The sequence below is a fragment of the Syngnathoides biaculeatus genome, chromosome 8 (genome assembly GCF_019802595.1).
Source record: "Syngnathoides biaculeatus isolate LvHL_M chromosome 8, ASM1980259v1, whole genome shotgun sequence".
Taxonomy (NCBI): Eukaryota; Metazoa; Chordata; class Actinopteri; order Syngnathiformes; family Syngnathidae; genus Syngnathoides; species Syngnathoides biaculeatus.
The window spans coordinates 24,011,116-24,437,858 of record NC_084647.1 but is presented as its reverse complement, the minus strand read 5'-3'; the positions used below and the strand labels follow the sequence as shown (position 1 = coordinate 24,437,858).

At 42.2% G+C, this 426,743-nt stretch overlaps 17 protein-coding genes, 3 long non-coding RNA genes and 1 other non-coding gene across 36 annotated transcripts; 10 read left to right on the top strand and 11 right to left on the bottom strand.

The window, feature by feature from the left end:
• Positions 1–15,719: 15,719 nt before the first annotated feature.
• On the bottom strand, positions 15,720–34,033 carry capn12 (calpain 12). 3 transcript variants are annotated; one of them, XM_061826707.1, is made up of 22 exons: positions 33,764–34,033; positions 32,502–32,571; positions 32,056–32,174; positions 27,839–27,972; positions 27,571–27,742; positions 27,409–27,489; positions 26,609–26,697; positions 26,395–26,472; positions 26,119–26,306; positions 25,791–26,038; positions 25,695–25,706; positions 25,163–25,242; positions 23,510–23,632; positions 22,879–22,915; positions 22,714–22,785; positions 20,521–20,566; positions 20,218–20,279; positions 18,934–19,002; positions 17,880–17,958; positions 17,681–17,797; positions 16,654–16,706; positions 15,720–16,573 (listed from the first exon to the last, which is right to left on the bottom strand). In XM_061826707.1, the coding sequence occupies exons 1-22, from the start codon at positions 33,950–33,952 to the stop codon at positions 16,547–16,549; spliced, it is 2,145 nt and encodes a 714-aa protein (XP_061682691.1). In that variant the 5' UTR covers positions 33,953–34,033; the 3' UTR covers positions 15,720–16,546. The 3 variants fall into 3 exon arrangements, with proteins under 3 accessions (XP_061682691.1, XP_061682693.1, XP_061682692.1); XM_061826709.1 differs by lacking the exons at positions 32,056–32,174; positions 32,502–32,571; positions 33,764–34,033 and adding exons at positions 29,091–29,154; positions 29,237–29,268; XM_061826708.1 differs by lacking the exons at positions 32,056–32,174; positions 32,502–32,571; positions 33,764–34,033 and adding an exon at positions 29,091–29,323.
• LOC133504468 (uncharacterized) lies at positions 16,594–46,079 on the top strand. The gene is made up of 7 exons (XR_009795965.1): positions 16,594–16,721; positions 23,495–23,649; positions 26,621–26,753; positions 34,199–34,308; positions 43,454–43,496; positions 45,663–45,753; positions 45,844–46,079. It is a non-coding gene; the product is annotated as an uncharacterized LOC133504468 (long non-coding RNA).
• Positions 29,587–30,435, top strand: LOC133505069 (uncharacterized). Its single transcript, XR_009796144.1, has 2 exons — positions 29,587–29,981; positions 30,063–30,435. It is a non-coding gene; the product is annotated as an uncharacterized LOC133505069 (long non-coding RNA).
• A 100-nt stretch (positions 46,080–46,179) lies between the features above and the next one.
• znf296 (zinc finger protein 296) lies at positions 46,180–64,293 on the bottom strand. The gene is made up of 3 exons (XM_061826710.1): positions 63,987–64,293; positions 58,440–58,835; positions 46,180–49,205 (listed from the first exon to the last, which is right to left on the bottom strand). The coding sequence occupies exons 1-3, from the start codon at positions 64,036–64,038 to the stop codon at positions 47,602–47,604; spliced, it is 2,052 nt and encodes a 683-aa protein (XP_061682694.1). The 5' UTR covers positions 64,039–64,293; the 3' UTR covers positions 46,180–47,601.
• LOC133504467 (uncharacterized) lies at positions 53,755–58,570 on the top strand. Its single transcript, XR_009795964.1, has 3 exons — positions 53,755–54,037; positions 54,412–54,463; positions 58,433–58,570. It is a non-coding gene; the product is annotated as an uncharacterized LOC133504467 (long non-coding RNA).
• A 3,118-nt stretch (positions 64,294–67,411) lies between the features above and the next one.
• Positions 67,412–92,424, bottom strand: clasrp (CLK4-associating serine/arginine rich protein). Of its 2 annotated transcripts, XM_061827216.1 has the most exons (21): positions 92,268–92,424; positions 90,252–90,391; positions 89,801–89,898; positions 87,666–87,767; positions 87,413–87,492; positions 87,136–87,220; positions 85,733–85,869; positions 85,465–85,561; positions 84,654–84,732; positions 84,507–84,580; positions 82,325–82,366; positions 82,043–82,231; positions 79,985–80,260; positions 79,727–79,912; positions 77,718–77,757; positions 76,730–76,790; positions 76,597–76,655; positions 74,289–74,335; positions 74,057–74,145; positions 70,163–70,187; positions 67,412–68,934 (listed from the first exon to the last, which is right to left on the bottom strand). In XM_061827216.1, exons 2-21 carry the CDS (start codon positions 90,348–90,350, stop codon positions 68,880–68,882), a joined length of 1,920 nt encoding a protein of 639 aa, XP_061683200.1. In that variant the 5' UTR covers positions 90,351–90,391; positions 92,268–92,424; the 3' UTR covers positions 67,412–68,879. The 2 variants fall into 2 exon arrangements, 1 of the variants encoding a protein (XP_061683200.1); XR_009796059.1 differs by lacking the exons at positions 67,412–68,934; positions 70,163–70,187 and having other exon boundaries at positions 77,714–77,757.
• A 2,301-nt stretch (positions 92,425–94,725) lies between these two features.
• LOC133504881 (protein jagged-2) lies at positions 94,726–142,225 on the bottom strand. The gene is made up of 14 exons (XM_061827584.1): positions 141,713–142,225; positions 134,488–134,820; positions 118,267–118,324; positions 113,909–114,157; positions 110,774–110,834; positions 110,320–110,450; positions 107,229–107,348; positions 106,646–106,759; positions 101,474–101,587; positions 99,558–99,671; positions 99,397–99,443; positions 99,133–99,309; positions 97,826–97,976; positions 94,726–97,759 (listed from the first exon to the last, which is right to left on the bottom strand). Exons 1-14 carry the CDS (start codon positions 141,836–141,838, stop codon positions 97,296–97,298), a joined length of 2,259 nt encoding a protein of 752 aa, XP_061683568.1. The 5' UTR covers positions 141,839–142,225; the 3' UTR covers positions 94,726–97,295.
• A 6,136-nt stretch (positions 142,226–148,361) lies between these two features.
• Positions 148,362–153,384, bottom strand: snrpa (small nuclear ribonucleoprotein polypeptide A). Of its 2 annotated transcripts, none has more exons than XM_061828242.1 (7): positions 153,247–153,384; positions 152,885–152,957; positions 150,364–150,536; positions 150,092–150,259; positions 149,838–149,990; positions 148,822–148,904; positions 148,362–148,729 (listed from the first exon to the last, which is right to left on the bottom strand). In XM_061828242.1, exons 2-7 carry the CDS (start codon positions 152,955–152,957, stop codon positions 148,570–148,572), a joined length of 810 nt encoding a protein of 269 aa, XP_061684226.1. In that variant the 5' UTR covers positions 153,247–153,384; the 3' UTR covers positions 148,362–148,569. The 2 variants fall into 2 exon arrangements, with proteins under 2 accessions (XP_061684226.1, XP_061684227.1); XM_061828243.1 differs by lacking the exon at positions 153,247–153,384 and adding an exon at positions 153,181–153,200.
• A 176-nt stretch (positions 153,385–153,560) lies between these two features.
• On the top strand, positions 153,561–159,663 carry actmap (actin maturation protease). Its single transcript, XM_061828241.1, has 7 exons — positions 153,561–153,713; positions 153,822–154,032; positions 155,959–156,027; positions 156,196–156,314; positions 157,742–157,871; positions 158,126–158,196; positions 158,398–159,663. Exons 2-7 carry the CDS (start codon positions 153,860–153,862, stop codon positions 158,775–158,777), a joined length of 942 nt encoding a protein of 313 aa, XP_061684225.1. The 5' UTR covers positions 153,561–153,713; positions 153,822–153,859; the 3' UTR covers positions 158,778–159,663.
• Positions 159,664–160,665: 1,002 nt separating this feature from the next.
• On the bottom strand, positions 160,666–191,855 carry itpkcb (inositol-trisphosphate 3-kinase Cb). Its single transcript, XM_061828123.1, has 9 exons — positions 191,717–191,855; positions 184,390–184,435; positions 183,171–184,261; positions 167,325–167,424; positions 167,038–167,251; positions 165,529–165,733; positions 165,216–165,317; positions 164,310–164,381; positions 160,666–161,851 (listed from the first exon to the last, which is right to left on the bottom strand). The coding sequence occupies exons 3-9, from the start codon at positions 184,215–184,217 to the stop codon at positions 161,642–161,644; spliced, it is 1,950 nt and encodes a 649-aa protein (XP_061684107.1). The 5' UTR covers positions 184,218–184,261; positions 184,390–184,435; positions 191,717–191,855; the 3' UTR covers positions 160,666–161,641.
• Positions 191,796–206,024, top strand: gfm1 (G elongation factor, mitochondrial 1). The gene is made up of 19 exons (XM_061828122.1): positions 191,796–191,943; positions 192,399–192,595; positions 192,691–192,843; positions 192,930–193,062; positions 195,116–195,320; positions 195,392–195,508; positions 195,592–195,742; positions 196,341–196,495; positions 196,584–196,668; positions 196,747–196,884; positions 197,266–197,367; positions 198,974–199,030; positions 199,106–199,243; positions 199,369–199,451; positions 203,005–203,167; positions 203,279–203,423; positions 203,492–203,652; positions 203,733–203,786; positions 204,914–206,024. Exons 1-19 carry the CDS (start codon positions 191,796–191,798, stop codon positions 205,040–205,042), a joined length of 2,514 nt encoding a protein of 837 aa, XP_061684106.1. The 3' UTR covers positions 205,043–206,024.
• Positions 199,517–206,253, bottom strand: lxn (latexin). Of its 2 annotated transcripts, none has more exons than XM_061828133.1 (7): positions 206,031–206,253; positions 202,098–202,277; positions 201,925–201,987; positions 201,148–201,328; positions 200,098–200,234; positions 199,964–200,026; positions 199,517–199,710 (listed from the first exon to the last, which is right to left on the bottom strand). In XM_061828133.1, the coding sequence occupies exons 1-7, from the start codon at positions 206,184–206,186 to the stop codon at positions 199,597–199,599; spliced, it is 894 nt and encodes a 297-aa protein (XP_061684117.1). In that variant the 5' UTR covers positions 206,187–206,253; the 3' UTR covers positions 199,517–199,596. The 2 variants fall into 2 exon arrangements, with proteins under 2 accessions (XP_061684117.1, XP_061684116.1); XM_061828132.1 differs by lacking the exon at positions 206,031–206,253 and adding an exon at positions 202,468–202,868.
• Positions 206,254–206,385: 132 nt separating this feature from the next.
• Positions 206,386–214,231, bottom strand: neu4 (sialidase 4). Of its 2 annotated transcripts, none has more exons than XM_061828124.1 (4): positions 212,908–214,231; positions 212,529–212,743; positions 210,688–210,943; positions 206,386–210,044 (listed from the first exon to the last, which is right to left on the bottom strand). In XM_061828124.1, exons 1-4 carry the CDS (start codon positions 212,933–212,935, stop codon positions 209,119–209,121), a joined length of 1,425 nt encoding a protein of 474 aa, XP_061684108.1. In that variant the 5' UTR covers positions 212,936–214,231; the 3' UTR covers positions 206,386–209,118. The 2 variants fall into 2 exon arrangements, with proteins under 2 accessions (XP_061684108.1, XP_061684109.1); XM_061828125.1 differs by having other exon boundaries at positions 213,056–214,231.
• A 117-nt stretch (positions 214,232–214,348) lies between these two features.
• On the top strand, positions 214,349–219,481 carry wdr53 (WD repeat domain 53). Of its 4 annotated transcripts, none has more exons than XR_009796159.1 (4): positions 214,410–214,552; positions 214,822–215,311; positions 215,828–216,950; positions 219,341–219,481. XR_009796159.1 is itself a non-coding variant. In XM_061828131.1 (4 exons), the coding sequence occupies exons 2-4, from the start codon at positions 214,823–214,825 to the stop codon at positions 216,420–216,422; spliced, it is 1,005 nt and encodes a 334-aa protein (XP_061684115.1). In that variant the 5' UTR covers positions 214,410–214,552; position 214,822; the 3' UTR covers positions 216,423–217,234. The 4 variants fall into 4 exon arrangements, 3 of the variants coding, with proteins under 3 accessions (XP_061684114.1, XP_061684115.1, XP_061684113.1); XM_061828131.1 differs by lacking the exon at positions 219,341–219,481 and having other exon boundaries at positions 215,828–216,301; positions 216,381–217,234; XM_061828130.1 differs by lacking the exons at positions 214,410–214,552; positions 219,341–219,481 and adding an exon at positions 214,349–214,403 and having other exon boundaries at positions 215,828–217,234.
• Positions 219,482–219,633: 152 nt separating this feature from the next.
• Positions 219,634–223,633, bottom strand: srprb (SRP receptor subunit beta). The gene is made up of 7 exons (XM_061828134.1): positions 223,370–223,633; positions 223,005–223,099; positions 222,807–222,884; positions 221,992–222,074; positions 220,509–220,645; positions 220,377–220,431; positions 219,634–220,304 (listed from the first exon to the last, which is right to left on the bottom strand). Exons 1-7 carry the CDS (start codon positions 223,614–223,616, stop codon positions 220,094–220,096), a joined length of 906 nt encoding a protein of 301 aa, XP_061684118.1. The 5' UTR covers positions 223,617–223,633; the 3' UTR covers positions 219,634–220,093.
• Positions 223,634–223,780: 147 nt separating this feature from the next.
• Positions 223,781–255,076, top strand: LOC133505151 (collagen alpha-1(XXVI) chain-like). 2 transcript variants are annotated; one of them, XM_061828128.1, is made up of 15 exons: positions 223,781–223,992; positions 224,705–224,789; positions 227,902–228,024; positions 228,228–228,331; positions 242,639–242,700; positions 242,801–242,903; positions 244,486–244,584; positions 244,661–244,795; positions 249,759–249,827; positions 249,930–249,982; positions 250,065–250,127; positions 250,462–250,497; positions 250,584–250,628; positions 251,745–251,829; positions 253,565–255,076. In XM_061828128.1, exons 1-15 carry the CDS (start codon positions 223,935–223,937, stop codon positions 253,690–253,692), a joined length of 1,248 nt encoding a protein of 415 aa, XP_061684112.1. In that variant the 5' UTR covers positions 223,781–223,934; the 3' UTR covers positions 253,693–255,076. The 2 variants fall into 2 exon arrangements, with proteins under 2 accessions (XP_061684112.1, XP_061684110.1); XM_061828126.1 differs by having other exon boundaries at positions 224,668–224,789.
• Positions 255,077–263,788: 8,712 nt separating this feature from the next.
• cux1b (cut-like homeobox 1b) lies at positions 263,789–368,885 on the top strand. 6 transcript variants are annotated; one of them, XM_061826494.1, is made up of 23 exons: positions 263,789–264,034; positions 308,184–308,294; positions 316,623–316,670; positions 321,966–322,044; positions 327,639–327,776; positions 331,190–331,313; positions 334,250–334,326; positions 334,412–334,478; positions 342,151–342,199; positions 344,426–344,533; positions 346,267–346,461; positions 346,564–346,622; positions 346,826–346,868; positions 347,031–347,127; positions 348,226–349,017; positions 349,731–349,814; positions 350,220–350,321; positions 350,419–350,966; positions 351,083–351,224; positions 351,845–352,132; positions 354,203–354,391; positions 355,611–355,878; positions 356,638–357,335. In XM_061826494.1, the coding sequence occupies exons 1-23, from the start codon at positions 263,921–263,923 to the stop codon at positions 357,116–357,118; spliced, it is 4,203 nt and encodes a 1,400-aa protein (XP_061682478.1). In that variant the 5' UTR covers positions 263,789–263,920; the 3' UTR covers positions 357,119–357,335. The 6 variants fall into 6 exon arrangements, with proteins under 6 accessions (XP_061682478.1, XP_061682480.1, XP_061682481.1 ...); XM_061826495.1 differs by lacking the exon at positions 263,789–264,034 and adding an exon at positions 272,227–272,521; XM_061826496.1 differs by lacking the exon at positions 349,731–349,814.
• Positions 310,367–310,485, bottom strand: LOC133505449 (5S ribosomal RNA). The gene has a single exon (XR_009796269.1). It is a non-coding gene; the product is annotated as a 5S ribosomal RNA (ribosomal RNA).
• Positions 368,886–372,321: 3,436 nt separating the features above from the next.
• On the top strand, positions 372,322–399,955 carry LOC133504900 (SH2B adapter protein 2). The gene is made up of 9 exons (XM_061827635.1): positions 372,322–373,070; positions 385,482–386,448; positions 391,848–391,949; positions 392,209–392,300; positions 392,585–392,688; positions 392,772–392,933; positions 394,607–394,809; positions 395,448–395,616; positions 398,526–399,955. The coding sequence occupies exons 2-9, from the start codon at positions 385,513–385,515 to the stop codon at positions 398,849–398,851; spliced, it is 2,094 nt and encodes a 697-aa protein (XP_061683619.1). The 5' UTR covers positions 372,322–373,070; positions 385,482–385,512; the 3' UTR covers positions 398,852–399,955.
• Positions 399,956–402,883: 2,928 nt separating this feature from the next.
• Positions 402,884–405,805, bottom strand: dnajc30b (DnaJ (Hsp40) homolog, subfamily C, member 30b). Its single transcript, XM_061828315.1, has one exon. It carries the CDS (start codon positions 405,425–405,427, stop codon positions 404,726–404,728), a length of 702 nt encoding a protein of 233 aa, XP_061684299.1. The 5' UTR covers positions 405,428–405,805; the 3' UTR covers positions 402,884–404,725.
• Positions 405,806–406,104: 299 nt separating this feature from the next.
• bud23 (BUD23 rRNA methyltransferase and ribosome maturation factor) lies at positions 406,105–412,264 on the top strand. Its single transcript, XM_061828377.1, has 12 exons — positions 406,105–406,319; positions 406,437–406,474; positions 406,832–406,927; positions 407,738–407,820; positions 408,399–408,495; positions 408,586–408,682; positions 409,183–409,233; positions 409,342–409,427; positions 409,490–409,535; positions 410,434–410,495; positions 411,822–411,911; positions 412,022–412,264. Exons 1-12 carry the CDS (start codon positions 406,275–406,277, stop codon positions 412,074–412,076), a joined length of 846 nt encoding a protein of 281 aa, XP_061684361.1. The 5' UTR covers positions 406,105–406,274; the 3' UTR covers positions 412,077–412,264.
• The last annotated feature ends 14,479 nt before the right edge of the window (positions 412,265–426,743 follow it).

Here is a 426,743-nt window from a genome sequence, read left to right as displayed (position 1 = left end):
ATCCCTGAAAACAAGCATTACCTCTTAACTAAACGGAACATTATTTCTAGAGGATTTTAAAAACAACTACAGCTGTAAAAAAATGCTGTGAAGTACAAAGGTTAACTCCTGTAAACCATCTGCCAATTTACAGGCATACACAAAAACAACAAGTGCAGCTATTCTTTGTCAAAAAAACTCTCGGCTGAGATGCTGTAAATATCGCAAAGAGAAAAAAATAGTAGCGCTGTTGTAAACATGCCAACGTGGCAACCCGCGCAATATCTGAAACATTCTTTCACTTGTTGCAGTTAAAACAACATAACGGGATGTTCTTATTGATGCCTTATTTTTTCTCATGCATTCAATTCACATCCTAACATTTAAAGATGGTTTCTGTTGAATACTAAGTTTTGCAAGCCCATTTGACACAACCTCATTTTTCACGACTTTTCTGGTGTCTCAATTCTTTATCAATGGCCAAAATAAACTTTAATAAAAACGATTTTCGGCCTTGGGAGGTAGGAGTCAACCTCTAAAAGAGGCTAGACGTCGTCTGTGTGTCAGGGTATTTTGCAAAGTTAGGAAGGCAGCGAAGTTTAAACTCGACTCTTATGCTCTATTGTGCTGAAAATAATCGGCATTGACAGACAAGTATTTTGTATGTCACCAAATAATCAATGTGCCCATGGTAGTTACGTAGAAGGACTACGCAAACACTGAAGAAGAACAATTACATTCTTGTGATGAAGTATCGTGCTACTTACTAAATATTTAATATTTATTTTCTGTCAGTCACTAATTCACTATTGTAACCCATGTTTGTGCTGTCAAAATATGCCCGTCACATTTGCCCATCCTGTCCACCCGCATTGTGTCACGACTATCTAATTTTGTCCACGGTGCCCTGAAAGCTGGCTGTCGTGGTTCCCGGGAGCATAGTGGAAATAAGATTCGAACACCAGAACTGTGACTCACACATGCTAACCAGCAGTTAACCGTGCTGCCCTAATTTTTATATGACCACTATGATAGGCAATCACTCCCCAGTCCTGTGGATAATATGCTGACGTTGTTACCCAATGTGCGCAGTAATATCCTGAGCTTGCATTCAGCTTGGTTGAATCGAAGCATTTTCTTTTTGTATTCTACAAAGACCAGATCCTCCGTATCACAGATTCCCACAGATGCTCTAGGATCACAGAGTAAGGACAGTTAAACCGCCAGCAGATCCACACTGGCTAACAGGAACATTCCCATGGCCTACTTCAGTGTCGTGATTGGAAAGAGGCCTCTTGCATCGAGCAGACTTTTTGGACTTTCCAGTTTTTCTCGTTTCTGATGAAGACATCCTGCTCCTTGTGCAGTTTACTCGTGCAATGTTTAGAAAAACCTTCTGGTGTTTATATGGCATTGCTTACAGCGCAGCTAAAGTTAAATATGAGCTTGTGAGTACACACAGACACAGCACAGATTTACCATGACCGAAATAGCTGTTAGAACATAAAAATATGCATGTACATTTTCTTGCGTGTGAAACTAGAAAAAAAGCCCTCTTTGATTTGCCTGTTGAAGTAATAGACATCTTGTGATTGATTTCTATGGATAGCTTTCAGTTCAGTTCAGTATTCTTTATTGTCCTCAAAGGGAAACTTTTCTTGCAGAAACGAATAAAGACAGTTAAGACACTTTGATGAATGATTGAGTAGAGGCATTATTCAATGAATGTAGTCTAAAGCCACTATTGGATTTGCTTTTTGCAGGAGTTTTTAAAATGTATACACCAACCTAAAGTAATTCACTCTCCACACATCACCAAGATGATTGACATTAAATAAGGCAGACGTTTTAATACTTAAACTTCTGTTTAATATTATTGTTAGTTACTGTAGCATTATACTCAGTTTGATCAGTAGCACCATGCTTAAATATAGGAAAATAAAAAAAAAAAACTACTTATATAATGATTATTTTAACTTATTCACTGTCATTGACATCTATGCAGTGATTCTCAACTGGTGGGTCCAGATCCAAAAGTGGGTCACCGATTCGGTTTGTATTATGAGTGAGTTGCGGACAGCTAGTAATAAATTACAATGGTTGGATTTACGATTGGGCATTATTTGAATTTGAGTACTTTTGGTTTCAAACGATTCTCAAATCCCTGTCTCAAGTTCTGAGGACCGGGGTTCAAATCCCGGCCTCACCTCTGTGGAGTTTGTATGTTCTCCCCATGCCTGCTTGGGTTTTCTCTGGGGACTCTGTTTTCCTCCCACATCCCACACACATGCATTAATTGAAGACTCTAAATTGCCTGTAGGTGTGATTGTGAGTGCGACTGTTGTGTCTCCATGTGACCGGTGATTGGCAGGCAACCAGTTTAGCGTGTACCCTGCCTCCTGCCCAATGACAACTGGAATAGGCACCAGCACTCCCGCGACCCTCGTGAAGATAGAAAATAGAAAATGAATGGATGGATGAAGTTCTGCTGATTGTTTAGAGCTGATTGTTGTATAATCATATCTTGAAGTCATGGAGGGCAAACGAAGTGCGTAACATGACTGTAACCACTAAAAGCGATGTTGATCCGATCTCCACTATGGTGAAAAAAGAAGACACAATATAGCGTCAATTTTGGGTTGGTGAGCTCCATCCATTCTTTGATTGTATAACAATTCTCTGCAGCGTTGTTCTGCTCAGTAACTACCAGATTCTCCAATTCTATTAAAAGTAGTACTAAAAAAAGCAATTGAGAAAAAGTAGACTTCTGGTAGCTAAGACTTTTATCCTATTAGGTTGTGGATGTTTATACAGTGGAATCCTTAGCTGAATCCGATTGTTTTGGGAGTGGGGGGTCAGCTGAGTTAGATTTTTTTAGGTCGTGAACTCATTTTAATTACAACTATTTAGTAATTACACAGTTGACCTTATTGTAAGGTACTTATTAACAAGTTGGCAGTAGCATCCCAGTAACCAGAACGATATACTGTAGCCCCAAAATAATCAATGTGGGTTTTTCTTTCCTGCTCTGATCGTCAGCTGTGAGGTGCAGTCTGCCCTGTGGAAGGCCTCGCATCACCGTGCACCGAGCATGGGAGTTGAACGCCTCAAGTCAAAATCCATTCAGTGGGTTTCAGTGTTCCGCAGCCCTCATGAGTCAGACACAAGTCGCACGTAAATCCAAGCCTACTTTCGAGAGGCTTGCTTCTAGCCAAAGAGAGAGAGGGAGGGGAAGCGAGAGAGAGAGAGAGAGAGAGAGAGGAGAGAGAGAGAGAGAGAGAGAGAGAAACCAATGTGTACATTTGGGTAAATCATGATCTGGTCACAATAAGATGCTGCTTTTAAAGGAAATGATGTGTGTTCATCCTTCTTCAGTCTTGTCTTAGACTGCTGACATTGAGATCTGTAACGTTATGGAAAAAACGCAGCAGCTTTTCCATAACTTGAGTAGTTCCAGCAGCTTCTGACAGTGTGTCAGCGGGCCAGCACTCACTGGCGGCCCCCAAAAGTGCGTAGATAGTCGCTATATTTAATCCAGCCATCTGTAGGCTTCATTATTTACACCTGCGCTCTACCCACCCCGATGGATTGTTTTCACTCATGCATTATGTAATTTCAACATCTTCGGAAATAAATATGTGCCACCAGGATTTTAATTTGAAATGCCTCAAAAAACAGGATTTGAATTTGAAGTGTTAAGTGATCACATTATCAATAGTTGTATTTCAGTATAACTTTTCAATGTTAATTTCAATGTAATGTTAACAATTCAACAGGCTACTATTCAACTGAACTTACTAAGAAAGCGTAACTGCGATTGCCTCGGTGTTTGGTTCTGACCTGAAGTAACCCTGCCCTGTGGCACAGACACTGAATTTCAGACAGCGAATTGTAGCCAGTTGAATTTCAGACAGCGTATTGTAACCAGTTGTATTGTTCACATTGAAAAGTTATACTGAAATACAACTATTGAAAATGTGATCACTTTACATTTCAAATTCAAATCCTTTTTTCTGTGGCATTTAAAATTCAAATCCTGGTGGCACATATTTACTTCGATAAACATCTTTCATATTGAACACTAACAAAAAGCAGCACAATCAGACTTTTAGTTTTTTAGTGCTACACTCACTATGCATGGATTTCTTTTGATGTGCGTCCTGCATCTGAGATGCACAAAAATGACCAGGGACGCATGAAGCACATTCATTTTGCGTCAATTAGATGCATGGTTGAGACCCTCCCTATGTATGTGTGTGAATGAATAGCTTCCACACACAGCAAATAAAAACTCCGAATGATGTCTTGGCGCTAACCAATCAGAGGCAGAGTAGGGCTGGCCATATATACAGTGGAAAGTTAACCACATTCAGTGCAGCACAGATTATTGATATTCAGGCTGTAGTTGACTTCAGCAAACAAATTTTTAGCATCATTTGAATGACCGCTAAACAGTCATTCATATTTGAAAAATGTACGGGTGTGGTCAGCAATGCCTGCAGATATAAAGTTGTGGGTGTGATTAGGGATGGACTATCAAGACCTTAAAATAACTGCAGTATATTACTAAATTTAATAAAAAACAACACAATTTTAAAACTTCTTGTTAACAGATTACTATAACATAACTGTAAATTAAAATAAAATTAACAAATACTTAGCTAAAATAGAAAACAAAAATTTCGAACTCAGAAATAAACGGATATTAGTAGAACATAATATAACATGGTATTTAAAATTTTTCATCAATAAAAATTCTTGATCTGACAAACTTAATTTGAAGAAAAGTTAAACGCGCTGGCCCATCAAGGAATAAAAACAAACGGTCTATACTCGCAATGTTTTGAAAATGCTGAAGGTTTAGTTCAACATAATCGGCATTAGTGGCAACAAGCTAGCGATACATTGGAACCAACATTTCTGTTGGCAATCATGATGTATTGTTCAAATCTAGCGTAATTTACAGCGGTATCTATTGTCAATCCATTGATGAAAGCTAGCAGTAGATAATCTATATCTTCCTAAAGCATGTAGAGGGAAAAAGTTCTCAACTTCAAGATAATGCGGTACCACGGGGGTAAATAACTGTTTGCATTTAGATATATGGACAGACTAGTCCAACAATAGAACTTAGATCAGGTCAACGTAAATCAGAATCTCATACTTATTATAGTTAGATCCTGAAACATTACCCGTGTTATATCCCAGAAATGTTTTCAGTGTAACTGAATTTCCTTTGACATGGCTCATGATGTTTTCTCTTGATCGCAGTACATGAAGAAGCTCGGAACATGTGCTTTTGGCATCACTTCCGAACATGCTCAGTAGGGTTAACTCGCATTTCCTGTTTCCGGGTGAATACTGATTATTTAGGATCAGGCTTCTTTCGTTACCAACGTTTATTAAGTAAACACTTAAATCAATGTCAAGACTACACAAAATAAGCGACGTCTTTCAATGTCTATGTATTTCTACTCGTAACAAATTTTACCCGTGTGATTTTTCGTGCTCAACCATGCAGATTTGCGAGTGCGATGGTGCGTGGGCGTATACGTATACGTGCCCATCAAATCACAGTGACTGCGGTAAAGGTCTCACAACACACTCTAGCAACTCATGGGATGGCCTTATTTTACATTGTATTTTTTATTTTTTTAACCATTTTTTTTGGAGCCGAGTCAGGTGAAAATTGGCAGAGTAGGGACCAAGTCATTGCTTTGCAAGCCAAAAGACAGTCTCAAGTCTCTGCCCTTAAGTCCTCAGTCAAGTCCCCAGTCCAGACAGGCAAGTCCCGAGTTAAGGTGCAAGTTTTAGACTATGAGTTTCAAAGTCCAGGACTTGCAACTTGACTTTGTGTTTAAAGTCTAAAATCTGAAACTTGACTGCAACTTGACGTCGAGAAAGTCAAGTTCTGAAGTCACGTCGCAAGTTCTAAGTGGAGGACTTGTGACTTAACTTTGAATTTCCTCCCACATTTAAGACAGATTGATTGAAAACAACTTTTTTTTTTTAAGTGTGAATGTGAGTGCGATTGATTGTTTGCCTATGTGTACCTTGCAACTGGTTGCCGGCCAATTCAGGGTGTACCCCGCAACTCGTCAGAACTCAGCTGACACAGATGCCAGCACAACCACAACAAATACTTGAGGCTGGGTTGTGACTTGCAAAGCAATGACTTGGTCCCACCTTTGTTTGCCACCTGACTCATTTGAAATGGCGGTAATCGGGTTTGCACTTAACTTCCTCACTCTGCATGCACATATATATATATATGTGTGTGTGTGTGTGTGTGTGTGTGTGTGTGTGTGTGTGTGTGTGTGTGTGTACAATTAAAATGTGAACGTTTGGGATTTTATTTTTCAGGCGACATGCACACATATTAATGTACTATGTACTGTACAAAATGATTGTTTCCTAATTTTTGGGTGGTCCAAAATGCCAATTACAGTACAAAGTTTTTGTAAATACATATTTTTTGAAAAAGCTTGAAAATATACAGAAGCTTCACATTTTACCCAAATTTACCTCGCGGGTGTGCTTGGTCATGGTGGCACCATTTACGTCCAGTTCTCATCATAAACAAGAAGTGAAGGACTCCCCAAATTAAATCTTCAGACTCTGGATATTGTTCCAGCCTCTTAAAATGATTGCGAAAATTATTATTTTTTTTCTGCAATTTAGCAAATTTAATTAGATTTTTTTCTGTATTTAACTTTGAAATATATTTGCATGTTTTTACAAACGAACTGTTTATTTTGAATATTTACTTATCACATATTCCCCCTCACTGTTAATTCAAGACTCATTGCTGTCAGCCTCCTCTCCGCCACCCCCCCCCTCCTTATTATGAAGCACTGCTGCATTTTGCAGCAAGAGAGGGAGTGGGTGAAGTGTAGGAGCTAATGAAGAGTGGGATCAAACTGAATGGGAAGAAGAGGAAGAAGAGCCTAAGGCAATGGGGAGGAAGGATGACTTTATGTGGACTGAATGTGTCCACAAGACGCATCATCGCTCAGCTCACTGCCATTCATCTGCCCATACGTAGCCCATTGGATACACATCCCTCTCCAGAGGGACATTATGCAACATAATGATTTATAACCAAGCCAATCATTACCACAGCTTACCAACGAGTCAGCAGAATCTCATTCTAAGGTGTCATTCATCTTCTGCACCACTTATCCTCACTCGGGTCGTGGATGTGCTGGAGCCTCTCCTCGATGACTCTAGGCGAGAGGTGGGGTACCCCTGAACTGGCAGCTAGCCAATCACAGGGCACATATGAACACACAACCATTAGTACTCACATTCACGTCTACGAGCTGTTTTGTGTCTTCAGTTAACCTACCATGCATGTTTTTGGGATGTGGGAGAAAACTTTGAGAAAACACACGCAGGCACAGGGAGAACATGCAAACTCCACGCAGGAGAGGCTGTATTTGAACCAGAGTCCTCAGAACTGTGAGGCAGACGTGCTAACCAGTCTTCTACTGTGCCGCCAATGTAAATATCTTCTGTTTTATGATTCATTAGAGACAGACAAAATCCTGGTTGTAATGTCACAGAAAACATTATAGGGTTTCTTAAAGGTAATTAGTTACCCTTTTATGACACGGTGGAGAACAATGTCAGGGATGCAAAATGTTCAAAATGATTATAAAAAATAGACAAGACATGATAAAAATGACTTGTTTTTATCAAATATCTTGTGGACAACAGAACCATGTAAAAAAAAAAAAGGATCATGATAGCTCTTGTTAGACACCGTAGTTAGCAGAGCAGTGTGTTTGTGACGTGCTAAAATCACGTAATAAGACCTCAGATTTTCATTATTCTGGTACATTTTCATGATGAATGACTTATTCTGATGAGAACACCAAAGGCACTTCATCGTGATATTGACCCAACTTGTACTTAGACTCTGACAAGAAGTGTTAAACTGTTAATTAAAAGATTTGCTGTACGGTTAGAAAGGTTTAAAGATGACATTTGGCTCGACTCAGGAGCACATTATGCCAAATATAATTGATCTCAGTGGGAAAGGTTTTTTAACTAGTAACTTGAACCGCACAGGAGAAAGTGCCTGTAAAAACAGGTCACTGGCTCATTGGCGGCCTGTAGCTCCAGGATGTTTGTAGGCACACTTGCGCACACGCAAACAAGTTGAGCTTGATGTGTTAATGAAGTCATCAAGTGAATTTCAAGCAGGCTGCTGTGGGGCATTTGGTGTACAGCACGCAAGCGAGCGCGGCTGACGACAGCAGGTTGATATTTGCGCTATGACAATATCATATCTCTCCCATCTGTGCGCATGGACACATTCAGAAATACTTCATTAGGTACACTTGCACAATTACAAAAGTTTTTGATTGCCACAGTCAGACAAGTACTGTTGTACCTTGAGTTGACTTGTTTAATTTGATTTTTTTTTTTTCAGTTTTTGAAACTTTTTTTTTGGGGGGGGGGGCCCAACCCAAAAATCACTTTTGTAAAATACAATTCAGTGCAATCTCAACAGGAATGTGAATTTTTTTCATAAATAGAAGTGCTTTTTACATGTAAACTGCCTTATCCGTTCCAAATAGGCATTCAAAGTACATCATTTAAAAAAATACTAACAATTATGTTAATTTCTCTTTGACAGTGGGCGACTATGCGAAGAGGAGGATGAGTGACAAGCACAAGGCATTGTGGGGGACTGAGGAGGAGATGAACTTTAACAGCTGAGAGAAAACATACGTATAAACATACGCAGGCACACAACTTAATTCCACTAAAGTTTCTTGGGGCCCATGGTGAAGAAAGATGAATAAACTTGCGGAAAAAAAAAAACCTCATGAAAAGTTGTACTTTTCCAATGTGTGACAGTTAAGTGTGGATGGAAACGGAAGGCTTCATGGGTAAAGATTGACATTCCTCCTAGCCAATGGGATGCCAGAAAGATGCTATGGTAATAGCTAATGGGAGAGCAGCTCTATCCCGGCACACAAACCAAGATACAGGATGTTAAAGTTCAGTGGAGTTTGGGGGCTGCGATTCCAGCGCTTAGTTTTTTCTTTCGGATCCTGAATTTCCTTCATAACTAGAGACAATATTTTTTGAGGAGGCATTTTTTAACCTGAATTTTTCATCACTAGAGACGTTTGTAAGTAGAGGTACTACAGTATCCACATATTTTTGCTATACGTTGTGTGGTGTTGACTCGTATAATAACAAGTGTCTACTGTTACAGCCGCTGTGCCCCCCAAAAAACAAACATTTTTTGTATCCTTATTAACAAAGAAAATTAGTACTACATTGCAAAATCTAATAATGTAATTAAACATAATAACAGAGCATGAAAAACAAATTAGTTTCATGATGGCAGCACAGTGGCGCAGCTGCAGAGCGTTGGCCTCACAGTTCTTAAGACCAGTGTTCAAATCCTGGCCCCGCATGTGTGGAGTTTGCATGTTCTCCCCATGCCTGCATGGGTTTTCTCGAGGCTCTCCGGTTTCCTCCCACATCCCAAAAACATGCATTCATTGGAGACTCTAAATTCCCCGTAAGTGTGCTTGTGAGTGTGACTATTGTCTGTCTCTATGTGCCCTGCGATTGGCTGGCAACCAGTTCAGGGTGTACCCCGCCTCCTGCCCGATGACAGCTGGGATAGGCTCCAGCACTCCCGCGACCTTTGTGAGGATAAGCGGCTCCAACAATGAATGAATGTAGTTGTGTGTTTGGTTGTCCCATTTAATTAACAGCTAAAACTTCATGCGTAGCTTCCTTTCTCCTTTTTATTTTAACTTCACTCTATGGCGGAGCATCAGAAATTCTCTTGAAACAAAAATTTTGGCTCATAACATAGGACAAAAAAAAAAATCAACCCTGTGACAGAACGTAACGCAGTCCTAAATTGGAGCACCCATAAATAAAGGTACAGAGTGAATTATTATTATCCATCCATTTTTGAAACCGCTTATTCTCACTAAATGTGCTTAGAGCATATCCCAGCTATAGCTAATCACGGCTGATGGGTGGGGGACACTCTGAACTACTTGGCAGCCAATTCCATATTATTATTATTATTATTAATATTAAACTATTCAGGTAACCTTTAAACTTTTGTCTCAAAATTCACTTCTTTCTTGAAGAAGTATGAATTTTATTATTAAAAATGAAGAAGAAAATAATATTTTTGTAATGTTTTATTTAAATTCTGGAAAACAATACTACTCATTCTCATGTTTTTTTTCCCCCCGTGAAATCTTATTTTTAAAAAATGATTGGGGGATTTTCTTTTCTCAAAAACAAAACTTGCTTTAAAAAAATAACTTTACCCTGAGCATTACTTCCCCCCTCCTTTTCTCAGTGGCCTAAATATTCATTTCTAATGATGAAGTTAATGATAGCGATTACAATAAACGCAGCACAGTGGCTCAGCTGGTAAAGTGCTCTCAGTTCTGAGGACCTGGGTTCAATCCCAGACCCGCCTGTGTGGAGTTTGCAGTTCTCCCTGTGCCTGCGTTGGCTTCCTGCAGGCACTCCGGATTCCTCCCACATCCCAAAAACATGCGACATTAATTGAACACTCTAAATTGACACTCGGTGTGATTGTGAGTGCGGCTGTTTGTCTCAATGTGCGCTGCGATTGGCTTGCAACCAATTCAGGGTGTACCCTACCTCTTGCCCGTTGACAGCTCGAATAGGCTCCAGCGCTCTCCGCTACTCTTGTGAGGATAAGCGGCAAAAAGAAAATTGATGGATGAATTTTCTTTTCTCAAAAACAAAAGTTGCTTTAAAAAAATAACTTCTCAGAACATTACTCCCCCCCTCCCTCCTTTTCACTATGCCCCAAATAGTCATTTCTAATGATGAATATAATGATAGTGATTACAATTTAAAAAAAAACACACATTCATTTTCTGGGAATAAACTGTCCAGGTATTTTAATGTGTGCCCTGTCAAGAATTTAATTGAATCGAAATGTGGGAAACAGCAAACACCCTTTTTTTTCCCCAAAAGCTTTCTTTTAACATCTGTAAACTCTCTAAACCTATTTTGGGAATTGCAAGTACCAAACATGCCAGCACATACTCTTGATACCTTTAAATACGCGTGCTATGACGAGCGCAATCGTGCTGCTCATCAAATTTATGCGTGAGCAAGCTCGGGCTAAATTTGCAGAGAAGAAGCCGACTTACGCAAGAGCACCACAACCTTCTGTCTTTACAATGGCTTCGCGCTCACACTTTCCATCAACCATAAGCAGCCCTCCCCAGATGCCACCCCCACACTCTACACTACAACTCTGCAAGCACTATTCTTGTTTTGGCGGTGACGGCCCCCGCCTCTGTGCCACAAGAATACCACCTCCGAGAACAGACGCCAATCTCACTGTCAAAGCATCATCGCGTCCCACGGGACAGCTTGGGGAGGGAGGCGGGGAGTGCAGGGGAGCAGGTGGAGGGATGCGAAGAACCAACACAGGGGGAGATAAAGGGAGGGGTCACAAGTATTATTCTGATCTGAGGGAGATAGTGGATATTAAAAAGTATACACACCCCTTTCGAGTCCCAGGTTTTTGTGATGTAAAAGTCCGACCAAGGTAAAGTACCGCTCGGCCTATTTGGAAACAATTTCCACCGTTGATGTGGATCTTGCAAATGTATTACTGTATAAATACCAAACTTCAAGCTTTTGGGGAAGGATTAGTTGTTTTTCTAGAAAGAATAAGACTTTCTTGAAAACTGTTTCCCCCCTCTTAATATTACAAATGTTCTTCTTTGAAAAAATATCCTTTTTCTCATATTGTAACATGTTTTTGGGAGACCTGTCCAATGAATGACTTTCTTTCTCTTATAAAAAAAAAACCCTTTTCTCTCAAACAAATGAGCAATTTACCCATTCAAAGACTGTAAAGCAGGGGTCTCAAACTGACGGCCCGTGGGCCATTTGCAGCCCCCAAGATGATATTTTGTGGGCCCCACCTAAATGTGAAAGTTAAATAATAGTGTGGCCCTGAAGTTTTATATGAATGGCACTTTTACAGTGTTGTGTGTGGAGATGACGAACCTACCAATCACAGTGGAGTTGTAGCTCTTGAGGTCGTGACTGCTAAAAAAAATCTAAAAATTTAATAAAGCATAATAACAGAGTATGAAAAACACTAAATTGGTTTTATGAAGGCTGCACGGTGGATCACCTGGCAAAGCGTTGGCCTCACAGTTCTGAGGACCGGCTTCAATCCCGGACCCGCCTGTGTGGAGTTTGCAAGTTTTCCCCGTGCCTGTGTGGATTTTCTCTGGACAATCCGGTTTCCTCCCACATCCCAAAAACATGCAATATTAATTGGACACTCTAAATTGCCCCTAGGTGGGATTGCAAGTGCAGCTGTTTGTCTCTGTGTGCCCTGCGATTGGCTGGCAACCAGTTCAGGGTGTACCCCGCCTCCCGCCCGTTGACAGCTGGGATAGGCTCCAGCGCTCCCCGCAACACTCGTGAGGATAAGCTGCAAAGAAAATGGATAGATTACTGGATGGATGGATGAAAGTTACAGTGGTGTTGCCGTGGAGAGTTTCATGAATAGTTTTTCTCACAGCTTGTTTACACCAGCTTCCTTGCTTATGTTTTTTGCTAAAAAAAAAATTAAGATTTTTTTTTATAATTTCTCATTTAAATTGCGTGCTTGTGCGCCGAGGCTGCGGCCCAGCCTCAGCTAGAATGTGCCCACAGCGGCCCCAGAGGGAATTGAGTTTGAGAGCACTGCTGTAAAGGCACATTCAGCTGTAAAATGGAATTATTAAAGATACTCAATTATTGTGTATATTATTCTTTTCAAGTCACTGATGGTGTAATGGTACACACACCTGTCTTTGGTGCGGGCAGCATGGGATTGATTCCTGCTCATTGAGGGTATTGATACTGTATCCGCCCTGCGACTGACTGGCAACCAGGTCGGGGTGTAGTTTGCCTTCAGCCCGAAGCTAGCTGGGATAGGCCTCAACTCTCTCGAGACCCTCGTGGGGATAAGCAGTGTCAAAAATGGATGGATTATTCTTTTTACGTTTTGCTTTGGTTCTTTTTGTGTGTATCACAGTTAAGAATGTTAAAGTTAATGCACTGCCCGTACTGTAAATGACCCTTTTTTCTTTTGTTTCTATTTCCATAAGTTCTTATGAAACCTTCGCGGTTCAACTGTATAAAATGGAATCTAGAGCGGAAGTTTTCTTGACACTCACTTCATTGTACGTCGTCTCCTGCTCATCCCTCCGTCAGGATGTGGCTGACATGTGAACTGACCTCATAATGAACACAAGGTGATGTGAGAGCAGCAAAGGATTTATTAATAGCGGACGTGTTGAGAGGACAGGACACCGAGTCTGTAACAGGGAGGAGGAGGAGGAGGATGCAAATTGTGCGACGAGATGGAACAGGATGGCGGTGGTGGTGGTGGAGGTTGATGACTGGATGAAAGTAAGGGTGTGTTGACGCCGTACGTGGCGTCAGTGTGATAAGAATAGCGTGTAGCGCTGCTGAGACATCTCCCTCACATTCGCACCGAAACGACCGTCGTTAACTCAGTGTGTGTCAGTTTGTAGATAATCACTCAGGCTGTGCTCTTGAGTACGTGATGAATAAACTGTTGGGGCCGCGGTGACGCTTGTTTTAGAGATTTATGATTACAGCAACAGTGGATGTGAAAAGTCTACACACCTTTTCAGCTGCCAGTTTTTTTTTTTCATAAGGTAAAAATAATGACACCATTAATGTGACCCACAACCTGTACAACACAATTGGGAGGAAAAAAAAAAAGAAACATCTTCAAAAGTTGGACATGTGAAAGATGTGGCTGTGTTCAGAATTAATAAATCGAATTCAAAGTTATGTCAGCACACACCCAACAGTTTAAAAGTGCCTCTGATTCTCTGAAAGAGGAAAATGAATAAATCAATAAAGTGCCACTGATTAACCCCAACCCAGCTGTTCTGTTAGGCCTTTCCTGCCATTTTTCTAGTCACGTTGTGCAGCACAAGCTGTGATTTAATTTTAGCTGATTTACAAAAGCGTTTTCAAGGTGTTAAATATGCCACAGAACCTAGTGAAAACAATCATCGTCATGTGGCAAAAATACACTACGACACATGGCTTTGTATTTGAGTTAGAATCCGGGTAGAGGCCCAAACTGATTCAAAATGATCCATTTAAACACCTCTGTTGGAATACTGTAAATAGAGCTGAATGGTTTTGTCAGGGGTAGAATATTCTTTTTCACTAAACGATCCAAACTCATAAATATGATTCAATTGCAATAGACATAGGCTACGTTCTGTCTTGGCGTAAAAGCACAGTGATGTCATTTTTGCACTTGAAAATATGGCGGCTTCCAGCCTGAGGCAGACCACAATGGAGAGCTTGTTTTGAATTACAGTACATGTAACTTGATTTTTGTTTATTTTTTTAATCAAGCTGTTGCTTTACTAAAAGTATAAAAATACAATTACTGTGCTAAATAGAAGACTGACCTAGATCTTGATAAATCACGTGTTTACGGTACATAGATTTATTAATGACAGGAAAGAGAGAGAGCAAACGTTCGTCATAGATGCTAGGTGCACGTATTTGATTCAAGGGGCAGGAAAATGGCAAAAAATACAATTTGCAAACCGCAAACACAACAAAGACGTCAGAGAAAATCAAATGAAGTGAAACAAGACAATACGCCAAAAGTAAATTTCAGACTGAGCAAAAAGCTGAACACCAAATTGTTCATATCTACCACAGAGCAGAGGCTGCAGTTGACTTGTTACACTGCCATATTTGGATTTGTACAATGCACTGAGTAGTGACTTCTGTTTGTATTGTGCTAATTTGTCACGCCGCAGTGTTTACTGCCTCTTTTCGTTCCAATCTTCACCGATTGGATTGACTGCTGCGGCTCATTGCTTTGATTACTCTTTCGTAGCGATGATGTTCTGTGAGCGCAACTTTGCTTAATAGTGTGGTTACGTTCCATTTGTTGGGAGCCTGTGGAGAAGTGTGCTTTAGAGGTGGTGCGCTCGTTTATATGTTTTTTGAGTAATCATTTGGCACATCATGTTTACTATAAGGTAGGCCATGCGTGCTGCATGGTATTCCGTGACGTCTGCTGCCATAGTTGCCCAACAATGAAGACAATTCATGTTGTTCCAAGCTATGCGTCACTGTTAAAGTCATATTATGCCATTGTGTATTTAATACATATTTGTGCTTCCTCTTGAGTTTAGTCAGCTGGTCTTTAAGCTCATAAACATACATCGATGGACCTGTCCTGTATTATGCTATATGTTAACATGCTAGCTTCCCAACATAAATGCTGTTCATGCACTTTTTTTTATTAATGCCACGTGTTTTTTTATACTTCCAACAAATGCTACATTGAAATTGAATATATTTTTATTTATTTTTTTTGCATGAAATTGCATCACAAAAATGTTTAGAAACAAAAAAACTGTTTCCTGTCCAACGGGATTCAAGGAAAAAAAACAGTTATTTAAAAAAGAAAAACAATTGGTTGCTAATTATTCAGAGATGAATTATTTTTCATTTATTGTTTTTAATTATTTTGTATATTCATAATTGTTCTTTTAGGAAAAAATTAACAAATTAAATTACATTTACAATTTGAAAAACCTATCTGAATACAAGTTTTTTTGTTGTTGTTGGACACTCGAATACTAAAATATTTAACACCAGCAACTCAGATGAAGTTACATGTAAATACTTGACCTGAGATCGTCAATCGAAATGATTTTAAAAAAATCCATTTTATACATTTACCAAGTATGGGACCTCCTTCCAAGATTGGTGAAATGATGACAAGAAAACTGCTCAGCGAGACTGTCAGACAGCAACATTTAAGGAGCTGCAGCAATTATTGTCTTTTTAGTACATGGTTTAACTTTTTGCCTAGAATTCCAAAAGGTACGTTTGGTGTAAAGCCAACACTGCTCATCACCAAAAGTACGCCTTGTAGCGTGATGCTTTGGGGCTGTTTTTCTCAGATGGAACTGGGAATTATGAACAGTTTCAGACAGCAGTAAATGTTAGCTAAAAAAAAAAAAAACAAAAAACCACCAAGGGTTCAGCTAGTTTACTAAAACTGATCTAGAAAAGCCCAATACATCTGAAGTTTATTTGGGGTAAAACAAAGGCACTTTAAATTGTGGCAGTTTTGTACTGACTCCCATTTGGGATTGGTTGATTCCGAATACATACACATCGCAAGTTGTAAGAAGGTGTGCACACTTTTGCAACCACATTATCTCAATTTTATTGTACTTATTTCCTGTTGAGTTGTACAGGTTATAGGTCACATTAACGGCAGAAAAGGTTTTGAGTCATCAAGGATTCCTAGTAAACACCTGTGGCCAGAGTACACACTATATTTGCCTTCTTTATTTTTTAGGAGGTTCAAGAAAATACTGAAAGTTTCCCCAAGATTCAGGACATAGAAAATGTTGGTAAAGGAGTTTTGTGTGTTCTTTTGTGTATCTGTTGTCAGCGTGTCAGTCAATGACGCTCTGCCGGGTCCATGTGGCGATCCTCCTCACACCAGCAGAAACTGAATGAGCCACTGCAATGGACAAAAGTTCCACCGAGCATGAGATCACACTCAAGTTCACTTTGGTGCAAGATGAACAACTGGATACTCACAGCGTTGATGCCTCTGTCTTTCACCTCACGGCTGCTTTCTGATTCATACAGCGCTGCGGAGAGAAAAGGTGGGAAATGACTTCCTAGAGCAAATACAGCCATGTCAATTCTCTTGGGACCTCTGTATAGCTCTGAGAGGTTTCATAGAAAAATGTCTTGGGCTTGTGGCGGGATTTGTCACATCTTTGGAATTTGCTGATATGCTATTTATTTTCTATTTGAACCACAAAAAATATATCTGCTTCAAGCTTCGGCGAACTAGCTAACTGCATATTGGAATTGCACAGGATAACTGCTGATATGAGTGAAGGCAATCGAATTTTTTTTACACATTGGGGGAAGGGGGCCGACTCCTGACAGATGTCAAAGTGCACATCTGGCTCAGTATTACATATTGTAGTTTTCATCCATCCATCCATCCATCTTCTTAGCTGCTTATCCTCACAAGGGTCGCCGGAGTGCTGGAGCCTAACCCAGCTGTCAACGGGCAGGAGGTGGGGTATACCCTGAGCTGCTTGCTAGCCAATCACAGGGCACATGGAGACAGACAATAGTCATGCTCACAATCACACCTAGGTACAATTTAGAGTGTCCAATTAATGTTGCATGTTTTTGGGATATGGAAGGAAACCGGACTGCCCGGAGAAAACCCACACAGACGGGGTCCAGGATTGAAGCTGGGACCTCAGAAGTGTTAGGGCAACGCTTTCAAGATGAGCCACCGTGCCGCCCGTCGTTTTCAGTCTTTGTCCATTTTCAGAATGATTAAATTCTATATTTCAAACATAAAAAAGTAACAGAAAAACACGAAAATAAACAAGAGTTGCAGTTCCACTGTGTTTTTCAGTGGCTGGGTTATTCGGCTGGCCGGGCATCAAACCCGCACCATGAAAGTCAGCATGTACCAACCTCTACACTGCCACTGCATAATTAATTACATTTCCATGATAAATACTGTTTTTAAACTTTGAATTAATTTTCTAAATGGAAACAAAACACACTTCAGTAGATGTGTGAGCGTCGTTACCAAAAAGCTTGCGGAGGCGGGCGATGGCGGCTACAAAATCATGGAAGGGCAGGTGAAACTCTCCGGATGCGAAGCGCTCAGACAGCAGCTGGACTACTTTGCCATCACACTTCATCCCTGACACACAGAGCGGAGCGGACATGCAGCTAGATGCACGTACTGTATAAGTACAGTGTGTACTGTTTGTGTGCGCAGTTACCCATGGCCTGCAGAGCTAAACTTAGTTCAAAAGGACTCATGGTACCAGAAGCGTCTTCATCAAACTGGAAAAAAATGGCCTGGAAAGACAAAGAGGGTTGGTCTTTAATATGCAAACCTCATATTTACTGCATTTGAAACACAATACTTACTGAAGGGTATAAAACAGGCTCAGTGGTGTAATTACAGAATGGAAGCAATAAATCAGGGCTTTTGAGGGTTCAATGTTTGGTCTCTTTACGATCCAATACTCCGTGGGCTTTGTTCCCAGCAATACAGTAAATCTTTCTGTTCTTCTTCTCTACAGCTAAAATGTTCTTTTAGAATTAACATGTATGAGAAGGTATATTCTAGTCATTTTTCCACCAAATGGTATTAATCAGTGGCACGCTGGAGAAGCTGGCCTCAGAGTTCTGAGGACCGGGGTTCGAATCCCCGCACCGCCTGGGTGGAGTTTCCATGTTTTCCACGTGCCTGTGTGGGTTTTTTTTTTTACCAGGCACTCCGGTTTCCTCCCTCATCCCAAAAACATGCAACATTAATTGGATACTCTAAATTGCCCCTAGGTGTGATTGTGAGCATGACTATTGTCTGTCTCCATGTGCCCTGCGATTCAACCAGTTTTGTGTGTATCCCACCGCCTGCCCAAATAGCTTGGATAGTTGCCAGCACTCCCGCAACCCTTGTGAGGATATGCGGCTCAGAAAATGGATGGATGGTGTTAATCAAGTGTAGCTACAGTATGTTCTAAAATTTGATAAGAAAATTTGAAAAAATGCTATTTTAATTGTAAAATTATGCTTAAACTTCAATTTAAATGTCACCTTTCTGATATTATTTATCAATAATTTTATTTGACTGTTCTTGCTCTTTGCTAGTCATATTGTTAGCCTAAGTTGTTTTTTTTTTTTAAATTATTGTCACAATATCAGTAAACCGAAAAAACGTAAAAGAGTTTTTTTCCCTTTTTGTCTGGATAGATTCTCAGACATTCATGTCCTGTCTTGTGAATATCTAAAGATAGCTTTTTTTCCATTCAATTCCATAATACGCACCTGCGAGTGACGTAGCCCGGCCAGCACGGTTTCTGTTTGCTGACGGTTCAGACTGGCTCGTCCTTTTGTCTTCACAACACAGTTAAGAGCATCTCAACATGAAAAAGGAGGCCAAGTGAGGACAATGTTCACCAATAAAGTCATTGTGGATCTCGAGCCTATCATACTACTCCTGAAATTGGCTAGCGACCAGTCTCTCGTCCGCAGTCAGCTGGTATAAACCCAGCACACCTGTGACCTTAATATCGATAAGTGGTATGTAAAATGGATAAATAACTATTTAACTACTGTCACGATCTTTGATGGCATTTGCATTATCTCCCAGTGCTTTGGCCTATTTAGGTCAAACACTACAGAACAGACTCAACAATACAGAGCAATGGAGAGTGTGGTAAGGAAGTGAAGAAACGGGTCCAAACGGGGTGGAACAGTTGGCGGAAAGTGTCTGGTGTTCTATGTGACAGAAGAGTCTCCGCTAGGATGAAGGGCAAAGTTTATAAAACAGCGGTGAGGCCGGCCATCATGTACGGCCGAGAGACGGTGGCACTGAAGAGACAACAGGAAACAGAACTGGAGGTCGCACAAATGAAGATGTTGAGGTTCTCGCGATAGGATTAGATATGAGCTCATTAGGGGGACAGCCAAAGTTGGATGTTTTAGAGACAAGGTTAGAGAGAGCAAACTTCGATGGTTTGGACACGTTCAGAGGCGAGAGAGTGAGTATATTGGTGGAAGGATGCTGAGGATGGAGCTGCCAGGCAAAAGGGCAAGAGGAAGTTCAAAGAAAAGGTTGATGGATGTTGTGAGGGAGGACACGAGGACAGTGGGTGTTAGAGAGGAGGATGCACGAGATAGGCTTAGATGGCAAAAGATGACACGCTGTGACGACCCCTAATGGGACAAGCCGAAAGGGAAAAAAGAAGACTACAGAACAGACTTTCTTAATGAGCTCTTGCTGCTGATGGATGTCTGGTCATGGTAAAAGTGGTTATGTGATGGTGGAATGGTCCAGAAGGAAGGGAAGACCCAGTGGTGCATGCAGGCGGATGAACACACCCTCTGCATCACAGCTTTTCTCCATCACATAGTCGATGGACAGTTGCCACCGGTCACGTCTGTGTACTCACCTACCCTTGAATGGCTGGTGTAGTGTGACCAAAGGGCCTATTAATAGCATGTAGACAAAGGGTATTTGGTGGCAGGTGTACTGTATTTGGGTAGGGGCCAAGGCCAGATTGTTAACCTTGAAAGTCATTTGCAACTTGGACTGAGTGAAAAGGATACGTCTTCTCCAAAAATGAGCTGCCGGCATGTCTCCAGCGGCAGGTGATAATTTCTATCCAGGACTTGACAATGAGGGTAAAAGGACAAGAAAGGGGAAAAGTCATGAGTGTGGGTAGGATGAGGCAAGGATGAGGGCAGGTCTGGCTGGCGGTACGACTCTGAAAAAACCCTCAGTTACGCCATTAGACAGGAAGTGATGAGCTTCCGTCTAGACTGGTGACCTCTGTGACTTCCTCAGACTTGAGTACGTTGTTACTATGTCGCCACCTAGTGGCGATTAAGGGCGGAGTGGTTGTCGCCTACCTGAGTTGAAGAGCTTCATCAGCTCCCTGGGGTTCAGCCTGTCATCCTAGGTGACAAAAAAAAAAAAAAAAAAAGGATGATTACTCTAACATGACATTTTCTAAGGCAGGCTAATAAACAGTACTTAAAGGACATATTATGGCAAATGTGTTTTTATTGTTTGTATACATAATGAGTTGGCTGGGAACAAGTAACTAACTAGTAGTGGTTTGTGCAATGTCCCTAGATGGTGGTCCCGCCAAAGCATCTATATTTCGCCCTCCAGGTCAATCGTTACCGGGGTGGGGTCGGGTGGTCGATGCTGAAAATTATGTATCAAATTTGATGGCTACTTCTGAAAATGAATCTGTAAGCAGTTCTACACTTCCACAGTTACATAACAGTGGGGCTAATTTACATAATTACCACCCACATACTGAGTTTCTAAAATAATAATTTGGAAGCTAGGCTGGATGAAGTTCCAGAGTGAAAGAGCTTCTTTCAAGTGTAGCACCGTCATATCAAATCCAATAGGTAAGAATAGCTGAAGTGATGACACAGATTAGTGCTAGCTAGCAATGATACCGGCATCATCTTCTGATAACTGGCAGGTATATGAACTTTTGGCCACGTTGTCAATATGGAGGTGGGAGTGATATTGTGTGATCAGATATCGGACCGATGTCAGCAAAAAAAAAAAAAAGGAGAGGTTGAGTTCAGTTTTTGATGAATTAACAACACGATTGATGAGCTAACTACAATTAGCTGAATTTACAGCTCTCAAAATGGCAAATATTGGTAAGCAAACTCTGTATAAACACATACAAAATGGCGATATAACAATATTCTTATATATTCTTCAAGCCTTGTGAAAAGTGATTTTGTATATACAATATTCAATTGTGAGTACTTTCCTTTTCACTATAAATATATATCTCATTGCACGCACTACACTGCCAGAGCTGCCGTTATATCAAAGCCGCATTGAGGCCAGCTCGCATGCATGAGACAGCACAAGAATGATGCCGGATGAACTGTGATATTAGTCTTGATCTGTGAAGTATTTCGATGAAAGCATGCCACAGATGTTATTGTGGAAGGAAAAAAAAACAAAACAAAACAGCTTAACATGTCTCCTTTAGAGGAGAAATCCAGTGCTTTGCATGAACAGTGTATCAATAGGTCATGTAATATATACCCTATTTTGACAATGTGATGCTATCCGTCATTTAATAGTGTTTTGAGAAGATTTTTGTCGACAATTACGAATTTTCAGGGGCGCTGCCATTTTCGCATTTCACATGATGTACGTTGGCGTATGTGACGTGTACTAGGCCGTTACAAACGCTTGATTACATGGGACACCTTTTATGCCCAGCGCTGATTTCTCAGATTTATTCTCATCTGATGAAGAAAAAGCAGTATCGGTTGATTGGCAAGACGGAGGAATACTTTCATACAGAATTGAACCTGTGGCTGTAAATAATGTTGAATATTCGGATGGTTCTTCGGATGGAATAACGCGAGCCGAGCTTTCAGGCGGCGGAGGCCTTTAGCCAAGCGTCAGTGATGGCGGAGGCCTTTAGCCTAGCTTCGGCATCCATGGCCAACGGCCTCGGCCGCCTGAAAGCTCGGCCTGTGGCCCACCGCTGCCCGCTTCGTTAACCCTGGACGCCGAAGCTAGCCGCCACCGAAGCTCGGCTAAAGGCCTCCCCGGACGTTGAAGCTCGGCTCGCGGCCCGCCTTCGGTGGCGGCGGAGGCCTTTAGCCTAGCTCCGCGTCATTCCCATCCGAAGAACCATCCGCGGCTGCCAGCCCGGAGCTCCTGGGACCTTGGCTTTGTTTACGCACTTATGTCGCGCATAGGCCTCGGAGTAGTCAGACTCCACGTCATTCCGCCCGAAGAACCATCCGAATATTCAACATTATTTACAGCCACAGGTTCAAATCTGGATGGAAGTATGTCCCATGTAATTGAGCGTTTGGAATGGCACGGTACACGTTACATACGCCCACGTCGATCATGTGACTTGTGAAAATGGCAGGGCCCCTGAAAATTCATAATTGTCGATAAAAATCTTCTTAAAACACTATTAAATGAGAGAGGATTTAACATCACATTGTCAAAATAGGGTGCATATTATATGACCTATTCGATACACTGTTAAGGCAGGCACTGGATTTCGCCTTTAAGAGTCTCCAGTCAGTACTTACTGGTCCAGCATCGTCATCAAAAGCCCTCAGAACTCTCATTTTGTCATCTGGTGTAGCAGGAGCTGTTGTCACCTGTTTGACAGAAACCAATAAACTAATGCTTGCTACTACTTTATACCTGTACATACGTACAAATGTAGAAGCATAGAAATGTTCTCAACTCACCGGTAGATAACCAGAAGAACATGTAAAATCCTGAGTTCTGTATAATAACACACAGAATCATCTCAAAATGGCCTCCATCGTAAGGAGTATAAAGTTATCAATACATTTATTTTTGTGGCTGAAGTTTGCTGCAGCGTTGCGCTACATGCATCACTGTGCGTTGTTTCCGCCTTATTTACCGACACAAGAAGGCCAAACTATTTGAAAGGGCTCTCAAATTGATGCCGTGCTATTCATCACATCTACAAACTAGCAAAGCATTCAATTGAAGAAAATGCTTTAAAAGAAAAACAGTTCAAAGGATTCAAGGCCGAACACAGCTTTTGTTACCATGACGGCCTAATGCAAGTTACAACAGTTGCTACTAAGAGTGTCAAGGAAAAACCAAGCACCGAGAAAGAAAATTTTGTAAAGGTATTGGTTGTATTTTCAATACAAAGCCTCTTTTGGACTGTTTGTGTAAAGTATTTTTTCCATCATATGCCCATTTTTAATTTCATAAGCATTCTATATTTACACTTGTACAATGTCTCCCTGCCTGTGTTAGTCAAAAGTGAACATTATTGTCTTTGCAAATGCAGAATATTTGATACATTTTCTATTTTTCAACTTTCAGCTTCCTCTATCTCACCCCAAACTGTTGACAGTCTTGGAGAAGATGCGGACAAAGAACTCTCCGGGCTGGTTGGGCCGATATGTGGACGCCACCAGGACATAGTGACCCGGTTCCAGGTGCACCTTCCTCCACACAGCCCTGCAGGTCATCGACAGGTACATACTGTGTGCGTCTTATTCATTATCGTGACGATGAAACACTTCCCATTTTATGTTTGTGGACTTCTGAGTAATATTTATCTGAAAAATAAATAATGAACTGGGTCTTCATCATGTAGTCATTTGTGTTGAAAGAGCCATCTTGGAGGATCTCTTCTCAGTTTATTGTAACTGTAAGTCAGATAACATAGTTTCAAATCACTATGTTATCATAAAAACCGGACAGAGATCCTAGAATCTGGAGTTCTTTCTTTCCATACATCCTTTAGTTTGAAGTCTTATAAATTGTACATTGTAGAATCTGCATTGGTCCCACAAATGTTTGTCAAAATCAGGTTTCCTGGTGACACCGAACCGAATAGTTACTCAACCTGGTTATCAAACTCTCCGTTTGAGTACATTAGAAGTAGTTTTTTGTTGGGCGCATGAAATATTCAAATTTTGTGAAATACCAGATTTTTTTGATTGTCTTTATGCAACAATCATCAAAATGGAAACAAATAAAGGCTTGAAATATCTCACTTTGTGTGTGGTGAACTAATATAACAAACTAGTAATTGTTTCATTTACTCACTTATTGTGTTAAGAAACATTTGCGAACAGTAAAAATATTGCTTACTGAGTATTTAGTGCTTCATGAATCAGCTTGCCCTCTGGGGGAGGTATTTACTCTTGATGTATGTTGTCGCAATGTCTGTATTAGTGAAGTTTTTAACTGTGTCACAAAACATGATGTTGCAAACCCCTTTCTTGCCACAAAAAAAAACAAAACGTGTCTGACTTAGTGAAGGCAGGCCCAGTCTTTCCAACACTCGTGAGGAAACAACTACAGTGAAGAAAATAAGTAATTGAATACCCTGCTATATTGCAAGTTCTCCCACTTAGAAATAATGGAGGGGTCTGAAATTTTCATCGTAGGTGCATGTCCACTGTGAGAGAGATAATCTAAAAAGCAATTTCCAGAAATCACAATGTATATTTTTTTCAACGATTTATTTGTGTGATACAACTGCAAATGAGTATTTTAAAACCTGTCTATCAGCGAGAATTCTGACCCTCAAAGACCTCCACTCCATGTTAGGTGCATGAAGGCACTTGTCCACCCCATACAATCAGTAAGACTCAAACGTGTAACATGGCCAAAACCAAAGAGCTGTCCAAAGACACCAGAGACAAAATTGTACAACTCTACACGGCTGGAAAGGGCTGCGGAGAAATTGCCAATCAGCTTGGTGAAAAAAGGTCCACTGTTGGAACAATCATTACAAAATGGGGTTATTGTGCCAAGCATCAAATCTGATTTGTACTTACACAAGTGTATCTGTTCGTACATTGTACTTAAAATGTATATATAATGTAGATTTGCTGACATTTCAGATCAATACTGAAAGGTTTGGAGGCAGCCCCCCAAAAACACGTCCAACTCCGTAGTCTGCTCGACAGTGCCCCCAGAACTCTAGTTTTAAAGCATAAGCATTGCTCCCTGTATTTTAATGAGTAAAAGTTTTACCTTTGAGCCTTATATTTCCCTGAACGACCAACTGGACGATTTTTCATGAAGAAGTTGCGGTCCAGACATGTACCCTGAAGCTGAGTGGAATAAAATAAAGAGTTCCTTAAATTACAAGGTAGAACTTGCAGTTTCCAAAACAGAAAAACACTTTTTGTCATATATGTTGAAACTGTATGACCTGACAATAGAATATTATTCAAATTATATATATTTTTTTTAATTATCCCTGTCTATCCCCATTGTCACAACGCAACAAGGATAACCAATCACAAACTGTAGAGGCAGAAATATCTTAATATAAGAATATAACTAACCCTAACTCAAAATAGTAGCATTTCAAGTTTGGCAATAGTCTATCATGAATGAGTGATGCTTACAATGCTAGTGAGCATGGGGGCCTTTTTTAGCCGGGGCAGAGATGCTAAGTGGGGGGGGGGGTGAGGGCGGAGCCTCAATTGGGGCTACATTCAAATCTTGCTTGCAATTTGAAAACTGCATTCTCAACCATGAATATTCTTTGACAACCAACCTCAGAGGGAACCTGAAAAACAATACAAAAGATGAAGAAAAGTGTGAGTTCCACAATTGAAAGGCGTGATTTTCTTTTTTGGATGTGAACGAGGACCTTGTAGATGTGAAACCCCATGTACAGGAAGTGGACTTTATCTTTGCGCCTGCGGTCTTTCTGCAGGATTTCCACCAGCACCGTGCACTTTTTGGCTTTCATCTTCTGCTTTTCCGGCTTCCTGCTGTCGTTTGGGCCTCCGCCATCCTCCTCCTCATCACCGTCCTCCTCGTCCTCCTCATCTTCCTCATTCGGCTGGTCTTGCTCTGTGAGGACCAGCTCAAACTGAGGGTTCTTCCAAAAGGACCCTAAGGAGAGATCACCGGTATGATGGCTAAAAAAATTAAGATCCCATAGCAAAGAGAATTTTTTCCTTTGTAGTACAAACGATTGTATTTTCGGCTTCCACCGGCGGAGCTTCCTTTCAGCCACACTCCATCGTGCTCATTGATGGTCCATTTCAAAGAGGCGGAGGAAGTGAAGGACTCCACTCTTTTCCCCTCCACAAGGTTGTCAGGGTTGATACTGCAGAGCTCCACAAAATCAAACTTCTTGCAAAAATCATCAGCACTGATCCTGTCCCAGATCACAGATAAGAGGATGTCACTCTCGTCACTACTGAAGTGCTATTTGGACGGGATTTCTTGCAGTTTATGATGCTCACCAGAACTCTCCATCCTCCTTACGTTTCATTTCAAGTCTCGCTTTTTCCTCTTTGGATATGTCATCCCACTCTTTGGCCCTGCAGTGGCGCGCACACACACACACACACACACACACACACACACACACACACGCACGCACACACACACTGTAATATATAACAATGTATTTTTACTAGTTTTCAAATGTAACTAAAATTGTGATCTTGACCTCACCTGTCGCTCCAGGGTCCACGGTACTCAACAAAGCCCCATGGATTCCTCAGCCTCAGAAGCAAAATTTCATCTGCCTCGTGCCTCACCTGAAAACACAAGAAATCCTCATCAAGGGTGATCATACGTTGTCATCATTTGCAATCAGGTGAAATCATAAAATTAAGTTGTGATGAGCTCAAATGATAGCATGAAGTAAGTTGACATAAGTTGAGATGCCATTATGAGACACGATTTGTCCATTTTTAAAATGATGACATGGGATAAAGTGGGATCGTTTGATGAGGGAAAAAAAAGTAATGAAATGATTAGATGGTAACAGGTCCCAAAATGATGGGATGATAAAAAGGTGGGAAGAAATGATAAATGCTGACAATGCTACAGGACAAAATGAGGTTTTGTAAGATTATGATAAATGATACATGGCATGATAAAATTAATAATATACTGTTGTATTATGAGATGATTAAATTGGAAAATAAGATGTACAGCATAAAATTATGACGAATAAATTATCAACTGATAAAATGTGGGGAAGAAACGAGACAACGAGATGCGAAGAAAAGATGATAAAATTACACGAGACAGATTACAAGATGAATCAAGATAGATTGTGAGATGATAAAATTATAAGGCAAATTTATGACGACAATAATAACGAGATGTGATATCAAATTTATGAGATGATAAAATAAGATGAGAACAATGATAAAATTAGATCAAATGAGATACGTTGAGAATGAGTGGATATAATGATGAAATGAGATGCTGATATGGAGTTGAGAACTTTGGATACTTTCCTGGTCAGTTTCAGTGATGGCATAGGCATGGCCCTTTATCAGCCCGTCTGCATTTACTTTACCAACCTCCTTGTAGTTGTTGGCCTGCAGGGACACAAAAAAAGAAGCCCCCACCACGGGTTGTTATGAATGTCAGTTTGCACGCCGGGAAATCCGCCCACGTACTTGAATAAAGCAGCTAAGTAGGCTGCCCCGGGCGAGGGCGGCCGTCAGTAACCTCCAAAAGACGCGAGGCGTGTGAGAGGAGATGGACAGCGAGTACGCGATACCGCCCGTGAAATCCTCCATCCCCTCCGAAATGTTGCCACCCCTCAGACTTCCGTATGATCCGATTAACCTGCAAGGGGACCAGAAATGGTTCGGATGATGCAAGGAGCGGGGCCACGTCAGACTTTACAAGGCAGGAACATATGCTTGTAGCGGCGGAACTGACTTGGCGTAGGCCTTCTCCACCAGGGCACTCCAGTACTCGTTGCGGGTGTGAGAGTAGCTGAAGAGCAGACGGCCCTCTCGCACTGGCAGCTTGTCATCAACAACCACCTCCACCCACTCACCATACTGCCAGAACTACAGGGGAGGTAGAGGCAGTCGAGAACCATCGTTAGGACGGACCACCATGGAAGTAAATATGTGCCACCAGAATTTGAATTCAAAATCCATCCATCCATTTTCTTTGCCGCTTATCCTCACGAGGGTCGTGGGGAGTGGTGGAGCCTATCCCAGCTGTGAAAGGGCAGGAGGTGGGGTCCACCCTTGCCAGCCAATTGCAGGGGACATAGAGACAAACAGCCCCACTCACAATCACACCGAGGGGCAATTTAGAGTGTCCAATTAATGTTGCATGTTTTTGGGATGTGGGAGGAAACTGGAGTGCCCAGAAAAAACCCACGCAGGTTTGGGGAGAACCTGCTGATCCACTGTGGTGCCCAGAATTAAAAATCCCACAGAAAATTTTATGTTGTACAATTCACATTGTTATTTCAAAGTGATCACATTTTCAATAGCTGTATTTCAGTTTAAATTTTCAATTTTAACAAATTCGCCATAAAAAAAATCAACCTTTCAAATTCAAACACAATATTTTTAGTCTCCTGAGATTGAATTGGCTTCGATTCGCTGTCTGAAATTCACCGTCTAAATTCACTGTGAAGGGGGCAGAGTTACTTCAGGTCAGAACCTAACAGCCAGCCAATCCAGTTACTCTTTCTTAGTATGTGACGTCATGTGACTAAGAAAGCATAACTGGATTGGCTGGGTGTTGGGTTGGGTTTGCGAATTTGTTAACGTTGAAAAGTTAAACTGAAATACAGCTATTGAAAATGTGATCACTTTGAAATAGCAATGGGAATTTTAGAACAACATTTTTAGTGGCATTTTTAATTCAAATCCTGGTGGCACATATTTACTTCCATAGACCACACATGAGATACAGTGAAAAGACGTCCTACTCTGTGACCAAATAGAGAAATAGTTTAACCGCACATCGAAGCGTCTTTCATTGTCTACATTTAGTCTAAATGGAACGTCAAACTGTGCAAGACAGACAGTGAAAGCTGTTAAATGAGTTAAGTAATAAAAGGTGCAGTTCTCTCGCCCTTTCAAAGCCTAATTGGTGGTGACACGGGATGTGTTCTCTACAAGCCTGCAGCTGTATGTGTGCGTGCATGTCACCGGGTATTCACTACCTGCATGCCTGGACTGCTCTCAAATCACCGTGACAGGCCAAAATGAGTTTACAGTCCCTCAGTCCTACAAGTTAAGTCATGTCACATTCTCGTTAGGAGTCTCCAAAGGCCTGCTGCACCCATGGAAAACAGAGAACTTCTCGTACCGCTAAATTCTTCAACAATTCTTGACAGCAATGCGAATACGCTTCTACGTCGAGCAGTGCCGTTACATAAGCTTCTGCTATTTGGGAACACTATTTTCAGGTGTGTGCCCCCCACCCCCAAAAAAAACGTACAATATCGAGGGAACGGCCATTTATTTCAGTACTCTTTTATTCGTCAAGCACACGCAAAATGAAATATTTCAAGCCTTTAAATGTTTTCATTATGGCAGAAAGGCGACATTAAAAAAAAAAAAATCCAGTATTTCACAAAATGAGAATATCACAACAAAGTCTGCTAATTAACCCAAAACACCTGCTTAGGTTTTACTCAGCCTTTAAATGGTCTCAGCCTGGCTTAGTAGGATTCAGAATCATGGAGAAGACTTGACTTCATGGCAGTGCAAAATGCCATCATTGACGTCCTCCATAAGGAGAAAAAAGTAATTGCAAAATAAACTGGATGCTCACAGAGCTCCATATCAAAGTACGTTAACCGAGTTTCAAGAGGAAGGGGAAAAAGTGGCCGGAAAAGGTGCACAAGCGACAGGGACGACCGCAGCCTTGAGACGATTGTCAAGCAACGGCGATTCACAAATCTGGGGAACCTTCATATGGAGTGGACGGAGGCTGGCGTCAGTATATCCGGATCTGCCACATAGACATGTCTGCATAGCATGGGATACAGCTGGAAAATTCCACTGAACCAAAAACATCAGACCCATCTGTGTTGTGCTAAGGAGAAAAGGTACTAGTCTGTTGCCAGTGCTCCCCAGTTCTCTTTTCAGATGTAATGTAAATACATTTTGGATTTCATTTGGAAATCAAGGTCCCGGAATCTAGAGGAAAACTGAAGAAGCGCCAAAGTCAAGCTGGTTGCAGATGCTCCAAAGGCCAATATCTAAAAAACCTGTGTGTCAATAACACCTGAACGATTCCAGAGGCTGATTAGGGACCTCCGTGCCCTGCCGCCTTGATGCTGCCATTAAAGCAAAAGGAGGCCCCAACAAAGTACTTGTTGGGCACATGAAATATTCAAATTTTGTGAAATACTGGATTTATTTATTGTCTTTTATGCCACAATCATCAAAATTGAAACAAATAAAGGCTTGAAATATCTCACTTTGTGTATCGTGAACTAATATAGCACACAAGTTTATCTTTTTGAAAGTAATTATTGAAATAAATGGACTTTCCCTCAATGTTCTGTTTTATTGTTTTTTTTTTTTTTTACATCATACTGTACCTGTATTAAGAACTAGAAAAAGTACCACAGATGCATTATTTTCCTTGAGGATGCTTGTGGAAAAGTACAGAGAAGGTCAGAAGGAGTTACATTGTGTCTTTGTGGATCGAGAGAAAGCCTATGACAGAGTATCAAGAGAGGAACTGTGGTACTGCATGCGCAAGTCTGGTATGGCGGAGAAATATGTTAGAATAGTACAAGACATGTATGAGGGGAGCAGAACAGTGGTGAGGTGTGGCGTAGGTGTGACAGAAGAATTTAAGGTTGAGGTTGGACTCCATCAGGGTTCCGTGCTGAGTCCCTTCCTGTTTGCGATAGTAATGGATAAGTGACAGACGAGGTTAGACTGGATTCCCCTTTGACCATGATGTTCGCAGATGATATTGTGATCTGCAGTGAAAGCAGGGAGCAGGTGGAGGAACAATTGGAAAGATGGAGGCATGCACTGGAAAGGAGAGGAATGAAGATTAGCCAAAGTAAAACAGAATATATGTGTGTGTAATGGCACTGAAGAAACAACAGGAAGCAGAACTGGAGATGGCAGAAATGAAGATGTGGAGGTTCTCACTCGGAGTAAGCAAGTTGGATAGGATTAGAAATGAGCTAATTAAAGGCACAGCCAAAGTTGGATGTTTTGGAGACAAGGTTCGAGAGAGCAGACTTTGATGGTTTGGATATGTCCAGAGGCAAGAGAGTGAGTATATTGGTGGTAGGGTGCTGAGGATGGAATGCCAGGCAAAAGAGTGAGAGGAAGACCAAAGAAAAGGTTCATGGATGTTGTGAGGGAGGACAGTGGGTGTTAGAGAAGAAGATGCATTAGATAGGCTTAAATGGAAAACGATGACACGCTGTGGCGACACCTAACGGGACAAGCCGAAAGGAAAAGAAGAAGAAGAAGACTGTCCCTGGATTGATGACACTCTTCACAACTTTAGAGGTTAAGTACAACTACACGTGAAGGAGCCACACAAGCTTCAGCTGCAGCCAATATGCAATAAAGTATGAAGTATGACTATTTACAATTAAACAATCATTGTTTGGTTCTTTCCTTGAATTAGTTGAAGTTAGTAGGTTGCTTGGTAGGTTCCCAGTTTGGTAGGTAGGTACTGTAGATAAGATGGTTTGCAGGTGGTACATAAGGGTTTTTCACAAAAATGCGTGGTATATGTGCAGCTGTTAAAAAGTAATTGATGACGAGCACTCTGATAGGTAGGTAGCGAGGTCGGTGGCATATTAAGCTTAATTGAAAATGTGGGTACATGGGTAAGTTGTTTGTGTGGTAGATAAGTAGCAGCAGTACTAGCAATTTTGGTGAGAAAGGATTGCAGTTTTGTGATATGACCTTACATAATGTTTTCCTATAGATGAGTCGCCGTAAGGCGTCCAATCAAATTGATCATGTTTGATTTCACTGCAAGCACAAACAGAAAAGTCCACGGTTTATGCTCATGTTTGATTGAGAAATTTAGCGATGGCGAACCCCAAGCAAAGACGTTTGGGAGTCTCTTATTAGCAGCATGACGGATGACATCACAGGAGAATGCGCTGCGGTCTCTCCACTTACTGTTTTACTCACCCTGAAATGGAAGATGCCCGCATAAGACTTAGACAGGCTTTGGTTAGGCGGCACCACCTTGGCAAAAAGTTTGGGGTGCATGGTGAGACAGGAGAGTGCTGCCAGCAGCCAGCAGTTACCTGAGGACACAAGACAATGCCTTTGTCATTTATCAGCCAACCATATTGCTGTGAGGCCAGCAGGAAATAGCGGCAACAACTGGTCTCCCGCGGAGTGCAAGTCCTGCTAGTGTCAATGCCTGGCAACAAACACAAACTATCTGTAATAAGTCACATTCCTCTTCAAGAGAAAACATCTGTTCTGTCTTGTTTTTCAGTCTTTGGTGTGGGGGTGAAAGAAACAAAACTGTAAAAAAATGGGAGTGCAGAGCCCCTCACGCGAAGTTTCATCTCCCAGACACGATCTGTTCACATCAAGAGGGCCTAGTCCAGTCCTTATGTACTCACCTAGCTGTCCTTGACAGATGTCAGTGGTGCCGATGGTTCCCTCTACAAACACGGCGTTCTCACTGATGTCCTTCAGAGGTGGACAGAAAACGGGACAGCATGAGGGTCATGGACAAATTAAGTCAGGAAATTTCGCAGGAAAGAAAATTGTGAAACAGTTTTATTCCCAGGGGCCAGCAGACATCATTACGTTCATGACAAATTCTGCTTTCATGTAGATGATAATGGTTCATTTTGATTGGCACAACCTGAGAATTTTTAAGATCCATACATACATTTTCTGTGCCGTTTATCCTCATGAGGGTCACGGGAGTGCTGGACCCTATCCCTGCTGTCAATGGGCAGTAGGCGGGGTACACCCTAAAAACAGGTTGTGAGCCAATTGCAGGGCACATAGAGACAGACAACTGTCACACTCACAATCACACCTACGGGCAATTTAGAGTGTTCAATGAATGCTCGTTTTTTGGTATGTTTGAGGAAACTGGGGTGCCCAGAGAAAACCCACGCAGGCACGGGGAGAACATCCGAACTCCATGCGGGCGGCGCTGGGATTTGAACCCCGGTCCTCAGAACTGTGAGGCCGGCACTCGCCAGCTACAGCACCGTGCATGAAACGTAAAAGACAATTTAAGAATTAATCATATATAACAAGTATTGGAACGTGAATGCCTCGCCAACAGTGTTAATCATAACACAGACAAACCTTATTATATTTGTAATTTAAAAAAATGCTTTACTTTAAAAGGGGTACCTAATTGTCAAGTTTTTCCATGTATAATGTTGACATTCGTGGCTGCAATGAACAATGCTCTGTCTTAGTAGCTTTCCAATCTTTTTACACCGAGTACCACAATAAAGACTAAAATTAAAATACAATAGCTAAGTAAGCGAATGGCTCACTTATCATGTGTTGCACACACACTCCATTGGTAAACGTACTTAAGTTTTTAAAAGCAAACAGGTCATTAGATTAAATGCAAATGTACAGTACTGGAAAACTCCAAATATTTACAGTTCTGGATGTGTTCTTTAAAAAGACTATAAACAGATTGAAGCCATTGTATGTGATGTTTTAAACTTTGTATTATATTGATTGATTTTACATACTTTCACACACCACTCCAGAGAGTCCCACTAGTGGTACTCATACCAGACTTTGAAAATTACTCCTCTATTGATTGTAGTAATGAATTCAATCCTCTTGTTGATACTGGAAGCAATTGGAAGAATAACGGGTTAATAAAATGTGGCAGCTCTACCTTGGGTCTTTTCCACTTGATGGCCTTTCTGGGGTCGTCATCCTCCGGCATGCCGATGGACTTCTGCTCGGCTGGGAAGCTCTGATCAGAGAACATGTCACCGGACCGGAGACACTTCTCCAGCAGACTCTGAAAGTCCTGATCCTTAAACTTGATGGGGTTCCCGAAAGAACCCAAAGAGGCCTCCATGTTGTCCGTGGCTATCAATTCAAAGTGTGCAAGCGCTTGAATCAGCTTGTGACTTAAATGCGGAGTGCACACCCAGGAAGAAAGAAGAGGAAGCCCCTGAAGGCGCATGCAGCGCCTCCTCGGTGCTGCATGTGCCTGGCAAGCTGTGCACATTTTTTATTATGATCTGTGGCCTAAAATGATGAATTTACCAATGCGGATTTACAATTTCTGTAACATGTTTTCTTTTCTCATTTGTATTTTCAGATGAGACTTGGCTGTCAGTTTCTTCCACCACTTGACACTAGATGGTAGCACACTCCAGCTACACTTGCCAATGAAGCTTCCTGACCGATCAGATCGTGCCAACGATAAAGGTAATCAAAAAGAGCAATGAATGGAAAAGCATGTAAATAACATCGTACTTATGACTGGGGCCTCCATTTCCCCAACATGTTGATTGTTGTGGGAATAGTTAAAAATAAAAAAGAAAAATAAATTGAGATTAAGATTGAGATTAAAATGGAAAAATAAAAGTGACTCAGTGCAGTTCTACATAAGCACAAACCACAACTAGAATAATATTGCATGCGTACTGTATGACAAGAAATGCATAGTTGATAAAAATGCTCAGTAGGCTAATAAAATTAAATGGGGCCTTTACAACAATGAAAAGAAAATATTGCATTAAATTTTCATTTTGGACAAAAATTTGTATGTTTAAAAAGGAAGTTAAAACAAAAGAAAAAAAATTTATACAACTGTACTACAAAGTATATATTTACTGATGACTTTAATTTCTTACAATTGTGCATGAGAAAACAACAGTTTATTTTTCTTATATTATTTTTATTATCGTCTACTCTAATATGTTTGATTAAGTTAGCTCAGTCGAGCAGCTGTAGAGCATTGGCCTCACAGTTCTGAGAACCAAGGTTCAAATCCCGGCTCCGCCTGTGTGGAGTTTGCCTGTTCTCCCCGTGCCTGCGTGGGTTTTCTCCGGGCACTCCGGTTTCATGCCACATCCCCAAAAACATGCGACAAAAATTGAACACTAAATTGCCCCTAGGTGAGATTGTGCCCTGCGATTGGCTGGCAACCAATTCAGGGTGTACCCTGCCTCCTGCCCGTTGACAGCTGGGATATGCTCCAGCACTCCTGCGACCCTCGAGAGGAGAAGCGGCAAAGAAAATGGATGGATGGATAAATGAAATAAAAATTCGTAATACATTGTATGAATTTTGCTTTTTCATACTGCTGAATTGCATTTACATAATGGTAAAAATACTAGAAAAAAAATTGTGGTATTGGAGCTCATTGGGGAAGAGGGTCAGGTGTTCCTCATGTTGTGACTTGTGAAACAGCACTGAGTGTAGGACACAAATTTTGTTCTTGGGATGAATTTTTATGTCTTTAAGGTGGGGCAAACGAAATAAAGAAAATAAAAGTAATAAAGTCCTAGCAATAAATTGATCCCGAACAAAACTCCGTCCTGCTACCTGATGTTGTTGTGACCAGTTTTTGTGTCCTGTGGTCGTGGGCCAGTCTAAACATATCAGGAAGGCCTTCCTATGGAGCACTTGCAAACTCCGCTCTTCATCCAATTTGAAGTAGACGTCCAATTACCATCCCCTTTGCCCGCCTCCCCCTTATATCGGTGCCATTCACGATGTTGAGGTGGTTATCGGTCTTCAAGAGCCTCGTGGGCCCGCCGTGCTGTCTCCCCATCACACGCTTGACTACACTGCAAACGTGAGACTGACCGAGACTAAACAAACAAGAAGAATAGCGACACGACATTCAAGTCCATTCACAGGCGCTCCATTGTGTCCTTATGCTCTTTGAGGCCCCCGATTATAGGAAGCCTTGAGTGACAAAGGTCAGAGGGCCGAGCAGACACTCCCACACCTCTGTGACCCGCTCTGATCCCACGACCCCGACGCCAGGAGCCTCGGGTTCCCGCTCGCTTTCCGTGCCAGTTAACCGGCTTTGTCCCGACCCGTTTTATGCCGCATCACTCACGCATGTATTGGCCCGGACGGTCCAGGGGACGCTGGTGACTTGAATATAAAGCATAATTTCCTATTTTTTTGTCACGTCGGAGAAGTGCCAGAACCTGTTGCACAGGAGGTGATCGTCTAGCCCAAAACTCCCAGTTTGAAATACATCTTTTGTAACACCATTTCTGGGGTGATCAATTATCCACAGATTATCGCGCTCCAGCCCTGTCCCTATGCCGCGAGTAGTTGGGTCCCACTACACATACGTACAGTACCTACAAAAGGACCAATGAGCCGGAGAACTAGAGTGCTGAATGCCAGCTAAAATCTCAAACTTGCACAGTGCATGATGTTATATTTTTAAAGCTTAATATGTTTCAAATGAATTTTACGTACCACCAAATGAAATAACATTTATTTGTACAGTAGGGGTGTTTCGTCCAAAAAAAAAGACAGTTGAAGAGCTTTACATGAATTTAATAATAAATAAAGTTGACCTATTCTCTGTGCCACTCCGGTTTCTTCCCACATCCCAAAAACAAGCATGGTCGGGTCATTGAAGACTCTAAATTGCCTGTAGGTGTGAATGTGAGTGCCAATAGTTGATTGGCTGGCGACCTGTTCACGGTGTTCCCTGCCTCCTCCCCAAAGGTCACAGGGATATGCTCCAGCACACCCTTGTGAGGATAAGCGGCTCAGAAAATGGATGGATAGATGCATAGATAGCAGAGGAAAGCAAATTTATTAGTATGGTGCATTTCATACACACGGTACCTGAATGTGCTTCACATGATTAAAAGCATTTGAATCCAAAGAAACGAAACATTTTAAATGGAAGAAACAACAAAAAAATAAAGACAAAAATGACAACAAAAAATATATATGCAATTTTATACTAACTGTCCGCGACCCATACAAAATGGTTTCACAATCCACTTTTGGGTCCTGACCCACATCACTGGTCTACAAGACAAATAGGCAGGACTTTTGAAAGAACAATTTAACTGGATACCAATAGTGTGGTAGAACATTAGCTACATACTAGCTAAAATGTTTAACTAAGACTAAGTCAGCATTTTACCTCCTAAAATTGATTCATTAAAGTATATTTATTCCTTGGCCTGGCTCATCTTTCCAATTTGAACCTTAAATATGGCCAGTGGGCACAAAGGTTGGCCTTTCCTGTTACGTAAAGTTTAACAAAGTAGGTAGTAGCCCGCTTAAAAAGAAATCGAACAAACACATACAAAAGATGGTACTGCTCGTTACCCACATTGCCGCTGTTTCATGAACATGACAGCTAATGTATGTGAAACATAAAGCATTCCATAGTTGAGCTGAGTTGTCTAAGAGCCTGCGGGGAAACAAATGCATGAAAAAATGTCTCTCGTGTCACAGGATCAAACTACCACCTTCTGACCTTCGACACCCACTATCTGGGACAAACTTCTGACCCCTATGTGGGTGTGTATGGGTGGGGGGTGGAGGCTTGGCCTGCCGGGGGCACATGTCCAAATCCAGTTTTCTGACATTTTTCTTCCGTTCTGGGCAGAAAGGTTGATAAAAAATGACTGACCCGAATGGATCTGAGTGTCAGTGTGTGTGTGTGTGTGTCAAGGTGGGTCACCAGGTGCAGTCAGGTGAGTTATAGTGGAGGTCAAATAACTGACTTTTCCATACCAGAATTTAGCCAAGGCTTTGTTGTATTTCTGGACCTCTGAGTAAGTGCGTAATAAGTCAATTGAAGTCATTTGAGAATAGTCATTGATGTGTATCTACATCCGTGCTGGCATTCATCACTGTAAGAAGGCATCAATCTGTTAACAACGTCACACGGTGAAGACCTTTTGCTGTGTAGGGATGAAAAAAAAAATTCTGGACATCCCATAATATGAACGCAAAAACGCATTTTACCAGTTTCTCATTAGTGTGTGTGTGTGTGTGTTTAAGTTCTTGTATTCACAGCTTAATCAGAACAAGAAATCTGTTGACATCGTCATGCCGTAGGAACTTCTAGTGATGTGGGGACCAAAAATGAAATGAGATGAAGACAGTTGCTATTCTTAAGGCATCTTGAGTTCTTAGCACAGACCCATAAATTCGTGTGTGTGTTTGGGAGGTAGCAGCTAGCCGGGGGACACGTGTTCAGAACCAGTTTTGTGACAGTTTTTGCTGTTTTTGATTGGGAGTTTGTTCAGAATCAGCTTTATTGGCCAAGTGTGTAAAAACACACCAGGAATTTTTCTCCGGCACTCGATGCTGCCCTGGTGCGACATTCAGAACAAAGAACAAAGAACAAGACATTTCTGTTTACATTAATGCTAGCTTTTCCAGTGGGATACAACTATTGCCAATCACCCGTCATAATTCCAGATTGTCCGAGTATGTAAGTACGACTGCATTGCAAAGGTTCTCCCTCTTAGTTTCATATTTCACTACTACCCATCTTAGCGATATTTAACCCTCATAGAATGAACCTCCCCCACCCCACCAAATGTAGTCAGCATTGATGGATGGCTGCCCGTGTCGCTTCCACCTCACTCTCACTGGGAAGGTGAGGGCAAGCGGGTGTAATTCCAGTGTTCACGTTTCACTCTGCGGTCACTGAGAGAGTGGGGAGGAGGAAGGGTGGCGGGGAACAGGGTGAACGTAAAGAGCTGCAAGGGATTCCTGCGGTCAGTGGCATCCCTCCCCAATGCATCTTTTCTCTCCATCGTTATCAGAATCAAGCGGCCCAATGATATCATCCTGAAATCCCCGCCACCGCCACCCTTAACTTTAATGTGTGCCACGTCAGGGAGGGTAAACAGGACAAGGGGGCCTGCAGAGATGATTGGAGGCTCCACACAGTGCAAGAAAAAGTAATTAAAACTCTCAGTTAATTGGCTTTTTCTATGATAAAGCACAATCTCCTCATGCATACGTGAGAGCCTCTTATGGCCATGGGCCAAGCCCACAGGAAAGTAAACATACAGCTCACGCATTCCCTTTGTTGTGCAAGTTTTACCGCTAATCATCTTAAATTTAATCGGAATTAGAGGGTGCACGACTCTCGCCAGAAAAGTGTGTGTTTGTGTGTGTGCATAATGACCGTGACTTGCCATGAGGCTGGTGGGATAACTTCACTTTTCAGTGGGGAACAGGTTAGTGTTCTGTACGGGTCCTACTGCCTGTCACTCTGACTCTGAAATACCACAATTGTGACTGAAACAGTGCTGCTTAGCAATAACTTATATATAAACTTTCAAACTTACAAACTTTTCCGCTATTTTGAAGTAGCAGTTGAAATTATGAATGGGGGCCGTTCCTCAAGGTTCACCTGTAGGTCCCATTTTGTTTGCTACTTTAATTTGTCTGGTGTTTAATTTTTGCTGTTTCAAGCCCTAACATGAGAAATTACAGGTGACTCCCCGAAAGGGTAAAGTGTCTGCCCCTTCCCATGGGCTTACCACTTTTGGAAGTGTCAATAGGGGTCGGGTGGAGTGTGAGCTGGGTGGTGACTGAAGCCAGGGACCTTGGCGATCCGATCCCCAGCTACCGAAGCTGGCTCTAGAGACGTGGAACGTCACCTCTCCTGAACTCGTGTGTGAGGTCAAAAGGTTCCGACTAGATGTAGTCAGACTCTCTTCCACACATGGCTTAGGCTCTGGTACCAGTTCTCTCGAGAGGGCTTGGGCTCTCTACCACTCTGAAGTTTCCAACGATGAGAGGGGCCAAGTAGGTGTACAGTGCATGCAGGTATATTTACTGCCTCCGGGCTTCGAACCTGTAGATTGGGATTAAGTCTGGTGGACGAGAGGGTAGCCTCCCTCTGCCTATAGGCTGGGGGACGGGTTCTGATTGTTGTCTCTGACTGTGCACCAAACAGGAGTTCAGAGTACCCACCCAAGTACCCACCCTTTGTGAAGTCCTTGGAGGGGGTGCTGGAGAGTACTCCCGCTGGGGACTCCATTGTTCTCCTGGGTGACTTCAATAGTCATGTGGGCAATGACAGTGACACCTGGTAGGGCGTGGGTGGAAGGAACACCCCCCCCCCCAACCAATCAGAACCCGAGTTGTGCTGTGTGTGTTTGTTAATAATGAACGGCATGTTCAAGTATATAGATGTCCATAAATGGACTTGGCACCTGTACACCCTAGGCCGCAGTTTGATGATCGTTGTCATGTCGTCGGTCTTGCGGCTGCATGCCTTGGACATTCGGGTGAAGAGAGGGGCAGAGCTGTCAACTGGTCACCATCTGGTGGTGTTTTGGCTCTGAGGGAATATGCTGGTCCAACCTGGCAGGCCCAAATGTATAGTAAGGGTCTGATGGACTCTGCCATTGCCTCCCTTTGTCACCGGTTCTGTTCATAAATTTTCTTGACAGAATTTCTACGCACACCCAAGGTATAGATAGGGTCCAGTTTGCTATACTCAGTATTGCATCTCTGGTTTTTGCAGATGATGTGGTTCTTTTGGCTTCATCAAGGGGTGAACTCCAACTCTCACTAGAGCAGTTCACAACTGAGTATCAAGAGGCTGGGATGAGAATGAGCACTTCCAAATCTTAGACCATGGTCCTGTCCTCAGTTGGTAAAGGGTGAAGTGCCCTCTCTCGGTCAGGGATGAGGTACTGCCCCAAATGGAAGAGCTCAAGTATCTTGGGGTCTTCTTCACGAGTAAGGGAAGAGTGGAACAGGATATTGACAAGTGGATTGGTGCAGTGTCTGCTGTTATACAGATATTGTATCAGTCTGGTGTGGTGAAGGAGGAGCTAAACCAAAAGGCGAAGCCCTTACCAGTTGATCTACATTCCTGCCTTCTTATATGGTCACGAGCTTTTGGTCTTGACCGAAAGAACAAGATCTTGAGGAGACCAAAATGAGTTCCCTCTGCAGGGTGTTTGAGCTCATCCTGAGAGATAGGGCAAGAAGCTTCACCATTGGGGATGGGCTCAAAGTAGAGCCACTGCTTCTCTGCAGTGGGATGAGCCAAATGATGAGCCAAATGATGACCCAAATGGCTTGGGTATCTGATTAGGATGCCTCCTGGATGCCTCCCCGGTGAGGTGTTCTGGGCATGTCCCACCAGGAGGAAACCCTCGGGACCACCCAGGACCCGCTGAAAAGACTACACCCCTCAGGTGGCCTGGGAACTCCCAAACACACACACACACACACACACACACACCACCCCCAACCCCCAGATGACCTGGATGAAGTGGCCAGGGAGAGAGAAGTCCGGTCTTTCCTAGTAAAGTTACAACCCCTGCGATCTGACCTCGGATAAGCAGAAGATGGTGGATGATGGATGGATGGATGAATATTTCAGACAGCGGTTTTCTTTGAGTGAATTAAACTCATATCTCAAGGTAGCACTCCCTTTCTCATAGTGGTTTTACATCTTACTTCGCTGAATAAGACTGAAAAGGTTCTAGTATTAGCAACAGTTGGGTCACCTACTTTATCCACATGAAGATTAGAAAGAGTGTTCAAACAATCCGGAACACTTCTACAGTCAAAACTAACAATTCATCTGTCAAATAAATCCAAATTTTTAATTCAAATCCCAAATAGGATCACCTTAATTGTGTGAGTTTGATGGCATAATGGACTCTCACATTTACATGAATGTAAAATCCAACCTGGCATCTTATGCCTGACTGCCTCAGGTGAGCCAGTGCGATCTTGAAGGACCATCCTGGGCCGTTTCCCATTTGTGAGACTGCCTTCGGGCAGACAGTACTGGACCATTACAACCAGGACAAATAGACTGAAAAACAGCTTCTTTCCAATTACTCTTTGAGGCCTTAGCAATCACTCTATAACTATATCCATGCGACAGCTCCAGTGTTCAATATACACATCTGCCCTGCAGTAACTCACAATGTGCAATACTCAATTCCGATACACCAAAAGTAAATATCTGCTCAATCAGTTTCTGTAAAGTGCCTATTTAATTCACTTTTAAATTGTGATCCTGAGTGTGCTTTTTTTCTTCTGTTTTTATTTTTATTGTTATTAGAGTTTATATATTTTTATCTTTGTCTTTGCACCGAATGGCCTGAACCTTATTTTTCATCGCACTTGTTGCAATGACAATAAATCTGAATCTGTTATGGTTGTGTGTATTTGATTGTGTGTAGCAATATAAATCAAAGTCCATATTACTTGAGCTTAAGGCCCGCCACTGATCAGAAAACACACTAACTCACTCTCCTACAAGCTAACGACCTTGTCCTTGCGTTACGATTGGCCCAGTGTCCACGATGGCATGTGAAAAGATTTCAGAGAGGTGTGTGCTCTGAAGAAAGACAAAGGACAGTAGGGGATGTGCTGGAAAAGATATCCATGCACTGTACAGGCCAAGTAGGCTGCAGGTTTTTGCCACATATTGCCTTGCCTTCCATAATTGGACCCACACAAGCGCCAAATGGCGGCATTTCAGAGACCTGGGGAACAGAGTTTACCAGAGGGAGACACGGAGGATGTTACCTGTCACCTGGATGTCACTCCACCCCTCCCTCTTATATTCTGTCTCTCTGGAGCACAAACGGAAAAACTGACTCATTGGAGTCTGAGGCTTCTGTCTTCATTTCTACTTTATTCTCCGTAACACAATGGTAATTGGTTCTAGTGGGCGTGTGTACATCTGGTGCAATAACTCACCCTCCACTACCCAATCCCTGCTCGTCGTCATCTACCCAACCCCCACCTTGTTGAAAGCTCATTAAAAGACCTGCTGTTAATGAGCTAAAGGGATCATAGAACTTCATTTTCATTATAAGGAAGCGTGGGGAGGGGTTGGGCCAGGGATGCTGGTGTAGAGGTTTTGATGTCCTTAAAATAGAGTCAGCAATTATCCCAACCCCTTGACACTCCCCATTCACCCTGCTCTGCCTCCCAACATGCCCGCAAACAATAACGAAACTGCCCTAGCCTCCTTCCCCAATTTTATATCCTGAGAATTCTTAGCTTTCCGTGTCCCATCAACAGAAGCCATCCCGCGACCTCCACAAGGACTGAAACCAATACAGATGCACAAAGGCCACTAGAAATGCATGAAAACGTCTCGACACAAAGGCAGGAACATCACAAGGATGTAAAAAAGGAGAGTGCGTCCCTATCCCAAACACTTACATTAAAAATTAATAAGTCAGCACTGACTGGGTTCCTCAGAGGAAAACAGCTCAGGCTGACTGAGAAAACACCACGACGAGTTGACGCGCTTAAAAATACTTTCAGAAGCTTTGTTGCAAGTCCCAAACTGCATGACTGCATCAAAAAAAAAAAAAAAAAAAAATGCAAACAAGAATTGCGCTATTTAGAACAAAGTCATTGAACTGTCAACAAAAGCAGAAAAAAAATGTTGCGGCGGGCTAAATTTGTCTTTGTGCCTCAGTATGCTAGCATACTACTTCCTGGTCAATGAAGCATGACGAGGAAATGAACGTATTATTTTTTACTAAGTCAAGAAAATACTTCTACAGTGACTCAAATAGCAAACGAGAAAATAATTTCATCAAACTTGTCTTCCTTTCAGCTTGTCCTCTTGGAGTTCGCCTCAGCGTGTCATCCTTTTCCATGTGAGCCAATCTCCTGCATCCTCCTCTCTAACACCAACTACCTTCATGTCTTCTTCTCTCATGACATCCATCAACCTTCTCTTTGGTCTTCCTGTTGCTCTTTTGCCTGCCAGCTCCATCTTCAGCAAGCTTCTACCAATATTACTGTTCTATCCTCTGGACATGTCCAAACCATCCAAGCCTGCTCTCTCTAACTTTGTCTCCAAAACATCGAACCTTGGCCATCCCTTTTGATGAGCTCATTTCTAATTTTATCCAACTTGTTCACTCCTAGAGTGAACCTCAGCATCTTCATATCTGCCACGTTGAGCTTTGCTTCCTGTTGTCTCTTCACTGTTATTGTCTCTAATCTGTACATCATAATCTGTCATCTGTCAGACCTGCAGCACACCTCGCCACTGTTCTGCTGCCCTCGTCCATGTCCTGTTTTTTTCTAACATATTTCTCTGCCACTCCAGACTTCCACATGCAGTATCACAGTTCCCCTCTGCTTACTTCATCATAGGCTTTCTCTGGATCTACAAGGACACAATTGTGGGCCTTCTGACTTTCTCTGTACTTTTCCATCGACATCCTCAATGCATCTCTGATACTCTTTTTTTTTTAGGTCTGAAACCACATAGTTGCTTGGAAATACTTAATTCTGTCCTGAATCTAGCCTCCATTACTTTTTCCTATAGCTCAATTCTGTGGCTCATCAACTTTATTCGTCTATAGTTCTTACAGCTCTACACATCCCCTTTGTTCTTAAAATGGGCAACAGCACACTTTTCCTCCGTTCCTCAAACATTTTCTCCCCTGCTAGAATACTGTTGAAACTCCGCAGCCACTTCTCCGAGATGCTTCCATACCTACACAGGAATGTCATCAGGACTACCTTTCCATTTTCATCCTCTTTAATGCTTTTCTAACTTCCCCCCTTATTAATCACTGCCACTTCCTGGTCCATCACAGTTGGCTCCTCTACTCTTACTTCTCTCTAATTTTCCTCATTCATCAAATCTTTAAAGTCTTCTTTCACACACTACTGGCACCAGTCAACAACACATTTCCACCTCTATCCGTAATCACCCTAACCTGTTCCACATCCTTCTTTTTTCTCGAGCTCACTGCCTGGCCAAGCTGGAAAGGTACTTATTTCCTTCTTTAATATGCACCCTGACATATATGTTATCAAATAACCTCAATTGGCCTTTGCCATCTCTAGCTTCACCTACGTCGCATCTCCCTGTATTCTTTTCTATCTCCTCTGTACTCTCAATGTCCCACTTCTTCTTAGCTGACCTCTTTCCTTCTACCCTTTCCTACCAGAAGATATACCAAGTGTTCTCTTGCCTGTCTCTCTGGTCACCTTGACTGTAGTGGTCCAGTCTTCTGGAAGCCCCTCCTATCCACTGAAAGCCAGCCTTACCGCTTCCTTTCTCAGCTTCCACCATATTCCCTGTTCTGGCTTTGTCTTCTTAATTTTCCTCCCCTCCATCAGTCAACTTACACACCACCATCCTACGCTGTCTAGCACACTCTTGCCTAGAACTACCTCGTAGACAGTAACCTGCTTCAGATGACATCGTCTACACAAAATGTCATCCACTTCCGTGGTTTTTCCTGTGCTCTTGTAGGTCAAACAATATTCCTACCTCTTCTGCAAGAAAGTGTTTAATACAGTCATTTCCATCCTACCACCATTTGTCCTTCCAATTTCCGTATCTGAATGCCAAACTTACCCATGACCTATTTGTCACATATTTGCTTCACTACCATGCTGTGTCCATATTGCTCACAACTACTTTGTCCGGCTCCTTCCAGAATTGCCTTGAGGGGCATAGCCACTAATCACATTATACACAGCCCTCTCAACCTCAAGTTTCCGCCACATCACTTGATCTGTTACTCTTTTCAGCTCAAATACATTCTGAGCTAACTTCTTTTAAAATAACCCCTACTCCATTTCTCTTCTCATCAAAACTAAGGTTGAAACATTTGAACCCTCCCGCTAAACATCTGGCCTTACCGCCTCCACTTCCTCTCCTGGACACACAATATATCAGTTATTATTCTAATCGTCATTTGAACCAAATCTCAATATTTTCCTCTCACAGTCCCAACATTCAAAGTCCCCACATTCAGTTCTTGGCTATGTGCTTACCTCTTCTCTTTCTGCCAAAGAACCCACTTTGCACCGCTCCTTCATCTTCGACCCACAGCACGTTAATGGCGCAGGTGATGGACATTGTTAACCTGCCCCACGGCAGATCTGGTATGGAATTCTTTGGTGAAATGGCCATATTTGTTTTCCAAAGTTTTATGCCAGATCCCCTTCCTGACACAACCTTTTGTATTTATCCAGGCTTGGGACCATCCTAGTTTGCACTGTTTGCGGCCCTCATTTTTTATTTTGGTGTAAGTGGAATGCTTTTATTGTGACCTTTTTTTGTGACTATTGTGACATGAAAATTAAAAAAAAAACCCTTTTCTTGAAGTAAATCTAAATATGCCATAGTTATCCTTGTGCGCATTAACAGGCTACTTCCTGGTTTATTCATGGAGGATGACCAAAGATGATGGAACCACAGGATGTTGTGATTCAGGGGAGTGAGATGATGTTTGTAATTTCACAAAGTTTTATCATTTTGTAATCTGGATAAGTCCCACACACGAAAAATAAAAGACCACACTACAGAAATACACCTCAGCTCTTTATTGAGGCTCCTCATGACTAAGTTATAAAACTGTTAGACAGGCAAAGGTTGAGCCGACAAGTAGACAAAGGTTTGCGGGTATGTAACAGCGACAGGCAGTCAGAATATGATAACAATTACAGCAAGATTGTCAATCTATGTACAAAATATGATCCCTGAACAGTTACACTGCTTTTACACAACGCTCATTGTTTTGGTGTCCCTGATATAGATGGACAGTGTCACTCTCTCTCTCTCTCTCTCTCTCTCTCTACCCCCATCTATTCTGTCATCACTGTCTCACAGGCTAACAATCACATATTCTCTCACACATTACACACGTCTCTACAACGCACACAGAAAACAGTACACAGTCTCTCTGATACCTTGAATTGAATACCTCTCTCTCTCTCACACACACACACACACTCATACCCGTCTTGCGACACACGCACACAAGACAAACGTGTTTAGTTGAGTTCTGGACAAAATGATCCAAAAGGACGCATGCGGTCATGGGACAAAGCTAAAGTAGAAATGACGTTGCACACACACGGATAAAAGCTCGCTCAATCAATTAAGTGCGCTACTCCACTCTTACTTCCACAACCACCAAGGTGCAACGTTCATAAATTAGAAATTATTTTAAAAAACACGCACACAGAACTAGGAAATAAGAGCTGTAAAACATGCACAGGCTCCAAATTTTTCAAATGTAAACAACAAGAACAGAAAGGTAATATACACCCGTTTCACACGCAGGGGGCGAATAACAGTTTTGCTGCATAGAAAGTAATCCTGTAAGAGCTCACACACGAGAAAGTCTCTTCACATTTGTCACGAGAAGTCAGCAGCGCAACCTCGCCGGGGCTCCCGTGAGGCTTGTAAACATGGCGTTTAGAGATGAGCAACAAGGGCCTTGAAAAAGAAAGTTGGCACACTGCAGACAGTGTTTGCGTTTGGATCCCAGTCTTTAAAAGACTTTCCCGACAGGAAATTATTATCTAGTTACCATCAGTTATTTCTAAGATTTGACAGTCATAGGTCATTTGACGGGCCACACAAAGAGCAACAAATGGCATCTTTGCATCACCTGCAACGTGTGGCGATGGGGTTTCCTGTGTTGGCTGGGACTATGGCAGCTCACTTCCTGTTCTGCAGCGCCAGTAATGTCCTTGTTGAATGTCACCGTTTCGTTCTGCGGTCACACATGTAGGCACTTTCTCAGCCAGCCGCATTAATTTTTTCTCTTTTTTTCTTTTCTTTTTTGTTTTTTTTGTTTTTTTGGATACGACCGCTTAGGTTCCCCTCTTTTTCTACTCCAGTTTTCACATGGATCATCTTTCAGATGAGTGAGTGAGTGAGTGAGTGACTGGTTGACTTTATTGTGGGGCCAGTTCAATCTTGCTTTAGTTTGAAAGGGGCTCTCAGGGAGTTGGAGTCAAAGCCACAGCTCCTTCCATCATGGCTGGACCCCCTGTGTTCCCCACCTCCTGACCTAGTCTTTCCTTCGCCATGGTGGCAAGCTGATCCAGACTGGCTTCCTCTTCCTCCATCTTCACAACCTCTTCGGCCTTTAAGGCAGACAGGGTGTCGGCGGCGCTCGCCTGGGCGTAGGTGCCCACGCTGGCGTGGCTGAGGCCGTGCACCTTCTTCAGGTGCTTCTCCAGGGTGGCGTAGACTGTGAAAGGCACGGCGCACAGCTGGCACAAAAAGGGCGCCTTGGCTCCCTGGGCGCCGTGCGTCTTCATGTGCCGCGTCAGCTTGGAACTCTGAGCGCAGGCGTAGCTGCAGAGGCCGCAACGGTATGGCCGCTCACCAGTGTGGCTGCGGCGGTGCACCGTCAGGTTGCTGCTGTTGCGGAACTGCTTGCCGCAGTACTCGCAGGCCTCGTCCTTCTTTTTCTTGGCGGCTGAGCCGGACATCACGTTGGTGCTTCCTCCGCCGGTGTTCCTACGCTCGTTGTCTCTCTGCCACTCCTGCACCGCCTCGCTAACTTTGGGCGAGCTAAAGTCGATGATCTCGGGCTGTTCGCTGATCTCGGGCCGCTTGGGCGTACAGTTCCCGCTCGCAATGCCGCTCTCGCCGCTGCCGCCTGTCTCGCCACTCTCCAGGGATCCCTCGGAGGGGCTGGCGCAGGGGGAGTTGTGCCGCGGCTCCCCCTGAGTCTCAACCTCCTCCTCACCAGTGTCCCGCTGGGTCTGGTAGAGCCTCAGCACGTCTCTGTCTGGAGGTCTGACCTGCGAGGGGAGCATCATCAGGCTTGAAGCGATGGTGGGGTGCTTGGGCATGGTCATGTCCAATTCTGAGGGGCCTTGTGCTCTCACATCCATCATAGCCTTCCCTGGCTGTATTTGAAACCTCCCCCTGGTGGACTCAATCAGCATCATGTCTGCTGAGTCGTAGCCGCTCCCTGCAGCCTCCCGGTGGTGGCTCCTGATGTGCCGGGCCAGCTGACCGCTCTGGGAGAAGGCCTGGCCGCACACTCCGCAGTGGTACGGCCTCTCGCAGGCGTGAGTCCGGCGGTGGGCGGAGAGGGCGCGCAGGGACTGGAAGCTGTGGTTGCACAGCTCGCAGTGGAAGTCGTTCTGTAGGATTCCTGTTTGAGGAAAAGGTGACGCCGCAGGCGGGGAGGAGGACGGGGATGGCGCCAGCCCTCCTGGCGAGCCGACGACAGGGATGTTGTTGTTATTGACATTGTTGGTGCCCACAGCGAGCTCCCTCAGCCGCTCAGAGAAGTTTAGAGCCTGTAGGTTGTTGGGGTGCAGGGCGGCAGCCGTCGGGCGGGTGCGAGCTAGGCGCAGGGTGGAGGGCTGGAAGGCAGAAGCGAGCGCTTGGCTCAAGCGGCGAGGGTCTAACGTGGCCGCGACATGTTTGTTCTCTTTCAAGCCGCATCTCACTCGGACGTCGTCGTCGTCCTCCAAGTAGATGCTGAAGGAGTGCGTGTGCTGGGCGTGCTGCAGCAGGGCCCAGGCTGAGGGCAACACACTCTCACACTGCTGGCAGGTGAAGTAAGAGGGCTCCTCGGACCCTGGGGAAAACAGGAACAGAACACCTAGTTTAGTGATGCACGCACAGGTCACAAGTGAGCGGAAGCTCATCCGATCTGACTCGGGCAAGAGGCGAGGTACCCCCTAGCCCCCTTTTGATGGGCCAGTCCCATCTCATGGAAATGAGCCACCCCCTCGAAGCGGCGAGTGCTGTGAAGCTCAGTCTCAAAAGAGAGTGCGGTCCGGTTGACAACTTAGCAACTTCAGACCCTTTTGCAACAACTACGTTTCCAAAAAGTGACAAAAGTGGAAATATATGTTGTTACTTCAGACATCATTTAGTAGTTCAATTAAAAAGAAATGCGCGCATAAGTGAAACTCATGATAAAAAATAATTGATGTTTTTTTTTATTTGGCATTCCAATTTATTGACATGGTGAATACAAGAGCCCATTAAATGTAATAATCAAAATACAATTATGAACTAAAAGAACAATTGTTTAGCAAATTTATGTAGAAATGTACTTTTTTTTTTTTTAATTGAGGTACAGTAACTTCTCGCTTATCACGTAGATTTAATTTCAGAGCCCTTCCTGCAATCAATGAAAAGTACCAAACACATATTTTTTTTAAATTATACATATTTTAATTTTGTATGAACCTCGTCAGACTCTAATCTTAAGAATCATATTAACTTCCAGAATTCCGTTATAAACATATTCTATCCTCCCTATTAATGAACAGTATCAGTACATTTCATTCCTTGTTATACATTTTAATGAATTTTTCTCTATTTTCTTCCCCAAAAATGACAGCATACACTAAAACTACTGCGATATGGCAAATTATGCGCAATTTGAAGAACAATCTGCAGTATGTGAACCACAATTTAGCAAGGAGATACTGACAGAAATTCTCCACATTTATATTTCCATATTCTTAAATCATTGATATGCATCTTTAGTGTGCAGATCATGACATGACAACAATAAAGTACTGCAACATTCGTGGTAGATTCTGGTACGTGCAATACGCGGGGCTGCATTTCTGAGTGGGTGTCCTTGATGCTCCCCCCACGCCCAAAAAATTCAATGCAACACGAAATGGTTTTCGATATCTATCAATCTATTTCTATTGCTGGCATTTATATGGGAATGTGCGCCTCCTTGTGGAGTTGCCCTCACTAGATGTGATGCAGATGATGCGGAGGGGGAGGGGGTCATTTTTAGGGAATGATGGGAAATGTAGTTATCTACTGTAAACATCAGGAGGAAAAAGTCAAAATGATCAGGTGTGCAATGACAAAATAAAAGTAAAGAGGGAGGAGGAGAAATGAGCAAAGGATGCAGTATGAAGACAGTTTTTCTCAGAACTAAAGTAAATTTCATGGATGAGGAGCGGTTCCGACGAGAAATTGGTGATCAAAATCGCTGCTAACTATCCATGAAAGAATACAGTTAATTTCCCAAAATGTACCGTATTTGGTTTTAAGAATGTAAATACAGTACCGTTACGTGTCCCTGATTGATTGGTGGCACTGACCAGAAAAATTAAAAAAGAAAAAAGAGAGAGAGAGACAGACGACACGATGGCGTCACCCGTCGACGTCGAAGAGCGGACGCTGGGCCGAGCGGAGGCGTGTTGCTTGGTGCATCTTGCGGATATTTTTATACGTGGATAGCTTTGTCTCCTAAGCGAGAAGCCACTTTCCAATTAAGCTGCAAATTGCTAATTAGCAGAACGTGGAAAACCAATGCTTTATGCAAATGAGCCACTGACTCACCCTGCTCGACAAATGAGGCCTTTTCTGCATTAATCAACACCGAGAGACGATCTCCGAATTGAGGAAGTGGTGGGGGGAGTGGGGGGGGGGTGAAAGTGTTCTATTTTTCCTTTTTCTTTCTTTCGGAGAGGTTCAAAGCCGACTGCTATAAGCCTCTTTCATGTTTCCTCAAGTCAAATCCTTCTGTATTTTACTGGAGGGGAGGAGGAGAGATGAAAAAGAGAGCAACTCTTCCTCCGTTTCTTTCCCCCCTCTTTTCTGCCTGTGTGGTGTTCATGTCCTTTAACCAAGCCCGAGGAGGGAGCCAGCAAAAGTTGGGATGGCAAAAAAAAAAAATATATATATATATATATAAATATATAGAGAGGGTGAAAGCAGGAAAAGAGAGATAGGTAGGTCAGGGCTCAGGAGATAGAAAAAGAAAATGAGATAAAAAGATTATAAAGTAGCGCAAGGGAGGGGAGGACACCGTGAAAATATGTCACCCCTTTGGATTGTACTTGAGACCCATCCTCCAAGCCCTCCGCCCTCAAATCCATCCCTGAGGGGGCGGCAGCGAAGGGTGGGAGGGTGCTTGGGTTCCGTGGTGGCTTTTGTCTTGTGGTCCCGCAGTGAAACACAATACCCAGCTTTTGCACCCCCCCCCTCCACCACCACCACCATCCTTCTTTCTCTCTCTCTCTTTCTCTCTCTCTCGCTCTCTGGGTTTTTTGTGTGTGTGTGTGTGTGCGTAAGGATTCCCATTTGGCCCGGGGTAGCACTTGAATATTAAGCAGAAGCAATAACTACTAATTAAAAATGCAGATTGGCTGGGAGCACTAACGAGCAGCAGGCTGAATCTCGTCTCCCCGGGGAGGCCGAGACGGAGAGGGGAGGCGAGAAATTGAAAGAGGGCGAAGCGAAAGTGTGCTGAAGATGGAGGAGGAGGAGGAGGGGTGGCGGTGAAGATGAATTAAAAAAAAAAAACAAACAAGGAGAATAAATAAAAAGGAACGAGACAGATGCACATGGCTCTTCAGTAATCCATCCGCACTAACCCCCCCCTCCCCATGTCTTTCTTGGATGCAGAAAAAAGAAAGAAGAGATATGTCTGCATGCGGGATAACCGCTCTCTCACTTTCACTCACAAGAGCTCGGCCGTCCCACATTGGCCGACCCGTCCGTTATTATCATGGTGTCATTTTACTGATGTCGGTAAACCCCAAATTTATAAAAGTCCTGTGAAAAACTCTACTTTTGTTGTTGTTTTTTTTTTTTTTTTTTTGGGGGGGGTAACCATTTCTTCCAATGACATTCATTAGAGAAAGAGTTTGTTCAAAGTTTAATTTTCGGCTTACGTATTTCTGGGCAGTACAGTTGTGCCTTGACATACAAGTTCACTTTGGTCAATGGTCACACTCAACCCACTCGGATCGGCAACCAATTTTTCAGATTGAAATTGTTCTAGCCTCCCAATTAAAAACAGCAGCGAAAATTTAATGCGTAATCGATATAACCATCCACAATTAGATGCAATGGAAATAAACCATTTTTGCCATATTTTGCTTCAGTTTAATGGACATTGTTGTTCTCCTTTGTTGTGAGCACCGTGGCCACATGGGGGCAGTTTATGTAAACAATCACGAAGTAACGACAGCTGCTAAGAACCCCCCCAAAAAAGCCAGTATTGTATATATTGTAAGTCTACATGTGCTGCTGTGCAATTTGTGTTCAAATATCAGTCGCTACATCGGTGCCTTTTGTAAGCCCGTCAGGGCCGTTTTATATTCTTTGGTAGCATTAAGCTAAACAGACTTGTCTAAAGCAAAACTATGTGGTAGTTTTAAATACACCACGCGTGACTCTTTTTGTTTTATGTTTACCAACAGTTGGGATATCCCAAAAACTGGATTTGGTTACAAACTGAAAATACATAGGAGTCCACTGTATTTACAAGTATTACATCTATGCTTATGTATGTTCACATATAAAATAAACTACATATAAGTGTCTTTGGACCCCCCCAAAATGTACTAAATAAATATTATTATTATAATTCAAATATTGGAGAAGCTGGTGAATTTTTATAGCTTAAGTGAATCTTGAAAGACGAGAATGTGCCAAAAATAGTAATTAACAGTGTTGGTTAAATGACTTAAAAACATGTCATTAACAATATTAATAATTATTCACCATTTAAATTTTGGATCATCAGTAATATCCCTTCTAGTTTTGATGTAACAATATTTTGCAACCCTTTAAACAATCCCTGTAAGTTTTGACATGCACCTAGAAGATTTTAATCCATCCTATGCATGTATTAATACCTCATAACGCATCATTTCATAGATAAATAAATACTAGCTGGAAATTTGGGCAGCGTATGAATCATTTTGGTCTTGACTACACGAGCCAATAAAACTGTACTGTGAGGAGGCAGTAATTACACATCACAATCATTTAATACTGTAATGTTTTCCGTTTTCTGTTCCCCATCGCGACAAAAGTGACAAAGACAATCATTTTCGGCCATGACATTGTTACTGCTCTCACTATTTCTCTCTAAAACAACAAATGTGACGACCTATAAGACGTGTGCACATTACTTAATATATAATTTATGTACTATTCCGAGGTGTACGCTGCTCCGGTTGACGAGTGTGAAAAAAACAACGATAACAAAACTGAGACGTTGTAGCTGGACGGAAATAGTGCACGCAGCTCAACCCCCACCACCCCCCCGCCCTCCCGAGAGTTGCACAAAGGAAGGAACTACTGCTAACGCGCGTGTGTGTGCGCACGACACTGTGGAGGTTTCGACATGTGCGCCAGGGACGCCCGCGTAGCTGCTGCGAGATGCTGTGTCCGTTTGACACTTGACGGAACCACAGACCTCCCCCAAGGCCCAAACACTCGACATGAAGACACGTCGATTTCCTGTTGCGGTTACATTCCTACGTACTCACAACTCGATGATGAAAAATGAAAGCGGCTCCTTAAAACGTGTTCTTTGGGATGTTGGATGTTGAATCTAATTGTGAGCGCAGATCTGGATTAAACTTGTTTTGTCAGGAAGACGACCCAGCATGTTGCAAACGTGGGATGCAAAGAGTAAGTAACAAAATCTTTAAAAAAAAAACGCATCTCAAATGGCCCGGCAGCCAACGCAAGTCGGCCAGTATCGGAGTAATTCGCTCAAACTTTCTCGCCCTCATCCAAAATGTTGCAGCAGGCGTTTAATAATAGACACGGGAAGACCAGAGAGTGGCGCGTTACAATAGTCGAGGTCAGACATAACAAATACATCGAGTATGATTGCTGCATGGGCGATGGCTTCGTATCTCAGCAATGTTGTGGAGTTGGGGGGAAAAAAAAAAAAAAAAAAAAAAAAAGAGTTTTGTTAATATTCTTAATGTGGGTTTGATAGAAGGATGTACCACACACACATAGTATAAGCGTTGAGTTGTTATTTTGGTCTTTTACAGAAGGACGACAGCTTCCTGTATTTGTCCTACAGACTGCGCATATTTCACAGAGGTAATTTTGACACCTTCAGGTACACTAAAGTGGCTAAAAATGGGTCAATCCCCCACCCCGGAGCCCCCACCACCCACCAACCTCTAGTCCATCCCCATTACTCCAGCCATCAGCCAAACATCAGTCGGCTAAACCCCTTGCTGATGTTGGGATAGCGAAGGAAACGTTGCGTAACCAAGAACAGTTCGGTTGTATTTAACAATCCTTAAAAAGCCTTTTTGACAGCAATCATTTTGTGGAAAGTCACTGGACAAGTTGATGCTTTTCACCATAAGAGTTTTCTAATTACAGTAATGTGGAACAATCTCTTTCAGCAGTTTCCCTTTAATTAGCCTTAGCTCGGAAACCAATTATCAAACCTGTTTGAAATTCGTATCAATGTTCTTCCAATCAGACCGGAAAAACAATACACGCAAAAACTTCCTCAGAAAACCTACACCCAAAGTAATTTGGAACACAAGTGTTTACGAAGAGGCTTATAATGGTGTTATAAACGGTCGGTGAGCTTTTAATAAGCCATTATAGACGACGGCGTTAATCACCGGGCTCACTATTTGGCAGCTCCGACACGCTGCCGCAATTAAAGTCGGCCGTTCTGTTCACGCTCAACATCTGATGGCTCACTATTTGGAAAGCACGCAACACAGCGATGTACTTCGTCACAATCAATATTTATCTCTTAATGTGACAAAAACATGGAAGCAAGTGGATGTAAAATACAAATGATCACCAGATGCAAATTATGACAAATTAATGTGTAAAAATGATTACAGATGGATTTGTGGAGGTCAATCAATCAAGGGATGGAAAAATTTGGACATGTGTGAGGTCAAATTGGAAATATTTGATTGGTTAAAAAAAAAAATAATAATAATAATAAAAAAATGACAAAATAAAGAAAACAGTGTGTCGCAAATTCATGCAGTTTTATGGAACAGCTACCAGGAATTTGTTTTTAAATGAGTTCAAACATAAAAGCAGATATTTCCTTTTTTTTTTTTTTTTTTGCAAATTTGTACAATTGAATTTATTTCTGGTCTCAGCTATCAATTTTTACTTGGGGGATTGATTGTATTGTATATGAATTAAGAAATTGAGCGTGTTATTTTGAAAAAAAAAAAAAAAAAAACTTTGAAAGTAGACTTTGATAGCATTTCATCAAAAAAAAAAATCCAAAATGTTCTGATAACTACAAAAACCAGTTTGTGAATAGTGATAATAATAATAATAAAATCCTTGCCTCTTATTTTACGGCCACTTTTGAGTACAATTGTACGAATATCAGCAATGGGATGATGACAAATCACAGGAGTGTACGTGATAAATACATGATGACGCACGTTAAATATGTTTGGGCTCCATCGTTTGAATTGGAGCCATTCCGGTCCCGATTCAGGATCCTCATTTCGATTCCAGTTACAAATGAGTCTCCATTCATTTTTTTTTTTTTTTTTTTTTTAAATGGGGGCTAGGTTAAAAAAAAGTATGTGGTTTAAATAAAGAATTCACAAGAATCCAAATTACAAACATCCACTTTTTTTTTTTCTCCAACACATTTGACTCAATGTTCTTTATAAAAAGTGTCAATATCAAACCTATGAAGAAACACAATGGACTTAATATTCATTCATTATTCTTTCAGCTAAAAGTTACATATAGCATTGTTAAAGCAGATTTTAGGACGGTTTTATCACATCAAATGCTTTACATGTGCAAGTTTTAACTAACACGAGAAGTACCCAAATGACAGCAGTGAGTTTTTTTTTTTTTTTTTTTAAACAGGCGAAATCCACTGGTTTGCATCAACAATTTATCCAATAGGTCATGTAATATGTACGCTATTTTGACAATGTGATGATAAATCCTCTCTCATTTAATGGTGTTTTGAGAAGATTTTTAATTCATTTTTAATAATTTTTAATTTTCAGGGACGCTGACATTTTCACGAGTAACATGACCTACGTGCGTGGATGTGACGTGTACCGTGCCGCAACAAAGGCTCGATTACATGGGACACTTTTTATGCCCAGCACTGATGTCTCGTATTGATCCTCATCTGATGAAGAAATAGCAGTATTGGTTGATGGAGAAGACAGAGCAATACTTCCGTACAGATTTGAACCTGTGGCTGTAATTCATGTAGAATATTCGGATAGTTCTTCAGGCGGAATGACGCGGAGTCTGATTACTGCGAGGCCTACGCGCGGGACATAAGTGCGTAAAAAAAGGCCCCCGGAGCTTCGGGCCAGCAGTCGTTGATGGTTCTTCGGACGGGAATGGCGCAGAGTCTGACGAGCGAGCTCCGGCGGCAGGCCGCGAGCCGAGCTTCCAGGCAGTGGAGGCTGTTAGCTCAACGCTACGGTGACGTTTTAGCTCAATGTTGATCTTTTTATTTTTATTTTTTCATGTCATCAGCGCTTACGTTGCTTTGAAGACTGAAACAAACGCCAAAAATCATCAGTGCAAAAGCGAGCGTCTACCTTGTTAGCTTAAATGTCTACGTATTTTACTCACTTGACTGAAGTTCCACGTGGCCTAGGCTGAGGCTCGGAGCGAAAGGGAGCACAAAAGATGGTGAAATCCTCCTTTCCGCAATCTCATCTTATTCCGAGCGTTGGACTGATGCGACTCATTTAAACATAATTGGGATTTTTTTATCGCCATCGGGCAGAAGCATATATTCGTGCGTGCTCTTTGTTGGTGTTCGCCACATCTTCAGGGTTGGTGGATTGTGGGAATCAAAACTAGGAACTGAAATTCATAAATGAGAACGATTTTCCTGGAGAACTGGAATGTTTGTCCCCTTTCTACTCAGTTCTGGATGCTCAACTCTCGGCTCATGACTTGACGCAGTAAACTGGCACTTGTGGGTTAAAAAGTTTTACATTGTAGTTGTTTGGTTTTGCAGAGTTGGGAAACGCAACGTCAGACAACGATGTGAGCGGCAGTCAGCTTCAGACGATGACGACTTTTGGGGCTTATCACTGATCAGCCAGTTTAAAAAAAAAACAATAACTGATCCTGATCACAAGATGGAGCAATGAGTCTATTGAAATGACCCATTTACTGGATATACTTGTGCACTTTATTGTTCAAAAAATATATAAGTAAGTTTCTTTCGGCTTGTCCCGTTAGGGGTCGACCCAGCGTGACATCTCAGATGAATTCTCATATTTGTTTGGCACAGTTTTTACACCGGATGCCCTTCCTGACGCAAGGCCCGATTGGGATACAAACTCACGACCTCTGGTTTAGCAAACCAACGCTCTAACCACGGAGCTATGTGGCCTCCGATTGTTCAGAAAAATATACACTTACAATAAATGTATCAGAAGATGTGAAAGATTCATTAAAAATAAAGTCGGTTTTGGATTCAGATACATTGTGCATGAAGGTGATGCGGAAATGTCTTTGTCGGACAATTATGACGTAGAAACCGGTTGGGCGGCCAGCAAAAACATCCCAATTATCATCTGATCCAATCAGGCCGATAAAATCGTTGTAAAATGTAGTCAGCTAGAAGGCAGGGGTCTCTCTTTTTTTAATTTTTGTCTAAATGGCGCTCGTCGACTTTAGCGTCTGCGCGCGATACACCAGCTGAAGATGACAGCAGGCGTCGTATTATCCCAGGGGTCGGAGCATGTTTACCTGGCCACCTCAGAGACTAGCAGGAATAGGGTTGGTGGCGAATGGGGAGCGGCCATGGAGCTCAGGTGCTCAGCGTGGTCGTGGGGGGGGGGGGTGGGTAGTCCCCCTGGGAACCCTCGGAAAGCCTCCTGACGCTACTGCTTTCTGCGCAATTAGCCTTTGCATCACTAACTCGCCAAGGCCTGCTAGTGGCAACGGCTAGCTAATGAGCTGGACTCGTGAACTGGGGGGTTGGATAGGAAAGTATGGGGGTGGGGGGGACACAACGATAATAAAAACAGCCTGGCTAATTAGCAAGCTGCCTTTTTCTTTTCTTCCTAGGACTCACCTGCTTTGCCGGGCTCCACCTTCACCTTCACGTCAAGCTCCGCCCCCCACACTCGGTCCCCGGACGCCCCCTCCTCCCTCCTCAGCTCGATGAAGCCCGGTCCGAGCGCGGCGACGGCGGTTCTGACAGAGGCGGGGACGGCGGCGCAATGCTGTTGCAGGGCCTGGCGGGCAGGCGAGGGGGGCGCGGCCCGGGCGTCGGAGCCTTGGTTTCGGGGGAGACAGCCGCCCTGTTTGTGCTGGATGAAGGCCAGGATGTGCGCCAGGGGGAAGGCCCGGCTGCACTGGCCGCAGGTCAGGAGGTCGCCGTCGCCGCCCCCGTCGGGGGCCAGGATGTGTGGGGCCGCTAGGTGGTCCTGTGGCAGGCAGACGCTTGCGTCCACCGTGTCAGGAGATTCTAAGAAACCAGGAAGTACATTTATAAAGTTAGACTGTTGAATTTTAATCATTTCAAAGAGTGAAATATTAAAATAAATGAAAAACAAAATCTATATAATAACATTTTATTATATTGTCATGTAGATGTTTCCTCAAATTGAGATTTTTTTTTTTTCCACGATTTGATACTGATGGTCAGTCCCTACGTAAGTCTGATAATCACTGTACATTGTTTTTTATAATTTTACACCTATTAACCAAACTACAGTGTTCAAAATACCAAAAACCAAACAATGTCGAAGTACAATTTAGTACAAATACGACATACAATTTTTAATAAGTATGACAGCAACAACATTTGTGTGGTACATTTACATAATTTCTCAAATGGAATTAACTTTTAATTTACAAGGAAAGAAATGTTCTAAAATAATTAATTAATAATCCATTGTTAAACAGTTGTAAAAAATACGTGTATAAACTATTTTAAAAATATTTTAATACAAAATTGTAAACATTTTCATAACCCATTTACTGCAATATAATTAAAGAAATTACTATTAAATATAATTCAATAAATGCCGTGAGAAGTACATGAGTATACATTTGAGTGTCGGTATGTAAATTGTATCATTACATTTTTAACTTTTTTTTTTGTCATTGACAGTAAATGTCACCACCCAAGTACTTGACGGCGAGCACGTTATGTGCAGCATGTCGTGCGGGCGGTGACGCGAGTACGTGAAGTACTTTGATGAGCCTTTTCCAGTTGACTTTGTGCGTTTACCGCATTTCATCTAGCTGCCATTTGATCACTTCCGCTCATATTTATTTTATTTTGCTTCCATCTTTTTCCATCATTGTTACGGTATTTACATGCTCTGTACAGCGTCCTGGAGTGCCCAGAAAGGTGCCTGTATACAATTATAACTCACTGCAGTTTAAATTGGACTCTCGTAATCAAGAAATGCAGCAAGAAATTTTGGGGGATAACGACTCCACGGACTGATGATATAATTATGTCCAAAATACCGTTTTTCAGTACATCAGCACCTTTTATGAGATTAAGTTGAAACGTCATCACTGTAAAAACCCAAATATCTTGCTCTTCTGGTTCTTGAGTTGTATTTTCCTTTTGAGAGATAATTTTAGATACAAGGAAGCCAGCCTAATAAAGATTCATGTACTCCCGCTGGGTACATCCGCAAGCACACCCATCCATTTTCTTAGCCGCTAATCCTCACAAGGGTGAGGGGAGCGCTGGAGCCCACCTGCGCAATCTTAATGGGATCCGATAGAGGAGCATCCTGACTTTTGTTTGACATGAGGATTATTATAATTGGCAAAGCGGAATTGTAATCGATCGCATTAGCTTGCGCAGGTGTTTTGACAGATTTGAAATAGTGCCTCGACGGCAGGTTGGGAAAATAATGAATGGCTGCTAGTTCAGCAGCTGTCGCAAGCGTTCAACAGCATTGCGTCTCATTTTCAAGCGCTCGTGTCAGTCAAAAAGCGGCGGCGCAATGAGGCCAAACTGCTCACAGGCCACTGACCACTTCCTTCAAGCGACCCAGAACTGATCGGCTCGCTCACAAGCGGGGGTGGCGTGGGGTGGGGGGGGGGCGGAGCATCCATCACCTCATTCACCTCAAACAACGTATGACATCCTCTCATGCAAAGGTGGGGAACCTTTTTTTGAAAAAATGGGATGTTTTTGAGGGCGGACGGTGAGCATTTGTGTCTTTCGTATTTTTAGGGGATTTCCTTAGAATTATTTGAAATCCTCCAATGGGCCCAGTTCAGCCGACAAGTGCGATTTCAAGTCACATAGTGGGTATAAAAAGTCTACACACCCCTTTTCAAATGCCAGGTTTTGGTGATGTAGTAAAATGGGACCAAGACACATAATTTCAACACTTTTTCAAATTGGACAACTCTGTTATAAAAAAAAAAACTGAAATAATGACAAGTAACAAATGTGTTAAATGGTGTTGCACAAGTGTACACACCCTGATAACTGGGGCTGTGTTCCGAATTAACACGTTCACATTCAAAGTCATTAGCACAGACCTGCTACCATTTAAAATGACCCCGGTTGACCCCAAAACTTTTGTTTTGGAAAGTAACATTGTGCAAAATCATTACGATGCACCTGCCGCCATTTAAAGCGCTTTTTGAATGAGTCCAAATAAAGTTCAGATGTTCTACTACATGAGTTTTATTCTGAACACAGACACATCTCCTGGATATGCAAATATCAGTTGTTTATTTTTGACAATCGTTCTTGAAAACATTTTTTTAATCCTCCTTTTGGTATCATAAAACCTGGCTTTCGAAAAGAGGTGTGTAGACTTTTTGTATCCACTAAATTTGCGCCTGAAGACTTACACCGCAGTATTTCTCAACAGGAAGCGGAATGCAATAAAAGTGGGGAGAGGAAAAAAAAATGACCGAAGGTGTAAGATAAGAGCTGCCCGGCCTGCCTTCCTACGTACGTGTGTGTGTGTGTGTGGTGTGTGTGTGTGTGTGTGTGTGTGTGTGTGTGTGTGTGTTTGAAGCTCACAAATGTGACATGTGACCTCATACCTGACACATGTGGTTAGAGCAAGAAGCAAGAACTTTGAAACCAGGCCAGAAGAGTGTCAGTAAGTGAAGCAATCGGACAGAAACTACTTGAAGGGAGCTGTGGGCTCACTAAAAAGTGAATTTTAGGCATGTTTTTGCTCAAATGAAATGGAAATAACATCAACAGGTTTTGATGGAATCTGTAAATAACTAATTGCCTTTGGAACAACCTCCTCAATGTCTCGGTGTGACGTCAACGCCAGAAGTGGGACCAAATTTACCGCTTGGAAGCTGGGAAAAAAAGCTGCCCGCCGTGGAGCGGAATCCCACCCACCTCCAAAATGACCACTTTTTTTTTTATTCTATCCATCCATCCATTTTCTCGATCCTCACTAAGGTCCCAGTTGTGCTGAAGCCTATCCCAACTAACTGTGGGTAAGATGCGGGGTACACCCTGAACCGGTCGCCAGCCAATGGCAGAAAATGGGGGGGGGGGGGGACCCAACAACAACAAAAAAATTACTGAATTTCTAATCACCACTCACTTTCTTTGTTCTCATATTCCATTACACAACAGCGAGCACTCCAGAATTAAGTTCAATTGCTAATTTAGTATGTTGGAAAATAAAGTTTATTAGAACATTTTAAATTAAAATGGGGGGGCGACCCCAACAGAAGGTGCCACATGTCCTTGTCAAGCCAAGCATGCTGTTGCGCTTGGAGGATCTTGAACCTTGGCTATAGCATGTCAAAATTACATTAAAAAATGAATTACCTTACAAAAAATAATTTATTATGCAGTCATTGATTGAAATGGTACAAGCGATTGTGCATAATAAAGTACCCAAACTCTGCACATCAAATGCGCGGTCTACGAGCCCCAGGACCGTACAAAAAGTCTTTAATCCATCAAAAAAATTAAATGTCTGGGTAACGTTGTCGTCTAACAGTACACACATGACGGCAGGTGCTCCCTGTGTTTACGCCTGTTCGTACCCGGTCGAGTCCAACCAGTCCGTGGTTACGTGACGCCACTGACCAAATAAAAACTTAATGAAAGGCAACACCTGCGTTACGTCATAATCCAAAACTTTTTGAAAAGCGAGCGATGTAACTAACCCCTAACCCTGTGAATGTAGGCGGAAACTCATCACTTACTGTATCTCACCCAATGCTCCTTGCGAGGAGGCATTACAGTGACGGATTCCAACAAAACAAGCCTACACAAATTTTGCAAACATTTTCACTCCTTCTTGTCTAATAAAAAAAAAAAATGAAGTTTTTAATTTGGGTGCAAGCAGGTTTTGGACCGAAGTTTTAATGGGCCAAGATCTATTAAAGACCATCAGAAAATAAGCCTAAAATAAACACTGAGCTGTTTAAGGAGGTGTGAGAGAGGGGGCTTGTGATAACATGAAAAATAATGTTTTTAATATATATAAACAATTACATAAAACAGTGCAATACTGGACTGCCTCCTTTGTATCAAAATTAGAACAGAACCTTGATTTCAACAAAGGATTTAACTAAAACGTACCTTTTCTCTAATTGTATCTCCATATCGAAAAAAAGTCTGAAATTGTTGCAGCTTAACGGCGCTTTGGGATGGTCGTTGGAAAATACAATGGTAGATTTAGCCAAGCATGTGATATTTACTAGGAAATTAGTCTCACTATCAAAGAATTACAGCATGAAAGAAAAAGACAGAAGCGAGCATTAAAGGCACGGCAAGCGTCCTGTAGTAGCATGTTTTCGAGCACCTCACAGAGGACATAGAAACAGTCCCCTAAGAAAAGAAGAGCAACGTTTTGGGAGGCCTCACTGGGTCTTAATGGCTCCATTTGGATCCAGATCGCCACACGTATAGAAAAACAAATAAACCCTCAGAGGAGTGTTGCTCTTCAAATATATTTTTATTAAGACGCTTTGACCATCGCAGGTCTTCCTCGACACAAAAGATGTGGACTTGGGTTTGTCCTGTTGCTCAACACCGGTCACGGGCACACCTCAGCGCCTGGACCGGGGCCAACCGAGCGGGAGCACAGGACAGGACAGGTACAGACAGTACAGTGCGGAGCTTCATCTCGCCACTTGTTACTCAAAAATGTCACCTTTCCTGTTTCTGAGCTGAGGCCGTTTGTGCAGACTTGCAAGGCGCGGCCACACACGCGCGCGCGCGCACACTTGAGTCAGGTAGACTGTGGTCACACACACACACGCGCGCACGGACTAGTTTTGGCATGTTCGGTTTTTTTTTAATAGTTTTTTATTTTCAAATTTTTAATCAAATTTGTGCTTTTCTTTTCTTTTTTTTTTTTTTAAAAAGCATTATTACACATTTTCAGGTAAGGTGCGAAATAAGTAACCGAAACTTCGTAGGAACTACTAGGATTATAAACGGATGGTGAAATACTGTATGGTCGTCGTGCTGTTGAGCGGAGACTCCATCAAAGAGAGAGAATGACAACAAACGGAGTGACGCCGACACAGGGCGCATCATTTCATTGAGAGACGATGAAATATTGAACAGAAGCGAAGCCCGACATATTGGCTAATCAACACCCCCCCCCCCCCCCCCCGAGAACGTGCCCCGCTCGGTTCTCACCGTGAATTGCACTCAGGTGCTGCGGTCTGCTGCCAAGTTTGCGTCTGGACATCGCGTCGACGCCTGCGCGCTGCTTCCCTTCCTCAAAAAAAACTACAACAACAAAATAAAAAAAAAAAAGAAAGACGGTGGTTGAGTCCAGGTGCTCGCTGAGTGATAAGACGGAGTGGCCTCCTGGCGCGCGTGCCTGCCGTGTACTCCCCTCGCGTGGACTGGACCGACAAGGCTGCGTTCAAGTTCACGCCGTCTTCTTCCTCTCGTTCACGCAGCCGGCGAGCGGAGGGCAAGAAGGGGGCGTGTCCGTGACACAAAGCCACGCCCACAAAGCCACGCGGGCCTTGTTACGTACGTGGGTTCTCGCTTTACGACGGGCGGTCAGTCAGGGCGACGGAACGCGGTAGAAAAAGTGCAGTACTTCACGACCACGTGACAGGCAGGAAGTAGAAGATGCTGTAACTTACGTGAAACTTGTGGCGGGTCCCTAAGTACTCAGACGCTGTACCAGAAAGTAGTCACCTTCGCCAACACAGTAGCTTGGCTCATAATAATAAACAAAAATATGTGTTCCCAATTGTTGTAAATATATGGTAGATGTATACTAAACATTTGAGTTTTTGCACATTGTTAGACTAATTGCGTATTTGCCCAACTCATTCCTCATTTACTATGGCAATAAAACGTTCTTGGTAAATATTATCACGATACAATACTGTCACAACATATTTTTTCTGCTTTATTTCTTTTTAAATTTCACAGTTATCATAGCTGCAAAAGTTGAATCAAGGACTGCTTGTTGAATTTGTTTCTTTTCTGATACCTTTCAAATATCCATCCATCCATCCATTATCTGAGTCACTTATCCTCACAAGGGTCACGGGGAGTGCTGGAGCCTATCCCAGCTGTCAACGGGCAGGAGGCAGGGTACACCCTGAACTTGTTGCCAACCAATCGCAGGGCACATTGAGACAAACACCCGCACTCACAATCACACCTTGGGGCAATTTAGAGTGTCCAATTAATGTTGCATGTTTTTGGGATGTGGGAGGAAACCGGAGTGCTCGGAGAAAACCCACACAGGCACAGGGAGAACATGGAAACTCCACACAGGCGGGGCCGGGATTGAACCCGGGACCTCAGAACTGTGAGGCCAATGCTTTACCAGCTGCTCCACCGTGCCGCCACCTTCAAATATGAGTTGGGCAATTCAGCTTTCAGGCTAACGATATGTTTCTCCTGTTTGTTGACATCAGTGATACGAACAAAGCCGTAAACACTGTGGGTATCATCCCTGACAGCGACACTATTGAGAATCAGACCGAATATTTGTTTTTTTAGAAAAAAGGAAGCAATCTGAGGGTGGCCGGCTGTATGCAAACGTGTCCGTTGATCTACGACGGCAACATAGAGTAATCGGAATTCCTACGAATGCGTAATAGTCTATCATTAACCTACACCGGCGCAGTCGTTAGGTCATCATTACAGTAAATTCTTTATGTGGGGAAAAACATCTAGGTCATAAGTAGGAAACATTAAAAACATAGTAGAGCAGTAATTGAGTGGCATTTTGTGCTGCAGTGACTATAAAACTGCTATGTAAAGTCGTTCACTGTGTGCCGTTTGAAGCCTCAAAATGGTGAACGTAAACCGAGGAACCCCAGCTTTGATACTTTTAGGCTGGGCGCAAGGACTTGATTGAGCCCATTTAGTTTCGTGTTTCAGAGGAACTGCTTTTGGACCCCGCAGGTGTCTCAACAAGACTGACATTCACTTCTGCTTTTTGCATCACTCAAAATAAATAAAAATGCCCTTCCTTGTTTTAGTTGTATTTGGTTCAAATATATTTAAAAAAAAAATAATATATATATATATATATATATATATACATATACAAACTTTATTGTTCCTAACTCCCCCAAAAGATTCATTTCCACCTAATATTCATGCACTTGTGAGTGGTTTCTTGACCTTTTACAAATTTTGGAATATGACAACACAAGTGTTTCCTGTTTTTGTTTTTTTTTTATGGTCCAAACAAGTTTGGGTGGGCACCCAAATCCACTGACCCAAATTTAGTTTAGTCTGGATGGGAGAAAACAAATAACTTTAACAAAGAAAAAAATAATAATATCACTGTATGCATTTGTAGCCATCCTTCCATTTTCTTTGCTGTTTATCTCCACTCGAGTCTTGGCTGAAAATATTGACTTTTTGGCATTGCTGCGGTTGTTATTCATTCATTCGTTCATCTTCCGTACAGCTTATCCTCACTCTTGTCGGAGACGTGCTCGAATCAATTTCAACTGACTCGCTGCGAGACCCGTGAAAAAACCCACAGAGACGCAGTGGGTACGCGTAAACGCCACACAGCCGAGAACGGATTTGAACTCCGGTCCTAAGAACTGTGGGGCGGACATGGTAACCAGTCACCCACTGAAGTTTTTACGTATAATCAAATTTCAACCAAAATTCTGAAAGAAATTAGGCATCTAAAGCAGTGATTCTCAACCAGTGTGCAATGGGAATTTTTTTTTTTTTTTGATTACATACTTGTTCACAAAGCTACTTACAAGAAAAAATATCTATGTGCATTTGGTCATTTATGCTCGTGAGGCATACAGAACAAAGAAAGACTCTATTAGATGGCAGGAGGTACATAATGTAAAGACTTGTTTGTTCGTTGGTGTGCAGTAACATTTTTCAATCTTAAAATATGTACTTTGCATCCATAAAGGTTGTGAATCATTGCTCTAAAATCACACACACTTTAGATTAGTAACCAAGAGATCTCACTCTACTTTATGAAGGGTTAACGTTACAAAATGGGCTTTTCTCTCTCTTTTTTTTTTTTTTTTTTTTTAACCTTACACCAGAAGAAGCTGCAGCCGCTTGTAGGTGTAAGCATACACACAAAAAGTGAAATGAAGCAGACTCGCATTAGTCCGACGCAAGTGTCTCCACAAAATGGAGGGAATGGCTTTTCATCATCAGTAGCAGAAGTGGAAGTAGAAGTTTGTATAAATGTATAATTAATTGTATTTAATTTAATTAATTAATTTATTTTATTTTTGTATTTATTTGTATAATTGTATTGTATAAATATCTTTTCATTTTGCTACAGTGTAGTCAGTGAACAGCTTGTATGGTTGGAACTTTACCACGTGTCCCCTAAAATAACTTAATATACAATTCATTGTCTTAACTGCCGGCAGTAAAAGTCATATGACTCAACAATGTTACACGGTCAGGTGTGAACGGGGAGCATTAAAATTAAAATTTTGTGTTATCGCTCTTGCGCACTCTCATACTGATTAATGGGCGGTTAGTATGGCAAACAACTGTCTCAGGATTTTGAAAAAAAAAAAAAAGCAAAAGTTGCTACATTTACACAAAGAATGTCGTTTGAATTTAATATGTTTGGGTTAGGGTTCTTAAATGTTACAGTTTGACTGCGGAATCAATTATTTTCATTATTTCATGGGGGGGGGCGAGACAAAGTCCCCTCCAAAAGTATTGGAACAGCAAGTTTAGCATAGCCGATCCGACAACTTGGAACGTCTTGAAAAAGAAGAAACTGTTGGTGTGCTGAGCAACTGACACTGAACAGGTCAGCTAAGGGTATGAACAGCAGCTGATGACAGAAACATTGTGAGCGATACGAAGAAACCCCGCAAGACAACAATCTGTGACATCACTGCCAACCCTCCACAGGGCAGGGGTGAAAATATCACATTCCACTGTTCCCAAAAGATTTTGAGAGAAGAAAGCTGCTTCTGGAACAGGCTCACTATTCTTTAGCGATGATTTACAGTGCCTCATGATGGTAGCAGCAGAATTCATTCTGAAGTCTACAAAACCATTTTGTCCGGCAGTTCACGGAAAAATGCAGAAGCTTCATTTTGAAACAAGACAACGACCCCAAAACACACAGCCCACACAACAAAGGACTTCATCAGAGGGAAAAGTGGAAAGTCTTGGACTGGCCAGGTCAAATCACCAAACCGTGACCCAATAGAGCATGCGATTTACCTCCTGAAGAAGAAACTGAAGGGGGGAAACCCCCAGACACAAACAGGAACTGAAAGAGGCTGCCGTAATGGCCTGGAGAAGCATTTCTGATGAAGAATGCGACAGTTTGGTGAAGTCAATGGATCACGACTTTATGCAGTTATTCCAAGCAAGGTTTAGGCCACCGTCTGTTCCAATACATTTGCTCACTTGAACAAAAAAGGTGCTCTGTCACTGAGTTGTTTCACACATCTAGATGTAAACATGATGAAATGAAAGCTGGAATTCTGAATTTTGTCTTCAGCATACAACACAAACAAAGGAACTGACCGTGCTGTTCCAATACATTTGGAGAGGACGACATGAAACACCAGCATGAGGTCAAAAAATGTAATCAAGTCAATCCAGCTTTTAGAAAATAAATACAACATTTCACTTTGCTTCATGATCAATTTTATTCAGACATGCCACAAGAGATTTTGGAGTTGGTGAGTGAGGCATTGGAAGTCATTGGCATGATGATGATGATGATGACACATTCTCACGTGTAAAATGTCCGGCGAGGAAGACGTCAACGGTGCTTGATGAGTGTGGGTAGCATTCAAATACCAGTAGCATGCGGATGTTTGAAGCAAAAACAAAACAAACAAAAAAACAAACCAGTTTAGTAACCTGCAGCATCTTTTCAAGCCAAATAGGAGAAGCTTGGAGGAATTAACGACAAGGTCAACAAGTCAGACATATGCACATGTGCCTTGCCTTGGCTAGACACGTAACATGTTACATAGATACATGTTTGAGGTGTTGGTGTGTCAACTATAGTCACACTGTCCTATGTCCCGCTTTATTATTTATTTATTATTCAAGAAGATAGCCCCATATTTCATCTCAGTATCTGCTGTAAGGACTCCTGGAGCGAGACCGAGACCGAGACCGATGCCTCCTATAAAATACAAGATGAAAAAAGGGGGTGGGTGGGAGACAAAATACAAAAAAGACATCAGTAATAAAGTTCATTATTGCTTGGTCTTACAAGGTTCCACAATGATAGGTTAAAAAAAAAAAAAAAAACTAAAAAAATGCCCGTTTCAATGATCTCAGAACAGCATGTTAACTGATATGCGTCATGAAGGATGATAATCTTTTAGTACACACCCGTATGCTACCAGTGTCGTTAGCATCTGGTGCCCAGTGGAGACTTCAAATATGTTCTTGCTCTCATTTACTAACAACTTCACATGTCTTAGAATACAATTTTGGACCTCTTTTATGCCACTGTGGAGGGAGTATAAGGCTCCTCTTCTCTCCCTTTTGAGAATCTGACCAGTACTTCATAGACCTTGACAGTACCAACGTGGCGCCGTTGGAACAGCTGCCGGCCATTGACTATATTTAAAATTGATTATTCCACAATTGTCCCATTGATTGAACAGATGAAGACTTGATTTAGCTTTTTTTTGTTGCAAACAGAATATGCATGTGAGGTGCGAATGTTGTTGTTGTCCACATGGAGTCGCCATGCTCACGTTCCACACTAATATCTGTAACTAAATGCGTGTGTGTGGCTTTAAAAGGCGGGAACTGGCCCAGAGTGTAGAATTGCTTGTTGTGAGCTCAGGTTAGTGACTAGCTGTTAACTGGCTAACCATGCTAACATCTGCGTGTTGAGCGATTGCCTGAGCGTCGGTCACGGCCATCGCAGCCCACGCATCAATGTGCTTATTACGAGTTTAAATCGCGAACGTTTGTTCAACAAAGCAATTGAAAGCCCAACAGAAGAGGCCGCGCCTAACCTTGACAGCTTGCGGGGGCATTTTAAAATGTCAATGCACTTTGTGTGGTGTGTGTGCGACTGCAGTAAGAAGTGTGTGTAGAAAAACAATCCCCGCAAAGCTACGAGGCAGAGATCTTACTTTGACTTTTTTCCTAATCGAGTTATTCGATTAATCGTCTCAGCCATAGCAAAGACATAAAGGAGGGGCTATTGGAGTGGCTCAATGTCACTACCTGGTTTTAAGTTTATTAACATCATATATTTTTTGAAATAATGTATTCATCATTAATGATATTTTGTTCCGACCTATGTACAACACTGGGGTAAGTTGAGAAGCAACCTTAAGAAAACAATAGTGAGTGCAACTGGATTTGAAGAATAAGAGTCTGCAACATACCTTCGAGATGAGCTGGAATCTCGGTCTGAGGAACAAGAGCAGACAGAAGACGCCATCAGAACACACAAACGCTACTGGACCCTATTAAAGCCCGTAAAGCTGTCACCCCAGCAAATGCTACTTGTGCTGCTTGCGCGCTACCACCTCTGCTCTACTCATGATTGGATCGATTGACTGACAAAACTACAATGGCATGTAGAAATTCTGTCCAAAAAAAGTTCCGAACAATCGGTGACGAAGGGCAGCCTTGACGGAGTACACCCCTCGCCGGAAACGAGTCCGATTTACGGCCGGCGATGCGGACCAAACTCTTGACACAGATCGTACAGGAACCAAACAGCCAATATCAGGGGTTCGGTACCCCATACTCCCGAAGCACCATAAACAGGACTCCCTGAGGGACATGGTTCAAAGTCTTCTCTAAGTCCACAAAACACAAGAAGGCTGGTTGGGTAAACCCCCCACGCACCTTTGAGGACCCACCGACGGTGTAGAGCGGGTCCATTGTTGCACGGCCAGGACAAAACCACACTCCTCCTGAATCTGAGATTCAAATTTGAAAAGGAACCTCCTCTCTAGCACCCACGAATAGAGCTTACTGTGGAGGCTGAGGAGAGTGACCCTCCTGTAGTCGGAACACGCCCTTCGGTCCCCCATCTTAAAAAGGGGGGTACCACCAGCCCAGTCTGCCAATCCAGAGGTACTGTCCCCGATGTCCACATGATGTTGCAGAGGCATGTCAACTATGACAGGCCCACAACATCCAGAGCCTTTAGGAAAATTGGGTGAGCTTTTTGAACCTCCTTGGTGACTTCAAACCCACAGAGAAGAGAGCCCCCCCCCCCCCCAACCCCACCCCCAATAACCTAGACTATGCTTCCTCACTGGAAGGCGTTTCAGTGAAATTGAGGTCTTCTAAGCATTCTCCATCCCCACTATTCAGTGTACAAAGTGTTGATGGTGCACTGCTTCCCCCTCCCAAGACACCGGACGGTGGACCAGGATTTCCTCAAAGCCGTACAGAAGTCTTTCTCCATGGCCTCCCGAATTATCGCACAACTACTCACTTTAAACTGCATACATTCATTGAAGACCTGACACCCTTGCACGATGAAAAATTGAAAGGGGTCTGAATACTTTCCATGCTAGACCAGAACAAAGAGTTTGGAGAATATTACTCCCATTCCCAAGTCTTTATACTGGCTTCCAGTCAGCGCTAGAATAGATTTCAAATTTCTGCGACTGGTCTATAAATCAATAAATGGTTTAGGTCCTGAAACACGGTACTTGACCTACGGTGTTTCGAATTTATGACCCCTGAGTCTCATCCGCCATTTTGTCTCCAGCCACACAGTGTATAGTGAATGCGTCAATCGTGATCTACCAGTCAATCACTGAGGCAGTTTTAGCCGTGACCGCCTCCCCCCTAAAATAAAAGACGTCGATCAGGGACGTCAATTGACGAACAGTCTGACCGACCAAATCTAGCCTCTTCCAACATGTTACTGTACATGTGCAAATAAAGGCGCGTTATAGCAAGCTGGCCTCCTATTTACAGTCCGTCTCTTGCTTTTTCCACGGCTGCCGCAGTCATACTATATACATATTTGTAAAAGGCCTATCTTTTTTTTTTTTTGTATATCTGTAATCCATAAATGCCTCAGTCCCATTCTCTGCCTGCATTGCACCACAACACCAATAAACCACAGCGGCCAATTCTGAAGCTAACGGACTGTTAATGTCAAACGGAAACTATTTGTCCACGTTGTTTGGTTCTGAGGGTCCATTTCATCAATTATCTGTTATACCGGGGACCGCCCCCTACCCCCACCCAAGATTCCACTGCATTTGCTTTTATTTTGCTTGTTTTACTCGGATCCCAGGTCGGTATTGAAAATGGCAATTTGTTCTCAATTGCTTTACCAGAGTAAATAAAGGTTAAATAAATAATTAACATAAAATTCGGGTATGACTGTATCCACACTGGCAGGACAAATGAAATGAACATGAAGAGAAGATGCTCACAGGTAACTCCGCAACAGTCAAAATACAAATATTATATGCTACATAGTGATTATTTGGCCTTGGGCTGATGTGTCACCCATTCTTGATTTAAATGAGGGTAACCCTGCCTTTGGCAATTATTTTGGATTATCTAATGATGAGCACAATGCATACTTATTATATAATTATAGTCATTGTCTACACTTTCACTGTAGTTTATATTTGCAGTAAGAGTTTTTTTAATGTTAAATATTTTGTTTGACGGACGCATTTGAACGTTATCAATCGGGTTATTTCAATGATGTCAAACTCGCATTGATGAGGTCCATCCCACGTGTGGGTTCACACTGCCAGGGTTCACGCTGCCTGTTCGCTACTTCACCAGTGGCTAATTGAAACAGAATGTGGGAAAGGGAATAGTGCCCACGTTCGCCACTTTGAAGAATCAAAATTGCCTGCGTCAAAACTCAAAAGACCTTCCCAATAAAAGTTCAAGTATGTGCTCATTCTGCTGGGTGTGAACAGTGTTAATGGTTTGGTTTCTCTCCCCCGCTTCATAAAACGCTTCAAACTGCCGACCAGCTGCTGCTTGCTAAGCAGTCAGCCTCACTGCGGGGAGCGGCATGCTGGGGAAGACCTGATGCCGCTTGGCGCCAAATTGGAGGATGCATATTTATCGCCGTGGTGTAACTTTTGAGTGTCAATGGCCAATGTGTTCTGCAATTCACATTAATTCTCGCCGCAAGCTAGCTGCCTTCTTCATCAATGCAATAATCCCACTCAGGTTGTTATGACGAGCGGCTTGAAGGAGGGTGTAACTAGCCAGTCATTTGGGGGCCCAAGAAAGCCCCCCCTTGCCTCTGCTGACGCACGATTAAAAAAAAATTATAATTGAATAATCGCTGGGCGGCACGGTGGTTCAGCTGGTAAAGTGTTGGCCTCACAGTTCTGAGGTCTCGGGTTCAATCCTGGACCCACCTGTGTGGAGTTTGCATGTTCTCCCAGTGCCTGCGTGGGTTTTCTCCGGGAACTCCAGTTTCCTCCCACATCCCAAAAACAAGCAACATTAGTTGGACACTCCAATTTGCCCCCAGGTGTGATCATGAGTCCGGCTGTTTCTCTCTATGTGCCCTACGATTGGCTGGCAACCAGTTCAGGATGTACACTGCCTCCTGCCTGTTCATAGCTGGAATTGAATCCAGCACGTGACCCTTGTGAGGATAAGCGGCAAAGATAATGGCTGGATGGATGAAAAAAATCGGAATTTCAATGTGTTGAAATGAAACCAACCCCAAAAAAAACCCAACAATTAGGAATAGTTTCCCAAACTATTGAGCTCTATTCCTGATTGCTGATTATCCATCCATCCATTTTCTTCACCGCTTATCCTCACTACGCACCTACAGGCGAGAGGCAGGGTACACCCTGAACTGGTTGTCAGCCAATCACAGTGATTGATGATTAGATAGTCTTACATGGGCCAACACCATTAAAGGTAATCGGCTTCCCAGCGGTGACGACTGGATAAGTGCGGCTAAAGGTTAACCTACATAAACACACGTCATGGCAAACTACACAAGTGTCCGGGAGATTTTTATATTGCTTAGCTACATTAGCTACAGTATGAGATTATCACCCAGTGTAACTCACATTGGTAGATACTGTATATCGAATTTTCATCCACATCTGGAAGAGGCACAATTCTGATCTAATGATATGATGTTTTTGTCTTTATGCTGCAATGATGCATATCCAGATAGTGCCACTTGAGCCCTGGAGTGTGAATTCAGATATGTCTGCTCTCTGCCAAAAGTGTCTCTATCGTCCAAGCCTGAGGATCGGACTCATAAACGTTTCCTCCCTCGAGGCTGCTGACCCTCAGAGTCTTACCATATTTGGAGGGAGAGGGCGAGTTGCTGCTCTGGCGTCCATACTGTCGCTCCCATTCATCCCGCTCTTTTTCACGTCGCTCACGCTCCCTAAACACAGAAGCCTTGAGGTCAGACCATTGCAACACACTCAAATACCAAACGATCCACCTGCGTACACAGACACACACACTCATGCTCAGAACGTGTGTATACAGACATGCACGCACTCACACACACACACAGGGCCTTACTTCATGCGTATTTTGCGTGCCATGGCTCGTAGTTCTCCCTCTCGTTCCTGTAGAACAATCAAAAAGAAATGGGAGGAAATGGAGAGGGCAGGATTTGTTGACATTAAATTGAACACACAAAACGATCACGCACATGAACCAACGTCATTGTAGTTATTGAAAACAAAATAATTACAACTGTACAACAAAAATGGCTGTGTTTTAACAAAACTACAATTACAACCAAAAATGCCCTTTATTTTTATTGTTGCCAGTCAATTTCCTGCGTAAAATTTTCAGGTTGATTTTAAACCGGCTACATTTAAAAGTAAGTGTCTAGTAGTGAAAGTAGGTGATAATTTAGTGCAAAGTTAGCAACCTTGCACAAAAAGGCTCGCTGCGCACATCTGCTCTTATTAAATTTATTCTATCTTTTGTTTTAATACAAGGATAAAGTGGACCTTGCTCCTCCTCCTTCTCCTCTAAAACTGGGTTATCACTTTGCTGCAAGACAAAACAACATGTCTGTGCTTGGGGCTCCAGTTGCATGAGGCAGGTGATAACTACCTGCTGATGTGTGCATATACTGTACTGTGTGACTTTAGAAGAAATAGACAATTTATAGATTAGGTGGTATTGAACTCCTTGCTTGGAATCTTATATTAAATTATATCTCTCATTAAACTCAAAGTGCTTGTCCATTTTCCCGTTGATAAATCCAGTAGGGAAAAAATAGCTAAATCCAGAGCAGGGAGCACAGGGAAGGAAAGTTAGACCTCTGTATCCGTATTGATCACTGGGACTTTCATGGGTTTTTTTAAACAATGATGGACATCATTTTTAAATTTAATATAAAGCACATACATGTCTCTCATGAATGGCTTTACAAGATGTTGCAATGTTCATGTGTTCTGGATTTTTGACCAAATACACTATCTGCATATATGCAGTATAATGCACTGCATTTATTGTACTTTAACTTTTGTGGATTGTTATGTAATCTTTGATTTGTGGATGGTAGTTCACATGTGAATTCTTAGTACCAGTAAATTGATGTCTTGCTTTTTTTTTTTTTCAAAATCACATCTTTTGAGTTTGTATTACATATTAGTGACCCCTTTTAAATTTTGTTCCTGACAAATACCCTCTATTAAAAAAAATATCTTAAACTAAAACCATTCTCCTTGAGCCACCATGATAGAGGTGTTTGTGTGTCTTAATGATTCTAGGAGCTAGGCACACTTTTGGGGGTTCACCCATCCGATACGATCACCTACAAGGTGCAAACAGGTGCCACACGATTGACTAGACAAAGCAAGGCTAAATAAAAAAAAAAACGTACGATGAAAGGCTTCCCCTTCCCGGACGCAGGTCACTAGGGCATCCCTGTGCATCCAGGCCCAGACATGGGGCCTGAAGAACACACGGGGCGAAACTGGGCATAGCCCAAAAGGGGAACATGGTTCCCCGTCCCATGGGGTCACGGGGTTCTGTGGAAGGGGCCAATGGCTTCAGGTGCGGTGCGAGCTCAATTACTTGTGACCAAAAGATAAAGATCCTGGATAAAACCGGTCAAAATGACTTTCCTCTGCAGGGTGTCCAAGCTCTCACTTGGAGAGAAGCTCGGTCATCTGGGGGGGTCAGAGTAGAGCTGCTGCTCCTCCACATAAAGAGAAGCCAGATGAGGTGGATCGTGGATCTGAATAGGATTCCTGCTGAACTCGTCCCCAGTGAGGTGATTTAGGCAGGCCCAACTGGTAGGAGACCCAGTGAGGACCCAGGACACGCTGGAGGGACTACGTCTCTTGGCTGACTTGGGGAACGGCTCAAGATTCCCTTGGAAGAGCTAGCTAAAGTGGCCAGAGAATGGGAAGTCTGGGCGTCCCTGCTAAAGCTAATGCTCCCGAGATACAAACGCATAAGCGGAGGAAAATGGACTACAAACTACAGCTAATCATTTTCAAAAAATTAAAAATAATAAAGCTCTGCTAAAAATGGAAAAAAAAAAATTCAAAAGCATAGATCAACAGGAATTAAAAAAAAAATCCAAAACTATTATGTAACCTTGACACAAACAGACTTGAACACGGACATACACAAATGAACACACACACAAAGGAAAATGAATGAAGGACACACATCAGCAAACAGACCAACACAAAAACACAGACAGACACAAACAAGACACACGAATGAACATTAACACAGAAACATACATGAAAGAACACACTTACACAAAGAAGAATAAACACTAACAGAAACACACACTTACACAATGAGCATGTGGATGGAGAAATATGCATGCACACACAAAAACACACGCACACACCTGTCGTTTGTGCTCTTGCTGCTGGATCTTCACCTGGGCGGCTTTCTTATCCGCCTTGGCTGCAGGAGGGGCAAGTAATGAGCAACTATTTCCTGGCAAATGGCAGGTCTCACATGTCGTCGTGTGCACTCACACTGCCTGTTGAGGGCCTTCTGCATACGGAGCTTGAGCTTCTCCTGTGGGGTCAGCTTGGACTGTGGAAAACACCGCTGTATTAGGAGTTGGACAACAGCGTGTTCAAATACAATTTGGACTGTACACTTTGGATGGTTTAAAGTAGGCAACAGGTGAATAAAGAACTTTTGGATCTGCAGAACAGTTCGCCACACGAGCCCTCGCTATAAGTGTCCAGTAAATTAGGAATAGACAAAAAGAGCGCGAGGGGGGAGATTAATGCAAGAGGACAGCCGAGAGAGCAGCGGGGGACGCTACGTGAAACAAGAGCAAGTTCAGGTCCGGCGAGTTCACAAAAGAGCCAGTGGCGCTTTGCCGCTGACACACCCAGCAGTGGGCTGTTCAAACCTGGCCAGGCAAGAAAAACGGCAGGTCACAACACCGCAGGCGAGTCAAACGTGGGAGGGCGAGCGCAAATCTTGACGGAGAGGCCTGGCGTGTATGCAAAGCTACGATGACTCTTTGCCAGGAAAAGAAGAACAAGCAGTGGCAGCGGAGGACAGCATCAAAAAAAAATAAATAAAAAACATCCACAATGATTGACAGTAAACCACTGTCACACTTTATGATCTCATGGTTTAAAACTGTAGGACAGTGAAATATCTTAATTTGTTTAAACAATGCCAGACGCTTGTCCACACCCAGCAAAGTCATAATCACTTGGGTGAGAAACACGCATTACTCACACTTAAAAACTAAATATTAACAACATGCACACTAAAGCAATAAAGTCCAGTCCACTGGAGCACTGTTTCACTAACTTTTCCATTCGTGTAAGATAGTGGGCTTTGACTAAGTGGGTGGGGTTAAAACCGATTATTTTCAGGGGGCGACAAGGGGCTTCTACGTGGGCCCAAGGTGGACGGCGGGCACGTCAGCCTGTCAGGGATGAGGGAGGCGTAGTAGGCTTTAGCAAGAAACCTCAGCCACATCAAATTCTTACTGACTTTGGCAGCTCCCGTCTTTTTACCACCCGCTGTTTCAGGCCTGCAGAAACGACAAGAAGTGTGGAGAAGTTAGCGAAGGGTTCAGACAACACAATATACCTTCAACAAACTGTGGAACCTCATTTTGAGGCTTCAAAATTTGGGATTTTTGTTTGCTTTACACTTGTCTAAGTAAGGATACTGTGGAGCACAACTATTGAAGTTTGTTACTATGTCTTAATAACAATGGGAACAAAAATAAACAGTCAATTATCATTAAGAGGAACAGCGAATATTGCTTTGAAGTGTGTTTTGCTTTGTCTTTGTTTTTTTTTTTAAATGTACCCAAATCGTCAGCAAGTTTTTCCAGATGCCATTATAGCATGATTTGATCACAATGGCAGCATGTTACATGCAAACTTTAACAGTGTTAGCATTAGGTGGCTACATAAAGGTATGTTGCCTGCTTTGGAGCTGTACCGTATTAAAAGTACATGAACATACCTCAAGTTCTTTTTGAACAGACAGCCCAAAATGTCAACTCTCAAATACACTGTCAATTTTCACCCTTTTCGTTAATTTTTCCAGCATTTTTTCCCTATTTTAATTTTTTTCCAGCACGCATTGCCAAAAGCAATTGTTGTTCCTATCGCAATGGTAACATATAAAAACCTACTACCTTTTGTTACATTACAGCAAGCAGTTGATGTACACATTGCACTTTATCTTCTTTGTTAAGTGATCCCAAACTTTGGACATTTTCTGTTTTCTGCAGATTTGTTCATCCTGGCTCACCGTAAACACCGCAGTGCAAACTTATTTCTACAGAGAGCGCTGCATGTGACTGCAGTAACAGTCCGTCCATGTAGAAAAAGTGATCCTCGTGAAGTTTTGAGGAAGATGTTCCTTTGAAATTTTTTTAACAGAGCTATTTCATTCATAGGTGCAGCCTAAGAGACGATATATGACATTATGTGGTTAAGGTGAAGTGTGATAATACACAGTCACACGGCAGAAAATGCAATGATCAGTTAACCCAGCCACTCACATTTGAAAAATGTACAGGTGTGGTCACTCATGCCCGGAGATGTAAAGTTACAGGTGTGGTCCACCAGTCATGCCCGCAGATATAAAGTTGTGGGTGTGTGTTGTTTGTAATTATAAGTGTACCCCTTTCAGAGGGGGGGGGGGGGGTCAGATTGTGTGTCAGGTAAACTAGGAAGTAGAAGTAGCCTGAGCAGCAGACGGTGTGCTTCCGTGTTAAAAAAAAAAAGACTTCAAGCTGTGGTTCACTGCGCTAGATCAGTTTTCATGTGCACTGAGAGCCTGCGACAAATGCAGAGTTTAGAGGAAACATTGTTCAAAACTACACAAAATAAGCGATGTCATTCAGTATGTATTTCTACCCGTAACAAATTTCACGAGTGTGATTTTTCGTGCTCGACTGTGCAGATTTGCGAGTGCGATGGCGCACGGGCGCATACGTGCCCGTCAAATCACAGTGACTGGTTACCCTCGGACTGTGTGTGCTCAAATTAGAATCAGAAAACTTCGTGTAAACTCATCCAGATTCACTACCTAGAGTAAACTATGATGATTTTCTTCTTCATGGTTTTAGCTTACAGTTGATGAAAACACACATATTACAATCTCTAATAAATTTTAATGTTACATAAGAAACAGAAATATTTCAATCGAGAAATGAGCCCGAAAGAAATTGGCCTCCCGAAAAGTATTTTCTTGCATTGTAAGAATTTGTGTAATTTATGGGTTTTTCAATTTTGGAATTGCGATGGTGAAATACGGTGACCTCTCCTACAATATTATAATTTGTTGAGGTGCACCAGCATATTTAAGGCCATTATATGGTTTTATTTCTGCATTAGTGTAGGTTAGTAATAAACTACAACAGCTTTAGGACTTCTGTGAAAATTCTGATTATGTGGCTGTCAAAGAAATGGAAGTCAAGGTCGTAAACATACGCTATTGACTGGACTAGTGACAGTGACAGAATGCCTCGGTGGTCTTACTTTCTTAGTTTGTCGGTGACTGTGTTAGCAGAAAGAGGGGGTCCTCGTTGGTCAGGGGAAGGGCTGTGGTTGAGGTGACCGGGGGATGGGGAGGGACTGCCACTGCCGCTTTCAGCCCGCCGGTGACCGCCGCTGCTCCGGACACTTCGCCGAGAGGAACCCCCCTGCCGTGAGCTGGAGCGGGATCTGAAAACCAAGATGGGGTCAGGGCACCGGTACACATTCAAAATGAACGTTTAATGAAAGAAGTGTCTTAACCTCGTCCTTCTCCTTGAAGAGTATCGTCTCCTCTCCCCATCTCTTGCTCGCTCTCTGGGTCGCGATCTCGACCGCGTCCGCTCATGTCTCCTACGCGAGCCTCCTCGGTCACGCGAGTACGACCGAGAATGTCGTCTCAAGCGGGAGTGAGTCCGAGAACGGCGGCCGTCACGTCCTCGCCGTACTCCGCGGCGTGAACGGCTGGATGAAGAGGATCGTGATGAAGAGTCGGAGGAAGAGTATGAAGGGGAACGACTGGACGAGGACCTTCGTCTCCTTAACAAATACAGATACAAAGTTTCAGTAAAAGGAATGGGTGTTTCCTAGTACTGATGTAAACAATCGACGCTATTACTGTGATTGATCAAAGTCACTTTTTACTTGTATCCTGACATGCAGTGTAGTCATTTATGTCAAATTACTCATCCCATGTTCACACCAACACGCATATTTCCTTGTGCTCTAGCTTTCGTCGCCACGAAAATGTAACGTTTTGCCAAGGTGAACACAACCTATAGCATTTAAGCGCAGACAAACAAAACAGTTCTTTGGCCTTTTTTTTTTTTTAATTGTCACATGATTGAAAATTAACTTATTGATAACTTGTATACAAATAGTTGAGTTTGGACTGCTTGTGCACCTGTTGATTGTGAAATTAAACAACGATTTTAATCTTTTCTGTTCATTTCTAAAAATGTTTCTGCTACAATTTCCTTCTGCCCCATGGATAATCAAATGACTACAGTACATGGTTGGCAAGAAATGACTTCACAACCATTTGTTTGCAGTCTGGATGCAAGGGATGAACATCTCCTGCTCTTAAAAGAGTCTTGAATTTGCAAAGAAAACACCATTTAAGTGGCAGGACTTGCTGCTTATTGCTGTTTAAATTACTGTATTTTCCGCACTATCAGGCGCACCTTCGATGAATGGCCTATTTTAAAACTTTTTTCATATATGAGGCGCACTGCATTATAAAGCACATAGAATAGACCTTAAAGACTGGGGTTACGTTATACATCCATTAGATGGAGCTGCACTGAAGGCGCAATATTGATCCATATATAAGGCGCACCGGATTATAAAGGCGCACCGTCGGCTTTTGAGAAAATTAAAGGCTTTTAAGTAGGCCTTATAGTGCGGAAAATACGGTAGTTTTCAAAGTGAAAAAATTCAAAATAGAGACAAGGACCCTAAATTGGCAAGAATTGGTAGCTCATTGCTTCATCCCAACAGCTTAGTCCCACCCTAACCCCTCATTCAACATTAGCATGTTGTAACCCCCCCAAAAAATACACATTTTATTCTATTTTTTTTCTAATTCATGAGGCCTGAACTTCAATCTTAAGACTGCATATGTTGGTACTCTGGAATATGGTATAAACCCTAAAGAATTTGAGACAACAAAACCAACTTTTGCAAGCAGCTTAGCATTGATGATTAATATTAGGGTCCTACCGATTACCATTTTAGTTAAGACAAACGACTACTATTCTACTCCCTCGTATTGCATGTTATATGTACATTACACATCTAAAAGTGTCTTAAGTATAACTAACAGACCGCTCCGCTGTTGTTTTCGGCAACGCTTTTCACGAACCCAACACTGTAGCCATCTGTAACAAATGTCCATGCGGTAAACATGGACAGCAAATGTTTCCAGGTGGCGTTAATTGGTTCCAGGCAGCGCAAATATGCTTTTATTAATATTTATAATTGGCTCGGGCAGAAATTTTTGCGTCAACCAATTTTTTGTGGTCGACTTAGCAGAATCAAGACGATTTGTTTTTACAGCCCAACTCGAGTCAACAAATTGGTTTTATATAGCGAAATACACCATTTTAAAAACATGCGTGCGGGTATAGACGTGGTCTAAATCTCTTGGCACATCATGCACAGCAACGTCTTTGAGGATAAATGAACCTCACCTCTAACACATTTAAATAAATTTTTTAAATGAAATAAAGAAATAGTACCAAATGACAGGAATCACCCTCTGCCAGCGATCATGTCAAGTCACTAACCAATGAAAAGCCAAGAGGAGGGAAAGTTACCGACCGGGAGCCCCTGCTATGACCTGCGGGGTGGTGCGCGTTGGAGGAGCCATGGCCGGCGTGGGGGGCAGTGGCTTGTGCCGCCGCTGACGCTTCGTCGTCGCTGCCTCCAAAGCTGGTGATGAAGGTAATCTTCTCTGGACCGGGGGTCCGAGAGCGCGAGCGTGACTCAGAGCTGGATTCTGACTCTGGCCTGAGATAAAGAAAGAAATTCATACCCTACATAACACAGAGAGGCAATGATAAGGTTGAGAAAAAATGAAAAAAGAAAAAAACGTGAACTGACCGTTTGTAGGGATCATATGTTGGACTATCTCTCCTGGCGTAGCTGTTGGATGAGTAAGAAATTTTTTTTAAACATGCTGGCAAAACAACTACGCAATGCTGCCTTGAATTACATTCTTGTTCCATGCTTGTAACTCAAAAGACATCACTAATCTAACCTGGTTACACTTTTTTCAAGCCATGCCCGTCTGAAAGTTTTTGATTCCAGCATCCTTGTCAATTGCCCTCGCTCGATCTTCATCCTTTTTTTCTAACACTTTCGCCATCGTAAAACTTTGAACACACCGTCGCTCAGTTCGCTCGAAGTCCCACGCGCCATTACTTGGCTAACTAACAAGTTACACTGCGATTTCTGAGAACCAAGAACAGATGTACGTGGCTATGGTGAAACTCGATTAACCACTAACACGATTGGACACGTAATAAAAACCTAATTTTTAGCTAAAGAGAGGCACGGCGGCGCAGCTGGAAAGTGTTGGCCTCACAGTTCTGAGGACCCGGGTTCAATGCCAGCCCTCTCTGTGTGGACTTTGCAGGTTCTTCCCGTGCCTGCGTGGGTTTTCACCAGGCAGTCCAGTTTCCTCCCACATCCCAAAAACATGCAACATTAAATGGACACTCTAAATTGCCCCTAGGTCTGATTGTGAGTGGGACTGTTGTCGGTCTCCATGTGCCCTGCGATTGGCTGGCTACCAGTTCAGGGTGTACCCCGCCTCCTGCCCATTGACAGCTGGGATAGTCTCCAGCCCTCCCGCGACCCTTGTGAGGATAAGCGGCAAAGAAAATGGATGGATGGATGGATTTTTAGCTAAACTATAGTTGAAAACGTGCTGGAAGTGGCGTGCATGCATTACATAATTCAAATATGGATTTTAAGTGACCCCATAACATCTTTGTCCTCTGACCTTTAAGGGGGTATGACATGGCCATAGCATACAAGATTTTCTTATGAAGCAAAGATATATCTGCTAAATATTTTACTCTGAACAAGCAGTCTGTCCATAACAAGCAGTAGCAGATTAAACGGGTCAATTGTAAAAAAAACAAAACAAAGGCTTGACTTTTATTTGAACATCACTTAGAGGGACCAATTCTTACAGTAAGGGCTTTGAACCTTCTTTTTCCCTGAGAAAAAAAATGGAACATTACCACAACCAATTGGGGCTGTCAAAAAAGTACATGCGTCCGTTCTCAAATTCTTATACTTTTGCATGGTTTTCCCCACTTTAAAGTTTAAGATCATTAAGCAAATGTAAATAGACAAATATAACCTGAGTGAACTAAAATGCTGTGGTCAAATGTTTTCATTTATTAAGGAAAAATAACTATTTCGTTATCTGGACCTGTGTGAAAAAGTAATGGTAAATGAAAAATGGATCCGCATTGATAGCGATGTTTGTAAAAAGAGAATTTGTAGACTTGCAGCGCGAGGAGTTTACTGGCTTACTGGACCTTACAAGGTAGGTGTTGGCAGGCTAGCTATCTTACTCACCAGCAGTTCAGATGAGTTTACGGCTCACATTTGTAATTTAAAATGAATAAGTCGCAGACCAGCATTAATATACAGTAGTTACAAGGTGGCCACTGGCCAGACACAACAGCTACTGTCTGCAGTGCACATATGTGGCGCACATGTACATGATGATGGTATTGCTAAGTGTACATCCTATTTGGGTAAAAAAAAAAAAAATAAATAATAAAAATAAAATAAAAAAGTCAATTATGTTGCAGCAGGCAGCCAATATTGCAGAGGGTCGCATTTAACTGGAATTCATAATGATTGAGAGGATGTCACTCCTCTTTCTCACACGCGCTCTCTCGTGGAGAAGAAGATTGCAGTAGGGAGGGGGTGTGGGGGCGGGCAACTTTGAACCATTAAAACAGTCACTTTCACAAATGGAACAGGGTCACATTTTTAAATTGCACAAGCTGAAAAAAAGGTCATATACACGCCCAATTAGGTTGCAGTGTCAAGCCCTGTGTAAATGATTGTAAATGTGCTTAAAATGATCTTGAACATTGTAAAAATGGGTCGTGACTTTGCAACAATAGAATATACAGGCCTCAGTGTGACAACAGTTGAGAACTGCTGAATTAGAACACGTATAACCAGAAAGACAAATCTATCCTTGGACACAATGCAGTAATTCTGTATTGTATAGTTCATGTGGGTATGGATTTACCTTGGTGGGCTGATTTGTCGTCCTTTTAGTCTTTTCTCTCTGAACTCTCGCCTTTGTCGGCGAGATCGACGGCCCTGAAATCATCAAGCATGTCACGTACGGTACCAAACATGCACAGAGACATCTTCCTAAGAGACATATTCTTACAGAGTACATGGCTTTCTCTGCCTCCAGTGCCTTGGCATGCTTGATGGCCTCCACCTCCTCTTTGTCCTTCCTCAACATCCTGATGAGCACAATTACGACACACATTTAAGTCAAGCCAACCACTTCCATAACGACCTTTTTACTGCTGCTCAAAAATAAACACCTGGTGATGAACACAACTGAATGCCTCTAGCGACGATATGATAAAAAATTTTCATCATTATCATAGCGGAGTATTGGGGGGGTATGGAAGTGTGAAAATTATAGTTGAAAAGGAGTCAGTGCTGTTTGTAGAAAATTTAGCATTTTTTCTGGTCTCTTTATTATCAGAGGATAAGAAGTCATGCTTCACAATAGAATTTTGGAATTTTTGTCTTAACGGGAAATATGTGGAACAGATACAAGGGAGTAATATTTCCAATTTTACAAATGGTCACAAATCCCTCACAGATGTCCTATCAAACAGATTAACTGACGAGGTAACTCGTGCTTAGAGGATATAGCGCCATCTGGTGTGATGAATGATAACCACAGAGCAACTATCGATAAAACCATATTAACCCTTAAAATAATAGATGCACCTCTATAATAAATAAAAAAAAATCATTCCAAATAAGAACTTGTAGTACAGCTGGATTTTTGTGTTTACTATACTTCACTGTGTATTCCCAAATATGGTTTTAATTTAGGTTTTTGGTGTCAGTATCAAGTATTGATTACTGTCCTTTTTGGAGCCTGGATTTGTCATAGTTGAAAGTTGAAGACATTTTTCCCAGTTAAGTGTTGATGCAAAATGTTATCGAAATGGCACCTGACAAAGTCTCCTTCAGCCATTCCGTAGGGAGTAGCGGTTTTGTTGAGCTCCGTCTCCTGCTCATGATTCAACTCGTCGATGTCAACCTCTACATCTGAAAAGGAACGAATACATCAACATGACAACTAACATCATTAGAAATGGTACAACACCCAAAGTTTATTTATTAAAAAGCGATTTAGCAAAACAATCAGGACCAGGCTTAAGCTCAACTTAAATCGTCCAGTCCGTCGAATGACAAAGGCATGTTACAATTCCAACTCACCAATATCTGGGATGACCTCATCCTCTTCAGACTCGCTATTCTCCGAATTGTCATCATCTTTGTCTGAGGCGGGGTCAGGTTCTGTCACAGTGCTGTCCTCGTATGTGTAACCAATAGCAACCTTTTTCTCGGCCAGCCTGCATCAAGATATTTGACACAGTTGGTGAGAAATTTGAAGTTAACTTTCACACAGATGACAAATGAAAAGGTTTCAGTCCTCTCAGCAGAAAAACATCTGGAACTTAGAAATGCCTAAACCACTAATTCATATTTCATGTTTACTGAGGCACCATAGGGACAATCTCCATCCATCTATACACAGCTTATCCTCACAAGTGTCCTGGGCATACTGGAGCCTATCCCATCTTAACTTTGGGAGAGAGGCTAGATACACCCTGAACTGCTTGTCAGTCAATCGCAGGGCAAATACAAACAACTATTCACCCTCACCCTAAGGGCAATTTAAAAACTGTGTGGGTGGCTTGCGCTCGAGTATAAAACAAAACTGTACCAGGCATAACCGCAGTGACTTCAGCGCGGTCACCGAACGTGTGGGTCTAAAGAAGCCTTTCAAACTGTGTGTGTGAACCTCCCCAGACTAATTTACCTTCCCCACACTCCGATTAATTTCTACTCGGACAGGCTCCCCAAAACCTCAATCGCTATCTGAACTGACCGTGGGGAATGACTAGCGACTCTAACTGCTGCACAATACAGGAAAGTCAGTGAAGAGCTCGTTCTTAAAAAAAAAAAAAAAAAAAAAAAATACTAATAATGAAAAAAAAGTTAAAAAAAGAGCTATGAAGATCTCAGGGAAGCTACAATGCCTACATATGCAAAAGCAATGCGCACTAAGGGAAAATGGCGGCAGATGTCAAAAGCACTGGAGCACTTTTCAGAATTCATTTTCATTTGAAAGCGAAAAGTATGATGTTGGATTTGTATTTCTATTCAATCTGAATCTACACCAATTAGGTCATAGCACTAGTCTCTACCATCCTCTGATAACATACATACAGTAATGCACAGTACAGGTAGTACTGTACACTAGTACATTTGGGACGCTTGGGCCAGTAAAAATTTCAAAAATCACCGAAAATGTTATTAGCCTGAAGAAAAATGGCCCAAAACCAAATTTTCATTGTTAGTCTGAAATTCTTTTATCACTGAAACATCCGGTCCAAGACAGAATGTTGTGATGATGTAAGGAGAGAGACTGGGACCAGCATCGGCTGCCTGGATAAATGCACACAAATTTGGGTTAGCCTCAAGACAACACCTGAAGCTAAGGCCGCTAGCGTCATTCACCAGCTTGTACTTCGCAACCTGTTGAATGATTCCTTCTTTCATATTCCCTCTTTTCTTTGCTCTCACATGAATAGAAGAAAAATGAATGAACATACTTTTTCTTCTCTTCCTCGTTTGGTTTCTGTAGGCCACCATAGAGCTCATCCACATAGATCTGGTACAAACACTGCTCCTCTGAGACTGCAGGAGTACATCAGGAAGTTAAAGCATAACTTTGCAGGAAAGATATATTCTTTAAGTGTGCATTAACAGACGTTCACATTCCCATAAAGAACATTGTATGAAATATTTAAAGTGTTCACCCTGATTTTGCGTCAATGACACAGTTATCATTTGTTAATGTGCTTGACGTTTAAGAATACGTTTACTGACTGTTGGCAAAGTCGTTCTGCACCAGGCCTCTGTAGCGCTCATAATTGCACTTTCTCTCCTCCATCTCCTGCTCTGGTGTTCTGTAAAGAAAAAGGCAATAAAACTGGTGCATGCAAGAGCATCATAACTGAAATATTTTGTGTAGGAAAGTGCAGAAACAAACCTACATGGAATAAAAGTCTGGTAATAAAGTATGTAAAAAATATCCAATAATAATAAAAAAGTGAATGACATGAAAATAGATGAGACTTACGGTGTGGTGATCAGTGGAGGTGTGTAGGTGGGGACGTAGTCAAGATGAGCCCGCACGTCAAACCTGTCAATCATGTTGTTGGCGTCACCTTGCCAAGGCATCCTTTATGACCAGAGAAATGTCCAGTGAGCATCAAAATCCCCATGGAAATAGGACAAAAAATAGCTTGAAAACGCAATACAAGAGCAGTTGTAGGTCTTTTAACATTATGTTTTAACAACAGCGGTCAAAATATTTTACACTCATATCACAGGCCTGCACAACATTGGAAAAAGATTACACTAATTTTCTTGAAACCTGCAAGTATACATTGCAATGTGAAATAATATAGGATCAGTGATGGGAAATCTACACAAAATTGCTCAAAGTTCCAGTCATCATTCCAAAGATGAACTATTTTGGCTCATAATTCAATATTTTGACTGTTCCCTGTCCACTGTTCCAAAAATAAACTTATTTATATATTTTTTCTACTCATAGTGTATGTTGCGTATTACCCTCAAAATACTGGCATTTTTTTTTTTAACTGTCTGACAGGAATGATGGTAAAAATGATTGATTACTTTGCATTCATAGCAGCTCTACCTGACTTCTTCTTTTCCTTTCGGCTTGTCCCGATTAAGTGTCGCCGCAGCAACCCTATCTCATGCATCTTCTTCTCTAACACCCACTGTCCTCCCTCACAACATCCATGAACCTTTTTTTTGGTCTTCCTCTCACTCTTTTGCCTGGCAGCTCCATCCTCAGCACGCTTCTACCAATATACTCACCCCCTCCCCTCTGGACATGTCCAAACCATCAAAATCTGCACTCTCAGACCTCGTCTCCAAAACAACCAACTTTGGCTGTCCCTCTAATGAACACATTTCTAAATCCTATCCAACCTGTTCACTCGGAGCGAGAACCTCAACATCTTCATTTCTGCTACCTCCAGTTCTGCTTCCTGTTGTTTGTTCAGAGCCACCGTCTCTAATCCGTACATCATGGCCGGCCTCACCACAGGTTTATAAACTTTGCCCTTCATCCTCGCGGAGACTCTTCTGTCACATACAACGCCATACACCTTCCGCCAGCTGTTCCACCCCGCTTGGACCCCTTTCTTCACTTCCTTACCACACTTTGCAATGCTTTGTATTGTTGACCCCATGTATTTGAAGTCGTCCACCCTTGCTATCACTTCTCCCTGCAGCTTCACTCTTCGCCCACCACTCTCATTCATGCACATAAATTCTGTTTTACTTCGGCTAATCTTCATTCCTTTCCTTTCCAGTGCGTGCCTCCATCTTTCTAATTGTTCCTCCACCTACTCCCTGCTTTCACCGCAGATCACATCATCATCTGCGAACATCATGGTCTAAGGGGAATCCAGTCTAACCTCATCTGTCAGCCTATCCATTACTACCGCAAACAGGAAGGGGCTCAGATCCCCGATGCAGTCCCACCTCCACCTTAAATTCTTCTTTCTTCTAAAGCTCTACCTAACTATATTAAAAATATATATCTGTTCTTATAAAAATAAAACAAAAAAAATACATCCAACCACAGTCTGATTGGGCAGTTTTGACTAAAGCATTCTGATCATATTCCAGGTGATCCATTTTTACAATTATATACTGTATTATAAATTAACCGATTCAGTCCCATTTACAGTGTGCCCCTGAACATAACTTGCGCACTCACCCAGCTCCCGCATGCCTGCCTCGTTTTATTCTGAAGTACGAAATGGGAAACGCAGCAGGTGAACACTTGTTCCCCTGTCCTCATTTATAGGTATCATACAAGCAGATGGGCATCCAACACTCTGGGCTACTCTGTGTTGTTTAAAGTGTTATAATTCACTACAACATGGGAGCTAATCCTATCAACATGTCCAAACGAGTCCCTATGCTGGTCACGTTCACAGCAGAGCCTCCAATGTGACTATTGAGCATATGTACCTTACCTCACGGTAACATTGCACAAAAAATATATATATTGTGAATCCCTTGTTCGGAATTCTATAATTCTTATTTTAGCGCTTGTACAGTTAACCCTACTCTTCAGAGGGGATAGTGACAAAATCCTGCCTCAAATAATGAAAACCGAGGAGCCCCTGTAACCCTCAGGATTACTAGTGTCTGTTTTTGTCCCATTACATATTGATTGGAGCTTCTGCCGCCAGAGCCACAGCAGGATCCAGGTGAATCTTGTAGGCTCGTCCATGAACTTGAAGGAACTGGGCCGGATCTTTTTTCTAATAGGAGACAGAAATGAGCACAAGTGATAAAGGGTGTGCCAACATTGCCCCCGAAGGCTGCTCCTCTGCTGCCTAATGTTGATCAAACACTGACTAGCGTTTTTTACAGAGCTAAATGTGTCAGCTCAGGTCATCACAAAGCGGCAGCCACAGAACAATGAAAGAGGACGGAAAACGAAGCAGCAAAGAGGCAGACAGATTATCATCATACAAACAAGTGACATCATTTCTTATGAAATAGGGTGGGAAAATTATCTGTAAATTTACATGGGGAAATAATCTTGTGAATTCTGGAAATATTTCTAACTTTTCAATTTTTGAAATTCCTGCAATTTTGAAATCCCTCTTACAATCTTCTCATAGTACTCTCGGCGGCGCTCGCCACGTCGTTTGTAGTCGACCATCATGCCACGGAGCTTGCGCTCGTGCTTGCGGGCCTCCTGCCACATGACGGCGCCGCTGGGCGTGGGGGCGCGGCGGGGCACGGTTGCTGCAGGGAGTAAAAAGACAGAAGTGCCCGGTTATCAGGTTTTTTTGGCCTTAAATGAGGTCCAACTGAGCCCAAGTGATTGATCAATTCATTTTATTGACTACAGAAATTTTTTATTTTAAAAAATAATTTTGCATTATGAAATAAATATCAAACAGGCGGCACGAGGGTGCAGCTGTTGACCGTTGGACTCACAATTCTGAGGACTCTAAATTGTCCCTAAGTTTGATTGTGAGTGCGATTGTTGTCTGTCTCTTTCTATCTTAATGGTTTGCATAAAAAAAAAAAAAAATGAAAATTGAGATGTCACCGTTGTGATCAGCCATTGGAGTTTGTTGGTGATGCTGAAAGCCTCCCTTTGGTCTAACAACAGACACACGTTAAGCTCATTGTTGTCTAAACCTTTTACAGAGAGTGAGTGGAGAGACCCCCTATGTTTCGCCGTGTGTCCATTGTGTCATCGAAAGCACTGCTTTATTCCCTGTCCGGTCAGTCAACCATTTTATGAACAGATAAGTTATGAACAAAAATGACCTTGTGATTATCCTTTTTCCTTCTTTTTGAGAGCGATCAATACGGCTTCTATGTGAGGAGCTGAAATCGTGAACCTTTTTTTTTTTTTTTAAATCATCTTTTTGAACAATTTCATGGTAACATACACGTTCAGTCATTGAAGCCACAATGACAGATGTAGATGCACATCCTGGTAAAAGAATGAGAATTTCGTGGTGAACAAGCTCTTCATTCCCAGTGCCGTTGTTACCCCTTTAGGTTGCTTACATTTGTTTTTATGCCCTTCTGTATTGACAATGTGTCTTCATTGTGTTGAGAAAAAAAATTACCTTCCAATAATCTAACAAATGCAGTTTCTGTGTCTGCAAGTGTCAATACGAGACAAGATCCTGCAACTTTTTGATTGGATAGCACCTGTTGGTTGCACTCATACTTTCATCTGATTCACTAAGGTATGGAAGCACTTCAGGCAGCCACCCCCACACACACTTACGTAACATGGGTTCTGTCAAACAAAACATGCAACGGATTTTTTTAAAGCAATATGGACTGCTCTTAGCACCACACGTTTCAAAGAATTATCTATCTTGTGGAATTGTGCTTCAAATAACCTTGTTCAGCATGTGCTTGATTGATTATTTACCACTCAATAGTTCGCTTAAAAAAAGTGTACCTGTCAAACTGTGACTCGGTTGAAAATTTGGTTGTACCAGTAGGTAAATTTAGAAGTGCAGTGAAGGGGGAAAAATGTGATTGCACCTTGTAAAAACGAAAATCTACGAATCTTTGCATGACTTTATTAAAGGTTATTCATACCCAAAAGTCGTATTACATTTTCCATTTAGCTGGTGGTGTTGCAGTCATGATGTGATGTTAGAACTTAAAAATACTGGACAAATTAAACTAAAAAGGTTTTCAAATCATTACCTAATGTGAATTCAAGACGGCTTTGTGTTTGTTTTGTGTACTGCATTTGTAAAATAGTCAATAGTAGCTAACGTACGTAATATGCTGTATGTAGAGAGAGGTAAATGGTAGCCAACCTGTACACTAAAACCAAAAGAGCCAGACGTATACATTGACACTTGTTTAACCACCCACTTTGTTCTTAATCATCTTTTTCCCCAACGACACTTTACACGAAAATGACGGGAAAGAGTTTCAAATGTACGCTAGTTTGTCAGGAATCGCAGCGAAATGACGGATAACGCGTGAAGAAGAAGGGGCCTCTCGACCGAGAAGCTACTTTAGCTTAGCTCAACTATGAGCAGCTATCTGCACCTCAACAGACAAAAGACCATTAGTCTACATCGGGGCAGCTTAAAAAGCACATTTTAAGACACTTTCAACGCACGTGGCTTACCTGTTTTGTGGGCAACAACTAAAAACTGGTTTATTAATCACTGTGGTGATTACTCGTTGAGCCAGAGAGGCCACCGTACAAACTGTCTTCCGCGCTGACTTTCTTCTTCGTGGAGTGCGAAGACGAGGGGAAGGCAATGGGGCCGCTTGCTGGTTTGGAGCGTTACTACAGTCGGTCTGAACCGTTCCCACGATTCTCTTCCTGCGTTTATAACAAGAGATACAAAACTGAAAAAATGAAACATGTTTTCAAACAATTTTTAGACTGCATCCAACTAAAATTCACAGTGGGAAACTTCTCTGGGAAATCTAAATCAATGTGAGTGTGAGGGCGCACGGTGAATGACTGGTGAGCATATCTGCCTCACAGTTCTGAGGACCGGGGTTCAAATCCCAGCAACCCCTGTGCCTGTGTGGATCTTCTCCAGGTTTTTCGGTTTCCTCACACATCCCAGAAACACGCATAGTGGGTTAAATGAGGATTAGGTTAGAATGCGAGTCCAAATGGTTGTTTGCTTGTGTCCGACTTACTGGTGACCAGTTCAGGGTGTACCCCGTCTTTGGCATAGGCTCCGGCACACAGTCCCAACATGTTCTTATCAGGAAAAACATTTTAATATATTTTAATTTCTTATTGCAGTGATTTAAATGAATTGTATTGAGTGGTGAAACAATTTTCCTCTAAAGGATAATGAAATGTTCCATCACAGGGTTAGAAGTAATGATGTCACCTGATACTTGGACAAAAAAGTTGCACTAATGCTCTCCAGAATTGAACGTTGAAGCTTCTCTCCCGTGCAAGTACACGTCGTCATGCATGTGCGCCACCCCCGGGCCACGGAGCAGGTGTTTGGTGGCAGCGTAAGTGCGTGCTCCATTTCCTCCATTTCCTCTTGAGCAGGGTGGTTACAGGAAGCCCCCCACCCCACAGGCCAAAGTTCACATTTGTCACATCCATTTCGCCATTAACTGTCTTTTCTGCATCGCCGCTGTCGCAAAAGGCCTTTCATTTCACTCACTGTCACTGAGCCGATGCTTTTAACACATGACATCTGCGCAATCTAATAACATACTCGCGGAAGAGCTCTAAAATCACCCTTTAGCTCTCCTGTTGTGTTTCTCCAGCAATAATGTCCTCGTGTCAATTTGACCCAAGGCCTGTTAAATATAGCAGTGTCAGAAGTGTCCTGTTAAAAATATCCCAATAAAATTGGTCTGTCGCTCATGCCATTTATGACGCTTTCAATCACCAGTGAGGTTTTTTAAAACCCAAAATTTGACCCACGACCCAACTGGTGTGTTAATTTAGTCGTCAATTTAACAATATGTTCATAGTTAGCAGGACACGCCATGGAGATGTGTCTGGGGATCATTTCACAATAAAAGTGCCTTATGTGAGGGTTATAAATAGGTTATTAATGACTTTAACATGTTGTTAAGCCTTAATAAGTGTTGTTGTCATAAACCCAGAGTGACTCCTTATTTACACTTGGTCTCCCTTTTAACACAACAGAAAATGTCATGTCATTATACAAGCCGCTTATCCTCGCAAGGGTTGCGGGAAAGCTGCAGCCTATCCCAGCTAGCTTCGGGCAAAAGGCAGACTACACCCTGAACTGGTCGCGGGGCAGATATTGACACCATCACTGAGCGGGAGTCGATCCCACACTGGCCGCACAAAGGCAGGCGTGACTTCACAACAGAAGATGTAATTTATAAATGTTTACTAACAATTTACGAATATTATAATGGAAATATGAACCTATTTGTAAGTGTTTGTGCAGGTACCCTTATTAATAAGTCATATTTTACACCTAGCCATATAAGCAAACAGTTTTTTAGAAAGAAACATACAAACTCCAACAATAATATACGTAATAATATATTGATATATTTATTTATACTGCTCAAAAGTGAGCGTCATTATCTTGTTATCCGTACTCAACTTTAACTGTTGAATTTCGTTAGATTATGCGGATGTTAAGTTTCCCATGATAGTAAAATTCTGACTTTAATTGATACTACACTTGCATAAAGTACCTCAATACTCGCACTGAACTGATACTACACTTGCATAAAGTACCTCAATCCTCGTACTGAACCGATACTAAAGTAAAAACATCGGTAAAAGTAATGGAATAATCGCTACTGAGGGAGTTTTTCACATACACAGTACTGTATTTGTACTGTACAGTAGAGTTTTGGGGTTACATTCCAGATCTCCCCTGCAATAAAAGAAATCGATTATATAGCAATATCTTATTTAAATACACCATGGCATGTTTTTGTACAGCATTTACATTCTTTTAAGGTCTTGAAACACACCTTTAAACAATGCAAACGCATATATTAAGAGCAAGAGGAACAAATGACGCAAAAATATTGTACAAAAAGTATTTTACACAGACCCAAATGAAAAATCTGCACTACATCAGGACCACAACGCATGAACCGCCGGGGGTTACTGTACAGTACATATTTGACAGGATGGACACAAAAACAACATGAAACAAGCACACTTGACCTCTTTTTAGAGAGCCGCTCGCTTTCTACCGAACAACGCAAAAAGCAGCAGTACTAAAATCTGCTATTGTTTCATTTTTTACGACGAGGTATCACAGTATTTTTCTTTTACGGGTTTACCTGTTATTGTGGCCTGTGAGTGGCGATGTTTACTGCTCAGCTATCGAACATTTTTAGGGTGAAGGTTCCATTTAGTCGTACAATCAGCGAGGTACACACAGTAAGTACTCCACAGTTGACCAAGGCACATAATTATTAGTGTGATAATTGTTGCATTCCATCATAATAAAAAAAAAAAAAAAACATCACACTCACACAATAGCAGCACACAGTAAGGGCCAATAAATCCAAACTGCTAACTGCACTTTTATTACAGAACGCCAGTAAAACAACAAGAGTGATACTCTCGGACTGAACCACGTTACAAAAAAGTGAGGCATCAATATGTACAATATATTTATGTACAAAAACTATTTTACATGGGGAATGAAAAAACAGGTAGCATCACAGAGGCAACACAGGCAACAGTGTTTACTTTTTTTTTTTAAATGTCTTAAAGCACAAGTCAGAGGTTTGTGTCCTTCCATATTTCATATAGTGTACGTACAGTCAATGTTTCATGCGCGAACACAGGCCAAATGAAATCCCAAGTCCAGTTAAGAGTGTTGCAAAGGGACAGAAGTTCCCCGCCGCCTTGTAACAACGTGTGCGCTGGCTGCTTTAAATAATCTCACAATCACCCAGTTGGACTTTAAATAAACATCCATTCATTCGCTCAATGATCGCCCACTCAGGTCTTAGCCGACACTTTTTCAGGCACTCGGAGGCCAACAATGGCGCAAGTTTGACCCTGAAACTGTTGGAGGGCCATTGCATGTCTGAATTCAGTTCTGGTGTGGAAGAAGACTCCTGCTGGGCGGGTAGTGCTGTCTAAAGGATCAAGAACCTTTGGGTTGGGGTCTGCTTTGACAAACAAATCTGAATGGTTGATGACTTGCCAGATTTTTTTTGTCTACAGCTGTTCACCTACGGGTACTCGCCACCAGAGTGGTACAGTTTTGCCCCGTACACTACCTAGTGACTATTTTATTGAATTTTTTGCAACCTATCGTCTGTTATGTGTTGAAAAACTCACCTATATTGTGTTTTTGGTTTTTTTGCTCGGGCCAAAGCTTTTTCTCAAATGTATATATTGCTTTGGTGCCACCTTGTTGCATCTTGGTGTTAAGAAACTATGTTGAAGTAGGTTGAGGAGATTCACGTTGTGGTTTGCAGTCATCTTGTAGCATCTTTATGCTACGAATGTTCACACTTCACGGTAGGGCTTGGTCTCCAGTAAGAATAGCATGAACGCTGTACACTAAACACATTCAAGCATTTTTTTCTTTCTTCCAAACAAAGTTATCAAAAGCCCGATTATCGAGTGTCCATACAAGATTATTGTGACCAATTATCCTTCATCATTATTGTTCAATCCATCCAATATTTTTGATGACAAAACCAACTCTTGCACAGACAATCGTGAGTCTCCTCCTTCAAACCAGAACCAAAAAGTTACCAAAAAGAAGAAATAGAATTAAGACTAATTTTTAGCTTCTCTGGTAACTACATTTTGGTCGCAGTTCTTCTCCTTGTCATTTTTTTTTTTTTTTTTTGTGGTGAATTAATTTTGAGACACATTTTATAAAAACACTTTATATTTTGAGACATATAAAAACCACTCAACACAACCAGTTGCTCCTGTATTTGCGTCCAACAACAGCGCGAGCTTTCTTCTTGGCAACCGCTTCATTTCACGTTACAATCACGGGTGGGCCCAACTCAGGGTTCACTACACTCATAAGTATACGCCATCGTAAATATTTAACAGGTTCAACATTTACAATTGTCGGCCATGACCGGGCAAATCACTCTGAGCACTCCTCGTGACAAATGGCTCCTCTAGTGGTGCATGAAAGAGTTACTGAATTAAATGTTGTAATTGTACGTAATGTAACAGTGTCTTAAAATTCTTTTTTTTTTTTTTTTTTTGTAAATTCCAGTACAATACTTTTTGCTATTGAACTTTGTGTTTCGGAAGGGCTTGAAAATGCTCAAATTGGGCCTTATTCGAGTGAGGAGGACAAATCGCTCATAGCACAGCGCACACCACAGGACGATCACTCCGGGTAAACTTTTAGAAACATCCGATAATCAAGCCTACACCGACTTTGATCGTAAGGATGGGAAAATGCAGAAAAAACGGCTGATTATTGGCATGTGCGTACCCTGCTTTTTAAGACAAACTGTTTGTTCTAAGGATCGCCAGCTGCTGTTCAAACGGTAGAAAAGCACCAAGGACTAAAAGTTCCCGGAAGTTTAGGCGGAACTGCGTCTTTAATGTCCAAGCTCACAACGTCAGCTGAAGAGTGTGAGAGACACGATGGGCCAAACAACGAACGTGGACCCTGTGAAAAGTGAGTGCAAAGTATGCAGAAGAAGAGAAGCCTCAGATTTAACGGGTCAGTCACACTTGTAATTCCTGGTTGTCTGTGCAGTGGATACGATTGAGCTTCTCCCTTTCCCGGTTGGAGATGTCCACTTTGGGGGCACGGGCCTGCTTCAGCCCAGGGGACGAGTGGGAGGGCGCCGGAGAGGGAGGGAGAGTCAGCTCAATTTCCTCGTAGCAGTGCGGGGAAGCGGCGGTGGTGGCGGTAGCGGGGGCCGTGCCGGCCGGCGACTGAACCAGGGGGGCGGCGGGTGGTGGGAGAGGCGGAGGGACGAGGCGATCCAGGTTTCGGATGAGGTTGACGTACTCACGCTGGTTGTTGATGGCTTCCTCCTGCGGGACGGCCCGCTGCTTTTTCCGCTTGTGCTGCAGGCGGGTGAGGACCAAGGCGCACGCGGCGCAGCCGCACAGCGCCGCCAAAGCAAGGACGCCCAGCAGGACCATGTAGAAACTGATGCCGGCTTTTGAGTCTGACATGGCCCCTGAGGGAATTTCCTTCATCAGTCTGTGGATCTATCTTTCTATCATCCGTCATTCATTCCTCTTACCTGGACAATGTGGCCCAAAACAAGGATTCTTTAGGCTAAGGCACTCGTTGCCATAGTAACCCTCAGGACAGGCGCACATGTAACTGCCATCGATGGTGTGACAGGGGAGCCCCTGCGAGCAGGGGTTGGGGTCGCACGGATCCGACACAACCTGAAACCAAAGTATGCTCTGAACAAGAAAAGAGGACAAAGGTGCATTTACACTTGTTGATATTTCATTCGTATTCAAGCGTACGAAGGAGGATCAGGGCTACACTGAAAAGTTGAAAATCTCATTTGAACAGAAAACTTTGGTATGAGGAGTAATTTTGAGATTAAAGCAATATATTTTCAAGAATAAATTCAATTTTAAAAGAGAATTAAGTCGGATTCTTGTGAGAATAACCGTGTATATATACTCTCTCTCTCTCTCTCCTCTCTCTCTCTCTCTCTCTCTCTCTCTCTCTCTCTCTCTCTCTCTCTTCTCTCTCTCTCTCTCTCTCTCTCTCTATATATATATATATATATATATATATATATATATATATGCTACGTATATATTTAATGAAGTTTTTTAATATTTTAGATTTTTGCAAAAACAAAACATATACTGCCATATGAAAGTTGTGTTGGACATTTTTTTAGATTATATTTGAGAAAAATATTTTATTTAATTTAATATTTTAGAGATACACAAGAATAAAGTTGTTAACTTCTAAGATAAATGGAAACTTATACTATTATTTTCAAGAACATTTATTTTACATTTTTGAGAAAAAAACATTTATACTTTTGAGATAAACATTTCTTTGCTCATGAGACTGAAATTATATTTTATGGAGAAAATACATTTGGCATTTTTGAGGAAACAAATTTCTTAATGTCAATACTACTTTTATTTTCTTTTACAAGAAAAAAGTGTCATGTTTTCAAGAAAAATAAATAACATGTGTATATTTTCAATAATAAAGAAATATATATATTTATTTATTATATATATTTTCACGATTACAGTTTTAATATTGTGAGAAGACATTTCACTTTTTTTAGATTAAAGTGTCAGTGGTTGAAACATACCCCACTTTTATATTACTGTATGACTATTAGTGGTAGTATTGATAATATCAATGTAACTTTTTTTTTTTTTGCTCATGCAACTCTTTCTTACTGTTAACATAATATATATTGCATTCGTTTCGATACATTGCATTTTACAAAGCTATATTTGTCTAACCTTTGTTCCCTGACCAGCTCGTTTGGGATCATTTGGTCCCGGGAAACACAAACAAAAGATTTCAATTTCTAACCGGGTCCAATGTTCTACCGACCTCACAAAAGTTTCCAGAATATCCCAAAGGGCAGTCGCAGGCGGCAGTGCGTTCATCCTTTTCCGCACACCTCCCTCCGTGCAGGCAGGGGGCGCTGGCGCAAGGGTCAGGGTGGATTTGGCAGTATTTCCCAGAGAAGCCAGGTGGGCATAAACATCTGGATCCTGACATCTGGTCCTGAATTGGGCAATTTAAAACTTTTAGTGTTCAGTCTATGCACATAAAGTTAGTGAGACGGAATTAATGCATGCTATATGAGTTCACCTCACAACGTCCACCATTGAGACATAAGTCCTGGCAGCTGCTGTTCCCTAATATTTGAAAAAAAATATAAATATAAAATGTTTTTTTTTTTTTTTTTTTTTTTACTGCGTGAAAGGAAAGGCAGTCGTGTCGCTGGGAACGTGATGCAATGTCTTACTCACTGATGTCACAGTTTGGCCCTGCCCATCCAGGAAGACAATCGCACAGGTATCCACCAATCAAGTTGCGGCAAGAGCGGGCGTGGATGCATATGTTCATCTCACACTCATCGGTGTCTAAAGGGAGAAAAGAGGAAATCAGTTATCATTTTTGCATTCCATCCATCCATTTTTTTTGCCGCTTATCCTCACGAGGGTCGCAGAAGTGCTGGAGCCTATCCCAGCTGTCAACGGGCAGGAGGCGGGGTACACCCTGAACTGGTTGCCAGCCAATCGCAGGGCATGTTTTGGGGAAGTGGGAGGAAACCAGAGTATCCCGGAGAAAACCCACACAGGCCCGGGGAGAACATGCAAACTCCACACAGGCAGGTCCAGGTTTGACCCGGGACCTCAGAACTGTGAGGCCAACGCTTTCCAGCTCAGCCACCTTGCCGCCACGACAACAAATGTAGAGAGAAAATAAGACAAGAGCTACACGGCGAGCAAAATAACGGAAAGGACTCAGTGGATTAGCACACACATCAGCCAGGAGAAGCCTAGAATGTCATTTTTTTTTTCCATCGGAATCAATTCACTTGATTTTGAGAGTATGATTCGATATGGGATTTTTCCTAGTGTAAAATTTGTGCTTCGGCACAATAAAGGAAAAAGACTGCAATAGGCAACAAAACAATTATCACTGAAAAAAAGAAAAAAATAGATCAGAAAGTAAGAGGGTACTATGTATTAAATAGTGAGTGGAGCTACAGGCGATTATCAAGTGGCAGAGTTATGAATCACCTTAACACTGTCGAGTAGGATGGTCCATCACAGTGAAATATGGATCTTTTTCTATTTTTTTTTTAAGGTTATAATCCCCAGGCACCTATGTGAGTGTATACAATCTGTGTGTATGTGTGGCACGATTGTACACAGTATCCCCACCCTGACAACAATCCAACACATGAAGCCTTCGGGGAAGATGCTCGTCAGTATGAATGAATGCGACCTACTGCTAGAATGCAGCCCTGAAGCGTGGATGATGTTTGTGGCTTGAAAATGAACAGCTACAACCTCAAAGGGGAACATTTGATCACGTTCCCCCCTCATTGAAATGCTGCTTTGCTGGCGACCAGCAGTACAGCTCTAATTGAACTTGTAATTAGCAGCTATAAATGAAGAATTTTAAAAGGGATGTTCCATGTTAAAAATGAATGTGAGGAGCCCCGGAGGCTCAGTAATGAGAGTCGTTCTCAACACACGCACGAGTTCATCTGAAGTTTGCCAGAACTTCAATTTAGGATCAGCAAACAGAAATATGGCTGTGACGTAATTTCACATCCAATTTGTGACTGGTGTGTTGTTTTTCATTAAAAAGGTAAAAGTCAACCCATCTTATTTGGGGGTGCAAAGAAATTAAAATACTGTAATTGAAAATGACGTTGCGGCACGGTGGGCGACTGGTTAGCACGTCTGCCTCACAGTGCTGAGGTCCAAGGTTCAAATTCGGCCTCGCCTTTGTAGAGTTCGCATGTTCTCCTTGTGCCTGTGTGGGTTTTCTCCGGGTACAGTACTCCAATTTTCTCCCCCATCTCAAAAACATGCACGCCACGTAAATTGAAGACTCTAAATTGCCCGTAAGTGCGAATGGTGGTTTGTTTTTATGTGCTCTACAATTTCTGGCAACCAGTTCAGGGTGTACCCTGCCTCCTGCAAGTTGACAGCTGGGATACCCTCCAGCATTCCTGTGACCCTTCTGAGGATAGGCGGCTAAGAAAATGCATATATATATATATATATATATATATATATATATATATATATACAGACACACATAGTTTGTCTTCCTTCATTGACAGGCTGAAGTTAATCACTCATAAGCATAAAGCATTGCAAACATGGCTTCTTGCCCACTAAGGATTTAATGTTGACCCACTGACCCAGCTGGCAGGTTCTGCCGCTCCATCCAGATGGGCAGAGGCATCGGTAACCTCCTGGAGCCTCCTGACAGGTCGCTCCTCGTCCGCAGGGGCTTCGGTCGCACTGCCTCACCACTGCGAAGAGAAAATGGACATGCACTACTGGCCTGTGTCATGGGAATGTGTCCATCAAATACATATTTTGTGTGTGCGCGCATGCGTTATACTGTACGCGCAAAACGTGTGCGGACGTGTGTTCTGAACCATGCATTACCGGTATGCGAACGCTTCACAGCCTTGAAATATTTTTCCGCTCCTGTGGTTTCTGTGCAAACGGCGCTAAATGCAATCATCTGCTGCCACCACTCATCTCCCACAGGAGGAGGAGGAGCAATTAATTGCGTCTCACTAAAAGAGCGAGATTGATGAGGATGTGACAGCTGTTAAAATGTCTTGCTTCCATCATCTCAAATATGGGTCAAGAAAGCAAAACAGAACAACTCTAATGTCTAATGTCTGTCTAGTGAGGAAAAAAAAGACATATTGGGCAATTGTCTTTCACTCCTAGCCAATAGATGGCAGTAACGGCAATTACAACTTATGAGCCAACTTCAACAAAGCAAGCTTGTTTTTCTTGTGGATATGGTCAACAAGTCTAGAGCTCGTGCACGTGACGTCTCCATTTTCACAGCGCCATATTGCCAGTCAAAAAGAGCTGCTCGACAGTGTAGGCGACATTGAACTGGAGCAGAATATTCACAATGCCTGAGATTTGTTGTGCTGTTGATCGTTACAACAGACGAAACAGATATTCAAAGAGATCATTCTATGGAACACCAGCTGAAAATAGCAGAAAATATCAATGGATTTCGGCAATTAAACGTGATGGATGGAAATACACATGACTGTGTAGCGATCACTTCATTTCAGGTAGGAATTATTCTTCTCAATCTCAAATTCCCAAGAAGTATTTATATTGCCAAGTTGGCTCATTTGAGAACAATGCGTTATAAAAATATAAAATAAACAACAGGGAGTTGTCTCCAACGTAGAGGGATGCGGAAAATAAACCATCAGTCACACAGAGGTTTACGTAGGTGAACCTGTGCCTGCAAAACACTTCTGTGTACGGGGGCTGAAGCCTATCCCAGCGGTTAGTTTTCTTTTTTAAAGACCCATTGGACTCATTTGAGAACAATGCATATTTAAAAAAAAACGTCTGTCACAGAGAGGTTTACCGAAGTTTAACGTGTGGCCGCAACACGCTTCCGCGTTCACTAGCCATCAAGCCGTCATCTTTTTTTTTTCCAATCATAGTTAATGAACGAGAGTTTGTGTAAAACCAGGGGTCATTTATTTAAATATCGGTATTTGTATTGAAAAAATCCGAGTGGCTCCATCACTATGTGGGATTTATTCTTGATTGAGAACAGAGTATTCGTATGCATCCAGACTTTTATACGCCTTCAAACTCTTCCATGTAAATCTTGACGACTTACTCACCAGATCCACGTGTAGCTCCAGTTGTCCAAGACAAACGGAAACGGGTTAACAGTCCAATTTCTTATCGCCGAAAACATCGACTTCGGCAATAAATATGGGTCCTCTATGCCAAGTGTCTCTCATTTTCCCACGTACCTTCGTTTATTATCACCTTCTAAATGTTTAACAGTATCAGACAAAACTCTGGGCATTGTGCTATAAGACGTATTTTCGCGTCGTCTCCAATCGACTTAGCATTGAGCAATACTTAGCTTGACCGGCAATATGGCCAGTCATATGACTTCGGTGACATAGGTGCACAAGCTCTATAGGGTGTAGTCCGCCTTTCGACCAATTTTAGCTGGGATAGGCTACGGCGCACCCACAACCCTTGTGAGGATAAGTGGCTTGGAAATCGACATGGTGGATCACTGCCCTCCTGATTTTAACAGTTAAAATTGTCAATAAATTGCTTTATCTGCGCTGCATCTGCACCAACATTTAATGATCTTACGTTCCTTATGTAGTTTTTTTGTTTAATTCCACCTCTACTATAGTGAAGAAAAATAGACACAAGATGTGTTCTTCCTCCCATATTCATGAGGTGAATCAACCATTTAAACCTTTTTTAAACATACACAAAAGGCATATTTCTCTCAAATAACCCATTCACCTCACATGCTCAGTGAGTGAGGCGAGTATCCTGGCCATGCAAGAACCGAAATGTTTTCATCTTTTCAGAAGTCAAATTTGATAGCTTGGGGGTGAAATGCTGCATCCACCAGTGAGGCAATAGAATTTCAATATGTCTTCGCTTTAAGTGACATGAAAACATTAACTTCTTAAGAACTGCAATTACTAGATTGTGCTGAGAAGTTGTTGACAGGGTCGGGTGTTTGTGTTTGGCGATGTGTCCAAGCGCCACAAAAATGCTTTCAATTCGCCGCCACGAGACGAGGATTAAGAGGAGACAGCCGAACGCCGCCAGCGGCGTGACGGCGAGATCGAGCCCGCTGATTGTTAATCTGATGAAAGTCGGGATCAGTGCTGGTGCATTGCATGACACATAATTTGTCTCTAAAACGAGCCAATTTCACCATGTCAATAAATATGTTGTCAAAATACATTAACACTTATGGTATTTTGATTGTGTTTGTCTTCATTTACAGTGTTTAAAACACATCCAAATGTTTTTTTAGCCTGCTTATTTCAAGTGTTCCCCGTCCTTCTCATGCAATGGACTATTCCAAGGTCTTCCTGCGCATGTGCAGATTGTGCTTGATCTAGGAAGAGGCCAGCAAAACAAACCTGTTGGCATGCTGTGAGGAAAATTCATCGACTTCTACACTCAACTGGGTTATCCCAGTACAAAATACTCCATCCATCTGTTTTCTTTGCTGCTTATCCTCACGAGGGTTGCGGGGAGTGCTGGAGCCCATCCCAGCTGTCAACGGGCAGTAGGCGGGGTACACCCTGAACTGGTTGCCAGCCAATCCCAGGGCACATAGAGACAGACAACAGTCGCACTCACAATCACACCTCGGGGCAATTTAGAGTGTCCATTTAATGTTGCATGTTTTTGGGATCTGGGAGAAAACTGCAAACATGCAAACTCCACACAGGCGGGGCTGGAATAAAACCCAGGTGCTCAGAACTGTGAGGCCAACGCTTTACCAGCTGAGTCACCACCGTATTTCTCTCCATGACTTACACCTTCTCACAGTATAATGTGTAATTTAGCATAAAACAAATCTCTGAATCCACTTCAAAATCTTTGCGTGGTGACGGATATGGAGTGGCCCATGTTTGGATGTGACGAGAACGACTAAACGACGAAATACACCTCTGGCCAGAGCATAAAGAAAGGTTCACCGTCGACTAGAGTCCAGAAATGGAATTTTATTTTCTGTGTAATGCAATCATCAAAAGGAACTTGCTAAAGTTCTGATTCTCATGAATATCTTTCTAATAAAAGCCTTCCTGTATAACCCTTTCATATTTGCATAACCCGACAAGCGTTCTCTACGGAACCTTGAACCTGTCTCCAACACACCACAATAATAATAAACCAACCGCCGCTCACGCAACTAAACAGACAGTTCCAAACAAGCACACAAGACTTTAATTAATACTGCTTGTACACATAAACCACGTCCAAGCTGTGTTGCGGCCACTCAAGCAGCGCACAAAAGCAAAACGAAACCGTCCCTGCAATCGCCTGCTTGTCTCATTCTTGTCATAATAACACGAAAAAAAATACAAATTGTTATTTTGTATACAGACTGGCGAATCCTGATGGCGAGGAGCATCAGGGATGTAGAACGTTGCTTGTTTATAGTCTCGGCTCTGACGTACGATAACTCGTGTGGTCCGACTCGTCTGCAGCCGCACACATACGCACACACACACACACACGCTTAATGACGCACATAGGCATGCGTGATCGGACCACGGCTGTGACAGCTCGCATGTTACTCCGCCAAAACACAGCTGACCTTTATTCTCGCTCCACCATGCAGACACGGAGTTTATGAGGTGTGAAGGGAAAGTGCAGCAAAGAGCACCCAGACACATCCTGGTTGTAAAAATGATGTGTCTATGTCAATTTACATTTATATGGACCTCTCATCGTTTGCACTTAGAGGTATTTATGCAAATTATTGCTGAAGTAGCCACGTAATTAACAGAGCAGCACGGTAGGACGATTGCTCTAAAAGCACTCTAAGTACGGTATACTCTATGTTCTCATTGGTCACAACTATGGCTAACCTCATCCAGTTCAGAGATTTAAAGCAGCTTCCTTCATAAAAGGCCTCTAACATTCTTATGAAGGAATATTTAAAGACTAAAGAATGATAGCATACATAACATCCACCATTCACATCCCGGTTGAAATCACTTGGTTTTGACGAGGCGGGTCTGTCTCATGCAAATGCAAAAATATGGCTTTTGTTACCATGACGGCATCCAATTCAAAAGTACATTTTTCATGATATTTGTTTATCAACTTTTCCGACGTCTTTTTACGAACAGCGAAGAATCTAGTGACTTTTGTAGTATTATTGGAGACGACTTTTCTTTTGTATGTATGTATTAATCTAGCTAAGTTAACTGAGAACAGATTCTCCTTTGCAATGCCGACCTGGCAGATGAGATGTTCAACACCCGGTTGTCTCGACTGCAAATGAACGGTGCTTGGTCAGCAGCCACCAAATGCAAATTTAACTGTATCCATCCATCCATCCATTGTCTTTGCCGCTTATCCGCATGAGGGTCGCGGGGAGTGCTGGAGCCTATCCCAGGTGTTAATGGGCAGGAGGCGGGGTACACCCTGAACTGCCTGCCAGCCAGTCGCAGGGCACATGGAGACAAACAGCCGCACTCCCAATCACACCTTGGGGCAATTTAGAGCGTCCAATTAATGTTGCATGTTTTTGGGATGTGGGAGGGAACCGGAGTTCCCAGAGAAAACCCACGCAGGCACGGGGAGAACATACAAACTCCACACAGGCAGGCAGGTCCGGGATTGAACCCTAACCTCAGAACTGTGAGGCCAACGCTTTACAGGCTGAGACACCATGCCACAATTTAAATGTAGGCAGCAATTAAAAATGACATTTTGCTCGATATCTCCCTTTTAACAATATCTTTATGACTGTGGTTGGAGTTTGCTGAGGTGTTCAAGTGTGCGCGTGTGTTGTTGCCATTCACCGTCTGCACAGGTCTTCCCCGTCCAGCCTTCGGCGCAGACGCAGCTGAAGCCCGCGGAGTCCTCCACGCAGGTGGCGCCGTTCACGCACGGCGACAGCACACACGCGTGCTCGACTGGCGAGAGGAAGGAGGAAGCCGACCAAGAATATGCGCTTTATTAGTCCCTCAGGGGTAAGTAGGATAGAAACAGGCAGATTCGACCTGGCGGTGTTATTATATACTCACAGGACACGCCATTAAATCCCGGACAAGCAATGTTCTAGTTGGCTTTTCCTGATTTTAATTTTCATTTTGCTTTCTAGCAGAAGCTTGAAGGTTTTAAGCCAATAGTAACTGCTGTTTTGAATGGTTCATAATTCTTTCCACCTTGTCATAAGGCACCATTTCCAACTGAGGCGGACCAGCACCAAAGCACGAAAATGCCACCACTGTGCTTCACTGTTGAGATGGTGGTTTGTTTCCTTTTGTGTGCATGTGTGTTGTTATTATTATTACAATTATGTCCAATCAGATCAACTTTGGTGTCATCGTACATAATAAGAAATGCAATGTGACATGAACACCTGATCCAGGTTTGACTCACCGATATCACAGTTGCGCCCCCTGAAACCTTTCTGACACTCGCACTGGTACTCGTTGGGCTCTGTGTTGGTGCAGGTCCCGCTGTTCTTACAAGGCTGGTGAGTCCCACAGTAGTTCAAATCTGAAGCACACACAAAAACACGGAGAAAAGTGGGTTTGATTTGGTTCACAAATTGCGGTAAACTCTGGTCCAAACCAGTCAGTGTTTTTCTACACGAGTCCAAGGACCAGAGGACATGGCTATTTGGACTGATTAATGGTCTAACCTCTTGTGAAGGAATGAAGACTTTTTGCGAGTACACTTTACCTGGCTGTGTGTGTGTGGTGTATGCAGCCAAACAGCAGACATCGGGGAATCTAGTTAAGTTTGAACTATGAAAAACTACAATGCACCTACTGTAGAATCCATTCATCTGTCCTTAAGGCTATCGATGACTGTAAAACTGTATGAATATTTAATTGCCCATTATATTACTACAAGTACACCACAAATTGATGGATAACTAGGTTTGAAATCAGAAGTTGACATGACAATAGTTGTTGAAATTACCGTAAAAATATTTTCAATATCTCAAAGTTAGCACGGTGACTCAACTGGTAAAGCGTTGGCCTCGCAGTTCTGAGGACCTGAGTTCGAATCCCGGCCCCGCCTGTGTGGAGTTTGTATGTTCTCCTCTTGCCTGCGTGGGTTTTTTCCGGGCACGCCGGCGTCTTCCCACATTCCAAAATCATGCAACATTAATTGGACACTCTAAATTGCCCCTAGGTGTGATTGTGAGTTCAACTGTTTGTCTCTGTGTGCCCTGCGATTGGCTGCCAACCAGTGCAGGGTGTCCCCCTGCCTGATGAAAGCTACGATAGGCTCTTGCACTCCCGTGACCCTCGCGAAGATAAGCGGCTAAGAAAATGGATGGATGGATGGATGGATGGATCACAATGTTATTTATTATGACAATTAAATATTTTTATATAGATTTTAGCATGAATAATAGAAGTTGACACACATGACTTGCTTTTCCGGGCCACATAAAGTGATGCGGTGGGAAAGACCTGGCCCCGAAGCCATAAGTTTGAAACCTGTGGTCTATTCAATATCTAGCTAGCTAGCTATCCAACAACGATAATTTCTCATGTGTAGTATGCATTTTCAATTGATTTATCTTCTGTACCGCTTATCCTCACTAGGGTCAGGGGGCGTGCTGGAGCCCTCCCCAGCTGACTGTGGGCGAGTGACATGTGTACACCCTGAACTGGTTGCTAGCCAATCACAAGGCAGATATAAACAAATAACCATTCACACCCACAGTCACACCTCTGGGCAATTTAAAGTCTCCAATTAACGCATGTTTTGGGGATGTTGGAAGACACCCGGAGAAAACCCACGCAGGCACGAGGAGAACATGCAAATGCCACACATAAGAGGTTGGATTGGAACCCGGCTCCACAGACCTGTGAAGTGGATCTGCTAACCATCATGTTGCCCTACTACACCTTTTTTTCCCGTAAAATAATTCATCCACAGTCAAGAGACCTGCCGCTGGCTGGAAGCATCTCTGGACATGAGGCTCAATAATGGCTCAAAAACAACGACTGATTCATCGAACGCTTTGGACTTACTTTTGATGGATTACCAAATCATGAAGATTTCATTTGAGTCAAGGATCATTTTTCATTCTTTGCTAATATGAGAACTCGAGTAAAAATGCGGGGTGAGGTGAAGTGGCAGGAATGTCAGTGTCATGGATTGCAAAAAAGCAATAGTGCGTGTTATGCACAGAAGGGAAATTCTAATGTTGTTGGTCAATTTTGTTTGGTGTTGCTTATTATCCTCAAGAGCATAATATACACGAGAATTTACGATAACTATTCACCCAGCTCCCCAACACCTATCACTCATCCGTCCATCACTGTAGCTATCATCCCTCCATCTATCCATCTGCAGTATCATCTGTCTATCCATTCATCCGGCACTGCTACCTTACTCTGAGTCAACACCCAGTGTAGAACATATTAACCATTTACCGCCCTTCATGTAAAGTAGTGCTTTAAATTGTTAGAAAGAAAAAAAACTTTAATCATACATTGAATATAATTACATGCACACACAATCCACACAGTGTTCTCTGTCTCAATTGTCTTCACTAGCATAAGGACCCCGCCCAAAGTTCCAGGCCCACTCCAGCCGTACCCAAGGCTATCACCTTTCTTTTGCACAATGCAACATCCCACGGGCAGAGGGGTCAGGGTCCCTAATTCCCCCTCCCACACCACAGTGAGAGGAGGTGTAACCTCAGATCATGTTGGAGGATCTTTGTAAAATTGTTTTGGGAAAGGGGGAGCAAGGTGGAGGCTTTCTTTGCAGGGGGTTATCCCGTAGAGGAGATCAGCATGAAGAGACACACCTGAGAGGTTGCGACAAGAACCACACCTTCGCAAAAACACACCATTGTTCAGCCGAGTGTGATTTGTTTGAGGATGAGGGCGCAATTATGTACTGGCTAGCAACACCTCAGGCAGCTCAGTGGTGCAGCTGTAGAAAGTTGGGCTCACACTTCTGAGGACCGGGGTTCAAATCCTGGCCTCACCTGTGTGGAGTTTGGATGTTCTGCCCGTGCCTGAGTGGGTTTTCTCCAAGCACTCCGGTTTCCTCCCACATCCCCAAAACATGCATTTACTGGAGACTCTAAATTGACCCTAGGTGTGATTGTGAGTGTGGCTGTTTTTCTGGCAACCAGTTCAGGGTGTACCCGCCTCCTGCCCGTTGACAGCTGGGATTGGATCCAGCATTCCCAAATGAAGCATGCATTTACACTGAACAAAAGCTCAGCAAGTATATAAAAATACCACTCTTATGCTCTTATTCTATTTTGAACTGAAAACTACAGTTATCTCATCCTGATCCATGTCCTAGTTTGATGTTAAACTCAAGATAAATGCAAATACAGGTATAATGCTGTAATTATTATTTTGATATAGTTGTGGTACAATCATAAAGTTCATGTTTAAAAGGAAATATTTATAAAAATAAAATAAATAATCCCACCAAAATGCCTTTTTTCTCTCTAAATACTGCATGTTTTGTGTGTGTGTACCTTTGTCACACAGCAGACCTCCCCAGTTGACATCGCACACACACTGCCAGGGTTCAGTGCAGCTCCCGTAGACGCAACCGGGGAACGTCACACACTGGTCACACAGAGGCCCGGTCCATCCGTAGTGACACCTGCGGACAAGATAGGAGAATTGGACCGGTCTCGATAGAACCCCCACAGCGACGCGCTTGTCAACCGCAGCGCCACATCCTTGCCTGACTTGGAGTTCATTATCCCATAGCTAAGTGCATGATAGCGTCAAAAAAAGAAATGGCATTTAAGGTTACTTTCTGCAGTCACCGGCCACAAAATTAGGCACAATTTAATTTGACATTTCAGAAATGATTATTAGCTATTATTAGTTTTGTAACGGCAGAATTTTGGATTCGGCTCACGTATTGGGTCTCCTGTTGTGGGTAAATAGAAAATTACGCAATGAGTGCAGGTCACTCACGTGCATTCCCCAGGTGCGGTGCAAGAACCGTGGGCCTGATGACATCCTTGCCTGCACACCGCTGCAGAAACATACACACGCACATTACAAACTAGCAAACTAGCGCAGTGCTGTCAAGACATCCAAGTTGAATTCCATCCGTCATCGCACTCGTTGCTCATAAGACTCTCATCTCAAATCATCTTTTCTCAGTGAAATGAATAGAAAGATGTTAATTCCAGCCTCCACTCCCAAAAAACAAGGTTTTATGTTTTATAACCCTTTAGCAGGCACGTTGTTTTTTGTGGCGCTATAGATCGCACACGTGACGTCACCATTTTCACGGCGCCATATTGCCAGTCAAAAAGAGCTGCTCGACAGTGTGGGGGACATTGAACTGGAGCAGAATATACACAATGCCAGAGACTTGTTGAGCTGTTGGTTGTTACAACAGACGAGACAGATATTCAAAGAGATCATTCTATGGAAGATCAGCTGAATAGACCAGAAAATATCAATGGATTTTGGCAATTCAACATGATGGATTGTGCACAACCAAAATACACACGCCTGCGTAGTGATCGCTTCACCCGAAGTATTTCCGTAGCTCATTTGAGAACGATGTGTATTTAAAAAAAAAAAAATAAACCGTCGGTCGGAGCAGAGAGGTTAACGTGTAGCCGCAATCGCTTCTGTGTACGTTCCATGGCGACGACTCTGTCCTCTTTTTTTTTTTCAATCATAGTTAATGAATGAGAGTTTGTGTAAAACCAGGGGTCATTTATTTAAATATTGGTATTTGTATTGAATACTAGCTGAAAATATCAATGGATTCCAGCAAAGGTTAACGTGTGGCTGAACACGCTTCCACATTCACAAGCTGTCTCCCTGTCACTCTGTGGGATTTATTCCTGATTGAGAACAGATCAAGCAACAAAGTACTCCTATGCGTCCAGACTTTTATACGCTTTCAAACTTTTCCGTGTAAATCTCAACGACTTACTCACCAGATCCAAGTGTAGATCCAGTTTTCCAAGACAAGCGGAAGCGAATTAACAGTCCAACTTCTTATCGGCGAAAACATCGATTTGGGCATTAAATTTGGGTCCTCTATGCCGACTTTATCTATTTTTTCCACGTACCATCATTTATGTTCACCTTCTAAATGTCTGACGGTATCGGACAAGACTCTGGGCGTCGTGCTACAAGACATATTTACGTTTCGTCTCAACGGAATTAACTTGCAACAATGCTTTGTTTGACCGGAAATATGGCGAGTCACGTGATTTTAATGACTTACGAGTAGGTGCACGAGCTCTATAACACAAATGTCAAACTCAAGGCCCGGTGGCCAGTTCCGGCCCACCACATGCTTTTATGTGGCCCCCAAAGGCAAATCCAGTGCATCAGCGTCCATGATTTTTGTTCAAATCTGTGCGAAAATTTCAAATTGTCTTATCATAAATCTTTGATTTCAAATTCCAAAACTAGTTCATAAATTTTATGTGTAAATATCATGAGGTGATGTGAAAGATTTTCTTGGTTTCACAGTCATAATGGCCCTCTGAGGGAATCTGTCACCACAGTGTGGCCTGTGCCAAAAATGAGTTTGACACCCCTGGTCTATAACATTGCACTTGTTAAAAACACACATTAATACATATTTAGATCAAATGAAAGAAAGAAACATTTCCCACATTTTTTTCTTCAGTTCAATGCACATTGCGGTGCTCCTTCTGTTGTGCACACATTGGCCAGTTGGGGGCAGAATAATACAGGTTTACAGATATACACGGGAACAGACGGTCACTCCTCAGTCAGACGCAGTAATATTAGTCATTTTTAGTTGAGGATAGAGTACATATCCTGGTGATTATCATATCGGCCTACAAGTGTTGTATCACTCCTCCTTAGTATTGTTATTACACCCCAATTTCAATGCCATTCATTAGCCTCTCGATGGGATTTTGCACTGTTTGTTAGCATTAAGTGAAACAGACTTTCCCAAGGCAAAGCTATGTTGCGATTTGAAAAACACAATATTATTCTCTTTAAAACAATTGTAATTTGGCACTTTGTATAACCACATTTAAAAAAGAAACTGCTACACCAGGTCCCAAAACGCCCTTCAAATTCATCACAATGATGCGTTCAAGGGGGGAACACCCGGGTTACTTTTTCAGACTTCCTGCCTGTGCGTGGTCCAATCAGCAACCCGCTGAGGAGGAAGGTTGATGGGGCGAGGCAAGGGCGGGGTGCTCATGGCTGCAGGATGTCCTGAAACTATCTGCATTTTTTCCCCCCAAGGTTTCCACTTTGGTTTCCTTCATTCCATTTGAGCCGTTGCGACACAGAGGCAAGGGCTTGGTGGTCACAGAGTTCATATCCAGCAGATGAGTCACACACAATAAGCTACTCAAATGCAAATGCCTTATTTTCAGTCATGCTTTTTGAGCTAGGAAAAATGGTAACTCGTTCATTCACGTAGGCGACATACCAGATATAATGTACAGTGCTTAACAATAAGCTTTACATTAATATTAGACCCTCTGTCATAAAAGCAAAATGTGATATCCAGCATCATGGAAATGTTTAAATATTGGTCATCTCTGGAACCGTGTACTCATTACAATGAGCAACAAATCCCCCCCATGTCCATTTAGGGGCAAATCTGGATAGAAGCAAATGATATTGGGTAATTAATGTTGATGTAATGTAATTTGTAAAAAAATAGTATTTTCAATAAAAGTCAACCAAATTTAATCAAATATAGAATTTTTAGAAATGTAAAAGAAAAACTTACTTTGGGGATTTTGTATTTTTGTATTTAACATTTAAAAATGTTATCTTAAATCTTATTATATGTTTTTTTGCTTCACCATAAATTTTTGTTATTATTCGTGTAAATTTGCTTGCATAATGGACATACACAGTGTTAACCATTTTTTTAGGAAATAAAATACAAATAAATTAGACTTTCATGTTTTTTTTAATTAATTACAATTCGTCAATGGTAAATTTTGTTAATCAATCACTGGTGTAACAAGATTTAGATTCCTGGTAGCTCTGATGCTTGAATGAGTTGGTTTCGGAGTCTTTCTTTCCAACGATATATTAAAATAAATTAATTATTTGTGGATTGGTGTACCAGCTGACCTTCTTTGCACTCGGGTCCCGTCCAGCCTTCTATGCAGACCTTGGAACCGTTGGGATCGCAGTTGAAGTGTCCAAAGAAGTCGTCACGGGTCCGGCAGAGCTTGTTGCAGTGGGGCCCGAAGTAATTGGAGTCACAGCGAAAACGGAGGCGGTACTCAAGGCTGAAGTAGCGGCCGTGGTGGCGGTACGCCTGCCACTGCTCTCCGGGATTCAACATGGAGGAGAGAAGAACACGTTCGATCAGCTGATCTGCGGAAGCAGAGGAGAAGAAAACACACCCCTTTAAGCTTTGCAAAAATACTCTACATATTGAATATTTGGGTATATTACAACCCATTATCTGTGGGGAGTGTGGTGCGAAAGGTAAGCAGATTTGGATCCCTGTCCGGTGTGTCCCTGTCCAAGATACTGAACCCATATTGCCTCTGAAGGAATGCCGTTGGATGCTTGTGATGATCGGAGGGGCCGTAGGCGCAGTGGCAGCCATGCGTTCGTCACACTGCCCTATGAGAGCTATGGCTGCACAAGTATCTTAACAACACCAGGGTGTGATTGAAGAGAGTGAATAAATGCATGATATTATAACGTGTCTTTGAGCACCTAGCAAAGTACTATACAATAATTGCTCGTTTTTTACGGTTAATGGGGATCAGAACCCCACTGCGAAATGTGGATTACTGAGAAGTGGAACCTATATGGCCTCTAATAATAAGTAAGTTTCTTTCGGCTTGACCCTTTAGGGGTCGCCGCAGCGTGTCATCTCAGATGAACGCACATATATGTTTGGCACAATTTTTACGCCGGATGCCCTTCCTGACGCAACCCTTCTCAGGGATAATTTTTAAAAAAGCGCTTCTGGGGTGAGATTGTATGTGGTCATGTCTGGTCTGGATCTGTTTGGCGAAATAGTTACATGTTGCTTGGGGTTACAGGATGCTGGATTCAGACAAGAGCAATAATTGATATAGTGTAGATCGAAATGAAAGTCGCAAGTGGAATTTAGCTCAGCCGAATGGAGTAAAAGCTGTTTCTTCTTCACAAATATTCAAGTAAAATTAATGTTCCTTGAAGTGCCACCGACATGCATATATACATTTCATTATCGATATTGTTATGAAAATAACATTATTCACTTCAATGTCTATACGAATAAAATAAATATGACCGAAGAGCATGTCATCCATGCGCAAAGTTGCAGAAGTCTCATTCGACATCCAAGTGGTAGCCATATTGCCTGCAACGTCATCAGCAGATCTTACACCGGGACATTCGCCAATGAAAACACGAAGAAGCACTTGCTATGGGAGAGGGACAACAGAGATTTTCGGATTTTTCCGACGCCCCCTTCTGACACGGATGCTCTTTTCGAAGAAGAGAACATCTCACAATTGACTGAAGTGACCGGGGCAATATTACCCTATCGTTTCGAGCCATATTTAGACGATATGCGGATCACTTCTAACTAACAACAGACTCAACAACAGTATGTCTGACAGTATGTAGCATACTCAGGAGGACCCATCCTGGGTGAAGTAACTATTTCAGGGGTGGCCTGACACCCGTTGTCGTGGGGGGAGGGGGGGGGTTCCTTCCTCCTCCCACACATCCTCAAACTACCTCCCCGCCTGATCCACCTCCGCGGCGGGGATTAATAACGCAGATGGCAGCGGGCCCCCCAACTATTATTTTTTTTAATAGCTCTATACACACCTACCTGTGATTTGGAATCCACAAAGCTCTCATCCTTTGCACCTGTGCAATCCATTTTTCATGACGATCTTTTGGTCTTTTAGAACTGTGTGAAGAGTGAATCCATCCTCCCGAGTGTTCAAGCAATATCCAGCAATACAACGGGACAGCATTTTGGCTAATACGCAGGGAAAAAACAGCTACTTTGCCGCCGATAAAACTGGTATAAACACACGAACCCGCCAGTGTAGTCGTCTGGAAAAAAATCACTTCCTGCTTCTTCTGCAAAACGAATGCCTCAAGAGGATTTTCATGGCGTATATGGATTTTTATATCTTGAGATACAAAAATATATATACGACAACATCATGACGTGTGGTGAAAAAAACGGATGAATCCATTTGGGCTGCCTTTTTTTTATTCAAAACGTACTAAAAATCATGCTTGACGTGTCGGTGGCTCTTTAAGTACATGTAACAGAATAAATGTAGCACACTACTACACACCTCTGCAATAACGTAGCGCAATGTGGGGCTTGATCTGACATTGCTCCACTTGCCTTTGAGCTGCTTATTAAATCACTTGTGATGAAAAGTTGAACCCAATTTAAATAGACCTTTGCATAATAACACCGGCGCTATCTCGTTCAAAGTCATTGTGTCCTCCAAGTACTTAATGTCTTTTCACTATATATCGCCAAGGGCAGTTTGAGGGGTACAGCCAGTAATCTTCTTGGATTAAACGGCGGTCCTGCCTCGCTTGCAGGACGGCCCGTGTACGGCCGGCTGCACAGCGGCAGAATGCGGAGCTGTCAAGACCTTCGAATGGAGGTGGATGGTCGTGACAAGGAGACGAGAAGAACGGCGGGGGAAAGTCAACGCGAGAAACCCCTCATTATCTACGCTATCTTTTGGGGGGATGAATCTACGCTAGATCCACTGGCACAACGAGGAGAAGGAGGATGGTGGGGTGGAAGCGGAAGGATGACAGCAACCAGGAAAACACATTGTGTGTCTGTATGTGTGTATATACAGTATATATATTTTTTGCGCGTGGGTGAGTGTCATGCAGAGCAGAAACAGAGCACATGAACAGGAAATGAAAGTAAGACCTTCTAATGTGTGATCAGAGAGAGAGAGAGAGAAAGAGAGACAAACAGCCACACTTACATTTCATTATAAAGTTTCATTTGGGCTTTTTTGAGTAATTTCGCAAAACATAATGCTAGCCTGCAAGTCGACGCTATCTATTGCACCATTAATGGTGCACATTTGAGCAACAAAAGTGAATTCAATTTCCCAGTCCCTCCAGGATTACTACTGTACGTCTGGGGTTCCACATTCATTCATGCATTTTCTACAATGCTTATGCTCACTAGGTCGCGGACGTGCTGTGGCCTATTCTAGGTAACATCGGGCAAGAGGTGAGGTACACCCCGAACGGGTCACCAGTCAAATGCAGGACACGTACTGTATCACACAGTCATAATCACAGTCCTCCACACTCACATTCCCACCTATGGGCAATTTAGAGTCTTCAGTTTACCTATCATGGATGGTTTTGGAATGTGGGTGAAAAGCAGAATACCTAGAGACAACCCACACGGCCACGTGGAGAACATGCAAACTCCACACAGGCGAGACCGGATTTGAACTCCAATCCTCAGAACTGTAATCGAGGCAGATTTGCTCAACATTTGTCCATCATGCTGCCATTTACGAATTCCTCAACAGCTACCTATTTTTGAATCAAGTTGCGTGCTATTACATCAATCACAGCTGATATTCTGTCTACCTTGGAAGCAATTTACCCCAAGTAAAATTTTCATTTTGATTGACACTTTACGCATTCTAACTACGGCATCATTTAAGCGGTTTAGTTATTCATACCGAAGTGTGGGGTCAGAAATGGTCATGGAGGTAAAGACTGACTCACTGAAGCACTTACAATAGTTTAATAATATTTACAGTGAAAAGTGAGGCATTGCAAAGTCACTTGTAATCTCAGTTACTTTTGAACTATTGTAATCAGTGATGTAACTAAGTTACACGTTCAAGGCAACTATTGAAACACTTGGAAAATGTTTTAACAAGTTGAAGATGACAGTTGATGACGTTTGGGCATCCCTCAAACACATTTTGTCCCCAGTGACCTGCAACATGGCTGCCGCGGTCGACCAAAACATAGTCCAAATGTCATGTTCTGCCATGCAGTTCCGCTATTGGAACCTGAAGACCTCCAGCTTCTGGATTTGCAAAACCTGTCATCCATCACCTAGTTACCCCCGGTGAATATCAGCTTGTCTGTTTTCAGAGATCTTGCAGTACCACGGCCCATTTCCTTCTTGTAAGCAACTCTATTCCTTGTTCTTGTTAACCCTTGAGTCTCCTTGTTCCCAGTGTTCCTCTGTGTTCCCGTTCCAGCCACCCGTCTACGCCACCGCCTGCCAACATATCCTGGACCCCCTCCATAACTGCTCTTAAATAAACTGATCGCCATATTACATCTGCCTCCGCGTGTTCCTGGGTCCAACCTCTCACCACACGTGACAGTAAATGTAGTTTTATCCACTTCAATGCAGCTAAAATTATGTGAAAAGCAATTTGATTTAGCTCTTATGGGAGCACTAGGAATAACTTGAATAAATATAGTAAATATTTGTACTGCACCTGGTTGTGACGTGCTGTTGTCATCATCCTGAGCCTCCAGCACCAAAGAGAAGGACTTCTGCAGTGTGGGAAAACACAAAACACATTTTAGTTTTTTTTTTTTTTTCCAATTTATAATTGCTGTATTTGTTGGTTAACCCTGTATAGGCTCAGATAAAATGTTGCGATGTGCAAAACGGAGGAACACATTATTATTCATAGCTTTATGTGGAGATAAGCGTCCCGCCTTCAATAGGTGACATTGAGCTCGCAGGTATATTACACATTAAAAATAAGAGATGCACTCTTTTCTGGTGAATACTTTCATGCCGCACAGCCGTGCATACTGCAAACCAACATTGGTTATTATTCCGTGATTGTCGTCCCCCGAGCGATTCAGTATGGTCACGTCGTTATTGTGAGAGCTGGAGTGGGGAAGGAAAAGTGGAGAGCGGAAGATGGGATGGAGACGAAGGAGGGTGGTGGCATGCGGGAGGCGGATTGTCGTGTGGAGGGTGTGAAACGACGACAGGAAGGGGAAAATTGCTTTGGGAGATCCTACAGGGTTTGTACAATTAAAAAAAAAGAAAGGGGTCAGTTAGGTCAGTTAAACACACAAGTTTAGAGCTGGTGTCAGTTCCATTTTTATAGGAATAAATATATTTTAAAAGAAAAAAAACCATAATTCTATGACATGCAGTGTTGGTTTGAGAGCGTTTCATTTATTTATTGATCACGCTTGAAACTCGAATCACTCGCACCTCAAACTGGCTTTCCCCACTGAAATGAATACAAATTCCATGAATCTGTCCATCCTGCTTTAACTCCCCCCAAAAAGGAACAACAAAATCTTAAATGTCTTTTTTACAGTGAGAAGAAGAAAACTTGTAATAATGCACTTAAAAATAACATACAATAATGACAAAATAGAATTGAAAATTACTTCAAAAATTTTCACCCTTTGGATCAAGTTAATGGGCATTGTGCTGCTCCAGGCCTTCCTTGGTCACCTGGTGGCTATATAAGACAGACAGACGGGTATTCTGTACATGGATGTATGTATAGTGTCGACATCTCAGCTTCTTTTTGAGGATAAAAAATACATGACTGTGACTACTATTTGAAGGAATGTCAACATGTGTTGCTGCACCTTTTGTGTCGCTTAAACGTTTATACAGGGAGTCCTTGGGTTAAGACGGTATCGACCTAAGACGTTTCGACTTTACAACGCCCGTCCCCCTGTCCGTGTTTGTGCGCCCGGAGTATCTTTACATTTTTCGTCCTCCTTTTTGGACATTATCACCCCAAAGAAGAAAGCTGTGTCTTTTAGCAATGCTTCTGCAGCCAAAAGAAAATCCATTACCATGGAAACAAAGCTCAAGATCATAAAAAGATTGGAGAAAGGAGAGACACCAACATCACCAAGGCTTCAGTCGGTCGACCGTGGTGACAATTATTAAAGACAAAGCCCGTATTTTAGCGCATGTGAAGGGTTCCGTTCCTTTGTCGTATACAATGATCACAAAACAAGGTTCTTTGACACTTGTCGGGATGGAGAGGATTAAGGACCAGGTTCCTTCGCAATAGCTAAGCACAACCCCCCCCCCCTCGTCTTCTCCATCCACCTCTCAGCAGTAATGCTGTTTATTTCACTGTATTTGTTTTTTTTATACAAAGTATTTTGATGTAAATTCTGACTTTAATGGAGGAATCCGACGTAAGTCGAAATTCGAGTAAAGTCGCTACTGTAGGAACGGATCTCAGTCGTAGACTGAGGACTGCCTGTATAAGCATTTTCCTTTAGTGCTAGCCCTGGCATTAAGATAGCTGTCTAAAGAATGAGCTAAGTGTTCGTTTAAAATAGACAACATCGTTTTAAGTTTGAACATGAGTGGGAGTGGCATTAAACAGCTTGAGGGCTCGTTTTTGGTTCCCCATTGGCCAAAGTGCTGCTAATGGTGCCGTGAGCTGTGTTGAGTTCACTGCTACCGGATTTCGCTCGTATCTCAAGTTTGGCACGACAGTCAAAGAAAACAAAACGCCTCACACCTCGGAAAACTATTAAATCAGATCTGTAGATATGATGACCACTGTAAGAAAGTCTTCAATATTTCCTCAAAAGCAGTATGAAGTCAAATGGACACACTGCCTCAGTTAAACACTATTTGCATGACCCAGTTCACGTCACATCGAGTAAAAGCCTCCTATTTTCGATTCGGTGTGCCAGGTTCCTTCTCCTACTTCCCAAAATATGAAGATACAGTATTTAGGAGAATATTGTCATAGTAAACGTTTGAATGTACAATGGATAAAAAAAAAAATCATCGTTATGGTTCCAAAAAATATTTTGAATATAAAAGCGCTTATTGAATAAATGACGCGTGTCGCTTACATTGCTTTGCTGTGTTAGGGCTCTTTCAAAGAGGGCGTAAAAACAACCATATGGGAAAAGATAACTGGTGGAGGGAAATAATGTGATCAGCAAGGACAGCGATAAAGGTGAAAGGGAGAAAAACAAGAGTGGGTGTGTGTGGGGGGGTAAGAAAAGACAAAATCACTAGTCGGATGTTGAGATATGTGATGAATGAGGAGAACAAAGAGGTTAGAGGGAGGGGAAACAAACGCGTGGAGAAAGATTAGAGGGGACGACAAAAAAGAAAAAAAAGACGGGCGGAAAGATAAAGCACGCACACGCAAACACGCACGGACGAAGTGTTAGAAGGCTTGGCGCTAATGAGATGTGCAGGGCAGCAGTTCATTGAGGGCCGCAGAGAGCAGGAAGCTCGCAAACAAACCAGTCATTAAAATTCATTATTTCAATCTTAAAACTGCCAGGCAAGAGAGGCAAACACCATGAATAAATAGCCCAGGGTAAAACCAGTACAGTCTTGACGAATGATGCCATTAAAAGTTATTTTGTCATCTGTCCATCACACATCTGTTTTCTACAGCGCTTGCCCTCATTTGTGTCACGAGTGAGCTGACATGAGGCAAGATACACCCTGGACTGGCTGCTAGCCAACCGCAGGACGTGTATGGACAAGAAAGCGCCAACGTTCACACAAGGAAGTTGGACGGAACCCAGAGAAAACCCACGTAAGCACAAACTGAGATTCAAACTTGGGACCTCTGAAGCATAGGGCAGACCTGCGGGCCACGAGCACACCATGGTGCCTAAGGTCCAAATGTTGAATAATTTGAATTGGTGGAGAACTGTGTACGGAGAAACATGTATAACACTGGCATTATGGTGATTTACAGATGATGAAAAAATGGGGGCAAAGAGGTGTTGCGACATGTGGTTGAGATGATGTCACGGCTCCAGGAAAGGTGCGTCTGTGAAAATGTTTTTTCTTTGTGTGTGTGTGCGTGTGTGCTGTTTTGCTAAATTTGGATCCTCCGCAGATGTCACAATTACTACTCCCGATAAGAGAATAAAAAAGGTTAGTGAGCGCTTCCTGAGCACCTTTCCAAAACACACAAGCCGACCACTGCCGTGTGACGTCAGAAAGGAGAGGACTGGGGGGGAAAATAATAAATGTTCAAAAACAGCAACGCGGCTCATGAAGCGTAAATAAAATCTAACAAAGTGACATCTCGCTCATTGTGTTGTGAGTGTGGGAAATGACGTCGTGGGGAAATTTGTGCGTGTATTGACGTGGACCCGAGGAGTCAAAGCTAAACGCTGTTAATATTAGTACAGACCTCTGGTTGTCACGCGTAAACTCAGCGAGGGATCAACTACACTCTCGGATATGAATAGCGTCAAATGTGTGCATTCAAATTATTAGCAAAAACCACCCTGGCAGTTATGAATTGCTTTGCATCAGGCTCTATCACAACCTTAGACGTACTGGCCCAACTCATTTACTCAAGTAAAAGTCCAGATTCTAAAATGTACAAGTACAGAGGTGCCTTGATCTACAGATTTAATTATTTCTCGTAAGTGACAACACTCATATTTGAAATCATCTTGCCGCCAATAAATAAAATAAATGGAAATGCTATTATTCTGTTTCAGCCCCCCCCCCCACCCCCAGATTTTTTGGGGTGACATGTTTTTTTAAGATTAATAAAATTGCACTCTATAGTATTGTTCTTCATCAAAACATTCAGTAATAACAGTTGAATAGAATCTAAAGAAGGAGACAGTATGGCTTCATGAGTCATGCATGTATGGTGCAGCGCCTTCTGGTATGCACGCTTTGGCCGCCAGGAGGCAGTGCAGTTTATATGAGGCACCCATCCATTGTCTGAGCCACTTATCCTCATAAGGGTCTCGGAGCGCTGCAGCCTATATATTTGTATTTCCACGAAGAGGACAGGTCCGTGAGATGCAGTAATTTTTTGAAGATGATGAAGAATAAACAGTATTCAGTTGAGTATTGTTGCATCGTCTGTTTGCAAATGTTGCTGTACCATTTTCAAATACCTCTTGCTGAAATGGTGACTTCGCTGTGAAATTGATGCTAGTTTCATTAGCCAATGCCCCTATCATGAGCAAGGCTTGGCCACTGCCATGAGGGGCGTGGCCAGGCCACTGCTCTGGGCGGTGACACCTGTCACAGGTCACAGCTGTTTCTGTTAGACAGGCATTTAAGTTGGAGTTTTTGTCACTGGCATTATCCAGCTCGTGGCCTTGCGTTAGTGAGTTGCATTCACTGCCTTTGCGACTCTCCGTTTCTACGCGTAAGTTAGAGTAACTCTAGTCACAGAGATTCTGTACCCTTTTGTTTGATCCTGTCCTGTTGAGTTTGATAGTTTAGCCCATAGTCTTCGGACCTTGCTGTATGTCTTTTGGATCCCGCCTAGCCTGGCGTTTCTGTGCCTCTGCCTTGTTGGACTGCTACACCGTGTATGACCCAGTTTCCGGAATAAACCACATTGAACATTTTGCATCTGCCTCAAAAGTCCTGCATTTGGGTCCATCCCCGCACCAGAGGTTCCTGACAGCCCCTTTATATTGAGCGTTAGCATTGAGCAAAGTTTTGTGATTTAGTTAAATACACATATGCACTACTTGTTTCTATGTATTTATCACTAGTCTTTCAAGAGACTTTAACCGAGAGTGGCAAAAAAAATGAATTTAATGAATTGCCAAGAAACAACAATAAACACAAAAATAAAATGAAAACTTTCACAATTTTTTTTTAAAAAAGGGACTATGATGTCCACTACAACAATACCATATCACAAATATAGATTAAATTACAGCAAGGTGAAAGTGATCAATGTACATATTTTCAGTCCACACAGGAAGGACTAGACCTGGATTTGAACCTTCTTGCGCTGTCTCCCATCTTGATCACGGGCCGCTCTGAGAGTCTAAGCCCATCAAGGGTCGACACGAGGGATTTTCAAACCAAATAGCAGACAATTAGAAGTGGGCTCTTCCCCCTCAGACCGCGAAAGCCAAAGAGGAGGAAGATTACAGCGGCCGGTCCAGACGTCCCTCAATGAGACGCTCGCTGACTGACAACAGGCCAAACTCACATTTAATGAAGAGCGCTGAGAAGACTTCTAATAAACCTGCCATCCATTGCTCTACGTCTGACTATTCCCAGCATGAAGCATCCCCCCCACCCCACCCCGTCCCGACCCCCCTCCCCACATGCGGCTCAGACATGGGCCGGGTAGGATATCCCGACAAAGCCAGGCTGTACAAACACAGCTCTGCCACAGGAAGAACTCCCAACCCTGAGAGAGGAATTTCCCTACTACGCGCAACACACACACACACACACGCGCACACACAATACAGTACAGCATTTCTCTTTCTGTGAGAATGAACAGAATTATTCATTTTTACAGCAAGACCATCTGACAATTTGACAGCAAGGAATAAATCATTTAACAATAGAGACCATTGATGGAGCACTTTAACTGATTAAAGGACTGGTGACGTGGACCTAAAATAATATGGTTATATTGATGGAGAATTGGTGGGATAACAACAATTTTGATAACATGATAAAACGCTGGACAAAATATAATAGAACCAGATTTGGGAACTCAAAATGGTAACAGCACTGACTTGATTGATGATCACCAGGAAGCTATATTTATAAATCGTGATCACATGAAATACAAAACAATGCAACCGTGACACAATTTTAAATCACCAATACATATTAAACCATATGATTAATTACACTGTAATAAATATGAATAAGAATACAGTATTATTATATAATGTAGTCGTACAAATTCACTATCGTAAAAGCTGTACGGTACTGGGTGTAAAAAGTTTTTAAAAAGATGTCTGAACTCCATAATGCAATCAATAAGTCATTTTTTTTTTTTAAAAAGGCTGGTAAAGATGAGAAACGGGGGCATGTCTACACACTAAGCCTTCATTTCAGCAGCCGATGATTAGGTTTCTGGGTTGAGGTTCCGGTGGCATTAAATTACTGGGAGAGGAGGAAAAAAAAGAAATGATAGCGTCAAACTTTGTCTCCATAGGCTGCAACATTAGCGAGTCTATTGAATTGTAGGCCATCCATTAGCGTGTCCTACGCACGCCAAAGGAGGAGGCTAATTACCCATTAAACATGCGAGCATGTACACCGTGCAAAAGATATTCAATTTGCTAACTTTTCCGCATGCACGGTGATATGCAGCTGTGTATTTAACGTTTGGGTGCAACTGCCAACTCTCACTTCGTGCATGAGGAGGCCTCAGGCAATTACGAGCGCACACATATGCAAACGCAAAGCACACACACACACACACAGTTGTCATGACAATAGCTGAGCCCGAGTAGCGTTGGCCAGCACATGGTTCACCTGCACGGCAAATTGGTGGTGAAGGTAAGCGCGTTGAGAATTGGTCATTATTATTCTGACGGCAAAAAGCGCAGACCTGAGTGGGAGACAGTTGGGCACGCTTGTTTATGAGATGCCGTCAGACACACAAATGGATTTTGTTCTTTTCCAGCGTAAAATGCTTTTACATTGACTGGTACAGCACTAATAAAATACAACAGTGAAGCGCTCTCACACAGCTGAAAATGGATTCAATTACTAATCAAGCATAATAATACTGTAATACATATTTCAATCCATTGTATAAGCAAATTTCAGGAAGAGCGCTGAAAGGATTCTAGTAGTGTTTGCCATTTTTTAATTAATATGTATTATTTATTCGTTGGTATGGGTGATAAAGAACAAATCGGTGTGAGTGTTTCATCTATCCATCCATTTTCTTAGCTGCTTATGCTCACAAGGGTCACAGGAGTGCTGGAGCCTATCGCAGCTGTCAACGGGCAGGAAACCAGCATGCAAACTCCACACAGGCAGGGACAGGACTTGAACCCCTGTCCTCAGAACTGCGAGGCCATCGCTCTATAGTTGCTCCACCGTTCCACCGTGAGTGTTTGAGTCTTGTATAAAAAGAGTTTCAGTTTTTATGTGGGTCGAAAAAAATCACTTGTGAGTGCGTTTTACGTTTTAAGCTTTTCACTTATGTCAGCAACAACATTTCAGCTGCTCAGGAGAAGTTTCACTCGTGTATCCGTATTATCTGTGTGTATAAAGTGTTTCACTCGGGTATGTGAAAGGTTTCACTTCACTTTCATTTGGCGTGTGAGCATCAGCGAGATAGTCCTGAATTATGTCCCTGATGGCACCTCGTAGTTGTGTACGTGGGTGTTCTTGGTTCTTCCGTGTAACTCGTTCGGTACAAAAAGCTGAAAAGGCAAAGGATCCATTTCCACTCTACTGAACTTCAAATAAAATGCAACGCTGTCTGATCACTGAGATCTCTCAATAAAAGACAAAAAAAAAAGCACAAAAGCTTGCCCCCGCCCCACATGGTTGTTGTCATTTTGACAGCTTTTTTTTTTTTTTTTTTGCTTACAGGAGCAAAGAAAAAAGAAAATCAATGTCCTCCTTTGTGACATTTTTGTGGAGAAACACAGACAGGCCTTCATGGTGGATGATTCCTAAATTGTTAATTTGAGAGTATAATCAATGTCCTGGCCCCTCAGGTGTATAAAAAAGACACACCCGCTCCCATGACCCCATGGCCCCTCTCATTGCATGTCGAGGTTCTTGCATTAAGCCGCCTCATCGTCTCATCTCTTTGAACTGCATCTTCCACTCATGCAACTTCACACACAAATTGACCCCCCCGCCCCCATGCCTGTGTAACGCATATGGCCGCCAGTAAGTTCTATGTCTGCATGGCGACACACAGTAGATCCCATCCCAAAACACCTGCGCCTCCACATCTCACTTCCTCCTTCTTAACCTCACCTCCGCGGGGCATCCTTCTCCACCCTTCCCCTCTCTTCACTTCCCCTCCACCCACCAAGACCCACTGGCCTCGTCTCGCCAAAAAAAAGGGCCCCCGCGCCACTTCTCCCCTGCCACTTCCGCAGGAAATTACCTTGTCTAGTCACTTTGCCCCCACGGGGGCACTTTTAGGAAGGGGCTTTAGTGAGGAGAAAGTGGGAGGGGTGTGTGGGCAAAATCGTGTGGACGTGTGTGGTTGGGGGCGGGTGTCTCTCGCCACAGAAGATAAACCACACTGCTTGTAAAAGACGCGGCTTTTTTCCACTGTTGCTGCTGTTCTGTATAAATGGCAATAAACGGTGTTGAAAGCAACGGAAGCCGTCCAACAAGTGTGCCCAAGATTCGATTTTTATCTCAGTTTTGGCTCGGTTTTGGTATTCTTGAAAACGGTCTGTACCAATGACCAAAACCATTACCCGTTTTCCTGCGTGCCGCGGCTACGCGTTTCCACAAAGCACGTCCATGCCGCATTGCATCATGGACGTTTTTGAGGCCAGGGGTTTTTGGTGTACTATCCAAATTTGCCCTGTTAGGTTGAGATTTCAAAACAGTGAGGTATAAATAAGTGCTAACCACTCAGACGCCGTGCTGCCAAATAATGAATATATATGCCATGACAGGCTCAATCAAAATTATTAATTACTGTGTATATCAGTGCAGACCATTTTCTTGCATTCGATGTTATCAGAAGATGGTTAAATCTGAGGCGCCACAAAGCATTGGCCTCAGAGTTCTGAGGACCCGGTTTCAATCCCCCACACCTCCCTGTGTGGAGCTTGCATGTTCTCCCCGTGCCTGTGCAGGTTTTCTCTGGGCACTCCGGTTTCCTCCCACATCCCAAAAACACGCGAGATTTATTGGACACTCTAAACTGCCCCTAAGTGTGATTGTGAGTGCGACTGTTGTCTGTCTCTATGTGTCTTGTGATTGGCTGGCGACCAGTTCAGGGTGTACCCTGCCTCCTGCCCCTTGACAGCTGGGATAGGCTCCAGCACTCCCCTGACCCTTGTGAGGATAAGCGGCTAAGGATGGGTTAAATCTGATGAACCCCTTCCGATAGTGGGAGTAATCCATATGAGTACAAAAGAACCACTGATGGTAAAGTAGAGCTGAAACATGATGGATGGTGTGAAACATCTGAAGACACTTTTAATGTAGTCTCACTCAGCCCGCTTTGTCTAATCCACAGGGACAAACAATAATAACAACGTAGCTCAACAGTACTGCATGGTGAAGCTCTACGGACACCAGGCAGACTTGGCGGCTGGCGGCGAAAGGAAAACATTCGCTGTTAAGTACACCTGTGGAAGATATTGCATTTGTGACTCAATATATGACACACACAGAGTGGCTAAATTCACAACAACCCCTTTGTCTCATTTCATCCGCAACAAAATCCAATTTGCACACAAATTAAATCATTAGGAAAGCTTTCCCTTGAGATGATTGTGTGACAGTTAGTTCGGTTATCTCCTCAGCACACGCAACTCCGCCAAATCCTCGGGGGAATTAACTCTCTCTATAGTCTCCTCTCGATTACGAAGCGCTACCATCGATTTGTGAGTGCTCCGTTTGGCTCCGCCTATCCAGGGGAAAACCTAAACGTGCCAGTGTGCGCACACGAGTATCAGCGTACATGCAGGTATGCTGCGAGGCAGCGTGGGAGAGTCAATTAGAGCACAAAAGAGTGAAAGAGAGACTGTTGCTGAGAAAGAAAGCGGCTCTCTTCTGGTTCGCCTGGGCCGGCTTCACATGATCACAGTGCCGACGTACCGTAATAAGAGCATGCGCAGCCTCCATCGTTCTATATCGACTTTTCTCTGTTTGCTTTCAGGGCTAAAACCTCACCAAATATTAGTCCAAGTTTCCACTCGAGTCAATAACTCATCAACAGCGCTCTATCATAGGTGTAATACAACATCATTGTTTGCTCCAGGATGGGGAGCCTTTTTTTTTTTTTTTTTAAATCAGGGACCATTTTAGTCAATCAAGCGCGTGTCTATTCAGACCGTACAATTTTTTTTTATTTTAGGGTTGTTCCAACCAGCAAAAAAAAAACAAAACACAGACACAAAGTAATATCGCTTGCATTACAGTCGTTTCTGTTCCAAACAGACTTGAATCCGAGATTTCTTATCATGAGTGAAGCCATGCTGAAAACAGTTTTGCACCCAGATTGTAAAAAAAGGAAAATGATAAGGTAATGGGCCACTAATTACAAAGTACAAACAGGATGTGCAAATTTCTTCAGGATGTGCCAATCAGGAGAGATCAAAACTACAAAATGCAGTTCTCACAGACAAGTCATGATGACAGATTACCATAACAACAACACACTACAAGTTATAAGAGCAGGGGTGTCCATACTTTTGCACCCAAGGGCCACATGCCTTGCGGCCATCAGTATGATACATACATAATAAATATGATGCAACCGTCACAAGATCTCAGTAAACTGAAGCAATAACCACAATAGTGCCAAAACTATTCACTCACCTGCCTTGACTCATATATAATTTTTAATGCTATTCAATATTATAACCATGTGGTCTAGTATAATCGACCCTTTGCAGTTTTAAGAGCTTCAACTCTTGCAGGAAGGCTTTCAACAAGGTTTAGGATTGAGATTACCGTATTTGTGAGATGGGCGAGAAGGCTCGGCTCACTGTTCCCCCGAAATCAACCCAAAGGTCTCCTATTGGATTGAGGGGACTGATCAATTTTAAGTCAATGTGACAGTGGCCCCCACAATGGCATCAGACAAACATGTGGGCGTAGTTCCAAGAGCAGGTTGTTTTATTCTATTCATTTTAGACAGTACTCAGTGTTGGGGATACGACAGTCAGCCAATCAAGTAGGAGTTTCAACGGAACCACATGGCTACTTATGCACCGCTCATCCATTTTAAGTACCGTAATTTCCGGCCTATAAACCGTGCCTTTATTCACGCGCTTTCAACCCTGCGGTTTATGCGGTGATGCGGCTGATTTGTGCATTTTCTTCTAACGGCCGTAAGGGGGCACTCGAGTGGAAAACGTAAGAGTGAGACCGGTGGAATATATGTGCGGAAGAAGTGTCTTTTACCAGTCCGGGCCAGTTAGCGCTGCGCTAGCATGTTACTGCGGCATTAGAGCGGTGGCGCTAGTGTTAGCGTCCCTGCTAAAGATTTTCGTAGAAATTTTATAGAAATCTATAGAATTTCTACAGAACAACTTGTTCTATAGAACTTTGCCTGTGATTTTCGATAGAATTTCTACAGAACAATAGTTCAATTTCCATAGAAATTCTATTGTACTTGGGTCCTAAAGTTCTATAGTTCTTTAGAAATTATTTAGAAATGTTCTTTAGAAAATTTTTAGCAGGGGTTAACGGGGCGGCGCTAGTATTAAATTCTGTGTACCATTTTTCTTTGTAAATATCTCGTTTCAATGTGGGCACTTGCGGCTTTTACACAGCTGCAGTGTATGTATGTACCAAATGGTATTTCCTTTGCAAATGTTCTGGGTGAGTCTTATAACCAGGTACGCTTTGAAGGCCAGGAATTACGGTACTAGTAACTGTTACAGCTGTTTTGTAAGCTCTATTTGTTGTCGATTGAATGAAGACCCATTGCCAAAGAACTCGTGGTTGCTTCTGCGCAAATCTGACTACAAAATATGAACATGAAAGAGGGAATGTCATCTACAGGAACACTTTTCAGATTCTTGTGTTTTCACTATCATTATCTGTGTTATGGTTATGATGGTGTTTATTTGACGTTTTGACAAAGATGAAAGTGTTCCTCGTGGTTGTTACGCCGCAAATCTGACAATTGTAGGATTCGACACAAAAGAATACTACATGGATGTGATTCACTTTTATTATTATAGTTTTCTACGTGACCTGGAAAATGAGATGGGTGGAGCGTATATTTTTTTCAAAGCTTGCTCGCTTGGTTAGCTCAGCAGCAAACGTCATCGTTACGAATTCAAAAATCACTGGATGATCATATGCTAAATTACTTATCCATCATGGCATACGCATGTGATAATATGATCAGGGGATAAAACATTTACTCTGTATGTTTTCTTGTTCATAACGACCCGCAGAAGGAAACCGTACCAACAGTGTGGCCCGCAACAAAAATGACTTTGACACCCCGGAATCAATACAGTCAACACCCTGAGCTGGACTGTAATATAGCAGCAGTGTCAAGGGAGTTATGAAATCCACGCTGTTGGGTAAGACATGGGATTATAAGAATGACTAGAAAAGGGAAAACAAAAAAGGGCACTCATCAAGTGGAATGACATTTGGCTTAGTCACGCACCGGTCATCATTGTTTGTGGTTCATCTCAGCTCATCGCCAATTTCAATTTGCTTACATGAAAAAAAGACACCTTTCGTTATGTCATTGAAAACCCACACAAAAATAGAAACGACATTATTAATACTATTTCGACAACGCTAGAAACCATGGCCGTCATGGTGCCCCACTGAGTAGCACATCTGGCTCACATTTATGAGGACCAAGGTTCAAATCCCGGCCTTGCCCGTGTGGAATTTGCATCTTCGCCCCTTGGGTTTTCTCTGGGTACTTCGGTTTCCTCCCACACCCTAAAAACATGGATGGTGGTGTTAAATGATGACTAAACGGCTGTAGTTTTGAATGTGAGTGCGAATGGTTGTTTGTTTATATGTGCCCTGCGATTGGCTGGCGAGCAGTTTGGGTTATACGCCCCCTCTCGCCCGAAGATACCTGTGATAGGCTCCAGGATTCCCACGACCCGTGTGAGGAGAAGTGGTACAGAACTGTGAGGGAGGCGTGCAATTACCTTTGGCAAGACTTAATAGTATGAAGACACATAGGTGCTATTTTTATGAGGGAGAAAATGCCTAATACGTCCCATTTATTACTAGCAATGGATTTACGTAGGCGGCACAGTGGGTCACCTGGTAAAGCGTTGGCCTCACAGTTTTGAGGACCCGGGTTCCATCCCGGCCCCGCTTGTGTGGAGTTTGCAGTTTCTCCTCATGCCAGCGTGGGTTTTCTACAGGCCCTCCGGTTTCCTCCCACATCCCAAAAGCATGCAACATTAATTGGACAATCTAAATTGCCCCTAGGTGTGATTGTGAGTGCGACTGTTGTCTGTCTCTATGTGTCTTGTGATTGGCTGGCGACCAGTTCAGGGTGTACCCCGCCTCCTGCCCATTGACAGCTGGGATAGGCTCCGGCACTCCTCGCAACACAGCATCCATCAACCTCCTCTTTGGTTTTCCTCTCACTCTTTTGTCTCCAAAACATCCAATATTGGCCATCCCTCTAATGAGCTCATTTCTAATCTTATCCAACCTGCTCACTCCTAAAGTGAACTTCCACATATTCATTTTCACTATCTCCAGATCTGCTTCCTGTTGGAAAATAAAGTAAGAAGCACAATCAAGTATTTTCACTAAAATCTGTTTTATGTAAAATACTTAATTTCATGTAAAGTTACAAAAAAATAGTAATGCATTCGTAGCCCATCCCTGATGTGATGAAAGCCAAATAAAAAGTGAAAATTTACATCACCGTGCCCACCAAGCTCCCAACCCATTTTCCTCACGAGGAAGAAAAGAACATCCAACCCATCTTGAAAATGTTACTCGGGCACAGACAGGAAGGTGTGATGAACAACGCAATCAGCGCACACTAACAAGGGGAATCAGTTCTGCTCGAATCAATCAGCTAATCGGGTGGATGTGATTCAACAAGAAAAAAGGCTGACCGTGAGCAAGACTCCTGAGTGTTTGCAAGAGCCTGGATTTTGTGCGACATTGCAGCATCTTTTTGCATAGAGGTGCTGCTTTTTCCTGCTCTTGACAGGGCAAAGTGAGACAGAGTGAGTCCCGGTGAGTTTAGGATAAAAGATAAACGGATTTGTTGAATAATCAGTACAGACTTCATACTGCTGACCTAATAAAAAATTAATTACTCTGCTTAGATGGACACGAAGCATCAAAGTCAGCATTTAGACTGTTCAATACTACACCGAATGGATTATACTGCGATTTCATCATTTTTCTTCGGTATTGTGAGACCACAAATACAGCACACTACACTTTAGGGCCGAGAAAAAAAATACCAGATGACATCGACCTAAATCGGGCTCAAAAGGTGACGCAGGAGGACAAACTGCAACAACGACACTCGGCATCCAACTAGCAAACACCTTCTGAAGATGCGTGAGAAGTTAATAAAACTCCCTACCAGCAGTCAGTGGTGGTCAGTGCTCTTTAATAATAATGAGAACGGGAAGAAAAAAAAAGGCCACCAGAAGCATATGACTGTGGAGATCAAAACCACAAACAATGCAAATATCTTTCTTTTCACTTTTGCAACTACACCCACAGGATTCATTCAGCCGCAACGCATCAACAACTACGCTTGTTTCTGCAAAAATGGCTGATGTCGCACAGTGCTGAACCTAACGTATGTTTTGGGATGTGGTAGGAAGCCAGAATACCTGGGAAAAAATACACACACGAGCACTGGGAAAAAAGGAAACCTCCAAGCTAAAATTGAACCCCAGAAAAATGTTATAATGCGAGAAAAAAAGAAATCTGTCAATATAACAACACTCACAGGCATATATTATTTATACTCTGCGTAAAACAAATATTATAGCAGAATAATGAGCTGTCATGACTTCTGTCTTTTTCTTGTATTCATGTATGAACTGTATATCTATTGTATTGCCGCCTGTAGGCCAAGGCATGCACAAAAGAAAGATCAGAACCAATAGTTATTTAATTATCCTGATTCAGAAACAGCAGCAGAGTACAACAATTGGTTAGAGCTTCACAGTTCTGAGGACCGGGGTTCAAATCCCGGCCCCACATGTGCGGAGTGTGCATGTTCTCCTTGTGCCTGCGTGCGTTTTCTCCGGGTACGGCGGTTTCCTCACACATCCTATATGCATTCATTGGACACTCTAAATTGCCCCTAGGTGTGATTGTGAGTACGACTATTGTCTGGCTCCATATGCCTTTCGATTGGCTCGCAACCAGTTCAGGGTGTACCCCGCCTCAGAAAATGGATGGATGCAGAAACTGTTAAATACTTAGCCTATTATTTACGGTATTACTGTACGCTTTTATAATGTCTAATATTGCAGAGTGTTATTGTTCTTTAAAACACACACACTAAAATAAATTTTGCTGGTTTTTTTTTTACAAAGGCTGGGACGGATTCAAGGCATTCCTATTCTTTTCAATGGAGAAAGTTAATTTGAGATACTGTACAAGCGTATTGAGTTACAAGCCCAAGTTAAGGCATCACTCCATTGTATTTTTATTATTCATGTTTTGATCTGCCTTGAGATTATTTCTTGTGTTAAAGTTCAATTCCGGTTCTCTGGTTCCCTAAAAGATTTTTTACGTTGGTATTAAAAAAAAGGGCCCTTGCAAACTTCCCAGAAAGTTGGAAGCAAACCCGTTTCTTCAATGTGGCAAATTTATTTTTTTGCTTTTACGAGTGAGTGAGTGAGTGAGTGAGTGAGTGAGTGAGTGAGTGAGTGAGTGAGTGAGTGAGTGAGTGAGTGAGTGAGTGAGTGAGTGAGTGAGTGAGTGAGTGGCATGTCACGAACAACTTTTGTCCATGTTGTAAACATTTCCAACACGGATGCTATTGGCGGTTTACAACGTTGGATGTTTTGAGTCAAGAAGGGTTCCCATTGTGAGTCAATTAAGCGCGACGGACCTGAGGAACGTTGGTCAGTTTAAAAGGGGAATTTCCCCGAGCAGATCGAGTGATAAAGCCTTTGTCGCTTGGCCCCGCTTGGCAGGGAGGGAAAGAAAAGGAATCTGAACTCTGCCTCTTAGGGTCATTGTTATTCCAACCAGCCTTGTTTGAGTGTATTGTTGTGCTTGAAGCTTAGGCCGTTACCTTGGCAACCCCACAGATAACCAGCTCTGCCGCTGTACTTACTGGCCAGGCGTATTTGAAGGGAATGACAATGAGTCCATTAGTCCCATCATCTCCTCCTGCTCCTCCTCCGTCGTGACCGCCGTGGTGGAGCAACTGGGAATTTCCTCCCAGGATCCTCGTGCTGCCCGTGCCAAAGGTGCAAGATCCAGTTGGGACCACGCGGGCCTGGTATTCCTTGAGGCACGCCAGGAAAAAAGTGTCGCACTGGTCTCCGGAGGAGCAGCGCCGGCCGCCGCCGACCGGGATGTCGCAGCAGTCTCCGTTCAGCAGGAGTCCGTTGGGGTTCTGATAGTGACGGATCTGCAGCTCAAACATCCCCACCGTGCGCGCCGCCTGACAACACACACACAGATAAAAAGGTCATATATAACTCTATATATTGTCGCTGTCGGTGAAATTCCCCAAATCAACACTTTTTGAGAAATGAAAAAAAATCATGCTCAATCTTTAAGTGTCATTGACTAAAATGGTGAAACGGTGACTAAAACCTGTAATTGCAGGAAATTCATCGGTATGCATTACGCAGACTTTATGGGTGACCAGTTCCTTCTGCAGCAAAGTATTAACGCAATCAGTTTTTGCCACACAGCTCCCGTGGAGTAATGACCAGTTTTAAACTTCTCTGACAGCTCACTTGTCCAGGAGAGTGAACAGATATGTTCTCCTTTTGAACTAATCAATAATGTGAGCACGCGCGCCCCGCCTGACGACACCCTGGACCGGTTGCTGGTGCGACAGACGACAATTCACTGAACAGAACACCCCATCAGGGAGGCGTCCAGATGGGATCCTGACCAGATACAGCGGAGGAGTGGCGGCTCGACTCCGAGCTCCTCCCGGATGACCGAGCTTCCAAGGGAGAGTCCGGAGACCATGCAGAGGAAACTTGTTTCAGCCTCGTATTCACGTTTTTAGAGCTTTGTGTCTGTACATATTTTTTTAATTCTTTAATGACTGCATGCCATTAATAACCTGTCAGCAAGCAGCAAGGGAATAACACTAGAAGGACACACACTATGTTGAATACACAACAACACAAAGTGACCTCTGGCTGGGGAGCAAGTCATCCGAATCATCAACACCGGCTGGCGTGCAACATAATCCTGTGATGATATCTTCTTTTCTCCTCTTCCGTGTCACAACCGCACCCTTCACAGTTTTTTCACTCTCCTATTGCGATAGTCCACCTCCTCCTTCTCCTTTCGCTACACGGGAACCAGCTCCTGTCATTTCTCTTTCTCAGGCTACACAACTGCGTCACCACTCTTTTCTTCCAGTTCCCTGTTTGGAGAGAGATGGCTGACACACACACACACACACACACACACACACTGAGGCAAGAGTTAATAAGACCCCCTGAGAGTTTCGCAGCAGCAGGGTCAGGTGTCATATCTGTCTACAATGGGAAAACAATGGCTTTTGGCAGCCAAAAAATGTCTTCAAACAAGCCCGCCCCCCCAAAAAAATGAATCACACCCCTTCAGACTGTTTTGCCTTGTCACCAAAACTCCACAGAGTAATAAAGCCCGTTCATTTATATGAGGCATCCCCGTGTAAGACTGAACTAAAGACCGTGAACCCCCGTTGGAGCATAATTAATCACGGACAAAACAACGGGATACATAAAGAAGGCAAAAGACAATTTGTGTGTCAAATGTTGATCAAATGCGAAGCACAGTGTGAGATGTTCTGAAATCGGGTTAATAACCCGGGGGTGGGGTGAAAGTTGCTAGATTTCATTTGCGGAGTAGATAGGACACAAAAAAGTTCCAAAAACCCTAACGCAAGAACACACAGGAAGGCTGCCATTTTGTTTGAAGCGCCCATTAAAAGGTCATGTCAACCATTTCCAGGGGTCATTTAGTCCATGTACGCTAGACAGAAGGACGATGAACATTTGTGGTAAGTTGGAGTTTTTGTCACTGTGTGTGTCTGGAGCTGACTCACTAAGTTTGAGGATTCCTAAAAGCCAATTTAAAGAGCTACTGACATCCATATATACATCTATTCATCCATCATTTTCTTTTGACGCTTATCCTCACGAGGGTCGCGGGGACTGCTGGAGCCTATCCCAGCTGTCAACGGGCAGGAGGCGGGGTACGCCCTGAACTGGTAGCCAGCCAATCGCAGGGCACACAGGGACAAACAGGCGCACTCGCAATCACACCTCGGGGCAATTTAGAGTGTCCAATTAATGTTGCATGTTTATGGGATGTGGGAGGAAACGAGAGTGCCCGGAGAAAACCCACACAGCCACGGGGAGAACATGCAAACTCCACACAGGCAGGGCCGGGATCGAACCCGGGTCCTCAGAACTGTGGGGCCAACGCTTTACCAGCTGACCCACCGTGCCACCATCTCCATGTATACATTTTAAAATATATATTGTTATGAAAACTACATATAATATTCACTTCAATGTCTATTCGGAAAAAAAATATGATCGGAGAGCGTGTCATTGATGCGCAAAGTAGCTGAAGTCTCACTCGACATCCGAGTGGCAGCCATATTGCCTGCAACGTCATTTGCAGATGTCACACTGGGTCAGAAGACACTGTGGCACCTGCCATGAGAGATGAACAAGAGAGATTTTCGGATTTTTCTTTCGCCCCTTCTGAGACTGAAGCTCTTTTTTTAAGAAGAGAACATCTCAGAAGCAAGTGAAGCGACGGGGGCCATATTACTTTATCATTTTGAGCCATATTAGATGATATGCGGATCAGTTCTAACTGACAACAGACTCCCCGACAGACGGACAAGGAGGATGAGGAACCCGATCAAATATTCAAAATGACTTGTGTATGTAGCGTACGCAGGAGGTCCCATGCCGGGCGAAGTAACTACTTCAGGGGTGCCCAGACACCGGTGGCTGGTGGGGGGACTCCTTTCCCCTCCCCGCCAACAGTGTGACAGCAGCCAGCCTCCCAGCCCGATCCACCTCCGCATCAGGTGAAACGGTGGATAACTGCGGCGACAAAGCGATAACTTTGTTACGTTCTGAGAGAAGATTTACGTTATTGGACGCGGACAGATACGGTATTTTGATAACAAACAAGTAAACGGACACTACCGATATGACGTGGATCTTTTGTTATGTTCTGAGAGAAGGATTACGTCGTCGGATGCCGACAGAGATATTTATTATTACTGCTTTCGGAGAAGTTTTTTAAGCTTGGTGACTATACATCTAGTTAGCTACTTAGCTCGTGTTACACGCTACTAAACTGTCTTTGTACTTCTATTTTGTTATTGTTTTGTGTTGTCTTGTATTGTGTGTGATTAAATTGCCTTAAATGCAATTCAAGTGCTTTGTTATATTTTCCCGGTTTGATTGATTCTAAATTGTCACGTAACATATGTTATAAACTGTGAGACAAAGTAGTCCCCCACAACAATCATTTTTTGAATAGCTCTATACACACCGACTTGTCATTTAGAATCCATAAAGCTCTAGTCCTTTGCACCTGTGCAATTGATTTTTCACGAAGAACCGGGTGCTTTGGAAAAGTGTGAAGAGTGAATCCATCCTCCCGAATGATTGAGCAAAATCCAGCAATACGACGAGCTGGTATTTTGGCTAACACGCAGAAAAAAAATGAGTAATTTTTCGCCGGTACAATAGGTATAAACCAGTATAAACACTTGACCCCGCTACTGTAAAAAAACGTCACTTCCTGTTTCTTCTCCAAAACGAATGCCTCGAGAGGGTTTTCATGGCGGGAGATGCAAAAATCCATATACAACAACATCATGACGCGCGATGAAAAAAATGGATGGGTCCATTCCGGCTGCCTTTTCTTTTATTAAAAACATACTAAAAATCATGCTTTACGTGTCAGTAGCCCTTTAAGTGTAAGTTCAAATGGACTTCCTCACACCAAATTGTCACATGTCAAAGGACACACCATTGTTGCATCAGTACTCCAATCTTGGCGCAGGCCGGTCCGCTAAATGGCAAAGACACCAGTGAGCCACGCACTTGTACAAAAAAACATGATACGCCGCCATTTCCGGTCGAGCACAAGTGCAGTGTACAAAAATGGAGCCCTTAATGTACAGATATGCACTTCACTGTGCGACATAACCCCCCTCGTGTCTCACAACGGGGGCCACGGCGCATCTCCATCAAGAGGCTTGGGGTGATACAGTGGCACTCATCACTCCGCATCCTCCTTTTCTTCCCAGTCATTCTCGGCATTCCTGCATGTCAGTGCTCAATCTGACCGGAGAGACGCGGCGGCCATATCATCTCTGGAGGAGAGTCGATCTGTCCATTTTCTATTGCCATGAACTGGCGCCTATCCCAGCCGATCTGGGGCGAAAAGCAGACTACAACCCTGGACTGATCGCCAGTCAGTGGATTGTTTTCAGCGACGTTACATTTTTTGCTGAACCACTGCGTGCCGCCATTTAACCTCTCTACCTGACACGTACCCAGTGTGAAAGTCTACGGAATATTCTCGGTTACTGTTTGTGTTTTTTGTGTTTCACGGGCGTCTCGGGATTTCAAGTACATAAGAGAGGACTTGCTAACCATCAAAGAGCCTTCTTCTGACTTTTCCTTGACAATTCAGCTCTTCAAATCCTCGCGATCCGGTATACAAGTCCGGCTGCGTAAGCAGGGACACCATCTAACGCTTCCGACGAAAGACTTTGGACGTTCTGCGGCTCTGTGCTTCACGGAGACTTGGTTTTGTGGACGATTGCCCGCCGCTGCTATCACGCTGCCCGGTCTCAACCTCCATCGTGCTGATGTGTCGCCGACCTACACTAACAAGCTTAACCGATCCTCTTTTCAACATTACAGTTAAGATCCTTTTTTGTTGAAAGATTCAAGAATTTTGTGAAATACTGGATTTGTTTATTCTTTTGTATTTCTACCATTGTCATCAAATTTTAAACAAATAATAAACATTTCGCTTTGCTTGTGGTAAACTAATATACAGGTTTTACTTTTTGAAAAAAAAATTTAATAAATGGAGTTTGCGTCGATATTAAAAAAATAATATTCCACTGCCTTTCGTTTTCCATGTTAGCATACAGGTAAGTGCGCCTCCTTCATGATATCTGTCACATAAAGTAAAAGATCAAGGGCACAATACTGCGCCTTTGCTCCGCAGTCCTGAGTCCCATGATGTGTGTATGCCAGGTAGCCTAATAGTCAGCCCGGGCTTGATGTGCTGTCGGTCGCCTCTTTGATAAATGCAGCTAGAAACATAATGTTATCCAACTTGCATATGTATGAGTAACAGAGCTCAGGGATCGAAAATGGCCGCCGTTCGAGGCAGCCCAACGGGTGATGTTACGGGAAAACAACCCAATGAAGAGCATGTATATATATATGTGTGTGTGGTGTGTGTGTGTGTATAGAGAGAGAGCCAACCATTTTCAAACTATCAGTCTTAGTGGTGCATCTGTTTAATGGAGTCAAGCAGGTTACGAGATCTTCCAGATGTTTAAAACAGCACTCCATTGTCAAAAGAGATTCCACTCCTAGTGACCACCTACACAAAAAGTGTTCGTCTCTCAACCGTATCTCGGGTCAGAGACAATTAAGTAGGACTTCTTCCCACGACGGCTGCATTCATGTCAGCTATGTGACCTTGGACTTCACCACAATCCAGCAGCTCACAATTCTTTCTGTGCTCGGCACACCAACAAAACGCAAACTTGAAACAACAAAATGAGGTAGCCATGCATGTATTTTCTTCCACTTATCTGTGATCAGGTCGCAGGTGGCGGCAACCTCAGAGAAAAAAAAAAAAAAAAAAAAGGCCACATTTCCCTTTACCAAGCTGTTTCATCCAGCTCCTTTGATGTACAATGTCAGCACCAACTTATATTTTTGCACCTGATCTCAGCGTAAAAGAGGCGGTACACTGGCAGAAACCTCACAAAGATTCCCTGCAAATGCACACCAGCATCTCTTGACCATCTTGTACAGTAACGGCCGTGATTTGGGGTGTATGTGTGTGGTCCCAGAATGCAGGGAGTGGAGTGAGGTGTTGCTTAGCTGTGGAGTTTACTGAATACATGCAGGCAAGCACACATAGACACAGCAAAGGCCTAAATTTGACATTCACACGCCCCACAGTTTGCTCAGCGGTGGCCTTAGGGCTTCACACACACACACACACACACACACACACACACCCAAGACACAGATGCTCTCACTGTTCACTGTCAATAAAACACATGCGCATGACATACAGTACACAAAAATACACACGTACAATATACTCGGAGCACCTCTGGGCCTGCCTCGCATCTCCGAGGTCCTCAAGTGCCTGACAGCTGCATTGTTTAAAGTCGGCATTTAGAGGCCACACTATCTCCTCTTAACAATGCAATTTTTTCATAGAGATTGTCTATAGAGCAACACCTTCATCAACGTATCATTAACAAAAAAATGATGCGTCAAGCAGCGACAGGCGACATGAGATGTCAACCACTTCATTAGGTACACAGGGGGGGGGCAAGAGGTGGGGTACACCCTGGACTGGTCGCCAACCAATTGCAGGACACACATAAACAACCATTCACTGTCACAGTCAAAAGAAATTAGCGATTTAGTCTTTAATTATCCCGAGAAGCGTGTTTTGGGGATGTGAAGGGTAGCCGGAATACAAAGAGAAAAGCCACAAACATTGGGGAAAACACGCTAATTCAACACAGGAAGGCCTGAGGCAAGATTTGAACCATGAACCTCTGTCAGGTAGATGTGCTAACCACTTCCCCAACGCGCTGACCAAATTGAAAACTATGAACCCAATTATGAGCATATACTGTTGTTAAAAGTAAGGAATATTAAACATTTTGATTTTGTAATGGCAAAAATTCTGTATTCAGTTGATGTAGTGGAATCTTTTCAAGGTTAATAAGCGTGCTTATAGTGAACATTGTGTAATCAATCCAAAACTGCTTTGGTCAATTGTCATTTTGTGAGGCATGAAAAAATATCATCCTGTATGAAGTGGGGTTTTTTTTTTTTTCATGTTAGGAATAATCCTGTAAAAATAATTGTCATGGTGTTTGTATTCACGCTTGCAGTAAAACCAGGATTAGTGCGGTTCTCTGGGTTGGAACAACAGGTGGGCACAGCGCCATGAAGAGAAGCCCAACAAAAAATGGAGACCATTAAATGCAAATGTGGGACCTAACGGAGTTAAAAGTCAGCTGGTGTGCTCTAAGTGTTGCTGGAAATAGCACTTAATCGGCAGCTTACCTGTGGTTGCATGGTGAGCGCGACGAGGAAGATCACAGCAGCCCGTGGCAGGTGGAGGCTCCCCGGGTGCGGGACGGCGGGCTTCCCGGCGAAGCTTCTTGTCTCGGGGCGCCTCGTGGCCTCCATGCCGGCGTCGGAGACGGCGATGGGCCCCCTCCTCCACTTCCAAACAGAACCTTTGACAGCCCCCTGTGGTTCCGACCTACTTCATCCCTGCTTTGGTTTCCACTCCGCGCGCGAACACCTGCGCCACTCCTCAAAAGGTGCGCGCCCTCAAACGCACCACGACCATAAACGCACCGCCGGAGCGTGGCCGTGTGGTTCCCGTCGCTCTCTTAAGCAGCTTTAAAGGTCCAACCTGGCGGCTCACTTGACTTGAACTCTCATCCCAATTAGGTCACTCTCTCTCTCTCTCTCTCTCTCTCTCTCTCTCTCTCTCTCTCTCTCTTCAAGGCCGATCACTCAAGCCCCGAACCAATCGAACGTCTAGCCCATTATTTTGGGGGCGGCTGCGTGGGCCAAGTTTATTTGTCTTTGTGCGCTCCTCGTTGAAAAAAAAAGCGGCCGGCTGGTCATTTGTCAAGCGCTTACGGAGCCTGGCGGCGAGTCAATGTGGGGGAAACAATGAGAGAGAGAGAGAGAGAGAGAGAGAGAGAGAGAGAGAGAGAGAGAGCAGGGAGGGTGTGTCCTGAAGCAGTGACTATCTGTCTTTCAGCGTATGGCCGGAAGATTCCCAGCGCTGACAAAAGCTCCACTTTCTCTCTCTTGCGCTCCAACTTCGCTTCATTGTGCGTCACTTTGGTGCAGCTTATCCATGCGGAAAGTCTTTCCGCAATCCGCCGCGGCCCTTCTTTCTTGTCCTTTTTTTTTGTGTGTGTATCAGAAGCATCAAAAGCTCCGCCGTGTGGGGCCTGCAAAGACAGCGGCTGGAAACCAGGGGGCCCCATGTGTTATGTCCCCCACCCCCACCCCACCCCAAATCATTTCATTTGGATGATTTACACAATCAATGTGTCTTTCTTCTGCACTTTTTTTTCCGTGCAGCACCAACTCAAATGCAAAACAAAACAAAAAAATAAAATCATGAGATAATTAAAAATCATGCTTCTCCATTAAGCTGTAATAGGGGAGACTCTTGAACCCGGACCGCTTGACTGTGAGGCAAACATGCCGAGCACTTGTCTACCATGCTACAACTGTACATCACAACAATCTGTCAACAACAATATGACGATACACCCATTAAGCAATATTTTGGGAGAAACAGCCACAATTGTTTGCCCTTTTCTTCAGCGGAGGATCTGTGGCCTTCAGTCAAATTCAGTACTTTATAGGATCCATTTCCATCAACAAAGTGGAACCACTTTCAATCACATCCTATACTGAAATGAATCCGCCCTCCCATCTTTCAACAACATGATTTCTGATGTGTCTGAGCCAGTCTATCAGTGCTAATCTCACTCACTGAACGAATGCAGAAATATCTTCCGCTCATGCACATTTTCCACACGTGACCACACAATATACCTTCTTTATCGCCAATGGTGGCCTTGTTGCTCGAGAACTTCCCTGACAACCGCTAGCGTTTCCTTGACCTCCTCCAGCACTCGCCGCTGACACCCCCGACCCCCAGCGGCGGAACAGAGAGGACCCTTGAGGGAGCGGGGGCCTGGATTTGCGTGGCGGGGACGTGACCTCGGTGCCCGAGATGAATTCTAAACCAAGACGCCACACCTCCTGAACACCAAAACAAATAAAAGAAAATAATTTTTTGCGGTGAATCATTGAAGAAAGGCATCCCCCTGAAAAATACGCAAATAGACAAATTCAAGAAAGTTAAACCTGATAAAGATTCACTGTACAGTTGATTAAAACCACATTCACTGCCACTGACGTCTTTAGAAGTCAAATATCCATGTTGACTGTGAAAGCTGTCAGTTAAGACGCGATCGCTGTGAAGAAAATAAGTATTTGAACACCCTGCTATATTGCAAGTTCTCCCACTTAAAAAAATCATGTAGGGATCTGAAACTTACATCCTAGGTGCATGTCCACTGTGAGAGAGAATCTTAAAAAAAAAATCCAGACATCACAATGTATGATTTTTTTAAACGATTTATCTGTGTGATAAAGCTGCAAATAAGTATTTGAACACCTGAGAAAACCAATTTTAATATTTGGTACAGTAGCCTTTGTTTCCAAATTACAGAGGTCAAATGTTTCCTGTAATTGTTCTACAGATTTGCTCGCACTGCAGGAGGGATTTTGGTCCACTCCTCCACACAGATCTTCTCTCGATCAGACGGGTTTCTGGGCTGTCGCTGAGAAACACGGAGTTTCACCTCCCTCCAATGATTTTCTATTGGGTTTTGGTCTGGAGACTGGCGAGGCCACGCCAGAACCTTGATATGCTTCTTACAGAGCCACTCCTTGGTTTTCCTGGCTGTGTGCTTTGGGTCATTGCCATCTTGAAAGACCCAGCCATGACCCATCTTCAATGCTCTGACTGAGGGAAAGAGGTTGTTCCCCAAAATCTCACAATACATGGCCGTGGTCATCCTCTCCTTAATACAGTGCAGTCCTCCTGTCCTATGTGCAGAAAATCACTCCCAAAGCATGATTCATGTTTCACAGTAGTGATGGTGTTCTTGGGATGGAATTCATCATTCGTCTTCCTCCAAACACGGTTAGTGGAATTATGACCAAAAAGGCTGCATTTCGATCACAAAACGTTTTCCCATGACCCTTCGTCATTGGTAAACTTAAGACAGGCTTTGACATGTGCTGGTTTAAACAGGGGAACCTTCCGTGCAATACATGATTTCAAACCATGACATCTTAGTGTATTACCAACAGCCACCTTGGAAACGGTGGTCCAAGCTCTTTTCAGGTCTTGACCAAGCCCTGTCGTGTAGTCCTGGGCTGATTCCTCACCTTTCCATAGGATCATTGAGACCCCACGAGGTGATATCTTGGATGGGGCTCCACCCAGATTGAGATTGACCGTCATGTTTAGCTTCTTCCATTTTGTAATGATTGCTCCAACAGTGGACCTTTTTTCACCAAGCTGCTTGCCAATTTCTCCGCAGCCCTTTCCAGCCATGTGGAGTTGTACAATTTTGTCTCTGCTGTCTTTGGACAGATCTTTGGTCTTGGCCATGTTACAAGTTTGAGTCTTACTGATTGTATGGGGTGAACAAGTGCCTTTATGCCTCTAACGACCTCACACAGGTGCATTTGATCCAGGATAATACACGGAGTGAGGTGGAGGGTCAGAATTCTAGCTGATAGACAGGTGTGCAAATACTTATTTGCAGCTGTATCACTCAAATAAATTGTTAACAAAATCATACATTGTGATTTCTTGATTTTTCTTTTTAGATTATCTTTCTCACAGTGGACGTGCATCTACGATGAAAATTTCATACCCCTCATGATTTCTAAGTGGGAGAACTTGCAATATAGCAGGGTGTTCAAATACTTATTTTTTTCACTGTATACATACTGGTCTGATGATAGTATAGCTTCAAGAGTTTCTCAGTAATTCCTAACATCTGGTTGAGTGAACCAACACATTCTTTCGTGTGAACATTACATCTGTCATGGACCTTCGCCAACTGCAGCTCAGATCTTGAAAATATAACTGCCCTGACAAACAAGTGTATCGGAAAAGAAGTCAGACTCACGGCGATATAGTCTGCCGAAAGGAAAAGAGTGAATGAAATCATCAAGATCACTGGCGGCGTTCTCTTTCTTTTTGTTTGATCGCAGAGTGACGTCAACACCCTCCCACATGCGAGCTGACAAATAAGTTGCCTTTTCAGCCCCCGTTACTGTAAGAGCACTGTGCTGATGTAGTAGGGAGGCGTGTTGGCATGTCGCCACGAGCACGCAACGCGCATACACGGCGCTGCGGTGGCTAAGGTCAGCGCTTTCTCAAGGCAAAACAAGGGGCTGTATAAAGGCTTGGGAAAGTGGCGGAAGAATGCGGATCCGTGCAAACACTGTCGCGGCCACCGAAAGACAATACCTTAGGGCACAGTTTCAGCACCAACGGATGAGGCCTCCTCGAGTGTGCGGGTGAGTGTGTGTGTGTAGCGGGCGGACAAGTGAGTCTAAATTAAGACCAGCACACATTCAATCCACTCAGTGTTTGCAGCACATTTACACTGGGCAATAAGAAAAGGCAACAGAGACTACGGTGGGCAAACAGGAACTGGCACACTACCGTGACCACAAGTGGCTGTTAAACTTTATTGAGTTTTTAATTCAATCCAAGTAACTGGTCTACAAAGTCAGAGTATGGTCTGTCACCCAAGTCTTCTTCATGAATTGGAGATGAAATGCTCTTAATGAGGCGGCACGGCGGGTCAGCTCGTAAAAGCGTTGGTCTCACAGTTCTGAGGTCCCGGGTTTAATCCCGGACCCACCTGTGTGGAGTTTGCATGTTCTCCCCGTGCCTGCGTGGGTTTCCTCCGGGCATTCCGATTTCCTCCCACATCACAAAAACATGCAACATTAATTGGACACTCTAAATAGCCCCTAGGTGTGATTGTGAGTGCGGCTGTTGTCTGCCTCCATGTGCCCTGGGATTGGCTGGCAACCAGTATCCGGCCTCCTGCTCGTTGACAGCTGGGATAGACTCCAGCACTCCCCGCGACCCTTGTGAGGATAAGCAGCAAAGAAAATGGATGGATTTTTTTACGAGAGAAAAGTTTAGCAACAGTGGTTGGTTTTTACCTCCAGGTGGGTTGATAGATTTGTGAAGATTGCGAGCGACATCACCATTCCTTCCATAAATGTGACTCAACTGTACTTTGTATTTTCAATTGCAGTCCTATAGTTTTTAGATTTACTGAGGGAACATTTGATCATTAAATTGTGGCTTTGTGGTTAGAGTTCAGTATTTTGTATCAGCACTGCCTCCAAACATTCTGACACCATTTTATCCATCCATCTTTCGAGCTGCTTATTCTCCTGAGGGTCACGGGAGTGCTGGAGCCTATCCCAGCTGTCAACAGGCAGGAGGCGGGTTACACCCTGAACTGGTCGCCAGCCAATCACAGGGCACATGGAGACAGACAACAGTCTGACTCACCATCACACCTCGGGGCAATTTCAAGTCATCAATAAATGTGTGTTTTGGGGATGTGTGTAGAAACCAGAGTGCCTGGAGAAAACCCACGCAGGCATGGGGAGAACATGCAAAATCCACACAGGCGGGTCCGGGATCGAAACCGGGTCCTCAGAATTGTGAGGCCAATGCTTTCCAGCTGCTCCACCATGCCGCCCCCATTGGTATTATCCATCCATCCATTTTCTCAGTCACTTATCCTCACAAGGGTCAAGGGGAGTGCTGGAGCCTATCCCAGCTGTCAACGGGTAGGAGGCAGGATACACCCTGAACTGGTTGCCAGCCAATTGCAGGGCACACACAGACAGACAACAGTTGCACTCACAAGCACACCTAGAGGCAATTTAGAGTGTCCAATCAACGTTGCATGTTTTTGGTAAGTGGGAGGAAACATACAAACTGCACATAGGCGGGGCTGGGATTTGAACCCCAGACCTAAGAACAGCAGCCTCACTGTGCCGCCGACATAATACATTGTTGCTTAAATAGTCAAGTGTAAAAACAGATGAAATTTAAGGTTTTACTTTTTTGTCCTAGGGTGAAGAATGACAGTAGTTTTGAAAAAGCATTCAAAAAAAAAAAAAAAAAAAAAAAAAAGTGTGGAGCATGCATTTGAGGAAATTCACTGAAAATACGCCAACCGGAAAGGATGTGGTGGATAGACTTCAAAGAGGAAGGCAAAAAGAGAAACTATAAAATATAAATAAAAGTAATTTAATTTACTTGTACAATTAGTCACTCTGATATTCATTTTTCAAATGCCATCACATTTTTGGGCAACACACTGAATTGTAATTTTATGGGCGATATAATTTGGGTAGGGGCGTAACGGTGCTTCAGCTGGTTAAGTGTCGTCCTCACAGTTCTGAGGACCCGGGTTGGATCCCGCCCCCACCTGTGTGGAGTTTGCATATTCTCCCCGTGCCTGCATGGGTTTTCTTCAGGCACTGTGGTTTCCTCCCACATTCCAAAAATGTGCAACATTAAATGGACACTCTAAATTGCCCCTTGGTGTGATTGTGAGTGCAACTGTTGTCTGTCTCTATGTGCCCTGCAATTGGCAAGCAATCAGTTCAGGGTGCACCCTCCCTCCTGCCCGTTGACAGCGGTGATAGGCTCCAGCACTCCCTACGACCCTCGTGAGGATGAGCAGCAAAGGAAATAGATGGAAGGAAATTGATATTTTGGGTAACCTTCCACGAAGTTCTGACAGTACTCTGCTGGAATCCCGGCCCATTCCCCCGGACAGAACTGGTGTAACGCTGTCAGGTTTGGTCAGTTGCCTTTTCAGATCTGCCCACAAATTTTCAATTTGCGAGTGGCTTCAAAGTCATTCATGATACTTCATTACAACATAGATAAAGCATGAGTATTCAAAAATGGTTAATGTAATGCTTTGCGGTGTAATATTACTATTTTAGGTCAAAGCATGTCGTCATACTTAACCCAGTAACCATGACAATGGCGCCATCTGCTGGTCTTAAAACAATACTGAATGATAAAACAAAGGCAGAATATTTTCCATTTGTTTTTATTGTTAAAAAAAAAAAAAAAAAAAAAAAAAAACAAGAAGCTCCAGGTGTGATGTCTGACCAGACACTGGGTGCAATGCTTTCACACAAACCAAACGAGTAGAAATGGTAAAACAGTGTAAAGAAAAAGAATTATCAGTTTGTGCCCCAGCGATAAACAGACCTGTCCGACGGAAGGACAAAAAGACGTGCTATTTCTTGGCGAAAGAGATCTTCATGGCGTTGCTCTGCGTGATCTTGAACCCTTGCAGAGCATCTCGTGCAGCACCGGCCTGCACCTCGTTGTCAAACTCCACAAAGGCGATGTCGTGTCGCCCGGGAACGAGACGAACTTCCTTGAATCCCGGGAATCTGAGGAAAAAAAAACGACAGACACTCGGTGTTGAACATAAAGATAAATACAAAAGTGGGGGAAAATTCTTTTTTTTGACGTTTTGACTGACTGGTTGAAGAGCATGGACAGCATCAGCTCGTTGGTCTCCTCAGGCAAGTTAGTGAGGAAGAGGATGTGATTGGGAGGATTTTCCTGGAAGTAAAAATAGAGTTAAAAACACTGTGTACTACTCAATAGTGACAACTTGTTCACATTTACACTTCTGTCTCTTTAAAATTGACTTTGGGTCATATTCTCATTCCAAGTAATCAATAAGGACACCATTTCACTTAAGTCTCTAGAAGGTAGTATGAAGTTCCTACTTAAAACATTTGTGCTGCTGGATTACTTTGGGGGAAAAAAAAAAAAAAAAAAAAAAAAAACACTATCTACTATGATCAAAGGTATTTAAATATGAATATATTTATGGAGGAGGAAAATACAACCGAATAGAAAACTAAGACATGCATGAACTGGTTTCCTGTGCAGTTTCTACATTTTATAGTCATACTATGTGTATGGATTTAAAAAGATGTTTGTGTTTTCAAAGGTTAAAAAAAAAAAAAAAACTTTTATACTAAACAGTTTTTACTCATTCAATATTCTTTTTGAAATGTCATTTTGTGTAATTTTTACATTTAATTATAATTTAATCAACAGGTCCTTATTATCTCAAATGTTTTGTTAAGAAGATTACAGCTAAAAAGATAATTAGTGCTGGGAACGAATTGGTGGGGCTCTGGATTGAATAGCAAATCAAAATGAATTTTTCCATTCAAATTAAAAAATATTTAATATGACAAGGGTCATAATGCTTTTGTTTACCCCTGCGGCCATTTTGAATTAGCTTTTTGCGTATGTACACACTGTAGTGTCACCAATATAATTACTTTTGTAATACTCAGTGAAAACCCTTTTAAAAATATCTAAAAAAAAAAAAAAAAAAGTGCCCTTTTAGCATTTCAAACAATAAAACTAGTACAACATAATGTGATGAGATTTCCATTTAAAATACTAACAAACATTGAAAGAAATGTGACATCCACTTTGGTAAAAATGAAATGCTTTCCAAAAAGTCAACAATACCTGCTGGGGCATCATCTGACCATGACCCATGCCACCAGGGGGCATCTGACCTGGGGCCATTCCAGGAGGCGGCATCATGCCCGGTGGGGGCATATAGGGGGGCTGTCCTGGCATGTGCATCATGCGGCCCCCCTGATTCATCTGAGGCATTCCCTGTGGAGAAAGTCAAAAAGAAGTCACGACTGCTCTGCCATGTTCTTCAGTACACCACAATAAATATGAAATGAATTAACAATGCAATTGTCTGCTCGTACGGGCACGGCTCCAGGCACGCCTCCACCCATGGCGGCCGCCGACGCCTTCTTGCTACCGCTCGACTCCGTCTTTACAGGCTTCTTCCTCTCCTTCTTACGATCACGCTCCACATATGTGCCTTTCATTTTGGCTATGATGTCAGAATCTTGATTGGCATACTGGATGCGCTGTGGGAAGAGTTGATCAAGAACATGTTCATAAAAGCTTTTAAAAGAGCAATATGGGGTGAAGGGGAAAAAAAAAAAAAAAAAAAAAAAAGAGATGGCCATACCATGGGTTTGTCATAGAATGGGAATCCCTGCATGGATCTGAGCGCATTGGACGCACTGTTCACCTCTTTAAAGATGACAAAGGCCTGGCCCTTCATTTTCAAAGTACGTGCCACCAAGATGTCCAGAATCTGGCCAAACTGTGAGAAGATGGCATATAGAGATTTCTTCAACTCTGGAATAAAAATAAATAGATGGTATTAATTCACATTGCACATATTTGTATATGAAGTCTATTCTAATTCACTGATCTGAAAGGACATTTTCCTTTTTAAAATCTAAAATACAGAGGACCCTTATGATTCACGGGAGTTACATTCTTCCTCCCATCAATCCCAAAAATCCACAAATTATTGATGTAATTTTAACACACACACACACACACACACACGAACCTAACTCAATTGGTCGCAGGAGAAAAATCTACCTCAATTGGGTGTAGCAAAATGTGATTTAAATGTAATTAATTAAAAAAAAAACTGCAAAAAGTGGCAGCACGCGACGCTCTTCTGGTGGCTTTTAGCCACGTGACGGATGAAAAGGCTGACTGCTACGTGAGGAGAACAGCACAACTTCAGTGGTAACTCGAGATGTAAATAATATTGGGAGTAAATTGAGAGACAAAAATGAGACGTTCTGGGGCTGTTCAACCCAGATACTTTAGTGGTTTGAGTGAACAGGAGGAGGATGAATAAACAATGACTTTTCTGTTATGTTTGAGTTGTTTTACTTCTGTGTTTGGAAACAAGGTATGCAAATATTTACACAGTCTCTCTAATTTTTACAAAGTGGCACTGTGAACAGAATAGCATATATCCGCAGCGGCTACGAGTTTAATTAAAAAAAAAAAAAAAAAAAAAAAGGGGGGGGGTGTACAGACTTTTTTTTAACCACAAGATCTATTTTTCAAGCAGCCAGCCTCTCACGATTGACGGGGGAAGGGTGACTTTTTTTTTTTTTTTTTTAGAATGACCATTAATGAAATACAATGACCAAGTCTCAAAGACAAAAATGCGAATCATTAAGTGTATTGAGGATTCTTTATGTGTAAATGTATGTTTGTGTGGCTTGCATAACCGTAGCGAAGCATAAACATTTCTCCAACTTTCTGAGTTCATGTTGATGATCACTAAACACCATACAAATGAAAATGCACACATGGGCTGTGTCACTCACGTCAGTGGATTCGTCCAACTACAGTGAGAAACACTCAATTTCTGATGTTATTCCACACCAGCCATGGCTTCACAGGGCCATGTAACTGTACTCCTTTACAGCTGAAAATTATTTACAGATTTTCCTGGTCAATCAATTGGGGCTTTAGTCCGTTCACTTTTCACTCATTCTCAGATTGCTTTCCGGCGGAATGCTGGGTGTCGTATTTTCCATAAACAGTTAAAAAATGTAATGACACATTTCACTACACTGGCAGATGAGGCAAACGCACTTCGAAATTACACCGTGGAAAAAAAAAAAAAAAAAGTCCACCTTCTATTCCGGATGAAAGTGATTTTTGTCTTCTTTACTGCAGCATCCATACTCATGCTTGATAAGATTCCTTAAAAGAGGGCTTAAAATAGGGAGGGGGGGGTACTTGCCGACTGGCATGTTTACCCGTACTGTCGTACATGTGCGGTGAAGCTAAAGTTCAGAAAAACAACGGTTGTCTTTTTTGTGTCTCGTGGCACGCCGTCGCGATCAACGCATTAAGCACCCCTGCACTACACAAACTGTGTGTAGCCTATTAACCGGTGCACACTGTTTGGAAAATATGTTAACTAACCAAACTACCACAAATTCAAATACATTATGGGGAGAAAAAAAACTGCACAATATCTGTGAGTATGCAGGACTGTGAACGGTGAACACTGAAAATCTATTTCTAAAAGATAAAAAATATAGACGGACAGTTTGAAAGAAATTAATATTTTGGGGTTTCTCATACATAGGGAACAAGGAGGTGGGTCGCACATCAAGCTCAGTTTGCATCTTGGGTCCCTACCTCCTGCGTGAAATTTGCATGTTTTCCCTAAGCTTCTGACATCATACCCAAAACACAGTTAGCATGTTAAACTTGAAATTTTCCATCGGTGTGAAGGTCAACGGTTGTCTGTATGCCCTGCAATGGATAGGTTTCCTTGTGAGTCATAGAGGTCAGAGAAAACAGGTGATAGGTGAAAGGTAAAGTTTTTTTCCCTCGTTAATTTATCCGATTGGTCTGAGGACTCTGGAGACGTCATTGGAAACCTATCCATCAACTGGTGAGCAGTCCAGGTTATGGGAAAGACTCCAGCGGATCCGCAGGGACAAGTGTTGAAGAAAACTGAGGCATGGACCTCGACAACAGCGAAACAGTTTTTAAACTATATATACTCTATACATGTGGAAATGGGTTCATCGTGTATTACAGTTCCCCAATTTTAATTGGAAAGAACTACAAAAAGAGAGATGTGTAAAAGTAACAAATTAAGAACATTATGGACAATAGCACGCCCAGTGTTTAAATTGGACGGCGGTACTCACCATCTTTCTTAATTTTCTCGTTCAAATTATTGATGTAGATCGTGTGATTGAGCCGAGCCTCCGTCGTGGCCATCTAAAAAGTTGAAAAGGACACATTGGAAGCGGTATTTATTGAAAAGGGTCAGCAGCCAGTAACTAAATTGGATGAAGAGTTAGCATTAGCAAGAGCCATTTGAACATCGTGGGGTTGTTAGCAAAAAAAATAGCCAATTCTTCAAACACAGCATTTAGCCCAAAAAAAAAACTCCACTCACACCCTCACTTAAGACAACAAAAATATAAAAGTCCACACTTACACATACAATGAAGTTACATTTCAGGGGGGAAAATATAAAGATTTATGAAGACTAACCAACACGTACCTTGGTCTTTGAATGAAAAGCGGTGTGCCAAACTCTCGCGAAAAAAAACGAACTCACAGTTCTTCTTCGTCGTCATTAATATAGCAATACCGCCACCATTAGGCGTACTTACGGTGTCGTATAATACTGTACTGCACTAAGAAAGTGGTTGTATCTGATAGTTTAAAAAAAACAATCAATTATTATAATTTATTACCATGCAATAAAAAAATAAGCTCCAAGCAACACCAGTGTTCCGTTAATATACAAAATAATCCAATTTTAGGCTTTTCCTGTAGGTGTCAACCAAGTGTAGTTTTGGCGAAAGAAACCTCACAAATTCGCGAAGAAGAAGTTTGATTGCTGCCAAATATGGTCATAAACACCGGCTTCACTCGCTGGCTAAACTACTCCTGAAGTGAGTGCAGTATCTTTACATGCTATGAGACAAAACATGCTAATTATCCTCGTATATTATTGTCATTAAGGTAAGATCTCTACAAATACAGATCAGACACCATAGAATAATTAACTTGTGAACTGTGACATTTGATCAATTAAAAGCGGTGTGTGATTGTTTTTGTGTCGTACTGTAGAACCGAGCGTCACGATGCTCTGATAGGACATTGAGAAAATGTCGGGATGCCCTGTGCCCTTTCTCCAACCACCACCACCACCACCTCCACCCGCACCTCCACACTCAGTAGACAAAAAGAAGAAGTTGTATCAGACGATAGGAGGCAGCCGGAGCCCAGTGGAAGGAGACAACACGGAGCCCCTCCTGCTCATTCGGCAGAGGGAGAGAAGGTGAAAGCAGGACACTGTAATGAGCACCATTCAATGCTACAAGTGTGAAAAAAGGGGTCCTTCGTCTGCATCGAATAGATCCGATGAGATTAAGAGATTGAGATCACTTGCATGCATGCATTACAGGCACAAAAGAATGCCCTTTCTCATACTGCAAAGGGGGGAAAAAGTCAAGTTAATTATGTAATTTAAAGATTAAAAAAAATGATGTTCGTCGTATTTTTATGCTTTAAGTACTCCCATCCATCCATTTTCCAAGATACGTATCCTCACAAGGGTCACGGGATTGCCGGTGTGACGGTCTGAGCTCTCCCACGTGCCGAAACTCTCCTTTTGATTAATGCGCATGTTACTAACAGGGGAACTCTTGGTACGTAGCAGACGCTTACTGGTCTCATAATTCCCCTTCTTCTACATAGAGCTAGCTAACATACGTTATATCCTAACCATAATCTAATGTTAATAAAAACAAAAATGGATAAAAAGATATCCATGTATATATGCACGTTCGGTGCGTTCGTCTTTCTGAAACGTCCATTGCATTAATCATAAGGAGACTTTTCAGTGCTGGGAGCGCTCAGACAGTCACACCGGAGCCTATCTCAACTATCTTCAGACAAGAGGCAGGGTACAACGTAAACTGGTTGACAGTTTTTGATTTAGACTACCCTTCACAATGCAGCCGTATGGGAGGCACAAGCCAGTAGCTCAGTCCAAAGTCCAGATAAATGCTGGGGGTTGCACCAGGAAGGGCATCCTGCTTCAAAGGGCATCCTGCTTCAAACTTTGTCAGACAAATGAAGGTTCATATTTTATACATATAATGTACAGATCAATTCAAAGAATTCAATACCTGATCAGTCGTGGCCCGCGTTAACAGCGGTCACGAATTGAAGAACCTGGTCCAAGCAGGTTGGAACACCTGGCGGAAGGTGTCTGGTGTGTTATGTGACATAACAGTCTCTACTAGGATGAAGGGCAAAGTTTGTAAAACAGCGGTGAGGCCGGCCATGATGTACGGATTGGAGACGGTGGCACCGAAGAGACAACAGGAAGCAGAACTGGAGGTGGCAGAAATGAAGATGTTGAAGTTCTCCCTAGGAGTGAGCAGGTTGGATAAGATTAGAAATGAGATCATGAGAGGGACAGCCGAGGGTCAATGTTTTGGAGACAAAGCTCGAGAGAGCAGACTTGGATGGTTTGAACAAGTCCAGAGGTGAGAGAGTGAGTATATTGGTAGAAGGTTGATGAGGATGGAGCTGCCAGGCAAGAGAGCTTTGGGTGAGGCCCAAAGGAAAAGATGATACTAGCAAATACAAATTGGTTTATAACGACAACAGTATTAATAGGTTGCACAGTGGCCTCCTGGTTAGCATATCCAATTCACACTTCTGAGGATCTGATTTCAAATCTGGCCTCACCTGTGTTGAGTCTAGATGTTCTCCTCCTGCCTCCCTTGGTTTTCCCCAGGCACCCCAAATGATAGCTTAGCATGGTAGCTTACTTGAAGTCTCGAATTACCCCATAAATGTGAATGTTTATTTGTTTATAAGTCCACTGAGATTGGCTGGCGACCACTTCAACCTCTCGCCCAGATTCAACTGATATAGGCTCCAGCACTCCCACGACCTACTGAGGATAAGTGGTACGGAAAATGGATGGATGGATATTATTATCGTTATTGTTACTTAAGCACAAATATAATTTGCAAATTCCCATCTAATTTCATTTATTATTGTGTAAGTAACATATATTAACTTTTATTACATTCTAACTTTTTATTGTTGTGTGTTTCCTCTACATTTAAATTGTTTTCCCCTGTTTTTTTTTTCTTTTAAATGCTTGAGTATTTTAGTGTAACTCTTTTCCCGTGCATAAAAGCAGCAATTCCATTATAAAGTGTAATTTGCATGTCATGTCGTTCAGTTTCAGCCGAGCTCTCCACTGGACTCTGGTTAACGCGTACGTGCCTTCTCTCATCCAAGACGGCCCACAGTAAGTGTGCAATGCTCGACTAGTCCCGTCATGCTCTGCTTTTGACTGATAGCATACTTATCTAATAGTGGAAACTCAAAATACTTTCACGTTGGCGTCATTATTCGGCCTAGTGTGTTTGCCAGGGTGTGACTGGACGCAGACTGTGTTCTTCTGTTTGTCTTGTAGGTGCGGCCTGGTGGCCTTGTGGATGGCTGCTCACCTGCTGCGAGCGTCCGTTGACATGGACGCCGTAGTTCAGGCTGCGCTTGGCCGAGGCTTCACAGCGCAGGGTGAAATGTTCTCAGGTAAACAAGATGTACAACAAGGGAGTGCGCGTGGTTTTCAGGGTTACTTCTCCCAAATACTGGAACACTCTCAAACTGACTGCAGAAATTCTTTCATACAGACTACTGCAACACTCTCCCACACTGCTACAATAGTGATACACATGGGAAACGCTCTCTCACTCACGACTAAAACACTCCCACACACACAATACTGAAATGCTCTCTTACGCACAAGTGAAATGCCCTCATGCACAGCTGAAATAGAAGTTTTACTGGTAATCCTTTTCAGAGCATTTTACTTATGTGTCTGTGTGAGTGTTCATGCAAAGGCTCGATTACACGGGACACCATTCATGCCCAGCGGTGATTTCTCAGATTTTTCCTCGTGTGGTGAAGAAATAGCAGTATTGGTTGATCGGGAAGACGGAGGAATACTTCCACACACAGCAGTGAGCGGCTGCGCCGCTTGGCCACTCGGTTGATCGAGAAGATGGAGGAATACTTCCATACACAGCCGTGAGCTGTCTGTCCCCCGCATAACACGTGCCACTCACACATTTTTCCTCCACATTGTGGAGGATGGGCCGACATCGAAGGATCAAAAGGCGACGTCTCTATGAACGCTTGGCTGCCACGAGCCAGTTATCCCTGTGCTAACTTTTCTGACACTTCCTGCTTGAAACCCACATGCGGACATCCTCTGTCCCGCGCGCCTACGGGCTCAGGACCAGGCTGGAGGTGGAGAGCTCAATCGCGCAGCGCGCCGTCCCACAGCTGCCGCCGCGCCGGGTCCTGGTTGATAATGAGAATCGAATGAGACGCCTGCAGGCTAACTATTTACGCAGCCCGCGGCGGAGTGAGCGGCACCGCCCACGGCTGCGTATGAAAGTATACCTCCATCTTCCCAATAACCCATACTGCGATTTCTTCGTCAGATAAGGATAAATCCGAGAAATCGGCGCTGGGCATAAATGGCGTCCCGTGTAATCGAGCCTTTGTTGCGGCACGGTACACATCACATCCGCGCACGTAAGTCATCTGACTCGCGAAAATTGCAGCGTCCCTGAAAATTCGTAATTGTCGATAAAAATCTTTTCAAAACACTATTAAATGAGAGAGGATTTAACATCACATTGTCAAAATAGAGTACATCTTATATGACCTATTGGATACATTGTTCATGCAAACCAGTGGATTTTCCCTTTAAATATTGGCCGTGAGAATGTTTTAACGTGTGAGTGGAAAACAATCCTTAGTGTGTGCATGAGAGCGTTTCAGGAGTGTGCATGAAAATAGAATGAGACTTTGAGTGCTTCAGGAGTTTGTATACAATGGAGCATTTCAGTGGTTGGTTGTAAATGAAAAGAAATTGTGTGTGAGAGATAATCCTGAACTACTATATGCCCCTGAAACCCCCAACCCTCCCCCATACTTTTCTTTGTCAGCTAGAAACATGGCGTTGTTGGCCGAGGAGGTGTGTGGGTGCAAAGCGGAGCTGCTGTCAGGTGGTTTGAGTGGCAACAACGCCACCAAGATCATCACACACTTATGGAGCAGACAGCCTGTTCTCATCCCGTATCTTTTTCAAATAAATAAAATAAATAAACAAAACATTACAGTACACGTGTAATGTGCATAACTGAAAGGAGAGAGCCATTTTGCATATAGCTCTTCTCCTTATTAGAGTCGTGCTCGCACTGGATGGAGCCTATCCCAGCAGGCACTTCAGTGAGCCAATTATATGGATACAAGCTATTGAGAAGTTGTTTTTGAAAAAGTTTAAATGTACTTTAAATAAGAAAATGTGTACCTTGACACTTGCCATCAAGATATGATGAAGACTACAACCACGAGCCCTGCCAGCGTGGTGGCCACAGGGCGCACTGGGCTGTGGCCTCCGGTAAAACATGAAGGCCATGTTATTATGTCGTACAATTAATGTAATTGAGAATGGAAAAAAAATTAAAACAAATTCATACATTGTAGTCGCAAGAGATGCTGATTACAAATGTATTCATGACCGTTACAGGTGTTTTGCTAGTTAAAATTGGCTTGGTTTAGATCAGCAGGGAGCACCCATCACTTTCTTTAACTTGCCCAGGTGTTCTCCTGGGTGTCAACAAAGGGAGCACGGACACAGAGCCCACTCAGCCCGACCTCACTCTGCCGTGGGTTCACCTGCGAAGGGACTCCAGCACTTCCTCCACATCATGTCACGCTGAAGACATCTCGCATCCCAGAGAAGTTTACATCCTGGCCAAACAGGGCAAAAGTTTGCGCTACCAACTGTGGAGTCTGGACAGTGTCGCCCGTAGCAACGAGCAGCTGAAGGGCATGGACCCGCAGAGATGCGGCGACGGGACACAGTATATGCTTCCCCAAGGTGGCGTGGAAGCCGGTTTGGCTGGTCAAGCAGTTTTGCTGCACATAAGCACACGGTGTGATCGTGTGGCACACAAACAAGAATCATGCTTCAGTTGATGAAGAAGATATGGTTAAAAGCTCACCAGTGATGGAGTTTGGTTCACAATGCTCAATCAATGAATGCCATTTATAGTCATCATATGAAACTGTACAATGAGATTGGATAGCCTCTCCTGCGTCAGTGCATACATAATGGAAAAACAAATAAAAATACATGTTTAAAATGGAATGCATAAAAGGTATTGCTCAAGATATTGGAATCATTGTGCCTGTGTATTAATAGCGTGGCTAGAAGATAAGATGAATGTTCACCCAGAAAAAAATCTGTTCCTCACTCTGTTGGTTTTTTGCTTTTGTGCATTTGTACCGCTTTCCAGATTGCAGCAGCTCAAAATGTTGATAACCAGGGTGTTTAGTGTCCTTAATATTGTTCCGAGCTCTGCTGAGGCACCAAGAGGAATAAATGTCTGGCACGAAGGGGAGAGGGCAGTCAATGATGTTCTGCATTGCTTTGAATGTCCTTTCAAGCTCTGCTCTTATCGGCCGAGTGTCGCCGAGGCAATTAAAGGCGAGCAAAGAAACTGTTGAACTAATCAGCCCATGACTCGCTTTTATCTCCTGGTGTCGGATCACAGCCTCAAGTTTGTGAGGCTCTGCAGACCCTGCCACACCTCCTGAGGTCTGTTGTTGGGAAGATCAGAAATACTGTATTGACATGGCCAAAGTACTCTATTGTACACTTCATCCTTTAGCAGAAATATCTTCTGGTTTTAACCAAAGTGTTAAATTTCCTGTTTGTTTGTTTTTATTTATTTTTTGTAATCCAAAATGGCCATATTGGAACAAGGTTCACTTCACCTTTTTTTCTTTCCACCACATGATTCCTAGCAGAATCAAGGAAAATGATTGTTTTAAGTATGCTGAAGATTGTTGTGCTTTTTCTTCATTTCAGAGTATCAGTAGACATTTTAATGGCATTGGACAGAAATGGGAGAATTTCGCTCAATGGTTGTCTTTTGTACAACGCTGTCAATTTTAGTTCTCAGATCACCATATCGACATGCTAGCAATAGCAATGGCATGCTAATTTGTACTTTTAAATGGATACTTATTAAAAAAAAAAAAAGGTGGCACGGTGGATCAGCTGGTAAAGCGTTGGCCTCACAGTTCTGAGGACCTGGGTTCAATCCCTGCCCCGCCTGTGTGGAGTTTGCATGTTCTCCCTGCGCCTGCGTGGGTTTCCTCCCACATCCCAAAAACATGGAACATTAATTGGACACTCTAAATTGCCCCGAGGTGTGATTGTGAGTGTGGTTGTTTGTCTCTATGTTCCCTGTGATTGGCCGGCAACCAGTTCAGGGTGTACTCCGCCTCCTGCTTGTTGACAGCCTGGATAGGCTCCAGCACTCCCTGCGACGCTCGTGAGGATAAGCGGCAAAGAAGATGGATGGATGGACTTGTTAAAAAGAAATAAGTAAAAGTACTGATTCAAGTATTTAAAAATGGTGACTAAAATGTATTTTTAGTACAAAATTTAAAGTTAACTATCAAAAATTATACATAATGCCTCTTCTAAACCAACTTAGTGCTTGTATTGAAAGTACAAAAAAATAAAAACACATTGCATGTCACATTAAGCTAGGACTGACTCAACTTTGATGCTATCAAACAGTTTGAACTTTTTCCCGTAGAATTATACACATACACACACACACACACACACACACACACACACATTATTCCCATAGCATTATACACACATTCACAAACTATATACTTGATAAGTCTATTACTGAATGAAGTGCTACACTCTTTAAATTCAACAGACGATCAAATTATTTCCTGTACTGCATATAATTAAATTCATTTTTGTAAACGAAAACTCCAACCTTATGAGGGTAAGCAGGTCAGATAATGGATGGATGGGAAAAAAAAATCCACTCTCTGAAAAGTCTTATTTCCAGTTTATTGCAATCCATTACCTTCATGGCAAAAAGAAAGCAAAAAAAGTATGTGTATGTAACCTGTTGCTGCAGTTTCCCTGCTTAAAAATACCCTTGTGCTTATAGAATATAAACATTACTATATCCAGTTTCCTTATATTACAAAGCACCCAGTTAGGAGGAGGAGCGGGGGAAAAGAACCGGTTAGCTCTTATACATGGATGGAAGTATTATAATACTTTGTAAACAAGTCAATGTTGACTTTTTAGAGATGACTGATTTCCTTGTGTGTATTATCAGCACACACGCTGTCAAAGACAAGGTCATCTACTGTCGATCAATCAAACAGCAGCAGACATTTCTTTTCAACCGTGGATAAAGGTATTGCTGTCGTTTAAACTTTCGTATGGCTTTACAGTCACTTTGAGAAGTTTTTAAAACGTCGCAGTTCTTTCGGGTGCGTGTTTGTAAATCCAACGGGAATGCTGCTTCCAAGCTTGAAGTTTGAGGCACAGCTCATTTTGATCGTTGGCTTCCGTGAGGATGCAAAGTGCAACAAGTTCCAAACCTGGTTGCAAAGTTGAATTTCGATCCGTAAAGATGAAAAAAAAAAAAAAAGGGAGAAGGAAAAATAGCAGAAATGGTCTTTCTTTTAAAAATGTAGGCACATAAATTGTACAAGGAAGGTAAGCGGATTATATAAAGGCCAAAAAAATTAAATACATTGTTATTTACAGTTGGTTGGTTGACACATGGTTGAATAACCAGTGTTTTAGTGTTGCCATGTGTTTTAATGCGAACCGTGAAACGAGGCAAAAATAACCTCAGAGGAGGCAACAAGCTGCCTCATGTTGACTACTTGAAGAACAAGGCTGCAATCCACTTAGCCATAAAAGTCCTATCTTGCATTAAGTGGAGCGAGTCCGCAATCTCCACCTCTTCCAGTTTTTCCATGGAGAGGTTTCGGCGGTCACCGGCTCACGGCGCCTTAGCCAGCATGGACCCGAAGATGTCTATGAGGTTGTCCAGCCCCCACATGTAGCCGTCCTCTTGGTTGCCCTCCACCCAGGGGGTCCGGTGGTCTAGGGTCCTATGGGCAGGCAGGGGCACCGTCTTGCCAAAGTCGATCATCCACACGCGGGCCTTCCCCGAGTTGTCGTGCACAAACAGAAGAGAGCTCCCCACCACCTGAAAAATCAGAGGGAAAGGTACTCACTGTAAAAAAAATAAAAAAGTACTATGGTAAAATAGAAGTACTGATTAAGCTCTGAATAAAAAAAAAAACACTAAAATATACAAAATCAAAAACAACCACCAAAGATATAAAATAGAGTTGTGCCTTGATATATCGGTTTAATTTGTTCCTTGTATACACTCATAACTACAAATACACTCAAATCATCTTTCCCCATTCAAATGAAAGGAAATCCCATTAGATCTGTTCTATCCTACCCAAAAACTGATAAAAGGTTGTCTTGAGAAAAAAATATGCTCTATAATACTGGACTTCATAAAAACATGCTGAAATGACAGTTTTTTTACATTTTCTTTTTTTTTTTGCTTCAATTCAGTGGAGATTGCACTGCTCTTTGCTGTGTGCGTGACTTGGCCACCAGAGGGCAGTATCATACAGCTCTTTGAATATACAGTACATTAGCTAGAACAGGCTCCAGCACTCCCGCGACCCTTGTGAGGATAAGCGGCTTGGAGAATAAATGGATGGATGGATGGATGGGTACAGTGACTCCTCAGTAAGCCTCAAAGTTTAAAGAAGCTATGCTTGTGAGTATTGTTATCATCAGTGGTACGCATAAAATTTCCGTAACAAAGAACAAAACAACAGTAACAGTCTGCTTGAACAAATGGACCTAAATGACCGGATGATCCATTTTAATATGCTGCAAAATCAATAGAGAAAGCGGCGTCGTTGGTAGCGTGTGGACCAAAGAGGAATGGTGAGGACGTCATCACAGGCTGTGACTAAAACGGGACTAATCACGAGATGATTTCCACCAACTTTTTTTTTTTTTTACTTGTGCACGTCAAGCGATGTAGAGGTGCTGCGTGGGCTAACGTGTAGGTCACGTGATGCAATGCGGGCGATCTCGACCGCGGAATTATATAGTGGCTTTAACAACTCTTAACTATTGGGAGTGGCATCAATCGCGAAGAGACCCTTTAAAAAAAAAAAAAAAGTAACTATTCATGATCTGCTAAACTGCTACTTCTTGTGAAATGAGTTAAATTGAGTTCACTGCCACCACTAGCGTTCGTATCTGAAATTTTTGCTCGCACGTCAAAGCCAAAACATCAGACACAAAGTCACTTGTCTCAAATTCGAAAGTTGGATTTCTCCGATCACCAGACACCACTATAGCCGTTTTGATCATTTGGCACAAAAGAAAAGACTGGATACTAGTTTCTTTTATTAACTTACAGTTATAGTGCTTATAATGAGAAGAAGATGGGATCCATGGGGGTGGGGTGTAATCACATTTCTTTTTTTAACCAGGAGCTCACAGGCATTGATTGACTCAACGTACTGTCAAAAACGCGTTCCCACAGCTTTGCTAGAGTAAAATAAAAATGCTGAATTAGCTAAGGATAACTGGGAAAAAAATACCCCTTACTTGTACTTTTTGTGCTTTTGTCAAATGGATAGATCATTTAAGGCTTGAAGACTCAAGAATCATGCCTAAACATAATATTAAACTATTCTTTTCAATTAGGCCATGAATGGGGAATATCTTGCTTTTCTGAATCTGTTTCCCCCATCAATCAAAAGCTCAATCACTAGTAAACAAGCCTTTATGACCAAGTAAGGAGTAGAAAGTCCACCCATTCATTTTCTTAGCCGCTTATCCTTACAGGGGTCGGGGGGAGTGCTGTAGGCTCCAGCACTCCTGCCCAGTTGTCATTGGGCAGGAGGCAGGGCACACTGAACTGGTTGCCAGCCAATCACAGGGTACATGGAGACAAACAGTTGGACTCACAATCACACCTAGGCGCATTTTAAAGTGTCCAATTAATGTTGCGTGTTTTTGGGGTGTGGGAGGAAACCGGAGTGCCTAGAGAAAACCCACGCAGGCATGGGGAGAATATGCAAACTCCACACAGGCGGGTTTGTGATGGGACCCGGCACCTTAGAACTGTGAGGCCAAAGATTTCCAGCAGAACCATCGTGCCGCCAGTAGAAAGTCTCTGCTTTCAAATATTCATAAAAAGGCTTAAAAGTACAAAATAAATACTCAAAGTACAGATAGAGTTGTACCTTGACTAGTGCAGAGTGCAATTTTTCTCTTTAAAGATACGTTTAAAAAATATTTGTGGGTTAGTTTTTGTGGGGCGGGAACAGATTGATTGCATTTCCATTGATTTGAATGAGAAAAGATGATTTGAGATACAACAAGTGTTTAGAGTTACGAGCGTAGTCACAGAAAAAATGACAATGTAAAGTCAAAGCACCACTGCAAAATCTGCTTTGGTGCATTAACTCAGTACTTTTAAAGTACTTTATGCCACAGTGAGGGATACACATAGATAGCATGGAAGCAAGTCACGGTGAAATATCGCCAAATCTCAAAACTCAGCTGACAGGTTTGTTTAGGAATGTTTGTTTGTGTGTGTGTGTGTGTGTGTGTGTTACCTCGTGAGTTTTGAAGAAATGTGACTGCTCCAGCACTGAACGCAACTCCTCCAGTCGCTGCAAGTACAGCTTCTAAATGAAAGAAAGGAAAAAGAACCAAAGTCTCAAAATGGAGTTTGACTGACCGCTAGACGAATTTCTTTACACAGGAAATGATGGAACCGCCAAAGTCCAATTCTACATAACTGGTACCATTTGAAAACTTCTGGGGGTGGGGGATATGCATCAAACGAAAAATCTAAAGCTCATCTATTTTCCTGTGTGACGAGACCATTGTGTCTTTTTCTTTTTTTCCCACAGGAGGGCATCAGCAACAGCAAAGATTAAAGTGCGATGATGAATAAAGAACAGAAAATGAAGCTTACTTCGACATAAGGGCATGTGTGCCGGAAAAGTACAACAACAAACTCCCATCCTCCCCAAAAAAAGTGTGATTAAATGTGTAAATGAAGAGAAATGCCAAGAAAACAAAAGGAAACTCTTTTAATCCGGCCCTGAACAATTACATTTTTACATATGACTTTGTTGACACAAATCAAAAATAAAACCTACTTAACACTCTAAAATATTTGACAATGGATTTCACTTTTGCAATAAAGTTCATATTTCCCACACACCATCAAGCGGCATGGGTGGGGCATTAACAATACATATTCTGATGCATACAATTCCCACAAAAAGTCAGATGACAGCATCACACTGTAAACACTTGCCTATTCCCTTTCCATTAAATTGATCTCAAAAGGTGAGTAGTTTGATTTTAGTGTATCTTATTTTACCATGTGTTTTTAGGGGGGGTGCACCATGGTTAAGATTAGTGCTGCAAAAAGAAATCAATCAGTTTCAATTGTGAAAAAAAATGCTAATAATGTCTCTCTTAAAATGGCACCGACAGTGGAAACGCACCAGGGTCTGAGTGTTTCCATCGACAAAGTCCTCCAGGGCCTGCATCACTTGCTCCTTGAGTTTGGTGGTCTTGAAATTGGTGTTGCAGGTGCCATCAGCTTTCTGGAGAAAAAAAGAAACAGGGAGGGTCATCATTCAATTTAAATATTCCCCCCGAGCCTACTCCAAATTGGTGAAAATGTAATTTTCTCTCAAAATAAATAAGTGGAATCCATTATGGGAGAAAGTTTCAATACAATGAAATACAGGAAATGTGAAGTCCTACGAATACTTTCTAAGATGGCCTGTAAATGTCAGTTTGCTGATTACGGACCTTGATGCCCTCGATGCGGAAGCCCAGCGTGGCCGTGGAGCTGAGCGTCTCCCTCCACTGCATGTATCTGGGCTTAAGCACGCCCTGCTGGACCCTCTCCTGCTCAGTGGGGGCCCCGGGGTCCACAGCGATCATCTTGTCGTACATGTCCTTGCGCAAGCGTGGGTGCTCTCTGGCTTTCATCAGCTCCTCCTCCAAGTAAGTCCTTGATGATGGGAGAAAAAGCCACAGTTTTTTTAAATGACTTGTTTATTTTGTGCATAATTGTGTCCACAATGAAACAAAGACGGAATAATAAAATGCCACTGATGCCATACAAAACATTTTCCAGGAAATCTACCTCTAAGTCATGTGCATGACATCATGGGATCTATTATGCTACGACACAAGACCTCAGTTCAGCAAACGTCAAATGTTTAGCCATGTGAGTGTTTTGCTTTTTCTTTGGATTTTCCGTAAAAGAACCTATGATTGCACACCACAGGTGACATCAACTCATATTTACAGCACTACATGGTGTAGATTTTCTGACAAACTATGCACCACGGTGGGTAATATTTAACACGTCTGCCTCACTGGACTCAAATCTGAGCGCTTGTGTTCCGACCAATTGCAGGGCACATATAGGCAAACAACCCCTTGATTCAATCCCATAACCTCTCTACTCTAAGGCAGACATGCTGACCATCGTGGCAGCAATTGAGGAAGTATTGTGTCGAAATGTGGACCAGATTTGACTTCAGGATTAGAAAATTCCAGTGAAGCAGTACTTAATAAGAGAACACTACATTGCATCAGACCGCAAAAATGTCAACCTTTTTCAAGTACAGTTTATTTACCTTGTCTTTTGTTTGACTTTAGCTTATTGATTGAGCATTGTCTGAAACATCTGCTTGATTAGGTTGAATGTTTTTTAGGAAAATTCAGCTCCGCTGCATGAATTACATAATCGGTGTGACGTGTTGAGAGGGGGTGCCAAAACTTGTATTTGGCAATTATTGTATAAAGTAATCCATAGTTACATATATTGTGGTTGAGACTTTGTAACCCCGACTCCTCCATGATTTCTCACTGGAACGTACATATTTTTATATGTCAAGCCAACCATTTATGTTTTTTTAATTGTATTCTTCTGAAGATCTGTAAATATTCTCCTCTGCTGTGACCATGGAAAATGTATTGTCAGGAGTGATGTCCAATCTTTCCAAAATTTCACTTTGAGCTGGAGTTTTTGGAAAGTTTGGGTATCATTATTCTAGTAAGAGGTGACTGTTATAGAAACTGTGAGAAATGGGTTTCTAGAGAAGATTCAGAACTGCAGTAACATAAAATAAAAATTAGTTTGCAGTAAGCGTGGATAGTCAATGAATCTCCCAAAACATTTGTTTTTATCAAAACTAAAGTGAGAATGTTGAGGTTGAAAGTGCCTTTGTATTCATCAAGGCAGACTACTGATAAAGTAACCTTCACAATTGATGCGTTCGGTATTTTGAAGTGTTTTCTTCTCACCTGCTGCCCATCTTACAGTCCATGATGGACGGCGAGTCAAAATCAGCTAGCAGATCGTCCATCAGGTTGTAGTCCTGCTCGTCTCTCTGCACCACCCCATAATAACCAGGCACGTATGGCTTAAGGCTGTCCTTCATCAGTTTCTGGAGGCACTGCTGCTCGCACTCGCAGTAGCGCTTTAACAGGCGGCCGTTTTCGCCGGCCTTAAAGTTACCTGATGAAAACAAGTTGAGGTTGGCGAAAGCTTATGTTGGAGGACTGGACAGGCAAGCGGTTCATGGACACACCTGCGTGACCGGCGAGCTGCACCCACGGGTAGCGCTTCTTGAAGGACACGACGAAGGGGGACCAGTGCACCATAGTCTTCAACTTGTGCCACGATTTATTCTAGAAATGACACAGAAGGGCGTCATTGTCAAAATCTAACTTAAAGCTCTCTCTGGGTATTCTGCCTCCCTGAGAAAAGAGTGGGCAAAATGCACTAACACACACACACACACCTTAGTAGACATTGGTCAGATCCTCCCCTTTAAGGCCAGACGAGGCGCACTCACAAAGCCCATTCATAAAACATTTACTAAAGTGTGGTGTCGTAAAACAGAGCCTTACTGTCTAAAACTCGGTTTTATCTGGGGAGCAATGACAGTGTTCAGTTGGGGCTTTGACGCAAGCAACAAATTAGAGTGCATGTGTGTGCACAAGACAAATCAAATGGACAGTGTGTACCACCACCGTTCTTTATTTTGATATCTACAGTCCTCTTATTTATTTATTTATTTTTATATCAACCTATGTGATTTGGAGGCCCTGTTCCAAAATTGACCAAGACAGGCAACAGGGTGAGAACATGAAAGCCAAAGATGAGAAACAAGAAAATAATCTTTCAAATTATAGTCGCAAAACCTGTGCTGACGTCTACCCTCCTATCACTGCCCTGTTTACATTCCGGGCTATCGCAGCTCTCCTTGCGTGCATTCTTTCCACAGCTGCTGTGTTGAAATTCTGTCACAATAAAACAGTCATACGGCAATATCCGCACCGAGCGGAAACAGCGACCTTTTGTTTATCTGACAACGAGGCTAAATTTGACTTAGAGCTGTTTTGTGACTCCAAAAAATTAAATAACTCTGTCAACCGACTGGCAAAAGTTACACTAAGAAGATTAGGAAGGATTTCATGAATACAACTGAATCGCCAAAGTGAAACACAATCAGATGTTTGTTTTTCACATTGGAGATAATATGAAGTGAATCAATTTGCTCCAGGTTCAAAACTGCTGCCATCATAAAAACTTCATTACTGTAATCTACAATCTATTCTTACATACGACCAGACTCCAAAGTTGCATTGTTGTAAAATAAAGAAAAATGGTTTTCATTATTTAAAATGGTCGCAGTGACACGAAAAGTTTTGCATCAGTCCAAATTTAAATGAAACAGAAAATGCTCATCCATATGATCAGGTAAATACACAGTCCAGTGCATTTAAAAAGTCAATACAACCCTGTTTAAATGCTAGTTTTTAATGATATAGAAAAAAAATGAGACCAAAATAAATTTAAAAAAAGATTCCACCTTTAATGTGATCAATAACTGGGACATTGTGGTTGCAGTAATAGTGCACACCCACATAACTGAGGCCGTGGGTGTGTTCAGTTAATCAATCAAATTCAAACTCAAGTTAAGTGAGATCCAAAAACACATTTCAGATGTTCTAGTAGTTGTTTCCTGACTTTTTTCATTTCTAGCAGATTCCTTAAGCTTTTGTGCTAACACTGAATAGTGTTTGGAGCTGTTCATAATTCTGTCCACTATGACTAAGACACCAGGTCCATCTGAAGCAAAACAAACCCTAACCATGATGCTGCCACTACCAAGCTGTTCTTTTGGTGATGAGCAGAGTTGTGCTTGCTCCAGACTTTCCTTTTGCAATAATGGTCACACAATTAGCACAAAAACACGTTATCTGAACAGGGGTGTGTAAACTTTTTATCCCCTGTACATAGTTGTAATTTAAGGGAATCAAACCAAAACATTAGAGTTTGCATCTTACCAGAGAGCTGCTCAGGTTCTTGAAATAAAGATTAAGCTGTGAATCATGAGTGACTCGTTGCCACCTGTGCATTTAGCCTTCAAATTTCATCCTCGGATTACTCTCGACAAAGCACGTCACAGCCGAGAATGCGTGACGAAAGACACGCGTCAAACATCTTGCAGAATGTTTCCCTGAAAAAGCCTTTTTCCTCTTGAACTTTTGACACCGACTTGTGACCAGGGCTCCAGCACAACATGTGAAAACCCTTCAGTCACCCTTTTCTTTTCTGAATAGAATTTGAGTAGGATGGGCATTTGGATAAACCATTCAAGGGAAAAAAATTACAAGTAATTACTTGATTCACTATTATTTAAAAATATGTGTTATTAAGAATCGTATGGAACAGTATTATGCAGGTAAATATGTGCCACTAGTATTTGAATTAAAAATGCCACTGAAATTTTTATGTTGTATTTTTGTATACATATTTTGACTACATATTAAAATTCACAGTTATTTCAAAGTGATCACACTTTCAATAGCTGTATTTCAGTTTAACTTTTCAATGTTAACAAATTCTGCATATTAAAAAAAAAAAAAAAAAAAAAAAAAAAAAAATCAACCTTTCAAAATTCAAACCTAATATTTTCAGTCTCCTGAGATTCAACTGGCTAAAGTTTGCGGTCTGAAATTCAAAGTCTAAATTCAGTGTAAAAAAATGCAGGGTTACTTCAGGTCACAGAGATTTGCTAACGATGTCAGATCACAACACCCAGCCAATCCAGTTACACTTTCTTTGTCACGTGATTGAGAAAATTTGTTATTTCAGATTTATGAAAGTTATGAACTATTAATCAGTAGATAAGAAGTTTCTCGCAGTTTCTAAAAGGTCGGTGACCCCCGCCATAAAAGCGTTAACATGGACTTTAACACTATTTTGGGGAAAAAAGCCCCAAAAACATAAATCATATCTATTATACAAATCTGTAATAATACACCGCCTTCTGCCCAAAGACAGCTGGGTTCGGCTCCCGCGTTCCCGCCACCCTTGTGAGGAGAAGCGGCTAAGTAAATGGATGGATGTTATAATTTGGATACACCCCTCGACTTTTTAAAACCTTGCTTTCCGATTTCAGTGCATAGGCTCAGAAAACCATTGTCACTCCTTTTACCACTCTTCAGATTTCTTATATTGTACCATTACTGGCTAGAATGGGTGACAACGTGACACAGTCCTGGTAAGTTACTTCCCCGAAAGTGGTCAATGGAGAAAAAAAAAATTGCAAAATTCTCCAATGTGGACCAATTAAGAAAGTGTTCCCAAACACACGCACTAACTAACACACTAAGTATGGCAGGTCAGTGTGGCTCCATCTTTCCGAACACACTCACTAAATCTGTTGAACAATAGAAATCGCTATGTGGAACTGGGAAGGAAAAAAAAAAAAAAACACAGACTTTGCTATGTTTAGACTTGATCATTGTTTGTTTTTTGTAACAGACATTATAGCCAGTACATTAATAGCTCAATGCATCCATTTCTAATATTAATCCTATTCAGGGTGCGTTCCAGCTGCATTTGGGCCCCAATAAATGACAGGGCACATACTGACAAAACAACCATTCACACTTTTCAGTTGACAATCAATCTAAAATGCACATTTTTGGAACATGAAGAATATCCATGCAACCAAAGAAGGCAATATGCAAATCCTCACAAGGGTTGTGGGAGTGCTGGAGCTTATTCCACCTATCACTGGGCAGGGAGTGGAGTACACTCTGAACTGCTTGCCAGGCAATCAAAGTAATTAAATATACTATCAAACACATTTTTTACCATCAAACTTTTGGTGTTCTGTCAGAAGAGTACAATTTCCTTAATAATTTCAAATACACTTAATGGACAGATGTGTTGGAAGTCAGAAAGATAAAGCACACACACACACACACACACACACAACACACACACACACACACACACGTTCACATTCACACACAGCCCCAGTGACAAAACAAGAACAAATTTCTTCACCATCAGAAAAGGGTCTCCACTGGTGGGCCTCAGTAGGGTAGTGTGGCTCCCTCTACTCTTGGAATCCTCCCCAAACATATTTTCCTCTCGCCGTTAGTTAACGTGTCTTCTGTTGTTCTCTCAGTCAACATGTGCAGGCTTGTGCTGCCTCCTTCAGAATCCTGTCCTGTCAAAGCTTAACATCGAGTTCTTTACCACCTTCTTTGTGGGTGAATTACAAATACAATAGGTTCCATTCCCACTTCTTTACAGGCTGTCTTTTTTTTCCCCCCATATCGACCAAGACAGCTTTGTTCTTCCTTCTCTCGCTTTCTTTACCATCGCGCCAGTCTTCTTTGTTCTGTCTCATCCCATAATCCCCCCCCGCCCAATATTGAGCCCCAACATGGAGCCAATCTCTTAGCAGATACAAGACAAAGCAGGGCTAAGAAAAGTGGACCTCCATTCCATCCCTCTGTGGCAAATTCTACACTGGTCTGCGAACCTACAGGAGGCATCCGCGTCAGTGCTAAATGTGTAGCCAAGCCAAAATTGTGAAAATGTTGTGAGTTGAGCAAGGGTGAGTGAAGTTACAAGAAATAAATGGAATTCAATGTAATGTATGAGTTATGGAAAGATGTGCGCGTGCTCACGCATGCGCTCGTATGCAGAACCTGTCAGACGACTGTATTCAGCAAAAGGAGCGAATGCACGCTGTGCACTCAGGCACACACACGCACTTTATATCAAAACCACATCCCGTTGCCCCACATTGTCCGAGCTGTTGACATGCACAAATGTATTGTGGCAGTTGAGCACCAATTACAAGACACAAGGAACGACGTTTGATCAGGGAGGCTATTCTTAATTGATTAGTTAGGAATATATATATATATATATATATATGCATGTATAAAAAAGTAACTCAATTAGTAAAATAAATACATTAAATGTATATACTGTAAGATTATTTATTTTACATTTGATCATTTACAATAAATCATTTAGCCAATTGCTTAACAGTATAACTGAAAAATATAAATAGATATAAAATGGTTTAATAATTGTAATAATTTTGTTTCAAAATATTTACAATTAATTAAAAAAAATTATGATGTATTAAAATATATATGCATGTCAGATTTTAATTTATTAACATTTTTATTTTACTATTCAGAAAAAATTAATACCTCAATATATATATCCATCCATTTTCTAGCCACTTATCCTCACAAGGGTCACGGAAGTGCTGGAGCCAATCTCAGCTGTCTTTGGGCAGGAGGCAGGGTACACCCTGAATTGGTTGTCAGCCAATCGCAAGGACAACAGACGCACTGACAATCACACCTAGGGGCAATTTAGGGTCTCCAATCATTGCATGTTTATATTTTGAAAAACAATAATTAAAAAAAATGAACAATGAATTTTAATTATTGATTTATTTCAGGGGGAAATCTACAATTAGTCAAACAAATAGTACAGGATTCTTGCTAATGTACTGTAAATGATCTGTGGGCTTGGACTAAAGAACAGACCAAGCCGCGTGTCACCCGCAGACCAAACGGTCTAAATTTTCCCATAGGTGTTAATGTGAGCGTGAAGTGTCTGTCATTTGTCTACGTCTGCCTGCAACTGGACTGGTGTCCTCTCACACCAAATCAGATGGCATAGGCTCTCCCGGTCACCCGCCATCCTAATGAGGACAAGTGCTACAGAATATGGATTAATAGGGAAGCCCATAATTAATTAATTGTTATGAATTTGGATACTTGGGTCTGTAATTCACTCACTTTGAACTACGCAGGTTTAGGCCGACACCATGCTAAAATTCTCCTGAAAAACAATATTTAACTTCAACTGAGCCTATTTTTTTTTTTTTTTTATATTCAGTCAAGTGCTGATTCATAATGTCAAACATAGATTGTGGACATGCATACTGTATTTGTCCTGACTGCTCGGGTAAACACGTATCAATAGAAAAATCGTAATTTACTCATTAATTAAGAACAATGACAATAGTAATAATGAAATAGTTTCATGAAAAATGTGAAGTGAATCCTCTCCCAAACAGCAACAATCTACCTCTCAGTGTTCATTATGTCTGTCACTTATCAAATTTAAGGGTGAGAACATTATACTATAAACTACATTTTACTATGTACGATTAAATTATTTTCGACACTGGCAATTATGAACGTCAAAAACATTGTTTGTACAGTTAAGAAATGTTTTACATTGTTGACAATTTGATTGGAATAATTAGTTTCATTTCCATTATTTCAAATGGGTAAATTATTCAACTGCAACCTACTACACTCCATTTAAATAGTATCTTTATAAAATCAAAACTCAATATTCAAGAAAATGATGCTTCCCTTCCAGACTGACAGGCAAGTCCCATCTGTTCCTGTCGTCTACTTTTTTTTGTTTGTTTAAGAAATGTTAACTCTCAGTTTATACACAGTACTTAGCTGGCCCAAGTAGGAAGAACTTTATCAGACAGTATTAAGAACATTTCAGAATCTACAAAATAACATTTCAAGTTATAGCCATGACTGGAACAGGTTTGCCACGACAGAGGGGGTGTTTCCTGTTGCTTACAATAACTATTTGCCACTTGTCTTGCTTCTGGGTCCTAATTTGCTCTTGTGACTAATTTAATGGATTTCAATGAGGCTCGTGGGAATGATGAGTTTTGCATAACCACAGAAACCAAGTCTGGCTGGAAAGTATGTCATGTAAAAAGGGAAGCATCACATGTATGCTACATTTTAAGTTTCAGTGTGTGTAATCTTATCTCGGTTTACACCATTTTTCCTCTTCTATTCTCTTGCACTTGGTCTGTGAAAATATCTTTTACTAAAATGCTGAATATGTATAGTGGCAGAGTGGCATCATACATTGATAATGACTACATTAACAACTAAATGCAACATTGTCAGTGATAGTAAATAATGTTGGTGCTAAGCTATTCTCACCACATGGAGAAGGGAAAAAAAAAGTACCATATATGGCAAAGACGCTGCCTAGCAACCGGCTTCGCCTTCAGCTCAATTTTCCATGACACACACGCTCAACTTGGAGTACGAGACACCATCACTTCGACGGCGTATGCGTGTCTCTGCGTGTGTGAGCGAGTTTTTGCAGCCACCAGAGCATACCGAATGTAACAGGTTTGACAGCGAGGCCGAGGCTTTCTTGAAGACAGCGGCAGGCACCAAACACATGTCACTTGCACTTTCTCTTTGGGACACAAAGTTTTTTTTTGGTTTTTTTTACTCAAATAGAAGAAGGACAGAATGTCCCCATTACGGGCTCTTATGAGATTGTTTGTTGCAAAAGCTGAAGTTTGCTCAGGTTCCTCAATTCCTGCCTGTGGATGAAAATGAGTGTCCACTCATTGGCTCGCCAAAGACTGATGCCAGTTTTTCAACTATATTCCTGAACAGAACAAAAAAAAATGTATTTTAATGTTTTGCTTGATTGATATCTAACTAGTCAGGGAAGCCCGTTTTATAAAACGGGAATTGAGTTTGAAATTTTAACTCTTGTTCAAAATCATCACTGAAATTGAAAAACTATCCGCATTCAAGTACTTCATTATACTGAATTGCCTTTAACTGACAAATGGCTTCAGATTATTACTATATACACAAACACAGGGTGTCCCAAATATTTATCATCATTTTACAGCCAATTTTTCATCAAATGATCTCAAATTCTAACAGGATGTGTAAAAATGAACCAAGTTTAATTTATTTTTTATTAGTCGTATTTTCGTGGTAATGAATGGCATTCACAAGCAATGAAAATGCATTTTGTACGTTTTATTTGAATAGGCTTCAACACTGTCAAACCAGAGGGTGCGTTTGTTAAGAAATGTAATAAAAATGAACACCAACTGGAAGACAGATTTGGATATGGCACAAAAAGATCAAAGTGATAATGTTTTTCATGTCACTGGCAGGATACATATTGAACGTTTGTGAAGTTTTGTGAACAGTAAAAATCTGTATGTAACTTGTAAAGTATAATCAATGAATATGTCCTTGGAATTTTTCAAAATCTTATTTGTCAAGGGGAAATACTGTATATTTCATTTGGTTTCCCTGGGACAATGAGTTACTCACATATTCATATATCAAATGATTTACTTTTTAAAAATACCCATTTTGTTTAGCACTGTATGCCAAGAAAAGTAGTCATGAACAAATCTAAGTTTCAAATTTTGTTCTTGCAAATTTGTATTTCATAGGTGAGTTTATATGAAGCAAAGTGTAACATAATCACTTCGACCTCTCAAGCATATAGTATTGAAGAATTTTAAGCACTTGTATAAAATATGCAGCACGGACGCGAGTGGCTAGCACGTCTGCCTCACAATTCTGAGGACCCAGGTTCAAATCCGCCTGTGTGAAGTTTGCATGTTCTCCCCCGTCTGCATGAGTTTTCTCAGGGTACTCTGGTTTACTCCCAAATCCACCCCCTCACTCCCTTCCCAAAAACACTAAACACATGGAGCATAGGTTAATTGAAGACTCCAAATTGCCTGTAGTTGTGAATGTGAGTCCAAATGGTTGTTTGTCCATATGTGCCCTGGAATCAGATGGCGACCAGTTCAGGGTGTACCCCAGTTCTCGCCCAGAGTCAGCTGGGATAGGCTCCAGCACACCAGCAACCCTAGTGAGGATAAGTACTACAAAAAATGGATGGATATATGAAATTCTGGAGATGCTATAGTGGTTTATAATCATTATTGCCGTGGCAACCCCAGATAGCGGTCCATGGACCAGCCTCATCTTGTATTGGTGCGACAATTGAGTGGAGGGCTGCTATCCTTGGAGCTCAGACCATGTTTATGGCAAAGCACAATTTGTATACAATAACTGATATAAGTTGGAGCGTTTTCCTTGAACTTCTCAACATAACTATCGACTGTTTTGGACTTCCCACAGGAGTTTAAATTGTAGCTTAAACTTTGTGTCTGTATGGATCACCACTTGTGCTTTTAAAGGATTTGTTTTGATCAGGGTTTATTCAAAATCCTGACACCATGTAAACAACATCAACCTGTCTAACCCACCAATCCAAGATAGTACAGCCAAGACATAAAATCACCTCTCTCCCTCTAGTAAGCTGATTAAATATTTTGAACATGACTCAGACTGAGAGGAGGAGTTTTGGGTGGCCCCGTGTCCTACCATTTAAAAGAGGCTCAATTAAACCTCTCAGAGTTAACTATCTGACTCAAATATTCCTTACTTTCTGTCTGCAAAAGAGGAAGCTCGAGTTTCAAACTTGGGTGGACCGTTCAGAAGGAACATCATTTAAATTATTACTAATGGAAAATATAGTATGGAAATGAGTGGCTTTTTAATTGTGGGTAGGGCAAGTATGTATTGTCATTCAATGAGGTGGATGAGCTTGAAGGCTGTTTCCACTCGAGGCATCTTGACTTTTCACAATGAAGTGCGCCAGAGATTTTTGTGTCCGTCAATGCCCTTTGTTGATGCTTTAATAACAAATGTGAGGTAAACAGCAACAGTTCTGATTTGGCAAAGTGAGTGACAAAACGAGTTAAACGTGTATGAGAGTTTATAAGTAGTTCACCAACGTCATGTAGGTCATGGGAAAATAGCTCCGGACGAGGAGAGCCTTCTTCAGTTTTAATTCAAACAACATCGATTAAGGTGCTGGAAGCTCAGTGACTTATTGAAAAAGAACACTCAGTGTTGCAGATTTATCTCTACTTACTTACTAAGTTTACCCAGATAACCAATCTCTACCGTATCACTTTATGGCACGCACGCCTCTGATAAAAATGACATTGACTAGAAATAGATATCTATAAAAATGTACACATAAAAACGCTCTATCAAAAGAATGATCACAAGTCTCTTTTTCATTTTCTTCGGTTTTGTTGTAAACCATGATCATTTACTGCAAAGCACAGCAGATCACACTTTTTTTTTTTTAGAACAAGTGCAAATAGTGCTTATTTGAGTACTCGCCGTCCCAAGTAGCAGTACTTAATAATGCTGCTACATCTTGCAGTTGTTATGAACGTATTTAACTTTAATCAAATATGGTTAAGAAACATTACAAAAAGTCCTTAAAAATGCCATACATGTCACTCTATATATTTTTCAGGGAAACAAATGCTCATTAATTACATCTTATTCTCCAACTGAATATTTTTTCCCTCAGGGTTTTGGCACACATTTCACTTAACTTATAACTCAGCATTTTGGTGATGTTGTTTCTCCGCACCAAAACTAGGGACACGATATAAAAAGGAGTACACAGAAAAGAAACAAAGAAGAAGGCATAGTCTGGGGGACATTACTAAGAATCCCACAAGCGTTCCTGGTAAAACACGCTTCGCTTCAACATGACTGGCTCCTTCTTCGCAGTAAAGGCAGGCTCCACAGATCTAACGAAAAGACTTGTTTAAAAAAAAAAGTTTTTTTATGCTTAGATTTCAGGCGAGTGATGAGAGTAAGCTTTTTTTCATGATGGGTTAAGGTTGGGATAAATGTGGGTTATGGTTATTGAGAGACAATGCCATCACGCTTAACTCATATCCTATATTGCCTGTGTTTCAACTACTAAATAAAATATAGAAAAACAAGGGAAAAGAGAACCTTGAGAGAAACACTATTTACAGTATATGATAATACTGACTTGACAAATGAAGTGAGATTTTAATCATACCCTTGGTTACTTCTCTTTAAACACTCACTTAAGTCACCAAAACATCTTGTAAATTTTTCCCATCCCAGAGAAGAGTTGTTAACAACCCAGATGAATCTGAATAAATAAAAAAACTTTGCATAGTATATGAACTCAGACTTCAAAATGGTCAAGAATTGAGTTGTTCTTCAATCTTCCAGACACTGCGGGCATGTCGCTAAATTCTCTGAAAAACCCGAGAACTTTCAGCTGTTAGTGAAATGCGGGCCTCTCACCCGGCTCCTAGGCCAGGAGAAGAGAATTCCCAGCAACAAATATTGTACAAGCTCTCATGGGACGCATTTTTCACTTGCAGCTACGCTGAAGGCCTTTCCGCAATGAACTTGGCAACATCTCACACCGTCAACTTTCCTATTCATTGTGTCTGCTGAGGGGACGTCAGCGCTATTTGACGTGACGGCAAGAGATGCTGCAGTGAAATTAGAATGGAATATTCCAGTTTCCTTTAATGGATCACCTCCTCCTCCTTAAAAATAAACCAAGAAAGGGCTTTCTTTTCTGGCAACAATAAATGCATATTGACAAGTTGGAGTCCACTCAGCAGGGAAAGGCTACCAACATCCTTCGAGCCTGTTGAGTCACCACTTCCAAAAAAGGTATAAAAAGTATATGTCAATGATTCAGGACTATATTGTTTTCAGTCTTTTCATGTTTTCAGTCTTTATCTTCAAATATATTTAATGTACTTACTGTATTTTCCGGATGACAGCGTGCACTGATTTATAGGCCGTACCCACTTAGCGTTATTATTTTTTTTTTTTTTTGCCATACACGAGCCACGCCGGACCATACGCAGCAGATATACTGTATAGAGTGTGCACTCTTACATTGTAAAAATTAGACAGTCACACAGAAAGACTTGGTAAAAGTCAATTTACATGCCTGGTTTCCAAACCAGTGACTGTAACATAGCAGCAAAACGCCTCAAGCCTAACAGAAAAGTCATTGTTTTTATTCATTCTCCTCCTGTTCACTGAAACTATTAAATTATGGGGATTGAAGAGCCTCTGTCAGTCTCTCAGTCGCTCTCAATGTCATTTTCATCTTGAGTTACTGCTGAAGTTCTTCTGTTGTCCTCACAAAGCAGTCCAGCCTTTAATCCCTTAGTGGTAGTACATTCTTTCACACTGCTTCGCTTCACGTGTTTAAAATCCAATGGCAGCGCTTTGCATGCGACCACTGCGCATGCCCAAACCATAGTGTATTGTAGGGAACCTGGACATGTTTGAACCATTTTATTCAAACATGTTTTTGTTGTACTTTGAACTCATAGCCACTAGCGGGTGGGGGGGGGGAAACACGACGTTTTAACACCATTGGAAAACATCAGGTCATTGGGTTTACGGCACCCGAAAAAAGTAGCGAGTTGTTGTCAGGAAAATATAGTAGAAACAAAACATGAAAAGAACATGTGAATCTCTAAAAGCGCTCTCTTCCATGTTTAGCTTACTCCACCAGGCTGGAAAGATATGTCCAGTTGGTAAAGTGGTATCAGTGTCGTAGTATTGGTGCATTTTTTTTTTTTTAAGTGTGACTACATTTCAGATGTACAGTATTGGGGCTAATACGGACAAGTCTATACTTGAAGAACAGTGTGGTGCTGTCTAGGGCTATCCCTATTGGAAATCTGAGATTGGAAATCAGTCCAATGTCACGAAAAAACAGATATCAGTTCAGATCAGACTGGATCTAAAATCTTAGATTTTACCAATCTTAAACAAGTAGTTTGATCCAGCAGCGCCTGGATGGCATGGAGCTCCCACATGATCACAACAGTTTGCTGAGATGCTAATATAGTAGGGTGTAAAATTAAATGGTGCTTGCTTAAAGTCATATGTAGAACATCCACTTAAAGTTCCCTGTGAAACTAAACTTACGTAACAAAAGATTTACACCAATGGAATGTTCAAATCCATCATAGCCCAGGTCAGAGCTAATACACAATAAATGAAACAATGTTGACGAGCTAACAAAAATTAGCAATGACCTTGCAACATTTATATCTCCTATAAGATTAATTCGAATCCAAATCCTCTTTATTCACCAAGTATGTCAGAAACACACAACTGTAATTTGTCTTTGGGAGTTGGAGCTGCTCTAGTATGACATGCATGACGACAACAGCGACAGTCAATAGAGACAAAAGTAATGCAGTTTTCTAGTTAGAATACCTAATAGAGCAATAGACCGTTGTGCAAAGGGCATCAAGACTTCAAGGAATGTATGCACTTTAAAGTGACTAGCTGTGAAGTAATCTGGGACAATGTCAATGTGCAAGATCTGGGACAATGTCAATGTGCAAGTGTTGCAGATATTCCTCAATCAATTGTCCAAGTGAAGTATATGCGACTCAGGTGCAAGAAGCTAGCATTGGTCGACAACAGATCTGCAGATGGTGCAGAGCGGTGAAACAACTACAGTGAGTTGACGAGTAATGTATGATATATCATGATAATTGGCCCAGGAGAATGTGACAAGGAACTCAAGAGAAAAAACTGGTACAATTTTGCAGTTGAATTTTAAGTTAGCTATTTAAGAAGTTAATTGTGAGGGGGAAGAATCTGTTGGAGTGCCTGCTGTTTTGCCTCTTGAGGTGATCCAGCACAAAGCGTTCAAAGGACTTCATGGCCACAGACATCAAGACGACAGGCCTGTAGTCATTTAGACCTGAGATTTCAGGTTTCTTGGGGTCTGGGATGATGGAGTGTTTGAAGGAGCATGTTCCTTTGCACAGTTACAGATCTGCTGAAAATCTGGAGCAAGTTGGTCCACGGACATTTTGAAGCAGAAAGGAGACAAGTTCTGGTTCACCGCTTCTTAATCTTTTGTTGTTTGTCCTATCCCATTCGTGGCGAAGAGGGGGCTAGGTGGTGATGACCCAAGCTGAGGTTGTTGCTATACTGATCCTGTACCGACCAACTGAAACAAGATGTGGGGGGGAGCACTTCGCTGGAGTCATTGTTATGGAGGATTCTGCTGTGAGTGACTGGGCCAGGTCATGAGCAAGAAACACTTACCTGAAGGCAGTACTGCTTAATCTCTTTCAATGGATTCTTATGCTATCCTAGTTAACATTGTACAGCACGATCATATGTGATAAATGCTGCCCACTTGACATAAGTTGGAGTTCGATCCATCCTCAAGAGGTTAGCCATGGGGGCTGGTCCCTTCTCACAGTTTCTTTTTTTCCAAAATTGAGTTTTGAGTTTTCTCTTGCCTGATTGGTGGGGGGAGGGATGGAGTGTCTTGATTAGGGAATCTTTGTCAACTGTGGACCTGTCAGGCTCTTTGAGACTCTTTTGTGATTCAGGGCTGTAAAAATTTGTAGTATGTAATCTACAAAATCTGGCATTATACGAAACAACAAACTAAAACAATATCGAAAACGAAACGCGCACGGTGCGACTGGAAAGGCTGCACTTGTTGAAACTGTTGACCAAAAGAAGCCATGATGTCAGACTACTTGGGTTGATGACGCAAATAACGCTAATTGGGCCATCCTCCATTCAACTTTACCTGTACTGAACTGTAATGGACCTTCTTTTTTAGAAACGTGTAAAAGGTCTTCCTTCTCTCAAGTCAACAGTCACACTTGTGAGACTGCCTTAATTGAGGAAGTAACAAAAGTGACATAGTTGGTGTGTTCCTATTTAACTATCGTGAGCTCAGACCTGCATTTCCACTGCCAACACCTTTACATTTGTTAGAGATGAACTAATGCAACACGTGTACAGGAAGAATCTATTATATTACAAATGTATGTCTGAGTATGCATCTGGCCCTTTCACACTCCACCTGCGAAAGGGGCTCGTGTCAAACCACAAGGAAGACTCCAACGGTATTTACTATGGAGAGACATTTGTCTCAATTTTTTTTTCAAAAAAAAAAAAAAAAAGATTGTGATTCACACTTTTTTCAGATCCACAAGTATATTCCTAATTGACATGTGGTCTTCAGATGCACAAATATATCTATGATTTACATGTTTTTTTTTTATGTTGCATGTGCATTTATAATGGTTTATAATGTTGTTTTTTTTTTCATTTGTAAATATTGAATTCTGCTTGTTAATTGTTGGTGCGTTTGCGGAAAAGCTGGCACGTGCATTTATTTTTGAGACAAACATAATGCAGTTTTCCAGCTATTCACAGAGAATAGAGAACAGAGAATATTCACGTCTGGGAGGGTCCGTCCCTCTATCCGCTCGGTGGGATTGTTTCTGTCTCTGTTGATGACTTGATTACAAGTCATTTTTATGGGAATCCAACGGTCCGTGGTCTGACCCTACTGAAATCTCCAGTAAATCACTGTAGTTGGGCCAGCCCCAGTCAGAAAGATTAAGTTAAGCACCCCCCAATCCCCCTAACCATTGGTTATACAAGGCATTACGGTAACACACTCCCCAATAAACTGCTTGGCCGCATTTAAAATAAAAGCCTGACAAATAATACTTGGACATCAATACTTTGGATTTAAGATAATTAAAACAAATACTCTCCGTTAGTTGTCAACGAGACCACTGCTGAGAGAAAGAACACTGTACCATGATCGCATCCAGTTCTGGAAGAATGCTAGACCACCACAGGACTTCAATGCATAGGTTCCCGATGATGTCACCACAGTCCCAGGATTCCCTTTTTCTACGACGACATAACTCTTAGACCAATTGGATAAATCAACGATGGAAAAAAAACTTCACGCTTCACCTCACCTATGACACACAAGATGGCGGATTGGAAACCTGTCAATTAAACCACATTCATGAAAATTTTGTGTGTGATTTTAAAATGGTTTTAAAATATTCACAAACACACCATCTGAATTGAATATTTACAAATAATAAATCGTGATAAATGCACACATTAAAAACGTATGTCACAGCTACAACGTGTAAATCACAGATATATTTGTGGATCCGAAAACCATGTGTAAATGGCGGATATATTTGTGTAAATATATATGAAACAAAATCTACCCCAGTAATTTATTTGTTTGAATCCAACAATTGTCCTCATTCGGTCTCCAGTGAGCTGGCGCCCCATCGCAGCTGTCTGATTAAAGTTGGATTGGCCGTCATCCAATCATACATATATAGAAAAATAAGTAACGCTCACATTCACACCCAGGGACAAACTGCAGTCTTCAATGAAAAGTCCCTTGAGAAAACTGGAGATTTGAACCCTAAACCTAGGGATAGTGAGGCAGATGAGCTAACCACGTGCTGCCCCATGTGATTTAATGTAAGAACAAGCATGCAATGCAAATATTTAAGATGGACAAATAATCTTTTACAGTAGCAGAAAGCAACACTGCTGTGCCTGAAAGGGGCACTCACCGCTGGGCCGTCGTCCGGGCTGCAGAGGGACCTTGTCGGGGACAGGCTGGACTCGATGTCGCTGCCCGTGTAGTCGTCTTCGGACTCTTCGAACGACGAGGCTGAGGACAGGCCGATGGAGGACGAGTTGGACAGCTTCCTAGGGGAACGCATAAGCGCCGGCGACCCCCCGCAACCACTGTCCGAGCACGGAGACTCGTCGTCCGGATGAAGCTCCGATCCCCACCGGGCGCTGACTTCGGTGCGGAGGCTCAGCTGAGTCGATGACTCCTCAGAGCGGCTGGGACTGGGGTCCCGGGTGATGATGAGTTTCGGTATGGTGCCCAGATACGGCAGAATCCGGGGTGCCTCGTCACAGTTTGTGTCTTCGACAGGACAGGGGGCGATAATTACATCACTTTTGGTCATTGTAATCGAATCGTCCACTCGTTCAACACGCTCGCCCAACTCTAAGCTTGTTGAAGTCCGCGAAGAGTCCGACTCAACCGGGATCATCTCTCCCAAAGGCCCCATTACTCTTTCATGGCTGTTTCCCCCAACTGCCTGACACTCCATGGCCGTCGCCGGGGGGTCCGAGGCATCGTCCTCCCGCCCGGCACTCGTCTCCACGCAGCCAGCAGCGCTCACTTCAGCGCTCAGGCTCCCCGGGCCTGGCTCCTCGGTCGTCTCCCCGTTTCCATTTTGAGCCAGCGCCGGCGCCTCCGAAAAGCCTGCTGGGGCGACTCGCTGCTCCTCGGCGGCCGATAGTGTCCCGTCCCTGGGTAACTTTCTCTCTCGACGTTCGTGGTGGGAGGCTGGCTCTCCCGCTTCGCTTCCGGCGCTCGGCTCCGCTCTCGTCGGGCTGTCGTCTCGCTTTCGCCTTCCCAAACACGACAGGGCTTGCTTTTTCATCGGGTTCTCGTTTATCCGGAAAGTAAGACGCTTTCTTTCGCTTTTTAGTCTACGAGCGTCGAGGCACTGGGCCGTCTCGCCTGCCTTCCATGCCGCTCTGCCCGGGGTGCTGGTGGTGGCGTTGGTATGCAGGGGAACCGAGCGAGTTTGGCCCATCTCGCTCGCCGTAGAAGTGAACAGTTCCCAGACACGCCCTTTGGCTGTTAAAGACGACGATTCCAAAAAAAAAAATAAAAAAAAAGATGCTACCTAATGCTGCGTGACAATTTTTTTTTTAAACATCCACAGCTAACCATTAGTCATACAGCCCGATACTGGAAAATCTTACATTAGTTCCGTCTTAAGTCCTCTTGCTTCATGGATTCTGCTCACATCTGTGGGGGCAGAGAGTAAAGTTCACTGCAACAGAGAGCATAAACAAAAGACGATTGCACTACAGGAGAGCTCCATTTACGACTGAGTTCGTTCGACACTGCTCGTAAGTGGGAACGCGCTGTAGCCCATGCATAACATTCAGTTAAAGTCAGAATTACAGTAAAAGAAAAAAGCTTCAAGGTCAGTAGTTCACAAAGTAATTACACCAAATAACACCAAAAACAAAACTTAGATCTCTGAGGAACACAACTGTACACGTTTTATGCCTAAAAAGCACATTTAATATAAATCATAATACATTTTATGCAACATTGTATATTTTTTGTGCAATTTTCATCAGGATACACCTCCCCAGCTAAAAATTTTATATAGAAATTCGATAGAATTCTATAGAATATGTACGGAAAATTTTGTTCTATCTAGAACTTTGGCTCTGATTTTCTATAGAATTTCTATCTACAGAACAACAAAATTTCTTTAGAAATTCTATCGGACTTGGGTCTTAAAGTTCTATAGTTCTTTAGAAATTCTTGAGAAATGTTCTATAGATGTTTTTTTTATCAGACTGCCGTCTCCATTCCTAAAATGTTATTTACTCCAAAACATGCAGACAGCACATCTAGGTTGAATAAAAAGTATAGCCAAACAAAATTTCAAAAAGTGTTCTTAAAGATTAATTGCAAATGTACTGGACATAAATGTTAGGATCATAAATGGTCATGTCTTGTGCCACTCAACCACGCATTCTTACACCTGCAACACAACTGGGTTAATTTGGTGTGGTTTGTAACCTTGGATCGTCATAATTACAATTTAAAAAAAACACCTTATATAAATGACCGCCACCTGGACGACTGGAAATGTACAACATGTCATGATTTCTAGCTCTACACGATGGAGTTGTTTCATGTTTTCCTTGTCAGTTTGAGTGCAGCACAGTGCTTAGTGTTTTGCACATCTGCCTCACAATTCTGAGGTTCGGGTTTGAATCTGAGCTCAGATGTTCTCCCTGCGGTTCCCTGGGTTTTCACCAGTTAGTCAAATTTCCTCTTACATTCCAAAGACATACATTTTACATTATTTGAGGACAGTTGTAGATTGGTGTGAATCTGGGTGTGAATTCCTGTTTGTCTCTAAGTGTCTTGCAGTTGACAGGCGACCAGTCCAGGGTGTACCCCACCCTACATTAGTTGGCACCACAGTGCCTTTTAAATCTAACCACTACAGTTCACTTAAAAATATTCAAATGCAGGGAAAGGTTTACTGAATAAGGAAACATGTAAGACTAATATGGATGGATGCAAATGCTTTAAGAAATTCTACAAATGTAACACTGCCCTCCTGTGTCTGGACACCAGTTCTCAACAGCTCACCTATATCAGAGCTATAAACAAATAGAAAGTACCAACAAATTAATTACAGTACTCCTAGATTACATGACAGTTGATGAAAGAAAACACCATATGAATCACAGGAGCCACACCTGTGGTTATAAAGTTCATCAAAGCAACAATAATAGGTGAGTTCAGTTGCATTCCTCTATCAAAAGAAACTGGATAAACAACTGCACGTCGGTTTGACTAGAGTATCTAATGGCAATTATTCGGTCAAATAACACCCATAGTTAAGGTAATGAGAGCAAATGGAAAATAGTACAGGCAGCCATATTGTCACATGGACAGAGGAGTGAACTAAATATATACAAAGTGGTGCGAAAGTATTAAAGCTATGTTGCACGGAAAAAAATAAGAACAATAAGAATATTTGCATGGCGGAACAGTGGATGTGGTGAGCACATCCGCCTCACAGTTGGGAGGACCTGGGTTCAAATCTGGCCTCACATGTATGTAGCTTGCATGTTCTCCCCACGCTTTGTGTGGGTTTTCTCCAGGTACTATGGTTTTCCCTCAAATCCCCAAAACATGTACGGCAGGTTAGTTGAAGACTCTAAATTGCCCAGAAGTATGAATATGAGTGTGACTGGTTGGTTGTTGGTATGTGGCCTGGGGTTAGCTGGCAACCGGTTAAAGATGATAAGGATACGCGCTGTAGAAAATGGTTTGATGAAAAGTATATAATACGTTATTACATTACATTAAAATGAATTCATAAAATGACACATTTTTTGTACATTACTCCTGTGATATTACATTATACAGTTTGTGTGAAAAAGTATTGACCCACTCTTCAATTGACTCCTCCGTGGATATTGCGCAATCCGCATCACTGACCAATCAGAGGCCAGAGATCTGCATAAACCAAAGCCAGTTTTTGCTCCCACCGTTTTCTCAGACAACATTGAATGGTCCAGTATAGGTTTAGTTAGCGTTTTATCGCGTATTTGGGTTATTTAACAAAAAATAGGGTTAAGAGGTGTAGTCACGGACTTTGTAATAGTGACGACAGGTATCCTGAAAGGCTAGTTGGTGGAGTTCGATTCGTACCCTTTCCAAAACCGAAGACCCAGTACGAAAAATGCCTTTGATGGATCAAACTTTGTGGAAGACCGCATCATCAACTAAATCCATCTAATATCAACCGGAACACATGTTTGCACGAAGGTATGCCTTATATTTGATTTTCAATACATGTGTCGTATAAAGGAATTCGAAGTTCTTCGCTAGCATAACACTGCTGCGTGTGAACGATTGGCACACTTATTCTTTGTTAAGGGATATTTAGCGATGATCGGACTGCACAAACGTATTAATTTCTTGCTGGCTCGCGACCGAAGCTTAACCAGACTGTGTTTGCACGAAGATATGCCCTAAATTTGATTTTTAATACACGTCTTGTATAAATGAATGAGACGTTCTCCGCTAGCATAACATTGCTACGTGTGAACGATTGACACACTTATTCTTTGTTGAGCGATATTTAGTGATGATCGGACTGCACAAACATATTGATTTTTTGCTGGCTCGCGGCCGAAGCTTAACCATACTGTGTTTGCACGAAGATATGCCCTAAATTGGATTTTTAATACACGTCTCGTTTAATGAATGAGACGTTCTCCGCTAGCATAACATTGCTACGTGTGAACGATTGACACACTTATTCTTTGTTGAGCGATATTTAGCGATGATCGGACTGCACAAACGTATTGATTTCTTGCTGGCTCGCGGCCGAAAGTTAACCAGACTGTGTTTGCACGAAGATATGCCCTAAATTGGATTTTTAATACACCCCTCGTATAAATTAATGAGATGTTCTCCGCAAGCATAACATTGCTACGTGTGAACGATTGCCACACTTATTCTTTGTTGAGCGATATTTAGCGATGATCGGACTGCACAAACGTATCGATTTCTTGCTGGCTCGCGGCCGAAAGTTAACCAGACTGTGTTTGCACGAAGATATGCCCTAAATTTGATTTTTAATACACGTCTTGTATAAATGAATGAGACGTTCTGCGCTAGCATAACATTGCTACTGTGAACGATTGCCACACTTATTCTTTGTTGAGCGATATTTAGCGATGATCGGACTGCACAAACGTATCGATTTCTTGCTGGCTCGCGGCCGAAAGTTAACCAGACTGTGTTTGCACGAAGATATGCCCTAAATTTGATTTTTAATACACGTCTTGTATAAATGAATGAGACGTTCTCCGCTAGCATAACATTGCTACGTGTGAACGATTGCCACACTTATTCTTTGTTGAGCGATATTTAGCGATGATCGGACTGCACAAACGTATTGATTTCTTGCTGGCTCGCGGCCAGAAGCTTAACCAGACGGTGTTTGCACGAAGATATGCCCTAAATTTGATTTTTAATACACGTCTCGTATAAATGAATGAAACGTTCTCCGCTAGCATAACATTGCTACGTGTGAATGATTGAATGAAATCAGAAGCATGGCGTCTCTCTCAGTTAAGAATGTATTGTATTTAGAATCTATAATATATCGTTGATTCGAATGAAATCAGAAGCATGGAGTCTGTCTCAGTTCAGAATGTATTGTATTTGCCATTTTTACTGTTTGTCTTACGTCAGCGCACGTGGCGTGACGTCACTTCAGGAGGCGTGGTTAAGTGCCCTGTACAGAGGGGTCAATTGCATTGTTGCCTCACTATAATGTTCAAGATCACCAAGCAAATGTAAACATCAGACAAATATAACCCATCAAACATAAAATGCACTTTTTAATGTTTTAGAAATGACTTTTGTAACCTTTTCCAGACTGACAGATATCAATGACTTTAATCCTCATCTTTTCTTAAATATATTTGGAACTTTTGGATAGTTCTGTGCCAACTTCATTTTGTCAAACAGGTTCTCTTTACTGGCAGTTATTTCTTGATTGAAGCAGTCTGGAGGTAATCAGGCATGGGTGTGGTCATTGAAAATGAGCACAAAAATGTGATTAGCCACAGTCAAATATTTATCCATCTATCCATTTTCTTAGCTGCTTATCCTCACAGGGGTCGCAGGGAATGCTGGAGCCAATCCCAGTTGTAAACTGGCAAGAGGCAGCGTACACACTGAATTGGTTCCCAGCCAATCGCAGGGCACATAGAGACATACAACAGTTGCACTCACAATCACACCTAGGGGCAATTTAGAGTGTCTAATTAATGTTGCATGTTTTTTGGGATGTGGGAGGAAACCGGTGTGCTTGGAGAAAACCCACGCAAACATGAAAAATTCCACAAAGGCGGGACCGGGATAGAACCGGGGACCTCGGAACTGTGAGGGCAGTGAACCCTTGTCACGCAGCGCCACATAGCTTTGAAGTGTTTTCCCTCATACTGTAAAATCATCATTTGAAAGTATCATTTTATGTTTACTTGGGTTATCTTTGTCTGATCTTTACATTCGTTTGATCATCGCAAACAAAGTGGGGAAGCTATGAAAAAAATAAAAGAATTTGAGAAAGGGGCTCAGTACTTTATCGCATCATTTTAGTTTTACAGTATATAAGTTTGTTCACTTACAAGAACGTTTATAATTTTTCTGTTAAAATTGTCAGTTTATTTTCATAAAATGAAGTCAAGTGACTTTTAACATTTGAAATTGTATTCAGATTTTTTTTTCCCCCCTTTTCGGTGTGGTAATAATAGTCCTTCATCCTCCTAATAGTCCTTCATACAACCAAATTCATGCAGTATCAACACAACAGGAAGACAAAAGCGTTTATGGGAGCTGCAACACATCCAGCATTCACGCGCTGGCCTCCACCGTGCACTGTGACACTGCAATCACCCTACAGTCAGGAAGGAATGCTCACACAGCGGAAACTAGACAGCAACGATAACAATGGAAACAACAGCTCATTGCGACCGTACAAAGGCATGCACAAATGGACATTCTTAAGTCATGAAGATGAAAAATATTCCACAAAAATGACTCAGGATGACTCGGCCAATGGAGAGAGATGGTTCCTGAATACAAGACATACAGGCGGTATAGTCACAGTTTTTATAGGAAGTGGGACTTTTTAAATGGCATTTCTAAGCTATATAAAGAGACTGTGACTGTTCATGTTAGGTCAGTTTAGAAAAGCATTTGTGACATCACTGTCCATAAAAAGATAGACATGGAAACATATATCACTCAGGTACTGTTTAGTTGTATTTAACTTTAAAATTCAACACATTTGCTTTGAATCTGTAAGAACTGTTTAACTTTAAGGACATGTTTAGGTACAGTGTTTCATTGTCCTATACTTAACCACATTGATAATGTTCAAAAACTCCATAATGTTATAGAGGATTACAGTAATACTAGACCTATAAATAATAACTAAAACACCTGTGTTGTTTTTGATGAATACTTGGGCCGGCTATTTTTCTGCATTTTAATGTTGGTCACAATGGTAGTATACAACAAGAACACCACTCTAAAACATAAAATCTGAAATCTTTTTTTTTTAATAAAATGAGTTAATTCTCCTACCATTATATTTTTGTCATATCTTTACAAGACAATTTGCATAAAATTGTGATTTCTCTTGGAATATTTTGTTTTTTTTCCTGTAACATTGCCACTTTTTCCTGACAACATTACAACTTAAACCAGAAACAAAACAAAAAAAATTACGCTATTTCCATTGGGTTAATCCAGGTTGCGGAGGTTTTCATCCTTATGAAGGCTCCCAGTTCATTTTATAATTTAGTATGCTATTTTAAATCACTTGGGTCTTATTGGTCAGCCTCCTCCAAACATGGTGGACCAGGTCTCATTTTATTGTCATGTTAGGTCACTACGGACCGCTAATATTTATTGTACAATTCTGATGTTAGTTGTTTATATTCAATCTACATTTACTGCAACAAATGTGATTACCGTGAGATTACAATTTCAGTTTACCAGCACCCTAAAACTAGTCAGTGGAAACTTCAATCCTGTTCCTCTTCTGTTCATAATGTCACACCACATGTTAAACTGTAAACGAGAGGTTATACTGTAATACTATGGACTTCCTGAATGCATTATGCACGTGGAAAAAAAGAAAATAATATTTTATTTATGCATTTGTCATTCACAGTTGGGAGGTTTTCATACATGATTAAAAAAATAAAGATGATGGAGTCTTGCAGTTTTGTTTTTTTTGCTCCCCAATTTCCCACTTCCACTTGAGCTCAGAGCTGCCTCTGCTGTAGTAGACATTTTTAAAAAGCTGTTAAAAATACCTTTGCTTAGACAGTCATTCAGCTGAACTTGTTGGTTGTGATTTATCTCCCCCCCCCCCATGTATAAAGCGGAAAATGTTTATAACAGGATTTTAACCTTGTGACACACTTATTGAGTAATCGCTGTGAGAAGTGCTATGCAAATAAAATGTCCTTACCGACAAGTTACAGCAGTATAACTTTTCCGTAACGACTTTAAACTCGTAAAAGTATGACTTTGTATTGCAAAATAAAGCAGAAATGCTAACCACTCATTGTGCCCATAAAAAACAATTACATTTTAAAGTGGCAATTAGACAGGGATTGGCCTTCTGAAAATATTTTCCTGTGTTGACTGAATCTGGACAGCGTGAGTTTCACTTTGGAATTGAACTATCCATCCATCTATTTTCTGAGACGCTTATCCTTATGAGGGTTGCGGGGGATTGAGGTACTGAACTCAATTAACTTTTCAACAGTACTCTCGTTTTATTAAAATGCGAATGTACTCCTTTCGGAAGTGTTACATTTATTTTAATTATTCACACACACATCAAATAACATCCTAACATTTATACAACTGAAAGTACGGTGAAGCAAACTGGTCAACACAACGATCCACAAGCATCGAGCATATGTGAAAAAGTTAAAAGGCCAAACATACCTGAGCGAGTTCCTGTTTATGCGAGCGAGGCAGATGTGTTGGCACCTTTGAAAAGTTGCCTGAATAATGCGCAAGAAGAATGTGCCGGCGTGCCTTCTCCTCTCCTCTCCTCTCCTCTCCTCTCCTCTCCTCTCTTCTCTTCTCTCGTCTTGTCTACTGTCAGGAAACGCCTGTCACGCAAAAGCTGGGGTTGAGAGCTCCACTTCACGTTAAGAGCTCGAGAAAGGGTGCATCACAGAATAAAATCAATAAACGCACGTTTAAAATAACGAGTTCCGCGATTGACAAGTTTCCAGACACTTTGCTCGTTCATTGTTAAGTTTTACGCGGCGCCTAAATAACAACTTTAAACGGCTTACATTTTGGGTCACGTGATTTCAAGCGTGTTGACTTGAAGGCTCACGTGTCCCTGGCACATTTAAAATGTAGAATTGTTGTCAAAACCCATTTAAAAAACATTCTTCACTATCACACGTTATGTTAATGTCATTAATTCCGACCATTATCTACAAAGCATCTAATTAAACAAAGCAGTTAACGTTTAAGTTTGTAACTAACAAGAGAGCATTTCTCCGATTTAATGAGCGTGCACATGTGAATCTTTGTCGTTCTTTATTTTGAACAGTACACATCAAGGTTTCTTGCGGTTCTTTTGACTTTTGGTGTATCTCGGTTTCCGTAGAACCCGGAAATTGCGTTTCACAACCTGGAGGGCCCCGGCGTGACATTCACCGGCTGGCTTGCTTGGCCGGAGGAGAGAAGTTAAAGGGAAAGGTTGGGAAAAACACCCAAAGTCCAGGCAACATGGCACTCCTTCAAACGGCCCTGTGTTTGAGCAAAAGGCAGGCTCTCTCTCCGCGAGGCGTCACTCTCAAGAAGGTAACATATCACGATACGCGACGGCTTCGCGGCACTTGGTAAGCGGATGGAGCCCAGCCTGAAAAGGTTGAATGTCCTCTGTGTCACTGCTCCAGGTCCTCGTCGACAGCTGCCGGTCGTCCTCGTCCGGCGTCGTCCCCAACGAGAGGATCCGCAACATCGGTATCTCCGCGCACATCGATTCTGGGAAAACTACCCTGACCGAACGGGTGCTCTACTACACGGGGAGAATAGCGGAAATCCACGAGGTTTGCACCACATTCGCTCAATTCATTCTGTTGGAGTGGAGCTAAAAGCGCTTTATTCTATTCACTGTGTCTTTTCGGTGTGTCAGGTGAAAGGGAAGGATGGCGTTGGGGCCACCATGGACTCTATGGAGCTGGAGAGGCAGAGGGGCATCACCATCCAGTCAGCTGCCACCTACACTATGTGGAAGAACCACAATATCAACATCATTGACACGCCAGGTACTAAAGGCTTTTCAAGTGTTGTAAATACACGGTGGCCAAACTGATTTCACCATGGAATGGTGGGAGTTTGGAAGAAAGGTAAGTCGTTGGATAATGGAAAGGCATCGTTCACCATGTTGGCACCAAATGGTCGAGTGGCGTCTGGGTTGGCAGAAAGCCTTTGGAAGTCAACAGCCGACCACGAGTTATTGGGTTATTCACGCTTCCATCTATCCATTTTCTTTATCCTCAACAAGGGTTGCAGGCGTGCTGAAACCGATCCCAGCTATCTTCTGCTGAGCGGTGGTTTACACTAACCATTCACACTCACTTTCACACCGACGGGCAAATTAGAGTGCAGTACGGAAAATTTGTGAATATAAACCTTCTGATGTGCAAATCTTATGGTGAACATTTTCAAATTAACATTTGAATGATGAACACACATGGCAATTTTATGTGTTTCATTAAATCTTCTGCGTAATGAAAAGTTGTCAAAAATATCCCCTCTGGTTGGACCAGTGGACATATCTGGGGCACGTTTTTCTCTGTATTTAAGGCAAATTCTGGTTGTCGCTCTTGTACAGAAGCTTTGCTGCATAGCTTTGCTTAGCATTAGCGGCACCATTATTGCACACAGCAATAAAAAGCCACAAAACCAAGGTTTCTTAGCCAATATTATATGGAAGTGGACAGGACTTGTGCCAACCAAAGTTAATGTGCACGTGCCAAAATTATGTCGCGATTACATTTCGCAAATGCTCTCATCAAAGGAAGGTTTGGAGGAAGGAAAGTGCGATTAGAAAGGCAAGTCAACATAAGATTCAACACCGATTCTAAGAGGGCCTTCACACCACTTGCTTAAACTGAAAAAAAATATAGTATGATAACTTGGTGAGTTAGAGTTCAGCAGGTGTGTTGCTTTTCTCTCCAAAAAGTACTACTTGCCAGTGAGGTGCAACTAACTTTTTGAGGTCTTTTTTTTTTTTTTTTTTAATCTCACTTGCATTGATTTGTATCTTGAAATGATTTTTAAACAAGAACAAGAGTGGTTTGAAGGTCATTTTTTTGTAGCACATTAATTGATGACTTTAGATTGGCTGTAGGTGTGAATGTGAGTGCAAATGTTTTTTATTTTTTTCCTGTACCTTCCGACTGACTGGCAACCAGTTCGCGATGTACCCTGTCTCCTGCTCGAAGATGGCTCGGATAGGCTCCAGCGACCTTTGTGAGGATAAGCGATTCAGATAATCTATGGATGCATGAATGACGAAGCTGTAGCATTTGTGGTGACCAGCTGGGTATATGGATCATATGTTTATGTATGTATCAGAATCATATTTATTTCCTTGTATGTCAAAAACGCACAAAGATTGGTCTCTGGTATCGGAGCCGCTCTTGGACGACAAAAGACTTGACATAGAAATAGAAATTGCCATAGAATACTTTTGAAACACAGACATTGCGAGAAAAGTCACGGAGAAATAAATGTTTCTTAATAATCTGGAAATGATTGTACACTTTTTTTTCTGATAATTGTGCAAAAAGATCCAGAGTCCTCTAGCAATTAGAGCAGTTTGACTGGCTAATAGAGCAATTGTGCAGTGGAATGACCATTCAAAGAAATGTATGCAATATCTAGGGAGTAGTGTTGCGATAATATGGGACATCCGTATCCTAAAAGTAAGAATCGGGTTCCAATAATAAGGTTGTGACATGACATTCAATCAATTAACAAATGTCATACTGTTCTAAAAATATAATAGTGTTTTGTATTTATAAAGGAATGGACTTTGACAACCACCATGTACAGTATCCCATCTAGCATCCTCCAGTTGTGTATGATCCAGTACTTTTCAGTTGATTTACCATAGAAGTTCAATCAATTAAAAATAACTCAAGCTTCTTTTTTATTAATAATCAATGGAATATTTAAAATTTGGTCCATGTTAAGACCTCACGTACTGCGGCAATGCAAAAAAAAAATGTCTGATTGATAACTAGATACCCCCTCATCCAGCACAAAATCAGTATTAATGTCTCTTTTACAAGTCGATTATTCGTCGTCCAGGTCATGTGGACTTCACCATCGAAGTGGAGCGAGCCCTGCGGGTGCTTGATGGCGCCGTGTTGGTCCTGTGCGCTGTGGGTGGAGTCCAGTGTCAGACGATGACGGTGAACCGGCAGATGAAGCGGTACAATGTGCCCTTCCTCACCTTCATCAACAAGCTGGACCGCATGGGCGCCAACCCTGGAAGAGCCCTGCAGCAACTGAGGTGACTCTTCAATCACAACACATTGTTCAATATAATTTATATTTTCATTAACATTTTGTAATTGTCTTTAGGACCAAACTGAACCACAACGCCGCCTTTGTGAACATCCCCATGGGGTTGGAGGGCAACATGAAAGGCATCATAGACCTTGTAGAAGAGAAAAGCATGTATTTTGAAGGACCTTTTGGGTATCAAAGACTTCTTTTTGCACCTTTTTCTCACCATTCTCAGCGCTTTAACGCAATTTCCAACTGTTGTCGATCTTTTGTAGACAAGTCATCCGCTACGATGCCATCCCAGCAGATTACCGCGCAGAGGCCGCGGACCGCAGACAGGAGCTGGTGGAATGCGTTTCCAATGCCGACGAAATCTTAGGAGAGCTGTTCCTGGAGGAAAAGGTTCCGACCAAGGATGACCTGAAGGTTGGTTAGGTCTGATGTGTGTAGAGTGTTGATAAGATGGCCAGCAGGATTCCATCAAATAAAATGAAAAAAATCCTGTAATTGCTACATATTGCAGCGGCATGATGGCACAGCTGGAAAGCGTTGGCCTCACAATTTTGAGGACCTGGGTTCAATCCTGGCCCTTCCTCTGTGGAGTTTGCATGCTTTCCCCGTGCCTGTGTGGGTTTTCTCCGGGCACTCCGGTTCCCTCTCACATCCCAAAAACATGCAACATTAATTGGAGACTCTAAATTGCCCCTAGGTGTGATTGTGAGTGTGGATGTTTGTCTCGATGTGCCCTGCGATTGGCTGGCAACCAGTTCAGGGTGTGCCCGGTTGCCCCACATCCTGCGCGTTGACAGCTGGGATAGGCTCCAGCACTCCCCGCGACCCTTGTGAGGATAAATGGCTAAGAAAATGGATGGATGGATGTATGGATATTGGTGATCGCACAATCACTGTGTCTTGTTATGGTTGCTGGGTAAATTTGATATCAGATCCCACTCCTAGTCAAAACTGTAACTTCATTTTACCAAACTCAAATATTTATTCATCAATAATCTGATTTTACTGCCAGGCTGCCCTCCGCAGAGCCACGGTGCAGCGTCTCTTCACGCCAGTGTTAGTGGGCACGGCGCTGAAGAACAAAGGTGTTCAGCCCCTGCTGGACGCTGTGCTCGATTTCCTGCCGAACCCCACCGAGGTCAAAAATTATGCCATCCTCAATGATGAGTAAGTGTGGAGTCATTCCCATGACAGGCAACTGCTGCTGCTGCTGATGATGATTTTCAATTTTTTTTCCATTTTAATCACAATGTAGCGATTCAAGTGAGACAACAAAGATCCAAATGGACCCAACAAGAGACTCCACAAAGCCCTTTGTCAGTCTGGCCTTCAAACTGGAGGTAAGAGCTTAGCTTCTACTTCCAAACCCTCATCGCATAGTGTCTATTTGACAGTGTTTTCTGCTTGTCTGCGAGCAGGCAGGTCGCTTTGGTCAGCTGACGTACATGCGGGTGTACCAAGGTTGTCTGAAGAAAAGCGAGTACATCTACAACACGCGCACGAGTAAGAAGGTGCGCGTGCAGAGGCTGGTGCGCCTGCACGCCGACCAGATGGAGGTGAGAGCCGTTCATTATTAGGCAGCGTTTACGTAATACAGTGGTACCTCGAGTTTTTAAACCCACGAGCCATCCTTCAGACATTTTTTTGTCTTGAGTCTGAAGCAAAAATTTGAGTTTGAGCTAGATGATGGCAACAAACTTCAAAACAAGCATCACACTGAAAAACTCTTTGATCTTTTTGTTGCCATTCCCTGCTGAGGTGTTGTTTAAAACTCAACTTGAAAACCAAATTATCTTGTATGTTTAATCAATCCTCTCTTGTGACGCCACACAAACATAATTTGTATTACTATTTCATTGTTTTATAGGGTCACCTCTCACAATAGCATTGCTAACAGAACGACTCTTAATGGTTCCTCCATATTTTCTATTCTCCAGGATGTGGAAGAGGTGTATGCAGGGGACATCTGCGCTCTGTTTGGCATCGACTGTGCAAGCGGAGACACATTCACGTCCAGAACCAGCGATAACCTCTCCATGGCAAGTACCTCAACATATTAATACACTGGACCCCCATTTATCACGGGTATACGTTCCAGACCTACCCATAATAGGGGAAAGTCCGTAATATTTTTAGAGACCGTGTTTAAAAAAAAAAAAAGGAAATCTGCACTTTTAGCGCTCCCACTTATTAAAACACTTAAATACAATCAAACAGAATTCAACTCATTATAAATGTCCATGTTCTGGTAAAAAAAGACTGGTAGCCTAAAATCTATAGAAAATAATGTACATATTGGAGTGTCTGTTTACATGCATGGAGATAATGCCTTTAAGAGGCGGGGTCAGGTGCCATGGCGTGTGACGTTAACGAGTCTGCTTGTGAGTGTCTGGGCTTGAGCTTTGGTCAACAGCCGCACCCCCATGAGTTGGCACATTGTGCTCATGCATCTTACTCCTGTGCATTGGTGGCATTCACTCTCCTTTCTCGCATATGAGGGCACCACGGTGAGTATCATGTAAAATGACGTGAAAATTAGTGGTTTTAAAAATGCAACATAAGAGCTCGTGCACATGACGTCACCATTTTCACGGCACCATATTGCCGGTCAAAAAGTGCTGCCTGACAGTGTGCGGGACATTGAACCGGAGCCGAATATACACAATGCCGGGGACTTGTTGTGCTGTTGGTTGTTAGAACAGACGAGACAGGTATTCAAAGAGATCATTCTATGGAATCCCATTTGAAAAGATAGATGGATTTCGTCAATTAAACGTGATGGGTGGTGCCCAACCAAATACACACAACTGTGTAGCGATCACTTCACTTCAATCTCAAATTCACAAAAAGTATTTATAATGCCAAGTTGGCTCATTTGAGAACAATGCGTTTAAAAAAAAAAACGACAGGGAGTCATCTCCAACAGACACGAAGTGTGTTCCAGCCACACGTTAATCTTCGGTAAACATCTCCCCGACAGACTTTTTTTTTTTTCCTAACATGCATTGTTCTCTAAATAGTCCAATGTGTAAATATTATATATTAAATATTGGTATTTGTATTGGAAAAATTTGAGTAGCTCCATCACTATGTGGGATTTATTCTTCATTGAGAACAGATCCAGCAACAAAGTGTTTGTATCTGTCCACACTTTTCTACGCTTTCAAACTCTTCCGTGTAAAGCTCGACGACTTAGTCACCAGATACATGTGTGGATCCAGTTGTCCAAGACAAGCGGAAGCGGCTTAACAGTCCAATTTCTTATCGCTGAAAATATCGACTTCGGCAATAAATATGGATCCTCTATGCCAAGTGTCTCTCATTTTCCCACGTACCTTCGTTTATTATCACCTTCTAAATGTTTAACGGAATCAGACAAAACTCTGGGCGTCATGGTGTCAGACTTATTTTCGCGTCGTCTCCAACCAACTTAGCTTTGAGCAATGCTTTGCTTGGCCGACACTTCCGGCCAGTGACGTGATTTGATGACGTAGATGCACGAGCTCTATGGCAGGGGAGCGAACGATGAACAGCGATATATTGAGGAACTCCATAGTGTTTGATTTTTTTTAATCAGTGTGGGAGAAATTATTTACAAAATATTGTAGTAATCGAAATTATTCTTTGTCGTGTTCTCCCCTAAAGGAATCTATTCACATCCCAGAATCTGTCATTTCCATGTCAATGAAGCCAGCCAACAAGGTAAATTCAACACATTCAAGTGACTACCTGGTAAGGAAGTATCTCCTAACTCAATTCTTTATTTTTTTGGTGCAGAATGACCTGGATAAATTCTCCAAAGGCATCAACCGCTTCACCCGCGAAGATCCCACATTCCGAGTTCACTTCGACACAGAGAGCAAAGAGACGATAATCTCGGGCATGGGTGAGCTCCATCTAGAAATCTACTCTCAGGTACAGTTCAGTCAAAAAAATTGCAATTAATCAACAATACACACACACCCAAATCGCAATAATTTATTTTCCTCTTGTGTGGAAGGAGCAAGGCATTTTAAGTTCATCTTGGTTTGTCCTTCCAGAGGATGGAGCGAGAGTATAACTGCCCCTGTGTGATGGGAAAACCCAAAGTGGCTTTCAGAGAAACTATCAATGACCCTGTACCGTAAGTGCTGACCCCTAACACGCACACGCGTATACACGCACAAACACACGCACGAGGCAACCGAGTCTGCGCAAATATTTTTTTAATATAATCTACATGTAAATGCGGCACACTGATACTTGATATCACACGGAGGATAAACCATTTACAACAGTGTAATTTTTAGGTTTTTGACAGTGTAGTCTTTCTTCTCCATCTTCAGCACTTTAACTCCGTCAGAAGGAGACCAGGTGACCAGCATCTTCCAAGCAAAGATTTCCTGTAAAAACAACAGACGGCCACTTTCAATACCAATTCAATTACACTACAATACTGTACAAATTTATTGTACATTCATCAGACACAAAATTAAATACACATGATTTTTCCATATGATAATGCTCACTTCCCCTAAATTATAAGATACTGCCAATGTTGACTAACATTAAAAAATAAGCCTCCCCTGCCACCAGTTGCAGAAATAAGCACCCTCCGGTGCCATTTGTAGAAACGTTTTGTTAAAAAGCAAGTACCTGGGACACCCTTTCATGGAGCAGTACATCATAGTCAAACTTCAGCAGGTTGTCCTCAGTTGCCTGCCGTACACAATATAAGAGTTATGGTTATTCAGTCACACCACCAGATTTTAGCCAAGAAAATAGCCTACCAGTTGCGAGACGTTGGCTACTTGAGCCATGTTGTACAAAGTATCTTGGGTGGATTCGCTCAACATGACGAAGCTGGACACGACTATGCCGAGGTGCCAGAAAGGCACATGCTCCGGCTCCATGTGACCGTAACTGTCTGAGGATAGGGGGAGAGTCTGTTGGTCATAGCATATATATGATGATGCACTATGCATTTGTACTCGTACTGGTAACGCTAATGGTACATGGGCACCCTTTTAGTGGTATGCTTAAGAAACTGCCCAAGTTCAATTCACTTCTATTTAAGTTTTCAATACAATGTTTGTATTGAAAACTGTTTTTAAACTTTAGATACATGTATATATTTTTTTACTTTTCTGCAAAAAAATTCAGTTACTTCTTTCTTTTATTCAAGTGTTAAATTGTTCACGGTCAAACTGTGTATAATGTTACAGTGGTTGACAATAATTTTAAGTATGAATTTTTAGGAATAAGTCTCCTTCCCATTACTGAGGTCTACTAGGCTTTTTAATTTAAATAGTCATAATGGTGATCCTTGAAAGCTAATTTCTTCAGAAAAGTTTTTATACTAAAAGCCTCATAATTATAGTATAGTAAAGTATTAAAGAGTGCCTTTTGAATAATTTATGAATGTGGCAAGTGAAGTCAAATTACAGAACATTCTATTTTTTTTTAACTCTACCTCAAACCATTTTTAATTGTTCCAGTCGCTAAAAACAAAATTCCGTATTTCCATTCAATTGTAACACATACATATTGATAGTATGTATACAGTGAACCCCAGGAATGCGTGGGGGATAGGGACAGAGCCCTGATTTGAATAATGAGTGCAAATAAAGGGGGTTTGTAGTTGTGTACAAGATGGCAGCAAAGTACTTAAAACGGATTGGGATCATAAAGTATCAATACCCTACTTCTACCATGTACACAATCATAAACCTTGTTACATAAACGACTGTATTCACACACACACTAGCATAGACTGAAATGACATCACACAATTCTGATTTGGTCATAAAATCCAGAATAGCAGATTTGGAATCCCATACCAGGTAAGTTTTGTGCAAATAGATGGCTGTCGTTACGCTTGTATTGCTGGTACAAGTTCTCTTCTTGAACGGTGACGTTGATTTTCAAGAGGTCCTCACATGATGAAACTTGGACCTGTGGTGGGGCGTGGCTCTCCCCTGTCGGGAATAAAACCTCTGCCAGGCATTCCTCTATGGTTTGCTGCAGGACAGAGAGATGGGTATAAAGGAAAAAGGACACAAGAGGATGAAAAATGGGAGGGAGGGGCCACTCAAACCTGCTTACGCACATTTTGTCAGGACCAAACGGAGGCCAAAATGTGTTGTTTGCCTTTTTCTGTCAAATTTGACACTGAATAATTACATTCAGTCAAATACACAAAATCAGAAGTTTTCATATGTACACCTAGAGAGTCCAGTAAACACAAAACCATTTTGCAGCAAAACATAAGGAGTATTCGTGCCACACTGCAAATAAAAACCAGTTAGAAAGTTGTGGGTTTTTTTTTCCAGAAAATAAAAACTTGAAAGATAAGTGATTTTTACGAGAATAAAATTCTTATTGAGAAAAAAAGTAAGAAAATTACATTTTGATGGCAAAAAAGTCTATTTTCAATTGGAAACAAATTAACAGTTGACGACTCACACCCACGCACCGGGCAACTAACACTTGCACATTGCTCACATGCCAACTGAATGCTAAAACTGTGACCCCTGGTGTTCTTAACAGGAAATAACATTCTGAGGCTCCAAATGCAGTAGTGTAAAGTGTTAAAATGTTTTTATATTGTGGCTTACGTGATGAACACTTTCCTGCACAGAGAGCTTCAGCTGGTACTTTCTTCCGGAGTCAGGCACATCCTAAAAGGGAAAATATTACATTCGTTGGGTCATAGTTTAATAAACATCATGGGTGTGTGTATGTATGTATGTGTGTAGAGAGAGAGAGAGAGAGAGAGTGTGTAACCTGCCTCTGCACTGGCGCTTAAGACCCTGTGCAGTGTAAAGACTTTGTATGGTGAGCCATGTTGGGTATTCAGGTAATGTTCGACCACCTTGGCTGCCCTCTGAGCAGGGTAATGATTCGGATTCAGCTCTCCGAGCTCCATCACTACCTCTATTGTTTCCTCGACTGTACCCACCACAGCTGGCTGTAGAAAGAAAGCAGAGAAGGAATGAGTCACAAGGATGGAATGAGGCTACTTGGACTTTGTGTACTGCAGGTGTAAATGGGGCAGGGCTGGTTTGTGTTTAGATAAGATGGGTCTGCTGGGGGGGGAACAAAGAAACCAAAGGGGATATTGACAAATATACAAGCAAAGTATCCAACGAGTGCCTTACACAAGCATAACTCATGTGAGGAAATGCGATTTCCAGTACAGTTCTTGCTTGAGTTTTGTGTTCTTGCTCAGTCGTTTGTTGCTCATGGAAGTGGAAGACTTGCTTCCCACTTCCTGTTTGACGAGAGACACCCTCTTTTAAAGAAACAGTGCTCTTGTTTAGAATCTTCAACGAAGCTAACATGCATTGTCTTGCATCCTTTACTGGTCCTGTTTGTGTGGGAATGAGAAATCTAGCTGTTTTTTCTTTTGAAATCCGATCACCTGTTTGTTTTCATCATAACAATTATAAGGAGTGTCAATTATTTACAGATTTCTGCTATTCGCCATCTGGCTGGGTCCATTATAACTGTGTACGTGTACATGTAATGTTATCGACACAAAAAGCATTTTTATCTTGCAGCCGGGATTCAAACCCAGATCCTCAGAACTGTAAGGCAGATTTGCTAATCCAACGTGCTGCCCCTGAAGTCATCATATCAACATAATTTAAAGTCAGTGCAATCCAGCAAATTTTGACGACCATTCTTCTCTGTAGGTTTGACTTTACTCACAAGAAGCAGACCGGAGGTTCCGGTCAGTATGGTAAAGTTATAGGCGTCCTTGAGCCGCTGGAGCCAGAACATTACACCAAGTTGGAGTTTGAAGACCAGACTGTGGGAACCAACGTCCCAAAGCAGCTTGTGCCGGCTGTAGAAAAGGTTTGCGCTATTTGCAGCATTTTCACACGTTTTCTAGTATTTTTATTTATTTATTTATTTTTTTGACCCGTTGTCACTCTCCTTTGTCTTTTCCACCCCATCGTGCTGCAGGGCTTCAGGGAGGCCTGTGAAAAGGGGCCACTTAGTGGCCACAAAATCTCTGGGGTGCGATTCCTTCTGGAGGATGGAGCACATCACATTGTGGACTCCAATGAGCTCTCCTTTATCCGTGCAGGGGAGGGAGCTCTAAAGCAAGGTGAAGATCGAATCGAATCCAGATCGAAGCCAGCATCCCGCTTACTACATAGATGTTGTTGTCCATAGCAATGGAGAAGGCCAACGTCAGTATCTTAGAGCCCATCATGTCGGTGGAGATCGTGGCGCCTCAGGAGTTTCAGGGCGTGGTTATCTCAGGGGTCAACCGTCGCCACGGAGTTATCACGGGCCAGGATGGATCTGAAGGGTACTTCACTCTGTACGCCGATGTGAGTGAAGTTCGTCAGCAAGGGAACCCTCCTTGGCTTCGGTGTGGTCCTATTATATTCATTGTGTTTCTTTCTGACAGATTCCACTCAACGACATGTTTGGATATGCCACAGAACTACGCTCTACCACTGAAGTAAGTGAAATCATCCCTTCTAAATTGTCTGGTACACTTGCACAACTACAACTACGATAATAATAAATAATACAAACAGTGGTGCCTCACGGAAATAAGAGTGACCTGACTTATGTGTTTTTCACGCCTTCGTTCGGACGATTGTTTTCTTGAGAAATGAGCATTGGGTGTTTGTAGTGAAGGCAGCACGCTTTACTTTGAAGCAAGCAACCATTTGGGAGACGAACAATACTTGAACTACAGACTTTAAGCTGTTTATCGCCACTATCAGGTGACGTCTATTGTCAAACTAAACCTAAAACAGGAGAATTACTTTGTGTAGTTAAAACAATCACATAGCTTTGTCTTCCAAAAGTCCGTTTAGCTTAACGCAAACAGTGTAAAACGCCACAGATGGATAGCTTTGGTGTTATAATCTTTTCAGCAACCAATATTTGAAGACAAATGAAGGCGCAAAACGTGGACAGAAATGCATAACAATACTCACAGGCATGTATCCTTTATCCTGTGTGAGGAACAACTAATATTTCTGTGACTTGCTGAGCTGCTATGACAAGCTTTGTGTTTCCTATTTCTGTATTATGCTGCCCCCAGCTGACCAAGGTGCACTTACTAGAAGAAGTAGAAATATTAATGAATTGAAACAGAAGTACAATACTACAGAGTGCATTTTACAGTTTTAATAAACGCATCACAATCTTTTTTGTTTGTTTTTGAGGAGGTGGGAATGGATTAATGACAATCATCTCAATGAGGAAAACTGATTTGACACGAGTATTTTGAGCTCAGCATGTAGTCATTCATCAAATGAAACTCATATCTCTCATACTGAAACACAAAAAGCATTACAGTAAGAATGGTCTACTTCTAAAGACTTAAAAATGTAGTTTGATCCATAAATCAATTGACGTGTTTCTTTCTAATGTTGTGCCTTTTTTTTCCAGGGATGCCAACATTACAAAATGTAAAAAAAAAAAAAAAAAAAGTAATAATCAATCATTCTCAATTGGTCATGACAACAATATAGAAGCTTGGTGAATCCACCAATTTGGCTGCCCATGACCTTCAAGATGATGTTGTTTTGCCTTGACACGTCGTCATCTGTGTTTTGTCTGTGTTGTAATCAGGGAAAGGGCGAGTATACAATGGAGTACAGCAGATATCAGCCGTGTCTGCCAAGCACTCAGGAAGAACTCATCCACAAGTATCTAGAGGCGACAGGCCAGCTGCCTACTAAGAAGAAATGGAAAAGCTGAGAGTGCCATATTTCTCATCAGCGTAGGGCTTTATTGTTCAAATGCGTGGAGCCCAAACCTTTACACTGTGGATCATGTAAGTGGAACCTCCTTGCCTCTTGTCTGAGAAAGATTCATTTATTTATACGCTCAGATGTGCATCATGAACAGCCAGAATTTGAAACTATCATGGTTAATACCTTTTTTAGGCACGTAAGCTTATCAATATTCATTAGAGATCCTGCAAATCAGAGACGATACTCATTGATTAGTGACAATATTACATTGGGGCGGGTGAAAACACTTACATTTCACACCTCTATCCCGGCATTGTGGAATATCCTTACGAACACTTGAAACCCATACTAGAAATGTATTTCAATGGCAGTTTTTTTTTTTTTTTTACACGTTCAACAGAAAAATTTATGTTGCATGACTGCAATGGGTGAAGTACGATATAGCAAAGGGTTGCTATACTATTCAAACTATTTACATTTGGAGATTAAAGCAGAACCTTTTTTTTACAGTTTTGGTCATATTTTTATATAGCTGGGAGGAATTTGAAAGCGATATAGCATTCTTTAAAAAAAATTGTAATCAGGCAAAATACATTTATTTTTTTATGGTATTTAAATGAAACTAGAAAGCATTTTGGAATATTAAAGCATAGCAGTAATTAAAATTATGACATGTTCCCTATTCAGTCATCATAGTGTCCAAAATTACCAGTATTTCACAAACTGTGCCATGGTATATAAACATCTGAGCACCACTGTACGTTATTTAAATGTCTCATGAGAGTTAATGGATTAAAAAAAAAATCTCAATATTTTTACTGTTTTGATTATTTATTTTGTACTATGTACAAAATGGCATTGATTTCTCTATGACTACAACAAATACAAATGGCAGAAAAAAAACGGACTGTTGATTAATTTTTATACACACACACCACATTCCTCATAAAGATACAGTAATTAAATTGCTCGCACAGATTGGTCCTTCTCACCTTTGCAGAAATCCCTTTCACCCTTTCAGAATTCTTTGATTCCTCCACCGTCTCGGCATGAGTATGAGATGCAGCGTCAGGGGGGGCGGTCACAGTGGGGCTCCCAGTTATGACCCCCCCGAGCCCGAGTGCAGCCAAAAGAGCCCACAAAATCATGATGTGTGATGCGGTGTGCCACAAATGCTGAAGAACTATGAGTGTAGGCAAATGGGAATGAGTGACCTCCTGCCGACAGCGCTGTTTTGTACCCGAAGAGGGCGTGGAGGGGAAGTGGCGGAGGAGAGAATGTCTTGATTCCTCTCTTGAGCAATTTGCTTACTGTTCTACTTTCTCTAAACTTAACAACACAGGTCTGGTTTAACTGGTTTTCACCTTCAGACTTCAGTTAATGGCTCACAAGATTAGTTAAATAGCGGTTATCACTAATGTAGATTAAATTAGGTTGTTGTTTTCTTTTCACCTGTTCAGCTGCTTGTTCATGCAGAAAGGAGGATCGGTATCGAGTGGTACCCTGAGGGAGGAGGAATCTGACTTGAAAACTATAGAGCATTGCCTTAAAATGCCCCCACTACCTTAATCCTAACAATAGGAATTTATAAAATAATATCAATTTGAACGCAAACAGTGGAGCATCACATGTAGACGGACAATATTAAAATACTCATATTGTTTATCCTTTGTGGAAAAACAATAATACAGGAGCTTACTGAGTCACAGTAGTTTTGAAACTCCTGTATTCTTGTTTTTTCCTGGCTGCATGACTACTATACTGGACTCGGTTAGCCAAGTACAATGAATTAACAGCATTTCCATTCGTTTCAATGGGTAAATATCATTTGAGATGATTTTACTACGTCCTCACCTAGTTAAAACTACATTTACATTAGTTCAATACATTACAGTATCTAACAAGGGACAGGCATGATGGACAACTGCTTAGCACATCTGCCCCCCAGTTCTGAGGACCTGGGTTTGAATCCCAGCCCTGCCTATGTGAAGTTTGCAAGTTCTCCCCGTTGCATTGTGGGTTGTCTCCACTTACGGAAAAATGAGACTCCGTAGAGGCCCCGAGTGCAAAGGAGAACACAGTTCACACTTATAAGATGCCCATGATGGTTCTCAACCAGAACAGTCCAGTTGTGATCGATTCAAAGCGCTGAGAAAACCATCAGCGTTGTGTACAGCAATTCGGGACACCAATCAACTAAGTCCACTCAGCATGTTGAATCAACACTCTCACGCATGGACATTAATCATCAAAAGTGTCCTGGAATTGCTCTACAGGCCCACGCAGTACTTTATTTAGAAAGTTTACAAAAAAAAAAGGTTATAGCTACAAGCTTCATTGTAACATTTTTTTTTATTCTAATGCATCTGCAAATGGAAATATTTTTCAGTTTTATATGATTCTTTCCTCGACCAGAGGGAGTCAGTGGTACGTGTACTAAACTTTGAGAATCACTGTGCTAATACGTAAAGTTAGAACTGACTAGGCATAAGCGCAGGTAAATGCACATCTAGACCACATACAACGTTTATACAAACACAAGGCAGGACACGCGCAGACTCTTAGACCCAATTTGCTAAATACACTGACATTGCAAGATTTAAGGTCAAAGAAGTCGGTCAACAGGGAACTGGACAATGGACAACATATCTGAGTGTGCATGACTTGAGTATGCACAATTCCAGGAAGGCTTAGAAAGAGCCTGTGATCCTGTTTATTCTTTTTTTTTATTATTATTATTTTTATATATATATATACACATCTAAAGTTTCCGGGAATTCTCTTTGTAGTTGGGGTTGCCTCAAAGTTTTCAAAGCGGTGGACAATTGCCATGGAAGAATGTTGGAAACTGTACAGAATTCAGTGGAACCAAAACATGTTTTCCTCAGACATGTTCAACCTGTTTATTGTCATTGTAACAGCTGTATCGTTTCCATCTTATCGATGACATTTGAACATTATACAGAAACGTTAACCACTGTATAATCAAACTAAAATAAAGTAAAACCGCTTGCCATTTGAAAATTCCTGACAGACCTATAATTCATCCATCCATTATTTGAACCGCTTATCCTCACGGGAGTCCTGGAGCCTATCCCAGCTATCTTCAGGCAGGAGGTGGGGTACACCCGGAACTGATTGCCAGCCTGTCACACCCATTTTCACACCTATGGTCAATTTAGAGTCTCCAATTAATGCATGATTATGGGATGTGGGAGGAAACTCTCACAGGCACTGGAAGAAAATGCAAACTCCACACAGGTGGGACTAGGATTTGAATCCCTGTCCTCAGAACTGTGAGGCAGATGCTCTAACCAGTCGTTTCTCCGTGCCGCCACAAGCAATTCACGAATGCCAAAAATCTACGAATAATGCCCACCCAAGGAGGGGGTGTCTGATCATCTGCAGATGCCACAAGATAGCAGTCTAGCAATGAAAAAGAGATTGGTATTCTGTTTGGATTGGATTTTTTTACAGTGATCTGTAGTAACAGACACAGAATCCGCAAACCATCAACACAATGCATGCATCTAAATGTTCACGATCAAGAAGTCATGTTACTTAAGCGTATTCAATACATTGTTCAGCAAACCACCTTCATGAGCCCCATTGATCGTTGTACTAGCTAGCATACTAGCCTAAATAACACAATAGCTTAAACCGGTGAAACGTCACAAATATGTACACGACTACTTAACACAAACATCATTTGATCCACTTTTGACATTTCGACACAATAGTTATTGGAGAATACAGGCAAATTTGCAAATTAGCCTGCAACGGCTTTTTGTAGCTACATCGTTAAGAGAAGTAAAAACATAATTTCATTTTTACTGCACAGGTGGTGTGTTTAAGGACCACCAACAAAAGGACATTTCAAACGCAGATGACATTAAATTTAATTAAAAGTAATGTTTTAATTGCTTTGTCCTTGTTACAAAAAGAGCAAATCCGAAAGGTTTTCATTGAATATTGGAGGGCCGGTTAAAAAAATTAATTTGTAAATGCCCGGCTGTGAATATTCAGTGGTTCACTGGACAAAATTCTTTGAAATATGATTGGGCATTTGTCAAACTTGATTCAAGACAAAGCACAAAAGTCACCAAGCTTCTTCTTCCTGCTCTTCTTCATGTGTAGACCATCACATCTGCTTGCGTTGGCTTCAGACCCCCGCTGTTTGTTGCACTCGTAGCTCACGAAGGTCTCAACTGGGGAGAGGTTATCGATGAGCTCGTAAAGAGTGAAGATGCAGAAGCAGATCTCGTCGTAGGCTGTCCTGGAGCCGCACTCCAACAGGCAGGCAAAGGCCACAGCAGGCGGGGAGCCGGGCGAGGGCGGCAGCTCCACGTACGCCAGGTCAGAGTAGGCGCACGGGCCCTCGTAAATCACCCAGGGCCCCCGCCAGCTGTCAGGGTCCCGGGGGTAAAGACTCAAGAAGATGCCGAGATCCTTTCGTGCACTGGTCCATGTTGGGTGGGAGTATAGCACCCACGTGGGTGTGAGGAAATCTGGAGAGGTGTTTTTTTGTGATGGGGTGGGGGAGGTCAAATAGCGTCTAGAGGGCTGGGTGTGTCTGCGTGAGTCTGGATCGAGATGTAAACGTAGTGGAGCCGGGAAGCCCACCACACTTCCATGACAACCATTACGCGGCTCCACCAACCGCTGCACCAGCTGACCCTCCTGGAAGGTGGCCCCATTGTCCAGACTGAGGGCCTGAACCCTGAAGCCCAGCCGGCTGCGTGCGTTGCAGTACAAAAAGTTGCTGCCGTCCTCCTCGTCCACTGACACCAGCTGGCACTCCACGCTCTCCGGACCTGGAACGGTGTCCCCGAAACGCCACGTACGCCCGTGGGTATCGCTGTGAAAGCAAAAGGCGCGGGGGGACGTCTGGCACAGCTTTCCGAAGCATTGCTTGCACTCGATGTGGTAGGCGTAGGCGGGAACGAGGAGACGTCCGGACTTGAGCTGGATGCCGTGGCCTGGGCCGAGTGCAAAGGTGGCCCATTCTGGAAAAGGTGAAAAATTCACAAAAGATGGCAGCAAAGTACTTAAAACAGACAAGTATCAATGTTATGCTTCTAGCACGTGCATGACCATTGACCCTTAGCTTGCGTGCTAACCCACCACTACAAAATAACGTGACATCACACACGTGAACGAACAAATATGCACACTAGTGCTTTACATAAAGACTATTAAGTCACTATCCAAGCGCTTATCCTCACAAGGGTTGCAGGAAAGCTGGAGCCTATCGAGCTTAGCTTCGGCCGAAAGGCGGACTACACCCTGAACTAGTTGCCTGTCAGTCGCAGTACGGATATCAACACCATCATTGAGCAGGAATCAATCCCACGCTGCCCGCCCAAAGGCCACCATCAGTGGACTATTAAGTCATTAAATGTATATTTTTTAGCTTTTACACAAAGTGAATGTTAAATACAGACAAATTGTAACAGGAAAGTAGACTACACAATAGTAAATCCCTGCAATCTTTTTTCTGAGCGCCATAATTCTGACCCACCAAGAACAGAATCCAAAACATTCTACCCTTGTAAAAATATTACAAAATTAATGTCCATTATAAAGTATTCAGTGTGTTTGTTTTAATCAGGATTAAGTCTAAATTTACACAAGAAGGAGGTGCCTCACCTTTGATAGTGTCTCCAATGACCTGCTGTGTAAGGTCAGTGGCAGGACTCCACGTGACCCCGTTGTCCGTGCTGGAGACGTAGCAGAGCCGTGTGAGGTTCTTCCCCGTGGCCAGCTGGAAGGACTCCGGGATGTGTCCCAGAATAGCGATGAAGAACAGGAAAAGGGTGCCTGTGAAGTCGTCGTACACCGGGCACGGGTTCATGGAGCGATGACCCGGCAGGTAGGCAGTGCCCACAGCGTCCATGCCTTCCCACTGGAAATGCAGGAAAATGTCATATTTAACTCCCGTTATTCTTGTTTTAGGGATAACATGACCTTCTGCATGTTTAATCATCCTAAAAAATACAAATCAAAAAATATTAATATTAATTAATATATATAGGCAAGGCGGTGCGTCAGATGGAAAGCGTTGGCCTCACAGTTCTGAGGTCCCGGGTTCAATCCCAGACCCGCCTGCGATGGCACCGGGGCGCCTGCGTTGGTTTTCTCCGGGCACTCCGGTTTCCTCCCACATCCCAAAAACATGCAATATTAATTGGAGACTCTAAATTGCCTCTAGGTGTGATTGTGATCGCAGCTGTTTGTCTCTATGTTCCCTCCAATTGATCGGCAACCAGTTCAGGGTGTACCCCACCTCCTGCCCGTTGACAGCTGGGATAGGCTCCAGCACTCCCCACGACCCTTGTGAGGATAAGTGGCTAAGAAAATGGACGGATGGATATTATATATATATATATATATATATATATATATATTTATTTTAATGGAATTCAAATTAAACTGTCAAGCACTTCTAAAATGCCTTATCATTAAACAAAATATAACCATAAAAAATAGTGATGGTTGTTGTGATATCATCATTCATATACATACATTCATATCATCGTCATTGAAAACAAAAACAATATTTCACAAATTCTGCCCGGTTATGTTTATTTGTGATCACAACTGTACATATATGCAGTCATATGTACCTGTGTCATGTTGGAATGAAAGTGTAGGCTACACCTTTCTCGTGATCTCTAGGTGGCAGTGGCATATTGGATTGAAAGTGTACAGCTTCTTCGCAACCTCTAGATGGGGGCATACATTTATGAAACAATTTTTTTCCATTTTCCCTTACCCCAATGAACAATTCGCACTATTGACTTTTGACAATTTTTCGGGGGGGGGGTTATTTTACATGAGAAATTACAGTTATTCCATCAGACAAGTATGCATTGATGACTTTGATGCTGCATTGCAATCGCTATCCATTTGACTGGTGACCGGAAGTTGGCACACCACTTCACCCCAAATCTGGCCATGATAAAATCCATCCATCCATTATCTTTGCCGCTTATCCTCACAAGCGTCACAGGGAGTGCAAGAGCCTATCCCAGCTGTCAACGGGCAGGAGGCGGGGTACACCCTGAACTGGTTGCTAATCACAGGGGACATGGAGACAAACAACCGCACTCACAATCACACTTCGGCGCCATTTAACGTGTCCAATTAATGTTGCATGTTTTTGGGATGTGGGAGGAAACCGGAGTGCCCGGAGAAAACTCACGTAGGCACGGGGAGAACATGTAAACTCCACACCCGCGGGTCCAGGATTGAACCCAGGACCTCAGAACAGTGAGGCCAACGCTTTACCAGCTGAGCCACCGTCCCACCCCAGGATAAAATAATAATATTAATAATAAATCCTTAAAGGAGTGACTGATGACCAGTCCAGGACACCTACTCTTGCATAAAGTCGGCTGAGATAGATTCCACTTCACATATCGAGAGCAAGCGCTACAGAGAGTTGATGACCGGAGGAACCTGGGAGCTAATCAGTGAATATCTCTCACCTCAACATAGTTCCTGTAGAAAGTCCCTCTCCTCATGACCAGCAGGTGAGCCTGGGAATCGGACGGGCTGAGTCTCTCCTCGCAGAAGGCCAGGAAGGAGCTGCAGCGGGGCAGGTAGAGCAACGCCGGCACACGGTAGGTCACCCCGTTGGGCTCCTTGCGGAAAAGGACGGACCTCGCTGGGAAATAAGGTGTCCTCATCGTGTTCGGGCTAACTGCAAATTTAAAGACACGCATCTTTATAGCGCATTTTTGATCCAGTTCTATGCTGATGGAATTAGTTGCGTAGTTGTGGTAACTGCCATCATTAGCAATAATATAACGACTGTAAAAAGAATCCCTGCCTGTGTAGATGAGTTGAAAAATGAAGGATACCTACATTGAGATGCAGCTTTGTGGAAAGGCATCTTTGACTGTGATGTTAAAGTGGGCTTTTAGTGTACTGTGTATTTTTGGTAAAAGGGGGGCCCTCCCCTCCCCTCCCTGCAGCCTATTCATCGCACCGGCTTAGTATGCTTTTCACTGACCTAGAAATGGACTGCATTCATCTAGTCGACAGCTTTGGATGAATCAGCGGAGAGTGGCCATTGTGGAGATGTAATGTCATGTGAATGCTTTGGGGGCATGCTGAATAAAGATCAGATGAGCAGCGGCCCCCCTGCCAGGTTTTCGTTCTTTGACTTTGTCCGAAATCATGTGTGATGAACACAATACAGTACCGCACAAGCCAAACAGTTCAATATAAGAGCTGTGTCATGTATAAACGGTCTACACAAATAATCAGAGAAAATACAAATGTCTTTTTAATAAGGGCGATGTTTTTATTTTACAAAGAAATTATAGAAAATGATAATTATTATAGAAAAAAATGTATTTTAAAATCTGCAACTGTCATTTTAAAATGCATACAATATACACATTATAACATGCCATTATCCAAGCCGCTTATCCTCACTAGGGTTGCAGGAAAGCTGGAGCCTATCCCAGCTAGCTTCGGGCGAAAGGCAGACTACACCCTGAACTGGTCGCCAGTCAGTCAGTCGCAGGGCACATATCGACACCATCATTTAGCGGAAATCAATCCCACTCTGCCCGGCAGGCGTGTGTACCACCACACCATCAGTGACTCCCATTATAACATGTTCTTCAAAAATGATTATATTGTTATTATATGTATTCTTTAAACAATATTCTTATTATAGAAGGATCCAACCAAAATATAATACGAATTGATTATATTTTTGCGGATTCTTTAAAAATATCTTGCGGTGTTTATTTTTGAAGAAAAGCAAGAAAGTGGCAGTAGAAATACATCAAATTTTCTTTCTTTTATTTTCCATGCATTATTTAAAAGTACTCTGCTATTTTTATTTTGGACAAAAAATATTGCTGGAAATATGTCAGCAAATGTGTTGAGCTTGAAAAGGAAATATGCAGTAACAGTCGGATGTTGATTTTGCCTCATACTTGTGTGTGACGTCACCAATACTCAAACGTCATGAAAGTGGGCGTTAGAGTATTGTAGTCCCACTCGGTTTCTCGGTAGGACACGCCCCACTGCATGCTGATTGGCTCCTGCGTCTGGGGAAGAAGGCTACGCAGATGGAACGAAATGAGATTCCCAGATTTGTGTCACAAATTGTACGAAATAAAAACTAAGAAACTCGGTTTAGGGATGGGGTTGAAGATTAAAGTGGTTTGGAATAAATTAAAATTAGGATTAGGATGGGTGAGGTTTTGTGGGAAACGTCAGCGACCGACTTCTTCTATCGGAAGTAGTAGGGCGTGGTCTGCAGGATACAATAGCCAATAATATGGCAGTACCACCTGACCTGGCGCCAGTAATGTTGGAACAGGGCGCGTCCGGCCTAGAAAGTACGTGTGAAAACCTCATCACGAGAAAGGACACGTGGTGGTTTGCTTCTTTAAAATGTTTCCTGCTTTTATCTTGTCAAAATCACAGCTAGCAAGAGCGTAACAAACACAAAACGAATGCTATGATCTTCTAAGCGGTTATTGTACACGTAAGTACAAGCTGGCTGAATATTTTTGTCTGCGCGTGGAAGAGCATAAATAATGGAAATAATGTTTGACAGTCCTCTGTAAAGAGATAAAGAGCAAGTGATATTAAAGCGTTTTGGTGTTATAATTTGTGTTTGATACTAATGGTTTGGACTATTAAAAGGAGTGCCAGCCACTTTTTCAACTGCTATTCGTATCCCCTGAGAATAGCTTCCTGGATGAAAAAGCGTGTCTAAAGCTAGCACAATCCTGCCTTTTCCTTTTCTCTTAGCATGGCCAAGCTGTGGCGTGAGGGTCACTCCACCGCCATCTTGTGCGTGTGCGCATCCCCAGGCCCGGAGACACTTGTCGCCTCAGGTTCAGAAGGCGGCGAGGTGGCCATTTGGAGCCAAGAAGGATGCGTCGTCGCTCACCTTGACCTCCTGGGCGGGGATGACTGCACCAGTGTCGTGTTTTCTCCTGCAGCGCCGAGCCTGCTCTACGCCTCGCACGGCGGCACGGTCAGCGTGCTCGACCCCCGGAACCTGAAGGGCGCCGTTAAGGAGTTCGCCAATGCTGGGGAGGAGGAGATCAACGCGTTGGCACTGAACGAGAGCGGTTCGACTCTGGCGCTGGCCGACGACTCCGGGACGGTCCGGATACTGGAACTTCCCGAGGGAAAAGTGTGCAGGACACTTCGCAGACACACCAACATCTGCTCTTCGGTGGCTTTTAGGCCGCACAGGCCCAACAACGTGCTGTCCGCTGGACTGGACATGCAGGTCAAAACATGACACAAAATGTCATTATTTATCTTGCCAAAATCACCAATCAATCAGTTCCAAGATGTTTAAAAACAAAAAAGCCACATCCATCCTTTCCTGGCTCCTCGCAAACTGGGAGGAATGCTTCCCAACACGCTAACCTTAACTGCTCTGAGAGGGCTTGACGAGAGAGCTGGGCTGATATTTCCTTACAGGAACTCATGCTGGGGAGCAACTTTTGAATATAAAAATGAGTTTAACGTGAAAGATACAGGGTGAAAGCAAGCCTGAAGAATTCTGAGGGTACCTATAATAATGGAAAGGATGATAGTATATAGACTAAATTTATTATTGAGAGAAACAAGGACTCCATATCAAAGTGGGTCAAGGAAAGGAAGGAGAACAATGGACCAGTTTTTGTCTGCCAATTGCTTCATTTGAACTTCATTGCAATGGTACAAAGAGGCAAAATGCCAATTTTAATCTTTCATTGTCCAGATCCTTACTTGTGGTTTTTGTACTTTCGTGGTTCAGGTGATGCTGTGGGGTCTGCAGAAGACACGGCCCCTTTGGACCCTCAACCTCCAGGACATAGCAGAGGACGAAGATGACCGCCTGCAGCGTCCCGGTCAGCTTTTTAACCCTCCCCTGGCCCACTGCGTCTCAGTGGCCAGCTGCGGAAACATCGTAGCTTGCGCCGCAGACGATGGCCGGGTGCACCTGATGCGGGTCGGCAATGGCTCCAAACTGGAGCAGCAGGGGGCGCTCAAGGCGCACAGCCAGGGCGCCTCCCAAGCTCATTTCGTCCCGTTCCTCTCGCACCCGTACTGGCTGACTTCGGGGGGCAACGACGGCCGCGTGGCTCTGTGGGACGTCAGCAAGCACCCCGTGGTTACTCCAGAGGGGAAGGCCAAAATCAAGGGTGCGGTCGCCCCACGCAGGAAGGGTAAAAGCAAGGCCAAGAGAAAAGGAGAGGAGGCACGAGAGGACCATGAGGCTGACGTGGAGGTGACGGAGAAGTCTGGACCCGAGGTGAACATCAACCATGGGGACAAAATTAACTGGTTGTGTCCTGCTTTGCTCAAAGGAACGCCAAGTCTGCTTGTGGCCGATCAGAGTTCAAGTCTGACTGTTTATCCTCTGGCTGAGCCGTAGAGGATGCTGCTTCAGTCATCCTTGCATCTACCTACACGGACTGAATTTTACATTAGAAATATCTCATGGCACACCCACAAAAAAAAAATAACAAAGTTGACGATCAGCACTTGTGATTCCTCATAGGGAAAAAACTCCAAGTAAGGACCATGATGTGACACCAAACTGGACTATTACAAAAATATCGGAATCGGGTGAGAATAATAGAGAGCGTTAAATATTTCAAAAGGCTGTTTGTAATAGCCGGGTTTTTTTTTTTTTTTTTTTGTCATTCTGATTGAAATGGTCATTCTGTTAACGAGCTACACAAGTTTTTCATCGACAGAGACTCCACACTTTGTTTTCTATCCATCAGCCACTGACATATTGAGATACAGTATGTCAATTGTTTTCACCATCCTCTTAACTTCAAACATTTTTTCTTTTACTTCTATCGATGTGCTGATCTTTTTGAAGTGTGCGCCTTGGCCACCTGGGGGTTAGAACTGCCCACAGTTGCTCAGTAAGTTGCAGTAATAGTTGTTCTTTGGTGCCGGTAAACAGTATTTACCAGAGTATTTTAATTTCATGTGTTTACATGTTTTGCTCCACAGGTAGTTTTCAATTGTCCATTGCTTAAAGGGTTAAAACACTGATACTTACAAATTTGGTATCCCGTCTATGGCCTTTCTGATTGTGTTTCCATGAAGTTAGCGGACTTAAAGACAAAAGTCTTGTCGTTTTAAATACTTTGTTGTAGTTTTATGTTTGGTTTGAGAGTAAACTTCAATTGGGAGTAGGATTGAACAGTTTGTAGACCTTTTTTTTTTTTTTTCCATGATGGTTCATGCTTTGAACACAAAGCTGGTATTTATAAATGAATAACAATGGATGGATACGCAGGTTTTATGTCCCTTCTGCCTTCTACGTGTCACCATTTATCACTGGCATAGATGAACTTGTAGTATGTACAGTGAAGAAAATAAGTATTTGAACACCCTGCTACATTGCAGGTTCTCCCACGTAGAAATCACGGAGGGGTCTGAAATTTTAATCGTAGGTGCATGTCTACAATGAGTGATCATCTAAAAAGAAAAATCCAGAAATCACAATGCATGATTTTTATTTTTTTAACGATTTGTGTGATACAGCAGCAAATAAATATTTGAACACCTGTCTATCAGCTAGAATTCTGAGCCTCAAAGACCTGCTAGTCCGCCTTTAAAAGTCCACCTCCACTCCGTGTATTATCCTGAATCCGATGCACCGGTTTGAGTTTGTTAGCTGCATAAAGACAACTGTCCACACAATACAATCAGTAAGGCTCAAACTTGTAACATGGCCAAGACCAAAGAGCACTCCAAAGTCACCAGAGTCAAAATTGTACAACTCCACACGGCTGGAAAGGGCTGCGGAGAAATTGTCAAGCAGCTTGGTGAAAAAAGCTCAACTGTTGGAGCAATCCTTAGAAAATGGAAGATGCTAAACATGACGGTCCATCTCAATCGGAGTGGAGCCCCATGCAAGATATCACCTTGTGGGGTCTCAGTGATCCTTAGAAAGGAATCCGCCCAGGACTACATGACAGGACTTGGTCAATGACCTGAAAAAAGCAGGGACCACTGTTTCCAAGGTGACTGTTGGTAATCCACTAAGACAGAAGGTTACCCTGCTTAAACCAGCACACATCAAGGCCCGTCTTAAGTTTGCCAATGACCGCTTGGATGATACAGAGGAGTCATGGGAGAAAGGTTTGTGGTCAGATGAGACCAAAATGGAACTTTTTGGTCATAATTCCACTAACCGTGTTTGGAGGAAGACGAATGATAAGTTCCATCCCAAGAACACCATCCCTACTGTGAAGCATGAGGGTGGTAGCATCATGCTTTGGGGCTGTTTTTCTGCACATGGGACAGGACGACTGCACTGAATTAAGGAGAGGATGACAGTGGCCATGTATTATGAGATTTTTGGGGGGAACAACCTCTTTCCCTCAGTCAGAGCATTGGAGATTGGTCGCGGCAGTGTCTTTTAACATGACAATGATCCGAAGCACATAGCCAGGAAAACCAAGGAGTGGCTCTGTAAGAAGCATGTCAAGGTTCTGGCGTGGGCTCGCCAGTCTCCAGACCTAAACCCAATAGAAAATCTGATCTCGAGAAAATCTGTGTGGAGGAGTGGGCCAAAATCCCTCCTCGAGTGTGTGCAAACCTGGCAAACAACTCCAGGAAACATTTGACCTCTGTAATTGGAAACAAAGGCTACTGTACCAAATATTAACATTGGTCTTCTCAGGTGTTCAAATACTCATTTGCAGCTGTATCACAAATAAATCATACAATGTGACTTCTGGATTTTTCTTTTTAGATTATCTCTCTCACAGTGGACATGCTCCTACGATGAAAATTTCAGACCCCTCCATGATTTCTAAATTGGAGAACTTGCAATGTAGCAGGGTGTTGAACTACTTATTCTCTTTACTGTATATTTTGCAAGAGACTCCTCTTTTTGAGTCCTTCCTGTCACCTACTGGCTGTTCTCTAGATAGCACTGAACAGGAAATACTCTTGTGGTTTGTTATAACAAAGTGTGCAATGTTTGTGATAAACAGGACGCTGTTTATAATTCACATAGATGGGACACTTTAGGATGGATGCCATATTAATCCTGTTACTATTTATTTCTGTGCAAACAGCTTTGTTAGTACCCAAAGGCAATTCTGGAAAGTGTTTGTTTTTGTGCTGAACACCAGTCTAATCCAATTTTAGTTGGAACCTCCAAAATCCCAGAACACCCCTCCAAAAATTGGACAATTTGGAGTTCAAACAATGTTCCAGGAACTCAAGTCAAAGAGAACTAGAGTTCAAGTTATATGCACATTTTCACCTTAAATTGTCCATCTTGTTTTTGCAGTGTTGGAGGAAGCTGCCTGGAGAAAATGACAAGGACTATGAGAACCTTCAAAACGGTTGGAGGTAAGATTTAAACCCAGCAATTAAAAAAATGTGAAGCAGAAAGTCATCACTAGTCCGTGATAACCATAGAACCAGAAATTTACAACACATCACTCTTCTGAGCGTAATTGTGCTTTTTTTTTTGCCTCCATGTTTTATGATGGTGACAATTTGAGGCAGGAAAAAGATTCCTATGGGGCAAAGTTTTGAAATTGTTATTTTTTCCCCCATATAAGTGACTAACAAACGTGGTGCTCTTTGAGGTTTATTTGATTCTATCTAGACCGTATTGTCATTTTGTACAACAACTAAGAAAATGCTTTTGTAAACTACCAGTCGTTACAAATTCTTCACAACAATCCCACATATTCATACTACTCTAAAACATGTCAGAATAAAAAGGCAAATCTTTCCATCGATAAGGAAAGGACAAGCGTATCCACCCGTGATTTCTTTAGGCTGTCCACAATTTGTTTGCAATACAGCAAATGTATCAGTACTGTACTTGTCTTATTGTCATGTTAAAGCATGATGTTCTCGACTACATTTGCGCTGCAAAGCAAGTAGTCATTCCATGATTCTCCTCCAAGCAAATTGGACCTTCCCAGTCTAACTGGACTTGATAGAATCTTTGGGTGGTCATCCTTACAAGTGTTGCGAGATTATGTTTTCCGTGTGGATGGTGGCTGCCAACGAGATCTTCACTTTTCTTTTACAGTTTAGCTAGGCTGCTCTCTAAGGTCTGGATGTCGGCGTCGCCCTCTTCCCCTTTGGCCCCGCGGGCGCTGCACTCCAGGAATTCCACTTTCATGGGCAGCTGGCTGAACTCAAAGTCCTTGCCTTTCTTGCCCAGGTACACGCTTCCACACGCCGAGCCGTCCTGTGAGCTGAGAGCCGCCGAGCGAGTCACCCGTAATGTATTCCTACGACAGAAAGAAGGGGACATAAAAAATGTCTTGTGTACAAATAAGTCTCCACTTATCTATTTAACTCACAGCTCCTTTTCAAGCTGCTGCTGAATCAGTTTGGCTGATTTTGCCATGGTGATATCTAAAAAGGAGAATATGTTACAGTCAGTTTTGGATGCAAGTTGGTAGGGGCACTTGTTGCGAACTGGAAGTCTGCACCTTGCTTGTTGCATGCCACAAGAACCGTGGGGGCATTCTTGCAGAGTACTGCGTCGGTCAGCAAAACGTACAGGAACTCGGCGACGTCTCTGACTTCCTTTTGGAAAATGGCGCTGTCCACCACAAACACAATGGCTCTAGAGATAAGGGGAGATGGGGGTGGCTGTAAGGTTGTGTCGTTGGCAGTGACTTGGCGACGTGAAAAATGTTATTTCCGGTCTATAAACCGCAACGTTTTTCACACGCTATAAACCCTGCGGCTTATACGGTGAGCTGGCTGATTTGTGCATTTTTTTTTTTTTAATGGTCACAAGGGGGCACTTGAGCGGAAAAAGGTAAGAGTGAGACCAGTGGAATATATATATGCCAGGAAGTGACTTTTAATGGATTTTTTTTTTTTAACTGGCCCTGTTAGCGCTGTGCTATCGTGTTGCTGCTGCTGTTACTGCCGCATCTCAGTGATTTGTACCAATATGTTCTTTTAACTGGCTCTGTTAGAGCCGTGCTAGTGTGTTTCTGCTGCATCTCAGTGATTTAGGTATGTTTTTGGGTTTTTTTTAAAACAGGCTCTGTTAGTGCTGTGCTACCGTTTTGCTACCGCGGCTGTTTTTTTTTTTGTTTTTTGTTTTTTTTTTAACGGGCTCTTAGTCCTGTGCTACTGTTTTTTGTTTTTCTACCAGTATGTTTTTTGTTTTGTTTTTTTTAAACCAGCCCTGTTCGTGCTAACATTTTGTTGCTGTGTTACACTAAGCTAAGGTCTTGAAAATTTCTGTGTACTGTCTTTGTAAATATTTCGTGTTTTAATGTGGGAACTTGCGGCTTTTACACAGGTGCACAGCTTATGTATGTACCAAATGGTATTTCCTTTACAAATGTACTGGGCGAGGTTCATAATCTGGTGCGGTCTGTAGGCTGGAAATTACAGTAATAAGGTTCTTTGTATACAAATTGTTGGATCTTTGTCGTGGCTACCCACCCATTAGATGTCAAACTACCGTAATTCCCGGCCTACGAAGCTCACCTGGTTATAAGCCTTGGTACACAGAGTTTGACGCTAGCGCCGGATCACCGCAGTGTTGAAAGCATTTGAAAAAAGTCGGTTACGGTAAATAACTGGATGCGGTTAACCATTATGGTAAGGCATATACCATTTACAGTCTGGATGCAAAGGCACGATGAACATTTGCAATGGAGGGAGTCTCCAAAGTTCACTAGATCTGTTGTTCGTGGATTTTTTGGGGGGGAAAGGCAGTCGAGGGGTCAAAGAATGCAACAGATCTGGTTGTCATAGAAAAGGAAGCCATTCTCTGCATCAGCATAAGAAAGAACTGGGACCCCCCAAAACAAATGCTTTGAAGCTAAATGTAACAAGTTTATTAGGTATGCTGTAACCATTCATCCTTTGTGCATTTTAACAGAAAGCTGCCAAGAAACTTATTAAAACACATCATATTTTTGTATTACAGACATGTTCTCTTCTCACCTGGCTGCGGTTTTGAACTTTTCCAAATATTGTGGCCGTAGACTGTCATGACCTGGTAGGTCTATCAGAGTCCAGATGGTGTTCTGAACCGGGGGGGAAAAAAAACACATGGTCAATGCGTTAACCAACTGATGCATTGACACCCAGAGTGGTTGGACTTTTTTTTTTTTTCTTCTTTAATTTAAGGTGCATAACTGAATATAGGTGGAATCATTCATGTGAATACTGAACTGTTCTGGTCTGAATCAAGGTTTCATTCCGATTTTGACATATGGAGGGCAGTCCTTTATTAGATTCATCACTTTTCCTGATTCTTTCAGGGACCGGGCCAAACATCCCAGAAAATGAAGTTCACAGGTTGCGATATTGGTAGAAGGCAGTAAGAAAGTGTACTTTTGCATCTCCATGTTAGTAAATCTGAATATTACTGTTTTTCATGCAATATTGATAGTCTGATGGATATTTGGACTGAGACCACAACTGCATTCTGTTTCTTTTCTTCGGGCAATTTAGACAATGAGCTGGGATCCAATCTAGAAAATTTGACATTTTTGGATAAAGGTACTACCAATACGATCCTACATGAGTATTGATATGATGAAAGTCATCAATCGTTATATTTGGAAAAATGGTAAAATTCCAAGAAAAACTATTCTGAAGAAACAAGTACTTAAAGTAATATATGGCATATGAATCCATCATCTAGTCATCTAAAAACGATATAAATGCAGCAAAAATATTTTACTCTCTGTAAAGTGACAAAAATACAATCAGCTAAATGTGGTTATCAGTTCTATCAAAATGATAAAACCTACCCTATCATTTTTCACTTTATAGGGAGCACTACTGTCTGTAACAGAGGTCTGAGTCCGTTTGAACTTCCCGGACAGCAGCTGAAAGAAGAAGATGGAAAAATAAACATTAATCGTCTATGAAGGCTTGGGTCTATTGTCTGCTCATCCGTATTGAACAGGTGAATCCAAGCCGCGTAGCCGGCTTTGGCATCTACTCACTCGGCTGAAGAGAAGAGTCTTGCCCGCATCGCACAACCCGACTAGCAACACCGCACTTTGGACGGTTTTACTAGTTAGAAAGTACTTGAGGAAAACTGGAGGACAGACAAAGGGCTGGCCGTTAATGCTTGGGAAATTGAAGACCACGCTCCGGTAGCTTAGCCGTTAGTGTCGTAGCCCAGCAATTCAGCAAAGGCAACACTTGGGCACTTTAACAAATATGCGTTGGGTAAAGCTCAGAATTATGCTAAAATGTATCTAAAAAGGCACGAGCCAACTTTCCCGAAAAAAAAAAAACAACCCAAAAAAACATATATATCATTAGGCTGTTAGCCAGCTAGGCTAGCGTTAGCATACTACCGCACCACAAGTGATGATCACAACAGCCAAAGCCACGAGGACCCCGATGAGGAAAAGCGGGTCCTGGTCTTCCAGCTGCTGGCGCACTGCCTCGATGTAAGGCTCCAGTGAGATGCCCGCGTCCGTTTTCCCTTCCATGTTGCCGGTGATGTCCGCCTCCATCAATCGAACTCCCCGTTGACGCTTGTTAAACGTGAGCAGTATGCTTGGGACACGTCTACTTCTTGGCGGAAGGATCTGTACTGACGCCATTTTACCTGTTGGCGGCGCTGCTTCCTAACGCACCCCCCCCCCCTCTACATTGAGTTTGTAATGAACAAAAATGTGGCGTAAATGTGCGGTAAAAGTCGTACTTCTTACATTTAACGCAATGTATACGGCGTAGTTTTATCAAATTAACTATATCGGTGCCTTTCTTTTCATTGAAGTGACAAGAAGTTGTTTTGGTTGCCACGTTAAACCCTAATGTTGTACTGGTAAATAAGACAGTGACGTCGAATGGCTTTTAATTACCACTAGGCGTTTTGTCAACTTCATTCATTAATGCATCTTTATGGGTAAAGATGACGAATGGGTGTGCTTGCCACGGTCATGGCAAATGAGCTCCCTGGAATTAGACCGCTACCAAGTACGTAATCAGGTTTGACGCACTGGGCGATTTATCATATATTCTAGATTATTATTGAGCATTAATTATGTATGTGTTTATAAGCGTCAAATCAGTGACTTTTGAGTCACGGTAATCCCCAAAATGATGGTTTAGGTTCCCTGGTTAATTCCTAATTAGTTCCTGTGATTTGATGGGTATTAAATTACGTTTTTTTTACGCACTGGGTGTTCCATTCGATTTATATTTATGGGTTTGTAAGAGTTTGCTGTTTGTGTCATATTATTCATGGGAAAGACAAGAAGCGGTTTTGGTTTCTACGTTCATTCCGAATGGGGTTCCTGTAATTAGACGGTGACTTAGCAATGGCTTTTACGCACTGAGTTCAGACCTTGTCTCGCATCCAAGGCGCCTTTTACGCACTGGATATTTGACTCCGCACAATGTCGCACACGTCAGAAAGCCACATTCTACAACGGTATATATGAAGAGGCTTCGTGACAGCTCCACTTAGTTTCAAGTCGGCGACATACTCAGATGACCACCGCGTTGAAGATGATATTTTAATTCACAAGGACGTCGACTTGTCATTTGCAGTTTACAGCCGGAATTCAATTCATTTAGAAAAAAAAAAACCTAACCAACATGGCTTTAGTGTTTTTGTTGACGCTTTGCTCATTTGCGTGTTTATTTGAGGTATCGCTGGGAACAGGTTTTGTTTATCGGCTCCCAGGTATCACCGTGCAGCGGCAGCGCGTCGTACCGCGGCTGAGTGCCTCCGTTAGGCCGCCCGGTTCCGTCTCCGGATCCCAACTCAGGTGAGCATATACCTGCACAATCTCATGCGTTTATTATTTGAAATATTTTAACAGCCGACAGAACTGGTGATCATCCGAATGCATTGTGTTATTTTAAATTTATTTTCCTGAGCTGGAATAGGCTACAGCTCTCTCCCCGGATAAATGCAGAATGGTTGCGTCAGGAAGGGCATCCGGCGTAAAAACTGTGCCAAACAAATATGAGCGTTCATCTGAGATGGCACGCTGTGGCGACCCCTAACGGGACAAGCCGAAATACATGCATACCTGTACCAATGAAAAGCAGGCGGCAAATACTTGTGGTTAATGACTACAAGTCCCAGAATGCAAAAGCGATGCCAGTCCTGGTCCGGCACTGCAATGTTAAGTGTGATTCCCGATGCATTTAATTGTTAACGTGGATTGCAAAATATCAATGACTCTTATGTATTTTCTGATCTTTTTGGGTGGACTTATTGATGGGTTGAAATCAATGACGTAGAATAAAAACTGGACTGCGCACTCTGCTTCCATCATTGGTTCCGCCATGGTCAACAGACTCTGACTTCTGGTCACGGCAAAAAGTATGGTAAACATACACACATTGTTATGGAAAATGATGCGATAAATATATAATAATTAATTATGAAGGTGAAGCTGAAACACACTTACTGGTGAAAAGTTACTTCTTTGCGACCGTCTGCACGGTTTTGACAGCCAACAGCGCAACAAAAAAGATAAACCTAACGTATTCTATCTATCCATTTTCTTCACCACTTATCCTCACGAGGGTCACGGGGAATGCTGGAGCCTATCCCAGCTGTAAACAGGCAGGAGGAGGGATACACCAGAACTGTGAGGCCAACGCTTTACCAGTTTATCTTAGTTTCTAAACTTGGCTAATCTGTGTGCAAAATGATACCTACCGGACAAATGAAAATATTTTTTGTCAGCGAGAGTGATAAGAGAATTCATTCACAAACGTAATACAATTTCTCACTTCATGCTGATGTTTTCAGAATTTTTTTCTTCATTACACAAAATGTGTAAAAAAAAATATCCAATCTAATTTTTTTTATGAGTAATGCGTGTTCAGGAAATATATTCATTCATCAATGTTCTATAGCATTTGACCTCATTAGGCTAGTGGGTGGGTTGGAGCCAATAATTTCCAGCTGACTTTGGGGTAAATACAGGTAGAGTACACACAGTACTGGTTGTCAGTCAATTCCTGGTCACATACAGACAACAAGCATTCACACTCATATTCACACCGATGGATAATTTTGAGCAAAGGTGTCAACTCCAGATTGTAGTTCCCTCAGAGGGCCATTATGACTGTCAAACCACAGAAATCTTTAATCACTTTATCATATTTACTCGTGAAATTTATGAACTAGGTTTAGAATCAGAAATCAAGGATAATGGGTTTTTCAACGATTGTTGATGTTTGGTAACACAAAGGGGATTGCAATATCTCGTTATCATCCATGATATGACAATTTGAAATTTTGGTACCGATTTTAACAAGAATCATGGAAGTTGACACACATGATTTGCCTTTGCGGGCTACATAAAATCATAAGGGGGGGCCAGCTCTGGCCCCCGAGCCTTGAGTTTGATAGCTGTGATTTAGCGTCTCGAATATGCACGTTTTTTGAGTGTAGGTGGAAGCCCACACGAATACAGGGAGGACATGCAAACTCCGCATTTGATGGCTATATCCAAGATTTGAACCCAAACCTCAGAACTGTGAGGCAGACCTCCTAACCAATAACCCAACGTGCTTCCCCCAAGATACAACCTTTGAAAAAAAACATAGAACGCCTTCTGGAAATAAAACACCAAAATAAAACTGTTCACGCTTCATTGCATGTTTGAAAAAAACAAACAGTGGCAATACCATAAATAACATGTAAATACTTGGAGAACCTGCAGTCCACTCATTTGACTTTGGCGCAGGCAGCACGGGTCCCGTGAGGTGTGAAGTTGAAAAGTTGTCCATCTCCAGGGTGTCTTCTGCTTTTTTCCCAAAGGCGCTGGGATACGCTCCAGCTCCCTGCAACATTGAACAGGATAAGCAGTAAAGAAAATGGATGGATGGATTGGAACTAAACAATCTTGAGTTCAAAGACATATTTTCCCATAGCTGTTCAAAAGGTTATTGGCAGTACTCTCCATTTTAAAAGTTGAACTTGTGACGATTATGAATAGACAATATTCAATACTCATTTTCTTAGGAATGTGTCAGTGGAGTATTTAATCATAAATGTAATCACTGTGCTTTAAATGCCCAGGTTCTATAATAATAGTCAACTCTACTTCTAATTTCATACGTACCTGTCCCTAGAAAGCGAATTTCAGAGAGTCCATCACCCAAATACTTTGGTGGAATCAGTGATTGGGGCAATGGATCATTGCTAAAAGCCTCTAAATGTATCCACAGTTTGCTTTCGTTTCACCCATTTTCCTCTCTTTCGAACAATCTGCTTCATCTTCGACACCACCATGTTTTTATGATTCAATCATTCATTCACTTCCATACTTCTTATCCTCACTGTGCTGGAGCCTATCCCAGCTGACTCTGGGCCACAGGCAAGGAACACCTGAGCTGGTCACAAGCCAATCAAAGGACACATATAAACAAACAACCGTTTGTACTCACATTCACACCTCTTGGCAATTTAGAGTCTTCGATTAATCTACTATGCATGCTTTTGGGACGTGGGAGGGAAGCGGATAACCCAGAGAAAGCCCACGCTGCCACAAGGAGAACTTGCAAACTCCATACAGTCGAGACCAGATTTGAATTAGGGCCCTCAGAACTGTGAGGCAGACGCGCTAACCAGGTGACCGCCATGGCTTTTTTTGGTTAAAAATTCACAAAAAAGAAAGAAATAGAGCACAGTGTATTGCGTAAGGAACTACAAAACCCGATGTATCACAATTTCTACTTTACAATGTGTCGGCTGATCTCCAGTGCTCAATCACTTACGGTGTGGCGAAGAGTCACCAAGTGTAATTTTTTCGTGATGGTCCTCTTAAGTTGCATTAGGATAAGTCGCTTGGTGTCCATCCTAGATTTTATGCTGCTTTGTGTATAATACACGACCTCTGCCATTCTCCATTTTAGGAACTGGTGTCAGTACACTGTGTCCAAGACCGTGTCCTGTCAGGTGCAGAATGGGAGCCAACCCACCGTGCAGAGGGTGCTTCAAACCTGCCGCTGGCCCGCAACTTGCTCCAAAGTCCTCAGGTACTGTCGCTCTATGATTTTTGTCACACTTTTCTGCTTTTTTTTTTACATTGTGCAACTTGTCAGTATGATTTTATTCCACTTTGACTACGTCTTTCCCTGAACCTCAAGTCCTAAGTTTCTCAGACTGTCCTTCTAATAAGTGCATGTATGGTTTTAAGTTCTTTTTTTTTTTTTTTTTTTTTTTTTTTTTTTTTTACCAGCTACAGGACCGTCCTCAGACCATCTTTCGTGGTGTCCTACAAGCAGGTAACAGCGTTGGAGTGGAGGTGCTGCCCGGGTTTTTCTGGCAAGGAGTGCCGTGAAGGTGAGCTGTATCTAGTTATTGTTCCTGGCAAAAAATACAAAGCAGGAAGCACAGTGTGCATATAAGTGTGTCTCAAGGCTACACCCGACTTTTTACCATCAGCAGGCGGTTTCCTGAACTTCAGTAAATGTCCGTTGGTGTGTAGCTAGCTGGCTAATTGTGCTACTGTACAGGTGGTCCCTTGAGATGACTGCTGGTTTATAGGAAGGCTGTTTTAGATTAACTCTAAGTCCGTAGATATATAAACCCTGCTTTCTCTTTTGTCTCACTCTACTCCTGCTAAATATGTACCCCTGCAAAATAGTACTCTGTCAACCATCAATATTATTGAGTCAACTGAATTAATGAATGAATAAAAAACAAACTGGAATGTCCAACAGCGGCAGTAAAAAGAGCTGTGAGAGTAGAATTTCAATGATGACCACTGCTGTTCTTAGATACCACAGACCTCAAACAGTGCGGCCAGTAAAGACCAAGCCAGTCAGTGTGAAGAATGTGTGGAACAATCTGGTGGTTATACACAAGTGTTTGTGTGCGTATGTGTGCATGCAGAGTACTTTGTGTTCAATGTTGTCAGAACCACTCAGACAAACACAGTTCGACTTCATCTTAACTGAATACAAACTGAATGCAAACTCCACAAAGGCAGGTCCACATTTAAACCCGGGTCCTTAGAAATGTGAGGCAGTTGTGCCTAACCAGTCATAGTCATTCACTGTGCTTCCCCTAAGCGACAATTATTTGTGTATACTGTACATAACTTGATTATTAAATTAATTAATATTTTGGGAATTGAAATGTTTAGAGACTTTTTTTGTAAACTTAGAATTGTCTAAATCTTCAAAATTTTAGTCTCTCAACAGTTAAAGTTTAAAAATAATCATCTGATCAATTTTCAAAATAACTGTGAGTTGCAGCCTGAGTTAAGAATGTTAAAATGTTGCTTAAACCTGCACAGTTAATGTTTTTATGCTCAAACTGGTTTTTAATTGCTTGTTCTTTTAATGCCTGAAACCATGACGCAACTAACAGCTAATCCCAATATACAGACGCTCCTCTACTTACGTTCATTCGTTTTACGCTTTTCCAATTTTACGTTTGAACTGACTAAAATAATTAAAAAAAAAAAAAAATTGTGAGTGAATTTTGGAGTTTAGCGCGCTTTCCGTAGTCCGAGAGTTTCAAACGATCTTACATTTGACACTGGATCCATTGTCTACGTGGCGCAAATGACAGACTGAATGTGCCTTACCTCTTCCCAGTTCATAGCGTGTTACCCTTGTGTTAAGATGTCGTATCTGATCTCTGTGTTTACATATACATTGTTTTGCGTGTTTGTAACCCTGAGCAAATATGGTTGGTCAAAAGCGAAGGTCTGCAAGTGATAGTGGTCATCAAAAGAAGCGGCAAGCCATCTCATTTGAAACAAAGGTGGCTATTATCAGGAAAATTGATGCTGGTGAAAAACATGTGAACGTTGCACGTTTCTTCCAAATGCCTCAGTCGACCGTCAATACCATTTAAAAACAGAAAGATCTCTTATTAGAGTATCAAATGGTCATAGATTACTTGAATGTACAGGAACAACTGGCATTCATTTACACACTACGTTCGGAACATAACTAAAACTGAAGTTGAGGAGCGTCTGTATTGCTTGGAATGCCTTCCATACCAATGCGGAAAAGGTGAAAATATGCAATGTAGAGAAACATGGGAAAAAAATCATTATTCTGTAGTTTTTAAACAGATTTAAACATGCTCAAACACACTTTTCAAATCCATCATAATTTATTTGAATCCCCCCGAAAATCATAAAATTAATATAAAATACTAACGGTATTGTCTGTCCTGCGTACATGTCTGTACTTTTAAGAGGCGAAGCCGAGTGTGGTACGTCACATCGGCGAGTCAGCCTCTGAGTGTCAGTGGAGAGCTGTGGTAAACAGCAGCTTTTGTGTAAGTGAGGCTATTTTGTCTTACTGTTCTTACAAGATTCAATAAAGGGCTTAATGGTGCACTGGCACCTGTTAGCTCTCCTTTCCAACATGGAAGGTCATGACAGTAAGTGAGTAGATCTTCTGAATATCTTAAAAATCAACCTTATACCAGGGGTGTGAACGATAGAACAACATATTTGCTGATTTTTCCTGATCTCAGGAACGTCTCTTTCTCGTCTATTCTTAACTACTTTTTCTTTAAATTGTGTTTACTGTTCATGAATTTTTCAATGAGCTCTATCTGTTCATATAAATCTGCATACATTGAAGCGTTTGTATTGGTATTATAAATCAATGGTATGTCATTAGAGGAAGGATATTTGTATATGTGATATGTGTGGCTTGTAAGCTAGTAAAATAACAATTCAAATGTTTTATTTACTAGCTGTGCTTAATAGACTAAATCATTGGTGTCCAATGCGTCGATCTCCATGCTGGTTACGGTCAATCGTGACCCCGTGCTCAAAAACAAACTAACAAAAAAAGACATCTGCCTATCATCCATCTCGTCGCTTGATTCAGGTGTGGCCAATATGTCGATTGCATTGGTAGATTGATTAACATTCGGTTTGACCAGTCCTGGACACTTTTGACACGCTTCTGGACATGGGAACATTAAGGCATGTTCGAGCAAGCAAGCTTCCTATTTACAGTTTGTCTCTTGCTTTCTTCACGGCAGTTGCTGCAATGCCCCTCCGTCGCCAGATCGCGAGACGCTGGCTGATTGAAAAGTAGATCTTTGTGCAAAAAAACTGTGGGCGCCCCTGGACTAAATTTTACAGGAATTCAATTGTCTTTGTTTGCTAAGGGACAAAGTGGAGATCAACTTGGGCCCCAGAAAAGATTGTGTTGAACCTTAGAGGTTTATTTGTGTTAAAAGAACACAGTATCTTGGTGCGATATTTTAGCCTGTGCGTTGTTGCATAAATCTTGCTTTCAAAGCGTTGGCATGGCCTGCTCAAAGTTGTTGATAATGACCTCAACACTCAAATTTAGCCCGTTAGTCATAATTATCATTGTTGGACTTGGAAAGGCAGGATTTTCTCCAGCCTAAGAAAGCACACATTACCTAATGGAATCAAGAGACTTTTATTACAAAGCTGTTGGAAACCAATTTTTGCTTTGGACTGGCTATTATTTCACACAAAGATTAACGTATGGCTATATCCTCTTTTTCTGTACTGCCAACGATTATAATTCACTGAAGAACAAAGTGGCCACAGGAGTGTGATGAAGTATTAAAGCTTGACTAAACTGATTTGCAGTCTATTTTGACAGAGAGCGCGGGAGAATCATAGCCATACGGAGGGCTGGAACACCACGTTGGATTTTGTTAAGTACACTTTTTTTAAAAAGGGACTGATGTCATTGACTGGCAGAAGGAAGAGAGGAGTTGGGTCATATACATGAAGGGGTTCCTAGTTCATTGTCCCCCAGCTGCTACAAAAACCACAGGTGTCAGTTCTCTGGGAACGTGGCCTCACTTGTATTAATAAACGTGACAACAGTCAACGGTTTTGCCAATACTTTATTGGAAGTTAATAAAATTATGTTGAAAGGAAAGACCAGTTATTAGGCAGCCAAAAGAGTCATTTTGTAGTCAGTTGTGAGTCTTACCAGGTGGATTTAACCATTTTGCTTTATTATTCTTAGTTTTTTGCAAGGTGGGAATAGATAGTCTCAGTTTCAATGTAATTAAAGCAACCTTATTAATGAATGTTCACAGAATTAGTTTTATCTTAACATTTGAGTTTTTACAACTGATATATTTAAATAAACAAATCTTGGAAACTGTACAAAACCCCAAGCCCCCATGTGCATGGTGCCGTGTTACACCATTCAAATCCCCCCACACTGTTCGATGCCCTCGAGAAAGCAACTATGATATCTTTTCATGAAGCAGAATGACAAAAATAGTAACATAGTGACTTGAATCTGGTTATTGGTCAATACTTCGGGTTCTGACCAGAACTAACTCGTCAGAACATATTACTCAAATTCTAAAGTCTCCACACTTGGCATCCAGTCAGCTTTAGAATTGACTTTAAAGTTGTACTACTGGTCCATAAATCAACAAATGAGTTATGTCCTGAATAGAATAAAACAAATTCTAGTGGAACATAAGCCCAGGAGTGCTCACATTAAATGGAAGATATACCAAGGAGTGCACAGAGTAAATCAATCAAAATATGGTACTTTCAAAACGATACGTTAATCTTCAATACTAGGTTAGCAATCTCTTTCCTTTAATCACTGCCGGGATGCGGTGTGGCATTGAGCCAATCAGGTTGCGGCATTGCCTGGGAGTTATAGAAGCCCAGATTTCCTAGATGTTTGCTTGTCAGTTCTTTTTTGTTTTTGGGTCTGGAGCCCCTCATTTGCCTCTTGATGATACCCCATGAAGCAGATGTGCCCAATACGTCGATGGTGTCAATTGGCTTGACCAATCCCTAGCCTTTTCAGACATGTGTCACTGCGCATGTGCACATAAAGGGATGTTCCAGCAAGCTGGCGAGTTTGCCTCCTGTCTATGCCTCTTGCTATTTTCATGGCTTTTTCTCTCGTTCTTTCCGCCCCATTGATGCTTTTTTGGCCAATTGTGAAGTCTGCAGTTGCAGTTGAAATTCTTTAAACTGTGGGGCCCTGAATTTACAGTACAATCTGTGGGTTTGACTTTTTGAATGGAATTAGGGAAATAAACTTTTCCATGATATTTAAGTTTTTTGGAAACTGTCTGCACAGGTATAGTTATGTATATATACAGTGTATGTATATATGATGTGTGTGTGTGTGTGTGTGTGTGGTGTGTGTGTGTGTGTGTGAGCACCCACATAATGTATATATCCCTGTTTTAAATGTTTCAAGCTATCTTTTGTTTTTATTTTTTAAATGCTTTTAATCATGTAAAGCGCATCAAGTTACTTTGTGTAGGAAATGCACTCTATAAATAAATGTGCTTTGCTTTCGTTTTGCGTTGGAGTCACGCAGTAAAGTTAAATTAGCCATTACCGAAAAAGGTCATCATATTTGAGTAACACGTCACTCATCACTGGTTAATTATCTAGTTACAGATACTTAGTGACAAACTGGAGATGTGCTTGTGTTCAGAATTAGCAAATCACATTCATACTCCCCTATCATATTCTATCTTTCAATCACATGGACCTTCATAAATCTTGTGGCCATGGTTGAGAGCTACATCAGTAGCCTAATAGTATTTTAGAATACCCTTGACCCTTTGTGTGCTTCCTCTATTACAACTTTGATAATATCTCCGAAGACAGCATATTTGGGAGTAGACTTTGACTCCTAATTCGGTGTTTGTACTGTTCTTGGAGAAAGGAGAAAAAGGTCAAAAATACTTAACAAGCAGTGATAAAGGAGGTAATGACTCATTTTGACAGTACACTGTTCCCATTTTTATCTTTTTTTTTTTTTTACATTATTTGACCTCTCTTTCTTGTTTACAATCCATGATGTAGCAATTTATCATCATGATGAAACGTATTTTTCTTCTCCTTGTATCATAGAACCCGAGTGAGTAAGTGTTTAGAGCTTCAAATATGGAGGTATTTGGTCATGGTGGATGATGACCATGCCAAAAATCAAGGGGTTGTAGTTGGCCTTAAAGTCTTACGAAATGAGTATAGGGACACACGAGCTCTAGAGAGGTTTTATCTTTTAAAGGCTACTAACCCATGCATCTAGTCTTCGAATTTGGAATTTTTAGAAGCATTTTGGCATGAAAGGTCTTAGATGTAAATAAAATGAACCCAGAGATATTTAGAAATCTCTGTGTCCGAGTTGTTACAGTATGTCAAAAGCATTCCATCGAGGCTATGGATCATTTCCAATAACTAGCAAACCTAGGTGGTGGTTCCCAATTGTGAGGTTACATTACTCCAACTTTGAGGAAAGCAACAAGTCTGGAATGGATTCCCTGGCCAATTCCTGACCTCAAGATTCAGAAGGAACAATGCAATTTTCTGACTGCCTTTCACATAGTATATCACATAGTTCCAATGTCCTGTAGATATATGGTAAAGCAATAAAACAGATGCATATCCCACATGTGCTTCTGTAGACTGCAACTTCGACAACGCGAGGACATGAGTGATGTCTCTATTACATCTCCGGTTGTGCTCACATATAGGTCAGACCGTAACCCTTAACCTGCTAACGCTCAGCTGTTCCTGCTCTCATGTGCCTGATGGATGATGTTCCTTTCAATGCTCCTTCTGTGTTTTCCATTTCCTTCAGCATCTTCTCATTGGGTCCTTCTAGTGGCATTGTAATGTTTTCTTTCTCTTTTGTTACTCCTTCAGTCTGCATCTACTCCAGTTAAGCAGGTTAAGTTCTCACAACATTTTTTGGGAAAGGTTTATAAGTATGATAAGAGCCATATGTGTGCATGAAATGTTCTCATTTTTATAGGGGGGGGGGTGGGGGGGTCAAAACCAGCCATTAACTTTGCCTGTTAATTTGTGTGAAGGAATTGTTTGTTGCTTTAAACCTCCTTTGGAAATATGCTACTTCCCATATTTGAAGTGTTGTCCTTTTGTGTCATTTTTTTCCCCAACTATCCCAACCAGTCAACTTATGTGGAATATAAATGAAATCCATAAGGATTATAGGTTCATTTTACTGCTGAAGCTTTCTCCAGTAATCAGAACCTTCAAAATTATCCGTTTTGATCATGGGCGCGAGCACAATTTACCTGTCTATCAAAAAGTGCTTAATTGTGGGATAATTATGGTAGAAGCAGGCCACCACTCCCGCCCCTAAAAAAAGATAAAAGAAGACAACAAAAACTGCAGTGCTTCCTTCCCACTGCAAATGCTTCACCCATCTCAACACCATATTGACACTGAACTGCAATTACATAATAAGTCCTGTTCACAGGACAACACCGCTAACCAAAATGGGACACATAAACCTTTTTATTCCTCTTTTCCAGTGCAGTGTACCTACTCTCCTCAACACAGTTTTCCTACTCTAAGGCTTTTTTGTTGCGTTTCCATTGTCAAAATCAATACCTGGTACCAGTACCTATTTCCATACATGCCCATCTGGGGTTCGCAGTAGATTTTTTTTTTTCAAGTCTTCAATTAACCTACCATGAATGTTTTTGTGATCAGGAAAGAACAGGAGTACCTGGAGAAAACCCACACAGGCACAGGGAGAACATGCAAACTCCACACAGGCAAGGCCGTATTTGAGCCCAGGTCCTCAGAATTGTGAGGGAGATTTATTAACGAGACGCCCACAGTGCCACCTGATAGTGTCAACGATGAAAAATCTGTTGCCATTCAACCCCTATTTCCCAGTCAAACTTTATTTGTAAGCGCTGTTCATACAAAAAAGAAATGCAACACAAAGACATTAATAAAAATAAAATCAAGCCCACCTACGGCTTGTCCACAAAGATACATATGATCACACATACAGGTTAAAAGTAACAGTTATGGCATAAAAACCTGCGGTTCCGTACAGGGCATCCCTAGAGCCCTATCTGCACTGGGTTGCAGCTACAGGCTGCCAGGATAGTGCCTCCTGTGCAGTAGCGCAGTGAGCGGCTGCACTATTGCCAATCGGGGACCCCAAGAGGCAGAACTATGACCATAGCCCATCACAGCTCCCAGTGCAAAGGGCTCCCACTGAATGGACAAAATTAACGGTAAAATAAATGCTGGAGTAAGTAAAACAAGTATTAGTTATAAGTGAAGGTAAAGAAGTAAAAAAGGTGGGTCTTGAGCCTTTTCTTAAAAACAAGAACATTCTCTGCAGGATTTCAGTCTTGTGGTTCTTCGGAAGGCTGTTCCACAAACAGGGTCTGTAGAATTAAAATGCTGCCACACCGTGAGTCTGTGTCCTGACTCAAGGGATGACTAAAAGGCCAGAGACCGAGCATAGTTAATACAATATATGTGATGCAAAGCTTTACTGGTCATTCACTGTTCAAAGAACCAATTAGAAATGACTAATATAAACATGTTCTAACTTGAGTTTACCCCAGACACTGCAGCATGATATTCCACAGCCCCCAGTTTGCTGCTGTGGTCTGTTTTTTTCCACTGCACTCAGGCCTACTGATTTAAATGACTCTCCCTAAGAAGAAACCAATCCCGATAACCCCCCCTTATTCTTGTCTAATTCTGACTGATGCTTTCATTGCACTGTTTTTTTGGGGGGAGTTTGACTAGCTGGTGGTGTGTCTTTGAATGCAGAATTTGTTCCTTACATTTGCTCAAAATGCGCCCCGATGACATAAAAGTAGCTGCAGTGTGCCATTCTTCATTGCTGTCTCCACCCTTTCAGAATACACCGTGAAATCAATCAAACCCCAATAATTTTGCCTTTAATTGCATTCTATAATAGCTGATGCTCCCCTGCAAAATCACGCAAGATGGTGTCATTAATTGAGGATGAGTGCATGTCTGTACCATCAGGCCCATCCGTCTCGTCCTGTGGTCAAAGGCTTGAAAGGCTGGCTGACGGTGCCAGATGATGAGATGATTTGGCATCGGGGTTAATTTGTCATTGCATCACGTCTAGCAAAATGTTTTTGCGAAGTCTCCTTGATTGAAATGGCCTGTGATCTATCAAGTGGTATCATGGTGGAGATGCTAACTGATGCCAGTGTGCACTTCCAGGAAGGTTTTCAGAAATAGTGCTCTCAACTCTGTCATATTGTGGTGAGAATGGGTGTGTGACCGAAAGAGATTTTGACAGTATGATTTGTTTGTCAGGATGTGTGTAAGTGTGTTTCTGCTTGCCTGTATGTGTGTGTTCATGCCAGTTGTTTTAGATGCCAAGCAATAGTTGAATACTCTGTGGTTGGAACTAGTGTGGGATGCAGTCCATCTTCTTGGAGGTTATTTGAGGTTCTCCGCTGAGGTGTACTTGGTAAAATGTCCAGTCCTGTCCCTTTCCATTGCCGTTTCTGTTGTGCTGTAGTGGTACAGACAATTCATGAAATTAGTCTAAATGTTTGTTTCAAGAGCCTCTAATAAAGCTGCCTCCCTGGGGGAAGTACAGACATGTCTCTCATCAGTTTATCACCAAAAACTAGCATTCATCGCGATTAGGATTCAAGACAATGTGCACAGTTATGGTCTGTTTCATCAATTTACTCTAATGGACGACCACCCACCTCTTGACCACATCGTCTTTGTTCTGAGCAAATTATTCTCAATAGTTTGTTTTTTATTGTTGTTGTTTAATTGGCTTCTCACTGAGCATAACCTAATATGGATTCTTTTCCCATGAGCTGAATAAATTCCAAGAAAAATAGCGCTGTTCTATTTCTTTGGAGTAATTATGGCTCCAACTACGACCACATTTGCTGCGGTCTTTTTGTAAACATCATCATCAGTAGGAAGACAAGGGAAATTTTTGTATTCAAGCTCGACATAATGAAATTCCAAACCAAGAAATATAAATCCTTTCAGAATACACACCACGCTTTTGCTCTGTTTCAGACGTGCGCTAGATTAATATACAGTCATTTTTTTTCTCATGTTTTCCTGCGGTGTGTCTTTTATGGTATAATAATAAAAAATGGCTTGGTACTGGACAAGACAAGGTAGCTCATTAGCAGTGAAGAAAGGAGCTTAAGTGCGCTGGAAAGCAGAAATTAATCATACTGTTTGTGAGGTAGAGGTGCTTGTTTCTATTCTGATAGATACAACTTGAAACAAAGCAAACTCTGGCTTTTCTTTTTTGCCGAACTGTAACAGAAGAAACCATTTTATCCACCTGTGCCTTTTACTTAGAACTCAAATATTGCTGCACCAATGTGGGCTTTCACACAGCAACACAACATACTGCTGGGCCGTATGAAATGCTTGACGACATAGACGAAAGAAGTGTCTGCTGTTTTACCTTCACACCACTTACCAGTGTTTCCCTGGTTACCTTGAAAAGTAATTCACTTTACAGGTTACTTTATTTTAAATAAATGAGATGACGATTTTTTTTCTTTATTGCATTCACCAGCTTCACAAGTTGCATTAACCAGGGTACAAAAACGTTATTAAACATAACTTAAAGATGGACACAATGTGAGCCCTACTTACAGACATACAATGAAGAAAATAAGTATTTGAACACCCTGCTATATTGCAAGTTCTCTCACTTAGAAATCATGGAGGATCTGAAATTTTCATCGTAGATGCTTGTCCACTGTGAGAAAGATAATCTAAAAAGAAAAATCCAGAAATCACAATGTATGATTTTATAACGATTTATTTGTGTGATACAGCTGCAAGTAAGTATTTGAACACCTGTCTATCTGCTAGAATTCGGACCCTGTTAGTCCGCCTTTCAAAGTCCACCTCCACTCCATGTATTATCCTGAATGAGATGCACCTGTGTGAGGTCGTTAGCTGCATAAAGACACCTGTCCACCCCATACAATCAGTATGACTCCAACTTGTAACATGGCCAAGACCAAAGAGCTGTCCAAAGACACCAGAGAATAAATTGTACAACTCCACACGGCTGGAAAGGGCTACGGAGAAATTGCCAAGCAGCTTGATGAAAAAAGGTCCACTGTTGGAGCAATCATTACAAAATGGAAGAAGCATGGCGGTCAATCTCAATCTGGGTGGAGCCCCATCCAAGATATCACCTCGTGGGGTCTCAATGATCCTATGGAAAGGTGAGGAATCAGCCCAGGACTACACGACAGGGCTTGGTCAATGACCTGAAAACACCTGGGACCACGGTTTCCAAGGTGACAGTTGGTAATACACAAAGACGTCATGGTTTGAAATCATGTACGGCAGGGAAGGTTCCCCTGCTTAAACCAACACATGTCAAGGCCCGTCTCAAGTTTCCCAATGACCATTTGGATGATACAGAGGAGTCATGGGAGAAAGTTTTGTGGTCAGATGAGACAAAAATTGAACTTTTTGGTCATACTGTAATTCCATTAACCGTTTTTGGAGGAAGACGAATGATGAATTCTATCTCAAGAATACCATCCCTACTTTGAAGCATGGGGGTGATACCATCATGCTTTGAGGGTGTTTTTCTGCACATGGGACAGGGCGACTGCACTGTATTAACAAGAGGATGACTGCGGCTATATATTGTGAGATTTTGGGGAACAACCGCTTTCCCCGAGTCAGAGTCATAGCTGGGTCTTTCAACATGACAATGAGCCGAAGCACACGGCCGGGAAAACCAAGGACCGGCTCCGTAATAAACATATCAAGGTTCTGCCGTGGCCTAGCCTGATATAGAGAAGATCTGTGTGGAGGAGTGGGCAGAATTCCTCCTGCCGTGTGTGCACACCTGGTGAACAACTACAGGAAATGTTTGACCTCTGCAATTGCACACAAAGGCTACTGTACCAAATATTAACATTGGTTTTCTCATGTGTTCAAATACTTATTTGCAGCTGTATCACACAAATAAATCATTAAAAACATCATACATTGTGATTTCTGGATTTTTCTTTTTTGATTATCTCTCTCACAGTGGACATGCACCTACGATGAAAATTTCAGACCCCTCCAGGATATCAAAATTTTAGAACTTGCAATATAGCAGGGTGTTCAAATACTCATTTTCTTCACTGTGTGTGAATGTAACTCGCCTGTCCTATCGGACTGTTCTTGTGTGGCACTTCCGTTTTCGTTTGACTGGAGATTGTGTTTAGTGTAGTTACATCACAGTCAATTCCTTTGTGTGACTACACAACTTATTGACAGACCGTTTTAGGTGTTCTTTACTACTAATTACTCATTAAAGCTTTCTGTTTCAGTAAATTTAAGTACCTCGACTTTTTTTGAGTGACTTGTCCTAACACTCACAGTTACAAACATTGACTAGGATAGAAAAAAAATCAGATTATCACAAGTGGTCATATTTGAGTAACAAGTTACTCAGTAACGCGTAACTGGCCATACACACACACACACACACACACACACACCACACCATACACATCAGCAGCTTCCCACCTCTACTAGTAAACTAATCAAAATCCTTAAATCTGATCAATTGAGAAGTTTTTATATGCACTCCAAGACCAGCCACTAGGCTCTCCCGTTTAATGTAAGTCATGAACGACAAAATCAAGGGTTGATGATTGCTCACTCTCTTAACCTCGCGTTGCCACTTTCATCTACCTCAGTCACAGCGGAGCCTCTGTGCACCCAGTCACAACAAACAGCCTACATGGGGTTATCCCTTCCCTTTGCGGTTGACCAAGCTTCATTGTTTGGGTTGATGAATCCTTTGGAATGCGAGCCATTTGAGCTGTTGATTGTCGCTTCCGCTTGTGGGACGCGCTCCAAAGAATAGATTCAAGAGATTGAAACAACGTATTGAGAAACCACACCCATGAACATCCAGCACATCGCAGGACTGGATTAATGTGCCAGGAGACTCATAGACGCGGGGGTACTTGGCGTCCTATTTCAGTGACACGGAAAACCACAGCGGCCACTGTTAGCATCCTGTATGCTGTGGTTGGAAAGGCCGGTTTAGGCAGAGCACAGCCGTTGGAGTCATTTTTGTTGTTGCGTTATTTATGTGTGCCAGTTGTTTCTCCTTCCTGCTTTCCCTGCTATGACCACAATGTGGGTGGGTCCCATCTGCCGGACTGACAGCTGACATTCCAGACTTGAGTCAAAGACCAGGAAAAAAAAGATCCCATTTAGAAGAAATGTAAGGTTTTCCTGTAATCCTGTGGTTTTTTGGGCTCATACAGACGATTCATCTCAATAAACAATGTAAAGTTACATCTAATATGCTGAAGATGCAGTATGACCTTGATAATACTCTGTATACTTTTGGCATTCTCAATCATTCTTAGATGCTTACCTTAAAGAGGAATTAAGAAATGAAGGGAAAAATCGTGTTGTAATGCTATTTCTTAAGAATTACACCAACATTAACGAGACATTATGAGCTGCCTTTTCAGTCCCTCCCTAAGTCTTGTGTTATTTATTTTTTTTTGTTGTGCGTCTATGTGCCTGCCTTGGCCAAAGGGAGGCAGTATAATTCAGTCATATACTGTAAGTCACTCATACTTCTAGTACTAGTACTACTACGACTACAAATCACCCAGTGAGATTCTTTTAGTTATTTTTCATAGCGGATAATCAATATCTGCCTGTGGGTGTTTTTATGTATTTGTCTCCGCATGTTGCTCCACTGTTAGTGTTCAAATTTCCCTTGCTTCCAAAACTACGACTATCAGTGCTCAGCTTTAGTATGTCAAGTGCCGTTTTGCATTGTTTGTTTGCGCAACTAAGCGGACATTCCTAAGGCAGAGCTCTGTGGTTGTTTTAAATCCACGTAATTGATTTGTTTTATGTTTGATAGTAAACCTGTGCTGGTGTAGCAATAACCAGCTTGAAGCCTGTTGTTTCATGAATTGTTCATAATTTTCTCATTTTCATTTCATTTATTTTCTCATCCGGGGACAATCACCCAAACGACGTTAAATATCTCAACAAACACAGAACTTCTTACTTGTACAGTAGCTCGAGCGACTACTGTATATTATCAAAAAAAAAAACATTCCAAAAGCAATAGCTTAAATGTTTTACAACGTACCCTTGTAATTGTACTTCAATGTATCCCAAAGTCGCCTTTTTTTTTTTTTTTTTGCATTCATTAAGGTACCTAATGTCATGTACTGTATATCTCCCTTTTTTCACGAGGATGAAGCGTAATTTGTATTAAGGATGACTCATTCATGCAGAAACCAATAACACCCATTTAATTTTAAATCATTGTGTGTGTGTGTGTGTGTGGTTCCTTGTGTTACACATTGTGAACAGATTTTTTTTTTTTTTGGGCCTTCATAAGTTGAAGTTTAAGACCTTATTTGTCAACCACCATTCATGTTTACATTATGAAGATATTTCCCAGCAGTGTGTGTGTGTGTGCGATGTGCTTTCATGGAAACTACATAAATGCAAGTGATTTGGTGACTTTGGTTGTTTTGTAATTCAGTACATCATTGTAAAAAGAAAAGATCAGGAAAATTGTCATTTGTATCAAAATGCTCGAGTTAAAACACTGCATTCAACCTCTCATAATATGGAATTTATTTTGTTTTGGAAAATGAGACTAGATAAGATGAAATTTTATGTCCAAATTGTCAGTTGCAGCTTCAAAGAATGCTAGGTTACCTGGGGGTGAGTAGCATGATTTTAGGATGAATACCTGATAACTCGCATTGTTCTTGTGTGTGTTGGCTGGGCCTCCTGATCTTGCTCTTCCCAGGTGAGAGTAAGAAATGTTGAAAAGTTCTTTAATCAACAAATTCTTCTTTTTTTGTATGTAGAGTGCATGAACTGCACCACATTCATGGACATGAGTGTCAGAATCAACAGCATCGAGTCACAGGTAAACAAACAGAAACTAAGAAAACCGCTAAATGGACACCGGGTTTCTGAGCACATATGAAAGTGATTTTTCTCTTCATCTTCTGTTCCTTTTATGATAGATAAAACTGCTAGAAGACATGCGTTTGCCATCACCAACTGTCAGCAGGCCAACGCAGGGACCAGCTGACAACGAAGTGGGTCTTCCGCTGCCAACTCCACCAGGTATGTAATACATCATTTAAATATCACTTTTATTTATATATATATATATATATATATATATATATATCTCCCTGTACATAAAAAGTTTAGGGCTTGGCGTTTAATCACTGTTATCAATTAAAGTTTTTGGTTCTGGATTTTTTTTTTTTGTGACTTCTCCTCACTGACGAGCATACACAGCATGCCAGCGAACCGAGCCACCAGTTTACAAAAGCAGTCAGTCTTGTAACTTTTACAAACCCTCTAGTGACTAGTTTTCAAAAGAGCAACTAATGCAGCTGGCCAATTGTAATCGATTAATCAAGATTTTGGGACAGGCCAGTTTTTTGTTTTGTTTTTTTATTGAAAAATCTACATCAGAAAAGTGTGTAAGAAAGCTGCAAGGGTTTGGCTGTTACTCTTGAGACAACAGAAATTTGGACCATGTGAGTCATGCAGTTTGATGGCTCATTTTCCTAGGTTAAATGGTTCAACATAAAAAAAAAAAATCATTTTTTAAGAAATAACTTAACATACGTGTTTTGACAAGAAGCACAGTTTTGATGAAAGTCCTTACAGCGGAAAAACTGTTGAAAAGTCTATTTTGCTCAAGAGAAATAAAGCAAAACCTGTGAGCTAAAAAAAAATAAAAAAAAAAAAAACTTTTGAAAAATGTAATTTTCGTATGAATTCTTCAAAAAATGAATTAAAGCCAGAATCTGATTTATCTGTGTGTGTGTGTGGGGGGGGGGGGGGTTATCCAGTGGTAATGTAAACATGCAATCTCTCTCAAAGTAAATATTTTCGTTAGCATTGATTCAGCAGCATTAAAAACCTTAATGTACTGTTTTAAGCAAACGTTTAGCTTTCTAACTGTCATACAAGTGTACAAAGAAGTAAACTCAAATGAAACTTGAAAATTCATGACAGACATACCACATATGTAGAGAAAGCAAATGATGATCCTACCATATATTGACAGGAAAAAAGTAAGAGAATTTAACTTTATTTTGCAGTTTAAAAAGTATAACTTGCATCGATTATTTATTTAGATGATCTTTCACAGTTTTCTCATGTATTTTATAATATATTCAATTTAAATGTATTTGGGGTTTTGGTTTTGAGTTATTTTCCATGATTTCCTAATATAATTAGAATTTAGTTCATTCAATTTTAGTAATTCTTAATCTTAAAGTTACTTTATACAAACCATTGGTTAACAATAAATGGGTCAGTTTTTCCTCATATCCGCTATTGGTGATTATTGTTATTTGTTTGAGTCATGTCACTTACATCAAGCCTTTTCTAAAGTTCACGACTACAAAATCAGTAAAGTATTTATGATTATTGCTGATATCAGATCGGACCAATATTGTTATCAGCCAAAACTCATGGTGGCCATATCGGTATTGGATCAGAAATAAAAAACGTTGGAATGGGACATCACTAACTGTAACCCCCTCAAAATACCTTTTGAAAAAGATAAACAGAAGACACTGCTGAGATCTCATGTTCAAGCATTCCCTCATATTTTATCATAAACTTTGGGTGATAAGTTAAATAAAAAAAAATGCCTGACATATGTATCGTATCTGTTGAGCAGATAAATGTGGTTGTGAGGTAGTACAAGGGCCCATCGGACCACCAGGCACAATCGGACCTCGAGGTCCACCAGGGAGAACAGGCCTTCCTGGAGTCATTGGTAAGATGTTGTCCATATATTATGTGTTTTTGGAACAGAGAATCATCTGTTCAACTTATTAAGTGTTGGTGTTCAGGACCAAAAGGGGACAGAGGTCTCCCAGGTGAAGGAGGTCAACCCGGCCCACCTGGTCCACCTGGTCCTCCGGCTCCTCCTTCCAGGGGCTCGATCATACACGTGAGGGGGGATGTGTTTCAAGTGGATGATCAAGGTGAGCACATTGCGCTCGTCATGCTCAGACTGTTCCTGCCGTTGTTCCATTGCTACTCTAAGGCAGAAAAAAAATCGAAGCGCCTGAATGGAAAAGAGCTTACAGGTGGAAACGACTGAAGCAAAGAGCAGCGATCTTTTTAAGTATTTAAACAAGCAATGTGTCTTATGCATTTAGTGAAGCTCGTCTTGACCAGAGAAGCGCTGGCTCTCACTGAGTTTAACTGCTCCTGTGAGTTTAACTGCTCCTGTGAGTTTAACGGACGTAGCCATGCAACACTTTACATGGCCTGACGAAGACCACCAGCAGCAATAGCGCTGAAGGCCAAGTTTCAAATCACGCAGTTATCATCGGAGAGCCGACGGACGCAAAAGCATGCGGGGAAAACTCTGAGGACCAACATAATCCTCTGAATTATTTTTTTCGTGTTTTTTATATTTTCATTGGACAGTGGTACCTTGACGTACGAGCCTACTTTGTACTCTGACCGAGCTCATCACTCAAATCATTTTTTTATATTGACATCAATTGTCCATTAATCTGTTCCAACCCCTCAAAAACAAAACATTTTGGCTGTTTACCACCTCGTTTGTATACTATGACCATCTGCTCCCTGTTCCTTGTGTTTTAATTTTGTTTGACTATTTTTCTCCTTCAATAAATGTCTCTCTTTTTTATATACCACTTCTCTCTACTGGCGATGTATAGGAAACTCCCGCAGAACTCAAAAAAACTTGTGGCACTCATAAGTCAACGTACCACTGTACTGAAAATAGAAACACTAGATTCAAAGTCCAAACAGTCGCCAATATAAATCTGGTATTAACCATACAGGCGATGTTTTATTGAATAGTTTAACATTTTTAACTGTCACATAAAGAAGTGAACCATTTTTAATGGTTAAAGTTTAAAATAAGAATTTGTGTACTCACTCACCGCAGATATAAGATTACTTTTTACGAGGCCTAAACAAAACACACTGTCCTTGTTTTTTATTGATGCGCTGTTAAAAAAAAACACTTTTTAAGCTGAAACACTATTACAGTAATTTGTAATAATATCATATGATATGATATCATTTTTTTCACAATTATTTTTTCTCAGTTACAGACTTAAGAGTATTTTACTTTTTCTTTAATGGGGGCATCATGGTGAAATAGTTAGAAGATGAAGGTTTGTCTTCTGGTTTTATATTTCTCAGATGGAACGGGTCGCACACCTTCCAAAAATTTCAATTTTGACTCATCAATCTACAGAATATTTCTCCAAATGTCTTGAGCCTCATCAAGATGTTGTTTGAAAATGTGAGACAAGCCTTTGTATTCTTTGCTGAGAGCAGTGGTTTTCACCTGGGAACTCTCCCATGGATGCCATTTTTGGCCGGTGTCTCTCTCACGGGAGGGTCATAAATTCTGACCTTAATTGAAGCCAGTGAGGCCTGCAGGGCTCTAGATGTTGTTGGATGTTGTTTTGTGACCTCCTGCATGAGTCATCGTCTGACTTTTGGAGTCATTTTAGTTGATTGTCTACTCCTGGGAAGTTTTACCACTGTTCCCAGTTTTCTCCTTTTGTGGATAATGGCTCTGACAGTGGTTTGCTGGAGGCCCAAAGCCTTGGAAATGGCTTTGTAACCTTTTCCAGACTGACCTTTCCCAAATTTGTGGTTTGTCACAGAGACTTTGTGATTTGTGGAGGCGGGCCAATTAACTTTTCAAAGAGGGTCGGAAAGGTTTGGAATTTTTTTGTGCCTTAATAAATTGAATTGGCATTTGAAACCGGCATTTTGTATTTGCTTGGGTTTCCTCTAAGTTATATTGAAATTGGTTTGATGATTTGAAAGCTTTGTGTGTGATAGATATGTAAAAAAACGGGAACTGTACCTGTGTACCCTGCCTCCTGCCCAAAGATAGCTGGGATAGGCTCCACCACTCCGAAGATGGCTGGATGAATGGTTAAGCTAATTCAAAAATAGACTTGGTGGGAATTCAGACAAACATAAAATGAGCATTGTGCATAGATTAATAGCACAGACATGCTCTTATGAGGGGGAAATGGACAGTGTTGTAGAGCCCACTTTAGCTTAGGAGGCTAGCCTTTGTTTTGCTGAATTACTGACAGACAACTCAACAAAACATTTTATACATGTGAAAATATTCATTTCTTCCACAAACCTGATGATTAAGGTTTGATTTCAATCTGTTTCTTTTAGTCTCTGTCTCTTCAACTGTCTCTTTTATGACACTACATCTTGCGATTTTCTCTGTACAGCAAATTATATTTAGCGTGTCTGTGTATCCTCCATACCCTACTGTTTTAATATTATTGTTTACGGCAACCCGTAAAATACTGTCGGCGCAGGCCCATACAAATGATTTCAGTTAAACTCAGTGGAGGTCAATCAGTCAATCACTCTGCCATCCGTAGATACCCTGGCGCCTTTTGTTTACAAACATTATGAAGTTGTCTGAAAGGGCTAATGATTATCATTTGGATTGTAATTTTCTCCACTAGAAGGCAGCATACTTCCATGTTTCATGCTGATGTGGTCTACTTGCTCTGATTAAGCTGTCTGCCTCTCCTAACCCACAACTTTGTCTGCGGCTCTGGAACAATGCAGATTTGGGTCTGCGGCACCACGTTCGCTTGGGGGGAATCAAGCGGCTGTAAATCGGCACTAATTTGTTAGCTGTCAGCACAACAGTGCGCGTTTTGGGGAACAGGCCGTGGCCCGCAGCCAGTGGAGGGAGAGATGGTCCGTCGCTCGCGTTAAGTTTCTTGGCGAGGCCTCCTGGTTGGAGTGGAGTGGAACCAAAGAAAATGAGTTCCAGAGGAAAATCTGTTTCTTTTTTTTTCCCGCCTCTGTGGATTCTGGCCATCATGTAACAGCGCTGCCTCGACATGGGGCAAACTGAGCTTACGCTCGAGTGGAGAGGAAGTGGGAGTGTGGCTGTGTTTTTGTTTTTTAAAGCTTTTTTTAAAGGCTTACATGCTGAGAAGAAGGCGTTGCTTCCAAGTCACGCATGTTTTTTGTGAAAACACAGTATGTACGAATATCTAACAGGCCGTTTAATGTGTGTTGGTTTGGACCGTCCCACTGCTGCTGTCAGTCATTGTCATAGTGGGATGAATATAATAACCTCAATGGTAACACTTATTATCATAAATCTTCTTTTATCTTAATTAAAGTTTTGGCTTCCTAGACTGGGGTGGAGAACCCAGGGCCCGTGGGCCGTCATAAACAACCCACTGTAGGCTTTTGATCCAACCTGTTCCAGAAAACAAAGCCACAGGATCACTTAGGAAAAGCCCGAAACATACAACCCACAAACGACATATAATATATAATAATAATAATAATGAGCATTTGACAAAACTTTGGCGGCCATACAGTACTATATGTTTAAATCTTGTTTTCTTTTCCTCCTGTCACATTTGTTTTAAATAATCAGTCATGTCCAAAAATAAAAGTTAATAAAACAGCCCACGCTTGGGTGGGGTGGGAAAGGAAATATTGGACTGTCATGAAATATTCTTTTTTTTTTTTTTTTTTTTTTTTTGTCACTCATCTGTGCAGTTGATGGCACAACATAATTGCAATAGTGTTCCAAGGCTGGGAATACTGAGCTCCCCTGGGATGTAATGTAATGCACTTGGATTGTGTGGACTCGTAGACCTGTTATGTAAGCCTTTAAAATACAAAGCAACATACATAAATGTGTTCAAATACATTTATATGCTGTGCTGACAAATGTTTTCTGCATATTGAACTACGTGGTAGGAAGATGATAAAAACGCTCTTTAAGGTTCACATAACTACTGTTTGTTGCCATTTCTTCACTGTTGTGTTTTTGTTCTGTGCCATTTGTGTTCATGTTGGGAAATACTTTGTGTTAACAACTCACCTAGTTTGTTGAGATACACGTTTCCTCAGACATTCATTTTGGAATGAGATTGGAATTGGCCTTTGCAATGACTAGAACATCAAGCTTTAACAAAACAGACTTTAGATTAATGACAAAATTAAATAGAATATAAAAACATTTTTTAAAATTCTATGGACATTGTACTGGGCCTTCTGGTGTGTGTGTGTGTGTGTGTGTGTGTGTGTGTGCGTGCGTGCGTGCGTGCGTGCGTGTGTGTGTGTGTGTGTGTCTGTGCCACCTGGGTGCAGTATACTACAGAAATATGGCCATGGCCTCAACTCCTTGTTAAGGTGCAATAATAATAATGGTTCTTTGAAGAGAACATAGAATTTAATGCATGTGACTATGTCTACATGTGTTGCTTCACCATTTGTGTTTCAGTATCCATTGGGTAAAGGGTTAGGACACTGATACATTCATTAGCCCACTTATGACATTTTCTATTCTATGTAAGCATTAAGATAGTGGATTTCAGGACTTATGTGGTTGTTATAAATACACTACATGTACATGTCTTTGTTCGATGTTTATTTTGACGTTAAACTTCAACCGGGAGAGACAATAAAAAGCTTGAAGCCTTGTTTAATGCCAGGCTGCTGCTTGTAAATGAGTTGAGTTGAGTTCACGGCCTCCGTACAGTGCTCATATCTAAAATTTTTGTACAAGTAATGAAAAATCTCATGGCCTAGGAATTGAACCAAAAAAAATTGCCATCTTGGTTTGAGGTAGGCATTTTGCAATAATTCCACACCCCGTACTTGACCAACAGACGAATGAGCCCCAATATGAAGCATGTATCCATCTAAAAAGATGGACCAGGCTAAATTGCAAAGCGTACAAGCAGAACTTGGTGTCCAAGTTAGATTTAGAGGAATTTAAAGACAGTTGCATTGCTGTTTCAATTATTCCTATTATAGCTAAGTTAGCCATAATGCATCACTTTTTAGTACTTTCTGGGTTTTTTAAAAAAATGTGTTTGTGCTCATTGTATGTTTTTTTTTGTTTTTTTTTTTTGCTGTTGTTGTTTTGTTTTTTTTCAGACGGGGAGTACATCCGTCTAACTGGACCCCCTGGTCCACCCGGCCCCCCCGGCCCACCTGGCTCTCAAGGTACAAACATCATCCAGGAGCCACAGCCTTAGTATTACTTTTGTATAATGACTGTACCCCATAATATGCATCCCAATAATCGTGGACAATTACTGTTTACAGGTCCTTTGGGACCGAGGGGCCCCGGCGGTATACCAGGCATACCAGGACAGAATGTGAGTACCGGTACCTGTAACTGAATATTGATCAGTAAATCAGGAAACCTTCATTAATATGTGTCCTTCTGATTTCCACAAGGGCAAGGACGGAGACCCGGGCCATCCTGGAAATAATGGACCGAGAGGTGATCCAGGGGAAAGGGTGAGACTGATTCATTAATACTAGCCGTTTGTTTGAGCTTGACTTGTGTAGCTGAACAAATTGATTGGATATATTATTTCTTTGTACATGTCCTGTGCTGTCATGTGATCTGAAAGTTGAAGCAGTTGTTCTTCAAAGACTTTTCCCAGTCCGTGACTAATCCTCCCCACTGTCTGTGTCCAAGCCCCCTATGCGCCCCTCTCAAGTGGGCCCCTCTCCCTTTAAAGCTGATCCCAGTGCAATGATTTAAGACGGGAGGTCTGCTAAAGACCAGGATGAGCAAATGAGAACAAGGGTGCTAAAATGTGCTTCTTCTTTTATGTTCCTCAATCAGGGGCTTCCTGGTGAAAGAGGCGAGGATGGCCTACCTGTGAGTAGACACTTAAGTTGTACAAAATACACTACACACGTGTTGTATCAAGCAGATGACAAGGTAATTGTCATGTTCTTTCGCAGGGACGACCGGGGCCCAAAGGGGAGCCGGGGGAAAGCTTCAGTGATGTAAGAAGCGTTTGTTCCTCTACCTGTAAAAAAGATGTACTGCTGTAAATTAATTTACACTTTTCTCAAAATAGTTGTATGATAATTACATCATGTGGGAACGCTCGTCATCTTACAGAAAATACTACATAATTCAAGATTTTTTTTTCTTTTATTGTACATTCAGAATATGAGGTCATTATATGGGAAAAGGCTGGAATGCCCTCATATATTACAAAAAAAAAGTTTTTACATGAAAACAAATAAACAAAAATTAATGGTTTTACTAAAACAAAATCTTTTTATCCATATAAAAGTCAGAATATTGTAATGCATTTTATTTTACCAGAAAATCATTTAATATTACGTCATTATTTTATTTAGTTTTCCTAGAATAAAATAGATTAAAATATTTTATTCAGAATAAAGTTGTATTAACAACAACACTTTTGTAATAACACGGGAAAAGAGTCAAAACAGAGGACAAAAAATGTTTCCGAGTCATAATATTGAGATCAATAATGTGTAATATTGTAATACCAATATTTTAATCATAAAATTGTAAATTTACTGGACAAAAATTGTAAAACTATATGAAAAAATTATTTTGCAAGCATCAAATGGTAATTATACCAATAACAATTTGTATATATTTTACCAAAATTAATTCAGAATATTGTAATAGTGCATGTCATTTTATATGACAAAAAATTCATTACTACATTAAAAAAAACATTAATTTTACAAGAATAAATGTTATTTTTGGTTTGAAATTTAATTATTGGTATTAACGAATTAATTCTCACAATATTCCGAGGATGCATCTGCAATGCAATGGGAAAAATTCAAAACAGAAAATGACAAAATTAATTAAAAGCCATCATTTTACCAGAATTATGTCATAATATTGTAAGTATGCATTTGTAATATAATATGAGAAAATTATTAGATTTATATTCAATAGTAATATTTCATAACAAAAGTTTACATTTGATCAAAATGATAATGTAACATTGCAAAAGTGAAACTGGAATTATTTATGAATTTATTTTACTGATACTTGTAAAAAAGACATTGCAAGACATAGATGTATGTTACGCTAAAAGACACGTTTAATTGTAACATTTTGGGTTCAAGCCGGACGCGGTGCCGCAACTCCGGGAGGCTTTGAAGATTCTGGCCGAGAGGGTCCTCATCCTGGAGCACATGATCGGCATTCACGGTGAGCCAGAAAACAGCAGCGAGATTTTCATTTAGCCTTCCCGGTCCCAGTTCAGTTTGTAATTTGAAATTTGGAGATAAGTTCACCTTTCCAAAAGTGAACTCGTTTGTAGTTTATTTTTTGTTTTTTCTCAGTATGTTACTGATGGGCTATTCCCCTTAACAATACTGGCATTTCATTTTTCCATCGTTCCCACCCATTCGCTCCACACGAGTAGCTAGTTTCAACCTACCTATAATCTCAAAAAACATGTTGTTTGAATGGTGGTCTTCTATTTTTTTTCTTTTAATGAGCAATTAAAACAAAAAAAAAATACTTTTGTCCTTAATGTGCAAACAAAAATGCAACACAGTATTGATAACTGTATTTAAGTTGGCTGGCAACCAGTTGAGGGTGTAGCCTGGCTCCTGCCCATTGACAGCTGGGATACGCTCCAGCACTCCTGCGACCCTCGTGATGATAAGCGGTTAAGAAAATGTATGGATGGATGGATATATTCACCAAATATTTTATCTCTTCTAATACAAACAAAATTATTTCCTTGTTGTGACAGTGTGATCCTACATAATTTTAACAAGCCCATTCTGAACATTCTTAAAATTTTTCTTAGTAATGAATTTTTACATTTATGTACTGTAGTACGAAAACCACTAGAAAAATGCATCCACTTGCAACCGTCCCATTTACACAGTGCCCCTGAATGCAGCTCACAGCTGACATTCACGCCATGAATGGTGGCCACCGCTGCGCTGAATCGGTTGCCAGCATTTATCTGCCGACATATGACTTCTTGCGTTGAGTGTGTTCTGATAGATTTGTCCAACCAGTCCCTAATTAAACCTGAACTACTTTCCTTCGGAACCGTTCTTTGAGGCCAAAATGATTGGATTCTCAATTTCGTTCATCAGATTGAAACGAACTGAGTTCAGTTCACATTAGCATCAAATATAAACGAGTTCCTGAACGTTCCTCCATTGAACTCATTCAGGTACCACACTGGCTAGCGTGTTATTTCTGCGACTCTTTTGCATACCACTAAAGGGAGCCCGCATACAACAAGATGGAATGGTTTCTTTGAATTAAATTCATCCATCCATTTTCTTCGCCGTTTATCCTCACAAGGGTCGCGGGGAGTGTTGGAGCCTATCCAGGCTGTCAACGGGCAGGAGGCGGGGTACACCCTGAACTGGTTGCCAGCCAATCGCAGGGCACATTGAGACAGACAACAGTCGCACTCACAATCACACCTAGGGGCAATTTAGAGTGTCCAATTAATGTCGCATGTTTTTGCAATGTGGGAGGAAACCAGAGTGCCCGGAGGAAAACCACGCAGGCACGGGGAGAACATGCAAACTCCGCACAGGCGGGGCCGGGATTGAACCCGGGACCTCAGAACTGTGAGGCCAACGCTTTACCAGCTGATCTACCATGCCACCCTTTCAACTAAATTGTCCAGGTTATTATTTAGGATGAGGTGTATTTATTTATTTATGTTTTTAGGCAGATTGAACATGTTTTTTAGCGATTCTGTCACATTCCACTTGTGGGAGACACAAGATTGAACAGTTTCGTTTTAAACAATATTGTCCGGGTTATTAGTTAGCATTTGTTGTTGTTTTTTTTCATGTATTTTTTGTTAATTATGACAGGATGCCTAGCTTTCTTTAATATGCTAGTGTGTCATAGCTTTCTCTATCTGTTGTGAATATCAAAGCATTTGTCCAATGACTGACAGGAATCCCCGAGGGATCCGGTTATGATGTCATTATGGACTCACCCTCCGAGACACTCCGACAAACCAAACGCCGCCAACCCACTCCGAAGCCCACACTGCCGGAGATTCAACAACCGTCTTCTGTTTAAAGCAATTTCAGTGTATGTTTTCAGCTGGATGTTTCATTTTTTTTCCTCGCACTTTTATTGCCTTTTTATTGCCATAAACATCCTAGTGGGTCAGATATGATACTTCATAGTTCCTTTTTGGCACGGCTACAGCAAGAGTTCACTCTACATAAGTTTAGTAGCACCACTTCCGTAGTGTCTGACAATGAAATATAAGCTTATAAAGTATAAGAGTCTTGGCTTCTTTGGTTCCACAGATAAAAAAAAAAAAAGCCTAGTAAACTGATCAGTTTAGCTGACTGGCACTTGCAAAGCTCCCCAGGCTGCGATAGGTGAGCTTCCTGCGAGCCGGAGCCCAAAAAGGTACTCTTTAGTGTCGAACAACTCACTCCCAACATCCTCGGCGTTCATCCTGTGTCAACCTGTCAAACATATTTTTATGCTCCTCTCTGCCTCGTTAAAGCCGAGGTAAGACACGACAGGCTGCCAGCAGCGTCCGCTTTAAATGATAGTTTGCTTTTTTTTTTTTTTTTTTTTTTTTAAGAGAGCACATCTGGAGAGCCCACATCTGGAAATTTTTTTTTTCTTTTCTTCGCTCACAACCTGGCGGGACTGCGTCTTCGTTATTGCCTCACAATATTTAATCCCTTTTTAGAATAAAAAATGTTTTGTTTGTTCAGCGCATGCCCAAAATGTATTCGCACTCTGGCCTTATCTTGTGTTAAAGAACATTTTAATTTGTTGAATGGGTGTATTAGGTGGAAATGACACAGTAAGGTGGCAAAAACACTTAGTTAAATGCCACTTTAGTTTTTTTATTACATTGTGGAATGTCAAAAATAATGAACAATATACTTAATATGTATTTCAAACCACAAGATGGCTCAAAGACAACAAAAATTAATCACTCAAAATATGGTCAACCTCTGACTCATTTTGGGCTTAACTCTTATGTACGTGTACTTTACTTGACAATAACATATGGCGCAATCATGACAAATACACCACAAATTTCCAAATGATGCCACAAAATGGCTGCTCCAGTAATAAATAAATGTGCAGTTAAGACACTCACTGGACATTTCATTAGTTACACTTGAGATCATATACAAAACGTCTGGGGGGGAAAAAATGATTTGAATGCTTAATTTTTATATTTGCGCACCATTATAGCAAATTCCTTGAAATGTTGATCCTCTTAGTGAGTTCATTGACCTTACCAAAATATTAGGAACACCTAACCTACTTCTACAGCAAACTATATATACATGATATAATTTGGCATGACTGAATTTCACTCAACAACGTCTCCAGTGTGTATATAAAGTATCCTGTACGTGAAATGGACTGTCATATCCTGTTTGCATCTTGACATATATATTGAAAAAAAAAAAATCAAACTTTGGATTGAGTTTCTTTAAGAGTGGTGATTGATTTTGGCCTCATCCTTAAACGTCTTTCATACTTCATTCAGTCTTCAGCTTTTGTGTCTGTGACGATTACGGCGTTTTCTCAAATAGACGCCTGCCTTATCCAATCAGGAAAAAAAGAAGGAAGCTGTTGACTGAAGGAAGAAGCAAAGGAAGCCCACTGTTGACGCTTAGCTTTGAGCAGAACCAGATGCAGCAGTTCAAAGAGGTTGAATTCAGAGAGTGTGCTGGTGAGTGGATCCGGTATGACTGGCTGTCTTGATCCATTTGTGAAGCTCCAACAAAGTGTAGCCCTCCACAAACATGAAGTGGATATAAAAAATTAACGCAACCCTTTTCAAATGCCACGTTTTTGTGTATTAAATAATTACACTAAGTTAAAGTGAGACTGTCATCCTATAAAATTCTAAAATAGATATTGTAATGAAAAATACATATAACAGTATTCACTTCAATGTCTATACGAAAAAATAAATATGAGCGGATCGTGCGTCATCCATGCGCAAAGTTGCTCTTTTCGAAAAGGACAACACCACACAACCGAGTGAAGTTACCGGGGCAATATTACACTATTGTTTCGAGCCCTCAGGGCAATATTACACTTTGGTTTCGAGCCATATTCAGATGATATGCGATCACGGCCAATCCGCATCCCCGTCCGATCCACTTCCATGATGGAGATGAGCCATTGCGGCTCATCCCAGCCGGCCGGTGTGGCTTATGACAGAGCCTAGCGTTGCTGCTTTAAAGGGGTGTTCACAGACGCCGCAGTACTGAGCAGCACAGTCAAGCCAGGGCGCTTTATGCATGCACGCGACTGAGTAACGCATTCTCGGCTGGGTTTTTCAGAGCTGCCACCATCGCAAAGCCCGACGTGCAGCCTTCACAGAAGCTGTGACCGCCGTACGCGGCGCCTCAGCCGGTGTGGCTGATTTTCGGCGCCGTGGTGGCATATAATGGAGCCGAGGCGTACTGCTTTTAGAGGGTTGTTTACAGCCACCGCAGTACGCGATGAACACTATCGAGACGAGTCCGAGTGAGACATTGTTGGCTTGACACATTTCATACACGGATCTTTGTTACGTTAAGAGAGAGACCGATTACGTGGTCCGCCCCAATCTATTATTTTTTTTAGTAGCTGCATACACACCTACCTGTTATTTGGAACCCACGAAGCTCTCGTACTCTGCACCTGTGCAATCCATTTTTCACAACGAACAGGGTCTCTTTCAAACTTATGAAGGGTAATTCCATTCGCCCGAGTGTTCAAGCAATGTCCAGCAATGCAATGAGCCGGGATTTTGGCTAACACGAAGGAACAACGGGTTACCTTCTCGGAGGTAAAACTAATGGAAACAAACCTTTTACGTCACTTCCTGCTTCTTCTCAAAAACAAATCCCTCGAGAGGATTTTCATGGCGTGAGTTACAAAAAGCTGTATACGTCAAAATCATGTTTTTTGGTGAAAAAACACATGGGCCCATATTAGCTGTGGGTTTTTCCTTAATAATGTACCTAAATCATCCATTTCATGACAGTTGCACTTTAAATTATATTCGTATAGCCATCCATTTTCTACCGCTTATCCGAGGTCGGGTTGGGGGGTATAACTTTAGCAGGGACGCCCAGACTTCCCTTTCCCCAGGCACTTCATCAAGCTATTCTGGGGGGATTTCAAGGCATTCCCAGGCCAGCCAAGAGACTTAATCCCTCCAGCGTGACCTGGGTTGTCCTCGAGGTCTCTTTCTTTTGGGACATGCCCGGAACACCTCACCAGGGAGGCGTCCGGGAAGCATCCAGATCAGGTGCCCCAGCCACCTCATCTGGCTCCTCTCAATCCGGAGGAGCAGCGGCTAGATACTGAGCCCATCCCGGATGACCGAGCTTCTCACCCTATCTCTAAGGGAGAGCCCGGACACCCTGCGCAGGAAACGCTTGTATCCGGGATCTTGTTTTTTCGGTCACGCCCCAAAGCTCATGACCATAGATGAGGGTAAGAATGTAGATCGACTGGTAAATTGAGAGCTTCGCCTTTCGACTTAGCTCCCCCTTCACCACAAGGGATCGATACAAAGTCCGCATCACTGCAGATGGTACACCGATCTGTCTGTCGATCTCCCGCTTCATTCTCCCCTCACCTGTGAACAAGACCCCAACATACTTGAACTCCTCCACTTGGGGCAGGATCTCATCGGGTACCTGGAGAGGGCACTCCACCCTCTTCCGACCGAGGACCATGGCCTCAGATTTGGAGGTACTGATTCTCATCCCGGCTGCTTCAGATTCGGCTGCGAACCCCTCCAGTGAGAGTTGGAGATCACGGCTTGATGAAGCCAACAGAACAAAATCAGAGATGCAATACTGTGGCGGATTGTCTATAAAAGCCATGAACAGAATCAGTGACAAAGGGCAACCTTGGCGGATCCAACCCTCACCAGAAACAAGGTCAACTTACTGCCGGCAATGCGGACCAAACTCTGACACCGCTCGTACATGTCACGACCAGAACACAGGGTTGAGCCCAAATGCTCAACTCAGCAGGCGCAGAGTGTCTTTATTCAGACTGGTATCGAGAACCCAACGGGCAGTCCACAGGACCAGCAGTAATGGAATCGGCAGGCGGAAGAGGCAAGTCAGTAGGCAAGGCAGGAGTCGGTATACAAGAGGGCAGGAACAGAATCAGGAAAGTGCGGGAACGAGGCGTGAGGCAATGATCTGGGAAAGGCCAGACCATACGTGTGGTTGTATGTAACGTAACGTAGTAACATGAATACTAAAGACGAAGCGCAGGTGTGCACTTCCGTTGATTGTGGCAGGTGTTTGCCGCGTCGGGGACCGGTACGGCCAGGACAGGGACTAGCAGGGCCATGACAGTACAGAGACCGAACTGCCCATATAAGGAGGTTCGGTACCCCATACACCTGAAGCACCCTTCACAGTAAGCAAGAAGTAGATCTCAGTTTCAAGAAGATTTGCATACAGCACTTCCCTCATGCGTGTGATTTTGCTTTATTATTTGTTGTTGTTTAGTCGTTAAACATGACCAAGTAAACAACAATAATCTGTTAATAAGCAGCAACTGTTAAAGAAACAATTTTGCAAAATACTATAATCTACAATAATTTTCTAGCCAATCAATCAATAGGATAATCAATTCTAAAAATATTCAATAGTGACAGCCTTACACAGACACACGTCTGCATCTCAACAAACCCGGACTCTCAGCATTCCCTCCATTTTGCTTTGAAGTGACCCGGACAAGATAAACCTCAGCATCGTCGACCCAGAAGGAGTGAGAGTGATTTTCTCCACATTTGTGCACAAACCCGTTAGATATGATCGTGCGCGCGTGTGTGTGTGTGTGTGTGTGTGGGGGGGGGGGGGGGGGTTAACGTTACAGAAGCATAAACATGCTCATCGCCCGCTGTTGCTAAACTCCAGTCCGTTTCAATTTCTCTTCTGCAGGATTAAATATTACCTCGTGTCAACGGCTGACAACTTTGCAGGGGCTGAGGTGAGTTGTTGCCTAGCAACAAGGTAAAAAATTGGATTTATCAATATGAGATTCAAAGAGTTGGGGTCGGGAGGGCGGGGAGGGGAGTACTGTTAAACAGGATGATGGTGTGCCGTGATGAATACGTCGATTCTGAAGCAGTCTCAGTAGATTTAAATCCAAGTTTCCTTTCAGGGGCTTTTTTTCCTCACTCCCCTCCTTACCCCACTTTTGACTAACTGTGCTGTTCAAATGGCCCCACGGGCTCGATACCCACTAATCTCATTTGTACACCAACAGATGTTTCTCTTAAAACGACGGGAGTAAAAAGTGGGCCCGGCGGATGAAAGAACCTCGTGTCACATTGCAGACATATTGACTTAGGGTACACTTATGACTCCCTCCGACATTAAAAAAAAAAAAAATCACGTGTAATAACAGTGCTATGTGCTAGCAGTGATGGCAACTCACTTAACGAGTGCAGTGTGATAGATTGTGAACCATAAACAAAAAGCAGGTAGAACTGCACTTTGTGTATTTAAACCACACAATTTTGCCTGATGCTTGCTAAATGCTAAAACAATGCAAACCCACCCCCCACCCCCTCCCCCCTCCAAATAAGGACAGGCTAAATTAAAAAAAATTGCATTGATAAATGCAGTGTTATAACACTTTTGCACTCACAATCACACCTTGGGGCAATTTAGAGTGTCCAATTTATGCATGTTTTTGAGAAGTGGGTGGAAACCGGGGGCAGCACGTGGATCAGCTGGTAAAGAGTTGGCCTCACAGTTCTGAGGTCCCAGGTTCAATCCCGGACCCGCCTGTGTAGAGTTTGCATGTTCTCCCCGTGCCTGCATGGGTTTTCTCCGGCACTCCGGTTTCCTCCCACATCACAAAAACATGCAACATTAACTGGACACTCTAAATTGCCCCTAGGTGTGATTGTGGGTACGGCTGTTTGTCTCCATGTGCCAGTTGAGGGTCTACTTCGCCTCCTGCCCATTGACAGCTGGAATAGGCTCCAGCACTCCCTGTGACCCTTGTGAGGATAAGCAGCTAAGAAAATGGATGGATGGATGGATGGATGGATGGATGGATGGATGGATGGATGGATGGATGGATGGATGGATGGAGAAAACCCACACAGGCACAGGGAGAACGTGCAAACTCCACATAGGCGAGGCCGTGAATTGAACCCCGGTCCTCAGAACCGTGAGGCCAACGCTCTAACCAGCTGCTTTGCCATGCCGCCCTTGTAGCTTTAAGCTTTAAAATGTATACAAATAATCTAATAATAAAATGAATTTATAAAATTTGTGGATTTTGTATATCGCAAGACATTACTGCAATTGTTATTACTTTGTTTGCTGAATTGAACAGAGTGCTATTGAAAACCCATTCTTTAAAATTATCTGGCAGGTTTTATGGGGAGGGTGGAACAGATTAATGGCATTTCTGTTCATTCTATTGGGGAATGATGATTTGATATACAAATCTTTTGAGTTCCGAGCGTAGTCAAACACACACAAACACACACATTTGCACGCGCAAAACAACAGGCAAGGCCATTGCATATGAACTTGGGCGAGGAAAGTGCGCTGTGCAGTAATCCGACGACCGGTTTCCCATGACTGTGTCTCGCCGGCATGTGGACCTTCCACTCTGTCTCGCTGACGGCTCCTGTGTGATTGCGCTCATCCATCTTACTGTCAAAGGCAACAAAAAAAGGGCAAGAAAGGGGAAATCGCACACACACGCAATCGCCGTCCCTCGTGTCCAGCAAACAAGACTACCACAGTGTGCCAGCAGAACCGTAAACAACAGGCCGCTTCAATTGGCTTTACGTAGGGAGCGAACGGGCGTGGGTGTGCATCTTTTTCGAATCTCCCCATTATACTGCATGATCAGTCACTGGAGTGTAGATGGTGGGGGGGGGGGGGGGGTGGCTGGCGGGGGGGCGGGTGACATGTCTGATCTTGCAGCTGATCAAAAGGCACCAGAGACTTGTTCCCTTGTGGCCGTGCAAGCGGGGCCTCATATCAACATGTCTCTGTTCAGTAGACAGGAAAAACAAGGAGAGGGAGAAGGGGACGGTACGCTGATTGGTGGTCGGTGGGGTGGGAATGGGGGGGGGGGCTTAGGAGACGTGCGGGCAAAAAGCACACATGAAAGGATACCGAAGGAGGCCCGACTACAATGTATGACAATGATACATAACCGAGCTTGCGTGTTTTGCTCTCTTTTTGAGGCTTTCCTCGACAGAAAGTTACTGTCCACCTTTAATCTTTAAATAATTAAATGGTGTATAAAGAATTATGTTTTTGTCTCAATTCAATGGCCATTGCGCTGCTCCTTCTGTTGTGTATGCCTTGGCCACTATGGGCTATTATAATTAGACATGGACATTTATAGTAAATCTCTTTTTTTTTTTTTTAAATCTCCCTTCACATAGGATAAAGCTGGCTGACTATCGTTATGTTATCAATAGACCCCATTAAGAATGTAATCAATAAAAATAAGGTAATTCAGCATTACTCCATGTACCCGGGAAGTCATAATTGCATTATTTCATAGGCCTCGGGTGGTAAAGCGTTGGCCTCACAGTTCTAAGGTCCCGGATTGAATCCCGGCCCCGCCTGTGTGGAGTTTGCATGTTCTCCCCGTGCCTTCGTGGGGTTTCTCCGGGCACTCCGGTTTCCTCCCACATCCCAAAAACGCGCAACATTAATTCAATACTCTGAATTGCCCCCAGCGGTAAATGTGAGTGCAGCTGTTTGTCTCCATGTGCCGTGTGATTGAATGGCAAACAGTTCAGGGTGTACCCCGCCTCCTGCCCGTTGACAGCTTGGGTAGGCTCCAGCACTCCCCGCGACCCTTGTGAGGATAAGCAGCAGAAAAAATGGATGGATGTTTTCTGTCTATGTGTTGCTGCACCGTTTGTGTTCATTTTTTTGCTACACAAATGCTTCATCTTTTGGTCAGATCATTGTCAGGAGGGGGAGGTTGTGGGGGGGGGGGTGTTGATGGCGATAAAAAGAGATGAGAACCTCAGCGCAGGGAAGCAGGAAGGAAAAGCAGGACGAACCTTTGTAAAAGCCAAACAAGAACACGGAACATTTTGAATAAATTAACAAAGTCCCCAAGAAGTAATAAAGATGCAAAACACTCCATGACATGAAACATGACACGACTAGGAGCTGATTGGATGACACAAGGTTGAGGTAAATGGTACTAGTACGCTTAGAGACATAAAATAAAATGAGCAGACAATACAGCAAAACTTGAAAAAATATAATGAAAACAGTCTACACAAACACAGAACATGACACAATCAGGCTTGGATGTGGCGAATCTGATCAAAGTTTTATACCAGATTTGGCTCGCTCTGTTTTTAAAAATCTAGGGGACTTAAAGTAAAAAGTAAAAAAAAAAACCATTTATTACAGATACCTGGAAAAGCTAGTGATGAAATATTTGTACTTAGTCCTTTTCCACCGCTATATGGTGGAAACATATGGTATTCCACTGACGATCTGCCAGGAATTGAAAGAATTTCTTTGAAGGTGTGGCACAATAAGCTTTTACAGTACATCGAGTTACTGCATACGCAGGATTCCCACGTTGCGCGTTTATGGGATTATGTGGCTCGGAGCCGTTCTCGACGCCCGAACGCATTACTGTATTACCGATAGACATCGGGGTTATTAACAGTCACTGGGAAACGTGGGGATTGATGATGTGGTGTTAATATTGTGTTTAGTGTTAGTCAAAACTACTTGGAATAGTATCTAGAAGACCTGGATCAGATTAAAGAGGATTTTATATTCCTGCACGAAGGACCAACACACTAACTAAAAAAAAAAAAACAGTCCACAGAGGTTGTTCGAAGATCTAAAACTGATTACAGCGTTCAACATCGAATGAAAATACGTGGTACAGTAATGACTTCATACATCGAGACTGTTTCAAGATCTTTGTACGTCCAGGAGATTAGCCTGGGTTGCTACAAAGCCTCTTTGGCACGTTTATGGTTTTGCTCTGCAGAACGTTACAAAGCTTAAGCGAACACACGAGGTCTCAATAAATTTGGACAAATTGGAACTTTTAAGGGTTGCAAAGGCCACATTTGTAGTGTGTAGAGGATGAACCGATTAGTCGCAGAAGAATCGGCCTTGGACACCATGAAGTTTCTTCATGCTTGAAGTCAACTCATCACTAATCACAGTTTTACCCGCATGTATTCCAAATCCTATTGGTGCTTGTTATTCTTGGGGTCATAGTTTCTGGTATATTTATGGTGGAAACTATTGATATAGGTTTTTTGTTTAGAAGGTTGTCAATTACTGTTTTTTCCCCTCAATGTCTGGGCTCCGTCCTCATCCCCTTCTAATAGTGGGGGTTTACAGTACGTTAGCGGTCCCTTCCTCAGGACTCAAACCATCGAGTCAAGTCACGAACCACCCGAGTGTGTCCCACGGTCTTCCGCAGTGCCCTACAAGCCGTGCAGTAGTGTTCGCCCCAAAAGGCGGGCTGGTGCAGTCCCATGCCCGTCCTCCAGCGCAAATGCCCCATGAGCCGGACCGGGTCGCGCTTGAGCGCTAGGAGGTATCGAGCCAGAGCTTCCACTGAGGGGAAGTCGTCCACGTGGATGAAGGCCTCCGGCGGCAAGAAGCGTTCGTAGTTCTTCCGGGAGGGACCCAGTACCACCGGCACGGCTCCGGCCAAAACGGCGTTCCACACCTTCTCTGTGATGTAATCTGTGTGTTGCGAATTCTCCAGGGCTAAATAGAAGTGGTAGCGCCTGACTAGGCGAACCACGCTCCCGAGGCCTTCCGAAATACTGCGTCCGGCTCGGCCGAAGACGTCAACCTGGATGTATTGGCTCAGCTGGTAGTAGAAGGCGACCCGGGCCTGCGACTCCACCCAGTTACTCACCACCCACGCTACCAGCCCTGGCCGGGAAGTTCTAGAAGGTTCTGAGAGCGGCTGCCCGTCGCCGTGCTTGCGGACCAGGTAGCCGTAAGGGAGAAAGATGTCAGAGTCTGCCCGGTAGCTCATGGTGAGGTTGAAAAGCCCCTCCAGGCGCCACAGGGCAGGCGTGTGTGAGGGCGACTCGTAGTTGAGCCATATCCACTTCTGTCCCGGGGGGCGAGTCGCTTCCGGGGGCAGTTCGGCGCCTCCTTCGGCCACTTCGCGGTGGTGCACGAGCACGCCGTCCGCCCGCGTGTACGCGCCCGGCTCGTCAGTCAGCACGCAGCCGCCGACGCCGTAGCGCGCCAAACAATCCGGAAGTGGCCGCTTCCGCCCGAAGGGATGAGTCCAGATGAGCAGCGTCACCTCGCCGACAGTCGTCGCAGGCTCCGGCTCTGCCGGCTCCGGCAAGTGGAGCAAAGAAACCCCCAGGAGGAGCAGTAAAGTCGCGGCCACTAGGCCCGCGGTAAGCAAGTGACATTTGTCCGCGCCGGGTCGCGTCTTCGAGCACTCGCGGCTCCGACGAGGTCCAACTCCCATAGGAGCCCCTTCAGCCCCGAACACGGTCGCGCCTGGCACTTGTCTTCGTGGCAAGCATACTAAGCCCGAAAAAGCTTCACCGTGCAGCCGCCCCGCTGTTGACACTTGGACGCGGTTCCGGTCGCCAGTCAATGAGGCTTCTGTGACGTCCGCGCGGCCTCCCAGACGCTCACAAGCCGAGTAAACACCTCCAGGGCGCGGCTCAGCTCAGGAAATAACTTACTTGATCACACACTTCACATCTACTCACCTATTGTACGTTCAAAGATCAGGAAAACATAAAGTACAAAAAAAAAAAGTTGCGTTGGAGACACATAAACTACATACATGGACGTACCAAAATTCAATGTGCGCATTTGTTTTTTCATACGAATTTATTGTGATTAAAAAACAGGATCAAAATTCATTTTACATTTAGGGGCATCGTGTGAGTTCTCGGAAGGAACAAAATTGATCATTGGGGCACAAAACTATGGAATATGATGATTATATAATTGTCCAACTGCTGTGCATTGTACATTAACAACAATTGACAATAAATAGAGGATTAAAATATGCAATTTATTGAGTTGCACATGTGGAGGTAATGTGTAGACTACAATATATAGTTGTATTTGTTTAAACATTTAAAAATCAGTTTTTAAAAATGCTTTTAATATACTTTATCCATCAATCGATTTTTTGTCATATTTTTAATTATTTCATCGTGTTAAAACTCAATACATTTAAAAAAAATTTTGTTTTTAGGTCTTTTCTTATTGATAACACTGCAGTTAGTCTACCACTGGGTGTCTCTATACACAAAGATGTGCTGTGGCTGCATTGGCCCCAATGAGAAACTTTTGCAGCTTTTTAATGAAGTGAAACTTGGAATATTTCGGGGAGGGTTGAACACATGCATATTAAATTTTACCGATGAATGAATATTCAGTGCTTTGAATTAGGCATGTTTTGCCGCTACACTTTGAAACGACGGATGTTTTATTCAGCACGGGAAAAACAAATCCAAACAAAAAGCCTTGGTTTTAATGAAGTGACCAAAAAAGAAAATTGTTGTTCCACATGTTGTAGGTTGTTGTGCTGATGGCGTAAAAATGCTCAAACATCTGCGTTTGGCAGGCACCGAATCTAGCTGGAAAAACACGCCGTCTCTCTCTTCGGACATCATCCCCTCGTTCCCTCCCCTCAAGTGTGTGTCATGAACCCCGGATGGAAGCGTAAAACATGGAGCGAGGGGGAGGAGATGAGGCCAAGAACATGTGTTACTCCTCTGGGTCCTCCTCCTTCCTGTGACTTCCATTCACTTGTCCTCACTGTGGGCTGGAAAAAAAAGAGAGAGAAAAACCAGACCAACTGTGCGTGTCTGTTCATGTCTGCAGTGTGTGAGATGAGCTAACCCCATAACAGGTTTTGTATTCTTTTTTTGCATTATTTATCCTCCTTTCAGCAGAGCCATTCTATTTTCAGCTGATTCTTCAACTGAGGTCCTGCCTGGAGGGAGTTTATCTCGGGCTGGCCAGAAAAAAAAAAACCCAAAAAAACAGCAGTCCGGACCCAGTATTATGAGCACATGTATGTCTCGCCGCAGAGGTTAGCGTGGTCTGGGAGTGACGTGCGACGACATTGTGCGGTCGTCTTACAGTTTTTCTAATCGGCCTTTGTTGCAGGAAATAGGCTGTAATTCAAGTTGGAGCAATAGCACACTCCTCGACGTTTTTATTCAAACGCGCGCCTGCAGTGTCCACGGCCACTTCCTGTTTGTCGAAACTTCTTCATGCCGTAGTGTTTGCATGTGTTGCATGCTTGTGTTTGCGTATTCGGAGACAAATCCAGCAGTTTTGGTGCAACAGATTCTTATGGGAAGATTATTTAGTCTTCAAAGAAACCCAAGACCTGCTGCACAATAAGCAACACAGCCTAAATTGACTGAAGTGGAACATCGTTTAAAGAAATAGTACTTTTTGCCACACATCAGGAGATTGACCTCCACACTTGTACTGATATGGCGCAATGGAAAAACTGCAACATGGGCATAATCAGCCACTCTTTTCACTGAACGCACTCGTGCATTTCAGAAGAGTCTCCGTGCTTTGCTTGCAAGCAGCAGTTCCACAATTCCTGTCCTGACATTGTGGAATATCCCTACACACAGAGTCAATAATACTGTAACTTGAGTACATTGTTACTCGTGTTACAGTGTTACTCAAACACCAGCAAATAGTTTATAAAGTAGTAATAGAAATTCACGAATAAGCAAGCTCACAAATGGTGAGGGTATGTGTGCAAAGTAGTGCGAGACATGAAAAAAGGCAGGGAAGTGGCGGCTTTTATCGGCGGTGTAAAAGTGACTTGCGCAATTCAAGTAGTCCATGGAGAGCGCGGCAGTCTTTTACGACAGGACCCCCAGGTCATCACTCATCTTCTCTATTGATTTTCTCTTTTTGCGTTCTCGGGGGACAGGATGTCTCAATTGGTCCCGCTTGGTGTGGGAGTGCGAGCGTCGGAAAAAGAGTTGAAGATGAGGGCGTAAAGGAGGGAATACGGGTGGGGGTCACAGAGGCCCTCGCTGACCCGTGAACTTCGTCGTGACCCCAGAAGTCACACCAGAGGTCAGGGGTTGTGTGAAAGTGCCACCGAAGCGATTCACTGCACTGCCGGGCGCTGATGATCGTATCCAGCCGTCCCGGCCTGTCTAGCAAGATCAGCGTTGTGCTCTGCTCATGGCCCCCCGAGGGCCACGCGTCCATCGCTAACGCGCCACACGAGGCCTGCTAAAAGCACCTTGCAGGCATGACCAATGAGCACCAAGCAAAGGGGGACAGAAGAGAAAAGTGCTCAAGCTGGAGGACAAGCTATACAACTACTTGGACAGTAGCTACAACACTGACAATACATCCCATATTTGAGCTTTAAAGGGGTCAAACACAATAACAGTATGTACATTTGACTTTGAAATTGCCTGAACACAAACCTACCAAACAGTTTCTCTGGCCATGATCCGGGAGGCTGGGTTAAGATCCACCGCCACTTTCGAGTGACTGGACTGCCCGAGACGTGGTAATGAAGAAACACCGCCACTCACCACACGTGTAAATCCTCTTGTAAAATGTCCAAGCCAAAAGGAAGGCAGAGTTTCATTACGTTTGGTTGCATGCGCAGGTTGACGTTGGCCAACAGCGTCGGTTTGGGAGAAGCGCTGCAGTTGATTGATTGCCGTCTCCATGTGCCACATAAACACAGCGTAGTGTATGAAGTGCTTTCTTTGTGAGTGAAAATGCTTTTAGTCTTTATGAGTGTTCACATTTATCCAACAGTCGGGACTCTGCTCCTGTCTGTTCAATGCCCTAGTGCCACCCAGTTGTCATGGTAACAAAATCCATACCCGTCATTGGCCCGGATGCTCCCGAATTCCCATGATTCCTCATCATTTGAGTATTTTGATAAAAGCATGTAACACACAAATGTTGAAAACACCTGGGAAATGTTTTAGAAAATGAAAATAAAATCTTGAAATATGCATGTATTTACTGCACTCTTTTTTTTTTTTTTTGCACTCAAAAATTGTATTAAAAACTATTGCACTTGAGCATTTTGTACTGTATAAAACAGTAAAAACATTTGCTCACCAATTGACCTGTAAAAACAAAAAATGCGAGCACAAAGCTGAGTCAAGTCACAGCTCTCGAATATTTAACTGAAATGGTAAAAGAATGGGCGGCACGGTGGGTCAGCTGAAACGTGTTGCCCTCACAATTCTGAGGTCCCTGGTTCAATCCCGGACCCGCCTGTGTGGAGTTTGCATGTTCTCCCCATGCCTGCGTGGGTTTTCTCCAGACTCTCCGGTTTCCTCCCACATCCCAAAAACATTAATTGGACACTCTAAATTGCCCCAAGATGTGATTGTAAATGCCAATGGTTGTTTGTTTTTTGTGCCCTGCCATTGGCTGGCAACCAGTTCAGGGTGTACCCCACCTCCTGCCCGATGTCGGCTGGCATTGGCTCCAGCACTTCCGCGACCCTTGTGAGGATAAGCGGCTAAGAAAATGGATGGATTGATGGATGGTAAAAGAATGCAAAAAATATATTTATGCTAAAAATCAATTTAAATGGAGTGGGGGGGGGGACTGTTTATTGCCTTTGAATGTGCCATCAAGGAAAAAAAAAAGATAGATGAGAAAAAAGGAATTACAAATTGAAAGTGATTGGAAAGCCCCAACCTCCCCTTCCACATGCTGTGTTGGAAAACTCCGGGTTGTAAAACCGCTCGTTTTACCTTTAGGTGTGTGCATTTTAAGTACGTATCCTCTGTATAAACTAGTCACAAGTAACCAGTAAAGCTGTCAAATAAATGTGGTTTGAACAGGAAGTTCTCCAAAATGGAGAAAAATTACTTGTGCTAAAAAGTTCTTCCTTGCTCTGGCATCCTTGGCTGGAGTTGGTGCCAGACGTTTTGAATATGTGTTGCGGGTTCATAATAATTTGTAGTTGGATTGATAATCCCGAGCTAGACTTGTTCCAACATGAGCGCTTCAAAGCGATCTGGTAAGAGCCAAGCAAAGCTTTGGCTTCCTTGTGGAGATACAGCAACTGTGATAGAAATATTAGTCGGAATATTCAAAACGCGGCAGCACAGTGAGCATATGTCGAGCAGAACGTCTGCATAAAAACTTGGGTTAGAGTTTGAATTTCAGCTCCAGACTGTCAACGTGGAGTTTGCATATGGTCCCCACGCTTGCCCCCGGTTTCCTCTTGGTACTGCAGCTTCCTCTCATATTCCAAAAACGTGCGTGGTGGGTTCACTGAAGCTCTCAAGGTGCGAATAATTGTTTGTCTACGTATATGCGCCCTCGCAACCAGTCCAGCCTGTATACCGCCTGTCACCCAAAGTCTCTAACATGCATACGTGGACAAAACCCCCGCAAGCACCGGGATACCATACAAGCATGAAATTGGAACCCCACCCCCCTCGTCTGTGAGGCAGAAGTGCTCACCACGGTGATCAATTCAAAAGGTTGCACTGTTTTCCAAAATCTTTTGGATGAGTTCTTAGTAGAGGGATGATCACAGAACACAACATTCTTTTCATTTAGGTGTCTTTTGTGCTTTCGGGCAAGGCACTTTTTATGCATCGAGTATGAAAAACAACTGTCACGACATCTCACACAACACCCTGACATTGAAAATAGGGAATACAGCGTGTGGATTAAGCCCGACCTGTATTTCAGGTTTGACTTAATGACAGACTACATCAAAAGTCATCATGCAGGCCCCAATAGCGACGGCAGCATTCATCAGTTCACAAACTTCTTTGGGACTTAAACTGCTCTCTTTCTTTGCCAGCAGTTCACAAACAACTTCCTTGGGACTTAAATTGCTCTCTTTCTTTGCCAGCAGTAAATTTATAAATGTTAAGCTTCCAATGTCATAAACGTTACAAGGAAGCAGAATCACACACATTTGCATCATGCATACATGATCATCCAGTCTTGGAAATTTTTGAATCTTGACTTAAGACTTAGTCTAGACTATCGCATTTGGTTAAACCACACCTAGTATGCAACTCGTCTCTTGCCTTGCCTCACCTCACTCACATGTGGGATTTGGCCTGGTTAACTGCCTCTTCTCCTCCTCTTCCCTTTTTCCCCTAAATTGAGTTTTTTGTAGCCTGAATGCAGAACTTACCATTGGGATGTCGTTTGTAAACAGTGGGCCTGTGTGTTCTTATATTATTAAGAGCTTTAAAAGGAAACGGGACTTGAATTGCTACTACTGCTACTATCATATTATTTTCCTTATTAGTAGGCCCTCTTGGAATCATTGGGGATGTCTATCATGGGAGGATTGACAGAATATTCTCAGGGACCACTGCCTGAAATCAAATTTTGATGATCATCACGAGGATTCGCCATGAAAAACGCAATGTGAGGGCCCCTTCACCACTACTTGCACCTTTAATCATGATTTGTTTTGTTTTTTCCCCCAATGGGCTCCTCATTTTACATACTGTTAATAGCTATTCTGACAGTCGGGGAATGAGGAAAAAAAAATTAAATTATGGATTGCAATTATGTCTAAAATAAGGCAAAGCTATTTTGAGCTGCTTCGGTTATTGAGGCAATGAGCAGCATTCATACGGAAGGGGGCATAAACGGCTACAAAAGCCAAAAGGTGGAGTGAAAGAGGGGCATTATCTATGCCACATTCCGAGTGTTATTTTTATTGGGGTGAGGAAAGCACAATCGCTTTTGGGAAACCAAAATAAACCCCGAGTTGTATATTTTTCTTGAAGATGGAGCCGATAGCTAGACTCTGTGTGGCCTTACAAAAAAAAAAAAAAAGAATTTCACCCAGACAGACCTCACAGCACCCTTGATACAACAACAAAAAAAAAAAAACCCCAATATGAAGAGCAGAGATGTTTTAATGATAAACCAGAGCAGCCAGTGGCCTTTCATAGGTGGACAACCTACGACACGTGGACCATGTGCTGTACGGCTCATGAGGGCATTTGATCTGGACTGTGTATTCCGAAACAAATAATTATAATCACGTTTTCATAAAATTTGGCATTGATAGGAAGGAACATGTTAAAAGGCTTGACTATAAGATTGTGAATATATTGCATATGCATTGCATCAGTGTAGGACGGTCAGGAGGAATGACTCGTCGGGAGCATCCAGAGGTCAACTATGTAGCTCGAGGTCAGTTCGATAGCAGGGACATTAAAATAGGAACACAAACGTCCCCCCGCGCCCACTCCCCGGCACTCACGACTTGTACTGCTTTATCTGACAATATTTGCAAATCCCATTTTGAGTGCTTTTTGATTATATTATTTCAAAGTGAGCAAAGTACTTACTGGTTTGACATCGACGTGGATATTAGATCAACCCTAAACAAAATAATAATAATGATAATAATAATAATTTGAAACCAGGTAATAAAAAAAGCTTTCAGATTTTTACACCAAACACTGACACAAAATATGTCAAAAATAGATTTTGATGAATTTAAAACTACTTTTGTTAATAAATACTCTCAAAAATACTACATCTGCCTGATAAATAAAGCCAAAATTAACAATTTATAAATTTAAATCTGAATATTTACATGCATAGCTTAAGAAATAGGACACTTCAAAAGCTATTCCATGGATTTTTAAGCTTTTCACAAGTTAAAATATCACATTGTATATTACCTCCATAAAAAATGCTCAGAAATAATTTTTACTGTATATGTGTGATATCATACCTGTGATCAATTATTAATTCATGTATACATTAAGGAATAATGCCCTGCGGTTGGCTGGCAACCAGTTCAAGGTGTACCCCGCCTTCTGGCTGTTGACTGCTGGGAAAGGCTCCAGCACGACCCTCGTGATGATAAGCGGCAAAGAAAATGGATAGATTAAGGAATAATACATTAATATTATATCTGTACTGTCACCATTTTGCACCACAATGATGGTGATCTTTCATATTCCCGGCCATCAAACCGTGTTCAAATTTCAACCTCTTCCATGTTTGGTTCCAGTATAAAAAAAATGTAAGAGATTCTATGATGAATTTTTTAATATACTTTATTATTTGTCATACATGCTTTGCCTTGTGATGTTTTCATTGTAGATACTACAGTTGGACTTCGTTTTTGGGACTTTTATAGAAAAAGGAAATGCAATCTACACATAAAACCAACGAAACTACTTTGAATAGTATTAAACAGTCTCATATTTTATGGGTGCTTTTCAATTGTATAAACTCAAAAAGTGGTAGACTATCACTAACCCACAATAACTCAGTAGCAAAGTCGTAAATACAGTTAATATTTTAATTATATAATATACTGGAATTTTTTTTTTTTTATCGAAATGATGTCTATTTGGCGCCCCCAGCCAAAAAAATACAAATATAATTGACGCACTTCCCAACAATGCATTGGCCTTTAAAGTAGCCTCTGACCTTATTTTTGCGTGATCTTCCCTCGTCATCATATTCCAAACTGCTAAATTACACACAAAATAAAACGACAAACGTGGGAGCTATTTCAGTGTGTTTTTATTTTATTTTTTTTTTTACAAAAAAAAAGCCCAAAACAACAGGAGGTAATTGAATGCCCGTTTGATAGTAGTTACCTGTGAATTCCGCGTATTGATCAAATGCTATTTAAGCAATTATAATGGCGTTATTAAAGCGACACTCCGGGCGGGTGACTCCGTTCCACCGGCATCCGTGATCCAGGCGAGGCGTGGACGAAATCCAGTCCGGGTGTTCCGGGCGGCAGCTCCCCTCCACTGAACTCCAACCCCCGCGCGCTCTATCAGCATCTCATTCCTGTCTCAATATGTCTCAAGATGGCGGCCAATGCAGGATCGATGTTTCAATATTGGAAGCGCTTTGACTTGCAACAACTACAGGTCAGTGGACGCTCACTTTCGGCCGGCGGTTCCGCGGGGGCCTCGCGCTTCTCTCCCCGGTGGCTTTAATGTCTGTTTTTGTTCCGCCGCCGCCTGCTTCACGGAAGGGGGCTCGCGAGCCCGGAGAGCTCCCCCTCGCATTGATGAAAGTGGCTCCTCTCGCTGATCAGAAATTGATCCTCTTTGTTCAATTCCACATCGATCGGACCGCTGCGACCGGGTACCGGCGGGGACGACGCCGCGGGGATGCGGAGAAATAACAAAGCCCCCCCGCTCTCACTATACCCCCCCCTCCCTGCACCCCCCAGGCCACCACTACCGACCGACGTCGGTTAGTACGGGGAAGCTTTTTCGCCTTCGCCACCTTTTTTATCGCATGTTGTTCAACTTTTAGTAGCCGTAGTTAGCCCGACGCCGTAGCCGCGAGGTGGCTACCTCGGCCGAGGGGGGGGGGGCGAATAAACACCAAGTGGCACTCATTCCACGGTGGCGCTGTGCGGAGACCCGACGTGGCCGCTCCACACAACGGGTCACCTTTTTTTCGTGGTATTTGTAAGCAAATTAGCAAGTTTACTTGACGTGTTAGCGAGCTCTTCGGCTAGCGGTTTGGGGGCAGTTTGACGCCAAGCGGTGGTTAGGTCGGCTGTTTTTTTTTTTAACATTATTTTTAAACGACCATAAACCTACACTTTTTCTTTTTGAGAAACTTAACCACATATAATTACAGTTTAATATGAATTGAAATAATTATTTCCCATACACGAGGGGCAGCGTGACCGTGTTGCTTTTTTTTCCTGTCTTTATACGATGAACTCCTGAAATGGTGCGTGCGCGTCTAATCCCGACGTGCTTGCGCCAGCGGAACCGGGGCCGAATATTGGGCGCAGTGTGTGCGTGTGAACGGCGGTTTGTGTGTACATGCGAGCCGGTTTGACCTATCACAAGACAGCAAGACAATGGCACTGTTGTGCGTGTGGATGTGAGTGTGTGGCCCCCCCCCCCCCCCTCTTGTGGCATTTAACGTGAACGTGCCCTAACTGGACTTCAACTTGATGACTATTAGAAGTAGCCCACTTGGAACATTAGCATAAAATGGCGTTATCTAGGCTAAACACTTGTTTATCCTCAAATTTGCTCTGGATGCAAACTTTAATTTGGGTCACGACGAAGGCGTAGACAAAAGGACAGTGAACAAGTCTTCCCAGCGGCCTTTGTGTTGCACTTATGCCACATCATCAAGGCTCCACTTCTCCTATTTATTTGATCCTACCCCTGCCCCCTTGTTCATGCATTATGTAAAAAAATGTGCTTCGCTATCTGTCTCCCTCCCCCTTCCTGTTCGCCATCCAATCTCTCCCTGCCACCCTCCCCTCCTCCTCCATTTTTATTTTTTCCTCCCCTCTCTCCTCTCTGGCCCTTCACCCCGCTCTCACCCATTTCTCCCTGTTTGAACTGCTGCTGTGTGAATTTGTGCGAGATCAGTCCCCCCCCCCTCGCTCTCCCCTCGTAGATGAACTGCCAGTATGGACAGTGAAGGCAGCGCCAACAGCCAGGACATGAAAAATGCATCGCATAAGTTTGTGATAAGGCCCTGGGTAATTATGGCAAAGGCCCCTATCACAAGCGATTAGTCAGGACAGTGAATCTGAGCGTGTGCAAAAAGGCTGGCGCTTGGCAGGCCTGTCTGCGGGATAGGAATCAGTCAGAGCTGGTGTGTGTGTGTGTGCAGAACTCCTCAGAACATTCACTGTCTATTATTGATGACATCTTATTTACTCGCACTCCCACCAAGAGGCTCTTGGAGGAAAGCCCTCAGAGAAAGTCCCCATTCGGCTGAATTTTTCTGCACATTGTAGAGGATTCTGGAATACTGGGAAGTGGGAAATATCCCACCTACGTTGAGGAAAAATGCAAAGGAATTTTGCACGAAATCTTTCTTGCAAACTCAATGTCCGATAAATGTGATGAGGATATCTGACCTCACTCTCCATAACAGTCAATTATTGGGGAATCTTGGTTTACAACATGGTTGTATTAATCAGAATAATAATGGCAGTTTTCTATAGTTGATGTGATGTTGTTGTCAAAGCCTCAGCACAGACGTGACAAGAGTTTTGTTTCCATGATGGTAGCGATCTAACCTGAATTAATTAGTACTTAGGTCATACAGAAGGGGCTGTAGTCTATCACTGTCCTATGAAAATGGGTGAGTTAAGTTGTAACTATAGTAAGTATTGGAGTGATAGACTTCTTGGCTGTAAATGTGACACAGAATTTAAAAAAAAAAAAAGCAGTAAACCGTGTTCTGTGTAGCCACGCGTTTTCATGTCACTGTGCAAACTAATTAACCTGAAAAGTGGTATGTCAGAACTTGTCATAAACCAAGGACCGCCTGTATACTGTGTTCCAGGAAAATAGGAAGTGGGAAATTTTCCCACCAATGATCAGAGAAAATCCACAGGAATGCAGCTGGAAGTCGTATGCTCGATATACCCAAACCATATAATTTTGCCAGCAAGCCTAATACTTACATGAAATACAAAATGCCATCGACGACTAACTTATTAAAGCATTTGCACTGTACGGGAGCGAGAAGAAAAAGGTTTCCGAGCTCATCACGGGACAGAATCTGCAGTTACCAAAGGGCTAAATGATAGAAGGTTTAATACTGACTCAGGAAAGGTGTCCGTTTGGTGGTTAGGTGCGGCTTTCGAGAGAGTAGATCGTAATATACTGCAGAACAGGTTGGAAGCCTGTCTAGGACTCAATAGAACAGTCCTTAAATGGTTCAGGTCCTACCTGGTTACCATTTGAAGTGCTCAATTTCAACAAATGGCAATGACCTATGGGGTCTCTCAAGGGTCCGTTCTTGGACCCCTCCTGTTCAGTCTGTATATACTACACTTGGGTCAAATTCTTCTGAACTTTAATTTCGACTATCATGTCTTTGCAGGTGACACACAATTATATATTTAGCAGTGTCTGCAGATGACTACATTTCAATTAAGATGTTGTCACTGTTTAAAGCAGATAAATAACTGGATGAGCCAAAATGTTCTTCAACTAAACTACAACAAAACTGAGATAATTGTTTTTGGCAATAAAAAAAAAAGAGACTTGCTGTTGGTAAATACTTGGACTCACTATCTTTGAAAGCTGAAGACTGAGTCCGAAACTTTGGTGTTCTCATAGATTCCGACCTGACTTTAAACATTCGTATCAAATCAGTTACTAAAACGGTCTTTTCCTATCTGAAGAATATTCCCAGAATGAAGGCTTGCATGTGTCAAGCAGACCAGGAAAGTTCCTCCATGCTTTTATCTCAAGTAGATTTGACTATTGTAATGGTCTTCTGACTGGACTCCCGAAAAAGAACACAAAACGGCTGCAGCTCATTCAAAATGCTGCAGCTCGCGTTCCGACCAGAGGAAAGACCTCAGAGCATTTAACTTTAATTCTAAAGTCTTTACACTGGCTTCCAGTCAGCTTTAGAATAGATTTTAAAGTTCGGCTACTGGTCTATAAATCACTGAATGGTTTAAGTCCTGAATTCACGAAAGAAATGCTCATGGAATACAAACCTAGTATGGCTCTGACAGAGACAGACAGGTCAAATAGTGAAGCGTAGCGTCCAAAGCAAACATGGTGAAGCAGCATTTAGCTATAATGCTGCACACAAAATGGAATAAGTTTTGCACAGAATTGACGTCAGCCCAAAGTGTGAACGTTTTAAAATCCAGGTTAAATGATATTTCGTGAACTGTAAGCTATTTTAATTGTGCCTTTATCATCATTTTTTTAATGTTTAGTTTGTATCTTTTCTTCTTTAAATGTTTGATTTCTTTGTATTTCGATTATTTTACTCATGTAAAACACATTGAGTTACTTTGTGTATGAAATGCACAATAATAACAAAATAGAACCCCATTGTAAAGCGAGGACCCCCCTGTACAGTACGCATTTATTTCACACAATTGTTAGAATTCTCAAGTCAAATCTCATTGGTTCCTACTAGACAGTTTTCATATCCTCGACGTTACTGCAACCTCTATGAAAAAATTTGAGTTGACAAATTGAAGTTTGTTGTCAACATATTTAATGGTTTTCAACATAATCGACTATAATGCACCACTAAAGCACATGCTAATTGAGGCCAACTGCGCATTTGTTTACTTTTAACTGGAACGCTTTGAGGTCGAACCTCAGAACGTCCTAAGACTGGAATGCAACGCTGTCCAATCAAAAACCTCGTCAGTCCGCTTTATGATGATTCAGACTTTTTAACATGAAATTCTCTTGCTTGTTCTATTAAAAGCATGTAGTTTAACAAAAAAATTCAAAACATGTTTTAGAACACCACATTTTTAGTATCTCCAAACTGTTCTTCAAGGCCCTTACTGCCACTTTAGACAGGGCTCTGTTTGAAGACTAAAACCCATCACAAATTTAGTCTTAAGTAAAAAACAGCACCAAAAAAAAAAAAACCAAGTACGGTGAACCTTTGTTTTGAGTAGATAATATATTTTAACTGGTCTCCTCTATATACAAAGTTCAAAGTCAGGTGGAAGGTGTAGTCAGTAATTCATGAAATGTGCTAATTTTAGAGTCAAAGATTGATGCATTTGGAGCTTTTTGAAAATTTCATTTTACCCTTCTATAAGCCATTGCAAGCTAAGACAAACAAGTATAGGACATTTTTACACAATGACAGTCAAATAGAGATTTTCAAAGCAACTCAATATTAAACATTAAAAAATGTCAATATACACAAAACAAATAATTAAAAACATGCACGTGAAAACATAAAATTACTGTTTTTGGTGCTAATGACATCTAATAACAGTAGTAGTTATGTGTTTTTATGAAATTGTTGAATGGGATTTAAGAGCCTATGGTTGGAATGATGCAACATTGCTACAATTGTAATCTATCTATCTATCTATCTATCTATCTATCTATCTATCTATCTATCTATCTATCTATCTATCTATCTATCTATCTATCTCTATCTATCTATCTATCTATCTATCTATCTATCTATCTATCTATCTATCTATCTATCTATCTATCTATCTATATCTATCTATCTATCTATTTATCTCTCTCTCTCTCTCTCTCTCTCTCTCTCTCTCTCTGAGTGTGTGTGTGTGTGTGTGTGTGTATGTATGTATGCATATATATAATATGTATATGTGTGTGTTTATAGTTTCATCCTCACGGAAGTCTGCAGGCTGTTTCGTCTTAACGCACAATTTTGGTGCACGTTGTTCTTTTGATGATGAAAATCCAACCCAACCGAGATGTCAGCCGCTTTAAGCCACCACAGTCTATTCCTCAGGCTCCAGCTGCTGATGTTCATTAAAATCTTACTTGATCACCCCCCACCCCCCCACGAGGAGCCAGCTAGGTGGTTGTTACAGGACAGTGTGCTTTGAAACAGTTTTGTGAGCTGTTAAGTTGTCTTTTCTGTATGCGTTTTTCTTCTCCTCCTTTGACTTTACCCCCTTCCTTTATGCCCTCGGTTCCTCCACCACTTGAAACACAAATGTGTCCAACAGTGGTTCTTTTAGCGAGTCTTGCAGACTTGCAAAATGGATCAGTGATTCAGAGATGACGGCAGGATGACTGTGAATTACAGATAGAGGAGGCTTCAACAACTAATCCCTGTCCACCACGTTACAGAGTGGAGTTTCTTTAGAGGAGCTCATCAGTCTTCTCTCCTATTGTTTTTTTCTTCTTCTCCTCCCGCCTTCCTTTTTATTTGACCCAGTCAAGCAGTTTGCTAGGAACATTGTGTCATTACTTAGGAGCACTGTAAGATTGTGCTTCATTATTGGCAAGCCCTAATAAGATACGATGTGTCAGTATGCTTCAGGTTTTTCTGTATAACCTTGGAAAATTGGAAATGGAACTTTAGTTGTGTGGGATTTATTATGCCGAATGGCCTTCATCTCTCCTCTCCACTCTGGAACTTTGTTACCTCCGTAGATGTCTGTTTATTACCAGGATTAGGCAAATGTTAATTATTTGTTTGTGCCAAAGAAGAAACACTTACCATACCAGGACATTTTCCTCAATTTATCTTGGATGGCCACGATAAGTGATTAAGTGATCGTTAATAATTTTTTCAATTGTGGGGAACCAATTGATTAATGTGGGTTGATTAATCTTGATTGTCCTGAAGCTGGTGACACAGTTAGCTAATTATGAGAAGTTGAGCTAAATCCACTTAGACTTTGGTTCTGTGGCAAAAAAAACCTTTGGGCAGTTCAATCTAGAAACAGGAGTTTTTAAAAAGATTTTCCTGTCCTTTTAATAAATAATTTTTCAGTGGTAGACAGTATAGGAAGTAATTGTATAATAACTGAGAGAAGAGTTATTGCAGCTTCATGGTGTTATTGTATTTTAATTAAAGCTCTAAACTATATTATTTTTAAATGTTTGAGTAAATAACTTTAACTTCTTTCTCAGAAAATCAGGAGCTACTTCTTTGCTTTGCCAAGTACCATGAGAGCAGAAACCAAGTGAAGAATTCATAAGCTGGTTATCGCCTTGGATACACTAACCCATAACTGGTTGCAAATGTTCAATTCGAGACAGCATTATGCTGTATTAATATATCAATGTTACTTACTATTTTTCAAGGAGTGATGGGTGTTGCTCGTGTAAATGTATTGGAAGTATTGCCTCTAATACCAGCCACTCATTATATACAGAGTTAACATCTTGAGTCCTGGACAGTTTCCTCAATCAATCTTAATAAAAAATTAAGAATGGCTGTGGTAATCAATTAAGTGATTGTTAAGGGTTTTTTTTTTTTCCAAGTGTGCAGAACTGATTGATTTTTAGTTGATTAATCTTGTCCGCCCTGAAGCTGGTGACACAACTAACTAGCTGTGAGAAGTTGAGCTGCATCTATTTAAACTTATTTTTTCGATGGATCAATTTCTCCTGGAAGTACATTATTGAGACGGGAGTTCAGATTTAGGGCTGCAAGGATTTATCAAATAATCTGATCAAATCGAATACAAAAAAAGTCAACGCAAAATCTTTGCCTTGAAGCTTTACCGAGATCATTTTTCCATTACTACTTTCAGTCACAAAGGGGGAAAGAGTACATAAAAGACAAGCGTATGGTCAAAGTTTGCGATCGTTTTATAATTAACAAGGACGGTGAAATGCAACTTGTATGCCTCTAGGATGTTTAACTCACAATTATGTGTGGATGTTAGCTAATTTAATATAGCCTACTATCGCTAGTTAGAATTTGTGGTAATGCCCTTGCTGCACTTTCAATTACTTTATAAAAATAAAGAATGAAGGTAAGAAAATAAATGCGTCATAAGCACAATTCATACACGAGCTGCTGATGGCCACAACTCTCGTCATGTCACTCAACAAGTCAGCCAACCAACTATAAACTGTCGTTGGCTGATGTCCACGTCATTCACAAGGCTATTCCCCACCTTTTAAAGCCATACACAATCAAAGTCACAATGGAACGCGAGTAAACCGGCACCTCCAATTATTTTAAGTTATCGTGAATCAGTTTTTACTGCTAATAATCAGTAAAATTCAATTTTCAAAATATGATTGCCGTAGTCCAATTTTGGATTGTTTTTCCCACCACAATTTTTCAATGGTCGAAAGAACGGGAAATGTGGTAATATGGTAATGCTCACCACCAGTGAAAGCTAGACTTATGCCGTAGGTTGGTACAATTCAAGGGTAACAATTAATTTTTTTGGCCTTGGAGTTCTGTATTTGTGGACAGCTCTACTAACTTTGCTAAAAAGTGATCTGGAGTTCATTCTTATTCTCCAACTTGCGTCGGGTAAATTTAGTCAAGGCTTCGGTAAGATGATCCCAGCGCGGTGGTCGGCGGCAACCCGAGTGGTTTAAATCTCTCAACGACCAGCCTGCTGTTGTTGTTGTCTGCTGGAGTTTTAGTGTTAATTTATGAGTTGGTTGTCTGAAGGCTCTGGTCGGGATATTTTTACCCCTGCTGTTGCTGCACAGGCTGGGGGAGCATTGAAGGAGTGCGTGTGGGGGTGGGGGGGATCACGTCATGCTTTCACTGTAGCCAAGCAGCCCTCTGCCCAGTGACAAAACCTGGCATTGGGACTGAGCTCGTACTGTGTGCTTGTTGGGTGTTGGCGACTTAGCATGAGTCAGAGTGTAGGGCGAGTGCATGGCAGGTCTTTGGTGCGTCACTCGGTTGGTTTACTTTGGTCTGACTCTTTGAGAGCTTTTACTGTACATTCCCAAGAGGAACGCAAGACTGACGAGTTATCATATCTCGGTGGAAATTGTCACGTTAGACTCTTCTTATCCCCGCTCTGTCATTTCAACCTACCGCTACAAAGTGGAGTGTCTGCTATGCCCGGTTTAAGCTAATTTAACAAATGAAAAAATAACTTGAGTCATCATCTAATAGTCCCGTCAAGCACATTTTGCACTGCACTATGGAAATGTTGACCAGTGCTGTTTGAGTACTGATAAAAACAGCTTGGGGCAGAAATGTAGAAACAGATGGACTTGACTGTGCTTAAAGTGAGCAACAACATTAATAAAAAAAAAAAAATCCAAGTATTGTACTTTTGTCTTTTGACGCGTGTATTCCCCAAATGTCTGAAATTTCAAAATGGTTCATATTTTGCTGTTTGTTCTTATGCAGTAAGATAGCATCTGTTTGGACGTTCTGGATGATCGAGGTTCAAATGCCGAATATTTGTGCTACTTTTGCAGCATATTTCTCCCCAAAATATTTTAGCTGTGTGCGTGTTATTTGTTCATCTTTTATAGTGTTTTGTGTAATTTTTGTAGTTATGGCAGGTTAAACTTCCAAGTTTTTTTGTGATGTTTGCCGTATATTTTTCTTTTGAATCTTTTAGTTTAGGCCTGACAGTTGTGCATTTGGATTAAAATTTGTAATTCTGTGCTGTTGTGTTGCGCTGATATCTTTTCTGAATGTTTGTGTGATTTTATTTTATTTTTTTTTTTTGTGGCACATTTTCTTAAAATCCTTTTCTATTGTTCATAGTCATCAGTCTTTTGTGTGACTTTTAGTCTTTTGTTTTAAAACTGAAATTATTGATGATGTGTCCTTTGCACAACTTTGGACAATTGTGAGTTTAAAAAAAAAAAAAAAAGTTCCCTTTCAATGGACCTTTCCGACTGACGATCTTCAGCTCCGCCCCTCTTAGCTACAGTTGCCATGCCCCACAATCTTCCAAAATGGCATCTGAACATATAACGGATTTGAACTGGGTTCTCTGTTGTGTATTCCACATAATATTGGGGTATGTTTTTTGCTAGATGCATCAGACTTGTCCAAGAGTGTTCTACTGAGAGGTCTCAACTATTTCACGGAAGGATATGTACACGGAATTAAGATTTTGGATGGAGCAGGACGCATTGTCAGAGTTACAGTGAAATGTTGGCGATCAATGCAAAAAATTTGACTCCTCGCAAACTTCATATTGAAATCCAACAGGATGAAATAGCGGAATCGTACTGCACATGTAAAGCAGGGTGAGTACTTTTTACTTGGAAAGATCACGAGTAATATCATTGTAGTCTTTATAAGTGAGTGTTGTGTATTCATTTGACTTGGCTCGTAATGGAATCCAGTGCTATGTCTTAAAAGTCTGATGTGATACAAATAGGTAAATAGACATTTCTCTTGCATGACTTTGCGCATTTAGTATCACTAACCGACTCTTCTGCATGAAACATTACACACTTCATTCAGCAGGTCAGTGATACACTAACAAGGTGAAAGTTGTTCTCCTGCGATGTATAAAGCACTGATAATAATGAAATCAAACTCAGAGAAGATACTTCTCCCTCACTTAACTTCGAACATACAGCCTTGTGTTTGTTGATATTATCCATATTTAGTTGTACGTGCGGTCTTCCGCAAACCTTAATCCATCGTAGAGACTTCCTCAACTGTGTTTTAGGCTTTGGAAAATGAATCAACCGGGCCCCTTGTAACCTAGCCGGATATCTTTCACCAGAATTGCACATTCCCCAAGCGCATCTGAGGACCATTTTGTCCGTAACATTAACTTTTCAAAGCGCACGTGACTGATAACCAGCATTGCTTGTGGGACATGACGACAAGAGTGTTGTGTCAAGCCTTTGGTTAAGCCAATGCGGCTATCTGATTGGCTATCATTGTACGAGTGATTGACTGGTCGGAGAGCTCCCTTAATCAAAAAGCTAGAAAAATGTGATTTAAAAAAAAAAAAAAAAAACAAGTTGAAGAAAAATCTATTCTTTGAAGTTTCGCTGACCCACGGTAACATATCGATGTTAACTAATATGGCCTACCACAGCTCAAGGACTGCCATACTGTAGCAGCTGGTGCATTTTAAATTGCTTTACTGAAGGAATGGTCACAAAATAAACGCGTAATAAGCACATTACACACGCAAGCTGCAACGGCCACAACTGACGTCCAGGGACTCAGCGGCAGATTGGCTAACTAACAACAAACAAATACTGTTCACTCTCATTCACTGAAGCACACAGCACTCACCGGGCCAGCCCCTGCCTTTTAAAGTTATACACACTCAAAGCAACAAATACTAGCGTGTGAGAATGGCAACTCCGAGTGGATCTAACACCTGCCACTTGCATGCATATTTTGTTTTGTCTTGTTTTGTGATGGAAAATGTGCTTTTAAATCTGATTAATGAACTGGATAATGAAAAATTCTAAAAATGTTCATTACCTGCAGCCCTAACCTTCGTGGCACATTTGTGTGTTTGCTGAACAATTCTAATTGTAGGCCAGCGCTATCTCATTTACTGATACACAGCAAGCTGTAAATTAGACTTGCACTCCAAATATCAACAGGAGGTTCCCTTTCAAGTGTTGGGCATTGTTTACAGACCCTCTCGGAGTTGCTCACTTACAGCGTCATAGAGTTACACCAGCTCTCATGACAGAATCAGGCATTATTCCGCCGCTCATTCAATAGAGATGTAATAGCATGTTCTGACCAGGCACAAATTTGTCAGCTCACTGCGGAAGACAGTGGATGTTTGTTTGAGTTGCACATCCAAAGTTACGTTTGTCCCAAAATCCAGGCAATGTGACACTTGCTGGTTGTTAAAGAGGTTCCATCTTTAATCAAAAAGAGTTATTCAGTTATACAATATAGGATGTGAAAATGCTGTTTATGTCCCTGCTAACCTGGTTTAGTTCATTAGGAAGAGCATTGCTATAACATTTTTTTTAAGTGTGGAAATGCATGTTTCAATCATACTCAGGCCACCAGCATCGGTGTTCCAGATGCCGCCTCCGCACAACTGTTTTACTGTTATCAACGCAGTCTAATTCAAAATGTCTGCTCTTTATTTACGATAAGTCCATATCTACACGCAGGTTTAACTTTTTAGTGTAAATGCCCAGTAACAGATTTTGTAGCACTGTGTGAGAGGGCTGTAAAAACATTTTGACAGACCCACTTTTTTTTTTTTTTTAAATTTATGAGCGAGTGGTCGTTATCTGGATTCGATCTTTAGTTTTTTTTTTTGTGGCCAAGCCTCTATGAAAGATTCAATTTTATGTTTTTTAAAGCCCAGGAAAACAAAGAACATCTCTGTGGTGCTTTTTATTTGGTGTGGGGGGAGGTCCAAAGTGATAATTGCCAGAGTAGTCATCAATTTGCGTTCCGTCATAAACGCTCTATTTTGTTTTGAAAAGAAACCGAACAACAATACTTTATTTTCCATTTTCTCAAGTCCCCCCCCCCCCCCCCCCCACCGTGCAGTACTTCACGAATATGAGGGGAAAATAACCTTATTGAAATGTCAGCTTTGCTCAGTTGTCTGAAAGGAGCATTAGAAATTTTAAACTTTAACCTGTTTCATTCGTTATAAAGTTTCAAATTTCTGGCAATGTGCGCCTGTGTGTGACCTTTTTGAAGTTCCAAAAAAAAAAACCCCAAAAAATGTGGAAATATAAACAGAAGCAATGGACCAGAAAACAAAATGGAGTCACTTTTCCACAAAGTCAACAACATTGTCATCATTTAGACCAACTGTGGGCAGTCACACTTCAGGGGCCAAAGCGAAAGTTTGCCCGAGTGCTTGGCTGAGCTTGGATGTTAAGTGTTGCGCCGTTTGGTGTCCTGCATAAACGTAGTGTGATCTGTTTTTTCAGCAAAACCCCCCATGGCCTTCAGTAATTGAACTCCATGCTCTTGCTTATTTTAACATCGTTGTTTATCACACTGTTTTCCTCCGGTCTGCGCTAAATAAGGCGGGAGATTCCCAATATGCAATACTGGTCTCATATCATATAGCCTTGGTATCTCTGTCCGGTTAGATCATTGACAGTCAGTATTGAATTCTAATAGGCCTATTGGTGTGTCCTAATGGTCCTCATATTGAATTATGATATTGGCAAAGGCTGATGGCCTTGCGATTGAATTATGATATTGGTGCACTGCAGGCTAATGGTTCTGCATATTGAATTATGATATTGGCACACTTTGATGGTACAAGGATTGAATTATGATATGGTGTGCTATCTGCTAAAAGCTCACTCGGTGTAGTTTTCAATGTCAATCACGGCCTCAATGGCTAGATCCATCGTTAGCCTCTAGGCTCGAGCAATCATTCACATCAGATGCGAGCAGCCTTCAACCTTTAGCCTCATGTCTCTGCACAATTTGTGCCTCCTCCTCCCTCCCTTTTTTTGGCCTTCTCATTTTACCCATGTGCAATTTACTTACTGGTGTATGAACAGTTCCTTTAAACAATGCAGAAACAAGCCAACTCACATGATGTTCCATGTAAAATCTTTTCTGATTTGGGATGAACACTATCATGCTGATTAACTGAATTAAAAATTAGGCTGTTGGGAATTAGTCTTATTAACTAGCTGAAAAAGGAGGTAGTGGATGTCGCTGAAGCATTTTGTGTACACAGTTGTAAGGCACCTAATGGCACTGTAATGGCTATGAATTTGAGCTAATTCAATTCAGTCTCCACACATTCTCAGTGTTTATGTTGAGCGCATGCCCATTTTGGTCAGCTTTAAAGAACCCAGAGTGCTGATAGTACCTCTGCCAGCTTGCAGAGTAAATGGACAGCCTGCTTCTGTGTCAGCCCTCTAAAAATAACACAGACTGCTGGCTGGGATCAGCACAAAACTATTGCCGATTATGATGATTCAACTACCCTGTATTCACAGGTGCGTGTGTGTGAGAGATGGGCAATAATTTATCATTTCTGCTTAACATAGTTTTTGCCTGACTAATTTATTTATTTCAGAGGCACCTGCTAAGTTTTTAAAAATTGTATCTTATTGTCGGAGCATAATTTGAGGGTGGAAATAAAATGAATGACTTTCGCCATGCAGGAAGGAAGAGAATAATTTTAATTGCCTCTTGATTGTTGGTTGGGTGGTTAGTGTAATTACACAAAGTAAAAGTTTTTACAAAACTTTCCAGAGCATCTGGACTATGGTGGGGGTTGAAGAATTAGGTTGTGCTATTACACAAATGTTCAATTTAGTGACGATTTTTAATTAGCATGTTTACAATTGGTGAAATAAATACTATTGACTTACTGCTAGGAAAATACCTAGGTAAGTAGCAGGGCTACCATCCATTGGGTACCGTTCTGGCATTACTTCAGAAAGAGGAGAAGAGCAGCGAAGTAGCTGCTTCCTTTCTGAGGAATAAGTAGTTTTACTGTTAAACATTTAGATTTCATTTAGATCTCTTATGCTTACGACTGTACTGTACATAAGTGTGTTGAATGGAAACAATAGACCAAACTAGAAAATATTTTAGAACTGTAATTACAATACCATAAAACTGACATTTTTACCCACTGTTATCATACCTTCAGACTCTATTAGTTTCACATAATCGACAGATTTATTAAACCAATTAATCAATTATTATTAGGGTTTACACCGTAGAGCTTCCCAGCATGCTTTGCAGCATGAAGGACGCAAATAATGTTTAAAGTGAATGTTTTGTGTCAATTATCTTCAGTCATTTTTTGATCTGTTTTACTATTCGCTAGTTATCCTAATCTGGTTCCTGTTGTGTGATAGTTTTAATTTTTGTATGACACCCTGAGTGTAAACAACATGGTAATGACTTGCATGGTCAGCGTATGGGGTAACGTAAGCTTCTTCTCCCTACACATGTAAAATTGCAATTGTTCATACCTGACTTGTGAGTGCCATCATATGGTAGGTTTCATGCACGTTGAAACACGCTAGTATGCATGCTAATCATGTAATTTGCATGTGTTCGGTTGTACTTCATTGGAGTAGTCACACAACAACATTTAAAAAATTTGGAACATAGTGTGCACATGAGACACGCATTATAAGGTGTCCTGTCTATTTAGGAGAGTTTGAAAACTTTTAAGTGCACCTTATAGTTGTGAAAATATGGTACATAATGGGAGAAAAAAATTAAAGTAAAATCTGCAAGTATGCGGGACCTCGAACGGTGAACTGCGAATGGACAACGGCATAATGTATAAGGTTTTACTGCAGTCATCTGACATAATGCAATCGGGAATGACCAAATTTGTCTTGTTGTCTGATCCAGGCCTTACGTGTTGTCTGTCTCAGGCAGGTCTTCTTTGTCTGTCTTATTAACGGCCAACAATATAAAATCTTAATTATCAGCTGATACTGATCAAGCCGATCAGAGCGGTGTAAATTCCTAATTATTCAGCTCAGATCACATAGGTTAGAAGTGTTGATCAAATTGAAACAACCTAAATGGACTATTGAAAAATTTGGGACCGTCTCACTCAAAGCTGCTAGATTTCATCTGAGCGTTCCAACGTCTGCTAGTCTCCTTCAGACAGAACTTCAACCCCCACCGAACTTTTGACCCGAGCATCTGTCAGACTGGAGCCAGGGTTCAGGGTTGGGTTGACCCTGCTGGCCTTGAAATGACCCACACTGTCTGACTGGCCAGGCAGTCAGAGCAAACTGACGACCACTTTGCCATCTGGCTTTCTCGTTATATCGTTCAGCCCTTCTTGAACTTGAACTTGAGGTGTGAATGAGTGAAAGGCCAATCAGTAGCAGTCAGCATGAACTAGATTTGTATAATTTTTGAGACCTAAGTCAAGGCTTGCTTATTTGGTTTATATAGTTGTGATGTGGACAGAAGTTAAGTTCTGAGGCCTCCCAGTCCCTTGTTTCTCAAAGTGAAAGTGGACCACTTATGGGGAAGAAAGAGGGGGAAGGGGGGACTCCGTGCTTCGTAGACACAGGCTCATCCGCTGACTGTCGTCTGACCCTGAGTTCAGCAGTATGGTTATTAATAGGCCCAGAGGCCTCAACTTCCAGGAGGCCTTCTGATGAGCTCCAGATGTGTGAGAGAACAAGTCCAAGTTGGCCGGTCTATTTCACGTGAAGCACAGAGCGGGTAGTTGGGCTTTTTGTGGAGACTGATAAAGAGCAAGGGAGGAAAGGGAGGGACGGGAGACCTTTCCACAGCAGGAGTGTGTTTTGTGAGCATTTTTGTGTGTGAGTGTTCGTGCGTGCGAGACTGTGTGCTTTACTTATTACACTCTATGCCCTGAGACCAAAGACCGTAAAAACGTATGGCATCACCATGGCGACTGTAATAACTGCCTATAAAACAGCGTGTAAATGGTGAAATAAGACAAACAGACCAGAACAGCCCTGACTGGCTGGCTGAATGGCTGCCTTCCGCCACAAAACTATTTGAGGGTCATACTGAAGGAATGCCTTAGAGGGTGCTGCGGCTGTCACGACACATGAAAGGATTAGTCTCTGTGTTTTATCTCTTTATCTGATGGTAATGGATAAGCTGAGTGTAGCCTATCATCTGACGCTTGGGCCCCCAGGTTTCATGTTTTAGTCGGATGATGGTTTGTTGAGTTGACTGCTTTGGTCTATTGATTGCCATTTGATGGTTTTGATATGTAGGCTGTGTTGAACAGGTCAGGTCTTTTTATGCAGTCAAGGCTCCAGATAGCTTTTAGCTGTTCTTCAGTCTCCCCCTATTACATTTGTGGTTTGTTTGATGTTTGTATCAATCAATAGAAAGCTGTAGCTCTTACACATGCCCAACCTACTTCCCACTGAGCTGTTCCTTTTTTCTTCCCGCTTTAATATCAAATTCTCTCAACACAGGCCAATATGATTACAATCTATTACTTGGCCTAACGCAAGCTAATTATTTTGTCATTGCTCTGAGGATAAGCTATGATTGTTCTGTTGGTCTCTCACTGAGTTTCTTTTGCCTTTCCCCTACCCCTAAGTCGCGCCAGTGTAGTAGTAAACTAAAAGGTGAGTAAGAGTTAAGGCCTCTTTATACTCGCACGTGCGGCGACTGTACTGATGTCACTGCGGCTATCCTTCGCGTAATTTCCCTTTACATTCGAGCGGAAGTCACGCGCGCAGTTTTGAAAATGTGCTGCATTTCTTCTCCCAAGTCAGAGGTGTCTGGTATTGGCTACGATACCGCACTGTTGACTTTCCTTAGCACGTTTTGTTCATTTCCAGTAAGCGCTTTTACAATCTCTAAGAAATTCTTTCTCTCATTATTAGGATATTTAACAAAATTAAATAATTTTGATGACCCCGATTGACCTGAAACAGATGTTTTCTGATTTGACTTCAGTGAGACAAAATGCAAAGTGTGTTTTTGCACAGTGTATATGAACTGGTTTCAACTCAGTGTGTATATAATATATATATAATAATGTGTGAGCAGCTGTGTGTGAGTGAGAAAGTCCCTCCTTCATGCCACGTTGGCCCATTGCTTTTCTTGCACCCTTATTAACCTAGTAAAATGAGAAAATAAAGACGAAAAACACACAAAAAAGCACACCATGACGCACTAAGCAAAGTAACTACCGACCGTGAAGCTTGAGTGGCTGAGCGTGCAGCGCCTCCCAACAATGGACGCACCTCCCGGCACAAAATGGATTGATCAAACATTCACACACTGAAATAAGGTTCGACTGTCAGCCCATGCTTGGTCTGTAGCTATAGGTTCTCAGTTCAAAACAAGTTCAGAACAATATAAATGATTTTTTTTTTTCAACATAGCCCACAATTTCCCTGATTCATTCTTGAACAATTTGTGAATCATGATTTTGAAAGTATGAATGGGCATTTGACAAATTTTCAATGAATATGGGAGATTATGAGTGATGTTCCCAAAAAATTCACGTGTATTGTTCTGAATTTCTGTTATTTAATGAGAACCCATAGCTCCACACTACTGTCAGTGATCATTGAAAAGCATAGGGGTATTTTTGGTTACACATTTTACTGTAAAAGAAAGACAGAGACAGACAGACAGATTGTCTGCCATACCAGGACTCAAGACAGCGACCAAATTAGTTGCGTATGAGACCTTGCTGCTTGTGTGGTTAAAAATTTCATGTCCCATTTACGCAAGTGCAGGTTTTAAACATGGAAAGTCACTTTTTTCCACTGGAATCTCCTGCTGCATGAGAGACAGACAGACAGACAGACAGACAGACAGAGAGAGAGAGAGAGAGGAGAGAGAGAGAGAGAGAGAGAGAGAAAGAGAGCAAGAGAGCGCTGTGACGCCGTGTCAGTCATTATGAATTCCATTTGAGTTCAAAGCGACCCTCTGCAATGTGATTGGCTGCCTTCTGCAACATAATTGACTGCTGCTTTCACATGCTTTTTTTTTTTTCCACTGAATCGTTGCGTACATGTGCACCACGTATGCCCGTCACAGACGGGCCAGTATGCCGTTGTCCCTGGCCAGTGCAGTGGCCACCACACGACCATATTAACGCTGGCCTGCTACTTATTCAATATAAGTGACAAGTGAGTGCTTTCACATCTTTTGGACTACTGGTGAGCAAAGTTAACTAGTTAACAGGCAGCTTCCTTATAGTAAACTTCTTGTTCACAATGGCATTCTGAAAATATATATCAAATTCATGTCAATGAAAGTATGGTTATACAATGTTTATGCCTCTTCAAAAAAAAAAAAAAAAAATGGTGTGACCAAGTCATTCTAGTGCGACCAACTAAAAGAGTTGGTCGCAACAGTTAGTATCGAGCTCTGTATACCATTTAAAACAATATTAACTCATCAACGTTTAGTTAAATAGTAAACAATTAACTGTTTAATTGTCCGCAAGACTCCCCATAGTCAACTAAAAGGGAAATCCAGTGCTTTGCATGAACAGTGTATCAATAGGTCATGTAATATGTACCCTATGACAATGTGATGTTAAATCCTCTCTCATTTAATAGTGTTTTGAGAAGATTTTTATCGACAATTACAAATTTTCAGGGGCGCTGCCATTTTCGCGAATCACATGACTTACGTGCGCAGATGTGATGTTTAACGTGCCGTACTAAAGGCTGGATTACATGGGACACCATTTATGCTCAGCACTGATTTCTCGGATTCATCCTCATCTGATGAAGAAATAGCAGTATCGGTTGATCCGGAAGACAGAGGAATATTTCCATACAGATTTGAACCTGTGGATGTGAACAATGTTGAATATTCGGTTGGTTCATCCGGCGGAATGAAGCCGGAGTTCCCATCCGAAGAACCATCCGCGGCTGCTGGCCTGGAGCTCCGGGGGCCTTTGTTTCCGAGCTTTGGCTAACGGCCTCCACAGCCAGAGCTTGCTCATCAGACACCGTGTCATTCCTGTCTGAAGAACCATCCACGGTTGCTGGCCTGGAGCTCCTGGGGCTTTTGTTTATGCACTTACGTCCCGCGCGTAGGCCTCCGAGTGGTCAGACTCCGGCGTCATTCCGCCCAAAGAACCATCCGAATATTCAACATTATTTACAGCCACATGTTCAAATCTGTATGGAAGTATTCCTCTGTCTTCCCGATGAACCGATACTGCTATTTCTTCATCAGATGAGGATAAATCCGAGAAATCACCGCTGGGCATGAATGGTGTCCCATGTAATCGAGGCGTTGGTGCGGCACGTTAACGTCACATCCGCCCACGTAAGTCATGTGACTCGAGAAAATGGCAGCGCCCCTGAAAATTCGTAATTGTCGATAAAAAAAATCTTCTCAAAACACTATTAAATCAGAGAGGATTTAACATCACATTGTCAAAATAGGGTACATATTACATTACCTATTCATACACTGTTCATGCAAAGCAGTGGATTTCCCCTTTAAGGAAATGTAGTTAAATGCATAACCCTAGAGGTAAATGACACACTTTTGGATGTTTTTGACTACATAGCTTTTAGCACAAGCACTGACAGAAACACTAACCCTTATGTGAACTATTGCAGGAGTATGTGAAAACACCTTCTATTCACCGGCAACCTTTATAGTTAGCAAAAGAATAATGGGGCTTTCAGTTAGCTGGATTCACCATATCAATAGGGTGCAGCGTCATCTTGAAGAGCTGGTTCGATGTGTTGTCCTTTCTGGAATTGGCATTGGGAATAAAAAGAAAACAAAACGGTGCTTAGTTTTTGTTCTTTCGGCTCTCCCTTGATCTCAGATGTTGCGAAATGGACCGTGAACACATTTTCTGACAAGAATGTGGTCTCTGGTAGTGGACGATAATATGAATATGTTTGCCTCGGTAATTTTTGAACATCGTACCAGAAGAAGCAGTAGACTCAACACACAAGAGTCCACTTTCCTCGAGTTAACCTTTTTAGATTAGTATGATCTGGGTGACAGAGAATCCACACAAACTTGAAGAACAAACATCACTTTTAACATGCACATTGGTCTTTTTACTTGATATTTGTGACAGTAAGTTCAGAATTATTTGGATAATTACGGAATTAGGCTAATAATATGTACAGTCCATTGACAAAGTTTTGGCCCCCCTTCCCAAGTTTTTAGTTTTTGTATTTTTCTGACGTTGTTTAAGAGCACCAAATACATGTAAATATGATATAATGATAACCCAAATAAACAAAATGCGGTTCATAAAAGGGTTATTTTATTGAATAAGGCTCAAAGCTATTTAAAACTACCTTGCCCCGTGTGAAATTTATTGGGCCCTTAATAACTGGTTGGGCTACTGTCAGGAGCAACAACGGAAATCAAGTGTTTTCAATAACTGGCCATGAGTCTTTCAGATCTCTTGGGAGATATTTTGTCCCACTCTTCCTTGCAGAAGTGTTTTAATTCAGCAACGCTTGGAGGCTTTCCAAGCACGAACAGCCTTTTAATAGTCAATGCCACAGCATTTCAACCGGTTTCAAATCTGGACTTTGATGAGGCAACTCCAAAACCATTCGGAAGTTGACTTGCTGGTATGTTTTCAATTGTTGTTCTGCTGCAAAACCCAAGTGTGCTTCATCTTTTGGTCGCAAAATTGTTGCCAAACATCCTCCTTAAAGATTTTCTGTTAAAAGCAGAATTCACAGATCCATAAATACCAGCAACATGTCCAGGTCCTTGAAGGAGCGAAACAGCCTCAGTCACATGTAAAATGAACCCCAAAATTTGATTAACCACAGTTAATTGTGGTTTTACAAGGGAGGGTGGCATTATTTATTCAAACAGGGCCAGATAGCTTTGAATATTTTTTTCCCCATAAATAAATACAATTACAATTTAAAACCAGCATTGTCTATTTACTTGGATTAACTTTGTTTGATATTTACATTTCTTTGACTATCTTAAACCTTACAGTGCTGAAACGTTGCAAAAAATTGAATTTTAGGAGGGGGACAATACGTTTTCATGGCACTGTATATTAGCACATGCTGCCATTGCCATATTGTGGTTAACTTTTTTTTTTGCGGTCTCACTGTATCACAGATTTTCTTTAAATCCCACATTAGAAGTTTTACTTTGCAAAATTACGGCGGTATCACGAGTTTTTGCGGTGATCACTTTTCCACTAGGGCTAATACTACTGCAGATTCGGGTAGCACTGTCACCAGTAAAGTAAACATCTAACTAATTTAATGTAGTCTCCTATAGCCAGATACAAATTGTGAAATTCCTCTCCATGTCGTCGAGGATCGACACAACTGCCGCCGCACTTTTTTGAACAAACGTTAACAAAACAAACCCATAACAAGCACATTCATAGACAAGCTACATGGCCACATGTATGTTATCCCTAGCCCAAAAACAGCCAATTCTACTTTTGCATTTGCTGACTCCCACAACTCCTGACAGGGAACGCAAAAGCCACGCACATTCAAAGTCACAGGTACTACATACATACCTGGACCTCACATGCTTTTTTTGAGTTGGTATTATGACAAATATTTTTTATGCAATTATTTAATTGTTGTTAGAGTAATCGATTCTAAAAATATATATCAATAATAAAATAAATATATGGGCACTTCTTTTCAGATTTTTCTCTTTCCGGGCATTCTAGAATGTAACACTTGTGAAAAACGAGGGCATACCGTAATAGTGTTAATAACTAAGTTTGACAATGCACCCTCAACCCGGCTATTTTTAAAGGGTGTCCTGAGCTGGGATATAATGTTCCATGGGTGTAAGAGTGGGAGTGTTTATAGATTTGTGTCCTCCACCAGAACAAATCATAAAGTTACAAAGCCTTGTTTGAATGGAAGTTCAGAGTAAATCACAACAAATGATGTTGCTTAATGAACTCAGAACAGATCTAAGCTTTACCAAGTTTGAGCTTCTACTGACAAATACTCTTATTTTTCAGGCGAGTAGACTTTGACAGACCAACATGAGTGGATAGCTAACATCCAGACTTTGATTGATTTTATTCCCTCGGTGAGATTACTGTCCACTGTGGAGGTGGCTGGGGGGGCAAATTATTTTTTATGGCCAGTCCTCCCCCACCTCCTGTCATTACCAAACTGTTATTACTTGTATGTGTATCTGATGCCATGTAACGAATAGCGGTTGTGCTCAATGTGCGTCCAGTCCTTGGGACTCTGGTGTCTCCATTGAGCTGCGGTGGCCTGCAGGCCACCACCACTCTTCTTCACGACTTGATTAATCCCTATCACCCCTCTTCACGATCGCCGTTTCCATTTTTTCAGTCCGTATCTGTGCACTCATCCTCGCCCCAATCTCCTTTCCCTGGCACAGAATGGCTTCCTGGTAGAATGGGAGCATTAATTCAGGGATGAGAGGTGTGATATACTTGCGCTCCCATTCTCTCTCTCTCTCTCTGTATCTGTGCTATGTTTGTAATGCGTGGCCTTTATCATGGCTGAAACAGCTCACTACCCTCTGATCCTATCTCGGATCTCAATATCCTAGCCGTTCCACCCTGTAAACGCAGGGATGAAAAATCTTGCCCTTTAACACCCCGGCATATCACTGTACCCCCTTCTCCTCCCATCGCACACCCTGCACCACTCAGCCTTTGTGACACAGGCCTGCGGCTGGATTCAAACTCTTCAAAACGAGACCAAGTGAGCTGCACTTCCTCCATGCCACAAAGCATCCTAGTCTCATTATATTTGTATTTAGGCACAACGTCCCCCCCTCCTCTTGTCAGGACAATAGGTCAGGCAAAATAATGACTCTTGCTCAGCGAGCTTCAGGAGAGTTAAGACTGGAGGAGATAAAACAACAAGCAGTCTCTCAGCAGAAAAAAACATGGATCAATATAAACGAGGCTGCTGTGTAAAAAAGGCTGCTTTTGATCTGGGCCTCCGTCAGCATCAGCGAGGTGAGTCTTGACAGCTCATCCGCTGCTGCTAGATATGGATCGGTGTTTAAAAAATAAATAAATAAATAAATAAAAAAGACGGGCAAAACGCTCAGACTACAAGCGTCTTGTTAGATTCCAACCACTCTTTACTCTAGGGGTGGATCCACGGTCATTTCAGGTTTTATACATTCCTCTGAGGGGTGTACTAAATTCAGGAAAAAAATGTGTAAAAACTTTGACCATTTGGGCACTGTTACAGTTTCTTTGAGGTTTTAGAATCAATATAATAATCTCCCGTGGATTATTTTAATTCATATTGCACATTTACAGAGGCACCGGAAAGCCAATATTGAATCCCCCGAAATTGGTTTGGTAAAATATGGCACCTTTAAATGAGCTAATATCGATTCGGTTCTTTGTGTTAGGCTATCATAGACATGCCGTTGTACGTATTGCACTGTGGACATTCTTTTGTTTCTTTTTTAAAACCTGTCCTATTCAGTTTCATGGCCATGCATAAAAGTCCGTCTGTATGCCTTTTGTGCTGGAAACATTTTGATGTCCAAAAGGGAAGTTTGAAATACTCCTGCTTGATTTAAATTTTTTAAAATTATTTTTTATCTTATTGTTGCAAATGCACCCGGACAGAAAAAGGTGTTAGGCGACAGACCGAGGGACAGAATGGACAAGAGGCCTCTGTTAGACAAAGATAGAAAGTTAGACAGTCTATATATCTGACCACAAGTAACGCTACAACAGTCACATTGTTTTCGTATTAGTGGGTGAAATCGTTTTTGTATCTGTGCGGGGGGATGGGGTAGCACCCGCTGAGGACATGCAACAACCAACCAATAGGACAAGATGAGAGAGGAGCTAAAAGGGCAGTCAGGACAGGATGTGATACGACTGGTGAGTGGTGTGGTGGGATGCTTTTTTAGTGTCCAAACACCTGCAAGACGCTGTGAGTTATGCCTTAATATAGCTTGTGTTATTCTTTGCTGTGCCACCATGAGCAATTCAAGCCTGCAGCGTGTCTATGAAATTTACTAGTGAATGGACACCTTATCATATGGATGTTAATCAGCTGGAGTATGGATTTTAAGAGCCAGTACATTGAGGAAGGATGCGCCCAGGCACTACCATCCGCAACGGGGGGCCAAGCCGGCAAGCCCATCCCACAGGGGACCCAACCCCCCAATTGCAAAAAATGCGGTTCGTTATTAGATTGCCCAGCCCATTCTGCAGCATTTCTTGTGTCTTAACTGTTTTTTTAATTATCTTGCACCAGGAGTGAATGTTTTATCTGGGTATGTGACCTGTCGTTGACGGTGGAGTTAGTCCTTGAATGCTGGCAGCAAAATCAGACGTTACTCCCAATTTTCGCAATAGTCGAGTAATTATCTCGCTGTGTACTTTTTACATTGACGTCATTTTTTATAGGACTTTTTTTTTTTACACTTCTATTTGAGTGACATTATTGTGAGCTAACAATACGCTAACGTGAGTACAATGTTTGGCTACTCTACCCGCCTCTGGAGCTGAAATCCTCTGTTGCTACTCCTACATTTAAGCAACATTTTTCCTCATCGCTTCAGCCTGGGCCGTACTTGTTGCAATGGTCTATTTTCGCGTTGAGGTGCTGCGGGCCGTGGTTCTGGTTGTGTTCCCAGCAGAACTGCAAAGCACGCTTAATCTCGACAACAAGAGTTGATCTGCACAGTACATTTTGTATTCATTAGGAAACACGCCTACAATTATATAATTGTTTTTCTGATGTTGTTAAATGTACTAAGCGACAGCGATTTTAGAGATTATGTCACAACATCGAATGAACTAATCAAATTCAGAAATGGCCAATAAATGCAGAAAAATATTGTACTTGATATTGCCCTGGAGGATGCATCGGAATTGACCCCTCCGTACAGGGCACTTAACCACGCCTCCTGAAGTTACGTCACCCCACGTGTGCGAACCTCAGACAAACAATTAGCAAAAATGGCAGCACAGGAAGAAAAGATTAAAGCGAAACTGTCCGATTTACCATCTGATTTCTCACTCGCATTCTTAGCTAACAGTGAAATATCGTTGAAAAGCAGACAGCAGGACTTCAAGTATTTCAGCGAGGGGTATTTCAATGGTATTTACATGCATATCGACGGAGAAACCATTGATATTAGCGCGAGATCTTTCCGGAGTGAGAGGAAGACCGAGAAGCCACATAGTATAATATATTATAACCCAAAGACGAATTAGTCATTGACAGTTTCCTATTTTCGTGTTACCTATTACTCTTGTGTGCAGAATCTGTATGTGTATCTGTATAGCAGTTTGTGAACCGTATGAAGGAAAGAAGAAGGCGAGTCTTGATTTACGAGTTGTTTCTCTCGTTTTCTGTCAATAATTATTCTTGAATTAGTGCCGAACCTACGCAAGTCCCGACCGAGTACGACAATCACTACTTTAGTGTCCTCAAACATCCTTCCTTCAGTCTTGGTGTCTCGGTGCACGTCGAAGGCTTTTAGGACTGCTAGTCCGGTTTAGTTTAGCTCGGGAGCCACCAACAGAGACACGTTTGTGCAGTCAGATCATCGCAAAATATCGCTCAACACAGATCAAGTGTGTCAATCATTCACACGTAGCTATGTTATGCAAGCGAAGAACTGCTAATTCATTTATATGAGACATGTATTGAAAATCAAATATAGGGCTTACCTTCGTGCAAACATATCTGTTCCGGTTGATGGATTCAGTTGATCATGCGTCTTCCACAAAGTTTGATCCATCGAAGAGATTTTTCGTACTGGGTCTTCGGTTTTGGAAAGGGTACGAATTGAACACCAACTAGCCTTTCAGGATACCTGTCGTCACTATTATAAAGATCCGTGACTACACCTCTTAACCATATCTATTGTTAAAGAACCCAAATACGCGATAAAACGCTAACAAAAGCTATACTGGACCATGCAACGTTGTCTGAGGGAACGGCGAGTCCAAAAAAGCGGCGTGGTTTATGCAGATCTCTGGCCTCTGATTGGTCAGCGACGCGGATGACGCAATTTCTACGGAGGGGTCAATTGGCCTGTGAAAGTGGTAACAGTGAAAACTGACGTAAAACAAGTTTCATCATTTGTTTTCCAGAATGAGAGCACATAAAGAAGAGGATGCTATCAAAGTGGTACAACGTGAATCTGGGATCAGGTGCAGGTGGAGATGGGTCTGGCCAAGTTGTAGGCCAAAACAAACAAACGAAATGAAAAAGCAAAGAAATGAGGCAAATTAAGTGTGTTCAAAGTCTTCCATCTTGCTTAATATATTCTAAAACAATGATTCCCAAACAGTGTGCCGGGGTACATTAGTGTGCCGTGAGCGCTCTTCAGGTGTGCTGTGGGAAGTTATCTAATTTTATGTATTTGCTAAAAAAAAAAACCATTTATTCCAAGAAATAATGTATCTTTATTCATCTATTTATGCCAGTGACAAAAAAATTCTCTTCTATTAGATGGCAGGAAGTACATACAATAATTAATTGATCCATTTTTGGTGAAGTTTACTTTTGTTGGTGTCCTATGGGATTTTTCAATTGTAAAATATGTGCCTTGGCTCTATATAGGTTGGAAATCACTGCTCTAAAATAAAGAAAGCGCTCTGCTGGGGTCCAGTGATCAGACCCCCTCCCTCCAAAAAAAGTTTTTTTTTTTTTTGCTTTCATTCATCCCTCTGGTGGTTGCAGGTCTTTAATAATACTGATCAAACTTCATCAGAAAAGCAAATTAGGAGCGGATCACCACTAACATTAATCGTGAATGAGCTTTATTGAAAGGAGAAAGAGTTTGCCTGATTTTTAATTTTTTTATATTTATTTTTGTTTTTGGGAGACAATACTAGAGTTGCGGAATATACTTGAGTGTATTATACAAGAGAAATTACAGTAATTTTGACTTTTCTGCTACGTCTTCTTATGTTAGTAATTGGTTCTGCCTTATGGTCCAAATTTGGGCGATGTTGCCTCTTTAAAGATGAAACTCTTTGTAAACTGAAGACCCACGATGGTATATGGCCCACAACTGTTGGTTGCCTAGCACTGATTTCAACACTCACAAACACAACTGCAAAAAAGTGTTGTGATCTCTGTGAAAAATTTGTGAGGTGGCTGGCAGCGAAGAAAACTTAATGACTATGACTCCAAAGGGTGAGAGGAGAAAGCAGCAGAAGCACAATGTGAGGATGCAACTTGTAAAGCGCACCGTGCGGTTAGGGAAGTGCAGTCACATTTAAAGGCTTCCCGTGTCAAAGGTAGGCAAGCAGACGAGCAGCAAGGATGGTGGCTTCATATCTGCACTGCCGTTGCGCTGTGTTTTGAGGGGGCGTCGCCTGTGATCTGTGCTCATGTAGTGTGTCGCTGAAGCGAGCGTGGCTGTCACTCCTGACTGAGCCGCCAACCCCGGGACTCCTCCCCTGCGCAGCGAGTACGGCACACAGAACAGTCAGCCGCAACGTCGTCAGATGGCGGATGGTGCGGGGGAGGGAGTTTGAAAGGTACTGTAGGCCTCTTAGATTCCCGATAAGGCATCTTTGCAGACGCCTTTTCTGTTGACTATCATAACCACATAACCGCCTCAGACTTGGCAGCGATAAAAAAGACAGATTAGTGAGTGCACAGGCAGCACAGAGAACTTCATCTCTTAAACATCTGTTGCAACCCTGTAAAAGACTTCCCACGTCGCAACACATACACAAACGTTTGATTTTAAAATATGAACCGACTTTGTAGTGTGACTAATATGTTGTTTGTGTTACAGAGAAGTACTGAATGTATTGTCTGTCTCTTTTTATAGCTGGCTCCAATTCAAAGACGGTACTTTATTAGATGAATGTGTAAAGCGTGCAGCGACTGTGGAGCTGCATCTACTTTGTGTAGAGCTGGCACGGAAGACTACTTGGCTTGTCTCGCTGGGCAAATGGTGTAAACAAAGTATTTCGAGCAGGTACAATCCCAATTACTCTTCAGAGAATGAGATCCAAAGGCTGGTTTTCTCTCTCCCTCTCTCTCTCTCTCTCTCTCTCTCTCTCTCTCTCCCACTCTCTTTCACTCGTTTTCCCCCCTCTTGTGTGCCCCCCGGTCACCATAGCAGACAGATTGACTTTATACTGTATACACAACAATAACTTTGTTGTCATTCCCAAGGCCTATCTGCCTCTGAATCGCTGGAGCATGAGGGCGCAAGAAATTCCATGCAGTTAGGATAGCCATTTGTCTCCGCTTATCTCAATTATCTTGTAGTCAATATGATTGGCATAATCAGACATGCCTGACTGGGTGCCTCCCATTTAAGTAATCGGGCTCACTGTATCAACACCTGCGTCTTATTGGGATAATTGTCGGGAATGAGTCCAATAAAAGGCCTTTCCCTAGCTGGGATTTTGTTTAGAGCACATTAATGTTCCTCTTTGCTCTGATGGTCAGCTATAATCAAATTTCTTTACCCGTGATGTTAATCAGTGGATTTGTGTTGGTCATATGGACAGGGATGCTTTTATCTGTTTTGCCCAAGTGCCAATGCAAGCAAAAACATTGCCATCTTTGCCAGACTGGTCAGGACAAACATGTTTGAAAGACTCCAAAGAATGTGGAAAGACTGGGCTCCCCAACTTAGTGTGGCGGCTTGTCTGTGCATTCATGCGTGTGCATACGCGTGTGGAGTGACGTGCAGGACACTACTTGGCCAAGGCGGTGTTGGAAGTCTCTCTAGGGAGTGTTGGCAATCTGTTCCAATCGTCTTTACAGCTGACCAGATGACCAAATGAACCAGGACAGGAACTGCTGCTGTGGGCAGGGCCAGCCAAACAGGCCAACTGCAGAAGTCACTTGAATGTTACCTCCCCGACCTCCACCCCACTGAGCACATGTTAACTTCCCCTGAAAGATTAAAACAATTGGGTTGTCAGTCACTAGAACACCACCTTGCATTTGGAAGCTATTGCTCCCACATAAAAAAATTAAGATATATAATAATCGGTTACAAGAAACCATTCACTATAACATAACACTGACTGCTGCAATTTGACTGGGTTGTGGTTGGGTGGGTATTCTCTGGGTACTGTGGCCTTCGTCACACATCTCAAGAGTGATGGCTGGTGCTCTCTGAATTATTGCCTTCCTATACCGGCCACTCTTTGTAAGTATCTTTTGCATATCTTTCCTCTACCAACACGAGGTACCCGAAAAATTACCAAAGAAGCCAATGTTTTTGACAAGAGCAAAATTCAACCCCTCATCTCGTCAGCTCGGGAAAGCTTTAGCTCATACCCTGCCCTAATGAGGATAACAGGAAAAGAAAATGGATCGACTACCTTCATACTTTTTAACAGAGCTGCCGTCCGGCGGAATCGTTGTCTCAAAGCATCACTTTTCAGGGTACAAAAAAAAATTTCTTCAGTCATTAAAGACCATGTAAAATGATTTAATATTTTTAATGTTTGAAGTGCTGGCAACGTGCGCAGACAATTTAGTATTGGACCAATTTATTATTGACTTGTTGAGCTAAATCGCAAGACTCACCATTTCAGTTGTGTGTATTTTTGGACCGTTGATAAAATCATGCACTCACAAATAAAGCCCAAGTCCGTACTTGGGCTTTCTGCCATGTGCCGGCTCTCCCACGTTATAATAACAGAGCGCTGTCATTCCATCAATGGCTATTTGGCACAATTGTGGTTACTTTGTAATAATAACTTGGCTCATTTCTATAAGTTCAGCTGTCAGGGTTGCAGCTTGCTCGCTCCTTAGCCTGTGGACCGTCATCTAAGTTGTCCAGCAAGTCACCACCTCACTCGATTTTGTGTTGTGTCGGTCCACATAACAGAGACACTTAACGGAATGTGACTCAATGTTTTTTCTAAACATTGCGGCATGTTATTCAGCCTGTGGCTCACACTACAGACAATAAGGGGGACAGTTCAAACCACAAGCGATCAGTTACACGGTTTTAAATGGTAATTTAGCAGCTGCAAAAGAATTCAACATCAATGAATCTGTGATTCGGAAGTGGAGGAATCAAGAGCATGAACTGTGGCAAGTTAAGAAGACCAAACAGTTTCTGTGGGAACGAAGAGAGGTGGCTGCAGTTAGACCTTCCTGAACAATGGATTATTGAACAAAGAACAGCCGGGAGAGAGTCTCTACAGTCACCATTCGACTGAAAGCAATAACGATAGCGCAAGACGTGAACATCGAACACTTTCAAGGAGGTCCCTGTTTCTGCTTTCGTTTTATGAAAAGGTATCATCTCTCTATCCGCACAAGGACTAACGTGGTGTAGTAAATGCCAGCGAATTACAAAGTTTGTTTACTTACTATATTGTTAAATAGGAGAATAAAGTTTGATTCAACTCAGTTATAGCATGCGTCTGATAATACAGTCCACATTATGTATGTGTTAAATACAGAAATCGACCCTGTAATCGACCTGCGTGGGTTTCCTCCCACATCCTAAAAACATGCAACATTAATTGGGCACTCTAAATTGCCCATAGGTGTGATTGTCTCCGTGTGCCCTGCAATTGGCTGGTAACCAATTCAGGGTGTACCCCGCCTCCTGCCCGTTGACAGCTGGGATAGGCTCCAGCACTCCCGCGACCCTCGTGAGGATAAGCGTCAAAGAAAATGGATGGCTGGATAGAGGTTTTGACCCGACACCAGCCATATTGATCTGTTGGTGTTGTGAAGTGGTAGGCTTGACTGGAGCTGGACCCTGCAGTCGTTTGATTGGGTGACGCTGACTTATCACTTCCCTGTAGCATTCCACTTTTAAGTCTCGAAACTACCCTGGAATAATAAGTTAGATCAGGGTTTATGGGCCAGATTGGAATGTAATATTTAATGGAAGTAAATAAAATCAAATACATTTTGCTTTTGAGTTGGGATTCTTTTGGCAGTATTCACAGTTTAAATGAGCCTAAATCTACTTACTTGGAATCAGCCCTTATTTCTCCCTCACTGTTTTTGGTTTCTCCCTCTGGGTTGCTTAATGGCTACAAGGCATGTGAGTCTCTAAAATGGATGCAAAGGAAGCTCTGGCTTACTCATTAGCCACTTTCATCATCATTCTTTTGGGGCGGGAGGGTTAAATAAAATAAAATAAACTAGGCCAGGGTTGTCGTTAAGCACGCAACATAACTTGCACCAGTTTGTGCATCAGAATTTGTTCATGTGACCTTTGTAAAATACCTGTACATGAGATAAGCTCTCCCCATAATTTAACTAAGTGTGCACATGCACCAAAGATCAATCATGACCGATGCAAACACTGATCACAAAAAACATGAAAGAGCTTCATCTCGCCTATTAAGATATCTATTTATTTTAGACTTATCTAATCTTTTAGCCCGTAACATAAAATGTGATTTGGGTACAAACGCAGATCAAGTTGCTGTATTGACTGGGCCATGGTCAATTGCAATGAATTTAAATAGCTTAACACAGGTTGTTTTGCTACCAGACCACAGTCGCATACTATACTTATTCATTTTGTTAGTATTTTGCCATCCAAATATTCTTTTTTTTTTTTTTGTCACCAAGCCTAGCCTGTACAGTACCACCACTTGGGACCTCTTTTCCACAGCTGATATCTAAATGAGGATGGCAGTTTTGATTTTGATGTAGAGGATAAACTGCTAAATCAATACCTTCATTGGCAACATATGTCGAGGTCCATAGTAGTCACTGAGATGTGATGTTGGTAAACGGTGGAAATTGTGCACTTTGAGATGTTACGCTCCATCAGCAACATGAGTGTAAAGTCTGCCCGTGTGTGCTGATGTGCGCAAAGAGTGTGCTGCATAGACAAAACTCCATCATGTATGAGGACGCCGCCCCCCCTCCCCCGACCCCACACCACAAATTTACAGCCAAGACCGTGTTCATAATTACTCCGCCACTTGGAATCTGATCAGACCTCTTTTCATGTCCGATGTGGTTATTTATCTTAACAGCCAGAGAATTTTCCGGCAATGGGGATTTTGGTATTGCATTGGGATGCGTGCAGGGCATCGGAAACGGATTGGCCCAGAGAATGGAGGCTATCATACATCGCATGTGACTTCCTAAAGCTGAACCAGAGTGGTGGAATCCGTTATTTTCTGATTTTCTCCAAAATGGAGCCTCATTAATGATTTCATATGGATGACTGGTTTAACTAACTAATTCCCCTTTATTTATGCATTGACTCCTTTTGGGAAAAAAAACAGCATTGTTTTTCTGGACAATGTCATTGTACAGAAAGTACACCAGCATTAAAGCGTGTTTAGAAATATAAGAACAATAAAATCTATCCAATTCATGTAGCTATCAATGTTCCATGTTTTTTATTTCCCTATAAAATGCATGATTTGTAAATGTGTAGTGTCGTAGAACAAACTGTTGTGCTTACTTGTGCACGTTGCATGCTGAAAATGATAAAAGGAGTCATCACTCAGGCGATGGACATTAGCTTTAAAATTAGCAAATTCTTACCGCTTCTATGACTTTCTGGTGGCTCGGGGGAATACTTTGCTGCTGAATCTGGATCAGGCTCATTGTAGTTAGAGTCCCAATGACGGCGGTAGTCCACGTTTCTTGGAAGTGGAGCGTGATATAGTTGCGAGCTCACCGCTGCCCTTTGATCCCTCAATACGACCAGCGTTACATGTGGTTTGTTGTTGTGGCGTCATCCTTTTCTTATTGGGGAAATCAACAGGTGTTGGGTTTGGGCAGCAAACTAGTAGCAGTGCCTCTAGCATATGCAAATATAACTAAAAATGAGGTGAAAAGCAAGGTCACATTCCTTACATATAATAAATCTATTCTAATAAAGGGACACCTCTAAAGTTAGCCAATGAAAATCTTTAAATCTTCACCTCAGCGAATTCACCAAGTGCCGTCCTGTAACAGTGAAATTACTGACAATAAACTATAACATCTCCTTAGACGATAAAACTTTCAACAGTCTATGTTACAGGTTTGGTATAGTACTTACTGCAAAGCATTCCCATGTCCTCCGTGTGTGTGTGTGTGTGTGTGTGTGTGTGTGTATGTATATATATATATATTTGTTGTGTAGTATCTTTAAATACTGTAGGGAGTATTTGACAAGGTGTTGGGATTATGCAATGTTCGACTGTCTGCCAGGCAAAGATGTCCGAATGTGTGTGGGTGGGATTGGATGAACGATTCGGGGTTTGGGGCTCTTTGTCCGAGGACAACAGGGAGCGTGAATGAGCGATCTTCTGTGTGGAGGCACGCCCAGCGAGTTGAAGACAAATACACACACAAAATAAATAAATCATTGAAGTCATTGATTTTTCAAAATTGATAGGGATATCACCTAATGGTCGAAAAATCTCAAGTTGTTTCACGTCTTGTCATATAACTATTAATATGTGCCAATTTTTTTTCTTGAAGAAGCTTATCTGGGAATGGTGTACAACAGCTTTACCAGTACAACAGCATCAGTAGTTTTTCGATAATGAATATAATATGCTAAAAATTTATCATGGGGCTCCTTTTTTATGTCAGGCGTTGTAGAGGCTCCTGCACACGCTCGAATTGACTAACATACAGAGCAGCTGCTCCATAGCCATGGGCAGACAGGCTGCTACATCAACTGCTCCATGGGCAATGGGAGCACGAATTGAGCTTTTTTTCTTCTCATTTTTTTGTGTCCCATGCTGCTGCATTAACCGCTACAGCGGCGGTCGACCAATTTCCGTTATTGTGGTTTTTTTTTTCCTTCACGTATTGTGGATAAAACAAGCACACGTCTACTTGGGGAATTGGACTTAATGCTGATGGAGGGGGAAAAAAGCTACTAATTAGTACTTGATCACACTATTTCTTTAGAGGGTTTATCGCGGGAGGTGGGCAATGTGTGCTGGAGTGTGTTTTGGGACCTTGTCAGCAGACTGAGCCACAAGGGCCCCTGTGGTAATGTGTGTATTAAATGATTAGTGTGTTAGTTAGCATAACGGCCCTTCAGCAGCGTTTAATCACTCTCCGGGGTGGGCGGCCTCACAGGACGTGGGGGGGGGGGAGAATTTTCACAGAGGAGTACTGCCGTTCAGATGATGAGTGGAGAGAGGGAGGGGGAAAAAGTGTGACAGAGGGCAGGAATCCAACAGCAACACAATCTGAGCATGGTGAGATATAATCTTTATAAGGCCTTCAATGTCTTGTTAATGTCAGCTCTTGGCTCATCATCGTCTGGAACGAGTGGCCATAAATAACTATGCAGAATGGACGCGTTAAAGACTGCTCTCTGCTTCATGACTCGTCGCTCGTGGAGCAGCGCCTTTGTAGCCGTGATGCTTGGGTAGGGTCTTCCGCGGGCTGTCGGTCAATAATTGGTGTGAAAAGCGGATGCCGGATTGGCGGCCTTTTGCCAAGGCTCGCACGGTGGCAAGTGATAACACTTGATGGTGCTGGTTAGCTTGCGAAGCGGGATTTCTAACCCACCCACCCCCCACCCCCACGTCGCACAAGCATGTTGTGGTTCTGCTCTCAGCTGACACAATGTGCTGCGCCAAGTTCTCCACTGCAGTGTGTATAGTAGGGCCAGGACCCAAATAAATATCGGAATATTGCTAAACCACAAAGTAGAGACCACCCAACTCTGAGGTGCTTGATTATGGACTTGTTCAATTTCAGGAAACTTTTGACCTTTGAATTAATAACTTGACCATAACTGATAGTGGTTTACTATTTTTTTTTTAACTGCTGCTGCTACTACTACTACTACAAAATCTACAATACAAACACAATAATGGAGATTGTTCTATTATGAAAAAACATTTTAGTTGAAGGGCTTCGACGTACCGGTGAAACGAGACAGTGTCCGACGTTAAACCTTTTTAAGTGGTTGCCCAAACGAGCCAAGTTGTGGTGGCCCTCTCAGAACTTATACTGAGCTGGAATAATCATTTTATAATACATTAAATTGTAGTGATTACTTCCTATTTAGTGCCGTTGTACTGCATTTTTTAGGCCCTAATTGACCTAAAACAGGAAAGGTTTGTATGTTTTCATGGCAAAGTCGGGGGGGTATCTTTTCATAGAGTTATGATGACTGTATATCTGCTGTGTGTGCCTTAGCCTCTAAGAGGCAGTGTGGGGCATGCATTTATTGTAAGCTTTTCACATCACCCAAGTTTATTTTCACAATTTTACTAAGGTCACAAAACAAAATAAAGAATCTTGACGCTAAAGATATAGTCAAATGAAACAGGAATAGCTTAGTTTTCCATTATACAATGTAATAAGAGTTTGTGTGGTGGTGTGAAAAGGACATTCACCCATTTGTCGAGAATACCACAACAATGCCTGTTGTTTTTTTCAAGCTGCACCTTATTTTCCCTGGTTATATAGTACCAATTGTTCATATGAACCATAAAAAGTTGAGGTTGGGATGCATTTACTAAAATAAAACCAATTAAGACAATTTGGATGCTCACTTTGTCTCCCCCCACTGTATCCATTGCTGAGGTATCAGATCGGTACTCTGTTTCGGCAGATGCTCAAAGTGAAGTGACTTGAATATAGATGCAAAAATATAATACAATATACATTCAGTACTATATAATCTATTTTTTATAATACTAGATTTCTGTTTCCACTTCTGAGGGAATCATTTATTTCTTAGTAATACTTTTACTGAATAAATGGTAAGTTTGTATTGAGCACAGTAGTGCTGCGGGTAGAAGTACTACATGATCAAAATTCTCAATGATCATTTAATTCCAAGCTCTTTTTATAAAACACTTTATCACCTGTTCCATTGACCTATTTTCGTATGTGTATTTTTGTGTGCTCTCGATGCAAGACTGGCATTATGTATCGTAGATGGCTTTCCTCCAGTGTATGGATTTACCGTAAATTTACTGTATCGTGATATTGTTGTAATTGACACATTGTTGCTGTATTGTATCACAATTGCCACCTCTTCCGCTTAGTTTCTGTCCCTTTAAATATCTTGTTGTTTTAAGTTGTTGCAATTATGTTGCAGAAAGAACTCGATGCCACTGCCACGCAGCTCGCCAATAGACAGGACGAGAGCGAACAGTCCAGGAAGAAGCTCATCGACCTTAGCCGCGAGTTCAAGAAGAACACACCAGAGGTGAGCGACTGTGCTTGTGTGTTGCGTACCTCCCGAGGTGCGCGCCATAGTTTGTCTCTGCGTGCATGTCTTCGCGTCTTCATTAAATGCAGCAATGATTATTTACAGAGGAAAACGCAGGAGAAGAGGAGGAGTACAGAGATGTGGGCTTGGCTCCCTAAAATAGTCTCTCCATTAGTTTCCCTGGAATCCTAAAGAGACAAAACAGAAAACCCCTCAGGAGTTTGTATTATCTGACCTAGTTTTTTTTATGCGCGCAGAAAGTGTGGTCCGGGCGCGTGTGTGTGTGTGTGGTGTGTGTGTGTGTGTGTGTGTGTGTGAGCGCGCGCGGGAGAGAGGCAGAGTTTGACAATGCTACTAAGTGGGATCAGGGGGGAATTCTGCCGTATTCCTGTGTTCCCATCCCGCCTCCTGGGAATATGTTTCATCTCTGTTACCCGGGCAACACATTTTTTAACCATGCGAGCGAAAACAAAGTATTGTGTTATTATTGGTAATGTCACCATGGTGAATTATTGATAGTCCAATGAATTATGTATAAACGCAGTAGACGGTGGATAGAAAATTGTCATCTCTCAGCGGAGTTGATCGCAGGCCTATTATGGTTAACACAGGGTGAAGATTGCCCCTATTGACTTTATTTCAGAGCCCACGCTCTTTAGCTGATGATGCTCCAGAGGAAACTCGAGTAGAACTTCCAGAGTTGTATGGAATTACTTCTGTGACATTGCGCTCCCTGATTTGAGTGTATTTTATCTGAAAATTTCCGATTGAAAGTAACTATGTATGCAGTCTTTTGAATTTTGGAATTTTGCCCATCAAATTTTGCGCTTATGCTGAGCCCCCGACAAGAGAAAAACCTTAAATAGTTAATATAGTGACTGTGGTTACATTATATTTGCAAACTTTATTTCAAATGTCCGAGAACGAGTGATGCAGTCCAAAAAAATTGTCACGACGAGTACGAAAATCAGCAAAATAATAATCTGCATGCAGTATTTGCTGTATCTTTATGGTTGATGGGCTTTGAAGTAAAACAAAACAAAACAAAACAAAAAAACAGGCCTCCTCAAATGTTTTTAACATAACTACTTTAACAAATTTTTGTCCCCCCCACCCCCCAAAAAACAACATACACACTTGTGGTGATTTCATGTCAGGTCATTCACTCAAGCCAACAAGAATGGAAACAAAAACAAGAAGTAAAGTTCAAATTGATCGACTTACATCACCAAATTAGCATCTATAAAGACGCTAAATGTTAAAGAATGTCCATATTTTGGAAATCAATCCCATTATGGCCATAACATGAATTCTTCCTGATATGGGTGGGGAGGGAGGGGCGGGGAGATAGTGTCTGACATAATTAAGGTTGGGCTTTGTTTGAATTTGAGAGATTCGGGTACCGATTCCGGTTCAAAACAATTCTCAATTAGGATTGTTTGAGGGGGCTGGGTCAAAAAGGTGTGCAGGGTTTGAATAAAGGTTGTTAAAATTGTGAACATCCATTTTCATGGCAGCCCGCAGCATACACTAAAATAAATGTTTGACCTGAGGTTCTTAATAACGGTGCAGGCATTGCAACAGGTTCTTCTCTCTCGCAATTAAATTGGAACAGCCAACTTACAATTCCACTGCAACATGCTTCAAATTTTCTGCCTTGAATTTGTTGTCACATCCTGCTTGGCCAATTAGCATTATGTACGATAGACTATCGCACGACTAGTCACTTTAAACCGCATGCGCTCCTTGAAGTCGTGACACTCTTTCCACAGTGGTCATTGCGCTGGACTTTTGTTGTAATGGGCGTTCTAACTGCTCTAAATGCTAGAAGACTGCATCCTTTCCACAACTGAGTTAAAAACAAACTAAAACGTTCCATGTCAATTGACTGTCTACTGTCGTACAACTACTGTCCTTGTAATTAATGTTTTTCTTCTTCTTTTCCTATCGGCTTGTCCCGTTAGGGGTCGACACAGCGTGTCATCTTAGATGAACGCCTATTTGTTTGGCACAGTTTTAGCCCGGATGCCCTTCATGATGCAACCCCTCTGCATTTAGCCGGGGAGAGAAGCTTACAGCACATGGTATTCCCAAGCGGTCTCCCATCCAAGTACTAACCAGGGCCAAACCTGCTTAGCTTCCGAGATCTGACGAGATCGGGCGTTCTCAGGCTAGCATGGCTGTAAGCTAATTACTATGTTTTTGTAAAATTTAATATTACAAAGTGCTATTTTTCCTCAAAGGTTTTTCCACGAGGCTTGAATGGATTAATGACATTTTCATTCATTTAAATGGAGAGAGAAATTTGAGGTAAAAGAGTTTAGAGTTATGGGCATGGTCAAGGAATGAATAAAATAGTTTTTCCCCCCTTCTTTCTTTAATTCCTTTAAACAACACTGCTCTTCTTTTTACCTTAATCATACCACCATCCATCTTTCAGGTAAAAGCGGAGCAAAAAAACAAAACAAGCACAGTTATCCGTTTGACACTTCCTGAAATTGGGTTTCGAATGACAAGTTTGACTAGCTTTATAAGGTGTTCACTGGCGGGGTTTCCAATGTACTTGCAATTTCCGCTCATGTCTCCACATTCATCTCCAATCTCCTTTTTCAAATATATCCATCACAGGAGTAGGTGAGGCACATACGGTCACAGAAGAAGAGTGTTATAAACACAGTAAACACACATACACACAAGAAAAAGAGAGGGAGATAGCTGGACGTAGACATTCATCAGTGTAACAAGGCTGTGATTTAGGAAGGCTCCTCTGGCGTCTGCGTGGCCCCTGGCATCTCCGTGGTATGTGGAGGAGGAATCCGAGCCGGACTAGTTGAGCGACAGGATTCATTACATGGCTGTAACGACACTAAAAGGCAAAACTTTTGGAAAGAAGCCCATAGCACTGACGTGATCTTTACCAAAAAGGTTGCTTCGTAAAGTTTGATGACAGGGCATGATTAAAAATGCCCCCGATTGTGTGGTTCGTGCGTTGTCTGTGTGTGTGTGTGGCCCGTCCTATAGCGTTGGCTCTGTTAGCGCTTTATGGTCCACACCAGTCAGTGCAGATCAGAGTCACATCAAATCAGACTGCATTAAGCTGAGCAGGAGTCCGTCTCTGATCCATAATTCAGCAAGCAGGAGAGCACGGGCCCATGTTGACTATGTCTCGTCTGCTGAGCCGTACTCGCTGTGAACTGTGCAGTAACGCTCACACACACACACACATATGCACGCACGCACACAACTGCGGCGGCTTTTGTAACATTTTAAAAGTAGTGCAAAGAAATGCGATGTGGAAATAAAGTTTTCATTATTCATTGACAGACACACTGATTTGTGTGTGTGTGTGTGTGTGTGTGTGTGTGTGTGTGCATGCCTGTGCCACTTGAATTATTTATTCTGTTCTTAATTTTCTTCTTAGTTAGTCTAGGCTCCTCTACCAGCCTCTCATAAAGGTTGGGTTGGGAATGATTGTAAAATGCCCCAAAGATTGCTAGCCAGGGGCAGCGGTAGTAAAGCAACCTGTGTTCTTCTGCGTCCCAATATGTGTCTCTGTGTGCGTGTGTGTGTGTGTGTGTGTGTGTGTGTGTACACGTTCACGCATGCACACATTTGTGTTTAGCTGCGGGGCAGGTAGACAGCGAACGGGAGTTCCATATTCCCCAGAGGCTTCCTTGGGCTGGCCTGTCTGCTGTCTGCCGGCAGCTCACACACCAGTTATCAAGTCTCCTCCTCCTCCTCCTCTGGGCTGCACACACACATAACATGCACACACGCAGATACACACGCATATTGAACATGCTGCATCAGTCTGTGCGCGCACATTATGTTATATGCTCATAAATCTTTGAAAGTCGAGGGGGCCAAGGGGGCGACGTACCGCACTAATGACCAAACCGGTTCAGGGCAGAAAAAAATGTTTGGCAAAAACAGTTACGTGTCCCTGCATGTTTTTCTTTGTAAATGTTTATCTTTGTTTTCAGTTCAGCTATTATTACACCGTGTTTAAATAATTCTGGCATCGTTAAGATGGCTCTTTTACGCGAAGCTTATGAAAAAAGTCTATTTATGGCAGCCTCTGACTGGGATTGCGTTACACGGACATTTCTAGGTTTATTGGATGTCAAGAATATATGTTTAAAGTTAAACTCACCGACAAGAAACTGAATGAATAGTGAATTCATAAAATGGAAATTACAATCTAATCAGAATCCAATGCAAATGAGGGAGAGTCTCGCGCCCGCTGTGTGTGGGTGTTTGCATTGTACTTGCTTATCTTGTGTGTGTTTGAAAGGGAGAGGGGGAGAGTGGGGTGAAGGTCATTATCCCTGGCAGGGGAATATTGAATTGGTCCAGACAAACAGCCATGGTGACCCCTGATGAGGTAACAATGGATGTGGGTCACCAAGGTCGTGACACATCCTCAGCTTGTCTGGACTGATCTGGGATTTGGCCAGACACTGTTCCCGAGTCAGTTTAGGATATGTGGCCTCGTTCGGGCTTTTAAACTGAGATTTCTAGTCTTTGAGGCTGAAGCTCGCCCTAGTTCATGTCTTCATTAGGCTCTTTTTTTTTTTTTTTAATTGTTATTGTGTGGATGTGAGTGTATTCAGCGAATGTGCAAATCAAATGTTCCTGAACAAAATGTCCTATTCTCTTATGCTTTTTACCGTACGCTCCAGTTCAGTCTGTCAGGATGTAGGCTCAACTAACAGGATGGTGATTTGCATGTTCCCCTGATACATAGTCCACTGACTGTCTAATCTGAATCCGCTGACTCGCACTGGAAAGTCATGCAATGGGACTTGTGCGGGATGAAAAGCATTTATTGTACTGTAAAATAAAATGGAAAAAAATAAAAACTGGTGCACAGAGACAATTTGCATTAGCTGTAGGACTACATTGTGTCTCATGTTAGCCCCTCGCACGCACTAGTGGTGCCTCTGGGTGGCCCAGGTGGTCCTGCACCTGCTCTTGTGAGAAGCCCGATCTACCAGGGCACCCCAGGGTGCAAACCTGGTCTCATGCTTATCGCCCACACGCACATTGCTGATTCCTTATTGGCTGTGGTGCGAATGATTTTCTACAATTGACTAATTTGATCACAATTATAGTGGAACCCTTGAGTGGACTCCAACTGTTTCCAATTTATTTTTTTTAATTTTTGTGAAATTGGAGGAAGTTAAATTCAAAATCATTGAGGAAGACAAACAAAGAGTACACACAGCTTACTTTGGTACTGTACATTCCGTTCCTGCGATTATTACCACTTTGACAATTGGAGATTACACTGTATTGTTGAAGCGACACAAATCAGATTTTTATGTTAGAATTTGGATATGCATTGTGTGAGCGTAACGTGCAAACGTACAGATGGCATATACTACGTGAAGGCAAGGTTGACGTCCTCAAGATCCACCCATTGATGATGTGTATATAAGGTAAACTTGACACCAATCAGCCTAATGATGATTTTCATGCAGATCGGCTTTGATGTCGTAGTTCGCCGATCTGATCGCTGATGTCATTGCTCGGCTCAGTGAAAGACATTTACTCCACGTCGTTGTCGTGTACGCTTTTGTAAAATCCAAAAACTACTTTTAGCTTTGTCGCTTGTCTTTTGATGTAGCACTGTGATATTTGACAGCCAATAACGTTCTTTAAAGTTGTGCCCATGGTGTGGGACATACAACAAACACATAATTCCCGGATCAGACTACAAGACAAATTTAGTCTTTCAGATTGCACCATGGCAGACTACTGCAATAAAATCTTGTGTTCCTATGCCAACAAATCCCATTTTTCAGGATCACTGGCTTTTACCTTGTGAACTCAAACGCGACTGGATACATTCGTTAACCTGTCGACAACAACAATGACGTGTGTTTATAAGAACAAAATTGCTAAAAATGTGTTGTTGTGGTCACAGGTGCTTACGAGATTCTGTTCATTTAAGACTTGCTTGACGTATGTTCACATACTTTTAATATGATAACTTCTTGCAAGCAGCCAACAAAACATTATGTAGCGTAGCAAGCAATTGTTAGCACTACCGTTATGCCAAATCATTCTCTAGTTTTGGTGTATGAATTATGTTGTAATTTAAGTACAATATACAGTGTGTGAAAACCTTGTGAAGACTTGGAGAAAAAAGTTTGACATCTGGCATTGCAAAAAGTTCATAATGACGTACAGTATTGTGATAAACTTTTGTTCTAGACTAAATACTTCCACCTAAATTTGGTGATAAATTCTTTAAAATCCAGTTGATTCTCTGGATTCTTGTTTCCTCAATTTGTCTCTCATGAGTTAGGTAAACCTATAATAAAAATTACAGGCCTTGCTCATCCATTTAAATGGGAGAACTTTCACCATTGTAGGCTGACTAAATACTTTTTTGCCCCTTTGTAAGTATTCACACCCTTTGCTACAACACTCAAACATACCTTCCAAGATCTGTCCGTCCGTCAAGCTGGATCACCGCGGAAGAATGGAATGGGTTAAAAGGTGAAAAAGAACACTATGGTCACTAAGGCATAGCTCCAGTGTTCTTTTGCGGAGATAGGTAAACCATCCAGAAGATCAACCATTGGTAACTCACTCCACCAATCATCCTGTTATGGTTGTGTGGGTGGACAGAAGCTGCTTCTCACTAAAAGCTACGTGGCAGACCACTTGGAGTTTGCAGAAAGACACTTTAAGGATTCTCAGACATGCAGAAACCTGGGTAACACCATCCCTCCTTTGAAGCATCGTGCCATGGGACTGTTGTTGTACTACAGGAACTGGTTTTCTAGTCCGCATGGAGGGTAAGATGACAGCTCTCAAATAAAGATACTGATCTCCCAAAGACCTAAAAACGTCTGTCCACTGATGCATCCCATTCAACCTGACTGACTGAAAGGATCTGCAGAGAAAAAAACGCCCCAAAACAGGTGTACCAAGTTCAGAGAGACTTTCTAAACGACTTGAGGCTACGATTGCGGCCAAAAGTGTTAAAAAAAATGCCACTAAATACTGTACGTAGTTGTTATGATTACATTTTTATATTTTAAATACGTTTGCACAACTGAACGTAGATTTAAAAGGAAAACCATACTTAAATCAAAGTCAACATTAACTAAATGTGGAAAAAGTGTGAATACTTTCTCTTGGCACTGTACTTCAGTTAGCTACTTGACTGTGATCCTGTTTATGAAATATATTTTGGATTTCTGAAAGGTTTTCAGATCAATTGATATTTTACTATGACTGGACATGTTAAGCTTTACAACATCCAACTATACATGTAATATGATGTAAATGACATACAACTGTAAATGTTTACTCTGGAACTTTCCACTGTTTCAGCCTCCACTAAAGAAAAACAGAATGCTGGTCCTAATTTTCCTGGAGTTCATTATTTAACATCATCATGAAAATGCCATACAAGAGGACAATCAAACCATGTGAAAATATTTGGTTCAGTGTCATTTAACCACTTGTTATCCCACAATAGGTAGCATAGCATTGTTTTGGATATTGTTTTTCTCCATGTATAATGAGACATGATTTTCATTATTCTGCTACCTTTTTATGATGACTTACTGATTCTGATCGCAAAGGCACTTTATAGACCTTGTGCAAATACCAATATTTAAATAAATGGCCCGTGGTTTTACACACCCTCATTCATTAACTATGATTGGGAAAAACAAAGACGACGGGTTGACGGCTCGTGAACGCAGAAGTGTATTCAGCGACACGTTAACCTTTGCCGGAATCCATCGATCTTTTCACCTAGTATTCAATACAAATACCAATATTTAAATAAATGGCCCCTGGATTTTGACAAACCACATTCATTAACATTGATTGGGGAAAAAAAACGAGGATGGGGAGTCAGCTCTTCCATACACGGAAGCGTATTGCAGCCACACACACACACACACACACACACACACACACACACACCTCGAAACCTCTCTGCGACAGACTTTTTTTTTTTTAAATGTGCATTTTTCTCAAATGAATCAATTTGCCGTTATAAATACTTCGTAATTTGACCTTAAGAATAATTCCTACCTATGTCTACGTCCTACGTCGAGCGGCTCTGTTTGACCGGCAATATGGCGCTGTGAAAATGGTGACGTCACGTGCACGATCTCTGTAGCTGTATTAACATGATGTCTGAAGGCATTGCCCAAAATTTTGGTAGGTTTCCCAACAGTATGGTTTTAGTGGCCTTTGCGTTAATGCACTATTGTAATTGTTTGAGTACGTTTTCACAATGTTTCAGCCATTCTAATTTACATTGAGACTAACTCACTGTCCTTCGTTTTTCAGGACTTTAGGAAACAAGTCGCCCCTCTGCTCAAGAGCTTCCAAGGAGAGGTTAGTAGTTCCCGTTAATCTTGTGATAAGCATGCTTATTAAACTCAACGCTCACAAGATTCCATTTTAACAGCTGTTTTGACTTTCTTCAATTTTAGCCTCACCCGTTACTTCTTTCCCTTCCCACTCCTCCTTTTCTTTCTCTCACCAATATCTCATTTACCCTCCCACTTTTTTTTCCTCCTCTTGATTTTCCTGTCCTATCCACAAAGTCCTATAGCCCAAGGGTGTGTTTAAATTGCATCCTGTAACAAAAAAAGGCAACAAAAAAACCCTGGCTTTAGCCTGTCGCAGCTCAACCGAATGCCATTTCCTCTAAGTTTAAAAAAAAAAAAAAAAAATCTGCATGTCTCAATAGGGTATTTGTTTTTCTTTTTTGTCGATGGGGTGAATCACTGGGCATAGCTAATCATTATGACATTTTTAAAAAATGTGTAAAGTTTTGCTCCCTCGCCTCATTACATTTGCACATACATTGACCCAGAAGAGGCTTTTGTGTGTGTGTGTGTGTGTGTGTGTGTGTGTCCGTGCATGCTTATATCACACTCCCACACGCATACTCCTCCATCATTTTGGCCTATTTCCATGCCGACTCCTCCTCTCTGCATTCCCAGTTCACTCCCATATGTGAGAGAGGGTAAGAGTGGAAGCGGCTGTTTTAGACTCGGCATTATTTGGGCCTGGAGTGGGCGGACATTCAGTGGAACCTCTCTCCTACCAGCTCACATGCACTGTATACACAAGGCAAATCACTCCAATAGATAGTGACAGGGCTGCTGTGCTACTGGCCATAGAATATTACAGTTTAACACTGGGTGAGTTTCCATATTTTTGTTGGTTAGGGCAGCCACCACAGGCTGCGGTTCTGTTGGGGTGGGGGAGACGTGCTATAATTCTAAGTGGCTCCACCGTGTTCTGGTGATGATCCACACTCTATTTAAAGCAAAGAAAGTGTAGCGACGTAATTAGTGTTTTGTCAGCTGTTTCCAGCACTCTCGCGTCGACACACCTCGCTGTCCGCAGCCGAACAAGACGAAATGCACCGTGGGTGGTCGGCCGGCCGAGGAGACATTATCGTGTGATTATTGAGATAATACTGTATGCCCCCGCCAGTCCAGGAGCGGCCCATCAATCATTCGACTATTCTGCTCCGTTGGCGTGCTACGACATGAGCCGCGCCAGTAGTGTGTAATTTTTAGCCCGGCCTTTGTTTGCTTAGCCCCTGAAGCCTTTTGATCAAAAAACAAAACAGCGCCACCGTGTCTTTGTGGCTCATCCTCCAGCAACGTCTGGCTGTCAGATCAAGACAAAACTTTGAAGTGTGGCGACTTTGTCATTGAACGGTGGATGCCTGCAGGTTGTAATTATTACCAATAAGCGGTACAGTTTCCACCAAGCCTGTTTTTGGTAAATGTGTGTGTGTGTGTGTACGTGTGTTGGTGTGCGTATGTTGCCTACTCAGTGTTCCTTGTTGGTCTATCGATCAGATAAGCTTTTCCATTATCCAAGGCTTCAGTCTCTGCTTCCCCTAGCCTACCCTTATCAGACTCCAGTGGGGCCACACACACACACACACACACACACACACACACACACACTCTCAACCACCCCACCCCGCTCCCTCCTCACCCACATATGCACCAACCACTCAGGTGGGCCTGATGCCCTTCACACAGGGATAGGGGAGCGAGGTGGTGCTGACTGATGGTAGCCCGAGGGTGCCGAGGTACGTACGGATGTGTGCGTGCGATGTGTCAGGAATCCCTTTTTTTGCAATTCCAAGCATTTCTCCTGATGCCGGCGTGGTGTCATTTGTGTCACTTCATTTGTTTTGTGTGTGTATGCGGGTATGGGGCCAGGGGAGCATGTGAAAGCAGATGTGATCAGGATTGCTGGAGCGCGCTGCAGTTTGGGAACCGCAAGGGTTGTATTTGCAAATCCTGGGTGGTCTACTAATGGCTCTGGTCCTGCAGTTAACCTGCCTCTAACTGTAGGGTGTGTCCTACATTAAACGTCTATTTCCTGCCTCCCATGTCGGGCTATATAAAGCTGCTGTACCACTGACCTTGGCCCTGTCATTGTACAGTCATGCAGCTGTCTTCCCTCACCGTCTCTGGAAGATGATATATATCTTTTTGTGAGTGTCCATGTCCCCCCATGTCAACTCACACCTTGATCATGTTACAAAACTAATGTTCTCATTGGAAACTATGAAAATGGAAATAATCCGTTACAAGGTGACACTGTCAAAAACGTTATTAAAGGAGGTATGTTATGGAAAAGCTATTTTTAATGTACACACTCGAATGCCTGCCTACACATTGAGTTTGAAATTAAAGAGGCAAGTCTGTTTCATTTACTTATTCCTGAAAATGTGGGTTTTAATTTTTCCCAGATTGTTGCTTAACAATATTGCTAATTTACAATTTAGTCATGCATAGAATTTCTCCACTCATGACTTGGCAGCAAATCTGGATGAAGATCTGACATTTTGAAGTTGCAGAGGGGGGGGATAGTTTTATTTCTCCATATCCGCTGCACGCACAAATGTAAGTGTAATTTTGCAGGTTGGTTATGCTTTAATGATTAAAATGCAAACTATTCAATGACTTACATCCCACATAGATGAAACCAACTGAATTGGATTGCAGTGTGTTTCATGAGTCAGCCATTTTTTTGGGTTGCAATTCTAAAATATTCTGAAATAAAATGGCTGGTGAACACGAATACTGGTCTGATTCCCAGTGTAAATGGAAGATCTGTATGAGATCAGATGAAGATAATGATTGGATGAGGAGTTTGGATTGACACATTGGCAAAGAAGGCAGTTTGATTCACGGATGTTCTAAAACCACAATAACAAACTTGTACTGGTATCACTTATCACTGTATGTGAATACCTCATTCTTGGTGTCAATCAACTGAGGATTATCATATTTGTAAAATTGATAATTGTCTTTTTCAGGTGTACCTAAAATTGTCGCCAATGATTCTACAGTGGCTAACTATTTAAGACCAACTCCACAACACACACAAGCACACACACACACACACACACACACACACACACCACACACACACACACACACACACACACACACACACACTCACAGGAGTTGAACAGGTTTGATTGTGGTGTGCAAACAGTATTAGTCCAGAGCATCCATAATCTCCCATTAGTGACCTCACAATTGATCCCAATTGCTCGATTATTTTCATTTTTTATTTTTTCCTTCCCTCCACACAGTGAGGGCATGGGTCAGCATGATGTGAGATATAATAGTAGCAGGACAGTGTCATTGTATGTGTGTGTTTATGAAACGTATCAGACCTGAGAGAAACATGAGAAGCATGTGACAAAGATTGGGGGTTAAAAAAAATGGAGGAGAACATGGAAGTGACAAGAGGGAAAAAATGGAAAGAGAAATATTGGAGGGGGAAAAGAGGTAGGGCTGCTGGCACCGCATGACCAAGGGCCAGATGTTTTGCGGCTAAAAAACTAGAGATGAATCAAAGCCATGTGAAGAGATTTATTAGGTTCCCATAGGAGTGCAGGCAGAATTACATGTATCCTACTACTTTGAATCTCTAAACCACCCATCAGCTACAATACTGCTTTGGCTGGAAATGTGAAGACTTAATATTTGGACTTATTTAGGCTTTTGTTTCTTTTCATTTTTTCCCCAGCGACTGTGCTACTGGAGTTGGAAGGGAAACACATGCCTGTTTAGTCTGAGTGCGTGAGGCACAGTAGTCAGCTGTAGCGCTGCCCAGTACAGTAGCAACATCTGAATGTCTTTATTTGGCATCTGTTTCCCTCCTTTTGTACTTGACTTCAGATGTGTTGTTGGCCTACTCGGCCTGCTTCTCTTATCGAAGCGTGACAGTTGGTCTGTCGCTGATTCACCACTGACAAGCATAATAAATGTCTCATGAACAACATTAGAATTAATCCCTTATGGATCCATTCTAATGCCGTCCATTTCGATTAATATTGGGGCTGGAATACATGCCGTGTCGTCTCGTGTTAATGGCTGCGTCAGTAATGGATCTGTGCTGTATTGCTGCTAAGAGCTGACTGAATAATCTGCCCCTGCTGTGGCTGGAAAGACTGAGCCAGCTGTTTAATGATGTCAGCGCGCTGGAGGCGATACGACCACACTTGCACTCACTCGCTAGCTCAGGACAGACTGACAGAGCAAACCGACACAAATACACTGCAAACAGAATGCGTCCGTTGCCGCCTGAACAGCTGAGCCGATTGCATAGGAAGGAAACACTAACAACTAGAGTTACACACAAAATACCAACACACGTTCGGGGTGGACAACTCTGTCTCTGTAGCCACCGATTGGTACAGTCGAGTTTTGTTCACCAAGGTGTGATTAGGAACCATAAATCATAGGATACGATGGCTATTTGCAATAAATCACATGGCGTTACCACACATTTAATCCCAACAATGAGGAGGAACATCGTCTAAGACTAAGAAACAACCCTATTTCAATTAACAATGCTGTCTTCTGTTTAGCCTCCTTTTTTAATTTTATTTTTCATTTCTTTAAGTGTGTCCTCTACAAATTTCTCTAGTACTCCATGGAAGGATGCCCAAAAAGTGGTTGTGTCAGTTGTTAGGTACCATTAAAATATTTATGCCAAGCATTAAGGATCAGTTGTGTGCCACGGTATGATTTGGTGTGTCCAGCTCTATCCTGCACTACAGCCTTGTTTTTGCGACATGAAGTATGGGTTCACTTTATATGATCTATAGTTTTCTGTGACATGATTAGTGTACAAAGCTGGCACAGTCAGTCCACCCCAGCTAGCCTACACTAACCAACAGGCTAAAAGCCAGGGCTGCTAACACGTGGCTAGCGCTACTTTTAAGGCTTTCCAGGAAGGAGATTTGAGTAAAGTACTTTTTTCACAGCGTGAACTGGCATCACTTACATTCACCTTCAAATTTTTCCACATGTATTATATGGCTCCCACTCCACCTCTCTGCAGTGGGATCATTGTCCTAGTACTGGAGCATTTTTTGGAGACATGTGCAGAAGTACAATATCAGCAGCGATTCGATGTGTCTGTGTCTGTGCTTTCTTCCTGGAAAGTATTTAACTACTCCTTATATCTATGGAAACCAACACCCAACTCAAGTAAACTATACTTCTTGTTGTAGGTTTACTGTCAAAGTTCATGGGTCAATAGTCTTTATCATGGCTGGATCTCTCATCACACACAAATCTGAGCCCTTGTGAAGCCTGCTAACCCTTAATTTCTCTTTATCCAATACAGATTGACGCCCTGAGTAAGAGGAGTAAAGAAGCAGAGGCCGCCTTCTTAAACGTGTACAAGAAAATAATCGATGTCCCAGGTAAGTCTGCGCCTCATGCCATATCTCGTTAATCTAGATGTGTTTAGTGGGTGACAAAATGTTGTCAGGGGGACCCTTTCATGCATGCAGATGGCACCAACAGACAAGGACAGGGAAAAAGCATGACACTATCGCGCTGGTCCTTCTCCGCAGTGCTTCCAGGCGTGCTGCAGCGCCCTAATATGTCCACATGAGAGCTTGTCTCCACCGGTGTTGCCTTTTACAAGCTTCCCCCCCCCCAAAAAAAAAAAAAGTGTCCCCATGTACATTTCGAGCGCACGCATGATTGGCCACTGCAACATATATGAGCAGTCAGTGCGTCGAGGTCGAAGAGGGACATGCAGCACAGGCGTACTGCTGGTGGGACAACGTAGGCTATATTATTTGGGGGCCCAGAAGGGGGCCACATTAGATGCGTTGAGTTCATCTATAGCGTAAGGAGGTCATCATATTCCCACATGGTTAGACCTACAGTAATATCTTTGGATTGTACTGCTCCCAATAAGTCAGCGGCAGAAATGACGGGGGCTATTCTTAACTTGCAGTGAGGCAATGATGTAATTCCTGCTACGCACACACACACACACACACACATGCACACACAGCAGCCTGACTAATGCAGCAGTCTTGAAAGTGGAAACATTGTGTTTTGTTCTGTCTTCTATCAGCTGAAGGCCTGGTTAGTCAGCCCAGTGTGCTCTGCTGTAGATTAAAGGTGTCTGGCGAGAGCGTTTAGCACCAGTGGCCCACAAGTCAAACTGCTTTTAACTGGCTGGACAGTAGATTTGAAGGGAGGAGGAGGCGGCGGCGGTGGTGATGGTGTTGCTGGTGTATGTGAAGGACAAACGTTTGATAAGACAAAGTTAAATTTCAAGGGCGCCAACTTGGAGGCAGATAGGCGTCTGCATTCAGGGTGTCTGGCTGTGTTTCTCAACGTTTGTTTGCATGGTGTGTGTATATGGCTGAAGTGAACACATTCCTGCATGCGTGTGAGCGTGTCGTAGCTTCACCCCGCATGGTGTGTCACCTTGACAGCACAGAATCAGCATGAAATTCTCCAATCGTTCTCTACTGATCTCTCATTAGCATAGTTAAGATATCTAACTGTGTCAGACATGAGGCTCGCACACACGCACACACAGCCCTTACCCCCAGCTGTAAACTGTCAGTTCCTCTTATCTGCACTACACACGCACACACACACACACACACGCATATACAAACACACAAACTGCTCTTTTCGCTGGCATGCTGATGAGCGTTGCCCGCGTCTCTTGGCTGCCTGTCACCAGTCTGCCACCCATGAGCACCAATCAGATGTGATTGGCCTGACTGACAGGGCTCTCTTCATCACACTGACAGTTAACCCTGCTGTGTATTCAGACATGTTGGGAAGATGCCTCCAGAAAGTTATTCTTTTTTTCTTTTTTTTTTTTTTTTGCATCACCTATTCTACACCTTCCATATTTCCTGTTATGTATCCGTACTTTCAAATCCATTTTGTGGAAATCCATCCATTTTCCAAGCCACTTATCCTCTTTACTCTTATTAGGTAAACTTTGTTGTTCATGCATGTCGCCAGTGGCTATCCGTTAGCTGTTAGCTGAGCACATCAAGAGCTACAGTTGCATCTGATTGAGACAATCAAGGCTATGGATTAATTCAGTGTTACTTCAAATAAAAAAAACAAAGGTTGTCTCAAGACTAGCAGTGGGTAAAAAATATTGATCAGATAAGGCAATGCAATATTTCCTCTTTAGTTCAATATCCATTCAGAAAATCCTCTGAATTGATTCACGTACTTGCTTTGAGTGTGATTCGCATAGTATGGATCGAGGCCACAGGAACAAACAATAACAATATGGTGACCATAGCAAGCAGCCGAAACTTGGAAGCCATCCCTCCTAAACTTCATAATCTGATTTTTGGGGGTTCTTTTGATTTGGTTTTGGGGGTCAGCCATGTGATAACCAACCGACTCTACTCTCTTATTCACGGACACCCAGAGCACCCACCAGGCCAGGCCACGACTTTTAACTGTACCCCCCTTTTAGAGATAAGAGTGGTCAAGGTTATTTTAATGTACAGCCATAAGTGTTTTTATACATGTATTATTGCCAAGTGTTAAAATGTTGCTTAAACATGGACTGTATAGTTAATAATGGGTTCACAATGTCTGACTTTGACCTGGATTGACAAATGAATTACATTTAAATTAAATTGTTTATTTTGAAAATTTTAATTACATTTTTCATTTTTTTCTACTTATTACAATCCCTCGAGGCTAAATTCCATTTACACTCTGTTGTACATTTTTGTTGCACGTTGCACCACAAAGAGAAGGAAACTACATCCAGTATATGCAGGCTTGCAAGGCGAGATGTCTGTGACGAGGTTGTGCAAATGGTGACAACACATTTGAGCTCAGGTTGGATCAATTAAAGGTTCGATTAAGTAACCAGAAGGGAAAATGTTTTGAAATCTTAACACCATCCCAGAATTGATTGTTTTCTACCTTTTTAAGGTCCCGCTGTACTTTATAGAGCCAGAACAAGCAAGCTTATAATAAGATGCAAATTACTACACTAATGGTTATAATAGAAGACGGGATGTCCTCCAAAGTTACAATCCACTTCTTTTTTTCTTTTCCTTTCAGGTATTACACATTCACATCCAAGGCCATCATCATTTGACATCTTAGGCTGTGTATTTTTTTATAAGTATATCCTTTCCTTGCCAATGGCTAACTAATTGACATTGGAGCAGCGTTGCCAAATTTCTGCCTGGCAATAAAGCTTTTTTGTCCCCAAATGCAGTTCTCCACCAGTTTGGGATTTTTTTGGGCCCTGAGACTGCTCCCAAGGCAGAGTACAATTTCTGCTATCTACCACCTCCTAATAAAAACCAAACTCCTAGAGCAGGTGATTGCACAAAAACCACGGAAAGTCTATCTGAAGGGCTGCGCTGGAGCTCATCATTATTGAACACTCAATTGAACAGATCCTTCCAAGAGTGATAAAGCCTTACCCAAACCAACTTCAAGTGTATTCATAGGTGGTGGTAGTTGCAGGCCTTCCACTGTGTGGTTTGTCAAGAACAGATTTTATTTTGAGAAACCTTTTGTGGAAAGCAGAAACTGTCCTAATTGTTGGAGCAATGTGATGGCCATAAAGATGAAAACTGCTGCTGATCTGCTGGTAGGGACAGAAAATCTTATGGGCAGGGGGCCAAAATTTGCAACACTCTTCCACTGTCAATTAGGAAGCTATGGGTAAGAGAATGATCATACTTACAAAAACTCAGCGCTTTTGCTGTCAAATGCTGATGGCCTCTCACCTCTCCAAATACTACCTGAAACTTAAAAAAAAAAATGTAGAATGATTTCTGTAAAGGTAATGTGATGATGAGGTTATATGGCATTTACATAAAATTGGAAAATCCACAAAATTTATGATAAATTTCTGATTAGAATGTGTTGTGCTTGTGAATATTCTCATTGTATTCTCCGAGCACTGCATTATTTTTACTTTTGAAAATTCTTCACCGCTGATCTAAGCAGGCGTTCATGCTCAGAGCCTAATTAAAAGCGCTCTAGTCCAAGTGAAGGAGATTGGGGTAAATAAAAGACATTTTTTAAAAATGGGTTTGCTATTTTTCTCCTCTTTCTAGTATTTGTTCCTCCTGATGCCAGCCAAGCTTTGAAACAGTTGCACAGAAATAATAGAATTAGAATAAAATAAAATAAAAAATAAATGAATTAATAAATAATAATAAATTAGAATAGAATCATAGATTCTTTGCGGATCATGTGAAAACTGTTGCTCTTAAATGTTCCTCTAGTCAAAATGTTTGTGTTCATGATCCTTAAAACGTTTCAACATTTCAAATATGAGCAGTAAGACTGCACAGGTCAGCTGGTCCATGTCTGTTGCATTGTGATCTTTGCAAAATATTTGCAATTTGGTAGCACATTGGTTGAAACATTTCACGCATGTCAATCACGGCTTCTGCATAGTATGCCTGCATCATGTGTTTAGCAGTTTTCAGCATGCTTAACTTTGTGATTGCCTTTGGCACGGCTCCTTTCTTCTCATATGCAACAGAATTTGAGAATTAAATTAATGAACGTTGGAAAAAATAGCTGTGGTAAATGGAAAAAAAACAAAGAATTGTATTGTATGGCATGTTTACTACTGACAATATTGACTTGTCTCTGGATGAGAAGAGCAAAACTGTTTGCTATTTGTAAACAGTAAGTTTAAAGGTCAAGTGTCATCCCTATAAACATTCTAAAACAGATATTGAAATGAAAAATACAGATAACATTGTTCACTTCAATGTCTATACTAAAAAATAAACATGAGCGGAGAGCGCGTCATCCATGCGCAAAGTTGCAGAAGAGTCATTCGACATCCAAGTGGTTGCCATATTAGCTGCACCTCCTGCTCGTGACGTCACCCCGGACATTTGCCATTGAAAACACGCTGTGACCCCTACTGTGGGAGACGGACACGCCCCTTCTGACACGAAAGCTCTTGTCAAAGAAGAAAACATCTCACAACCGAGTGAAGTTACCGGGGCAATATTACCCTATTGTTTCAAGCCATATTTAGATATGCGGTTCACAGCCAAACCGCCTCCCCATCCGATCCACTTCTGCGGCGGAGACGAGCCACCCCGGCCGATAAGGCCGGCGGCCGCCTCGGCCTTGTCAACAAGGCTGGTGGTGATCCATAAGGCCTGCGGAGGCCGTTCTTCAGCGGCTGCTGCACGGAAGCCTTCCGATGCGCACATCGACACATTTAGCACCCCTGATTTACGTATTACGCCCCCACCCTCCTCCTAACCATTGTTTTTTTTTTAGGAGCTGTATGCATACCTACCTGTCATTTGGATCCCACAAAGCTCTCGTCCTTTGCACCTGTGCATTCCATTATTCACGACGAAGCAGATCTTTTGGAAAAGTACTAAGAGCGAATCCATCCTGCCGAGTGTTTGAGCAATATCCAACAATGCAACGAGCCGCCATTTTGGCTAACACGAAGGAACAACGAGCTATCTTCCCCCTGGTAAAACTAATAGAAAGAAACAAGTCTGCTTGAGCAAGCTACTGCCTCCAATGTCACTTCCTGCTTCTTGTCGAAAACAAATCCCTCAAGAGGATTTTCATGGCTGGAGTTACAAAAAGCCATATACGTCAAAATTATGTTTTGTGGTGAGGAAAAAAAAAAGGATGGGTCCATACCGGCTGCAGATTTTTCATTAATAACATACTAGAAATCATCCATTTCATGACACTTGACCTTTAAACTTACTCTACCAGTGACTTGTTACCCCAGTACATTATAATAACACCAGTACTCGCGATATTATTTTGTCCTTGAGTGCACTATTGGTTCTCTGGAGAGGGAGCAGAGGTCATGGCCAGCCCCAAAATAATGTTCTTGGAGCCATTAGAGATTCATCGTCTTGCTCAAGGACACCTCGGCGGGGGCAAACGTTTGGTCTCACAGGGGCCGCTGAATGTGGTTATTGCGTTCTTGTAATCTGCGTTCCGCCTCATGTTAAATGTTGTGCGTGTACTCCTTTGGCAGATCCTGTACCTGTGCTGGAGCTGGCTCAGCAGCTGCAGCTGAAACTCCAGAGGATGCACGACATTGAGACTGAGAACACCAAACTTCGAGAGACACTGGAGGACTACAACAAAGAGTTTGCAGAGGTTAAAAACCAAGGTGAGAGGAAAACATGGGTGTCTTGTTGAAGACGTTCTCATTTCATGTTTCCCAACTCTTTCAAAACAGCAAAGTTTGCTTGCGTGGGTTTTATTTGCGTGCTTTGGTTACTTCACACATACCAAAAAAGATTCTAAATTGTACATAAGTGTAAATGTTCAAGCAAATGTTTTGGTTTTTTTTTTTGGTGTACAGTCCGATCCAAAAGTTTTGGACGCGCCAGGTGAATGCCTTTGTTACTGTTATTGAGATTTGTGTTTCAGAACAAAAGATAAATATGAAACAAAAATTCAGAGTTCCAAATTTAATTTCATTGTATTTGCATCTAGGTATGTTAAACAACTCAGCCTTTTGTCTGTCTTGTCACCTTTTATCTTTTCAAGTCAGCAAAAGTACTAGGAGAAACATTAACTTAAAGTGAATAAAATTTAATATTTGGTGCCATAACCCTTACCTGCAATAACTCCATCAAGCCTGCAACCCATTGACTGAACCAGCCTGTTGCGTTCTTCATTTGTGTGCTTGTTTAAATCAACAACCAGTATTTATTTAAACTCTATTCATATTCTATTCTATTCTATTCTATTCTATTCATTTAAACTCAATTTTACACATTTGACATACAGTGAGGTTTTTCAAATGTATTTTTTTACCCCATCTATAAATGACCTGACTCATCTATACTTCTTAAAAGTGGGTTTGACTTGAATCATGTCAAGCACTTTGAGCTGCATTTTTTTTTTTACTATGAAAAGCACATTTTATAAAAAAAAAAAAAATTGATAAAAGTCGCAAAAACTTGCTGATTTTGAGGGTTAGTGTGACACACTCTGCAAGCATTGGAGAGAAAGAGTGGGGGAGAGAGAGAGAGAAACAATATTTCCTTTCACAACACATGAAAATGATGAAAAGCAAATGTACCACCAGAGAGCCTGTTAATCAGATTGTAAAATAAATAATCTATCATGACATCACAAGCAACTTGAGAGCTGTGTGCCACTTTGAATTACGGCTTTATAAATCTTGAGTGTGATTTGGAAATGGTTGCAATTATAATTAAAAATAGATGGGCCGACAAGTGCATGCAGCGAAAATGTGAATAGATTCAAGTGTTCCTTTTGCATTAGCACTCCCAGCTGCCCAACGTTAATGTCAGTATGTTGATGATATTTTTACAGGGGAGAAAAACCTGCGTGGCGGACATTTTCTATCCACATTTGGAAATATTTGAATAGCTCGTGCATTATTGAAAGCACAAAATGTACAAGGTTTTACTCTTCCAATTAGGTTTTCAGGGGGAAAGTACATGTGGCATATTTTCATGAATAAAAAACGACAAGCTACCTCAGGGTATAGAAAAATGGAAAAAGTGACAAAGGCGGAGATGCGCGCAAAGAAGTTGTAAAAGTGGTTTAATTTCAAGTCCAGTAGCGGAGGAGGTGGGCGGGGGGCGGTGGGGGATTGAGGGAGGGCGCGGGATGTTTTGGAATCTCCTTTTCTCAGCGAGGGTTAATTGGAGCAGCTCGATGGCGGCAGGGTTCCATTCGGCCATTGATTTTCCTGTTCCCTCATCCTTTATCCCTTCTTCCCGCCTCAATAGATGGGGGATATTTAAACCCCAAAACGTGCTGTGGAACTCCCACTCCTGCTAAACACACACACACACACACACACACACACAAATGGTGCAGGGGCCATTGATCCTTGCAACCTAAATGTTTAAAGTTCAGTTAAGCAGTTAAGGGGTAAGAGGGCTCTGAGGGGACTCTCCTCTATTGATTATGTGTCAGAGTAGTGAGACTGGAGTTTAAATCACACACGCGCAAGTAGACACGCGCACAAACACAAGTGCGCGCTAAGAGCCCTCAGTCAAAGGCTGCAATGCTCTTTATCACTGTCTCGGGCATTTATATCTTTGTCTGAGAAATCCACACACATACACAAGAGGCCTATTTATTACTCCAGTTATGTGTTAGATTTATTTCCGGCTCCCCCCCTGTGCAGAACTCAGCCGTCAGCGGGTTATGGGGTTTCAGCACTAATGCAGTCCTAATGAATATCTGCTCTTGTGTGTTGTATCCTCCATCCACTTTGGATGGAAAGACCAGGTAGGAGCCTCTGGAGCGCATGCAGCAAGCCCTCGTCTCTACTGACTGGGGAGAAACACACATGAACGCCAACACAAATGCATGCGCATTCTTCTTCTTTTTCTTTCGGCTTGTCCTGTTAGGGGTCGCCACAGGGTGTCATCATTTTCCATCTAAGCCAATCTCGTACATCCTCCTCTCTAACACCCACTGTCCTCTTGTCGTCCCTCACATCATGCATTGGGACACGGAAATCCTGTGGCAGGGTGTAGGGGCCAGACAGGACCCTGAAAGCAAAATTTTGCAGACAGTCAACAAAGGTTGTAATTGCATTAGGGGGGGATTTGTTTCTTTCACCCTCCAAATTCTTGAAAAAGCAAGGGCAAATGGAAAATACATTTTGTTTTGTTTATTTTTTTATTTTATCTGGCGTGACAAATTACATTTTGTTTTGAATGTCACAGTCTAAATTGACCATTGACCCATTTGCAAAAGTATTTGTGCCCTAGAAGCCCTTTTTTTTTTTTTTAAGTACTCCTGATAGATAGTCTCAATGAAACTAACATACGTGTTTTTGGAATGCTGGAGGAAGCTGGAGTTCCCAAACAAAACCTACGCAAGCACAGGGAGAATCTGCAAATTCAACACAATAAGGCTGGAGCTGAGTTTTGAACCCTTAACCTCAGAACTCTGTGACTGACTTGCTAACCACCACATTACTGGGTTGCCCCTTTTGAAAACACCCATCCATTTTCTATACCACTTGTCCTCAGTAGGGTCAAGCCCATCTCAGCCATTTGCAGCAGAGATGTAGACAAGCAAACATGCAGACTCAAATTCACCTCTTTAGACAACTTTGTGTATTCACTGATGAAACTAAGATTACATTTTTTTGGATTGTGGTAAGAAACTGGAGTGCCCAGAGAAAACCCATCCATGCAAGGTGACAGGTACCATTATGACAAGCTGATCACCATTAAAACTTTATTTTACTAAAAACAAAAGATAAGTGCTAAAAATCTCTAAGTGTTAAGTTGAAAAACATCTACAGTGGTGACTTGAGTTACAAGTTTAATGAGTTCCTTAACCATGCTCGTAAATGGCAGTAATCAATTCCAGGCTCACAAAAAACGAACACAAAATGTGTGTAGTGAGTTTTTTTAAATGAGGAAATAGCACTCCATTATATTATAGCTTACGACTGTGAAAGATGCTAAATATACTCAATAACGACTAACCTGCTCCTATTTTCCACGTTGCACCTAGAGTTGAATTTTGTATTTTATGCCCTTTATTTACGTTGAGCTGTGCGTTTGCGTATTGCAGAGGTGACCGTCAAGGCCTTGAAGGAAAAGATCCGCGAGTATGAGCAGTCGCTGAAGAACCAAGCTGAGAACCTGGCACAAGAAACACAGCTCCAGTTACACAATGACTATGCAGAGAAGGAGCGGTATGTGCGCCTTTTGTGATTCTAATCTAAGGATGATTGTGTTATATTTTTATTGCATTTAAAATTGCAGATTTTTTTGGGGGGGCGAAAAAGTCCTAGCATTTTATGCCTTCATCGGGTCAATCAAGACATTTGTATTGTGTTCCTCATTGCCTGAGCACTTTAGATGAATGGCGCATTGGAAAGTAAAACAATGGCTGGTTTTTCCCATGGCTGTGCCACTTACCTTGATTGGAATCAGCCACCTCAGACTGCTATTTTCTGTCTTCACCACAAACGATTCAAACTATCCTGTCTGGATTTAATGTTACACACGGGTCCTTTTATTGGCTCTGGGAATGGAATGAAACCCTTGAAATAACTTGATTTGATATGGTTAAGATTAGCATTCATAATTAATTGTAATGGGCCACTTCCTCGTTGAATAAACCCATTTGGATTTCTTTTTTTGAATACAGATTTTTGTCAGAAACACAGGGCGCTTGTGCTTGTCGTAATGAATAATTAAAAAAACACATTGCCCCCAGATATGTTATCATTGTAAAATGTTATATTGTGATGTCACATTAAGTCAAATTTGTCAAAGGCATGTGTTAAATGTGGTTATCCTGGTTAGAGTTTGTGCTATTTCGGAGTTATAAGAGACTTGCCTGTGTGAAAGATACAGAAGTAACAAGTAACATCAAGCTCTTGATGCATCGTGCGCTGATGATGTATGAAGTTGTGATGAAGTTGCTTTAAATCACATCAGAGAGCTGGAGGCTATTCCAGTTAACTTTTCTTTGGCATGATTACATTGGGGGTCCTGTATTTTGACTATTTGGTTGCGTCAGGAAGGGCATCCGGCGTAAAACCTGTGCCAAACAAATGAGTGGTCATCTGAGATGTCACGCTGTGGCAACCCCTAACGGGACAAGCCGAAAGAAACTTACTAGACCTCTGTAGAGTGACTCTCTGCCATGGACATGTGAAAAGTGTGAATTTGATAATAAAAAAAAAAAAGTGGTTTTGTCATACGAGTGTCTAGAAAAGGGCCCTCTAACAACTACTTTTTGACCCAGTTTTATTTGTACTTGGTCCATATTTGCGCTGATTGGTTGCCTCCAAGCGGAAAGGGAAGGCGGAGATATTCTCCAGTGATGTAGATAAGCTCAAAAAATTCTGCACGGTAGCCCACTTGTTAGCCTATCTGGTTCAGAATTCTGATGATCTGGGTTCAAATGTGGCCTGCCTGGGTGGAGTTTGTATGTTCTCCCTCTGCCAGCATGGTTTTCCCCGGCTACTCCGGTTTCCTCCAATATACTAGAAACATCCACAGTGGATTAATTGAATACTCGAGACTGCCCGTAGATATTAATGAGTGGAAATCTTTTTGTCTATATGTGCTTTTTGGTCAGATGGCGACCAGTTCAGGGTGTAACCTGCCTCTCAGCTGGGATGGGCTTCAGCATGTTTGGGACCCTAGTTTGGATAAGCCATCATGGAAAATGGATGACTGGATAGATGATTTCATGCCTGTTAGCATGAAAAATGTCTGGAATTCCAGAATGTGTGGACAATTTTAATTTATGTTTCGCATGTTTACTGAGGGCTAATAGAGAAATATAAACATAGAAAGTTTGTTTGACAAAATGTCCCCTTTAAATGCAGTTAGATCCTCTTCTATGGTTCAGTATCACTTTAGTGCCTTTGAGTCCTCATCAGAATCGCTCACTCATCATGAAACTAGAGACAGAATAATGAAATTGAGGTTTTCTTATAAATAGCCAAATATTTTCACAGATACCGTTTAAGTCTCCAAAAAGTGTTTCCTTAATTTCCATGCTCCCTAATTTTCATAATTTTATGTATTGTTAGGTGTTGTCAATCTTAACATGTCCACTATCATAATGAATTATCTAAACTTTCAGATTCAAGATCTATTTATTAAACTGTACGTAGCTTGCTAACTGAATCAATTGCAATGTAAAGGTTCACCATTAATATGCTCATAAAATGCTAACATTAACTGTCCTTATTCACCTTTTCAGCAAGCTCACCTAACATCTGCTTAAAACAATGACTATAAGGTTCCGTGAAAAATCTCAAAGGCCACCTTATGGTGATATTGACTCCTATAAATGATAATGCATATCAATATTTGATAATGGAAAGACTAGGAAATACTGATCTAAACCAATCCTCCTCAGGTCTCCCTTACTCGTCTCACGACAAAGAACTACGGCGTTACTGCACATTGTGTTTGTATAAATGTCCATCGTCATGTTTATTATGTCAGCTCGTTGCCCGATTCGAGACATACAGACCAAGATGAGTTGTTGTGTTTGCACTTCCTGTACGTCAGTGTTTTATAGTCCCCTTCCTGTCTGACTGAGGGCTGACTTCCTGCATGATAGAGGGGGCAGTAAATGGATGGCACCTCTGATACGTGGCTTCTTCAAGGAGTGAGCGAAGGAGGGAGATGAAAGGATGAAATTGAGGGCAGGAAAAAAAAATTGAGATGACAGGAGAGACGGCTCGGCGGAGAAGGGGGGCATCAAAGAGTGCTATAAAGACGGTCTTTGTACTAGATTATTGATGTTTTTACACGCGCCTGCAATTTCTCAGCAGAGACTAACTTTTTATATGCTAAGAATGAATCTATTTTATCCTTGTGGTTTTTGTAGCCTCCCCACCCGCTTCCGCTGCGCTCTCCCCCGCCCCCGGGTGCTGAGTGCCCCAGTAGCTAGACATTCTTGCCTAATAGGGCTGCTTAATGAGGAGAGGGTTGCGTTGGAGGGATTTTTAGTGGTGGTTGTGGTGGTGGTGCTGGGGGATTTAGGGAAATAGTGGGGGGAAATGGAGAATAGCTGCAGTTGCCACAAAGTGTGAACCCCACGATTTATTGACACACACTCTCTGTCTGTCTCTAATGTGACTTTTGTCCCTTTTGGTAGGAAACTTCAGGAGAGCCAAGACTCCATGTCGTCACGGTTGGAAGAGGCCGAGCACAAGGCCCAGTCCTTCCAGACAGGTAATCCGCCCGAAAGGAACGTGGAAATTTGACACAGTTCTTGTAGAAGTGCATTTAACGCCTCGCTTGTCATTGTTTTTTGCAGCACTTGAAACAACTCAGGCCGAGCTCTTTGATTTGAAGACAAAATACGACGAGGAGTCCTCAGCAAAGTACGTGTCTCCGCCTCCTTCCGTTCACCACCTCCCACCTCCTAGTCTGTTCCTGACATAGTCATCCTGTTTAATGCACCTCTTTGCCTGGAATCTCCCTCTGCTCTTGAAACAGCTGGATTGTCTCCCACAAGACTCAGGCAGCCTCAAAATCCCAGAATTACTCCTGCACTGTAAATACTGACAAGGACTGTGATGCGTTCTGCAGTCGCAGCGAGCACAGCATTTCCTTGTTGTTTATTTTTGTCAAAGTGCTCCCCAGCATGTACTGCAATCCCAAACTTACTGAAACATTATCTGGAGGGAGGAGGGGGGTGATGGCTGCGAGCGCAGATGTGAACACAAATATCTAAATCAGTTAGAATTTGGCACGGTGATCAAAAACTGGATTTATTGAAAGAGTGTGATTTTAATTTGATCATCTCGTGTCCTCAATCCTGCCTTTTTAGATGATTTCCAAATAATGTACTTGCATAATGAGGAGCGAATGAGGTTGAGGTTGAAGCATAACAACATTACTCTATAATACATAGCATGCGTGCTTTTTTTATTACTCTATTTCAAAAGCATCTAGATATTTTGACATATAATGACGGTGTTAAACGCAGAGCTGAAGTCCACTAAACAGGATCCTCACATAGGTTCCCTCGCTGTTGAGATGTTCAAGGATGAAGTGCAAACCCATGATCACGGCATCATCCGCAGACCTGCCTATATAGTATTAACTGACCTTGAGGAACACTGCAGGCCTGATCTTGATTTGGTTTTTTTTTTTTTCCCTGCTCTGAGAAATTGATCAGGATTCACTCAGAATCACTGAAAAATCCAAAGTTGTTAATGTTAAGTATTTTCTTGCGTCCATCACTCAATGTTGCTTATTCGGGGTACGGATGGCACAGGACTCTGTAAATTCATGTGCTGTTCATTATGCTCAGGTACAGTATGCCCTTATGGATGGAGGTCATTTGGGTTTGTAGTCAGGTTACGCATCAGGGACAAGTCAAAACAAAACGTGGCTTTTATGCTTTTGTGGTCTTACTCCAAATTATCAGATTGTGATCAAGTTGGTCTTCTCCCCCCCCACATGAATCATTTTGGCTGCTCCACTATCAAAGTGCAAACGGGACACGAGCTGCTAGGATGTTTTGCGTGCAAAACCACAGACAAGGCGGCTGCGGTCCTCCTCACTATCCCTCATCAAGTGGCCAGTGCTTGTAGATACAAAGAGCCCACGTCTTGAAGTTATCATGAAAGGGGGGAAAAAAACAAGAATGTTGTGCTAATATAATTTGCCAGTCTTAAAGTTCTAAGCAAAATGTCAATGATTTTGTGTTCTTGTAGTTTGACCAAAGCATTAGTGGGGTCTTGTGAACTAACATCACCAGTGACAGTCCGTAATTGCCGTGGATGCATGGGGAGATGTTAAACCCTCAAAAAAATTGGCCGCAGCAGGGAAGAAATCAAAGGCATAACAAAACTTGGACGTAGTCCCGAGTGGCATGGGAAACATTTTTGCTGTGACATCTCACATTTACCACCTGCTGTACAACTCTTCTAAATTTCTAATCCATTTGTTTAATTTACCTACATTGCCCCATGTGGCATACCTGTTTATAATCCGTAATGTTGAACGTGAGTGAGTTTGTGTGTGAGTGGAAAAAAACGCAAGAGTTTAATGCGTGAAACGTGCACAAGTTTGAATGTGAATAATGGGCTCTTTTGTGGATTTTGGTAAAGAGGGTAGACGAGTGTATTTGTTGTTGACAGAAAACAAATTTTACACATTTATTGAAGTGTAGTGTAAATGTGCCGGGCCAACACAGCGGAGCTTCATTTAACTTTAGCAGACCCCAAACCAGCTCCAATTCTGAACTCCCTGCTGTTCATGTTTACCTAACCCCGCTTCTGATACTACCTAATCATCCTACTTCTGATACTATTCTGACAGCATTTGTTTTTAGAATTTTAGCTGTAGTACCCTTAACCTGGATTTGAACCAAGGCCTATTGGGTTCATACCTACTTAGACTAATCCAGTGGGTCTCAAATTATTTTTACATGAAGTACTATCCATCCATCAATTTTCCAAGCCGTCTATCCTCACTCCCTAAAAAGAATGTTTGAACTTGAAAAAAAAAATGCAAAAAAAAAAAAAAAAAAATCTGTTAAAGATTAAGTACACATAAATTGCCCTGTACCAAAAACTTAAATACAACTGTACTGTACTTAAAGAAATTTACTGTACATGAGATAAAAGGCAAACTATATGAAAAGTCCAAATATTTTCTGTACTTGATTCTAATGAAATTTCAACAGTTTTGCTCCAGGTTTTTTTCCATTTTTATTTTTTATACTCTATTAACCGCATTGTCCACGATCCTTAACCCCAGTATTTCCAAAACATATCTACATAGACATCTCACGTTCACCAATTCCCTGGTTTGATTCCAAGAGGATACTGCCACTGATAAATAGTATTATGGCTAACCATCCCAAATCTGACACCGCTTTATTTTGGTGAGGATCCTCAGCCTGGGTATAAACCGACATTTCTTGGGCTGAATAAAAAAACCTTGTTCACAAGAGCCACAACCATAGAGATGGTGCAAAAATGTTACCGGGGATCATTGACTAAACATTAACTGATGAACCCTACACATTCCTTAACCCTATCCGCAGTATTTTCAAAACAGATCTGCACTGGCATTTCAAGCTGTGCTCTGTGTCCAGGATTCATTTGTAAAAAAAAAAAAATGGTTTGTGAATCATGTAGGCTGTGACTGATGAGGGGACCTGTAAGATCAGGTAGCTGCAATACTTGAGGAGCGACAGTCCATCAGTATCGATCGTTTTGGCAGTGGCCAAGATGAAAACAGAAGCTTTTGCTTGTCAGCGCGCCACTCTGTGAAGTGGCACTTTAACATTCACACTGCCGTGTTCCCTCCGGTGTGGAAGTAGAAGTGAGCGTTCAAAACAGAACAAATGGTGATCAGAAATATCAGTTATTTAAACATGACTATGCGATTTTGTTCTCTCCGAGATTATCTATAAAATGGTCCAATTGAATCCACTTAATGCATAATACACAGTGGATTATAAAATCATCTTTTCAGGGTTTTCCTTTCACCCCCACCTTGGCCCAAATTCAGTGTCTGTCCATTAAGAGAGTTGTTAAATTGACTGGCTGTTACAAACAGATCGATCCAACTTCCCTCGTCCTCGCGGTACTTTTTTTTCCTCCCCTCTACGTCTCCCTCACTCAAACAGTATATCTTTTATCTGTTTATAGAAGGAAAGTCCACAGGAAGATTGCACAGTGCGATGGCACCAATCAATACTTTCTATAGACTATCTGCAGTCACCCCTTTGCATTTTGTTTAGCTTGCGGCCAGATTGCACTCTCATTTCTTTATATTTTCAGTCCTTCTTTAGCCCCTTTCATGTGGCAAGAAAACACATTTTGTGTAGAAGGGCCCATTTGGTTGCATAGGGTAATAAACACATGCCTGCCCACATCCCTACACACGCTCATGTACACATTCAAACACACACACGCTCGCTCACTCACTCGTGAGCCCGAGGCAGTCAGGGTCCTTGACTATGTGGCGTGCTGTGATCTGAAATTTTAATGCAACGCTTTAAAGCACACACAAACCCTCTCTAACCCTGCACCCTCCCAGTCCTTGGAGTCCTTCCCCCCGTTTACTGCTTGGCTGAGCAAATCGCCAGTGTTTGGCTGAACACAACTTTTAACCCTTTGACTGCTTCACAGTTTGGCACAGCAAAAAATGCGTACATACGTGCACGTTTTCACACAAGCAATTGCGTCCACACACACACACCACACACACACACACACACGCGCGCATACAGACACACACACATACAGTTGCTCTGAACTTTCCACTAAGGAGGCCATTGCGTGACAAATCTCCCATCCTCTTGGTGCATTTGGGTAATCTGCCTTTTAAAACACATACACACACACACACACACACACACATTCTGAGAATTTTTTCGATGTTGCAATGCTAGGAAGTGTGTGAGCTCCGGCGCGAAGCAGGCTTGCAGATGTCGAGTGTAGCCCCCTCTGTGGGAACACATTGAGGGTCTGCCTGGCCATGTTTTACCCGTTTAGTCACTATTAAAGATTAATGATATATTGATCCACAGCCCTGCAGAGTTCTGTGTGTGTGTGTGTGTGTGTGTGTGTGTGTGTGTGTATGTGTGTGTTTGTGTTTGTGTGTGCAGCAGTTTTATGTGTGTAAAGGCTTGAGGGTTCATTTGAGGGGGAACACAATTTTAGGTGATTAGGGACCACTTTGTACATATTTCCTGTTTGCATATCACACACACAACTGCGTGGGCCAAAAGGTACACACAGCGTCACACTCTCACAACTAGCTTCCTTTTAAGCCTCCTTGAAATCCCCAAGGTAACGCGCTGTGAAAATGCAATGTGGAGAAGGCTAAGGAAAGAAGAGGGAACGGAGGGATGAAAGCTATAGGGCAAAAAAAGAGGGAAAAGCAAATCGGGGTCTGAAGGCTACTGCAAGGAAGAAGGGATCAGAGTGTGATAGAGGAGGGAAATGAAAATCTAAATCAGGGAATATCCTGCTGGCACCGAGGACACGAGCTTAAAGTGGAGAAGTTGAGAAGGAAGGAGAGCGGCAGACAAACAGTAGGGTGGGGGAGCGATAGCAACGAACAGGACTCTCTATTATAGTGGAGGTTCAGGGCTTGTTTCAGAAGTCCGCCCGTGCTCACTGATGCCAGCGCATCCAAATGCTACAAAAATAGTGCGCATTTTATTGGGATCGATTGTTGTTTGCCTGTACTCGACAGCTCCTCCATCTGGCTGCTGTGCCCGTAAAGGCTTCTGTTTCGTACGTCTGTACCTTAATAAGAAGACCACTCCCCATTTCCAACGTTTTGGGTGCGAGCATGCGTCGCTCTTGGCTAGTCGCTCCCCTTCCCGTGCTTGCTAAACCGAGTCTCAGTATGTACAGAAAATCCTTTCCCTGTGATCTGCTTTGGCCCTCAGCCTCTAGCTTTGCCTTTATAATTCCCAAATAAAGCCAAATCCAAAGGTTATTTAAGAAGACTTTGTGCATCTGTACTTTGATTAAATGATCACATTTGGAGCGGGCGTGCTGGGTGTATTTGGGTTGCATGATGATATCCATAAACGCTCTCCATTACAAGCTTTTCTGGCTCGCCGGCTCTCTGACCTCACATTTTTGCGCGTGATAACATGCAGGCCGCTCACGCGCACACTATAGTTTAAGACAGGATAAAAGCTGGTGAGGTAGTGTACTATTATGATGCCTAAATGCACACTAGATCCTTTTAACTCTTGGGAAAAGAATAAAGGTGGAAAGTGAAAACCTCTCCCACCCTCATCTGACTTTTTTTTTCTCCTTTTTTTTTTCTTGCATTGCCTTTGGCACATTGTTGACCTAATATCAACTGTGTCTGTTTTGTTAAACACATTCAAATCAGTAGTACCAAAAGCCTATGGGACGCAACACTGTTTCTCCGAGTATGACACACATACAAAAGCTACGTGGGTCTTTGGCTACAGTATCAAAAGACAGCAGCGCATAGTGGTTGCACGGCAGTTCTTTTGTGTGGTTTTACTTCTTGTACTCAACACTGGTTATGCAATGTAAGCAGTGAGCACAGACTCTGATGTACAATCAAACTCATATTTTGAGTTATTGATTTTTTTTTTTCATGAATGAGTTTCTGTCATGGAAAGCTCAATCTTATACGAGTGAGCCCGCCTCCCTCATAATTCTAACATCTGAGGTTTAAATTTATGCTCCCTGTACTTAACGTTAGTTTTCTCTGGATACTCCCACACCAAAACATTTTGTTTAGTTAGTTCAAGACTCTTATTTGCCTGTAGGTATGAATGTGAGGGAATGCGATATTCATACTTCTGTTTTACGTTTTTAGTGGATTTGAATGCGTCGTAATAGGCTTCAATTAATTGACTTTGTTTAACCAGGTAAGGCAATCGAGAATCGTTTCTCATTTCCAATGCCAAACTGGAGGTCATTTCAAGTTGTGTGTCTTGCCCAAGGACTCTTCCAGAGCAGACAGTCGGAACTGGGATTCCAACTCCTGACCCTTCAGTTAGTAGATGACTCACTCTTACAAACTAATCCACAACTGCCCTACGATCACAGATTGCTTTAAAATATGAGGGAAATTAAGAATGTAATGATATTTCCTTGTGACATCTCGAAAAAAAATTTCCGGAGTGTGAATAATTGTGGCCATTTCCATTCATATTTGTGATTGGCTGGCAACCAGTCCCGGGTATACCTCGCATTTTGCCCCAAATCAGCTGGAATAGGTTCCCTGCCGCCATAATAAGGTTATGAAGCCATACGTATTGACATCATCATGTACCCATCACTCGTCTCGTGTCATCAAACATGTCCACTCCAGGTAATGTTGATTGTGCCTTAAAGTGAGCGTAATATATGATAATGTTCAGTCGGAATGCCAACGGTTCGTTGCGTAAAACAGTCCAAGAAAGAGGATGTGGTGACACGCAACCATGAGACAGGTTTTAGCGCTCAGGTCTGCAGATTATCCAAGGAAGCTTTCGTCCAGTGTTGGTCGAGAATAGCAGCAGTGAAGATGATATCTTGGATATCTTTGAAGGGTCGAGATTGGGGTGGGGGGGAGTTAAAATTATCGTTCAGGGTTAGTTAGAGACTTGTTCTCTTACACTCACGTGTTATTAATTTTATTCGCATCGTAATATCAGTTCAATGTATGCGTTATCTGAACATTTTCGACTTAGCTGCTTTTGAAAAAAGTTCATTTCTTGCAGTCATGATAATGTCAAAGCCCTCTTTGCAAGACTTACTCTTTTTTTCCCTCAAATCAGCCTTTAATTGGTCAATTTAGAATGCCCTTGATAAAAAAAATCATTGCTTTTAACTGGGAACAAAATATTAAAAGAAAAATTATATTGGTAAATTCTCAAAAATAGAGACATCGGCGTTTGCATTTGAGCTCCTTCTCTATATTTTTTCTATAGCAAATGAATGCAAATTTAGCATTTGCACTGCTGTCAGACAGGTTTTACCTCATGTTACACATCTTTACATATATAGTAAGTCTGCCATGCATGTTAACCACTCCAAGGGGTTATCAAAGAGTTTTGTCCAAGTTGACCATACAGAGGCAGCATTAGGGGCATCCTGGCGTCTGACCTCTAACAAGTGAGAGGCGAACCCTGGCCTCCATGGAGACCATTAGTCAGACACAATCACAGAGCTTCATAGCAGATTAGTCTGATGTATTAGGATTTAGAGCTCTATTAATGTAATCCCTCTGTTTTAGTGTGGTTGAGGTTTTAGGGGGGCTTACTTGTACACATAGAAACATACACTTAACTGCATGCATGCACGTACACATGCAAGCTGCTTGGGTTATGGAGTTCACAATCAGTGGATTAAGGTGAAATTTAGACTGTAGCTTAATGGACACAGCAGTAACATTGTATAAATGTGAGTTTAGTCGCATGTAAAGGGTACTTTTCTTCCGGGGAATTGTCTGTCAGTGTTTTCCGTGTATGTGCGTCACCTCATTTCACACGTCACATCCGCCGCTGTGGTTTTGCTGCACATAGTAACCGAATGTCTTCTTCAGGGCTGACGAGATTGAGATGGTGATGACAGACCTTGAAAGAGCCAATCAGGTAAATACGCTGACTCTCAAACGAATGAGATTGCAATACTTTGTTCCATAGTTTGCTTTCTTTTGAAGAAGAAAGAGGAGGCCAAATGTGTACACCAACCACTCAAAACATTTTGAGATATTGGGCTTTTGGTTGAAATTTTATTCAGAATCTAAAATTCACCACAATCTTTACAGGTAAAATCAATTTGACCTCCTCTGAACTTTTGAATGCACAAATCAAATTGTCAAATGTTTCAGTCCTATTTGCATGACTTGCTGTTCTCCAACAAGGGTCACAAAAGTCACAACAGCTGTTTGATCCATGTGTCGAACAAATACAGTTCCTGGGTCACTTAGAATTGTTATTGAAAAGAAAAGAAATCACTAAACGGCTTTAGACAGATTTGTGAACAATGTATGAGATTTTTTTTTCTTACTCATAACTTCCTTCTGTAATATTGAGACTAGTTTAAAAAAAAAGAAAAAATATTCTTTAAAAAGTTATATATATCTAGTTTTCATGTGAAAAACTGAGTAGAGCTATTTTCTCTAAGACATTTTAATTAACAACTTCTTTAAATGACCTTTTGTGTTGAACACGAAAGGTCAACACCATCCAGCAACCATAATAAGATTATTTTGAACAAATGAATTCAAAGCCTAGTGTGGTCTGTCAATTAATTTCCATGATTCATTGCCAAACGTAAGTTCATAGTGCCTTTATTATCTACACAGAACCATGAACATGCATTTTTTACCGGGCTATATTCACTACGTCGCTTTTGTGAAGGCTGTTGTTTGTTTTTAATTTATTACAATGCCACTAACCCCAACCAGCCGAAACGGCCCCTTGAGCACGCCCTCTGCCCTTATGCTGTAAATATTCCTGTGGTATCTGTTAATGTCATTGTTGTTAACTTTCATTATTAGCCCAAGAGTATGATTTGTGGCTAAAGGGTTAGCATGGGCATGTAATGTTAATATTAGCCTCAAGGTTAGCACTCCCGACGATAATGCCGCACGCACGCAGACACACACAAACATGCACTATTCACACTTCTGATTTGAGGTTTACAGAGAATGACAGCATGGCCTCCAGCTCAGCCACAGACTTTTTTTTATACGCTTTTATTAAGAGAAAATGGAAAACAGCATTTTGTTCTGGCGACGAGGCAGCCCGGCTCCCCACCCTGTCAATAGCAGCTCCCAATGTGGTTGCAATTAGGAACGGCGTGGAATCGGCTGCCTGTAAGTCCTAATGATGGCGTGTTTACCCCGTGTTACTGATGATTCCCTACTGGAGCATGGCAGCTTGGCCGTAAACACAGGCAGTGGGTGTCATCTCAATTTTCCGTGTCGATTTAATATTTCACTTTATTGAACTGAAGGAAAAACCCTTACTCTTGGGGTTTAAATGTGTTTAGGCTGGAAGAAATAGAACTTGGTCGCCACAAAGATATATTTAAATCTGCTAATTTTGTAATGTACAATGGTGATATGACAGACTTATGAGGTGTTTTTTTTCCATTATTATTTATTTGTACTGAGAGTCAGATGATTTTTTTTTTTGGGGGGGTGCAAAGTTGAAATTTGAGTGCTGTATCGTGGCAGTAAAATCACATTCAACTCACTTCACAATATTTTGCAAATAACATTTCATGTAAACATTCAAGATAGAGGCTTCAAGCTGTTTAACACCACCTCCCAGTTAAAGTTTACAAAGTAAACACGAAACAAATTACACGTACCAAATTACTTCGCATTCTGAACGACATGTTAGCTTAATGCTAACACACATACATCTGTGTGTATACATGCCATTGACATGCTAACACTTAGCATTGGTAGTCGCGGTTTGCTTTAAGAAACTGATATTTAAACACAAATGTTGAATAGTGGAAATCTGTTGATTTGACCTGGAAAAGAAGAGTTGATGAATTGTTCCATCAACAAAATTAGCTGCGCTGACACCAGCCTCCATGAAATTGTAGCCTCAAGCAGGATTATTATAATGTTAAGTTAGTGGCATGCCAGTGCCATGCAACGTCAGTTGCCTCTCTCTCAAGTCCACACGTGTTTTGTTTTGTTTTTTTGTTCCTCGGGACTAGCGGGTAAAGGGAGAGGGGTTTGAGGAAATGTGTACACAAAGGAAAACATAACACATTAATTCAGATTTGAGCTGCATAAACATAAGAATAATCGTGTTTGACTGTAAGAACTGCGTCTTTTCTCCTCCTCCTTGCAGCGAGCTGAGGTGGCACAAAGAGAGGCTGAGTCACTGCGGGAGCAGCTGTCCTTGAGTAACCAATCCCAGCAGGCCGGCAGCCCGACCAACAAGGCCAACGCCGACTTGGTAACGCCCTTTCGCCGCCTCGTTGATTTACAGCGCGTCCGACGGAGACATGTTGAATAGCTAAAGATCGGATCAGCCTTTTACTTGAGAGGTGGTCGTCCGATCACAGCCGCCCTTAAATTGATTACTGTTGTCATTGGTCTCTGAGGTCATCGACTCAATGAACATCAGTAGTGTTCGAGGAGTTGCCTGCCTCATTACTGGTTCTGTAAATAGCGTCTGAGAGCTTCTCAGCTGTAGCACGCAAAGACCTTGGCTTTACAGCTCACGTCTTGCTTAGATGTCAGTTAATCCCAAATAGGAAAAATCTGACACATACTGTACAGTAGACTAGCAGAAGGCATGAAGTCTCCTCTGGCCTACTCATCATTTACATTATCAAGAGTCACGTAGCCATTTTCGTTTAAATATATATTTTTTCTCATCTTTTTGAATAAATGGTTAATTTATTGATAGTGAATCGTAAATAAGAACTGTAAAAAAGTTTTAAAAAAATTGCACAGGTATTTATTTTTATTGAATTGGTTAATTATAATTAAATTAATGATGAATAATAACACGGCCACAGTTCAAAGATCGTCAGTTCAATTCCGTGTTCCGCCGTTTCTGTGTGGAATTTGCAAGTTCTCAGCATGCCTGCCTGAGATATCTCCGGGTACTCCGGTTTCCTCCCATATTTCCAAAGCATGAATGGTAGGTCAGTTGAAGGCTGACGACTTGAGATTCAAATGTCAATAGGTTTGAATGTGAATGTGAAAGGTTCTGAAAGGTGCTGTGTGATTGGCTAACGACCACTTCAGGGTGTACACCGCCTCGCTGCCAAAGTCAGCTGGGATAGGCTCCTGCAGACCTGCGACCTGAGCGAGGAGAAGATAAGAGAGAATAGCTGAATGGATAATAAAATCATTATTTTATTGTTTGATTCAACTATTTCACACATTTTACATACTCCCTTTTGAAAAATCTCATCTAAAGATGACCTGGCCAACCTGTCGCTTTGAAAGAAAATCTAACGTGAATGTCTGGAATTGAATTGGTGATCGTTCCACCTTGGAATTATTCTAATATCTAAAGATACAAACAATCTATTTCAAACATTTGCAATCTTAAAACTTAAGATCAGTTCCAAATGTTTCTAATTAGTATTTAGTAGTTTTCGATTGCCATGTTAGTGTCAATACTTAAAAAAAATCTACATGCATGACAATCCTTATCTTTTGGTTACATTTAGTATGATCATCGTGACCTATTTTTGTCTATGCTTGATCATTGCTTATACTCTTGTGAAAAGGTTCACGTACCTATGAATGATATGATCTGGAAGGGGAAAAATATTTTTGTGACAATTTATTTTTAACCTGAAGTTCTTGGTGGGGATATAAATTAGAACTATTTACTTTTTGGTCCAATAAAAAAATTCATATATTAATAGTTCCCAAAGAAACACCAAGCCTCATAATTTTTTATTAGTTATGTGTGTAGGGGTCAATTGCCTGGTGGGCGGGTGTGAGCCACCGACTATTTTTTTCACAATTGTTGTTTATATATGCCCTGTAATGGCTGGCAACCACTTCAGGGTGTAGCCCCCCACTCACCCAGAATCAGCTGGGATAGGCTCCAGCATGCCCGCAATCTTGGTGAGGATAAGCGGTATGGATGAATGTCCAATTTATTCCCATGAATTTGGTTTGTATTATCTATCAGCTAAAAATGCTGTTGTGGTTGTTGGCTAGCATGATCAGGCTGCAGAGGTGGCATCATCCCACTCAAGTCTTGAGGTGGAGCTTAGGGCCAAAGAAAGGGAGAGTGCACAGCTGGTGGAGGATGTCCAGAGACTGCAGGCAAGCCTAACTAAACTCCGAGAGACCACCAGCACCCAGATCACACAGCTGGAGCAGCAGCTAAAGAGCAAGACCGCTGTTCTTAAGGTATGCAGATGAGAATTCACTGCGATCATATGGCTTCTTTGTCACTAACATTAGCTTTAACGTGTCAGTTTCAGCACTTTTGAAGTTCTTTGTCATTGATAGGAACTGGAGGAGAAACTTGAGAAGCAAGCAGACTATGAGGAGGTTAAGAAAGAGTTGGGGTAAGGAGTTTGAGAACAATTTATTGCCATCCAAGTGATGTTGGTTGGGTGGAACAAATGCATGTCCTCATTTCAAGATCAGACTTGTATGGCGACAGCTCGATGTTATCTCTTTGTTGTATAGACACGACATCGTATTTTAAAATTATTCATTTTTGCGTAGTTGTGTGTCATATTACAATATATTTTGCCTCTGTCCTCAGTATTCTAAAGTCAGTCGAGTTTGGAACATCAGACTCTGTGCAGGTAAAACTGTCTCATAATGACATTACTCCCTTGGTCCTTGTTCCATAATTAGGACGTGGTATTATTTGATAATTGGACACGTATAGTAATTATGAGGTTTTCAGTTGGGAATTTCACGTTTTAAATTTATTTTTTTATTTCATCGGCTTCTTTCGTTATCAGGAATCATCCAAACCTCTGGAGGTGCTGTTGCTGGAGAGGAACCGTAGTCTTCAGTCGGAGAGCGCCGCGCTGCGCATTGCCAACGCTGAGCTCAGTGGTAAGTTTAGGAAGGTCTCAGCCTGCCTTCACCGTAATCACAGAGGCTATTTGGGGGCTGCGGGTAAGGCTCAGCAGGTGCAGAGATGCTTGAAAATAAATACAGTACATCTTGCTTCTTTTTTCTCTGAGAATGCTGAACAACGACAAGGTTTTTTGTTTAAAAATGTCATACAAACAAGTTTTTGTTGAGCCCACACACTGAAAGATTTCTCCAGTGAACAAATTCACCACTAGGTCAACCTTAAGAGCGATGAAGTTGCACAACACCAAAAATGAGGACACCATACTATGCCCCAACCGTCCCCTGTTGTATCAGGACCACCGCAACAGTGTTTATGGGTTTGAAATGTCATAGCTTTAGGCTTGAATAGCTGAGTTGCTCTGAATTGATTAACATTCACGGTAAGGGGCGCCTACTGTCTCGCTCAATCATGTTAAGTTTCAATGGTTATGCATTTGAATAATATTACTCGCTGCGCCTATCATCGCGATGGATTCTTGTAGTTAAAAGATCAGGAGTGGAGTTGGAGGGGTGCACAATGCTTTTATGTATTTGTTTTGATGAATGTGAAAATTCAGTCTCTTGGAAAAGTTCGACCTTACCTCCGAGTGTGAAGACCTGCACATACTATTTGTATTCTCTTCAGTCAAAAAGACTGTAGACCTTTCCCCCTGGACACATTTAATAAACTAAGGACCCATGACCACATCTGCAATGGGACAATGGAGTGTCGAGGAGCACTGCTGCGGCACGGAGGAGGACATCTGTAGACACCATTTGACCACTTCTGTCCACTGTGCCTCAGAACAAGAAACTGTGACCCTCTGGGCCAAGCTAAGCCGCCTCAGTGGCACAGTGTCAGTTCTTTTGTTTGTCCTGATTCACCCCCCCCCCTCCCCTCCCCTTCCAGGCTGTGACTTACAAGAAAGGTTGAAATCACAAATGCATGGGCATTTTGTCTGGGGGGTTGGCAAAAAAGGAAAACTAATTCAGAAACCACTTCATTAAGTTAATTTTGTGTTTCTTCTCTCTTTTTGGAATCCCTTTTTTGTTGACTCCCCCCATAATGCATGATGTGTTTGACCTTTCTTGTAGGGCCAGCCGGGCGGAAAGGGACAGAAGAATCGACACCCAAGGAGGAAACAAGCGACCCCTCTTCTTCACCCCTGCCACCTCCCTCTCTTTCATCCTCCTCACAGCCTCCCCTATCTCGCACTCACACGGATGCCCTCAACACTGCCACCACCGCCAGCAGCGGGGAAACGCACCCCTTCACTCCAACGGGCATTGGACAGGACTTCTACTCCCCGGTCTTCCCGCTGGTGGGCGGTAAAATGGCTTTGAACTCCCTGATCCAGAGGCAGCTACTGCAGACCTTCTACTCCAAAGCCTTGCAGGAGTCGTCTGGGATCCCCAGCGGGGCACTGCTGTTCACCCCGTTCACTCCAACCCTCAGCTCCATCCCTACCTCCACCCCCGGCTGCGGTTCCGCCGCCATCCCCCTGGCAGCCAGCAGCCCCCAACCGCCCCCGGCCAGCCCGGACATGGTTCCCGTTAACGGGAGCAGCACGGCCGGTAGCGCCCCGTCGCCATCCCCGAGTCACTCTGAGGCCAACACGGGGAGCGTTTTGGACGGGGAGGACATGGACACGGCGGAGATCGCACGGCAGGTGAAAGAGCAGCTGATCAAGCACAACATTGGTCAGCGCGTCTTTGGCCACTACGTGCTGGGACTCTCCCAGGGCTCAGTCAGCGAAATCCTGGCACGACCGAAGCCATGGAACAAACTCACCATCCGAGGCAAGGAGCCCTTCCACAAGATGAGGCAGTTTCTGGCTGATGAGCAGAACATCCTTGCACTGCGCAGCATCCAGGGACGGCAACGAGGTAAACTTGTGTGTTTTGTGGTGTCTGTGTGTGTGTGTGTGTGTGTGTGGTGTGTGTGTGTGTGTGTGTGTTTGTCGAGCATGTGTGTGCGTGTATGTGAACAGCCCAGCACACAGCGATTGATCAGCTTTTCAAAATGGACTAGGCTTTACACTTTTCTTCCTCTCTCCTAACTCCCATCCTGTGCCACATCTGTGTGTCCTGAATGAGTTCTTAGACACATGCACAAACTCATCCCAGGAGCCTCTCGTGGCCATTGAGGTCAATACAGAAACCTTTCAGACATCAATAGCATTGATCGGTGAGAACTAGGAAGAAGGCTGAGATACTGCTAACTGTGGGTAGATTCGATTAGCCTGGGCCCGCTTTTGTTCATGCATCAAGATATTTCTGATGGAAGCTGGTCTTAGTGGTACACAAAAAGTAGCAGTTTAGCTCATTGTCTTGAAGAGTGTTTATTAAGGTAAGGCCTCAGTTGGTAAGCAGGTGTATTGTCGTTATACATCAAATATTGTCTTAGTCTTTTTACTGTAGCCGCTATCAGTGCCCCACACAATGGAGATCAATAAATATCCTTGCTCATGTAATGTGTACCGGATACAAGTATCCCCACATTCCATTCACGTATTAGGGAAGCACATACAGAAGTGTAGCCGTTAGAAATCAATCACACAAGTGCTGTAACAACGTGTGTGGTATATTGTTTTTAACAGAGGGCTCAGGCCAGCCCCAGCTTAGCAGAGTGTTTCAGGATGTTCCGAAGCGGAGAGCCCTCTCCAATACAGCTTCGCACACAGGTCTGTCCCCTTCACGCGCAGATTCTAGCACGTTCTGTCCGTGTGGCATGTTTGTGTAAGGGTGAATTGTATCTGTGTGCGTGTGTGTGTATGTATACAAGTGTGGTTTGTCCACTAATTGGTGGGGCAGCGGATAAAAATGTGCCACGACAGTGGCCACGCAAAGCCAGCATGTTCATTTAGGAGTTTTACTGGTAGTTTGTGTTTGGCTGCGAGGCCCATAGTGTGTTTGCATGTGTGGGCTCCAAAGGAACCGGCGTCTCCGGTTTGGTGATTTGGAATGTTCTTTGTGGTGTGAGAAGGTTAATTATCTGAATTAAATGATCCATTCATTGTTTTATATTCAAATAGTTGGTTTCCCAACATATATTAATTGCTTCCTGTCGGCTTTTTCTTTCCTACCAGGGAACATCACCGCTCGTGTCCGCACTCAAGACACAGGTTCAGATGAGGCCATCAAGTCCATTTTGGAGCAGGCCAAAAGAGAATTGCAAGTGCAGAAAGCCGGTACGTGTAAATCTCTTTTCTTCAGAGGCTTCTGTCGAGTTTGAAAATGTTCCAGTATCCTCTTGACATTATTTCCCCCCCCTAACCCTATCTCCAGATTTGTCGCATGCGCAACCCTCATACGCAGGCCTGAAAGGAGGGGGCGGAAGCGGGATAGGGGGTGGAGGGGGCAGCGGGTCAGACGAGGCCATCCGCTCAATCCTGGAACAGGCTCGCAGAGAGATGGAGGCCCAACAGGCTGCACTGGAACCCATCCTCAAAGCCTCCTCTTCCTCTTCATCCCTAGCATCGCTTTCTCAGAGGGACCTCATGAGCTCACCGCTCACCGCTCCTCTCCCACCTTACAATCCCCTGGCGCTCTCCCTCAAGAAGCCTCCCAGCTCCCTGTTGTCCTCCCCCTCCTCCCCGTCCCCAGTGCTGGACTTCAGCTCTGGCATCAAGAGGGAGGGCAGGTCCTCTTCAGGGATCGACATGTCATCGGACGGCACTCTCAGGCAGGGTCGGACCTCTGAAGGGTCGTTACGCTCTGGGAATGCTGCGGGAGGGGTGGGTTACTGGAGAGAGCAGTGGTGGAGCAACATGAACATGGACACCCGCAGGTCTGCAGTAGGAGATGAGAACCACAACCAGGAAGACTCCAAAGAGGTGCGCCTGTTTTGCACCTTGGCTTTCCCACTCCCCATTTATCCTTTGCTGCTAATAGTTACACTCTATTGACGATGCGTGTCTGACCCACTCCCCTGGTGCGTGGCTTGCTTTAGGGAATACTGAGTGACAGTCTATCTCGAAACAAGCCGTGGAACAAGCTGAACCAGAGGAACCGGGAGCCGTACCTGCGCATGCAGCCGTGGCTCAACGGAGATCAGGGGCAAAATGCACACATCCAGCAAGCTCAGAACCAAGGTACACAAATCCTGCAGCAGCACACATTTATGATTCACACGACCTCTTTACTCAGAAAGCTCTGATTAGAGCTTGCAGCAAGTCGATCCTGTCCATCTGTCAATCACTCAATCGTCCCTCCCTCCCTCGCTCCCTCGCCTGATCTGACCTCGCGTTCTCCCATATCTTCCCGGTAACTCCTCCCACCATCCCCCAATCCACCGTGCTGTGGCAGTGTCAGCCAGCAAGCTGCTGGTTTGTCATGTCATAGACAAGTTAGTGTTGCAGCGCCAGATGGCAGCTCTGTGTGTGCATGCGTGTGCGTGTCTCTGTTTCTCTCTGGGGGTGTAAACAGCAGCTAATGTACACTGACAGCTCCTCATGACTGCTCTCTTCCAGCCTGCTGAGCTGCACAGCAGCACTACACTGGCAGAGACAGGGAGATGAAGGAAGGCGCGGCAAGCCAAAAAAGCATCAAACTATAAACTTAAACACCTTTGACGTTCCTTAAATAGGAATTAAGTCAATTTTAGTATGGCTCAAGTCCCTCCCAAAGCCGAGAATGTGAGGATAAAGCAAGTGTACGAAAAGTCTCTTAACAGGCACGACCTTTGTGTCGTCTTCTGTATCTTCACAAGCAGAAGGTACTCCCAAAACATCGGCGAGCTGCAGCCCCGCTCCAGAGTCGCCTCTCAGTTCAGCCGAAGAGTCTGTCAACGGCCTCGCCGGCGATCTGCTCACGTCGCAGTCGTCAGGTCTCAAGCCCTCCTCCGACGATCCCTCGTGTGGGGACTCTCAGCCCGGAACCCCGCTGCCTCTACCTGGTCACTCGGGTCTGAGCATTCAGGAGATGGTTGCAATGTCTCCTGAGCTCGATACTTACGCTATTACCAAGAAGGTGAAAGAGGTGCTGACGGACAACAACCTCGGTAAGATGTAGAAAGATTATATTCATAATTGCAAGTAGGCTTTACACGATTGGGTTTTTTTGGGGCAGATCACCACCGATCAGTGTAAAAAATAAATAAATAAACAAACAATGAGTATTTAAATGACCTTTTTGTTCACTCTATATAGCTGTGTACGTATTTAAGTGTTCAAAAATACATATTTACAAGAAATAATGTATCTTTGTTCATCTATTTATGTCAACGAAGTATACTGACAGACTAATTATTGGTCTTGTATTAGAAGACAGTAAGTACGTGATGCAATTAATCGATCCACTTTTTGTTCCGTTTTTGTGCCCCCCCCCAATTTTCTTATAATACAGTTGGTGTGATCCAATCGTGTTGTCATCCTCATGATAAAGAGTTTATTTGGTCGCATTTAATTTGACAACATAAAGCCTAATGATTGTAAAAAATGGGATGTGGTGGTATCGGAATACAAAATTTTATTGCAGTAGCAAACTTGTCTTGGTGTCTGATCCGCGTATTACATGATGTCTCTCAGGCATCTTCTCTCTCCCAAGTAGCAGAGGTTTGATTTTATTGCCCGTCAGATATTTACAGTACTACATCAAAGACATGCAAAAACTATAGCTATATAAAAACTAAACTAGCTTTTGGATTCAGATATACAGTGAACAACGGGTACGCGCGGTAAATATCTTTCTCAGAGCCGATCACTGACATCACTGATTGGATCTGCAAATTATGATATCAAAATCGGTCAGCCGTTTAGCAAAAAATGGCAATTATCAGCCGATCCGATCAGGCCGATCAAATCGACAAGGTTCCAGACTGGCTCTAAACGGTTGCATTTTGCTCCTAAAGTTTGAGGCAGTGTTAGTAACTTTTTCATCTATTCGTGTATATGTGATGAGTAAATTTAATTTTTTTTTTATATCAATACCAAATTTTTTTAATGTTATTAATTGGTGTCAGCGGCACGGTGGCACAGCTGGAAAGTGTTGGCCTCACAATTCTGAGGACCCTGGTCCAATCCCAGTCCTCCCTGTGTGAAGTTTACACATCCCAAAAACATTCAACATAAATTGGACCCTCTACGTTGCCCTTAAATGTGATTGTGAGTCTGACTGTTATCTGTCTCTATATGCCCTGTGATTGGCTGGCAACCAGTTAAGCGTGTAGGCTGACTCCTGCCCAATGACTGCTGGGGTAGGCTCCAGCTCTCCCGCGACCCTTGTGAGAATAAGCGGCTAAAAAAATGGATGGATGGATGGATAATTGATGTCAAACTTGCCGACTGACATGAACTCCTAAGCAACTAAAAAGAGACAAACAGAATATAAGGTGTGCCAATTTGTTTGAGAGCTTGTTGGGAGTGGCGCAAATGATCATTATGATTGTCTAATGTGTGAACAGAGGCGGATTTTGGGGTTTTTGCCTTACAGGTTTCACCTAACTCCTGTAACATTGTGCGCCCTAGATTTTCTGCTTATTACATTTCAAGCCAGGAGGCCTTTTCCTACAGTAACCCCTCGCCCATTTGCAGTTTGTAAATTCACATTTATTTTCCCATGTAACCTATCTACAGAAGTATACTGTTAAACTCAGATTTTTTTCCTCTTCCTATAACTCCCTAAAATGTCACGAGGTGCTGCCAGAGCCCATGTTAATATGAAAGCAGTTATTGGTATAAAGGAAATATGTTAGTTATGCATCTTGACTGGCGGATGAAGATCTGTGTGCCTTTGTGTGGAGAAATTTAGCCCGGGTTGTTAGTGTAAGTCATGGAGAGTCTTTGTCCCATATTTTTTTTCCTGGTTTGAAAATCAGATGTGTAAACAATTTGTTTTTCAGATTAATGTTGTAAAATGAATGTTTTTGGATCATCATTGATATTTTTATGGATTAATCTAATGTGTATTTTTTTCCTTTGGGGTTGTGTCAATTACTTCGTCCTTATTTCTTACAGGTGTAACGGGTGAGAACAGAGAGTGTGTTTTTTGTTTTTTTTTAATCCAAATTGTTGATATCTTTTACATCAATTACATCCTTTAACGAAAGCTTCTATTGTTCCTTTCCAACCAGGCCAGCGTCTGTTTGGAGAGACTATTCTGGGTCTGACACAGGGTTCTGTCTCAGACCTGCTGGCCAGGCCCAAACCCTGGCACAAGCTCAGTCTGAAGGGCAGGGAACCTTTTGTCCGCATGCAGCTCTGGCTCCAGGATCCGCACAGTGTGGAGAAACTCATGGACATGAAGCGACTGGAGAAGAAAGGTGTGTATGGTCCACACGGCCGCACTCATGCCACACAATGGAAAAGAACCCTGGTGGTACAGTATGGGCTTGAACATGCATTATGTGATAAATACTTGCAGATGAAAGGCCGTTTGAATCGCACATGCACATCTGCACAGACGATATCCTTTGTGCAGGACAGCCGAGCATGTTGTGCAGATCACAGTCATCTTGGTGTGATGTCAGTAGCAATCAGGACAGCAGGCATCATGTACTGTATTAGATGTGACAGCTAGGGGACCGCCGCGGGCCTGCTTACTCACAGTCATCAGCACTCCTCTTCATCATTGTCATCATCGTAATAATCATCAGTGTATAAACTTGTATTTTTAATCTTTGCTCATATTTTTGTTCGTAGCCTCTTTCACGCAGCCTTGCTTTCTTGTCTGTGCAACTTGTGTGATCGATGGTGAAACCAATAGCCTCACGGTGACACAATTGATGCTGTTTTGTTGGAAGTATGCGTGGATATGACTATAACAAGGTTGAGGCATCTGGAATCAATATTTCGTACACGCAATCCCCCTAAAATTAGTGAATGAATGTCTGAAAAGTACAACCAGCTATAGGGTGTGTTTTTATGTTGCATGTTTGTGGGTCACTCTCCTTTAAGCTTCATTTGGGTTTACTGACCCCAAACTTAAGCTTACCAGGAGCAACAGGCAATTCTCCTGACCCAGAGCAGACCCACAAGGAAAGACACGGACCTCCTCTACAGTAACCATGTTTGGCCCCTCACCTTTGCGCCACCAGCCCGCGAGGTAGCAGCTAGGCTTTTTTTTTTTTTTTTTTTTTTTTTTTTTTCTAGAGCGCTCTAACCTTGCTCTGAGGGCCTCACTGCTGCTGCAGCACTACTAATATTTCTGGAAGCGTGTATTAGGGTGGGCAAAATGTCAAACTAATGTGAAGCTACCGTGAACTGTTCATTTTCAGCCCCTGGTGCCTGACGTAAGCAGCTACAGCAGCTTTTTGTGTGAACTCTGCTTCATTGTTAGACTCTCTGGGAAGTACAATAGCACCCTCTAGTGTCAGTTGAAGGTGCCTGCCAGTACAGTGTGTGTTACCACAGGCGGGGCACACACATTTTGCACTAGTCCAGAGCCCCCAGACGCGAGATGGGGAGAATTTATTACATTACATTACGTGTATTTTCTCCAAATACATCTTTGACCCTGTTGTTTTTTTTTTCTGTGTGTAGCCTACATGAAGAGGAGGCTGAGTTCCTTGAGTGACGGCCATTCTGTGGACAGTGGCCTAGTGGGGCCAGACTACATGCAGGGCTCTCAGAGTCCAGGGCCGCAGCAGCAGCTGAAGAAGCCCAGGGTGGTGCTGGGCCCTGAGGAGAAGGAGGCTCTGAAGAGGGCCTATCAACAGAAACCTTATCCCTCGCCCAAGACCATTGAGGAGCTGGCCTCCCAGCTTAACCTGAAGACCAGTACCGTCATCAACTGGTTCCATAATTACAGGTCAGCCTTGTGACAATATTACATTTCTATTTGTAAAAATGCACTTGGATTAAAATTAGAGATTTCAAGTGTTCATTCATCAGCACCGGCTTTCACGGTCTCGCCTGCACAGTTCTCCAAATGCGCGGCAAGGTTAAGTTTGGTATGGCCCTTATTCGCAAAAGAATTTAAAAGGGCTTCAGGCACCCACACTTGACGCAGATCGGCGACATCCCCTCATCACAACCCCTCCCCCAATGTGCGCCTGATTCAAGTGGTTTGTCAATGGTCTTTGAGGTTTACTGCAAAAGTGACCCAAAACAAAAGCAGATTGAACATTGTATACAGCAGTGCTTTGAGGAACAAGTTTGATTTGTGACCACACTTGTTAGTTAAAACAATCATATCACTATTGAAGTGTAAAAAAAAAACCTAATCTGTTCAAGACTCACACCCCAAAAAACATTATCGTCTTTTGAAATAAGAAAAACAGCACTACTTTATTGCACTTTATAGACCTTCCCTGCCTCTTCGTCTTTTTTCAATTACTCAGCATGTCATCTAGTAGACCCTCACGTTGTCATACAACATGTTACTATACACGCAGGCACGCAATTATACATTCCACTTGGAGAAATATTGACCAATAAGGTGAAAGTAAGGGGGGGCTGAACAATGAACAGTGATTAGCAGGTTAATGCTATCATCTTAAAAGTGAAAGTTGTACGTCATATCACAAATTGAACGTCAGCATGACCTGACTTCCAGCGTCTCTTCCAGGTCACGTATCCGACGAGAACTCTTCATTGAGGAAATCCAGGCAGCTGGAGGGGTCGGGCCCGGCAGCGAGGGTGGCTCCCCCTCCCTCCGTGGGTCTAAGTCAGGAGAAGGGGACAGCTGTGACGGGACCGAGTCCGAGGGAACGGTGGAGGCGCGCCAGGGATTTGGTGCCGTGTCAGAGGACCACAGGGGAGCGTGCAAAGACCACGACATGGAGGCTGAGTCTGAAGCGGGGGGCTCTAATAATTCCCCTTCTCAGATAGACTGCATCCCGCCGGGCTCCAGCTGCGGGACAGGCGGACTGGGGCTCTTCAGCCTCACGGACGCGTCTCCCAGTAGCTCCGCCTCGAGTACTAACATCCCGGCCAGAAACCCCAGGGACAACAATCTGCGCAAGAAGAAAGCGGCCAACCTCAATAACATCATTCACCGGCTGGAGAAGGCTGCCAGCAAAGAGGACCCCTCAGAGTGGGAGTTCTAGCCCCCACCCTAGCCATCCTTCGCCCCTTCTTGTCTCATAACCTCACCACCTCTAACCTTGGACCCCTCCTGCTCTGTTCCGGTTGGAGAGTGGACACAGCCAAAGTCAAGCTCAGCAGCCATTTTTACTATATACTGTAGCTTTCCCGAAAGAGGAAAGAAACAAAGTGTGGTTGGCAAAACCCTTAAAACAGATTTACTGAATACCTAGAAGAACAAAATAAGAGAGCTTAAGTGTCTCTCCTTTTTTTTTTTTTTTTTTTTTTAAAACAAAGTTTTGTTTTTGTACTGAGAAAAGCACTTAGCCGTCCTGCTGGCCTCTGGCCCTGCTGTACCTCCCCCCCCACCCCCCACCTCTCCCATCACCAGCCACTGGTGCACCAAACTGGTTAAGTCCCTAGCTGGGTGTCCGAAACCTGGACTGGGTAAAAGACAGGCGAGGCCTGTTGCAGCAGCTGTCCCAGTGATAGACACTGCTCGATGATAGATAAGAGACAGGAACTCTCTAACAAGAACTCCCTTTTTTTTTTAAAAGGAGATCTTTTTCCGCTCTTCTTCTCACCTCCCAAGTGTCCACAAACCTCCCCTCACTCAGTGAGATGCCTCATTTTTCACACTGTAGAGTGACTGTTACAAACCCTTTGCCTTTTTTCACTCACTTTGTGTGTTTATGTGTGCTCTTTTTTTTTTCTTTGTTTTTTTGTTTTGGTTTGTTTAGGGGTTGTCAGTTTGTACCCGTGTGTGCGTACATGTATGTGTCGTCTCTTCTGAATGACGTCACATTTTTGGTTTTGTATCACACTCCTACGCTCTTAAGAGGGTAACGCGCCTGAGCTGCCATAGTTACTGATGTACGAACTTTGACCTGTTCTGTATCCCCGTTGTCCTATCTCTATCCTGCTGACAGCCATGTGATGGCCAGAAGGATCGCGTAATAATTGCTCACAAACACACGCTCGTCTGGAAAGGAAGGAGAGAAGGAACCCCTTTAGGTCTTTCTTTAAGGAGGAAGGACCTTGTCGTTCTCTCTTTTTTTTTTGTTTTGTTTTGTTTTAAATTCATATTGCAATTTGGTTGCCAATAAGAGATTGCACAGTCTTCTGACTCTAAAGATTAAAAAAAAAAATAGGGACTTTTAGGAAGCATTTTAATTAGTTAAAAAAAAAGCAGACAATAAGATGTTTTTAGGGGTTTTTTTTTTCACTAAAAGCAAATTAGGATGGAAAAATGTTGCATTTCTGAAGAGAGGATGAATTGACGTAGTACTGTAGCTGTTTTTTTTTTTTTTTTAAGGTTGTGCACGTCACGGTTTGACCCAGCACTGGGTGTGTGTGTGTGTGTGTGGTGTGTGTGTGTGTGTGTGTGTGTGTGTGTGTGTGTGTGCGTGTGCGCGGGTTACCACCAGCTAATTTCCTGTTCACAAACACATCATCTTTTTATAGGCCAAATCAGGAAATGTGTGTGTATATGTGTGTGTGATGTGCATTTGTATATTTGCCTGCATGTAAGTCAGGGTCGAGGTCAATTCATTCAGAGTTCAATTTACAAAAAGTTCGGTTATCAAGCATAAATGAGCTTCTGATGATAGGATATATCCCCCCCCTCCCCCCTCGGGCCATGTACAGTACTTTTCAGTTTGAAAGTGAGTTCACTCCAACCCTGGTGTGAGTAGTTGCGCTCTCCTCCAGTCTTTCCTTTGACCAGGGACTGTTTTTTTTTTTTTTGTTTGTTTTTTTTCCACATTCAATTCTACTGTACACACTACAAATTTGAAGGCATATCATCCCCTCCTCCTCGTCCCACACAAGCCCTCAGTGCCTGTCAGCCCACTGCCTCCCCTTTGTGTGTGCGTGTGTACTGTATACGTGTGTGTGTGTTTCCAATGAGTGAGGGGTTCATATTTCTACTTGCACACACTACTCGTGCACAACTGACGCCCTTCTTTTTATGCTGTTTGACACGTTACCATTACATTAATCTCACCATGTAGTTTAATACGATGATTTACTGTAGCTCGGTTTTATTGCTTTTTATTTTTGCATTCATAGTTTTTTGGTTTTTATTCTGCTTATTTATAGGTGCTGTAATTTTTCATTTAATGTCTTATTATTTGAGTTGTCTATTTTGTAAGGGATTGTACTGTTCCAGAGGGCAAATAACATTTTTACTAGACGTTATAGACTGCCGGCAGTATTGGTTAATATTTACAGAGACGTACTAGTTCTCATTTGTTTGTATATTCATGAATTCTAAACGTTGAGTGTCATTTCAATACCTTTTTTGAATAACGCGTTTGCCGCACTTCGCGCCCACCCCTCCAGCTTTATTAACCGTGAAGCTCTTGAATGGCTAGCTCACGAAATTGAAAAAAACATATCAAGATGATTGACGATTGGCTAGCATATCTTTTCAGTTTTTACGCCACAATGTTATCTTTGTGGCCGTTTCTCGGACAAGCTCGACGGAACATTCGTCTTTAGGTAGAAGCCATCCCCCTCCTTCGTCGCCATGAACTTGATGATCAGGCTCAAGTGCATGCTTGTGTTCATATAGGTCAAATGAAATCACCTGAAGAGGAGAGTACATGATGAAAATAGGTCATATCTGCCAAATTGAGATTAGACAAGTTGTACCAGCTAGCGTGTGTGCCAGGCCACACAAGACGAGCCAGCCTATGATTATGCAGAATTGTAATCTATAGCAGTCCGTATAGCAAAGCACTTATTAGGACAGGGTCTGCAAAACACTACACCAGAGTTACCGTCCCAGGTTGCTGGGAAGCTGATGCCTTTTTTTTTTTTTTTTTTTTTAAATTGCAAAAGTGGTTGAGAACCAAGCACAGACTCGAACACTAATACGGAAACAAAAACGTCAGCTCTTTTTCTACATGATAAAGTGTGTCCTTACACGTAACCGCATGTGACAGAACGGGAACACAGCCAGTGTAGATATAATTAGTAAGCACCTGATTTGGTTTCTAGCCAGAATCTGTTTCCTCAATCTCCCCGTTCCCTTTAACACACATACATAGACACAGCATTGTTGGTGCCCTTCTGGTAAACAAAGAAAAGCCAGAAAAGTTAACAGAAGCAGTTGACAAAAAAACGGAATTGCCCAAATGCGTATTGGCGAGCCACAAAATTTGCAGGTGAACACAGGAGACAAAACTGGGTTTGTTTGCCAAGTCACATCCGCTCTGATACGAAATTGCAGCATACAAAGGTGAGACCACAATTTAAAAAAAAAAAAAAAAAAAAATGGAGCTGCTTTGTTATGCCTGTTATTTCAGTTTTTCTCTTTAACAGAAGGGCACCAACAATTTTGCCCGCGTGTGTGAATCCGTGGACGCTATATGGACAAACTATTGGGATAATTTCAGGTGGAGAATAGAAAAAAATTACTTTTCTCAACAATTTCATAACGCTCATAGATGGTATTGCTAACCAAAACAGCAACACCACAAGTAAATCTACCTGATGACTTTTTGTGGATTATTCATATAGTTGTGCTTAATAGAATTGAAATACTTTATGTGAAGATGGCGTCTTAAATGAAAATTAAGTGTCCCAATAGATCAGTCAGTTACATTCCATACCCACCCGGCGACTGGTAACGATAATATAAGCATCTTTTTTTTATATCGTTTAAGCCAGTGAGTCTGTTTTACGCTTCGTAGCTCAAAACTAGTATTAAATAGTTAAATCCAAAATAAGTTTTATGGCTAAAAAGTGTATTAAATACTATTGTAAGCCACTAACATTTTAAACAGTTTGAGCATTAACACTGTGCTTCATTGTAAAAAAAAAAATAAAAACATATACTTAAATGATTGGATATTGCACATGAAAGTTTAAAAAAAACGTACCTCGACGTTCAAAAACATACTGTTGCAAAATGCTCACTGCAAATGTGCTTAAAAGTTAGTAACAACTACACTGAACTGTACCAAACGAATGTACGGTAATATTTAAAAAAAAAAAAAAGTTTTTGTTCTTTTATAAGCACACTTGGAACATTTCATTGAGTGATTCTTTTAGTTCTCCATTCTGCTTAATCGAAGTGCCGAAGAGGACACAAAAAATGAAAATAAAAAACCATTCTTTTTGGGTAGCACCAGTGGGAGACTGTGTACCACAAATTGTACACATTTCACTCTTTTAAAATCACTGGAACGGACCTTAAAATGCCCCTCCCTAAAGTACACTCAGAACACTCCCCCTAAAACGCTTAAAATGTATAGACAGTATTGTAATAATGTACATTAAAAAAAAGTGTTAATCCCTACCATTGACAGCTGTCAAATTCAAATATCCACGTTAAACTGGAGGACTGGCAGTAAATGAGATTTAAGATTGAAAATATTGATCTCTCTCACACACTCTAATCAAAATGTTTTTAGCATGCCATACTTTTGTAAATGTATTTGGGGAAAAAAAATATTGTAGCTCCGTATTGTTTAAAAGAAATAAATACGGGCCTCTTCTTCAATGGGCTCCTCCATCCATTTGCGATTACACCCCCCCCTCCCCGATACTATTTATGCATATTTAATAGAATAATTGTTAGTCATTTTTGAAAATAGTTGGAAAATGATGAAAAAAATGCAACAAATTCAATAAAGAAAAAAAGTCCTCGGCTCCATGGTGACTGAAGATACGGGTTCAAATCTGGGCCCAGCTTATCTGGAGTCTGCATGTTCTCCCCGCACCTTGTGTGAGTTTTCTCTACGTACTCCCACATCCCAAAGACATGCAGACTAGGTTAATTGAAGACCTCAAATTGCCCGTAGGTGTGGATGTGAGTGTGAGTGGTCGTTTGTTTCTTTGTGCCTTGTGATTGGCTGGCAACCAGTTCAGGGTGTACCCCGCCCCCAGCAGTACAGGAAATGAGGAAGAGTCCCATTGCCTCAATATAACCTTAACCAAAACAAAACAAAAACAATAGCAAGCACAGTGCTTTTTGTTGATATTGTCACAATATGTTAAAAATGACTTGCATAATTTTGGTAAGAATTTGTAACAGATGGAAAAAAAACATGTTTCGGGAAATTTTATTTGCCACATCTCACTATTTTTGTCCATATAGTCAAGCCTGGTCAAATGCACTGCATTGAAATCAAGACATTCCGATTTTTTATTTTTTTTATTTTTTATTTTTTTTTTAAATAGGCAAAGAAAAACAACTCTGTGTTCTCATGGACGCCCGGTGTGAAACATTCGTGTCCCCTCAGAGCGCCTTGGGCCTCCAACCACACAGCACGTTTCGTAGCCCCACCGTAACCTTTATACTAAGCACTTATCCTCGTCGTATATCTTCCCCATCCGGAAAAAAAAAAAAACCCAACATGATTTCATCAGATTTGTGCCTTTAACTGCCAAGCAGGGCACCAAAACGTGATGTTGTCGGATGTGTGCGTCTAGACCGTGTCGTCTCTGATCTGCGTCGATGACCCCGCCCCCCCACTCGTATTTCTCTCCTGGTGAGGGTTGCTGGAAGGAGACAAATGAGCTTGTGTTTTCTTAACGACTGACCCATTTGGGGTGTTATCAGACGGTTGCTTTCCCCACCCCATCCCCCCCATTTGACGTTGTACATACCTAACAAGCAGAATGAAGGAGGATGCGTGGCGAAAAACAGCAGACGCTGTAATAACACTGAATTTATTCATAGGGCATTTGTTTTCATTTTTTTTGGGGGGGAGGGGGTGTCTTTTCCTTCTGTTCCCGTGTCAGGTTTTGCTGTGACGTCACTGCAGGTATTGAGATGATGCGTGCCAACTATTTGAAGAGGAAGAATAAAAAAAATTGTAAATACGAGTCGGCGGTCAAGTAGCGACGGAGTCACTTAGTGTCACAGTGTGCTTTTGTTTGGAAAGGCAGGACAAGAGAAGGGACGATTCAGGACTTTTTTCCATGATCCACAGATATTTTTCTACAAATTTAAAGATCCAGATGATTCTATACACTGTTGAATAACATTGTAAAGGTGTAACAGATGCTGTATATCATATCATTTTCTCTGAAGTCGTAAAGCTTTACTGTATGATCTGTTTTGAAGTAGTGGTTATTCTTTTTTTTTTTTTTAAATATTATTGTGATGGAAGCCTGGACAGCAGCACTGGTCACCCTATTCAGGAACACTTAAAAAAAAAAGGAAAAAAAAGAAGAAGAAAAAAAGAAAGAAAAACCTCAAGATGTTTTTTGTAATAATATTAATACTTTTAGAATATATCTTATGAAGTGGGTTTTTTGTAAGGAATCACTTTTCCCCCCCTGACGCAGCAGTGCTGTTCGCATAGCACACTCGGTAGTCGATACACACCTAAATACAGCACAAATACACTCATCCTCTTCACTTTGCTCGTGTACGTTTCCTTTTCATTTTTTGTTGCGTCATTTCCTTGCTCCGTTTCCAAGCTCAACATTTCAATGTAACAACAAAAAAAAGAGGAAGCAAAAAGCCAAATAGTGATGTAGTCGTCCACCTTTGTTTGCTTACCTTCTCACCTCCCCTCATCCACCCCCGCCCCCTCCACATTGTAGACGTGACAACCAAATGACCTGGGGAGCGAACTTCAAGCCCTCCCCCACAACTTTGGAAAGCTTTTAAGAGTGCTTGTTAAAGCTTTATGTTATCTTTTTTTTTTATATACCCTGTCATCAACAACGTGGAAGTAATAATGCTTTCCCCACTACTTAGTTCGAAGAGTGTGTGTGCTGTGCATGACTGTAAAAGGGACGGTTCACGCCCCCCCCTCCCATCTCTCAGCACTTCTGTCACTCCCGAGATGCTCTTTTCCTCTTTATTTGTTTCCATTTTTTTCCTTATGTATCATTGCTTTCTTTATCTCTTTCTACTTACTAAACGTATCATGTTGTTTGTTCTCAGCACTGTAAGACAGTACCCCCCCCCCGTTCTACAACATTGAAAAGCAATATCACTGTATGAAATGTTCACAATGTATTTGTTATGATTGACATTTGATTCATTCATCATTATTATTATTCACATGCACCCTAGGTGTGATAATTGAAGTAAATCTCTTTTATACAAATACGAAAAGTGTGCCGGGGGAGTTTGTTGTTCACGTGTTCTCAGAGAGAAAAAAGAAAAGTTACTTTTAAAGATGTTGGACTGTTAATGTCTTTGACAGCCCACCCACAGGTGAGTGAGTGCCTTCTATAGCTTACAAGACAAATGACAAATCCAAATGGTTGATGTGGAAAAATTTTTTTTTTTTTTTTTTTTCCTTCTTCTTCTCCTCTGTTACCCCGAAAGGTCGTTATGGAGAGCTGCAGGGGGAGTTTGCAGCAGCGGTGCGCGTCAGCGCTGAACAGAAGGAGCTCATCCTAAGGCTGGAGCGTGACCTGAGCACCATCCAGGCCATGTCCTCCCTGCCCCGACCCGGCGCAGACGGCGCCGAAGTCATCAACATCCCTGACCCCATCAAAGAGGCCACCGCCATGTTTCCTGGTACATCTGTCTGTATTCATGGTAGTTCCTAGCGTTGCACCAGCCACATTATTAGGTACACCTCTTCAATCTAATGAGATTTAAATAAGAAACTAGATCAAATGAGAAAAAACTCACATTGGCCAATCATATTTATCTCGGATTGGTCAAGCACCAGAATTTTCCACGAATTCGTGGAATTCCGAGTTTTTTCATCTGAAAATCTCATTGTTGTGAAACGTGTAGATTTTTTGGGGGAAAATTGGGAGGGGGAATGGGTGGGGGGGCTTGACGCGGGGCGAGGCTGTGATCAAGACCGGCCGCCAGCATCTATCGGCAACGCTCGTCGTGAAATTAGTCACAGCTGTGATAGTGGAAAACGGCATTGCTAAATTTTTGCATTAAATTTGGTGTTTAGAATAACGACAACATTCCGATTTCCGGCAGCATTTTGGGGGTATTTCGTCGGTATTTTCACTCTGATGTTAACATTTCATAGAGAAGCATTCAGTTTACTACGGCATAGTTATAGACATACCTACGCATATGTTATCGAGCGGTCTGCACGTTCTCCAGTATGTAGTATAGATGAAGATCGTGCCAGGGAAGCTGATAAAAACCACGGGGTAAAAAACTGTTTGTGATGAGCATGACTTGAAAAAAGTGTAACCGTACAGATAGGAACGAAAACGATATCATGTCGAACCGAACACGTACAAAAAGTGGACGTTCCCAGCAAAGTGCTGTGTACTGATCCAGAGCATATCCAAACCTGGAAACGCAAAGGTAAATTGGATGTAAATTTCTCAAAAATTATATAATTGACAACTGTTAATACAGTTAGGCCTATTTGTAGCAGTGGCCCTGTAGATTACGCATTTTATCGCTCACTTTTATATTTCATGATCTCTCTCTCTCATATTTTCATCAGTCTACATTTTTAAGTCTGAAGTTTGGCAAAATTATTTTGGTTGTTTGGACTCATATTTTAAGTTTTCAAAATATTATGATTGCCCTGTATTTACACTGTTAGAAGTAACCACCATTTGACAATATAACAACACTCCTGTTTGGACCCCCCCCCTCAAGGCAGGCATTTTCAGTGTTTTTCCAAATTGGTCATTCTCATCCCTTTAAATGCACAAACATTTGACAGTAAATTGGTATTAAATTTAGTTCCAAATACAATTATTTACAAGACAAAGTTAATAGCTGTGTCTATCTGACGTGATTTAAAAGCTAATGTCGTGTTGTCAGATTCCGGCGTCCATGGCGAGCTTCCTCAAGGTCAGATGGATTCTCTGCTATCCATCATCTCCAGCCAAAGGGAGAGGTTCCGCTGCCGCAACCAGGAGTTGGAAGCCGTGAGTCACCATCTGCTGCGCGCTCACCTCACTCACCTCGCGCACGATCCGTGACCTCCGTTCGTTGTGCTGCAGGAGAATCGCTCCGTGCAACAGACCATGCAGGCGCTGCAGAACGAGCTGGACAGCCTGCGTGCCGACAACATCAAACTTTATGAGAAGATCAAGTTCCTGCAGAGCTATGCTGGCAGAGTATGACGCTCTCTTGTTTTTTTATATCTGGCTGTGAGAGGTTCTTGTTTGGAACCGAATCCTTATGCCTGTGCCGCAGGCCGGAAGCAGTGACGACACGGTGATGCGTTACTCCTCGCAGTACGAGGAGAGGCTAGACCCGTTCACTTCCTTCAGCAAGAAGGTACAAAACATACATGCGACTCTTCGACATGTCTCTTTCAACTGTGAGTGTCTTCCAGGAGCGTGTTTATGAGGTCCCGCAGTAATGTTGGACGAGAAGCCCTGACTCGCTGTCCACTCGAAATCATCCCAGAGGGGTTCTATCGAGTTGATGCCGGGACTCAGGCTCATCCATCCTTTCAGTTTCCTACTTTGTGACGATAGTTCCTTAGATGGCCCCTTCCTGTTCCAACATGGCCCCGCATCAGTGTACAAATCACAATGTGATGTAGATAGACTTGGTTGGTTTCCACAGAGTCCTGACTTCAACTCTATCAAAAACCCTTGGATGAATTACAGCAGAGATTGAGAGCCATCTTTCTCCTCCAACATCAGCATGTAACCTCACAAATGCACTTCTGGAACTGGTCATGAATTCCCATGAACACACCTTGTGGAAATCCTTTCCATCAGAGTTTAAGATGTTGTTATAATTGCAACGAGTGGACTGTCTTATTAAAGGTCAAGTGTCATCCCTATAAACATTCGAAAATAGATAGTGAAATAAAAAATACATATAATATTATTCACTTCAATGTCTACACGAAATAATAAATGTGAATGGAGAGCGCGTCATCCATGCGCAAAGTCGCGGAAGTGTCACTCAACAATATCCAAGTGGTCGCCATATTCGCTGCGTCCTCTTTCCGTGACGTCACCCGGACATTCGCAATTGAAAACACGGGGTGCACCCTAACTATGGGAGATGAACACGCCCCTTCTGACACAAAAGCTCGTTTTGAAGAAGAGAACATCACACAACCGAGTGAAGTTACCGGGGCAATATTCAGAGGATATGCGATCAGGGCCAAACTGCCTCCCCGTCCAATCCACTTGCGGCCAGCGGTGGCTCAGCCAGCCCGGCCTTGTCGACAAGGCTGAGAAGGCCGAGCCAGCTGCCGGCCTTGTCGGCCGGGGTGGCTCATTTTCGCCATTTCACGGTCCCGCCATGCACATCACTTCCTGCTTCTTCTTGAAAACAAATCCCTCGAGAGTACTTTCGTGGCGGGAGTTACAAAAAGCTTTATACATCAAAATCATGTTTTATGGTGAAAACGTTTTTTTCATTAATAACGTATTAAAAATCATGCATTTTATGACAGTGGCCCTTTAAACTCTATGGATAAAGATCACTTCCTGTAAATTCACATCTGATTCCATCCATCCATTTTCTTCGGCTTATGCAAGTTTGGGTTGCAGGTAAAGCACGGAAGCCCAGACTTCCTTCTCTCATCGCGTCCCGAAGCTCCTTTTTTTTGTTTTTTGTTTTATTGTGTTCCTTTTCAAGTGATGTGTTCACATGTCTGCTGTGATTTCTGTGGACAGGAGCGTCAGCGTCGTTACTTGAGCCTCAGCCCTTGGGATAAAGCAACCCTCAGCCTGGTACGATCTCTTTCAAGCACGTGCACACACACGTGAAGCCAACTTAGTTTTCTGGTGTTCCTCAGGGTCGCGTGATCCTCTCCAATAAAATGGCGCGGACCGTGGCCTTCTTCTACACCCTCCTCCTGCACTGTCTGGTCTTCTTGGTGCGTCTGAGGGGAACTTTGTCCTCTCTGTTAAAAACTAATAGGTGAACGAATATGAAAACTTCTAACCTGTATTTGACTTTGTAACAGGTGTTGTACAAGACCGCGTGGAGCGAAAGCATTGGCAGAGACTGCTCGGCTTTCTGTGCTAAAAAGTGAGTCCAGACGCCAATGTGTGCACTTTTAGATACATTTTAATCGTTTTGATTTGCTGATATACTTTTAATGTATAAGTATATACTGGATATAATATTATTTTGTCGGCACGGTGGCTCAGCTGGAAAGAGCATTGGCCTCACAGTTCTAAGGACCAGGGTTCAGATCACGGCCCACCCTGTGTGGAGTTTGCACGTTCTCCCCGTGACTGCGTGGGTTTTCTCCGGGCACTCCGGTTTCCTCCCACATCCCCAAAACATGCATCATTAATTGGAGACACTAAATTGACCATAGGTGTGATTGTGAGTGTGACTGTTGTCTCTCTCCATGTACCCTTCGATTGGCCGGCAACCAGTTCAGGGTGTACCCCGGCTCCTGCCCGTTGACAGCTGGGATAGGCTCCAGAACTCCCCCCGACCCTTGTGAGGATAAGCGGCTAAGAAAATGGATGGATGGATATTATTTTAGATTTGTTGACATACGTGAACTTTTTGTTGTTGTACTGGTATCCTTTTTAGATTTTGACAAGACTCCTAAAATGTATTTTTTGCATTCTTTTGTTCTTGTTCACATGGACTAAATGTCACGTTTGTCTGTACTTCTCAGGTACTCGGACCACTTGCATCGCTTTCATGAGAACGACGAAAACCTCTAAGGTTGCCGGTGATGTGCTTTGGCTGTCGCAGTTAGCTGGCGCCTCCACTATGGGGCAGTGTAGCTTTGCATTTTCTTTTTTTCTTCCTTACTTTTCCGGATTATTCAATTGCAGTTTATAGAAAGCAATCAAACAGATAATTATGGGCATAGTTATAATAGTTCATGTGTTTTTTTTTTTTTTTTTGTTTTGTTTTGGTGTCATTTAAGGAGATTTAATCCACCAAAGTGACAACAATAAGCCCTTGTCAGCTTTCAATCTCCAAATAAATCAATGAAGAAACTGTATACTAATCATAAAGTAAAACTGTGTTGTAGTAAATCAGAATTGCCAAATCGGGGTCACAAATTTTATTGGATTAGTGTACTAGTAAGTCAGTTCATCTATGCCAAGTGAGCATAAATCTCCTTGGTTGCTATTGCCACTTAAAAATCAATGATGAACCCACACAAGGTTGATTTGTAGATGAATAAAACGACGGAATCATTTGATTTTCAGATAAAGAGCATATGCATGAAATTTACTGCAACTTATCTGTATTGCACATTTATTACTAATAAAGGCTCTGCAGCAAGTTCTGGTCTTGTGAAACATTAATGCTATTTATGATATACTTGCTCTTATGCCAGCGATGCCGCAACTTTCACAAATAGGGTAGCGCACAATATATTCATAACACTTTTTTTCGCAAAGGGAATTAAGGAAATTGTAGTAACAGCCATAAAAAAAGAAAACATTTCTAGATGTACAGGCTCTTTTTAGTACTATGTGATAATTTTGAAAACGGCCACATGCCAGTTATAAAAGGGCGTGCACACTTGTGCAACCACATGTTAGTGGTTTTTAATGTAATCTCGAAAAGATTTTTGGGAAAGATATTGAAATGGTTTATTTTTGGCCTTTTTTTTTTATCACAAAAAACTGACATTTTAACAGGGGTGTGTAAACTTTTCATAGCCGCTCTCTTTGTATGCAGCCAATTAAAATGCGTATTTGACATTATGTCTTAATTAAGTACAGATTTTTGAATGAGAACCTCTGGCAAGGCACCACCGTTAGCAAAAAGTCATTCGCCCTGCACCCAAGCATGATATTGATCATTGAACTCTTTACTATGTTGTGTTTTTTTTTCCCCCTTTCTTCCTTTTAGTACAATGGACCTTTTAACCCGACTGTTCTCCCCTTATCACGCCCCCACCGCTCCCCCTCGCATCCTTCGACTTTGCGGCCTAATGGCTTCACGTTATTTTTCAGCGCGGCGGAGGGTCGCCTCTTCTTGACGACAACTGCTGTGTCATGTTTCTTTGCGCTTATGTCATCATGCGGTGGGGAAGCGGACGCGGAACAATGGATTCGTCCACTCGTCTCTTGGTCTAAAGTTTCATTTGTCCAATTCTGTTTTTATTATGAATATGAATTATTTAGTGGCTTTGACATCCATGCGTCTCTCTCTCTCTCACATTCTCTGTGCCACACAGTCCCGTAAAAAATTTTATTTTATTTTCATTCACAACACAAGTTGTGTTTTTAAAATGAGACCTTTTGTCATAAATTGTGTTGTGATTTTGGGTTTTACTTATGCCGGATTTTTAACAAAGTAAAATACAGTACATAATTTCAAATTATTTTCTAATACATATATTTTCTCATTTATTTTTAATTAATTTTTGTTTTGTGGGGTTTGTTTGTTTTTATTTAGCCTTTCAATATTTCTATTTATTGCATTTTATTGTTTCTTTGTATTTTAATACCTCCCCTTACTCCAATTTCTTTTTGTTTTATTATACTTGTATTGTCTTTATTTGTATTTTACCTTGCAGTTTTTTTTCCCTTTCCACTGACACTTCCAGAGTGTTGGAGAAATGATGCATTTTCTCCTTGTGATTTGCGCTTTCTTTTGGCAGGCAACCCCCCCGCCCCCAAAAGGAGCCATTATGCTAAGTTGCAGTAAAATCCCCATTCATTCAGTTATTCATTCATTCATTTTTTTCTTTGTGTGGCTGAGAAGCTCAGCCCAAGACGAGCTGAGGACTGTTGCATGGATACACACAGTGTGTGGGAGGGGGTTAGGGGGAGGGGGGTCCGCACAGGCAAATATATGTGTTCATTCATTTGATTCCGCCCAGTTCTCTCACAGTACCTTCAGCTTCCGAACTATCCCTTCTCTTCTCTTCTTCCACAGTTCTTTCTTTCCTCCCACAGCAAACGCCCCCTCCCCTCCTCCCTGTGGGTGTTGCCATGGAAACAGTGCTCCTTTGTCAGGTGGGTCAGTGTTGTTGCTCGGTGATTTGTTCAGACATGGCATCTCGTTGAATCACTCGGTCACGTGCTTCCGGGATCAGCCGCCGCCTCCCTTCCACCCCTCATGCCGCCACCCCAACCCGCAGTGGGAATTTGAAGCGGGTTATTCATCCCCCAGACTCACGACCCGCAAAACAAGTGTCTCTTTATTGCGAAATCCTTACTTGTACCCGAAATTATGGCGCAGCGAGGGTTTTACGTGCAAGTAAGACGTTACGTTGGCCTCCTGCAAGGGAGAAAAATGACGCTTCACTGTTATGTGGTTGCACTTTGAATTATTACATCCCAATTCAGGACACGTTGATCACGTGTAATGTTTTTCTTATGACGTGCTGCGCTTGTTGTGTACAGTGTTGCCGACGTGTGCTTCTGTAGTATTTTGGGCTGAGCGCCAGTGCAATTAATGTGACGTCATTGCGTAGAGAGAGAAATAACAAAACATAACAATAAGATACCTGAAGCTCAACACTGTGACGCTAACGTATAACCATGCGAAATTCAATTTTGGGACTCCAAACACCATGCGACCCCTGAAGACAACTTTGGACAAAGCTTAGCGCCGTGACCCCTAACATAACAAGGCACCCAAAGGTCAATGCCAGGAGCCCTACCATGACACTCGGGCACTTGAACATCAACGCCGCTAATGTGTGGTGAAAGTTACTACAGACAAAACTTGACAAAAACTTGTCAGGTTTGGTGTTGCCCCTGCCAGTATATGTTAAAAAAATAAAAAATAAATCAAACAATCCAGTGGGACACTGCAGCGAGGAGGATAAATGGAGTGATGTCGTAAATATTTGTACAAAGATCGCAAGATTGCCACTTCCAAGCTGACATACTTGGAATCAAAGCTCCATCATCGTGGCTTCTGGAAGTCATTTTCTCACAATTGTTTGGTTGTGTTGTCTCGAGGAACTGCACGGACTCTTTTTCTCGTTCCCAGATGCGCACAAATTGCTCCGGACGCATCAGTGTGGCAGGTTTCCTGGCTTCTGAGGGCGACTTTGCCTCGAAAGGCCCCTGACGCTTTTACGGCGACACGGTTGCCGAGAGGCCGTTTACGCTCGTCGGCCACTTTGGATGCTTTCACAGGAACTCAAAAGCTTATAACAACGCCACCCGTTTGTTACAGTTCCCTGCCAATAACACCTTCCCCATGGAGTCCCCCTCACCCCACCCCCGAGTCTAAAAATAATGCATGCTAATCAATGACCCCCACATGAAAAATTCAACACTATAGTGTTAAAAATCCAGACTTGGTTTGGATTGGATGACGTTACACCGTGTCCCTTTCAAATTTAGAAAACGTTTATTTTCACTTTATAGGAACTTGATAAGACTGAGGTAAAGGTGAGCCATGTTGTTGCCATAGTGATGAGCAAAGGACGTGACCACATTTGTTGAAAACAAAAAATATGTACATTTGATGACTTGTTCTTAAACATTAAAGGGTTAAGACCTCGATATTTAATTCGCCTCACTCAATGAATACATTTTCTAACTGTATATCTTTTATATTGCATTGCATTATATATTTTACACATGCGCACTGAAAGGGCGTGGCTTCCCTTTAAGGCCACTCATTGGTTGTTGAATTTGTGACGCGCACACGCGCGCACATGTGAGTGAAAAGAAACATTTCTGCTGAATTAAGGAAAACGTTAGATATGCGCTTACATTCAAAATAAAAGACGATGGACACTCGTCTGTTGACTTTAGGCCAATAATCCAATTTAAGTGATTTCAAATAGTATTAAAATCTAACTAAAACCTACGTATTATTCCTTCGCTCTAAAATATCAGCTTTTGATGACAAAAAATTATTCGACTGGTTGGAAGAGATGGTTTTACCGCGGAAGAGCTAAACCGGAAGCACATTGTCATCTTCCTCCCGCTAGCTTGTTGGGTAGGCACCGACATTCACTCGCGGCCAGAGGCTGCCTCACAGTGCGTCGCTCGCGGGGATGGAGGACGATCCAGCGGGGCCGTGAAGAAGGCGTATCCGGCGCACGGGACGTTCGAGTCCAAATCTGAGCACATCTCGAAGCAGCATTGTGTCTGCCAGCCGTCGTCGTCATGACACCAGCCCCGCACTGAGAGGTGAGCCCCGCTTGAATCTATCAGCATCCTTCTTCCATTGGGTCATGCATTGGGGGGGGGGGGGGAGGCTTCCATGTTGGCGAGGATGAAGAAGAGTGGTTTGTTTTGGTGTGGACGACATGTTGGAAGGGTGCCACTTTTGGGGGTGAAGATAAACCCAAATTGACGGGAGTAGTCGTGGGGGGGGGGGGGGGGGCATTGTTGGGAAAGGAGCACTGCCTGACTGACGGATGGTGGGTGTGGGTCTTCGAATAATCCGTTTATCAGCATTTAAAAGGGGGCTCCATGTCTGCTCCCTCGCCGCTGCTGCTGGTGATCCACGTACGGGTGGGCGTCCGCGTGGTGTTGTCTCCAAAGTCAGCCATTCATCTGCGGCGCTTGCATGTGTGAGCCATTCACCACCAGCAGCGGCCTCCATTCATGAAGTCCAATGTTGGCACCGGAGCGAGCCGGCACCAGCCAGGCCTCTCCTGCCGCTCCTGGGCTTGCTATTGACTTCCTATCCGGTGTCTTTTAATAGGTCACACCACAGTGTGCTCAGATCGACCCCAATACCAATCAATGGGGGGGGGGGGTACTTTCTGGTGAAACTTTCTCTAATTTTTCTCAAAATGACAGAAAGAAGCAACAGAAAAACATACATCCATTCTCTGTACTGCCTATCCTCACTAGGGTTGTGAGTGTACTGGAGCCTATCCCAGCTGAATTTGGGCAAGGAGTGTGATAAAATCCGAACTGCTCAAGAGCCGAACACAAGCCACAAATAGAGAAACCACCGTTCACACTCGCAAACAGTTTCGAATAGGGGTGTCAAAGATGATATTTTGTGTGAAAGTTTAATAGTTTAGTGCGGTCCTCGAGTTTTCTATGAATGGCACTTTTATAGTGTGGTGTGCGGAGCTGGCAAAGTAACCACTCATGGTGGAGTATGTGGACCCACAACCTGCTCTGAACTAGATGTACTAACCAGTGGTCTACAATGCCACCACAAACTAAGTCATTGCTATTCATTCCAAAATTTAAATATAATTGTATCAGTCAAGCTAATTCTAATACAATAATGACACTTCCAACCATTTTCTCTTATTTTCATTCAGGCGACACAAAGAAACAACAGAAATGTAATTTTATCTTTCGAGGTCAATAGCTGAGTTACAGTATATTCTGGCCACTTGTTGCTAGGGAGGGATCATAGGCCCACGGGTCAAATAAAAAGCTCCAGTTCAAAACCTCATGCTCGTTTTTTTTTTTTATTAAACTTATTTTTATTCATATAACATATGCAAAAATTGTGCGGTTATATGCATAAAGCTCAGAGGTGGCCCACCTACAATGAGGTGGCTATCGCCGTTTAGCGCAGAGAACGCTCGGTCAAAAAAGGTCTTAATTAGGGTGATAAAAAATTGCGAAACATACACATCTAAAAACAACTTCGATAAATTGCATCTGTCCATGTTTTGACAGACACTTCGAAAAGCCAATAATATTGCAAGTTCCCTCCACCAAGCCAATAATATTGCAAGTTCCTTCCACCATGAACCAATCATGCGGCATCACGAGAATTGTGCCAGTTGCGTTGATGCACACAGCAGATTAGCGGCAAAATGCAACTGCCGCAGCCACGGGAAAACTATTTAAAGGGAATATCCACTGGTTTGCATTAACAATGGTCATGTTATATACTCTATTTTGACAATGTGATGTTAAATCCTCTCTCATTTAATTGTGTTTTGAGAAGATTTTTGTCGACAATTACAAATTTTCAGGGGCGTTGCCATTTTCGCGAGTCACATGATCTACGTGGGCGTACGTGACGTTTACCGTGCCGTAACGAAGGCTCGATTACATGGGACACCATTTATGCCCAGCGCCGATTTCCCGGATTTATCCTCACCTGATGAAGAAATAGCGGTGGTACCGCTCGATCGGGAAGACGGAGGAATACTTCCATACACAGCCGCGTATGCCTGTGGGAGACTTAACAAAACCAAATTAGCTCCACACTGACAAACCTTTTGGGAGTTTTTTGTCTTTCTTGCTGTATTTTATTTATTGTCTTCAAATTAATAGTACAGTATCTATATAATTTTAGAGGGAGTCAACAGAACCACTGAAGATGTAGCTGCAGTAGCTATTAGCAGACTAATATGCATAGTGTTACCTTTCCGTCAGTGCTTCTGGATTACTGTGTAGGTCGGTCCAGTGAGTACTGTAGAGACTCCAGCAGCGTAACTCTGTTCCGCCAAATGAAAAGCTCCTTTACTGGAGTGGAGGTGTTAAGCTCGTACAGTGTTTGGTGGTCTGTGGTCATCTGCGAAATTATTTAGACCTGGTGGGTGAATGACAGGAAATGGAAGTCGGCGGCGGAATGTGCGTCCCCCACACGTTCTGTTCTCCATCCTTTTATCGCTGGTCGCCATATGGATGCCTCGGCTCGCTCGCTATATTGTTATGCGGCGGCGTCCGCCCGTGGAAGACGGGCTCATTTCAGATCTGTGTGTTCAGGCGTAACGATTGGGGGAAGGTGTCCGTCTTCTGAGATGTCGTCTGTAACCCACAGAGATTTGCTGGGCTTGCATCATTATTCCGTGTCAATGTTTATTAAGAGCAATGCCATGAACAAGGAAAAATAAAATGCCATTTTTGTTGGCAGAAAATCAGTTGAGACTACGTCAAAAAGTGTAAAATTATGGAATCGACTTCGCCCTCCCATTTCTTTGTCGGGAGCGTTTTCGCAGACCAATGACAGGGACGAAAAGCTGGAAAAGTTCCAGTTTTACAGGCAGTGTAAAAGTTACCTTACCAAGTATGAGATGTGAAAATTACCAGGTCAGCCTCATTGGCTGATTATAAAGTACAGTGACATGTACAGGGAAGGTAAATTCTCCTTGATACTACCGCTGGATGTAGTATTTTCTATTTTTCTCTTGTCAAAATCTCAACTTTGTGAATTGCAGCACGGGGTTCAATCAAAACGGACCATGTATCTGTGGATCAAGGCTGGGCGAGACTTTCGCTTCCTTGCTGGTCCCTGGTTGCGTGTTTTGGCCAAAACTCCTTAGCCATTTGCAACATGGAGGTTAGTTTCAGTCAGGTCAAAGGCCAGCGGAAGAATTGGAATGGTTGGGGCTATTCCTCATGACCCCTAATTCTGTTTCTTGTCCCGCTGCTTCTTATCTGACATCTTCGACATTGCCATGGGTCATGTTTTTCCCCACGCGGTGTCAGAGCCGCATGCTTGCGTACTCCAACGATCCTTAATAATGTAATCGATACTGCCCGTCATGTTACCATCAATTCATTGTTTTACTGTGTCTGTGTTTGTGTGTGTTATGCGTGGGTGGGTGCAACATGGCATCTGTTTTGTCCTCAAATGTGCTCACTCCACAGCCCCTATTTACATCTTATGTAAGAAAACATCCTCAATGAATTCACAGCGAGAATGCTTGGCTCAATGTACTGTACTCTGTGTGCTGTGAGGTGTGTTTGTGTTTGTGTGTGAGTGCGTGTGCCTGTGTGTGTGTGTATCCGGTGCAGTCCAGGCTAATCTTAGGAAACATGGCCGGACCCGACGCCCTCCTCCCCCACCCCACCCCACCCCACCCCACCCGGGGTGAGCGCACAACATGACTAATCGTGCTCATTAGTCGATCACTGCGGGCGTGCTGCTGGCATGAAGCAGCTTGCAAGGGTGGGACGGGGGGGGGGGGGATTGTATATATGTGGGATTGTGTGTCCGTGTAGACGTGCGTGTCTGTGTTTGGGTAGAAATCCCATTAAAAATATTTAGGAAAATATATATAGTGATTTGTTTAAAAAAAAAAAATCTCCAGATGGCTGCTGCTAGGCCTTTCACAATAATTACTAAATTGCATCGGCTTATCATTTGTTAAATAAAATGTACAAAATAGTTTTTCCAGACTTGATAAATTGTCATTGTGGTGATGAGCCGGAACGGCGATCATACTGCGAGGGAGTTTAAATGTAACCTCAGTGGCACACATTACTCAGGCAGTAGTTGACAATGTATATTTTTTGACTGGAAGGGACTCGTTTTCAGTGGACCAAGCACACAATAGCCGGTTTTGTAGACCATTATGGTCATTCCGATCGGCATCATTACTTATCGAAGATCTCTGCTGAACTGTTTACATGTGAAGTGATCTATTCCTACTATGTATATAAACCTGCACTATGCGCAATTGCCGTATGACACGCCCACTTCATCGTGAACATTAAGTCGTTGAACAAGATAGGCGGATTCTCGTCTATTAAGCGCAGTCGTTGGGATTATTTTTATATGGTTATTTTTAAAAATTAGTTATGAAAAACATCTTATAAGTCCTTTAAAAACAAGATCCCCATCATATTTGAGCTCCATTGGGAGCCGCAAAATTTATGACGTGCGTAAACAAGGGTGTCACTGCGCATTTCGATTGAGACCAAACATGCATAAATATAGCTTATTCCGACTCTATTCCGAATGACAAAAAATGTACTTCTCAACAATTTGACTAAAGGAAATGTTTCCCCCCTGTGAAACCAAATGAAATTCCATTCAGATTTGGCCCGCTTATTCCCATTGAAGCATTTGTAGGACACGTTTTCATTTGATTTGGGCTACTAAAGCGATTATATTTGGAATAGAAGGCACAACGTAAACCAGGCTCGTCTTTCAGTTTGTTATAATTTATTTCAGACCCAGGGGGGTGCGTGCATATCACACAGCGGTCACTCACATTTGAAAAATGTACCGGTGTGGTCAGTCATGCTCGCAGATAATGTTGCGGCTGTGATTAGGAATGGAATCTCAAGACTTTAAAAAAATTTTATGGATTAATATAACATACCTGCAAGTCCAAAATAAAATAAACAAAATAATTAAAATAGAAAACAAACATTTCAAACTCAGAAATGATCATTTCCAGTTTCAACTGATATTAGTAGAACATGATATAAAATGGTATTTAAAATTTTTCATCAATAAAAATTCTTGATCTGACAAACTTAATATGAAGAAAAGTTAAACGCGGTGGCCCATCAAGGAATAAAAACAAACGGTCTATACCCGCAATGTTTTGAAAATGCTGAAAGTTTAGTTCAACATAATCGGCGTTAGTGGCAACAAGATAGCGATACATTGGAAGAAACATTCCAGTTGGCAATCATGATGTATTGTTATAATCTAGCGTAATTTGCGGCGGTATCTATTGTCAATCCAAGTGATGAAAGCTAGCAGTAGATTATCTACATCTTCCTGAAGCATGTAGAGGGGAAAGTTTTTTTAACCTCAAGATAACGCATATCACGGGGAAAATGACCGTTCGCATTTAGATATATGGACAGACTAGTCTAATGTTAGAACTTACCGGTAGATCAAGTCAAAGTAAATCACAATCTTATATTCATTTATAGTTAGATACTAAAACATTACCTGTGTTATATCCCAGAAATGTTTTCTGTGTAACTGAGTTTCCTTTGGCGAGGCTCACGATGCTGTTGATTTCAACGTAAATATGCCCGCAGTACGTGAAGAAGCTTGGAACAAGCGCTTTTGGCCTAACTTCCGAACATGCTCAGAACGGTTAACTTGCATTTCCTGTTTTTGGGTGAATACTGGTTGTTTAGGAGCAGGCTCGTTTTGTTAACAACGTTCATGAAATAAACACAGAAATTAACATCAGGACTACATAAAATAAGCGGCGTCTTTCAATATCTGTTTTTTCTACTCGTAACAAATTTTACGCGCGTGATTTTTCATGCTCGACTATGCAGATTTGCGAGCGTGAAGGCGTGCGGTCACGCTGGTCAAATGTGAATGACTGACACAGTAAAGAAAAGCAATTTAATAGAGGAACAGCAAAGGAAATTATAAAAGCGACAACAATGGATAGGTTTCCAATGACATCACCACAGTTATTAGACCAATGGGATAAATTAACGATGGAATAAAACTTCACGCTTCACACATCACCTGTGTTCTCTGACCTCTATGACACACAAGATGGTGTAATTGGAAACCTATCCATAGTCATAACAAGAACAATACCGGTTTACAAGCACAATAAATGAGAAAAAAATAATGATAATAAGGGTGGGCCTTATTTTTTGTGATTTCAGAGGCATTAATAAACAAAATATTATAATTTATCGTGATAGTTTGAGTATAGAGCAATTGACCAATCTTATTATCTTATTCATTAACGGGAAAACTATACAGTATATTTTGCATTGTTGAACTCTATAGTGTGAGTTAGCTATTAATTTTGTCCACTTTCGGTCACTATCCTAAATTTGATCCTGAACCGGTTCGACTCTTGTATCTGAGCTTTTGAGTGTGTTGGCATATTAGAGGGCGTTGGCGAATAAGGATGTTTTTTTGGATGTTAACTGTCTAACCCTTTAGCCAGTCTCCATGTTTAGTCACTTGGAATTAGTTGTTGGAATTAATACGTGTTTGTTTGTTAGGTTTTTTTTTACCATTCTCTCATTAAACTGATTGAAAGTGCTCCAGGGGCATTACAATACATTCTAACTCAAAATGGTAGCTGGGCTACAGTATATTAAATTAGCTAACATCAATACATACACAATGCAGTATATCTTTGTGGTTATGTGTGAAATGATCCCAAACTTTTGAAGGTCTCCTTGTCCTGGCTTACCTTCATTGTGCGAACTTATTTCTAGGTTATCACACATTTTCTCTTGGCTACTAAGGCATCGTTATGGTGAAATCACACATGTACGAAAAGATCAAATCAATTAATACTAGTGGAGTTTTTTTTTTTTTCTAAATTCTATCCAATGTCTCTTTTTGTTGCTATTTGTTAGCGTGCATCGTTCCAACCGATGTGTTCACTGCAGCAGGATTTTTACAGCTTTCCTGCAGCCCTGTTTGCAAAGTGAAAAAACAGTCGACTGTGTGCCGTGAAATAGGAACGCACTCTAAATGCTCCCTGACCTGTGTTCATTAAGCATATGTCACCCCTGGAGGCCTTCCTCCTATACGTGAAGATGAAGAAAAAGGATTTTCCAGGCTGCACTTTACTTTCCTCTCCTCCGCACTGTTACACAGAACTCCCAAGCATCTGACGGAGATATCAGGCCCTCCTCCACCCCAGGGAAGGTGAGGAGGTGGAGGAGGCACAGTAGTGGTAGATCTTAACAACAGATAGGGAACAGATAGCGGAAGGAGGAAAACTCTCCAGTGGCCCTGAGGTTGAAAGCTGAGGGGGATACCTCCACTCCCCTCGGTCCCAAACGTTGTTCCCACCTCCATACGCGTTCGCTTACTCACTGGATTGTTTTAGCAGCTGCAGCCAAAACACGCGACCCTCCTTCCTCTGCTGTCTTCTGGCTCCTTCTTTCATTCATAGATCATTCTCCTGACTGTCGATCATTATGGACCATAAGGCTGAAGTGTGCTGAGACACAGCTGTCCACTTCCTCCCGTCCCGCGGCTTGAGTTTCATGCTGACTCTGGATGTGTGTGTGTGTGTGTGTGTGTGTGTGTGTGTGTGTGTGTGTGTGTGTGGGGTCGTGTCGTGTGCAGTCCTTACAGGGGCACATTCACATCTGTGTCTGGTGCAGTTTGACAAATGTATGTTAAGTGTTGTGTTTTGCTGAATGAGTGGAAAGTTGGCCCTATTGACTCTCTCTCCTCTCTCTCTCTCTCTCTCTCTCTCTCTCTCTCTCTCTCTCTCTCTCTCTCTCTCTCTCTCTCCTCTCTCTCTCTCTCTCTCTCCTCTCTCTCTCTCTCTCTCCTCTCTCTCTCTCTCTCTCACATCACCCCCCCCCACACACACACACTGAATGGATGGAGACACTGTGATGGATCCACAAATGTGGACAGTACCTGAAAGTGGATTGATTTCAACTATCACCACTTTCATGTAAAGTCTTTGTTCACGAGGGTCTGATATGCAATTAATGACTAAATGAATACGCATTCAAACAAATGGGAACTGTTGCCAAGTTCGGCAACTTCTCACGGGCCAGGCAGGTGGTTATGTGTTTGTTTAGTTCAGTGATTGGTGTGAGTGAGCGTCACTTCTGTTGATGGAAATGATCTGATTTTGCTTAATTAGTCTTATTTACATGAAGTATTATATTTGTGTTCCTCTATCTATGCTAATGGGGTAGCGTGACTGGCGCAACAATTGAACGCTCTTTCACCAGACCGCTGTTGTATAATTTCTGTTCCTATATCAATAAAGAGATGGCACGCTGCTCGCTAGCTCATCTGGCTCACAGTTCTGTGGACCTGGGTTCAAAACCAGCCTCACCTGTGTAGAGTTTTCTCCAGTCTCTCCAGTTTCCCTGCCCATTCCAAAAACAAGCGTCGTAGACCCCCTTGAAGACTCTTAAATTCCCCAGAGGTATGAATGTGAGTGCGGATGGTTGTTTGTTTATTTGTGCCCTCCGATTGGTTGGCGACCAGTTCAGGGTGAACGCCGCCTCTCGCCCAGAGTCAGGAGGGATAGGCTCCAGCACACCCGCGACCCTCGAGAGGATAACCAGCTCAGAATATGGATAGATGGACTTCTTATATTGTACATGAGTCAATTTCACGCTAAGCTGCTTTCCCAGGAATTTCTGGGAATGTCCGCATATGTTTGTCCTATGCTGTATCTTTAACCACGTGTGGAATGTTTGCCATCTCTTTGTGTGATTATGTGTGTGCGTGTGTGTCGCTGGGCCTGCCCACTTCCTTCTTAATGTCCTTTCATGTTCATGCTTCACAGAAACAAATAATGGGATCAACATGTGTATTGCAGCGCAATCCTTCTCTGCAGATGTCGCTGTTACTAGTGTGCTCAAGGACAGCATGCATGATGTGAAATTACACTGGACTTGGTACTCATAATAATTTAATGAGATTTTGAACAAATTTGCACAACACTTCTTACATATTATGAGTTGAAGTATATTTTATTTGATCACGGGGAATATGTTCCAGACCCACTTGTGGTGGAAAATGTGCAATATTTTTCAAAGTGATGTTACACCTCTTATGCATTTTCATTGTAGTATTATAGTATGGGCCTGGTGGAGCAACTGGTTAGAGCGTTGGCCTAAACTTTCTGAGGATCTGGGTTCAAATCGTTGCCACAGAGATACAGTACTACCAGATGAAATTTGTGGTGGCCCTGTTGAATGTGGCCCATTGATGTGGCAGCCATGTTGTGTATTGTACATAGAGCAGAGAGAGAGAATGGCATTGGTATGGTATCTTTTAAGTCTGGAACATTCTATTTTTGCAACAGTAACTTTTTTTTTTTTTTTTTGGCAAGCCGTTCAGCTTTGGCGAAGGATTTGGAAATCGGAAGCACACTAATTCGTCACGGCTCACGAAAATGACTCGCCTGTACGTCAACAACGCAAGTACATTGATGTAGTAAGTTTGGAAAAAAAATCTGAAATTTTCAGTTTGGCTCACCTTTGGTGCTAATGAGAACAAACTGCAAAGAAAATAGATGGATGATATCATTAGCAATACCAATACCAATGTGAAAGGGTATACGTGCTAAAACAATGCTAACACTCCGAGTGCTTTCTTCTACTCAGCTTTGATAAATTCCAGCTATGGATGCAATGAGTACTACCGTACACACGGACCAGGAATGCAGGGATAAGGGTGGCGACTGTGCTTTGCAAACACGCTCATCAGTTAGCCAAACAACACTGAGTGAGATGAATGGACCACCGAGAGTCCATTAAAGTGCTCTGACAGAACCCACAAGCAGACCATCAACATAATCTGATCGCTTGTCACAAAAGTTGAGCTGGGCAAGCTCATGGCTGTGCCAGGCGTTGGAGATTTCCTTTTCCAACACACCGTTTCTTGGGGTTTGCAGCTTCCCATTTGCTCTTATTAAACGACGATAGCAGAACAATAACAGGAAATTAAGGGAGAAGGGGACCACATACGGTGAACATTCAAAACAGCTCTGTTGTGAATTAGATCCAGTATGAAATTGGACATTTGTTAAAGATTCAATCCTGTGTTAAACAGGGATTTGCTGCAAAAACAAATACAAAAGAAGGAGTTGTAATTAATTTTCAGGTTGTCAACATGAGTTAACCACTTGGCATTAAATTAACTTTTTTCTAGTTTTCTCACATGTATTTTTCATTTGCACTAATATGTAATAATTTTCTCTCTTTTCACGCTTCAACAAAACTACTCGGGTGTAGATGGGAACCCTTTCTATGACACTGGGGAGGGATGGGAATCAATTTAAAAAAAAGTAAATTCATTTTTGGTGTGTGTTCTGATCAAGATGAGGATCTGTACTTTTGTCAAAACTGTAACAATCGTATTGCATTTACAGAAGTCTCTACGTACCGGAAATTTCTATGAGGAAGTTTTCTGCTAATTTGGCCTGTCACAATAATTACAATATTGACTTATTCTTTGATAAATAAAATGGGACACGATAGTTTTTTTCAGATTCGTTAAATTGTCATTTTGTTGAGCCAGCGTGGGAATTACACAGCGAGCAAGTTAAACGGCTGTGTATTTAGCTAGTAGTGGGCACCGGCAGGTTTAAGGGAAAGTTAACATTGTTGTCACGAGCTAACTAGCTAGCTCATGACCTAAAAAGCTAGTCTGCAAGCTAACAAGCTAGTGAGTTAAAATGCTGTCGGTAAAAACATCAGCGTTTTGCTCCACGTTATTGTGTGTTACTCCCCAATTAACACTTATGTGAATGTTAACTTTTGATTAAGTATAACCTCAGTGTCACATTGTATTTATCCAGGAGTTGACTCCAGTGAATGTCTTTTTATATTTGATTGACAGGTGAAGGGCTCGTTTTCGGCAGACCAACCACACAGTGACTGGGTTTATTTACACGACATTTACTGTCATTCCGATTGAAATCATTTCAATTGAAGCTCTCTGGTCAACTGTTTACTTGTGAGGAGATATATTCCAATTCGGTGTACAGTATAGATGGTGTGAAGTACATTTCATTGGACTCTTCTAAATAGTTTAGTAAAAACAATATCACACCCCTGTAAAATGGAACAAAATTCCATTCTGACTGAGATGTATTCCAATTTGCGTATTTATATGGCACATTTTCATTCGGTTTGGGGCGGCATGGTTGCCGACTTCTTAGAGTGTTGGCACCACAGTTCTGAGGACCGGGGTTCAAATCCCTGCCCCACCTGTGTGGAGTTTGCATGTTCTCCCCATGCCTGCATGGGTTTTCTCCGGGCACTCTGGTTTCCCCCCACATCAGAAAAAGTTGCGTTAATTGGAGACTCTAAATTGCCCTTAAGTTGTGAATGTGAGTGTGAATTCTTATTTGTCCTAATGTGTCCTGTGATTGGCTGGCGACCAGTTCAGGGTGTACCCCGCCTCCTGCCCGTTGACAGCTGGGACAAGCTCCAGCACTCCCCACGACCCTCGTGAGGATAAGCAGCTAAGAAAATGGATGGATGGACAGATTTTGACATGAATAAAATAAAACAAATGGAAATAAGGGCGGGCATTTTTTTCTGTTTTCAGAGGCATTAAAAACATTGTTTATCTTGATGATTCAAATACAAATTGTTTGGCCTTGGTGGAGGTATTTTTTTTTTTTTCTACTGAGTGCCTAGTTATCACATGCGTCTAGAAAGCTTATCCAATGAGCTCTTTGCACATACTGTAATGTTCATATTTGTAAAATGCAGCTTTGCCTTTTCCACCTTTGAGAAATTGTGGTATTCTCCAGGTCATATATCCAGAGCTTGACCAAACTAAGCATAACGAAGGTACATAGTGTTTGTAATTCCACCACCAAGCAGTAATTTAGAAAATGATTTTAATCTGTACAATATGCCTCTTCTTAGGGTGTAAGCGATAAGTCAATACTGTGTTCTTCCTGATGTTGTGGGTATGTTCAATATAGGTTATCAATATGGTCAGAAACAATCCACTAAATGTGCTAGACTGTTAGCATTTAACATGTTGGTATGCAAGACATTAGCAGACCTTTGCCAAGGTTGAACTGTCAGCAAATTTGAAAAAAAAATCTTGGAGTGCTGTGTTTTTGTGCGAACCCATTGTGGTAAGTAGCAGTTCCTGTATTCGGTCCGACAAGGCGAGGCAGGAGAAATCGGCCACTTCAACACTTGTGGTTGACTGAAAACATAGGCCAACATAGAAAGTAGCCCAATTCAATGACACGCCATTGAGAAATCTATTGACCTGTTAGCACTGTGTGAAAATAAAGTCGGAGAACTATATTTGTGTTTGTGTGCGTACGTTGCTGTGAGTGATGGTTTCTGTAATCATTAAGCGTGTGGTATGACGTGATGGATTATTGGAACATGAAATGTTCAACATTAAATAGAGATCATATAAGCATGCTATATGTCAAAGATCTTATGCCTTTTATTTCTTCTTCTCCCGTGTAGCCTCTCCTCGGTGGGTTGGCATGGCCCAGTGATGAACGGAGCAGCGGTGCCCGGTAGCCCGGAACTCTCTTCCTCGTGCCCACTGCCCGACTGGCGAGAGTTCTGCGAACTCCATGCCCGAGCCTCGGCTGCAGACTTTGCTGACAAGTTCCAGCGCTTCCTTTCAGAAAACCCATGCTACGACTCACCTGGGGCTGATGCCAGCTTCTCGCAACACTTTGCCCAACATTTCCTGGAGTGTTTTTCGGCAGCTCTGAGCCAGGCCAGGGAAAACCGGGCATCCTCGCCGGGGGAGGACGGCTTCAACGTCGCGCCCAAGTACAGCATCGTTCCCTTCCTGGGGATACAGGGCTGTCCCTTATCCTACAGCCACGAGCTCTATCAGAGACGCAAGGAAGCCGGTGCTTCCAGCGAATCTCTGGACAGCATGGACAGCGGAGGGGGCGGGATGGAAGGTGGAGGAGGCAGCACCACGGCTGGTGCCCGGGGCCCTCAGCCCACACACAAGGTGTCTGCCTTAGGTCAGTCCCGGAGTTCCGAGGACGTGTCGGTGAGCCATCCCAAAGCTCGCTTCAAGAAGGGCTTTTCGCTGAGGAACATGAGCCTGTGCGTAGTGGACGGGGTGAAAGAAATGTGGCATCGCCGCGCTTCCCCCGAGCCAGATGGTCCCGCCGCAGCCAGGAAGCCTAACGGGACTGGCGGCGGAGGAGGATCTGCTGGAAGTGAGACGACGACTGGAGCGGTGGGAGAGAGGTGGTCCCAAAAGCTGCGACTACCCAGAGGGTCCCAGGGGCACAAGGCCGAGATGCTGGAGATCCAGAGGGAAGGGGCCCTCAGGTACATGGTGGCTGACGACACCAACTGCATGGGCGCCGCGCAGTGGCAGAAGTGCCGCCTGTTGCTGAGGAAGAGCAAGAGGGAGGAAGGGTCCGAGAGATTCCTGCTGGAGTTCTATGTGCCACCGAAGGTATGTCGTTGCATGCTACCATCATTGTCTGTAGAAAGTGTATAAAAGGCCTTCACTGAACCAAAAGCCTATGCATGACTTCATCATCTTGCCAAACTCTTTTTAAAGGTCTTACAGTGTTCGATATGAACAAGACAAGCCTTCTCAAATGTATTTAAGGTTACAGTTTTCAATTGTTGTCTTAAAAACATCCAGCCTCTAAACATAGTGAACAAATATTCCAAACGGCTTCTGCAGAATGAGAAACGAGGCATAGTTTTACAACACTTCACAGATATTTTGAGTCTTCAAGTGTCAGCAGATTTGATCTCAAGGTATTTTTTCATCACTTTAAATAAGTTACTATTGCCTAAAAATTAACAGACAAGGTCGGGACAGACCAATACTAACGATATTTGAAAAAAATATAAATTTGACCATATTTGGAGGGTCTATACGCCTGACAGCGACGATTTACTTAGTTGTTGTGGAGCAGTTATTGAATAGTTTTAGAATAAGGGACTCTTCCAATAATCCCATAAATCCATTATCAATTGCTGTTTCTGCACCATTAAAGCAGGAACGGACACCTTACAGTCCTCTGTGTAGTTCTGAATAGCCCAAAAACTTTGAACTAGCCTCTGCTCATAAATTTTTTGGATCATATTAATATTCTCTGAGTAGCGTGAGTCAGCAACATAAAAAGTTATAACTCGTATAGTTTTTTTTCCCAAGATTGGCACCAAAGAAATACTCTTCTTATTTGTCCGCATGGGATTTCCGGACTGAAGGTGGCAGAGGGGGTTGCAAGACGCTCATGGGAGAGATTGATTGAGGGGTCTGGAGATGGAAAGAAAGAAGCTATCATGTTGACCCTTCTTAGCACATTGCAAAATTTCCCCACTGGTGTTGCAGAAATCCGAATAGATCGCTTCCTCATCTTGGGCTGAAGACCCAAAATAGTTGTTCCTCAGTACTCTCACATGTTGTGTTCTATTAACAGCAATATGTGAAAAAACCACTTCCATAAATTGAGACAAGCTTCGTGACCACTCCACCGTCCTGTCCACGTCACTGGAGTGCACACTCAGCGCTGTCAGAACATGAAAGTCACAAGCGCAGTCTCCTTACCGGCTGCTGCATGATGACACAGCAGAGGCCCACTGACCACACACCATCCACTATCCCATCAGGGGAAGCGATAACTTTGAAATAATTGATTAAATTATAGATGTGGAAATGAACCTCCCTGTATTACAAACAGTAGTGAGACTACTTTGCAAGTGTCTTAGGTCACCATTAGATCATCCTCCCACCCCACCTCACCCCACAATGCCATAATGACTACATAGAGGCTCAAAACAGAGTGTTTTTAGTAATGTTCTGTTACCCAGTGTACAGGCACTAATGGTCTAGTACTGGTACACTCGCCTGACTTTGGTGCAAGTAGCGTGGGAGTGTGAATCGCGCACTGTCCCTACTGTGCCCTACGAGTAATTGCGACATTACAGGGTGTGTAACGCCTTTCTACTGAACTCATTTGGGATTGGCTCCAGCGCCCTGACAACCTGAACAGGATAAGTGGTGTCAAATTGTTTTACTTGTTTACTTTTCATCATTTTCTCCCCGTGCTTGCAGGACTTTTCTCCGGGTACTCCCTATCACAAAAAACATAATTATTATAATAATATTAATTTTATTGCGGACTAAATAGTCCATTGGTGCGAATGTCTGTTTGAATGATTGTAATGTTTGTTTATATGGTCTGTAACTGGCTGGCAACCAGTCCAGAATATAGGTTGGGTTGTTCAAATGTCTGTTGGGATTGAGACCAGCTCACTAATGAGGATGAGCACAATAGATAATGAATGGATAGTTAGCCTATTACTTTCTGGTTTGTGTCGGATGCTTAGAAAACTGGTGGGGCCATTATGTACCATATTCATTAGCACGAGTCAAGCTCCAGGCCTGGGGGGCAGCAGATAATTTTATGCGGCCCACGAAAGCACATCATCAACTTCCAAAATTTTGCTAAAATCAGTCCCCAAATTTAAAATTTGTAGATGTGATAAATAATAATGTTGAGCTATTGCAAGGATTTTGTTACAAAAATGCTTTTCACTGTGACTTCACCAATAGTTGAACTATTATCTTTGAGTTCTGATTTCAGAGAACTAGTTATCATTTTGCTTTGTATTAATAATCTGATGAGGAAATTAAACATTCATATGGTTTCATATGGGAAACAGGAACGATGACGTGTACTGTTTTGTTAGTGCCATGTTGATTTAAAATGGTCAAAATAGATTTGTTTACTGAAATTCTCACCCAAATTGAAGGCTTCTTTCTTTCAATGGAAAACGACAGCCATTTTGTGTATTCCTAAATCATGTTTTGTGTATGTCTGACTATTAACCAAGTTACTGCATCGGAAGGAATACTGTGATTAAACAGTAAACAGCTCTGGAACAGAAAATGCGGTCCATTTTAGTACCCCATACTAACGCAGTATTAATAAGTAAGGTGGTAACTGAATGTACCTCCTTGTGCTACATGATTACTTTTTTTTTTTTTCTTACGCCACATCACCAACTAGTTCATTGCACGCCGTTTGTGACCTCAAAACCACACATGTCAGTACCGTTGTAAACCAAATACCCCATGTGTATAATTTCAATGTTCTTAAATAAAATGCTAGAAGGACATGGACAACGTACCATTCCATGTGAAGCTGGTATGCAGGTGTGAAAGAGCACAGACTAAATTCATACAGACTGGTATGTTGATTATGATCTATTTCTGTGTAGTTGAGAGTGCAGACCTCCACCAAGGCTAATCCCAATTTAGATCAGCAGCCAAATTACATGCCCTGTAAATACACACCTCCTTCATGAACTCTGTCATGAGGACTCACACATTCTTTGGCAAAAAACAAATTGAATTTTGTGACCGTTTGACAAAAAAAAAATCCTTATGACTTTCCAACAAAGTGTGATTGTTTCTTTTCCCGCAAAAAAACAAAAAATGCTAATAAACCAGCAAACATTAAAAAAACAAAAGTCTCGAGAAACCATTCCGTATACAAAAAGGAAGCTAGCGATTTTGGTTTGAAGCACCCATTTTGGGCAAATTCCAGTGCCTGTATTTTAAAAATTGTCTCGTGGGAATTTACCCAAATGGGCCTTAATGAGAACCAACTAAATTGTACAAGATTTTAGCCTTTGCTGTCTTTTGCGGGCAGAGTGTGAGGTCAAAGTTGATGATCATTCTGAGGAATCGCCATGAAAGAGGACTGTTAATGCTGATGGAGACACAGCAGACCTCCTTTTGATTGTTTTTCTTTCATAAATAAATGCTGCCCTGAAAGTGTTACACAATTCTTTTTCAGGTTGAAAACATTCCAGGCAGTAACTAACATGTTGGTTGACCGAGTCTTACCTCCAAATAGTAGATTTATTTATTTTTTTTAGGTGACCTTGAAAATGAATTATTAATCATGTCCAAAATGATCCTCGTCAGTAAATCAGTTCTCATTCCCAAATTCAGCTCAACCAATCAAAGGATTCTTTAGATGAACCAATCAGAGGACTTGGAAAAATACCAATGTGACACAGCCTTGTAGTGAAGCTAAAATCTGATTGGTTAGACCATTTCCAGTGGCTACAGTTACTGCACTGTAAACGACTGGAAGCTGAGCAACGCACATGAAATGAAGACAAAAGACTGTTGGAAATATATTCATATATTATTATATCTGTTATACATACACGTTTTACTATACGCTAGATAGTATTGTGAAAGGTGGAACAGTGGTTGACTGGTAATCACATTTGCCTAACGGTTCAGAAGACCCGGGTTTAAATCCTCTGTGGAGTTTGCATGTGTGTTCTCCAGGTACTTAAATTTTCTCACGCATCCCAAAGACATGCATGGTAGGTTCATTGAAAACTAAATTGCCCATTGGTGAGAATATGAGTGTGAATGGTTGTTTGTATCTTCCCTGCGACTGGCTGGCGACCAGTTGAGGGTGTACCGTGCCTCTTGCCCGATGATAGCTGGGATAGCCTCCAGCACCCCCGCGACCCTTGTGACGATAAGCGGCTAAGACAATAGATGGATGGATAGATGGATGTCACATGGTCAAACGCGAAGGGTTGATTTCCGCGAGGACGGGGGAGGCGGTTCTGTCCGCCGCAGGCTCACCGGAAGTGTTCGCTTGACATGTGATCCTCAAACAGGAATTGTGGGTGTGGATGGCGGCCAGACTCAAGATGAGAACGCTGGTACTTCAGACAGATCAGCTGATAAGCCTCAGCCAGACCATCAGTCTCCACAGGCACACATAAAAACACACCATGTGGATGTGTTCAGATTATCCTTGGCTAAGGGCAAATGGAGGCCAGCCTCTTTGATCGCATGGCGTAAACTCTTCCTGTTTTGCATCAGTTACAGTCCGCTGATGGTGTGAAAAATTGGCCTTCTCCATGCTGTGTGTGAGGGCTTCCAAGACTGGGGGCGGGGTAGTGGCTCTACAGTGCATGACTCATTTGGGCCCTTAATTATCATGCCCGAGGGACCACTTTGAGGCCTGTTTACCATACAGCCAGAGATAGGTTGTCTAATAGTTATGTTTGAAACCCACTTTTTGCGCTAAGTATAGTGTTTTAATGTAAAAGAGCTATTTAAACATCAGCTCTTCGTAATTGCATGTACAGTGAGTGGTCTTATTCTGCTACTGGCCTACTATGACACAATTAAACTGCTCATTAGAAACCATTTTACTATAGTACGGACAGTATTTTAATTGTAATATTTTTCACTTGGTCCACTGGAACATGCAAGCATCTGAAGATGATCCTTATTTAAAAAAAAAAAAAAGATCCTTTTTAAAAAATTCGGTAATGCAGTGTAACCGCAACAGATCGGATATATTGACGGCCACCCTCAGAGAGCCTCCTCTTAAGTTTGAGCTGTTGGGTTCTCAATAGGGTTGGAGTCAGGGAAGGATTCTGGCATGATTTTTTTTTTTTTTTTTTTTTTTCCGCCCAGCTTAGTTATATATCGCTGATATATATTGACAATATGATGTATACTGATTGCCTTCTTTGGTTTTCTCCGGCTGCTCTCGTTTCTTCCCACGTTCCAAAAATACTAGGTTAATTCAAGGCTCTAAATTGCCCCTTTGTGTGAATGTGTGTGAGTGCGAATGGTTGTTTGTTTATATGTGCCCTGTGACTGGCTGCCGACCAGTTCAGGGTCTACCCTGCCTCTCACCCATAGAATTCTGGGATAGGCAGAATGTGGAAATGGATATAAAGTCTGCTAATGTCCAAATACTTCTGGACCAAATACGTATTGTCTAAGTTAGCTCATAACGTGTAAGCTCATCACTTAAAGTCATTTCTGTTTTACATGTTCAGTCTTCAAAAGCGAAGGTGAGCATCCCCTTGACTGCCATTGTTGAGGTGAGGACCACCATGCCTCTGGAGATGCCTGACAAAGACAATACTTTTGTCTTAAAGGTAGGAACTGAGCAAGTGGGGCCACTACATTGAAAAGTCTTCCAAAATAATTCATTAGAAATATGAATGTCTGAACAAGCAAGATGAAATGGAGTTCATGTTGAAAAATATTTTTTTATTTATCAAGATAGCGAGAATTGGCTATGTTATCTGACTACATAATTAGATTTTTTTTTTTGATCACCTGGAAAATAACAATGTATTCCTACCAAAAGGACAACAATTATTTATTTTTTTAATCAATGTGGTGACTCCATAGGTGGAGAATGGGGGCGAATACATCCTGGAAACGATCGACTCGCTGCAGAAAAACTCCTGGGTCGCTGACATCCAAGACTGCATAGACCCCGGGTAAATCTCTCCATAAATATTTGCTGTGGAAAGAAGAAAGCGAGCAAGGGGGTGGAAGGATGGAGAAGGAGTGCGGAAACACACACATCCATTAATCATCCAATTAGTGAAGGATTCCTTTACGCAAACATGGACAAAATCACACACACAGACAGCAATGACTGGCATTCCTTCTTGTTGGTAGAGATGTCAACTCTATTTGAGTATATGACTCTATTTGTAGGATGTGTGTTTGGACACGGTGCTGTTTGTTTACATACTCTGGTGGTCACCCTGGCATGCAGGGACAGCGGCGACGACATCGAGCTGGCGTCGTGTCCTCACGGTCAGGCCTCAGCCAAAGACTGCTCCATGGTGGCCTCCTGCAGCTGCGAGCTGCTTTCTGAGGGTGAGCCCCGCGGCCGCGCCGTCGTCTTCACGTCTGCATTTACGTGCCGGCGTGTCGTAATAGATGCAATCGAACTTGTTTAGGTGTGTACCGAGCGCCGGAGAGGTTATGTCCAGCAGCGGCAGAGCATTGCAGTGCCCCCTCAGTGCGTTGCAGGGAACCCCCCTTCACCCAGCATCCATCCCACATGCCTTTAGAGCGCTTCCTTCAGTCTCCAGAGGCCCAGGGCTCCAATACTGCAGCAGGCAATAACTTCTACACTTCTTCTAGAATCTGTGTTTCATTCCTTCTTTGCATTTTCAATTAGTATTCAAAAATCCTATAACAGAAAGTATTACAATACAAAAAGAACACAACACATTTGTCACTCAGATCAATAATACAAACTGGAAAATGGGCAACATGACTGAATTAATTTTTAATATTGTAGCTGTCGGGTGCAATCCTTGCCTCTCCAAAATCACTACTTTTCAGGAGAAAACAAAACAAGACGCCATCTTGCTTGAGTGACCACACCCCGTTTCTAAACTTGGTATTTTGCGTTAAATTGCTTTTGTATACGGTGCTTGAACAGTACTGGACCGACATCAACGCAACAGGATTAGAATGGTACGAATGTGCTAGTAGCCGTGCCTCGCGCCAAACCCCTAACAGAGCAAAAAGGCTTTCATGCGTGATGCAATAAAGGCGACGTTAAGTGTAATAGATGGATATTAATCGGCACACAAATAAAACTTCATGGCTGTTGCGTTTCCTTCTCCAATAAACCATTACAGTCAATTTTTAACAAAACAGGCCTACTCAAATGTGTCTAACTGAATTTTCACTTGATATTGTCTGAAAAAAGACTTTCAATACGACCATATATGGGTACATTGGGTTTCTGCCAGTCAGCAATTGGCTGGGGTTGCATTAACCAGAAATTTGGGAATGACCCATCACAATGGGTCTGGACCATGACCACAATCCAGCAACCATATTGACATGCACGATTATGTTTAGAGAAGTTGAGTCAAACTTTTTTTTGTTGCAGGCCACATTGAAGTTATGGTTTCCCTCAGTAATGATTTTGGAGTGTGATACCAAAAAATGTATAATCGCCTCATCATATTATTACACATACAAAACAAATTGATTGAGAACTACTTTTGAATCTGAAGTTAATAGTTTGTTCAGCTTTTGTTGAGTACGCCTGTCTCGACTGGTTTTGGTGGCTAACAAGGCATTGTAGCCCAAATAATACTCCTTACCAAATTTCCTGGTCATGTAAACTCAACCAATTAAATATTAAAAGGAAATTCTGTCCCGTGCCCCGTTATTTAATTTTGTGTTTTTGATCTGACCCTGAAATTGAATTGTAAAGAGAGCTTTTTTTGTTTTTTTTTCTGTAAAGAACAAGATTAAAGGACAAATGAACAATAACAAACAACACACCACGGTGGACGACTGGTTAAAGTGTCTGCCTCACAATTCTGAGGTTTTGGGGTCAAATCCCAGCATTGCCTGTGTGGAGTTTGCATGTTCTCTCAGCGCCTGCGTGGGTTTTCTCCGGGCACTCCGGTTTCCTCCAACATCCTAAAAATATGCATTTATTGGAGACTCTAAATTGCCCGTAGGTGTGATTGTGAGTGCGACAGTTGTCTGTCTCCATGTGCCCTGCGATTGGCTGGCGACCAGTTCAGGGTGTACCCCACCTCCTGCCCGAAGATCGCTGGGATTGGCTCCAGCACTCATGTGACCTTCGTGAGGATAAGTGGCTCAGAAAATGGAAGGATGGTTATCAAAACAACAATTTCCCTGTCTTTTAATATTCTATTGCCAATTAAAAATGGAAAGAACAAATGATACATACAAATGTATGTTGTTTTCCTCTCCAAACAGTGCAACAAATCCAAAAAGTATATTGTGTGGTGCTCAGGTAGCAGCGAGGCATTGAAGGACTGTGACGGCGACGCAAGCCTTACCGGTTACCCGTGGTTCCATGGGACGCTGTCACGCGTCCGTGCAGCGCAGCTAGTGCTGGCGGGAGGGGCCAGGAGCCACGGGCTTTTTGTGATCCGCCAAAGTGAAACGCGGCCCGGCGAATATGTTCTTACCTTCAATTTCCAGGGCAAAGCCAAGGTAAGGAATATGACTGTTTTTTTTAAAAAATATCTTTTCCACCTTTGATAGCTGTGATGCTTTTCGAGCGCGGAAAATTCTGGAGGGCAAAATCAAGTTTTAAGGGATGGAAGAGAGATTAAAGTTGTATTAAAGTGCTCATTGGTGACATTCCATGAGTTTTTCTTGTACCTGGCACCAAGTCAGTCCTGAGATCATTCAACAGCTCTAAAATTCCATAGCTGGCCTAAAAATTCCATACCTGAGCATAATTACTGCACAGGTGCCCGTTAGGCTAGCCACAATAACAGACAACTCTAAAATGTGCAGTTTGATGCCACAGAACAATGCCACGCAAATCGGCCTTTTTGTATATGCACAAAAAGCCTCAGACGCTGTAGTTCATATCATGAAAACTGGGAGAAAAAACAACCAAAAGAGAATTGTTTGTCTTTTCCCTCTTTGTTTCCCGTAACATTATGTAACCTTTCCTGCACATTGCATCCTGTCAGCCAGCCGTGTTGAGGAAGGAGCATGCTCGCCCTCTGTGCGGTGCGCTTCCGCCCGCCTCTGACCCACGTCTCGCCCCGACGGCTTCAAATGTTCACTGAACCGAGCTGTGCCTCTGCCATCTCTGTTTGCTCTCACCCCCACCCCAGCATCTCCGTTTGTCGGTCAACGACAACGGGCAGTGCCACGTCCACCATTTGTGGTTTCACACTGTGTCAGACATGCTGAGGCATTTCCACGCTCACCCCATCCCGCTGGAGTCTGGGGGCTCGGCAGACATCACGCTACGTTCCTACGTTCAAGTGCAGAGGAGCGCAGGTACTTGCCAACATTAAACTTATCATGCAACACTACACTGGACTTTGATTGTGGTATATTACGTAAAGACTGGATCTTCTTCTTCTTCTTTTCCCTCCTGCTTGTCCTGTTAGGGGTCGCCACAGCGCATACTCTTTTTCCATATCTGATTTGATTTAACTTTGTTGAATGGAATTTAGTTTACTTCGACGCTACCTTAAATAAAAATAGACAAGTGCTTTTTAAACATAAAGTAACAAAGTATCAAGGAACTTAATCCAGGTAAAGAACAATTTCATATTTAATTCTATTTGAAGTATTTTATTATGTATTGTATTTTTTGAATATACATATTTTTAAAGGTAAGCATTTACTTTTTCTTCACTACTGTGTATGTGTGTATATATATATATATATATATATATATATATATATGTGTGTGTTTTTTTTTTTTTTTTATTAAAACACCTCTTGAAAACAAAACAATGCTTGTACATACATGACCAATGTATCGCTTGATCAAGTTTTTCCCACGCTAATTGTTTACTGCTGAAGTAGCTCAGTTGGGAGCTGAAGCGCTAAAGTTTGTCTGGCTCGAACCCGCATTTTGACATTTGGCCATTTTTTTTATCCTTTGCCATAGGAATGCTACATTTGTATCTTTACTAGGGTTTAGGGTTGTTGATTAGTCAATTAATTAATCGTGAAAAATATGTTGAATGGGTTAATCAACTTTTGAAAATCCAGCCATCCATTTTCTTAGCCGCTTATCCTCACAAGGGTCACGGGAGTGCTGTAGCTCATCCCAGCTGTCAACGGGCAGGAGGCAGGGTACACCCTGAACTGGTTGCCAGCCAATCGCAGGGCACATCGAGACAGCCAGCCGCAGTCACAATCACACCTCGGGGGAATTTAGAGCGTCCATGTTTCATGTTTATGTGATGTGGGAGGAAACCGGAGTGCCCGGAGAAAACCCACGCAGGCACAGAGAGAACATGCAAACTCCACACAGACACTCCTCAGAACTGTGAGGCCAACGCTTTCCAGCTGCACCACCATGTTGCCCTTTTGAAGATACGTCATGTAAATTTAATGTAAACATACTAAGCTAGCATTAAACTCTTTCTGTGTACCGAGGTTTATAACCAGGTGCGCTCTGTAGGCCGGGAATTACGGTACTTTGATATTAATATGTAATATTAATCTGTTTGGGGGCTGTTGGTAAATAACTAATTACTTTTGGAACACCCCAATTTCATCGTCAAAATAGACACGCGCTCAATGTCTTGCTTTGACGTCAGTGCTAGAAGCGGAGTCCAAATTCGCTGCACAGCCACTGTGGAAAAAGAAATGTATGACACTAAAAAGCGGCAGTATAAACTCAGATTTGATTTTTATGTAGCTATGGGGCAGAATCCCCTTCACCTCCAAAATGGCAACTTTTCAGGTAATTGGGAAAAAACGGCAGCTTGCTTGAGTTGGTGTTATACCTTATTTTGCTGTTGTATATTATTGCAGTCTCATATCAATGGCAGCTGGCGCCGCAAAATTTTGTTCAATTGCTAATTTGATATGCTGAAAAATCACTAATTGATTAGCATGTCATCAATTAAAATGATACAAACACGCCAGCGAGTGAAGCGTATCTTTGCAAGCCTCGTGAACCAAATCAAATCATATCCTGTTTGCTTTGCATTCTGACATGAAAACAACAGCTAAAGTGCCCCAAAATTATGTTCGGTCGTAAATTTAATATCCTGAAAAAAAAATCCATTTGTGTGTCAGTTTGGCCCTTAAACTCGCCAGAGGATAGTAAAGGTTTGCACGGAACCTTCTGGCAAGTCAGTTGTGTTCTTGCATGGATAGATGTCTTCTCCTTCTAGAAGTAAGCACACCTGAAACTCCATGAACCTGCGCCGCACGGACCCTCCACCCTGGCATCCCATGAATGCCCCCCCTGTACAGGAGGCTGAGGGGGCCATTATACCGCAGCATCTTTGCATGCTGGCCTGGACTCATGGACCTTGCCCTGCTTTGGTTGTCACAAAGGGGCCTTCTGTGTTGCGCATAGAGCGAGGGTTTGATTTTGGTGTAAAAGGCGTTATTGATACACTGGTCAGGCGTGTCTTTGGCACCGGTATTGCAGGACTCACTAGCAAAGGATAATAAAGGAAGGTCCACACTGGCAGTTTTTACAGGCTGCCTGTGAAAGAGAAGCCTTGTAGTGCTAAAGTTACTCCACCAAGACACAGTAAACCCCCGCTATATGTGGGGAGTAGGGACCGAGTGGCGAAAAACTGCCAGTAATTGACATCAGGGGTAGGTGGTCCGGCCCAGTGAGCCGTTTGCCGCGCTGCTCTGCATTTACAAGTAAAATTCTAATGATTGGTGCATGAAATGGTGGTAATTGATTCCCAGCAGTCTTTTCTCTTCATTCCCATTGTGGTATTTTTCTTGGCTTTTAATGTGCAGGTAGATGTTTTTTTTTTTTTTTTTTGTCCAATCACATTTATTTGTCTACCTGTTGCCATGTCAATCTAATATGCCCAGGGTCTCTTTATTTCAAATTTGACCTCACACACCTTCAGTGTCATCAGTTAGTTTATGCAGTACATACACACATGGACAAAATTGTTGGTATCCCTCTGTTAATGAAAGAAAAAAACCCACAGTTAAATTGCCAAAATCTGGCAAAAGCAAATTCAACCCACGCTCACCTTTTAAAAGCCACGCACACCCAAAGTCACAGATATTGCCGATATTGTAGAACATGACGATAGTGACTTCAAAAGGACAACAATAATACCAGTTGTTAAGTCATGCCAAATCAATTATTATCTGATCAATCAATAGGATAATTGGTAAGATAATTGATTGTCACAATGTTCGATGGCTGCATCGCTAATTTCTGCTCTCTCAATGATCCACAGACTTGAGCGCATCTCCCCTCGTCACCCCGCCAAGGGGAGAAGCAAGCTGCCGCCCGGACTCCGCCCAGCCGGCTCTTCACCTTCCCGGGATCTCGCCCTCCTCCGGGCCACCCGCCGACGCCCCCCTCTCCTCGAGTACCTCCTCCTCACCCACTGCCCTCCCACCGCTCTCCCGCAGCGACCCGGGCACCGGCGGGGGCTTGCAGAGCCGCAGCAACAGCTCGGAGCGCCTGCTGGAGGCCTCAAGCGGCGCGTCCGAGGACTACCAAGACGCTGACGGGACCCGACGGGCTCGAGCCGTGGAGAACCAGTACTCTTTCTACTGAGTGAGCCCAGGGCCCGGCTCAGCTCCCAGATGAGACGATAGGCAGTCAGGCGGCGGAAATGCTCTGAAACCGCCGCTTTGTTTGTTTGTGTTTCAACGGCAATTTCCTGTTTCTCTTGATTTGAGAGGGGCGGCGATGCCGCCAGACTGCGCAGCTGTGCTTTGCACCGTCAAAGCGTGAAGAGGCGTGACAAAGGGCTACATGTGGAGGACACTCGCAGAGGGGCCTGGATGAAGGAAGTAAGAGCGGCGAGGATGTGTGTAGGCAGGAAGTCATCCCCCCTAGACTCATATGGCTTTGATTCAGCTCATCCGACCACTTCCTCGTTGACACCCGAGTTTGAAACGAGCCCGAAGTGAGGCTCCAGTTCATGTTTGGAAAGCTGCTTTGAGTCCATCTGGGGAATCTTCCACGCTTCCCCCGAGGAGTCTGAGCTCGGAGTCCGCTGCGCGCGTACGGTACATTCTGAGTCCGAACAACGGAAGAGGACGGGTGCCAAGAAAGGCTTATGCTGCATTTGAGAAAACAGGGAAGTTGGATGTTTTTGAGCTGGGCTTTTTCTATTTATTGTCAAAAGCGGGATACACGCATACTGTATCCATTTTTTAACATCTTGAGCAGTTTTACAAATTCAGCGACCCCCACACATGGTGAGCAAAAAAAAAAAAAAGAAAAAAAAAAAAACAAAGGCTCGCACGGTGAAAGAGTGGGTAGCTCATCTGCCCCGCAGCGCTGAGGTTCAGGGTCCCATAATGTATTTTTTTTATTTTAATTTTTAATGTTGCATAGTCGTCTCAATCTATTTTCTCACGGATAAAACCACTGTTACTGAATAATGATATGACTCTAGTAAAAGTAAAAAGTAGTCCTCCAAATAATTACGGAAGTATTCAGTGGAAAAAAAAAAAATCCTTCTGACTACTGCCCGACCAGTGTGTGAATAACTTCTGATTACTTTTTCAAATCGAAGCATGGACGTCAAATTAACGAAAATTTAAATTACGAATGTGCAAATTCTGATATTGCCCAAAAGTAACCCTTTCACTAAAACAGATAAAATTATAGAGTACAAAAATCAAAGAAAATTTAACTACAAAAAAAGAACTTTTTTTTTTTTTTTGCTGAAACAGCACTAATTCAAAGTGGGGTTCTTGTAGGTTGAAATGCAGCCTTTTTTTTTAGTGAGACAGCACATTGCATATTACAGCTGTTCTGTTTCACAGTCAGTGAGGTAAACACAGAGGAATGAATGTGCCTCTTCTGACTTTTAGTTGCGCAGTTTTTTTGGCCATGTTTCACGTAAATGGGCGGAGCTGCTAAACGGTATGGAGTCAGGCAACTGTCTGGCTCTGGTGGATTGGTGAAAATAATGCTATTTCTGTCCATCCAACCCCCCTTAACTTCGGTTGAGATGATTTAGTACTTTCTCTACACGGTGACGGTATTAACAATACACAATCACTGCAGTCTATGTACAGTAATCCCATTTCTTCATTATTATGGTAGTTAGGGTTAAGTGTTTACACAACTATATCAAGTACATGGTGTCTATTTGGCGTGATGCATACATGAAAGTGGGATGCCTTCATTTGTACAACACATTTTCAGAATATATATTACGGGATTTGAACCCTGGACCTCAGAACTGTGAGGCCAACGCTCTAACTAGTTCCGGTTCTATATTTTTATATATAGATAGAGTAGATAATAAGAAGTAATATATATTCCCAACAATATTTGTATCATAAGAAAATATAATATATAATGTATATAATTATTATTATTAAACTGGATGAGGAAATACAGTAGTTGGTAGTTGCTCTCCATGCATGTGACCACGATTCTTGGTGAACTCATCAAGCTACGTCAAGGACGAAGTCGATTTCAAGCGGCATTCCGTCACGCTTTTCCTCGTCGGCGGTGCGAAATGTCCAACATCCCCATTTTCGAAATGACGAAAGGAAATGCTCCCAAACTTGCATGCATTTCAATGCAGAAGTGTTATCGTATGAGTCAGGGCGGCTTCTTTTATGCTGTCACACTAGCTTATTTCTGTGAGTTTGTGTGCGTGTGTGGTGACATATTGGAGTATTTTTGGATGACCATCGCTGTTACGTTAGTGTTTCTAAAACGACGGTGTTGGTTTTGTTTTGTTTTTTGGGTGCACCCTCATCAAATGGGTAAAATGTAGATTAGATATGCTCTATGTTTTAATATACTGAACAAAAATTAAAAAAATGTTTTCACTTCCATTTTTCATGAATCCAACTTAAAGAGCTTCTCTCAAATATTGTTCACAAATTTGTCAAAATCTGTCTCTTCTCTTCTGCGCACTTCACTAAAATATTTGATAGAAAAAGGCTTTTACTCCTGGATATTTGAGTTCAATGCATGAAAAATGAAAGCAAAAAAAACAATGTTTTGCGTTTCTAATTTTTTTCCCAGCGTACATTCTGTTCAAAGTCATGCGTGTAACATGTCACTGGGGCGAAATCCAGCAATGAATAGAGGGAGAGAGGAGGAGCGAGGAGGAGGGAGCACAGCAGACTTGTGGGAAAGGAGCGCCAAACTTCACTGGACAAAAATGGCTGCAATGCTTTGCTTTAGGTGGATGTTCAAAGCATCAACAAGGACTGAACAAGCATTATTTCCAACTAGATGTCAGAGGAGCATTTAAGCCAAATTGGACATCATAAAGTAGACCTGGTTTTGCAATATTCTCAAGTCTTGTTCATCTGAGTGGAACATATTGATGGGCCTCGTGTGTCCAGCATGGCCGGTGACGTTCATGTGCCAATTTGAATCCTATTTTTGAAAGATATTTTTTATTCCTAACCTGCTGTAAATGGGTTTTTCCCTCCCCGCTTGAGTTTTAGCTTTGTCCAAGCCCCCCCCCCAACATCCCGTAACACATATCACAACCTGCTCATGCCCTTAACACCCCAATTTATTCAGCAAAACAAAAAGCTGATTTTTCTCTTTTCTTGCTTAATTTTGAAAAGTCTGTTTTGTCTTTGTTCCCGTTTACTTTTGTAACATTTGTTTTAAAAAAAAAAAAAAACAACCAGTTGATTCGTTTCTGTTGTCTGACTGAGTTTTGGAGAGTCTTGTGCAATTTTGTACAAAGTGATGTACTTGACGTACTACTTTATATTTCTGTGAATAAAATGTGAACACTTTTTGTGGCCTTCCATCATATACCGCATAGATGTGTACAGTGAAGAAAATAAGTATTTGAACACCCTGCTGTATTGCAAGTTCTCCCACTTAGAAATCATGGAGGGGTCTGAAATATTCATCGTGGGTGCATGTCCACTGTGAGAGAGATAATCTACAAAGAAAAATCCAGAAATCACAATGTATATATTTTTTTAACAATTTATTTGTGTGATACAGCTGCAAATAAGTATTTGAACACCTGAGAAAACCAATGGTAATATTTGGTACGGTAGCCGTTTGTTTGCAATTACAAAGGTCAAACATTTCCCGCATTTGTTCACCAGGTTTGCACACACTGCAGGAGGGATTTTGGCCCACTCCTACACACAGATCTTCTCTAGATCAGACAGGTTTCTGGCCTGTCACTGAGAAACATGGAGTTTCAGCTCCCTCCAAAGATTTTCAATTGGGTTTAGGTCTGGAGACTGGCAAGGCCACGCCAGAACCTTTATATGCTTATTACGGAGCCACTCCTAGGTTTTCCTGGCTGTGTGCTTCAGGTCATTGTCATGTTGAAATACCCAAACACTAACACACTTTTTCACCAAGCTGCTTGGAAATTTGAGTCTTACTGATTGTATGGGTGGACAGGTGTCCTTATGCAGTTAATGACCTCACAGAGATCCATCTGATTCAGCATAATACACGGAGTGGAGGTGGACTTTTAAAGGTGGAATAACAGGTCTTTGAGGGTCAGAATTCTCGCTGATAGACAGGTGTTCAAATAATTACTTGCAGCTGTATCACACGAATTGTGAAAAAAAAAATCATACATTGTGATTTTTGGACTTTTCTTTTTAATTATCGCACTCACAGTGGACATGCACCGACAATGAAAATTTCAGACCCCTCCATAATTTCTAAATGGGAGAACTTGCCATATAGCAGGGTGTTCAAATACTCATTTTCTTCACTGTAATACTGTATAGAAACAAATTCCCAAATAATCCAAGTTAATTTTAGTGTGTACCATTACATACATAGTGTGTATATAATATTGTGTATCAATGATTTTCCTAAATAAGCCACATTAATTTTTTGTAGTCTATTTTTGATAGCATCAACATTGTTCTGCGCTGACATCATCTTGACGTCCCTGTGATGTCTTCATCATGCCCATGACAAGACAAGCGTCATACCACAAAAACAAAGATAATCCACAGTACAGTACTTAGGTTTTAATTCTATTTAATAGAGTAACAATGTGTAGTAAATCCCTGAGCCTTGTGTGCCACTGTCATGGTTACTTTTCCATTTTCAAGATATTTTGGCTGTGTTGCATGAATTTAGGGGCAACAAAATAATTGTCATCTGTTCCTGAAAATAGGCTCCAAGTTCAAAACGTTTGTGCATAGCTACGCACTGAGTCCGCATTAATCTTCCATATTAAGATTTCAATTTGCATTCCAATACAGAACTTTTTTCCTCAGCCACCAGATGGCGCCGGTGTTCCCCATTCAAACTTGCAATTTTTTTGTCAGCGAAATTGTGTCGCTATTTAATGGCGTGGATACAAAAAAAAGTTTACGAACCCATGTAATTCTTTTGCCATTTTATACCAAAATACTATCATGTATAACACATTCTTGACAAATCCGTTTTTAATATTGCCATTTCAGCATTACATGTTGGATTTTCCATTGCACATTCAACAAAATCTCATCTCTGTGCATTAGTACGCCACACAAACGCAAATTTCAAAATATATTTTTGATAAATTAAAAAATATTGTCAAACTTTTCAGTACTTCCATTTCAAAAAGTAAAACTCATCATACACAGCAATTTTTTGTTTTGAATATAGGGTACAGCTAATAAAACAAGCATGTGAAAAAAATCGTTAAATCAAAATGATTTCAATTTTTTCAGAAAATCTACCTACTTTCTATTTTAGAATAATTTTTGACGGCCTTGGGAGAAGTATTTTCCTGTTTAATTCATCTATCCAATCTTGAACTGAAATGGAACTTTCCACAATATTCATGACATTAGAGATTCGATTATCTTTAAATCTGTTAAAGTGTCATGTTTCTTTTCCACAAATTGAAATTTCACATTTCAATACATGCTTCTAACCTTAACTGAGCCAAGGCACCAATGTTATACTCAGAAAATTCACATGGCATCACCAAACAAGAAATGTCACACAATGTGAATACCCAAATAATGATCCCATCAAAATTTACTCATTGAATTAATTGTACTAATGGATAAGAGGAGTGGACACGTTTTGGGTTTAACTGAATAAAAAGCTGCTTTTCTCACAATAGGCCACGACTTATTTTGTTGCATAAATAGCATAAGCTAGATGCACAGCTTTGTACCTTCAACTACGTAATTGAGTATCATTAAAATTGTTGTCAATACATGTCGCAGGCGTAGATGAACAAACACTTGTAGTTAATTTGGGCTTAAATTAAGTGAAATTGGATAACCTCCCACAGCACCTCTGACACTCGCTTCTATCAAAGCAGTTGGGAGTGCTGATGAGACTTCAATTTAATGCCATTGTAGTGTCTCGCAGTTCAAACTTTTCTTCGTCGGGTTTAGCAGGTGTCCAGTCTTCCCCAAAGATGGACTTAAACCAACGCACTGGTACCTGCAACCCCAAAGCGTCCCTCCTCTGTTTCCGAACGGTCCTGATGCTGCTCGTCTTTCAGGGCTTGCCGATGCTGACCAAAACGACGCCGGCGGCCACCAGCAGCAAGCCCACCGTACCCTCGATGATCTTGCTCTGTCTCCACCTGCGCAGCTCTTCCTTGCGGGCTTCGGCTTCATGCTGCCGCCTGGCTCGCATTTCTCGCTCCCTCTGCAGCTGTTCACCGTAATGAGCCTGGTAGAAGGCGTCAAAGTCGAACATGGGCCTCCCTCCCGTTTGGGAGAAGCGCCTGGAGGCAGTTTGCTGCTGCTGTTGCGTCGATCCAGTGGACCTGCTCGGGGTTTCTTTGGCGGGGGGTCTTTCCACGCCGCGGACATCAGTCATGCTCAGAATACCCCGGTCGTACTTTCTCCTCAGAATTTTGTTGCCCAGCACTGTGTAGGCTTCGCTGATCTCAGAGAAGCGCAGTGCAGACTCTGCACTGCCGGGGTTTTTGTCTGGATGAAAGAGGAAAGACTGCTGGTAGTAGGCAGTTTTGATTTGAGACTGTGTGGCATTAGGGGACACTTTGAGGATGTCATAATACGCCGTCCTGTTTCTATACAAGGGGTTATCTTTTGGGATTCTTGTCCTGCTGTAGCTTCGGAATTTAAAAGAGTCCGAATGTCGTCTCTCTGACCTGTTCAGTCGGACGAGGATGCAGAAAGCTCGCAGCTGAGTTGACGTGCAAAAGGGGTAAAGGTGACCGGAAGCAGACATTCTACTCCCGGAAAACCTTTGCGGTGCAACCAAAGAATTGTTCAATACATTCAAAATCTCTCGGACATAAGCAAAACCACAAAAGCGAGATAGTTAAATTCCAAACAAGTTTCATTCATGCGATGACACCTTCCCGCTCGAACGGCTTCTATTTTGGGTGCCGCCGCTATGCATTTTAGCCGAACCTCGACCTCATTCCCATGTAAAGCATCATCATTTGGACTTGCCATAAAAGTGCATTTTTCTAGACGTGTTTCGGAAGCATCCCCGCAGCAAACCAGTAAACCCTGGCCGTATCTGACGGCAAACTCCTCCGCCTAGCTTGTAAACGACCTCCGCCATTTTCCGCCTCACATCATCAAGGAGGGAAAACAAAATAAGTTCCTACACGTCAGGACGCAATCGACCAATGGGAACTTTTACGTGTTCACGTCTGACCAATCACAAAGCAGAACCTGCTCCACTCCCCATGACGTTTACAACGTGAAATACGTTAAGTTAAAAAAAGGCATCAAAGTAAATCATTGTAGAATCTATCTATATTTTATAATTTCCATATTTTAATATGTATTCAACATTGTTATGCAACTCTTTCATCTAATAATGTCGTATCTTTTTTTTTTTTTTACATCAAACCCTGTTGGCTTTTTGCCTTATAAAGCGACGGAATAATGGCCACTAGATGGCAATATTTCAGTCCGTCTTCTATAATTCAACCTAATGTCTTAATCGAAGAAGGGCTTCCCCTACAGTGGGCATGTGTCCGCTGCAATTAGCTTGTTTTTGAGTAATAAAGAATATTTACGTCTTTTCTTCGGATCGTAGCACATACATAAAAGGAAGAAGCATGAGTTCATGTCGACGACCTGAGCACGCGGCTCCTCCCGATGTGGTCAGTGCTTGTTTTAATGTGTTTATAGCTTCCCAGCTATGCTAGGTGGCTAATAACGTGGGTTTATTTTTAATCCCACTTTAATTGTTGTTATTTGCTGTGTTCTCTTCTACGCAGTTTTACAATGCAGATGAGGCCAAGAAATACTCCCAGAAGTAAGTCTGAATGCTTGGTGTTGCTTGACAGTTACTCAAGTTGACTTCACTCTTAATGAATTCTAAACTAGAAAACACTTCTTGTTGGTTTTGGGCCACTAAATTTAAATGTGTTCTACTTGGCACCCTGTTTTAAAAGATGTTATTCCTTTTTGCTCCTCCACACAAAAGCTATATAATAAATCCCACGTTCTACAGTATAATGTACAAGTGTGGTATGGTATGGTATGGTGTAGTGTAGGTATAGGTGAAGGAATTATATGACAGTACATGTGCGTTTCTGTTCTAAGAAAGGCTTTGAATTCTCAAAAGTCTTCTGAGGTGATGTGCCCATTAATGTCACTTGCTGTTTATCAGCTCTCGAATGATCGAGATCCAGACTCAGATGTCAGAGAGAGCCGTGGAGCTTTTGAATCTTCCAGAGGATCAGCCGTGCTTCCTGCTGGATGTGGGGTGAGCCAATGAATGAAACTTTACTTGCAGTCGAACTTTGTGACCTCATTGAAATAGTCAAGCCTAAGGGTCTTCAACCTAATTATGCTCCTTGGACAGTCAGTTAGGTCCACTATCTACGAGATACAATGAACGTCACTCAAACAGCGTCCTTTTCTGTATGAAGGCAGAACTAGTTATGGAGCAAATTTATGAACAGCTTCTATCCCAAAGCTATTTCTCGTCTGAACTTCAAAATGAGACACCCCAGCATTACGTTGTATTAATTTCATTTATTATGTGATATGGCATATACGATGTGCAATGTAAAGTAATAAGTCCAGTATGGACCAATCCATTTTTAACTACATGCATTTTATTATTTATGAGTCATGGACTCGCTGTACTTTAAATGCATATGCTAGTACTTAGTGAATTGTATAAATGTGCTCTGCAGATTATGAGTGGAACATGAGTTGAGGTAAATGAATGTAGTGCTTATCATTTGTCTTTAATACTGATATTAATTGTGTCCACCTGAATTTCAGTGTGTTTTTGCACAACGCCAATAAAGAATCTTGAATATTTCGGGTTTGTCTTCACAACTATTATATTGGATTTCTTTGTACCAAATGTAGTTTAGGGACTAAACCTAAAAACTAAATGATGAGTAAATTTTACCTTCAGGGGCAAAACACATTGTGTGATGCCATCTACGTTCGCTGAGTGGAATGTAATGTTAAGTAACCTAACTCTTTTTTTTTTTGTGTGTTTGTGTCTGAGTTGCAAAGCAGCCAGTGGTTTTATTCATTTTTTTTTTCCTCCCCTCAGGTGTGGTTCGGGGCTCAGTGGCGACTACCTGACCGAGGAAGGCCACTACTGGGTTGGAGTTGACATCAGCACGGCAATGCTGGGTGAACTTTATTATCATTCTTGTCTGCTCCATTGGGTGTGTTTTGTGATCATTACAACTAGCGTTCTGTGGAATCTCAGCTCTCTTGACCAATTCTTTGCCATTGTTTTGGTATTTCTTTCCTCTTGACTCAGTAGCAGAAATTGAAGTAACAAGCTCTCGATGGTGGCAAGGAACTTCACGACAAGCAGCATTTTGGCAGATAGTCAAACCACATTTAGAAAAAGAAACATTAAATCATTTAATACCACTCTCAGATGAAGTTTACTATCAAACAAAAATATACAACAAAGAGAAACAGCATTTTTGCAATTTTTAAAACTCCTTATGTTAATGGTACAAACACCATAGGTGGGCTAACGAAACGAACATCGATTGTGTAATGTTATGACCCTTTAAGCAACAGATATTTGAACACAAACGATGAAGCAACACATGCAGATGTAGTATACCAATTCCTAGACAAAGCCTATATTGCGTTGCGAAAAATGGCAAAGTTACTGCAGCATACTGAGTCAGCATTTGTGACTGTCTGCTTGTGAGGCCTGAGCAGTTACACATTTGTATGACGTGGGTTAGATGTGGCACTGGACAGAGAGGTGGAAGGAGATGTTCTAATTGGAGACATGGGACATGGGATGCCTTTCCGACCAGGAACCTTCGACGGCTGCATTAGGTACCAAATGTCGCAAATGCCCCACCGTTTTCCTCTGGATGTGTTGGGACTGTTTCAGTAAATTGAACTTTTATTTTTGTCCCATGTTAGTATCTCAGCTCTTCAGTGGCTCTGCAACGCTGACAAGCGCACGCACAGTCCTCCTAAGCGACTCTACACCTTCTTCAGTACTCTCTATTCTTCTCTGGTAAATTTTATTCACGTTTATTTATTGATCTGATTGAGTGATTGATGGATCCTTGAGGTTGAACACAAAATGCTGAGGCATTCTAGGTGACCTACGAAAACATTTGGAACTAAATTTTTAGTGACCGTGATTGGCTTCCACTGGGTCCATTTTTGGTCGTACAAAAAATGAATCTTCTTTAAGGGAGGGGTGCTCAATGTGTCAATCTGTTTGATTGCGAGGTAGTTTTGGTCGATCACATGACGGCGTGCAAAAAAGTAAAAATAAAGAAGACATCAGCCTATCATCCATCTCGTCGCTTGATTCAGGCCAATACGTCGATCGCACGCACATAAAGGCGCATTCTAGCAAGCTGGCCTCCTATTCACGGTCTCACTTTTTCTTTTTCCATGGCAGTCGCGGCAATGCGCATGTGTTGATTATTACCCAGCCCTGCTTTGCACTTTCCATAATCCATATCATAACTATAATAATGACATGTCTTGTTGTCCATATTTCAGTCAAGAGGCGCCCGGGCTGTTTTTCAGCTCTATCCTGAGAACTCAGAACAGGTAAGAAGGGAGTGCAAAATGTCCCCCGCCGAGGATTGAGCAAGCTTGTTGCCGTCACTCATCTTCACTTAACTCACCCCCTTATGCCCCCCTTTCCCCTTCTGCCAGCTGGAACTGATCACAGCACAGGCCATGAGGGCTGGCTTCAGCGGCGGCATGGTGGTGGACTATCCCAACAGCAGCAAGGCCAAGAAGTTAGTCAGTCACTTTCAAGTCGTGTGACGTTGCCAGTCTCACTCAGTGTGTTTCTCTCCAGGTTCTTCTTGTGTCTGTTTGCCGGCGTGACAGGCGTCTTGCCCAAGGTACGTCGCTAACGATGATTGAATTGGTATTAAGTTGGGCTGGGAGATTATTCGATAACTCGAGCTAGTTTACAAAAGCGGTCAGTGTTGCCGAGTTAGCTACTTTGTTCACATTTCTGGCCCCTCTAGCGACAAGTTCACAGGTGTCAAATTCAAGGCCTGGGGGCCCGATCTGAAACTCTTGATTTGGCTTCGTGGGCCACATAAAATCATGTGGTGGGCCAAATCCGGCCCCCAGGCCTTGTGTTTGACACCTGTGCCCTAGTATTTTCTTCCAAGCTGCAAATATTTTGCCTCACCTATAAATTCAACATCATGAAAGCGGGCGAATATTTTTTTTTTTCCCCTGGAGAACGTGTCAAAATAATTGCTATCAAAAAACAAAAAGTGGTGGAAGGTTTTTTTTGTTAGTTTTTTTTTGTTTTTGCTTTTCAAGAAGTTTGACTCAAACCAAACTGTAGAAAAACCCAAGCAATATTTCCCAAATGAAATAATGGAAATCCTATTAATTTAATCCATACATGAAAAATATTACTGACCAATGAAAACATTACTGGTGAAAATTTAAAAGTAACTTTTACCTTTATTAAATGTAATCTACACATTTAACGCCACAAGCTCACGAATGGTCACTATGACCATATTGACTGTAGTTTTTTTAGCACCCTCTGTTAGTAGAAAGTATATACTGCGTCTTCGCAGTGAATTGCAAAGTGCCGTCAGGGAAACAAATTATTGTTTTGAATGATATCCTTCTTTCTTTCCTTTTGAAGAAATGGGAAAAATCCTCTAAAATGGAAAGTTTCACTTCAGTGAAAAAAATCTGCGATTTAATTTTCAAGCCCACGTTTCCTGGCCCTCACACAAACCAGCACTGCAATTATTTTCTAAATTGCAGGGTTTGGGTTCCGAAACCTCCGACAAGAACGTCGCCATCCAAGTTCAGTATTCAGGACAAAGGTAAAAAGATCCAGACGAACACAATGACACACAATGTTTACTCCATTGCAATAACCTGCTTCTGATAATCACAATTAGTGTCTGTGTTTGATTAAAGTCCTGAAAGCCTTCAATCTTCTTACCTCTTTTTATGATGTTCAAACTCCACCGCAATAAGATTGATTTGATGTTTTTGCGTATATGATATGTTACTAGCACACCGTGTGTGTTTGTCGAAATATGAGCCGCTCAACATTTGCTTTCACGTCCGGTCTGGCGAGTCGTTCGCTGTCACTGGCGAGGTGGGCCCACGACACTTCAAGCGCAGTTGACGTCATGTTTAGCTGACATTGTGCAGCACTTTGTTACTTTAAATGGTTGCAGGTCACATGCTACCCAGTGAATAACCATAATAATGGTGACCTTTGCAATTTATCACAGTTAAAGGAAATTGGCTGGATTTTACCGTAAATTCCCAAAAATCTAGAAAAAGAATATAAATAATATAATGTGAACAGCACAAGTATATAAAACTAAATGCAAATAATATATTTTCATATAAACACGAATAAAACATTTTAAAATATAAAAGAGTACAAAATCAATAAGAACATAATACAAAGAATAATGAAGAAAAACAAAACTTATATACAACTAATAAGTAATAAAAAATCATTTAAAAATACTATATTAAAGTCAATATACAACATTATATATGAGAACAAGAATGGGAAAATAATAAAATACAGATTAATATAAATAAGATTAAAAATATAAGATTGCTAAAATGCAATATAAATAAGAATACTATATTAAATAAAGCATACAAAATATACGAAAATGTTAAGTGCCAAATAAAACCCAATTTTAAAAACTCAAGAAAATAAAATATTACAAATCCAGAACATAATTTAAATTACAAATGAGCGTATGAACAGGAATAAACAGTTATTCAAGTAAAATATTCATAAGAATACAAAATTTATATTAATGCAATATAAAAGAGCTATTTTTTTTAAATGTGCAAAATATAAATACTCTTGCACATGAATTCAATATTTTGGAGGAGCAAATCTTTTCTACATTTTACTGAAATATTTCCAATAGGTCAGATATAAATAAAAATGTCAATATTTTCAAGTGTGACCATGAAAATAGGCCATCAGGTCTGGGCTTCAGACGTGGGTCAGGTTCAGTCATACCTGGACTCACGAAGCCAGCAGGCCAAGAGGAAAAAGCATGAAAGGTGGTCGTCTTGCCTGACGTGAAGTCCCGTCGGGTGGGTTTTCCTGCCTTTTACAATTGCACACAACGATCCAGTAATCATCTGCTATCTCCCCCCAAAAGATGCCGCTTCAAAAACATGAAAGGTAAATCAGCAAAGAAGGGCCGAGATTGGATTCTGGAGAAAAAGGAGCGGAGGCGCAGACAAGGACGGTAGGGACTCCAGTCTATTTATTTCAAATATGAACGTACAGTGTGTGCCTATATAATATTTTTGAAATTGTCACCCTTTTTTCCGTGATCTGTGTGATGTCGTCCTTCAGGGAGGTTCGAGCTGACACCAAATACACGGGACGTCAGAGGAGACCTCATTTCTAATTGTGACTCGCACAGCTGGGCCTTCTTTAACACACACACACGCACACACACACACCCCTAGATTGTGTGGACTTTATTCTTTTGAAAATGGATGAGATACTTTTGGACCTTCATTTTAATGCCTGGCTGACTGAAGAGACGTGTACATAATCCAGAACCAGCAGAAAAAAATACATCATGAAACTCCAGATGTTTATTGTTTACCTTAGTTTTGTTCTGTCAAATTTATTATGTGAGCTTGCTTTTAGGATTATTTATATATATATATATATATATATATATATTTTTTTTTTTTTTTTTTTTTTTGTGGGTGGGGGTAGGGGTGAATTTAATTTAAAATGCCAACAGTTGAAATGCGGGAAGGTGTTCAAGAAAGACAAAGTTGTGGATTAATACTTTTTGCTAGCTGCTAATGAAAAATATATAATCAATACATACATTCCCCTCCAAAAGTATTGGAACTGCAAGGTCAATTCCTTTGATTTTGATGTACAGTACACAGAAGAATTTTAGGTTTCAGATCAAAACATGAATTTAAGGCAAAAGGTCATAATCCTATCCTTTATTTCATGGTATTTCCATCTAGATGTGTTCAACAACTCAGGAACGAGCACTTCTGGCCTTTTTGTGTGGAGTTTGAATGTTTGCATTCCTCCCACGTTCCAAAACATGCATTTCAGTTCATTGAAGATTTTAAAATTTCTATAGTTGTGATTGTGACTGGTTGTCCGTCTTTCGTGTCCTGTGCTGAGCTACTTGCGAGTTCCAATGAGGACAAACCTAAATGAATGAAAGGATGTCCAGTCCTATTTTGACTTGGCAGTCTTGCTTGCTTGCAGTGCTCGCGGTCACCTTACAGGGGGCGCTGTGCATCGGCACACGGTGCCCAAAAAAAAAAAAAAAAAATTACCTGGGCGTTATCTCTGAGAGCGTTTTTCCGATCGATAGTTAAATTTCGCCCCAATTCCAGACCCAAACCTCCTAGGTCCTCTCCTGCTCCGTGGTGTTTATGTCCTCCGCGTGGATTTCTACTCTTCGCGTGAACAGGTTCTTCCCGTAACCCGTGTCCATTTTGTTCGATCAAGGAGGAAGTTGACGGGCGTGGAATGGGTTAACGGTGGACGGAAGGCCCAGGTCCAATCAGCCCGTTATCGGAACCGTGAGGGAGGGAGCTTGGGAGGAGAGAAAAAAAAAAAAAAAGGTCGCTTCTTCGTGAAAGCCGCCTGACGCGCATCCTCAGCCGGCTTTTTGTCGTGTCCGCATCCGCTCCATCATCACCGACATCCTGAAAAATCCACAATGAAGGACCGCATGCAAGAACTTCGACATGTAAGTTATCTATTTGATGTCTTTTTTTCCCACTCACCCTTTTGTGAGAACCGACGACCGCGCGTAAAAAAAAGTGCCGTAAGAGCTCCGCGGAGCAACAGTTGTGACCATCGCTCTTATTTCTCATTTTGTGCCTACGTTGACACACGGTGAACGTTTGGACTTGTTTTAATTTCACTGTCTTGTCGCGCAATATTTAATATGTCGTTTGCTATTTCTTAAATTGATTCACCGTTGTTGAAAGTGCCACGGGTGATTTCGTCACAATCTGGGCGCAAGTCTGCGCAATTACGCAAGCCAGCAGGTCCCAGGCCGCCCGCTTCACCTGTTAAATGTCCTCCGTCGATCCCTGAGCCTCACGGCCGCTTCTTCTCCAGGCAATTGCAGTATGCACATGGAAAAAGCATGGGACAAATCTGTTGTGTTTTGGGGGCGTTGAAATGCACCCACGAAATGCTTTTAAAAGTCAGTCTAATTTCCAACAAAATAGGCCATGATTATTGTTTTTGAGCTTACATCTGCACCTATACGACCAGGGATTTCCAGTTTTTTTTTTTCATTTTTTTTTTTTTTTTTTTTTTTGCAACGCTACATTCCCAGTTGAAGTTTACTGTCGAATGGAACATAGAACACAGAATGGCACAGTGTGTATTTAATGCTAATAACATAATGGGAAATGCCCTAGACGGGCAAACGAATAGCATTGGTATAGTGACGGACTTGAACACAGATGTTGGAGCAACATATGTAGACTTAACACTCGCAGACATATATTTATTATCCTCTGCAAAGTATGTTAGTGTGGCTTACTGATGATCTCTGAACATCTCCATATGTTTACATATCTGTTTTATTGCCCCCACACCAGAAGGAGCAGCACAATAGCCATTGGATTTAAGCAAACATTTGGCAAAAAAACTTTACTTCTTATGATAGTTAAATCCTTGCTGTAGACTTTTTTTTTTCCAACTGTAATTTATAGTGTACTATTTTAATTTTAAAGTATTGTGGGCGGTTGGAATGGATTAATGGCTTTCAACTAATTTTTACTGGGAGAGATGATTTGAGATGAGGGTTTGGTGTTACAATTCAAACTTGCATCTCAAGACACTACTGACTAATCTTGTGAGCTCCTGTTGTTTGTGTACAGTGTGTAACAGAATGTGCCACTCCCTAATGTTTAATTTGATCCTCCAAATTAACCCAATTTGTAATTCCAACCAGTGACATAGTAGTGTCCACATCTGCCTCGCAGTTGAGAAGTTCTGAGTTTGAATCTTGCATTAGCATGTTCTCCCCGTGCTTGCTCCAATTTTCTACTGGTATTCCACCTTCTTCCCACATCCCCCAAAACATCTTCCTTAGGATAAGTGAGGAATGTAAATTGTACAACAATTGTGTGAAGGGGTACTGTACTGTATTTGTCTGTACGTGGCCTGTGATTGGCTGGGGACCAGCTGAGGGTTTGCCACATCTCTTGCTTAACATCAGCTGGAATGTGCCACCTGGAACCTGGATGTATGTATGAAATCCAGTGTCTGTGCCGCTTATCCTCACATGTGTTGCGGGTGTGCTGGATGGGATCCCGGCTGACTCCGGGCAAGAGGCCGGGGATGCCCTGATTTTGTCCCCAGCCAATCGCAGGGCACGTATAGATGTACAAATCTGCCGTGCATGTTTTTGGAATGTGGTAGTAAACCCACACAGGCAGGGGGAGAACAGGCAAACTCAACACGGCATCTGAACCCACAACCTCTGAACTGTGTGGTGGATGTGCCACCACTTATGACATCAATATTATAATAAATAATCAAAATCCAATACATTTGAAATAGCATTTAGGTTTCCTTTGTCCCACAAACATTTGCACCATCAGAAACAATTTTTTGCAGTTTTTTTTTCTTTTAACCTAAAAAGGAGTAACCACTAGCGTGCTATTCATGATTGCTAACCGCTTAGCATTTTGCCGTCTCAAATTATGGACACCAAATTTCTACCATAAACCAAGTACCAATATACAGTGTGCAAATCAGGGATTAAAGTCCCGCCCTCATAAATGAGAATGAAATGCATGTTAATAGTACAAATAATATTTTTTGCAATTGTGGTGAATGATTATTGAATTAATCATTTTATAGGAGAAAGATTCAATGGCTCTAGCCCTAAAAAGTCAGAGCAACAGATTGTATCTTGAAAAACTCAAGTCGGGTCACCCATTAATCATGATATCAATTGTTATAATAGCAGGACCCACTTACAGTCCCCCCCCCCCCTCCCACTTGTGCCCGTTGAAGAGTCCATGTTAAGATGTGTGAAAATGGCGCACACACACACAAATCCAGTCTAGAACACAGCACACAAACGAATACTGCATTTTTATTTTCTCTCATCGGCCGTGCACTGCGTTGAATTTTCGTGATCATAATTAAAAAAAAATAAACATGGCCTCCAGGCCACTCTTTAAATACTCCTGCGCTAGCCTAAATTTCACAATAGTAACAATGATAACGGCAATAATGAGAACAGCGAGTATCAGCATCAGTTGAAATCTTTTTGTTTGATAAAAGCTATGTGTGTGTGTGTGTGTGTGGTAAAGTGGCCATTGTCAGATCTTTGTAATTGGCAGTTAAGATGGGGAGGGAAACAATTTACGGCTGTGCAGTTTTCAGTGGCGGATCTTGCTATGAATTGGCCTCCAGGGAGACAAAGCTGCTCTGCCAACCCTGCTTGTGTGTGTGTGTGTGTGTGTGTGTGTGTGTGGTTTAGGGAGGCGTGTCTTGCAGCCTGCCATGCTGCCTCTTCACATTGCTGAAAAGATGCACCAACAGTACCACAGAGAGAGACAAAAATAGCCCCATCCTTACTTAGTTCTACCTATGTAAATTAACCACAACTCGCACACCTTCAAGTGGCGCCAACTTGGCCCCTAAAATGCCTCAGAGAAGAGTGATGCTAACAAGCCTGCTAAATTTGAATGCCTAAAACAAAATCAGGTTTCATAACTTGAATAATAACGGCCACCTGTCAGCTCTGAGATGCTGTGGGCGTGTCGAATGGATGTGGCAAAAGGAATCAAAACATACTGACGTGTATAGGATGTAAAATCACGCTCGAAGGCTCAACTACAAAATTGAATGATTATAGTGGACTATAATCATATACAGTGCACAAGTCAAGTTGTTGTTGGCAACATAATGTCACAGCCGAACCCCTGACGACAGCGAGACGATAGGAGGACGCCCAGGGAATTAGACAGTCAGCACTGCCGTATTTACTTTTATCAAGTCACCCATGAAGCCATGTTGTCTCTTCTGTCCTGCTTCGATGCCCTTTTGACCCCCTTTAGTGGTGACGGCATGCGGCGGGGTCTGGTCAGGGTCCAAACTAAACTGGAACCCTTTCGTGATCATCAATGAGTCAACTGAAAAGAAAAACGAGTGGGGAGGCGGCGCATGTGAGCACAAGTGGTGCACCCGGCATTCACAGTGACTCGAAACAAACATGAACACGGATGTGAATTGGAAGCAGAAAGTCAGCATTTGCCGCACGGCAATCGTCAACGGCCGTTTGGACCTTCGTTGCTCTCAGGCCTGCCTCGTTGCGGATGACGTGGCCGAAAGTGACTCAACCGTTGGAGAGAAACATTGTAAATCGGCCACTGATTTGCTGTGGTTTAGAATTTGAATCGCTGGCGAACGCCGTTGTGACATCTCTGATGTGACAGCTAATCAAAAATGCATGTGGGAAAAAAAAAAGTTTTTTTGGTGGTTTTCAAACAGCATAGAGCATCCATCCATCTGTTTTCAGAGACGCTTATCCTCACGAGGGTTGCAGGAGTGCTGGAGCCAATTCCAGCTGTCATCGGGCAGGAGGCAGGGCACACCTTGAACTGGTTACCAGTCAATCACAGGGCACCTGGAGACATACAACAGTTGCACTAACAATCACACCTAGGGGCAATTTAAAGTCTCCATTGAATGCATGTTTTTAGGATGTGGGAGGAAACCATCCCAAAAACCTGCATTCAATGGAGACTCTAAATTGCCCCAAGGTGCGACTGGTTGTTTATATGTGGCCCGTGTTTGGCTGGCGACCAGTTCAGGGTGTACCCCGCCTCTTGCTCGAAGATAGCTACGATTGGTTCCGGCATGTCTGTGATCCCACTGAGGATAAGCAGTACAGAAAGTGGACAGATTATTTATTTTATGAATCTGGCACTATCAGTCATAGGCGTATCTCGGCAGATGACTTCACTAGCGTCCTGACCGAGGGAGACAACGTGACAATCCGGTGGGAGGTTAAGCAATGCTGTCTTGAAGTAGCAGTGGGAAAAATTAGACCCTAAAGTTTCATCCAGAATTAGAAAAAAAAAAAATGGAAAAATTAGTGTTGATGAAGAATATTGTCTTGCAATTACATCATTCCACATTTCAAAGTAAAAAAACGATGGTTATAAAATTGCAAGGGACAAAAAGAGCCATCTAAAAATGTAGAGGGGGCGTGCCCACACCCGCCACAGTAAAAGTATATATTTTTTCTTAACATAAATAAAGTAAAAATAAAAAGTATGTGTCATGAAAACTACTTTGACAAGTACAATTAATCCAAAAGGTTACCTTAATAAGTGTAATAGTGTAGTGTAAGTGTAATAAATGTAATGTGCATTACAAACAACCTTTGCCGGTACGTTGGGCGAAAAAATTCATGACCGCTGTACTGTGCTGTACATTATTGATATCATAGTAAGTAATCAAGTGTACTTCGTATCAACTCCTAACGTGTAACGGATTTTTAAGAATGGAACCGTAGCCGAAGTCGAAGGCCAAACTCGATAGATATGTCGTCCTTTTCAGCAATCTACCACTCACAAATGTCAACACCTTTTTAGTCTTTGATTTTCCTTTTTGTGATGCAAGAGAAGTGCTGCTTTTGAATTGGATAAATGCAGCATAAAAAAAATGCTTTATTGCTTGCGTGCACACAAAAAGGGATGCGGGCCTTTTGTGGTTTTTGTCTCTGTGTTGAATCCTTGGCAGGAATTTTTTTTTTTTTTTTTTTTTGGCTACTCTTTGCCAGAGGATGCAGCCTCTTTTCCTCCAACTCGGTCCTTCTCAATTTGACGACACACCTGCCTCGACGACCCGGAGCTGCCAGTCTCGATAATCGAGTCCCGGATCTTGTTGGTGCAGCGGTGGTTTCGTGACAGATGGCTCCGAAACTGATGTGATTGTCAGCCTTTATCAGAACTTGATGAGCTTATTAGAGATTTCAGCGCAGGGATGGCTACCCGTCATGTGGTTGTCACTCTGTGGCTGTGACTTTTAAAAAAAAATGAATACATTAAAAAATGTAGAGATATTTTGCAATATACACGCTGCATGCACCTGGAACAGATCATCCCTCCTCATTCTGTCTGTTGAGGCGAACTTGTCATCTATTCTGCCCACGTTTTAGCGTCAGCATGATGACTTCCATCGTTATTGCCTTTTTTTTTTTACCCCCCCCTCAACCCCCAAATGGGTGATTTATTGGAAGCGTGTCAACTCCACTTTTGTTTCCTGCCTCGTGTGTGCAGCCTTGTTGTCACTGTTAGCTCAGGCGGCTCGTCGTGTATACTCACTGTCACCGCCTGTTTGGAGTCGGAGTGACACATTAACTTACGGCATGGACACGACACACACACGCTCTTGAATTTGTGCGCGTTTGTTGCTTTGGCCTAGTCTCCCAAAACGAGTATTTTTAGAAAAAAAGATTCATATTTCCATGTGTTTGTGGCTTTTCCTTTGTAGGTTTGTTAGAAACGACTAACCACGATTTAAAAGAGCCATATTATGTATTTTTCCCCAGTTGAAAGATGGCATCTTATGAGAAATTGATTTACTAATGTTTGTATGCAAAGAGGCGGCACGGTGACTCAGCTGGTAAAGCGTTGGCCTCACAGTTCTGAGGTCTCGGGTTCAATCCCGGACCCCCCTGTGTGGGGTTTGCATGATCTCCCCGTGCCTGCGTGGGTTTTCTCCGGGCACTCCGGTTTCCTCCCACATCCCAAAAACATGCAACATTAATTGGACACTCTAAATTGCCCCTAGGTGTGATTATGAGTGCGGCTGTTTGTCTCCATGTGGCCTGCGATTGGCTGGCAACCAGTTCAGGGTGTACCCCGCCTCCTGTTCGTTGACAGCTGGCTCCAGCACTCCCCGCGACCCTTGTGAGGATAAGTGGCGAAGAAAATGGATGTATGCAAATAGTTTGGAAGGTCCAAACAAAATCCCTGCATTGAAGCTTGGTGGGGATCATTTTTCCATCCATCCATCCATCCATCCATCCATTTTCTTAGCCACTTATCCTCAAAGGGGTAATAATAATAATAATAGGCAACAAGGTGGACGACAGGTTAACAAAACCGTCTCACCGTTTAATAATCTGACCACCTCACCTCTGTGGAATTTGCATGTTCTTCCCGTGCCGGTGTGGGTTTACTCCGGGTCTCCGCTTTCCTCCTATATTCCAAAAACAGGCTAATTGAAGACTCTAAATTGCCCGTAGGTGTGAATGTGAGTGCGAATGACTGTTTATTTATATGTGCACTGGAATTGGCTGGAAACCAGTTTAGGGCGTACGCCTGAAGACAGCCGGGCTAGCCTCCAGCCCGCTTGTGACCCTAGTGAGGATAAGCGGTGTAGAAATTAATGTATAACAACAACATCCATCCATTTTCTTTGCCGCTTATCCTTATGAGGGTCGCGGGGAGGTAGGGTAAACCCTGAAGTGGCACACACAATCACACCTATGGGCAATTTAGAATGTCCAATTAATGTTGCATGTTGTTTGAGGTTCTCGCTCGGAGTGACCAGGTTGGATAGGATTAGAAATGAGCTCATTAGAGGGACAGCCAAAGCTGGATGTTTTGGAGACAAGATTCGAGAGAGCAGACTTCGATGGTTTGGACATGTTCAGAGGCGAGAGAGTGAGTATATTGGTAGAAGGATGCTGAGGATGGAGCTGCCAGGCAAAAGGGCGAGAGGAAGACCAAAGAGAAGGTTTATGGATGTGGTGAGGGAAGACATGAGGGCAGTTGGGGTTCGAGAGGAAGATGCAGGAGATAGGCTAAGATGGCAAAAGATGACACGCTGTGGCGACCCCTAACGGGAAAAGCCGAAAGGAAAAGAAGAAGAAGAAGAATTAATGTTGCATGTTTTTGGGATATGGGAGGAAACCGGAGTGCCCGGAGGAAACCCACACAGGCACGGGGAGAACATGAAAACTCCACACAGGCGGGTCCGGGATTGAACCCGGGACGTCAGGACTGTGAGGCCAACGCCTTACCAGCAGATCCACCGTGCCGCCTAATTTTTCCATTTCGATGAATTATTTTTCTCGTCCCACATACCACACAATGGAGAAATAAGGTCCCGCAATTGGAGCAAGCTAGAAGTTAGTCTGTAAAAGACAGAAAATGTCCAGTTTGGCATTATTTTGAGTAACTCCATGGAGTAAAATGGACTTGTTATAAAAGTGAATTGCATTACCCCGTGGTTTTGTCATATAAGGTTCCAGAAAAGGCCCATCTGTCAGCTACTTCTGTTTGACCCAGTTTTGTATCCGCTTTGTCCATACTTGACCCCCTTTCTCAGTTGTGAGAGCGCAGGTGTTTGTTACGTTGACAGCGCAGGCTCAGGAGCGGAGAGGTCGTCGGTGATCTTCGCTAATGCCGTAAATAAGCTCAATAGATTCGAAGGACCTCATTTCACGCCTCTTGGCAGAAAAAAACATCTGGAACTCAAAATATGTAGAGCATTGTAATTTAAATTTCAGATATTTACTGAGACACCAGAGAGAAAGTTGTGTTCCAAATAGAAGAAAAAAAAAGTTGTTTGGGTAAAACATGTCACCTTTAACAAGAAAGATCAAATGTAATGTGCGATGACAAGTTTTCACTTCTGGCTGGTTCATGTGGAAATTTTTTCCCCATGTCGCTCAATGTGGAGTTAGGGTTGGGTAAGGATAGGGTTAATTTTAGTTCACTCTCTCACCATTGGACGATCAGCCCGGTTTACATGAAGCTTGTAATTCCAATTCCAAATCATGTTAGAAGACCAAACCAGATTAAAAATGCGCCATATCAACACCTCAGTCAGAATAAACAGACCCAAGGGGAATGGAATTCAGTTTCACAGGGGTTGAATATTCCTTTTTTTTCCCGAACTGATCCAAAGTATGCGGTTTTGTATCCAGTTCATGTGGAACGCCTGTTCTGACTCACGGACACACCAGATTGGGGGGGGGGGAATTACGTCACATGTAAACAGTTTACTGGATAGCTTCAATTGGAATAATTTAATTGGGAATGACACACACACAAAAAAAAGTTTGCATGTAAACCCGGCATCTGATTCACTTTTATCTCCCTTTTTGACCAAGATCTGGATGTGACTTTTCAAAAAGTTGCTCTTGATATGCAGTACACACACACACACACACACACACACACACACACACAAATGAAAAATGGCATTTTTTTTCTTCCCCTCCCAGTATATTCCATAATGAATATGTAGTCCGGACAATAGCTGCTGATTATCCATCTTCCAATAAACATCATTCATGGTAGAACAGTACTTGGACTTAATAATCTTCTTGTGGGAAAAGGCTGACTCATAAATTCAGTAAGTGAGCCAGATAATGCCGTCATGGCCTCTCTGCAGTTCTTGATAACTGTAAGCAAGTATTTTCCGGTTTGTTTTTGAAGTCTCAAAATGAGTCAACCGCTTCAATGTATGGCTCCTTTCCCGTTTCTCCATCTTGGGAGGGCTTCTTTCGCTAAACCAGGAAGTGTCTGACCTGGAGTGACGCTTCGCTGATTGCGTTTGCTTTTGCAGTCGGCTTAGGGGGATTTTTCACATCCGAGCCAGTCTCAAAGTTTCAGGAAAAAATGCCGCTCCACATTTCCCTTTTTCTGAACAGCAGTAGTAGACTGTAAGATGAAGAAAACACTCTTTGAGTATGATATTTTTGTGTGGGGGTTTTTGGATTCTTTCATTGTCATCCTCCCCCATTTATTTTTATATTTTGAAGGCTAAATTGGCAACTTGGTCGCTTGCTAGCGTCTCGCAGTACATGGGGGCTACGGCTTGAATTGATTTGTTGATGTTGCCACTTTGCAATTATGGCTGTTGCTTGAAGTCGCTTAGCCGCCAATCGCTTGTTTTGCCAATGATAAAATGGACACCTCACTTGAATCAACAAGTGCCAAGTTGGTGACGCAACAATGCAGCTGGGAAGTGTGTAGAAATAGTATTTTACTAAAAATGTGGGCACTAGCGCTGTCACTTACAAAATACAAGTCTAACCTCAAATACTGTATAACATAAGCAGTTCTATGTTCTATCAACACCCTTGCGTTAACGCTAGCTGATAAAGAGCCTAATTCCGCACGCCAGCTGTCAAATGGCAAATTCGCCAGATACGCTCCTGTAACAAAGAAATGACAGAGAAAATGGTGTCCGCCTTGACAACAGCCTCTTTATTTTGAAAATGGACGCTTCTGTTCACTCCTCATCACAAATAACACTCAAGCAGCTTCAGTGCCTTACATCAGTCAAAACTTACAGAACTCTAGCAAGAGTCCATTTAACACAACGGCAGTTCTGTGCAATGTAGTATAACAAAAGGATTTCGTCCTTCTGTGATTATTTTTTTTTTTAAACCAAAATTACAGTATTGCAGTGACCCTGCATCATCGGAATTGGTGTCGGAGTTTTATAAGTTCCGACAGTGGGCGTGAAGGCATCAGAATGTGATTGGATCAGCGAGAATGATTCTGATTCTGAGCTGGGGGATGGGGCCACTGGACCTGCATGGGGATGGCGGGTCGCATATGTTTATGACAGCGAGAGTACTATTATTGCATTTGCAGGCCAAGGCAAACAGTAGCGTGCACGGCAAGCAGAGAACTATATTTAAAAAATGGTTACGTGCCATCGATTAATCGACACCGACTTTCGTATCATTACATGAGTATGGATTTGCAAAAAAATCTGAAGTCTTCCATCCAGAGGAGATATTCATATTGTACATACCAGAAAGAACTTTGATCCTATCGGATCTCCGTTAACTGTGTACGGCTTCACATTGTGATGTTATTTATCAGCCGCGAGAGGTTGCAGAGTTGCATCAATAAGCTGTGAAACGAGACCAGCGGGGCATCGCACCGCAAGGCCCGGCCACACAGGACACTCGTGATATTACAAATATATTCTAGCAGTATTAACACTTTATTCTTGCATGTATTTTTTTTTATTATAGTGTTATTTTTGGTCCCTTTTCATCATTAAACCTCCATTTTATAAGTTTATTAATTTTTGAAAAATGTAATATAATTTTATGTTTATTAAAGGTTTAAATCTTTTCTGGTGATTTTATCTATATTGATCTGGTAAAATTACATTTTGTTGTACTGTAATTGTTGACATTTTTAACTGCATTATACTGATATTTATCTTAAAATTAGGAACATTATATTGTGATATTGCACATTTATCCTTGCAGTACAATGAAAAATTACAAGTTTTTCTTGCAATGTTTTTTTTTTTTTTTTTGAGGGTGGGGGCAAGGTAATTAGAAGCATTTTCTTATTTTGTGAATTTATTCTCGGAATATCATGACTTCATTGTAAAATTAAAATGATTTTATTGCAATGTGAATGAATTATGAAATCTACTGATATTATGAGTCTTTTATAATTTTCCTAAATCTACTGTATTGTCACAATTATTGTATATGATATTTTTTGATTGGTAAAATTGAGTGTTTATTTGCAGTATTACGGCTTCATTTTACTGAGTTTTTTTTCTTGCCATATATTTCAAGTTCCACATTTATTCTGGTACAATTATGGCTCTATCGTCTTTAGTCCTAATTTTACACATTAATTCTCACACGATTCTGACTTTATTCTGGTGGTGTGATTGTATTTTTGTTTTTGACTTTTTCAGCATCACCATGCTGAGTCCCCCCCCCCATTTTATCCGCGCACTACTGTCATTGCGTTCGCGACGCACAGACAGTTCTATGGTCAGCGAGCAGAATGACAACGGGAAAAGGCAGGAGAATAAACGGCAACACGTTGTCTTGATGCAAATTGCGTGCCGGTGAACGCTGCCTAATTGTCTTAATATCCGTCCCCGTTGGCTAACTGCGTGCTCACGAGCAGGAATGAGAATAGCCGTGCGCTCGGATGACAGGCTGCCCATCACCCCCCCACCCCCCAACCCCCACCACCCGTCGTGGAAGGACTTATCTCTGTGAGAATTGGCAGCCGCCGCCGCCGACGTTTTGAGACCGTGCCCGGAATTGGTTTTCTTTGAGGCTGCCGGTTGCGTTCGAAGTCATAATCTAAGCTTACTTTGTCTGTAGATTGTACCCATGCACCTTTTCAGAAGCCGTCACTTTGCCTATGAGGCCGTTCGAAGGTCAGGATGAGACGTGACGGAGGCAAGGACGATGAAATTGGATCTTTGCAGACTCGGCCCTCACCCGAGGTACATCTGCGCAATTTAATGGGAGCAATTTAGAACCTTGATACGACCCAGTACCATTACTTGTTCACCACTCAAACTACAACCACATTCACAACTATGTAGTTATGCTTTCATTATTTCATACATGCCCGTGTGTGGCAGTGTCCATCAAAATTGAGCATTACTGTAAATTCTATTATGTGCATTACCCCCCTCCAAAAAATGTCAACAGTGGGCATTATAGACAGGTACAGAGGGACAATGGCGGGGGTTGGAATTACTAGCCGCTTATCCTGACAAGGGTTGCGGGAGTGCCAGTGCCTATCCCAGCTAAACTTTGGGCGAAAGATGGACTACACCCTGAACTGGTCCCCAGTCAGTCACACATTCAGAGTTTAAAAATATATGCTGCCATCTAGAGGTTATAAAAAAACTCGACACTTTCATTCCAATATGACCGCGCCACCTCGAGGTTATGAAAAGGGTTAGCATACACTTTCATTCCAGTATGACAGGCAGTACTTATGAATGCATTTATGTATAGTTGTGCTCATAAGTTTATATACCCTGGCAATTTGTGAAACATTGTGTGTTTCTTTCGGCTTGTCCCTTTCGGGGTCGCCACAGCGTGTCATCTCAGATGAACGCATATATATGTTTGGCACAATTTTTACGCCGGATGCCCTTCCTGACGCAACCCTTCTCAGGGAGTGGAGGCCCACATTGATTTTCTTAAATACGACGAATGACTAAACAACAACGATCATTATTCATGGCTATGTTTTGTTGAATGATAGTACTTTTCTGAAATGCTTGACAGTTTAATTTGAATCACAAAATAAAATGAAATGTGGTTCGCCTGATCTTTCGTTTTCTATTGTACCATGTTAAAAATTCTGCCAGGCTAACCAAACAACATAACAATCAGCATGTTTTCTCATTTAACAAAGTAAGAAAAAAGTAGGCTTGTGAATTTCAAAACAAGAGCAAGTAAATAAAAAGTATTACGCGTTCAAACAAAAACTGACAAAATACAGATTATACTTGGTTTTAATCATATGGGTAAAAGCAAAATCATGCATAGCAAAAATGCATTCTGCATGAGTAGAAGGGTTTTCCAGAATTTTGAGGTCACCATTAGGGTATTGTACATGGGTGCGCTGTATACACGAGAAATTACAGAATTATATTTGCAAAGGGACAATTTTTCAATAAAGTCCATGTCAAGTGAAATTAAAACCTCTTCTAAATTTGATGCACCACAGAGAATATTTGTTCACAAAAATTTGAATCCATGGAGCCAAACTGCAAGTACGCAGGAGTTCATTGTATAAAACAGAAATCTGGATTCACTGAGTTTTAATACCCCAAACGCCGAACCTAATTTTAGGGTCAGTGGTTTGGGGGTTGTTACCCCTAAAGTCAGTTGAGTTGGGCTCCACCTCACCACACTAATGAGGACTAATGTTGATCGAGGAGGTAAGGTAAGCCGGGAAAGGAGGATGCGAGCGCGTCCACGCTGTGTGGGCCTGCTGCTCTCATGTTCTCTCCAGCGAAGATCAAATCTGGAGGATGGAGAGCAAAAAGAGAATTAAGACAGGAGGACATTGTGCTGCCGGGCTTCATCTCTTCTGCCACCCACGAATCCTTCCTCATCTTGTGTGTTGCTACCGAAACCTCCACCCTACAGGCGGGCCCTTGTCTTGTCAGATTTGCTCTCTGTCTTTCCTTGGAAAGCGGACTACAATGGCTTTTGAACAAGGGCATCATGAAATTTGGAAGATCACGTCTGGGAAAAATGACAATTATTGCAATTGAC

Coding starts and splice junctions, on each gene's coding strand:
- capn12 (XM_061826707.1), bottom strand. CDS start 33,952: ATGGAGGCCTCTTTGGGTTCTTTCGGGAACCCCATCAAGTTTAAGGAT. Junction 32,175..32,501: donor CATCTGTCAAGGACAGCTAG/GTGAGTACATAA, acceptor TTGTGTCCTCAG/GTAACTGCTGGCTGCTGGCA. Junction 17,959..18,933: donor CCGGGCTACGTCACTCGCAG/GTGCGTATTATG, acceptor TTGTCTTTCCAG/GCCATTTTTTTCCAGTTTGA.
- znf296 (XM_061826710.1), bottom strand. CDS start 64,038: ATGTCCAGACGCAAACTTGGCAGCAGACCGCAGCACCTGAGTGCAATT. Junction 58,836..63,986: donor GCACCTGAGTGCAATTCACG/GTGAGAACCGAG, acceptor CTGGTTTCTTAG/AATCTCCTGACACGGTGGAC. Junction 49,206..58,439: donor GGTGGAGCCCGGCAAAGCAG/GTGAGTCCTAGG, acceptor TGTTTTCCCCAG/GGTCCGAGGAGCCCTCTTAC.
- clasrp (XM_061827216.1), bottom strand. CDS start 90,350: ATGTGGCAGGAGGCCCGCAAGCACGAGCGCAAGCTCCGTGGCATGATG. Junction 85,562..85,732: donor TGAGGTCATCCCAGATATTG/GTGAGTTGGAAT, acceptor GTTCCTTTTCAG/ATGTAGAGGTTGACATCGAC. Junction 74,146..74,288: donor GCACGCAAAATACGCATGAA/GTAAGGCCCTGT, acceptor TTCTGTGTTTAG/GGAGCGTGAGCGACGTGAAA.
- LOC133504881 (XM_061827584.1), bottom strand. CDS start 141,838: ATGGAGGCCACGAGGCGCCCCGAGACAAGAAGCTTCGCCGGGAAGCCC. Junction 118,325..134,487: donor CCTTCAAATACGCCTGGCCA/GTAAGTACAGCG, acceptor CCCACACTGCAG/AAGTCCTTCTCTTTGGTGCT. Junction 99,444..99,557: donor AGGGCCAAACTGTGACATCA/GTGAGTAAGACA, acceptor TTCAAATATTAG/GGAACAGCAGCTGCCAGGAC.
- snrpa (XM_061828242.1), bottom strand. CDS start 152,957: ATGGCCACGACGGAGGCTCGGCTCAATCACACGATCTACATCAATAAT. Junction 149,991..150,091: donor GCGTGCCTGGAGCCGTGCCC/GTACGAGCAGAC, acceptor CTTTCTCCACAG/GGAATGCCTCAGATGAATCA. Junction 148,730..148,821: donor CTGTCCATGCTCTTCAACCA/GTCAGTCAAAAC, acceptor TTTTTTCCTCAG/ATTCCCGGGATTCAAGGAAG.
- actmap (XM_061828241.1), top strand. CDS start 153,860: ATGTCGGGATGCCCTGTGCCCTTTCTCCAACCACCACCACCACCACCT. Junction 154,033..155,958: donor ATTCGGCAGAGGGAGAGAAG/GTGAAAGCAGGA, acceptor CATGTCGTTCAG/TTTCAGCCGAGCTCTCCACT. Junction 156,028..156,195: donor CTCATCCAAGACGGCCCACA/GTAAGTGTGCAA, acceptor TTTGTCTTGTAG/GTGCGGCCTGGTGGCCTTGT.
- itpkcb (XM_061828123.1), bottom strand. CDS start 184,217: ATGGGCCAAACTCGCTCGGTTCCCCTGCATACCAACGCCACCACCAGC. Junction 165,734..167,037: donor GACTGTAAGATGGGCAGCAG/GTGAGAAGAAAA, acceptor CCCATCATCAAG/GACTTACTTGGAGGAGGAGC. Junction 161,852..164,309: donor ATTTCTTCAAAACTCACGAG/GTAACACACACA, acceptor CTGATTTTTCAG/GTGGTGGGGAGCTCTCTTCT.
- gfm1 (XM_061828122.1), top strand. CDS start 191,796: ATGTGCCGGCGTGCCTTCTCCTCTCCTCTCCTCTCCTCTCCTCTCCTC. Junction 195,509..195,591: donor TATTTTGAAGGACCTTTTGG/GTATCAAAGACT, acceptor GATCTTTTGTAG/ACAAGTCATCCGCTACGATG. Junction 203,787..204,913: donor AACTACGCTCTACCACTGAA/GTAAGTGAAATC, acceptor TGTTGTAATCAG/GGAAAGGGCGAGTATACAAT.
- lxn (XM_061828132.1), bottom strand. CDS start 202,650: ATGTTAGCTTCGTTGAAGATTCTAAACAAGAGCACTGTTTCTTTAAAA. Junction 200,235..201,147: donor ATTTGCACAAAACTTACCTG/GTATGGGATTCC, acceptor CCCTATCCTCAG/ACAGTTACGGTCACATGGAG. Junction 200,027..200,097: donor TAGCCAACGTCTCGCAACTG/GTAGGCTATTTT, acceptor TGTGTACGGCAG/GCAACTGAGGACAACCTGCT.
- neu4 (XM_061828124.1), bottom strand. CDS start 212,935: ATGCCTTTCCACAAAGCTGCATCTCAAT. Junction 210,944..212,528: donor TCTACAGGAACTATGTTGAG/GTGAGAGATATT, acceptor CTGCATTTCCAG/TGGGAAGGCATGGACGCTGT. Junction 210,045..210,687: donor CATTGGAGACACTATCAAAG/GTGAGGCACCTC, acceptor CACCTTTTCCAG/AATGGGCCACCTTTGCACTC.
- wdr53 (XM_061828130.1), top strand. CDS start 214,823: ATGGCCAAGCTGTGGCGTGAGGGTCACTCCACCGCCATCTTGTGCGTG. Junction 215,312..215,827: donor CCGCTGGACTGGACATGCAG/GTCAAAACATGA, acceptor TTCGTGGTTCAG/GTGATGCTGTGGGGTCTGCA.
- srprb (XM_061828134.1), bottom strand. CDS start 223,616: ATGGCGTCAGTACAGATCCTTCCGCCAAGAAGTAGACGTGTCCCAAGC. Junction 220,646..221,991: donor AAGTTCAAAACCGCAGCCAG/GTGAGAAGAGAA, acceptor CCTTATCTCTAG/AGCCATTGTGTTTGTGGTGG. Junction 220,432..220,508: donor TGTGGCATGCAACAAGCAAG/GTGCAGACTTCC, acceptor TCTCCTTTTTAG/ATATCACCATGGCAAAATCA.
- LOC133505151 (XM_061828126.1), top strand. CDS start 223,918: ATGGGTAAAGATGACGAATGGGTGTGCTTGCCACGGTCATGGCAAATG. Junction 228,332..242,638: donor TGGCAAGGAGTGCCGTGAAG/GTGAGCTGTATC, acceptor TTTTGTATGTAG/AGTGCATGAACTGCACCACA. Junction 250,498..250,583: donor GAGGCGAGGATGGCCTACCT/GTGAGTAGACAC, acceptor GTTCTTTCGCAG/GGACGACCGGGGCCCAAAGG.
- cux1b (XM_061826494.1), top strand. CDS start 263,921: ATGAGCAGCGTCACCTCGCCGACAGTCGTCGCAGGCTCCGGCTCTGCC. Junction 349,018..349,730: donor CATCCAGGGACGGCAACGAG/GTAAACTTGTGT, acceptor TGTTTTTAACAG/AGGGCTCAGGCCAGCCCCAG. Junction 354,392..355,610: donor GAAGCGACTGGAGAAGAAAG/GTGTGTATGGTC, acceptor TTCTGTGTGTAG/CCTACATGAAGAGGAGGCTG.
- LOC133504900 (XM_061827635.1), top strand. CDS start 385,513: ATGAACGGAGCAGCGGTGCCCGGTAGCCCGGAACTCTCTTCCTCGTGC. Junction 386,449..391,847: donor AGTTCTATGTGCCACCGAAG/GTATGTCGTTGC, acceptor TTACATGTTCAG/TCTTCAAAAGCGAAGGTGAG. Junction 394,810..395,447: donor ATTTCCAGGGCAAAGCCAAG/GTAAGGAATATG, acceptor CCCCCACCCCAG/CATCTCCGTTTGTCGGTCAA.
- dnajc30b (XM_061828315.1), bottom strand. CDS start 405,427: ATGTCTGCTTCCGGTCACCTTTACCCCTTTTGCACGTCAACTCAGCTG.
- bud23 (XM_061828377.1), top strand. CDS start 406,275: ATGAGTTCATGTCGACGACCTGAGCACGCGGCTCCTCCCGATGTG. Junction 406,928..407,737: donor TGCTTCCTGCTGGATGTGGG/GTGAGCCAATGA, acceptor TCCTCCCCTCAG/GTGTGGTTCGGGGCTCAGTG. Junction 409,536..410,433: donor TGACAGGCGTCTTGCCCAAG/GTACGTCGCTAA, acceptor TCTAAATTGCAG/GGTTTGGGTTCCGAAACCTC.